This window comes from Delphinapterus leucas, chromosome 3, assembly GCF_059928025.1.
Source record: "Delphinapterus leucas isolate spDelLeu-1000000601 "Yukka" chromosome 3, BTC_Dleu_Yukka2, whole genome shotgun sequence".
NCBI lineage: Eukaryota > Metazoa > Chordata > Mammalia > Artiodactyla > Monodontidae > Delphinapterus > Delphinapterus leucas.
The window spans coordinates 69,323,837-69,900,552 of NC_143131.1; the positions used below are offsets into that span (position 1 = coordinate 69,323,837).

At 34.3% G+C, this 576,716-nt stretch overlaps 1 non-coding gene across 1 annotated transcript; it reads right to left on the reverse strand.

Moving 5' to 3' along the window:
- Positions 1–433,593: 433,593 nt before the first annotated feature.
- LOC115801668 (U6 spliceosomal RNA) lies at positions 433,594–433,698 on the reverse strand. Its single transcript, XR_004021983.1, has one exon. It is a non-coding gene; the product is annotated as a U6 spliceosomal RNA (small nuclear RNA).
- Between the last annotated feature and the right edge of the window lie 143,018 nt (positions 433,699–576,716).

Below are 576,716 nucleotides of genomic sequence, written 5' to 3' on the forward strand. Positions count from 1 at the left end.
CAAAAATTACAAAATAGGCCTACATCAAAATAAAAAAGCTTTCACACGGTGAGGGAAACTATCAATAAAACGCAATGACACCTTTTGAATGGGAGAAGATATTTGTAAATGTTATAATCAATAAGGGGTTAATATCCAAAATATGCAAAGAACTCATACAACTCAACATCAAAAAAAACCAAACCACCTGATTAAAAAATGGGTGGAAGAACTTAACAGACATTTTTTTTAAGAAGACATATAGATGGCCAACAGGCATATGAAAAGGTGCTCAACATCACGAATCATCAGAGAAATACAAATCTAAACTATAATGAAATATCACCTCACACCTGTTATAATGGCTATTATTAAAAAGACAACAAATAGCAAGTGTTGGTGAGCAAGAGGATAAAATAGAGCCCTCATGCACTGCTGGTGGGAATGTAAATTGGTGCAGCCAAGTAAATCTAAATACATTATGTAGCATAATGTAAAATATTATGTAGATTCCTCAAAAATTAAAAACAGAACTACCATATAATCCAGCAATTTCAATCCTGGGTATTTATCTGAAGAAAATGAAAACCCTAATTAGAAGAGATAATGTATCCCTATGTTTATTGCAGCATTATCTACAAGAGCCAAGATAAGGAAGAAATCTAGTAGATGAATGGATAAAGATGAAAGGTGCATGTGTATGTGTGTGTGTGTGTGTGTGTGTGTATACACACACATATATACCAGAATATTACTCAGCCATAAAAAAGAATTAAATCTTTTCATTTGCTTCAACATGGAAAGACCTAGAGGGTATTATACTAAGTGAAATAATTCAGACAGAGAAAGACAAATATCCTATGATATCGCTTACATGTGTAATCCAAAAAACTAAACAAATGAACTACATAACAAAACAGAAACAAAGTTATGGATATAGAGACCAAACAGGTGGTTTCCAGAGGGGAGGGGGTGGAGGGAGGAATGAAATAGTTCAGAGACATTAAGAGGTACAAACTTCTAGTCGCAAAAAAAAAATGAGTCACAGATACGAAAAGTACAGTGTGGGGAATATAGTCAATAACTACATAATATCTTTGTATGGTGACACATCATAACTAGACTTATCGTGGTGATCATTTTGAAATGTACAGAAATACTGAATCACTATGTTGCTGAACAGGAGCTAACAAAGTATTGTAGGTCAATTATACTTCGAAAACTAACGAACAGGACTTCCCTGGTGGTACAGTGATTAAGAATCCACCTGCCAAGGCAGGGGTCAAGGGTTCAATCCCTGGTCCAGGAGGATCCCACATGCCGCGGGGCAACTAAGCCCATGTGCCACAGCTACTGAGCCTGCGCTCTAGAGCCCACAAGCCACAACTACTGAGCCCACGTGCTGCAACTACTGAAACCCGCATGCCTAGAGCCCGTGCTCCACAACAAGAGAAGCCACCACAATGAGAGGCCCACTCACTGCAACAGAGTAGCCCCCCTCGCCTCAACTAGAGAAAGCCTACATGCAGCAACAAAGGCCCAAAGTAGCCGAAATTTTAAAATAAATAAATAAATCATTATTTTTTTAAAAAACACTCATTAAAAAAGAAATAAGATTTTTGGTTGCCAGAGGCAGGGGGTGGGGGAAGGAATTCAACAAAGGCAGTCAAAAGGTACAAACTTAAAGTTATAAGATAAATAAGTACTAGGGATGTAATGTACCACAGGATAAACATAATAAACACTGTTATATATTATACGTGGAAGTTGTTAACACAGTAAATCCTAAGAACTCTCATCACAAGGAAAGAAATTTTCTTTCTTTTTCTTTAATTTGTATCTATATGAGATGATGGATAATCACTAAACTTACTGTGATAATCAATTCATGATATATGTAGGTCAAATCATTATGCTGTATACCAATTATAGCTCAATAAAACTGGAAGAAAAAATTTTTAAGTAAAAGAGGGATAAACCATCCCTATCACGGGTACTCTTTCATTTTCAAACCTTCTTTATGAAAATTTTCAACATATGGACAAATTGAAAGAATTTTTCAATGGGTACTCAAATAAACACAGCTTAGATTCTATCATTAAAAGTTTTCCTTTATCCGCATTATCACATCTATCACTAACCTACTTCTAGATCCTTCCAATTATCCATGTTAATTCTGATGTTTTTTAAATTACTGTAGCATTCATATTATTTAGAGGTGACTATTTCTTTAGATATTTTTATCTTTTGTGGTAAAATTTATATGAATGAAATTGAGTGAAATGTGACTAGGAATAAAGAAAATGTAAATAATTAATATTAATAAATTTGGTCATATGCCATTATGGTGATACGCTATTCTTGATATAAATACTGTATTTCTTTTTTCCATCTTATATGTCCATTTTATATTCTGAAGTCTTTATCACTCATTTAAGAAACACTTTTGGAAAAAATATACTTCTGTCTATTTATTCCTACAAAAATTTTTTAAAAATCACTTAACATATGCCTGTGTTTCTATAAAAATGGCCTATTGGTGATCAGTATCTCTAAAAATTGAGATGATGATTAACTGAAATATATGAATTAAAGAATTATTCCCCTCAACAGATAATAATGGCTTTATGTCTCCAGCATTACACAAAATCACTGAGGCTTAGACTAGATGGTCAAAAGCTCTATTGACTAATCAGGTATAGACAAGCAGGTATGGATAAGAATGGAAAATATATATATAAACTTTAAAAAATGATTTGATTTGCACTAAGAGCCATGCTTTACTCATCAATTAATTAATCTGGATCACAGACTACCCTGAAAAGTCTCTAGGTCCTCCAAATAGCCATATACATATGATTTCTGGTATAGGTTCAACAGCTGTATATAGTCACCCAAGATTGCCCTTTTCTAGGTTAAATATCTATGCTAAGATTCTCCCAATTTTCTTTCCTTATTCTATGTGCTACACCCTGATGTTGCATACCCAGTGCTAACAGTTCTTTCCTTGGGCCATGCAGTAGTGATAAAATAAAAAGATATCAGGATGACCATTTAGAAGAACATTGTACTGAAACCTGAAAAAAGCAGTCAAATTCTGACCCTGCTATTTTCTAACACGTGACCTTGGTTGAGATACATAACATTTCAGTTATTTTTTCCTAAATGGAAGTGAAAGAACTTTCCTTATATAATATTTTAAAGATTACATGAAACTATGCATGTGAAAGTCCCTAAGTCAAAAATAATGAAGAACATACTAATGCTTTTCTCACTGATGTTTCTATTACTTTAGACTTTTATTCTCTAGCTCGAATTTTGAAAGCCTTTCTATCACTGTCCCAGATAACCATTTATGTGAGCATTTTGCAACTTACCGAAACAAATTCTGCCACTGACACATATCATTTTCTGGGAAGTAGAGAAACAACCTTCCAGAACACAACGGTGACATTAGTTAATTTATTTGTTCTTTGGCCTTTACAAATTCACTTTACTACAGAAGTTCATGTAACTCTAATAATTTCAAAGAGTTAATGCTTCCCCCAAAAACAGCAAGACAGAGTCACTTAAAATTGAAAAGCATGGATATTTTACTTATCTTTCCATTGTTCTTACTAAGTAAAAATGTACTGAATATATGTCACCATAAATAAAAGGAGGAACTTATTGAAATATATATAATCACTAGATTTCGCTTTAATTTATGTGTTTATATATGCCAGAAAGGTCCGTCCTCTTCTATTATTTATATGTGTGTGTGTGTGTGTATATATATATATATATATATACACACATATATATATATGCAAATGTAGAGATGTTGGTATAAAATATACTCTGCAAGAAGAAAATGACATTTTAGGAAGTATGTCATCTTATGATTTACACATAACCTATAAATATTCCTGTGCATACAAACTGAACAATAAAAATTATACTCATAAATCATCTTTTATATCCAGTGAAATTATTTAATATGTTGATATTTGGGGCAAAATGTTTATGATCCAAGTTTTATAGTTTTAGAAAATGCTAATTCTAAAAAAAGTATTTTATATTGAAGAAAAAAAGGGCAAATATTAGGCTTATATACCTTGTGGGTTTCAGTAAGATACTGTGACTGATACTTAGGCAAAATACTCATTTAGATCGAAATAATACGGTAAAATACTTCTTAAGGCAAAAATCATTTAACTTGATAGAAACAAGCACCCATAGTTCATTGTAGTGATTTATTACCCTTAAACACATTTGCTATAGTATTGGCATGACTCCAGTGTTATAATCTTGTGCATAGAATCCTTACCTCAGTTCCAAACAGATAGATATTATTTGTAATATTCCCTTAAATTGCACTGAATATCTTAATATAACATTAAAACAAACAGTAAACTTGTTTTAGTAGATATGGTAGATCTAAGGAAATGGGAGGGAAACACACTTTTGACAGAAAGTTTACACTACAAGAGTAAAACTTTTTAAAAATACATGTAATATGTGGGAATAAGCAACTATGGAAAGAACACACCATAAAGAAACTGGTGACTCAGTATTTGTAAATTCTCCAGTTTGTATGAAGGTTACTAGAGTACAGGGAGGAAAATATGACAGCATTATAAATTTACAGCTAGAGAAGAATCAGGTGTATCATGCCATTATATCATAGATAATGCTAGGTTACGTTGTGATAAACTAATCCTCAAATCTCAGAAGCTTCAAAAGTATAATTTTTTGTTTTAAAGTGTCTAAACCTATTTTTATGTCAAGTACAATAACTTTATGTGGAACCCAGTGAATAGGATAGATGAAAGTGGCACAGCTCTGGCAGAACTCAACTTTCTCTTGCTAAATCTGGTGCCTTCTATTCCATTGCTTGAAGATAAATTTTTTGAAAAATGATCTACCTTAATTCTAAGAAAGGACTCTAGTGAATTCTCTCTTAAAAAAGTAAAGAAGTATGTTTTTCTGCTAAAAAACAACTTAAAAATTCTGCTAATAGATAAAAATAGAATAGTGCATACAAATTAACTACAGGCATTTATTTAATAATTCACTTAACTTTCAAATAATCAAATTATAGTATGGCTTTAGGAGACCTTGTGGGTAAAAGAATCTATTCTTCCTTTATTTTTTCCTTAAATATTGCTACAGAAAATTTTAAATATGTTCACTTTACTATTTGTATCTTGATTATTTTAAGATAAAAATGATTACAAAATAACCTTAAATATTAAAAGAAAACTTTGAAGATGTGATATGTCAATAAAATAAATAAATATATAATCTCCTAATAGGCTTGAAAACAGTTTATGAAGCAATTTTTGGAAAAAAGTGAGTAAAATGGGTAAGTCTAGTATGAAAAAATATAAAACCTGCCTTTTACAAGATTAACTCTCCTTGGGTCTACTCTGATGTCTCTGACTTAAGACACTATTTTCTGAACATGCTGGATAATGGACATGTGTTAAAAGAAATAAACTGCGTGTCTACCCACTATACTATGATGGAATAATTCAAAAGCAGAGTAATTTTAAAATCTTTAGTTAAGATTTTAAAGTCTATCATTTTAATAATATTTTTACCCATTCATGAACACCTTTCCCTCTATCTTTTCATTGCATCCTAATCCTAACTATACCCAAAATGTATATGCTTTTGATGATTAAGCACCCTAGCAGTCAAGGGCTGCTAGGGAGATACTCAAATATTAGAGTAGGTTGGTAATACTATAAGCTCATGAACACAATTTAAAATTAGCACACAGCAGGGCCCAGTAACATTGCTACATTTTATGCTCAGTTTAATCCCCATTCTCCACAGCAGTGATTCGCAAAGTGTGGTCCATGTACCATCAACAACTGTATCAACTTTGAACTTATTAAAAATGCACATTTTTGGCCTCACCCAGAGCTACACTAAATCACAAATTCTGGGCCTGGAGCCCAGCATTCTGCTTTAATCCCTCCATGTTTGCTTTCATTTTTATGCCCTTCTAACTCACTCAGGAAATTTACACCTTTGAATACACCCCCTTGCTACTGTGTATTTGTAATTGGCTTTTGCATATTTTTTCTTCTATTAAAAAAGTGCTAAGTACTCTCCTATTACTATTATAATTTAGTTTTCAAAATTATCATGTCAATAGTTGCTTTTTCCCTCCCAAAATCATTTTGTCTTTTTATTTATTTATTTATTTTTGGTGATTTTGAGACAGTTGAAAGCAAACATCAAGAAACAATTGGAGGGCTTCCCTGGTGGCGCAGTGGTTGAGAGTCCGCCTGCCGATGCAGGGGACACGGGTTCGTGCCCCGGTCCAGGAAGATCCTACATGCCGCGGAGCGGCTGGGCCCGTGAGCCATGGCTGCTGAGCCTGCGTGTCCGGAGCCTGTACTCCACCACGGGAGAGGCCACAACAGTGAGTGGCCCGCGTACCGCAAAAAAAAACAACAAAAACAATTGGACATATTTAGGTCATTATCAACAGAGCAGTCCCAAGTTTAACTATAATTCTATGAGTCATTTGCAAGTTTGTGGTTATTGAGGCTATGTATGTGTGAGATTGTATAAAGAAATAAAGAATGAGACAGAAGACTATTAACTTGAACTATAAATTTGACTCATTTGTATGTTTGTGATAATTGCAACTATGTGTACATGAGATTGTACAGAAATTAAACAATGAGATGAAAAGAATCCTAAGGATCCCAAAGTAAAAAAAAAAAAAAAAAAAAACTCCTTAATTGAGTAGGTGGGTATTGAAAAATGAATCTATAATGAGGCTCAATTTTGCAGCTGAACTAGGCAGTTCAAAATCAAATGCCCAAAGCAAATTTATAATCTTACAATCATTCCTTCCAAATTTAGCTCTGTTTCATTTCTCTATCTTAGAGCATGGCACTATTCATTCCTTTTCACAAGCCAGACACCTAGTTGTTATCACTTTACCTGGATGTCCAACGCTCCCAAGAGACAATTCATTACTAACAGTTGAGCTGTATGATTGGAGTATCTCAAAAACCTATCTCCTTTCTCCATATCTACTGCCATCAGTCTGATGCAAGCTAATGCCATCACTTATGTGGACAACAGCAAAGGCATTCTGTCTGGTTCCCTTTTAAATAAAGACTCTCCAATTATTTCTCTGGAATGCAATGGGTCATGTCTTCCAAATGCATGTCTTACCATACTTGACTGAAACCATTTTAATGGCTTTCTGGTGCTCTTCAAATAAAAGCCAAAATCAATTAATATGATAAAGCCCTATTTCATTATGGTCTGGCTCCTACTTCCCTTTATAGTCCCCTCTTATTCTCTGCTTCTTCCATTCTTTGAATTTCAAAAATGCTTTTCCTACTTCAGCTCATGAACTCATCATTCTACCCCATTCACACAATCTTTTTTCACAGTCATCTCTGGAACATAATAATACATCCTCTTCTTTAGCTAATTCCTGTATTTCCTTTAGGTCTCTGCTCAATCCCAAAATGTTAATGAGTCAAGTGTTAAGAAATATTTACAAAATTTTTTTTCCTTACTGAGACCATTTGAATTTTTATATATTTTTAGCTAGTTTTTTATATTTTTTTGGATTTTAGATTAGACCTGCATCCAACTGTTTTTATTTAGGAATGACAGAAAATTATGAAGAGAGATTATATTTTTGCTCCATGTGCTTTATACATTATATAAAAGAAATTAATACATATGGGATTTTATTAATATGGCTTTGATACATTTATTCACACTAGGGTTAGAATAACATTGCTTGTATTTTATTTTCATATATTTCTAGGCATAACTTTTATAAAGTAACTGCTGTAAAATTTTGTTTCCAACATATTATTTGTCATAGATGAACACTTTTAACATCCTATAGCATTAGCAAATATATATTTGACAAAGGAATCACAAAATACAAGGTGCTAAATATTTGGTGTTTTGACTTTTAACCACAAAATATCTGTATTCTAAGCTTAATAAAACAATAGCTTTGAAGAGGTTTGTCCTTTAAAATAGATAGGTAGCATTATCACACAATGGAATAATTTCCAAACAAAATCAAAATGCATTATTTAAAGTAAAATCATTTACTAACTCTTAAGAATATGGGAACAAGGAATATGTAACATTCAAGCAGAAAAAATGGATGTCAGAGTTCTTGCGACAAAAAAGATGTATTCATCTACCTTGGAGACTACTGTTTTCACACAGAGTATGAATTAATATTGTTAATGTTGCTATATGGTCCTTTTATCTGCAAAGATCTTAATGTCCAGAAAAGATGTTATTTCTAGAATCCAACACATTGAGGTCACTCTTATGTGTCCACTGGCATGAGAAAAGATTTTTTTTAAAAAAGAAAAGTTGTAAAGATCTTCCCAAATACCAGGAGGACAAAAGACAAAGCTGTAAAAATCTGCTAGGCAACAGTGGATCTCATTTATCTCCATTCCATATACTTTCTCCAGATGATCTCCCATATCTTTAAACACAACTGCTTTAGTTACAGATCTTGATTTCATGTTTCCTGTGCTTCTGATGCATATTTCCATTTATCCTTGAGGGTGGCCTCTAGGATATCTCAATACACTCAAAATAGTACATCAAAAATGTTCCCTTCCTATTGAATATCTTACCTTATTCACTGTTATTGCTATTATTTAAGGTTGCCCTAGTGTAATCTGGGCATCATTCTTAAAGTTTTTCTCTCCCTCTTTCAACATTTCATTGTTCATAAATCCTATAAATATTTATCCCAGACATGTGTAGAAAACCTCCACTCACCTCCAACACCATTACCGCCTTTATAACTAAGCCCTACTTAATGTTCCTCCTGATATATTCCAATTTTTCAAATAAAATTTTTTTTCTTCTAACCAATGAGGTCTTAGATCATCCATTATCCTTTTTCTCATTAGCTTCTCAAAAGAAAAATTCATCACATTCTACAAGGAACTTCTGCTAGCTTCTCATTTGTTAAATTCAAACTTATAGCATAATGTCAAAGAAAAGAAAAGCATAGAGGTATTTAATCTTTCCTAATCCACATAAGTTTGACTGAGAACACCACCCTGGAAACTTGCACCCATATATTTTATGCTCATTTGATGCTATAAATCTGAGAGACTCTCATTGATTTAATAAACACTCTATTACCTTCATTAAACATGTGGGTAATTTTCTTTGTTCTAAATAATGAAAAAGTTGGTTACCTATCCAATTCTCTCCCAATCTTCCTTTCTTAAAAGCAAACCAAAACCAAAACCAAACCGCACAATTTCACTTAACTATTCATTCGTGACCCACCAGAGAAAGTGACTGCCATCAAAATTTTAGGTTATCTTCTCTGATTAATCTCAATCAGTCTGGTGGTCCCATTCTTTTCTCAGTAATGGATTTACTAGTGGCATGTGATCAAATTATAGCCAATGAATTGGGAGACCTGCTAAGAAATCCTTAAGATGGATTCTCTACTGCTAAGAAAGCTACTAAAGCAGAAAAGACCTCTTTATCTATGGATGTGACTGTGTTTTCATTTCAACTACTTTATATATTACGTATTTATTTATTTATTTCATATACATATTTATTTATATATATATTCCCACGGTGGGGTTAGAACGATACTCTTTAGTTTCATTTTTGTATACTACTAGGTATATGGTTTATCTTTTAAATACATTTTATTCATTGTTTCCACATGTCAGCTATCTTGGAGGAATACAACAAATATTCTGTATTTTCCTCTCTATATACTCTGTTGTTGTGTCTGGAAGTGATGCTGCAAACCTCCTGATGATGACACTGATGCTTGAAGACATGCTTTTATTTCTGAAACTGAATTTCTTTTATGTAGTACAAGAAATGTACAGTTTTTAAAGCAAGTTAGAATTGGGAATTTCTGTTATTTACAGCTGAACATTCTGTTATCTTCTCTTAATAAACAAAACCTTATTTAATCATATGTCCTGGTTTCCCTTCTCCCAAATGACACTATTATTGAATTTTGCCCAGGGTTTCTCACTGGTCTGTAAGTCTTCTTTGAAATTTTACACATTGACCTTTTGCCCAGAATATGGTTTTCTCTTTATACACTTCATGATTCTCACTCACTTTTCAAGACATATTTCAGATATTTCTTTATATACTCCTATGACACTTTACCCACTTTTCAGGCAGTTAGTTTTCACTGTGATTCAGCTGCAAATATTCTATACTTCTTTATTCACAATGTATTCTATTTTCACTTCTTTGTATTTCTAGGACATTAATTTTAATCTGTCTCTATAATGACAGCATCTAGCACTCTGAAGATATATCAGATATTAAATCAATATTTGTAAAATTATTAATTATAAGGAAAGCAGCTATTTAAAATTATGAAACATCTACTAACAGGAGTGCTATGTGTAACAATTACTCTAAAAATATTTCTGTTCTATCTCAAACTGAATACTCTAAAAGAATGGCTGTAGCTTTAAAAATATCATCTCCACAAAACTGGGGAAAACTCCTAATAAGAAAATGCTTTCACAATTGCTGACTTTTTGAAAGAGGACAAGAACTATTAGTTGAGAATAGGGCTATAAAAGGACGAGTTAATGTTCCAATGAAAATTCCTAAGAGGCTGATACAGTCCATTAAAATGAGGGGTATTTGGTCACTTTACTGAATTACTTTAGAGAAAACCTCAGGTCTTGAGGAGTTCTTTCTGAAAACTAGAAAATCTCAAGCCATACAATGCTGTTTAAGAATGACTTCAAACATTTTTTTATAAAGTTATATGTACTTTTTATTACATATAAGAGATTGTTGATATTCACATACTCATTCCTGTTACCTAAAAATCCCAAATAGAAAGAAAAGCCTCCTGTGATGGGAAACCTTCCATAAAAAGGTAGCATGATGATAGGCTATAACATATTTGGTTTTGAGTTTTCTTTTTTATACTTTACTGTGAAATCCAATAGTAATTATTATCTTTAATATTTTATACTTAAAATTCAGCTATCTTAATTCCAATAACTAAAAGCTTACACAATTTTAAATACCAAAAGACTGGTAGTGTATCCATTTCACTGCCAAAGAAATATACACAATAAGTGTAGGAAATGTACTGAATATGTCTAAAGAAAGTCACTACACAGAGTGCTACTACAGCAGGCAAATATTTATGAAATATAGTCTCCATCATTACAAATATTTGACTGGGAAGTTAAAATAAATACAAAATTAATTTAATTCTAAACACTATGATAAATGTGAAACAATATATATGGAGTCAGAGTTAGAGTCTTAAAGTTGTAAATACCTTAGGGATTGTTTTTTCCTTCAGTCAAGATGGTTTTCTACAAAAATCTGACTACAGTAAATGACACAATATTCTTATTATTTCAGACAGAAGTTGAGCTAATTAACTGTATTCTCCAGTAACTATCATGCAAGTGACAATACATCTCTGTTATCAAGTTAATTATATACCTTTTTTCAATTTAGTTTCTAAGTGTATGGATAGTATTTAAGATAATTTTTATGGATTTTTTGTTTTATCTTATTCTTCTATCACCTTTATTTCCCTCCTTTCTCCCGTAGATAACAAATTGCTCTGTAATTTGTTAATACAGGGCAAGGTTATAGCAGAGGTAAAAGTATACACACACACACTAATGTATGTAATGATATGTAATGTGTATATATATACTATATAATGATTATATTATATATACGTAATGTGTGCAGATAATGCATATGTATAATATATATGCAACAACTGTACTTTTTTGGTTAGAACTGTTCTTCCCAAATACAGTGTACAGTCCTTAAGGGAAGAATCTGTGGATTTTATTGTTTATATATATTGGATATCACACATCTTCGTGTTGAGTGCATCACAGATAATCAGTAAATATCCATTTAATTTGAACAAAGGACTATTCTACTACAGTTTATTGTTATGATACTGAGCAATTTGTTATGATACTGAGCAATAAAATCAACTAGTTTCATGTACAGCCCATGATAATCTCAAGTGTGCTTTAGTTTTACCTTTTCATAGTTTTAAAGGGATTTTAAGATGTCCATTTATCATAAGAATTTATAGTCTTACTTTCAGCAGGGAATCATGTCAAATGACAAGATCCAGTCAAAGTTCAAAGTACAAAATACAAAATATAAACATATTTAAAGAACCTGATTAGGGTGAATTTTTTTTTTTAAACAACATAATTTTGATAGCAAGAATAACCTAGGGAAAATGTAGAATACTTGAAAGATCTTGATTTAAGTTATATCTACAGGCAATGTTACCAGAATAAATATAAGTAGATAAATTTATTAGCCTACTAATAAATATTTATCTAGTAAGCTGCCATCTATTTCATTCCTACTGACGCAATGATTAGACACTGGAAAATATCCTTCCAGCTGAGGCATTCTTATTACCAGTAAGTGCCTGTGGTAGATATGACCACCTTGATGTTGGCAATTAAGTGTTGCCACTTGGCCTCTGCTATTCTGGGAACTCATGATGACAACTAAAATCAGGAAACTCATATCTAGCCAGAATCCCAAATAGCCAGCACCCCAAATGGCCATATCTGGCCTACAAAGAAGAGCAACTAGAGGGCTTTTCAAGGATGTAGGTGTTCCATTCATGAATGTTTAATGCCTTAGTGAAGAGACTGTGCTCTGTTTCTTCTTATAGAACATAGTGGGTATACAGGTCATGTATCATCACTCCCACATTCTTATATGCCTAAGCCTTTGGATTCCCTGCTTCATATTATAATACCAAATATGCTATAGTATCTCAATCTCATTAACTGTAGACCACACTGAGTCCAAGTTTCAGTCAACCAAATAATAAGCCACTTGAGTCACCTCCAGTACACAAGTTAATGCATTAAATTCAGAATCCCTAGTAACTTCACTTACATAAATAGTATTTGTTTCCTTCTTCATTCATCTAATATATTTCACAGGTTTCTGCAGATATAATAGCAAACTCTTGAAATTCTCTTGGGGTTTAAGGTATTTCCTTCTGTGTTACAGTATGCATCTTTCCCCCTGAAACACTGTGAAATTGGACACTAGTTATGGGTCTAATAGTAAAAAGAAGTGATTGTGATATGCCTTGAGTAGAACTGGCATCCATCTTCCCACATGGACATAGGATTTATAAGCAAAGGAAGTCCAGTCTCCCCAGACACAGGAGGGCAATCTACTTCCACTGAGAAGTGAGGCTTAGACTGACACAGGAGATGAAGATTGTTCATTTCACCTAGGTCTACCAGATGTTCCCATTTCAAGTTTTAGTCTTTCCCAATCTATGCCCTAACTTTAACATAGAAAATTGGTGAGACTGAATTCAATTAACATTGTTAACTCAGCATGTCTACATTTTTTGTCTTTCATTTCTCTCTTTACGTTTTTGATTTTTCAACAATATCAGACCTGTAGCCTCTCTAGGAATTGCTCTATGTTTCATACTGTGATTTGACCTGACAGTTAAGGGACCTGAGCTTTTCATTTGCTTTCTAGAAGTCCTGCAGTGGACACAGAAGAATCTCACATTATAGTTCTCATAGGTTCTTATAGTCATCACTAATGCCATAACAGTCAACAGTCACTGGACTCCCAACTCACCTGCTTTAGTTGGTACTTCACCACAATAAAAGACTGATGATAGCTTGATTACTTATGATGCCACTGAATATCCTGAATTATTAGCATTCCTTTTCCAATTAGCAAGGAACTTAGCAATGTTTTAAGGCCCAAGGATACAACATTCCAATCCCCAAATCTCATCTCTGTGGGTCTATCTCCTGAGACCACTATTATCTGTATCATCCAGGCTCTCATTGAGAGACAGAAACCACACAGTACATTTGAATAGGGAGAGTTTATAATAAAGATTTATTAACTAGTAACAGAGATTAACTAGTAAGGTGTAAATAGAACTCTAAAGAACAAAGAAATTTCAGATATAGGGATCAACCACTAACAATCAATATGGCTGAAGCAGAATACCAAAGGAAGGAAAGTTTTTTAAAGAAGTTCCTCTGAACATGGCTTAGATTCAGATCTCGTTGGAGGTGGTGTGGCTGTAGCCACTGGCTGGTAGAAAAGTTCACTGTGGTACTACATGCAGAAGCAGGCAAGCAGGAAACAATTCCTGCTGAAATGTCAATGAAATTCCTCAGGAAGTTGCCCATAGGGTTGCTGCTGAGCTAATGAGAAGAATTTACTGGGAAGCTACTTGTGGTATTACAGTGAAAGTCACTGTAGGTGAGCACCACTGGATTTCAGTATGCTGCCCAGCCATCATGTCATCTAGCAAAAGAGAAATGTTTATAGATTCTAGCTCCCATATTGCAAGCAGGGCAATTAAGAGTGGATTTGGAGCTAACAGGCAATAAATTGATAACTGGCACAGAATCAGACTCTAAGTTGGTCCATATGTTGAAACTGACTAAAAGAAACTTCATAATATCTATGAAAAACACCTTAAAGAAAACAGTGAAAAAGTTAGATACTACGTATGTAATGATGAAGAATTACAGAATATAGAAAGCATTTTTGAAGACCTGTGGAAACTCTAAAAAAACATTTTTAAATGTAATATCCCTGATAAAGAATCTATTCAATGTACTTAATAGAGGCCTGGAGAAAGCAGAATAAAGTTTCAATGAACTTGAAGACACATCAATAAAAATTATCTATATTGAAATGAAAGAGTGGAGAAAGAATACAAACAACATCTGATATCTGTGGGAGCATATCAAATCGTCAAACATATGGATTATTTGATTTTTCAAAAGAAAGGGAATTTTGCAGAAGATATATTTGAAAATTTAATGGATAAGAATTTTTTCAGCACTTTTGAAATGCCAATTTCCTATAAATCATTTGATAAACTTATTGTTACCCAATACAACCACAGCGGAGTGTTTATAGAAATTTTCACAGGATGAATTTAAAATTTATATGAAAACAAAAGAATTTATAATAGCCAAAATAATCTTTAAAAACATTGGGAAAATTGTATGCTTAATTTCAAGACTTATAAACCTACAATAACCAGAAAAATAGATAATTGAAATAGAACAGAGAATCCAGAAACACATATAGAATCAATTGTTTTATGATGAAGGAACTGCATCAATTCAACATGGATATAAAAATCTTTTTAACAATGGTGCTAAAAAAACTAGAAAACAGTATTGATTAAAATAAGCCTCAATATCTATCTCAGTATATGTACAGAAATTAATTTGAAATGAGTTGTACACATAAGTGAAAAAGCTACAACTACAAAGTTTCTAGAAGAAAATACAGGAAGAAACTTTCTCGATTTTGAGTGAGGTAATAATTAAAAAACAAAACAAAAACTGCTAACATAAGGAAACAATGTATGCAACTTGATAATAAAAAAGATTCTCTGCTCATCAAAAAAGAAATGAAATCATATGTCTGTATAATGACTTATACAATAATGTATTTAACTCTTATTCATAGTAGATGCAAATTTGAAACAATGCAAATATTCATAAGCAGAAGAAAGGACACTGTTCTATGTTCAAACATATTGTTATATGTTCAAATATCAACAGGAATGGGCTACTGGTACACAGAGAAATATAAATTCACAGATAAATATAAATTAACTCCCCAAATATTATGTTGATCAAAAGAAGCCAGACACAAAGATTCTGCATGGTTTTATTCATATGAAGTTCAAGAACAAGTAAGTTAAATAACAGAGTGTAGTTGTCTCTGGGGACAGGGAGAAGAAATTGATTAAAAAGTGACATGAGGGGGCTTCCCTGGTGGCGCAGTGGTTGAGAGTCCGCCTGACGAGGCAGGGGACACAGGTTAGTGCCCCGGTCCGGAAAGATCCCACATGCTGCAGAGCAGCTGGGCCCGTGAGCCATGGCCACTGAGCCTGCGTGTCCGGAGCCTGTGCTCCGCAACGGGAGAGACCACAACAGTGAGAGGCCCGCGTACCGCAAAAAACAAAACAAAAAACAAAACAAAACAAAAAAGTGACATGAGGGAACTTTATGGGGTAATAGAAGTGGTTTATATTATGTTTTGCATGGTGGTTACACAGATTTATATAGTTTTCAAAACTCACTGACTCATTAAATCAACTACTTAAGATCTCTGCATTTTATTTTATATAAATTTCACCACAATGAAAAAGGAAAATAAAACACCTGCATAAAACAATAGAAACATACTACTGAACCTCCAAACTTTATTCAAAGAAAATATTTCTCTCTTCATTTCCTTGACTATAACCTGTGAACAAGCAGTTCTCCAGTTTAGGGGAATAGGACAGTCAGATTCCATTCTCTCTTTCCTTTCACCTTTTGTCTTTTCCACATTTACTGATTAAGGTTCTAACATTTTCAAAATAGTGAAAGGAAGGAGTGGTAGGAGAATAAGGAATTTTTACTTCACTGCTCAACTTCTCACTCTCTCAATTTGCAAAATGCTTCAGCTGAGGTATTTTTTCTTTTCTTTTCTCGCTCTCTTTTAAAAATCGTAGATATCGGGCTTCCCTGGTAGCGCAGTGGTTGAAAGTCCGCCTGCCGATGCAGGGGACACGGGTTTGTGCCCCGGTCCGGGAAGATCCCACATGCCGCCGAGCGGCTGGGCCCGTGAGCCATGGCCGCTGAGTCTGCGCCTCTGGAGCCTGTGCTCCGCAACGGGAGAGGCCACAACAGTGAGAGGCCCACGTACCGCAAAAAAAAAAAAAAAAAAAAAAATCGTAGATATCTTGTTTACTCTCTCCAGCTACCTTGGCTTAGACAATATACTCTTAAGCCTCCATCTTGACATCTTACTTTATGTGGCCATCCTCTTTACCCACATACACAGTACTCTGGGCAGGATATAAATGGTTTCAGGCAGTCTTTGTCTCTCAAATGCTTCACATTTAGTCCATGAGAAACACTCATGCAAACTTTGTTTTCAAAGTATTTGAAAAGCTATTCTCAATCCAGCGACCTCTGTCCTGTCTCCATTTGCAGCGTTAGCTTTCCATGGCATAAGTCAAGAAAAAGACTTCTGTGTCCTTCAATCTCTCCTTCCTTCTCCAAAAGAATCTCTATAAATCCTTACACCTCCTTCTCTAACTCCATTCCATCAACTTGTTTATATTCTGGGTGAAACCAGCAATCAAATGCATTTGTTGTTAAATTTATCTATTCATCTGTGTCTATCTATATCTATCTCAAAACTATAACCATGTCTATAGGTATAATTTTTTAAAAGGTCTAATATATTGAAATAGGTTATTCCAGGTGAGACAGGTCATGCCTCATGCCACATACATAACAAAATTGAAATAATTATAAACATATGTCATGATAACCTACTATGTCACTTACCACTTTCTCATATTTATGTGTTCTTAAATATATTTAAAATTATTTTCAATGTCTACAAAACAATATTCCCATTAGATTAATGTATTACTTTTTCTTTTTTTTTTTTTTTTGCTTTTGTATGTGTGGTAGTAATACTTATTATAATTATTTTAAGCAACCATGCTGATAAATATTTAGGTTATTTACTGTGATTTTGTGGTAGATTACCATCTTCTTTCTTTAAAATTCCACTGGCCTGAGTAGAGACCCAACCATGGAACTAAAACTGTCAACGAGTGGTGACGGAGAATCCAATAGTTATGTTGGTGAGAGATTTACAATCCTTTCACCATTGCTTCCCTCCCTACTTTTCTTAGTATTTTTCTCTCTCAATTAAAAAAAAAAATCTAATACCATTTTGATATCAGTCATTTACATATATATTTTAAATCTAAATTTTGTTTGACTTTTTTCATTAGAAATCTTTCACCAGGAGATATGGTATCTAAGTAGCAACTGGATAGACATCACTCAATAACACAAGTTTACGTTTCAGGGGCACTACTTAGTGTTAGTTATTATGGACTGAATGTTTTTGTTCCCCCAAAATTCATTTGTTGAATTCCCAACCCTCAATCTGACTATATTTGGAGATAGAACCTTTACGGAAGTAATTAAAGTTAAATGAGATGATAAGGGTGGGGGGGTCCTGATCTGATAGGATTACTATCAGAGATACCAGAGAGCTCCCTGGCTCTCTCTATATATACATACAGAGAGGGAAGGCCTTGTGAGGTCTTAGTCATATGGTGTATATCCACAAGCCAGAAAAACATCCCTTAACCAGAAACTGAATCAGTGGGGACCTTGATCTGAGACTTCTAGCCTCTAGAAGCGGGAGAAAATAAATTTCTGTTTTTCACAGCAGAGGTATATTTTAGCTACATTATGCATTAAGTATTTCAAATACATGCATTAAATATTTTTAAATATAATTTGCTTCCTGACTACCAATTTTAACATTTCCCCCCTTATGGAAAATGTGTTCTGAGTTCAAACAATGGATTTGAAATATACTTTTGAAATGCATTCCAGTCATATGTTGGAGACTATCCACTACATTATCGTTTCTCTAAAGCTATAACTGACACAGCAGAGTTCTCAATTTATATGAATGAAAGAAATAATAGCAGATGGCAAATGGAAACTGTGGACATGATAAGCTGATAATAAACCTATGAAGAAAACATTAAAGTATTTAGGCCTGTATCTTTTTGTACTAAAACTTATACAATTCACTTAGATGACTGACTTCAATATAAATAAAAATATGTTACTGTAAAGATTTTATATGTATATTCATCATTTTTCAAATAAATTATAAGTTTACAGAAGTGGTAAAATATTTGAAATTAGGACTGTCTGGAAAACTCTATGTATCACTCTTTTCTCCTGTCCTTGTAAAAGAGTACTCTACTCACCATTAGACAACTTCTTATACAAGAAATATGACTTTTAGTAAATATACACCTATTAAACCATGGATCCACTGTTTCAGTTCCCTGCTGTCTCCATATTTACTTCTAGAGTGCAAGCTCCATGGGACAGGGATTTTGGGCTGTTTTGTATACTGTGATATTCTTAGCTTCTAATAAGTCCTGGGTCATTAAGTATTTGTTGAATACGTAAAAATTTACAAACAAAACAAAACTAACCAAAGGCACAAAAATGTTTCTTTCCTCAAGTATTTTAATATCTTCTGGAGCAGATAAAGTTTCAAATCCTTTTATTGCCTGTAGAAGACTCATTGTTAAGGAGTTAGGTTTTTCTCTTATAGTATACTTATTCCCTTGCCCTCTATTTCCTGTGGGCAAACATTCTTGTCAGTTAAACAAGAGAAGATTTATTACTTTTAATTAAAAGAACACATGTTACAAGATAACCAATAGGTAAAGCAAAGATAAGATACCAGTGGGCTTGATAGATTACCAGGGTCTCACTGAGCAGCCCCTCTTCTTATCTCACTTGCACATTTATCAAGGGTTTAGCATCTAGCCTTGAAGTATGGCCATGAGGGAATCTCACAGGCTGGTTAGATGACATAACAGATCTTGACCCTGAAAACACCAATAGTTTTCCTGGCTTGTGTAAATTTTGTAGTTCTTGAAGAATTTGAAATATGCCGTTCAAAATTACTCCTGACTACTTTTCATTTTTTCAGTCAAAACAAAGGATATAATGACTTTGATAAAAACAGAGTATCGAACTTGTTTTCAGCTAGAATTGTAGGCAACAGGCCAAGTGTGGGTTTGGCTAATTCCATTTTAACATTGTTTGGGTTATAAGAATAAAGAGAGATAACAGGGAATTTAATGAGCCACCCAGAGAAAAGCAAGCAATCCTGAAAACTTTACATTCTTATTCATTACTTTTTACTCAGCAGTCTCTCCTCAATTTCTTTTGGCTATAAAGAGCCATTTCCTTGACATAATGGCCTACTTGCTAGTAGGAGGTCCTGGTTGGACAGGGTGTATCAGATATATAAAATATCAAATGGCAAGCATTTTGTGAGTAGAAGGGTATGTTTCTGCAGTTTTTGAAACAGACCATTTAAAAAATAGTAAACAAATAATATATTATGAAGCAATAATCTTCAAATTAGGGTACATGCAACTTGGGGTTACATAAATATTTCCTGAGGGAACAAAACAATCATTGTCAGACCCTTGATTCTCATATGTATACTTTCATAAGCTTAACCTTCCTGAGAACAAGCCAGTGTTTCTTCTTTCCCTTCTCCCCTTGAGGAGTCTCCCTCACCCATTTTTCTAAATAAATATTAACCCCCATTGTTAATATTACAATTGCAAATTGCCCTATTGTATACAGTTTATCGAGAGCAGAAATAAAGGGATGATTCAAAATTTCAGTTTAGTGTCCATAAAGTGAATGACAGTAATGACTGGTAACAAATATTTTTATACATCATGTGATTTCCAGATGGTTTGCTTTCAACAAATTGAAAGAGTACCTCATAGACTTTTCAATTGATAGATTATTCAAAATATGTGATAATATGTCACAATGTGATTTTTTGACATACAACTCAGGTGTCCAAGAATTGAGTGACGTTGCTTTTTAACAACATTCTTCCCACCCTCAACTATATTTTTGTTAAATTGGCTTATAATTATACATATATATAAACATATATACACAATGCAAAAACAGGAATTATACTGATGCTGAATTGTCTCAATTGAGCAAAAAGTGATATTAACACAGAGATAATTCTTAAAAGGAAAATAACCCCAAGCATCTGAGACATTGTGAAACCTTTTTTATAAGTAATAATTATAGAAATGTATAACTTTATTATACACTTATAATAATAACTATGATACAATAGGAAAAAATTAAACTTCATATGAGCACAGAATATTCAAATTTTGTATATATTTTTTCATAATAAACTCTAAATGATGATTATTAAAAGGCCTGAAAATATATATTATAATAAAATTCTATGGTAAAACTAGAATAGAAATACAAATTCAAGGAGAAAAAATATTACACATTTGATTGTTAAGGGATAATTTTTTAGTGTATTTCTTTTTCCAGTTCTTAAATTTTATTAGTGCATTGTACACTGTATTTGTAGACAACCATGAAAATGATCAAATATCACAAGTGTTTTCTGTCTTTTTTGTACATTAGGTAGATTTTTAACATGAGAAAATATTTAGTTAAATTTTTGTGCATTTTTAGTAGTCATTCTACATTGAGTATTGTGAAAGTCATCTATATCTAACAAGAGCTACTGGCGAACATACTATGTTTCAATTTAAATCATTCTTGAAAAGCATATTGCCCCCCCATACCTGCCATGCTTATTCTTTGTGCTTGTTGTTCCTCTACCTGAATGCCCTTTCTCTTCCCAAGTCCTTCTTTCTCTTTAATTGTTCAAAGAATATCTGTCCTTAAAGAACTATCCAAATCTCTCTTTTTGCAGGAAGCTTTTCTAGACTATTTGAAGATTCACTATTATATTTGTTCCCTGTTCTTCTTTGCTTCATAATTTACATTGTAAATTCTACCATTTTATTCTATGCTTTCAGACAGGCATTATACATATACAGAGTAGCCAGCAAGACAATGCCCCAGTGATTTTGGGATTTCAAAACTTCTCCTTCCTTGCAAGTGGTTGCCTATGGTGTCTGAAGTTCCACCAGGAGCAATTATTCCATTTAAACAGTGTTTTCTCTGGTTGGTTCAGCTGAACCTCATATATACTGCTAGAAAGTGTAGCATATTAAACATTCCACTGTATTAATTCATCTCCTCTCTCACGATGGGAAAGACTGAGAGTTTTGACCAGAATTTTTATTTGGTAGTCTGAAGATTATTATGCATAGTGAAGAGAGAGAAAATAATTTGAGGAAATTGGGAAATAGTACCAAAAGGAAATTTAAAGATATTAATGATGAGCTTTATCAATTTCAAAATTTCCTAAAGCCAAACCTATCTAAATTTTATGTATAGTTCTACAATGTGTTTTTTTTTTTTTCTCTGTATAAACTTGAACACTCCTTATGGAAAGAAATATATCCAAAGATTATACCTAGTATGGTATCTCATATAGTTTTTTTTTTATTTTAACATCTTTATTGGAGTATAATTGCTTAACAATGCTGTGTTAGTTTCTGCTGTATAACAAAGTGAATCAGCTATACGTTTACATATATCCCCATATCCCCTCTCGTGTCTCCCTCCCACCCTCCCTATCCCACCCCTCTAGGTGGTCACAAAGCACCAAGCTGATCTCCCTGTGTTACGCGGCTGCTTCCCACTAGCTAGCTATTTTACATTTGGTAGTGTATATATGTCCATGCCACTCTCTCACTTCATCCCAGCTTACCCTTCCCCTCCCCATGTCCTCAAGTCCATTCTCTACGTCTGCATCTTTATTCCTGTCCTGCCCCTAGGTTCTTCAGAACCATTTTTTGTTTAGATTCCATATACATGTGTTAATATATGGTTTTTGTTTTTCTTTCTGACTTACTTCACTCTGTATGACAGACTCTAGGTCCATCCACCTCACTACAAATAACTCAATTTCATTTCTTTTTATTGTTGAGTAATATTCCATTGTATACATGTGCCACATCTTCGTTATCCGTTCATCTGTCAATGGACACTTAACTTGCTTCCATGTCCTGGCTATTGTAAATAGAGCTGCAATGAACATTGGGGTACATGACTCTTTTCGAATTATGGTTTTCTCAGTGTATATGCCCAGTAGTGGGATTGCTGGGTCATATGGTAGTTCTATTTGTAGTTTTTTAAGGAAACTCCACTCTGTTCTCTATAGTGGCTGTATCAATTTACATTCCCACCAACAATGCAAGAGGGTTCCCTTTTCTCCACACCCTGTCCAGCATTTACTGTTTCTAGATTTTTTGACGATGGCCATTCTGACCTGTGTGAGGTGATACCTCATTGTAGTTTTGATTTGCATTTCTCCAATGATTAATGATGTTGAGCATCCTTTCACGCGTTTGTTAGCAATCTCTATATCTTCTTTGGTGAAATGTCTATTTAGGTCTTCCATCCATTTTTGGATTGGGTTGTTTGTTTTTTGATACTGAGCTGCATGAGCTGCTTGTATATTTTGGAGATTAGTCCTTTGTCAGTTGCTTTGTTTGCAAATATTTTCTCCCATTCTGAGGGCTGTCTTTATGTCTTCTTTATGGTTTCCTTTGCTGTGCAAAAGCTTTTAAGTTTCATTAGGTCCCATTTGTTTATTTTTGTTTTTATTTCCATTTTTCTAGGAAGTGGGTCAAAACAGATCTTGCTGTGATTTATGTCACAGAGTGTTCTGTTTTCCTCTCAGAGTTTTATAGTGCTTGGTCTTACATTTAGGTCTTTAATCCATTTTGAGTTTTTGTGTGTGTATGGTGTTAGGAAGTGTTCTAATTTCATTCTTTTACATGTAGCTGTCCAGTTTTCCCAGCACCACTTATTGAAGAGGCTGTCTTTCCTCCACTGTATATTCTTTCCTCCTTTATCAAAGATAAGGTGACCATATGTGTGTAGGTTTATCTCTGGGCTTTCTATCCTGTTCCATTGACCTATATTTCTGTTTTTGTGCCAGTACCATACTGTCTTGATTACTGTAGCTTTGTAGTATAGTCTGAAGTTAGGGAGCCTGATTCCTCCAGCTCCATTTTTCTTTCTCAAAATTGCCTGGCTATTCAGGGTCTTTGGTGTTTCCATACAAATTGTGATTTTTTTGTTGTGCTTCTGTGAAAAATGCCATTGGTAGTTTGATAGCAATTGCATTGAATCTGTAGATTGCTTTGGGTAGTAGAGTCATTTTCACAATGTTGATTCTTCCAATCCAAGAACATGGTATATCTCTCCATCTTTTTGTGTCATTTTTAATTTCTTTCATCAGTGTCTTATAGTTTTCTGCATACAGGTCTTTCGTCTCCTTGGGTAGGTTTATTCCTAGGTATTTTATTCTTTTTGTTGCAATGGTAAATGGGAGTGTTTCCTTAATTTCTCTTTCAGAGTTTTCATCATTAGTGTATAGGAATGCAAGAGATTTCTGTGCATTTTTTATCTTGCTACTTTACCAAATTCATTGATTAGCTCTAGTAGTTTTCTGACAGCATCTTTAGGATTCTCTATGTATAGTATCATGTCATCTGCAAACAGTGACAGTTTTACCTCTTTTTAGTTTATTTTTAAAAAGATGATACTGGATATCAAAACATAATTAAAAATATCAATATGTGTAATGTGCTGGGATTTATAACCTTTGCAACTATGTAAATTTATGATGTAATTTTCTATGCTCACAGCAATATGATAAAGGAACTTTTTTTCAAGATTCTTTAGGGTTTGCCAGAAAAACAGATGGTAGGTCCTCATATAAAGTATTCTGTGACAGACACCACAAATTATTTGTCACTTTGCATTCTTCACTTCGTTCATGATATAATTCCTGATTTTACGAGAATCAATCACCCAGCTGGAGATTCTACTTGCCCCTTCTCATGCTTCTAGCTGTGACCATGAAACCAACAGAATATGTGACAAAGTGATGTGTGCAACTTGTGCATGGTCACCCTAAAGGAAATTGCTTTCTTGTCACTCATCTTCACCCTTTCATACTCTTTGGGCTATGGCAAAGGCTGAACAGTCATCTTGGATTCCAAAATGGAAACCACATATGAGGGAGGATGGGGGCATCAGCCAACAAGTGCCAGAAAGTTCAACTCTGATTTGAAACATGAGTGAAATAAATAGCTATTATTTACGTCACCATTTGGAGCATTTCTTATTTACAACATAAAATTCTGTATTCTAAATAACGTACATGGCTAAGTAGAAAAATAAATAGAAAAACAAATGGCTATATTATTTCAGAAGATGTAAAAAATGTCAATATAGTGCAGTGAGTGAATACTGAATTGTAAGGGAACATGAACTTTTATCCCAGTCCTAGCTTTGACATGATATGGTTGTTTTCTTTAGACAAGTAATATTACTTCCCTACTTCCTAAATAAAGGGAATGGATTATATATCTTGAAGGCCTTATTACTTAATTACCATGTTTTTCTTTTTTTTTTTTTTTGCAGAGAAGACCAGGGGAAGTTTGAAGAGAAGTTGTTATTTAAATTGCACATTGAAAGATAATTTAATGGATGTCTCTGTGAGATATGAATCATAGAATAAAAGTGAAAATCTCCTGGTGTCCTCTAATAACCTACACAGGGTAAAATAAATTGAGTTCATAGGACAATAATATTCTTAGAACAGAAATATGTTTATTGAATACAGCAGCTCAGATGTAAATGCAATGGCTGCTTAACACATTACTAACAATATCTAACCCCTTCTTATATTTATGAACTTATAATTCCAATTCTTAGCAGTCTCCAATATACGAGACAAATAGTACAAGGCACTGGAATTGATCATGGCAGTGACCAAGGTGGCTAAGCACATTGCATTCTATTAGAAACAATTAAGATCTTGGCAATTGAATATGAGGAAATCAGGAATAAGATTGCTAGAAGATGGGAGGAATGATTTGCAAGCTCATTTAAACACAGATAAAATGTTAGTAGGGTTTATAATGAAAGTACGTAAGACCTTTTAATTTTTAAATGATTTAAATTATGTAAAACTATAAATTATTAAGCAAATTGATGTCTGAAGTTACTCATAATTTGTGTCAACAACCCAATTAAAAAAAAAAAGGCAAGTTTCACAAAACTGTTATAACAACCTGAAATGTACATGATTTTTTGTTAGGCATTTTAATGTGTTTTTATTTAAACATCAAAACAACATTTGTCAGAATATTTTTCCATGTTATTAGAGATGATTAAGCTGAAAATCAGAGAGTTAAATAAGTCCTTTACAATTTCAAAGCTAGTAAGTTCTAGTGACAAGTTTTGTACCCAGGTTTGCTGGATTCTAAAGTTCATGCTTTTCAAACTACAGCAAATTCTTTTGCCCAGTATTACAACCATATACCATCAAGATACAGACTTTTCCATCTTCTTCAACAGATTCCTCATAGTCCTTTGTAGTTCATAATTCCCTCCTCACTCCAGCAGCAAGAAATATTGATCTGTTTCTATCACTATATATTAGTTTTTTTTATATAAATGGAATCTTACAATATGTACTTCTGTGTTTTTGTCTTCTTTCAGTCGGCATAATGATTCTGAGATTCATCCATGTTGTTGTATCATAGCTGTTTCCTTTTTATTGCTGAGGAGTATTCAGTTGTATGAATTTATCATTTTTTATTTGTCCACTGAATTGTTGATAGACATTCGGACTGTTTTCCATTTTGTCTTTATGAATAAAGCTTCTGTACACATTTTTTTTGTACAACTATTTGTGTAGATGTATGTTTTTATTTCTCTTGGGAAAATATCTAGAAAGGGAAATGGCTGGGTCCTATGGTAGGTACAAGTTTATCTTTTTAAGAAACTGACAAAGGGTTTTCCAAAGTAGTTGTACCATTTTACATTTTCACCAGCAGTGTATTAGAGTCCAGCTCCACTACATCTCATCAACACTTGCCATGGTCACTCTCATTAATGTAAGCCATTCTAATAGATGTGAGTAGTATGTAATTGTAGTTTTAATTTTTAACTCCATGAAAGTTAAATGAGGTTGAGCATATTTTTTGTGTAAGTACTGGCCATATTATATGTCTTTTGATCAAATATTTTACTATTTTAATTGGCTTTTGATTTATTAAGTATTTATCTTATATCATTTGTCAGGTATATATATTGTAAATATGTTCTACCAATCTGAGACTTACCTTGTTGATTTCTTAATGGTGATTACCAAAGAGAAAACATTTCTAATTTGGATAAATTTGAATTTTGTTATTCTTTTTGTTCTTTTATGTTTCATGCTTTTGTTGTGTTCTATGAAATCTCTGCCTATCCAAATATGTAAAGATTTTCCTTTATGCCTTCTTCTAAGAGTTTTCACCTTTTTTTAATTTATATTTAATTCTCTGATACATTTCAAATTAACTTTTTTGTATATGGTTGCATTAATTTTCTATTGCTGTCATAATAAAATATCACATATGTTGTGGCTTGAACAATACAAATTCATTATCTTAAAGTTCTGGATGTCAGAAATCTGACATGGATCTCACTGGGTAGAAACCAAGGTTTTGGAGGACTGCATTCCTTTTTGGATGCTCTAGGGGAGAATCTATTTCCTTACTCACCTCAGTGGTTGGCAAAATTCAGTTTCTTGCAGTTACAGGATGGAAGTCCCTGTTTCCTTGCTGGCTGTCAGCCGAGGACCACCCACGACTTCTAGAGGATGTCCACATTCCTTGGCTTGTGGCCCTTTATTCCCAACTTTCAATGCCAGCAATGGCTAGTAGAGTCCCTTTCATGTGACACCTTTTTCTGACTCAGGCAGGAAAAATTCTTCACTTTTGAAGATTCATGTGATTAGCCTGAGTCACTTGGATAATTCAGAATTATTTTCTCATTTCAAAATCCTTAACCTAGATCACACCTATAAAGTCTCTTTTGCCATAGGTAACATACTGACAGGTACAGGGGATTAGTATTTGGACATCTTTGGGAGACCATAATTCTGCCTACAACAATGAGCAATAATATATTTTTTTCTATAATGAGTGTCATTATTTTAACATTATATGTTTAAAAATATTTTCTTTCCCCATGGAATTGCCTTAGCAACCTAGTCAAGAATCACTTGACCACATGTTTACATATACTTCTGAAATATTCATTTTGTTTTGTTTATTTACATGCTTATTCTTTCATCAACACTACACTGTATTGATTACTATATATTTACAGTAGGTCTTAAAATTAGGTAAAATAAATCTTTCAATTTTTTTTTTTGAAAATTGATTTGGCTATTCTAATTTACACACACATTTTTCACATTATTTCTTAGGTTTCTGACAACTCATCTCAGTACTGTTCTGTAATTTTTAGTATAAAGGTCCTAAAAACTTTATCAAATTTATTCCTAATTATTTTATGTTTTTTGGTAATACTGCAAATATTTTAAAATTATGTTTTCTCACTAAAAATAGAATTACCATATGATCCAGCAATCCCACTCCTGGGCATATTTCCAGACAAAGCTATAATTCAAAAAGATACATGCACCCCTATGTTCATAGCAGCACTAGTCACAATAGCCAAGACATGGAAACAACTTAAATGTTCATCGACAGATGAATGGATAAAGAAGATGTGGTATATGTATACAATGGAATACTACTCAGCCATAAAAAAGAACAAAATAATGTCATCTGCAGCAACATGGATGCAACTAGAGATTATCATGCTAAGTAAAGTAAGTCAGAAAGAGAAAGACAAATATCATATGATATCACTAATATGTGGACTCTAAAATATGACACAAATGAACCTATCTATGAAACAGAAACAGAATCACAGACATAGACAACAGACTGGTGGTTGCCAAGGGGGAGGGGGGAAGGGAGAGGGATGGACTGGGAATTTGGGGTTGGTAGATGCAAACTATTACATTTAGAATGGATAAACAACAAGGTCCTACTGTATAGCACAGGGAACTATGTTTAATATGGTATGATAAACCGTAATGAAAAAGAACATTAAAAAAAGAAAGTATATATATGTATAACTGAATCACTTTGCTGTACAGCAGAAATTAACACAATATTGTTAATCACCTATACGTCAATAAAAAAATAATGTTTTCTAACGGTTTGCTGATAGTATATAAAAACACAACTGATATATTTTATATTAAACTTGTATCCTTTGACTTGCTAAATTCACATATTAGTTCTAGTTCTAGTTTTGTACATTCCTAAGGATATTCTATGCAAACAATCATGCCAATAATTATAAAGACAGTGTTGATTATTCTTTTTTGATTTTAATCCTTTTCTTTCTTTCTTTATTACAATGATTAGGATCTCTACTACAATGTTGAATAGAAGTAGTGAGAGTAGATATCCTTGTCTTATTTCTAATCAAAGGGGGAGGTGTTCAATATTTCACCATTAAATAAGATGCTGTTAAGTTTTTACAGATGCTCTTTTTCAGGTTAAAGTTGTTTCTTTAAAATCCTAATTTGCTGAGAGTTTTTCTCACAAATGTGTGTTGAATTTTTAAGTTGTTGTTGTTGTTTTTCACCTAATGTGGCAATCACATGGTTTTAGTGTTAGTCCAGGTCTTCCAAGAAGCAAATGATAAAATAGGATCAAGTATGCAAAGACTTTATTAGGAGACCCAACAGTGAGAGAAAACTTAGAGGGGGCTTTGATCTAGGGAGCCATCAGGCAACACATGTCTGACACTGTGTGCAGAAGAGATGGATAGAAGATTGAATAGAAGTATCTTAGAATGTAGTGGAGTTTACAGAAAGTTGAGTTAGGCCATCAAGGAATTCTCAGAACAAAATTTCCCATTAGAAGAGTCCCATATCTCCTATAAACAAGCCTGCTTAGTATCCCCCTACCATGACTAGTCACTGTCTGGGAGGAAATGAGCAATGGATTTCAGGGTGCATAAGCTGGCACCCATGGTCAACTCTGCTCCCTGTAGATGGAAGAATTCAAGGCACATCTTATAACTGACACAGTTCAGTCTTGGCTCTGCACAGATCTACTTTTTCTTTTAAATAAACTTAATTTTTAGAATAGTTTTATATTTACAGAAAAATTAAGAAGATAGGGTACCATAGAAAGAGTTCCCATATACCCCATACCTAGTTTCCTCTACTGTTAACATCTTACATTAGTATGGTACATTGGTTACAATTAATAGACCAATATTGATACATTAGTATTACAGAAAGTCCATATTTTATTTAGATTTCCTTAGGTTTCACCTAATGTCCTTTTCTGTTCCAGGATCCCATATAGGATAGCATATTATATTTACTCATTTTGTCTTATTCACCTCGTCTCATATCTGTTTTTCAAAATCAAATCAGAGAAGCTCCTCCATGGTTCCTATGGTAAATTACTCTCTGCTGCCTCCATTCTTGGTTTTCTGGAGCCACGCACAACTAAAAGTTTAATATTTAAGGCATTCTTCCTGATGCTGGCCTTCATAAGGTCAGAAAATAATGGGAAATAATAATATTCTAACATTCAATAATCCATAGCACCAGTATAGGTGCTGCATACATACTTCACCAAGTTTGTATAAGGATCCAGTGAAGTAATATGTATGAAGCCTTCCAAAGCCCCTGTCTCTTGTGTTTTCATTGGTGATAGAAGCAGGGATGTTCCCTCACTGCCCTGGTCCTCCAATTTTCTTTTACAACTATGAGTGGCTTTGTACTCAAGTTTAGCCAATATGATATATGAGAAAGATATTAGGTAAGGTTATCAGGAAAGTTTACATAATACACAACTAACCTAGCATCTCATTTCGCCCTTTATCCTTTGACCTACTCCATGATTCCTATGTAGATTATCAAAAAATGATTTTGATTAACAGAAGTGCAGCAGTTATCATCCTGTGATGGAAGCCAAAAGCTAAATTGGAATAAGAAGACAGAAGGAACAATGTCCCCTTTGAAACTTTTTTGCAGTTTACACAAGCCCCAAACAGCCTATCTCCAGAATTTCTGTGTTAAACAATTTTCTTATTTATGTCAGTACTAGTCAATTATTGCTTGTTGCCATTAAATACAATCCTAGTTGATACTGTAGGTCAAATATTTAACACACAGCCTGGTACAGGTACTCTGATTATTTATTTATTTATTTATTTTGCGGTACGTGGGCCTCTCACTGCTGTGGCCTCTCCCATTGCAGAGCACAAGCTCCAGAGGCGCAGACTCAGCGGCCATGGCTCACGGGCCCAGCCGCTCCACGGCATGTGGGGTCTTCGCGGACCGGGGCACGAACCCGCATCCCCTGCGTCGGCAGGCGGACTCTCAACCACTGCACCACCAGGGAAGCCCTGATTATTTTTTAATAGATATTATTATGAACATATATACCAGTTCAGAAAATTAAAACTACCAAACAAAATATAAATACCTAGAATATGTTAAAATTTAGTTTTCCTTAATGACACATACTTATGTTAAATATTTTTGTACAAAATGAATGAAGTGGGTCCTTAGCTCTTTCCCAACACACATCACCAAAAGAGAAAAGCTGCTATACAGGAGAATAGGAGCTCACAGGCCAGAATACAAAATAACTGAAGAATAGAAAAATTTCAAAAGAAAAACAGAAACTGAACAATATATATTATCTGAAGAATTATTGAAGCAGTGAACAACTAATTAAAATAAGCATGATAAGCATATTTAACCAAGAAAAGGAAAATATTACCATGTTGGATGCTAATGAGATAAATAACACAACAGAACGGATAAACTATGGAATGTAAATAGCTGAAAATGAATTTGTGAGCTGAATGATCATATGGGGTAAATTTCACAGAAGATGTTGGGATAAAGTAAGGAGATATAGAAAACAAAAGAAAAATTAAGAAATAAAGAGAAAAGAAGTATGTATATCCAAATAATATGGATATAATAAGAGAAAAATAAAAAAAGAAGTTTCCCAGATTCAGATATATTTGCAAGACCTCAGACTAAATGGTTCATTGAGTCTCTGTGATGTGAGAGAAGGAAATTGATTCTGGAACTCAAAATGCACTAAGCAAGCAGATGTCAAATGTTCTTAGGCAAAACTCTACAAGAGAGAAAGCTATCTCCTCAACATGCCTCACACTCCCTTTGGGAATTTCCTTCTCCTGCTGCATCTATACATATCTACACATATCATTCTCTTTCTAAAGCCAGCCCTAACTTGACACAGTATTTTTTAAAATAATGTTCTCAAAGTGTAATCCTAAAAAATCTTGATCTGTTAAAAATTGAAGATCCTGATCTCCATAAAAGACCTTATAATAAATCTGAATCCCATTCTGTATGAGCTGAATTCATTTTTAAAAAACATCTCAGTTGATATTATATAGACTACATTGAGATTCTGCTCTAAGCACTCAGGGCTTTTGACTGTGAAATTTCCTCAATTCCAAGAAGATCCCAAGGCACAAAGGAAAAAAATGCACCAAACTTTAAAAGTTAATTAGAAGAACTTAAAGAGTCACCATATTACTACTAAAGAACAAAAGCTAATACTGTCTACTGAAGAATAAAACTAACAATCATGAAAGTTTAAACATATTTAACGTATTGTCAGAGTACCTGAATTTACATTTGTTCAACTGAAGATAAACTTAATTGAGCAGTTAATGATAAGTTTACTCTATCCCCAACAGCAAAGGAATCTTGCCCTCAGCAAGAATAAAGCGGTCCTGTACAGAATCCATGTATAAAATGAATCTCTATTTCAAAATAAAATCTATCCTCCTAGAAGATGACTGAGTAAATAAGTACTCAGAGAAGCTGGAACTACATTCCTGGACTTTCTATGGAAGAGAGCTGAAAGTGGGATATTCTTGGGTACATTTAATCTTAACTGGTAGAGAGAAAGAAGCTGCCTCAGATTTACAAAGATCAGAAATTTCAACTTTTAATGAATTTTTTATTAACTTTGAATTTTGTTTATAATAAATCCATTATAAATTGTGACTCTGTCAATTGACACTTGTTCTGACTACCTCATTTCAATTTGACAAGCTGTCTTCTCCACCACCTTTTACTCATAAAATCTGTCCTGAATCTTACTAAACTTCTGGGTGAAAATAAGCAAATTATAAAACAAAATAATACAACAGACACTATGAGTTAGTCAAAGAAAACTCAAATATGTGGTATATGCCCACCTGTGTGTGTGGAATACTATTATAATGTATCAACTTGGCTAGGATGAACTACATTTCCCAGAATTCACTTTCTTTTATTGTTTCTGATAAGGGGAGGCCACAAGGAGGATTCTTGGGAGATTTGGAAGCCGCAGCCATTTCTTACCAAAAGTACACATTGTTGCTGTTCAGCTGATTCACCTCATTGGTGTGAAGCAGCAGCTGAGCCTGCAATTGCTCTCTCTCCTCAGGATCACCCATCAGCTGCTCGCACTGCTGGACCAGATGTTTGTGTTTATCTCTGTGACAAAGGGCCCCAGCATATGCAGGATACACATGTCACTAAGATTAGGAGCAATAAGACCAGACTCAGGCCCCCAGTGGGGCTGCACCCAACTCAAGCTTATAGGTTCCAGCCTGCCCTTGATCTTTCCCACCTTGCATCTATCTTCCTTTCCTGACTGCCTGTCCTGTGGATTCTGAGCTCTGGCGTCAGGTCTGGAAACAGTCTTATGGGGACTGCTTAATTAATTCCTACACTTATATAAGACCAATTCCCTGTAACAAATGCATTTAATATATATGTATGCTTTTATCTCCTACTGGTTCTGCTTCTCTGATTGAGGCCTAAGTGATAAAATGTATGTGTTGTATGTTCTCATAATGGTCTTATGAAATAACTTTCTGTATTATCCCCATTTTGGAGATGAGGAAATGGAATTGGTGGTTAAAAACTTGCCAAGGTCACATGGCAAGCAAGTAATATAATCAGGATCAGAACCAGTCAGATAAGCCTTATTAAAAAAAAAAAAAAAAAAAAGGGCTTCCCTGGTGGCGCAGTGGTTGGGAGTCCGCCTGCCGATGCAGGGGACGCGGGTTCGTGCCCCCGTCTGGGAAGATCCCACATGCAGCGGAGCAGCTAGGCCCGTGAGCCATGGCCATTGAGCCTGCGCGTCCGGAGCCTGTGCTCCGCAACGGGAGAGGCCACAACAGTGAGAGGCCCACATACTGCAAAAAAAAAAAAAAAAAAAAAAAAAAAGGAAGAAAGAATTGATATAACTGATGTTTGGCACAGTAAACCCATATAAGTATATAAAGCTGCTGATACATAGTAGGTACTCTCAAGATGTCATTTTTCTTGTCTGGGTGCTTTAACACGCCAAACATCCCAGCTGACAATGAAAGAATCCTTATGAACTGTACAAAGCATGCATCTGCTGAACTTGCACAGAATGAACTGGAAACACAGTCAGTGTTTTGTTTTCCTTATCACTGTACTGTTCTCTCAAGGTGCACCAGAAATGAATGATTACTCACCTACTTACATTTGGCTTTATTTATGAAATCTCACACAATCAATAATTGATTGCTCTCTGGAGGAAGCAACTCACAGGCACTGAAAATGGCATGTTCCTTCCTTCCAGAAAAGAAGAGGACATGTGCTTGAATTTTTTTGGAGATAACGGGGTGGGACTGGCAGTGGGGGAGGGGAGTTGACACTGACTATGGAGACCACCTGATTTTAATCGGCAGGACAGCAGTAACTTTCTGGGCGTTTTTGTTTTTCTCCCCAAAGACAAAATTTTCATTTCTGGCTAACATATGAAATAATTTTCAATGGAACAAAATGACATTCATTAACTAGCAGTGACAGTACTATTTTTTGTTTGTTTTGCTTTTCTTTTTCATTTTTTTGCAAATTAGAATTTAACTTCAGCCAGAGGTGCCTGGAAACACTGGATATGAAGAATATGGAATTTTTAATATGGTCATTTGACTCCAGTTGTTTTCATGTTACACCATGTTTATTTTTTTTCTTTGGCCGATTTTGAGCATTTTTCACTCATTTCTTTTCTGTTTCTTATTTCATTGTTAGAGAAGCTCCTAAAATAAGGAAGAAATGGGTATTTTCCCCTGATGAGGGCAAGTGGGTAGTGTCATACCTAGCATGAGTACAAAAGGAAAGCTGAGAGATTACACAGAATGCAAGGAATATAATCTAAATTTCTAATAACAACAGGCAATACCAAAAGGTTTCAGACACTGGGACAGTTAAGTTAAATAGGGTTCCATGATCTCTGTCCAGAGAACCTCTGCCAGGGGCAAGATACTGCTGGTCATGCTATATTTTCCCAGAAATTTCTCCCCATGTGCTAATGACAGAGAGTCCCAGGGAAGAGGGTTTAGACAAAGAAGGAAAAGGATGGCAGTGGGGGATAGTGAAAAGGGCAGATTTTTGGAGCCTTAGCCTCTATGCAGGCCCTTTATTTTTGTGTCAGACTGCTAGCCATAGTGAGACCTAAACCCAACACTGAAGTTAACTATAGAGCAAGACCAGGACAATGGACCCTTATAAGATACTGTATCCCCAGGGCCTGGCACATGGAAGGAATAATTATTTATTTAATGAATAAATTCATTAATTGATCAAAGGAACAAGAAGAGAGTTTGTCTTATTTTGTTGCTTGTTTGTTTTATAAAGGGTTGATCTACATTTAACTTTGCATGTGACTTCACTTTTTCAAGTTAAATGCCTGGTTTCACATTTTCATGATAATCCTAAAAAGAGACATCTTAAAATTTGTTTACATCTGGTGATAACCACTGTGGTTAACACTAAGCAGTGGCAAAAGTCCAAACAGCTACAACAAAATGATGTGTAAAGGTGGAACAAAATGTGGTCTATTTTAGTACTGGTGATGGTATACTCTAACCTTATAAAGGGGAAAAAAAGAGAACATCACTGCATTAACAAATATGCTGGATTTCACATTAAACTATTTAATAGTGCAACAATAACGTGGGTGGAAAGAAGACAATAGTGATTTCTTTCCAATGATTTTGGGAGGTGAAGGTGGTCTTAAATATACACTATTTTCCATTTTGTGCCTTGTGAGCTTTGGATATTTTGATTGTAATTTTTCCAAGTTAACTTTTGTTCCCAGATTTGTGTCGGCAAGTCTGTGACAATGATACAGTAATGATGATATATCTCAGAATAGCACTGCCTAAACGCCACCTGTAAAAACAGCAGGAAAGCAATATAGCGAGGAACAGAACAGCAGGTAAGATGATGTTTGTGTAAGTGCCAGCTACATATTTGTTAAAGCTAATGAAGTGTAAAAGGAAATGCAACTTATCCTCATCTTGTCCAGAATTTGGAGGCATTTTGAGAAGTAAATCCCAAAAGAGAAGGATGGAAAATTGCCTAGATTGAGTAAAATCAATGGCCAACAGGAAAGAATGACATTTATTTCTTGAGTCTACAATAACCAGATGTTAAGTTAGTAAAAGAGAATGTGTTGGTTTATAGGTCCTCAGAAATGTCAATTGCCATATGTGATAAGGGGGCAGTTTATTCTTTTAATTTTTATTTTAGTGCCCACCAATTCTGAAGAGAGATCTAGATGAATGTGTAAAGTTTCTCTTTGAAGCTGAGTGCTGAGGAATGCATCTTGATGAGTCCCATTTTCAGGCATTAAAGTGCCAAAGTAAAATGAGGTCTCTATATCATTTCTTACCATCAGCTAAATCAGGATGTCAAGTCATAAATATATTTATCCTCTGTTGGTAACATTAGAAATTATCCCTTCTCCTGCACCAATAAGATGAATCTCTGCTTATTCCTCATTACATCAAACTCTATTAATATGTATTAAAGTAATAGAGATTTAATATTGAAACAGAACAGTGTGAACCCTGTATGCAAGTCTATAATTCCCTAAACGACACCTAGTCATTATTGGGGATTTAATAAAAGTTATCTTAAAGGCAAAATGGTTTGAAAATTCAAACCTCTGTCAAAAGACATTCTTAAAAATTCTTCTTTTCTAGCTCATGATTCTTAAATTTCAACATGCACTTAAATTATGTATACAAAATCATTTATACTTTGTACTATTTGAAAATGCTTGACTTTGGCCAGTATGCAGACTTTTTAGCCTAACTCTATCTAAAACACAGTGTACACTTTGTGAACCTGGAAACAAAAATGTAAGAATTTTATAAAATCTCTAAAGCTTTATAATGATTCCTCACTTTTTCAATCCTCGAAATTACAGAATTGGATTATGGAATTGTAAGAGATGGCTAGGAAACTCCAAAATCCACATGGCGGGCCATCTAGAAGTGCAGCTTGAATTCTGTGGCATGAGCTGAAGGAGCACACAGGCAGAATTTCTCTCTTTTAGGGAAGCCTCAGTTCTGCTTTTAAGGTTTTTCAACTGATAGAATCAACTCTCCTCCCCAGATTATCTAATGTAATCTTGTTTATTAAGTCAAATAATTATAGATATTAATCACATCTACAAAATACCTTCACAAAAACATCTAGATAAGTGTTTACTGAGGACTATAGCCTAGCCAAGGTGACACATAAACATCCCAACTGTTATTTCCTTCAATGATAGAACAGATTATATTTTTTCTAAGGAGCAAACTAAATGATATGGATAACTTTTACAGATAGGGTGAAAAACACAGTTTTGTTTTTCCCCAGATTTTTTGTAATAATCATTTATTCTTTGGAGGATCATGTAAGTGTACATACATTTTTATTTTAAGTTTTAATTTGTATATGGAAAACTTCAAACATATATGATAATGCAGAGAATAATACAATGAAGGCCAATGTACCCCTCATCCAGCATCAACAATCATCAATATTTTGCCAACCTAAAATATGCATATATATATATATATATATATATATATACACACATATGTATCTTTAATCACTAGGATGCACTTCTGCCTGGATTTGAATCTCAGTCTCTGAAAGGCATGAGGGAACATAGCTAAAGGAGTAGCAAAATTATGTTTTTCATTTCCACCTAGAGGATAAACCTAGTGAGTAAAAACTTGGCCACAATACCCTGCACTACTGTTTTCTTTCTCCTTTAATTTTTTTCCCCTAGTGAATATAGTTGAATTTTATGAAACCATCATTTATTGAATGTATGTAACTTTGCTACTGATAGTAATATATTAAGGAAATGCTAGAGAAGGATAATAGTGAGCAATAAAAATCATGGATAGATAGTAAGATAAAGATATAGCCTAATATTTTTAGAAAATAATATAATTTAAAAGGATATGGGAATAATCATTTTAAGAGTATAACAAAAACGAGGCTAGCATTCGACTTGGGACTGGAAAGTAAGGTGGGAGAAAAGACAAGGAATTTACTTATTTATCCTTTAAAGTTTCCAGGCTACAGCACAGTTGATGAAATGGTGGAATGCCACATTCTAGTCAGTGCAACATTGCTTTAATGTAAAACTTATGCTCAATTTCCATTTTCCCGCTGAAGGTTTAAATGAGCCGATGGATTCTGAAAAATGCACTGGCAGCAAAAGTCTAACAGCGTTATGGTGTTAACAGCAGTCTAGATCTCTCTACTTTGTACCAGAAATAGGTATGTTAGAGTCCTTGGGAAGGGGAGGGAAGGCTCCTTAAAATTATTTAGTAACATAAGTGAATGCCACATGCTTATTACCCTTGTCTTAGGGAAATATGCATAATAATGTAATCATTATTGATTCTTTCTCTGTAGGACTCCTGCTTTGGCTCATTGCTCATTTTGAATGACTCATAAGTCACAAGAGTTGTCAGTGTTTCCTCACTTAGCTTTACATCATTTGTTTACAACATGTGCTCAACAACAGCCTGCTTTATGGATGAGCTCCTATAGACTGTGACGATTTAATGCATAATGCAGGTGTATATTAAATCTGTTACACATACATCATGAACACAATGGAATTGTTTGGAGACAACTGTGGATAAGTGTGCATTATTTTATTCTATACCCCAAAGGCTTAGCATGATGCCTGGAACCTGGTATGCACTCTATGAATGCTTGTTGAATAGATAGGTGTGTAAATAAATTAATGAAATTAAAATTTTTTAAAAATCAGCTGATTTTCATATGAAACTCTGCACAGTGGCATACAATGTTGTTTTCTGCCTGAAATTCTAACTAATGCTTTCTTTGCCTATCTAAACCCTCCTCTTCAAGGACTACCTTCATCCTCATATTCTCCATAAGCTTACTTGATCACTTCATCAAATGTTGTTTTATTCCTTGACTAATCAGTTGGCACTTTACAATTACTTAGTTGGAGAAAGAAGATAAACAAATGATGCATTAAATAATCACGTTTAAATGGAAAAATAAGATCAATATAATAACAGATATGTACTGTGTTTTCTTAAAAAAAAATTAATGTTTGAATTCAGGTTCTGTGCATTAAAAGTAAATAAATCACTACTCACCAGAAGTCCTGCCCACAGCAGATTCTCATCATGACGCAGATCTGTTTGAGATATATTTTAGTGTTAAAAGACCCCACTTAATTTTTTTTCTATTTTAGAAGGACTCTTATTTCAATTAATTGTTTTTCTATATAATAAACATACACTTGAAAGGGGATAAATACTTAGCAGAAGGAAATTGTCGCTTTATCACTCAATATCATCTAGCACAGTCTGAGGTACTAATATCTTTTTTCATTAAAAAGCTAACATTGGAATAATACCAGGTTTCGCAAGAACAAAACGAAGCTTATAAGAAAGTCGTATCAATGTAAGTATTTAAATTTCTTCTTTTAAATAAATTAGAGCAATTATTAGTTCTCTCACTATTCCTCCAACATTTTGTACATTTATGGACTAATTCTTTGATAAGCCTAAAACACGTCGTCAGATTTAATTCAAGAAATTCTTGGTGGAAGTGTAAACAATGCAACATTCATCCATTTATCCATTCAATCCACAAATATTTATTGACAGGCTAGTTTTGTTTCTTTTTTTGGTGTGGCTGGGGCGGGGCGGAGAGTAGCTTTTCTTTCTTCTCCGCCCCTGCACCGCCTTTGGGCCAGAGCCCTTTTCCCAACCTTACCTGGCCTTTCCTGGGGCAAAAACCGCTGCTCTGCAGCTCTAAGTGGGGCAGGCGGTAGTGAGGCCTCTACAAACATTGGGGTTTGCTTGACAGGTGGCACGAGCTAGACCCCCTTAGGGACGAGCCTGAGACCTGCACCGCCGGCGTCCAGGTCACCCTGTGTTCCTCATCCCAGTATTTCCGCGTCAGCCCCGTGGAACTCCCGAAATCGCGCGCGATCAGATTTCCTCGCGGCAAGCTTGGGCTTCAGCGGTAGCGGCTCGGGCAGGATTTCGCTGTTTTCGGATCTGACCCTGATCCTTAGCTCATCCTAGTCTATCGGCTTACTCCCCTCCATCAGGACCTACTCTTACTCTTCCCCCCCACCCCCGCCACCTCCAACACACACCTGAAGCCGCATAAGCCTAACTTGTGGACTCCAACTGTGCCCTGTTTGCCTTCCTTGGAAATCCCACACTCCACCTGGGCCACACCCAGGCCAAGCAGAAGGCTTCCTCATGGTGTTTAAAAAAAAGAGAGAGAGAGAGTGAGAGAAAGAAAAAGGACAGGGTTAAGCCCCAGACAGGGTCCCAGACAGGACAAGAAATCAGACGCTGTCGTGTGGTGATAGTGGGCCTTCATGCTGGGGCAAGGCTGTCAGCTCTAGGCCTGGGTCTAAGGCATCATCCTTCACCATTTGAAGGCCAAGGGTGCTCGGTGGATGTTGGCACAGATGCAGAAGTTTCTGATGTTGGTTAGTAGACTTATGTCACTGAGTAAATAATGAAGGTGCATTTGAAGCCCACGGGCTCCAGCAAGTGGCAGATCTTTTCTTCCAGGCAGCAGGTACCCTTAATGTTTCCACTGGTAAATAAGGTAAACCATTTGGAATTATAGGTTTTATAGTAAAATCTTAGATAGAGTGATTTCCATGATTGCACTAAACAAAGTTTCAAGTTTAAAAATATTCATTTAATGAGATGACTTAAAAGAGGAATCACTAGTGAGGCTTTCATGAGATCACAGCTGAGGTGCTGGAGATTTCCGAAGAGATGCTTTAAATTATCATATGAGTTTGAATTGTATTGTTCACTGAGCAATCACAAATGTATCTGCTTTATGAAAGCAATGAGATCATAAAAATACAAGCCTTCTAAACTTGTTCCATCTCTAACTCCTCCCTTTAAGATTCACCGTCATCACCACAGTTTCCATTTTTTATTTGACTCATGATTCTGACTCCCTTCCTTTTGGCCACTTGTTCTAGCTTTCAGGCAATTGTTTAATTCATATTCTCAACTACATGGATCTGGTCATAGGGATGTGGGAGTGAGATGAAAATGTAGCTTTTCCTGCAATATAGACCTTGTAGTCTTTAGGAGGAAGAAAAGCAAGATGAGAGAATGCAAGTCTCCAGGACTAACACACTCTTCTCTTGTTAATTCTGACATTGTCCATCCTTCATAACACCCATTGTTATGACTACAGAACCTCTGACATTTTGCTTTGCTTTCCCAAACTTGGTATTGACCAGGGATAAGGAGATGGAATGCTAAGATATCCTTCCTAAGGAAGGAAATGGAAGAAGACGCAGAGGGAAAAAAAAAAAAAAATCCCAACCTGCTAAAGATAGAGGAAACCTTTCAAAGTTATTTTCAGAAGAGACCTCTGGGATAGTTGGTAGCTAATTACAGTAAATTTATTATACTCTTTAAAAAAGTAGATGGACTGAGGAAGTTGCAAGTAGGCCACTATAATCTGTTTCCATCCTTCAGTTATAGAAGTATTTTTTGAAGGAAGTGCCTAAGCTCTACAGAGGAGCAATGCAGTTGAGCCATTGTAAAAATGTCTATGCTTTTATACAGGTTGGTGATCTAGTTGGGAATCATTGGCTGAATCTACAGGGTAGCTCTCTCAGGCCCACTTGCAGGGCTCAGGGAGTCAAAGATTCAGAGATTAGATCATGCTATGCAAATAGTCTCCAGCTAAATGTTTCCACTGGGCTTGGTGTCAGATTGGGCTTTATGACTTCCTAAAGGATCATGGCCCTATCACAATGAACAATTTAAATAAGGAAGCTTGGTTTTTCTTATATACAGAGAAACAATTGACAATTTATTTTTGTTATGATAACTGTGCTCAGCTTCTAGATGAGTTTTATAAGGACTTCTAAAGCACAGCAAGATAGCGTACAAGTGGATAATATTGAGAAAAAGTAAATATGCTTTTCCCCTTTTTTGCTGAATGCTTATATAAGTCAGGTGGAATAAAGTAAGGTTGGGGTGGGGTGTGGAGATTAGTGAAGTCCCTAATACCAGTAGTAAGCTTTTTAGACCATATAGAAGATTTTGCATTCTCCTTTAATGACTAAATGACCCAGACTTTGGGGGTAAAGCAGAAGTTTGAGAGAGAAAAAGTCTAGATGTTGATAATAAGAAAGCTGTCTGAAATGGATAACAGATTTCATTTGAAAGTGAGTTTCATCTTTATCTGTTAGAATTAATTGCAGAATGTCTTGCAAGAAATGTAAAGAGGTATTAGTTACAGGGAATTTCCATCCTATCTCTTAATCAAGGGAATTTAAACAAAAGGAGTAGATAAAATAGGTTGACTTTTTTCTGCTAGATAGAATTGAGTGAAAGGAAAAGAAACAGGTGAAAGCACAAGCAACAGAAATACATCGTGTGGTATCTAATTAATGTAAGTAACTAATTGAAAATTGGACAAGTGCTAGAATATATTAAATCCAGCACCTTTTTTGTATATTGTTAAAACACTATAATAAAAATAGCTCTTGGGAGAATTAATAATTAAAAATTTAATGGCATATAGTATTTAAAATACCTCCATTTGGAAAGTCATTTTTATAGTAATCAGCAAGGATCAAAAGATGTTTATTTCTAATTATTAACACTGTGTTAGTTCTGAGAATAATGATAAAGTTAATTCACATATTAACAGAGACAGAGGTGACTTTTGTAGATAAGAATTTAGGTTAACACCAAAATTCAAAAGATATAAAATTTTAGTATTCAACTTCAAGGAATAGGAAGAATCATCATTATGAGTTTCTTTCAATAATTTGATTATTGCTCTTAATGGTATGCAAGGTAAAGACACATTATTGTTGTTGTTTTATTAGAAATCATGGTGGATAATACTTAAAAAAATTAAGATTGCCTCTGGACTGCAAGTCCTGGGATCAGTCCAATTTTTCAGTTTTCACTTAAACTGAAAAACACCCAAACAACATTTCACAGTGCTGACTGTGAGACGTGTGTTCTCTTTCTTTTATCACTTTGAAACAGAAATTATAGAATAGTTGTATTTGGAATAGAAATTATAAAAATCAAACAAAAATTATATGTTTATATAAATTACAGTTTATGTCAGCATCCTTTGAGCAGTCACAAAAGTGGTCTTTTACAATGATTTTTATTTTTTATTTTTCATAGTGCAATAAAGAGTTTTATTTGCTAAATATTTTTCCAAGTTTGCTTCTAGGGACCCACATATATATAATAAATAATTCTAATTTAAATGTCACATAAAATGATTGGGTTTTACTATTAATATTTTTACAATAACGAAACTTTTGTTTAGAAGTAAGCTAGGAACAGATGTTTGTCCTTCTTTCTTTATTGTAGTTGTGTTGCAGGAGTTTTTTGTAAAGGTGAGATTTGCAGTACCTACAAGCATGAAAATGATTTTAGTCTCTTTCTGTGTGTTCTCAGAGAAAATAAGAGTCTCTTTTAATTGTGCCAATAGCAAGAAAACAAGGATAAAAAAGGAAAATAATTAGAAAGGCTGAATCAACAAGAAAATAAAAACAGAAAACAAAAACTAAAGAAAATCAACACGGTTAAAATTAAAGTTAGTTTCTTGGAAAAAATCCTTGTTTAATGAAATCTTCACAGGATGTTTAGGATGAATGAGAACTATTTGGTAAGTCTAACTCAACCCATTTGTTTTTCAATATACAAGCCCAAATTTTAATAACTTCCCTAATTTTAAGAAATTTTTTATAACATACTTTGACTTCAAGTGAAATAATATGTTTGAAATATATGATTGTTTCTTTCCTTGTACCTAGGAATTACTAAAATTATTGCCTTAGCTAATTTATTTAACCCAAGTCAATAAAACTTTCTGATTTTCAAAATAGGGATCATGTTATTTATCTCATGGTGTTATGATTAAAATTCAATAAGAAACCAGGAACGGCATCACCAAAATGAAAGAGTAGGCAATTCCATACATCCATCTCCCCATAGAAACATTGAAAAACAAGGGGGTGGAGTCAAGATGGCAGAGTAGGAGGATGTGGAGTTCACATCTCCTCACAAGTAGGGTATCAACTAGGCACTATTGGGGGACTTCCTTCCCTAACATGGGAAAGGAAATAGCCACCCAAGTCTAGGAAGCATAGAGAGTCCCAAACAGGATAAACCCAAGTAGAAACATGCCGAGACACATATTAATCAAACTAACAAAAATTAATACAAAGAAAAAATATTACAAGCAGCAAGGGAAAAGCACCAAGTAACATACAAGGGAATCCCCATGAGGTCATCAGCTGATTTTTCAGCAGGAACTCTGCAGGCCAGAAGGAAATGGCAGGATATATTTAAAGTGATGAAAGGGAAAACCCAGGAGTACTCTACAACCAAGAAAGCTCTGCATGGCAAGGCACTCATTCAGATTCAATGGAGAAATGAAAAGCTTTACAGAAAAGCAAAAGCTCAGATAATTAAGCACCACCAAACCAGCTTTACAACAAATGCTAAAGGAACTTCTCTAGGCAAAAAACACAAGAGAAGAAAAAGACCCACAAAAAACCCAAAAAATAATTAAGAAAACAGTAATAGAACATACATATCAATAATTATCTTGAATATAAATGGATTAAATGCTCCAACCAAAAGACACAGATTGGATGAATGGATACAAAAATAGGATCCATGTATATGCTGTCTACAAGAGACCCATTTCAAAGCTAGGGACACCTACAGACTGAAAGTGAGGGGATGGAAAAAGATATTCCATGCAAATGGAAATCAAAAGAAAGCTGGAGTAGCAATACTCATATCAGATAAAATAGAGTTTAAAATAAAGACTGTTACAAAGTATAAGGAGGGACACTACATAATGCTCAAAGGATCAATCCAAGAAGAAGATATAACAATTATAAATATTTATGTGCACAACATCAGGGCACCTCAATACATAAGACAAATGCTAACAGCCATAAAAGGGGAAATCAACAGTAACACAATAATACTGGGGGATTTGTACACCCCACTTACACCAATGGGCAAATCATCCAGACAGAAACTTAATAAGGAAACACAAGTTTTAAATGACACAATAGACAAGATAGAATTAATTGATGTTTATAAGACATTCCACCTGAAAGCAACAAAATACATTTTCTTCTCAAGTGCACATGGAACATTCTTCAGGATAGATCACGTCTTGGGTCACAAATCAAGCCTCGGTAAATTTAAGAAAATTGAAATCATATCAAGCATCTTTTCTGACCACAATGCTATGAGATTACTAATCAATTACAGGGAAAAAACTGTAAACAAACACATGGAGACTAAACAATACGCTACTAAATAACCAAGAGATTAGTGAAGAAATCAAAGAGTAAATAAAAAAATACATAGAAACAAATGACAATGAAAACATGATGACCCAAAACCTATGGGATGCATCAAAAGCAGTTCTAAGAGGGAAGTTTATAGCAATTCAATCTCACCTCAGGAAAAAAGAAAGGTCTCAAATAAACATTCTAACCTTGGGACTTCCCTGGTGGTCCAGAGGTTAAGAATATGTCTTGCAATGCAGGCATGCCATTTCAATCCCTGGTTGGGGAACAAAGATTCCACATGCTGTGGGGCAACTAAGATAGCATGCCTCAACTACTGAACCCACGCACCAAAACTAGAGAGCCCGTGTGCTGTAACTAATAAGGCTGAATGATCTGGAGCCCGCATGCCACAACTAGAGAGAAGCCTATGCAGTGCAACGAAGAGCCCACATGCTAAAATGAAAGATCCTGCATGCTGCAATGGAGACCCGACACAGCCAATAAATAAATAAATAAAATCTTACTTTACACCTAAAGCAACTAGAGAAAGAACAAAAAAACCCAACAAAATAAGTAGAATGAAAGAAATCATAAAGATCAGAGCAGAAATAAATGAAATAGAAATAAAGAAAACAATAGCAAAGATCAATAAAACTAAAAGCTGGTGCTTGGAGGAGATAAACAAAATTGATATACCTTTAGCTGGACTCATCAAGAAAAAAAGAGAGGATTCAAATCACTAAAATTAGAAATGAAAATGGAGAAATTACAAGAGACACCACAGATATACAAAGGATCAAAAGAGACTACTACAAGCAACTATATGTCAATAAAATGGATAACCTGGAAGAAATGGACAAATTCTTAGAAAGGTACAACCTTCCAAGACTGAACTAGGAAGAAATAGAAAATATAAAGAGACCAATCACAAGTACTGAAATTGAAACTGTGATTAAAAATCTTCCAACAAACAAAAGTTCAGGAACAGATGGCTTCACAGGTGAATTCTATCAAACATTTAGAGAAGAGCTAACACCTATCCTTCTCAAACTCTTCCCAAAAATTGCATAGGGAGGAACACTCCCAAACTCGTTCTATGAGGCCACCATCACCCTGATACCAAAACCAGAGGTATCACAAAAGAAGCAAATTTACAGAGCAATATCACTGATGAAAATAGACAAAAAATCCTCAACAAAATACTAGCACAAAAAGTCCAACAACACATTGAAAGGATCATGAACCATGATCAAGTGGGATTTTTCCCAGGGATGCAAGGATTATTCAATATACACAAATAAATCAGTGTGATACACCATATTAACAAATTAAAGAATAAAAACCATATGGTCATCTCAATAGATACAGAAAAAGCTTTTGACAAAATTCAACACCCATTTATGATAAAAACTCTCCAGAAAGTGGGCATAGAGGGAACCTACCTCAACATAATAAAGGCCATATATGACAAACCTATAGCAAACATCATTCTCAATGGTGAAAAACTGAAAGCATTTCCCCTAAGATCAGGAAGAAGACAAGAGTGTCCACTCTTGCCACTATTATTCAACATAGTCTGGGAAGTCCAACCACAGCAATCAGAGAAGAAAAAGAAATAAAAGGAATCCAACAAGTATTCCTTGGAAAAGGAATCATTTTCAGACGACATGATACTACATATAGAAAACCCTAAAAATGCCACAAGAAAACCACTAGAGCTCATCAATGAAACTGGTAAAGTTGCAGGATACAAAATTAAGGCACAGAAAATCTCTTTCATTCCTATACACTAACGAAAGTTTAATTAAGAGAAATTAAGGAAACAATCCCATTTACCACTGCAACAATTAGAATAAAACCTACCTAAGTAGGCAAAAGGCCTGTATTCAGAAAACTATAAAACACTTAAAGATTTAAGATTTCTTAAATCTAAGAAATCAAAGATGACACAAACAGATGGAGAGATATACCATGTTCTTGGATTGGAAGAATCAATAATGTGAAAATGACGATACTACCCAAAGCAATCTACAGATTCAATGTAATCCCTATCAAACTACCAATGGCATTTTTCATAGAAGTACAACAAAAAAGCTTTACAATTTATATGGAAACACAAAAGACCCTGAATAGCAAAAGCCACCTAGAGGAAAAAAAAAAAAATGGAGTTGGAGGAATCAGGCTCCTTAACATCAGACTATACTACAGGCTACAGTAATCAACACAGTATGGTACTGGAACAAAAACAGAAATATAGATCAATGGTACAGGATAGAAAGCCCAGAGATACACCCACACACCTATGGTCACCAAATCTACGACAAAGGAAGCAAGAATATACAAGAGAGAAAAGAAAGTCTCTTCAACAAGTGCTGTTGGGAAAACTGGACAGCTACATGTAAAAGAATGAAATTAGAACACTCCCTAACACCATACACAAAAATAAACTCAAAATGTATTAAGGACCTTAATGTAAGACTGGACACTATAAAAGTTTAGAGGAAAACATAGGAAAAACACTCTTTGACATAAATCACAGCAAGATCTTTTTTGACCCACTTCCTAGAGTAGTGAAAATGAAAACAAAAATTAAAAAATGGGACCTAATGAAACTTAAAAGCTTTTGCCCAGCAAAGGAAACCATAAACAAGATGAAAAGACAACCCTCAGAATGGGAGAAAATATTTGCACATAAAGCAACTGACAAGGGATTAATCTCCAAAATATACAAAGAGCTCATACAACTCAATATCAAAACAACAAAAAAAAACAATCAAATAATGGGTAGAAGACCTAAATAGATATTTCTCAAAAGAAGACATACAGATGGCCAAGAGGCACATGAAAAATGCTCAACATCACTAATTATTAGAGAAATGCAAATCAAAACTACAACGAGTTATCATCTCACACCAGTCAGAATGGCCATCATTAAAAAATCTACAAACAGGGCTTCCCTGGTGGCGCGGTGGTTGGGAGTCCACCTGCCAATGCGGGGGACGCGGGTTCGTGCCTCAGTCTGGGAGGATCCTGCATGCCGTGGAGCGGCTGGGCCCATGAGCCATGGCCACTGGGCCTGCGCATCCGGAGCCTGTGCTCCGCAGCGGGAGAGGCCACAGCGGTGAGAGGTCCACGTACCGCAAAAAAAAAAAAAAAAAAAAAATCTGCAAATAATATATGCTGGAGAGGGTGTGGAGAAAAGGGAACCCTCTTGTACTGTTGGTGGGAATGTAAATTGATACACCCACTATGGAGAACTGTATGGTGGTTCCTTAAAAAAACTAAAAATAGAACTACCACATGACCCAGCAATTCCACTACAGGGCATATACCCTGAGAAAACCATAATTCAAAAAGAGTCATGTACCCCAATATTCATTGCAGCACTATTACAATAGCCAGGTCATGTAGGCAACCTAAATGTCCATCATCAGATGAATGGATAAAGCAGATGTGGTACATATATACAATGGAATATTACTCAGCCATAAAAAGGAATGAAACTGGGTCATTTGTAGAGATATGGATGGAAGTAGAGTCCGTCATACAGAGTGAAGTAAACCAGAAGGAGAAAAACAAATATCGTATATTAATGCATATATGTTGAATCCAGAAAAATGGTACAAATGAACCTATATGCAGGGCAGGAATAGAGATGCAGATGTAGAGAACAGATGTGTGGACACGGAGGGGGAAGGGGGGTGGGACGAATTGGGATATTAGGATTGACATATTTATACTACCATGTGTAAAATAGATAACTAGTGGGAACCTCCTGTATAGCACAGGAATCTCAGCTCGGTGCTCTGTGATGACCTAGATGGGTGGGATATTGGGGGGTGGGAGGGAGGTCCAAGAGGGAGGGGATATATGTATACAAATAGCTGATTCACTTCATTGTACAGCAGAAACTAACACAACATTGTAAAGCAATTATATTCCAATTAAATAAAAAGAATAAATAGAAAACATAGCACTAGAATAAAAGGTAGGCTGGAAAGGCAAGTTTAATGAGCAACGAGGCCTTGAATGCAAAGAATGAGGAGATTGGGTTGATGAGAGGAAGAGGCTGCAGACCCAACCAGCACTCAGATGCAGCTGTGAGCAACAATGTGGGAATTTTCCCCAAGAGCAATTTGGTGAAGCCCTGGTTGGTATCTGGTAAAATCTGGGTGGTTTATCTTTACTAGAAAAAAAGAGCAGTTGAGAGTGTGGTGGTTTTAAAATATGTCGAGAATCTTTTATGACACTCCTCCCTTCTAAAAATGAAATCCCTCCTCCCCTCCACTCATGTGGGGACAGACTTAGTGCCCTGCTTCTAACAACAAAAGTGTGACAGAAGTGACAGTGTGACTTCTGTCATAAAGGACCCTGAAGTTTCCTCCTTGCTCTCCCTTGGATCACTCACTCTGGCGACAGCTATGCTGTGAGGACACTAAAGTGGTCCTATGGGGAGGGCCACAAGCAAGGAATGAGGCATGTGAGTGCACCATCTTGGAAGTGGCTCCTCCACCCACAGTCAGGCCTTCAGGTGATGCAGCCCCAGCATGAATGACAATCTTGGCTGCAGCCTCATAAGAGACCTGGAACCAAAACCATCCAGCTAAGCCACTCCTGAGTTCCTGACCCACAGAAAGTTATGAGATTATAAACCTGTATAAGCTGAAAAAAAGAAAGGAAAGAAAGAAAGAAAGACAAGCAGAAACTGTCAGAACCAACTTTTTCAGTACTCTAAAAAATAGTCAAAGATACAGCAACCAAGCAAATGCTAAACAAGAAAAAAGCAATATAAAAATGTTAAAACAAACAAACAAAAAAAAAACTTTGAGGCACTTTTACTTGTCTTTGCGCCACCACTCCCCAGACTCAAAGGTGGTCTTGAAGATAGTGGCTTGTCCCTTCAAAGGAAGCAGAGCAGATCTTATTCACAAAGCATTATGTTACTTTGTTCTAAGTTGTCTGATGGCTCTCTGAAGACTTAATGCCAGGTGCTCATTTCTGTTTTACCTAACTCAGAACTTGTTAAAGACAGAAGAGGGATGGGCATTGTTACAAACATTGTAACATTGTAAAGTGAATGAAAAACCTCTAGCTAACAGGGACAAAAGATTACAGTTGGAACATAAAATATACTGCCTAAATATGGTAGGAAAATCCAGGAAAAGAATTCATTTGGGAAATTAAGACATTCAAAATTTCCCATGTCCTGGGTGCCCATGACCTGCACCCAGGACAGGGTGCATTAGCTCAGAGAAGACTTGAGAACATTCTAAACTTACACCTCTGCCTTATCTCTAGACTCAGGGCTAGCAAGAAGTGTATAGTAACTGAAAGGAAAAATTCATATAAGGACTCAACAGCAGAACTGAGCAGGTGAAAGAATTAGTGAACTCAAAGACACCACAATTGAAATTAACTAAAGTTTTATAATGAATATCCTCACCTGTCACATTTCCTTAATAAATATGCTTAAATAAAATTTTTAATGTTTTAAAAGAATAAATTAAGGATGACATGAATATTTCAATGTAATTGAGACTAATTAATTGTCCAAACATTTTTAATTTGCCTACTTTCATTGTCTCTATGAAGTTCTGGAGATTCCTCAAACCACTCTCACTTCTCACACCAAATGCAAATCTGGGAGTCCTCAAGACCACAGTCAGATTCAATCATTTGCTACAAGTACTTGTAGAACTCAGAAAAGCCATTATACTCATGGTTATGGTTGATTACAACAAAATAAGTTAATATCAGAGAGGAAATATGTACATAGGGCACAGTCCTCGGGATACCAAGGCTTGGAGGTCCTCTCCCAGTGGAACTGTGCAGGCAGCACCTGTTTTTACCAACAGTGATGTGTAACAATATGCATAGAGTACTGCCAATCAAGGATGCTCACCTAAGCCTTGGTGTCTACAGTTTTATTGGAACTGGGTCACATAGAAATGTTTCACCCCCTATGTGGCTAAAGTTAGACTCTCCATTCCCTCCAGATGTTGAGCTGATTCTTTGTGGCCAAAGACCCCCAACCATAAATCATACGATTAGCATAGACTACCTGGCATGGCCAAAGCCTCCAGGTAAACAAGGACTCACTTTCAGGCAGAGCATTCCAAGGGCTTAGAGGTTACCTCCCAAGAGCTGAAGCCAAAGCCCAAACCTCTTTTGAGTAAGTTACGCACCCTTTGTGTATTTATGCAGAAGAAACATTGAGTGATACCATTTATTGTTTTCTGCTCTTCTGGTATGTGATTGCTTATAAAAGTATTGCAGGTTGAACTAAAGAATCCTTTGCGCAACTGACATTAAAGAAGGTTAATATACAATGAATTAATTAGAACATAAATTATATAAATACAAGTATATGTATAATTAACTGTTATATATATCAAAACAATGTAAACAGCATATAATTAAAATTTTGAATTCTCAAATTGAAAATAATCTAAATTCTCAATAAATAAATATAAATTTGAATATCAGGGGAAGTTTTTCACCACTATGGACATTTTTTCTTCAATAAGTAATAAATGAAAGCTGAAAAAAAAAATCTAGTTTCATGCTTGTCTGCCTTCCATAGAATAGGGCCTCTTATAATAGTAGCATTTTGCAGACAGTAGTTCAACTTAGATTTTACTGGAGAAAGAATGTTAAGAACCTCATTTAACTTGTGTGTATCAGTATATTGGAAAATGAAGAAATGTGGTTATAACTTCACAGTCCATTGCTCAATTTTTCTGGGACTGTGGAATTGGAAAAACAAAACTGACTTCTAGAATATTTTGCAAAAGTAAGGATGATTAAAGCAAACTTGGAATTTTTTTTTTCTTTTTTTTTAACCGGTACGCGGGCCTCTTACTGTTGTGGCCTCTCCCGTTGCGGAGCACAGGCTCTGGACATGCAGGCTCAGCAGCCATGGCTCACGGGCCCAGCCGCTCCGTGGCATGTGGGATCTTCCCGGACCGGGGCACGAACGCGTGTCCCCTGCATCGGCAGGCGGACTCTCAACCACTGCGCCACCAGGGAAGCCCGGAATTTTTTTTTTTCAAAACAGTTTGATAAATCCTAAGGCTGCGCTACTTGTTAGAGACTGCAATTGTCACACCTCGTACTACTCTCTTAATATAGATAAAAACAATATTACCCTTCAATCTTATGGGAATAAGCATAAAATTAAAAGAATGGAAACTATACTCATAAACAACAAGATGGTAAAGTAAGAGGACATTCAGCTCACCTCTCCCCATGAACACATCAAAAATACATCTGCTTGTGGTACAATTCTCACTGAAAACTAAACTGGAAACTAGCAGAAGGACTTCTGTACAACCAAAGCTATAAGAAAGATACACACATAATTGGGTAGGAAGGAAAGAAAAGCAATAGGGTCAGGACTTGTGTTACTGGGAGGGGACACAGAGGAAAAGGGAGACTATATGAGGGGACACCCTCCCTGGGGAGTGAGCAACGAGAGCCACAGATTGGGAACCACAGTTCTGGGGTCCTATGTTGGGGAGATGAGCCTCCTTGGCTGTTTGGAGAAACTCTGGGACTAACAGGAGGGTGGTAGGAAGCCTGGCTTGCCCCTGAGCAAGGTGAAGAGAGGTCTGATCTATGGGCTGCCGGATCTCCTGAGACCTTGTGACAACCCCAGCTAGAGCCAAGCAAACACTCCTGCCCCATTCACTCCACGTCACAGTGTAGCACTGGATCTGGGATGGCCACAGCCTGGGAGAAGATTAGACTGTGGGATACAGAGGCAACCCCAACCAAGGGCAGAGCCTGGATGGGGCGGCAGCAGCCATGGCCTTTACTAAAGCAGCCCACATCTCTGATGGTGGCTGCTCCACCACAGCTCACCCCTCAGTACACACCAAGAGTCTGCCTGGGCCCCACCTGCCCCACAATGTGGCTCCACAACAGGGTGGAGGTAGTGGGGGCTGGGGGCAGTGATCAGCTGTGAGGATCAAAAGGGACTTGGCATCCGGGGCTGCATCTAAAAGAACCAAGGAAAACAAATGTGGGTGCCTGCACAGGCAGCAGCACCTCTGAGACAGCTTGGATATTTGTCTACAGTAGATGTGAGCCAAGAGCTCTCATGGGTCTCCCTTGCTTCAGCATTCCCCTTCTCTGGGGCAAGGGTCCTGGTGCCGGGAGAGGGGAAAACACACACTTAAAGGGAACAGAGCCAGCTCAGGTCCAACCCTCAAGGCTTCTGCTCTAGCAACTTGGGATCAGACCCACAAGTCTACAAATAAAAAATGTTGGAGAGGGTATGGAGAAAAGGGAGCACTTGTACCCTGTTGGTGGGAATGTAAACTGGTGCAGCTACTATGGTAAACTGTATGGAGATCCCTCAAAAAACTAAAAATAGAACTACCATATGATCCAGCAATTCTACTCCTGGGAATATATCAAAAAAAAAAAAAAAGAAAGAAAAGAAAACGCTAATTTGAAAAGATACGTGCACCCCAATGTTCATAGCAGCATTATTTACAATAGCCAAGATATGGAAGCAACCCAAGAGCCCATCAACAGACAAATGGTTAAAGAAGATATGGTACATGTAGGCAATGGAATAATATTCAGCCATAAAAAAGAATGGAATTCTGCCACTTGCAGCAATGTAGATGGGCCTAGAGAATATTATGCTTGGTGAAATGTCAGATAGAGAAAGACAAATACTGTATGATATCATTTTTATGTGGAATCTAAAAAATAAATGAATGTATAAAGTAAAACAGAAACATACAGATATAGATAACTAGTGGTTACCAGTGAGGAGACAGGCATTGGGGGGAGGTGCAAGATAGGGGTATGGGATTAAGAGATACAAATTCCTAGGTATAAAATAGATAAGCAACAAGAATATATTTTATAGCACAGGGAATTATAGCCACTATATATATATATATATATATTTTTTTTTTTTTTCAGTACGCGGAGCTCTCACTGTTGTGGCCTCTCCCGTTATGGAGCACAGGCTCCGGACCGCAGGCTCAGCGGCATGGCTCACAGGCCCAGCCGCTCCGCGGCATGTGGGATCTTCCCAGACTGGGGCATGAACCCATGTCTCCTGCATCGGCAGGCGGATTCTCAACCACTGCGCCACCAGGGAAGCCCTATAGCCACTATTTTATAACAACTTTTAATGGAGTATAATCTGTAAAAATAATCGCTATGCTGTATAAGTGAATTTAATATTGTAAATCAACTATACTTCGCTGTTTTAAAATGTCTATTAGAACAGAATGGAGATGCTGTGCATTGTAGAACAGGAGAAAGAGAGAGAGAGACTGTCCCTGGGTGTTGTTCATCAGTAGTAATAATAGAAGTCATTTTCTCTAAGAGCAACTTTCTTGCTTAAAAAACCCCCAAATCATCAAGTTTTTAAACAGCCATTCCCCAGATAAATAAGAAAATATAAAACATACAACAAATAGTTTCTTCTAATTTGTCCTTCTTTGGGAAAATAATAAATAAAATAAACAAACTTATTTTCTATCAAGCTACAGAAATTTAGCCAAATTACAAAGACTAGAACTTTTTTCTCCTAAACAGTCTTTTTAAAAGAAAACCACTTTATTTTTCATTTATTAATTTATGAGTGAAGGGGACAGATTGAGCCAGCACTCATCAAATAAAATAAATTCATTAATGAGTCAAATTCACTCGAAAAAAATTGAAAAGTGATACTCAACTTACATGTAATTTCGTTGTAAAAAAAGGAAGAGAGAATATACTTTAAAAAATATTTAGACACTTAAGTGCTTGTGATGATTTATACCTTTGATTTCAGCAGGGGTTAGGATCTCAACATCAACACTGCAATTATTTTTAAAGTTCTGAACATGGCCTTTAGCACATGATTAAAATAAAGACACTTCACAAGTGGGATCTTAGGGATCTCTAGCAGCCAAAGGGAAAAAAAATAGGGGTTAATTTTGTTTTCTTTGAAATAAAAGTAATTGTATTAATAAAATCTGTGTAATAGCTATCAGCTCAGAAGTTTTACAATTAGGTGAAAAAGGGAGAAAAATATGGAACATATAAAGATTAGAAATAGCAATAATATAGATATGGAAAACTAACATTCACTTAAAACTTTTGATTTTACAAGGCACTTTAACATAAACCACCCACTTTGTTCTCCACAGCAAACTTCTTATTAAGTTCTACTAAAATTCATTAGGTAAGAAAATGTTTTCAATATCCACATTTTACTGCTGTTTATACTGAGGCTCAGAGATTAAATGACCAGTCCAAGGTCATTACCAAGTAAGTATCATACCAAGACTTAAACACACATTCCTCTCAAAACACATCTTTTTCTATTAAACAAAACTGCCTTTATCATACTTTAGTATCACCAAACTAAATACCATTCATGAAGAGAAAAAATTGAGACTGGTCTGTGTTAGATATTACTAGTCTTCAGGTCTCTAACTCCTTGGGCCAGGCAAATATTTATTTCAACATTATCCAATTTATTCCAACATATTATTTATCATGACAAAGAAACCATAGAAAAATGAATGCCAACTGAAATTTTAAATTATAAATGGTATGTTCTATACATTAAAACTTTTGACATATGGTTATAGAAAAATTTTAAATAAATTTTATAGAACCTAAAATACTGGAACAGAAGTTTCCCTTTATCTTTTAAATCTAAAAAGGTTTCTTGAATTACTTTTATTTTCTCCTTATTGTGAGAAACAGAATATATTCTTAAATAATGTTAAGGAGCATCTCTATCTTTTCATGATAGCTAAAGTAATGTAAACTTTGAATTCCTACATGACAAAACAAACTTAATCATTCCTAATTTTAAAGAAGCTGCCATGTGCCAGAGGATTTCCTTATCATAGTTACTCATAACTCTTGAAAAGACATTCAGGATGTTACTTATTAACCATTTCAATTTTCTTGGCTTCTAACATTTCATTTTAATTTAATATGAATGACAGTTTCTCAGCTTGGTCAGCAAAAGAAGTATAATCAGTTAGCAATGTAGGGATGGATGATGACACTAGGTTAGTCATTCATTTTTACTGATGGCATAAGTCTATCAGACATTAACCAATCTTGTTAATAGAAACCAATCTAAAGATTCGTTTTGGATATGGAAAAAGTATAGAGTTAACACAGTTGGAGTTTGATAGCATTTAATAATCTGTTCAATTAATCATCACTTGGAGCAGGGCTAGGAAACTTAAGACTAGTCTAAGCATTAAAGAAATATAATCATCTGATGAAAAGGTGTCTTAATTATAGAAAAATTAGAAAAAGCCTTAAAAGTATACAATCTCATTATTATTATTTTGGTTATTTCTCCCACAGCCATTACTTCTAAATATCCACTTAATTCATGTGTAAGGTGATAAAAAATAATTGACATATATGTTGTTACAGCTGGCAGTCAAATGATTTAAGTGATTCAAGGTAAAATTTCCAATTTTCCTATTTATGGTACTGGGACCAGGATATTTATGGTTTGTTATCCCAGGATAACATCATCACAAACTGTCCCATGCGGGTATGGAACTGAGAAGCTGAATAATCATATTCAATCATTATAGAGTGATGTTTATATAGGTCATCCATTGAATCCTTATTAATTTTTCAATTCAAGTTGTTAAAGTTATGCGTTGGATTTTCTTCATTGGGCTCGTTATAACAACAACTATTACCATAATGAAAGTAAAAAACCAAGACTCCAAAGAGACACAAATTTGGTCTCTCCATGAAGGGATGAAGGGATCATAGTGCAACGTTTTTAAGCTAAGATTTTATTATTGGTGAAGTGTTTGATATTTTTAGTTTCTTGAGTAAACTAGAAAAACACACCATACTCTTGCATTCTAAAAATTTGAAGACACCTGCATTTAACATTTACTGAATTACTAATTCACAAAGAAATATCTTGTGTCATAAAACAATGCAGGTATTGTACTTGTTCCCTGATATTAAATCTAGCAGAAAATATAATACAAGGTCAGTTACAAAGTGTTCTAGAAATTCAAACCCTAAGGGATTAGTTCTAATGGGCAGATGTTATAGATTGTATGTCAGATGGCTGCAATTATTTTTTTCTCTCTATCCATGTCCCTTTACAATGTGATTTTGCAGCTTTTCCCATTAACAGGTAGAGTTTATTTTTCTATCCCTCAAATATGCACTGGCTTAGTGATTTCTTTGGCCAGTAGAACGTGGCAGAAGTGATGTGCCAGTTTGAGCCTGACCACGCAACCATGAGGACAAGACTAGTTTCGGCTTCTGTAAAGTAGGATTACATAGGAGAAAATCAAAGCAGCTAATACCAACCTGACTTCCAGAGCAGAGCCATTTAGCTGATTCTCAGCGGATTATGAGGGAGCCCAAGCATGACCAAAAGAACTACACAGCTGGAATATAGATTCAAGAATAATAATAAATGGTCATTGTTTTAAGCCACTAAATTTTGGAGTGGATTGTTAGGAAACAACAGGAAACTAATACAGCAGATAAGTAGGTGGCAGAATGTAAGTTGTTAGAAGTTGTAAGTCTGATGTGCAGAGATGAAGAAGATGTGGTAGGCGGAGGATTTAATTTTTCATTAATAGTATGGAGTAGACACTCTGAAAAAATAATAGTCTTCATTTTTAATTTCCTGTTGATATTTTTAACAGATTCCTTTTTAAAAAGAGTTTTAGATTTACACTGAAAAGGATAGTACAGGGAGTTCCATATATTCTGCATCTAACTCTCCCCTTTTAAAAAATCTTTTATTATTATGGAATATTTGTTATAATTAATGAAACAATACTGGTCCATTATTATTAACTAAAGTCCATACTTTATTCAGCTTCCCTTAGTTTAGCCTAATGTCCTTTTGCTTTTTCTCTATCATATCTAGGATACCACATTACATTTGGTCATCTGATCGTAGGTTCCTCCTGGTTGTGACAGTATCACAGATTCTCTTGTTTCTGATGACTTTGACAGTGTTGAGGAGTCCTGGTCATGTATTTTGTACATCTATTGTGCCTATCTATTAGAACTTTTCTGGTGTTTTTTCACACATTACTAAAGTTATGGCTTTAAGGGAGGGATACCACAGAGATAAAGTGTTACTTCCATCCTATCATATCCAGTACACAAGTATGATACCAGGGTATCAACATGATTTTTTAGTGTTGATATTGACCTTGATCACCTGGATGAGGTAGTGTTTGTCAGGTTTTTCTACTATAAAGTATAATAATTCTCCCCCTTTCCATTCTGTACTCAATAGAAGGCAGTCACTAAGCACAGCCCACACTAAGGAGGAGGGAATTGTGTTCCCCCTTCTTTAGGGCACTGTATCTACATAAATTATTTGGAATTCTTCTGCATGGGAAGCTTGCCACTTCTCCAATTAATTTATTTATTCAGTAATTTATTTATAGCACTGTAGACTCATGGATATTTATTCTATATTTAGGGTTATAATCCAATGCTACGTTATCTTGTGGCTCACATTTTTCCTGTCTTACCCATTAGAAGATATCTCATTTGGTCCTGTTTCCCTTTGCCATATCCTCTTCAATGTAGGGTTCTTCTGCAGGGTGGTTATGGGGGGGGGCGGAGTTGGAATTTCCTTACTTTCTGGAACAAGATGATCTGGACTCATCTGTGTATTTTCTGCCTCAGTTTTAGAATCAGCCATTTTCCCATAGAGAATGGTATAAAAACAAAGATCTGGGGATAAGATAGGTTTGTTGCTACTTGAGTGTCTTTGCCTCTAGGCCCTATCAGTCCTCAGAGCAAGGAAATATATGTGTACCTTTAAATGAGTGGAATTCAAACATATCTATAAAGAGCTCTACATGTAACCATCTGTATCTACATTAAGCCAAACATGAGTTCATACCAATGTCTCCAAGCCTACTGTAGTACCACACAGATCATTCTAGATCCCTCTTCTTTTTCCTTTTTTAAATATGAGTATAATTGCTTTACAATGTTGTATTAGTTTCTGCTGTACAATGAAGTGAATCAGCCATATGTATACATAAATCCCCTCCCTCATGGACCTCCCTCCCACCCGCCCCACCATCGCACCCATCTAGGTAATCACAGAGCACTGAGCTGAGCTCCCTGTGCTATACTATTATAGCTCCCACTAGCTATCTATTTTACATGTGGTAATGTATATATGTCAATCCTAATCTCCAGATTCGTCTGACCCTACTCTTCCCCCCCATGTCCACATGTCCATTCTCTATGTCTGTGTCTCTATCCCTGTCCTACAAATAGGTTTATCTGTACCATTTTTCTGGATTCCACATATATGCATTAATATACGATATTTTTTTCTTTCTGATTTATTTCATTCTGTATGCCAGACTCTAGGTCCATTCACATCTCTAAAAATGACCCAATTTCATTTCTTTTTATGGCTGAGTAATATTCCATTGTATATATGTACTATATCTTCTTTATCCATTCATCTGATGGTGGACATTCCATGACATGGCTATTGTAAATACTGTTACAATGAACATTGGCGTACATGTGTCTTTTTGAATTATGGTTTTCTCAGGGTATATGCCCAGTAGTGGGATTGCTGGGTCATATGGTAGTTCTATTTTTAGTTTTTTAAGGAACGTCCATAATGTTCTCCATAGTGGCTGTACCACTTTACATTCCCACCAACAGTGTAAGAGGGTTCCCTTTTCTCCACACCATCTCCAGCATTTATTATTTGTAGATTTTTTAATGATGGCCATTCTGACCAACGTGAGGTGATACCTCATTGTAGTTCTGATTGGCGTTTTTCTAATAATTAGTGATGTTGAGCATTTTTTCATGTGCCTCTTGTCCATCTTTGTCTTCTTTGGAGAAATGTTTATTTAGGTCTTCCGCCCATTTTTTGATTGGGCTGTTGTTTTGATATTGACTTGCATGAGCTGTTTGTATATTTTGGAGATTATTTCTGTGTCAGTTGTTTCATTTGCAAATATTTTCTCCCATTCTGAGGGCTGTCTTTTCATCCTGTTTATGATTTCTTTTGCTGTGCAGAAGGTTTTAAGTTTAATTAGGTCCCATTTGTCTATTTTTGTTTTTATTTTCATTACTCTAGGAGGTGGGTCAAAAAAGATCTTGCTGCAATTCACGTCAAAGAGTGTTCTGCCTATGTTTTTCTCTAAGAGTTTTATAGTGTCTGGCCTTACCTTTAGGTCTTTAATCCATTTTGAATTTATGTGTGTGTATGGTGTTAGGGAGTGTCCTAATTTCATTCTTTTGCATGTAGCTGTCCAGTTTTCCCAACACCACTTATTGAAAAGACTGTCTTTTCTCCATTGTATATTCCTGCTCCCTTTGTCATAGATTAGGTTAGCATAGGTGTGTGGGTTTATCTCTGGGCTTTCTATCCTGTACCATTGATCTATATTTTTGTTCCAGTACCATACTGTTTTGATTACTGTAGCTTTGTAGTATAGTCTGAAGTCAGGGAGCCTGATTCCTCCAGCTCTGTTTTTCTTTCTCAAGATTGCTTTGGCTAGTTGGGGTCTTTTGTGTTTCCATACAAACTGTAAAATTTGTGTTCTAATTTTGTGAAAAATGCCATGGTAGTTTGATAGGGATTGCATTGAATCTGTAGATTGCTTTGGGTAGTATAGTCATTTTCACAATATTACTTCTTCCAATCCAAGAACATGGTGTATCTCTCCATCTGTTTGTGTCATCTTTGATTTATTTCATTCATTAGTGTTTTATAGTTTTCCGAGTACAGTTCTTTTGCCTCCTTAGGTAAGTTTATTCCTAGGTATTTTATTCTTTTTGTTGAAATAGTAAATGGGATTGTTTCCTTAATTTCTCTTAATTGATCTTTTGTTTTTAGTGTATAGGAATGCAAGAGATTTCTGTGCATTAATTTTGTATCCTGCAACTTTACCAAATTCATTGATTAGCTCTAGTAGTTTTCTTGTGGCATCTTTAGGATTTTCTAAGTATAGTTTCATGTCATCTGCAAAGAGTGACAGTTTTACTTCCTTTTTTCCAATTTGTGTTCCTTTTATTTCTTTCTCTTCTCTGATTGCTGTGGCTAGGACTTCCAAAACTATGTTGAATAATAGTGGTAAGAATGGATACCCTTGTCTTCTTCCTGATCTTAGAGGAAATGCTTTCAGTTTTTCACCATTGAGAATGATGTTTGCTATGGGTTTGTCATATATGGCCTTTATTATGTTGAGGTAGGTTTCCTCTATGCCCACTTTCTGGAGAGTTTTTATCATAAATGGGTGTTGAATTTTGTCAAAAGCTTTTTCTGCATGTATTGAGATGACCATATAGTTTTTATTCTTTAATTTGTTAATATGGTGTATCACACTGATTAATTGTGTATATTGAATAATCCTTGCATCCCTAGGATAAATCCCACTTGATCATGGTTCATGATCCTTTTAATGTGTTGTTGGACTTTTTGTGCTAGTATTTTGTTGAGGATTTTTCATCTATGTTCATCAGTGATATTGGTCTGTAAATTTTCTTTTTTGTGTGATATCTTTGTCTGGTTTTGGTATCAGGGTGATGGTGGCCTCATAGAACGAGTTTGGGAGTGCTCCTCCCTATGCAGTTTTTGGGAAGAGTTTGAGAAGGATGGGTGTTACCTCTTCCGTAAATGTTTGATAGAATTCACCTGTGAAGCCATCTGTTCCTGAACTTTTGTTTGTTGGAAGATTTTTAATCACAGTTTCAATTTCAGTGCTTGTGATTGGTCTCTTTATATTTTCTATTTCTTCCTAGTTCAGTCTTGGAAGGTTGTACCTTTCTAAGAATTTGTCCCTTTTTTCTAGGTTGTCCATTTTATTGACATATAGTTGCTTGTAGTAGTCTCTTATGATCCATTGTATATCTGTGGTGTCTGTTGTAAATTCTCCATTTTCATTTCTAATTTTATTGATTTGAATCCTCTCTGTTTTTTTTTTTTTCTTGATGAGTCTGGCTAAGGCTTTCTTATTTACATGTTAACTCTAACTCCAAAAGAAACTTGTTTCCAACAATCATCCATTTATTTAATTGTTCAATTCCAGTAATACATATATAGCAGTAACAGAATTGCTTAGCCACTAAATATTATGCTTTTATCAGAAGCCTAATATCTCAGTTTTTTTTCAACAAGAAATGATTTTTCTACTCTATGGTCCAGGTATATATAGCCAATTTATATATCATATTCTCTCAGACTCCTCTTAGTCCTCTGTAACAGGAATTAATATGAATTGTTAAGCAACCTTGGTCAATTTGAACCTCCTGGAAAAACTAAGCCTTGTTTTGTACAATTCAGAGGCTTTTAAACAACACTATCACAACCTGCTATCATTAAGAGCAATTCTTTTAATTATCTCCATGGTTTTAAATAACATCTAGAAACCAACAACCCAAATTTAGAAAGCTATGTGTGTGGTGTCCCACAAAATCTTAAGTAATATATCCAATACTTCAGCTTCAGTAAAGTTAACTAAGGCCTACCTCTATCCAAACACTTGACCTTCATCTCCACTGCCAACACCTCTGTGCAAGTAATCATGTCACCTTACATGAGCAAACTGCTACAATGACCTCTGAAATGATCCTTCCATTCTCCTTCTTAACTGTTGCAAACTATATTCCATACACCAGAAAGGGGAGATATTTAAAAGCATAATTGAGATCACATGTTTCTACTGTGTTAAAACCCCTTCGGTTGCTTCTCATGTTTAGAATAAAATCCAGATTTTAACCATCACTTAAAATGGTCCTACATCATCTCTCCCCAGCTTTTCCCTGTGTGGCAGTAACATTTCAAGAAACAGAACTTCACTGTTTTTTGAAAATGCTCTTGTTGTTGTTGTTTGTTTTTCCCTGCCTTAAGATCTTTTCATTTGTTTTTCTTCTGCCCACGATACCTTTTCCCAAATCTGTACTTGACTCACTCCTCGCCATTCTTTAGCTCAAGCCTTAACTCTCTGGGTGAACTTGTGTGAGTGCTGACACCATCTCTCCCATTCCCTCTCTTTCAAATTATCCCTGTTATTTCCAATATACATTCAAATTTCAGCTTAAAGCGATCTTGTTTACTAAATAGTATATTGTAACTTGTTTGCTGTCTCTTCCTATTAGGATATAACCCCCGTGTGAGGGTCTAATCATCATTGTGTATGTAATATCTATATCAGGGACTATTGAAGATATGTTACTGAGTAAGTGAATTAATGAATAAAATAAATATAATAACATTGTTCTAAAACTATGGATTTGGAGCTAATACCAAAAACGAGCATATTTTTATGCCAGTTTTCAACCTTTTTTAGATTTTCCTGTGGACTTAAGTTTTGTGACAGCTGAAATTAATCAAGGATTACTTATGTTGGGCAGAGAGGGTTGGAAATTGATCTATCTATCACATAACATTCTTCATCTTGTCAAAGTGGTAGTATAGTGCACTAGAAACTGACAGGTGAAGTCATTCTTATCTGGGAAATAATTCAGCAACTTTGCTAAAATCATAAAGGTCTTTACTTTAATGGAGGAAAATGAAAGTATTACTTAAAAAAAATTAACAACCCAGGATACAGGAGGTTATTTATTTAATGACACTAAACCTTAATAAATCTGACACACAGGAAAGCTACTTATTTTTGAATACATAAAATGAAGCTTAATTTGAAAAATTTGGCTTCACTTCATGAGAGTACACAGGCCAACTCTACAAAATAATTTAACTTTGTGTAGTTAGTTTCATGTGTTTTTGTTCTTGTTACAATTAAATCCTAGGAAAATATCCCTTAGAATTGTTATTTTTGAATTGAGGTCTTTCCTTGTTCGTTTGTTTGTGAGGTTTCCTATGTTGTTGTTGTTCTTGTTTTTTAATGTCAATAGGTAAAGATATTTAAATTCACGTATACAAATCAGTGAGTTTAAAGAAATTCTTACAGTAATATAATCACCACTGCAATCAAGATGCAGAATATTTCCAAAGCCTCAAAAATTTCCTTCATGTTCTTTGTAGGTAATATTCTCTCCCCAAACCCAGTCCCTGGAAATCAGTGATTTGATATCTTTTCCCATGGTTTTGCCTTCTATAGAAAGTTATTTAAATGGAATTATAGTTTCAGCCTTTTCCACCTGGTTTTGCTCAAATCGTCTGCTGTTTTGGGGATTCATCCATATGTTTGCATTTAGTGTGTTCTTTCTATTGCTGAGTAGTATCCCATTGGATGGATGCATTGCACTTTGTGTACTGAGTCACCAGTTGATAGATATTTGAATTGCCTCCAATTCTGGTAATTTTGAATTAATCTGCTATATACATCAATGCAGAGGTGCTTTTGTGGACATATGTTTTATTTGTTTAGAAGCCCAATTGCTACTATAGTAATGTTTAGCTTTATAAAGTACTGGGTCCTAGATGTTCTTATACTGGAATAGTTAGAACTTCTCTCACATTCCTCCTTCAATACCATCTACTAGCAACATATTTACCATTCCTCTTTGCTTTTAGGATCAGGGTAAATGTTGGTCACCAGTGACACAAGTCTAAAAATCTATTTAAGTATAAGTGATTTCTTTAGTTCATTAAATATACCTCTAAAGTTTATGTTCACTTGCATAATATAGTCAGGAACTGATTTATTCATAATAAAGATACTTGGATATAGAAAACAAAAATTTAATTCACCTTGTAATTTAATTTGTTCTTTCATATACACAGATAGTTTTACATATATCTTTAATTCTTGTTTGAGACTTCAAGTCTATAACTTTTGTTCCTAAGAAGAGATGGTACAGTCTCCTGGGATAATAGTTCAATAGGAACCGATTTTACTTCTTTCATCAGTAAATATACCAGTGAAATCACACTAAATAGGAAATTATCTACAACACAGGAGTTTTCTTGTCATTCCATCTCTTGCACAAAGAAATAACTCTGGAGAATATAATACATATGAATATTGTGTGATTAATGTTGATAGAGTAGGAAACTCTGTTTTACCATAAAATCAAAGAGAAAAAGCTAAATATTAAGGCAAAGACATGGAACTAAGAGAGGGTCTCTAGTACAATTATTCTTTAATATTTTCACTTTGACATTATAGAATTATCTTCCCAAAATACTAGATGCCACTAATAATTACATTTAAGCCATTCAATTAAAACTGTGGAATAAAATGTCAATTCTTTATAATGCTATGAGCTCTTTCACTCTACTTTTCATTCTAATGACCCATCACTACTTGCATATATCTTACAGTCCACGCAAAGTTTGACTTACTATTTCTGAACAAGCCATATTATTTCTGTTTCATCAGTATGGAATGACCTTAGCTTTATTTTCATTTTATATCCATGCAAATCCATGCAAAAGAAAAACTTAAATGTCAGGTCCTTTTCATTCTTTCTCTTACCTATCCCTTACTTTTTCCATTGCAATCCATAACCTGTGGTTTGTAATTTCAGAGTATATTTAACTGACCTCTAGTAAAATTAGCTATTTACACATTGTCCTTCATCTCCACAACTGTAGTATAATATAATTGAGGGCCATTCCTGTATGAATGCTACACAAAGGGCTCTACTAAAGAATGAATACAAAAGTAACTATCTTTTAATTTAATAAGTGCAGGCAATGAGGGAGATGTCCAGGTAAACAGGGGTAATTTAATGCTACTTTGACACAATTCTAACTTTAGGATGCACAGTGCATTGTTAAATACAATTCACACTAGAATATAATATACTTAATAATAGGGAAATGCATAGTATTGAGCAGTTTAAAACTTCTCAGAATAGGTAGCTGAGCAGGGTCATGCAAAGGAGTAAAAATATGATAGGTGAATGAGGAAGAGAATGCTAATTTTAGTCTGATTGTACAAGCCTGACTTGTTTTTCATTAGTGTAATAATAAGCTGAATAAGGAAGGGGCAGGGCAAGAGCAAGCCAGTTACTTCCTGAAATGCAGACATGATTCAATGGCATAAGTCCTTCCTCAACAAACTTGTTCTAGATCACCTCAAGGCTCCTTGTGGCTAGAAAATAAATTAATTAAGTTTTATTACAAAAGAGGGACATGCAAATTAAGGCAACTAAGGTATACTTTTTTATACTCACTATACTGGCAGAAATTAAAAAGTCTAATAATTCTAATTATAGGCAAAACATTGGAACATTGATAATTCTTATTTATCAAAAATGAGAGTGTAAATTGGTACAAATTCCTTAAAAATAATTTGGAATTACCTTGTCAAGGTGAACATTTACAAATTTTTTACACAGTTATTTTATTTTTAAGTATATGGCTTAGAAAAAAAATATTCTATATGTACAAAGAGACAGGTACAAAATATATTTGCTTGTACTTTTCATAATAGCAAAAAAAAAATTGAAAAAGAAAAACTAAAAACAAGGCAAATATCCATTGACTTGACATGGTTAAGCAAATTATAGTTTTTGCACACAATAGAATAGTTAAGGCAGTGAAAAATGAATGCATAGTCTACTACAAAAACAACATGGCTAAGTTATAGAAACAATGTTGAGTGAAGGAAATAATTACAGAATGTTACATAGAATATGACAACATGATGTCATTTCTTAAAGTGTAAAGCCAAGAAACACTAAATGATATATTTATGGATACCAGGTATATTGACATATATATTTTTTAAATGCAGTTGAGTAAGGGAAGCAAAATTCCAAGTATTGGCTTATCTCTGTAGGAAGGCAAGGAAGATATTGGAAATGAGGTCTCAGCTCAAGAACACTGAAAATGATCTTTTTAAAAAAATAATTTTCTGCTTCATATTTCATATTGGCTTCATAATTTATTTTAATGCTGCAAATGTTTTTAAAGTGAATATCTAAAGTAAAGGGTAACTTCTTTATAGATATTTGGCATTTGTGTGAATCAGGCAACAAAAATGAAAGACTAAAGGTGTTGTTCAAAAGAAAATTGAAATAAAAAGTAAATAGAAATTAATATTTATTTTTACATATGTACTTGGAATGAAACCATGTCTTGAGTTTTTTGTATTCTTACTGCAATGAAGTGACTAACTTTTAACAAAATACAAATGAACAAATATAAATGCTACAAAAATAACACATTTCACAGGAAAGGTATTGTTTATAGGTAGTAAAAATAGAGTATGAAAAAATTGACCAAAATCACACGCTAAGTAATGTCTACTTGTTCAGCTGCAGTGGTTGTTCTGATAATAGTTTCTTCAGTTTGTGTTTGGCCTATCAATCATATTAGGAATGAAAATTCAATCAATAATGTAAACATACAGCAATTTTACAGTAGATTTAGAGATATAAATGGATTGTGCTACTAAGTAGAAATGGATATTTTAAACATATTTTTGAGAAACAGAAAGCATATTGATCTAAAAACATATAGTTCCCGCGTCTTGATTAATAAGTAAATGTCTTATATTTTTACTAAATATACTTATAGTATTCAAGACCTCAGATGTTTCTCAAATATGTGATAATCCTGAAGGTTTAAAAGACTTATCAGAAAATGTTTAATACTTAAAACTCCTAATCATGAGGGCAACTATTTGAAAAGAAATATACCACAGAAGGAAAATTTTTGTTATACCACGGTAGATAAAAAGAAATTTCATCTTCAAAATTCAAAGCTTGTAAATATGCTTCAAGATAGCTAAAATTTAAAGAAATGTCAGTCTGCTGAAAGAGGAAAGATCCTGTAAAACCATCATAGGGAAAAGGGAGGGAGGGGGACAGAGAGAGAGAAAGGGAGAAAGGGAGGAGAGAGAGAGCAAGAGAAGGAAAAGTCGTGAATGTTTTGCTTTGACATCAGGTTACTCAGGATGTAATCTGCATTAAAACATAAAAAGGTCATTATGTAAGTATTTACAACTCTTAGCATTTGAATGAAATTTAAAGTTTCCACATCAAATGATCAAAGATGTAAGAACCAGCTCACAGAGAAACAAATAAAATGACTGTTTATATGCACCAAGCATTAATTTTTCCATTGAAGGAATAGAAACAGTCACTCATTAGCTAGCATACTTCTGTATATGCTCAGTGGCTCCAGAAATTTTACTCTAATTTTTTTACCCCCATATAATGAGACAATATACACACACACACACACAATCACCATTGGATGAGACAGTTGCACCATGACACAGCTTTTATTTGGGCAGTCATGTAATGGTCCTTTGAAACCAGCAAGTACTTGGGAGAGACCACACATACTGTTGTTGCATGGAAAAAGCACAATACTCTGCTGAATTTGAAAACAAAATTATTATATTATAGAAATGTAGAAATGAAGCCTAGATATGAAATAACTCAAAGTCGCACAGCTAACCAATGAACAGAGTGGAGATTTGAACAAGTCCATATAACTTAAAAAAAAAAAAAGTGTTCTCACCACTCTTACCTATTTTCTTAGAACAGTGAACCTCTATGGGATGCCCTCAAGCCAACAGTCTCAGGGTCACCTGGCAATTTGCTGAAAATGTAAATTCTCAGGCCCCACTTAATTCATCCCTGAATTAGAGACTATGAAAGAGAGGCCCAGGAACCTATGATTTTAACAAGCCCTGCAGGTAATTCTGATATACGTTAAAGTAGGAGAACCCTGGCTTAGCCTTTGGCACCTGACAAAAATAAATTCTGGGCTCCCACATTAATTCATGTAGTCCCTGTGTCAAGTAGAGTAACGGGCACCCGATACCAATCCAAGGGGAGGACTCCAAACACTTCTGCCCACTGCTTTTGGTATCTGAGTTGCCAAGGAAAACAATACAGTCAAGCACTGGATTGAACAAGGCTTTACTCACATAAAGAAGAGACCTAGCAAGGTCTACTTCAATAGTTAGGGTCGGTCCCCAAGGTCAGCAGGTCCCTTGGCAGTGGGAGGCCAGTGCAAGGCAACAAGGCCCACACTCACCCTTCTCAGGGCTACAGTGGAAGGAAAGTTCTTCTGCTCCTTACAGAAGACAGATTTAACAGTGGGGTTGGCCAGGTGCCATGTGACACACACGCTTTAAGCAAAGACAAAAGAACACTGAAATATAGAAAGATACTCCCATAGGAGATGATAAACCCAGCACAGGCTGGTTGGGGCTCTGTATCTGTTGGTAAGAAAGTATTCCAAGCCCAAGGCTCATTTCTATGTAGCTGAATGTGAGTCTCAAAACTGCACTCATGAGACTGCCTTTCCGAAACACGAATTGTCTCTAAGAGGTATTGTCTCTAAGAGAAAAGGTATTCTCTTAGGGGGAACAGAACCAATCAACATATCCTTTTAAATTATAGCCATAGTGTAGAAGACATGAGAAAAGGAGAGACTCTCATTATAGTACCTAAGCCTAATTTTGTATTCTTTACCTCCCCTTGTAAATACATTGTGCTCACCACTCAGATTTCTTTTTGCTATCTTTCTATACATTCCTGTAAGTATGCCCCTTCCATTTGAGTATCTTATATAAAAAATGTACTTTGTTAAAATGGAAAATACATTTATTTTGTTTTATTTGATGCTTGCAACACAAAAACCAAGGCTATACAACACACCAAAGAGTTTTATGAATGAAATGAAAATAGACCATACAATATCTAGTTGGTGAGAAGGTAGAGCAACAGGAATCTCATAAACTTTATATGTTAGAAAACTATTTGATAATATTTGGTAAACATCACTATACATATATCATATGTATATATATATAGTTTATATATATATCTACCTATTATATATATATAATAGGTAGATACACAATCCTAGGAATATATTCAAAAGAAATCTATACATATATTCACCAAAAGACAAATAAAATAATGTTCATAGAAGTGATTTTTAATTCCAAGCCCTGAAACTATAAAAACCCAAATGCCCATCAAAGGAATAATGGATAAATAAATTGTGGTGTATTTATACAATGTGTTACTACACAGCAAAGACAATGATTGAACTATACCTACATCAAAAACATGGGTAAATCTTACATGCCTAATGTTTAGGCAAAGAAGCCCAAAACACAAGAGTTCGTTCTGCATAATTTATTCATATAATGTTTTAAAACAGGCAAAACTACTCCTAGATGTTAGAAGTCAGAATAGTGGTTACCCTTACTGAGGCATGTAGTGGCTAGGAGAGAGTGTGCTGGTTATATTCTGCTTGTTTTGATCTGTGTGCTGGTTACATGACTGTATTTACTTTATGGATATCATTGAGCTGAACACTTATGATTCAGCCTTGTTTATTGTACTTCAATTAAATATATATAAAGCAAAAATAAAATGGGCTTGCTATGGCCCATATATTATGAACCATATGATAAAGTGTATTGATAAATAACTTTTGTTATTTATCAGTTTATTTTTGTTTATGTATTTACTAGCCAGATTGTGTCATGTGATACCTGCCTTTGGGATGCAAATTCATCATTTAACTGAGAAATAAATATTTGAACTGAAGCTAAGCAAATGTGAATATACCAATACACTTAAGTTCAAAAGATAGTATGTACTTGGAAACTGTGAACCTCTCCAGACATAATATGTACTTTTACTCAGAACAGTTCAGAAATCTTAATAGGGTGCCCATATCATTTAAACAGCCAGGTATGGAAGCAATAGAGGTAGAATAACATTACTTGAATTTAATTATTTTAAAAATTTTATTAGTAAATGTAGATATCCCTACAGTTCTTGGATTTTGCTATTTTACACTATTTTCTTTTGAATAGCGATAGTCAGGGTCTTTAAAATGAGAGCAAGTTGGACTAAGTTTGACTTAAGTTCAACAAGATTTCAAGATCAGGTGTTTGCAAGGTCACTGCTAAAAGTGAAGTCATCTTTGATTGAATTATTTTTAACGGTCTTTGCATCTGTAGATTGCTACTTTATAACCAAAGCTAAATGTTGCCAAAATGATTCTCCCTAGCTCTAATAAAATATTACATATTCTCTAAGCTAGGAATTTTAAATGAATTTCTGCTACGTGTGTGGAATGAAAGCTTTGAAGAGATTATCTGGTATCTCAGGAAGTTTTTCTGGTCTAGTAAATGGTTCAGAGATTGATTGTTTATTGCTGCCTGCTAGTAGAGAGTTTATGGACTGTTTACTTATTTCAAGATGGTATAAACTTTGCCAGCAAGAAAGTTTCCTGCAGAATGTCTCCTCAAGGAAAAATGCATCAGCATCTTAACTGTGAAGGCCAAACAAGATTCAGCTTTTTATACAAACTAGATTTTGAGACTTTTGCAGAAGCTATCTAATTTATTTATTTATTTTATTTAAAAAAATAGTTGGTACATATTACATGCCTGCTCAGGAATATACAGACAGGAGAGTTCCCTGATATTATTCATACTTATATGAGATCCAGTTTTCCATGTTAATTTTTGTTACTTTTAAGTTAAACATTCTACAGTTCCTAAAGGTTGATTGGAATAAGAATTCTTCCAAATATATTTTCCATAATTAAATAAAAATTTTCATGCAAACATTTAATAAAGTATACATTGAATGCTTTATTGTGTGCTTGTCATTGTTATGGATGCTGGAAATATATACATATATGACAGGCACAAATCTTAAACCCTAAAGAAATGTCTTGATAAGAGGGAAAGAATGAACCACTGAATTAAAAACAGCATGTAATGATTTTTACAAGTTTCAAATTATTTTTGTATTTGCCACAAATATCCCCAACTGGATTTCAATTTCTACTGTGTCTCCCCTCAACCTTACTCTCAACTCCCTCTATTCCCTGTTTCATGGGGCTCTTCAAAGCATATTTGCATATTAAAACCTAGCGCTTTGGTAAACTAACAGGTCAAAAGTTCTCAAACTCACAAGGCTAGACACTCCCTTTTTATCAAGAAACTAATGTTACGGGATATAATTGGTATTGCATTAATCTCAATGTTACCTACAAGAAAACTGATAAAATAGTGGAAGGATTCATTAATCTTCACACTGTTTTCCTTATTAATTCTCTCTCTAATCTAACCCTAACCCTAACTACATTTAACTACTGGAGACTGAAATTGTCAAGTGCTGGCTATAGGAAATTTATATGAATTCCAGTGCATCTAATCATAATTGAAGATTCTTTCTCTAAAGATTAAAAATGAAAATAATTTGTATATTGTTTTTACATTTTAATATACAGCACAAATATTGACATGATACATACTCAACATATTTAATTTTCCACATCCACAAGAAGAGTCATTTATGTATTCGGCCAAAAATGATCAACCATGTATGGTCACCAAATATGTGTTGGTATCATAAAATGTAAAGGAATAGAATACAAATTAAATTGTTTTCGTAATAATTCATGTCACAAGAAAGAAGAGAACTCTTCAACATGATGGTGTGCCAAATAGAAGGATACATGGATGTAAAGCTATGAAATTCATTTATTTCAACTCAATAAAGTGTCTTTCTTTCTAACATAAAACATTCCTGCTAGTCATTTTGTGGATTTTCAACTGGTATGTAAAATTTCGAAAATTCAAGTGTTTTAGAAAGTTAAGAGATTTTACATGCATTTAAAAATATCTGCTGTCTTTGATACCTGAAAATAGTTACAAAAGTTGGCAAGATCTGTTTCTTATCACTTAGTTAAATCATAAATAGCTTTCAGTCTGTCATCATGCAGTCTGATTATTCTCAGTATGAATTCTCAGTATTAGTATTCATACTAATCAGTATGAATATATTCACAGGCCCTGAATTTACTTTATTGGTAGGAGTGTAGCTACAGGGATTGTCAGGAGGACAGCAGAGAGTTATATTACTTGACTACTCTGATGTAGTAATCATTGTTCACGTCTAATGAAATTACTTATATAGACCCTATTACATTATTGTCACTTAAATGTATGTGGATATTTTCCACTCTGATTAAAACCATTAAAGATTAAGAAGCATTTGCTTGACACAAATGAACACTTCGGCCCCAGTGGGCCACTTATTGCTACTATTTTAAGTAGAGAATTCACTTGAAAAATACCTAAAATTCTAAAATTGTTTCCACCAAGGGCTACTTGAGGATTTTAGGCCACAAAGTTCTTCAGGTATTCATTGAGTTATGAGAAATAATGTAGGGTGAGCTACCCATATCATGAGAGGTGCTTTCAAGATTCACTTAAAAACTACGTTTTTTCCAAGTACAAAATTATCTTGCGAGAAAAATGAATAAGCTAAGGATTATTATTATAGTAAATAATCTGAAGCAACATGACCCTCCTATTAGAGCTTGGGACAGTAGAGTCAGAATGTTTCTAAATGAGAAGGAAAAACAGTTACTTTTCCTCTGTGCTTGAATTTTCAAATTCAATTTTTCTAATATGAAACACAATAATACTGTTAGGCAGACTTAGTCCCTTCACTGTTTTGGGTTTGAGAGAACTAAAGAGAATGAAAGTGTAGATATATGTTTATAATTATATTAAAAATTACATTTTTATCTGCATAGCCATCTACTGTTTACTTATAAAATAAACGGATAAGTAGGCGTATACATTTTGGTCACAGGAGAATTGAGATTTGAGAAATAGTTTCTGTTTTCTATTTTTGATTATATAATCATTATTCCAACAACTGTTTTTTCAATGAATTTAGTTACCTTTCTGAACCATGTGTAGAGGTAAAGAAAATAGGAATAGGAAAGTTTGTCTAGGATTCCTTGACAGATAATCCACTGTCTCTCCTTATAACTTATCTGACATTCATCTGGCATAAACAAAGACATGGTTCTTGTAATAGTTTATTAACTTGTTTATATTTAAAACTGCAATTATATAATTATATCAATATGGGATACTAGAAACATAGATTATAAGAGAGTAAATGGTTTTATAAAATAATAAATGTTTATAAAACACTCTATTCTATTAATATGGAATCAGTAAACTTGGCAAGGGACAGATAAAGCAAAATTAAAATCAAATGAGAGAGATTTCTTTGAGATGAAGGCATTGAGGGAGGTATTGTGGAGGGAGATTTGCATGGGGCGTAGAAAAATAAGTAGGGTTTGGACATGTGTCTTTGGGGAAACAGAGCAAAGATGCAGCAGAAAAAACTAAGAGGCATTTATGGGGGAAAAATGTGTTATATAGTGGCTGAAGCGTATGGGAAATAAGGTCGAAAAACTTATGGTGAAGTAAAATTCCATAGATTCCAGTGTTAGAAAATCAGATTTGGAAGCATTTAGTCTACAGAGGTGATCCAAATGTCGTAAATTGAAGGTAATTACTATTGAAAAAAGCCTAGAGGAAAAGAAGAGGCTCCAAGTAGGTTTGGAGTATGACAGAAAGAGGAGAAAGGGTTAAAGAAGCAGTTAGAAGGAAGAGTAAAAGATTTTGAAGAATACCTTGGAAAGAATTGTGTTACAGAAACCAAGGAAGCAGAGAAACTCTTGCTAGGCCTATCAATAATATCAAAATATACAGAGATACATACTGCAAACAAACAATAAAATCCAATCTTTGGCTTAGTGATCACTGTACCTTAGTATAGATTCAGTGAGAAAGTAGATATGAAGAAACTAAGAAAAGCAATAGAATAGGACAGGAGAATTAGGATATTAAAATGGAAACCCATTCAGCCTAATCCCATTGAATCTAAAAGACGGCAGTTGGACTATGATAATATGTAAGATATGAGATAAGCAAGATTTCAATGACAAAAATTTATAGGCAATATGAAAGGGCATGAGGCTGGGGCAAGAGAACAGATGTCCAGAATTTGAAATCCCATCAGCTGTACAATTTTTAGAGAAGAGGAAATTTACATACATTTATTTCCATGAACAGCAAAGGAGAAATTGAGCACCAGAATTGAGAACACTGAGAAAATGTGAGACTAACATTCTGAAGTAATCAACTCTAAGCACATTAAAATTCCTCAAAATGGTAACAGAAACAATGTTAATAGGGTTTTGCTCACTGGTGTTAGAATCACTGAGAGAAGATTAGAGAAATAGTTCTGGAATTGAGAGGTAACATTAATGATAGAGACTATATATATATATATATATATATTTTTTTTTACAGAAAGTTTGGGCAAAGAGGAGGATTTGGATTCACTGGAGTATGTTACAATATTCTTTAGTATACTCTCCCTCAAGCTGTTTAAAAGACATTCAACATTCTGAAACATTTTGGCTGAAAGTGACAACCTTATAAGGAAACTGTTAATAATAAAAATAATAACAGCAACAATTAAAATGATGATGATAATAATGGTGGTAATGATGGTGCTGCTGATGAATATATAAAGCCTTGACCCTTATAAACAGCTTCAACAGTGGGCATTTAAAATCTCAATCTTGGTCAAATTGCACCAAATACCTCACTGGAGCAGTCACCTGCAAACTTAAGGGCTGATATTACAAATAGAAATGAACTAAGGAATTTTTCTTTAATGCAACTAGCAACATTTACATACTTGAAAAAAATAAGTTTTAACATCTAAAAAAAACACACAAATTACCTATGTTGCATTCTAAAGTTTCTTTGAAATTTACCTTAGTAAGGACTTGCTATTCTGACCTCAGGTAAGCAAAATTTTTTTTGCCAACACTTCCCTTCCTATAGAATCTGGATTTCATTATTTGCTTCATTTTCATCCTTACCACAGGCACAAAGAACAGTTTCTCAGATAAGGGAAAATAAACAAAATTATACATATCTTATAGTGTGAAATATTTAAAACAGAAAAAGAAGGAAAATGAAATACATCCTATACCGTTTTCCAAGTAAAAAAAGAGAAAAAAGAAAAATAATATATTTAAATTTGGAATCAGTCGCTAATGAATTCTGAAATCTGTTATGGAAAACTGTGTGTGCAAGCACATGTATAGATAGATATACAAAATCTTGCATTTTACTCACTTCCCTCTTACACCCCTTGCACTGATGCATCCCCTGTGGGCAAACCCAAAATAGCCTGCTGAAGAAGAATACTTGGAGCATGCACAGCTGTACTTGATGAGCCAACATAGACCTGTCAGCATTCAGCAGGCTTGGCAGCTGACTACAGGTGCAAAATTGAGCCCAGCCAGGATCAGCTGAGCCAGGCCCGGATCAGCAGAAACACCTATCTTAGAGCAACTCAAATTGTCATCTCACAGAATGTGAGCTAAATAAATGACTATTATGTTAAGCTGCTGAGTTTGGGATGGCTTATTGCATAGTAAATCTAACAATACAAATGCACCAAAAAAATCAAAGTAATAAAAATCCCCCACAAAACTAATTTTTAAAATATTAAAAAATCTCTTCTAGTAATATTGGCATTGTTTGGGGAAAGGCTTGCTCCTGATCAGAAAAAAAAATTTATTCCAAATTTTAGCATAATTGCTCCATTCCAATTTATCAGATTAGCTGACAAAATGAATGTGAATGCAGAACCTAAGGGACTGGGAGAAAGAACTAGAAATATGAAAAATGGTGGGATTAGGACATATGGTAACCGCATATCTTGGTTTGTCTAGAGCAGTCATAGTTTGTGTCAGGATTCTCACTGACCTATCTTAGCGCTTGTCCCACCCACTTCTTTCTCAAATGTGTCCCAAACTGGACAAGAGATTATGTGGTCACTCTGGTACCTGGGAATAGGTAGTATGAGTAAAATGAAATCAAAGTAAAAACCTCTTCTATTTATAGCTTTCCTTAGGCAAGTGATATTTAAGTAACACTCCTCAACCAACAAAGTACCAAAGTAGCTTCATGTACCTTTCTTGCTTTATATTTCAAATAAAAATTCTCAAGCATAATTCCATTGTGACAATTTACTTTAAAAGATCTGAAGATATGTGATGAAGTTTTATCTACTTCCTGTTAGATGGTGCAGACTAACAATGTTAGTGGTTGAATATTTAAATGTAAGCAGAGATAAGAGTTTTTCAGAAATCATTACCTATATAGAATTAGAAATTAGAGATGCACTAGTAATCACTAGTTTTGCTAAAATTGTATGTGAAGTGTTGAAATTTTTAACTGAAAAGTATTTTTGTCTGGAGAATGATTTTCAGAAGAATTCCTCCAAATTTCAAGATGATGAGAGGAGGTGGTAAGCTAATTACCTTGATTTACAAAATTCTACTGAGAAAGCTATTTATGGAAATGACACACCTCTTGTTTTTCAACCTCTAAGTTGGTTTCTGTTAGAGGAAAGAAAAATAAAACATGAAAAGCCTATAAACCGGCAATTTATTTGTAGAAACAAACAAAAAATATTTTACCATAAAAAGTATGAGTCTATCATCTTTGTAGCTATAGTGATACATGATAATTAGATTAGGCAAGGCTATTTAAAATAATTTGATATATGGGAATGCATACATGCATTATGTCTTGCATCAGTTAATAGTTATTACTAAATAAAAGTATTTCTTAATTCAACAAGTATGATACCTTATAACTAGAAAAACGATTTGCAGTTATTCCTTTCATTGGATAAACTTTACTTAAATTTCTGAGGTAACAAAGAAATATTAAACTTTGCTATTGACCGTAATTGAACTGTGAATCTGGTTTATAGTCACTATTATTCAAACAGATTATCATCAATATCATCCATTCACATTTCCAAGTTGTAAAACTGGGAATGTTTGTATACATTTCAAACTTCCCCTTTACTATCCTTATAGCCCATTTCCCAAGTCCCCAAGGTTTTTTTTGTTCTGTCATACTACTTTCTAAATATCCATTAATCCATGCCTTCTGCAACTTTCTTATTTTATTTTCACCTAGACTACTTTAACAGCTTCCTATGTTGTTTTAATTCTTTCCTGTATTTCTCCATTCCAGTCCATCTCCTATCCTGTTAGGGGAGTGAACTTTCTAAAATGTACATTTGACTTTTTCAATCCTAAACTTTATGTTACTGCTTTTTCAAACTATATTTACTAAGCCATCTGCCTCAAAATTACTTGGAGAGGTTTTTTAAATATCAGTACTCATTATTTAGTTAGGGCTTATTCCATACCTTATGGTTCCAAAATCTCTGGGGAAGTGACCCCCAAATCTGTATTTTAATAAGCTCCCAAGGTGATATTTACATAGACATACGAGAACTACTATTTTAAGTGAGTCAAAGGTTTATTATTTCCTTCTTGGTAAAAACTGAATGTGGTAGATTAACTAATATTCCCTTCCTCACGTCTATGTCCTAATCCCAGTAACCTGTGCACATTACTTTATATGGCAAAAGGACTTTGCAGATGTGATTAAATTAAAAACTTGAGGTGCGGAGATTATCCTGAATGACACAACAGTTCATATATGAGGGAGGTACTGGGAGTTAGATTCAGAAGAGAAGGCAATGTGATGACGGAAGTGGAGGTTGGAGTGATGCAATTACTGGCTTTGAAGATGAAAGGGGCCCAGGAGTCAAAGAATTTAGAGAATTTGGAAAAGACAAGGAAAACAGAAAAGACAAGGAAATAGATTCTCTCTTTAGAAACTCCAGAAGGATCCAGCTCTGCCAATACCTTGACTTTACCCAAGTGAAACTTATTCTGGACTTAGGACCTCCAGAAATGTAAGAGAACAAATTTGTGTTGTTAAAGACACTGAGTTCATACTAATTTGTTATAACAGCAATAGGAACTGAATACACTGAATTTCTCTTCATGGCTCTTATGATGAGATTCCTGCTTTCCTAGCAAGACGTTTTCCCTGCCCTCCTCTACATACATTTTGGTTCCTTTTTCAAAACACCATGCTCTGTTTTGCTTTCTTACTTCACTCATGCTATTCCTTTCCCCTAAATATCCTACATTTTTCCCACTAGGATTAAGATCCCCTTGTTTTCCAAGACTCAACTTCGATTTGAGCTAACCTAGAAAGTTTTCCTTAGGCCCCTATTGTGAAACGATTGACTGGAACATTTTAGTTTTCACAATTTTCAGATTCTTTTTGGCGAACATTAATATCTGGTGTGCTACTGAGAAAGTAAATCTTAACTCCACCTCTGCCAAAAGTAAAAATTTTATTAGGACAAAAGTACAGAAACTGTCATAAAATTTATTCTTGTAAGTTTGGTAAAATACCTTCTATGCATAAATACTTCACTTGAAGTAGATGTAACAATATTATTGCAACAGTTTCAGGTAATCATCAACTAATTAGTCATCTCAGATAGCTGAATCCTTAATTATGTTGAGGGGCATAAAACTAAATGGAATCATAAGCCTGGAGTACCACCAATATTGTTGAGCCATAAGATTTGCCAAATTTTTATACCAAAATTTACTTTTATTATAAATCAACTGCTGAAGTAGGGATTAAATTAGTTTACACACAGACTTTTAAAATATGATTATGTTAATATAATGATTCCCTTCATAGGTGTTTTACAATTTTTGTTGATATTGTACATAGCTGGATATAAAGGAATGCTAGCTATTCTACCGAATCATATTTATTACACAGAACTTGATTATAAAAAATTAGTTAGAATGCCATTTTATAATATTGATTGCAGCATTATTTCAAGATTAGTGATAAGAACAATTTAAAATTCTTATAAAAGTAACTTAGGGTATATGCATAAATAAAACACCAGGGTTCCTGAGTTAACCTAGATAAGAAGAAAGGTGTATCAAGCAGAAAAGACAGGTTATGTTGCTTTTGTTTGTTACGTGATGGGGAGTTGTTATCTGTTTGTACGTGTGCACACTTGTACATATGCAAACTCTCTGTGCATTGATAGTAACTAAACCCTAGAATATCTTATGGTAACAGTAGCCTCATGGTCAAGGTAAACATTTTTTCTACAAGTGAAAACATTAGCCATTGAACAATTACTACGTATCAAGGATTATGCCAAGTACTTCATAAGCATTGTCTACATTAATTTCTCATAATAACTTTGTGAGGTAGATTAACCAAGGTAATATAGAGCAGTAATGTAACATCATGTGATCCAATTTTTAGGGTCTATAAAATTTACCATTATATGGCTATTTCCTGCTAGTACCCCAAGTCAACGTTTGTCACATCCTTACCATTCAGCTGGAGTGAAGGGAAGCCCTTTGGCAAGCTCTTCAGATACTGGCTCACTTCTCATATTCTTATGAAAATACAGCTAGAGTTGTTGAAACTGTGGATCTTTCAGACATTCCAAGGATGTAAAAATGGTTTTCCATTTATTTCTCTATTGAAATTGTTGGTTTCTAATGACTGATTTTCCAAATGATACAAAATAATGAACATGTGTTTGAGTTGGCCATGATATGAAGAATCAAATTTATGCAGTGACTGAATTCAAATCATTTTCACTGGTAAACACATTAAGCCAAAAGAATTTTTAATTGTTAGAACCTTATTTTGAATCCTCCATCAAGAGTACCACATTTGGACCATTAACTAAACTATATATGAACTTATATGGTATTCAAGATGAATAATTTTCATTGACTCTATAAAATAAATTTCATGTTGATAATTATATAAATTATTAATTTACAAATTTATATGATCTGAAGCACTGCTTCTGAGTATGTGGCAACAATATTTATGATATTCATAATCATCAGATATCTAGCTTTCAGAGCATTTGCACATGCCTTTTCTCTCTTGTCTCCCTAAGAGGGCATCTTTGTTCCTCCAGCTGGCAATTAAAGTTTCATAGGATCAGATAGAAATTGTTTACATTTTAACCTGTATATTCAGGAATGATAATTAGTTTTGCAAACTGGACACATTAATGGAGTCTTTACATGGTTGGGGAAATGATCATAAATATAAAATCAAAGAAGTCTGGCTTCATGGAAATAAGGATGAAGTCCTAAAATAAGCTTGGTACAATGTACTATCTTTAAATATCCACCTTTGCCTTCTAGCAGAATATTTTTGTATGGAGAATAAATATTTTCATCATTGCTACATCTTCTGAAAAATACCAGGAATCCCAAAATCTCATTGGAAGGCCACAGTGCATAAGTAATTGTGTTAGCTAATTAGATATTTGGCATTATTAGTATATATAGAGATGGAAATATGGAACCAAACTTATTTGTACCTAATTAAAAAATGTTTCTTTTGCAAAACTATTATTCATAATAATTTAGGAGTTTAAAATTTTGAGTGTTTAAAGAGGATACTCTTTTGAACTCTTCCATATTTTGTCTTTTTATAAAGAGCTAGTAAAGAAAACTGTTCCCATAAACTTGCAAAATCTTCCATATTCCAAGCAATCTGTCCAGCTAGAATGGCCTCCATCTGCATAGGCGGGTGAACTCATTTTAGTTTGGGATTTTATTCATGCAAAACATGTGTACTATAATACGTGCTTAATAATCTCTATGGATTTGCAAGATAAATCTGCTTCTCTAAAACTCTTCATGCTGTCAGTCATCATAAAATTGTCAGGGCTTCCCTGGTGGCGCAGTGGTTGAGAGTCCGCCTGCCGATGCAGGGGACACGGATTCGTGCCCCGGTCCGGGAAGATCCCACATGCCGCGGAGCGGCTGGGCCCGTGAGCCATGGCCGCTGAGCCTGCGCGTCCGGAGCCTGTTGCTCTTTTGCTATTATACTGGGATGTCCTAAAGATAGATATATTTTTTAGAACCATTGTGTTCACAGAGATGTACATTGGCCCAAGAGGGAAAAATGTGTTGGCAAAATGAAATCATATCTCATAAAAGCCATTTTTACATATTGTGAACCAATGTTTTTTAAGATTGGGCACCTGCGGGCTTCCCTGGTGGTGAAGTGGTTGAGAGTCTGCCTGCCAATGCAGGGGACACGGATTCGTGCCCCGGTCCAGGAGGATCCCACATGCCACAGGCCGGCTGGGCCCGTGATCCGTGGCCGCTGGGCCTGCGCATCCAGAGCCTGTGCTCCACAACGGGAGAGGCCACCGTAGTGAGAGGCCTGCGTACCGCAAAAAAAAAAAAAAAAAATCGGGCACCTGCGAAATATGAATGAAACTGTTAGATTTCCAGAATGCTATTGTTTGTGTAATGTGACTCTTACAGGGCATGTCCAATTGCCGATTTTTTTTTGCTTTTTTGTTTTTTTTATATTTTAAAATACTTTACCTGAGTTAAAGAGACAGTGGATTTTATTTTTACCTTAGTACATTATAATTTTTGTTATTCATTTTACTGTTTAAGGTATAGAGGGATCGCTTTTTTTTAGTTTTTGTTTTTTGTTTCTATAGAGCAGGTTCTTATTAGTTATCCATTTTATACATATTAGTGTATATCTGTCAATCCCAATCTCCCAATTCATCACACCACCATCACTCCCCTGCCATTTCCCCCCGACCCAGTTGCCAAATTTTACATGCCTTGGGCCTACACGGCTCATTAGCCACAGAGTGTATTTCAGCTCAGATTACCACATAGAATAAACTTTTGTCGTTTTTTTTTTCCTTTGGTTTAGTTGACACAGCAGTGGTTTAGGCTAAATGTTCATAATTTTATGATAAATCTGTGCATGTAAACATTTAAGGGACCATAACAAACCTAATATCTTATGCTGTTGGTAGAGATTGTCTCCTGCTTTGTATAATTTTCCCATGCTCTCAAATTTTCACTTGTTTTACAACCAAATCTTTTCACTTGCCTCACAAACCAAAACAGTTGAGTTTAAATGATTTTCTTAAGGAAGTAAAAAAACTGCAAATGGGTTTTAAATTATTGAAAATTAGAATCTACCTATTCTAACTAGAAAGAATCTAGACCAACTCCTTTATTTTTTTATTTTATTTATTTATTTTTTGCGATACACGGGCCTCTCACCGTTGTGGCCTCTCACTGTTGTGACCTCTCCCCTTGCAGAGCACAGGCTCCAGATGTGCAGGCTCAGCGGCCATGGCTCATGGGCCCAGCGGCTCCGCAGCATGTGGGATCTTCCCGGACTGGGGCATGAATCTGTGTCCCCTGCATTGGCAGGCAGACTCTCAACCACTGCGCCACCAGGGCAGCCCCAACTCCTTTATTTTTTAGATGAAGATGCTTGAAACCAAATCTTTAAACTTACCTGAAGTAACTCAGGTCTATAAAGTGAGAGCTGGGAATAGATCCAGATATTCTTATCCTGATTTCATTATTCTTTCTTCTAAATCATACTCCTACTATCTATTTGATAATAGATTGTTTTTAATGTTTTATGTTTTTTAGCTTTATTGAGATATAATTGACATACAACATTGTGTAAATGTAAGGTGTACATGTTGATTTGAAGCACTTATTTTTTTTATCTGTTCATTCATTGACAGACACTCTGGTTGTTTCCATATCTTGGCTATTGTGAATAATTTGCAATGACCATTGCAAATATCTCTTCAAGATTCCTTTTTTTTTTTCATTTCCTTTTGAAGTGGTGTTGCTAGATCATATGGTAGCTGTATTTTTAATGTTTTGAAAACATTACATACTGTTTTCCATAGTGACTGTACCAATTTCCAGTCCTACCAACAGTGCACAAGAGTTCCTTTTTCTCTACATCTTCACCAACACTTGTTACCTCCTATCTTTTTGATGATTCTAACAGGTGTGATGTGATACTGTGATTTTGATTTACATTTCTCTGATGGTTAGTAATGCTGAACACATTTTCATGTATCTGTTGGTCATTTGTAAGTCTTCTTTGGAAAATGTCTGTTCAGTTCCTCTGCCAATTTTTTATTAGGATTGTATGGGGTTTTGTTGCTGTTGTTGTTTTTATTTATTTATTTAATTATTTTGCATTCAGTTGTGTGAGTTTTTTATGTATTTTGGATATAACCCTTTATCAGATACATGTTTTGAAAATATTATCTCCCATCCTGTAGACTGCCTTTTCATTTTGTTGATGGTTTCCTATACTGTGCAGAAACTTTTTAGTTTGGTGTAGTACCATTTGTTTAATTTTGCTTTTGTTACCTTTGTTTTTTGTGTCATATACAAAAACTCATCGGCAGGACCTATGTCAAGGAGCTTACCACCTATGTTTTTTTCTAGGAGTATTATGGTTTCATCTCTTACATTCAAGTCTTTAATCCATTTTGATTTTTTTGTATGGTGTAAGATAAGGACCTAGTTTCATTCTTTTGCACGTGGTTATGCAGTTTTACCAACATCATTTATTCAAGAAACTATCCTTTCCTCATTGTATTTTCTTGGCTCCTTTGTCATAAATTAACTGACCATATATGTATGGCCTTATTTCTAGGCTCTCTGTTCTGTTCCATTGTTCTATGTATCTGTTTTTATGCCAAAAGCATATTTCTTTGATCACTATAGCTTTGTAATATAGTTTGAAATCAGGAAATACCTCCACTATTTAAAAAGGAAAAAAAAGTTAACACAGGTTGATAGGAAAAACATCATCTTATTTTGGTAGGTAAATGGAGAGTAGTGATAGTATTTCAGTTTTTAAAATGTGGAAATTAAATCAAAATTTGGATTTGTTTAGAATTGGATGTATCTTCAGGGAAAAAGTGATGAAAATTGAAAATCAGAAAATTATATTTCTAATTCTTATATATGATAATAACAATTTAATAGGATAAGAATAAAATGTTAATTGCAGTTGATGACTATCTACCATGTCACAAAATTCAGCTCCCTCTTTATATTAAAGAACTCAATTTGTGGGCGTTTCCAAGCTTACAGAGCTAGTTTAATTCATGAATCTGTTCTTGTTTCTCAATCTTAGTCATGTTTATTAGCTACTCCAATTTTGCTATACATACAAGAAAATCTTCATTTTCAAGAAGGCAAGAAACTTACTCTGTTTTGTGCCAATTTCAGCCTATCAATAACCACGTTGTAGCTGGACCAGCCCTTGTCGTTCTTATTATGATTGTCAGATGCCATCAGCAATAACCATCAGGAAACTTTGAAAGAGAGAAGGTTTATTACTTACAAGTCCTGGAAATTACATGCACACCTGGGGACACACAGCAAGGTTTCAGTTAGTGAGAGAAGAGAGTACATGAGCCTGGGGTTCTGCTTTTACTGGGGTCCATGGTGAGGGCACCTAGACTTTCATCACTCACTTTTTATTGTTGAGTTTAAAACATAAGAGTGGGAATTTAAAGCATAGGAAGAGTGAAAACAAGTGGCTCAAATGGTCAATTATTGAAATCAACCAAGACCCTTAAAACAATGGAGCCTCGGTGGGGTGGGGGGAGCTGGCCATTTATCTAGTCATGTGGCTGGAGATGTGTTTATTCAAGATGGCCGTTTTTGAAGTGGATGCCTCAGCAATCAAGGCAATCAAAGCTTAAGTCAGGCACTTGTATTACAAAAAAAGAAAAAAAAAACAGACTGGTCTTATACTACATTTAGAATAGAGGCAGAAAAGTATCTATTATCCTTGGAAGTCATAGTGAGACTGAGAACTGGACCAGAGAAAATTAACAGATGTAAAATTTGATATACATGGCAGCCCCATAACTGCCTTACTTTCCTCCTAAGTTTTTAATGTCACTTAGGGTCCATTTACCGTCTCTCTCTTGACTTAATCTGTCACCATCTGACTAAAACTAGCACTACTTACTGAGCACCAATAGTATATACTCACTTTACTATGAGAGAGAAAAACTAACACAGTTCTTTTCCAATTTTAATGGTCACCCAAATTACATGGAGGATCTTGTTAAAATGCGGATTCCAACTCAATCAATCTTGAGGGCCCTGAGGTTGCATTTCTAACAAGCTTGCAGATGATGCCAACACTGCTCCACATATATTGATCATCAGCTATTTCAAATATGCATGTTTAAATGACTTACTCAAATTTCTTAGCTATATAATTAACAGAGGAACGTGATTCAAATGCAAGTATGTTTTACTTGAAAAAAAATTACACAGTGCTTAACAATAAAAATAATAGCTAATATTTATTGAGATTTACTTTCTGCCAGGTATGATGCTAAATTATTTAGATGCCTTCTTTTGCATAATACTCATGGAAATCCTTAGAAATAGTCACTATTCTTAAGTCAACATAATAGATTAGGATCTGAGACATAGAAAGGGTAAGCAATTTGACCAATATCATAGAGATGTCAATAATCAAAACAATACTGCACCCCAGCATCTAACTATAGAGCCTATGCTATCAAACACCATGTTACACTGTTTCATAATTAGAAATTAAAATTCAAATATTTTCCACTACTCTATTTCTTACTGTGCTCAGGCTAAACACAAGGATAGACTCATTGGATGGAGTCTTTGTACCTTATATGGAATTAATTAAATTCTAAACTTTCATTTGTCTTGATTTTAAAGTTAAAACTCCATGTGTCTTTATTTTGCAAAGTTCCAAATGGCAGGAATGACTCAAAATCATCAATTCCTCTGGTGAGAATAGGAAGAATAATCAAACCTCCATCCATTAAAGGTATTTACAATCCAAGTTTCAAACCTCTTGTATTATAGGGCTTCGCCTACCAGAGTGATATTTCTCAAACCCAGTTGTTCAATCTAAGTTTCTATTGACAGCTACAGACCTCAGCAAGTACTTAGTGCTGTCTGAGGAAAAGGTAGATAGAAAAGTACAAGAGCAAAATGTGAAAGGCCTTTTTGGGAAATGATAGTAATGTTCAACTCATGCATTCTGAGACAATTAACCCTGATCTAAGTACTGTGCCAGTTCTGCTCCTGTAGTAGCCACTTTTTAGATGACCTTATTAATTTCTCATTCTCTCTGGGTACAACTGTGAGTAGGTTCACATCGTGTGATGTCCTTCTCTTGTAAAGCGATTGGTCAAAGTATGCACAGCTTAAATAAGTTGAGACAGAGAATCATTAACTTCAGGTTGCTAAAGCTGTAAACTGAAATTTGATCAAATTACACCATGAAAACATGGGACATGAGACAGATATTTTTCAGATAGAGAAGAATGAATCAAATTGGGCCACAGAGAACTATCCAATGCCAAATAACAGCCACTTTTTGATGCCCAATTGAATCTGTACTCATGGATTTTGTAAGACTGCTCTGAGCCTTAAAATGAATTTCTCTTTCCTGCTTAGGTTAGCTTAGTGTTACTTTTGCTATCTGCAACCAAAGACAACTCTTGAAAACAGCTAATTTCTTAGCTTCATAACCTTGAGTACAGTCCTTAGTTCCTTAATCTTCTCTGAACCTCAGCTCAGTCACAATTTTACCTTCTTGTACGAGTGCTACAATTAAACCAAATAATTCATGTACATTTGTAAGTTTAATACCTGACCAAAAGTAAGGCTCAGATAATGCTGTTGTTGTTTATCAAAACAAACAAACTAACAAACAAATAAAAAAATACCTTCCTTATTTTTATCATGGTCCTTTGTTTGCATTTAAGAAGTAGGGCAGGGTCTTTTGCTATTGTTTTAGGGACTTTTCACATCTAGGTACCACAAGCTGCCAAAGTGGAAAAAAGTTTTATTAAATATCATTGCTATATTTTATCATTTACTACTCAAAATATAAAACACTTATTATAAATGTCTATTACTTACAATTATTTGTGTAAATATTTCTGATCTGCAAAGGAAAGCTGATGTGTAAATTGGAACACACCATATTTCTGTTACACTTTCTAAAATTATGACAGATATGTTTTGCATCATGATACATATTTTAGCATTCTGTCTTTGTGTATAGTTGCTACTTTAAGGAAAAAAAGACTCAAATAATGTATTATTTACTAAAATTAGTAGTAAATACTAGGAGGTAAATACTAGGATTGTAATTCAACTCTCCTAGTGCTATTAAATGTATTGTAACAATTGGCCCATATTTGAAAATAATAACTTTGTTAATTCTACAGAGAATTCCTTTACAATAAGTTTCATTCATTATAAAGATATTCCTTTGGGTAAGTAGGTTTTTTTTTTTTTGCCTGGGGTTTTATATTTCTAATGCTTTCTCTCATGAACAAATCTCTAAAGATTTCAAGGTGGTATTATGTAATAATAAAATAAATGGGTTACAATTATGATAGACTCTTACATGTTTGAGACATTTTTAGTGCCTGGAGCACACAAAATTCAAAATTGTACAAGATCATCTCTAGTTGCAATAGTAGTAAACATTCTCTGTGTTTTTTTTCTAAACCCATGAGTCACTTCAATAGGGTTTGGTTAGAAAGAAGGAACAGTTGACATTTTTATAAATGTTCTACCACTCAGTCAGAGGTCAGTTATGTTCCACAGAATGAATTTGATGGGACCCGCTGCAAGATAAACATTTAAAAAATTCTCTGCTGTAGCTTCAGTTATCTTCTCACCTTTAGGACAGAATTTTGTATTATAGTCCTTTTCCCACATTCAAAAAGCATACTACTGGTGGTATATTTTGTTAAATGCATAAGATATTGCCTTTTTGTGTGTGAGGGAGTAGGGGTGAGGGTACTTCCATCACTGTCAAAATCAAAGGGTAAATTTCAACAACATTAAAAATCACAGGAGTAGAGCATTAGAAAAATGTCTTGACTCTTCCACCTTGGACTGCTCTTTGTCCTTCCCCTTTTCCTTTTGTCAGATGAAAAGTTTGAGGGGTGCTCTGAGAATAGGAGAAGGAAATTAACTCTGCTTTGAGCATAAGGCATAATTTAAGCTAATGCTCATCTCACTTCCAAGAAATTCTCAAATGGTAAGAAATAGATCAGTCTCTACTGAAGGTATAAAATATAAGTCACAGATTTAGTCTTGAATTCTAGAGAGAGAGAAGTACATTTTCTTTTTGTGTTAAAATGTTGTGTGGATTATAAATTGTTTTATAATTTAACCAAACCTGTATTTCAAATATATAAAGACTATTTTTTCAAATATGTTATTTAAAGTATACTTTATAACATAATATCTAGTATCCCAGATAAATATATATTATAAATATATTTATTTAACCTCATCTTCATATATAGGTATGAAATATATGTAACAAAGATTTTATTGCTACATTTGACGTGTCTCTGAAATTATTTTGGTAAGAAATTCAGCAAACATTTCTTAATCCTCTCTTTTGGAGCATGCTATGGGCTGAACTTCATCTTACCTAAATTCATATGTTGAAGCTCTAACCCCCAATGTGACTGCATTTGGATATAGGGCTTTTAGGAATTAATTAAGGTTAAATTAGTAACAATTCATAATAAAAATATTGAATACTAAATAATAAAGGTTAAAAAAGGGTGGGGCCCTACTCCTATGTGATTAGTGTCCTCATAAGAAGAAGCACCAGAGAGTGCTCCTGCACATGTGCTAACTTGCTCTCTCTTTCTCTCTCTCTCTCTCTCTCACCTCTCTCTATATCTCTTTCTCCCTTTCTGCATACCCAAAGAAGAGGTCATGTAAGCACACAGCAAGGTGACAGTTGCCTGCAAGCCAGGAAGAGATCCCTCACCAGGAACTGAATCAGCTAGCACCTTGATCTTGGACTTTTAGCCTCCAGAACTGTGGGAAAATAAATTTCTGTTGTTTATAACACCTAGTCTATGGTGTTTTGTTATGGCATCCCAAGTTGACTAATAGAGAACATATGTGAAAATAATAATCCAGAAGATGGTATAGATATTCTTACTATTATCCTTATGTAAAGATGTAAAAACCTAGAAAAAGAAATGAGGTATAGGAATACTTATATTTTGAGAATAATTTGTTAATACCACTTCATATACTTTGCTGCACACCTCTAATCAAGAATTGTAAAGCTGAATCTACATTTTATGCTTATTTCCTTTTCATTTTAAAATCTTGTCTTTCAATTACCTGATTCAGCAGTTTACATATCTTTTTTTTATTACCTACTCCTTCTAGTTTAAAAAAATGTCAAGAATAAATAAAGGAAAATGTATACATGTTCTACTATACTAACATAATGTATATTGGAAACATAAATATATTGATTTTAAAGAGGTGAGTTAAAACTTTAATAGACATTCTAATTATTTTTCTCATTACCCTAACAGCTATCGTGTGCATCTCCTAGAGCACAAACATTTTATTTGAGACCAATACACTAACACATGAATCATTAAAGCTTCAAGTTGTTTCACATTATATGTCTTCTTCAAATAATTAAATGATTTTAGAAATGTGTAGGGCATTCTAGAGCATCAAGAATTGATACTCAATAGTACTGATTTCTCTTTTCTTCTAAGCATTATCTCCCCATCCCAGACTGTTCTCAGAATTTCTGAAAGTTTGTCTATATTTTTACTTTTAGAATTGAATACTGTCAGCCCAAGAAAATTTTGTATATAATGACAGGTACAGTTTGAAAATTTAAACTTGTTTGGAATTATATTCATGAGTCCTTTTTCCTTTATGCAGTTAATGTAGCCTGTGCAAACTTATCACAGAGACACAAATCTTCATTGAGTCTACAATAACTAAGATGATGGAGCAATGAGAACTGTGTGTGTGTGGCATCTAAACACTTTCACAATAGGAAGCATTCATCAAATTAATAATAAATTTCATATTTTTAAGTTTTAGAAATAAGAGAATAATAAATATTTACAGTGAAAGAGGACTGGATTTATTATTTTGCTCCTGATGACAGTTTGCCCTCTGAATCATATTATGTGATTTTATAGTATTTTAGATTAAAAAAAATTTTTAAAGCAATCAATTCATTATGCATGTTTCCTTGATATTGAACATGATACCATGTGCTGTATATTTGAATTCCAGTCCTCAAATTTTTGTGCTGAATCAGATCATAAATCAGAATACCCCCCACTATTTTTGTGAGTTTTATGGCAATGGATGATGTTACGAAGAATATATGAGGGAAAAAATCTCCACTAACTACATAGTTATTGCATTTTCCAAAGGAATAAATCCTTGCTACCTGAGACCAGAAGTATAAAGTTCTCGATATTATAGAATTCATAACTGACAGGCACAGTCCAAAGGTCTTAATCATGGGGGGATGTTTTCCAGGTTTTAAAATGTAAAAATGGACCAGGGAAGGAAGATTAATAGAGCTCAAGCCAAATACACCCCTGACTCTATGTGTACCACCCCAGGATGGATTTGGGCCTTTCTTATTGATTGAACAATGGGATTTGGGCTTCTTACATAATAAGAAGTTTACATATTTAGAAGTTTACATATTTATTTACCTAACTTGAAATCAACAAGTTAGTTGTGATTAAGCCCTGTAAAACAATATTAAAATATTTGATGTTTACACACACACACACACACACAAACACATATATTGGTTTGGCCAAAAAGTTCGTTCGGATTATTCACAGGCTGTTATGCAAAACCCAAAAGAACTTTTGGCCAATCCAATATAAACATATTTACTGTTTCATTCATTTATACTCAGGAAGAGGGTAGTTATTTTCCACTTTTATCCAGGTAATTTGGGCAAATTCATAGGACCATGGAATCCATGTTCAAATTTTGTTGAAATCTTTTGAGTGTGCAATATTTAAGAGACAGGCCTTGCTATACAAATTCAGAGAGTATATAACCACCCAACCTGAAAACCACAATTTATTCAGCTGAATTAACACATGCTGAGGGTGATATAATTTTTTATGTATAGTTGTTGAATAGGTCAGTTTTAACTTTATTTAGACACATGCTGAACAATTAACAAGAGTTTTATTCATGCATCTCAACTTCCAAACTTCATAAATATTGATTTAAAGCAGAGCATTGGCTTCATTTTTTAAAATATGCAGTAATAATCTTAGATGTGTTTAAGTTGAAAATGTTTTGGAAATATGTTTTAAAATATTTTAAAACATTTTTAAATAGGAAATATATGCACATGCAATGAAATGTATCACCTTTCCACCATACCTCTCAGCTTTTCAGAATCCCTCTTTTTACTGAAAGTAGATTTTTGTTTGCTTACAGACTTCCATAGATAACCCATGAATATTCTACCATATACACAAATATAATACACTTTAACTCAAATGATAACAGTTTGTATACAAATAACAGTATACTTACTGTTCTGAAACTTGCCTTTTTATTTATAGTTTTAATGATATATTTAAATTATTCTTATAAAATGCATAGAGTTGGCACAGTTTTTAATGGCTACTGATATTATGTTGCATAAATACCCTATTTTTTACTAAAGTCACTTGTTATTTTACTTTTAGATTATTTCCAGAGTTTTGCAAGTACTGACAATATTGAAGTACACATGTTCATTTCATGAATGTATAAACATTTCCAAATGTATATCAAAGATAATGTCATATTTTTAACTTTGTCAGACATTGCCAATTTGTATCCCCATAGTCTGAATCAATTAATAACCTTACTGCTTGATTATATGTATGGGTGCCAATTTTCCCACACTCTCCCCTGTAACATTAACAAGTTGTTTGAGTTCTATTAATTCAAAGCTGAATTGCTTCAAATCATGTAACAGAGTTCTCTCACTATAGCTCTCATTTACAGACATGCCAATGAATTTAAAGTTTGTCATTCTTCAGCTCTAAGTAGAACATCTCTTTGATTTTAGTGTCTAATTTTCATATGGTATTTCATGGTTTAGGCCTCACGTACACATCTTTCAAAACAGTTTAGTTTTTTGGTCAGTGTTTATAGAAGTATAATATATCTTATATCTACATTCTCAAAACTAAATAGTACATTAAAAGTTTATATGAGTGAACAGTCTCTATTTACAATCACACATCAGCATCAAATGTATTGATATTGGAAATGTGAAAATTGTTAACTAAGATCATGAGCAGTCTTGGGTATTGATAATGCTAAATAAGGGACTTAATGATTTTAGAGTGAGTTTGAAGAATTCTCTCCCACTGTCAGATTGTTCTGACATATACTCTCTTTCATATATGGTTTCTGTATTTGTGCATTTTTACAACAACTTCTATCTCATCAAGATTTTCTAAGGTTTAGCAAATGAAGGAAAGTAAGCAAAGTTAATACAGTAAAAGATATTATGCATGCAAAGCACTTGTTTGTTCATTAATAATAATAATTTCAACTGTTTAGTGAATTGGAAACAAAGTTTAAAGTGGTTTGCAAACTAATGTGATGGTGGTTTTTTGCTTATTTGTAGGCATTTTATTATGTTTTAGTTATTTTGGGATTTGGAGCTTACATTACCCATTATAACTCATTCTAATTGGGAAGAACATGTGATTCTTCTAAAACATATATTGTCTTTAAGTTATGAACATTCACAGATATATGTACTGAGCATATGAGTGGTTATTGCCTTGACAGCTCAGAAGCAGTGGACAGCAGTTCCACTCCATTGAAACAACTGTTCTCAGATACTCAGAACAAGTCATTTTGGTCTTTGGAAATATGGTCTGAATACTGGACATTTAGTATTATCAAATTCTTCCAAAGTTTTTCTAAATCTCTCTCAAATAAACTAGCTATTTGTGTCTACGGTGTTTGCAGTAATATCATATCTAACATCAATCTCTGTGTTTCACAGCAGAACTATATGATTGGTGGAAAGTTTTCAATAGACATAGTAAAAGTATATACTTCCTTTAATTAAACAGGATTCAGACTTATGAAGAGAGTTACACGAGGCAGGAGAATAGAGAAGCTCAAATTCCCAAAAGGTTGAAGAGTTGATAATAATGGTAACTCATGGGGAGGAACAACTGCCCTTCACCATTTTCAAAGGAGTTTCAGTGCTTCCCTGTTCTTTATCACCACCCCCATTTACAACTGCTTGTGTGCATGCATGCCCACAGTTGTGTAGACTCTGTTTTACATATCTACCTGGCAAATAACTGGTGTAAAACTCAGCACATTGCTGAGTATTCACTTTGAGACTGACTAAATTCAAATCAGGAAAAAATCTAATTCAAAGCCAGCACTCACAGATCAACAGTCTTAAAATGCATTAGCACAAGTACCTTTTGGTATGCTGAATAAAGAATACCAAAAACAAATGGTTATTTTTTGAATGTGATGAGATAATGTATTTTAATTATTAATAAATATATTTGTTCCCAGTATTTTTTAAAGCCCATGACCCATCATTGTTTTCAAGAGGCATATAGTGTACTTTATGCTCATTGCCTTGTGTAAGAAATGACACACCAAAACAAGATAGGCAAGAATTTGTTCCCCTTCCTTGATTTTTGAGTTCCAAAGTTTATACCCTTTAAATTAAAAAAATTGAACTAATTTATGTTCATATACAGAAACAAATATTTAATTTGATGCTGAGACACACGGTCAGAGCTGTTTCCCCTGGAATTTGAAAGTATTTTCTAGATTAAGGAAGTAAGCACGTCAAAAGAGAAGCAAGGAATATATTTAATGGGTCCTTGAGAAAAAGATAGCAGGTAGAAAGCTATGTCCTATTGTTTCTCTCCAAGTCTTGGCTTGGTATGAGGAAATAAAACCTCAGGTTTTCCAAGATCTGAGAGCAGATAGGCAAATGTGTCGGCTCTCAGAGCTTGGAGAGAAGCAAGGTCCTGTGAATAGCATAACATTAATTATCACCCAGTGGAGAGGTCCAGAAAAGAACATTGAGTTTAGTTATACCAAATTAAATCAAAGAAACATGTCTTACATATCTGAATTTATGGATTTCAATTGGCAACTGTTACATAGAAAGGATTTTGAAAAACATGAAAAATTAGCTAGATTAACAACCAATTATATATTTTACAAAGAGAAACTAGAGATGCCAACTAAAAACATTCTTCATTTGAATGTAGCGTGAATAAAATTGCTCTTGAAGAATTAGTAATCCATTAACTATGCCCAAAGGAGGACCAGTAATAAATATCTTTGTTTGACTTATACATTGACTTATTTACGGTGCATCTATGGAGGATGTACTGTAGGAAATTAACTATGACATGTGCTGGGGATGTTATAAATTGAAAAGTTTCTCTCCTTAGGCAATGTGTCTGTGTAAGCATCAAATACCTGCTTATCAACATGATTTAATGAACACTAATAGGGTGAAATGAGATGAAAGAATCACCACGTCTACTTTACAACAGACTTCTTAGAATATTTAATACCATGTACTCTTTATAATTTTAAAGGGATGCCTCATATTCCTCAAAAGCAAATCAGTGACCAAAATGTACTGGAGGGAATTATAACAACCTAAATAATCAAAGGAAATTTTGTTATATTTCTCTGTCATGATATTGACATAAAGTAAGATGTACATATATGACTGATTAACATCTTTTAGAATATTATTGTTTTTAAAATCTTCCATTGTCCATAGAAATATGTATTTGAAAAAAAGTTTACAGAGTTCAGAAGTTAAGGATTAAAATTGTAGGGGCGTTTAGAATTATAATAAATATCTATATTAAAAATATAGCCTAAAACAGTTAGTGACATTTGTGACATTCATGCATACATTTAGTTTTATTTTGTCCTTAATTCTTTATAGAAGCCTCTCAAGAGAGAATACAAGTGTTCTTTGAAATCTAAGTGGTGACCTACGTGGGGATAATTATGAAAGTATGACTATTCTGTGGGACAATATAAATGCTATACAGTTGAAGAACAGACATATAAACCTATGATTTAAAAGATGGCAGTATTTCATGGTGTTTTGTTTCTGCTTGCATTTTTATGTAATATTTTTCAAATTATAGAGCTTAAGGAACAACTACAGTGTAGGTCAAGATTATATTACCAAAAATGGAATCACTTCTAACTGAAACATGGTATATAACGAGAATGAAATTGTCTTGGTGTCACAGTTCATGAACTGTATACTTTCCTTATGTCTATAAGTGGAAAGGACACTAAATTATTTATTTCTGAGCTTTTGCCTAAAGGAGAAACACAGACGTTTTTAACATCTCATTTTAGCAAAACATCAACGATTGACATTTTTGTCCTAAAGCAGAGATTTGTTTCCCCCCAGATACAGACCACTTAGCACATGATTTTGCATTTTAAATATAAATACTATTTGAAATAGCTGATTTTGTAAATCAGTAAATAAATTCTTAGGATGTTAAATACAGATTTACTTTAAATATGTTTTATGTCTGTTATTAATTAACTCTAACTTTGTGAAGGAAGAACACCTCATGATGCAAGGCTGGCTTAGATGGTATTGTTCTTCTTTTGTAGACTTTATATCTTTTTAGAGAAATATATTTAGAATTGTGAGACATAAAAGATTACCTTTTTATATGGTTGCAAAAGATTTTACATGGAAAACCTGACATCAATCGTTGATAAGAACAAAGGACAAACATAATACACGTACACGTCTTTGAAGGATAATGAAAGTTATCACAACAGGCAATTTTTGTTCAAGTCAACAATATGAATTTTATAGTTAATCTTATATGTAGGAAAAAACCTTAAGTAGTATAAAAAGGTCAAATCCTATAACAAGGAGTTAAGCATAAATTTTCTTAGAAAATAACAAATTCCTAAAGCATATTTCAAAAATCATCAAACCAACAAATTACAAAATGAATTTCTAATATCCATTGACCTAAACTAAGTAATACATTTTTCTCATAAAATGCAAATGCCTTGATATTTATATAATATTACATAAATTAAAATTATAGCAAACTCAGAACTTATAAACTTAAATTTGGGCCAAATGCCATAATATTAAGTGCAAAATATGTTTCTTTTTATACAAAATTTAACATACAGAAGCCAAACATTTTGCATCACATTAATTTTATGGTTTTATTATATAAATAGGGGAATATTTTGTTCATATCCACTCACTGAAAAATTGCTGCTAAGTGTTATATTGTAAGTAACCATACACATTACAATTCAGGTTTATATCAATTTTGAAAATAAGAAATTAGGGGATTTAAATGATTCACTAGGACAATGTTAGAATTAACAATTAACTATTTTGGTTCAGAGTATAGAAGATCATATCAGTAGTTGGACAATTTTGAGAGTATTCCAGGTTAGCAAAGTGAGGGACTTAAGAATACACATCTACAGTGGTCAACTTTGATAGACATGTTCAAATAAAAGCTTCCCTTAATTTGGTCTAATATTTCTAATTCTAGGAATGAAATGAGGGCCAAGCTATTTTTTATCCCCAAGTATAGGAGATAGCAAGTCATTCATGTGCTAACTTTTCAGATATTCCTTATAAAATCCCAACACAATTATATACTTTTATGTGTTTTTCCAAATAAACCTGATAATTTTTAAATCAACTTATTGTTCTGAATCTTATTATCTCAAGATAGTGTTGTGGAAAAGCAATTAGATAGTTACCTGGAAAAGTAATTAGATAGTTACCTTTCCTAGAGGAGACACAAACCCTTTACATCTGAGCTGTATTTCTTCAACAAGTAAAATTCAAAACACATCCCAATTCCGACAACAAAGGCCCCACTTTTCTGTATGTGACTCTTCTTTTCATGGCTTGTGAATGAAATAAATGAGCATGAAGAAAAAAATTTCTTCCCTCACTTTCAAATTCAGGGTTTACTTTACACTTTACTGTACATTAACTAAAGCAATTGACAGTGTGGCGCAGATATAAGCTATGGTCCCATGAGGTTCAAATTTCACTCCGAGTTGCATTTAAGAAGGCAACGTTTAACATCAAATACTAATTGAAACAGAATCCAAATTTTATTTACTTTTCTCAAAGCACATTAATGAAGGCTCATTTTACCTCTCAAAGTAACCTCTTCAGAATCTCCTTTCTCTATTTCTTAAATACGAATCTTTTCTAAGTTTGACCCACTTACATATCAAATCTTTACTCTTTCTCTATACCTTGCTTAATGTAAATTTAAATTTTTAAAATCTATTTTATGTTTGACTTAGACCCCATAGTCATGTCTAAATTGCATTTTTCTTGGTTTTCTTTTCTTCCTTTTACTGTAGTTGAACAAAGACTTTCCTTTTGTGGTTAGTAGATGACAGTTTTGTGAAAACACTCATCTATTAGGTAATTTTAAAAATTTCCCAATAAATAGGTACAGATTTAATGTTTTTGCATATTTGGAGAGTGATATCTAATTCTACTGATTATTTTAATGATCTGTGGATGCTCCCAAAATTTGAGATGTGATCCAGGTATCCTACAATTACCCTGTAATATTTGCTTTCTCCTTTCAGCACATTCATTTCCACACCAACACTAAAACTACCTCTGTAGAATTTTTAATTTGCTCTGGGCCATGTATGACAACTAGATATCAAACATATTAAGTATAGATCTCAGGAGTATTTGCATTTTGATAAAAAATTATGCCTTAATGAAAGCAAATCAATATTGAATATTAATATTCTAGACATGAGGGTAAGTTGTTATGGTAGATCTTTTTGAGCAAGAGGCTTTGATACAGGTTGATTTTGTATAAGTAAACATTGCCTAATTGTGCATAACTATATAACTGTGAAAAATGGAGGAGCTTTAATAGAAATGCTACAACCAAAATCAGAGCCATTTGTAGTTTTACTATGCATTTATAGCTCTACTATGATTTAACAGACCACTTAAATAATGATTTAATCTCTAACGTAGGCCTGATCATTTGTATACAATTCTTTCTTCCCAAATCTCTGGTATTTAGTATATTTGTCTCTAATTGTCACAATTAATTTTACTACTTGCATATCTTTCTTTACAAATGTACTGGAAAATAAAATAGTGTACTGAGGTATGAAAACCTTAATTCCTTCTGCTTTAAGAAATTTTACAACTTTTGACTGATAAGAACATTTAGGGGTTGACAAAAAAATTAAAACTGTTATAAAATCTTTAAGAGATTTCCATTTAAGACAATACAGTCTTTTAGGTTTTCTGACACATTCTTAAAATATGCTACTTTGGCATAAGGGTTATTTTGAGTTAAAGGCACTTGAAAAGCACCAGATGTAAAAGGAACATTCTAATCCCCTCTTTCTTCTTGAAAACAAGAGCTAAAACTCCCATATGATTTTCCATTATAAGTTTTCATATGTAATCTTATAAAAATTTTATTATTTTCTCAAAACTGTAAACATTCAAAATTTACCCCTTAAATATTAAGAACCTGAATACCCAATAATCATTAGGAAAGTAAATATGTAAATATGCTGCCTTAATATAATGCCAAATCCAAATAAATTTATACATAAATTTTACCAAACTCTCAAGGAACATATAATATAATATTTTTTGAAGAGAAAATTAACATTACCTAATTTATTTTGTGAAAATGTCATAATCATGATAACAAGGGCAAGTAAGAACACTATAATAAAGAACAAAGGACTGAAAACTTTAATAAGTCAAATGTTAAGACCTCAGTAAAAGTTTAGCATATATTTAATCAAGTGGTTTTATTTTTAAAAAATGGATTATGATTAAATAGGTTTATTTAATGAATGTAAAGATAGTTCAATTCCTAAAATTATACTTATGTATATTATCACACTGGCTAAGATGAAAATAGTGATTATCATAAAGAAACACAGAAAAGCATATGAAATATGACACTCATTCATGCTTAGAAACAACAACACCAACAGTGGTTAAATACTCTAAGCAATTCTTTTAAAGTGATAGGCTAACGATATTGAAAAATGAACAAAAGAGACACACAAGGTCTCTTTCGTTCATTTGGCAATATCATATGGAGAGATTTAAACAAGGCAATAAGGCTATAGAATAAATCAGAGATACAAAATTGGAAAAGAACAGGAAATATTATTTGACTCTCTAAAATTAAAACAAAAACTATTTAGAACTAATGAAAAAAAGTTTGGCCAGTATGGATGTACTATAACTAGCCATGTTCCTTTACATTAATATACAAGTATTAAAAATTATGAAATATTCAATTTATAGTTGCCATAATAACAACTATAAACAACTAAAACTGAGTATTAAACAACAGAACAAAAATATGGAAGCATTTGTGGAAAAAAATTAAAACAAAATTTTGTTCCACAAGGGGCCATAATTAAACCACTAATGGAAAGGAGATATTTGTGATGCAATAATTTAAGAAAAAATATGTAAGTATACATCTTAAGAATGCCAAAATTTTAAAGGAAAAGGCAATAGAAAATGGGTTAAAAATATTCACAGAAAATAGAATGAAAAAGAAAGCTGAAGAATCAATAAAGTAGTAAAAAGATGCTCACTCTCACATGCATATAGGAAAATACAAATTAAAAGCACAATGTAAAATAGCATACCATGCTCATCAGTTAAGGAAGAATAAAACATAAAGGTTGACATTACCATGTATTTCAAAAGATATCAGTGAGTTATCTTTTACTGCCAGTTGGAGAGGGTTATAAATTGTCACAAGCACTTTGAAGAGCAATTTGGAAATATGTAATAGCCTAAAAATCACCAAACCTCCTTCAGTGTATATGACCTAGAGGTAGAGGTCATTCCAGAGTTGTTGTTAGAAAATAATTGATTTGATATTTAAGAATAATTTCTCACAGGCATCTATAATTTCAGAAAATCTCCTGTTTTAACTGATACCAGGAAAGTCCAGCTGAAATCATTGGGGTATGTTGTGGGAAGCAAAAGCATGCATCATAGGCACAAGTACCTGCTTTCTGATAGATAGAGGATGTTGAGTGGTACAAATATTTTGGATATGTACCTTGATCAAAAAAGGAAACACTACATTTTTTAAAGAACCGAAACAATAAAATGCAAAGAAAATATATTTTCTTTATGAAAAAGAGGTTGCTCTTAGTGGATTGAGTGCAGGTGAGATAGTACCATGTAGACAGTATAAACGCAATAAGCACCATTTTATAGATATATAAATGTACATCGTCTTATAAAGCACACATTTCATACTGAATCAGTAATTAAATAGTACCTCATGTCTTGAAAAATTCCTAATACATGCAATTTATAATAAGCATTAGTTTGGTCCCCAAAACATCTCAATTAATGGCTATTCCCCTTTTAATACCATGTCAGTATGTCCATTTGTTATCTTCACTTTGTGGCCACTCTGGTATAAATCTGTTCATGTTTAGTCAGGTAATACACAATTATCACTATTTAGTCAAATTATCTGTGTACTCTTCAATAATATTTTAGGTAGTTTTCCAGTAACTTTTCATGTTGCTTTCTGTCAAACCCTCAGGGAAAGACTGCCCAAACAAGGCAACAAAGTTCATGGCTTGGCAGATGTTTTCCAATTACAGACAAACAATTCAGTCAACTCAAGTTTCCTGCAGAAAGGGATGATATTGATTCATAAAAGTTTTAGTGCCTCACATTGGTATGATTTCGAGATGTTTTAATTACATATTGCTTTGCATCTCTTGACAATGAATGCATTGCACTGAACAGAAAAGTTACAGCCAGTTGGTTTTCTGTCAGGTTGAATAAGTTACGTTCCTTGTATTTCCAGCTATTTACTTTTATAGCTGTCAGGTCTCAATACCTCCAAGATTAGGAAGGATAGTCAATATGATACCGCTCAGTAAACCCCAGGTATTGATGAAAATTACATCATTCTATTCATTTATTTTTCAATGACTAATAAATTAATTTTAAAAGAAATATCTTCCTAATACATTGATTGTTTGGCAATAATTAATATCACATAGTGGTGAAAGACTTGTTTAATTGCAAAATCATCACACTACATTTCCTAAAGATGATCAATTTATTTTTCTTTTACCAGAAGCAAGTATATATAGTAGAGATGATGATCATGTAATTAGCTTTTCTAATAGTATTTTTAGTGAAAGATGCAATTTTTAAAAAATTTTCTCTGAAAATTCTACTATAATTATATTGCAGAATATGTGCTATTCAGTATATTTTTATTGCCTTAGAGAATGGATGTAAGACAAATACTGTTAATTCTCTAGCCAACATTCAAGCACTCTTGATAATGTAGCCAACCAATGATGTTTCACCTTCTTTAGAAGTCAAGTGTTTTGCCTTGTAACATAGTCTGAGTCAATGAGATATACGCAGAAATATTCTTTTAAAAGGCACAATAGGACAATATAACACTAGACATGCCACAAGTCAGATAGCTTTTGCAAATACTTTTTCTAATTATAGTAGTCTAGAAAAAATAGAATATTTTATGATCATACCATCAAGCTATAATCACTAAGAATTATACAAAATATACACATACACAAAGCGTATATCTAACACTATAAGTTAGGGAAGTTCTGGCATAATTATGAACTCCCTGTGCTTTTCTTCTTCCCTCCAAATGTAAAACTTCAACACTTATTTGAGCTAGCGTTGCATGGAATAAGTTATTTTCTGCATGCCTCCACACTTGTACAAAATTTTTGCCTAGCTATAGTTTTCTCATGGGCAGGAACTCCAACACTAATATATTTTTCAGGGGAAATTTCAAGGCAAAAAAATCAATAAGAATCTATAGCAAATGATCATGGATAGCTACACCTATACATTTAACACATTTTTTAAAAATCTGAGATAAATATACACAAATAAAATAAAAGTAAAATACATTATACATGGCTGATAAGAAATAATATTTAAAACATATTGATATTAATGTTAAATAATGAAGCAAATATAATTATCATATAGTTCCATAATAGTATATGTATATTTATATGCATTATCTTAATACTGTAAGTGGGTTATAAACAGGGTATTGAACTCTTGGAGGGGAGTAAGTAGTTTCCATCACTTTACCTAAATAGATAATAGATACCATAGATAATAGGTTACTATGGATAACTGTTATAATAGATTACTGTAATAATAGGTTACTATAATAAAGCTAACATGTTAACCAAAAATACTATATCCTTAGCTACAGAGAGAAAGACCTAGTTAATTGGGTCTATTTCTTTATAACTTACATTAAAAAGCAGAATTTCACATTTTAAGTTTTTATTAAAATTTTTTTGTAAAAATAAATATCAGATTTGCATTTTATTGGAATATTTTTGCACATTAATTTCAAGGGAACTGATATGATGATTTATTGCCAGAAAATATCATTTTTTCTTTAATAGTCAGGGTATTGTAAATGATTTGGCCATTGTTTAAAGAGTTATTAAAATAAAATGTTCATAATTAGTTAAATAGAAAATAGGCCTATAGCACTGAAAGTAGCTAAAGAAATGTCTTACAAATATGAAAAAATATGCTGTGCACATTAGTGGAATATTTTATTTAAAGAGAATATTTTGCTTTTCTCCATCTGACATTTCTTTTCACTAGAGTTATGTTAATTTTAGACATAATGTACTTTAGAAAGTAAAGGTATGAAAAAATTTTACTTATTACATCAGTTTTACTAAATTAATATTGTTTAACTATACTGTTAAGCATACAAAATATGGAGCTCAGTTCATGGACAATTGATAACAAAGAATAAAATTCAATCCGCATGTTTAGAGTTATATTTCCTTGTAACTAACTACTGGGAAGACACCACAGATTACTTTAACATTAATAAAATAGGCTTAAAAGGAATGGACAACATTTCTGTTAACCCATCCATTCTGGGCAATTTGTCATATTGGACAGAATGTAGAACACAATGAAACATCACATTGGATGCGTGATGAGCTCTCTAAATTTTGCAATTATTACTTTCTAGTACAAAGTATATTCTAACGAGTAAATTTTCTCAATTCCAGTACATTAACAAAAAGATTCTAGGTTTCAGGACATTTGCCTAGATGACCCCTAAAAATACCATGCTTATTTAAAAATATTAATTAGTAATTTAGGTTCGAGTAGAATGGACAAAAAACAAGGCTAATATCAGTTGGATTTATTAGTTTCTCTAAACTACTACTTTTGCCTAATAGGCTGAATCAGATATGCCAACTCATTTCAATTTACTATGAAGCCTGAATAAAAATGGCCATAAAAGATTAAGAAGAGGATCATTTTACATTAGGCAGTTGTACTTGAAAATATCTTTAGAAGAGAGAGGAGGGAAGGTCAGTCACATTAAATATGTTACTATAAACCTCATATTCTCTGGTACCTTTATTTCTTTATTATTTTTTCAGGTATTTTATTATAAGTAGTTTTTTAGGTAACAGATGTTTTCCAATAACTTTGCTTTTGATTTCACCTTGTTTTATACCTACTCCTTTTCAACCTTGGAAAATATTTGTCAGATTTTAAAAGCATTGACTTGAATTCTAGAGGAAAATATTTTTGCCAACATTTCTACAGAAAATTTTTTGAGCAGAAATCAAATATATCTACCAGGCATTGTGTTTGCTCTATTCACAGCTGAATTTCAGATGATGTAGGCAATTAAATAGTAGTGGAACAAAACAAATTGACTTTTGAGTGAGAGTTAGAGAATATTTTCATTGTATTTCTATCTTGAAGTTGTGAAGGCCAAGTATCACTGCCAATTAATCTTTAGCTTTGCTGAAATATCGTTTTCTGTAAAGATTTATTTTAATAGGAATATACTCTTATGTGTTACAATTTCATACACTGGTGTTCAAGTCAAAAATTTAGTGTGTCTTTTTGCTTTTCTCTATAGATAATAAAGTGAATCTTACAGGATTATGACTGCATTGTTTCAAGTTTAGGGATTTCATTTATCTGAATCTGTGGCTTTTCTAGCTAAGCCGTACATAGAGATAATGATACTATGTATGTTATATTATGAACCATCTAAACTCCCATTGCAAGAAAAAATAGAGCCGTGGCACATACATGGATAAAGGTAACCGTGGATAAATTCTTGACTGAAAAGGAAGGAGCCAATAAGAGTATTGTAGCTATTAAAGAGTTAAATGAACAATCCAGCGAGTTTAATTCAGATGTTGAGTGGAGAACAAATGAATAGAACTCAGAGTGTTCCAGGGTCCTTACTGATATCTTACATTCATATCTTACAAGAGTTTGGAGGCTGGGAAAATATGTGGTAAGGCCTAACTAGATATATCATTTCTTTACAGATAAATTGCAACTTTTTTCATATAAATATATAATGTTGTTGTAGTCTTTGATTTACATCAGCTGCATCCATTACAGTATGATGGAATAACATCACACACATTAATTTGCTGGTTTGCAACGATATGGCTGAGAGAGAAGAGATTAAGGTAGAGGTAGATGTAGGAGTAAAGGGACAGATTGAAGAGAACAGAAAGGAGAGGCAGAGAGGTTTTTTTTTTTAAGTAAGAGATAGAATAATTTTTGGTTCAAACAAATCCTTGAACTCCATTATTTCAGGGCAAGGAGGAAGTATTTATATGCATAAATAAAATACAAGTTCTTTTCAGAATCTGAGGTCCTGGGTTTTGTAAATTAAAGGACAATTTACGGGATTCTCAAGAGTAACTCTGGCAACATTGTGATTTTTCTTCTGGCAGTATGACTTCAGAATCTAACCCATGAATAAGAGGAGAACCCATTGTACACAAATTATAAAAGAGATAGTCAAAAGCAGTTTGTATTTTTTAAAAGTCAATTGAGAAAATGTCATATGCCTAATCTCCTACCACATTTCACATGGTAGATTAATGTCCATCTAAATTAAAGTAAAAATTCAGAAATTTCTAGAGATTTTTCTTGGTTGCATTTGAATTTATGGTCCATTCCTTCATCAGTGTCCATTTTTCTTAATCAACAAACATTTTTCACAAAGATCAGACTGTTCCTTCTTAAGTTCAAAAGGCTCTAAGGTTCAGAAAATCTTTACCAAGAGTAGCATGAGATTCAAGTCTAAATGTGATTAGAAATGATCCTTAAATGTCGACTTGACTGAATATTATCAGCTTATACCACTGAAAAATGTGTTCTCTCCTGTCATCCTTCTTGGGTTTGACAAGGTCAATAATATCAAAGCTGCAGAGTAAAGATAGCTTTTTTTCTTTTTCCTTCCTAAACTACATACCAGACCAGTAGGGGGAAAAAGGTAATATTAGATTGATTTGGCAAAAGTAAATAAATCCCATTTTAGAATTAAATTTAAGAATTTTTCAAAAACTCAAAACTTTATTTTAACCAGAATACATAATATTGAAAGAAAGGAAAATAACATCACATGAGAAACAATATTACTCTGCATAGGCATATATATTTTAAGGCATCTTGACCAGGCCATATTAGCTTTGTCTTGTTTGTAATAATTTTATATAGTTCAAATACTTAATTCTTTAGTTACTGGATTTTCTAATGCCTTACTTCTCTATCATATGTGTCAGTTCTGGCTTACGTTTTGCGGTGTTCTCCCATTCTTATATAAAACACAGTATCAGAAAAGGGTCACAGCAACATGTTAGAAAATAGACTGCTTGTATAAAATACGGAAAAATTTATTTTAAAAAATGACTTAAATCACTTCTCTGCTGTTTATTTATTAAAGTTTTGATACATGGCTATGACTACAAAATACCAATGGCTTTATGAAAATCGTGATTTTTAAAAAAAATTTTATTGGAGTATAGTTGATTTACAATGTTGTGTTAGTTTCAGGTGTACAGCAAAGTGCATCAGTTATGCATATACATATATCTACTTTTAGTTAAGATTCTTTTCCCATATAGGCCATTAAAGATTATTGAGTAGACTTCCCTGTGCTATACAGCAGGCTCTTATTAGTTATCCATTTATATATAGTAGTGTGTATATGTCAATGAACGTTTCAGTCTCAAATGTATCCACCGTAACTCAAAAATAAGGTTACATACTTCCAGTCCAGAAGTAAGGCAGTCATGAACACTTATCTTTTCATTTCTTCATTACATTGGACACTGAGCAAAAATAATGATGTTGATCAGGAATCAGCAGAGAGAGCTGAAGTGTGTGTTTGGGCAGCAGGCTGGTGACTGAGTGCCAATTTCCATAAGTAAAATAAACTGCATGCTAAGTTTCAAAATTTTGGTGGGGAGGAAAAGGAAAGGGAAAACATGAAACTTAGAATCTCTTTTAGGATACAGACTGGCAAATGAAAAGGAATGTTAGCCTCATAGTGACAATAGCAGCCAGCATGATGTGTATATAGATATTTAACCAAAGTCATTAGTGAATTATTTGCAGTGGTTCAGTGATTCCCAATGTTCTTGTCTACTAAATGGTAAGTGCATTAAGAAGTATAAGAATGGCCGTCAAACTTAGTTTCAACTTCAGATAAATAATTAAAGAAGAGATATATAAAGTTCTGAGCAAATGAAAGGTTGGAATTCTAAAACCTAGGGAAGCCATCTCTGCATGAACCTCATTTTCTTTCAGTATTGTACCCATTCTCTTAACACCAGAACTTTGAACATATTTCTGCATAGAATAATCTTTCTCCCCTTTTACCTCTTTAATTCATCTTTAGATATTACTTTTATTATCACTTTGTCAAGCCATACTTCACAGTTCCTTAGACTAGGTGAGGTCCCATTTCTTTTATTTTCTTTTATTTATTTATTTATTTTTGGCAGTGTTGGGTCTTTGCTGCTGTGCACAGGCTTTCTCTAGTTGCAGCGAGTGAGGACTACTCTTCTTTGCAGCGCGCGGGCTTCTCATTTTGGTGGCTTCTCTTGTTTGAGCATGGCTCTAGGTACGTGGGCTTCAGTAGTTGTGGCACGTGGGCTCAGTAGTTGTGGCCTGCAGGCTCTAGAGTGCAGACTCAGTAGTTGCGGTGCACGGGCTTAGTTGCTCCTCAGCATGTGGGATCTTCCCAGACCAGGGACCGGACCCATGTCTCCTGCATTGGCAGGCGGATTCTTAACCACTGCACCACCAGAAAGTCCCCCATTTCTATATCATGTGTCTGCTATAACTTCTATTCCTATCTTAAAATGGCTACAATAACTTTCTTATCTCTTTTTAGTAGACATTCCAAGGTCTATTTATTAACATCTTTAAAAGCCCTAGGAGAATTTTTGAATACTGAGAACATATCTTGATATAAATTTTTATAGGCTTGAGATATGTCTTTAAACAAGAGGAGCACTTCACAAGGTTTTGTTTGTTTCCTAGCTACAATTTTGCCAAGAATTTTCCAGGATCTTCAAAAAGATTATCTTCTCCAGTCACCTTGACAACTCATATAACAAAAGGAGCCAAAATTTTCACATCTTTTGTTATTTCAAAATACCATGTAAACTACATTTTATATAATAGGGAGTCTGATTATTCTGAAACACATGCAAGATCATAAAAATTTATAGAGCCATGTATTAAAAATTATGAAAATATATTATGCAAATGTATGTACATGCTATAATCCATTCCAGGTAACAGGTGAGAGCACACTCACATTATTCTCACCCTAAGGGTACACTGCAATTATGTATTGAAATTAAGCCTCTGAGATTGCTTATACTTTTAGCAGTAATGTTAAAAAATGTCCTTAGATAGACCTGAGCAAAGAGAAGCCCTTGTCATTAGCTACATGTTTTAGATGATTCTGTCTACCACAAACATTGAAACATTTTTTTTTCTTTTTGTCCTTGTAAAACATGTTTTCTGAATTTTTAGCAATTTGTTGAGTACACAATAAATACAGGAAAGGATGTGTGAGATAAACCATGTTCTCCTGTTGAAAAAATGTGGGTCTGAGAGTGCACCAGTGTGTGCATGAGTTGTGTGTATTTGTGTAGTGTATGTTGATGGCAGGTAAGTAGAAAAGTATAACCTTGGCCTTGGGAAATTCGACTGTTTTTGTTTTAAGCTGGCCACCCAAATCAATAAAAAAATGTGTAACCAAATAGATAACTATGTTTCCCTCCTTCCCTCTGCTTAGATGGTCTTAATTTGAAAGACCTTACTAATTGCCTGGAAAGCAGAACAGGTAAGGTTATTTGTGGGGACAGGAAAGCAGTCCATTCAGCTCTCTGAGGAGTGTGACCCACTCAGTCCCTATCATAGTTCGGGAGTCATCCACACAGTTCCAGCTCTGCCCCTTCAGTCTCAGCTGAACCCATGTCACTCCTCTGGCTTCCAGCCCTAGGACTGCCCTAGGGTGAAAGGTGCCCTGAAAGTCTCTGGCTTGTACAGGTAAGGTGTATGGGGAGACCTGGTGTCAGGGTCCAAGTCTGGGGAAAGAGGTTGGACAATAGCTGTATCTTGGTTTAAAACTTTAAAATGTTTAGACCTATAGTATATGGTACTCCATCTGTATTGCATGAGCATACATATAGTAGTGGTATGTAAAAAAAAAAAATGTAAACAGGGAAATTTCCGTATGTAAGTGCAGTCAGATATTACAAGAAAAAAAACTGATGTTTCCAAAGAGTTTTCATTAATATTGGAAAACTCTTACAATGATTGGTGTAAGGGTATAATAGATAGATAGATAGATAGACAGATAGATAGATAGATAGATAGGTAGCTGGCTGGCTGAGTTATAGATAATTCACTATTTGCCTTTATATTTGTCTTTAATTTTATTTAACGTAGGCATTGGAAAATACATTTTAATTTTAAAAATTCTTCCAAATATTTTAAAATGTCTGCTTGTCAAATTACAAAACCTGGAATAAAATACTTGGTGACATGTAATTAGAAACTCGAAAACATATTTCTTCTTTCAAAATTGAGGGCAAGGGCTTCCCTGGTGGCGCAGTGATTGAGAGACCGCCTGCTGATGCAGGGGACACGGGTTCGTGCCCCGGTACGGGAAGATCCCACATGCCATGCAGCGGCTGGGCCCCTGAGCCATGGCTGCTGAGCCTGCGCGTCCGGAGCCTGTGCTCCGCAGTGGGAGAGGCCACGACAGTGAGAGGCCCGCGTACCACACACACAAAAAAAAAAACTGAGAGCAAACAAAGATTGTAATTACCAATTCTAGTGTGAACTCCAAATTAATTTGCCTCTCCTCTCTATTCACTTAGCCAAATCAGGATGGCGTTAGAGGTTAAAAAATGTCATTTGACATTAGGCATTTTTTTCAATACTCAGAAAATTCAGGATCTTGCCTACATTATTTTTTTAGCATTTTTTAACAGTCTTTATTGAATTTGTTACAATATTGCTTCTGTTTTATGTTTTGGTTCCTTGGCTGCGAGGCGTATAGGATCTTAGCTTCGTGACCAGGTATCGAACCTGCACCCCTGCATTGGAAGGTGAAGTCTTAACCACTGGACCGCCAGGGAAGTCCCTTGACTACATTATATTTCTATTTTTTGACAAGTATTAGGAATTTCTGAATCTTCAAAACAGTTCAATGAATTCAAATGGCAAGTATACTTGTAAACATTATCCACATTGTAGGCATGTAGAACTATGAATTAAAAAACACCTTGGATTTCTTATTCAATATTAAATCATTAAAGACCACAACATTTTGACTCTGTCTTTAGAAGGATGACATTTCTTAATGTTTTCTATAATGTAACTAAAATTGAAGAAAATAAAGTAAAATGTGAACCAATCCTCAATGTAAAAATGTCATTAAACCTTGCAGTAAATTATTATTCTATAGAGTTTTAAATTAATAAATTATCTTGGTGCTCTCAGATACAGAACTGGGTTTCTGTTCAGAAAGGAAAATAATAGGTGTAGAATTTTGAAAACAAATGGTCTGAGTGCTTTGCATTCAACTATTCACTTGGGCATCTTCAGTTACAGAATTGTTTTCTGACTCATCATATTCATGACTATCAGGCACTTCTGAAAGAATGATTGGTCTGGATATAAGTATTAGTTCTATTAATTCACTGTTTAACCACTTCATTTCTCCAGGTAAAGATTCAAAACAAATATGTGATCAAGATAGCTTGGCATAGGGTAGCACTGACTTTGATATTTTCCTAAAGGGTCATTTACTATCTGTCTGTCCAAATCTCTGTTTCATAGCAGTTATGTCTGAGGGACATCCAGGTTTTCACAAAAGAGAGACACAAATAAGATCTCTATTACACATGAGAAATATTTAATTTTAAGGCCTCTTGTTACTTCAATGTTGTGTTAGGCCTTAGAGAGCCTTACTTTCAACACATGCTGTTCAAGATTCTTCAGTGACCCAGATTGCTAGTACTTCTTGACCAACCATCTTTCATTACTCAGTTCTCTAAATTTCAGTCTTCTGCACCATTCTAAAATTCAATCTATTTTCCTTTACCCAGTGAGATTGTCACGCTCTGTTTTGGCTCCGTTTACCTACAATATTTTGGAAATATTCTCAAGCTAGAAGCTGCAGTGATTGTGGTGCTTGCCTCATGGGCTGCCTTGTTCTCAAGAATCACATCTCTGGGGCTTCCCTGGTGGCACAGTGGCTGAGAATCCGTCTGTTAATGCAGGGGACACAGGTTCGAGCCCTGGTCCAGGAGGATCCCACATGCGGCGGAGCAACTAAGCCCATGCGAGCACAACTACTGAGCCTGTGCGCCACAACTACTGAGCCCATGCACCACAACTACTGAGCCCCTGTGCCACAGCTACTGAAGCCCGCATGCCTAGAGCCTGTGCTCGGCAACAGGAGAAGCCACCGTAATGAGAAGCCCGCGCACCGCATCAGAAGAGTGGCCCCCACTCACCGCAACTAGAGAGAGCTCGCGCGCAGCCACAAAGACCCAATGCAGCCAAAAATAAATAAATGTATTAAAAAAAAAAAAGAATCACATCTCTGTGCTGAAACACTTCTTTTATATATTTTCCTCAATTTTCCATTTCTTTATTGCAGGGGAATAAGTCAAATTCCAAATAGTCCAGAATAACTAGGACCAAAATTGCAATATTTTCTTTTAAAGAATTTTAAATATGTAAGAAGAAATTATTTATTTTGTGGAAATGTATCAGCCATTTCAATTTAACATCATCAAACCACTCTAAAATATACATATTTTAAAAAATAACAGCAGGTCTATTCTTCAACTCTGTAAAAAAATGTAACCCACACATCTCTCTGTACTTGTTTTTCAGAATCAAAGAAATAATTTCATCATCTCTATTAATGGGTATAAAATAATGATTAATGAGTGAAAGACTCCACCCTCATTTCCTTCTTTGTCTTACCTCTAGATATTCAAATATACTTAATATGTTCTTTGCATGTGTAGATACCCTTGAAATATATGAAGTTATCCATCCCCAGACACTTAAGTATGCCTAATATATTCCCTTGCATATGTATATATCTTTGAAAGGTATAAAAAATTCCTTATAAATATTAAAGAACTGATATTAATCCTTCTAATATTCACCTTTATAATCCCAAACTGATAATTACTCATGTGCATTGACATCATTTTTTGTATAGAGTTACCATATGACAAATTACTTTAACAATTGAAAAATACATAAGTGGAATAACGTTTAAATTAGCAGTCATAATTTTGTTTACATTTGCAATATTAATGCCAAAACATGTGAAATTCTGTATGCACGCTAAGCCAAGCTATCTGCTTTTGTCACACATACACCTGATGATACAGTCAGGATAAAAACTTTATTTCAACTATGTAGAGACATATGTGGATTTAAAAGACTTTTTTTCATTGAGAGTTTTAAAAAGGAATTGATATTTTCAAAAGACATCTTGCATTTTACTTGGAAATTTGGATTGTGAGGTTAGAGACATAAATATGTTCATGTTTTATAACCAAACATTTTGTGAGTTTTTGTATTAGCTTCATTAAAAATTCATAAGCATGTCTCCCAAGAAGATTTCATAATAATAGGTATTCTTTTTCTTCCAGTGAAAAAAATGATTTTTTCCTTCCATGTATACCAATAAGTTATGAACCCTGTCATCATTTGAAAACATATCATATTTTCTTAGTTGTTTGACAGTACTTTTCTCAAGTACATTACACAATATCAGGTAATGGTGATAGAGTAACATTAAAACAGTCTCAAACTGCAAACATCAAATATTTCTGCTGGAATATGGTACCATATTTCTACTCCAATGCATGACTATCATTGATAATAATAGAATTATGTGTTTCTAATGGTATGTAATATCATTGTAACTCTATTGAGAAATACTGGTGTTATCATAAGCTGTACATCATATAAAAGCCAAAGGGCAGAGAAGGAAATCAGATCAGTACCAGGAATAATAAAATAGTTTGTGTAATATATTTTAAAAATACATACAAAAATACAGTCTTATTCCTTCCCATTTCTTCTTTCTATCCTGGTTCTAGTGATCTTACTCACTTCCTTTAGAGTATATAAGAGAGGAGTATACTAGTTACAGTGCTTTCATTTAACCCCGAAATGTTAATGCTTGTTTAACAGAGCATCACAGATGTTATCAATATATGGAAAATAGCAATGGCAGGTTTGGAAATCATAAAGTGAAGAATGGATAAGTTTTAATTCAAAAAATGGGGAAATAGGTAATAATGCAAAAGGACAAGGGGTAAGTAACTATTACCAAAGTGAATTATGGCAGAGTAACCTTGTAACTTGAAATTAAATTTAACATAAATAATCCATAATAAAAAAATGCTCACAGGGCAAACAATACATGTTGAGTTTAGAAATACTAGTATCTAAAAATCATCTTATGGATTTGAAGTCAGAATCTTAGATTTTATTTCTATCATCACAGTTTTCCATTAAAAGGCAAAGTTTCATTTTCATATTCCTTTCCGTTTCACTGGCATATTATTTCCCCTGTCTCTGTCTTCCAAATACACATACATTCCTATTTCTCTCCCAACCAGTTTAATCTCAAAACTGACCCTAAATGAACCCATAAGTTTACTTCAGACTCATTCTTACTATTCAGTATAGGCATATTCTGTTAGTAAGGTGGGAGGTATCTAAATAGAAATATAAGATTATATAAATTATGAAAATACCCTTCTGCTATTTTCAAATCTTCCAAAGAAATGCTATTTCCCCATCCATACTTCCTTCTACCTTCCATTTGCACAGCTATTGGTCATTTCTCCCAAGTTGTATTCAATGTTTCTAATGTATTTTATGTCAAAGAGCTTCCCTGAAACTCCAATTGCTTGCTGAACTTTACCTCTTTTTCTCTACCACATCCCCGAAGATTCTTGTGATACTAAAATCTGCATTTTAACACCAAGTCTCTAGTATCACGTGGTTACAAGTTGTCAGCCGATATAAGTTACATATTTTCTCAAGAGAATGCCATGAGTGGTGAAGAGGAATGGCCATAGCACACCACATATTACCAAAGAATACTTAACGCAGAATGGTGGGTGTGAGCTCTCACTGGCTGAGCGGGTCATAGCGTGGTGCTTGAGGGCTTACTGCTTGAGAACATCCAGTTAATGTGTTGTACAAATTTTCACTGCTGAGACTTTAAATCTGCTATCAGAAAATGGGAAAACTATAGACTACCAGGATACTATAATGGCATATATTTTTAGGACAATATTTTATAGAAAACAGTCCTATGACCAACTGGCACTGGGTATTATATACTGGATGATTTAGGCATACTTATACCTGACTAAGAATGAATAGATATCTTCATACTTTTCATTATAAGCAAACAAACTCTCTAAAAGTGTGCATTAATATATGTATAGAGATAATATACTAGTTGGTAAGAATATGGACTCAGGGTCAGATTATTTGTCTGTGAAAACTGACTCTTTCACCCTTTTTCTGTGAAACTTTGGACAAGTTACTTAACCTATCTACTTATCATTTTCTTTCCTGTACTCTGGAATTCTTGCTGCTACCCACTTCACAGAATTATTTAAAGATTGAATAACTGCTAAATGCTTGAAAAAGCAATTTGCACATACTAGTACTATAAGTATTTGTAATTACTGGAAAGTAAGTTTTGCTACATTATTTATTTTAAATAATGTAGTGTAAAGTGAGGAGGCATTGATATCATCTGTGACATGTCTAAATCTGGCACATAACCATGACTTGACTCCACTAAAATTCCTGTTCTTAATGGCATATTCACAAGTTCATTTGCAAACATAATGTATGGAGTTTTCACTTCAGTGCTTTTCACAGAAAATTTTTACGTGGAATAGAATAGAAGAGCTCAGAGACACAAATTCCTCAATCTGATTGCCCATCTACTTAACAAGTCTAGCTCATTTATTTTAAACTCACATGGTTGAAAACCATAGCTACAAAAATGACAAAGAAGGATACTATGCACTGCCACTTATTTGAAGCTGCTGCACTAAATGGGCTACAATTCTGATTCATGAGAGAAGTTTTAAGAGAAGAGTTTCTGTAGATAAAGAAAAAATATGTCAAAAGCTCTTTCCACATGTCATTCAGAGGATAAACAGTCCATGGTGTACTACTTTTAATGATTGTAACACAGGTGTTTATTAGCAAACTAGGCTTTAACGCCCATTAGAGGTGATAGATTAATGGCTCTGGAACATCACATCATCTGTATATTCATGAAAGAGGTAATGAAAGAGGCTTTTATATATTCGGTATAATACATCTCATGTACAGGAATCCCTGAGCTCTTTATGTACTATGTTACATCTTGTTTTCTTGATTTATTTATTTTTAGAATAGCTACTGTGTTTTACTTTTCCTGGTTATAATTCTCAACAGCTGATAACAAAAGCATTTCGAGTTATTACCACTTATCATTCTCCCTTTTGCCAAAATACATTCAACAATTACCTGTGAAATATTTATTAAATGAGGCCTATCTATTAAATGTTAAAATTTCTTCCTAATTTTGATAATGTATTTTAATCTCATATAAGTTGCCATTGGTTGTGATTCATGCCATTATTTTATTGTGTATACATTAAGAATAAAAGGAACAAATACCCTCACCAAACCAAAACAAGCTGTAGAATATAGGACACATCCAAATTTCTAAATTTCTGATATAATAAAATGTGTAAATATTTGATTTGCAAAATTGATAAACTATATTATTTGGTCCTCCTGGATCATAGTTAAAATGATTATTTTAAAATTATGTTTTTTTGGCTTTATTTGTTTGGTTTTTTCCGAGTTTCATGAGATGTAATTGACATATAATATCGTGTAAGTTTATGCTATACATGCTGCTTTGAAAAATATATTGCAAATGATTACCACCATAGTCTTAATACCTCCCTCTCATTACATAATTACCATTTTTTGTGATAAGAACATTTAAGATCTACTGTCTTAGAGACTTCCAAGTATATAATACAGTATTATTAACTATAATCACCATGCTGTTCATTAGATCCCCCAGCACTTATTCATCTTATAACTGGGAGTTTATACTCTTTGACCACATCTCCCCATTTCCCCCAAACTTCAGCCCCTGGTAACCACTACTCTATTCTCTGTTCTATGAGTTCGGCTTTTTTAGATGCCACATATAAAGGATATCATACAGTATTTGTCTTTCTCTATGTGACTTATTTCACCCAGCATAATGCTTACAAGTCTCATCCATGTTGTCACAAACAACAGGATTTTTTCTCATGGCTGAAAAATATTCCCTCGTGTATACATACTACATCCTTTTTATCCATTCATCTGTTGACAGACACATAGATTGTTTCCTTATGCTGGCTGTTGTGAATAATACTGCAATGAACATGGAGTACAGATGACTCTACAAGATGCTGTTTTTCACTTCCTCTGGATATACAGTACTCAGAAGTGGGATTGCTGGATCATATGATATGTTAATTTTTTTGATAGTGTCTAATGAAATTAAATCTGGCTTGTTCTTAGAGATACTAAAATTAGGTTGAAGTTACCTTATTCTGCATAAGATAAACAAGTGAATATTTGTGTGGTGTGGGGAGCAGGTATGGGAGATCAGGAAAAGAGGCACATTATCAAACATTTTTTAGTCCAGACAACTGAAAAACAGTAAGCATTTGGAGAATGCTTGGATTTATAAATTCTAGACTAAAAGTTATATCTCAAATGAAAAAAAACCACAACAATTCAGCAAATATGTAGTCACCATTATCTCTTTTGGCCTCAAAGTAAATTATTTTAGGAAGATATACCATGTGATGACAACAAAGCCTTCCTTCTGAGTCTTTTCAATTTTCCATTATCTCAGAAAGGGACAAAATTTAAAATAATTCATCCTAAATCCCACACTCCTTTTGATGCAGTTAATTGGGTGTGTATATATATATATATATATATATATATATATATATATATATATACATATATATAATTGCAAAAATGTTTATGCATGTATATATCTATCTTTGCAAACAAGTATATGGGAAGAGAGAGAGGAAAACTTTCAAATACAATCTTGGTCCATGCTTTTAATGTAATGTGAGTGTGAGGGGCCCAGGAGTTAGGTAACAAACATTTGTGGAGGTGAGAGTGGACCAAGATATTTTATGCCAGTTATAGTTAGTTAATGGAAAAATAAGAAAAGAAAATGTTTAGTATTTTTCTGCCATCTTTAGTACATTAAAGGAAAAATCCTATTACCCTGAAGAAAAAAACAAAGCCAGAAATCTTTCCCTTGCCACCCAATCAAGTAGAATTCATAATGATGATTACACAGGACCTATCAGCTTCTAATATCATGTTCTAGGGGAAACCACCCACCTAGAAACCCCATCTCATAGTGTAAAGAGCTATGAGATATTTGGCACAAGACTGTTAGACAGTGATTACTGGCATGATGTGATTGGCTCTGTCTAAAAGAGGTATAAACTAGTCATGCTGGTTCTTGTTGGATTTTATGCTAAGGAATACAGAGGGCGAGAATATTAGTTGCAAGAAGAATAGTGAATCAGATATATCTTGATAAAATATTTTTTAAACTATCTGAAAAAGATAAAAACATCTTGAGTCAGTAACATTACCTCTAGTCCTAAAAGCTTAGCTTTTTGGAGCCTGTATACATCCATAAATTACACCAGTTTATGAAAAGTTAATCAGAATGAGTTTCTTGAACCTCCAAGCCCAATACAGTACAGTACAACATCATTTTTTTATAGCAACACACAATATATTTTCAGAACTTTGCTAGATGGTATAGATAAATATAAATAATGAAATATAAGGTATGATTTGTATCTTCCTAGAATTTTACGTTTCCGTTGGCAAAGAAAAATAAAAAACATGAGGTATCAAATTTTTTTTTAATTTAAAAGTTCAGAATAATGTGATATACTTTTTATTGGATAGAAGGACTTGGCTCAATAGAGATTACAGCATTTTTAAAAGTATTTGTAGAAGGAAAATATTCACAGAGAGAAACTAGACGTAGGTGATCTTTGAATAGTGACTGAAACAACAGGAAGAAAAGCACAGGAAGAAAAACATTCTAGGTAATGGCTGTCATGATTATTGAATGTGGCAGTTTGTGGGACAATATGAAGACTCTTCTGACTAAACATATTAGAGGTTAGGGAAAAATGCAGACAGTGAGATCAGGGGGTAGTTTATTTGAATGCGAAGCAATGTGATTTTAAGTTAGTAAATTAGGAACTAAAAGTTTATTTGTTCATTTGTGTATGTATGGCTTTAAAAGAAATATTCCCATGATGAAAGACATGTTTAGGAAAGTTTACTGCTGATAACGGGGTTTCTATCTTATTATCAAGCCAGGGTTACAAGCATGAAGATTTTACTGCTGACAATGGCATTTTAATTTTATTATCAAGATCAGTCCTTATTATGTTTCCAATTAGATAACCAAGTTGTTGCCTCAGTAATTGATTCCATGCCCTATTGTTTTAAGACACTTGAGCACATATTCATTCTGCCAGCCCTCCTTTTTTCCCGGTTTTAAGTTTTTCCCCTAATCTTCATATGGTAAGAAGTCTTCTACATGGTCTTAGATTTTGATAATATTACAGGTTGGACTTTGAAACCCCTAAGCTTTGATTGTTGAGATTAGTCAATATCTCCAGTTGGTCCCCTTTGACCAAACTCTTGCCTATAAAATTTCTTATAGAGTTATCTCATAGACACTCTAAACTTTCTTTGGAAAATTAGAACTGAACCTTTCCAGCTTCAGCACCTCCCTAACACTGCCCTTTCCCACTGAAATAATTTGAAAGTACCAACTTTGCCATCAGATATGCTCGCTTCGCAATACAAACATGTAAATAATTTTTGGAGAAAAGTTTTAAACTCTTCTTTAAAGGACAGAAAAAAAAAGAGCTATTTGGATGAAGAAAATAATTGTAGCTACAAAGCAAAGCACTTGGCAAATTCAACTGTAATAACAGAATTAGTTAAACACAGGGCCTAGACCCAATTTGTTGTCCAGATGTGTCAATAACTGGACAAATATGCATGTAATGATAATTTTATTTTGCTAATCAATGCCTCCCTTGTGATAATATTGCAGGCACAAAGTGAATATACTGTATAAATCTATATGAAAGGATGTAAAGAAAGCTGCACTCAGAATGTTGCAACTGGGGAAAGATGCGAGCACCAATAAGACACTGCTGCTGTGTATATATAGCTCTGTATAGCTTGTCTCAGCCAGACAAGACCAAATAGGCAATATATTCCAATCTTTTGATTTGTAAAATGGCTATACCTCAGAACTGTTTTGCTTACTTAAGGAAATGAGGCTATTTTGATAGAAAGGCAAAATATATAATTATTCTAGGACATCAGGCATAGTAGTCCAGGACAGTCCTTGTAGAATTGGGGTATCTTGTCACACTAGTTATATTGCATCTGAATGGCTAATTTAAAGAAAATTCAGATGATGGTCACTACTGGAATGGCATTATATTCACTAGGGGAAATGAGGGATCACCAACTTATTGCCAGGTGGCATAGAAGTCTGGTCCCCACTTGGTCTCATTGATTCCTAAAGTAGTCATCTTGCTACTTCTGGGCAGGAGTGGGACTTATGGCTCATCACTATGCTCTTGCTGATTCCACTGTTACTGAAAGGGTAGAAGTGCCTTGTTATTGTTTTCCATGTGACCTCCACTGAAACCACAGTAGAGTTTCTACTGAAACTTACAGTGGCAAGGCCTTGGTAGTGCTGGGGATATGGTGAAAGTCTACCTCTAGACTAGGCCTTCTCTGATACCTCCAAGCAGGGAGGCACAAGATGCCTCTTTACTTCCAGGTGCCAATGGAAGTCCAGGCTCTTCATGTGGTCTCTACTGACACATAGGGGAAGGAAGGATCATTAATGCTTGGCAAGGACAAAAGTCCTGGCTCCCTTCTTGGCCTTCTCTCACATCACCCAGTGTAAGGGTTGAAGCCTATCATTAAAACATGATGGAGTGCAAGTCTGGGCTCCCTACTCAGCTTTGGTGTAAGCTGGGTAGGGACACAGTTTTTTCCAGTGTCTTTTGTTGGAGTAGAGTAATTATTATCTATTATCTAGATTTTTCTGTCTCTTTAGGTTCTCCCTTTTGCAGTTCTAGAGAAAACTGGCTTCTGTTTTGTGTGTATCTATTGGCATTTCCAGATTACTCAGTTATACAGCAATTAGTCTGGGATATACAAAGCAGGAAAAAAACAAAACAAAACAAAACAGAGGGAATTTCCCAGCGGTCCAGTGATTAGGATTCTGTGCTCTCACAGCCGAGGGCCTGGGTTCAATCCCTGGTCACGGAACTAAAATCCTGCAAGCTGCGGGGCATGGCCACAAAGACAAAAACAAAACAAAACAAAACAAAAAAACCAGAGAACTTGAACCACTGGGTTATTCCTTGGGTCCCAAGATCCCTAGCCAATTCACCTTTTTCCATCTACCTTTCAGAGTCTTCTTATGTTTGATTGCTGTTATTTATATATTTTTAAATTGAATGTCCAGAGTTTTTATTTGTACTCTGGAAAAAAAAAATGTAAAAGTACAACTATTCCATCTTCCTGGAAGCAAAAGTCTCAATTACTTTATTTTGAAAAAACAAAAAAATTGGTTTAATCTTTGAGGAAATCACACTTGTCTGACATGATCTCAAGTTCACTTGACAGTGTCTTTGAAAAAAAAATGTGCCAAATAAATGTATTAATTCATTAATTATTAATTTGATAAAGTTTGGTTAGTTTATTAATCCTTAGTTATTCTTCTGGTAAAATACTGACTGTCTTTGTAAACAGGCCCTTACAAATCACTTTAAAATCAATTTGGTAAGTAGTTGACACTGTTGATAGAGAGCATACATATAAAACTACAGTTTAACAAATCAAAACAAACAACACAGTAGAAAAACAAGTGTCTTAAATTTGTGGGAATAGCTATTTAAGTAGTAGGATACAACTTTTAGTAATAATGTCATAGATGATTCACCTTATAAATTAATATGACATTCCCTGGAAAACTCTGCTAAATTACTGTAGAAGTTCAAATCTGACAAAGAGAGTGATGTCAAAGCTCTATTGAGGAGATTGAATGAAGTTATTTCATAAAAAATACATGGAGAAAAAGAGGTTTAAATTAAATATAATTTAGTATTATATGTGATTTTTAGTATATGACTATTACTTTATCCATATATCTAAAATTTTATATTTGCAGGTTGGTCAACAAGTTTCTGGAGTGATCTTTCATTGGGAAAATAGTGCTCAATTTATATTCATTGTCAATTTATAGTTAGATATGTACAGTAATATGAAATGCTGAATTTTGTTTCAAATATTTTCCTAAGCCAACAGTATATTAATTTGGTCCATGGTCTCTGGAATTTATTAATTTTATTAAGTAAAAAAATTTTTTTTATTGGGGTATAGTTGCTTTACAATGTTGTGTTAGTTTCTGCTGTACTGAGAAGTGAATCAGCTATATGTGTACATATATCTCCTATATTTTGGATTTCCTTCCCATTTAGGTCATCACAGAGCATTAAGTAGAGTTCCCTGTGCTATACAGCAGGTTCTCATTAGCTATCTATTTTATACATATTACTGTGTATATGTCAATCCCAGTCTCCCAATTCATCCTGCTCCCCTTTCCCTCCTTGGTGTCCATATGTTTCTTCTCTATATCTGTGTCACTATTTCTGCCTTTACAAACATGTTCATCTGTACATTTTTCTAGATTCCTTATATACATTAATATACGATATTTGTTTTTCTATTTCTAACTGACTTCACTCCGTATGACAGTCTCCAAGTCCATCCACATCTCCACAAATGACCCGAGTTCATTCTTTTATATGACTGAGTAATATTCCATTGTATATATGTACCACATCTTCTTTATCCATTCAGCTGTCAAAGGACATTCAGGTTGCTTTCGTGACCTGGCTATTGTAAATAGTACTGCAGTGAACACTGGGGTGCATGTTTCTCGGAATTGATTAATCTTAAAAGTTGTTAGTTTTAAAAAGTAGCAATACAATAAGACAATGGAATCTTTTAATTATCTTGTTTAAATTTTCTTTTCTGAAAGAAAATCTACTTGTTTGAAAACTATTTCTATTTCAATGTGCAGATGGAAATTTTCACATACTCTTTCAATAATACAGTTTTCTTCAGTGACTTCCATTCAATTCCAGAGATTTGTTAATAGACTTTTTCTCTGATAACTTTTTTCCCCATGTGCCTACATATATTTATTTATAAAAGTGTGCAGGAAGTATTCTATAGATTTTTTATATGCATGTGTGGATATTTATTTCTCATGGCCTTCACAAATATTAACTTCACACTGTTCAGAATGTTAGTATTTTATTTTAGACCTACAGAATAAACAATGGGATTGATTGATAGTTGAAAGTAAGAACTATTATTTTGTTATGGGCAAGACTTTGCATGAATTATCTCATTCACTTCTCACAGTAACTCTAAGAAATGAAAACTATGTTTATGTCCCTTTTCTAGATGAGACAACTGAGGCACACACACACAAAAAAGATGAGGTAACATGTCCAATGACACACAGCTGTATGTTTCTAGGCTAAAGGCAAACAAACTTCTTTTATTCAATTCTGAAAGAAGTTTAGGACAGTATGTAATAGAAAGACACGATTAAAGTGTTGTCTTTTGAACCACTAATCATTGATGAGTATAACTAATTTTTACATCAATATCTCAATATTCAGTAATGTGTATTCAAGTTGGGGTATATAAAGACAGACAGGAAATGTATGCAAAGGATATAATGATCCTTATTGATGTTATATGAACTGACTTTAAGGCCATATTTACATTTCTTGGAGGCAGTGATTTTAATGAACAGTTCTATACATGATAGGACTGATCATAATAAATAAAGTATATTAGAAATAAATTGCTCAATCTTCAAAAGAATAATCAATAATCAATTCCTACCAATTGAGTTAGGTATTATTATTATTCCCATTTTAGGGATGAGGAAGTTAAGGTACAGGGGTGTTCAGTAAGCTGGTCAGGGTTACACAAACAGAAGGAGTTTAATTTTGAACTATGACTCTTTGGCTCCAGGTTCTGTGCTTGCAGCCACTGTACTCCTCTCTACATGTATTTGCTTTAAAATGAAAAAAAAGGTCAGGTTTTCCCTGATTCTCCCTGTTCTTTAGCTATGAGGATGATAAATAGAACACTTAAAAATGCTGTTTTTCCCATTGGGTCTTGAAAGTCTGAGTGACTTTATAACAACAATAGTGTCAGTTTTAGGAACTGAAATCATTAAAGGGGTGTTAGGAAAATATCAAAATTGAACCTCACTTCCCTAAGAATTAGGGATCAGAACCACACATTCTACCTCTCTGGGAATCTTTTGATAGGGCTTTACTCAAACTTAGGGTAAATATTTATAGCAGTTCTGAGTCCTCTGGGATTGTCTTTTTTTGCCCAATTTGATGGAAGGTTAAATGAATTTTTAGCACTCAGATAAAAAAAGCCATGGACAAAATTTGTCAGAATATATTTCTCTATGCATATCATAAATCCATTTCACATCACCTCTCAGTGCTTGTAGCAGGCAGAGTGCCATTTTGCATTTGGCTTTGATTTGAATGTGGACTCTGATCTTCTGCATAAAAATTAGTGACTAATGGGTACTTTATATTAATTAACATATTTGCCTCTAATAAATTTGTTTCCAACAATTCTCTGGTGCTAGATATTAAAAGAAGTTAGAATTATCAAACTATTAAACTGATGGTTGCTTTCTGATAACCCCTATTTTCTGATTGGAAGCTGAGATGTGATTAATGAAGATAGTGGTTTAATGCTTCTTCTTTTCTTTAATAGCTGGAACTAATGGCAATTTCATGTCCCTGCTGCTTTGACCAGTAGACTGTATCAGAAATAGAAAAACTTCCAAAAGTCAGCTTTATAAGACATATTTTTGAGGGGATCTGAAGCTACTTTTCAAAAGCATAATTTATGAACATTCTTCCCTTTATTTGGTCTGACTTTTTGGTAGAAGAGAAAAATCATTTCATGTAAACATATAGTTTTGTTTCTCTAGTGTTCTTTTGTTTCACTAATTGTCTAGACTGTTTTGAATCTACTGAAAAGAGTACTATAGGTTATATATTTTATATTGTTCTTCACACAATGAGAATTTTGTCCTATTAAATGCTGTTATAATTATTTAAAACAGTTCCCTGTTAGCACTATCTTTGTTCCCCATCATTTCTTAAGCCAATTACCAAGTTTTAACCAATTGTATTATCACAGTTTTTCTGACTGTAGCTTGTTGCCATCATAGCATATCACACTTTTGAAGAATATTTAGTGTCATGCCATTGTCTAAGGCACTTTTTACAATCTGGCATTAATTAATAATCATGTTCATTTTTGTTGGAATGACAACAAGGGCTTCAGAACCTGTCTCTAATGGAAGCCTCAGACAGACAATTTAAATGGACAAGACATGGCATGAGGGCCGTAGGTGACTTGTTTTGAAGTTTTCTATGTATGGTCGCACGTTGTAATTTACTAGAGTTTATCTGAATGGCTTGGGTGTGTTAAAGATAATTTGTATGAATACTTCCTCATTGTCTCTTGTCCCTTCCAGTGCATAGTAATTATTTTGTCCCCTGCTTTCACAATATCCAATGCATATTCTGTGCCTGAGTCCTCACAATGGCTTTAGGAGAAGCCGTTATTATTTGAATTTCGGGGACATTTTGCTGATAGTAGAAATTAGTCTAAATTGAGATAAAACACTAATGGTTAAAATGTTTATCATTAATTTTCCTTTTATAAAACAATTGTATTTTAACAGAAACCTCTAGTACATTTTCAGAAAGTACTCCTGGTATAAATTCTAGTCACTGTATTAAGGCCATATTAGTAATAATAAACAGCAACTTCTACTTAGCTATCACTCTGTGCTAAAAATTTATTTGTATTATACAATTATCCCTCACCATACCCCTATCATGGAATATTACTTCTAAAAAAAAGAAAGTCCCCAATACAAATTTACAATATATTAGAGATAGCATTCAATAAAGATCTAATCATGCTCTTACATAAAACACAGGAACAAGATTTTGCTGTTAAGGTCAAAAGATGTATTTCATCTCTATTTCAATGTTCTAATCATTAAAGTGCCTTTTATTTTTCAGAAATCATGGTATCTCTTTATCATTTCAGCTTGAGATTGCATCCTAAAAAGGTTTTGTTTAAACTTCAAGTTTGTATAACATGGTCTATAAACTTAATAACATTAGGCCTTATTATACTGACAATGCAATTACCAGCCTATTATGCATTTCCTTGTGGCATGTGTATTTTTTGTTAAATAATCAGGCTATTTGAGAGGTTTGCAACATTGACTAATTTTTAAACTATGGCATACCCGGTGGGAACAGCACGTGTGTTTTTGGAAAGACTCAGGATACCATATCAGAAGCAAGTGAGGTAGGCCCAGGGCTCACAGGAGCAAGACAGCCCTAAGGTGCAATAAGTTCAGCTGAGAAGATATGCATAATAGATGCCATGTTGTATTGGATAGGAGTTCCACCTGGCCCAGTAGCCAATCATAGTCATATCTCCCTATAGTGGGCAGAATAATGGCTCCTTAAAGATGTCCTAATCCTTAGAAATTGTGAATATGTTACATTACATGGCAAAAGGACATTAAGTTTGCAGGTGCAATCAAGTTTGCTAATTATCAACATTTGCGATGGGGAGATTATCCTGGGTTATTCAGCTGTATCTAAACTAATCACTGGTGTCCTTAGAATATGAAGGAGTCAGGGGGATCATCAAAGAGATGAGATATAAAAAATGCAAGAAGGGAGCCATGAGCCAAAGAATACAGGTGATCGCCAGAAGCTAGAAAAGACAAGGAAACAAAGTCTTTAGAAAATAATGAAGCCCAGCTGATACTTTACTCAGCCCAGTGAGACCCATATCAGACTTCTTACTTAGATAATAAACTTGGGTTCCAGCCAATAAGTTTGTGGTAATTAGTTACAGAAGCAATATAAAACTAATACACTCCTGCGGTAATTTTATAGTGTTTTCCAGTATGAGTGGCCCCAGTATTATTAGTTGTGATGTCCTTGTTTCAATAACAAAAGTTTTTATGGACCCTCACTTAATATATTAATTGTGTATTTAACATGTGCTGTTGAAACACTATATAATGATCAAAAAATATCTAAATCTGTATGTATTTTATTATTCACCCCATCATATATAAAGCTTTAAAATGGAGGGGCAGTTATTTGGTTGATACCAATGCTTGATGTGCAAATTGACTTGCAGTTTGACTCCTGTTAATAACTTAATGAGACATCAGTGATGAAAGCCCATAAAATGTGAAAAGATGGCTCAATGATGTGGAATTTAGGATTTCAGAAGACTGGAGATACCAGGAAAATATCACTTTCACTATTCTATGAATGTATCATTCAAAATAGGCTCCTAAAAGGCTGCAGCAGTGAATTCAAGGTAGAGAGATTGATCATGAGACCATTACAACTGTTAAAGAATTAGTGGTAGATTGGATAAGGAAAGTCTATTCCTGCACTTATTGATTCAAGTTGATGACAGATTGAAATCATAACGGAGCAATCATAGTTGAGACACACAAAATGGAGTTGGGTGGCCATTGAGGATCTGGTTTCAGACACATCCTTGCATCACTGAGAACTTGAACTTTCTGAACTGTACCAAACCCAAGGACAGCACCAGACGTTTTAAGAACAACATCTGCCAACTGCAAACCTGTGGTCTCAAGATTCCCCTTTGCAACTATGTAACCATTTTGGATCCCAGCTAATCGTTGCTTAATAAGCACCCTTACTTCTTGCCAGCTCCCATCATAATTCTTGACAAACAATTTATGTAACTAACTGTGGCCTTGCAGTTTTGCCTTTATAAACTTCCTCCATTTTTTAGTCCAGTGGAACACAATTCAAGTGCTTCTTGAATCTGTTTCTCCTGCACTGCAGTCCGAAAAAACCCTTCAAATATTTATCTCTTTATTTCAATCAGGTCTTTGTTTCTGAAAATTTTGGTTAACAAACTATTTATTGAGCTATATTGTTTGCCAGTCACTTGACATAGCCCTGAATGTTTTTATGTTAATTATAGCCTACAACATTTACATAGTTTTCATGCATCGCCCACATTTTTCCACATTACTCCATTTCTTTTTGATCTGCAGCTCCAACTTAATCTCCACAAAAAAGAAACTACTGTGAATAGAGTTCCATATTAGGCATTCTAGGGTATTGAATTTTGGATTCCACTGGGAGTAGGTACAGATAACGAAAGTTATTGCGAGTGTTCTTGGGATCAGCACTAGGGAAGAGCAGGGAAGGAAGAAGTATTGGTCAAAGAGAAGCTGAATTGTGATACACTCCAAAAGAAGGCTTTCACTCATTCAATGGGGAACTCTGGAGCTGGAATGACCTTCAGAGTCATTTCACATTGGGGTAAGGAGCTCTGGCTTTTAAACTCCACACTGATCAATTTTTAGACGTAGGCTGCCCATGGAAGGACACATGACCTTGGGCAAGCCCTACTTTTTTAGCCAATCTGTTTTTTAGCTAACTGTTTCCCACAGTGGACGTACCATCGTACATTCCCACCAGTAATTTACAAGGGTTTCAAATTTTGCACATCCTTTCTGATGCTTTTTTTTTTGTTTTTGTTTTAAGTCGTCGTCCTAGTTGTTGTGAAGTAGTACCTAATAGTGGTTTTGATTTGAATTTCCTTAATGAATAATGATGTTGAGCATCTTTTCATTTGCTTATTGGCCATTTGAATATCTTATTTGGATAAATGTCTATTCAAGTCATTTGTCCATTTCTAAACTAGTTTGTCTTTTTGTTGTTGAGTTATAGGAGTCCTTTACATATTCTGGAATGTTAAACTCTTATCAGATACATGATTTGCAAGTATTTTCTCCCATTCTGTGGGTTGTCTTTCACTTTCTTGATAATGTCCTTTGATACTATATTAGGGTTTTCCAGAGAATAGAATCAATATCATATATATGATATATATGATACCCTATTAACTTACACACAAAAAGGCTGTTGGAATTTTGGTAGCAATTGTGTTGAATGTGTAGATCTTAACAATATTAAGTTTTCCTATCCATGAACATAAAATGTCTTTCCATTTATTTAGGTCTTTAATTTCTTTCAGCAATGTTTTGAAGACTTCAGTGTATAAGTCTCTCATCTTCTTGGCTTAACTTATTCCTAGGTATTTTATTATTTTATATTTTCTTATAAATGCTATTGCTTTCTTAATTTCCTTTTGGGATTGTTTATTGCTGGTATATAGAAACAGCTGATTTTTGAATAATTTTTAAGTGTTAAAAATATTCAAGGTAAATGCAAAAATTCTCCTTTAGAAAACTATATATTCCTTATTTTTGAAAAAAAACTGAAGAAATTATGTATTTATCCACCAGCTATGAATCAGAGACTCTTCCTACATTGGATAGGGAGATAGGGAAAGAGATTAAAATTGAGATTTACATTCAGACTGTGAAAATGAAGGAGAGATAGAAATGGGTTTAAAGCATTTACTGGCACTTTGTGTTGTGGATTAGTTGAAATGGGATGAAGACAGTTCATTATCTAAATACTTGGGATTGTGCAAATATTGAAGTCTCTATGTCCATCTTGCTAAATATTTGAAGTAGGGACTAGGTAGAAACTGAATACCATCTTGAAATAACATAGAATCTTCATATGGTCATAAATGTGAAACATTTTAGTGGATAGATATTAAAAGTATAAAAACTAAAGTTTCTGAATAATCGAATGTCAAAAACAAGTATTATTTGTGTATGTGGGAGGGAATGATGTATGACATGGTTAGCTCTTCCCTCTCTTCTTCAATATTTACTCAGTTTTAAAGTCTCTGTAATAAGCTTCTCTTCTTTGAAAGATTAAACCCTGTCCTGCTCATTTTTTCCCACACCTAACACAATTTCCTGTGTATAATAAGCATTTAATATTTATTGGTTGAATTAATATGCCATATATCCTATGTTTCCTTTCCAGATCTACTCTCTGCTCTTCACCACCATCCTCTCTATCTCAGAAGACTTACCTGATTTATATCACTTAATAAATTTATGTCCTTTGTCCTCTGGATTCCCATAGACTTTTATCAACAGGGAGTCCTGGCAGGATGTTAGAGGGTGAAGTCAGCATATTTATTCTACTGCCTGCCTCTTTCCTGGATTATCAGTCTAGCATTGTTCCTCACTAGAAAGTGATAGTCATGTCAAGGTAAAACAAAACGAAACTAAACAAAAACAGAAGTCTCTTCTTCAGCATTCAATAACTATCCTCAGGGCTTGGTACTATCTCTTTTGGTTTTGTTAAATCCTGCCACACATTTTTACATAGGTCCTGTAACATTGTTCTAACTTGAATGTGCACACCACTTATACTGGGACTCTGATGGATAATCAAATGGCCATTTATAAGGCTGAATTATTTATAAAAGTTAATCCTACAAATAAGCAGCATATAAATATTAGCTAAATACAGTTTATCTTGTTAACATAACTTCTCCAGTTGATTTTCTTTTCCTTCCTGTTAATCTATGTGATACATAGAACAAGAAGATAGCAGAGAGCTCATGGTGTTTCTTTTCCCTTTAGACCTGTAAGGAAGGTATCAAAACATAAAATAAAATAAATACATTTTTTCACTCTTTCCTCCTCACAATCAGTAAACCCTCTGAAGCAGACAAGGTTAAAGAGTAGAAACTACTTCACAAGTCACTGCATTTAAAGTGTAACTCCCACCAGGAAACTGCCTTTTTAAAGTATTCTCTTAAATACTCTTCAAATTGTCTTGGACTGCAATCTGTAATACTGTTTTTATAGTTTAATAGTCCTTGGTCTAGTCTGTTAAAATGTGGCTGTATATCCTGTGGTACAATAAGTATAAACTGTGGAGCTGCTCCCAGTATGCAGCATACTCAAGCAATACATGGATTATATAAGAGCAACATTTTTTTTTTTGAAGATTGAAAACTTTAGTGAGATAATGATTATTCTTTTGGCTTCCTTCCCACTCTTTTACTTTCCTTTTTAGACAGTGACATTAAGAAACTATTACCATACACAGCTGCTATTATTCACTTGTTTTCTTCCCATTCTCCACAGCAATTAAACAGTATCTGCATCTAGCAGAGATAAACTCTGATCTTTCCAAAGTTATTGGTAAGGGGCAGTGGGAGCAATGTTCATCAGTAGCTTTGGTCCAAGAATGATAGTCAATGCTTGACATTTCACCTTAACAAGCTTCTTTCAACCATTCCTATCTCAGTCTTAACTCCTCTAGTGAAGAATTATACTTAGGATTACCTGATAATCCAGTTTTCCAGGCATAGATCTTGTTTACGGCTGTTGACATGATGTAATCATAGATATGAACACTTTTACTTTCAAAAGTGTTCTGATTTATACAATAAATTATATGATCAACCTAATTATACAGTCATATTTCTTGCATTTCATGTCAGACCAAAGGTAGGATTGCCAGATCTAGCAAATTTTATATCTTATGCAATGTTTGGCAGATATTTATACTTAAAAAAATTCATTGTTTATCTAAAATTCAAAGTTACCTGGGTATAATGTATTTCTGTATTTTATATGGTAATTTTACCAAAGGGAAACTGAAACACTGAAGTAAGGTAGCAGCAGTTTACAGCCTGTCTACTAGGGTTCAGTGAATAAGACCCCAAAATCAAAATTTTTTTAAAAACAAGGAAATTCAAAATTTCCCTAAAATATTTGTTTTTAAATTATGAAAATAGCGGGCTTCCCTGGTGGCTCAGTGGTTGAGAGTCCGCCTGCCGATGCAGGGGACACGGGTTCATGCCCCGGTCCGGGAAGATCCCACATGCCGCGTAGCGTCTGGGCCCGTGAGCCATGGCCGCTGAGCCTGTGTGTCCGGAGCCTGTGCTCCGCAACGGGAGAGGCCACAACAGTGAGAGGCCCGCGTACCGCAAAAAAAAAAAAAAAAAAGAAAGAAAGAAAATAGCATATGTACATGATAAAATATAAATATTTTAACAAAGAATAAATGTGATGCTAATTTTATTTTCTCCCAACGTATTCAATTTTCCCCAAAGGCAGACATAATTAGCAACCTCTTGTGTGGCTTTTGAATGTCTTTTATAAACGCTTTAATTTTGCATATACATATAAATATATATATTTTAAATATTGTAAACGGTAGAGAGAAAGGGAAGTAGAAGGATAAGGAGAAAGAGAGATAGGTATCATATCTGTGGATGTCTGTCATCTGTCATCTCTCAATTTAACTGTTTATCTATCTAAACTTTATTCTATACAAATGTTATCATCCCACAAACAGTCTCCTTATCTACATTTTGGAAACTAACACTGCGTATATAGATCTACCTTCTTCTTTTTCAAAGACCTGGCAAACTTTATTTATTCAGTTCATTCTTCAAGGCAATTTAAACTGTTCCTAGTATTTTATTATCATAAATTTCCCTTCAGTAAACATTTATATAAATCACTGTATTCATCCAAGAGTTTATCACTAGGATGATTTCCTATTAGTAGGATTACTAAATCAAAGCCTGTGTGCACTTTTAACTTAAAAAGTGTTGAATGTCTAAAGAGATCATATTAATTTACAGTTCCACCAAAAGTGTATGAGTGCCTGTTTTTCCTCACTTGCCTCCCACACTATATATTGTATAAATTTTTGATCTTTGTCAAGCTTTGAGGTCAACGTATTTTAACTGGCTTTCATATTTGTATACCAGTGGGCTTATATGTTTGAAATATTTTTAGAAAGGAAATTTACCTTTCTCTGAGAATTGGCTTTTTATGTCCTTTTTTTTTGCTTTTCTATCATGGTTTATTATTTACAATATCCTTTTTATATATTAATAAAATAGTTATTACATTACAACTGTGGTATCCTGCTATGACTATGACCATAGTAGATTTTTAAAGATAAAAAGTTTAGTTGATTTATAGTCCAATTCTTTCCTTAATTTTTATGTTACTTAATAAATCTGAACACATAATAAAATTATTTAAATTTTTTTCTTATTCATTCTGCTAAACTTATACATTCATTAATATTTTGATTCACTTATATTTCTATTTTTTATCTATGATATATTTAGTCACCAGGAAAAAGTTAAGAATGAAAACTTTTCTATATATATATCATGTTTTTTGCCAAGTGTCCAAACTGTTGAATAATCAAGCTTTTCTCTATTGACTTTAAAATCATACATTGTCACATCATGAGATTCATGGTTCAAAGTCCATTTTTGAAATTTTTTCTATTATTTTGATCTATTTTTTCATGCTCAGAACTAAGATAATTTTCTTTAATGATTGTGTTTTATAATATATTTTGGTATTTATTAATCTTGTTTTGAGGGAATTTCTTTGCTTTCCTGTGCATATTATACTGTAGTCTGCATAAAATGTTACCAAAAAAAAAAATGAAAAGAAAAGAAACAGCTTATTGGAATATTGGGATTTTACTGGAAATTCCTTAACTTTATCAGTCAATTTAGAATAAAATGATATCTACATATTTGCTCCTTACTTTGGAACCAGTTAGCTTGTGCTTATAACAAAGCACCCCAAAGTTAGTGGTTTAGAATACTAAACAAATGTGTGAGTTGGCAACATGACCTGAGTTCAGCTAGGTGGTGCTTTTGCTCTCAGCTGGGCTAACCAGGTGTCTATATAGTGAGCTGCTAAGTCATCCAAAGGCCTGCTGGCCTAGGACTGTGTGATGGTTAATTTTATGTGTCAACATGGCTAGACTATGTTGCCCAGTAGTTTGATCAAACATTAGTCTAGATGTTGCTGTAAAGGTAGTTTTAAATGTGATGAACATTTATAGTCAGTTTACTTTAAGTAAACCAGATTACCCTCCACAATATAAATGGTCCTCTTCCCATCAATTGAAGGCTTTAAAGGCAAAGACTGAAGTTTCCTAAAGAAAAAGGACTTACACTTCCAGACAGCAACATAGAAAATTTTCCTGAGTTTCCAGCCCTTGTACTTAAAACTTCAGTATCAGTCCTTACCTGAATTTCCAGCCCACTAGTTTACCTTACAGATTTCAGACTTGTTTTAACAGAACTTATTTAACTCTTTGTATTTTTAATTTCATGAAATTTTAATTTTTATATATTACAGATTTTCTTGAATTTCTTGATTTCGAGAGTTAAGATTATCCACTCTATAGAGTTTTGAAAAATCTCTTGAATTTTTCTCTTTGCTTTACTATCTTTCTGGTGTTTAATTTAATTCATATTTATCACTATCTTTATATTTACTAATACCTTCTTCAGCTTAGGTTTATTTTGTTGTCATTTTCTCAAATTATTTTTCCCAAAGTTTAAAACAGCTTATTTTTATGTTTTTATTATTTTATATTCTATTAATATATTCAAGACTAGAATTTGAGTTCTATTTTACTTGTATTGCATAAGATCATACTAATAATTATTTTATTATTATTACTATTTTGCAATTTTTTAAGTGCTTGATGTGGTTTGATATCCTCCTTGACCAAAAAGTTTTTTAAGAAGGTGTGCTCCTCAAACTGCCCCCTCCTCCAATTTCTTCCCCCACTTCCCCACCCCAGGGTAAAGAATCAGAGGAATTGTTTTCATCTACTTGTACAGAAATAAATATGGATACTTATTTCTACTTTGGCAATATTCACTGAGGTTTTCTTTGTTGACTATTGTATAATCTAGTTTTGTAAGTGCACTTAAAAACACATAAGTACTCAAGCACTTAACAGATTTTTTTTCTATTTTAAACAGTTATTTAACATATCAGATTGTCAATAATATTGTTTTTGATGTACTCTATATTTGAGTTTCTTATTTGCTTAACCTGAAATGAACTGTAAATACTAATTAATATCACCTACTCTTATTACTGATTTTGGCTTATTTTCTTTTTTATAGAAGTTGATTCTTTGTTATTTGATGTGTTGCAATTTATGGCAGAATTTTAATTTATTCAACATTTGTTTTCTTTGAATGACTTTGCATGATATTAGTAGTCAAACCTGCTTTGGGCATGTATACGCATGGTATGTCTTCTCCATACTTTTTCATTAGAATACAATGTATATTTTAAATAGTTTCTATTAAAAATTGATATGATTTTTTGTCAAGAATGAGAAATTTTACTTTTACTAGGTGAGTGTGCCCCTTTTTACACTTATGAATATGAAATATCCATTTGATTTTATAATTTATATTTTAATGTTTGATCATTCTTAACTTTAGGTGGATTTTCTTTTCATTACATGTGGTGATTAATTGGATTACAATTTGGCTAGGCCATAGTACCCAGATATTTGGTCAAACATTCTTCTAACTGTATCTGTGAAGGTATTTTTCGATGAGATTAACATTTAAATCAGTAGATTTTGTGTAAAGTGGACTACCCTCTATAATGTAGGTGCTTCTCATCAATCAGTTGAAGGTCTTTACAGAAAAAGACTGACTTCCTCAGAATTTTGCCAGCATATGGCCTTTGGACTTGAATTGTAACATTGGCATTTCCATGAGTCTGTAGCCTGCCAGTCTACCTTGCAAATTTTTGATTTGCCAGTCTCTGTGAGTCAATTCCTTAAAATATCTATCTATCTCTCTATCATCATCTACCTACCTATTTACACACACACACACACACACACACACACACACACACACACCCTTTTGGTTCTATTTTTCTGGAGAACTTTGACTAATATACATTTATTTTATATATATATATATTTTTTCCCTCTAAAAATATAGATGATTAATGATTTATTTTATTCATTTTAGTGGCTTTCTTTTAAACTTTGTGAACAGCAATTATTGCATGACTCCTACGATTCCTGCCAAAAATAATGAAGAAATCAATAAGGTGACACTATTCTGCATTCTTGCTGTGTATTCCCCTTCCAATTTTTGTTGGTTATATGATATTTCTTTTATATTTCTATATGTATTATTATTTTACCAAGTATTTGCATATATACTTCAAAGAGTCATTTACCTTTTATGTTGACATGAAGTCATACTTATCCAACATTCCTCATCTGGCGATATATTATTACAGCCCTAGGGCTATTTGTAGCTACAGTTTACCTTCCAAACATACCCATTAAGTAAACGTTTCTTCTGTACATGGCATGTTTGCATATTTCCCTGTTGGGGCCTCCCTCCTGTGCCACTCCATAGTGGCAACACTGCAGATCCAATGTTGCTGCTCCAAGTAAGGGCTCTTGTTTTTACCACTTCCACATTTGTGTACCTAGTCTTCTGTTTAAAATGCTTAAGGTCTGGAAAATATACATTTTCTTTCAGCATCATTTCTTGTACTAGTTCAGTTGTCTATGAATTTTGAAGGCATCCTTCATATACTGAAGTTGGAAATTTCTACATTCTTACTTTCATTGAAGATGGAGTTTTCTATTTGTCAGCTAATTTCATAGGAGAAAGAGGTAGGGAAATAACTAGTTTAACATGTTTAGATGAGGGGAAAGGAATCCTAAAACATCCTTTGGTTCTTAATATTTGAAATGCTTAACAGAAAGGGAAAACATAATGAAATTTAAATTCTAACAATTTTTCTATGATCATTGCTTAAGACTGGGTGAATATATCATCCATAGATGAGAATATCAACATGAATGATGATTGTTTAGATAGTGATACTGACAACTGTGCTAAAATAGTCTCCCACATCAATACCTTAAAAAAAAGAAACAAAATCAAAGTTTAAAAATTGGAGAGATTTTGAAGAAAAATATGATTTAAGATTTGGAATTGGTGTTACCAATTTTATTATGTTAAAAAGATACTTAAGCACCTTTACCTGGTATGTTTTCAAAAGATAAATTAGCATTTATGAAGTTTTGAAATTTAAGAAATTGCCAAACAATTAAAATAGAGTCCATTTCCTTTACTTTTCTATATTGGCTATGAGACAAACCTATAGTTTCTATAATTTTTCCTATTGCTAAAATATAGATATTATATACCCCTTTCTTTGTATAGATATGCATAGCATTCTTCAGTTTCAAAATCTATTACAAAAGTGTTAGTAGGTGTTTTTTTCCTGCTCTTTAAGATATTTAATTTTGTCTTACTGTAGAACATCAGCCATTTTCTTTTGAAAACTTGGCTTGGGAAGAAATAAGTAGTCTTTACTGTTAAAGTAATGATAAAAATTACATGTAGATAATAAGAAAATATGACACATGGGTAAGATATATATAATTAGGAAATTTGGCTTGAAAACAGGGGAACTAAAATCCATACATAATTTATGTAATTGGTGAGATCCTGACACTTATTTGCCCTTAAATAAGCAGCGACTTCCTCTAATTTAAAAATAACTACCACACTCAGAATTTTCTTAGGCAAAGAACTTTTTACTTTTTTTTAATACATACTCTGCATTGAAAATATTTAATGAATTAATTATCTGAGTTCTAATTTCAGGGTTTCCAGAGAGAGTTTTTTCTTTTCAATATCTAGGATTATGCCTTATTCATCTCTAATTTGATATTTTAACAAAATGAATTAATAGATATTATAGAAGTTGCTCTCTCAGTATTTAATACAGAGTAAAATTGACCATAAAGTGATACATATTTTTAAAATTTCATATGGTTACATATTTCTTTATTGATTTTCTGTTCTTATCAGAAAGTGGGGGTTGGAGTAAGTACAGATGTAATTGCAACCTTAGAATATTGATTTTTTAAAAATTAATATATTTTCAGTTCCTCACAGTTTTACTAAATGGAAAATTTATTCTATTTATACTGTCACCTATTGGTACTCCAAAAACTTTCCTCAATTTTTTATAATGTAACTCAAATCCCAAGTGGTTGACAATGAGCACTAAGGGAAGTGCATTGGTGTTGTATTAATACCAGCCAGGAAAAATGTACAGGCATTTTGCTCATATGAAAGAGCACATGTAGAAATTAGCCAATCCTATTATTACTCTGCAGGATAAACTTCAACAGGCATTTAAATATGGTTGGGATCTTAGAAAAAAATGTTATGCCCCCATTTATGGGGTAGTAACGTGTAAGGCAAAGATCATGTTCTGAAGATCACATCAAGAGTCATAAAATATAGGATATTGGTGTGGTCCTTTGGCAGTTGCCTTGGCATTATCTATGTTTATTTTTTTCCTATGAATGGTCAATTTGCATTATAGAAAACTCAAGAAAACGAATGTAACCAGAGTGTTTAATAAGCAGAAAATGAAGCAAATTATTATTTTGCCATTACTGCTTTTATAGTATTTCTGTTGGATCTCTCCCCCTTATCCTTGATTGTAATCCTAGGGATAACCCTTAGTTTCCCTTGTCACTTTCAACTCTTAATGAACAATTTCATTTTCAGGCAATAAAAGAATCTAGTCCTGTCAATGTTAAAATATTGATTTTTTTATCCAATTAAAACTCCTGTGTTCCTGAGCACAGACCTGATCTTTTGGAAATCTTTAGGGAGGAAAGAGATTAGAACATGTCTGACTTCTACCCTCTTCTTTGCTATTGCCTGACATGTTTGATCTGTTGTTTTCTGTTCTTCTAGGGTCAAGGTCCAGGGGATTTAAAATCATTCTTATATTCTTGAGAAGCGCTAAGATTTATTGGGATGGCTGGATTTCTTATCTCTCACTTAAATTCTAGCATCTACAAAGTTTTGCTTATGTTGTTTTATCAACTTGACTTCTGTTTTCCCAGCAGGACTTTATTTTCTAAACTACAAACATCATATTTCTTGCAAATTCAAAGTATCATTCATTAAACTCTTACATAAAACTGATTTTAGGGAAAAGCTTTCATGGCAATGAACAAGGACTAATGAGTTTGTTATCTGGACTTGCTTAGCCTTATTTCAAGGAAAGTAATCCAAAGTCAGTTCTCAGAATATATGGATTGTACCTCTGCATGAAAAGCAGGAAAATCCCAAATAGAATGGGCCCCAATTCCAATTTCAGTCAAATTTCTTTTCTACTAGTGCTAGGCAGGCAGAGAAGAGAAAGGAGGTCTCCTCTAAGATGATGGGAACACTAATTCCTACAGGTACAGAGACAGCACAGTGTTGTGGTTAATAGGACATACTCAAGAGCTAGAGGTCTCCACCTCTAACCAGCTGTGTGCCTCAGAAAGTTACTTCAACTCCCTCTGTTCATTTTCAACAATTGAAAGTGGCGATAATGATAATGTCTATTTCAGTGTTGCTAGGAGATTTAAATGACTTATTTGTAAAGTTATTCAAGCAATGTCTGGCTCAGAGTAAGCAGACTCCCTAAGCATACATGAATAGGCAGATTTGGATGATGTGAAGTCATATAGCTTGAATACAATGGAAAGTTACCACCTTGAGCAATAGGATATTGGGAATACATGAATATAACATTTTGGGGTCACAGAAGTCTTTCTTCACCTCAGGGCTACATTCTCTATGTAGTTTCCCATTCAGCAGTAAATGTAGGAAAAGAGAAACAAACAGGAACATGTTTCCTGGTACTTATGAATACTTCTCTGTGTGTTCTGTATTAGTAATTTTGAAAACGTCTTTTCCTATTTCTCTCATTGACAAACTGTAGAAGGATTATAGTCTAGTGTGGGAAGGCTCAATAAATGACACACTATAACAAAGTAAGAAAGTAGTTCTAGGAAAAACATATAAATGGAAACCAATTAAGATTGAATATTGGACATTTAATACAAGTTATTTTGCCAATTTGTGGCAGAAAATCTCTCCATGTTCTCTAACAGTGTCTTCATATCTTCTCAGAAACAGTGCCTCTCAAAAAACAAATGTCTTTTAATTTATCATATATCATAATTTTACATAATTAAAGAATTTAATAGGCTTACCTGTTCAAAATAATCTATTATGACCCATCATCCCAAACTTCATAAATAAAGCAACACCTTTGTATACAGTAATTTATCTTTCTGTTATACCTATTTACTAGAATTATTAACTATGTCTAATAAACAGCTATATTGTTTAAATCTCTACCAGAAATTCTAAGAACTTTGAGTGTTCTGTTATTATTATAGATCCAACATTTCTCTTACTGAACTCATCTTTTACTTTTTGCCTTAGAAGTCTCCTTCTTGTATGTGTCACTTCTTTGAGGTAGTCAGAATTCTAGCAGTGACATACGTAGGACCTAACTTCATGCTTGGGTCCTCCTTTTAATCTCACACAAATCTGTCATGGTGTCACACCAATACTTCAGTGGTTATATGTCTTCTAATAATTAGTTCTTGTTCCCAGTGGCATTGTAACAGTCTTGGCTTCATCACAAAAGCACAAGGAATGACTGAAATAGCCACACAGATTTTCTGTCTACATCTTCTTAACATCTCTTAGACATATCCTCTATCATTTTCTCATACTGATATAAAGTGTGTCACAAACCTCAACAGTTTTTAGTGGCTGCTGAAAAGTGGTCATGTTTCCTTGTGTTAGTCTCTTAGATGGCAATTTCACAACAGTCAGTCTGGTCATTACATTTCAGGCCCTCATTGGGCATATATTGAACTTTGAGCCTTAACCCACTTCCTTCTCCCTTCCAGGATTTTCCTTGTTTCTCTGCCTAGAAATTCCTCCCCTCTCCTATTGGTCATTCAATGACCATTTGAGACACAGTAAATCCTTCCTTCTCTCAACTCAATGATATTAGTTTCATTACCAAATATGACAGTCATATATTGTCCTATGAAATATAAAATTCTTTTTGCACTACTGTTGTATTCCTTCCGAGTCCACATTGGCTAGTTCAGTGTACTTTATTTTCTAGTTGAAGTGGACAGTTATTTTTCTTCAGATTTTAGAAATTAAAAATGGCAAAATTACAAGTTTGATATATTTTTGTCAGAGTTCTATTTGCATGATTTTACATTAATGGAATGTGTAATATACCTCCTACTGGCATAATGCTGCAGGAATAAAAAATAGTTCAAGGGTTTCCCTAGTGGCGCAGTGGTTGAGAGTCTGCCTGCCGATGCAGGTGAACCATGCCCCGGTCCGGGAAGATCCCACATGCTGCGGAGTGGCTGGGCCTGTGAGCCATGGCCGCTGAGCCTGTGAGTCCGGAGCCTGTGCTCCGCAACGGGAGAGGCCACAACAGTGAGAGGCCCACGTACCGCAAAAAAAAAAAAAAAAAAAAAAAATTCAAAAGTAAATCAAAAGTTAAGAAAATCAATACTATCCAAAGCTAAATTATGAAATTTCATACAATATAAAATTGATTGCCAACTATGTAACACTGGATGGTATAGAATAATACATGTTTCTTGCTTTCAGGTTTCATCAAATACCCAGAATAAAACATCAAGAAACCGCACAATTGCCTCACATATCTTTAGGAAAGGTAGATTTGACCTTATCATACTTTTTTTAGAAAGATACCTTGAAAAAGTGAAATAATCAAGGTATAGAAAGAAGATGGTAAAAGAAGATATATACATATTTCACAGTAATGAGAACCATGATTTCTTATTATATTTATGTATTTTCGCATAAACTCTTTGATTTTTTTTCACCATCAATGTAAATTTTCATTCTTTGTTTTTATGGTTCACAAAATCCAGTTTTCATTTACAAAAAGTGATTGGTTTATTTAATACATTGTATGGAGAAAAAATATTCAAATTCATTTTCTTCCTTGATTTTTGTCATTATTTTAAATGATGTGACAAATTTTTCCATCCTTTAATTTAATTATTTAACTGTGGTTCACCGATTTAAACTGTGAAAACAATGACAAGTGGTAAAATAAAGGAATTAAATTGAGTCATTTACAAATAAATCATTCTAAGTGGTTCCATGTATCTCCTATATAAACTATGTAGCAAAAAGCAATAGTTTAAAAGTCTCCACAGGAGGGGGAAGAAAAAGAAAATTAATAAATTGGGTAACAAGAGCAGGATTTTAAATGGGGAAAGAACAGATAAAATAAGGTTATTTTTCTTTTACTGTCTATAGATTTCCAGAGAAAAGTTTCACATGAAACAGAGAGAACCAAAACTGTCACTTTGTAGAAAATTATTTTCCTAAGTGACTGTTGGATTTGAAAACTGCTTCATTAGCTTAAATTGTAGGCTTACTATCATCACAACTGAAGCCTGTCAGATAAAAATATCTGAAAGGATTTTAGTTTCAGTTCACAGATTTTTAATCTATGTGAAATCTAATACAAGGGCAAATATAAAGTGTGTTAAAAAATTGATTTCAAAAATATTAGATAGTCTTTGGATTTTTTGTAGAGTTGAGGATGAGGTGTACCTTCTCTATTTTATTTAGAAAAATAATTACTCTTAATATTTTGTGAAGTTTATGGAAAGGCTCAAAGTTGATTAGACTATGTGAGAGCTCTCTTGGACAGATTACCTAAAATTAATTTGAGTTGTTGCTTTCATTTATCAGGGATAAGGGAAAGAAGTTTACAGCAGTAAGCAAAATTAACATTCTGGTGGACCATATATATAGTAATTTAGACTTTATTGCTATCTGTTTTTAACTCTATTACACAAGGAGAGTGATAGCAACTAATCAGTAAAAATGCACATGTATTGTCCTATACCATTTCCTTTTAAAAACACAATGATATTTGGGACCATAAAAGAGAACAAATCTAAGGGACCTACCCAGGGATCTCAGTTATTATATTGGTAAACAATAACATCAAAATGTATTTAAATATGTAACTTGGTCACAGTCATATTAATTATAAAAATACTGTCCTTGTTATAGTTTTAATGCTCTAAAGAGCAATATAATATTTCATCATAGATTATAGCCAGAATAAATTGAATTCAGGTTTAGAATATGTTTGAAAACTCAATTACATTTCTACTATCCTATAATCAAGCGTTAATAGTAATAGCTGCCTTAGAATTTTTGGTTTGTCTTGTGTAATTTACCTGAAAAGAACTCAAAATTATAAAATATTATTGAGAATTTAAAATATCATACTAGGTTCTGTAGGCATTAAGGTTAATACATTGAACATGACCTTAGCCTTCGCTGAGTTTACAGTCTTGTATAAAGTTGTAAAAGTATTAGGTACTATAAAAATTGTCTAACAGAGGCTTTTAATGTAGATTAAAGCATGAGAAAAAGGGAGAAAATGGAATAGGCAAAAATGAGAAAATAAGGAGTCCTTTGTGAAAAATTGACTTTAATGCTCAGACTTAAATTAGGGACATAAGTTAGCTAAATGAAGGCATAGGGTGAAGAATATTTCAGATAAAATATTGATAAATAGTGAGGGATAGTAAACAAAAACAACAAAGAAAAAAATTGATTAAATTCCTTCAATTTCTAGTAGAGAATGCCATAAGGCATTTTAAAGCTATGATATCAGAAAAGAAATGTGGGTTAGACATGGTGGTAGAGAGTTTTTGGCATATAGATTGTGATTGAAGCCATCAAAATGGTAGAGATTTTTGAGGGAGAATATGCCAAAAGATAGGAGCTCTGGAATATCTGATCTTAAAACATTCTGTAGAGAAGGTAAGACATTTGTAAGAAGCAGATAGGAATGTCTACAGAATTTAGGAGAAATCCAGGAAAATTTGAGCCCATTGAGACCAAATAAAGAGGTGTCATCCACAGTATTAACTATTTATGAGTTTGATATAATGATAAAACAATACTGTCATTATTTACCAACTCATAGAGGATCATATTTGTTTTCCAAATGTACATAAAATACTAGATGGGAATGCATAAACATAATTCAAAAATTTTTAATCCATGAATATTGAGTATATTTTCTTCTTTTTAGCTTTCCATATTTAAATTTTCTCTATCATGTGATAAATCCAAAATTACTGTTTTCAAAACTGTTTAGACATGATCCTGAGTTGCTTTTCCCTGTAAGGCAGAGATATTTTAAAGTAGTCTACTTTAGTGTGTCTACTAAAATAAACACAGTGAAAATTATTAGTGAGTTCTGGCAGTTTTCAAGGAATTGCTCATTTTAAACAAATTCTAGGCAAAGAGGTGAACACACACACACACACAAATGAAATTGGCATAATTGAACATTTTTAAGTGTTTTTAAAGTGAGAACCAAAAAACCAAACAAACAAAAAAGAAAATTGGAATACTGGAAGAATATTTTCTTCCAAAATATTGGAAGAAAAAAGAAAATATTTAAATATTAAGAAAGAGATAAAGTTAAGTAATATTCAAGACAGTGAAGAGAAGGGAAAAAAATGGGTTTTAAGACTGCATTCATGAGATATGAATGTGCCTAGCAAATCCTTCTGGGTTTTGCTATCCTCTACCTTAGGGAGAAATTAAAGTTTATTTTGTCTTGAGGAAGAATATGAAGTAGTTCCTTGGTACACCTGGATATTTTACCTTTAGATAGGCAATGCTTACTACAATAAGAGATGTTGCCCAGTTTTTCTTTTATAAATATCCATATTTCAGTGGCAACTTTAGGAACACATTGGTAAAAACATTAACAGTCCAGTACCAATAGAATCTTAGATATATAACTCCATAAATCTAACTACATTATTCAAAGTACCAGTAAATAAGCATAGAAAATAAATTACCAATCCTTAATATTATTAACTTACAGAAGGACACTAAGCATATATGGATTTTAAAAGGAAACATATTCTTGTTTTAGTAGATTAGAAGTTAGGAAGTTAGAATTAGGAATGTTTTCATAAACTTTTGTTAACATACATAGTGTTTTCAATTGTCAGCCGATGCCAGAAGATTGGATTTGTGTCAAAATATAGTACTTTTTCATCTTAATTTTGTCATTGGAACTCTGGAATACAATTTAGTATAAAACAGTACAGTTTAAATCATAATAAAAATGTTCTGTTACTAAAACACCAATGAGATCTTGAAAGTAGGTCTTGGTTGTAATGCGATCTGACACTCTGACTGCAACCCTAATGGACCGTCTTTTTTTTATGAATGATTAAACACAAGTGCAAAATCAATCAAAGAAATTTTAAAACATATCTAAAGTGAAATGAATCCATTAGGTTTATACTGAAGTTTCTTTTATATTAGAGAAGTTTCTTCTTGGGAGTATAAGAGATATTGGACAGAATTTGGGCATTGTTTTCATATAATTCTCAGCTGATAAAATGTGCTATGATGAGATGCCAGAAAATGGAAAAACATTTCCAAATCCTCTGGATATTTATAGTATTTTGTCAAAACACTGAAAAAAAGTTCACCAGACACCCAACTTGTTGGCATTCTAAAGCAAGAATCATTATGTTTGCTTCTTTACAGGTTGACCAGTAAAGAATGAGTATGTCTCCTTGTAATTTACTAATTTCCCATATGAGTTTTAAGTAACATAATGGGTATAGAATTTTCTGGATATGTCTCATTTCTACCAACCAAGATAATGAAATTTTATTTTCTGCATTGAAAAATCCATGATTTAGATATCAGAAGGCCCTTAATAAAATTGATATAGTTTGCTGATATGGAAAAATTCTGGTAGTTTAATTGTACTTAGTTTGAAATCTATACTATTTTACTGAATTAACAGACATACTCAATATGAAAAACAAACAAACAGAGAGCACCAGAATCACAACTAACTACTGAATAATCATTGACAGGAAGACACTGGAAGTCACCAAAAAAGATACTCCACATCCAAAGACAAAGGGGAAGCCACAATGAGACAGTAAGAGGGGTGCAATCACAATAAAATCAAATCCCATAACCACTGGGTGGGTGACTCACAAACTGGAGAACAATTATACCACAGAAGTACACCCACTGGAGTGAAGGTCCTGGCTTCCCAACCTGGGGGTCTGGCAATGAGAGGTGGGATTCCCAGAGAATCAGACTTTGAAGACTAGTGGGATTTGATTGCAGGGCTTTGACAGGACAGGGGGAAACAGAGACTCCACTCTTGGAGGGCACACACAAAGTAGTATGCTCATCAGGACCCGGGGGAAGGAGCAGTGACCTGATAAGAGACTGAAAAAGATCTACCTTCTAGTGTTGGAGGGACTCCAGCAGAGGTGGGGGTGGCTGTGGCTCACCATGGGGATAAGGATCCTGGCAGCAGAATATTTAGGAAGTGCTCCTTGGCATGAGCCCTCCCAGAGTCCCACTGTTAGCCTCACCAAAGAGCCCTTAGCCTCCAGTGCTGGGTCTCCTCAAGCCAAACAACCAACAGGGAGGGAACTCAGCCTCCCCACCTCCCACCCATCAACAGACAAACGGATTAAAGTTTTACTGAGCTCTGCCCACCAGAGTAATATCCGGCTCTACCCACCACCAGTCCCTCCCATCAGGAAGCTTGCACAAGCCACTTAGATAGCCTCATCCAGCAGAGGGCAGACAGCAGAAGCAAGAAGAACTGCAGTCCTGTAGCCTGTGGAATGAAAACCTCATTCACAGAAAGGTAGACAAAATGAAAAGGCAGAGGACTATGTACCAGATGAAGGAACATAATAAAACCCCAGAAAAACAACTAAATGAAGTAGAGATAGGCAACCCTCCAGAAAAAGAATTCAGAATAATGATAGTGAAGATGATCCAGGACCTTAGAAAAAGAATGGAAGCAAAGATCGAGAAGATGCAAGAAATGTTTAACAAAGACCTAGAAGAATTAAACAACAACCACTTAGAAGAATTAAAGAACAAACAAACAAAGATGAACAATACAATAACTGAAATTAAAAATACACTGGAAGGAATCAATAGCAGAAAAACTGAGGCAGAAGAACAGATAAGTGACTTGGAAGACAGAATGGTGGAATTCACTGTCACAGAACAGAATAAAGAAAAAAGAATGAAAAGAAATGAAGACAGCCTAAGACACCTCTGGGACAACATTAAATGCACCAACATTTGCATTATAGGGGTCCCAGAAGGAGGAGAGAGAGAGAAAGAACCCGAGAAAATATTTGAAGAGATTATAGTCAAAAACCTCCCTAACATGGGAAAGGAAATAGCCACCTAAGTCCAGGAAGCACAGAGAGACCCAGGCAGGATAAACCCAAGGAGAAACATGCTGAGACACACAGTAATCAAATTGACAAAAATTAAAGACAGAAAAATTATTAAAAGCAACAAGGGAAAAATGACAAATAACATACAAGGGAACTCCCATAAGGTTAACAACTGATTTCTCAGCAGAAACTCTACAGTCCAGAAGGGAGTGGGATGATATATTTAAAGTGATGAAAGGGAAGAACCTACAACCAATACTACTCTACCCAGCAAGGATGTCATTCAGATTCAATGGAGAAATCAAAAGTTTTACAAGTAAAAGCTAAGAGGATTCAGCACCACCAAACGAGCTCTAAAACAAATGTTAAAGGAACTTCTCTAAGTGAGAAACACAAGAGAAGAAGGGGCCTACAAAAACAAAACAAAAATAATTAAGAAAATAGTAACAGGAACAGACATATCGATAATTTCCTTAAATGTGAATGGATTAAACACCCCAACAAAAAGACACAGGCTTAGACTGCACTGATAGCACAGTAGTTAAGAATCCACCTGCCAATGCAAAGGACACGGGTTCAAGCCCTGGTCTGGGAAGAACCCACATGCTACGGAGCAACTAAGCCCATGTCCCACAACTATTGAGCCTGCATTCTAGAGCCCGTGAGCCACAACTACTGAAAGACACGCACCCTAGAGCCCATGCACCACAAGAGAAGCCACCGCAATGGGAAGCCCGTGCACCACAACGAAGAGTAGCCCCCACTCGCTGCAACTAGAGAAGGCCCAGGCACAGCAATGAAGACCCAATGCAGCCAAAATAAAATAAATAAGTAAGTAAGTACATAAGTAAGTAAATAAATAAATAAATAAAAGAAAACCCAACACACTATTAAAAAAAAAAAAAGACACAGTCTCACTGAATGGATAAAAAACAAGATCCATATATATGCTGTCTACAAGAGACCCACCTCAGACCTAGGGACACATACAGACTAAAAGTGAGGGGATGGAAAAAGATATACCATGCAAATAGAAATCAAAAGAAAGCTGGAGTAGCAATACTCATATCAGATAAAATAGACTTTAAAATAAAGAATGTTACAAGAAACAAGGAAGGACGCTACATAATGATCAAGGGAGCAATCCAAAAGAAGATATAACAATTATAAGTATATATACACCCAACATAGGAGCACCTCAATACATAAGGCAAAGGCTAACAGCTATAAAAGAGGAAATTGACAGTAACACAATAATAGTGGGGGACTTTAACACCTGACTAACACCAATGAACAGATCATCCAGACAGAAAATTAGTAAGGAAACACAAGCTTTAAATGCCACAATAGATTAGATAGATTTAATTGATATTTATAGGACATTCCATCAGAAAACAGTAGATTACACTTTCCTCTCAAGTGCACACAGAACATTCTCCAGGATAGATCACATCTTGGGTCACAAATCAAGCCTTGGTAAATTTAAGAAAATTGAAATCATATCAAGCATCTTTTCCAACCACAATGCTATGGGATTAGAAATCAATTAAAGAGAAAAAAGGTAAAAAACACAAACACATGGAGGGTAAACAATACATTACTAAATAATCAAGAGATCACTGAAGAAATCAAAGAGGAAATCAAAAAATACTTAGAGAAAAATGACAATGAAAACACAATGATCTAAAACCTATGGGATGCAGCAAAAGCAGTTCTAAGAGGGAAGTTTACAGCAATACAATCCTACCTCAAAAACAAGAAAAATCTCAAATGAATAATCTAACCTTACACCTAAAGGAACTAGAGAAAGAAGAACAAACAAAACTCAGTTAGTAGAAGGAAAGAAATCATAAGGATCAGAGCAGAAATAAATGAAGTAGAAATAAAGAAAACAATAGCAAAGATCAATAAAACTACAAGCTGTTTCTTTGAGAAGATAAACAAAATAGATAAGCCTTTAGCCAGACTCATCAAGAAAAAGAGGGAGAGGACTCAAATCAATAAAATCAGAAATGAAAAGGGAGAAGTTACAACAGGCACTATAGAAATACAAAGCATCATAAGAGACTGCTACAAGCAACTCTATGCCAATAAAATGGACAACCTGGAAGAAATGGACCAATTCTTAGAAAGGTATAACCTTCCAAGACTGAACCTGGAAGAAATAGAAAATATGAGCAGACAAATCACAAGTGATGAAACTGAAACTGTGATAAAAATCTTCCAACAAACAAAAGTCCAGGACCAGAGGGCTTCACAGGTGAATTCTATCAAACATTTAGAGAAGAGCTAACACCCATCCTTCTCAAACTCTTCCAAAAATAGGCAGAGGAAAGAACACTCCCAAACTCATTCTACGAGACTACCATTACCCTGATACCAAAACCAGACAAAGATACTACAAAAAGAAAACTACAGACCAATGTCACTAGTGAATATAGATGCACAATTCCTCAACAAAATACTAGCAAACAGAATCCAACAACACATTAAAAGGATCATACACCATGATCAAGTGGGATTTATCCCAGGGATACAAGGATTCTTCAATGTACACAAATCAATCAGTGTGATACACCATATTAACAAATTGAAAAATAAAAACCATATGATGATCTCAATGGATGCAGAAACAACTTCTGACAAAATTCAACACCCATTTATGATGAAAACTCTCCAGAAAGTGGGCATAGAGGGAACCTACCTCAACATAACCAAGGCCATATATGACAAACCCACAGCAAACATCATTCCCAATGGTGAAAAACTGAAAGCGTTTCCTCTAAGATGAGGTGGAAGGGAAGTTTGTCCACTCTCGTCACTATTATTCAACATAATTTTGGAAGTCCTAGCCATGGCAATCAGAGAAGAAGAAATAAATAAAAAGGAATCCAAATTGGAAAAGAAGTAGAACTGTCACTGTTTGCAGATGACATGCTATACATAGAGAATCCTAAAGATGCCACCAGAAAACTACTAGAGCTAATCAATGAATTTGGTAAAGCTGCAGGATACAAAATTAATGCACAGAAATCTTTTGCATTTCTATACACTAACAAGAAAAGATTGGAAATATAAATTAAGGAAACAATCTCATTCACCATTGCAAGAAAAAGAGTAAAATATCTAGGAATAAACTTACCTAAGGAGGTAAAAGACCTGTACTCAGAAAATTATAAGATACTGATGAAAGAAATCAAAGATGACACAAACAGATGGAAAGATATACAATGTTCTTGAATTGGAAGAATCAATATTGTGAAAATGACTATACTACCCAAAGCAATCTACAGATTCAGTGTAATCCCTATCAAAATACCAATGGCATTTTTTACAGAACTAGAACAAAAAATCTTAAAATTTGTATGGAGACACAAAAGACCCCGAATATCAAAAGCAATCTTGAGGGAAAAAAAACAGAGCTGGAGGAATAAGACTCTCTGACTTCAGACTATACTACAAAGCTACAGTAATCAAGACAATATGGTACAGGCACAAAAACAGAAATGCAGGTCAATGGAACAGCCCAGAGAATAACCCATGCACCTATGGTCACCTAATCTATGACAAAGGAGGCAAGGATATGCAATGGAGAAAAGACAGTCTCTTCAATAAGTGGTGCTGGGAAAACTGGACAGCTACATGCAAAAGAAATAAAATTACAACACTCCCTAACACCATATACAAAAATAAACTCAAAATGGATTAAAGACCTAAATGTAAGATGAGACCCTACAAAACTCTTAGAGGAAAACATAGGAAGAACAATCTTTGACATAAATCACAGCAAGATCTTTTTGACCCACCTCCTAGAGAAGTGGAAATAAAAACAAAAATAAACAAATGGGCCATAATGAAACTTCAAAGCTTTTGCACGGCAAAGGAAACTATAAACAAACGAAAAGACAACTCTCAGAATGGGAGAAAATATTTGCAAACGAATCAATGGACAAAGGATTAATCTCCAAAATATATAAACAGCTCATGCAGCTCAATATTGAAAAAACAAGCAACCCAATCCAAAAATGGGCAGAAGACCTAAATAAACATTTCTCCGATGAAGACATACAGATGGCCAAGAGGCACATGAAACACTGCTCAACATCACTGATTATTAGAGAAATGCAAGTGAAAACTGCAATGAGGTATGACCTCACACCAGTCAGAATGGCCATCATCAGAAAATCTACAAACAAATGCTGGAGAGGGTATGGAGAAAAGGGAACCCTCTTACACTGTTTGTGGGAATGTAAATTGATACACTTACTACTATGGAGAACAGTATGGAGGTTCCTTAGAAAACTAAAAATAGAATTACCGTATGACCCAGCAATCCCACTACTGGGCATATACCGAGAGAAAACCATAATTCCAAAAGACACATGCACCCCAATGTTCATTGCAGCACTATTTACAATAGTCAGGTCATGGAAGCAACCTAAATGCCCATCAACAGATGAATGGATAAACAAGATGTGGCCTGTATATACAATGGAATATTACTCAGCCATAAAAAGGAACAAAATTGGGTCATTTGTAGAGACGTGGATGGATCTAGAGACTGTCATACAGAGTGAAGTCAGAAAGAGTAAAACAAATATCGTATATTAATGCACATATATGGGAAATGGTACAGATGAACTAGTGTGCAAGGCAGAAACAGAGACACAGATGTAGAGAACAAATGTATGGACACTGAGGGGGGAAAGCAGGGAGCAAGGGTTGTGGCGGTGGGATGAATTGGGAGATTGGGATTGACATATATAAAATAGATAACTAATAAGAACCAGCTGTATTAAAAAAAATAAAATTCAAAAATAAAAACAACCCAATCAAAAAATGGGTAGAAGACCTAAGTAGACATTTCTCCAAAGAAGATATACAGATGGCCAACAAACACATGAAAAGATGCTCAACATCACTAATTATTAGAGAAATGCATATCAAAACTACAATAAGATATCACCTCTACCCATTGGAATGGCCATCATCAAAAAGTCTACAAACAATAAATGCTGGAGGGAGAGAGGAGAAAAGAGAACCCTCCTACACTGTTGGTAAGAATGTAAATTGGTACAGCCACTATGGACAACAGTATTGAGGTTCCTTAAAAAACTAAAAATAGAGCTACCATATGATCCAGCAATCCCAATCCTGGGCCTATATCTGGAGAAAACCATGGTTCAAAAGGATACGTACATCCCAATGTTCATTGCAGCATGGAAGCAACCTAAATGTCCATCAACAAGTGAATGGATAAAGAAGTTGTGATACATATATACAATGGAATATTACTCAGCCACTAAAAAGAATGAAATAATGCCATTTGCAGCAATATGGAGATTATCATACTAAGTGAAGTAATTCAGACAGAGAAAGACAAATATCTTATAATATTGCTTATATGCAGAATCTAAAAAAATGCTACAAATGAACTTATTTGCAAAGCATAAACAGACTCACAGACTTAGATAACAAACTTATGATTTCCAAAGGGGAAAGGTGGGGGGCCTGTAAATTGAGTGTTTGGGATTGGCATATACACACTACTATATTTAAAATAGATAACCAACAAGGACCTACTGTATAGCACAGGGAACTCTGCTAAATATTCTGTAATAACCTAAATGGGAAAAGAATTTGAAAAAGAATAGATATATGTATATGTATAACTGAATCATCTTGCTGTACACCTGAAACTAACACAACATTGTTAATCAACTATACACAAATATAAAATAAAAATAAAAATAAAATAAAATAAAAGACATGCATTGTGAACTAGATTGTTTCTTATGTGATAAAAGCAGCAGATGTGTTTGGAAACAAAAGAATCTATTATCAAAACTGCATTGACAGAACTGCTAGCACTGCCACAGTGGCCTAAGAGTCCAAATTGTTAGTGATTCTCATTAACTGTGGGCTGGCAGAACATCAAGAGTAACTTGTGTAGGCAACAGCAAAACACATCTGAATAAAATATTGGCAAATAGAACTTTTAATAAAAAGTCAGTTAAGGCATTGTAAAGCTGCCTCTTGGGAACCGCTAAACCAATTAGGAATATAAAACACTACTATTATCAGCATAATAATATATTATGTGTTCTTTAATGTAAGGCCCAGGCTTGATTGGAGGCCAGGAAATATATTTAATGTTACATTCTCCATTCATTTCTGTTTGAATGATCAGTTAAATAATCTATGAATTTCTACATATGAATTTGATTTTCAATTGATCAGAAATAATTGTGTAAATATTGAGAGTCCATGGAATTTTAAAGCCTAGTTACCATTGAGATGCTAACCTTATTTTACAGATGAATAGACAGATTAAACATAAACCTAGAACATGATTTTCTGATTCTCAAACTAATGTTTTTGAACGTAGGGTACTGCTTCTCAAATCAGAGATATTCAGACAAAATGAAAAAAATAAAAAAGGAGTCTGGATGAGCAAAATTTTCTCAGTATATTATTCTAATTTTCCTTTTTTCTCTTTCTTTTTTCTATTCTCATTTTGTCATTATTTAGTCACATTGATGTTTAGTTAATCATAGTTTACTTGAATTCTTTTTCTTTATTTGAATTTCATTAATATCTACCAGTGCCCTTTACAACTTGCAACTTTATATGATATAGTTTTAAATTTTTTTAAACTTGTGGCCTAGAACTTTGAATTGAATCTGATCCAGCCACTGACTTGTTCAAATGCAAATATGTGAAAATATCTTAACCATCCCATATTTTAACATTGTCATGTAAAGTGGGATATTTGGATTACATAATCTCTACAATTCTACCAGTTTTAAAATTTCTGTTTTTATGTTTTAAGTCAAAGTTGTATAGGAGCAGTAATAAAAAGAGGTTTGTACGATAAGAAGAGAGACATTTTGTATTCACATAATAGAGAAACAAGAGGTTATTTCTTCCCATATATGTATGTCATAAGTAAAAAAAATCATTACCATATATAATTGTAGAGCTCATGAGAATAAATTCTTACTGATGTCTCCAACTATAATCCATTACCACATTGATCACTCTAGTTTGAAACATCAGTATGAACTCATATTTAACTTAATTTATACACAGATAACTTCATACCGAAAGATTTTATATGTGTATATAGTTTCTAATATTCTCAGACAAAAGGAGCCAGGGCTGAGACTAAGACTGAAACAGGAAAAATACAAGATGATCTTGGAATATATTCTCATGTCAGAAAGTAAGAAAGTGCTAAAACACACAAACACACACACACACACACACACACACAGTGATGGAATATGTCAAAACGACACAGGAACCAGCAGAAGGAGTTGCCAATGGCCAAAGATGGAACAATCTGAACAATAAAATAAAGTAGTATTATTTTATAACACACAGTGTATAATAAAATATTGAGAGACAACACAAATATAAGTGACTGAATAAATAAATGGAGAAGAGACTAATCTCATATGAAGAATAATTCCAAATAATTTATGTAGATACTCCACCCTCAAGCAGCTAGAGCATAACTCCCCATTCCTCCAGTGTAGGCTGCACATAATGACTTCCTTCCAAAGAGTACAGTATGGAAAATGGGGGAACAAAGCATAACTTTGCAGTAGAGAAAACCGTCAAACTCTACCTCAACCACATAGTCAAGGTCAACACCAATAGTTATAAGTTGATAGTGTGTACCTTTTATACGATGAGATGAAAATGGCACATTACTCTGGTCTTTCTCCAAAAACCCCATATCCCCAGTCCAAAAACATCTGACATATTTCAACAGTGGGACATTCTACAATGTAGAATACTGACCAATACTTTTTAAAACTGTCAAGGTTATCAAAGAAAAGGAAAATTTGAGAAAATTTCACAGCCAAAAGTAGCCTAAAGAGACGTGATGGTTAAATGTAATGTGATATCTTATAGGAGATCCCAGACCAGAGGAGGAGATTAGGTAAAACTTAGGAAATATGAATAAAGTATGGACTTTGGTCAATAATAATGTATCAATATTGATTCATTAATTGTGACAATTGTACATAACAATGTACGATGTTAATAATAAGAGAATTAGGAGTGGTATATAAGGGGAACAATTTATCCTATCTTTATACTTTTCCTGTAAATCTAAAACTGTTCTAAAATTTAAAATGTATCTTATCTTTATCTACACACACACACACACACACACACACACACACACACTCCAAGTGTGGCGTCATGTCACAGATAAGCCCCTTATCATGGAGACCAGACACACTGCCTGCTTATCCCTAACAAATGGGTTTCAGTTTCCTGCCAGCTGATAAATTATTGAAATAAGAAAATTTCATCCCCTTGTGAAACACAAAGATCACCTCACTCTCTTATGACTACAAAGCCTGCTGCCCACAACGTTGCTTGTTCACTCTCTTCCTGAGTGAAACCTCTATGTGGCCCTGAATGGCATAAATGTCCTGCACCCCAGGATGTGGGTATACCTGACTAATAAACTTCTGTAGATCTCACCTCTCTAGTCTGGTGTTGTGTGTTTGGCCATCTCCATGACCCTGGGTTAAAGAAAGAGATAATCAAAACACCAAGAGAAAGTGCCCAAAACTTTAGAACCGGAACTCTCCCACTTATACCTATCTTGTAACTGTTTCCAATTTCTTGACTTTTCAAGCTGTGCTTCTCTATTTTTTGCCACATTTTCTGCCCCTCCCCCTACTTGGTTTCTAATCTTTATTTCTTGAATATTATCATTCTTTCCACTTATAAAATCTGGAATCCTAAAGAATTTATGGAAGCTGGGTAATGACCCAACCACTACTTGTAATCACTCTGAGACATTCCTTATTATATCTTCACTTCAAGGACGTCCTTTCAATTAGACTTTTGAAAGCTTATGGCTTAGACACATTTGGTAAAAACATTGCCAGTCTATTACTACCATTATTCTTTTTCTGAGTTAAATAGTGAAATCAAAGCTTTTAAAAGAAATTATATCAGTTGCTATTTTATGTTAATTGTCATATTTAGATTTAGTCTAAATAAGAATTAACTTTGTAAAACTTTATTTTCTAATCTATTCATGCAAATTAAAGATTTCTGACAATTTATTGTCATTCATGATTTAAATTTGTTTATATATGAACAAAAGGACTCAAATAATTCATAAAATTTCATCTCAACAATATGTATGTTCTTTAACAAAAGCAAAGTTTGGTAGACTTTGGAGTAAAACCTACAGTTGCAGGTGCCTATATTGAATACTAATGATGTATAGCTGTTGCTTTTTCTGTATAATCAATCTCCTTAGGCATATAATATGTGTTAGTTGTCCATATGTTTATTGATATTGAATAAAATAATCTGTGTGCATTTCTGCCTTAACTGTTTCTATGAAGTAAGTGAATGAAATGGTTCAGACACAAATATGACAAAACAGGAAAATAATCCATAGATTAATAGTTTTAGCAGGTAGGAAAAAAACTGCCACCACTAGTAAGGAGCATGATGTACAATGTCGTGGTTTTCTTTGGAAGCTTTTATGCTTTGCTTGTGAAACCAGCTAAGATTGGTGTTTTTTGTAAAAGTTGCTGTTTGATAACTTTTGTTTAAACTTCCTCCATGGGGTAAGTTTTGGTGAATTTTATCTTTCTAGAAAGTCCATATCATCCAAAATTTAAAATATATCTTCATAAATAATATATTAAACAGGAAGAAATGGTGAGTGTTGATGAAGATATATTTAAGGGGAAAAAAAAAAGAATTGCTGAGAATACCTACCTGACAGTCTTCAGTTACAAGACATGTTGTCTGTGAGATTGGATGGAATAGGGAGTTGAGGAAAATAAAGCTTTGAAATGGCTATTGATTAAAATAAGAGGAATGAAATAGGTTTGCTAAATAGTAGTGGCTCCTCTGAGATTGGATCAGAATATTTTTTTTGAAATGTCTTTCACTTTTATCTAAAACTATCCAAATTCTACATTTGTTTTTAACCATTTCAGTCACTCCTCCACCATAACATAACCAGGCCATATTTCTTATTTTCCTCAATTTCCAGTTTCTGTCCAATTGTTCAAATAACTCTATAATGGAGGAATTTTTAAGGACCCATATTTTCTACAATTTATCAGAGTCTGAGATTAACATATACACACTATTATATATAAAGTAGATAACCAAAAAGGACCTACTGTATAGATCAGTATTATTCTGTAATAACCTCCATGGGAAAAGAATCTGAAAAAAGAATGGATATATGTATATGTATAACTTAATCACCTTGTTGTATGACTGAAACTAACACAGCATTGTAAATCTACTATACTCCAATATAAAATAAAAATTAAATTAAAAAAAGCTGCAGCTGATTAAATATTATATTATAAACTTCTTTTACATTTTTGACCCCACCAAGGACAGCATTTCATTGATTTCTACATCCATTTCACTGTCCCTAATACCACTTCCCTCCTCACTCAGCTTTAACTCTGTGTACTTTCATTGCAATCATGACTTTGCAATCATCCTCAATAATTTTGTCTACTTTTCTCTCTATCATACTCAACTGGAAAAATTCCAACTCAAGCTAAATTCAATTCTTCATATGTAAGTATGGTCAAAACATATATACATGTGTGTATCACACATATTCACACACACACCAGTACAGCTATCTGTCATTTTAAATCAGGATCACTAATACCAAGTAAAATTTTAGTCATGATAGGAATTTTTCTGCATTGTCTAAAAGCCCAGTGCTTACAATCCTTATTAGTCAAAATAATTTAGGTTATTCTCTGTTAATAAGCACCTCCTAACCGTCAATGTAAGCATACAAACAATAGCTTACTTCTCACTTGCTCAAAATATTTAGCAAGACTGGGAAGCTTTCCTAGGCAGCTGTTGGCTAGGTGATGGCTCAGCAGCATTCATCCCTCACAACATCCTAGGATTCCACAATTGCAGGGTTAGGGGAAAAGTTCTTTGGGAGATCTATCTCACACAATCAATTGTTTGCCCGAGAAACAATTTACTGTCTGAGATAGATTTTCCAGAGAAGAGAAACACATTTAAATGGCAAAAATGAGTCAAATGATGACACGTAACCTCAAGATAAAAGTGAAATTGCTGCAGTATACAGGCACCGTATTTCTCAAATAAAAATGTTGTCACCAGAAAAAAGGTAAATATGTGAGCTGATGGATGTGTTAATTAACTTGATGGGGGGAATCCTTTCACAATGTAGACATATATCAAATCATCATTTATGTACTTTAATTATCTTACAATTTTATCTGTCAATTATACCTCAACAAAGCTGTAAAAAGAATGCAGGATTGCCAGTTAAATTTTATTTTCAGATTAAAAAAGAATAATTTTAATATATGTCCCATGAAATATTTTGGAAAATGCTTATATTAAAATATTATTATTGTTTATCTGAATTTTAATTGGGTGTCTTGAATATTATCTGGTAACCCTATACCCAAGTACCCAAAAGGAAAACTGCAAAATATTAGTAAGCAGTGCTATGTATGCCATCCCAAACTTTTCATAACAGAAACCATATTAAAAAAATCACAGGATCTGCTACTGGAGCCCCGCTTGAGCCTGTTCAAGACAACAGGTGACCAGCCCTGGGGTTTCAGGTGTCCCAAGTCCTGGCCTAGTCAACTTGAGAGATGAAGTGAATAATAACATCATTAGGAAAGTTCTACCCTAAACTATTCCTTCTACAAAATCTCCTGAATGTGTTCAATTTCGTAGTTACATAACAGTTGGTTATCCATTCATTGGTTGATGGACATTTTTCTGATACTTAAAATTTTGTTATTAAACAATGCCAGATATTGAACTTCAAAGTGGCTAACTTTAATAAAGTAAGTAGTCAGATATCTTCTAATTAACCAAATAGACAAAGTAGAGCTGTGTAAAATCTCTGACCCTAGGGTCTGGGTGTCTATAATTTCTTTTTAAAGTTTATGTCAGAGTGATAACCACTGAACTAAACAGATCTTAAAATATGTTGCTTTACATACTCTTCAGTTCACCAACCTAGATTCAAATGATGCAGAAAATCACTTTTTAGAAACAGAGGTTAAAAGAAATTCACCTCTTGAATCATCCATTTTTCTCTCTGCATACCAGCATTAATGCTTTAAGGAAGTACTACTCTCAGTTTCAAGTGTCTGGTTGTTTACCAGGGCTAGATAAACAGTTTAGGAGTCCATTGACAGTTTAGGAGTCTAGCCTAGGAGCAGTAGTGAGCTCCAGGGATTATTTTGTCCTTGGTTGTTGTTCCAAACAACATAGCTCAGAATTGTGTATGTAATGCGAACACTTTAAACTCTTGATGAAAGAATGACTGAAAGTGAAATATATCTAAATATAGTATATTCGTCAATACCTTCCTTAGAAAATTGATCCTCAAGGTCTTTTACCGTTCTAGTAATTGAAACAATAGCTTCCAAATAATTCTTTGCATTCAAATATGATACTTTAAGTGGAAAAAAATCTCTAATATATGATTCAAACTCGCTCAGATTTTATGTGTCTAATACAAAATCTGGGTGCCCTATCTTCCTTTTCAAACCTCACCAATCCATTTTTTTGATCATGTTACTGAGGGAAGACAGCAAAAAAAAATATTAAAATATTTTTAAACATTTTGCTTCTGTGATGACAGACTATACAAATATGCAGCAAAGTAAATACCTTTAAGTCAAATCAGGCCCACATTTTATTGTCACACACAAAAAAAACAACTTGCCATCTGCATGACCATTACAAAATATTTAAAATATCCCACTTCTGGCATATGCCGAATTCGTATACAATTCTGTTTCACATAAATTTGTTGCCTGGAAACAAACATGTCTAAAAGAATATGAATTGGTACCTCATGGTGCTCAGTATATTTGAGTATAAATCTGAGAAGGGATTATCACAGAGCAGTTAGTTATGGTGAAAAAAAACAGATGAAAAAGTTAACATTCACAGTACTATTATTTAACTCTCTCTACATAAACCTTTTCAATGCAAACATTTTGAGTGATCATAAATTAGTAGGAATTCTATCCTCACTAATGATTACTTTTAGATAAACACCCCCCCACACACACAAACTCCTTCTTGGACACCTTTTTTGATTTCTACATATAGCTATAAGGAGAAGTATCTATCATCAAGGATGTGTAAAAATCATTCATTTTCTCAAAGATACATCAGGATGGCCATGTGAAAAACTGACAGTATAGATAATAGAAATACCTACAAAATAGACATTTATCTCAGGATACTTTTCATTTTTATGTTATTAGGAAACAAAATCTATCACATGTCATTTTATTGCCTATAGTAATCTAAATATCCAATTTTAGTCTCTTACAGGTTGTAAAATGAAGAATTGGAACTGAATTAAAATCAATATCTGTTTGACTCCAAAGTCTTCCTCTTTCCCATCCACCAAAACTCCTAACAGGAAAATGCATTATAGTTACATTATTAGAACTTGGTTTTTAAAAATGTTGAAAAGCATGCCCATATGCAATTGTACATGTACATGTATGCACATGAATATTTGTTTTCAAGATTCATGGATTTAAATTAAGGTAGTCAGGATTCGGTTTGTCCCTTAGTGTTATTTTAAATGCAGATGCAGATCTCATTCTCTAGAATTGAATGAATTCATAGTGTTTTGGAATAAACATTTACTGTTAAAGACTTTTAAAATATTTTCTCCCAAGACCTCTAAAAGATATTAAATTTCACTTGAAACTAAGAGAGATTCAATAGTTGAATGGAACCAGCCCATGATAATATTATCATGGATACACTAAGTACTATATGTTTCTAAGACTAGTAAACACTTTAAATGCTTACTTTTACTGGATATTGGTGACTGGAGAATCATTGACATTTTAGCACTTTGAAAATTATTAGGGTATTATTTGGATATACCTTGATTAGCAGAGGCCAAGGTTTTGTTGTTTTTTTTTTTAAACCAAAACTCTTCTAAATAATCTGGATTTAGAAACCCGAGTTCACATTTCAATTATTGCTAGATACACTTATTTATTCTTTCAAGGATGGTGAGAACTGTCCTAAGTCTAGGTGGGTGGGGTATTATCTGTCCTTTGTCTGCTGGTTTGACCTTTCCCCAATACAAACAAACACACAGGCATACACACTCACACACTGTTCCTTACTTTGTGGGTACATATAGTACTACTCATCTAGAGAGCCAATAATACTAATTATTCCTTTGAGTGGAGTCTTTGGCAGAATATGGCACAATGCAATTTGACTGATATGTTTCCTTTTTTAATTATATATTTTATAAAATTTTTCATTTCAAATAAACTAGCTCTATGAAAGGATTACCAAAGAGAGTCTTTTGCAATAATAAATCTATTTGAAAAACTTAGGTGATGCCACACATATAATCAATTGTAATACAAAGATTATAAGAGCAAAATCATAGTCACTTGAATGCATTTTTGAATGCATGAATGCATTTTTGAATGAATTTCAAAACAATATGGCATGAAAAATTTCAGCATGTAGAATAAGCTTAATTCCTATTCTTGTATCTGGTTTTATCAAATTGAAAACATTATGTGTGTTTGTTAATGTATATGTCCTATAGGATGAATTCAAATGTACACTATAAAAATATTCATCATGTCTAATCAAAAATTGCTAACATTTACTGAGCATTTACTTTGTGCTAGGCAAGAAACAAGTAGGACAAAGAAAAATATTATATTTTCTCAAAACTGATGCTTACAGAAGAGCAACATGGTGGTCTCACTGCTAGTAAACGTTAAAGTGGGGATTCCAATCAAAAGCTCTTTTACTTCAAAGTCTAATGTATCAACATTATATTATATAATTTTTCAAAAAAAACTGCTGGAACTAATAATCTGAATATTAAATATTATTTACAAAAAACAAAAGACTCAGATAAAAATTATAGACACTCTATGTATATCTGCCACTATAAATAATAATAGCCGAGACATAGTATTAAAGCAAAAAAATCTCATTTCCTTTAACCCAGAAATATGCTTACTTCTTCTGACTTTTATAATTCTAAATGTGAATCACTAAATCATCTAATCTGTACTTTGGACAAATATATAAATGATTCATTAAATAAAAAATTATCTATAAGTAATAATCATTATTTATAACTTCTGCATGCTAATTAGCATTTCCAAATTTTGTATTTATGATGAATCTTAAAAATATTCAGGGAGTTTATCAAATGAGTTTACCAGATCCTCTCATATATTTTAATATTTTGAAAGGAACTCTCATTAGATCCTCTTTTTCCCCCAAATAAAAATATGTATTTTTTTTCTTTTACTTATGGGGCCTGGAACAATTATGGAAAATACTCCACATTGTGAGGTTGAATTGATTTAATTCAATCACACACCACTATAAGGGAGTATTTTTTATCCCTGGGCACCCAGTTGTCACTACCTTCCATTTATTCCCATTGCCTAAACGCCCAGACCATTCATGTTCCCAAATGCATGCTCTGTTGTCCTCTTATTGCTGCCTTGCTCCATATAGTCCCAATATTCCATTAAACTCACTTTCACTCTCAATGATTTATAGGAATCAACAATAGAAATCACTTAGCAATCTGTTACTTAAATTCACTTGCCAATGTCAAAGAAGTGAGTAGTGATAGAATCTAAGCACCTAACTTCTAACCTGTATTTACATAAACTTAGTAATCAATTTACAAGTATAAATATATGAATAAGTACATCTGCTCTTCTGTAGCTATCTCATGAATCTAACATTTCAACAATATAAGAGATTATAGGGGGAGGTAGTTTAGTCAAAAAATGCTTGCTCCTCTTTATTGAAGACTATTGATAGTGATGAAGAGAAAGAAAGGTGTTAGGTATTTCCAGTTCTCCCCATGTTCCAAGATAAAGCATAAATTATTTTTTCACTTCTAATATACTGGTATTAATTAGTTCAGGCAAAATACCATGGACTCAGTGGCTTAAACAAACATGTATTTCTCACAGTTCTGGAAGGTAGAAGTCTGAGAATAGTATCACTTCTTATGAAGGCACTAACATCATGAGGACTCCACTCTCAATACCTTATCTAAATTACCTCCCAAAGGTCCCATCTCCAGATACCATAATAATGTGGGTTAGAACTTAAACATATGGACTGGGGGAGGGGGACACAATTCAACCATAGGATCCCTCTATTAAATGCAACTTTATTCAATGTCTCTCTACTTTGCTTGCACTCACATCTAATCTAATGGAACAAACAAGTCATCACCGAGCTTCATGCTCATCCATAAGCTTAAATCCATCAGGCCTAAGGAACTTAGTACAATTCCATCAATCAGTGGAGAATAAAGCCTCATTTCAGAGGGAGAAGCTGGCCTGGGTTTCACCTGTGTAGCAATGTCTACCTCTACTCTTGCCTTTTAACACCCAACAATTAGATGTTCCTAAATCACCTGGACTCTGCCTTGGCCTCTGCACTCAATTCAACCAATTCAACTTTTACCAGTCATGGATGACTAACAAATTAACTGTTTCAATAAATTGTTTTAAAATCGTTTTAAATTCCATTCTTTAAACAAGAGATACCCAATGCTAGTTATATACCAAAACTTCCAATAGCACTTTTGAAAAGTGAGAGTGTTCACAATCTAGCCCAGAGATTTCGATTCAAGAGGATTGAGGTAGGGTTCAAGTATCTAGGTAAATTTAAAAGGATCACAGATGATTGTAATGACAACCAGGCCTGAAAACTTTCTAATCTTTGAACTGAAAACCCAAACCACATTTGGATTTTTTGGTCTCACTAGACAATATTGGTCTGGAGAAACACACACCACATATGTATATAGTTGTTATTTTGTTTTGTTAATTGTAAACTGAGAGATTGATAGTTCAGTCTTAAAAGAATAAAGTTGCAAATCCTGCTCTAATTCCATGCCTGGCTCCACGATTTTTATTGTTTAGGAGATCTTGATTGTAGAACTCTTTATTAATCATTTAGCTTTCTTATGCAGATGTGGAATTTTTTATGACTTGGTTACCTTAAATTTCCTCTTCCTTTCCATGCTTCACTAAGTCACCCATCACTATATAAGAACTTTAAGAATTATGTTAGTTTTTCAAATAACCAATTCCTGCCATTCTTCTTTAGTGACGTTTATCTTGAAGCATGATTTAATTTGATTCTTCATCCTGCCCTTCCTCAACAGAGTATCAAGAACATTAAGTCTGTCAGCTTTTCTCAATTCTCTATGATCTACACCCAAACATCTTCCAAGGAACCTTTAAGCAACTTTTCAATTTAAAATAGAAATTAGAACTAAAAAAAAAAATTATTGTAGTATATTTGCTTTATAATGTTGTGTTAGATTCTGCTGTAAAGCAAAGTGAATCAGCTATACGTATACATATATCCCCTATTTTTCGGATTTCCTTCCCATTTAGGTCATCACAGAGCATTGAGTAGAGTTCCCTGAGCTATACAGTAGGTTCTATTCATTATCGATTTTATACATACTGGTGTATATATGTCAATCCCAATCTCCTGATTCATCCCACCTTCCCTCCCCACCACGCCTTTATCCATACGTCCATTCTCTACACCTGTTTCTATTTCTGATTTGCAAATAAGTTCATCTGTATCATTTTTATAGATTCCACATATAAGCAATATTATACAATATTCATTTTTCTCTTTTTGACTTCACTCTGTATGACAGTCTCAAGGTCCATCCACATATCTGCAAATGACCCAATTTTGTTCCTTTTTATGGCTGAGTAATATTTCATTGTATATATGTGTCACATCTTTATCCATTCTTCCATCAATGGACATTTAGGTTGCTTCCATGTCCTGGTTATTGTAAATAGTACTGCAATGGACATTGGGGTACATGTGTCTTTTGGAATTATGGTTTCCTGTGAGTATATGCCCAGGAGTGGGATTGCTAGGTCATATGGTAGTTCTATTTTTAGTTTTTTAAGGAACCTCCATACTGTTCTCCATAGTGGCTCTATCAATTTACATTCCCACCAACAGTGTAAGAGGGTTCCCTTTTCTCCACACCCTCTCCAACATTTATTGTTTGTAGACTTTTTGATGATGGTCATTCTGACTGGCGTGATGTGATACCTCATTGTAGTTTTGATTTGCATTTCTCTAATAATTAGTGATGTTGAGCATCCTTTCATGTGTTTGTTGGCCATCTGTATATCTTCTTGGGAAAAATGTCTATTTAGGTCTTCTGCCCATTTTTTGATTGGGTTGTTTGTTTTTTTGATATTGAGCTGCGTGAGCTGTTTGTATATTTTGGAGATTAATCCTTGTCAATTGCTTCATTTGCAAATATTTTCTCCTATTCTGAGGGTTGTCTTTTCATCTCGTTTATGCTTAGGGTTAGGGTTAAATGTTTGATTCACCAGAGTCAAATAAACAAATATTTTAGCTATTTCTGTGAAGTTTTCAAAATAGGTAGCTAATTCGGCTGTAGTGAAAAATAGTACACATATAAATGCATGTGCTAGATTACGTTTGTTTTTAGGGTTTATTTAATTCCAGTACGGTCTAAATATACAGACCTGCTCTGTATATTTAGTTGTTAAAGACAACTAAGTTCTACCAGAGCCATCTGTATATAAGATGGCTCTGGTAGAGCTTAGTTGTCTTTAACTTCATTTGAAACAATTTTGTTAGATTGTATGTGATAGCTGTCATGTTAGTGTGCATTTAAAAAAAGACTTAACAAAACTGGTGAATTTTTGTGTTGCCATTTTAATATTGAAGATGGAAGAAAAAAACAAACATTTTTGGCATATTATGTTTTATTATTTCAAGAAAGGTAAAAACGCAACCGAAATACAAAAAGAGATTTGTGCAGTGTATGGAGAAGGTGCTGTAACTGAGCGAACGTGTCAAAAGTGCTTTGAGAAATTTTGTGCTGGAGATTTCTCGCTGGACGATGCTCCATGGTCAGGTAGACCAGTTCGGGTTGAGAGCGATCAAATCGAGACATTAATTGAGAACAATCAGTGTTATACCATGCAGGAGATAGCCGACATACTCAAAATACTCAAGCTTTGAAAATCAATTGCACCAGATTGGTTATGTTCATTACTTTGATGTTTGGGTTCCACATAAATTAAACAAAAAAACCTTGACCATATTTCCACATGCGATTCTCTACTGAAACGTAATGAAAACGTTCCGTTCTTAAATTGTGACAGGCGATGAAAAGTGGCTACTGTATAATAATGTGGAATGGAAGAGATTGTGGGCCAAGTGAAATGAACAACCACCAACCATACCAAAGGCCAGTCTTCATCCAAAGAAGGTGATGTTGTGTACATGGTGGGATTGGAAGGGATTATGAGCTCCTTCTGGAAAACCTAACGATTAATTCCAACAACTTCTGCTCCCAATTATACCAAATGAAAGCAGCACTTGATGAAAAGCGTCCAGGATTAGCCAACAGAAAACCCATAATCTTCCATCAGAATAATGCAAGACCGCATGTTTCTTTGATGACCAGGCAAAAACTGTTACCAGCTTGGCTGGGAAGTTCTGATTCACCCGACGTATTCAGCAGACATTGTGTCTTTGGATTTCCTTTTATTTAGATCTTTACAAAATGCTCTTAATAGAAAAAATTTCAATTTCCTGGAAGCCTGTAAAAGGTACCTGGAACAGTTCTTCGCTCAAAAAGATAAAAAGTTTTGGGAAGATGGAATTATGAAGTTGCCTGAAAAATGGCAGAAGGTAGTGGAACAAAAGGGTGAATACGCTGTTCAATAAAGTTCTTGGTGAAAATGAAAAATGTGTCTTTTATTTTTACTTAAAAACCTAAGGTACTTTTTGACCAACCCAGTATTTATATTTATATGGAGATTTTATTATGAGGAATTGGCTCACACGATTATGGACACTGAAAAGTCCTACAATATGTAAGCCAGAGACTCAGGAAAGCCAGTGGTGTAATTTAGTCCAAGTCTGAAGGCCTCAGAACAGGGGAGCTAATGGTTTAAAATCCAGCTGGAGAAGATGAAATGAGGTTTCAACTCAAGTAGGCAGGCAGGAAGCAGATAAGGGTAATTCTTCCTTCCTCTGTCTTTTGTTCTATTTAGGCCCTCAATTGATTGGATGATATTCACCCACACTGGGGAGGGCAATATACTCCACTGATCAACCAACACACCTGCTAATCTCGCTCAGAACCATCTTCACAGACACACTTCAAAATAATGTTTAATCTGGGCACCCTGTAGCTAGTTGACACACAGAATTAATCATCATGAATATCATCGTCTAACTGGGAAGTTATGAGAGATTAAGCTCTCTGTTATACTGCTGGTGGGTATGCTACATTAAACGATGCCTATGAGGGAAATTCAAAATATCTAGAAAAATTGCATACTGATGAATTTATCCTTTGACAATCCTACTACCAAGAATCTGAAAATATACTGGCAAAATCTGAAATAATTTAGGACCAAGATTATCCATTATAGTATTTATAGAAATAGCAAAAGATTAAAATGAACAGTGTTCATTAGTATAAGCCTGATTGAATAAACTATAATAGCACATCCACTGAACGGGACTGTAAATATCATAAAGTGATAGAAAATGATAAATTCTTTATATTCTCTCATGAAATAATTTTCAGGATTTACTTTTAAATTAATAAAAGTGTGGTACATAAGAAGATAGTTGCAGTATTATACCATTTGCATATCTCTTTACTTTTTATACAAAATATTTATATACCCACATACATATAAATGCATATATATGTACATTTGCTTATATTTGTCACAGGAAATAGTGACAGTGGGGAAAGAAAAGCCGGGAACAATAGAGAATAAATGGATATGACAGAGAGTAAAGAAAGAGTTGTCTAAATATGTCATTATGTAGTTAAATTTGAAAACATAGTTTCAGAAGATATATTCAAAAAGTAAAATTAAATAAAAAAGCAATGGCTGAAAATTACAAAACAAAATAAAACAAAAAACCTAAGTTTTGTTTAGGATATGGTGACATATCCAATTTGAGAATAATTATTTCAAGTGGTTTTGGAGTATTTACAGTATTTTGTATGCACATTTGTTGTTAGAATATATTCTACAGAAAGAAAAAAACAGATGAAAAATATCTTAAACTTCATGCAGCAGTCTAAATATTACCTAGTGTTGGGATTATTATGTTAAATGTCCATGCAGATGTGGATAACTGAACATACGGAAAATTTCAACTGCAAAATTAGTTAAAATATCCAATACTTAAATAATCTTAGTGTATACGTACATTAATGCTGGCTTTTATTTTGAGTATTTACCTCTCTATATTTTCATATCAACTAGAATATAAACTGTAAAATATGTTTCTATTGGTTTATACTCAGGTATGAAGAATAACTGTTATTTTAAGATATGAAGAGACGAATTAATCTAAAGTTATATTTAGACACATGAAATACCTAGCAAATTAAGCTGCGCAATGCATTGCTTTACAAATAAAAAGCACGGAACTTTATATTGGCATGTATATATGTAATATGCTTATGTATCTTTATTATTACGTTGTAATAACTTAGAAACAAAGCGTATTTTCAAAATGTAAACAATTTTGAATTTCATCATCTAATTAGAGTGTGTGTGTGTGTGTGTGTGTGTATAAACTGGTATATAATTACACTGCGTGAGGTGACATAATGTGTGTATGTCCTTACAGAGAGAGGGTCATTTTATTTTAATCTCTCAATGATAATTTGGATTTTTCCAAAGCTGAATTCTCTGACAGTTTTCTCTTGCTAAATGTGTTTTCTTTTTTTTTTTTTTCCTTTGCTCTAATGTCCTGGCTCTCCTCTTATGCGATTCTCTTTGCATTGACAGATATATCCCCTAGGAATCTTGGGAGGAGGGTAAATGTGTTTAGTGATATATGACATTGTAAAATTCAACAACTTGTACTATTGCTCATATGACTGACATAGTCTGAACAATGGCCTGAAGAAATTGAATCACTGAAGACATGCCTTTTCTGACAATTATTTTCTGTTTCAAAATGTGATTTTTTTTCTTTACAATTAAAAAAAATCGATTCTGCATAATGATTAGACTTTCATCATTGTAATGCTTGGCCACTTGTGTAATTGCTATTTGAGTCTAATAAATTTTTAGTTGTACAAGTACTTCAAAGATTTTTAATAAAACCCCACTATTGATAAAATACAAACATTTGAACATCTCTTCAATTTCTTTCACTTTATAAAGATAACACATGCATATTTTTTTAAAAGTCATTGAAGGCATATTTAAAAAAATTATAACTCAGAAAAAGTTTCCCTGACCTACTCTCCAATTCTGTTCCATAGAGGCAATTTCTTATACTGTTTTAAGACATTTCTTCTCGTATCTACACTAAATAGCATGCACAGACTCGTTACTGGATAGCTCAATTTTAGAATTTACCAATTTATTTTCTATTAATTGGTTGGAGATTTAGTCATCTTAAGCTCCTGCTAATAAACTCCCATTAAAACATCTTAAGTATTAAAAAATTATATATATAAATTGTGTACATATATATTAACAGGCTTATCCATCCATTTTGGAAATGCTTTAAAAATTATTTTATATAAGTTATAGTAAATATAAGATACAATTAGAAAAATACTATTTCATAAGGTTTTCAAAGACATTTGAGACATGGCTTTCTACTAATCATTTAGCTTAACTAAAAAATTCCTCTTTAAAGCAACTGGCCAGATGAAGTTCCTTTGAAAACTTTTTTTCTAGAAGAATGCTTCAGGCAAAATGATTTTACTGACATAAAGCTCTGACAGTGCACCGACTCATACATAGACTTACAGTCTTTGCACAGAGTCATTGTACTCTGCAAAGAGAGATTTCTAATCCTTTAATCTTTCCTTGTGTGTTCTTAAATTGCAATTTAAATCTATCTTTGCAAATTCTAGAAAATTTATTTTGGCTTTGCATAATTCATTACTGACAAAAATATCATTTAGCATACTTAGTATGCCTCCAACAAGGAGAAAGTTTTGAAGTTTTCATTGCACTCAATCTGAATACAATTTAGGCCAAAATTATTTTTCACTAAAGCAGTATTTAAGCATTTGATTCACACTTGATTAATATCTTTCATTACAGGCACCAACTTTGGGAGGTGAGTTAAAATGAGTGAAACTGACTACTTAAATATGACACTGAAAATGCAGGTGGATAATAAAATGAAAACATCAAAATTTGTGGGATGTTGCAAAAGCAATGTTTAGTGGGAAATTAGTAGATTTGAGTGTTTGCATTAGAAATGAAACAAAAGTTAAAATCATTTCTCTAAGCATACACATTAAGAAGTTACTCAGATTTCCCTAAGAAGTCTTCTTGGAATGCCCAAAGATATCTTTCATTCTATTTCATTAAGTAGGAAATGGTGACATAGCCACACCTAGATCCAAGGAAGTTTAGAAAATAAAACATCTAGCCTGACACAGGTCTACCATAAATAAAATTGAGATTTCTTGTGAAAGGAGAAGCGGGAAATGCCACACAGCTATATACAGAGATTATACCTAAGGCTCTCCTTTTTAGTACCCCAAGAAATGACCCTTTCCACATACATCTATATTCTCCTAGGCAGAAATAAAATTAAAAATTGAAACTGACAGCATTCTTTGAGGGATGATTTAGACCAAACTACAGCCTGAAAAATATGTGAAGGAAAGAAGAAAAGGATAATATCTATTTTGTCTTGTTTAAAACTAATTCATTTAATCCACAAGTATATGGAATGCCCACCTCATGACAAATCCTAGTTTACATATCGAGAATACAGAGATAAATAAGACAGACAAGGTCCCTACTTATAAGGAACTTATATTATGCTGAGGAGGCATACACTAAAAATAAAGAATAATAATCTACTATAAGTACCAGGAAGAAAATAAAACAAGGTGGGATAGGGTAGCAAGTAGGGATACTTTTTGGTGGATGTTAAAGACAATCTTTCTGAGGAGGTGGCATTTGAGCTGAGAATGGAATTAGTTAATGACAATGATTGTGTGTCTCCAAATTATTCTTTATTAATAGCTACTGGAGTCATTTATTTTACATATTGTGTACTAGCTCTCCAGATATAGATACAACTTATAGTTGCCTTACACTTTAATCAGCAGTATCATCAATGATACTTAAATTATTTAAATTACTTAACATCCCTGAGTGCTTCCTATCTTAAAAAGGGATAATTCACCCAACCCTGTAAAACAGACAGGTTTGGTCAACTAATATTTGAGAATGGAACCAAGAATACTCAATAGAGAAAACACAGTTTCTTTAGTAAATGGTGCTGCAAAGATTGGATATTCACATGTAAAAGAATGAAACTAAACACCTACCTTACACCATTCAAAAAAACTAACTCAAAATGGATTAAAAGTTAAATATAAGACCTGAAACCATAAAACTCCTAGAAGAAAACATAAAAAAAAATATCTTTGACATGAATCTTAGCAATGATATTTTTGTATGTGACACCTAAAGCACAAGCAACAAATTTTTTTAAAAAAAAGTGGAATCACATCACTAAAAATCTTCTTCACAGTAAAATTAAAAAAATAAAAATAAAAAGACAGTCTACAGAATGGGAGAATATATTTGCAAATCACATACCAGGTAAAGAGTTAATATCCAAAATATATGAAGACTTCATACAACTCAATGGCTAAAAAACCCCAAAGTCACAAGGTGGGCATTACATATACTTGTGGATTAAATGAATGTTTTAAATGAGACAAAATAGATATTATTATCTATTGGTTATCATCAAAAAGACAAGAGATAACAAATGCTGGAGAAGATGTGTAGAAAAGTGAACTCTTGTGCACTGTTGGTGGGAATGTAAATTTGTACAGCCACTATAAAAACAGTTTGGAAGTTCCTCTAAAAGTTAAAAATAGAACTACCATATTATTCAGCAATTCTACTTCTGGGTATATAGTTGAAGGAAACAAAATCAGTATATCGAAGATATATCTGCACCCTCTTGTTGATTGCAGCATTATTTACAATAGCCAAGACATGTAAAGCACCTATGTGTCCATCAACAAATGAATGAATAAAGAAGTGATATGTGTGTGTGTGTGCATACACACACAATGGAATATTATTTTGCCATAAAAAGAAGGAAGTCCTGCCATTTGTGACAACATGGATGGACCTTAAGGGCATTATGTTAAGTGAAATATGTCAAACAGAGAAAAACAAATACTGTATGATCTCATATGTGAAGCCTAAAAAAAAAAAAACCTCATTAAAGAAAGAGATCAGATTTGTGGTTACCAGAGACAGGGAATGGAGGGTGCATGGAAGAATTAGGTGAAGGTGTTCAAAAGGTATAAATTATAAGATAAATAAGTATTGGGAATGTAATGTACAACATGATGACCATAGTTAACACTGTTGTATGGTATATTTGAAAGTTGTTAAGAGAGTAAATCCTAAGTGTTCTTATCACAAGAAAAAAAACAGGTTTGAAGTTAATATTTTTTATTATTATTGTGGTAAAAAAAAAACATTAAATTTACCATGTTAATCATGTTTAAGTATATAGTTCAGTAGTGTGAAGTATACTCACATTGTTTTGCAAAATATCTCTAGAATTTTTCATCTTGAAAAACTGAAACTTTATACCCATTAAACACTAATTTTCGCTTTGTCCTCTTCCAAGTCTTTAGAAACCACATTTTTACTTTCCATTTATATGATTTTAACTACTTTAGATGTTTAAACAAGTGGAATCATATAGTATTTGTCCTTTTGTGATTGGCTTATTTCATTGAGCAAAATGTCCTCTAGGTTCTTTCATATTGTAGCATGTGATACCATTTCCTTTTTTATTGTCTTCATAATATTCCATTATTTGTATACATTATATTTTCTTTATCCATTTATCAGTCAATGGACATTTAAGTTGTTTCCACATCTTGTCTATTTTTAGTAATGCTGCAGTGAATGTGGAAGTGCAGATATCTCTTCAAAATCTTGATTGTAATTATTTCCCACTTATACCAAAAAGTGGGACTGCTGGACCATGGTAGTTCTATTTTTAACTTTTAGAGGAACTTCCATAACTGTTTTCTATAATTGCGGCAACATTTTACTTTCCAACTGACAGTGTAAAAATGTTTCAATTTCTCTACATATGCCCCAACACTTATTATTCTCTGTTCTTTAATAATAGCCACCCTAATGGATATAATGTGATCTCTCTTTGTGGTTTTGATATGCATTTCTTTTACAATTAATGATATTGAGCATATTTTCCTACATTTACTGGCCACTAGTATGTACTCTTTGGAGAATTGTCTATTTAAGTTTTTTTGTCCATTTTAAAAATTGGTTATTTGTTCTTTTGTTGTCAAGTTGTATGAATTCCTTACGTTTTCTGGATATTAATCTCTTATCAAATATATAATTTGCAAATTTTCTTTCCCATTCTGTAGGCTGTATCTTCACTCTGTTGATTGTTGTTTTTCCTTTTCTGATACAGAGAAGTTTTTAAGTTTGATATATTCCCATTTGTCTATTTTTTTTTCTTTTGTGGCCTGTGCTTTTGGTGTCATATCCAATAAATAATTACCAAATCTAATATCCTAAAGTTTTTCCCCTTGTTTTCCTATGGAGGTTTTATAATTTTATGCCTTACTTTCAGGTCTTTATACTGTTTTGAATTATTTTTTTTGTGGTGTAAGGTAAGGGTTCAATTTCATTTTTTGCCTGTGAATATCTAGCTTTCCCAACAACACTTACCGAAGAGACTCTATTTTCCCCATTGTGTAGTCTTGACACTTATTTTCAAGATCATTTCAGCTATTCAGTGTCCATTGAGAGTATTTAAGGTGAATTTTTCTATTTAAAAAAATGTCATTGTAATTTTGGTAGAGATTGCATTGAACCTGTAGATAACTTTGGGTGGTATGGCCATTTTTACAATATTAAGAATACCAATCCATGGTATTGGGATGTCTTTATATTTCTTTTTGTCTTCATTAATTTCTCTTAGAAATGTTTTGTAGTTTTCCGTGTATAAGTGTTTTGCTCCTTGGTTACATTTATTTCTAAGTATTTAATTCTTTTTGAATCTATTGTAAATAGGATTATTTTCTTAATTTCTTTTTCAAAATACTCATTGTTAGGATACAGAAATGCAACTGATTTTTGTGTGTTGATTTTGCATCCTGCAACTGTGTTGAAAGTGTGTATTATTTTTCACAATTTTTGTAGAATTTTTACGGTTTTCTACATATAAGTTCATGTCTTTATAATCTCATACTCTTCCTTTCCAATTTGGATGTCTTTTTTTATTCTTTTTCTTTCTTTTTTTAAAAAATTGTTTAATTGCTCTGGCTAGGACTTCTAATACTATGTTGAATACAGCTGGCAAGAGTGGACCTCCTTGCCTCATTCCTGATGTTAAAGAAAAAGCTTTCAGTCTTTGATCATTCCGTATGATGTTAGCTGTGGGCTTATCACACATGCTTTTATAATGTTGTGGTAGTTTCCTTTTATTCTTAGTTTGTTGAGAGTTTTTATCATGAAAAAATGTTAAATTTTGTCAAATGATGTGGTTTTTGTCCTTCATCTGTTAATGTGGTGTATTACGTTAGTTTATTTTCATATGTTGAACTATCCCTGCATTCCAGGTTGAAGTAAATGTTTTGATAACACGTTTTCTAGAAAGAACCTTTTGCCATTATAATGTGATTTTCTCAATTGCAGCTATATTTAAGTCTTAGTTTAAACCCTACTTCTGATGAAACAGCTGATGTCTCACCTTGGCTAGATTCTGATGACTAAGAAATCAGTGTGTGTGTGTGTGTGTGTGTTTATGGGGGTGAATACTTTGTACAATGAATGAGAATAAGTACAAGATAGCAGTTTGAGAATGTGAGCTCTCAAGTCATACTCTATGAGTTTAAATCTCAGCTCCTCAGTAATTTGAGGTTGGACAGATTATTTAGCATGTTTGTGCCTCAGTTTCTTCATCTGTAAAATGGAAGCATTAACAGTAACCTATCTCATACAGCCACAATAAGAATATAATATACATAATTTTGGAATTAGAATTTGCACCCAAGTTCATTGCTGATATTGGTGTTGATTTTTAAATAAACTTTAAAATTTCAGATTTATAGCACAATTGTGATGATAGTGCAGAGAATCCTAATATTCTTCACATTTAGTTTCTCCTATTATTAGCATCTTACATTAGTATGGTAATTTGTCACAATTGAATGAACTAATGAACTAGTATTAATACGTTTCAAATTTATTCAGATTTTTTAGTTTTACTCTATGTATTCGCTTCTTTCTAAGATCCCATACAGATTACCACATTATATTTAGTCATCATGTCTCCTTAGGCTCTTCTTGGCCATGACAGTTTCCTAGACTTTCACTGTTTCTTATGACCTTCAGAGTTTTCATAAGTACTAGTCAGGTATTTTTCTAGAATATTCCTTAGTTGGGAATTTTCTTGTAGTTTTTCTCATGATTAGACTGGGGTTATGAAGTTTTTAGGAGGAAGACCACAGAGTTACAGTGCCATTTTCATCACATCATATCAAGGGTACACTCTATCAAGATGATTTATTACTGCTGAAATTAACCTTGATTACCTGTCTGGATAGTATTTGTCAGATTTCTCCACAGTAGAGTTACTGTCTTCCTTCATTTTCTATACTATATTCTTTGGAGAAAGTCACTCTGTGCCACAGCCCACAATTAATAAGTAGAGTTGTGTCTTTCTCTTGGGGGGTAAACTATCTTATGGGGTAAAGCATCAATTATTTGGGCTTATTCTACATAGGAGATTTGTCTTTTCTCCCCATTTACTTAAACATTTATTTATATCAGTGTGAATTCAGGGATATTTATTTTATACTTTGGACTATAACCCTACTACTTCATTGCTCAAATTGTTCCAGCTTTAGCTATTGGGAGCTTTTTGATTGGGTTCTGTGTCCCTTTCAGAGACCCTCATCACTGTGATCTGTTTTGTTTTCTTTGTTTTATAACACTTCCTTACTTTCTGGCATTACAAGATACTTCAGGAACTTCTTGTATATTTGCTACCTGAGTTCTGGAATCAGCCACTTCTTCAAGGAGCTCTGGTTCCTTTTATTGGGGAATGGTATTAGTAACCAAGATCCAGACACAAGGACTGCTTGTTGGTACTGGTATGGCTTTCTAGGCCCAGGATACATTTATATTTGTCACAACTCATATTTATATACTTCAAAATCCTTCCTTATTCAAATAAGAATCAAAAAAAGAAGACCAGTTTACATAGATACTATAGAGAATTAATGACAATACAGAATTTGGAACTGTATGTACGAAAATAAATATTTTATGGATATCTATCAATTTTAGAATTGTAGATATTTTTTCACATGCTTTCTATTTCAGTGGAAAAGCACTAATTCTGAAAGGCAGTCTGGCAGTGGTTATATGTGAACTCTGAAGCCAGAATTCAAATATTATCATTTTTTAATATTGACAATAGCCATATTCATATTAGTATTTAGAAAAACGTCTATTTCATTACTCTACAAACAATTTGGTATTTAAAATTGACACGCCTTTCTTGATCTTTTGTTCTTTATCTATATTATACAAATTGAAAACATACTCAATCTTAAAAGAACATGATATCATTATATAAATAACAATTAAATCGTTCTAAACATTTAAGTTGTCCCAACAAAATGACTTCTTAAAATGTTTGTTACTCCTTTCAGATAATAATATGATAATTTACTTTATATAGAGACAAATGTTATTTAAAAGTCCCTTCTAGAGATAGTACAGTATTTTGCTTCCCTAGAAATATATTGGTTACCTTTCTTAAATATAATTTAACCACATATTAAAGTATTGACCCATTGCACAAATAAATGGTATTTACATATTTTATAGGTACCTTTTTAAAGATACTTTATCTTTCTTACTTTCTGTACTAACATCTATCTAAAAGGTAAATTACCTTCTTTTAATACTATTAATAATTAAGTGAAAGAAAATTTCAAAACAACTCCTACTATTGTTTTATTCTATATTTTGCTTCTGCATACTTAATTTCTGACTAAATATGAATCTTAGCCTCATAAAAAAATTAAAATTTGGAAAGGTCAGTAAATTGTACAGTGAATTTTTGTTTTTGTGTCTTATATTATTTTGTATCTTTTCAGTACTGTTATAAACCTACGAGTGAACTGAGTCAAATAGCTTGTCAATTCAAGCAAATACTTAAGTTTACCAATGTTTGCCTCAATTACTGAATCACTAGATTGTTTTGATGTTTTGTAGACACATCTCCAAATTATAGGAAAACACCTTTACAGATGCAATCTCTTTGACAACTGAGCAACTTATAAACTTGATATTTCCCCCGTTATTAGGGAAACAGCTGCAAAAATAGCCTAATTATGCTTATAAATGTGCTGTAGGGTTAACTTCTGAATGAATATGTCATAAAACATTTTGCTTATAGAAAGTGCCAGTGTAATTCTAAATATCAGGCTGGCTTTTATCACTACATCTGAAATGAAGCTAGAAAGATCTGGACAGGGTAAAAGCAGAAACCTCATTCCAATACCCTCATATATTCTTCTTTCAAAATGAACAAATATCCAATCCAGTGATTCCAATGCCTCAAATACAAATTGGGGATATCAACTGAGGCAATGACCACTTGAAAACAAAAGAAAACCAAAATCAGTAATTATAGAGAAGTAAAAATCTTTGTCATATATATTTTTTTAAATGCCACACACAAATTCAGGTAAACACAAATACACATAAAATAATGAATAACCTAGAGAAGAGCTGGCATACTTTTTCTGTTAAGATCCAGATTATAAATATTTTATGCTTTGTAAGCCATATAGTCTGCGGTATTTACTCAATGCTGCCATTATTATGAAGAATCAGATACAAACGACATTTAAATGATTGGGCATGGCTGTATTCCAATAAATTATTATTCATGGACACTGACATGAAAATTTGTATAATTTCTATGTCTCACAAAATATTGCATTAAAATTGTTTTTAAAATCATTTACAAATGAAAAGCTATTCATAGCTCATGGATTATACAAAAATAGGTGATGGTCTGGGTCTGGCTTTGGTCTTCATGCCATCATTTGCCAACCTCTGGTTTACAGTGACTGCTGCAGGGCAGTTTATTTCATGTAGAATGAAGAAAAACAGCATTTATACATCTCTGGTTATGCTGCCACCAACTATAATTGTATGTGTTGCTCCTTTTCTTATATTTTTTACTTCCAATAGTAATGACCAAGAATTTTACCAATGTCATTTTTCCATTTTGTTCTCTTGGGAAAGTCATTTATTCCCTCTGGAACTTAGTCTTTTTCTAAGTGGCAAAATAATGACTAATTCAGATTTATTATGAGGTTGATAGGAACATCTAAACACTGACTAGTACATAATAGAAGCTCAGTACATTTTAAAAATGATTATGAATCTTGTTTTTTTTATGTTAAAGCCTACTTTGTCTAAAAAATGATTATGAATCTTGAGGGTCACATTTTTATTGACTTTATTATCTGCCTATTGCAGAACTAGCCACTGGCCATACCAAAAACATTAGATGTTTTTCTCTGTTTTTACTGAGGAGCAATGAGGTAGAGAGATTTATAAAATATGATAATTTTTATAATGTGGAATAAGTATGCACTGATTTTAAATGAATAGATGAATAATTGATATAATTCCTTAAATGCACCATCTTTCTCAGTTGCAATAATTACTAAAGAGATTAGAGCCAGTTCATGATGTTTATCACTATACCTAGAGATACACATGTATTGATAGAATTTACTTTCAACAGGTTGGTAAAAATATAAATTATTATTTTCTACTCTTTCAAGTTACCCAATTTAATAGGGTACTAAAAATACCTAGGTAGAATTTTGCTACCGATAAAGTGATTCTCATGTACTTTTAAAATTTGTTTTATCTTAATATTTAAAAATATTTGTTGCTCAGAGAGGGTTTTATTAATTTAATTTTACTAAGAAGAAATATGAAACTCGGTAATTTATTCCATTATACACTCTAGTCAAAAGAAGCATTTAAATTAGAAAATACTCCTACTGACTATCTGTTTGGTACACCTTCAACAATACCATATTGCTTCTAACATCTTCTTTACCTTGATAAGGTAAAGAAAGATCTAATTTTTCTTTACCTTTCTTATTGCTATGAGTAAAATAAAATCATACAATATGACATCATAAGGACCAAAAAAGATTCAAAATGGTGCTGTAGTTAAAGAGGAGCCATACCTATCAAGTGTGGATCATGAAATATAGCTGCTTTCTTCTAAATATGATCCAAGGCAAGATCCAACATCTGTGGATTTTAAACGCAAACATAAAATCTTTTGGGCTTTCATATCAAATTCTAGTTGGTGGTTTAGGGAAAAATTAATCACTTTACGGAAGAAAAAATATATGGTCATGCAATATAGACCAAAAAGCAAGTTCCGCTTCCAATGAATGCAAATTAGGTAATTTGGATCAACTCTTCTGCCTGAGACAAAATATATAAAATTATTTGCCTGTAAACATTAAAGACTTAAGAAAATTGCAAAATAATTACCAAAAGAGAGAGGTTCTGGGGGAAGGAGTCCAGCATTTGGTACCCCTTTATCCCCAAAGGAAAGGCCACTGCTGAAGAGGAAAGACAGGAGGCAGAATTTTTTGTACTTTGGTAGAAGTACTAGAAGCCTCAAAGGGCTAGAGGGGTATGAACTGTTTTTTTGCTTGTTTTTGAATTAGTTTTTGTCTTTGGTGAATTCTCTCTCAATTTGGGGAGGGTCCTCAAAAAGTTGTAGCATATGAGCTTATAATTTGTATGTTCAAGATGATAAAATGCAAGGCTGTGAATTTCAAGAGAGAACTAGTAACTATGAAAAGTAACCTAATAAAAATTTCAACATTAAATAATAAAATAACTGAAATTAAGAATTGTTTGGATACTTTTAACAACATATTAGGCAGCAGTAAACAGAGAAATTAATAAATTGAATAGGTCAGAAGAAGCTAAATAGAGAATTAGTAAATTGAATAGGACAAAAGAAAACATACAGAGTAAAATCGAGACAGATAAAGGATATTTTTTTTTGAAATATATGAAACACAGAGAAAAAGTAAGGGACTTCAAAGATATGAGGAGGTTTAAAAAAGTATAATTGAAAATTAGAGATTCCAAGGAATAAGATAAAAAGAATGAGTCAGTAGCAATATTTGAAAAGATAAAGGAAGGGAATTTGCCAAAGTTGATGAAAAACAAATTCACAAATTCAATAAATCTTACCCACTCTCAGATGGTAAAAATTTTAGAAAAATCATACATTGTCACTTCATGATGAAACTTCTTAAAATAAAATATTAAAAACATTAAAAGTATTGAGAGAAAATTAGAGAAATTATCAAAAACACAGAAATAGACTGGTGGCAGAAACAATGGAAGCCATGAAAAATAGAATGATATCTTCAATGTATTGAATTAAAATAGGTTCCAGCTTAGAATTTTATCCTGTTAAATATCTTTTAAAATAAATATAAAATAAAAACAGTTTCAATAAAATAGAAACTGAGGTAATTCATACACTTACTAAACTGAATGAAGTCCTAAAAAGTACTGTTCAGCAAGAAGGTATAAATGTAAACATATATGTGACTGAAATAAAAGAGGAAGAACATATATTAAGTTTTTCAAAGTCCTTTGCATTATTCTAACAAGAGTAAATGTATTACTAATAATGAAAACAGATGATTTAGGAATAAGTGCCGTAATTTGCTATATAAGCATTAAAAAATAGTAAAGTATTTTATAATTACCAATTTAATTTAGGTATAAGGTAAAATAATGAAATACCAAAATAATATAAAATGCACAAAAAGAGATGAAAAGAAACATACTGCAGGTAGAATAAATGAAAACTTTTAGAAAAGTAATAGATATAAATCTAAATATATCAATGATAATATTAAATGTAAATTAGATAAATTCTCTGGTTAAAAGGCCTAGATCTTTAAATCTGATGAAAAGAAGAAAATGCAACTATTACTGTTTATAAGAACACTCCTAAAACTTAAGTCCATAAAAGAGATTGTATTGTTTCCTAGGACTGCCATAATAAAGCATCACAAATTTGTTGGCTTAAAACAACAGAAATGTATTCTCTCACAGCTCAAGCTACAAGTCTGAAATCAAGGTATTAACAAGGCCATACTTTCTCTGAAGGCTCTATGACAGAATCCTTCTTTGCCTTTTCCTAGCTTCTAGTGGTTGCTGGCAATCCTTGTATTCCTTGGCTTGTAGACAGTTCACTCCAATATCTGCCTCCGAATTATATATGGCATTCACCCTGTGAATCTGTCTGCATCTGAATTTCCCACTTTTTATAAGGACACCAGTTACACAGCATTCAGGACCTGCACTAATCCTACATGACCTCATCCTAACTTGATTACATCTGCAAAGACTACTTCCAAATAAAGTCACTGCTTTAGTTCATTGGGCTGCTATAAAAAATGCCACAGTCTGGGTAGCTTATAAACAACAGAAATGTATTTCTCACAGTTCTGCAGGCTGGGAAGTCCAGTATCAAGGTGCCAGCATTGCTGTGTCCTGGTGAAGGCACTCTTCCTGGTTCATAACTGATGCCTTCTCACTGTGTCCTCACATGGTGGAAGTGGCAAGGGATCTTTGTGGGTTCTCTTTTATTTTTATTTTTTTGTTGTTGTTTTTAAAACTTTTTAAATTGAAGTTTAGTTGATTTACAATGTTGTGTTAGTTTCAGGTGTACTGCAAAGTTATTCACTTATACATACATACATATCTTTTTTTCAGATTTTTCCCTTATAGGTTATTATAAAATATTGAATATAGTTCCCTGTGCTATACAGTAGGTCCTTGTCGTTTATCTATTTTATATATAGTAGTATGTATATGTTAATCCTAAACCCCTAATTTATCCCTCCCCTTGTGTTTCTCCTTTGGTAACTATAAGTTTGTTTTCTATGTCTGTGGGCTTATTTCTGTAAGTTCATTTATATCTTTTTTTTTTTTTTAGGATCCACATGTAAGTGCTATCATATGATATTTGTCTTTCTCTGTATGGCTTACTTCACTTAGTATGGTAATCTCTAGGTCTATCCATATTGTTTCAAATAGTATTATTTTGTTCTTTTTTATGGATGAGCAATATTCCATCATAAAAATATACCACATCTTTATCTATTCAATCTGTCTATGGACATTTAGTTTGCTTCCATGTCTTGGCAATAAGAACAGTAATCCCCGGGATTCCCTGGTGGCGCAGTGGTTGAGAGTCCGCCTGCCGATGCAGGGGACACGGCTTTGTGCCCCGGTCTGGGAAGTTCCCACATGCCGTGGAGCAGCTAGGCCCATGAGCCATGGCCACTGAGCCTGCGTGTCCGGAGCCTGTGCTCTGCAATGGGAGAGGCCACAACAGTGAGAGGCCCGCGTACCGCAAAAAAAAAAGAACACTAATCCCCTTTATGAGGGCTCAACCCTCATGAGACCTAAGTACCTCACAAAGGCCCCACCTCTTACTACCATCATCTTTGAGGGTTAGGATTTCAACATATGAATTTTGGGGCAACATAAACATTTAGACCATAGTAGTCACATTCAATGATTCTGGGTAGATATGAACTTGGGGGTAAACTAGTCAACCCAATATAGTCCTCGCTTCAGCTCTCAAATACTCATCTCCTTCCTGCCTGCAAATTACTTTCACCCTATATCAACATCTGCAAAAGTTATAAACTATTCTAGCATTAACTCTAAATCCAAAATTTCATCTGAATATCATCAACTCAAAATAAATAAAATTGGTAGAATATCACCAAAAAGTAAACACACAAAGAAGCATATCAGAATTCAGACAAAAGTAGAGGAAATTAACACAGCAAGTGTCCTTTTGAAACATAAATGAAATTGATCAACTTCTAGAAATACTGATCAAGATAAAAGGGAGATACAAATTTTCAATGTTAGGCATGAAAGTGAGGATATCATTAGAGAGATATCACAAATATTAAAAGGCTAATTCAATAATATTATAAGAAAATTTATGACACCATGACAACTTAGATGAAATAGACAAATTCCTTGAATTGCACTAATAAACTGATACAGTATGAAACATAAATCTAAATAGCCCTTTATCTTTGAAAATAATTGAATTATCAATAATTTTCTGCTAAGAGAACACCAATTTTAATGGTTTCACAGATAAGTCTGTCAAACACTTGAGGAAAAAATAATACCTATATTGCACAAACTCTTTCAAAGAAGTGGGGAGGATGGAACTTCCCAACACATTTTATGGGGCCAAAACAACTCTGATACCACCAATACCACAACTGGCAGACATTACAAGACATTACAAACCAATTTTCTTTCATGATCAATAATCCTTAAAATATATTAGCAAATAAATCTGGCAGTATAAAAAAAAAGTATAAAATATCCTTACAAGTGGCATTTATCTCAGGAATGCAAGGCTGGATTAACATTGGAAAAGTGATCAGTGTAATGCTTTGTATTAACAGAATGAAAAAGAAAAACCACGTGATTTTCACAATAGATCCAGAAATAAAATCAATTTAAAAAAGTCATCACCCATTTATGATTAGAATTCAGAACACTCAGCAAACTATATTAAACAAGAGTATTTCCCCTTGATAAACAGAACCTATGAAAAATCTACAGTTATCCTCTTTCTGTAGATTGGCTCTTAACTATATATATATTGTGTATATATGCTTTTGGCCCACAAGAACTAAATAATTCATTCTTTTGTCCAAATTTTGAGTACCCAGGAAAATATGATTGAACTAGCATTGATCAGGTAGCCATCCCTGTGGTGACTGGCTTCACCGTAGAGTTATGTATTCTGCTACGCACTCAAAAATTGCTGAGGAGTAGATTATCAGACAAGGAAACGAAACCCATCTCCTATACTACTGAAACCTGAAGTAAGATTAATGATTAAGTGTCAAAAAACTCTTTCTTCTCTCCCAGAGGTGGATCATGAAGGTTTGCAATGATCAGAAAAAGTTTTAGATGGGAGAAGAAATGTCTCTTGAATAATAAAAGTTTAATCAAATATCAAAGTTCCACCTCTAGTCTTTCTTCTACTTAGATTGACATAGAATTTAGACTTTTTTCAAAGCAGACTTAATTGCAAGCATTAGAGTGATAACCCATTTTCCTACCTTTGATGATGCTTATGAAAACAGCCACTTTAGGATTAATAATTTGTTTCGTGATACTGAAAAATGTCTATATGAAATTTTTGTTTGAAAATTCCTGTATTAAAAGATTCTCATGGAGTCTCTGGACATTAATTTTTTAGACATATTGGGAGGCCTTTGATATAGCAATACTGACCTCTGCTTGGAATAGGACTTGTATGTATTAAGACCACTACCTCAATTGTTTGTTTTTTGTTACAAAGGAAGTCATAAAATTTTCAGTTTATTCACAAAGCACAGTCTGATAGAGGCATGGTGTGCCTCTGTCAGCAACCCTGCAACTTTGAAAACCATCCATTATCTTCACAGTGCTTCTCTTCCACTCTTGACCATGAGAGCAAAGCTAGCTTCTCCTGAACCCCTTTTGCACGTATTCTTCATTAAATGCTTTAAGTTTTCTTTACTTTTTTTGTAAGATCCAACAGTGTTAGTGGTGGTGTAGAGGGTGGATTTAATAACAAGGCTCAATTACTGTATCTGACTTATAGAAATAAGTATGAGTATTTGACCAGATTGCATAGAGGAGTATAGATAATTGATCCATAATATATTTGGAGTCAAAACATATTAATTGCTTAAACCCTGATCAACAGTGTCACTAGTAATTTTGTTTTACAAGAAAAAGAAACCAATATATCCTAAAAAGAAAAATGTTTCAATATATAATCAAACATCCATGTCACCTTTCTCATTCAAATCCAGGTTACAATTCTAATCAGACTAAGAAATTCTGTACAAAGAATTAATCTGAATTACTTCACTAACAGAAAACACACAATTTAAATGACTATTTTGTGGTAGGTCCATGAAGACTAAACAAATAAGCATTTAAATAAATAAAAATAAATAAGCTCATATACCATCTACCAGAGAAGATAAGACATGTGAAGACTTTGCAGTAAAATAGTTAATTAGTGCTGTTAAATGAGTGAAAACATAAGCAGAGGAAACATAAGAAACAGAGGCATACAAATGCAATTCTTATTCAAGAAAACCATGAACTTTTGCTGCAGTTAGAACATAAGGAAGACATTGCAATTAAAATCTGGAAGGTCAGTTTGCAATCAGATAGTAGAAGATCTTGAATGCAGTGTAAAGGATTTTGGATTAGAAAAGGTCTTAAGGGTTGGCAAGGGAAAGTGATATGACCAAATACTAGTTTTAGAAAGAAACTGGCTGGCTTGTGGAACATGGTTTAGAGTGAGGAGAAACAAGCAAAAGGGGGAGTTTTTTGAGCTCAGGTGAGAGACAGAACTGATATAGGGCAGTAGAAATACTTATTTTACAATAAAATCATTGGATTCTTTATGCAGTACTAGGAAAAGTGAAAGGAGAAAAAAGGGACAGTTGATAAAGAAGAGTGTAATGGAGTGATGGAGTTTACATACACCAGCTATAGAATCTAAGGAAATCCAGAGGTTGGGGTAAAAATTGGAAAAGGACAGAAAAGTAGATAAAGGATGAATAGGAAGTCACAATTCATATTGATACTTTCCCATCGTCAAGTAATTATTTTGGACCATATACATTTTTTTCTGAAACAACTTACTCCCAATTGTTTGCCCTATGAGATGATTGTACAGTATCACAGCTCAGCAGCACTGCTTCCAGAAGCCTTAAAGTCTAACAACTAAATTGTTTTCCTAAATTCAGGCCATTTTTGTGACCATACCCATCAGGCACTATTGTAAAATTGGTTTCGTTATTAGCCTTGGGCTTCTAGTAAGCACTCTTGCTTTTTTAAAAGGTGACTATCACAGACCCTGTACCCTAAGTAACTGAGATATCAGTATAGCCTTAATTTTATTCATAGAGATTTACATTCAATTTCCACTAACCTTAAAAGGAAGCCATTACCTAACTGGCATGGATGATTGGTAATTCAGAATAATTCAAGATAGAGTTGCTTCATTTGAAGTAACTCAAACAAATGTCAACAACTTCCATTTAAAACTAAGTGTGCATCATATTATCCACTCCTAGGTAATTTTCTACATAGGCAAAACAATTCATTTTATAGGATATTTTAATATTAAAAATTTTTGAACCATTTAAGGATGTTAAGATATCTTTAAAAAATAAAGCTATTTTAATACTCAGTTCTTAAGTAGAAATATCTACTTAATAACCTTGGAAATAATCTAAGGGAAATTTTCTTCTTCATATCTGAATATGAATTCAAACAACAAAAACAAACATTATCGCACATATCAAATAAAAAATTAAACACAAAGTCTTGCTGTTAATATTAATTTTTAAAATATGCTTATGAAGTTATATATTTGGGTTGACTAAATTATATGAACTCAAATATATGAGATGGGAAGCAGAAAGAAATGGATTTGAACTTAATTTGTAGGAGAAATATTAAATTATCATTTATATGTATGAATGCATAACAGTGTCAGTTCATGTTCATCTAAGGTTAGGGTAGTTGTAGAAAAATAAGAAAAGAACCACTAATATCACCATTAAATTCTACCTTGATATTTAAATGTTGTGTGTTTAGCCAACATTTATAGTTATATGTTTTCCATGTATTTCTGGCAGAATGAATTATTATAGAATACTTAACAGAAGTATATCCCACCTTCCACTTGCCACATAGTACATGCAGCAAAATTAGAATAATAAAAGCAAAAAGCCTCTACTCCTAGAAAATGTTTCTCTTTCTCTCTCTCTGTCTGTCTCTCTCCCTCTCTCTCTATATATAATACCAAATATATATATAACACCAAAATATAACTAGTCGACTATAAGTACTGGGCAAATTTCCAAAATTTAAAGTCATTTTAATGTTATAATAGTAATACACTAAATTCCTAAGGCTATTGTTTTAACTATTTTCTAAGGACAACTTTATGAAAAATCAATGAATGGGCCTAATATTTAGCAGTGTTTGTATTACAAGTAATCTTGGTTCTGATAATCTTTTCACTGTTCATATCAGACTTGTGATATGGGCAAGAGGTAGAAAAACAGATAGAAGTGATATATAAGGGATCACAGTCTTCTGGGCCAATGTTTTTCAAAAATCATTGGGCATTCTGCTCTTTAGGGCTTTTGTTTTAATGCATATCTAATTCATTAGATCTGGGGTGAAGGGTCTAAGACTACCTTTTATCAGCCTCCCATATAATGCCAATTTTGCTGGTGTAAGGTCCATATGTTGAGTAACAAGCCCATTTCTCCTAATTTTCCAAATGAGTAAGTATATAAGCTGAGGGAATCCCTTGATTCCCAAAGATTATTAAATCTGTAATGGGCAGAACCCTAAATATATTGTCATTGTTATCCTATTAGTGACTTGCCAAAAGTTCTTTATTTTTCTCAATATTAGTTATATCATTCTCTTTGTCACAGAATTTATATTTGAGTTTAATTGATTTAATTCAGAACAAACTAAATCACTGTTTGTGGTTTTCTCCAGCAAGTATATTGTTAGTAGAGGGAGAAAAGTAAGTTAGGCAGAGCATTGACAACGCTTAGGAGAAGTGAGAAATTAGACCTAAACTAGTGTTTGGAGGAATAATGGCCTATAATAACATTATGATGCCTTATGTGCATCTGTGCCATGGCTGGTTTAATACAGAAGCACTGCATTGTGTCTCAATTTTGGCATGATGATTCAATTCAATTGGCACAAAAATTTCATTTGAATCTAATCTTTAAACCTTTGTACATATTTCCCCTTGTGAGTTTAGTCAACCATGCCAAATCATTGCAACAGAGTTCCCTACCCATATAGAGATTTTCTTTAGCATGTATAATGAAGTTCACTGTGAATTGGAGTAAGGTTACTGCTAGGTCTGCTAGCTTGCTTTAAGTTAGAATGAAAAGGCATAGACAGTTGATTTGTATTGATGTAATCTCTAATTTGATTATGTTCCAATCTTTCCAAAAGCTTTTAAAATGTGTTGTGGAATGAAGCTGGATGATTACACATTGCTTTCCACTAATACTAGGTATAAATTCAGTACATTTTAAAACCCTGCATGAGAGCATCTGTTTACAAAGTGATATTGATATTATCCAGAGTAATGCAGTCCAAGGAGAAAAAGAAATAAGATAAATGGAAATACAACTATCTTTTGAATAGAATCTTTCTTGGGGAAAATTTCCACTCATATTTTTATAGTTCTTAATGGAAAATAGTAACCTAGCAGGCAGTCAAAAACAATTGATGGTTTGTAGTAGTTTGAACTCTTCATCGAGAAATGGGCTCATTCATATACTGACAAGTCTCCAAGTAATGTTAACTGGGTCATGGCATCTCCTAAATCATTCATTTTCACCCTTGGCATGAGAGACAGAAGCACATAGCTGAGAATAATAATAAAAAAGTGCTCTTAATGTCCCTTCCTTTCCCCAACTTTGACTGTTTTGGGCCCTGTACTTGGTCCAGTTCTCCCAATAACACTCAAGCTCTGGGCTTTTCTACTCTCTTTCCCCTTCCAAGAAAGGACATTTGTCTTCCATCTTTCCAACTTGATCTCCTGTTGACAGTGTAATCTGTTTCAATGCATTAGTGGTTCACATTTATACTCATTTTTATCAATAACTCAAATGAAATTATGGAATACACAGTTTTGATTATAACACAAAGTACTGAATTTAGAGACTATGATGTATTACTCTTTCATTAAATAAATTTATATTTAATGCATTAGTGTTTCAATGCATTAGTGGTTCACATTTATACTCATTTTTATCAATGCATTAGTGGTTCACATTTATACTCATTTTTATCAATAACTCAAATGAAATTATGGAATACACAGTTTTGATTATAACACAAAGTACTGAATTTACAGACTATGATGTATTACTCTTGCATTAAATAAATTTATATTGTGTACTTAAGATTTTTAACACATTATGCTTAGCAGGACTAAAATTACAGTAGTATGTATAATATTTAATACCCATTACAATCTAGAAAGTAACAATAAGCACAGAAATTTCAGGCATCTTAAAAATCTAGTGGGCAATCCTATATATGTTATTTTGGGGTGTTTGAGCACCTATAAATTGTAACACATAATTAACTGTAAGTTGTGTCTGTATGTAAGACTGTTCTATGGAAAAGTAAGACAGTTATATGAGTCACATTTTTTTTTATTCTGGGCCTTTTAATTATACAATTAAAATGGAAATACATTGCTATGTGACTAGTACAGAACCAAATGAAATATTAGCAATTTATGCAATTAAAAATGTATGTACAATTGTATCTCAAAAATTCATTTTATATTACTAGGATCAAGGACAACTCCAAATGTAACCTTGTAACTCAAAATCAATCTAAAATCCAAAGTTAGTAAAATTTACTCAGAGCTGATAATACAAATATATACTTGAGGGCATACACACACAAAGTCACACACGTATGCACACATATGCTGGTAGCTGCTTGTTTGTTTTTTTAACCCCAACATAACAATGGGAAAAATGATAAAAATATGCGGGAGCTATTGTAGAAGAACATTTAGATAACTTCATAGCAGATAAGAAACTAACAGCCTGGCCCTTAAAGCCATTGGCAACATTTCTACACATCTAGTAATTACACACTTGAACCTCTTTCTAGAGTCAACATGAAGTTAAAGCTCACCTCAGGACTTACTAAAATTTAAGCATAGTCAAATCTTAACTTTTTTCTGCATGGCTAGATGGAATATTGATTTAATGAACTCTATAATCTGACATCTAAGCTGTAACGTTCTTTACATTGGTTTGTCTCACAAGAGACAGAGTTTATTTGTGCCTATTTTGGTTCCACTTTTGCAACAAACAGAACCATAAAACAGTATTATTTCGTTAATATTTGTTTGCTTTCTAGTTATCCTCAAAAAGATTACATATACATTTTTATCATATAGTTGTATTTTCCAAACCCTTTCAATCAAAAAGTCTCTCTAAAGATAGATTGCTGCTGTTTTGATTAATATGTCTTGGCATAACAGCTTTCCATTTAGTTGCAAAATTGTATTCTAAGTAAATTCTTTCTAAGAAGCTATGCAAATTATTGGCAGACTTAATGCTCCCAGAATGTATCTTTTCTCCTATTGCAAGATTTCAGGAGTTTTATGCACAATTAATTTACTAGCTACAATATATTTGTGTGTGATTCATAATACTATATTGTTTGGAGATATCTCTTTCTTTGAAAAAAAAATCCAGGGGATACAGACATTTTTCAATTTTCATTTTTTTTTGCTGACTGCAGGTTAACTTCATTTGGAGGCTGAATTGAACTTTTGGAAAAACCGTACTTCTACAGAATGTTTTCACTGATGACTTTCTATCAAAGCCCAAGTTTCAAATAGGCACAGACATTCTTTTCATTCTCTTCATTGTTGCATTCTTGTGAGTGTTAGCAACCAGCACAAATTCCTGTTTTCTTTATTCCACTTTATACCGTATATTACTCCTTTCTCTTTAAATCCAATTATGCTATTCCTCTTTTTTGGTCCCCACCAATTGCCCATTATCTTATTCTAGTTCAATTTTGGCTGGCCAGAAATTAAGTAATTTATGGCAGGCTAGCCAGAAATGAACTAAATGCAATTTAATTAATTTTTTGAACTCTTAAAACCTAAAAATAATTGGGATAAAAGCTCTTAACAAACATTTGTTGAATGAACTTCTCTGTCTTTGCCATGACAAGACAGCATTTCCCATCATTTTTCCTAATAGATGGACTCACAGAAATTTATTGGCAATTATGATAATAAGGCTGGATTATCGTAGTCAAATTCCTTAATCTCTCTGTGGCTCAACCTCTTTGCAGTAATATTGGGATAAAAGTAATATTTATTTCATAGAATTAGTTTGAGGATTAAATTATATATATATATATACACAATGCTTGGGTCAGTGCCTGGAAGATACCGTACATCATCATCATCATCATTGTCATCATCATCATCGGCTTGTCCTAACATGTGTCACCCTCAGTTCTTTGAAAGAGAAATAATGCTAAGATAGATAGTAGCAGACATGTGGCATGGATAAAGCCAAATTCAGAAGCTGAGAATAGAGAAGGTAAAGATCAGAAATAATATTAACATTCGACAGGTTGAATAGAAACTGAAATAAGAACATGGGGTTATAGGCAAAACCTGAATTTGAGTGATGTGGAGTTGATAACAAAATGGCAAAGGAGAATGGGAAAGTACAGGGCTGATGAGTATTGCTCTTTTGAATAACAACATAGAATGCAGCAGGATGGGAACAAGAGAACCATTATAAACAACCCCCCACAAAAAAAAAAAAACAAAAACCCAAATATTAACTTAAGCAATACCAAAACCCCTTTTACCCAGAACACCCATCTCTTTTAGACAGACTGATCAAATTCTTAGCATAATTCAATTGAAGGGAAGCAGTATAGCACACCATAATTTCCCTTTTGTAGTAACACATTTTGCTGTTTCTTACATATTTATATCTGATTCCATTTTTTAGACATTTACATTTTTAAATGAATTTTTCTTATTGTTGAAGTTAGGCTTTGCATATCTTATTTACCATATACTCTGAAATTCCCATCTCAGAGTTTTTCAACCAATTGCATTATTAAAAGAGAATAACAACAACTATGCATTTTAAGTACTTATATGTACTAGTAACTGTTTTAAACCTGTTCTAATCCATTTAATTCTCATTGCAGACCAATGGAATACTAATGAGAGGTGAGGACAAAGGTAACTTGGTCTTAGAGCCCATATTCTTGATCAGTATGCTACTGTAGTAAACAAATGAAATGGAAGCACTGTGATGAACATAGAGGCACCATTAGAATATTATTGTGGAATAACTTCTTAACTGACTCAAGCAATTTATAAATAGTTTATTTTATTCCTGGCTATCCCTCTTATATGTTTTCACACCATTAAGTACATGTTATATAGGCCATCAAATTGCCTATGACCAAAAGAGGCCAACCTGGGTATTTTGCAGTGAGAATTGACCCCCAGACATCCCATTCAACTACTCCTATCCCAGGTAGCACACTTATACATTCAAACACATTTCCCTTGAGAAGGACATGGTTGAAAATGGATTTAATGGCTCGAGGTGGACCAGAGCTTAGATGTATAATGTGAGCCGAGCTTAGTTTTACTCGGAGAACAAGAAGAGTCATGATGTATTTCAGTGTATTATTCCAAGGAGGATAACATACCTTGTACAGTAGTACCAGTCTGCAGCCAGGAGGACACACGGCTGTGATAATGTCCCCTTTCTTCCAGTTCTTCACTGTCACTTTCTTGTTCAATGCTGATGCATCACAAGGGAGAACTTTTCCCCAAGTGGTCACTTTCCTCCTGAGACTGAGAGAAATAATGAAATAATAAATATTAAATCAATTCCTTTATCTTACTTAGGGAGAAAGCTCAATAAATCAGAATAAGCCTTTGCTTTTCTGAGGTATGTTGTATCAATGCATATTAATATTTAAGCATAAACATATAGAGTATGATTTTTTCTGATCAAAGAGGAGATAATCATATATTCTATAACAAAATGGCCAAGTTCAATCTGACATACTTAAGCCTTTCCATATGAATACCAAGGTTGAATAATGGGCAAACAGGATTTTAAGATATTTTCCATCAAAAATGTTTTAATACTTAAGCATATCACTTACAGTATTGCCTTTATAGTTGCAGCAGTTGCCATTCAATATTTTGATAGTTTAAGATTGTTTATTCCTCTCTTAAGTCTCTTGTTCATCTTTATTTTCTAAAATACACTGAAATCAAAGGAGTATTTTTCCACAGAGGATATATGTAAGGAGATTAACCACTGCATAGCAGGAAAACCAGTGGCATAAAAATTATGCCCCCCTAATGTTTAATATTGGTATCCAGTAAATAGAGGTTTCTGGATAAAGTCCAATAACACAAAAAATTAGAAAAACATAAGAAAATCACAAAAATATAGATGATATATAAATAACAAAAAGAGATTGTAAATGAGAAATAGATTTCTATATCCCCAGGTGCTGAAAAAGCCAAATTCTGTGTGACTGTTTTAAATATATATTTTTACTCATCTGTGATATTTTTAGTTTATAAATCTGTCATTTTCCCCCCAAGAATTGCAAAGAGAGTTCCATAGCTTATGGGGAATAACTTAGAGCTAAATGACATAATTACAGGCACCCCACAAATGTACCTCTGTTGAGTTCCAGGAAGCAGTTTACATAGTGAAATTAATCTTTGATGAACTGGCAGCCAGAATAGAATTATTAAAGTGACAGTTTTTGTTTGCTTGTTTTTGTTTTTATCATTTGCTGAGCAGCTGTGTTCCTATTCAACTCAAACTGGTATAAAACAATTTCAGAAAGCTGGGCAAATGAAAGTATTCCAGGTGATGAAATCATGAGTCAAATATTTTCACATTCATTTTTCACAAAACAAAAGAACCTTGCTCTTAGATTCTACCAATCATATTCTACCTACATAGAAAGCACAGAACGGGAATCTTCATGTTTTGAATATTGCCTTCCAGTTAGGAAGGCCACTGATATTTCAAATTCCTATTACAAGTTTAATTGACTAATCAAGGAACATATAATTTGATACTAAAATCATAAGGAAAAAAGCATCATCTGTTATGACCTTTTATAGCAGTTTTAACTAAAGTTAACTTGGATGCATACAAAACTTTTATCTATCAAAAGACAAAATGTATCAATGTTACTCTCAGGTAATAGAGAAAATTAGGCATCCTAAGGATAAAAAAAGAGGACATAAAATGCAAAGATCTCATATCAAGCAAGTTCTACTAATCAGATTAGAGTTGATATGGAACAATCAGTGATGAAGAGAGCCGTCAAAATTTCAGGGCAATTCAGGAAGATAGAGTTAACAACAGAATCATTTAGAGGCTAGCATAATTTCATGGAAGTAGAAATTGTGTGACCATTTCATTTGATGGCACCAATATATTACAGTATAGTTTCCACAAAAAATTCACCCAAAGGTGTTTTGTTATAATGCATTCACTGGTCCTGTTTAATATAAATATTTAACTAAGTGTATTTCATTATGATTATCCAAATTGTAGATTATCTAGGCACTGTGCTTTTGGGCTAATTATCCTATAGCCATTTAACTGATCATTGGGACTTCCACAAAAATTCAAGACTAGTTATACTGGTGTTCTTAACGAGTAAAAAGCTCTACCCTCAAAACATAATTTTCTTCATAAATTAAGGAAAAAAATTTTTGACAAGTTAAATTATATTTTTAAAATTTTAATACATTTTTGTATTGATAAAGTAAAATTTAGCTGTGTAAGGAAATATGTCATAAAAGATGTACACATGTTAGGCTAAGAATTTCAAATTAAACAAAGATATTGAGGTAATTTCTTTCATTTAAACATCTTAAAATCAGTGAAATACAAAGACAGTGATTTGGTTCAAACTAGTAAATTTCTTTTGTTGGCACAGTTATAATTCAGAATTGCTTAGGATAACAAAATAAGAAGAGAGCAGAAAGTGAGAAAGTGGTTATTTTAAAAAAAATAGATTTCCAGTTTCCAGTCTAACATATAAAGAACTTAGAAGGCATCACTCCTGTTCTCACAAGAAAAAGCTGAACACACTGAAGATCAACTCTTCTTAGATCCCTCAGAGAATTGAAGTAACAGGGCAAACCACCCCCCTGAAAACTGGAGAGAAAGGAGGATACCAAGAACCATAGCTTACCAGAAGCGAACAATTCAGAAGCAGAAACCCATCACTGGAGCCAATATTAATAGGAATGTTTAACTATAATCAGTGAATTTCTGGAGAGTCAGTGTGGACAAGCTTAAGTGTTAAAAACTCTAGATAACCAGTGTTCAGGGGAGGGGGGGCACACTTTTGCATGTTTTACATTTAGGAGACCACTCATGTTTTCCAGATGAAGATCTAAGAAAAATTCCCTAACCAACCCAAGAAAAATATACAACTCCAGCCCCCTCTAGCCTTCCTGTCTCATGAAAGTGTGCAGGGTGGGTTGGGCAGAGAGCTGAGAAGCAATTATGAAGGTCATAGACTAGGGGCACAAGATCACTAAAAGACTGAGATACAAGCATAAGATTATAGAATATTTTTCTCCCTGCATCTTACCACCACATCAATCAGGCTTCTGCATAATAACAGTGGATTACATCTAAAAGAGCTGCAAGTCTCAGACCCCATTTTAAAAAGTCTCTAGGGAAGCACAAGATACCAGGTAAGACTAAAACAAGGATGCTAGTGGAAATTTTAGCTCTTAACACCTACCATTGCAGAAAACAGTGAAAACAGCCTATCTCCTAGCCAGAAAAACATAAAATCTCACACTAAAGTCCTGTTTACCACAGTTCCTTTCACAAGCTAATCATATGAAGCTTTCAACAAAAAAGTTACACGTCAATCTAAAAGGAAAATAAAAACAGTTTGAAGAGACAAAGCAAGTATCAGAACCATACTCAAATATGGCAGAAATTTTGGAATTATCAGACTGGGGGATTGAAAATTACTATGATTAATACAGTAAGGGCTCTAACAGGAAAAGTGGACAACTTGCTAAATCAGAAGGCTAATGTAATCAGAGATGAAAACTCAAAGAATGAATAAAAAAGATAGAAAAATCAAAATGGGGAAGGGTGGTCAAGATGGCAGAGTAGAAAGACCCTGAGCTCACCTCCTCTCACAGACATACCAAAATTACAACTATTTGTAGAGCAACTATTGATGAGAAAGAACAGAAGACTAGAAGAAAAGGTCTACGACTAAAGATAAAAAGAAGGAATTACAAGATGTGTAGGAGGGGCAGAGATGTGCTATAGTCAAGACCTATACCTCTGGAAGTGTGATCCACAAATGGAAGTTTAATTACAATTGCTCCCCAAGGAGAAAGGGGTCCAAGGCCCACACTGGGCTCTCCAGACTGGAGGTCCTACACTGGAAAGACAGGCCACCAGAAAGTTTGGCTTTAAAGTCCAGATAGGCTTATTTTGGGAAAAGCCATAGGGCTCTAGGGAATAGAGACTCCATCTTAAAATCTCACATTCTCTAGGACGCAGGGCAGAAGCAGTAATTTGAAAGGAGCCTGTGTCAGACTCACCTGCTGATCTTGGATAGCCTCACAGAGAGGGGAGAGGAAACTGGAGCTAAACAGAGGGATATAGATACTGGGGCAGCCATTTCTGGGAGCTCATTCTACCTCATGGACACTGGTCAGCAAGCACCATTTTGGAATCCTCCCTCTAGCTTATTAGCTCAGGGATCCAGCCCCATTCACCAGCCTCTTGGCACTAGTACTGGGATGCCTCAGGCCAAGCAATTAGCCTAGGAGGGGCACAGACCAACCTACCAGCAGGCTAGCTGCCTTAAGATGTCCTGAGACCACAGCTGCCCTGAAACTCAGTACTGTGCATGAGATGGCCCAAAATATTGCCCTGGATACCAGGGTATCAGCAGCTGCCCCAGAACCACCTAGGCCCCTCAGCCAGATGTCAGGACCTGGCCATGCCTACTAGCAAGCTAACACTAACTTCAGGATGCACCAGGGCCCTGCAACCAGAGAATCTGGGACTCAGGTCTGCTCACCAGTGGACAGGCACTAGCCCCAGGACTGGCCTCACTCACCAGTGGGCAGGCATCAGCCTCAGGATCCCTTAGTCCCTTGCTCTATCCACCAGTGGATGGACATCAGCCCCAGGACCACTGCAGCCCTGCAACCTGCCTTGTCAGGACCCAACACACCCACCAGAAAGCTGGTACCAGCTCCAGGACACCGTGGCTCCCAGCATGGGAAGACCAGCATGCCAGCACAAGCTCTGGAATGCCTGGGGTCCCTCAGTTAGCTGCCCCAGGATCCAGCCTCACCCATCAGTGGGACAACACCAGGTTTGGGTAATTTCAACCCACACAGCCAATTGTATCAGGAACTGGTCTTGCCCACCATTCCTGGTCACTTCCACACAAGGCAGGGCCTGGCAAACAATTGGACCAGGGGCCAGGCACACAGACCGCCCACAGTAATCTGCCTACCATAACCTAAGTGCCCATGCAGCTCAAATAGGGGACCATGCTTAGGGCATGTAGCTCTGGTGACCAGAGGGAAGTGCACTGCTGGTTTGCATAGGGCTTCCACAAAAGGACAATTCTCCAAGGCTGAGAAATGTAACCCATGAAATAAATAGAAATAAAAACAACGATTTTGGCAAAATGAGGCAACAAAGGAATATATTCCAAAGGAACAAGATAAACCCCAAAAGAATTAAGTGAAGTAAAAATAAGCAGTTTAACCAATAAGGAGTTCAAGGTAATGATTATAAAGATGTTCAAGGAACTCAGGAGAAGGTTGGATGAACAGAGAAATTTTAAAAAAGTAGAAGTTATAATGGACACCAAAGATAAACATAAAGGATCATAAGAGATTACTAGAAACAATTATACACCAATAAAATGGACAACCTAGAAGAAATGAACAAATTTCTAGAAAAATTCCTAGAATCTCCTAAGACTGAACCAGAAAGAAATAGAAAATATGAACAGAACAGTTACCAGTATGAAACAGAATCAGTAATTAAGAAAACAAAACAACCAACAACTCCACAAAAACAAAAGTCTAGGACAAGATGGCTTCACAGATGAATTCTACCAAACATTTAGAGAAGAGTTAATACCTACCTTTCTCAAACTATTCCAAAAAGTTGGAGATGAAGGAATGCCTTAAACTCACTCAGTGAGGCCAGCATCACACCAAAACCAGACAAAATATCACACACACACACACACACACACACACACACAAACACACACACACACAGAGAAAATTACAGGCCAATATCACTAATGAACATAGGTGCAAAAATTCTCTGAAAATATTAACAAACGGAATTCAACAATATGTTAAAAGGATCATACACCATGATCAAGTGGGTTTAACCCCAGAGATGCAAGGATGGTTCAACATCAGCAAATCAATCATCATGACACTGTACGTTAACAAACTGAAGAATTAAAATCATATGATCATTTTGATAGATGCAGAGAAAGCATTTGACAAAATTCAACATATTTATAATAAAAATTCTCAACAAATTGGGTAGAGAAGAAACATACCTGAACATAATAAAGGCCATACATGACAAAACTACAGCCAACATCATACTCAACAGGGAAAAGATTAATGTATTTCCTTTAAGATCAGGAACAAGAGAAGGATGTCAACTTTTACTACTTTTATTTAACATAGCATTGGAAGTCCTGGCCACAGAGATCAGATAAGAAAATAAATAAAAGGAATCCAAATTGGAAGAGAAGTAGAACTGTCAGTGTTTTCAGATGACATGATACTATATATAGAAAATCCTAAAGACATCACCAAAAAACTAGTTGAATTCATCAATTAATTCAGTAAAGTTGCAGGATACAAAATTAATATACAAAAATCTGTTGCATTTCTATACACTAACAGCAAAGTATCAAAAACAGAAATTAGGAAACAATCCCATTTACCATTGCATTGAAAAGAATTAAATACCTAGGAATAAGCCTACAAAGGAAGCAAAACACCTATACTTCAAAAACTATAAGTTGCTCATTAAAGAAATTTGAAGACACAAACAAATGAAAAGAAATACTGTGTTCTGGAATTAGAAGAATCAATATCGTTAAAATGACCATAATCCCCAAGGCAATCTACAAATTCAATGCAATCCCTGTCAAATTACCAATGGCATTTTTCTCAGAACTAGAATAAATAATTCTAAAATGTATATTAAAAAAACAAAAAAGACCCTGAATAGCCAAAACAATCTTGAGAAAGAACAAAGCTGGAGGAATCACACTCCAAGATTTCAAACTATACAAAACTATAGTATTCAAAATAGGACACTATGGGCTAAAAAACAGACACATAGATCAATAAAACAAAATAGAATGCTCAGAAATGAACCCACACATATGGGCAATTAATATACAACAAAGAAGGCAAAAATATATCATGGGGAAAAGGTTTGTCTTTAACAAATGGTGTTTGGAAAACTGGACAGCTACATGGAAAAGAATCAAATTGGACTACTTTCTCACACCATATACAAAAATAAACTCAAAATGAATTAAAGATGTAGATGTAAGACTGTAAAGCATAAAGGTGCTTTCCTAGAAGAAAACATAAGAAGTACACTTTTTGACATTGGTCCTAGCAATATTTTGGGGGGATCTCTCTCCTTAGACAAGGGATAAAAGGAAAAATAATTAAATGGGACTAAATCTATTTAGTGACAGAAACTATTGACAAAACAAAAACTATTGACAAAACAAAAAGTGACAGAAACTATTGACAAAACAAAAAGGCAGCCTACTGAACGGGAGAAGATATCTGCAAACAATCTAGCCCCTACATCTTCAGGCCCACCTCTTACCAAGGTGATAGCTGACAGCACACCATGGGGAAAGATGTGACTTGTGTTCACATCAAATCCAGCTCTCCCAGCAAAGCCTCTGAGCACATGCACACTGTATGGGGATGTTCCCACCCAGACAGCTCCTCAAGAGGTAACTTTTTCACCTAATTTTCTAGAGAAAGAGAAAGTTAAGCAAAATGAGAAAACAGTGGAATTTGTTTCCATTTAAAGAGCAAGAAGCCCCCACCAAAAAATACAATTAATGAAACAGAAATATACATTTTACCAGATAAAGAGTTCAAAGTATTAGTAATAAGACTACTAACTGAATTCAGGACAAGAAGAGGAACACAGTGAGGATTTTAACAAGGAACTAGAAAATATAAAAAAGAAACAGTCAGAACAGAAGAATATAATAACTGAAATTTAAGCCACAATAGAAGAATTTAACAGCTGAATAGCTGATACAGAAGAATGCATAAATGACAGAATAATAGTAATCACCTAATCAGAACAGGTAAAACAAAAAGGATAAAAAAATGAGAACTATTTAAAAAATTTCTGGGATAACAACAAGCATACCAACATTTGCATTATAGGGGTCCCAGAAGGAGAAGAGCAAGAGAAGGGGGTCAACAATATATTTGATGAAATTATGGCTGATAAATTCCCAAACCTGAAGAAGGGAATAGATATCAAAGTTCAGGAAGCACAGAGGGTCCCAAACAAGATGAATCCAAACAGACCCATAGCAAGACATATCATAATTAAAATGTCAAAAGTTAAAGACAAAGAGAAGGCTAAAGGCAGCAAAAGAAAAAATGTCATATACAAAGGAACTTCAATAAAGTTATCAAATGATTTTCCTGCAAAAACTTTGCAGGCCAGAAGGGAATGGCATGATAAGGGAAAAATCTGCAACATATGAGCAAGATTATCATTTAGAATTGAAGGAAAGATAAAGAACTTCTCAGACAAGAAAAAACTAAAAGAATTGATCAATACAAAACCTACCTTAAAATATGTTAAGGGTCTTCTCTAAGTGGAAAAGAAAAGGCTATAATAAGTAGTAATTATATATAGGAAAGGAAAAATCCCATTAGTAAAGGCAAACATATAGTAAAAGCTGAGGATCAACCACTTAAATAAGCTAGTACAAAAATTATAAGAAAAAATGTAAAATCTATTATAACTACAATAATCAGTAAAGGATAAAAGTGAAGAAGTAAAATATGATATCACAACACAAAATGTGGGGGAAAAGAGTAAAAAATGTAGACCTTTTAGAGTGTGTTTGAACTTAAATGACTACCAATTTAAAACAAGTAGATATAGCTATAGGTCAACATATATGAACACCATGATAACCACAAATCACGTACCTACAATGGATACCAAAAACAAGAGAGAAAGGAATACAGGCATAACACTAAAGAAAATCATCATACCATAAGGGAGGGAACTAAAAGAAGAAAAGAACAAAGAAGAACTACAAGAATAGCAAGAAAACAAATAAGAAAACAGCAATAAGTACATTCCTATCAAGAACCACTTTAAAAATCAATGGACTAAATGCTCAAATCAAAGGACATTAATAAGACCCATCTATATGATGCTTACAAGAGACTCACTTCAGAGCTTAAAGACACACACAGACTAAAAGTTAGAAGATAGAAAAAGATATTTCATGTAAACAGAAATGACAAGAACGTGGGGGAGCAAGACTCCTATCAGACAAAAATAGACTTTAAAACAATATCTATAACAAGACAAAGAAGGGCATTATATAATGATTAAAGGATCAATACAAGAAGAGGCTATAACACTCATTAATATATATACAAATAATACAGAAGCAGCTAAATATATAAAGCAAACAATAACAGACATGAAGGGATTCATTGACAATAATACAATAGTAGGGGACTTTAACACCCCACATAAATCAATGGACAGATAATCCAGACAGGAAATCAATAAAGAAATGCATCTTAAATGACACAACAGACCACTTGGACTTAATAGACATCTACAGGGCATTCCATCCAAGAACAGTAGAATACACATTCTATTCAAGTGCATATAGAATGTTTTCCAGGATAAATCACATGTTATACCATAAAATAAGTCTTAACAAATTTAAGAGGATAGAAAGTATATCAAGCATTTCTTCCAACCACAATAGTATGAAACTAGAAATCACTTATAGGAAGAAAAATGAGAAAAGCACAAACACATGGAGACCAAACAACACACTACTAAAAAAATAACAAAGAAAAAATCAAAGTGGAAATCAGAAAATATCTCAAGAAAAATGAAAATGGAAACACAGCTTTCCAAAATCTGCATCTAAGGGATGCAGGAAAAGAAGTTCTAAGATGAAAGTTCATAGTGATACAGGCCTACCCCAAGGAACAAGAAAAATCTTGAATAAAAAACCTAATCTATTGTCTAAAATGAATTAGAAACAGAAGAACAAATGAAGCCCAAAGCTCTCAGAAAGAAGGAAATACTAAAAATCCGAGAATAAGTAAGAGACCATAAAGAAAGAAAAAAAAAAAAAGATAGAAAGAGAAAAAGAAAAGATCAGTGAAACCAAAGATCAATGAAACATAAAATTTTGATAAACCTTTAGCCAGGCTTATGAAGAAGGAAATAGAGGACCCAAATTAACTAATAAAAATTAAAGAGGAAAATAACAACTAATATCACAGAGATACAAAAATCATAAGAGAATCCTATGAAGAGTTGTGTGCCAACAAATTGGACAACCTAGAAGAAATGAACAAATTTCTAGAAACATACAATCCTGCAAGACTAAATCAGGAAGAAATATACAATCTGAACAGACGGATCACTAGTACTGAAACTCAATTTGTAATAGTAATAATAATAATAAAACCTCCCAGCAAACAAAAGTGTAGGAAAAGGCTTCACAGAAGAATTCTACTGAACTCATAGAGAAGAGCCAATACCTATCCTCTTCAAACTATTCCAGAAAATTGAAGAGGATGGAACACTCCCAAATTCATTCTATGAGGTAAAATTTACTCTGATACAAAACCAAAAATAGACACTACAAAAAAAAAAAAAAGGAAAGAAAGAAAGAAAAGAAAAAAGAAAACTACAGGCCATTATCTCTGATAAACACAAATACAAAAATCCTCAACAAAATATTAAGACACTGAATTCAACGTTATATAAAAAGTATCATAAATCATGATCAAGTATGATTTATTCCATGGTTGCAATAATGGCTCAATATCCACTTATCAATCAATGTGATACACCACATTAATAAAAGGAAGGATTAAAAATCACATGATAATCTTAAAGCATTTGACAAAATTCAATATTCATCCATGATAAAACTTCTCATCAAAGTTGGTATAGAGGGAACATATTCCAATATAATAAAGGCCATTTATGACAAACCCACAGCTAACACCAAATTCAATGGTGAAAAGATTTAAGCTTTTTCTCTAAATTCAGGAACAAGACAAGGAGGCCCACTCTAGCCATGTCTATTTAACACAGTATTGGAGGTCGTAGCCACAACAAGCAGATAAGAAACAGAAATAAAAGGCATACAATTTGGAAGGAAAGAAGTAAAACTGCCACTTTTTGCAGACAACATGATATAGAAAACATTAATATTTCCACACACACAAAAAAAACTATTAGAACTAATAAATGAATTCAGTAACATTGCAGGACACAAGATTAATACACAGAAATCTGTTGCTTTTCTAAATACTAATAATTAACTATCAGAGTATAAAAGCAAAAAGAAATCCAATTTCAAATTACATCAAAATAATAAATACCAAGGAATAAACTAAACTAAGAAGGTGAAAGACCTATACTCTGAAAACTATAAAACATTAGGAAGGAATGTGAAAATGGTACAAAGAAATAGAAAGATATTTGTATTCTTGGATTGGAAGAATTAATATTGTTAAAATGTCCATATTACACAAAATGATCTGCAGATTTAATGCAATCACTATCAAAATATCCAAGACATTTTTCACATAACTAGAACAAATAATCCTAAAATTTGTTTGGAACCACAAAAGACTGCAAATTGCCAAAGCAATCTTGAGCAAAAAATAACAAAGCTAGAGGTATCATGCTCCCTGACTTCAGACACTACTATTAAGTTACAGTAATCAAAACAGCATGGGACTGGCACAAAAACAGGCACATAGATCAATGGAACAAAAGAGAGAGCCCAGAAATAAACACATATACTTATTGTCGATTAATCTTTGACAAAGGAGGCATAATATTAAATGGCAAAAAGTCAGTCTCTTCAATACGTGGTGCTGGGTGAACCTGAGTAGCTACATGTAAAAGAATGCAATTAGAACATTTTCTCACATCATATTAAAACAAACAAACAAACAAAAAACCCTAAAATGGAATAAAAACTTAAATGTAAGACCTGAAACCATAAAACTCCTAGAAGAGAACATGTGCAGAAAACTCTTTGATATAAATTGTAGCAATTCTTTTTTGATCTGTCTCCTAAGGCAAAAGAAACAAAAGCAAAAGCAAAACATAACAAACGAAAACAAACACCAGCCCCCCCAAAAAAACCTGGGACCTCCTTAAAAGCTTTTGCACAGCAAAGTAAACCATCAACAAAATGGAAAGAAAACCTGCAGAATTGGAAAAAATATTTGCAAATGATATGACTGATAAGAGGTTAATATCTAAAATATATAAATAGCTCATATAACTCAATATCAAAAAACAACCTGATGAAAAAATGGGCAGAAGTCCTGAACAGACATTTTTTCCAAAGAAGATATACAGATGGTAAACAAGCACATGAAAAAATGCTCAACATCACTAATCATCAGAGAATGTAAATAAAAACCACAATGTGATACGAACTCACATCTGTCAAAATGGTTATCATCAAAAAGTGTACAAATAACAAATGTTGGCAAGGATGTGGAGAAAAGGGAATCCTAGTACAGTTTTGGTGGAAATGTAAATTGGTGCAGCCACTATGGAAAATAGTATTGAGGTTCCTCAAAATACTAAAAATAGAACTACTATATGATCCAGCAATTCAACTGCTAGGTATATATAAGAAAGAAAGAAAGGAAAGAAAGGAAAGAAAGGAAAGAAAGGGAAGAAAGAAAGAAAGAAAGAAAAAGAAAGAAAGAAAGAAAGAAAGAAAAGAAAGAAAGAAAGAAAGAAAGAAAAAAAAAAGAAAGAAAGAAAGAAAGAAAAAGAAAAAACACTAATTCAAAAAATACACGCACCCCAAAGTTCATAGCAGCATTATTTACAATAGTCAAGGTATGGAGGCAATCTGAGTGTCCGTCAACAGAGGAATGGGTAAAGAAGGCGTGATATATGCTTAATGACATGTCAGACAGAGAACGAAAAACACTGCATGTTATCACTTGTATGTGAAATCTTAAAACACACAAATGAATACAACAAAAGAGAAACAGACTCACAGAGAGAGAGAACAAACTGGTGGTTAGCAGTGGGGAAAGTGAAAGAGAGGGGCAAGATAGGGTTATGGGATTAAGAGATACAAGCTATCATGTATAAAATAAGTAAGCAACAATGATATATTGTACAACTCGGAGAAATATAGATATTATTTTATAATAACTAAAATATAGTCTATAAAAATATTTAATCACTATGTTAGACACCTGACACTAGTATAATATTTTAAATCAACTATAATTCAATTTTTAAAAAACATGGCTACAAAGTAAATTTTTAAAGACTTGTATTTTTGACAGATCATAGGGCAGCAGAGGTATAATGATCTGATATTCTCCTCTGTTGTTTTGATGATGTCCAGTAGGGGGCAGGGAGAAGCTGGAAACTGCTGCATTTTTTTTGTTTTTTTAACATCTTTATTGGAGTATAATTGCTTTACAACGGTGTGTTAGTTTCTGCTGTTTCACAAAGTGAATCAGCTATACGTATACATATATCCTCTCCCTCTTGTGTCTCCCTCCCACCCTCCCTATCCCACCCCTCTAAGTCATCACAAAGCACCGAGCTGATCTCCTGGTGCTATGCGGCTGCTTCCCACTAGCTATTTTACATTTGGTAGTGTATATATGTCCATGCCACTCTCTCACTTCGTCCCAGCTTACCCTTCCCCCTCCCTGTGTCCTCAAGTCCATTCCCTACATATGCATCTTTATTCTTGTCCTGTCCCTAGGTTCTTCAGATTCTTTTTTTTTTTTTTTTTTTAGATTCCATATATATGTGTTAGCATACAGTATTTGTTTTTCTCTTTCTGACTCACCTCACTCTGTATGACAGACTCTAGGTCCATCCACCTCACTACAAATAATTCAATTTCATTTCTTTTTATGACTGAGTAATATTCCATTGTATATATGTGCCACATTTTCTTTATCCATTCATCTGTTGATGGACACCTAGGTTGCTTCCATGTCCTGGCTATTGTAAATAGTGCTGCAATGAACGTTGTGGTACATGACTCTTTCTGAATTATGGTTTTCTTAGGGTATATGCCCCGTAGTGGGATTGCTGGGTCATACGGTAGTTCTGCTTTTAGTTTTTTAAGGAACTTCCATACTGTTCTCCATAGTGGCTGTATCAATTTACATTCCCACCAACAGTGCAAGAGGGTTCCCTTTTCTCCACACCCTCTCCAGAATTTATTGTTTGTAGATTTTTTGATGATGGCCATTCTGACTGGTGTTAGGTGATCCCTCACTGTAGTTTTGATTTGCATTTGTCTAATGATTAATGATGTTGAGCATCCTTTCATGTGTTTGTTGGCAATCTGTATATATTCTTTGGAGAAATGTGGAGACTGATATATTTCTGAGAAAATAATGAGCTCTACAAAATCCCCAGAGACGTCATAAAGCCATGGTTTGTTTGTCTGTTTGTTTATTTACATCTTTATTGGAATATAATTGCTTTACAATGCTGTGTTTGTTAGTTTCTGCTTCATAACACAGTGAGTCAGCTATATATTTACATATATCCCCATATCTCCTCCCTCTTGAGTCTCCCTCCCATCCTCCCTATCCCAGCCCTCTAGGGGTCACAAAGCACTGAGCTGATCTCCCTGTGCTATGCAGGGGCTTCCCACTAGCTATCTATTTTACATTTGGCATTGTATATATGTCCATGCCACTCTCTCAGTTCGTCCCAGTTTACCCTTCCCCCTCCCCGTGTCCTCAAGTCCATTCTCTACGTCTGTGTCTTTATTCCTGTCCTGCCCCTACATGGTATATTTAAGCTGCTCAGGCTACATAAATAGAAATGCTGTTTTGTAAGGAAAAACATCAATCAGTACTTTCATATATCCTCAGTTTGGCATATGCATCTTCTGAAAAAGGGATAAAGGGAAATAACCTGGGACAGATTACCTCAAATATATATAAGTTTTTAACATATTAATGTATGAGTAAATGCAGAAAGACCATATGTATGTTCTGTGTGATTGAGTTATTATTAAAATTTTTAATAAAATAACAGAATTGTAGATAGCTCATATGTAAAAAGAAGTAGCTTCTCTTAGCCCACATAGTTATGTTTCTCTAAGAAGCCCTCTTAAAGCTTAATAGTGTATTTTCTTTATATTCAATAGTTGAAATGCTCAACTAAATTTATTTTCTGCAGATTTTCCCAGAGTTTATATTATAAACTCAAGCATAAATTGTCTAGTATATAAATTGGTTTTGGTAAACTACAATTCAGGGCAAAACTTGTAATATTTGGACTTCGATTACTTTGAAATTGATCCATTTAGCCATATCACTTTCATTTTTCTCAGTATTAGAAGATAATTTGGGAGATATGAGTGAGGATTGAGTTTTCTAATTTTAGATATCTCTAAGAGATTTTACAAATGCAAAAAATAACTTTTTCCATCTCTCTTCTGAACACTATTTGACTCAATGCATTCTGGTTTTCCCAGTTTCTTTCAAATTTTAAGGGGAAAAGAGATTATAAATAACAATTATTTCTTGTAGTCTGTTCATAAAAGTGCAGTTTTCCTAAATCCTTAAGTGCAGAGGGGAATCTTATTTAAAGAAAATTTACTACAAAATCTGATGAAACAAATCAAAGAAGAACTAAATAAATGGAGAGATATCCCATGTTCTTGGATAGGAATATTCAATATTGTCAAGATGTTAGTTCTTCCCAACTTGATCTGTAGATTCAATACAATCCCAACCAAAATCTCAGCAAGTTAATTTATATATATATATATATATATATATATATATATACCAAAGACTAACAGATACTTAATCAAATAAGACATACAGATGGCAAATAAGCATAAGAAAAGATACACCACTTCATTTGTCATCAAGAAAATGCAAATTAAAACAACAATGAGATACCACTACATATCTGTCAAGATGGCCAAAACCCAGAACACTGACAATACCAAATCCAGCAAGGATTTTGAGCAACAGAAACTCTCATTTAATTGCTGGTGCAAAATAGTATAGCTACTTTGGAAGATAGCATGGTAGTTTCTAACAAAACTAAACATACTCTTACCATATGATCCAGAAATTGTGCTCGACAGTAATTACCCACAGGAGTTGAAAATTTATGTACACACAAAACCTTGCATACAAAATTTTTTTATAGTAGCTTTATTCACAATTTCCAAAACTTTGAAGCAACCAAAATGCCTTTCTGTTGGTGAATGGATAAATAAATTGTTGTACATCCAGATACTGGAATATTGTATAGTGCTAAAAAGAATCAAGCCATGAAAAGACATGGAGGAAACTTAAATGCATAGCACTAAATGAAAGCAGCTGTATCTAAAAAGGCTCTGTACTGTATGATACCAACCATATGAAATTCTGGAAAAAGCAAAACTATGGAGATATAAAAAGATTAGTGTTTGCCAGAGGTTGGGAGTGGGGTGTGATGAATAGGCAGAGCACAAAGGAATTTTAGGGAAGTGAAACTACCATGTGTAATACTATAATAGTGGATACATACATTATACATTTGTCCAAAGCTATAGAATATACAACACTAAGAGTGAACCCTAAAGAAAACTGTGGACTTTGGGTGACAATGATGTCAGTATAGGTTCATCAATTGTAACAAATGTACCACTGTAGTGGGGGATGCTGATATTGGGGGGGAGGCTATATATATTTGGGGCCAGGGAGTATATGGAAAATCTGTGAACCTTATTCTTAGTACTGATCTGAACCCAAAACTATTCTAAAACATGAAGTCTATTTAAGAAAAAAAAAAAAAAGAATATTTATGTCAAGTCATGCTGTGTAGCAATTGAAATTAAACTTCAACTTTTTAAGTTATAAAGTAACTGCATTCTCAAATGATTTGTCCTTTTCACTCCAATGCATTCCTGATTATAGGATAAAATGTTTGCATACCATTTTTATTCAGAATTGATTCATTTTTCTTTATCTTACTAACTTCTGACAAATATATATAGTAAACATTTCACTTTAGAATTTCACAGTAGCCTAGTGACATAAAAACATTTCAGTATAACTACTAAATTTATCATGTTAATAATCAAGTACAAAGGAGATAATAGGATTGCATTCTACTTCATATATAAATAGAAATATCATTGACTTACAAAAATAAAACATCAAGAAATAAAATTAAGCAAATAAAGATAGTAGGTAAAATATATAAAGAAGAATAAAAGGGAAAAACTGTAGTTCGGCAATTTACTTCTAGCTGGATATTCAAGTAGTGTTGTGTTCTTTCTGAATTGATACTGACATGTCCATAGGATAGGATAGTTGCAGGTAAAGATTTCTTCAGATGAATGACACAAATCCCAGTCACTTCCAGATCTTTAATCTGCTAGGACATAGTTCTGATATCTGAAAGTTATATCAATCTTGGGCTTTAAAGATCTTGGGCTTTAAATTCTGTTGAGTAACTCAATTGCTGTGTGACTTTCCTAAAATATGCTTCTTACAGAAAGTGCATATAAAGATGTAAAAGTCACCAGAAGCAGGGTTCTATGAAACTAAAGAAAAACACCAAGTCATGAGTATGAAATGTGAAAAATAATTATTTGAAATATGGCCTAAAAGATTGTGTTAATAAGGAGAAAATATATGAAACAAATTCTTGTTTAGCTGGCATTTCTTTGTGGAGTAATTTCTTCTAAATCATATCCAACTTTCTACTTATATATCAACAGGGGTGTATGGATCAATGCATTTCTCAATAGAATAAGACAGCCATACAATTCATTATTAAGATGGGAGGGACTAGAAATCAATCATTATTTTTCTCCTCCTATAAGCCATTGTTTATAAAGTGAATAATAGTACATTCTGAAGAGGAAGTAAACAATCAAGAATAATTTAGCAACTGTAAGATTTGTGTCTACTCTTCATTGTCATAGCTTGAAGTATTCCAGCAGGAAGCTTCTTGCATTAAAGTAAAGAAAAAAACATTTTCCATATTTATGACACATAAAAACACATAAAAATGTTTTAAATATAGTAAAATGAATTATTATAAGAATAAAATAGATTTTCAGTCAACACTCTTCCCTCCCCACACCACCAGCGTTGGCATCACCTGGTATGATTTCTGTCCCCGTACTTGTGTTTTTTCCAGAATATCCTATAAATGAAATCCTATACCATGAGGCTGACAGGGTCTTGGTGCTCCAGCTGGGTGTCAGGCCTGAACCTCTGAGGTGGGAGAGCCAAGTTCAGGGCATAGGACCACCAGAGACCTCCTGGCCCCATGTAATATCAGTCAGTGAGAATTCTCCCAGAGATCTCTATCTCAATGTTAAGATCCAGCTCCACTCAATGACCAGCAAGCTCCACTGCTGGACACCCCATGCCAAATAACTAGCAAGACAGGAACACAACCCCACCAACTAGCAAAGAGGCTGCCTAAAATCATAATAAGCTCACGGACAACCCAAAACACACTACTGGACTGGTCCTGCCCACTAAAAGACAAGATCCAGTCTCATCCACCAGAACACAGGCACCAGTCCCCTCCACCAGGAAACCTACACTGAACCAACCTTAGCCACTGGGGGCAGACAACAAAAACAATGGGAACTATGAACCTGCAGGCTGCAAAAAGAGACACCAAACACAGTAAGTTAAGCAAAATGAGAAGACACAGAAATATGCAGTAGATGAAGAAGCAAAGTAAAACACAACAGACCAAACAAATGCAGAGGAATTAGACAGTCTACCTGGAAAAGAATTGAGAGTAATGATAGTAAAGGTGATCCAAAATCTTGGAAATAGAAAGGAGAAAATACAAGAAATGTTTAACAAGGACCTAGAAGAACTAAAGAGCAAACAAACAGTGATGAACAACACAATAAATGAAATTAAAAGTTCTCTAGAAGGGATCAATAGCAGAATAGCTGAGGCAGAAGAACGGATAAGTGACCTGGAAGATAAAATAGTGGAAATAACTACTGCACAGCCGAATAAAGAAAAAAGAATGAAAAAAATTGAGAACAACCTCAGAAACCTCTGGGACAACATTAAAAGCACCAACATTCGAATTATAGGGGTCCCACAAGAAGAAGAGAAAAAGAAAGGGACTGAGAAAATATTTGAAGAGATTATAGTTGAAAAGTTCCCGAAAATGGGAAAGAAAATAGTCAATCAAGTCCAGGAAGTGCAGAGAGTCCCATACAGGATAAATCCAAGGAGAAACATGCCAACACACATACTAATCAAACGATCAAAAATTAAATACAAAGAAAAAATATTAAAAGCAGCAAGGGAAAAGCAACAAATACCATATGGAATCCCCATAAGGTTAACAGCTGATCTTTCAGCAAAAAAACTTCAAGCCAGGAGGGAGTGGCAGGACATATTTAAAGTGATGAAAGGGAAAAACTTACAACCAAGATTACTCTACCCAGCAAGGATCTCATTCAGATTCGACGGAGAAATTTAAACCTTTACAGACAAGCAAAAGCTAAGAGAATTCAGCACCAACAAACCAACTTTACAACAAATGCTAAAGGAACTTCTCTAGGAAGGAAGCACAAGAGAAGGAAAAGAGCTACAATAAAAAACCCAAAATAATTAAGAAAATGGTAATAGGAACATACATATCAATAACTACCTTAAATGTAAATGAATTAAATGCTCCAACCAAAAGACATAGACTGGCTGAATGGATACAAAAACAAGACCTGTATATATGCTGTCTATAAGAGACCCACTTCAGACCTAGGGATACATACAGACTGAAGGTGAGGGAATGGGAAAAGATATTCCATTCAAATGGAAATCAAAAGAAAGCTGGAGTAGCAATCTCATATAAGACAAAATAGACTTTAAAATAAAGAATGTTACAGGAGACAAAGAAGGACAGTACGTAATGATCAAGGGATCAATCCAAGAAGAAGACATAGCAATTGTAAATATGTATGCACCCAACATAGGAGCACCTCGATACATAAAACAAAGCTAATGGCCATAAAAGGGAAGTCAACAGTAACACAGTAATAGTAGGAGACTTTACCTCACTTTCACCAATGAACAGATCATCCAAAATGAAAATAAATAAAATAAACACAAGCTTTAAATTATACATTAAACAAGATAGACTTAATTGATATTTATAGGACATTCTATCCAAAAACAACAGAATACACATTCTTCTCAAGTGTTCATGGAACATTCTCCAGAATACATCATATCTTGGGTCACAAATCAAGCCTTGATAAATTTAGGAAAACTGAAGTCATATCAAGTATCTTTTCCAACCACAACGCTATGAGACTAGATATCAATTACAGGAAAAAAACAGTAAAAAACACAAACACATGAAGGCTAAACAATACACTACAAAATAAACATGATATCAATGAAGAAATCAAAGAGGAAATCAAAAAGTACCTAGAAATAAATGACAATGAAAACATGACAACCTAAAATCTATGGGATGCAGCAAAAGCAGTTCTAAGAGGGAAGTTTATAGCAATACAATCCTACCTCAAGAAAGAAGAAACATCTCAAATAAACAACCTAACCTTACACCTAAAGCAATTAGAGAAATAAGAAGAAAAAAACCCCAAAGTTAGCAGAAGGAAAGAAATCATAAAGATCAGATAAGAAATAAATGAAAAAGAAATGAAGAAAACAACAGCAAAATCAGTAAAAGCTGGTTCTTTGAGAAGATAAAAAAAAATTGATAAACCATTAGCCAGACTCATCAGTAAAAAAAGGGAGAAGACTCAAATCCACAGAATTAGAAAGGAAAAGGAGATGTAAAAACTGACACCACAGAAATACAAAGGATCATGAGAGATTACTACAAGAACATACATGTCAATAAAATGGACACCCTAGAAGAAATGGACAAATTCTTAGAAAAGGACAACCTTCAGAGACTGAAACAGGAAAAAATAGAAAATATAAACAGACCAATCACTAGCACAGAAATTGAAACTGTGATTTAAAACCTTCCAACAGGGCTTCCCTGGTGGCGCAGTGGTTGAGTGTCCGCCTGCCAATGCAGGGGACACGGGTTCACGCCCCAGTCCAGGAAGATCCCACATGCTGCGGAGCGGCTGGGCCCGTGAGCCATGGTCGCTGAGCCTGCGCATCCGGAGCCTGTGCTCCACAACGGGAGAGGCCACAACAGTGAGAGGCCTGCGTACAGCCAAAAAAAAAAAAAAAAAACCTTCCAACAAACAAAAGCCAAGGACCAGATGGCTTCACAGGCAAATTCTATCAAACATTTAGAAAAGAGCTAACACCTAGCCTTCTCAAACTCTTCCAAAATATAGCAGAGGGAGGAACACTCACAAACTCATTCTACGAGGCGACCATCACCTTGATACAAAAACCAGACAAGGATGTCACAAAGAAAGAAAACCACAGGACAATATCACTGGTGAACATAGATGCAAAAATCCTCAACAAAATACTAGCAAACAGAAGCCAACAGCACATTAACAGGATCATACACCATGATCAAGTGAGTTTTATCCGAGAAATGCAAGGATTCTTCAATATATGAAAATCAATCAATGTGATAAACCATATTAACAAATTGAAGGATAAAAACCATATGATCATCTCAATCGATGCAGAAAAAGCTTTTGACAAAATTCAACACCCATTTATGGTAAAAACCGTCCAGAAAGTAGACATAGATGGAACTTACCTCAACAAAATAAAGGCCATATATGACAAACCCACAGCCAACATTGTTCTCAATGGTGAAAAACTGAGACCATTTCCACTAAGATCAGGAACAAGACAAGGTTACCTACTCTCATCACTATTATTCAACATAGTTTTGGAAGTTTTAGCCACAGCAATCTGAGAAGAAAAAGAAATAAAAGTAATCCAAATTGGAAAAGAAGAAACAAAACTGTCACTGTTTGCAGATGACATAATACTATACATAGAGAATCCTAAAGATCCTACCAGAAAACTACTAGAGCAAATCAATAAATTTGGTAAAGTAGCAGGATATAAATTAATGAACAGAAATCTGTTACATGCCTACACACGAATGATGAAAAGTCTGGAAGATAAATTACGGAAACAATCTCATTTACCATTGTTACAAAAAGCATAAAATACCTAGGAATAAACTTACCTAAGGAGACAAAAGACTTGTATGCAGAAAACTATAAGACAGTGATAAAAGAAATTAAAGATGATAGAAACAGATGTAGAGATATACCATGTTCTTGGATTGGAAGAATCAACATTGTGAAAATGACTATACTACCCAGAGCAATCTACAGATTCAATGCAATCCCTATCAAACTACAAATGTCATTTTTCACAGAACTAAAACAAAAAATTTCACAACTTGTATGGAAATACAAAAGACCCCAAATAGCCAAAGCAATCTTGAGAAAGAAAAACGGAGCTAGAGGAATCATGCTTCCTGACTTCAGACTATATTACATAGCTACAGTAATCAAGACCACCATAAAGCAATTATACTCCAATAAAGATGTGGAAAAAAAAAAGACAGTATGGTACTGGCACAAAAACAGAAATATAGCTCAATGGAACAGTATAGCCCAGAGATAAACCCATGCACATATGGTCACCTTATCTTTGATAAAGGGTGCAAGAATATACAATGGGGAAAAGACAGCCTCTTCAAAAAGTGGTGCTGGAAAAACAGGACAGCCTACATACATGTAAAAGAATGAAATTAGAACACTCTCTAATGCCATACACAGAAATAAGCTCAAAATGGATTAAAGATATAAATGTAAGGCCAGACACTATAAAACTCTTAGAGGAAAACACAGGCAGAACAATCTATGACATAAATCAGAGCAAGATCCTTTTTGACCCACCTCCTAGAGAAATGATAATAAAAACAAAAATAAACAAATGGTACCTAATGAAATTTTAAAACTTTTGCAAAGCAAAGGAAACCATAAACAGGAAGAAAAGACAACCCTCAGAATGGGAGAACATATTTGCAAATGAAGCAATTGACAAAGGAGTAATCTCCAAAATATACAAGCAGCACATGCAGCTCAATATCAAAATACCAAACAACCCAATCCAAACATGGGCAGAAGACCTAAATAGACATTTCTCCAAAGCAGATATATAGATTGCCAACAAACACAGGAAAGGATGCTCAACATCACTAATCATTACAGAAATGCAAATCAAAACTCCAATGAGGTATCACCTCACGCCGGTCAGAATGGCCATCATCAAAAAATTCTACAAACAATAAATTCTGGAGAGGGTGTGGAGAAAAGGGATCCCTCTTGCACTGTTGGTGGGAATGTAAATTGATACAGCCACTATGGAGAACAGTATGGAGGTTCCTTAAAAAATTAAAAATAGAACTACCATATGACCCAGCAATCCCACTCCTGTGCAGTTACTCTGAGAAAACCATAATTCAAAAAGAGTCATGTACCACAATGTTCACTGCAGCACTATTTACAGTAGCCAGGACGTGGAAGCAACCTAGGTGTCCATCGACAGATGAATGGATAAAGAAGATGTGGCACATATATACAATGGAATATTACTCAGCCATAAAAAGAAATGAAATTGAGTTATTTGTAGTGAGGTGGATGGACCTAGAGTCTGTCATACAGAGTAAAGTGAGTCAGAAAGAGAAAAACAAATACTGTATGCTAACATATATATATGGAATATAAGAAAAAAACATGGTTGTGAAGAACCTAGGGGCAGGACAGGAATAAAGACACAGATGTAGAGAATGGACTTGAGGATACAGGGAGGGGGAAGTGTAAGCTGGGACGGAGTGAGAAAGTGTCATGGACATATATACACTACCAAATGTAAAACAGATAGCTAGTGGGAAGCAACCGCATAGCACAGGGAGATCAGCTCAGTGCTTTGTGACCATCTAGAGGGGTGGGATAGGGAGGGTGGGAGGGAGACGCAAGAGAGAGGGGATATGGGGATATATGTATACATATAGCTGATTCACCTTTTTATACAGCAGAAACTAACACAACATTGTAATGCAATTATATTCCAGTAAAGTTGCTAAAAAAAAAAAAATTAGGGCCAAAAATAAAAAAATAGAAAAGGATATACAAGCCCAAATTTATCAATAAATTCAATAGTCTCCCTCAAAATGTTTCCTAGTAATATAATCAGAACATAATACAGAAAAATTGGAAAAGAATCAGGAAAAACTTACATGTTGTTTATTGAAAGTGTGCTTGTGGACAGTTAATAAAAAAGAATTTTCATATCATATCACACATTTGTAATCCCACAATTATAAGTAAATACAATGTATGAATTAATAATTCTCTATAAAAATCACCTATATGCACTCTTTGAAAAATGTGTATATCAGTATTAAAAAATTGCTTCTTCTTGCTTGTTAATTTATCTAGCATAGATCAGATTGACAACATGATTATTACCAATATCAAAACTGTTAACAACTTTCATAGTAGAGAACCCATCTTCCTGAGTTATGCTTATGGAGATAGAAAAAAATTAAAGAAAATTTTGCAAATTCAGGGTATTTATTTTAACTTTTATTAAAAATTTAGCAAGACTTGGGGCTTCCCTGGTAGCACAGTGGTTAAGAATCTGCCTGCCAATGCAGGGGACATGGGTTCAAGCCCTGGTCTGGGAAGATCCCACATGCCGCAGAGCAACTAGGCCCGTGAGCAACAACTACTGAGCCTGCGTGTCTGGAGCCTGTGCTCCGCAACAAGAGAGGCCGCGATAGTGAGTGGCCCCCGCTCACTGCAACTAGAGAAAGCCCTTGCACAGAAACGAAGGCCCAACACAGCCATAAATAAATAAAATTAAAAAAAAAATTTAGCAAGAGTGATGTTCTCTTTACCATTGTCTTGGTTATTTATTAGCCTGCTTAGAAAAGCAGCCCAGAGCTGCCCTAGAAAATATAAGTAGAAAGTCATACTTCCTATTTATTAAACATATCCATTAGGCCCAAAGAGCTTATGCAATATTTTAGAGTGAAAGGTATCTTAGAAACCAATTATTCCAAACTTCTCTTTTCCAGATGAGAAATATCAAATAAGCAGCCAGTCAATTATCACACATCAAGTGACTGTGGAATATTATTTTCAGAGATAGATGCCATGATCTCTCACTTTTGCAATGGAATTTGCCACTCCTCCTATCAACAGCTGGAATCTATTTCTCCTACAATGAATATGGATGGCCCTGTGATTTTTACAAGTAGAATGACATAGAAGTGACTTTGGAGACTAGGTTTTAAGAAATCTTGCAACTTCCTTTCTCACCCTCTTAGGAAACTTCAAGCACCACATAAAAAAGCCTAGACTGTCATACTGAGGAGGCTAGATGGCAATAAGTGTCCTGAAGAAAAGAGGTATGCAAAACCGTAAGGGGAGAGAAGTTCTGATAGATAATGGACTATGAGTGCAGAGGTCTCAAGCATTCCAGCCATCTTAGATGTAGGGTCAGACATATCAAGCCAAATTAATTCCACAGCCTCAATGAAGAGCAAAGAAAACCCACCATTATTAAGTTCTCCCTGAATTCCTGATCATAGGAAAAAATAAAATGGCTGTTGTTTTAAGTCATCAAGTTTTGGAATGGTTTAAGTCACTAAATTTTAGAGTAGTTTGCTATTCAGCAATAAATAACTAAGACTAATAGCACTCATAAGGTAGGGAATTAAAAGACAAATAAGAGATAGCATATAATTAAAAGTCTACAGGGGCTTCGCTGGTGGCGCAGTGGTTGAGACTCTGCCTGCTAATGCAGGGGACATGGGTTTGAGCCCTGGTCTGGGAGGATCCCACATGCCACGGAGCAACTAGGCCTGTGAGCCACAACTACTGAGCCTGCGCGTCTGGACCCTGTGCTCCGCAACAAGAGAGGCCGCGATAGTGAGAGGTACGCGCACCGCTATGAAGAGTGGCCCCCGCTTGCCACAACTAGAGAAAGCCCTCGCACAGAAACGAAGACCCAACACAGCAACAATAAATAAATAAATTACTACCCCCAATATCTTCTAAAAAAAAAGTCTACAGTTTAGAGGTGGTTAGTGATAAATTCATACTCAATTATCTTTAAGAATGTCATAAGCACCATATTGGTGTAAATTCAAAATGTCATTGGAACAGAAGAAAGTTACATAAATGAGTCATAGATCAGCAAACATTTTACCAAAGGAGTGATAGTGGAACCAGATTTCACTCAGTCTTTAATTCACTTATCAAATATTTAAATGGGCACATCACCTATGCATTGTGACAATAAAAGAAGTGAGAAATATCATTTTTTGTCAAAAAAGAAGTGATGTTCTAAAAACTGGATTGAAGAACCCTGTGAAGAATTGGTAAATTATGAACTTGGAGAACTAGGTAGGGATTATATCATAGAAGATTATCAAACTATTCCAAAGACTTTAGACTTCTGTCTTTGTAAAATGGAAAAATACTTCAGAACATTAATCCTGGAGGAAATCATTTGAATGTGAAGAATGAAAAAATTAATAGCCTGGGCTCTTATGAGAAAGAATCAACCAGTTTTTGTTGGTTGACTGGATCTATTAAAGGATGAAGATTGATGAAAAGCACACAACACTCCCATAAATTACAGACTCTATCATTTTAAAATTACTCATACAAAATCCAAATGCATTTAAATGCATAAAAATCATGTTAGCTTTAAGTTTCCTAATGCAAGGACTCCTAAGCTTGATTACCTTAAAAGTATGTCATTCAAAATACTAACTTGTAAAGCAACATTTGTACAAAATTTCTATTAACATACAAAATTATAGCATGTCCCTTTGATGTGAAATAGTTTTTAATATGTTTTAGGGCAAGAAAAACTAGAAATTAATTTTAAAGCTTTTTTTACATGCTAAGGTTTATTTTATTCAACAATCATTGTTTTATTTAGGATATATGAAATATAAAAAAGAATCATTTATCTTTTCCTTACACAAAAATAAGTTTCAAGTTAGATATAGAAGAATAATGACTCTAATTTTCCCTTTAACAAGTTAATATACTAAACAATGAATCATTCACGAAGGTTCTACACTCTTAATATCACACATTTACTTTGGTTTTTGACATATAATAAATGAAGTTTGCTTTAGGAAGAGTGGCATATTGAAATCATTAAAATTGAATTTTTACTCAATATAACTTTAATTATGAAGAGAACTCTGGTTTCTGGTTGGGAAAAAAGAAACTATCCATCATTTTGAAAATTTTATCAGCTCATAGTTTCTCCCTACATAATATAAAAGTTTAAAGATAGCATAAAGTTCTAACAAAACTCCAAGGTAGATATCATAAATCCATAGTTGAAAAGTCTAAGGGCAATTAGACCCCCAATTTTCTCCCACATCCCATGCTGTGAGTCAATTATCCTCCTTCCTGTCACCACCTCTCCCCCATATTTCTAACAAGAGGTGGAGGAATTTACTAAACTATAAATCATCCAGACCCAGGAATATCATGAATAACAGAGGACAGGGAAATATGTTTTAGAGAAAATAGAGATGTTGATTAAAAGCCAACTTACTAAATGACTGGTGGCTAGGCAGTCCCCTTCTGCTGCAAATCTCCAAGAGCCCTGGCATAGTGATCGAAGTCCCTCCTCAACCTCTCCTCCCCTCCTGGACTCTCTTCAAGCATGTGTGCCCGCGCTTGCGTGCGCGTGCACACACACACGCACACGCACACACACACACACACAGACTTATCACGGAAGATGCTTTCCTCTTTGGAGAATCTAAGCAAAGATAATATCTTTACATTCTGAAATTTGTCTACATTCCAGTGAAATAACTGGATTCCCATCAGCACACTCCGTGAAAAAACCCACCACTTCGTAAGTCCCACCAATGCACACAGAGCTTTCAATCAATTACTTAGTGTTTCAGTTTTAAATATGATTGGACTGCAAATAATCACCAGCCATTCTAGGAAATAATGTAATACAAAATATAAGGGGGGGGGAGGGAGAGAAGAAGAAAAACATATAGAAAGGAAAAACAATAAGGAAATATAGGAAATATTTAAAATTTATAAATTGCATAATCAGACAAGTTGATATGAAACTTGAAAAGGATTGTATAATGAAGAAAATGAGAAAATAATAATCTCTCACATATTAAATACATAACAGAGATAAAATTTTAAGAGATTTAAAGAATACTAAAGAGAAAGACAAGGATTAATTTTTTAAAAAATACAGATCCTACAGTGATCCTATATTCAACGAATAAGAATTCTAGGAACTGAGATTAGAGAGACTAGAAAGGAATAAATCAAACACGAAAATTTCCTAGAATTATGAACATAAGCATCTATGTTGAAATAGGTCATTGAGTATGTGGCCAATGAATTTAAAAATATACATATATAAAAATAGCATTATTATGAACTTTCACAACAAAGGGAAATTTCCAGAAAAAGAAGGAATGAAAAAGAAAAATGTCAGTGAATAGGAATTGTAATAGCATTCTCAGCAGCATAGGTAGATGAGAGAAGACAGTAAATACATGGCCTTCAAAAGTTTGGAGGGAAACCAGTTCCAAATATTCCAAACTGATATCTCACCTAGGTACAAGGTTTTCTGTTTGTTTGTTTGTTTGCTTATTTTTCTTTTTAAAGGAATTTTCAGGTAATTTATATCTAAAAAACTTTGTGATATGTACAGTTTTTCTCTTAACAATCTAGAGACTGTGCTTTGTTCAAAATAAGGAATAAAATCAAGAAGAATAAGCCATGTGATCCAGGATACAGAGGATCAAATAAGAAGAGTGATGAAGAAAATTCCCAGGATACCAGGCCAGATCAGAGGACACAAAGTATTTCAGGAGAAAGAGCTCAAGGAGGGGGTGGGAAGGAGTTTGGTAACAATTATTAACTCTAGAAAACAAAAAAAGTAACAAATCAAAGAATATATAACTGCACTTGATTCCCCTGAAGAATATTTTCATAATCACCATTATAAAAATGCTGCAATTGTGCAACAGAAGGTAAGAAATTGGGAAGTAATACAGAGATTGAGGGCAAGAGGAAAGAAGAATTAGAACAGAATGCTGTTGTTTTTTTCAATTGTAAGCTTTAGTTTTATTTGGGTATTACAGTTAAATAAAAATAATAATAATAAATTTCCAATCATGGAAAATAAGGTATTTGGACCACTCTCTTAACTTGAGTAAAACTAAAAATCTGAAAAAATATTTTTAATAATTTTTATTTTTTTAAGTTTTAAGTTCACAGCAAAATTGATTAGAAAGTACAGAGAGTTCCCATATACCCCCTGCCTTAAAAACCCTCTGTACTCTACCTGAAAAGCATGTTTATAAAAAGTTTGTTTGAAGATATCAGAGAGCTAACAAGATAGTGAAAAATTACTGGGCCATGATATAGAAAAAGGGAAACCCAGAGAAGTGACTACAGCTTTGTGGCTTCCTTACCTATAGGAATATCTTTCCAGAAGAGGAAGCTGAGAGGCTGTAAAGCTGAGTATCATTTTTTAAAGCCCCCGAGGCACTGAACCATAGACATTTAGTCCAGGGTCTACCAAGTGGAAAATAGGTCTGGGTGTAGACACCAGGAATATCAGTGAATCAGAAGTATATTGGCCCTCACAAGAACTGTACCCAATCATTAAATCAACCCTATCCAATTTCCAATCTATCATTTTTTTTGTGTCAGAAAAATTCTTTTAAATTTTTTAAGACAATTCTGGTAACAGATTTTCTCAACTCTCTTAATATTGAAAAATGTCCTTATTTTACTTTTGAAAGATATTTTCACCAAGTATAGAATTGATTTCTTTTGCACTTAAAATTTTTATTATCATTGTTTCTGGTATGCATGGTTTCTGATGAAAAATCTAAGGCATGATCCTCCTGAGAACTGTACCCAGTGCTGGATATATTGTGAATCTACTTCCCTCTGATAAGAAAGCAAACTATTTTCAGCCTGTGTAAACTCTGGGAATTATTCTGTCTATTCCCAGCTTTTTATCTGTTTTCATGGATTATGAAGAACTATATTATAATATTTGATCCAACTATACAAATTATGGCATTTGACTCCCTTTCTCCTTTCTTTGAAACTTATTTCAATCTTTTTCTTTTTATATTTTCTTCTCTGTGTGTATTTCTCCCACTCCCCTCCTCTCTTCCCACACAGATCTTTCCCTAACTAGCCTCTTTATCCCTACTTGGCAGGTAACCCATCACTCTTGTTTAAGCAAAGGAAGAATGACAGGGCTATCTCTGTACTGAGCACTTTTGCTGTATCTGTTTAGTCACAATTAAGAGTGTTTTTCTGGAGGTAAGTTGTATGTATAGAAGAAAAGCTCCAAGGCATTGCTTCATAACCATGGTGGCTCAAGGTGTTGGTACATTCAGGATCAGTAAAAGGAGAAATGGTACTGTTTAGCCAACTGCTAAGAATTGTACATACGCTTAGCCCATTTTATGCTGCAGATGTGCTATTTAAGCTTGGTATGAAGGATGCTGAATAAGAGAGTGAATGGGAAAATCATAGAATTCAAAAATATTAAAGCCAAAGTATAGTAAATACATTTTTATACATATGTTATCTAGTCACATATGTGATTTTGCCATCAAGAAGAAAGGGAAAAACTTGTTGTTCTAGGGAAAAGCTGAAAATGTACTACTAAAAAATGGTAAGAACAATATATTATCTGACTCCACCTCATTAAGTGTGTCAAAACAGGAAATCAGCTGTTTAGGGGGAGATGGGTCGCTATTCATGAAGCAAAATTGACCCTGGGGAGACCAGGGATAGAGATTCCCTACTCTTCAGAGCAAAAATTGTTGAGTATTGCAAGCAAGAGAAATATTAACTCGCAATATTATGGAAATTTATATAGATATTTGAATTTGTTTATATTTCCTCAGCACATATGGTAAACTTTTTTACTAGAATTTTTTGATGGTTATTAGGACATTTACCCATAGGAATACTGTTTAATGTCTGCCTTTCTTTTTTATAGATATAAAAATATAATGTATAAAATGTTTTAGTCCTGAACAAAAGCAAAGTCTATCATTGCATTTGTTTAAGAATGTTTTCCATGAAGTACAAACTGAATTTCATAGAAATATATCCCTAAATATAGAGTAGCCTGTCCAAAATTTCAGATTTTACTTTTTCTATTTGAATACTCACATCAAATTCTATCTACCTGAAGATTAAGGGGTTTTTTTGGTTTTTTTCTTGTGGTACGCGGGCCTCTCACTGTTGTGGCCTCTCCTGTTCCGGAGCACAGGCTCTGGATGCGCAGGCTCAGCGGCCATGGCTCACAGGCCCAGCCGCTCTGTGGCATGTGGGATCTTCCCGGACCGGGGCACAAACCTGTGTCCCCTGCATCGGCAGGCGGACTCTCAACCACTGCGCCACCAGGGAAGCCCCTGAAGATTAAGTTTTTTTAAGCACAGACAGCTAGGTTCCAATTTTCAATGTTCTGTATTCAGATTAATCATGAAAGTTGTGTGATATTATGAGAAATAAATGCCATAAATGGAAATAAAATAGTATTACTATCCTTTCGATTTTCTCTGGGTTTGTCTTCACCATACGTGACTCATTGGTTGATACTTATTTCCAGAGAAATTAACTTCAGGAGAAGCAGGGATCACATGCATCAACACTTCACTATAAATTAGACCTGGATCCTGCTAAATGCTCATGATTTCTGTCTAATATTGTGTAAACTACCCAGCTTGCACAGAGGGTCAGAGAGCATTAAACCACATCCAGGTTTTGCACAGAGTGAAATGTGGAATGACATAACACCTAACAGAGTCAGCTGTGATTCAAGATAACTGATATACAAGGGCGAAGTTATCAACTTGCTGAAATTGAACTAGGCTAAATCACTTTACTCTCTGTGAGGCAAGGAAACCAGCAAGGAGACTATAATTCAGCTTCCCAAACATGGACACAAATGGACTCTACATGGAATTCTAACTTCAGACCAAATATCTATAGGCAATAGCCAAGCATACAAATCTCACTCTAGTGAACAAATAAATGTTTGAATCATGTTGGGAAAAAAAGAGTGTATTTCCTATAATATTTAATTTTATACCTTTATTCTTTTTAAAAGTCATATACTTTCACTTTATGAATTTCCATGAGTGTAACTGGCTAATTTAAGCTGAGTGAATTTTTGAAATATTTTTATTTTTATACAGTGAATTTTTATAGAGTGTATTTTTGAAATATTTCAGTTGTATAATGGTGAGTGGAGTTGAAAGAGAAATTTAGCCTGTACGTAGAACAAAATGCATTTGCCTCAATATTTATTAATGACTCTGACTTGGACAAGTATTATTAGCTTACTTATTTGTATTATAGGATTATGCAGTAGAAATGGTTAATTATAAGTAGGCTAATAGAAAATTGTCAACTATGGCCACCACCAGAGGATTATGTTATTAAACAGATCTCTTCAGCATTGTGGTATTTACTCTACTGGGAATTTATTAATGATTATTAAGTAACTATGACATTAATTTGAATGTTAAAATAAGCAAGCTAAACAAAAACATTTCCTATATAAGTTCATTAAAATAGTATTGTATAGATTCATATTAAAACAACACAATGAAAGTCCAGTAATTTGGCTTCACCAAAAATAGAATAATTATTGTAAAATTATTGACAGTTTATAAAATATGCTTATCTAAATTCAATTGGAGTAGCAAATTTTTGTTACTACTAATACAGAAGTTATTTCAGAAGGAAGTATATACAATTTGCTTAAGTATTATACCTTATTATTTATATAAAATATATACTTACTCCTTGTAGGAAAACAATGCAGATATCTCTCCCTCATAAGGCAAAAGGTGTTCGCCTCAGGATCTGTCTTACCTCTTCTCTTAGATGCTATGTTAATAACTAGGGTTTGGTCAAAGCAAAACCCAGCATGTCCCTTGTTAGGTCTTATATGAGAAGAAAATGACTAGATGACAAAGGAAGCTGTAAGGATTAACCAGCAGGTACCAGCAGGTGCCAAGAGAGTATCATTGATACAGGATTTTGAAGGTGTGTGATAAAGAGGGCCAGAGCACAAATCTAAGGAAGAGTTTATTAAATTTGGGGCACTCTCTCAGGAATCAGAATTTTACACCCTGGCAAGAACCCTATAGGATGATAAAAACCTGGTGCTAGATTGGCTTCTAGAGATCTAAAGAAAACAATGGTTTATACTGAGCAAAACTAAAATGTCTCAAATTACAGGAGCAAGAGGAATTAAAATAATCAGGGAAGCAAGGGTGTTGGAGTGGATATGTTATATGAGGACAAGTGTCCCACCAGAAGATTTGTTTCACAGGAAGGCCCAGAGTACTCACCAGTTGCTGAGGCAGTGGCTTTCTGCTACAGACCAGAGCTGCTGGTAGAACAGGATGACGTAGAGCTTCACCAGCTGATACCAATGGAGATGAATGGCTCTGAACCAATTGGCATCAGGTGGAAGTGTTTAAATTACAACAGCCAAGGGATCACAATTATCATAATGACCAGCAAGTCTGGAGTGTGAGATAGAGAGGTTTGACCTACAGAGTTGTAAATACAATTAAAAAAACCTGGCATCCTTAAAGGCAAAATAAATGGACAGCAAACTAGGACTAAAAAAGCAAGGATAGATGAGCATGAAACTGAATGCATTGTCTCAATAAAAAGTCATAGTTCCTTGGAAATTTCCCAGATCTGAACCACAGTGCTGTCCCATTGACTGAAGAGATAACTGAATCCCCAGGATAAAGAATGCTACACTATTACATCAAATATATGCAGCAATGATTCCCCTTTTCTTTCTGATAACTGCCTACAGGTGAAAAGGGATTACTTTTTGTGGACCATTAGATACAGGGTCTGAGTTGATATTGATACTTGGAGAACTGGACTGTCATTATGGTTTTCCTGTTAGAATGGAGGCCAGTTAAAAACTGAAATCCTTGCCAAAGTCCAGCTAACAGTTATTACATTGGTTCCACAGACCCACCTGGTGTCATTTCCTCAGGCCATTAATGTAAAATTTGGATTGAGATACTTAACAATTGAAGTAAACTTCACATTGGATCATGGCCTGTGTGAGGAGAGCTATCATAGTGGAGAAGGCCAAGTGGAAGTCTCAATGACTGCTCCCCCAGAAAGACAAGATAATAAATAAAAGTCAATATTGCACCTTGGGAAGATGAGAGAGATTGGTGCCACCTTTAAAGATTTAAAGGATGCAGCAGTAATAGTCCCTATCATATCTTTGTTTAATTAGCCAGTATAATCCTTGCCAAAAGCAGGTGGAGATTAGAACATGGTTGTAGAACATCAGAATCTCAATGAAACAGTAGTGCTGAGAGCATCTTACATGCCAGGTATGCTACTGTTCCTGGAGATTAATGCAGCTTCTGGAACATGATATACAAACACTGTTTTAGTGCATGTGTACTTTTCTTTCACAACCAGGAAAATGGGTGAGAAAAAGTTACATTTATATGAAAGAACAAAAATATACACTTGCAGTTTTGCCTCAGGGCTATTTTAAGGCTCCCAAACTGTATCTTGAAATAGTTAAAAGACATCAGGACCATCTGGATATCCAAAAGAATATCACATTGATTTATACATCAGTGACACCATATTGATAAAGCAGGGTAATCAAGAGGTATCTTACATGCTGGAACCCTTGGTATGATACACATACTGCAGAGAGTTGGAAATAAACCGTATAAAAATTTAAGAACTATCCACTTCAGTTAAGGTTGTAATGGCCCATTAGTCAGGGCAACTCAGGACTTCCCCTCCAAACTAAAAGAGAATTTGCCTCACCTTGTATCCTCTTCTACCAATAAGGAAGTACAATGGAGTTTGGGGCTCTTCAGATTCTGGAGGCAACACATAAGAATACTAGAATTACTGCTCTGGTATGCACAGTGGGTAACATAAAAGGCTGCCCCTATTCATTGGGGCCTGGAGAAGAAAAGAATTCTGTATCAGCTCAGTATTCCGAGCCTCGCTACTTGGGTCATAAGAACCAAAAAGCCTACTGTGATGGAGGTGTCAGTGGTGGAAAGTGATGCCAAGTAGAGTTTACAGCAAATTCCAGTAGGAGAATTCACAGCATAGGGCCCTGGGTTTCAGGAGCAAGTCCTTGCCATCTAAACAGATAACTGCACACTCCTTGAGACAAGTTCTTAGTGTATTGTTGGGTCCTGTTAAAAATGAACACTTGACCATAAGGCATCAAGTGATAATGAGTTTTCAGCTGCCCATGATGAAAGGCATCCTATTGGACACATAAGGCATAAATTTCATTGGGCCCAGCAGCATTCCACTGTAAGTTAGAAATGATATATCTAGGATTGACCTCAAGCTAGACCAGAGGGAATATATAAGCTATATTAGCAGGTAGCCCAGATTTCCCAGAAACCACCACAGTAGGGCCAGTGCCCCTCCCTCGGCACAAAACTACAGACACATGGGACATCCCATACAATCTACTGGAGGAAAAGGATACAGCCCACACTTGATTTACAGATGGGTTGGCTCACTATGTACATGCAAGTTAAAAGTGGATGGTGGCTGAATTAGAAAATACTCAGTCATGGCTTTGAAAGAAGTGGTGAGGAAAAAAACCTTCCCAATAGGTGTAGCTTTGGAAAGTGTACCTTTTCATTTATTTTGTGTGGAAGGAGAAGCAATCCAGGCTCATAGACTGTAGGGCAACAGTTCTGGGCAACTGAAAGGCAAACATTTGGAAGACTGTAGATGAGGAAATCTTGGGTAGAAAGGATAAGGATGGACATATGGTGGTGGATACAAAGTGTGAAGGTCTTTGAAACAAATGTTAACACTCACTAGAAAGCATGCACCATAGGACAGTCACTAAATAATTGAGTAGACCGAAAAGAAAAGAAAAGATTAGTTGACATCAGCCAACATTGTTTTGTTCAGTGGGAAATCCAATTATGGCATTACGGACAAACACATTAAGTGTATAATTATAGGCTAAGCGGCATGGAAGACCACTTATCAAGAGTGATCTAGCTGGTGCCACTCCAGTGTCCAACATGTCTTTAACAAACACCAATGCTAAGATACCTGTATTACATTATGACTTATGGAGAGCAATTGGGCACTTGGTGGCAAGTTGACTGACTACATCTGGCTCCTGAAAGTATCAATTATTTTTTCTCACAAGAATGAACATTTATTCCAGGTGTGGAATAATACCCACAGAGCTTCCACCAGCAACACAATCTGGGGATTTACCAAGTGCCCGATTCACACACCTGGTATCCCATAAAACATAGCATCCAAACAGGGATCTATTTGACCTTGAAGGAGGTGAGGAGGTAGGCCTACAACATAGGATCCACTGGTCATATCATATACTACACCAAACAGAAACAGGCCTGACAGAGCACTGGGATGGCCTTCTCCAGATACAACTGAAGCATCAAGCACTGAATCAATATTCTGCAAACATGGGGTGATATTCTCCAGCTTTCAGTACATAAACTAAATCAGAGATATCCATATGATACTGTGTCCTCAATAGAAAGTATCTAGGATTCAAAATTGCAAAGCAGGAGTGTCCTGACTTATCATCATTTCCAAAGACCGACGTGGGGACTTCATCCTCTCCATTCCTGCAACTCTAGGCCCTGTGGTATTAGATGACCCAGATCCCCCAACAAGTATACTCTTGACAATGTAAGCTGCAATGATTCCATTTAATTCCAAGCTATGTTTGCAGCCTGAGCACTTTGGACTCTGAAGAAACGCAGGTAAGGAACAATTAATTCTAAACTGGTAGTCAGAGAAGTCTTAAAAATATCACCTTAGGGCTTCCCTGGTGGCGCAGTGGTTGAGAGTCTGCCTGCCGATGCAGGGGACGTGGGTTCGTGCCCTGGTCTGGGAGGATCCCACATGCCGCGGAGCAGCTGGGCCCGTGAGCCATGGCCGCTGAGCCTGCGCGTCCGGAGCCTGTGCTCCACAACGGGAGAGGCCACAACAGTGAGAGGCCCGCGTACCACAAAAAAAAAAAAAAAAGAAAAAAAATCACCTTAATTTAAGCCAGGATTTGGATACTATTTATTACTGATAAGGTAAAATATGAATGACTATGGGCTTAAATCTAGTAAAAGCAGAGAGAAGAGGGATAACTTTTCTCTTCCCTGAGAAGCTAAGGCTGCCAGCCTCTGCTGGATGAGTGTTAGGGAGGTCAGGGGAGAAAGCTCATGGTTTTGAACCACACTATCTGCTATGAGGCAACCCTGATGTCTAGTTTATTGAGAATTTAAAGACTTTAATTTTTATGTATACATCATTTAATTTAGTTCTTTCATATTAGCATAGGCATAAGAAAACTATTTTAGCAAAATGCTAAGAAATATGCATGAGTCAATATTTTATACCACATCTTTTTTTTCTTGTTAGAATATATTAAAACATATTTAAAAGTAAAAAAAACAATTGTTCCAACCATATGGTGTTAATAATAAAGCATACCAAAAATGGATTCTCATTCAACAAAAGATATGAGTTGTTTTTCCACTAATTTCTCACTTCTGATAGGTTCAGCTTTTATTTTTGTATTTACATGGAATTAGAAAGCTCTTTTAGCCCTCATTGTCTGCAGTGATAGTCATCCTTGGAACAACAGCTACATAATGTGTCCAACCTCAGATGACTTTACCTATTGTTACTATATTTGGAGGAGTCAGCTTTAGTGACAAGATAATTGTATTAACTATTCAGCAAGATTTGCACTGTTTGATTCCATGAAAGAAGATAACAGAAATGTGACAATGCTTGGATTTCTCTAAAATATCCTGCTCAGCCCATCATGGTAAATACCCATTACCAGCTAGGAAAGCAGTAAAAGTGTATTTATTTTAACATTAATTACCTGAAAACAAGGCAAACATGAGTTGGGAGACAAGAAATAATGCAGATGGTGCAGAATTATTTCACTAATTGTTTTGGCTTCCAATAATGTAGTACAGTTGTTTCAATTCCCACCTAAACAGAAGGACTTATGGGCTTTGTTATCTTGAGAGAAACATAATTATCTGCTGCATTTGCAGCTTCATAGATTAATTAGATGAATTGAAACTTGTGTGGACTTAGGAAACAGTACCTCATGATTTAACACTTTCAAAAAATTTAGAAAGAATTCAAAGGCAACTCTATAGCCTTAGAACTCTGAGAAAATAAAAAATTTTAGACCAAGGTTAATCAAAGAAGAACCAATTAAATTTAACCAGAGTGCTCAAAGCCACTTGTAAGTTATTCTCTCTTCAGACTAATAGTGAACAATAGGAAAGGAAATGACAGCATTTATACTTCCATAATCCTGTGTTGATATTATGTATGTTATTGGCATATTATTATAAGCAAATGATTTGTTCATTCTTGTGGTTCACATGTAATCATATGTAAGTTTCTTATTCTGTTTTTTTAAAGTAAATCCATAAGGATTAAAAATGATCACTTATTACATAGCTTTTATTTTTAAATTTTTTTCATGTTTATTTTATTATTATTATTGTAATTTTGGCCATGCCACACAGCACGTGGGACCTTAGTTCCCTGAGCAGGGATTGAATCCATGCCCCTGCAGTGGAAGTGTGGAGCCCTAACCACTGGACCACCAGGGAATTCTTTTACATAGATTTTAAGCATCACTTTTGTTGTCAATTTTACTTTGTTACAAATTATTCTTAATTTAATATTTTTGTGAAAAAAACTTTTTCTATATTGTAGATAGTTTCTGTATTTAGGAGAGATTACCCAAATTAGAATAATTATTAAATGATATAAAAGAAGTTAGGTTAGTAGGATACAGTAGATGGCTAGTATCATAGAGTGATTTTGCAGTTCCTAGATTAATATAGAATTTAAATGGTTTAGCTCAATACATGTGAACTGAGGTCACACTACAGTCCAACTTTAAGGTAGCCATAGAGTGTAGTATTGAAGGGAAATTGTCCCAGGTAGAAAATGAGATTTTGAGATTTGATTGTTCAGATATTTGATGAGCTCTTGGTTAACCTCCTTTTGGGTAGGAAATAGGATGCTATTAATCCATATTACTCAATGAAATGAAAATGACTCAAATTATTAGAGGTTATAGCATGGGACACAATACAAGTAAGAAGAAAAGCTTTGAGAGATTAAGTGGTTATGGGACTTAGTCACTATGGTGACGAATGGTGACAATGACTACAGAGACTTTGGGGATGGATTTGCAGCCTGCTTTTGACTGTCCTTAAGAGCATAACTAAAGAAGGAAAGAAGAAAGAACTTAAAGACTTGAATTTCCAAACCAAGTCTCAAGTAAAGCATCAGAAAATTTTTGTGGAGCATAAAAAACGTCACCGAAGGGACTTCCCTGGTGGTGCATGGTTAAGAATCTGCCTGCCAATGCAGGGGACACGGGTTCGAGACCTGGTCCAGGAAGATCCCACATGCTGCAGAGCAACTAAGCCCGTGTGCCACAACTACTGAGCCTGCGCTCTAGAGCCTGCAAGCCACAACTACTGAGCCCACATGTCACAACTATTGAAGCCCACGCTCCTAGAGCCCGTGCTCTGCAACAAGAGAAGCCACTGCAATGAGAAGCCCATGCACTGCAACAAAGAGTAGCCTCCACTTGCCCCAACAAGAGAAAGCCTGTGTGCAGCAACAAAGACCCAACGCAGCCAAAAATAAATAAATTTTTTAAAAAAAGTCGCTGAAGTGGCAAAGCAGACAAGTCTGAGGATCAAGCTTAGAGCCTGCAGAATTGCTAAACCATTTAAGTGTGCAGTTGTTATGGATTACATGCTAAGAAGGTAAGTAAGCTGTTTATATAAAAATAAGGCTTTGGGACTTGGGTTGGAGACATTTGGACAGACTCAGATGATGTTGAGAGTTTTGACGTCCCAATTTGCCTTGAAATTTACTGAACATTTGGAAGAAAAATCCACCCTCTCCCCTTCTAAGAGACCATAATTTTCCTGCATTAAAATAAATAAACATACAACCTTCAATGACCCTCCCTGGGGTACTTGCCTCAAAAGGGAAATCTACTCTTTCACTACCCCTCATTCATACTGAGATTTAGATGCCAGCATCTCTCAAAAGGAGAAGTGTTGGGCCTTCATGGGAAACAGATATGTTAAAGAAGTTGTAGGGTGTTGCCTATTTACATTAGAAAAATTCTTGGAGACAAAAATGGTCATAAAGTGTAAGAGAATTCAATCACTAAATATAAAGTATTAGACTGAATCAGGCCAAATCTAGTGATATGTGTTTACTCCCCTAGGGATTCGGATGAAATGTGTTGAGAGCAGTGTTAACAGTCAGCGAGACTGTTTAATTAAGCCTGGACTTAACAGTAGCCCACAGCGTTTTGATTCAAAGCATAGTCAGAGAACCATCTGGGAACATGATTTAGCCATGCAAAATCTCAGATTCTACACTATATCTACCGAATTTGACTCTGCATTTTAACAAGGTTCCCAAGAGATTTGTATGCATATTAAAATCTGAGACTGCCTTTAAGTCAGAGAGTTTCCTAGTCATTTTGTAGAGGAAGGACTTCTAAGAATCAGGAATCATAAGTGTTAGAGTAGATCTACTATACTTGTTCAGGTACCCTCTAAACATACCCTGTAGGAGTGTTCTTGGACACTATCTCCATTAAGACATTATGAAGTGTACTAATGAGAAGTCCAGCATACCTGAAATTTATTGAAAAACCTTTGTCATACTTTAGACATTGTCATTCATTAGGCTGAAGATTGCGGTGGGAAATGTTGCCATAGAGTGGTCTAAAAGTATAATTATTAATTAGGTCTCATGATTGATTATTACTTTTAATAGTTATTTTTTTCTCCTCTATCCCTTTACTCCTTCTGCTACTTTACATAATGAACAATAATGATAGGTAGTATTGCAATTCAGATTTTAAGAGTGAGTGGGACTAAATGGCTGCTTTCATTCTACAGCAGTAGAATTGATTAGTTGTGGCAGAGACTTGTATGACTAGCAAAAATATTGGCTATCTTTAGAGAAAATCTTTGCTAACAACTAATCCAAGCAAACCATAAGATTGGAAGTTGAGTGACAGAAGATTTGCCTGTGCTAATTATTCTCCATTTATCTCATTAGATCTTTCCTCAGCCTTTCTCTGCCCTCTGTCAGGGAAAGCTGACCTCTATAGACTGCATTGCCTACGGAACCTTGCCTTCAGGCTTCTGGTTGGATTTGAATAATGGGTACCACAGACAGGACATCAAAAACTGAGAAGAGAGAGAAGAAGAGGTATTGATTTCTCTCCCTCCTCTTCCTCTCTGTCATTTTGTTTTTTTGTTTTTTTTTTTTCTTCTCAGTGACCACAGCTCCTGAAGGATAGGCCATCTCCTGTGGCTAGGAGAGGCTCAGAAAATGCTCTCCTGTCTCTTGCCTTTCAGGCCGGTTACTGGTCCCTAAAAACTTTATAATTACTTTTTGGTTCCCTTAGCCCTGATCACAATTCTGGAACTAGTCCTTTCTTTATACATGTTTCCATTAAAATTTTAACTGTTGCATTCATCTCCTTCTGGCAACACAAACAGATTCATAATGTTACAAGTTTTGCGCTGTGCTGTAATGCTACTGTAACAGGGAAGAGCTAAATCGGACTCCACATTGGATCTGTTTCTTTGACTTTAACTCTTGCTTTTCATTGCTTTTGTTATTATAATCATACATAATGGCCTGCCTCAGGGAACCCTGCCCACCTGTGAATGGCTTCAAGAAAAAAAGAAACTAACATATCCGCTCACCAAGGTTGGTCATTCCAGAAGATGTTTTGCAAGACTGATGGCCCTCTTACTTTACTTCCTCACCACCTCTACTTCTCTATTATTCCTTTTTACTTTACTTCCTCAAGGCATTTCCCTCTCTGATTCTATAAAAGAAACTGGACCCATATAAGATGGTTTCTCAGAGACACTTGTCTGCCATCTTCTCAGTCGGCTGGCTTTCCGAATAAAGTCATATTTGGAGCCTCGTCTCCAATTCATTGGCCCGAGCAGAGCAAGCTTGGACTCGGTAACACTACCACTTTGTATATCAATATATGCATAGGTTTGTTTCGGGGAATCCTATCCATTTCACTGGTCAATTTATTTTTTATCTTCACCAATAAAGTACTGACTTAAGTGTTCCAACTTTAAGTAGTAAGACACTAAGGGGGTAGTGCTTGGGAGGTATTGGCCTCTGCATGGAGGAGAATTTTAACACTGATATAGTTTACACTGATATAGTTTAGAATTACCAATAATGTTGCTGATATAAAAACAAAAAATATTTTAGCTTGTTTTATTATTTCTTTTGAATTCTTTACATATAATGCACCTTTCATTGTCTGCAACCAGTGCAAACCATCACCCCCTCAACCTTTGCACACTGCAGTGGTTAAGTATAAATGAGTAGGAATAACTTGTTCACCCTTTTCTTCTTCAGAAGGATTTCCTACTCTAGCCAATTTAATTCCTTTTGAAAGTAAATTTTAGTGCCAGTTTATCAAATTCTAAAGAAAACACTTTGATTTTTTATTTAAATTGCATTGGATTTATTGTGTTGAATTGTTTGGTCAAATTTTATATTTTTATAATATTGCATCTTTATACAAATGAAGATGGGATGTCTTGTGGTTAATTTTTCAATAAAATTTATAATTTCCTACACTACAGCTCTGGAATATATTTTATATTTCTTTCTAGTACCTAATGGTCATTATGGCCATAAAAATATTGTCTTTTTAAAAAACTTACATTCTCTCTTTTTGATGCTATATCAGTATGAAATGGATTTTTGCCTATTGAGCTTGTATCCAGACAATTTGCTAAACTTCCATTATTTCTATCAATATACATATGAACTTTCTAAGAGATCTTCTACATGGAAAATTGTCACTTTTTAATAAAGGCATTTCTGTTTTTCCTTTCAATCCTTATGCCTTTATTTGTCCTTTTCCTCCTTGCTGTTTTCCTTATTCAGAGGGCCAGACAATGATGAATGAAAGTGGTGATAATAGACATTTTTGGGTTTTTTTGTTTGTTTTTTTATTTTATTTTATTTTTTTATTTTAAAGGGAATGCTACTAATGTTCCCCATTAACAACATGCTCTGCTATATTTTTCTTGTAAAACCCATTGTCAGGTTTAGGAATTTCTCTTTAATCTATTCCTAGACTAGCTTCCCCCCCAAACTCACCCCACCCAAATCAGGAGTGGGTTTTGAATTTTATCAAAAATGTTCTTACTCTCATATAAAATTTTGCATATGTATAATCTTATTGTGGTAAATACCAATTATACATTTTCTAATGACAAACCCTCCTGTATTTTAGGATAAATGTACTTTGGCCTTGGTGTAGTATATTTTATAGGTGTTTTATATTTTATATGTGTTTTTTTATATGTGGTGTAGTATATTTTATATGTGTTTTTATATGTGTTTTTTATTTATATTTATATTTTATATGTGTTTTATATTTTATATGTGTTTTTTTAAAAAAATCCTATCTGGTTTGTTTGGTGTGGAAATTTTCATCTACATTTATGAGTGAGTGAGATTGGCTTGCCCAAACTATTATTGCATAGTTCTGGTATCAAGGTTAGGCTGTCCTCATAGAAAAAGTGGGAGCAGGCATTTTTTTCATTTACCTATTCTTTGAAAGACTTCTTTATATGGCTAAAATGATCTGTTCTTAAAATTGGCTTGAGACACTCACAAAACTATTGTTCCTATTTCTTTAATAACTAAACCATTCAGCTTTCTCTATTTGAGATAGTTTTTGTTAAGTACTATTTCCTAGTCATTTTCCATATCTATATTTTAACCTGTTCCAATATAAAATCAATCATTTTAGTCTCTCTCTAATCTGTGCTGCAATACCTTTTTTTCCCCATAAGGTTCATTTGTGTTCTCTCTCTGTTTCTCTCTCCATCTCTGTCTCTGTCTCTCTCCTTTCTCTCTTTCCCTTGCTCTCTCTTTCATTTCACAAAAATTTTGCTTCTTTTATTATGCTTTTCAAGTTTGGGTTCATTGATTCTCTTTATTATGTATCTCATTTCTTTGTAAATATATTAATTTTTAATTTTGCTTCTATTGTTTTCTTATTTTTCATTTCTGAGTTGGATACAGCTCACTCATTTTAATTGTTTTAATTTTTTTAGGTGATTATTATTTTCTAATTCAAGCATTTAAAGTTATAAATTCCTTTTATATACAAACTTCACTGCATTCCACAAGATTCAGTAGCATTAAAATTCTTTATTTGTGTTTTTAATTTGCGTTATAATTTATTTTTTTTACTCTTGAGATATTTAGAAATTATTTTTAATTCATTTCCTGAGGGTGCACAGGCATACCTTGTTTTATGTACTTCACTTCATTGTACTTCACAGATACTGCACTTTTTTATAAATTGAAGGTTTGTGGCAACCTTCATCAAGCAAGTCTATCAGCGCCATTTTTCCAACAGCATTGGCTCACTTTGTGTCTCTGTGCCACATTTTGGTGATTCTTGAACTATTTCAAGCTTTTTCATTATTATTATATTGGTTATGGTGATTTGTGATCAGTGAGATTTGATGTTACTATTGTAATTTGGGGGTGAACCCACAAACCACATCTATATAAGATGATGAACTTAATAGATCAATGTTGTGTGTGTTGTGACTACTCCACCAACTTGCTGTTCCCCCCTCCCTCTCCTTCTTCTTAGGCCTCCCTATTCCCTGAGACACAACAATATTGAAATAGGCCAATACACAATTAATTACCCTACAATGGCCTCTAAGTGTTCATGTAAAAGGAAGAGTCTCTGTCTCTCACTTTAAATCAAAAGCTAGAAATGGGGCTTCCCTGGTGGCGCAGTGGTTGAGAGTCCGTCTGCCGATGCAGGGGACGGGGGTTCATGCCCTGGTCCGGGAAGATCCCACATGCCGCGGAGCGGCTGGGCCCGTGAGCCATGGCCGCTGAGCCTACGCATCTGGAGCCTGTGCTCCGCAATGGGAGAGGCCACAACAGTGAGAGGCCCGCGTACTGCAAAAAAAAAAAAAAAAAAAAAAAAGCTAGAAGTGATTAAGCGTAGTGAGGAAGTCATGTCAAAAGCTGAGGTAAGCTAAAAGCTATGCCTCTTACACCAAATAGTTAGCCAAATTGTAAATGCAAAGGAAATGGTCTTGAAGAAAATTAAAAGTGCTACTCCAGTGAACAAATGAATAAAGAAAACAAAACAGTCATTGCTGATATGGAGAAAGTTTTAGCCATCTGGATAGAAGATCAAACCAGCCACAACACTAGGCCATTCCTTTAACCAAAGCCTAATTTGAGCAAGGCCCTAACTATCTTTAATTCTATGAAGGCTGAGAGAGGTGAGGAAGCTGCAGATGAACAGTTTGAAGCTAGCAGAGGTTTGTTCAAGAGCTAATTTTATTACTTTTGTCTTTTAACTTTCATACTAGTTTTATATGTTATTAATCCACTACCTTTTCTATATACTTACCTTTATACTTTCATATTTTTTTATACTTTCATAGTTTTTGTACTTCCACATGTTTTTTCCTTATTAATTAGTACCCATACTTTTCAGCTTAAAGAAGTCCCTTTAGCGTTTTCTGCAAGGCCAGTTTAGTGGTGATTAACTCCTTTAGATTTTGCTTGTCTGGAAAACTCTAGATCATCTTCAATTCTTAATCATAACTGCCAGGCAGAGTATTCTTGTTCGGAATTTTCTTTTTTTTTCTTTCAGCACTGTGAATATATCATGCCAATCCCTTTTGGCCTGCAAAGTTTTTGCTGAAAAATCTGCTGCTAGTTTTGTGGGAGTTTCCCTGTACACAAGTTGTTCTTCTTTTGTTGCTTTTAGTATTCTCTCCTTGTCTTTAATTTTTTTTTTTTTTTTTTTTTTTGCGGTACGCGGGCCTCTCACTGCTGTGGCCTCTCCCATTGTGGAGCACAGACCCCAGATGCACAGGCTCAGTGGCCATGGCTCACGGGCCTAGCCGCTCCGCGGCATGTGGGATCTTCCCGGATTGGGGCACGAACCCGCGTCCCCTGCATCGGCAGGCGGACTCTTAACCACTGCGCCACCAGGGAAGCCCTGTCTTTAATTTTTGACATTTTAATTACAATGTGTCTTGGTGTAGGACTCTTTGGAAGTCTCTGGGTTTCCTGGATCTGGTTGTCCATTTACCTCCCCAGGTTAGGGAGGTTTCCAGCCACTATATCTTCAAATAAGATTTCTGTCCCTTTCTCTTTTCTTCTAGGAACCCTATGAGACAAATGTTAGTCTGTTCTATGCTGTCCCATAAGTCCCTTAAACTAAGCTAGTTTACTCATTTTTCTTCTTTTTTCTTTTTGCTGCTCTGATTGGTTGAGTTCCATTGCCTTGCTTCAAGTTGACTGATCCTTTCTTCTGATTCATCTAGTCTGCTCTTAAACCACTCTAGTGTATTTTCCAGTTTAGTTATTGCATTCTTCAGCTCTGTGACTTCCATTTGGTACTTTCTTTTATTTTCCACTTCTTTGTTGAAGTTCTCACTGTGTTCATCTGTTCTTCTCCCCAGTTGAGTAAGCATGTTTATGACCATTACTTTGAACTCTTTATCAGGTATATTACTTATCTTCATTTTAGTAAGGTTTCCCACCCACCGAGGTTTTTTATCTTGTTCTTTCATTTGGAACATATACCTCTGTTTCCTCATTTTGCTTGACTCTGCATATTTCTTTCTATGCATTAGGTGAAACATCTGCCTCTCCCAGGCTTGGAGGAGTAGCCTTGTGTAGAAGCAGAAACTTATCCTTAAACCTTGCCCTAGCTCTTGGTTATCACCTGAACCTTTGTGACTTTAAAAGGAACCTGATTTATTTTTAACAAGTCCCATTTGTTGAAGGCATGTCAAAACCTATCAGTGTTCCAAAGGGAGGGATTTCTGTCTGCACCTAGTTTCAGGCTACTTGGAAGTCAGACCCTCGGGCAGCAGCTTTTCATGTATGCAGATATAAATTGTCCTGTGAGACTGCAATTGTAAAGCCTGCTGGCATCCAGACCAGGCTATCTGAAAGTGTCCTCTGGATAGCAGCTGCAAAAATTGGGCCTCCAGACAAGTGTATAAGTTCCTTTATGGGAGGTATCAGAAAGCTGTAGCAAGGCAGAGAGAGAGCATAAAGAGGACATCTCCTGGCCTATGTTCCCTGAGAGAACCACTGTACACTCCAGATGTGTGGCAAACCTGAAGCCTGCCCCTCAGCCTAAAGCTTCAGGACAAGTAAGTAGACCTGTTTCACAGAAAGACTGGGGGTATGTTTAAGACTGCTGTCTGTGCAGTACCCTGGGAGTGATAGCCTCCCAAAATCTGTCTCTCTGATTGTCATTCCATTGGTCCCTCTACCACAAGCCCCCCCAGGCCACCAACACCAGGCAGTCAAGGAGTGTCCACTATGTGGACATCACACGGGCATCACATGTAAAGACTGGGACACCAGTGACATGTAAGAAGAGCTCCCCTCAAAGAGATACTTTCAGATGTGTTTCCCAGTTCACTACAGTCTTTTGGGTCTCATGGATATAAAACCCGATGATTTTCAAAGCCAGATGTTTTAGGGGCCCATCTCTCCATTGCAGGTCTTAAGAGTTTAGGGGCCTGGGAGAAGCTCCAGGTGGTGAGATCCCTCATGATTCATTGAGAATCATTCTGTTGGTGGTGGGGCTTTGATAAGACCCTGTCTCAGCCTCTCCTACCTATCTCAACATGGCCCTTTTCTCTTTTGCTGATGTAAAGTAGCTGATTGCCTAGTTTTCAGGTCTTTTTCAAAGTTGTCTCATATGTAGCTGTAGATTCTGTGTGTCTGTGGGAGGAAGTGAGTTCGGGATCTTTCTTTGTAGTCATCTCAGATCATCTTGCCTGTGGGTGTGCTTTGGATAATTTTTCTTTACTCTCTTTGAGTCCAGCAATGCATTAAAATTTGATTTTATCTAAAATCTAGTTGTTTTGAAGTGAGAAAACCATTTAGAGAACATAGTCTCACTCACTAGCACACAAAAATAAAACTATTAATTCATATAAAGGTATTTTCATGATTAAAATATATACAATCAGGGAAATTGGTAATGGATAAAGTAATAAGTATTGGCATATATAGAAAAGAGAACAATTTATTTGAGTACTTAATCACAAATACAGTACACATGTTCATATTCCACAACTTAATTTGATTCTAAAGAAGGGGCCAGATAACTTTGACAAAACTTTTACAAAAACTTCTCTGGAAAATACTTTGGTTATTTAAATTAGTTTAAAAAAATATAATATGTTAATTACTAAAATTAATGATTGCTTTACTTTCTCATTGAATTCTCTTCCCCACTTCCTTAGCCCTCTGTCTGGGTAACCATCAATGTCTTATTTCTTCATCCCGACTTGCAGACTTGTATGATCCTTGGTGTAAGGTATATAGCCCTATTGTCTGTCTCTAACAAAATTTCAAAAATTCTCCAATAAATTGTACTTGACCCATGTTCAGTTATTATTTTATTCACATGAATTTCATTACACAGTTTCATTAAAATTAACAAGCTCTAGTCCACAACCTTAACCCCATAGATTACCTCAACCACAGTCAATATCTTCATTTAATTCATTGAGAAATTAGAGAAAAATTATGTTAACTTCCTTGACCATCATCTCTTCTTTGCCAAAATTTCTGTTCTCCCTTGCCCCTGTTATTTTATATCTGTCCCCTAATATTAAGCATCTTTTTTAAATAAGACTGAGCTTTCTAGCTATGTTCACACTTGAGTCTTCTTACAACTTGACACAAGTCTTTCTTCATCAATTGCCCTTCTTTAACTTCAGTTTAAAATTCTTTTTCTCTGTTGATTCCTTTACCTGGGTCTGCAAATGTACTCATCAATCCTAGGAATAGTGTGCTAGAAATTCCTTCCCTTGTGATAAACTCATTTTTAATATATTGAGATAGGGAATAAAGGAATGAAGAGTAGGAGGTATAACTTTCAAAGCATTCTTATTAAAAGAAGAAAGAGAAGGAAATCATATCCAAAGGTAGAAACACTATCTGTTAATAAACTAAACAGAAATCATCTTACTGACTTATTTATCAAGAGACATAAATCAAAAGAAAATCCAGTTTTTAAAAATTCTTAAATATAGCACTATAAAAATGTTACTACAGCCAAAGAGATGTTTAATCTATTTCTCACTCACCATTTCAGAACACATTTTGTACCATTCACCTTTCTGTAAAATCTTTTTTTTAGAGCCGTATCAAAGTATACTATTAAGTACATTATAAAAGATTACAATATAATTTCTTTTGGCACTCTATTTATGTTTACTACTGACTTCAAAGGACATTTAAGATGTAGAGGAGTTATTTTTGCCAGGGGTACAAATGAAAAATAATCCTATCAGCAATTCTCATAGACAAGTGATGCAGCGACAGTTTTAGCAGACATAGTCTCCTTTCAACCAGAAATGATTTGTGTGTTTTCTTGGGGCAATGTCAATTTTCAGCAATGTTAACATTGACATCTGTAGCTAGAAAATGACAGCAGAAGACAAATAGTTCCCAGGTGTGAAACTCAGCAAGGGAGAGCTTTGGCCTTTGGAAAAATGTCAGGATGACCATGAGTTATCATACCACAAAAGGGCCAAAACCCAAAACTTTTGCTTAGATAAAGGTCATACCCACTACAATGATTCCTGTAGCATTCAAAGAGCGGCAACACTGTCACAACTAATATATAGATGAGTTAAGGAGAGTACTTAGGTGATATTCCCTAGGGCATAGAGAATAGTCCTTAGACTGTGTGTGTGTGTGTGTGTGTGTGTGTGTGTGTGTGTGTGAAGGACTTATCCTGTGCGCCTATCCCCAATGAAACCTCTTGAGGCAATGATACTTCATTAAGAAAAGAAAGGTGTTTCCATATTTTCTTAGTAGTAAAACTGGAAAAGAATTGGAGGGGGTGTGTAGAACATTCGTTGCTAGAGTGGCATGGTCACTGGAGGGAGGTGGTCAAGGAGAATGAAAAAGACCTATTCAAACAGCCACCCCTCAGGTTAGTGGGCTAAAATTGTTGGTGAACACTGCAAGTAGTTGCGGTCATATGCAAAGTTGGGTAGGCTTTCACTATTAAACTGTTTATTTCTGTTGTTTAAGGCATAGCTTTGTTCACTAAAGTAAATAAATAAGTAAATGAATGAATGAAAGAAAAGAAAAAAACTATTGTTAGCATTTATATGATAACATTCAACAAAATAAGTAAAATATGGAAGGATGTGGGAAATATACATTTAAATATCAAAGAATTAAAGCTAAGTCATTCTCTACTTCCAGAAATATACATTGTGTAATCCTAGAACATCATTTAAAATTATCAGTTCATTGCTTCCTTCATTTGCCTATCATATCTGGTGAATTATCCTTTGCACACATGAGCTCTGAGAATCATAGCTCATGTTCTAAATAGCCAAGAAGGTCTCAAAAGTTCACAATTTCTTCTAAATCATTTATTAGTAACATTTCATGTAATATAATTAAATATAAAATGGCTAATTATGATAAAGGACAAAAAATTCAATAATAGAGAAACAGTACTGACAAAATTTGCATTCTAAAGGGAATACCTCAGTGAACCAATGCTAATTTACGAGAGAATTCTTCATTCCATACCCTTAGGTAAGGTCACAGTAGGGCCAATAAATAACTTACTTTTATTGCTGACAAATTGAGTTTAGACTTCTTTCTAGAAACAATAAAAATTCTAGTTTTAATATCATTTAATTTGATCTAGGCTGTATATCTTGAGCTTTTCAAAGTCTTTTAGCAGTACAGAAAATAAATATTAGGAAAGAATAGACAAAAGTACAAGGAAGATTTTAGAGATATATATTTCTTTGATACAGTAAGATTTTTCTGCATTATAAAAAGAGTGAAAAAGGCTGGTTTAAATTTAAGACACTAATCATTCAACAAACAGTTACTGAATTTATAGTGTGAACAAAGCTCTAATAATTCAAAAATGGACAATTTAACCTAGTAGGGGAGCAAAACATGTAAACAAATAATGAATGTAAAATGTGGAAAAAATCATACAAAATGAGGATAAACATTCAATGCACCTTCATAAAGATTAAAAAATTGCTGAAATAAATTGAGAAATATTTTTCAGAAAGGGTGGAATTTGAACTGTGTCTGGATAGAGATGAGAGAACATTTCTGATAAAGGGAGTAGCACTGTACAAAGTTTCAAATGTATGAAGTTCAGTGCAAGCACAGGGAAAGAGGAATTGTTCCATAAGAGGACAACTTTATGGTCAAAGTGAGTGAAAAAAATGAGGCCAGAAAATTATATGTCTTTACAAGTACAAACTGCAAAATACTTTGTCCATGATGTCAAGGTTTGGACCCATTGACTTTTAGGTGGTTCAGGATATCTAGAGAAAATGAGTCTCTCACATTTGACATTTCTTAAGATTTTCAGTATGGAGAGCATTTGCTGTCAATCAAAAATATTTTTAAGGGTCAATAGGTAGGAGTCAGAGAACTAGATGATGTAGGAGAGATATAGGTAAAGTAGAAGTCTTCTGTGTTTTAGAGTAACTCATACAATGTATATTGGGAGAAATTCCATTTTCAGTCTGACATGTAAAGACCTTGGAAGTTCTTATTTCCATCCTGACAACAGGAAAAAAAGCTGAAGAAACTGAAAATCAATTACTTTTCTTGGCCCCATAAGAAAACAGAGTTCATGTGGCAAACAACCACCTTGAAATCTAGAGAGACAGATGAAACCAGAGGGTTAAAACTTAGACTTGGAGCAGAAGCTGCTAGAGCCATAAACTAGTAGGAACACTTAAATGGTAATTTTGAAGGCTGAATGTGGACTAGCATGAAAGTGAGAAATTCTGAAGTCTCAGGGGTACCCCCACACTTTATGGGTTTTACCTTCAGGAATACTGCCAGGTTCTCATAATGATGAGTCAATATTGATTCTCTAATGGCTCTTACAAGGAGTGTGTGGGGTGGGGGAAGTAACCATGTGAAAAATGTTCAGAGCTTTCTCCATGACAAAGACTTACTATATAGGGGAAAAGAGTTTATTAGAGTCTTATGCTGCCTGCGGAAAAAGCATTTCCCTTAATCCATTTCCTCCTTTAGCATACCTGTCTCAACTAAGACAGGGAGGAGGGACACTTGTGAAGGTCATGGCCAAGGGACACAGGCTAGGGTTATAGAATACTTACCTTACCCCATGCCTTACTACTATATCAATGGAATGCCAGGATAATAACCATGGATTACATGTGAAAGATCTGAAAGACACAGACGATTTAATAAGACTTCTTAGTGTCACTCAAGGTCATAAACAAGTAGACTGGGAGAATTTTAAGCTTCTATCACCTAAAGCTACAATAAATATTAAATGCATTCTGACTCCTAGCATGATTGTTTTGAATATTCTGCATAGGCAGAATGGATCTGTACCCCAGATTTGGTTCTGATGATAACACACAATTGTCAAGAAGACATGAAAAGATTTATTACTTGCATAATTAAGACTTTCTGGGGAGAATAGGGCAAACCTCTCAAGAGGATCTGTAATGGTTTAAGAGAATGACGAAAAGGAGAATGGCTCACAGTTTTTATTGTGGTTAGGGGGTAGAACCAAAGTTAAATTTCTCAGGCACATTCAGGGGCTTGAGTGGTTTGACCCTCCTATCAGTATAAAAGGAGAGAGAGCAGGGTTTTTTATCAGCTTGCTCAGATAATAGGGCAGAGGGGAAAAAGGAGGGTGGGGCCATAAAAATTTCAGCAGTCAAACATCAAAAAAAACACACAAAAATATGTCAGACTTCCTATTACACAGATGAACATAAACCTCACATTAAAGCCCTAATACCTTAGACAACCTAGAAGAAATGAACAAATTCTTATAAGGGTATAATCTCCCAAGACTGAAACCAGGAAGAAATAGAAAATATGAACAAAGCAATTACTAGTAATGAAATTGAATCAGTAATTTTAAAACAGCCAACAAACAAGTCCAGGACCAGATGGTTTCACAGGTGAATTCTATCAAACATTTAGGGAAGAGTTAACACCTATCTTTCACAAACTGTTTCAAAAAATTGCATAGGAAGGGACACTTCTGAACTCCTTCTATGAAGCCAGCATCACTGTGATACCAAAACCAGACAAAGATATCACAAAAAAAGAAAATCATAGGCTAATATCACTGATGAACATAGATGCAAAAATCCTCAACAAAATACTAGCAAACTGAAGCCAAAAATATATTTAAAAGCTCATACAACAAGATTGAGTGGGATTTAGCCCAGGGATGCAAGGATTTTTCAATATCCACAAGTCAATCAATGTGATACACCACATTAACAAATTGAAGAGTGAAAACCATATGATTATCTCAATAGAAACAAAAAAAGCTTTTGTTAAGATTCAACAGCTATTTATGATTAAAATCTCTCCAGAAAGTGGGCATAGAAGGAGCATACCTCAACATAATAAAGACGATATGTAACAAACCCACAGCTAACATACTCAACAGTGAAAAGATTAAAGCATTTCCCCTGAGAACAGGAACAAGACAAGCATGCCCACTCTTGTCACTTTTATTCAACATAGTTTTGGAAGTCTTAGCCATAGCCATCAGAGAAGAAAAAGGAATCCAAATTGAAAAGGAAGAAGTAGAACTGTCATTGTTCGCAGATGACATGATACTATACATAGACAATCCTAAAGGCACCACCAGGAAACTATTAGAGCTCATCAATGAATTTGGTAAAGTTGCAGGCTACAAAATTAATATACAAAAATCTGTTGCATTTCTATACACTAACAACAAAGTATCAGAAAGAGAAATTAAGAAAACAATCCCATTTACCATTGCATCAGAAAGAATAAAATAACTAGGGATAAACCTACCTAAGGAGACAAAAGACCTGTACTCTGAAAACTATAAGACACTGATGAAAGAAATTGAAGATGACACAAATAGATGGAAAGATATACTGTGTTCTTGAAGTGGGAGAATAAATGTTAAAATGAACATACTACCTAAGGCAATCTACAGGTTCAATGAAATCCCTATTGAAATGCCAAGAACATTTTTCACAGAACTGAAAGAAATATTTTTAAAATTTGCATGGACACAAAAGACCCCAAATAGCCAAAACAATCTTGAGAAAGAAAAACTGAGCTGGAGGAATCAGGCTCCCTGGCTTCAGACTATACTACAAAGCTACAGTCATCAAAGCAGTATGGTACTGGGGGGAGAAAACAGACACATAGATCAATGGAACAGAATAAAAAGCCCAGAAATAAATCCACACTCTTATGATCAATTAATCTATGACAAAGGAGGCAAGAATATAAAATGGAGAAAAGACAGTCCCTTTAATAAGTGCTGCTTGGAAAAGTGGAAAGCTACATGTAAGATAATGAAATCAGAATATTCTCTAACACCATATACAAAAATAAACTCAAAATGGATTAAAGACCTAAATTTAAGATCAGAAACCATAAAACTCATAGAGAAAAACATAGGCAGAACACTCTGACATAAATCACAGCAATATTTTTTTTTGGATCTGTCTCCTAAAGGAAACAAAATAAAAGCAAAAATAAGCAAAAGTAAGCTAATTAAACTTAAAAGCTTTTGCATAGCAAAGGAAACCATTGACATAACAAAAAGAAACCTACTTCATGGGAGAAAATATTTGCAAATGCTATGATGGATACGGGATTAATATCCAGTATATATAAACAGCTTGTACAACTCAACATCAAAAATGAACAAACAGAATAGATCACTAGTGGGAAGCAGCCGCATAGCACAGGGAGATCAGCTTGGTGCTTTGTGTCCACGTAGAGGGGTGGGGTAGGGAGGGTGGGAGGGAGATGCAAGAGGGAGGAGACATGGGGAGGTATGTATGTGTATAGCTGAGCTGATTCACTTTGTTATACAGCAGAAATTAACAAACCATTGTAAAGCAATTATACTCCAATAAAGATGTTAAAAATAAAATTAACAAACAAACAGAGAAACACACCTGATTAAAGAATGGACAAAACACCTGAATAGACATTTTTCCAAATAAGAAATGTAGATGGCCAACAGACACATGAGGAGGTGTTCAACATTGCTAATCATCAGGAAAATGTAAATCAAAACCACAATGATATACCACCTCACACTGGTCTGAATGGCTATCCTCAAAAAGAACACAAATAACAAATGTTGGTGAGGGTGTGGAGAAAAGGGAATCCTCACACACTATGGGTGGGAATGTAAATTGGTGCAGCCACTGTTGAAAACAGTATGAAGATTTCTTAAAAAATGAAAAATAGACCTACCTTATGACCCAGCAGTTCCACTCCTGGGTATATATTCAAAAAAAGCAAAAACACTAATTTGAAAAGACACATGCTCCCCAATGTTCATAGCAGCATTATTTACAATTGACTAGATATGGAAGCAACCTGAGTGTCCACCAACAGATGAATGGATGAAGAAGATGTGGTATGTACATACAGTGGAATACTACTCAGCCATAAAAAATAATGAAAATTTGCTATTGGCAGCAATGTGGATGGACTTGGAAGGCATTATGCTAAGTGAAATAAGTCAGACACAGACAAATACTATGTGATATCATTTATATGTGGAATCTAAAAAATACAACAAACTAGTGAATATAACAAAATAGAAGCAGACTCACAGATATGGAGAAGAAATTAGTGGTTACTAGTGGGGGGGAGGGGCAATATAGAAATGGGGAAGTGGGAAGTACAAACTAATGTGTATAAGATAGGCTCAAGGATGCATTTACAACACAGGGAATGAAGCCAATATTTTGTAATAACTGTAAATAGAGTTAAAAAAATATATATATATTTTAAATTGTATAAAATTTTTTAAAAAATTACTTTATAAAGGCCTATTACCTTAGTTTCCATTACCTAATACATCACTTTGACTTTCAACAAAAAATTACAAGGCACAAGAAAAGTCAAGAAAAAACTATTCTGAAGAGACAAGTGACAAAAGCAAGCATCAGAGCCATATATAACATTTGCTTCATTGGAATACCAGTAGGAAAATAAAAAGGCAATAGAGCAGAAGAAATATTTAAGCACTAATGGTTGAAAATTTTCCAAAAGTAATAAGAGATCCTACACCAGAAGTCCAGGAAGCTCAGATAACAACAAACAGGATAAATGCCAAAAAATTTACAGGTAAGCATATTATATTCAAACAGCAGAAGATCAAAGACACAGAGAAAGAAAACATGTTAACTATAAGGAAATAAAGATAAGCATTGCCGTGGAGTTTTTAATAAAAATTCATCGGTGTTAGAAGAAAGTAGATTGAAATAGTTGAAGTATTGAAGAAATTCTATATCCAGTGAAATTATCCTTCAAAAGTGAGGAAGAAATAGCATCTTACAACAAAAAATGAAGGAATTAATAGCAGATTTGCCAGAAAAAATTATATTAAAAGAAGTTTGTCAGGAAAAAGAAAAATGATATACATGAGAAACTAAGTAAGTAAGGAAAGGAAGATAATTGGAGAAAAAAATTAAGCTAAAATGTTTTATTTTTGTTACACTTAATTGATCTAAAAGATAATTGTTTAAGTATTAATAGTGATAATATATTGGGTAATTATATATGTGGATAAATGAAATAAATGACAGCAATGAAAAAAAGGATAGAAAAGAGGAACTGAGAATACTCTGCCATAAGTAAATTTCACTACACATTAATATTTGAATGTGTACATGGATTAGGTTAAAAATGTATATTGCAATCTTTAGGGCATCTACTAGAATTAAAAATAGAAGTATTGTTCATATTCCAAAAGAGAAAATAATGTGAACTCACAGGACATGCCCAATTCCAAGATCATAGAAAAAGGGCAAAACAAGTAACATGTGCAAAAAAAAAGAAAACAGTTACAAACATGATTGATGTTAACACAACTACATTGCTAATCACTGTAAATGAATATGATGTAAATATGCCAATTAAAGAACAGAGGTTGTCAGAAAGGAGTAAAAATAGTCCAATGCTATGTTGTCTATAAAAACCAGCTGTGAATAAAAAGACTCAGATATGCTAAAATTAAAGGAATAGTGAATTATATCTCAATAATCCTGTTAAAACAATAAATGAATGAAGAATAATTTTTCATGTTACATTAATCAAAAGACATCTAGAGTAGCTATAACATATTCACTCAAACTAAACTTCAGAAAACAGAAAATTAACAGGGGTAAAGGAAAGCATTACACAAAGAAAAGAGGTCATTTCTCAGATACTATCCTTTAATGGTCATATAGCTAAAAATGAATCATCAAAATACATTGTAAAAAAGATAAAAACAAAGAGACCAATAAAGAAACAAAAAAATTTATAGAACATCAAGGTGAAACAGAAAATTAACTATTAGAGACTCCAATGCCATTCCTCCAGTAAGTGATAGATTAAGTAGTCAGAAAATCAATAAGGACAAATTTGACCTGATATGCACTATCAATCAATTTGGTTTAATTGATATTTATATAATATTTTATCAAACAAGTGTATAATACATATTCTTTTTAAGCTCACATGGAACATTTACTAAATAGATGACTTTCTAGACTATAAAATATACATTAACAAATCGAAAATAATAGAAGTCATATAAAGTGTATTGTCATAACACAGTAGAATTAAGCTTGAAATCAATAACAGAATACTAAATTCCCAAACATTTGAAGGTTAAAAAACACACTTCTAAATAATATATGTGTCAAAGAATACTTCTCAAGGGATATAGAAAAAATATTTTGAACTAAGTAAACATCAAAATAAACATTAAAATTTGAGGAAAATATGAAAACAGTGCTGAGAGGGAAATTTATAGCATTAAACGTAATCATGGGTAAAGAAGAAAGATCTAAAACAACAATCTAAAATTCCACCTTAAGAAACTAGAGGAAAAGGTACAATGTAAGCTTAAAGCAAACAGAAAAATAGTATTACAATTAGAGCAGAGGTCAATGAATTTGAAAACAAGAAAGCAATAGAAAAATATCTGCAGAACCAAAAGTTGGTTCTTTAAAAGATCAATAAAATTGATAAATCTCTAACTAGGGTAACCAAGAAAAACAAAGTAGAAGACAGGAATATATGAAATTATATAGGGATCATAACTACTGATATCAATAAAAAGGCTCATAAAATATGCTAGGAAAATTATATAACCACACATGTGAAAACTTAGAAATAATGGACCAATTCCTTAAGACAACACTACCGAAACTCACACAAGGAGAAATAAATAACTTAAATTAGGCTTATAAATAAAGATATTGATTCAACTGTTAATAAGTTCCAAAAAAGGAAAGCACTAGTCCTGGATAGATTCTCTGATGAATTTTACCAAACTTTTGAGGAAGAAATGATATCAATTTTTTATTATAGTTTCCCGAAAATATAAGCAGAGTGAAGGATTTCTAACTTCTTCGAAACCATCATTACTCTAATACCAAAACCCATAATAACATAACATGAAGGGAAAATTATAGATAGATATTGCTCATCAATACAAATGCAAAGATCCACAACAAAATGTTAGCAAAAGCAATTTGACAATGTCTAAAATGGAATATATAGTTGATTCTTAAACAACATGGGTCCACGTATACATGGATTTTTTCAATAAATATATAGTTGGCCTTTCAAATCTGAAGTTTCAGCATCCTAGGATTCAACCAACTGCAGATGACATACTGTGTTTATGACCCCCAGCTGGTTGAATCCATGGATACAGAATCCACAGATATAAAGGACCAAGTATGAGACTTGAGCATCTGTGAATTTTGCTGTCTTGGCTGATCCTAAAACCAATCCCCTGTGGTACCTAGGGATGACTGTACACCATGAACAATTAGGATTAGTTTCAAGTAAATAAGCCTGGTTCAACATTTTAGTTTTTTAATTTATTTTTTTTTGTAATCCACCAAATCACAGGTAAAGAAAAAATATAATTATATCAAATGATGCCAAAAAATCATTTGAAAAATCTGACACTCATTCATGACAAAAACTCTCAGCAAACTAAGAATATAAATGTAAAGTAGAAAAAGAACATCCACAATAAAATCTTTAGCTAAACAAATGTCTCACGTAATAGTGAGAAGCTGGGTCCTTTTTCCCTCTAGAGATCAAAGTAAGTGTGTTACCTCTCACTACTACTATTTATCATCATACTAGAAATCATAGCTAGTGCAATAAGACAAGAAAAAATAAAAAGGTATATATTGGAGAAGAAAAAAAATGTCTTCACAGATGAGATGATTGGCTATGTATAATAGAAAATCCCACAGAATTGACAACAATTCTGGAAACTAATAAGTAAATGTAGCAACATCGCAGGATAAAAGATTAATACACATGTGCCAAATGCTTTCCTAAATATTAGCAATAAACGATTGGAATTTTAAACTTAAAAGAAAACAATACAGTTTACAATAGCACCAAAAAAAGAAATACTTAAGTATAAATATAACAAAATATACTCAGAATCTATATGCAGAAATCTACAAAACTCCAATGAAAGAAATCAAAGAAGATCAAAATAAATGAAGAGATACTCATAATTCATGAAGTGGAATACTCAATATTTTTAACATGTTGATTCTTCTTGATTTCATCTACAGATTCAATACAATCCCAGTCACTATCACAGCAAGCTATTACATAGATATTGACAAACTGACTTTTATATAAAAAAAAGTTTATATAAAAAACAAATGATCTAGAATCACCAGCACTATATTGAAGAAGAATCAGATTGAAAGACTTGACTGATTCAAGACGCACTATAAAGCAACAGTAATTAAGGCATCATGGTATGGGCCAAATAATAGACACATAGATCAATGCAACAGAATGGAGAGCCCAGAAATAGACCCAATAAATAGAATTAACTGATATTTGACAAATGAGCAAAGGCAATTCAAGCAAGAAAGAACAATCTTTCACAAAAATTAATCCAAAATGGATTATTGATGACTTAAGTATAAAACCCAAAATTATAGAACTTCTAGATGAACATATAGGAGAAAGTCTAGGTGATCTTGAACCTGGTGGTTATTTTTTAGATATATCACTGAAAACACAACACATAGAAGAAAAAAGAGATAAGTTGGACTTTATTAAAATGAAAGCTTTCTGTCCTGTGAAAGACACAGTTAAGAAATTCAAAAGACAATTGTTTAGGAGGTTATGAGATACTGGGACAAAATCCGGAACAGAAGAAAATTAACTATATTACAAATGTATGTAATGACTTCACTGAGAGTGGTTGGAGAAAAAGTGATGACCTACGTAACTTTGGATATGAGTGGAATTTGTAAGACTAAATACAAAATAAATTTTACATAAGCTTTAAAGGTTAGTTCATAAAGTTATTTCCCAATGAGGTATGAATTAAGAATTCTGATACTGCCATGTGTTTACACTGAAATTCTCCTATTAAGTAAATGTGTGGTAGTGAGCTTTCTCATTGTAGGAAAGGGCAGTAACTGATAAGGAAGGAGAATAAGCTAGAATGAGCCATGTAGTAATGGATTATATTTGGAGATATCAGACTGAACTCATGTTTTGCTTAGTATAGATATAGATGACCTTATCTATTTAAAGATTTATAGATATATGTATATGCATAGTTAGTATACACACATATATTTCGTTGCTCTGTCACCTCGAAGGCCTTACAGCCCAGGCACTCCAGTAGCAATGAATATACCTAGCACCCAGATTTCTCATTTCACTGTCCATTAAAAGGAACTAGGTTCCCTTTGAGAAATGACTGATTCATTCTAGGACTGGGACAGGAAATACAGAAGATAAGCCTGGAGCATCTTAAAGTATCAGAAAGTAAGGACATATTAGAAAAACAAACAAAAAATCCCACAGTCATGAGGTATGTCAAAGAGACACAGGTACCAAAGGAAATAGTTCTCAGTGGCCAAGAAAATAATGATGCAATATTCTGTTATAAAGCAAAGTATAAAATAAATAACCATGAGTCCATACTGAAGGGGGCAAAGGGATAGACAAATCTCCCCTGAAGAATTCCAAATATTTTATGTAGATACTCTACACTCAAGGTAGTGGAGTGTAACTTTCAGCTCCTTAAGTGTGGGCTGCACATACTGATTTCCTTCCAAAGAATACAGTATGGAAAGCAGGGAAGGGGCAAGAGAGTTGAGGTTTGGGGCAAAATAAATTTTCAGTGGAGAAACCTGACAAATACTCTCTTATCTAGGTGATCAAGGTCAACATGATAAGTCATGTTGATAGCATGACCCTTTGACCCTTGAGATGGGGTGATAAAAATGGCAATTTACCTCTGTGGAGTTCCTCTTATTCAAAACACTCACCCAAGTCTAATCATGAGAAAAACATCAGACAAATGCCAATTGAGGGACATTATATGAAATATCTAACAGTGCTCCTCAGAACCTTCAAGGAAGGTTGAGAAAATCTTGCAGCCACTAGAAGCCTAAGGAAATGTGAAGACTAAATATAATGTGGTGCCCTGGCTGAGATCCTAGAATGGAAAAAGATATTATGTAAAAATCTAGGAAATCTGAATAAACTATTGACTTAACAACAATGGAGCAATATATGTTTAATAGTTTTAATAAATATACCATACTAGTGTAAGAGATTAATAATTAGGGAAACTGAATGCAGAGTACAGGGAAACTCTGTATTATTTTCACATGCTTTCTCTAAATCTAAACCTGTTCTAAAAAATGAAGTTAATTTTTAAAGTGTATGAGAATTTATATAAAAGCATAAAAATCTAATTAAATTGTAGAATATAGGACCATGTAATCTAATATTGGATGCTGTTTCTTGATATATAAAACTAATATACATTATAACTTTTCATTTTCAAAATTTATAGTCTTTCATAAGACATAATTTATTCATAAGAAAATAAAACAAGGCAATATGTAAATAAGTTCTAGTTGGTATAGTACAGAAAATAAATGTAATTTGAAAATAATAGATTAGTGTTTCAGCTTAAATGAATTTACCTGATGACTTTGAGCATTCACACTCAGTTAATATCATTATAGCATTCTGGTCTCCCAGTTTTCACTTGGAGATAGAAAGAGGTGTGAACCGTGTCACTCCCAAACTTAAACATCAACAACAAAAAAAGGAAGTCATAGAGCAAGTTCACAACTTTTCTTAAACTATTGGACTGATTAGTTTACAGGAAACCTAAAATCTAAGGAGAGAGAGTTGCCTGCTGGGAGAGATGAGATGCAAGCACAGACTCACCAGGGCAAGAGGCAGCTGGACACCAGTAAGAAGAGCTTGCTAGGATGACTAGTGAATTGTTGGTGTACACCAAGCATGCACTGGTGAACGAGGTTGAAGTCCCTTGACTCTGCAAATATAGGGGGATTCTGTACCTCCATACAGGCTTTTTCTCCATGAACCCCACTAGCTCTCACAGCAAAGATTGCTCACTAATGATGCAGAACTGGGGAAGGGAAGCAGCAACTATTGTAGGAAAGGTAGAATAATCCATGAGAACTCTATCTTCTTTATGGGGAAAAAGCATTAAATCATGGGGAAAAAAGCAACAAAAACTGTCACAATTCATGCATCAATGAAGAGAATCCACTGCAGCTGGGGAAAGAGACCAGAAAAACAAACAAAACAGTCTGACTCTAGGGCAGAGGTAACAAAGCATGCTGATTCAGGCTACCACCCTAGAGAATCTGGAACACAGGAAAGGCAATGCTTCGTAGATCCAAAGGTACAGTGCCTACCACAGACTAAGGCTTAATCAGAATAGCAGAGAGTATCCCCTATCCTCATTCCTATCAACAGACAACTGCCAGTCAGTAACAAAGAAAGCTAATAGTATTTATAGCAAGTTAACCGCAAGAGACAGACCATCTGAAGCACAGTGCAAAAGGAGGACTAAAGGTGAGAGGGCAACAAGCATTGGAAAACAACTCTGGAGAGGAGCTTCAAGGTGGTGGAAGACTAAGACGTGCAGATCACCTTCCTCCCCACAAATACGTCAGAAATATCTACATGTGGAACAACTCCTACAGAACACCTACTGAACACTGGCAGAAGACCTCAGACCTCCCAAAAGGCAAGAAACTCCCCACGTACCTGGGTAGGGCAAAAGAAAAAACAGCGACAAAAGAATAGGGACGGGATCTGCACCAGTGGGAGGGAGCTGTAAGGACGAAAGGTTTCCACACACTAGGAATCCCCTTTGCGGGTGGAGACTGTGGGTGGCGGAGGGGGGGAGCTTCGGAGCCATGGAGGAGAGTGCAGCAACAGGGGTGCGGAGGGCAAAGCAGAGAGATTCCCGCACAGAGGATCGGTGCCGACCAGCACTCACCAGCCCGAGAGGCTTGTCTGCTCACCCGCCGGGGCGGGCGGGGGCTGGGAGCTGAGGCTTGGGCTTCGGAGGTCAGATCCCAGGGAGAGGACTGGGGTTGGTTGCATGAACACAGCCTGAAGGGGGCTACTGCTCCACGGCTAGCCGGAAGGGAGTCCGGAAAAAAGTCTGGAGCTGCTAAAGAGACAAGAGACTTTATCTTGCCTCTTTGTTTCCTGATGCGTGAGGAGAGGGGATTAAGAGCGCTGCTTAAAGGAGCTCCAGAGACTGGCGCGAGCCATGGCTATCATCAGCGTGGACCACAGAGACGGGCATGAGATGCTAAGGCTGCTGCTGCCGTCACCAAGAAGCCTGTGTGCAAGCACAGGTCACTCTCCACACCTCCCCTCCCGGGAGCCTGTGCAGCCCACCACTGCCAGGATCCCATGATCCAGGGACAACTTCCTGGGGAGAACACATGGTGTGCTACAGGCTGGTGCAACGTCACGCTGGGTTCTGCCACCGCAGGCTCGCCCCGCATCCGTACCCCTCCCTCCCACCCGGCCTGAGTGAGCCAGAATCCCCGAATCAGCTGCTCCATTAACCGCGTCCTCTCTGAGGGAAGAACAGATGCCCTCAAGCGACCTACACGCAGAGGCGGGGCCAAATCCAAAGCTGAGCCCCTGGGAGCTGTAAGAACAAAGAAGAGAAAGGGAAATCTCTCCCAGCAGCCTCAGGAGCAGTGGATTACATCTCCACAATCAACTTGATGTACCCTGCATCTGTGGAATACCTGAATACACAACAAATCATCCCAAATTGAGGAGGTGGACTTTGGGAGAAACGATATATATATTTTTTCCCTTTTTCTCTTTTTGTGAATGTGTATGTGTATGCATCTGTGTGTGATTTTGTCTTTATAGCTTTGCTTTTGCAATGTCCTGGGGTTCTGTCTGTCTGTTTTTGTTTTTGTTTTTAGTATAGATTTTAGTGCTTGTTATCATTGGTGGATTTGTTTTTTAGTTTGGTTGCTCTCTTCTTTCATTCTTTCATTTTTATTATTACTTAAAACATTTTTTTAATACTCATTTTTATTTTAATCTTTTATTTTATTTCATTTTATCTTCTTCTTTCTTTCTTTCTTTCTTTTTTGTCTCCCTTTATTCTGATCTGTGTGTATGACAGTCTCTTGGTGCTCCAGCCAGGCATCAGGACTGTACCTCTGAGGTGGGAGAGCCAAGTTCAGGACATTGGTCCACAAGAGACCTCAGAGCTCCACATAATATCAAACAGCAAAAATCTCCCAGAGATCTCCATCTCAACGCCAAGATGCCGCTCCACTCAATGACCAGCAAGCTACAGTGCTGGGTACCCTATGCCAAACAACTAGCAAGACAGGAACACAACCCCACCCATTAGCAGAGAGGCTGCCTAAAATCATAATAAGGCAACAGACACCCCCAAACACACCACCAGACGTGGACGTTCCCACCAGAAAGACAAGATCCAGCCTCATCCACCAGAACACACACACTAGTCCCCTCCACCAGGAAGCCTACACAACCCACTGAATCAACCTTAGCCACTGGGGGCAGACACCAAAAACAACGGGAAATATGAACCTGCAGGCTGTGAAAACGAGGTCCCAAACACAGTAAATTAAGCAAAATGAGAAAACAGAGAAACACACAGCAGATGAAGGAGCAAGGTGAAAACCCACCAGACCAAACAAATGAAGAGGAAATAGTCAGTCTACCTGAAAAAGAATTCAGAATAATGATAGTAAAGATGACCCAGAATCTTGGAAATAGAATGGAGAAAATACAAGAAATGTTTAACAAGGACCTAGAAGAACTAAAGAGCAAACAAACAGTGATGAACAACACAAGAAATGAAATTAAAAATTCTCTAGAAGGGATAAATAGCAGAATAACTGAGGCAGAAGAACGAATAAGTGACCTGGAAGATAAAATAGTGGAAATAACTACTGCACAGTCAAATAAAGAAAAAAGAATGAAAAGAATTGAGGACAATCTCAGAGACCTCTGGGAGAACATTAAACGAACCAACATTCTAATTATAGGGGTCCCAGAAGAAGAGAAAAAGAAAGGGACTGAGAAAATATTTGAAGAGATTATAGTTGAAAACTTCCCTAATATGGGAAAGGAAATAGTTAATCAAGTCCAGGAAGCACAGAGAGTCCCATACAGGATAAATCCAAGGAGGCACATGTCAAGACATATATTAAGCAAACTATCAAAAGTTAAATACAGGGCTTCCCTGGTGGTGCAGTGGTTGAGAATCTGCCTGCTAATGCAGGGGACATGGGTTCAAGCCCTGGTCTGGGAGGATCCCACATGCCACGGAACAACCAAGCCCGTCAGCCACAATTACTGAGCCTGCACGTCTGGAGCCTGTGCTCCGCAACAAGAGAGGCCGCGATAGTGAGAGGCCCATGCACCACAATGAAGAGTGGCCCCTGCTTGCCACAACTAGAGAAAGCCCTTGCACAGAAATGAAGACCCAACACAGCAAAAATAAATAAATTACTTAATAAAAAATAAGGAATGATATTAAAAAATATTAAATACAAAGAAAACACATTGAAAGCAGCGAGGGAACACAACAAATAACATACAAGGGAATCCCCATAAGGTTAGCAGCTGATCATTCAACAGAAACTTTGCAAGCCAGAAGGGAGTGGCAGGACATATTTAAAGTGATGAAGGGGAAAAACCCACAACCAAGATTACTCTACCCACCAAGGAACTCATTCAACTGATGGAGAAATTAAAAACCTTACAGACAAGCAAAAGGTAAGAGAATTCAGCATCACCAAACCAGCTTTACAACAAATGCTAAAGGAACTTCTCTAGGCAGGAAACACAAGAGAAGGAAAAGACGTACAGTAACAAACCTAAAACAATTAAGAAAATGGTAATAGGAACATACATATCAATAATTACATTAAATGTAAATGGATTAAATGCTCCCACCAAAAGACATAGGCTTGCAGAATGGATACAAAAACAAGACCTGTATATATACTGTCTACAAGAGACCCACTTCAGACCTAGGGACACATACAGACTGAAAGTGAGGGGGTGGAAAAAGATATTCCATTCAAATGGAAATCATAAGAAACCTGGAGTAGCAATTCTCATATCAGACAAAATAGACTTTAAAAGAAAGACTATTATAAGAGACAAACAAGGATACTACATAATGATCAAGGGATCAATCCAAGAAGATATAACAATTGTAAATATTTATGCACCCAACATAGGAGCACCTCAATACATAAGGCAAATACAAACAGCCATAAAAGGGGAAATTGACAGTATCACAGTCATAGTAAGGGACTTTAACACCCCACTTTCACCAATGCACAGATCATCCAAAACGAAAATAAATAAGGAAACACAAGCTTTAAATGATACATTAAAAAAGATGGACTTATTTGATAGTTATAGGACATTCCATCCAAAAACAACAGAATACACATTCTTCCCAAGTGCTCATAGAACATTCTCCAGGATAGATCATATCTTGGGTCACAAATCAAGCCTTGGTAAATTTAAGAAAATTGAAATCGTATCAAGTATTTTTCCTAATAGAATGCTATGAGACTAGACATCGATTACAGAAAAAATATCTGTCAAAAATACAAACACATGGAGGCTAAACAACACACTACTTAATAACCAAGAGATCACTGAAGAAATCAAAGAGGAAACAAAAAATACTTGGAAACAAATGACAATAAAAACAGGATGACCCAAAACCTATGGGATTCAGCAAAAGCAGTTCTAAGAGGGAAGTTTATAGCCATAGAAACCTACCTCAAGAAACAAGAAACATCTCAAATAAACAACCTAACCTTACACCTAAAGCAATTAGAGAATAAAGAACAAAAAAACCCCAAAGTTAGCAGAAGGAAAGATATCATAAAGATCAGATCAGAAATAAATGAAAAAGAAATGAAGGAAATGATAGCAAAGAGCAATAAAACTAAAAGCTGGTTCTTTGAGAAGATAAACAAAATTGATAAACCATTAGCCAGACCCATCAAGAAAAAAATGGAGAAGACTCAAATCAATAGAATTAGGAATGAAAAAGAAGTAACAACTGACACTGCAGAAATACAAAAGATCACAAGAGATTACTACAAGCAAATATATGCCAATAAAATGGACAACCTGGAAGAAATGGACAAATTCTTAGGAAAGCACAACATTCAGTAAATACTGAAACGTAGAATGGCTGATTATATGTGAGAGTATACATTATATGTTGGGAACCAGTTATTTGATATTCCCATGGTGTTGTCAATATTTTTATTTTAGAAAATTTAGGTAGGTGTATATTGGTACCTTACTATGGTTTAAATGGCATATATTTAATGAATGATGATATTGAAAATGTCTTCATTTTCTTATTGCCCACTCAGATAGCTTACTCTATGAAATGTCATTTCAAGTTTTTTTCCCATTTTTTAGTTGAATGGATTACTTCTTCCCTATTTAAATATAGAAGTCACTTATATATTCTGGTTACAAGTCATTTCTCAAACCTGTGTAATGCGTTCTGCACCCAATTCCAGTGTGTGTGTTAAGGGAGAGGGTTTCCCAATACTAGCTGGGTGTTTTAAAATTCAACTCAATTCTGACACTACCTACCCAGAGATAGCATTCAGTTCCACCATATCACAAGACTGTCCCTCCCCTTTGGACCCCAGTGGCAAGCTCAAGTTATCACCTATGCTTCTGACTGACCAGGTATAGATTTGAAGTTCCAATGGTCCCCTTGTTTGGTTTGATTAATTTGCTTAGAGTGGCTCACAGAACTTAGAGATATTTTACTTACTAGATTACTGGTTTATTATATAAGAATATAAGTCAGGAAAAACCAGATGGAAAAGATGCATAGCACAAGATAGGTGGGAAGGAGCATGGAAATTCCATGCTCTTTGAGCATGCCACTCTCCCCAAATCAGCATGTGTTGACCAATCCAGAAGCTCTCTGAACCTCATCATTTAGGGTTTTTATGGAGACTTCATTATATATTCATGATTGATTAAATCTTTGACCATTGTTGATTGACTCAACCTTCAGGCTCTCTCCCCTCCCCAGAGGTCAGCAGGTGGAGCTGAAAACTTCCAATCCTCTAATCACATGGTTGGATGACCAGGCAACTGGCCCCCAAACTTAGGTCATCTAGGTGTTTCACCAAAGTCACCTCATTGACATAACCAATGACACCTTTATCAATCTCATCACTTAGTAAATTCCAAGAGTTTTATAGGCTCTGTGCCAGAAATGGGGACAAAGACCAAATAAATTCTAATTATAAATCACAATATCATACTATGTACTACAACATTTTCTCCCTTTCTTTAGTTTCCCCTTTAATTAAAAAAAAATTCCTCCCAAATTTTATTATGAAAAAATTCAAATAGCCAAATTTAAATAATTTTACAATGAACACTTGTATAACCACACCTAGATCCTACCTTTAAAGTGCAACTATACTTGGTTTCTCTATTAATCCATTAATCCATCCTGTTTTGAATACATTTCAAAGTAAATTATAGTCATAAGAATAATTTTCCCTAAATACTTCAGCATGAATATTAGTTAATAGAGTTCTGTATTTTTGGTAGCTTTTAAAGTAGTTTTTATCATGAGAAGAAGGTTTTAAAAGTTGATGCAGTAACATTTATCAATTTTTACTTTCTTTACTCAGAATATCTGGTGTCTTCTCTAAATTCACTAAGATCTAATCTTGTTTTATTCTGGAAGTTTTATAGTTCCAGAAGATTTTATGTCTATGACTTTATGTAAAGCCTGGAACTTTTATAGGATCATGATCCATGCTAATTTTTGTAAGCAGTGCAAGGTAATAATGCAGACTCATTTATTTTTCATATTTGACTATTTGGTTGTCTAGTTACAAGACAGTTTGTTATTTTTTTTTTCTTGTCCAAAATAAATTGCTTGGCATCTTAATTGAACATCAATTGACAGTAGACCCAATTGTGGGTCTATTTCTGGGCACACTCTCCAACATTATACTTGTGTATTTATATGTATGTAATCTTGAAACCTGCTACTCTGTGTCTTCCAATTTTATTCTTGTTCAAGACTTTATCTTGGGTATTCTAGATCCTTTCTATTTTATACATACGTTTTAGAATCAGCTTGTCAACTTCTTACTAAACTCCTACTGGCGTTTGAATGAGATGGTGCTGGGTGTTGAATCTACAGACAATATACCAAGACTTATCATCTTAAAAATATGGAACTTTCCAATCAGTGAATATGGTATATATCATTCCATTGATTTAGGTCTTTTAAAATATCTCTTGGTAATATTTTCTATACATCAGTGTAATAATTTTTTCCATGTATTTTTTTATACTTACCCTTAATGTTTAATGCTATTATAATGCGTTGTTTTAATTTCAGTTTCCTGTTGTTTGTTGATAATACATAGATATAAGAGATTTTACTTTTTTTACATTGTGTATCATGCCAATTTCTCTTATGTCTTATTTTTTGGTAAATTTCTTAGAATTTTTTGTGTACATAATCATATCTTTTATCATCAAATCCAAAAATCATTGCTAAAACCATTGTCAAGAAGCTTTATGGTTTTGAGTCATTCATAGGTTCAAATCTTTAATCAACTTTGAATTAATTTTGTGTATATGGCATAATATAGTGGTCCAGTTTCATTATTTGCATGTGTCTGTCTAATTTTCTCAACACCATTTATTAAAGAGACTGTCTTTTCCCTATTGTACAATCTTGTCTCCTTTGTTGTAAATGAGTTGACCATATATGTGTGTTTTTTTCTGGGCTCTCTATTCTGTTCCATTAATCTGTGTGTCTGTTTTTATGTCAGTACCACAGTGTTGTAATTACAATAGTTTTGTAATGGAATTTGAAATCAGGGAGCATGATACTTCCAGATTTGTTCATGATCTGCAGTTGGTGGAATGCCCAGATATGCAGGAGCTGCGTGTATGGAGGAACTGCACCTATGGAGGGCCAGCTATAAGTTATATGCATATCTTCCATTGTGTAGAGGGTCAGTGTGCCAACCCCCACATTGCTCAACTGAAGGGGAGGGGAGTACATTTTTAAAATCCAAATATTTATATATCTCAAATGGAATAGAGTGAATGAGATATCATTTCTTACAAAGGAAATAGAAAAATACAAATTCATCACTTTCTCATTGAAATGACTGATGGCAGAGTTGTTAGTAAACTTTGCCAGAATCTTAGAAAAATTCCACTGTATGTATTGAGTAAAGCTTCAATAAGTAATAAGGAAGGATCTCCTAAGTACTTCTAACATTTGTCCATGAAGTACAATGTTTTCCCCTTAGGACAGAAAGACACAGTATATGACTATAATAATTTATTTTTCAATGTATTAGTGATCAGTAATCCTTCAGAAGCTTTCAACAGCATCTTCATTTGGTATCTGTATTTGTAAACAGTGTCATTATTTGTAACCCCTTCATAATATACTTCAAAGGAATCAATCTGTAGGAATCTGAAAATATTATTGGATCACACTGGCCATCTTTTCCTCCAGTATTGCTTTAAAAAATTCAAATGCAAACTGCAGACTTTTATTCCTTCTGTATTTGTGGTGAGAGAATTTGACATATGGGCTCAGGCTCTGAGGGAAAAGAAATCTAAATTTGAAGAAAACGTCTTGAAATTTTTACTACATTTAGAATTTTGAAGTGTTGAGCTGAAATGTCAAGGGAACAATATTTTGTTGACAGTGTCATAATACAATGAAATTGATTTTAAATAGCATCCTCTTCTTCTAAAAATACATTGTTATTTTTTGTTTGAATTCTCTGTTTTCCTGCTAGAATGTAACTATCATTTCTCTGTTAACAAGAAAAGATAACCAACCAAAACAAATAAAGAAAGCAATTTAGAATCATTGTTATTAACAATGCTGGTAATATAAAATCTATTTATAGGTGTATATAGCATAGAAACAAATACAGTTTAATTTTTCCTCTTTACCTACCATGTTTTTGAAAGGAAGTCACTACGGCCCGTACTTAAGGAGTGGGGAGTTATGCTTCAATTCCTTAAAAGTATCTACATAAATTATTGGAAATTCTTCTAAACAAAAGATTTTCCTATTTGTCCCATTTGTATATTTATTCAATCATCTATTTATATATTAGAATGAACTTATAGGTAATAACTTTATAATTTAGGTTACAACCCAATGCTAGTTTATTTGGTTGCTCAAATCTGTAAATGGGACTCTTTCAGTTGGCTCATGTGTTCCTTTGACATACCTCCATCGTTTAAAAAAAATTATTTCCTTACTTTCTGACATTACAGGATGCTCCAGCGTATCTTGTATGTTCCCTGACCAGCCCAAGAATCAGTGCTTTCTCCAGAGACTCTTTGTTCCTTTTCTTGGAGAAACGATATTAGAAAACAAATCTGGGTTCTAGCTGTGCTCATTGCTACTGTGGTTTCAATTCTTTCTAGGCTTTCAACTGAAAGGACACAGAAATATATGTGTGTATATCGACCTTCATATATATATATATATATATATGTATATGTATATATATATATATATCCATCTATCTATATTAATTTAAACTTGAGTTTATATTGATACCTTCAACTTTAATCCATTACCACACAGAACAATCTAGCATTCTTCTCAATTGTAATGCCCCCTCCAAGAGTGACCAATCCTTCTTTACTCTCTGCCAACCATTTGCTTAATCGTTTCATTCACATATACATGTATAGTGATTTCTGAATTTGTAATCAATGCTCCCATGATAGAGAACTTCATCAGCTAGAGTAGGGTGCTTATATATAGAGTTCCTTTTGTCTTTTGTCTTATAGACTCCATTTCCTTGCAAAGGTACTTGGGCCAGCGTCTCCACATATCTTATCCCACCCTCTCACCACCCACACACACACACACACACACACACACACAACATGCACTTCACTGATGTCATTTCATAAACAATTAGATTCTTTTGTCACAATCTGCATTCCATCATGGGATTCCACTATCTCCTTAATATATGTATTTTTAAGTTTGCATGCATTAACGTTCACTCTGTGCTATAAAGTTCTATGAGTTTTGACAGATTCATAGTATTATGCATCTATCATTAGAGTATCATATGCAATAATGTCAACATCTCCAAGAATCTCAACACACCCCTCCAAATTTCTACAATCACTTATCTTTTACTGTCTCTATACTTTTGCATTTTCTAGAATGTCCTCTAAATAGACTCATACAGTATGTAGCTTTTCCACTCTGGCTTCTTTCATTTAGCAGTATTCATATAAGATTTTTCCAAGTTTTTACATGACTTTATAGTTTATCCTTTTTTATTGTTGAGTGGTAGTCAAATGTATGAATGTACCATAATTTATTTTTTAAATTTATCTAAGGACATTTTGTTTGCTTCTAGTTTTAGTGAGTATGAATAAAACTTTTGCACAGATCTGTGTACGGTTTTTTGTGGACATGTTTTCATAACAATTTGGTAAGACTCTAAGATAATAATGGTTGGATTATTTTTTAAGACTATGTTTAGCTTTATGAGAAACTGCCAAATGCTCTTCCAAAGTGGCTCTACCGTTCTGCACCCTGACCAGCAATAAATAAATAAGGTCTTGTTGCTCCACATCCTCAACAATGACTGGCCTTCCAGTTCATCTCTGGAAGGAACCATACATACATATATGTGTGTACATATGTGTATATATCTGTCTATCTACCCATATGATAAATTACTATTCAAAATAAGAAACAATTGATTTGAACAATTATATTTATAACTCAATGTAGCATTACATAATTTCTATTCTGACTTTGAAATTTGACACCAAAATCAAATGCACAAAATTATAGAGTAAAACAATAGCAATTACACCAGAGCTGACTTAACAGCTGTCAGCTTCTACGAAGAGTGGCAGTGCACCAATTCTCTTAGCATTCAACATGCTGTTACTGTGGCAGTTGTTGCCTCTGTCTTTGCTGAGGTTAACAGCAATCATAAGACACTTTTTTGGTTCATTTACTCAGGCTGTTGATTAACACAGATTCAATGTCAGAACAGTGTTACATCAGATGAACTGCCATTTAGACACTGACAGTATCGAGGCTCCTCTTCCAGTAGTGTTTGTTCCCAAGTATATTTTAGAACATCATACACTGCTTCAAGGTCATTAATAATAAGACCTTTATGTGTGAATTTGTGTGTTTTTGTGTGTATGTGTACATGGTTTTCATAGCAGTAAGTGGTGATACATTTAGTGTTCAGAGACTCAGAGATTATACTCTCTGTCACAAAAGCCATATGCTGATTGGTCTCATTATTCTATGAATGTGTTTGGAAGTACTGAATAATCACTGCATACATTTACATAATCTTGCCAGTTTTAAAAGCCCATTCGTATCCATTATCTTGCTTGATAATTGCTCCTATACAACCCAATTTCAAAAGCAAAGTAGATACCACTGTAACAATTTTAAAGGTAAGAAATTGAGGTTCTAGAAGTTAAGTGATAGCTCAGTATGATATTTGGATCAGATGCCAAATCTGCTAAACATGTCCATAGTACATTTTTTTTTCCATAAAAGCAGATAATGCTTTCCACATTTGAGTAAGTCACATTCTAATAGCATACCAAGAGGGAATATGCAAGCATTTCTACTATTTCCACACTAATTATCTCTTTTTGGATAAAGTAGCACTATGACTAAAGTTTAGGAAATCACAATAATCTTTAGGTCATATTCTGGTTTCCCAAGTATATAAACAGCAAGTCATATTTGAATGCATTTAATATGTTGCCTATAATAAATATCATACTCCTTCAGAGGGTTACACTGAGAGAAGATAAATATATATTTCAATAGCACCTTTTGATCTCCATAAATAGCTTCTTGGATTTGTTGTTCTTTTTCTCTCATACACCATTTCAATAATTAAGCTCGTTAAATTAATTAAACAAGGAGGCCATCAGACTGAGGTGGTTCTAATGTGGTGGAGTCTTACTTAAGCAAACCAAAAGCTAAGCCCGTAAATGCCTCAAGGTTACAAAATTGAAACATAAGGGTGACCAGTCACAACCAGCCAACTAAGCTTTAAGCTAGAGTCAATCAAATAATTTTCTTGCTTTGCTTCTACCTTTTGTCTATAAAAGTCTCTCCCTTGAACTCCTATTAGTGGAGCACTCCTAATCACTTCTGGTTTGGCACAGCCTTAGTCAAATTGATTTTTTGCTCAAATAATCTATTAAAATTTTTAATATGCTTCAGTTTATCTTTTTATAAGCTTATTCCCAAATATTGTTGCCATATTGTTGTTTCATCAGAGTCTGGGAGGAGAGAAAAGATGATGTCCGTGAAGTTGAGGAGAGGGTTTTCAATAGTCAAAGAATTGTGATACTTGAATGATAAAAATATAAACAACCCATGAACCAGAAATTCCACTCCTACATTAAAAAAATTCTTGAACATGAGCACATGAAGACACACACATAGATATTAATCACAGGTTTGTTATAATAGCATAAAACCAGAATCCTGAAATGTCAGCCCTGGGGAAAGAAATAAGTGCATGTCTATGCTTATCAACCCTTACAATCCTGAAATCATATTGTTGAATAAATGTAACATGCTTGATAATCTCACATATAGAAAAAGTTCATTTACAGACCTTAAAATATCAAAAAAATACTGCTTAGGTACAAACCTGTTGTACCTTTAAATTAATGCTTGTTAAGTAGAGCCTGGGGGTGTCAGATGGTGAGCATTGCTCAACAAAGACTGCAAAGAAAAGTGAAATAGAGAAGTTTATTATTCCTTGGTCCTCGAGGAGGTACACAGGGAGGTTAAGGCAGGGTGTGGGCAAAGAGAGCACAACCGACAGAACATGGGGCACATGTCTTTATTAGGGTTCCTGGGTGCAGTGCTTTGAGATTCCTTGGCTAAAACCAGATTGGTCAATTCAAACCAAAAACAGTGGGGTTTTGGTAAACATTGGGTTTTATCTAAGGTGCACACATGTTGAGGGAGTTGTATCAGAAACATACTTGTTCTGCAGGCTGTTATCTAGGGTGGATGCTGGCAGGAGGGACTGGTGTCAGTTCAAGGTTTCTGCAGGCTTCTTGGCCACATAAAATGGATGTTGTGGCAACAATATTATGAAGTAGTTTAGCTAAATGTTCAACAAAACCATAAGTTAGTATTAAGGTTTAAAACCAAGGACACCAAATTCATGAGAGTGGTTGCTTCTGGGGAAGAAAAGAGAGGGGTAGAAAACACTGGGAACTTCAACTTTCATCAGCCTTTATGTTGTGATTAAAAACTAAAAAGAGTTTAATCATATGCAAATTATTATGTTTTTCAATTTGGGATTCTTGACACATGAGCATTTATTTTATTTAGTCATTATCTTTTTAAAACAACAATAATATTTAGAGCACTTGGATGGGAAATTTTTCTTCTTACTTCATCCACTATAATAAATTAGAATTTTCTCTATTTTTTAAATGAAGGACTTTGTTCTTTCAAAATGAAGAAAATTATTTATAAAATGAATATAAAATTTATAAAAATTTATGAACCACTGTGATCTCCATAAAAATCATGTTCTATAGTGTTATCTTATTTAACCCTGTAGCAGTTTAGCATTTTCAGAGAATTGTAGATTTTTGTAGATGACGTTCTAGGGAACTAAGCTCAGTACAAAACTTCTATAACCATGTAAGTAAATCAATCCATTCTATTGGTGAGTATATTGGTAAAAGGCTTCCAGAATTAACTCTGCTTTACATAAATTTATTTAGGTAAAGAACTAGAATTACCACGCAAATTACTTTATGAAGGACGTTGCTAATCATAGAATTTTGAAAATATTTCGAGGTACACATATGATTTGCCTATAAAAGACAAGTAAGTAACACATAAAATTATTTTACCATCAGATTTGCCATCTCTGAGCTATTATTTAGTTTATTTGCCAAATAATTTGTTTTAGAGAAATAACTTTCAGCATTAGAGAATTAAATATGACAGAATAAATTATTCTTATTCAAATACCTAGTACTATGATGACTGAGCTCACCAGACTGTATGTATGTAAAGGCTGAATGAATCAGGTGAACATTGTGAAGGAGTGTCAAGTCAGTGGTGAAGTATGGAGCTAGATGTGGCAAGACTATCAACAAGAAATGTATTTGATCTGTGGGATCACAGAGGTGTGGGCAAAGCCAGGCAGAGAACAGAAAAGAAATACACATTCCTACTGAGGAAGAAGAAACTTCCTCTGTCAGAGAGAATAAGTGGTGGTGCTGAGCTGGCTGCAGAGGTCAAGGAGGACTGTCACTCTTCTCATTGTTCACCAGGTGCAAGTTGGGGAAACACAAAAGGCAGCGATAAGTGGATCACATGAACAAAAGCAAAAGGACGTTCTTTTGGATTTATTCTGTTTGGAATAGTGTAGGGGTAGGATTTTTCAAGTTTAAAAAATATATGACCATTATAGTACTATATCATCTCCATGAAGGATGTTACATGGATAAAATCAGATAATCAACACATGTCAATACACAAATATTGGGTGTTTGAATTACCAATGTAAAGCAAATCTTTGAGTGTATGGAATGTACTACTAAAAATGGTGAATCAAAGATTAAAGTCTGTATTTATATACATTTTTGCTTTATTGGCACAGATGAATCTAGCAATAAGAACATCTGCACTTAGAACAACTTGTATTGCAGATTAAGATATTAGTAACTGAAATAATAAAAATGTGAATTTTAAGCACCTTACTTAAATATTCCTCCGTCTGGAAAAAATCCAGTGCCATAAAAATCAGGTTATTTCATGTGTGCTGACATGATTCATCATTGGTTTGGCATATGCACACTCAAAATAAAATGAAGAATCAAAGCAATTACCTGATAATTTATGCCACCATTTTTTTTTGTTTAAATTGAATGGATAACTATATAGCTGGACAAATTTTCCATTTAACTTTTGATAAATTGGTAAATCATTAAGAAATATATTACTATGGATTATAGATTGGTATTCTCATATTCACTTTAAGCACATATTTTGAATAATTATTTTTTAATTCAAGTTTTAAAATTATGTTGATATAGCTGTAAAATTTATGGGTGTTTTATTGAGTCATTATATTTTTAGACATTCTATTTTGCTTCACAAAACTGAAAAATCATCATAGAACTTGGAAGTCAGTGTTGTCTTTCTTTCTGATATAATAAAAAATGTCAAACTTAATACCCTCAGTTGTAAAACCAGTTGCAGAACTGTCTAGAAGAACCCAGTGTGCATTGGCATCACCATCTCATTATCAAACTCCCGGATAAACTATTTGTTGACTGACTAATCAGTTCAAGAAACTGGTGTGATGCATTTAAAATCTAGACAGTGGTTATATCATTCTGCGTGTAAGGACCAAGCCATATTTAAAAACAAAATAGGATTCAAAAAGGTAATAAGGGAGAGAGCTTCAAGATGGCAGAAGAGTAAGACATGGAGATCACCTTCCTCCCCACTGATACATGAGAAATACATCTACACGTGGAACAACTCCTACAGAACACCTACTGAACGCTGGCAGAAGACCTCAGCCCTCCCAAAAGGCAAGAAACCCCCCAGGTACCTGGGTAGGGCAAAAGAAAAAAGAAAAAACAGAGACAAAAGAATAGGGACGGGACCTGCACCAGTGGGAGGGAGCTGTGAAGTAAGAAAGGTTTCCACACACTAGGAAGCCCCTTGGCGGGCGGAGACTGCGGGTGGCGGAGGGGGAAAGCTTTGGAGCCACAGAGGAGAGCACAGCAACAGGGGTGCAGAGGGCAAAGCGGAGAGATACCCACACAGAGGATCGGTGCCGACCGGCACTCACCAGCCCGAGAGGCTTGTCTGCTCACCTGCCAGGGCTGGCGGGGCTGGGAGTTGAGGCTTGGGCTTCAGTCGGAGCGCTGGGAGAGGAATGGGGTTGGCGTCGTGAACACAGCCTGCAGGGGGTTAGTGCGCCACGGCTAGCCGGGAGGGAGTCCGGGGAAAAGTCTGGACCTGCCAAAGAGGCAAGAGACTTTTTCTTCCCTCTTTGTTTCCTGGTGTGCGAGGAGAGGGGATTAAGAGCGCTGCTTAAAGGAGCTCCAGAAACGGGCGCGAGCCGCGGCTAACAGTGCGGACCCCAGATACAGGCATGAGACGCTAAGGCTGCTGCTGCCGCCACCAAGAAGCCTGTGTGCGAGCACAGGTCACTATCCACACCCCCTTCTGGGGAGCCTGTGCAGCCCGCCACTGCCAGGGTCCCAGGATCCAGGGACAACTTCCCCGGGAGAATGCACGGTGCGCCACAGGCTGGTGCAACGTCATGCCGGCCTCTGCCGCCGCAGGCTCACCCCGTACTCCATGCCCCTCCCTTCCCCCGGCCTGAGTGGGCCAGAACCCCCGAATCAGCGCTCCTTGACCCCGTCCTGTCGGAGCGAAAAACAGATGTCCTCCTGTGACCTACACGCAGAGGCGGGGCCAAATCCAAAGCTGAGCCCCTGGGAGCTGTGAGAACAAAGAAGAGAAAGGGAAATCTCTCCCAGTACCTCCAGAAGCAGCGGATTAAAGCTCCACAATCAACTTGATGTACCCTGCACCTGTGAAATATATGAATCGACAACGAATCATCCCAAATTAAGGAGGTGGACTTTGAGAGCAAGATTTATGATGTTTTCTCCTTTTCCTCTTTTTGTGAGTGTGTATGTGTATGATTCTGTGTGAGATTTTGTCTGTATAGCTTTGCTTCCACCATTTGTCCTAGGGTTCTATCCATCCATTTGTTTTTTTTTTTAATTTTTTTCTCTTAATTTTGTTTTATTTTAATAACTTTATTATATTTTATCATACTTTATTTTACTTTATCTTCTTGCTTTCCTTTTTTCCTTCCTTCCCTTTTTCCTTCCTTCCTTCCTCTCTCCCTCCCTCCATCCCTCTCTCCCTTCGGAGTCAGTTCTGTGCCTCTGAGGTGGGAGAACCAACTACAGGACACGGGTACACAAGAGACCTCCCAGCTCCACATAATATCAAATGGCAAAAATCTCCCAGAGACCTCCATCTGAACACCAGCACCCAACTTCACTCAACGACCAGCAAGCTACAGTGCTGGACATCCTATGCCAAACAACTAGCAAGACAGGAACACAATCCCACCCATTAGCAGAGAGGCTGACTAAAATCATAATAAGTCCACAGACACCCCAAAACACACCACCAGACGTGGACCTGCCCACCAGAACAAGATCCAGCCTCATCCACTAGAACACAGGCACTACTCCCCTCCACCAGGAAGCCTACACAACCCACTGAACCAACCTTAGCCACTGTGGACAGACACCAAAAACAACGGGAACTATGAACGTGCAGCCTGCAAAAAGGAGAGCCCAAACACAGTAAGATAAGCAAAATGAGAAGACAGAAAAACACACAGCAGAAGAAGGAGCAAGATAAAAACCCACCAGACCTAACAAATGAAGAGGAAATAGGCAGTCTACCTGAAAAGAAATTCAGAATAATGATAGTAAAAATGATGCAAAATCTTGGAAATAGAATAGACAAAATGCAAGAAACATTTAACAAGGACCTAGAAGAACTAAAGATGAAACAAACAATGATAACACAATAAATGAAATTAAAAATACTCTAGATGGGATCAATAGCAGAATAACTGAGGCAGAAGAACGGATAAGTGAACTGGAAGATTAAATAGTGGAAATAACTACTGCAGAGCAGAATAAAGAAAAAAGAATGAAAGGAACTGAGGACAGTCTCAGAGACCTCTGGGACAACATTAAATGCACCAACATTCGAATTATTGGCCTTCCAGAAGAAGAAGAGAAAAAGAAAGGGACTGAGAAAATATTTGAAGAGATTATAGTTGAAAGTTTCCCTAATATGGGAAAGGAAATAGTTAATCAAGTCCAGGAAGCACAGAGAGTCCCATACAGGATAAATCCAAGGAGAAATACGCCAAGACACATATTAATCAAACTGTCAAAAATTAAATACAAAGAAAACATATTAAAAGCAGTGAGGGCAAAACAACAAATAACACACAAGGGAATCTCCATAAGGTTACAGCTGACCTTTCAGCAGAAACTCTGCAAGCCAGAAGGGAGTGGCAGGACATATTTAAAGTGATCAAGGAGAAAAACCTGCAACCAAGATTACTCTACCCAGCAAGGATCTCATTCAGATTTGATGGAGAAATTAAAACCTTACAGACAAGCAAAAGCTGAGAGAGTTCAGCACCACCAAACCAGCTCTACAACAACTGCTAAAGGAACTTCTCTAGGCAAGAAACACAATACAAGGAAAATACCTACAATAACGAACCCAAAACAATTAAGAAAATGGGAATAGGAACATACATATCGATAATTACCTTAAATGTAAATGGACTAAATGCTCCCACCAAAAGACACAGATTGGCTGAATGGATACAAAAACAAGACCCATGTATTTGCTGTCTACAAGAGACCCACTTCAGACCTAGAGACACATACAGACTGAAAGTAAGGGGATGGAAAAAGATATTTCATGCAAATGGAAACCAAAAGAAAGCTGGAGCAGCAATTCTCATATCAGACAAAATAGTCTTTAAAATAAAGACTATTAGAAGAGACAAAGAAGGACACTACATAATGATCAAGGGATCGATACAAGTAGAAGATATAACAACTGTAAATATTTATGCACCCAAAATAGGAGCACCTCAATACATAAGGCAAATACTATCAGCCATAAAAGGGGAAATTGACAGTAACACATTCATAGTAGGGAACTTTAACACCCCACTTTCACCAATGGACAGATCATGCAAAATGAAAATAAATAAGGAAAAACAAGCTTTAAATGATATGTTAAACAAGATGGACTTAATTGATATTTATAGGACATTTAATCCAAAAACAACAGAATACACATTTTTCTCAAGTGCTCATGGAACATTATCCATGACAGATCATATCTTGGGTCACAAATCAAGCGTTGGTAAATTTAAGAAAATTGAAATTGTATCAAGTATCTTTTCCGACCACAATGCTATGAGACTAGATATCAATTACAGGAAAAGATCTGTACAAAATAGAAACACATGGAGGCTAAACAATACACTACTTAATAACGAAGTGATCACTGAAGAAATCAAAGAGGAAATAAAAAAATACCTAGAAACAAATGACAATGGAGACATGACTATCCAAAATCTATGGGATGCAGAAAAAGCAGTTCTAAGAGGGAAGTTTATAGCAATACAGTCCTACCTTAAGAAATAGGAAACATCTTGAATAAACAACCTAACCTTGCACCTAAAGCAATTAGAGAAAGAAGAACAAAAAAAACTCAAAGTTAGCAGAAGGAAAGAAATCATAAAGATCAGATCAGAAATAAATGAAAAAGAAATGAAGGAAACAATAGCAAAGATTAATAAAACTAAAAGCTGCTTCTTTGAGAAGATAAACAAAATTAATAAACCATTAGCCAGACTCATCAAGAAAAAAAGGGAGAAGACTCAAATCAATAGAATTAGAAATGAAAACGGAGAAGTAACAAGTGACACTGCAGAAATACAAAAGATCATGAGAGATTACTACAAGCAACTCTCTGCCAATAAAATGGACAACCTGGAAGAAATGGACAAATTCTTAGAAATGCACAACATGCCAAGACTGAATCAGGAAGAAATAGAAAATATGAACAGGCCAATCACAAGCACTGAAATTGAAACTGTGATTAAAAATCTTCCAACAAACAAAAGCCCAGGACCAGAAGGCTTCACAGGCGAATTCTATCAAACATTTACAGAAGAGCTAACACTTATCCTTCTCAAACTCTTCCAAAATATAGCAGAGGGAGGAACACTCCCAAACTCATTCTACGAGGCCACCATCACCCTGATACCAAAACCAGACAAGGATGTCGCAAAGAAAGAAAACTACAGGCCAATATCACTGATGAACATAGATGCAAAAATCCTCAACAAAATACTAGCAAACAGAATCCAGCAGCACATTAAAAGGATCATACACCATGATCAAGTGGGGTTTATCCCAGGAATGCAAGGATTCTTCAGTATACACAAATCAATCAACGTGATACACCATATTAACAAATTGAAGGAGAAAAACCATATGATCATCTCAATAGATGCAGAGAAAGCTTTTGACAAAATTCAACACCCATTTATGATACAAACCCTCCAGAAAGTAGGCATAGAGGGAACTTTCCTCAACATAATAAAGGCCATATATGACAAACCCACAGCCAACATCATCCTCAATGGTGAAAAACTGAAAGCATTTCCACTAAGATCAGGAGCAAGACAAGATTGCCCACTCTCACCACTCTTATTCAACATAGTTTTGGAAGTTTTAGCCACAGCAATCAGAGAAGAAAAGGAAATAAAAGGAATTCAAATTGGAAAAGAAGAAGTAAAGCTGTCACTGTTTGCAGATGACATGATACTATATATAGAGAATCCTAAAGATACTACCAGAAAACTACTAGAACTAATCAATGAATGTGGTAAAGTTGCAGGATACAAAATTAATGCACAGAAATCTCTGGCATTCCTATACACTAATGACAAAAAATCTGAAAGTGAAATCAAGAAAACACTCCCATTTACCATTGCAACACAAAGAATAAAATATCCAGGAATAAACCTACCTAAGGAGACAAAAGATCTGTATGCAGAAAATTATAAGACATGATGAAAGAAATTAAAGATGATACAAATAGATGGAGAGATACACCATGTTCTTGGATTGGAAGAATCAACACTGTGAAAATAACTCTGCTACCCAAATCAATCTACAGATTCAATGCGATCCCTATCAAACTACCACTGGCATTTTTCACAGAACTAGAACAAAAAAATTCACAATTTGTATGGAAACACAAAAGACCCTGAATAGCCAAAGCAATCTTGAGAAAGAAAAATGGAACTGGAGGAACCAGGCTCCCTGACCTCGGACTATACTACAAAGCTACAGTAATCAAGACAGTATGGAACTGGCACAAAAACAGAAAGATAGATCAATGGAACATGATAGAAAGCCCAGAGATAAACCCATGCACATATGGTCACCTTATCTTTGATAAAGGAGGCAGGAATGTACAGTGGAGAATGGACAGCCTCTTCAATAAGTGGTGCTGGGAAAACTGGACAGGTACATGTAAAAGTATGAGATTAGATCACTCTCTAACCCCATACACAAAAATAAGCTCAAAATGGATTAAAGACCTAAATGTAAGGCCAGAAACTATCAAACTCTTAGAGGAAAACATAGGCAGAACACTCTATGACATAAATCACAGCAAGATCCTTTTTGACCCACCTCCTAGAGAAATGGAAATAAAAACTAAAATAAACAAGTGGGACCTAATGAAACTTCAAAGCTTTTGCACAGCAAAGGAAACCATAAACAAGACCAAAAGACGACCCTTAGAATGGAAGAAAATATTTGCAAATGAAGCCACTGACAAAGGATTAATCTCCAAAATTTATAAGCAGCTCATGCAGGGTGGGAGGGAGGGAGAGGCAAGAGGGAAGAGATATGGGAACATATGTATATGTATAACTGATTCACTTTGTTATAAAGCAAAAACTAACACACCATTGTAAATCAATTATACTCCAATAAAGATTAAAAAAAAAGGAATATAAAGACTACATATTTGCTAAAAAAACAACAACAACAACAAAAAAAACCATTGTGCTAAGTGAAAGAAGCCAGTCATAAAAGACCACATAGTGAATTATTTCATTTATATGAAATATCCAGAATAGGCAAATCTATACTGACAGAAAGCAGAACAACAGTTGGCTAGGGTTGAGGTGGGGTGGGGAGTGAGAAAAAAAAAATCAAGTTTATAGAACATATTTGCATATTGGTATAGGTGAAAGAAAATGACGTTTTGAAAAATTGCAGATAGAATGCTTACTTTATATTACATGTTATTAAGGTCTTATTGTTAATGTTAATTATGATAATGCTGTTATAGGAGAGAGAGAGAAGGAGTGAGGAAGAGAGATTTTTTTTTGTTTTTTTTTTGCTGTACGCGGGCCTCTCACTGCTGTGGCCTCTCCCGTTGCGGAGTACAGGCTCGACACACAGGCTCAGCGGCCATGGCTCACGGACCTAGCCGCTCCGCGGCATGTGAGATCTTCCCAGACCGGGGCACGAACCCGTGTCCCCTGCATCGTCAGGTGGACTCTCAATCACTGCGCCACCAGGGAAGCCCGAGGAAGAGAGATTTGATCCACTGTAGAGATGTGTACTTCCATGCTAATTTATTTATGGATTAAAAAATGCTATGACATTTGGGTTTTTCTTTGGAACACTCTAGTGAAGGGATTAAGATTTGTGGGTGTAAAGTTAAAATAAGATTGTCAAATTTTGATAATTATTGCACTAAGTCCTGAGTACACAGAGGATTTGGTTGTAGGCAAGTGTCATGATGACCTGTCCTTTATGGGCCAGGAAAGGTTCTAAAAGCTTTTCACATGATCACCTCTATAAACCTCATGACAACACTAAAAAGTGGTTATCTTATTATCCTGTTTTATAGATTCATAACTGAGTCCCAGAGAAATTAAATATTTGCTTAACTATATCTCTGCAAATCTTAACAAATGTATCATCTCATATCGTCAGACAGGAAACTGGTTCTTCTAAAGTTAGTGTCACATTTCTGGAAGAGGATGCTCAGTGATCCTACTATTAAGTGAGGTGATCTAGGGAGACATGGGTGCTACCAATTTCTTCTTCCCTTTCATTCTACTTTTGTTATTATTTTGATGTCTTTTTATTGCCATAAAACTAGGTTTGACAGATTTTATTTTATCAGGAGCGGCCTGAAATGTTAAAAATAAAGCAAGGATATTTTTGAGGGACATCAGAAATATTAGCCAGAAAGATGACAGTGAAGGCAGGGATAAAGACCCATAATTTGATAAACTTTTGTTAAATGACAGGAAGAAGGGAACTGTTCACATACTTCTGTGATGTACAAAATAAACCTGGTATAACCCACAGCCAATCTTATCCAAGAGTTAGGATCTCTCTCTCTCTTTTGTTTCTCTCTCTGGCTAGCTGTTTATCCACCTATGCTGCTATTATTTTGGTGACTCCATCCTCCACCACAAGATATATTTTGCATAGAGAAAAGTGCATAAAATAGTAAAGTTTGAGGGATTCTTAAAAGCAAATGTCCATTTAACTATTACCTTCGTAAGGAAATTAGATATTTCCAGAACTCAGAAGCTCCCTATTGGTCATTTCACAACAAAGTCCTCCCTGCACTTTACTATGTGACCTCAATCCTGACATACATGATAAGTGTATTATTTGTAATTGTTATATAAAAATATGCATTCTTAAAATATAAGATTGTTTTCTAGATTTTAAACTTGAGAGTAGAAGTATACCATATTTACTGTTTTGTGACTGTATTTTTCATAGAAACTTATGTTTGTGAAGTGTATCTGTGTTGTTGCTTATAGCTGCAATTAACTCATTTTCCTTGCTTTAAGAATTCCAATGTGTGATTATATACCATGATTTATTTATAAATATTTCTGCTAGTGGATTTGTAGGCTGTTACCAATTTATTATGATTTAATTGTAATTGACCATTTTAGCATATGCATCCTGGTACACATATAGTTTCTGAAGGGTGTTCACCTAGGAATACAGTTAGAAAGTCATAAGGTATGCCTACGTCCTGTTTAAATAGATAATGCCAAGCTGTTTACAAAGTAACTGTAGCAATTTACACTCCCTGCTACTTTTAGTCATAAGACATAATATTCCTATTAAAATTTACATTCCATTTTAAATATGAGGTTCAACACTTTAACACAATCATTGTATAGGTGATTACATTAATTGTCAACTGTTTACTGACATATTTTGCATAATTCTGATAACATTTTCTTTAGCAAGTTTCATATTTTAATCTAGGTATATACATGAGATGAACCAGATCTACTGCAATGCATAAATACATATTTTGGCTATGTTGTTACTGCTTTCATTCAACTTTTCATGAACATGTGGTATATTTTTGGCTTCATGCCAGGGCTTGTCTTCAAGGAGGATTTCTCTAGGAGATGGTTTTTCAAGGAGAATTTAATGGAGCCATGTGAAACATTCACTTGAAAGGGAACACAATAAATATGATTTTGCTATCTTTTTATCTTCACTTTTTAGACATACATATTCATATTTGAAATTATTTGTTGCTATATCATTTCATATTTCCCTCTATAAAGCCTACCCTCATAAATTTTACCTATTAAATTATATATATTTATTATTCATTGGCCTGATACAATTATTTTAGAGGTTATATTTTTACATTAAGACAACTAGAAAAAATATTTATAAAATGATGAATTTTAATTTTAGCAGAATATCTGCCTGTATATTTCATGTATACACTTTTTAAGCTGGAACAACACTATAAACATAAAAAAATTAAAGCAAGTACATGACAATCTATAATTTCAAGATGAAGACTGTACATTAAAATGATTAAAAATATATATTCCACTTAATTTTCAGCTGTAAGCAATATTCTTATCTATAAGGAAGAAACTTAATCAAATTTTAATTTGTTAGTTAGAAGACATGGTATCATCATCCACTATCCTGATTCAGAAAAAGTCCACCTACCAATGCAGAGAGAGAGTATGAGTCCTAGATAGGGCTTTACCTTTGGGGAGACTATCTGCCATATGGTGGCTGACTAACTATATCAGATCTCTTCCACCTTGGAGGTAGTAAGATACATAATTATGTTATTCATTTTACATCTGAGAGCACAGTAATTAAAAGGTTTGCAGATTGCTTGATTCATCAATGTGGTATCATACACACACACATACATACATACATACAGTGGTATCATACAATGTGGCATAATTAATACACAACAATTTCTTGGATCAAAGGCTTCCGTTTGCGAAAATCTACTGAAGATTTAGCTAAGGTGCTGGCTTATGGGCAACTTAGCAGAGTTGGACAGCACTCCTCAGCCATAGAGTGTGCACACGAGACAAATAGTCAATATATGAGTCTAATCCCAATAGCTAGAATGCATGGGTTTTTGAGCCAAAGAGTGAAATTAGGACTCTATCATTAACACTCTTATTAATGCACTTGAGGAATTTATGCTGCTTCTATCTGTAACCCTAAGCTCTGATTGGTTTGAGATGCTTGAATTTCTCACTCTTGTAACTGTAGGTTTTATCTCAGTAAAGTCTTTATACCGAAGTTTTGTTCAGTCTACTTTCATGGGAAACTGGGTTAAGAGAATAAATATTCAACATGTGTATTTTAAAATTTTACTTAATGATCAGATGAACATAGAGGTTGAATTACTCAATTGGAATTTACATCCTTAATAATTGAATATGAGACTTCTATTTTGTAATAGGAGAGGGATTTTTTGTTAGTAATTTGTTTTCATTTATAAATGAATGAACGGTATTTTTCACTGAATATTTTTTGATGACTCTTTATAGTAGACATAAGACATGGTATCTCAGCCTCCTTATTATGTAATTGCAGCTATGTTAAATTCTGTAATAAAAAATTCAAAGAATCATAACATTCTTGTCTGTTTCTCAGAGTTTTAGTGATAATAAAATTGATAATGAAACATTCTGAAAGTTCTTAATTTTTCAGTATCTGTAAGTAACTATTTGTCACTCATCACTAATTGTATCAATAATTCATTGTACTGTGTTGGCCAAAAAGTTCATTCGGGTTTGCCGTGTTACAGAAAACCCGAACGAACTTTTTGGCCAACGCAATATATTATATCATTGCTGTCAATATAGCACATTCCCAAACTCCTCCTTGTAATTTTCTTGCAAGACTCTTTGTGGAAATCCCTTTTCACTTTAGATGGATGCTGCTTATCATATTGCCCTGCATCCTATCTACCCCCCCGGCAACATGTACATGACATAATCAGAGTATCTTAGGTATGACAAGAAATATTTCCTTGATATTTATATATGGATGTTGACAAATATTTTTCCATGTGTAAAAGCTAGTGAGAGAATGAAGTCAAAGAAGAATGCACAGAGTCAAAATATGGTCAGTGTTCTATCACCACAATTTAAGACAAAGAGTATAATTTGTACCTAAAGCCAATTCCTCTCCACTCCTCTTTCTGAGAGGCAGATATATTCTCTAGTTGGAATTGGGTTTCTCACTTTTGAAGAAAACAAGCATTCTAATATATTCCTCTATCTATAATCATGCCAACACTAAGCCCATTTAAAATTGACCAGATAATTTATCTGCGTTGCCGATTGCTAGAAGGAAAAGTTAAAAATTAGCATTATCAAAATAAGTCTGTGTTACTTAAATTTTTCAGCTATCACACTGCTTGTACAGCTTTTCATGTAATTTGATATTAACATTCTTTGAAAATATGGGTATTATATGGTAGGTAGCTAGTTTATTTATAAATATAGGGTGCACTGTGACTAACATAAAGATAATGAAGAATATTGCTTGTAAGAGATGAAAAAAATGTTCATATATATAGTGTCCTCTTCTGGAAATGAGTACATAAACTAAATAAGACTTGGTAGAAAGTATGAAAAATAAAAGACATACAATCAACCTGCTGACTTGTTGATGTATAAAGCTCTTTTGGTAATGCTTCCTATTTTTCTCTCTGAGGCCAAATCTACACAAACAATGTAAAGACAAGTACACCGAGACAAGAGTCTGAATGATCAACTTTAACACACACACACACACACACACACACACATCTTACATGGTTGAAGAAAATTTGATGTGAGGTTCTGAAATCAGTTCCTATCTCTTCAAATGTTCTTGTACTATGTAAAACAAATTGCTTATACCTTAAGAAAATTATACTTAATTTTGAACACCACTATTCAAGAGTTTATACAAATTACAGGATATATTATTTCTTCTACTGAAACTTACAGGTATTAAACATGTCCTTGGTAAATTTGTGAATTGACCAACAACTATTTGTCTGTCTGGATATACAAAGTCAAAAGCCCTGATCCTCACTCTCAAGATGTTTATATCAAACAGAATAAATTGGTGACTATCTGGGTATATAAAGACTAACGGAATGGTTGAATGGATAGTTGAATAATATATAAGTCTGATTGGAAAGATAACATGATTATAGATGGAATAATAGTAATGTAAAGTTATAAATGCCATATTAAATGTTATGTGAAGTAATAATGATTCTAAAGTGTGATATTTCTGGACATAGTCAAAGAAGTATACAAAAGTTGATATCAAAAGAGAAGGGATATTTATTAAGCATAGAAAAATTTAGAGCACATTTGGGGTTCAAACATGAGTAAATGCATCTAACCTATGGGGGAGCAAGTAAGTAAACTACATAGAAAGTAAACCATGTAGAAAAGTTCACTTGTATAAGTGCTAGAGGGAGATATATAATGAAGTATTAGTTGAATTCTAAAGAATGTTTAGATTATGGGATTTGTGCTTTAACCTCTAAGTGATTCAATGCCATAATATGTGGATAATCTTTTTTTTAAAAAAAAACCAGCCCTTCAAAAAATATTAAAAAGGCTTCTTTGTAGCATTTACTGATTTCCTGATATAAATACTATTGATACAACCATGGATAATATCAAGCTACAAAAAGTGATGTTACTGAATGGAATTAGGATGGAATGTACACAATTTCCTTCCAGGAGCAGGTACTAACTGACTTCAGCACACCATTAGTTGATGACACTGATCTAGTATGGACATCTTCAAGTCTGATACCTGCTATGCCCAGTGAACCAGACTGAAAGAAGCTCTGCTAGGAAACAATTCTAATGATGTGGGTAAGGGCTTATGATAAAATGTGACATTGAGAATGAGAAAGAAGAAAGAAATCTTTGAGGGTTAGCAAGAAGGGAGAAATGTTCAATGATAGATTTGAAAGACTAGACAAGGAGGAAGGAGGAGCTGAGTGTAAAGTGCTCCAGTAAAAAATATAATGAAACTTTTTAATAAAATAGGGTTGGGAAGTTTATTTGCTAGTATGAAATATGTACCTATGTTTCTGTAACATTTACATCCTTCAAAAACTGTTACTATTTAATTGGGTTTAATTCTTGTATTTCCATAGTCCTTTAAGCTAATATTGTAATGTGTGTTTCCCTTATCCTTAAAAAATAAACAAACAAAATAACCCATGAAAATTCTTTAAAACCTGTTCTCCTTATCTATTCATTTTTTGCTTATTTTCTTCATTCCTTTATTTTCTTATAAATTCTTTGTCTCATATAAGTTTTAAATATTTCCTCTAGTCTGTTACTAGTTTTTTAAAAAAAATTTGTTTAATATTATGTAATCAAATGCATTAGTCTGTTCCTTTATGATTCCTTCATCTTGTAGCTTTTTTTTAATTTTAATTTTTTTAACAGCTTTATTGGAGTATAATTGCTTTACATCATTGTTGTGTTAGTTTCTACTGTATAACAAAATGAATCAGCTATACATATACATATATCCCCATATCCCCTCCCTCTTGTGTCTCCCTCCCACCTTCCCTATCCCACCCCTCTAGGTGGTCACAAAGCAGCAAGCTGGTCTCCCTGTGCTATGTGGCCACTTCCCACTAGCTATCTGTTTTACATTTGGTAGTGTATATATGTCAATGCCACTCTCTCACTTTGTCTCGGCTTACCCTTCACCCCTCCCCATGTCTTCAAGTCCATTCTCTACGTCTGTGTCTTTATTCCTGTCCTGCCCCTAGGTTCTTCAGAACCATTTTTTTTTTAATTCCATATATATGTGTTAGCATACAGTATTTGTTTTTCTCTTTCTGACATACTTCACTCTGTGTGACAGACTCTAGGTTCATCCACCTCACTACAAGTAACTCAATTTCATTTCATTTTATGGCTGAGTAATATAACATTGTATATATGCACCACATCTTCTTTATACATTCATCTGTCGGTGGACGCTTAGGTTGCTTCCGTGTCCTGGCTATTGTAAATAGTGCTGCAATGAACATTGTGGTACATGACTCTTTTCAAATTATGGTTTTCTCAGGGTATATGCCCAGTAGTGGGAGTGTTGGGTCATATGGTAGTTCTATTTTTAGTTTTTTAAGGAACCTCCATACTATCCTCCATAGTGGCTGTATCAAATTACATTCCCACCAACAGTGCAAGAAGGTTCCATTTTCCCTTTTCTCCACACCCTCTCCAGCATTTATTGTTTGTAAATTTTTTTTTCTTTTTTTTTTTTGCGGTACACAGGCCCCTCACTGCTGTGGCTTCTCCCGTTCCGGAGCACAGGTTCTGGATGCACAGGCTCAGTGGCCATGGCTCATGGGCCCAGCCACTCTACAGCATGTGGGATCTTCCCAGACCGGGGCACGAACCCGTGTCCCCTGCATCGGCAGGCGGACTCTCAACCACTGTGTCACTAGGGAAGCCCTGTTTGTAGATTTTCTGAGGATGGCCATTCTGACCAGTGTGATGTGATACCTCATTGGAGTTTTGATTTGCATTTCTCTAATGATTAATGATGTTGAGCATCTTTTCATGTGTTTGTTGGCAATCTGTATATCTTCTTTGGAGAAATGTCTATTTAGGTTTTCTGCCCATTTTTCGATTGGGTTCTTTGTTGTTTTGATATTTAGCTGCATGAGCTGCTTATATATTTTGGAGATTAATCCTTTGTCAGTTGCTTCGTTTGCAAATATTTTTCCCATTCTGAGGGTTGTCTTTTCGTCTTGTTTATGGTTTCCTTTTCTGTGCAAAAGCTTTGAAGTTTCATTAGGTCCCATTTGTTTATTTTTGTTTTTATTTCCATTTCTCTAGGAGGTGGGTCAAAAAGGATCTTGCTGTGATTTATGTCATAGAGTGTTCTGCCTAGATTTTCCTCTAAGAGTTTGATAGTGTCTGGCCTTACATTTAGGTCTTTAATCCATTTTGAGTTTATTTTTTTTTGTATGGTGTTAAGGAGTGTTCTAAATTCATTCTTTTACATGTAGGTGTCCAGTTTTCCCAGCACCACTTATTGAAGAGGCTGTCTTTTCTCCATTGCATATTCCTGCCTCCTTTATCAAAGATAAGGTGACCATATGTGTGTGGATTTACCTCTGGGCTTTCTATCCTGTTCCATTGATCTATATTTCTTTTCTCTGTGCCAGTACCATACTGTCTTGATTAGTGTAGCTTTGTAGTATAGTCTAAAGTCAGGGCGCCTGATTCCTCCAGCTTCATTTTTCTTTCTCAAGATTGCTTTGGCTATCGGGGTCTTTTGTGTTTCCATACAAATTGTAAATTTTTTTGTTCTAATTCTGTGAAAAATGGCATTGGGAGTTTTATAGGGATTGCATTGAATCTGTAGATTGCTTTGGGTAGTATAGTCATTTTCACAATGTTGATTCTTCCAATCCAAGAACATGGTATATATCTCCATCTGTTTTTATTATCTTTAATTTCTTTTATCAGTGTCTTATAATTTTCTGCATACAGGTCTTTTGTCTCCTTAGGTAGGTTTATTCCTAGGTATGTTATTGTTTTTGTTGCAGTGGTAAATGGAAGTGTTTCCTTAATTTATCTTTCAGATTTTTCATCATTATTGTATAGGAATGCAGGAGATTTCTGTTCATTAATCTTGTATCCTGCTATTCTTATACTCTAAGTTTGCTATACCTGGAGAGAAAAGTAGTTTCTCACTTGACCATTCAGATCCCCCCCTCCCATTTAAAAACTTTTATGTTATGCCAAATTTGTGTTTCTCTTCACCAGTTTTCCTTAGATCTTTGTTTGTTTACAGTACTGCTTTTCCAAAGAAGTTTGACAGAAACCAGACTGACTGTATAAATTTGACAATCTTGTGAGGGGATAATTTTTCATTGGACATGAATATATCAGACTGATGGTTGTTTTAATGAGTATGTTTAAAGCTCTGATCTCATACATATTCTGAGAAATTTTACACCAAAAAATATTCTACAAGTTTGCAATTACTCACAGTAGTAATATTTAGTAGTATCTAATATTCTGTACCTTTTTCATAGGCTGTTTCACTCCATTACTCCTTGCAGAACAAATTCTGTCCTTTCTGCATTGGTAAACAAGTATATCTTTGATTACTAGGGTTTTATTTTGTTTCAGTAATGAGTGTAATGTAATATATAGAGGTAGTATGTGAGAAACTTAGAGGCATTTTTAATGACTGGTGTAATATTAAAAAATAAACAAATTTTACTCATTACCATCATGTAAGCCTTGTCTCCTACAAGAAAATATTTCAAGCTCTTTAACACAAATTCTTATTCAAACTAGTAACATTTACAGAAAAATATTTTATTCATGTATATCATATGCAGAAAAGTTCACCAGTCAAAAGTAAACAATTTGATGAATTTTTCACAAAATGAATGAACTGGTATAACTGGTACCTGGATCAAGACACAGAACTTTACTAGACATTCTGGAACCCCTTCTCTGGGGCTCCAGACACTACTTTTCCCTAAGATTACTATTATTCTAGTTTGTAGCCTCATAAATTAATGTGTCATATTAGTTTTTGAATATTATGTAAGTGATGTACAATATATGTGCATTTTTTGGACTGGCTTCTTTCATTCAACGTTATGTTGATCCATATGGTTGTGTGTGATTATGATTCATTCTCATTGCCTATAGTATTATTTTGTTGTACAAATACCATATAATATACTTATCAATTCGACTATTGATGGCATTTGTATTGTTTTCCTTTTAGGCAAGTATAATTAATGTCACTTTAAACATCCCAGTACATATCTTTTTGTGAATAAATGTACATATTTACTCAAGGCTATACCTATGAATAAAATTTCTGAGTCATAGTATATTTATAGATCAGTTTTATTAGATTCTATCTACCAGTTTTACATTCCTATTAGGCAAGTATAAGAGTTTAAGCTGCTGTCAATATTTGATATTTTCCTCATTTTCATTTTAGGAATTTTGATGGGTGTGTAAGTAAGATATTGCAGTGTTAATTTGCATTTTCTCGATGACCAATAAAATGATTACTTTTAATATGTTCATTGGCTGTTTGCATATTCTATTTCTTAAAGACCTTATTCTATTCATTTTTCTACATATATATTGGATTACCCGTTGATTACAAAATTATATATAATTAATTACCAGCCACCTATAAAATTAATATGAATTCTATTAGGTTTATGATGATTAAACACAGCACAAAGGAGTCTCTAGCCTTGAAATAGAAGATTTCAACTGAAATGATGATGTCAGTGGATTGCCAGTGGTTGTTTGAAGTTCCGAACACACTTTCATGCAATTGTTAATGGGTTTTTCCACAGCAAAGCTATGTTGCTCCTACCAGAACAAGGGTTAGCGGAGTGGTAGGCAATGTTTTCTTGTCAAGAAAATAATGGCAGATATCCACTACATTCCTTTTAGTGGTGGATGGAAGAACAGAAATGGACCTCCCATTGGAGGTTACAATTTGATACTAACTCCCTCATACTGATCATTTTAAGCAGGGAGATAAATTAAAATACTTTAGTAAGGATGAATGACTAGAGTTGAGCAAAAAGGGTATTATACTTATTAGAGTATAACACTTACTGTGATATCATAATGAGAAAAATCTTGAGGAATGCTTAAATGGATAAATATTTTTGATAAAATTAATCCTGGTGCAAGTTCAAACGTAGGATTCAGGTTTAAATATGGAATCAATATTGAAATATTTTCACTTAAATGCTTTTGTAAATATATAGCAACTCTCTTAGTACAACATATACATAGTGAATAATAAGAGATTAGAAATCATTTAAAGCATGTGTGTTTTCCAAGTTATTACTAATCATTTGTGATTGAAAATTAAAAATAGCCTTTGATAGTTGCTGCCTTTTTACTGAGTCATGATGTTTGTTGGAAGTACTAAAGAAGAAGTGTTTTGTTTTTTTTTTTTTTCCCAGAGAGTGATTCTTCCAATGTTTCTATCAGGAAACATGGCCACCTCTCATTAAATGACAAGGCTTCATGTGATAAATAAATTAGTTTACCCAAAAGGACTAAAGTAAAAGCGTGATTACAAATAGAAATAAATAAGGAGAGAGAGGGTTATGATTCTGTGCAGTGGGGTGGAATGAGAAGAATAAAAGAAAGTCAAAGTAAGAAAGGGAGGGAAAGAAAGAGAGGATAGGAAAATTAAAGAAATAGGGAGAAAAGACTCAATTTAGAAGGCAGGACACAAGCTGAAGAAAAAAGAGAAAATGATCAAACAGTGTTAGTACATAATAAGGAAACCTTAGAGCCAGCCAAACAGTGATGCTAAGTCTGATGCTGAGATATTTGCAAAGGGAGTTAGTAAGCCACTGCAAAGCATAAAAGAGCAAGATAAGAAAGCCACCAGTTCAGCAAAAGAGATCAATGGTGATGTTCTGGGATATATTGGAAAAGGACAATAAAGAGAGTTAAAATGAGGCACAGGTGTAGCTAACTCTGCTGATTGAACTGTTGCCCAAAACTGTGGGAGGCTGGATTAGTCATCTCAAAAAAAAAAAAAAATCAGTTTTTATATAGCTGACTTAGAGACATCAGGGTATAGTCTCTTTTAAAAAATTGTCCTTGCTTTGTTTAATTTAAATGCATACTCAAGTTCAATTATCCTAATTCTCAATGATTGGCAGCCCCCCAAATTTATAAAGAACACATGTACAAATTTCATATCAGCTCACTATTCACTGGCAACTAAAATACAGCTTTTGTATTTTAATCTGAATTTCATATAACAACTTACAAATTTATATCTAAGTTCAGGTCCAAAAGATGTATTTCAGGGTTACTTTAAGAAGATTTATTTGAATATTTGATTGCATTTGCCATTGCTATTTCATAAAGCTTGTGGAAAACAACAAAAAAGTACTATTACAAGTGATAGGAAGGATAGGTCCTATAGAATTAATAGAACTGAAGAAAAATGTAATAAGAACTCATTAAGTATACTGTATCAGTTTTCACTAGACTTGGTAGGATGTATTCCTTGATGCTGTGTCCATTGAAAATAAATTGTTGAAAAACTTGTTTATAATTCAAGGAGTACTTTTTTTTTGTCTTTGGAAAGAGAGCTACTATGTATAATATTAATTTTTTGCTCAAATTACTGCCATTTGATTTTGGTACAAGATTTAAAACAATGTTTTTATGAAATTAATAATATGAACATAAGAACATAATCTATTCTCAAATCATAATTTATTCTCAAATATTTCCATTTCCATTCCCATACTAAAATTCTAGTTAATAATCCTAAATAGATATGAATTACTTTAATTTCTGGAAGATCTTGTCAATTGTCTGAATGTCAAACTGATGGCCAGATTGGTTTCTAGATCAAGAAGACTAGGCATTTTGCCTTAGGTCTGGTTAAAGCACAATTATATGCAGGCATACAGCTTTAGATTTAGATTCAGAACTAAAAATAATACACATGGTCTGTATGATTTTTAAATTTATAGTCCCCTGAACTATTTGTCTACGGCCCATGAACTAAGAATGTTTTATTTATTTTCATTCTTAAAGATTATTTTAGGGCTTCCCTGGTGGCACAGTGGTTGAGAGTCCGCCTGCCGATGCAGGGGACGCGGGTTCGTGCCCCGGTCCGGGAGGATCCCACATGCTGCAGAGCGGCTGGGTCTGTGAGCCGTGGCCGCTGAGCCTGCGCGTCTGGGGCCTGTGCTCCGCAAAGAGAGAGGCCGCGACAATGAGAGGCCGCAACAATGAGAGGCCGGCGTACCGCAAAAAAAAAAAAAGATTATTTTAAAAATTAAAGAATATGTGAAAGAGACCATATGTGACTTACAAAGTCTAAAATGTTTTTCATCTGACCTTTAACAGAAAAATTGTATTGACTTCTGATCTATGTGCATGATTCCCCATCCCCCATCCCCAATTTGTTGTCCAGTACACAGCCTGTGCAGCTGTACATGGCTGTTTTGAGCAAATTAATTACTTTTGACTCACTGAAACTTACAGAACACTAGTTCATGAGTCATGCTCCTTGAATGATTCTTCTCCCATTTTATTTGGTTTAGACATAATGTCTAAACCAAAACAATAGCAAACAAACAAAAATGTAGAAGAAACAACAACAAAAACATCCTCCACAAAAACCAAAAGTATTGGTTTAGTCTAGGCCAATTCTCAATCCTTGACCTCCTTAGTCTGGTCAGTTTTGAGGGATAGTGTGTATGTCTGGTGTTCCTCAAAGCTAAATAGAAGAAATCTTTTTTTTGCTATTCAATAAAAGTACAACATGACGCTGTTATCTTACTGTTGTCTGGCTACTGGCCATGATTATTCCAGAACGTAACAAAAATAAGATCCATATTTTTTTGCAAACTGCTATTTGTGTAGTTGTGAGTTTTTTTCAGGTCAGCAAAGGTTAGAAATAACAGGTGTGTAGAATTCTTAAATGCAAATATCAACTTTAAAAAGCCTTATAGTGAGCTGCTCCCATGATATGTAAGCCAACTATAACCTGAATATACCAAAATCATATTCTGTTTCTACACAGAAAGATGGTGTGAACTCCCTAGAAGACACAGCACAAATTTAATTATTAAGAAGAAACTAGGATAATAAGAAAATCACTAGGAAAGAAACAAGAAACAGAAAAATTCAGCTAATCTCTTATTTCCTCAATATAAAAGGAGATACACCACGAGCTTTCCCTTTTAAGTGAGAATCCAAAAAAGAACAAAATAGATAGAATAAAAACGTCAATCCCAATTATTGTCATATGTTTGGGTAGATACAGAAGTTCTATGCATACTTTGAGGTTGCCGTGACTCGGTTTCATAAAAATGACTTACAGATAAGTTTGTTTCCATGAGGAAGCTACACGTATGCTATTTAAATAAGAAATAGAAATAGACCACAGTAAGCAGACCTATTATAGTTTTCAAAAATCTTTGAAAAGAACATGTACATGAACATTTAACATCTGGATTAGAAATTATATAATCATAAAACTTGGTCTTACTGCATATTGAAGGCAAAAGGATAAGATTACACAGTAGGCAAGTATTTTTGAGGGATATAAAATGATAAGACATTTATGGTATAAAACACACAATGTCTAATGAAACACAGATTTTAGTTATAATATCACTACATATAAGTGTGTATAGATCAAATAACAACTGTTAGAACCAAGTATAGTAGTATAATTTTTCCTGTAATCAATCAATTTTATTTTGAAAGACATATAGAAAGGAATAATACGTTTATGATGTAAAAGTTTTCTTAAATGCTTGTGGGAATTGAACACATTAGATGTCTAAATAAAAGGAAACAACAACTAGACAACTGGACATGAGGAGGCCCAATTTCCTTGTTTACTACCAACCAGCTATATGACTTAAGAGAGTCACCTAAAGAAATTACCGTTCATGGAGCATAGATGATGTACAGAATGCTTTACAACTGCCTTGAATTTTTACAGTAGCTTTATGAAGTAAGAATTATCCCAATGTTACAGATAAGACACTGAGATTCATTAACTATTCAAGGTCACACCATAAGTAAATGGTAGAGCCATGTCTTGAACTGGAGTCTAACTTGTAAGCTGATACACTCTTTTCATGACTTGATGCCTACGTTTCTCAGGATCTTATTTTCTGCTAAATGAGGGTCCTGAGTTATCTTATCTCCTTTATTCATTCTAACTCTATCAATTTCTATATTCTTTCTTTACTATTGGGTACATCTCTTCCTTAAATTTACTTTCTTCTCTCAGTTCACTTCTTTATGTTTTTTCTGATCACTACTCTTCTTCCACTTATTCTTATATATAAGGAATTAAAATTTCTCAACATTCTTTTCTTGGCTTTCTTTTATTCTGATTCTATATATCCTAGTTTTTACTTTTATTTACTTTCATTTTTAAAGTAATCCATGACCATGGCAATAATCATATTATATAAAATGATATTGCTATTTAATTCACAGTATTACACAAAGAGAAGAGAGATAAAAAAATTTTGCTACTGGAAAATATAAGTATTATTTTATAGTTTTATCAGTGTTTCTTCATATCTTAAAACCAAAAGTCAGAGTTTCAAAATATACCATTGTTGCCAAGGAATACTATGACCTGAAATTACATGTAGGTGTGTGTACATATATGTTTGTTCTTAAGAGCAATGATATTTATTTATTCTACTCCTAAAACAGTGATTTTTGTTTGTTTTCTGGAGAGTTTTCTTTATACTGGTGTAACAAGTTCCTAAATAATTGTCACATTATCAGATTCTGTTCTGGACCATAAATACAAATGTGTCAGAAGGTTAAAATGCTATATCCATTTTATAGGACAAAGTTTTATGACATTTCTACTTAAAAGTTGTGCAAGAAAATAAACACCATACAAATGTTGCTGAAGCTTCTATCTGGATAAAAGAATGCCTAAGAAGACTAAGTCTTAAAAAACAAACAATTCAGTAACCTAGCATCTGCCAATATACCTTCTAGAAAATATTAGTATAATAGGTCATGACAACAATTTAGTTTTCAATTTCTTGCACATGCCCCAATTTTCTAAAAAACATCAATTTGTTGGAATTATGGCACTTTATTAGAAAAAAAAACCAAAAAAGCTGGAAACCCCTGACCATGGATATCAATTGGCACACTTTAACCATCAAAGTGAAGTTTACATCTCTTTAATGGAAGGAGTAGTCAATAGATTGACAGAGGAGTATCTCAGGTTGGGGAGCACAGGGTGGCAGTGCAAAATTTTAAATTTTAATGAGATCTAATTTAGCATTTTTTATATTTTATCGAAAATTAATATGATCAATGTCTAATGCATAAGTATATGGCTAGATCTACATTTGCCAATTCATATAATTTTCTGTTTCTATGCAAGAATCAAGGATGTCTTATTGTGTCCAAAGTTTATCATAGTCACTGTGTGTAGTAAATAAGGATGTTTGGAACTTTTCTGCCTTATCTAAATAATGAGTGTAAATAAAAGTCAAGGTAACTCTCCCCTCAGAAGTTAACATTCATGTAATCTGTTTATGATGGCCTCAATTCACAGAGAGTAGTCGAGTATGTATGTCATATGTCGCAAAATAACCATCCTCTCCGTAGATTAGTTGATGATCTTGAAACTCCCTCTGAAATTTAAGTATGCTCCATTCAGTAAATATATGCTCCTAAAACCTGTAAAATCATGCTATTTAATATTCCCCCAAACAATACATTCATGTTGACCATGATATGGCTGTTTCCAAATTTATCCCCATTTGAAAAAAAGTGAGAGAGAATGGTGACAGAGACAGGGATGGGGAAGTTGCAGAGAGAGAGAGTGAGAGCGAGAGAGAGACCTTCCCAACCAGGTAGTTTCTATATTTTAGAACAATTAATTGGATTGCATGTCCTGAATGTTGTCCTGAATATAAATATGGCTTTTATAAAGATGCATAACATTCATTGTGAATTGTTTTTAAAATGTGTAGTCCAACTGGATTGTTCTAAGTATCTCATTTTGAATAATAGCTCAATATGTGAGTCAAATCTTTTTTAAATGGTTTGAACATTTAATGGTGTGATTATTAATCCACTGTAATAATCAGACATCTTTATCATTCATTGTTGTATGTTCTATCTATTCAATCATCTCATTCATCTTAACGTTAACAAGTATTGCTACAAGTAAGAGGTTAAATATTAGATGTGAGCTGAATTTGTAGTCTAATATACTAGAATTTTCCTAACCCAGATGGAGGATTTTCAATTCCTGTTTGATATGTATTACTTATCATGTCAACTAAGCACCCAAAGAGGAAAATATCTTTAGATGAGACCACTGATGATAAATATCATAAGTTCACTCTTAATTCCTCTCTCTATATCATTCACTACTGCTGTGTAATGTTATAATATTAGGCATTAGCAAAACTGGGAGAGAACAGGAAATACTGTTGCCGCGTATATAGTGAAAATTATAGGTAGAACATTTTGTGGAAAACTAGTCCTCACAATTAGGTTTGAGGTACAGCAATTTTTACTCCCATAAAATTGGTATGCGTGCCCAAACCAATAAAACCTACACTACTTTCTAAGTAGAATGATCTCTCTCTAGTACCATATTAGCCAGGTGATATTATGGATGTCACAGCTACTTGTCAGAGCTCCTGTACCAGTAAGAATAAATGGAAAATCCTTAATAATACTTTTATTTCATATAGTTAAATAGAAAATTGCAATCCCACTAATAGTTTTTAGACCACAATAAAGTGTCTATCATATCTTATTCCTTTGTTTTGCTTGATTATTTTCTCCTCCATCCCAGTTCATTTCTTTTACCTTTACATTTAAAGAAAAAAGAGTATTTTGTTATTGTGAATTAACATATAGCACAGCAAGATACTTTTAATATGGTTAAACAATATTAATTAGTCCAGTTACCCTTTTTATTGAAGTCAGAGTAAAATATACACTGACCAGTGGAAGTTAAATGGGCTATGAATTCTAAGGATCATTTGACTCAAATATCTTTCCATAACATGCCCTGGGAAAGATGTGAGATGTGAGTAGTATAATGTCTAGTTGTGAGTGTCCAGAGATGTAACTCATGCAGCCATTATGTGAAATTGTGCTGCAGGGTCTGATATAGACATAGTGCAAAATAGACTCACATCTTCTATTTGTTGCTGTGTGCCTCTTTGATCTAAAGAAAGACCTTATGACTGCATCAAAGTATACATTCCTGAAGGGGTGACTTTTATCAACTATTTTTTCAAGGTTATATTTTATTATGCCATACTGGCTTTTCCATTTTTCTTTAGTGTCATAAAATTTCTGTGTTAATATAAATAATCTGAGTTAACCATATTTAGGTCAAAGATATGTCTAATTAATATAATCCAAAGAACTAATCATATACTTTATATAAACAGAGCTTTGATATATCATCTGAAGATGTTATAATGGCATTTTTTTCTATATACAACCAATGTGGCTATATCCATGTAGATCATTCTCTAAGAGCTGAAAACAACAAAAAAAGCATTATGCTTTTCATAGTACAAGAAGGAAGGGAAATGCTATTTCAAACTTATTTTGGAATCTTCCTCTGAACAAGCTTAAGCATTTAAGTAAATCAGTTTCCAAGGAGGCTCTGAAATGGGCCTCAACTGATATTCAGTATGAAAATATGACCCTGTCAGTGTAGCACCCATATCTATCACATTTTTCTTGGTGCTCACCCACATCTCTATGCCTGAGATTTTCTCCCTTTACTAGGGAAAGCGATGCTGTCCCCTTAAGAGTACATGTAACAAGTGAAACATACCAAAGAATGAACATTCCTGTGAGAATATTTCTCAACCAGTAAACCTCTGCTGTTGGTGTATAATTACCCCAGCTCTCTCATACCTCAGATGGGATATTTCTGAAGTGTGTGTTATGCACCTCTTCCCAAAGTTTTCTAGCAGAATTATTCTCTAGTCATCCACTGTGGTAGCTGTTTAAAGTGCAAACATTATTATCTTCCTTTTCTTCTGTGTATCACTTCTACCACTTTCCCACTAATGTTAACCCAACTTCTTGGTATCCACCTTGCATCAGTACTGTTCTCAAGATCTAATTAAGGAAGGACACAACTTAGACTGTTGGTATGAGATGAAATAACTAAGATGTACATGGACTGTGAGAAACTATAGTGCATACCTTGTGTTAGAGAGCTTATCACTACTTAGGCCCACATTATTGTCACCATGAGAGAAGACAGGACCAGTATTCCTACAGGGCAATAAATATCAGTATGCCTGATTTGGGAAGATAAGCTAGTATTCTCGATTTTTATGTAAAATCTCTTGTTTCTTTTAAGCATTGACAAGTAATTAAATTTTATTTAAATGTGTGTGACTATTAAATAAATGCATCAAAGTAAAATGGCCAACATGGAACAAAAGTAATCTGTTTTGAATGGTGTTCTAGCTCCATTGGATCTATTACACATAGCCTCAGAGACCTTATTTGCCAGGGCCACCATTAAAATTTGTACCTTTAACTAAGCTGTTAAATGGGTATATTAGTACTTTTAATTGCTGTATATTCTCCTTCCAAAATACAAAAAGACCTGCAAAAAATCTGCATTTTTCTTAATGGAAGAGGTTCCAAAGTGCAATAATTTGTTCTTTACTTTAGAATGAATATCTTGGCATTTTCCAGATCATTGGACTCTTAACAATTTAACCAATGTCATTGGTTTCTGAATATCTATACACTTATCTCTCATCCTCTGATAAGCATATATCTCTGTTCATTAGGTTTGATTAATATGATGTCATCAATAGAGTGCACCAATGTGGTATGCTGGAGAATGTTGTAATCTGGGGCCTTTATACTATATCAGTCAGTTTTATTGACATAGTGTTGCATGACAAAACTCAATGACATGGACCAATAACTTTTTTTTTTTTTTTGCTCATTCCTCAGTTAGGTAATATTTGGATATTCTAGGTTGTACTCAGTTTAGCTTTATTCCTAGTTGTAAGAAAAGTTTCAGGCTGCTCCATATATTTCTCATTCTTCTAAAGCCAATGGGCTGCTAGGATATATTCTTTTTTGGCAATAGCTGAAGTCCATACCCAACTTAGCAAACACATTTCAAGCTCAGTTCACAGTGACATCCTATTGGTCAGAGCAAACACTGACATCCTGTTGGCCAGAGCAAGTCACATGCCAAGTCTAATATCACTGGAAAAAAGTATTGTCCTTACATAATTGTAGGGTGTAAGAAGAGAGAAATTATTAAACAATAATAAAATCTATTGCACCCCATCCTCTTATAAATATATATTCATGTCCTTTATGCATAGAAAATACACTTAGTAACAACAAGACTCCCCAAATTCTCATTCCGTCATGATGGTAAGCTCAAGGTTCAGTTTCTTATGACTTAAAATCAGGGCCAAATGAGACTCCTTTTGTTCCAGACACATATCAAGTGAAAGACAAGTTACCTGTCCTCCACATATCCAACATACGAGGATGAACAGGAAACTATTAAACACAGCTAATGTTCTCATTTTGAAAACAGAAGGGGATGCCAAGAACAGTTACTCATCAATAGCAGACAGCATTTGCTTACATTAGTAAATAAAGATATCTCACTATCTCAGAGGAGAAGAGGGGCAGATGTACCAGTCATGCTATAGAAACTCTGATTATAACCATTGTGGAGTTCCTCTCCTGTGGTGCAGATCCTGCGGCACATGCAGGTACATTTAGCCTTCACCATGTCACCCCTTGGGGAACTGGGGTGTGAGGAATCAGCATTGCTAAGATACTACATGAGCAAATAAAGACTTGTTCTCTGATCCAGAGATCTTATCCTTCTTGTCAATATATATGTATGTATATGTATGTGTGTGAAATTACATACATTATTCATTTGAAGCTTTTCATCTCCAAGGAATACCTTTGCTTCCCCTTTCCTCCAGGGCAGCCATACATTAAAATGTATTCTATAAATATTTTTATAGCACTCTTAAATGGGCTATACTGGAGAGGTTTCTCTGAATATTTTATTCCTATATTTTACCAGAAATTATAGCCTCATTTTCCAAATATGTATCAGAGACTTCTTCTTTGCTCTTAAGCTGAACTGTTCCACATCTATTGTTTTCAGCCCTTTTCACTCTCAGACAGGATCTATATTAAAAAATATTTATGATTTTTTTTCCCGGGAACTAAAACTGATGGGAAAATATCTTCTGTTTTCAATATTATCACACTTAAACCATATAAAAGTCAGATTTCTTAAAGATTCTGACATTTAGATAGAACTTTTATTTTCAGTGTGGCATGTATTCATGATTGTTTTTCTTATTTACAAATCCCTTGTTCTATTATTGTCTTGATTGGAGGAGCTCAGTTTCTCGGTTCTAACCATGTACTGTCTAAATGTCCCTTCTAATCTTCATTTTTTTTCACTTATAGATATACTTATCATATTTCTAACTTCATTAGCAAGTTATAAGAACTCTATTTAGTTCCTGCATGGAACACCAGCCTGATTCTATAACTGCAGCCAAAAATGACCTCTAAAGTTCCATAATTCTGAACATGCAATTTTTTGATATTCATTCTGTGATCATACCCTGTCTTGTAAACATTTTTGTTAAGATTTTATTAAATGTTGTACTGTTGCTTAGTTTCCCCCCTTTCATAGGTTGTCACCTCCACTAAATGTTAAATCCTTAGAATAAGATCCAAGTATCCCATGGAGAATTAAAGTAGGCACTCAAATACATATTAAATAAAATAACTGATGAGGAAATAAAATAATCCCTTTTCTTCCACTATAGTTATATACAGGATCATAAGTGATAGTAATATTTTCTTTGCATCACCATATTTAAAAACACAGTAGGTGAAAAGTCAAATAAGCTACAAAAACATATGGTCGAATTATTATAAACACCTTGTATCTTCTTCCTGTTTTGCTTTTTATATCCATATTGCATAGGTTTTTACCCACAATCATAGTGCCTATTTACTAAGTCAGCTTGCCAAGTAATGAGAAGATTTTGTGCTGCCTATTTCAACAAAAGTCACAATTAACTTTAGATGATTTATTTCCTGTCATTGACTATAACACTACCTAAAGAAGAAACTTTGTAAATAGTGAAGAGCTTTGATGCCTGAAGTTTTATGAGAATGCTGGTCAAAGAGTTCTCTATTTTGAGTTATTGTTCCTAAAACTTGTTTATGACATCTTTTAAATGCCTAGTGTCCAATGTTTCTTACCATATTCCCAAATCAAATACAAAAAAGGACTGTAGTGCCAACATGTGACAGATTATGTCACTGTGTGCAAGGATGCCTAAGTGCAAATATGTAGGTCTGTGTGTGCAAAAAATTGTTTTAATGGAGACCAATGTACATATACATCTAGAAATATAAAAAGCAAATTAGTGTCCCATGTAAAGTTCTGTTTGGAGTAATAATAATTTCTCATCTTAAAGAAGAGTATATGTCTTAATTATTATCCTCTATTTAGTTATTGCTATTGTGATTACTATGTGGAAGTGCTGAATGTTCTGAGGTGCTAATAGAGATCACTAAGCTTTTAAAAGCCACATGTTCTTGAGAAATGCATGGTCATTAGTGTCTTCAGTAACTCTAGAGGTCCTTAAGTCAAATAAATTACAACCACCTATTTAATATAGTGATTTTCCAATTTCCCTTATTAACACTCACTTAGAAATAATACTTGAGGTGAAGGCCTAGACTCAGGCCAGCCATCTACCCCTGCCTTGGGTTCACAAACATGACCAAGTTTAGCCTTCCCAGAGCTCTGAAAAATGAAGCTGATGTCACGGAATGCCCTGTCTCCACGTTAACAGGGTTGGTATCCAGAAAAACCAAGCTTTGTGTATGCTAGAAATTGTATCCTCCCAGTCATAATAAATGCCCACAGAAGAAGGTATATTCATACAAGTAAATAAATTTCCTTTTAGGACAGGGAATATTTTTGTTTTTGCAAAGTCTTATGTTAGGTTATGGGAGTTGTCATCTTCCCTAGAGACAGACTCCATTACAAATACATCATTCCCTATAGTCATTTGTATCAACCCAGTTGAATAAAAACACAAAATTTGAGAGTCTTGGATATATACTCACAGTAACCCTTATCGTTACTTATGCAGTACATTCTGCATAAGAATATAGTGGGAGCAGTTTAGCTGACGCTGCATTTCATTTCACAGACTCTATAGACTTCTCACTATTCATCCTTAAGTGAGCAAAAGTTTAATTTATGAAAGTTTCATATCAGTTTTAAGCTATAATACACATGTACATCAAATCTATTAAACAGACATTTCTAGCAGGCATGTTTTAAGTGTACACAATTTTTTTTAAAAGGCTTGCCCTTTTGGTTGGCCTTGTTAACATTTACTCATCTCAAATCTCTTTCATTATAAGGCCCCAAATTAAAGTCACTTTACCTTAAGGGAAATAGATTTGATGTTAGGACATCTAGGATTAAAATCTAGCTCTGACCTTTATTGTCTGTGTGCCAGGTCATCCCACTAAGCCATAATATTCTCATCTGTAATTTGGAGATAATAGAATTTACAGGGTTTGTTTTGAAGATTAAATTATATAATTCATATCATTTGATAGATATACTGGCAGCTTTCCTTTTTCCATTGTGCATACAATGTACAAATTCTGACTTTATTCTTTTGATTGACATAAGTTATCAGTGATTTGGCCAACAGTATCCTTTAGGGTTTGGTTTATCCTAGAGTCACTTGTTTCTCTCATGTAAAAGAAGTTTGGAGACAAATTGTTGGGAACTGGTATAGTAACTTTATGCTAATCTTGAATTTAGGTCTCCCTTTCTTCTTGGATCACAATCCTTAGTGTTTTATTTCCATACTCAAGGCTTCCTAGTGGTCCTATATGACTGCTGTTACTTCAGCCAGCATGTCTACCTTCTAGACAGGAAGGGGAGGAAGGATACAAACAGAGCAAGTATGACAGTATTTTCTTCTCAATTGAATCAGCACTCTTCAAAGAGATTTGCTCAACCTCCACCTAACAATTTCCACTTATGGCTCATGGACCAATAGTAGCTGCTAAGGAAGCTGAAAAAATTTTATTTTTAAATTTGGGTACATTGCCACTATGAGTAAAATCAAGGTTCTATTATCAAGGATAAAGGATTCTAGATAATGAAATCTCTGGTGTAGACAAATTATTTTTCGTACACAAAATTTTAACATATTTGAAAATAGTTAATTTTCTTTTATTGTAACTGAGGTTGTTGGAGTTAATTTTTGGTCAAAATGAACTAGATTTATTTTATGTATAGCATCAGTTCTAAGTCTGCAGTTTGGTTCTATGCACTTTCTATGTTTCCATACATTTACTTTCATAAAGCCTAAGAAAATGGTAATGCCATTAGTCTCATTTTATAGATGAGGAAACTGAGGCACAGAGTTCTTATGGAGCTTGCATAAGTTCACATAGCTAGACAGTGACTGAGCTGTGATTTGAACACAGAGTGGCTCTGAGCTAAAAAGACTGCACCCTCCTGCCCCAGGAAAGGAGCACACAGTGGGCTCATAAATATTAGGGAAAGCCTGATGTCTGTCTTCCCAAGGCAACTTGCATCAATAAAAAATAGTTTTCTAGTAGCTGTTTTTGTTACTGCTGAGATGGAGGTAGTGATCTTCCCAGATAAGAAAATGAAGGACTTGTTTCCAAGGAGACACAGAAGCTTCTAGAAAACTCTAGTCCTTTTCATTGATGTCAGCTTATTATCCAACCTGACAAGAATAGTAAAAAATTTACTATTTTTTCCCTCTTACTTTTTTCCTTATCATCATTTATGGGTCTTCCAAGGACAGGGTTTTACACATACCTCAGTTAGATTGTGTTCTCTATATAAAGTCCCACGTATTTAGAGAAAAACTATATGTTCTTGGTTCTACTTTTGGAACTAAGATATAAGCCCTTAATCAATCAATCTTAATCAATTTTCTTTACCTCAGCACTACTGACATTTTGGGCTGGATAATTCTGTGTTGTGAGGACTGTTCTGTGCACTGCAGGATATTTAGTAACATTCCATACTCTACCCACTAGGTGCCAACAGTTATCCCCCAGTTCTGACAACCATAAATGCCCTATAGTTTGCAAAATCACCCCAGTTAAGAACCTCTAGACTCTAGCACTTTAGTTCAAACATAAAATAAGCTTGATGATGAGATCAATTCAACTATAGTGAGAAAAGTGACCATTTACTTTGGTCATTTGAGGAATTGTTCCTCCAAAACCAAAGGTAGCCAATTAGACAGAATTCTTTTCTTTTTTTTTTCTAAGTGGTGTCAAAATGTTTCTGTATACCTCACCTATGCATAGGCCAAATATCCAACTTGTTCTATTTTCTATTGATAACTCCAAAAAGATTGTCAAACAGGAAATTTACATGACCCTTGTCTTGTATAGGCCTAATAGTCACATAAACCAAACATAATAGATTTACTTCTGCTCCATGACATGGCATATAACAAGATAATGAAATAAACCAAGGCAGGAAATGAATGAAATAGTACAGCAATTTGAGGAGGCATTCCGAATCCAGAGAGTCCCCAGAAGTTAGGAGTCCATAGAGTATTCATTTAAAGTCATAGTGAGCTAAAGGCCACACATCAAGACAGAGTAATAGGTTAAAGCTAGCCAAGCTGCCACAGATTTAAACGCAACAGTGTGTCTAAAGATAAGCATACCTCAAGTCAGAGAAAAACCCTACCTCACAAATGCAGTCTTTTAGAGCCAGTCCCAGTCATTGATTTCCAGTGCAGACTATGGTATAGTGTGGTCCACTTAGTGGACGTTGAAAACTACCAATAACAGTTTAAGAAAAGATGAAGAAATAGTTGAACAAATATATTTCCTTAGAAACAAATGATGAAAGTGGTGAATATGTGTCTCATAACTAGAGAAGGTTAGAATAGAAATACAACAGTATTCATAAAAGATGCACAAATTGAGGTCCAAAAGAAATTAAATAACCTGTTTCTTATTTAAGCAGGTTATAAGGAAAATAACTTATAGCTATTAATAAAAATATAAGTCCATTTTTTTTTATTGCTCTGGTGTTATTTCCATTGCTTAGTGCTTGTTTTAGACCAACAAAACATTTCTGATTTTAGCAGTTTGGAAAACACAGGTTTTTTGCAGCATATTTTTTTTAAAAAGTCCAGTCACATCCCTACAGCTATTGGTAAGGCAATGCATTTTATCAATGAATAAAACTGACAGCAAGATTAAGTACAATTTTTCAAAAACACACTGTTCCTCAACATCAGGTATTCTGTTTGGCTTATTTGGGAAATTACTCCAACTGTGAATAGCTCTTCCTTGGTATATATAACTATAGTATAATTTGTACATTTATGTCTTTACCATCTCTCCAAACATACTGGAAGATAAATGTCTCTTCTGTATCAATACTTCCTCTGTTTTCATAAACCTTCTAAATATAGTATATAGAAATTTTACTGAAAGCTGAACTTTTCAACTTAAAAACATATCTTCTTTGAAAAAAGCACTATTTATAATACATCTGTATATTTTCTCTCTAAATATGCTTAAGGACATACAGAAGGAATCTTATGTAAATAAATACATAGCATGTGTAAAATAAATGCATCTCTTAATCAAGAAATACATTTAGGGTAGTGATTTTTCTCTTTGTGTCTCTATCTTAATGAAATTTATCAGGTAAACCTATTAATCTTTACTTTCTTGATTAAACTTGCTAATAAAGATACTTCTTTAATTTTTAAATGATTATAATTGATGCAAGTATATCTGTTCACCCTAAAAGAGTCCCTATATTCCATTCCTTTTGAGTATTTTGTCCACAGAATACTATTTATGAGACATCACACTAGAAACTTAAATGTATATTTAACAAATCTGCATTCAGCATCTATGAACTGGGTTTTCTATATAAGCATAAATTTTAAAAGTACACATTTTGTCACGGAATAATGGTTTGGGGCCATATAACAGATACTCTCAAGACAGAAATGGCTGTGTATAACTCCCTGGCATTTAGGAAGCAACAGGACATGTCTGTTACCAACTGTCTAAAGTAGGCTGTGGAAACTGAGAACTGGTGTGTGTTAAATTAAAATTGAACCCCTGCATTGTTAACGATTATCGAAAGATAAAGAGACTCATGACCCAAAACATGAAGTCAGTAAATCCATTAGCAGTCAAAGGTATTCACAGTCAAGGCGAGCTTATGTTCAGTATCCTCATGGAGGTTTTTCCCAAGTGTTAAGGTTTTTAAACTGATCCTCACCCCATCACCCACACCCAGTTTTGTCAGGGTGCCTTCAAAATGCTGTATTCTCAAAGTATCACACTGGATTTTGATATAACACAGAGCCATTATAGAATTATCAGTTTTAGATTCTATCATGAATTAATTTCTGTTCTGTCATGAACAAATTATGTACTCCATTTCTCCTGTGGATTATAACATTCTAGAGTGTCTTTTCTAGACAAATGGAAAAGTCAACATTAGAAAAATACAGAACAATTTGACTGCATATAAAAAATATTACACTAAAATAATTGGAGAAATTATGAGATTATTGATCTAAAAACAAAAATGTAAATAGCAAGTGTTGGCAAGGATGTAGAGAAATTAGAACCCTTTGTTCACTGTTAGTAGGATTGTAAAATAGTCTTACTGTTGTAGAAAAACATATGGAGGTTCCTCAAAAAGTTAAAAATAGATGACCATATGATCTATCAATCCCACTTCTAGATATATATCCAAAAGAATCGAAAGCAGGGACTCAAACAAATGTTTGTATGTTTATTGTTATATGTTCATAACATTATTCACAATAGCTGAGAGATGGAAGCAACCCAGATGTCCATCAACACATGAATGGATAAAAAAAATATGGTATAAAAATACAAAAGAGGGCTTCCCTGGTGGCACAGTGGTTGAGAGTCCGCCTGCCGATGCAGGGGACACGGGTTCGTGCCCCGGTCCGGGAAGATCCCACATGCTGCGGAGCGGCTGGGCCCGTGAGCCATGGCCGCTGAGCCTGCGCATCCGGAGCCTGTGCTCCGCAACGGGACAGGCCACAGCAGTGAGAGGCCCACGTACCGCAAAAAAAAAAAAAAAAAAATACAAAAGAATATTATTCAGCCTCAGAAAAGAAATTTGGACATGTGCCACAACTTGGGTGAATCTTGAGGACATTAGGCTAAGTGAAATAAGCCAGTCATGAAAAGATAAATACTGTATGATTCCACTTATATGTGGTATCTTAAACAAATTCTTAGAAACAGAAAGTAGAATGGGGGCAGTGGGGACGAGAAAGGAATGGTAAGTTTATGTTCAATGGATACAGACTTTGACTCAAGATGTAAAAGTTCTGGAGCTCTATTCCATAACAATGTAAATTTACCTAACACTACTGAACTTAAAAAAGGTTAAGATGGTAAAATTTACATGTTTTTTGCCACAATAAAATAATCTAAGAAAGTACAACTGAAACTAATACAACATTGTAAATCAACTATACTTCAATAAAAAGTTGTTTGTTTTGAAAATAAAAATAATTTTTTATTAAATTACCATCATGTGGAATCCATTTTAAAATGTGGAAATATTTGCAAATTTTGAAGTAATGTGCTTGTTGTTCACATTATAACTTTGTTTCAAAGTCTATTAATGTAATTACAGCATGACATTTTTAACCAATTTCCTTAAGTTCTTCACTTTTTAAAATTTTGCAAATAAAGATATGATTTTCCACCAGCAAGTCCCCTTGAAATATTTTTATATGTTATGACTTGGACACATAAAGAAAATTATTGGTTCACTTCTTTTACTCATTCATGACTAAAAATAGAACAAAATATTCGAATAGTTTAAATAAATACATAACTTAAATAAAGTAAAATATTCAGGAGTTACAATGTTGTAGTTAATACTATCCCACTAACAATGGTGAATTCACAACTTTGGCATTTTTTCAGGTCAAGTATGATGCTTATTGAAGCAAGTATTTGTCTGGATCTGTCTATATGCATAGTCACTTTCATATTTTGGTCTAAAAGGTATAATCAGTTAAATAAAATTGCTGCATAATTAAATAATTTTTTAAAAGGAGACTCAATCATTAATAAGTGTAGTATTGAATTAATCCATTGCTTTATTTCTTCACTTTTCAACTTAGTTTTATGTTCTGAACTAACAGTATTATCAATAATGAGCCAGTAAAACATTATCACTCATTTTAATGTCGTAATTACCCCCGATATCTTTTTTTCCAAGTGTGCTATGTATTTTAATGCCTTACTTATTAACTGGAATACTTAGAATCACCTAGGAGAATAATTAACATTTTAAATAAAATGTAATAAGATCCATAAAATATTGATGTTGGAATTACAATAGTTTTTAAGGATAATTGTTAACAGAGAAGTGTACTACTTTTGAAATTTGTAGCAACACTTCTTGTCATAACAGTAAGCCCTCACTAGCAATTCAATTAAAAGCAACCCTGTCACATTCTACTTAGCATACTGGTTTTCTTGAATGGCACTTACACTATCTGATAGTTCTTTTTTATTTACTGTCTTCCACTAATAGAATCTAAGCTACAAAAAAACCAAATAGCTTAGTGTTTTATTTAACACTGTGTCTCAAAAAACCAGAACAGTATTTGCAATGTAGCTGCTACTTAATAAATATTTGCCAAATGAATTAATGCAAGAGTATATAAGTGAATAAATAAATGAAAGATTCCTGGCTGCTGCTCACGCTAGAGCATGCTTCATAGAGTTTTTCATGTGAGAAGCAGCTTAATCCCAAATTAACTCTTGAAATTTAGAATGTCTTCTCTCATTGCAGTGATAGAGCCCTTTACATTTGGAAATAAAGGGATGATGTAAGAAAATCAGTGCTATCAGGGGAAAAATCCTATTTGTTTTGCTGTACCTCCTTGAAATGTGTAGATGCTGTTTTATTAAAGATGTTCAAATTCCAGATGTTGATCTATTGATAAAGATATAAGTGGTTAGAATTGGCATACTAGACTCATTCTGGCTCACGTTTCCATGGTAGGGCTAAGAAATAAAATCACTAGAGATCTGAGCTAAGAACAATATCCTTAGTATAGACAATTTGGGATTGATTTTTGAAATCTCTCCCCTCCTCTCCATTTCCCTCTTCTCCATACTTCTCCACCTTCCACCCCTCCCCTTTCCTCCCCTCTTCTGTTCTCTCTTTCATCTTGGAAAGAGGCATCCCACACACAGAACTCTGCTTTCTGAGGGCAAAGAAATAAGTGGCTCTGTCACCATGTGTAATCACTAGACCGTCTTGTAGTAGCCCCTTTTCCACTTCTCTGGAGGGTGGTTGCCCACCCATCTAGACACAGGGAAGCATTAGATTTGGTTTTCAGGAGAGAGGATGCCTTTTCTCTCTGGACAACAAACATTTTTCTTTGCTTTTTTCTGTCAGTTTCATATGCCTTTGAATTATCCTCTCATTCCCATTTGATCACTATCCTTTTAGACTTCCTCAGATTTTTCCCTAAACAAAAACTCTTTCTGAAAATTATTAAATCCGAATTTTAAAAATATAAATAAAAGTCAAACTTCAGAAATATTTGATGTCACTACATTTAAAGAATAACAGTATTTTTCCCAGTTTTATTGAGGTATAGTTGACATACATCACTGTGTAAGTTTAAAGTGTTCAGCATAATCGTTTGACATATATATTTTGAAATGATTACTGCAAAAAGTTTAGGCGGCATACATCATCTCGTATAGATAATATAAAAAGAGAAAGCAAAAAAGGGAAAAAAAAGAGACTTTTTCCCCTCGTGATGAGAACTCTTAGGATTTACTCTGAACAGCTTTCTTATATATCCCGCAGCATCATTATATATAGTCATCATGCTGAACATTGCATCCCTGGTACTTATTTATCTTGTAATTGGAAATTTGTACCTTTTGATTGCCTTTCTCTAATTCTTCCTCCCCACAACCCCTGCTTCTGGTAACCACAAATCTGATCTCTTTTTCCATGAGAATTTTTTTGTTTGTTTTAAGATTCCACATATAAGTGAGATCATAAAGTAATTGCTTTTCTCTGTCTGACTTATTTCACTAGCATAATGCCCTCAAGGTCTATCCATGTTGTTGCTAAAAGCAGGATTCTCTCTTTTTATGGCTGAGTAATATTCCATTGTATATATACATTACAACTTCGTAAGCCATTCATCCATGGAAAGACACTTAAGTTATTTCCATGTCTTGGCTATTGTAAATAATGCTGTTATGAACACAGGGGTACAGATTCAAAGAGTAACGGTATTTTAGGTGCACTTTAAAGCACAAAACTAATAAATAAGAGAGGCCAGGTGATTCAAACTCAAGCCTATTTTACGTTAAAATCTTGTTCTTTCTACTGTACTCAGTGTTTATGGCCAATATTATAGTTACTGTCCTAATCTTTTCCATTTGTCAAATAAAATTAATCTGGAGACTAGTTTGTTCAAGTCATCAGAGGAGAAAATTAAATTATGTCAGTAACAAGTCTATATTATAAATAATTTTAAACCTTCTATGACATGAAGATTACATTGCAACTAATGACAATTTTATTAAGAAACTATATTACTATTTTTGACAATTTCATGTTTTATAAACTACTCAATGTGAGAATCACTCCTTTACTCAATATAAGAAGTTTTGAACTTAATTTTCTGATTTGACCTAAAACAGGCAACTTAACTCTTATTAGCACCCCTTCCTCTTCCCACCATGAAAGTGCATTAAATTTTACTTTTATGGACTCTCTTGACTGAAAAACAATGGACTATGGTCCTTGCATTTTTCAATGTCCCTTTTAAATTTATATTTTAAAGTTAACAGTTTTCACAAAAGCATCAGTGTATTTTAGGAAGTCAGTTAATGTTCAAATTTTTTCTGTTGAAAACCAGGGTGTTTTATAATAAATTCCTACAAATTCTGAAAGTAAATTGGACAAACTTCTTCTGTAGAAAGTCTCCTAGAAAACTAATTCTCAATTTTGTCTCAGCTTCATCATCACACTGTTATTAGGAAAGTGGTTTCATCTGTTAGGGTTTCACTGAATCATGCTGATAAATGACTAATATTCTATGTTTTCTAACGTGTAGCAAACGTATTTTTTTACCATTGTTTCCTCTGTATGAGAATAGCCTCCATATAAGAAAGATGGATAAGGCACGGAGCCAGGTACTTGTTGCCTAGATAAAATAAGGCACCACCATTCTCAATAAGTCTTACAAAAGCTCTTTTTGCTTAGGACAAAAATTTCCATGGAACTCCTTTTCAGGAGTGATATAGTCTTTGAATATAGTTCTGTAATGAAATTATAGAGTTCATGAAAGAAAATTGCTTTCTCTTTCATGTTCATCCACTCCATACTATATCTGAACTCAAAACATTCCTATGTCCTGTTCAATGCAACACTTCATCTCTAATACACATTAGACAGGAAAACACTGTGGGTTTATGGTGTCATGGTTAAAACAGACTTCCCTAAACTCCTGTCTCAAATAGTGTCTTTTTGGTGCACTGAAGGTATTTACACTGAGATCAAGGCAGCATAGTACCATCTGGAGTGGAAAAAATGTGAGCTTTTTTCAGCACTGAAAAACAGCTGGGGAAATGGGAAGTTTTATTCACTCTGAGAGAGTATCATTTTTCAGCATATTGAAGAGGACAATTTGGCAGTATCTATCAAAATTAAAAATACACATTCTGTATTCTGTGGTAATCTAATTTCAAAAATACTCTCACTCCATACCAAGACATTTGTATAGGGATTCTTATAGTAGCAGCATTTGTAATTATATAAAAAAATATATAAATAATCTGAATATCCACCACAAGTGCCATGGATTAATAAAGTATGTGAAATAAATGCTTTAAACTACTATGCATCCATTTAAAAATCAATTACATCTCTGTGGACTGATATTAGCATGTTCAATGTTAAATACAAGTTGTGCTATATTTATTTTATTTAAAAAATATATCGGGCTTCCTAAGTGTCAAATACTGTTCTAAATGCTTTATAAATATTAATATTTATTTTTTGTAAGAAACTTGTGAAGTGGGACTGTTATTATTCCTCCATTTTCCAAAGGAGGAAACTGAGGTATAGAGAGGTTAAGTGATTTCCTCAACATCACACTACTAGTAAGCAGGAAAACTGAGATTTGAACTCAAAGGTAAAGGGCATATAGACCTTGGATGGTGCCACATTATTGCCCCCTGGATTAGGAAACAATGTGATTATTTTCTATGATTATGAAATTCTTTCAAAGAAAATTGTTGAAATGAGAACATTTTGAATCTTAGGATATTTCAAAACTCAGTATACAGATATAAATGCCAAGATTTCTTTGAGATTAAAATAACAATACCACCAAATGTGTCTGAAATAATTTGCTACTATTAGTCTTATCTTCTTCATTCCTGCAGACAGATATGATGTCTACTCTCAAATAACTGAAAATAAATCTCTCCAGAACTTTACAATAAAGTGACTTCCTGAGAAAGGCTGCTAACCTTAATCAGAAATCCAACTCATTGTACTCAGAGATAAAATGCTGCTTAAAGCCTACACTTGTACTAATTTAGATTCCACTTAATAATTCCATTTATCAATTGAAAGGTAATCATACTTTTACTTCCTTAATTCTATTTATTTAATTTTTCAGCTTTATTGAGGTGTAGCTGGCAAATAAAATTGTAATATGTTTAAAGTACACAGACTGATGATTTGATTTACATATATATTGTGAAAGGAGTTCTACAATCAGGTTAATTAACATATCCATCATCTCACATAGTGACTTTTTGTTGTTGTTGTTAAGGATGGTTAAGATCTACTCTCTTAGCAAATTTCAGCTATACGATACAGATACAATATTAACTGTAGTCACATCACACTATGTATTAGATCCTCAGAATTTATTCATCTTATAACTGAAAATTTGTATGCTTTGACCAATCCCTCCCCATTTTCCTCACCCACCAGCCCCTGGCAAAAACCATTCTACTCTCTGCTTCTATGAGTTTGATATTTTTTTCTTTATGATTTCACGTATAAGTGATACCATACAGTATTTGTCTTTCTCTATCTGATTTATCCTACTTAGCATAATGTTCTGCAGCTTCATCCATGTTGTTGCAAATGGCAAGATTTCCCTTTAAGACTGAATAACATTACTGTGTGTGTGTTTCTTTATCCATTTATCTGTCAATGGATATTTAGATTGTTCCCATAATCTAGATATTGTGAATAATGCTGCAATAAACATGGGTGTACAAATAGCTCTTCAAGATAGTTATTTTGTTTCCCTTGGATGTATAACCAGAAGTGGGATTGCTGGGTCATATGGTAGTTTTGTTATTAATTTTTTGAGGAACCTCTGTACTATTTTCCACAATGTCTATATCAATTTACATTCCCATAAAGGGTGTACAAGGGTTCCTTTTTCTCTACATCCTTACCAACATTTGTTATCTTTGCCTTTTTAATCATAGCTATCCCAAGAGGTATGAAGTGATACCCCATTGTGGTTTTGATTTGCATTTCCCTAATGATTAGTGATGGTGAGCATCATTTTATATACCTATTGACCATTTGTATGTGTTCTTTGGGAAGATATTTATTCAGGTTCTTTGACCATTTTTTAATTGAGTATTTGTTTTTTCTTTTTCCTATTGAGTTGTATGAGTTCCTTGTATATTTTGAATATCAAACCCTCATCAGATATATAATATAGTTTACAAATATCTTCTCTCATTTCATAGGTTGCTTTTTTTTTATTTTGTTGATGGTTTCCTTTGCTGTGAACAGTTTGTTAGGTTGATGTAGTCCTACTTGTTTATTTTTCTTTTATTGAATTTGTTTTTGGTGTCAAATCCTAAAATAAAAACATTGCCAAGGCCAATGTCAAAGAATATTTCTGCTATATTTTCCTCTAGTTTTACAGTTTCAAATCTTATGTTCCAAGTCTTTAATCCATTTTAAGTTGATGTTTGTATGGTGTAAAATAGCAGTCAAATTTCATTCTTTACATGTGGCAATCTGGTTTTCCCAACACCATTTATTAAAGACTATCCTTTCCCCATTGTTTATTCTTGGTGTCTTTGTAGAAAATTAGTTGACCATGTAACATGGGTGTATTTCTGGGCTCTCCATTCTGTCCATTAATCTATGTGTCTGTTTTTATGCCAATGCCATCTTATTTTGATTACTAGAGCTTTGTAATATACTTTAAAATCAGGGAGTGTGATGCCTCCATCTTTGCTCTTCTTGCTCAAGATTGCTTTAGCTACTCAGGGTCTTTTGTAGTTCCATATGAATTTATGGATTTTTTTCTATTTCTGTTAAAAATTCCATTGGGGGCCTCCCTGGTGGTGCAGTGGTTGAGGGTCTGCCTGCCGATGCAGGGGACGCGGGTTCGTGCCCCAGTCTGGGAGGATCCCACATGCCGCGGAGTGGCTGTGCCCGTGAGCCATGGCTGCTGAGACTGTGCGTCCAGAGCCTGTGCTCCGCAGCGGGAGAGGCCACAGCAGTGAGAGGCCAGTGTACTACAAAAAAAAAAAAAAAAAAAGAAAAATTCCATTGGAATTTTGATAGGGATTGCTTTGAATCTTTAGATCACTTTGGGTAATATGGATGTTTAAAATATATTAATTCTTCCAATCCATGAACACAGAATATATTTCCATTTATTTGTGTCTTCTATTTTTTTTTTATCAATGTTTTATACTTTTCAGTGTGCAGGTCTTCATTTCTGCAGCTTAGCTTTTCTGGCTAAAGTATTCTTTGAATTATTTTTTTCTTTCAGTATTTTGAATATATCATCCCATTCTTTCCTGTTCTGCAAGGTATTTTTCTAGCTGAGAAATCTGCTAATAGCTTATGGGTGCTTCCTTGTATATGAGGAATTTTTTTCTCTTGATGCTTTAAAAATTCTCTTTGTCTTTGATTTTAGGCAGTTTTATTATCATGTACGTTGCAGAAGACCTCTGTGGCTGAATCTGTTTGAGAACATTGAGCTTCATAAACTTGGATGCCCAAATCTCTTTCCAGATTTGGGAATTTTTGAGCCATTATCTCTTTAAATAAGCTTTCTGCTCCTTTACCCCTCTCTTCTCCTAGGATTCCAATAATGCATAAATTGTTTCATTTGATAGCATCTATAATTCACTAAAGCTTTCTTCATTATTTTCACTCTTTTTTCTTTACTATTCTTTGACTGGGTAATTTCAAATGATGTGTCTTTAAGTTCAAAACTTCCTTCTTCTGCTTAATCAAGTTTGATGTTGTTTCCTTTCCTTATTGTAATCTTCATGTTTCCTTTCATTATTGTAATCTTCAGCTCCAGAATTTCTGTTTTGTCCTTTTAAAAAATTTCTGTCTCTCTGTTAAACTCAGTTTATTCATATACTGTTTTCCTGATTTTGTTGAATTGTCTTTTTTTTTTTTAAATCTCCTGTAGCTTGCTGAATTTTCTTAAAACAATTATTTTGAATCCTTTGTCAACAATTTGTAGATATTCATTTCTCTGGGGTCAGTAACTGGAAAACTGTGGTGTCATGTTTCCTTTATTTTCCATGATCCAGGCAACCAGGTATGGAATTGAAGGTGTTTGGGCGAGGCAAATGGATTGTGGGGTACTGAATGGCCAGTTGTGGGATCCACAGATGAGCTGTCCTTAATGGCTTACAGATAGGCTTCCTCATGGAGTCTGAGTGATTAGTAGGATCTAATTACTTTGATATGCTCTGAGCCCTGGCTGTCATTCTCCTAGCCCCTACCTGCCCCTCAGTCATGCAGCTCATCTCTATATTCTAGATGGGATGAGAAAGACATGAACCCTTGAACAGCATCACACATAGCTGGGAAAGCTGTGTGCTCAATCACATGTTCTCACTTTCCCCTGTGGGAGAAGCTGCAGGCCAATGTGGTCTATCTTGGCACTGAGCTGTGTTGCCTTGTGAGAGGGGAATAAAGTGAAACTGTTATCTTACTCTCTTTAATGCAACCAACCTTGGATTTTTTTTTTTGCTTCAACACTGTGCTGGGATTTCTCTGCTGAAATCCCAGACTTTAAGACTTTCACAAAGGTACCTTTGTCCATGGGTAATTATCAAAATTGGTGTTTTTCATGGTAAGATGGCAGAATACTTCTATTCCACCACTTTGCTGATGTTAACTTAGCCTTAATTCTTCATTAATGGTTCGTAGTTGAACATGAAAATAATTATTTTTTACAAACTATTGACTCACTTAACTGTATATGTTACTATTCTTGGAATGAAGGCTGCAGTTTTATCAAATAAAAATTCCAATGCTCAGTTAAATTTGAAGTTCAGATGAATAACCAATATTTTTGTTAGTAGAACAAATGCAATATTTGGGACATATTCATGTTTTTAAAAACTTTGTTTATCTGAAATTCAAATTTAGTAGTGTGCCCTAAAATTTGTGTAGTATTTTATTTGTGTAGTTGTGTGCCCTAAAATTTGCGTAGTATTTTATAAAATGTCTTTATATAAATATAAATATATCGAATATTTCTATATTCTCTTCATTTCTGTTTTTAAAATTTATCCCTCTATACAGACTAAAATTTAGAAATATAGACATCTATCTATCTATCTATCTATCTGTCTATGTTAGGTAACTGTTTCATATATATACATACATAAGACAGTATATATATGTACATACATATATGTATGTATATATGTATGTGTGTATGTGTGTGATTGCATCCTATATTGCAGTTGACAACATGAAAATTTGACTTATCTTTACATGCAGGGATCAAGTATATCAAAATACTCAGGTTACTTTCAACCTCCCCTGATACATTTCAGTAATTAAAAATAATGCTAAATATAATACATCAGAATGATTCCCAGGTTAGAAAAATGTTTGAGGATATATTGATCTTCTGGCAAATATTGTAAAGTTCATGAACTCTACAAGTAGAGTTCTATCCAAATGATCCTAGATAGCTTTCTATCAAAAATTTTGGAGCCTTCTAAGTAATAAGTGTTTTATCTTATCTTAATAAAATTTATGCTACTTTTAATCTTAACAAAAATCTCAAGACTTAAATTCTGAAAACAATATTATAAATGGCATTGAAATAGAATTTACAATGTGATCATTGATAATTTTATATACTTTGTAGTCTTGCATATTCATTTCAGTAAGGAAAATAATGATAAAATAATAAAATATTGAGTCCTATGCAGGCTTTTATAGGCAGAGTGCCACTGAGTTAATGTTAAAGGACTGATTTAACATATTCTATATTTTAGAAGTAGACAGTTGATTGATTAGTGTTCTTCAGTGAGAAATACAGGTGCTTGTTCTTGAGGCCCTTCTTCTTTACTCATGTTCCTTTGCATGAGCAGTATGTTGCCCTTCTACCTATTAGGCCTATAGAAAACACTAAAATGAGTTTATCCATATATTATGATTTTACTGTTTAAAGTAGTAGGTTACTGGCTGTATTATATGAAAGTATAACTTTAAATTGCCTATTCTAAAACTTTCCTTACACTTTTTGGTAGATATTGGCTTAACTTGGGGTTGGCTTATAATTAACTTATAAGTTAAAATAGGAAATAACATTACTTGAAGTTAAACATTAGATGAATGCTTTCCTGAGTCATTATTAGGACTGAAATGAACATTTGGTTATACACAATAGAAAGCATAACATCTTGTAGGCTAGAATTGTTTAGCTATGTTCTAGAGAGCAGAGCTTTGGGACCTTCAATGACAGTTCAATATTTCTAAAATTTCAATTCTAGAAGTTCAGTTTCCTTCCTTCCTTCCTTCCTTCCATCTTTCCTTCCTTCCTGCCTTTCTTCCCTCCTTCCCTCTCTTCTTCTCTCCCTCCCTCTTTACTTCCTTCCTCTCTTTTTTCCTTCATTTTTACTTGAGGAGAAATTTCTCCCTGATAATCATTGCTGTCATTATAGCCACCTCAGTTGGTAAGTGGGTATGATATTTTATTCAAGTGATTTTCTTTTATAGGCTTTGTCATTAGTATTCCAGGATGTCAACTGTAATTGGGTCTCATTTAAATTGGCATGAGAGATTATCTGTATTCTAAATACTCTCCAGAAAATAAAACCTTGAACAGACTTCTATTCTTATCAGGACAGAAAAGATCAACAATATTCCTGGTGACCTAAATATCATGTGGCCCATTCAGTTTTCTAGATTCTCTGTAAGTGCCCTTAGATTAATCTAGATCGTCAAATGACCTGTGCTTGCATATATTGTTTGGGTCTCTCAATATTGCTTTCACTGAACAGCTCTTTAGTATTTTGTCAGCATTTTATAATGAAGGATGTTTTATGGATCAATTTTCTGAAGTGTGCTAGATTTGTTGTGAGGATATTATTGAGGATAATATTCATATACTAAAAGTAAATTTTTTTTTGAGGTTATAGGTTTAGGTCCAGGGATAGAATCCCTGAGCAGTCATTTTGATTTCTTATCTTTTGAATACCATAAGTCAAAGGAATTTATTTTTTCACCTTTTACAATGACTCCTTTAAATTTAATAGTTTTCATATTTAGATTCTATGTTTTTACCTACTGTTTTTATACAATCAAAATCATTGAAAGACAAAGTGAAGACAGCAGGTTTCCATGCTTTTTCCTTATGTAAACTTTGCAGAAATCAGCTTGTTGGTAAAATGCAGAATAAGTCACTCTCTATCAGAGGGCATCTTATCTGCCAGTTCTTGGCCAGTATTCTTCATCCAACAGAAGTCTAATGTTAAGGACAAGACAAGTAGAGTCAATTGCTTTCTAATAGCTGTAGTCCCTATTTGACCCTATTTTCAAAATGGTAGGAGGTACTAATAGTTTTGTAATTCTATCTCAGGGTCAGCAGCTGTAAGGCTGCAATAATCAGTGCAAGTTTACAGTCTGGAAATTCCCTCCGTTTGCCATTTCTTAGCTTATTATTATTATTTTGACTCTTCATGCTTTAGCAATTAGTAGATACTTAGCACAATAATGTAGATTCTAATTCATTCACAGGGATTCTTTAGCTTCTCCATGGTGAATCACAACAGAGTAAAAATACATGAAATTATATTTAACAACTTCTAAAATAGTTATCCATAAAGCAGAGAATATATTTTGGAGTAAAAAACTAGCTTACAAAAAACTATTCTTAAAAATGGAATACAAATAAATTTTTTATAATAAGGCAAGATACACTTATGTCTAACACCTCTGACCTCAACATAGGTCACAAGCTTGTCCATTCAGATAAAGGAGTGTCATGAAATTCTCAGAAAATAATCTCAGAATAATTGAAATTGTGAAAAAACATGATCTACTTAAATACATTTTAACTGGAAGTATAATTGTAAGATAATTAACATTTTTTTGCACTTTCCAAACTTTTGGATATTCCTGCTTGATAAAATAACATGATAAATACTTGCATGAGGATAATAGAATTGTTGTCAATTAATGAAAAAATAGAAAGACATAACCAGTGCTCTGGTTAGCCTCACTGTAAAATAAAAATTAAGATGTCTCTGTAACATATGTTTGCATTATTCTTTGAAATTGCTTATAAACAACATGATAATATATTAAAATGAAGTGATATGACATGGAAAATGGTTATCACAGAAAAAAATAAAGTCTGTTTCCAATTAAACATAGGTACCCCCAGAATCTTCTTCAAGGATATATTTTTGTCTTGATGAGCTCAGATGTTACTTTTCTGTAGACTACAAGATTGAAAATTAAAACACTATTTCTAATGCTGTTTTCTCCTTTCCTGATTATATTTTAAGACCCTTGCTGTCTCTACAAAACTGGCACAAATTCAAATTGCCATTCTTTTTTTTTTTGCGGTACTCGGGCCTCTCATTGTTGTGGTCTCTCCCGTTGCGGAGCACAGGCTCCGGACGCGCAGGCTCAGCGGCCATGGCTCACGGGCCCAGCCGCTCCGCAGCATGTGGGATCCTCCCAGACCGGGTCATGAACCCGCGTCCCCTGAATCAGCAGGCGGACTACCAACCACTGCGCCACCAGGGAAGACCCAAATTGCCATTCTTAATTTTACATTCTACTTTTGAATAATTGAGTGAATCAAGATTCATGGCCAGTATGCAGAGAAAACTATTACCTATTGAAAACAGAGTGATAACTATGGAGACCTATTGAGGAAATTAGCTAAAGCATGTGTATAGATTAGAAATATCTTGTTGCTTCACGTGTAATGCTAATTTTTAGTGTATTTCATTTGGCTAAAATGGCTGTTTCATCACAAACATAAAATCCCAATGACTGTAACAGTAAGTGATATTGCTGATTTTGTATTTTAGTTCTTTAAATTACACTTCAGGATAATTTTAAAATTTCTGACACTGGTACCAATGTATGAATTAGAGATAGTAACTAGTAGCCCTTAATTAAACACATTTTACATCTTCTCTACTTCTTTTATATTTTTCTTCTTCTTTTGGGATTTTGTTCTCCCCATTTTATTTCTTTCTTTTCCATACTTCCCTAAAACCTATTTTCTAGATCTCAATTTATAACATCCTTTGGTATGTTTTAACATGAGAAAAGTTGTGTTAATTTTTCTGTTAAACTGTTTTTATGAATTAAAACTATATTTTTTCAGAATTAACATGTTTATCTTAAACTACTTATAGATTCATATTACTTTTGTGAATTGTTTCCATAATGCATACATTTTTAATAAAATTTTGCTCCACAAATAATTTTCGTTAAATAGGAAAGTATTTTTTAAATACCTGAGCTCCATTTCATTCCTAATCATTGCACATCTTTATGTTGTTCCACCTGCCTGCTGAACGTTTCAATATGAATGTTATTCAAACAACTACATTTATATGTATTCACAAACAAACTCACTTCTGCAGTAAACTTGCTTCTCATCTGTAACTTTCTCATTCTAATTTTAATATGAGCCTTCTAGGGAGAGACTTTTAACCTTAACATGGCTTTTACAGAAATTTAACATAAAAATTAAAATATCTGCAAACACTTGAAAATCCAGCGTTGGTAAAGTAGGTATTTGGTCTTATTCACAGAAGGTTCTAAATGAATGATAATATTACTAATATGAAAGGGTGGAAACCTTTAAGTGATTCTTGGATTTAATGGTTAGTCCCACTTCTTCCTGGAAATCCAAACAATTTGAGCAAAACTTTAGGCAAATCATGGAAAACAGGAACCATTATGGCCATTGTCCATTACTGAGCTACAGAGTTGGAACATGATGTAATAGGGATTAGAGATGTATAACCATTCACTTGAAATTTTAACAATCATTAATCAAATGCCCTTTCTGAAAAAGAAAAAGAGCTGGAAATTGCAAAGCGGTAGTACACTTAGCTTACATGATCATTTTTTGGAACCATAAATGACATTCCATGAAAATATGTTCATTAAAGCACTTGTATGAAATTTCTCTAATTTCTAATCAAATTAACTCACATACAGAGTTTTAAAAAACTGTAATAAACACAGAAGGAAATCGGATTAAAAAGAAAGAAAAATGAAAGGCAAACAGTACTAGTTGCTGCTCCTATTTCTTGAGTACATTCAGCATAAAACCCATTTAGGTTCACATATGCATGTGGGTCAGAGGGGTTATAGGGATTATAAGAAATAACTTCTATACAGTAATATGATGACTTGGGAAATTTAATGAATGTCATGACCTTACTGAGGACATATTCTAGCGGGAAACATTTTTATTATTACTTGCCATTTCACAAAACTTTCATTTGGATTTATATTAACTGGCCAAGACCAGAAAACAGTTGTTCTTGAAACCACTCTTAAGATGTCTGCCCATACTAATGGTATATGTCTCTATGTCTATCTATCTATCTATCTATATTTTAACTTATTCAGACATGTAGCAGGGGACAGAGAGATCAAACGTAATTTTAATAGAGGTTAAAGCTGTACTTTGATTCATAATCTACTTTGCTTCCTAACAATCTGAAAGAAACACACACAGTTACAGCATAAAAAAAGACAGTTGCATCTCAGTAAGAAAGAATAAATCTTTTTGGTGTAGAAGACTTCACATTATCCTGGGAAATTATCTTTGAAATTAGTGGCAATCTGTAATTAGGGGAAATGACTCCAGTTTAAAATTCAAAAGATTGAAATAGACAAATTTAGTATTTATAGCAGTAAAATAAAATTATCAAAGATATGGTTACCTATATTTTGTAATTCACATTGAAATATACTATTTCAATTAAAATGAAGAGAGCTGCTCTATACTGATCTTCAAAATTTTGTTGTGTAGGGTAATAATACAAAATTATAGCTTGCCCTTACATCAAATTATGAATTATTATAATATTATTTTATCATTTCTTGAGAAACAGCTTATGCAATTTGAGATCTAAAAAAGCAAAATGTGTGACATTTGTCTGTTTCTATTCCAAGAAATAGATGGGAAATAAATAGGAAAGAAAAGTCAAGAGTTTTTAATGCTATATTACAGTATAATTTGTCCCTAAATATTAGGTGACCTACAATATTATCTAGAAGTTTTAAATGCTTTCAAATTCATGATGAGATAGAGAAAGGAAGACAAGGATGAAAAAGTAAAGAAGAAAATTAGGCAAATTAGAGATTTTCTTATATTTAGATAGAAGATGAAGATAGATTTCTGTCATATTTTTTAATAATTTCTTGAGTAAAACTTTTCTCAGGTTTAGAAACAAAATTGATATGATGTATTTCTATTAAAAGTGTGGTTATACTTTTTTAAGTCTTAAAATATATCAGAGTAAGAATTAACAATAGAATGATTATTGTAGAAAAATAGAAAATTAAAAATTCCTGTTTGAGATATTCCACCTCACACACACACACACACACACACACACGCATGCACACATACATATGCACAAAACAAGTAAAGCTGCCAGAAACAAAATTTTGAGAAAAAATATCATCTCGAAAGATTATAAACTTCTGGAAGATTGAAATATCATAGCTATAAAATTTTTAGTTCTGTTAGAAAGCACTGTTTGAAGAACAAATTATGAAGTTAAACATTTAGAATTTTTAAGGTTTCTGCAATGGTTTACACATTGCGTGGAAAAACCCTGAAGAATTTTTCTTTCTTTTTTTTTTAACATATTTATTGGAGTATAATTGCTTTACAATAGTGTGTTAGTTTCTGCTTTATAACAAAGTGAATCAGTTATACATATACATATGTCCCCATATCTCTTCCCTCTTGCATCTCCCTCCCTCCCACCCTCCCTATCCCACCCATCTTGGTGGTCACAAAGCACCGAGCTGATCTCCCTGTGCTATGCAGCTGCTTTCCACTAGCTGTCTATTTTACATTTGGTAGTGTATATATGTTAATGTCACCCTCTCACTTCGTCCCAGCTTACCCTTCCCCCTCCCAGTGTCCTCAAGTCCTTTCTCTATGTCTGCGTCTTTACTCCTGTCCTGCCCTTAGGTTCTTCAGAACCACCTTCTATTTTTTAGATTCCATAAAAATGTGTTAGCATAAGGTATTTGTTTTTCTCTTCCTGACTTACTTCACTCTGTATGACAAACTCTAGGTCCATCCATCTCACTACAAAAAACTCAATTTCATTTCTTTTTATGGCTGAGTTATATTCCATTGTATATATGTGCCATATCTTCTTTATCCACTCACCTGTCGATGGACACCTAGGTTGCTTCCATGTCCTGGCAAGTGTAAATAGAGCAGCAATGAACATTGTGGTACATGACCCTTTTTGAATTATGGTTTTCTCAGGGTATAGGCCCAGTAGTGGCATTGCTGGGTCATATGGTAGCTCTGTTTTTAGTTTTTTAAGGAACCCCCATACTGTTCTCCATAGTCGCTGTATCAATTTACATTTCACCAACAGTGCAAGAGGGTTCCCTTTTCTCCATGCCCTCTCCAGCATTTATTGTTTCTAGATTTTTTGATGATGGCCATTCTGGCTGGTGTGAGGTGATACCTCATATTAGTCTTGATTTGAAAGGATGTTGAGCATCCTTTCATGAGTTTGTTGGCAATCTGTATATCTTCTTTGGAGAAATGTCTATTTAGGTCTTCTGCCCATTTTTGGATTGGGTTGTTTGTTTTTTAGATATTGAGCTGCTTTTAAATTTTGGAGATTAATCCTTTGTCAGTTGCTTCATTTGCAAATATTTTCTCCTATGCTGAGGGTTGTCTTTTTGTCTTGTTTATGTTTTCCTTCAATGTGCAAGGCTTTTAAGTTTCATTAGGTCCTATTTGTTTATTTTTGTTTCTATTTCCATTTCACTAGGATGTGAGTCCAAACGGATCTTGCTGTGATTTATGTCATAGAGTGTGCTGTCTATGTTTTCCTCTAAGAGTTTTATAGTGTTTGGCCTTACATTTACGCCTTTAATCTATTTTGACTTTATTTTTATTTATGGTGTTAGGGAGTGTTCTAATTTCAGTTTTTTACATGTAACTGTTCAGTTTTCCCAACACCAGTTATTGAAGAGGCTATCTTTTCCCCATTGTATATTCTTGCCTCCCTTATCAAAGATAAGTTCACCATATGTGCGTGGATTTATCTCTGGGCTTTCTATTCTGTTCCATTGATCTATATTACTTTTTTTGTGTGCCAGTACCATACTGTCTTGATTACTGTAGCTTTCTAATATAGTCTGAAGTCAGGGAGCCTGATTCCTCCAGTTCTGTTTTTCTTTCTCAAGATTGCTTTGGCTATTCGGGGTCTTTTGTGTTTCCATACAAGTTGTGAAATTTTTTGTGCTAGTTCTGTGGAAAATGCCATTGGTAGTTTGATAAGGATTGCTTTGAATCTGTAGATTGCTCTGGGTAGTATAGTCATTTTCACAATGTTGATTCTTCCAATCCAAGAACATGGTATAGCTCTCTATCTGTTTGTATCATCTTTAATTTCTTTCATCAGTGTCTTATAGTTTTCTGCATACAGGTCTTTTGTCTACTTAGGTAGGTTTATTCCTAGGTATTTTATTCTTTTTGTTGCAGTGGTAAATGGGAGTGTTTCCTTAATTTCTCTTTCAGATTTTTCATAATTCGTGTATAGGAATGCAAGAGATTTCTGTGCATTAATTTTGTATCCTGCTACTTTACCAAATTCATCAATTAGATCTAGTAGTTTTCTGGTAGCATCTTTAGGATTCTCTACGTATAGTATCATATCATCTGCAAACAGTGAGAATTTTGCTTCTTCTTTTTCTATTTGTATTCCTTTTATTTCTTTTTCTTCTCTGATAGCTGTGGCTAAAATTTCCAAAACTATGTTGAATAATAGTGGTGAGAGTGGACATCCTTGTCTTCTTCCTGATCTCAGTGGAAATGATTTGTTTTTCACCACTGAGAATGATGCTGGCTGTGGGTTTGTCATATATGGCCTTTATTATGTTGAGGTAACTTCCCTCTATGTCTACTTTCTGGAGGGATTTTATCATAAATTGGTGTTGAATTTTGTCAAAAGCTTTTTCTGCATCTATTGAGATGATCATATGGAGTTTATCCTTCAGTTTGTTAATATGGTTTACCACATTGATTGATTTGTGTATACTGAAGAATCCTTACATTCCTGGGATAAACCCCACTTGATCATGGTGTATGATCTTTTTAATGTGCTGTTGGATTCTGCTTGCTAATATTTTGTTGATAATTTTTGCATCTATGTTCATCAGTGATATTGGCCTGTAGTTTTCTTTCTTTGTGACATCTTTGTCTGCTTTTGGTATCAGAGTGATGTTGGCCTCATAGAGTGAGTTTGGGAGTGTTCCTCCCTTTGCTATATTTTGGAAGAGTTTGAGAAGGATAGGTTTTAGCTCTTCTCTAACTGTTTGATAGAATTCACCTGTAAAGCCATCTGGTCTGGGCTTCTGTTTCTTGGAAGATTTTTAATCACCGTTTCAATTGCAGTGCTTTTGATTCATCTGTTTATATTTTCTGTTTCTTCCTGGTTCAGTCTTGGAAGGTTGTGCTTTACTCAAAATTTGTCCATTTCTTCCAGGTTGTCCATTTTATTGGCATATAGTGGCTTGTAGTACTCTCTCATTATCCTTTGTATTTCTGCAGTCAGTTGTTACTCCTCCTTTTTTCATTTCTAATTCTATTGACCTGAGTCTTCTCCCTTTTTTGCTTGATGAGTCTAGCTAATGGTTTATCAATTTTGTTTATCTTCTCAAAGAACAAGCTTTTAGTTTTATTGATCTTTGCTATCATTTCCTTCATTTCTTTTTCATTTATTTCTGATCTGATTTTTATAATTTATTTCCTTCTGCTAACTTTGGGGGTTTTTGTTGTTGTTGTTCTTTCTCTAATTGCTTTAGGTGTAAGTTTACGTTGTTTATTTGAGATTTTTCTTGTTTCTTGAGTTAGGATTGTATTGCTATAAACTTCCCTCTTAGAACTGATTTTGCTGTATCCCATAGGTTTTGGGTCATTGTGTTTTCATTGTCATTTGTTTCTAGGTATTTTTTCATGTCCTCTTTGATTTCTTCAGTGATCTCTTTGTTATTTAGTAGTGGTTTGTCTAGCCTCCATGTGTTTGTATTTTTTACAGATTTTTCTTGTTATTGATATCTAGTCTCATTGCATTGTGGTTGGAAAAGATACTTGATATGATTCAAATTGTCTTAAATTTACCAAGGCTTGATTTGTAACCCAAGATATAATCTATCCTGGATAATGTTTCATAAGCATTTAAAAAGTATGTGTATTCTGTTGTTTTTGGATGGAATGTCCTATAAATATCAATTGAGTCCATCTTGTTTAATGTATCACTTAAAGCTTATGTTTCCTTATTTATTTTCATTTTGTATGATCTGTCCATTGGTGAAAGTGGAGTGTTATTAAAGTCCCCTACCATGATTGTGTTATTGTTGATTTCCCCTTTTATGGTTGTTAGCATTTGCCTTATGTATTGAGGTGCTCCTGTGTTGGGTGCATAAATATTTACAATTGTTACATCTTCTTCTTGGATTGATCCATTGATCATTATGTAGTGTTCTTCTTTGCCTCTTGTAACAATCTGTATTTTAAAGTCTACTTTGTCTGATATGAGAATTGCTACACCAGCTTTCTTTTGCTTTCCATTTGCATGGAATATCTTTTTCCATCCCCTTATTTTCAGTCTGTATGTTTCCCTAAGTCTGAAGTGGGTCTCTTGTAGTAGATAGCATATATACTGGTCTTGTTTTTTTATTCATTCAACCAGTCTATGTCTTTTGGTTGGATCATTTAATCCATTTACATTTAAGGTAGTTATTGATATGTATGTTCGCATTAGCACGTTCTTTATTGTTTTGGGCTTTTTATTGTAGGTCTTTTCCTTCTCTTGTGTTTTCTGCCTAGAAAAGTCCTTTAGCATTAGTTGTAAAGCTGGTTTGGTGGTGCTGAATTCTCTTAGTTTTTGCTTGTCTGTAAAGGTTTTAATTTCTCCATCAAATCTGAATGAGATCCTTGCTGGGTAGAGTAATCTTGGTTGTAGGTTTTTCTCTTTCATCACTTTAAATATGTCCTGCCACTCCCTTCTGGCTTGCAGAGTTTCTGCTGACAGATCACCTGTTAACCTTATGGGGATTCCATTGTATGTTATTTGTTGTTTTATCCTTGCTTCTTTTAATATTTTTTCTTTGTATTTAATTTTTGTCAGTTTGATTAATATGTGTCTTGGTGTGTTTCTACTTGGATTTATCCTGTATGGGACTCTCTTTGCTTCCTGGAGTTGATTGACTATTTCCTTTCCCATGTTAGGGAAGTTTTGAATTATAATCTCTTCAAATATTTTCTCAGTCCCTTTCTTTTTCTCGTCTTCTTCTGGGACTCCTATAATTCGAATTTTGGTGCATTTAATGTCCCAGAGGTCTCTGAGACTGTCCTCAATTTTTTTCATTATTTTTTCTTTATTCTGCTCTGTGGTAGTTATTTCCACTATTTTATCTTCCAGGTCACTTATCTGTTCCTCCGCCTCCATTATTCTGCTATAGATTCCTTCTAGAGAATTTTTAATTTCATTTATTGTGTTTTTCATCATTGTTTGTTTGTTCTTTTGTTCTTCTAGGTCCTTGTTAATACTTTCTTGTATTTTCTCCATTCTATTTCCAAGATATTGGATCATCTTTACTGTCATTACTCTGAATTCTTTTTGGGGTAGACTGCCTATTTCCTCTTCATTTGTTTGGTCTGGTGAGCTTTTACCTTGCTCCTTCATGTGCTGTGTATTTCTCTGTCTTCTCACTTTGCTTAACTTACTGTGTTTCAGGTCTCCTTTTTGCAGGTTGCAGGTTCGTAGTTCCCATTTTCTTTGGTGTCTGCCCCCAGTCAGTAAGGCAGGTTCAGTGTGTTGTGTAGGCTTCCTGGCTGAGGGGACTGGTGCCTGTGTTCTGTTGGATGAGACTGGATCTCGTCTTTCTCTTGGGCAGGAACGCATCCGGGGCTGTGTTTTTGGGTGTCTGTGAAATTATTATGATTTTAGGCAGCCTCTGTGCTAATGGGTAGGGTTGTGCTCCTGTCTTGTTAGTTGTTTGGCATAAGGTGTCCAGCACTGTAGCTTGCTGTTTGTTGAGTGAATCTGGGTCTTAGCATTGAGATGGAAATCTCTGTGTGAGCTTTTGCCATTTGGTATTATGCAGGGCTGGGAATTCTCTGGTGGACCAATGTCCTGAACTCAGCTCTCCCACCTCAGTGGCTCAGGCCTGACACCTGACCTGAGCACCAAGACCCTGTCCGCCACTTGGCTGCTAGTTTTCGAGGGCCTTCTGCCGAGGCAGGGGGTGGCTCTCACTCACCACGGGGACAAGGACACCGGCAGCAGAAATTCTGGGAAATATCCCTTGGCGTGAGCCCTCCCAGAGTCCACCATTAGCCCCACCAAAGCCTGAAGTATTTTTCTGATATGAATAACAATAACCTGAAGAGAACAATTTATCACCGGGTTCCTTTGTCTAGGATTTCTTGATGTCAGTTTATAGGCAATTACTCATATACATATCTGATACATATCTGATTCCTAAATAATGTTGTATAGATTACCAGACCTTTGAATCATTTGTCCTACCTTTCTTGATAACCTCTCTAAAAGTTGTGGATGGGCATAAACCATATGAGAAATGTCAAATCAACTCCTGTTTATCTTTAAGTCATTTCTTAACAACAATGTTAAAAAACACTCTTTCTAGAAAACTGAATGAAGAGACAATAATCATGGATTCTGTGAAAAAATGAAGTTTAAAAAGAAAGAACTCCAAAGCATAAAACCCTACTCATATACAGGGAAAACACTTTAGGGTAATTTCACATAGTTTCACAGTAGGATGCTGCTATGAAAATATACAACCAGAATAAAAACAAGAGAAAATACAAAAAATAAAACAAAGATTGAGGTTAAATATAGTTTCTAAATTAGAAATTATGATAGAGATATAAATATGCATAATGATTGAAAACTGATACAGTTTAAAATAATAATGATAGTAAAACAGAGACCAAATTGTACTAACTAAAACAGAGAACTTAAATGTAACTCTAAATTATGTTAAATAATTCATTCTAATGAATAAGGGTGAGAGGATATTTTTCACTTATTTTTCAGTTAGGTTCAAATATTTGTCTGAAAAACAAAAGAGAAACTAAGAGTAGACTTTAATGTAGATTTTTAGAAAAGAACAATTTTTTTTTATTAAATGAAAATAATTTGAGAGCTTACTCTATGCTAAGCCTTTTACAGTCATAATCAAGTAAGTTGAAAATATGGTTACTATCACTTAAAAATGATCTGGTCCTTGCTCTAATGAGACTTACATTCTAGATGGAGAGAGAGATAACTATATAAGTTATTGTAGAGCAGAGTACTGTGCACCACTTATTAATCCCAGTACTCTGCACTGATTACCAAAACTCAGGGAGGACTCTAAACAACCTTCTGGCCATTTCATCTCAGTATCTGGATCACCAAACACACAAACACACACATATACACACAGACACACACACACCACAGTCAAACATTGGATAGAACAACACTTAGAAGAGCCAGAGCCAGATCAGCTTCAGTAAGTGCGACTTGGTCCTTCATGGCCAGAGTCTCTCCTGCTAGAAACTGTCTTGTGCTGCAGTGGAAGGAAACCTGTCCCCTCCCCACGAAGGACAGATATCACAGTGGGGTTGGCCAGGTACCATATGATACACAAGTTTTAAGCAGAGACAAAAGAGCACTCATTGTACCTGGAACAGGGATAGGTATTTGATAAGCCTGGCACAGCCTGTGTGGGCCCTTTATCTCTTGCAAAGGGAGTATTCCAAGCCCAGGGCTCATTCTTACACAGCAATTCAAGTCAAAAGACCAGGTGCATGAGACTACATTTCCCAACAGGCTACCACTTGCCCCTCACTTAGCTGCTGAAATAGCAGATAAAGCATACAAAATCCAGCAGGATCATTGCCCATCTTGCATTTGGAGGTGAAGTCAAGTCCAGTGGAGCCCCTGAATAACTGTCTGCAGCTGGTTTGCTCACAGAACCTCTCTATCATTTTGAGAGAACACTTTGCCAGGGTCACTAGAAGAGACAGACCCAGGAGAATGATGAGTCCTCCCTAGAAGATGGTCAGGAACCTCAATCAGGAACCCCAAGTGCCATGGTTGAGCTCACTAAACAGGTCAAAGAATGAGTGTAGGAGGGACTGTGTGTGTACTGCTGACAACCATCCATCCACCTGAGCATGGATTTTCTCCGAGTTATTGATACATAGTTGACCCTTGAACAACACGTTTGAAATACAGAGGAATCACAGAGGAACCACAGATACACAGGAACTGAGTACTGTATAGGAGGGCCAAACAGGAAGATTTTCAACTGTTTGGAGGGACAGCACACTAACCTCCACCTTGTTTCAAAGTCAACTGTATATACAACAAGAGGTGTTGGCAATAACACAAATAGCACTCTGTTCTGCCAGCAGATTACCAAGGGTTATTTGTTTGTCTATCACCAACTTGGCTAATGAGCTCAGTGAGTCTTACTGGTCCTGAATAACTTCGGTGGTAACATTAGCCATCTCTGCCATAGTTAATGACAAGTTGTGTACCATTTTTTCCAAGGCATGTATGCCTACACCAGAAATGAAGACAGGGACAGCAGAGGGGAAGCGGCTGTCTGATTGTTTTCCTGGTGGTGTGCTTGGAGAAACTCTGCTGTGTGTCAGAAGTGTGGGGCTCACATTCAGAGTGTCATTTGCACAAACAACTGAGGACATAATATCCCCAGATAGCTCCCTATCTGAGGGTGATAAGAGCTCCAGTAGCCCAACATACTCCACAGAGGGAAATACAACCTGGAGGAACACGTGAATACAAAAACCAGACAAATACACTATAAAAAAGAAAGGAAAGAAGGAAGGAAGGAAGGAAGGAAGGACGGAAGGAAGGAAGGAAGAAAACTACAGACCAATATCTCTTGTTATCTTACATGAAAAATACTTTTTTAAAAATTGGTAAACCAAATCCTGAAATATATAAAAATAATTATATACCATTACCAAGTTAGATTTATTCCAAGAATGTATGACTCATTTAACATTTGAAAATTAATGTGTTTCACCATATCAACAAGCTAGAGATAAAAAATCATATGAGCATATCAGTTGATGCAGAAAAAGAATCTGAGAAATAAATGTTTGTTGTTTATAAGCCACATAGTCTCTGGTATTTTGTTATAGCATCCTGATTGGACTAAAAGGGTATGCTTATTACACAACTGTTGATTAGGAAATGTGAGGATGTAGTGTTTATAACTGAAGATAAAAGGGATAAAAAAAATCAGAGAAGAAACACATAGACAACTGGTGTATGTGTGTTACAAATTAGGGTGAATATCAATCCTAAAACTTTACCATGTATCTTAAAAATCTGATCAACATTAGAAAGCAAATAACTGTCAGAAGTCATCACCTAAAATGTCAGGATTTCTCAGGTTAATCTGTTTCAATTTCTTTCTGAAAAGCTGATTTAAAAGCATAATGAGAGGACACAGAGAGTACACCAGTGCCAGATAGAATGGGAAGAGGTTGTTAGGAACCTAGATTATGATCTTCTATACTGTGGCAACTAAACTTATTTAGCATTTCTTTGTGTCTTACATAGTACTTGGGACACAGGTGCTTATCAAACATTTGCTGTGTTAATTAATAAAAAAAGGGAAAAAGAAAGGCCAGAACAGGAAGAATGAGGATAATATAATTTTGGAACAATACATATTTAACAGTAATTAGAGGTGACCATAAATATTTCTTATTACTTTATTCTATGATCAGCATTCAGCAGAACATGTAATCTCAGGCTGCCTATGTATGAAAGACTGAAGACAATTTTCACACATTATTGGGCTGATAATTTTTGATTAAACTTAGTGATGGTACATGGTGCATAGCAATGACTTGATCAAACATTATTTTTTAAAATGGTCCCATTGAAGAGAAGTAGCATAGCAATAATGCCTAAAAGCACAGTCTGGCAGTGAGATTGCCTGGTTTTAAATTCAAATCCCCCTATTCAGTAGCGTTGTGGTGTTAAGCAAGTTACCTCATCTTTATGGTGGAAAAAATAATAAAATCTACCTCATAGGCATTTTGTGAGAATTAAGCATGTTGATGTTTGCAAAATCATAGAAAAGTGTGGCATATAATAAAGGTTATGTAAATGTTGGTAGTTAGGTCTGTTATGCTTTTGAGCAGAATAACTGATAAAAGGATTCTATCAACCTTCCACTGTGCATTTTGTTGTTGTACCTCCTTCCATTAAATGACCTGTCCACCACTTCTGTTTTCATCAGACCACCTTACTCACTGTTTTCACACAGGTAAGACCACCCTGCAAGCTCTAAAACACTTGTTGCTTCCTTACTCCTAATGTGGAATGTGCCTCTCCATTTTTCTCCATCAATACACTAACCAGGTTAGAAACACGCATTGACTCACAAAGCATACAAATATCTTTCTTTAATTCTATCTCTACTTCTGTATATAATTTCATGTGACACTCTCATTCTTGTCTACTTATTCTTTTAGAACTGCTTTCTAAATACTTTACAAAATATTTTCTGTCACCAAAGAGTGTAACCTTATTGAAAAAAGTGCCTATATTCTCTACTTTTGGTTTGTTTTCTTCACAGTTCTTCCATGGTGCTTGGAACAGAGTAGATGCATAATTAGACTGGTTGACTAAATATAAAGGGTTTCAGACTCTCATGCCACTTCTGGTTTTTACCATTTATTTTAAATGGTTAAGTGAGCAGAATGTTTTATAATAGTGTTCGCTCAATTATTTGATATCCAAAGTATTTCATACAAAATTGGGAAACTGAATTGTCATAAAATTGGTATTTATAAAATTGGATGTATTCTTTAGATCTAATATATATTCTTACATTAGGATAATTCTTTTGAAATACAGACAACCACTCCCAAGAAAGAAGAATATGATTGCATAAATCAAAATCATGTCACCTAAAATTACATAAAGTGTTGTTGAAATAGAAATGTATTTCCTTGTGTTTCCTATGTGTATATGACACAAATGCTTCTGTAAACCTGTTTGTATCATTGGCTGAAATAAACTCATGCTGAGTAATACTTTAAATAACCATTAACATGATTCAAAGAACAATAATGTTTGGATTTGTTGTAAGACTCATTGTTACTTATGATGCTGGAAGAGCTCAGTACACCTTAAAGAGATGTTTGAATATTTGCTTTAAAATACTGCTTACAACAAAAGAATTTTACAGTGGCATTTCTTTGGCAGTGCTGTGGGTAGCATCACATGCTACATCTTATAAAGTGCTTAGTAATCAGGTCTTCCAAGGCATTTAGCTCCAGTCAACACAGGAAAAGGTGATTTCAATGACAGTATTCATAATAAACGTTCTCCTGGGGAGCATTTACATAATCATGGAAATGGAAATGATCATTACTTGTCCTTTACTATTTTACTATGTCCCCTTGAAGAGTACTATAGATGAATCCATCCATCCATCCTCCTTCACAGATTGCTCTAATAGAGCTCATCTATCCATCCTACTTTGTAATCTCCATAATAAAATCAGTTTAGACTCTGAAAGAAACCTTTCATTTATGCAATTATTAAGCACATTCTAATGATGATAGCAAAAAAGCAAATGGGCTCAAGAAAAATCCTGTAACAGAGTAGGTGTCCTTATGTGTATTCTGTCTCTTAAGTCTAAATAACCTTAGAGAAGATCCACTCCAAATTACAAAATGGCATTTGCTTTTGGTTTATGAATATCTGACATTGCTGTGTAGTTCCCTGAAATATGTTGTTTGAAATATGACTAAATACTTTTTTCTAAATATATAATATAAATAGGTTAACGTGAGATATAAAAGCATAACTAAAGAGTCAAAGGTTTTAATTAAAAATATTTAGTTAGTTAATCATTGAAAAATTTAATATGTTTGGAATATTCCCTGAATAGCTTTCTGTTTAATTTCCTCTACTGTGTTATGAAAAGTATGCTGTTCAAGTGACCAGCTATAGAACAGATGTTCTATAGTTTCTGCTTCTTTCCTGAGGTGCTTGTGTTTGTCTCTATACCACCCTTGTGTGATCTAACATTTGGAATAATTGCAACCAACAAAACTTTCTCACAAGGTCATATACTATAACTCTAAGTTTGTTCAAGCAAGCCATAATCAAAGGAATTATTTAAAAGGATATATTTCATTTAGATATTTCACAATAGAAACTCAGAATTCACATCTGAAATTGTAAAAACCAAAATCCTCAGTCATCTAAAGTAAAGCCTTAGATGCATTTAGCTAATTGTATATGGTGGCATTCTGCCTTTTGGTACAGAGGAGAGAGGAGATTAACATATCTTTCTTTTCCTAGTTCAGATCTTATACCATATATACCTGTGTTTCTTCCATTAAAAAAATCTCTCTATCTCTCTATCTATCTATAGCAAGATAGCCTACATCATAAATATATGGGGAAAAAAAACAAAAAAGACAAGGCAAAGTAAAACATGGAGTAGGGACTGTAAGGCACATCTTCAGTTTCATAACATTAACTTAATCTATTTGCAAACTATAAAATAAAAAATGTATCTTCAAGATTCTGATCACCTGCCAAAAAGTGTTTCTAATCAACAGCTTAAATATATGTCTATAAGAAATTCAACTTTTAAGATAAAAGCCTGCTATATTCTGATTCTAAGGACAAGGAAAACATTTGTATCCTTTAAAAGATAACATTATGAAGAGGATTATGATTAACTCTATTAATAAACAATGCATTGGTTTATTTATTTTTATGATGTTAGTCAATATAGGCTGATAGCATCTCACTAAAATTAAGTTTATAAAAGCTGAATTAAACATGTATAACCAAATCATTTTCCAGCCATGGCCCTTTGATAATATGCTCTAATTATGGCATAAATTTTGCTTGTCTTGCCGGGTGGATAAACTAAATATCTTTTATGCATGGATTTTAACTGTTTCTTGTGAACAACTCAGCCTGTAGTGAATTTAAGTTCATACTCTTTGACAATTATCAGGAACGTGACTATTGCTTAAAGAATCCAGATTTGTGGTAATTATCACTCCAGTTTTAAACCTACCTGTATTTCAATGAAGAATTACTACATTTGTTACCAACCCCCTGCCTTGTTCCACTTAGATATTTCACAGCAAACACTCTGAATTCACATCTGAAAACACAAAATCCTCAGTCACCTGAAGGCTTTAGGGAAACAGTATAGTGCACATTTAAATGAGTATTCGGTTCCTTTAAAATCTGTATTCAAATTAATATAAATATTTATGTTTCAGGGAAGATGGATAATCAGTTATGTGTTGCATTTAACTACTTGTCTATGGTAACATTCTGCCTCTTGGGGCAACGGGTAGAGGACGGAGAGGAGTAGCATATCCTTCTTTTCATAGTTCAGAACTTACATCATCCACACCTTTGTTTGTCCCATTAAAACAAAAACAGCAACACTTTGTTGTGACTACTCATAATTTCAACCGTACAGGTATACATATCTTCTGACTTTGTGAGTATCTGGCATAAACAGCAGATAAGAGCACACAGGCTCTTGAAATGTGCAAACACTATTCATCGAACACTCTCTACCACTTACTGCTGTTGTCTTAAAGGCAAGCTACTTGATCTTTCTAATCCTCAATTTTATTCCCTCAGTTATAGAATGAGAATAATTAGAAAACATTTCCCATGTAATTGTGAGACATAATGAGATACTGAATATAAGATATGCCTGGAACAGGCAACAAAATGTGTAGACAAAATAGTAAATTGACAGTTTCACCTGAAGCATCATAATAAAATAGAGTAAAATTTTCTCAAGTTATTTACGAGATGGAAATACGTTGACAAGAAGTTGTTTCACAACTCATCAGTCTCTCATCAATATCCAGGATGTCAAAGAGTCATAAACTGGAGAAAAGAGAGAAATTTTGCTAGTTTACTTCTTATGACAAAGCTGTGGTATGAGTCCTAGCTCCTTAATCCCAGGAGGGCCAAGATGGCAAGTATTTAACCCCTTTCCTCAAGCCTAAGTGACACCACTGAGATAATTTGGTATGTGTTTCCTGTATCTCAGGGATACAGTGACCTGGTATCTGACTTCCATCTCAGGGAATTTGGAGGGCAGCAGAGACAAAACTGAGTTACTATATCTATAAAGTAGCTATACTCCCTTCTGAGTGATAAGTAAGAAAAAAGACAGTGTTTCTCAAGGATGAAATATGGACCATACCTGAGAGAAAGTTATCTGGGTGTTGTTTCAAGTCTTGCCTAAAAGGACCTACTGGAAGGGTTAAGGGCTCAAATGAAGAGTATGTGGAATGGAGGTGTCAGACTCTAGAGCTGAGAGAGAAGTGGCAACACAAAGATCACATGAGTTTCAAGTAGAGGGTCCCAGTAGAAGTTATCCACATGAGAAAGTCAGTGCATCCACCAACTTAGGTGACAAGTACACCCTATGTGTAAGCCTCTGCATTCTTTCTCTGATCATTATTTGCCCAGGGTCCATCTCAGAAGATCCAGCAACTTCAATTAGTAACTAAGGGGAGGAGAATTTCCAAGTGGGGAAAAGAAATATAAAGGACTAGCCTCATCCAGAGCAAGCAGCCAGATTGCATATGCCCCAGCTGGGAATGAAGAGATCATACACACACACACACACACACACACACACACACACACACACATACAGGTGAGCTTGTGTACTTAGAGATTGAACTTATAGCTGCAGTTTTGAAGTTAATGTGTTCGTTATTTTGCCTAATATTTAAGTTTAAGCAGAGAAGTCATGGATAGTTTTCAAGTTTTTATTGAGGTATAGGAACTACCACTTTTGAACACATTTTAAAGTTAAACAAGGAAATAAAAATAAAGTGTTTTGATTACATCATTTTCTTTGGGCTTGTTAATATACCAGTCACTTTGGTTCAGGAAGCTATTGCTTGTTTTTACATATTTACTGTGAATGCAAATTTTAGTTTGAAAACTCAGAAACTCAGATTTATATCTAAAATATTTATTAAGGGCCTGTAAATATGCAAATTAATAATATTACATGTTCTTTGGCTCAAAAAATCAGAATCGATTCCCATTCATACGTATTGCAAATTTTGATAATATTATCATTCTATCCTGTAGTTCTAAACACAGAGTTAAACATGATTTTCTTTACTTATGAAGCCATAGTACTTTTCCTCCACTTGAATATACTGTACATATACTGGTCTCTGTGTTTCCAAACATCAGCAGCCCTGGAGAGTTTACTCTACAATGTTCTACACTAATTCAAAAAAGACAACTAGGTGAGTGTTTTGTTTGTTTGTTTGTTTTGTTTTTTGTTTTGCCTTGTGGGATATCAGTGTAAGTTTCTCTGGCTTCTGAGAAAGTTCATCCATGAAATTCATCACCATTTTAACATAAATTCAGGACACTTTAGAGTTCAGGTAGTCCCTTGGTAAAATCTAGCTCAGTACATTATACTTTTGTCTTCTTGCTATGAACAATTTTCCATAATGGAACAACGCTTTAAAAAGTAAAAGTTATAGCACAATGATATTAATGATAGTAGAAGACATTAGTAGGAAGTTAGAAATTCATGTTACAAATATGCATAAGATCCAATACAATTTTTTCATGATTATGTCAACTCATACAATTATCTCATTTATATACTAAGTAATAAATCACATTACAAAATAGATACTAAGAAGGATCACCCTATAATTCAATGTGAACCTGAAATTTTGTCCTTCTTAATTTCAATACTTGCAGTCATAGTAATTAAATACTATTTTTTCAGTTGATCCAAGAATCTTTTAATGACATATGCCAAATTCTCCTTTATTCTTAACAATCTGAAGAGTCAGATTCTGGACCTTCTTTTGAAGCTGGCTCATTTTTCCGGCCATCTGAAATATTTACACAAATGGCATATGCTCTCAAGCGTAAGGCCATAGTTTTTCCTTTGTTTAATACAGAAATTCTCCAACACTTCGCTTTTTTTAAGACTAAAAATATACTTTATTTTTAGAGCAGTTTTACATTTATAGAAATATTGAGTGGAAATATTGAGTGGAAGCACAGTTTCCATGCCCCCCACACTTTCCTTATTAATGTTATTAATATAGTGATATATTTGTTATGACTACTGTAACAATTATAAAAATTGTTGGTCATACAATTGATGTAACAATTGTAATAACTGATACAGTTGTTACACCCGATGAGCCAATATTTATACAGTTTATTAACTAAAGCTCATAGTTTACATTAGGGTTCACTCTTTATTGTACAGTTTATGAATTTTTACAAATATATAGTAACATCTATCCACCATTACAGTATCATGTAAAATATCTTTATTACCCTAAAAATCCCTTGGGCTCCACCTATTCATCTCTCTATCCCCATGAACTCCTGGCAACCACTTTTGACTACCTCTATGGTGTTGATCATTCCCAAATGTCATACAGTTGGAATCCTACAGTATGTAGCCTTTTCAGATTGGCTTCTTTGACTTAGCACTATGCATTTAAGGCTCTTCTACATCTTTTCATAACTTAAAAGCTCTTTTCTTTCTATCATTGAATAATATTAACTTGTATGAATATGCCATAGTTTGTTTATCAATTCATCTAGGCTTAAATGGCTTTTCTTTCTCTAGAGTTCTTTGGTGGAAGCTTATATTATTGACATTCTATCTTTCTTCTTTCCTAATATATGCATTTAATGTTATAAATTTCCCTATAAGCACAACTTTTACTGCATCCCCAATATATTGCTAAGTTGTATTTTCACTTTCATTTGGTTCAAAATATTTTTAAAAATTTATCTTGAGGCTTCTTTTTTTATCCATGTGTTTTTAAAAATGTGTTATTTAATCTCCAAACATTTGGGGCCTTGGGCATTTTTTGTCCATCTTTCTATTGTTAATCTTTAGTTTAATTTCATTGTGTTTTGAGAATATACTTCGTATGATTTCTATTTTTTAAACTTTTTAAGGTGTTTTATAGCTCAAAATTTGGTCTTTTTTGATGAATATTCCATGTGAGCTTTAGGAAGATCTGTATTGTGCTGTTTTAGGATGAAATATTCTGTAATATCAAATTAAATCAAGTTCACTGATATGCTCTTCAGGTCAAATTTATCCCTGTAGATATTTTTTCCTTAATCAATTAATCACTGAAAGAGGGTGAAAGTCTTCAACTGTAATAGTGGTTTGTATATTTCTATTTGCAGTTCTTGCAGTGTCTCCCATCCAAGTACTAACCAGACCTGACTCCAAGTACTAACCAGGCCCGACCCTGATTAGCTTCCAAGATCAGGCAAGATCAGGCGCATTCAGGGTGGTATGGCCGTAGACCTTGCAGTGTCTTAATGTATTTTGATGCTCAGTTCTTAACGTATAGCTGTTTGTGAATCTTTATATTTAAAGTGGGTTTCTTGTAGACAAATTATAGTTGGGTCTTATTTTTTTTTATTAATTCTGAATATCTCCACCTTTTAATTGATGTATTTGACCATTCATATATAAGGTGATTATAGTCTTAGTTGGGTTAATATCTACTATGTTTGTAATTACTTTCTACTCATTGCACTTATTATTTGTTTCTTTTCCCTCTTTTTCTGTGTTCTCTGGTTTTAATTGAACATTGTACATGATTCCATTTTATTCCCTCTTTTTGCATATAAATTAGACTTCTATTTTTAGTTGGTTTAGATGTTATCTTAGAGACTGAAATATATACCCATATCTACCTTCAAATAACACTATACTGCTTCATTCGTAGTGTAGGTAACTTATAGTAGAGTGTAATTCCTCCCTCCCACCCCTTTTTAGCCTTGCTCTGATTTATATCATTAACCTATATCTATAGTATGCTAATAGATTTTTACAAATATTACTTAAATAAAACTGTCTTTTAGATTAAGAAAAGAAAAATCCAAAATTTATTTTACTTTCATTTATTCCTTCTTTAATGATATTCCTTTCTTTATGTAGATACTAGTATTTGATCTGTGTCATTTTAGTTTTCCCCTGAAAATCTTATTTTAAAATATCTTGCAATGTAATTCTGCTGTTAATGAATTATCTCAGTTCTTGTCTGTCTGAGAAAGTATTTATTTCTCCCTTACTTTTACAGGGCAATTTTCATAGATATACAATTCTAGGTGTGTGTTTCTTTCTTTCTATACACTAAATATTTTGCTATGTTTTCTTCCTGCTTATACGGTTTCTGATGAACAGTTCACTGTAAACCTTATACTTTTCCTTTGTAAATAAAGTGTTTTACTTCCTCTAGCTTCTTTTATAGATCTTTACTTTATCTTCTTCAGCAGTTTGAACACAAAATGTCTAGGAGTAGTTTTTTTTTTCTTTGTAATTTGTTTTGTTTTGTATTTTCCTGCTTGGTTTCTCTGAGATCTTGAATCTGTAAGTTGGTGTCATTAATTTTGGAAACTTCTTGGCTATTATTACTTACTATTTCTTATGCTCCATTTCCTCTTTTTTCTTCTTGTAGTATTCTAAGTAAGTTTATATTATAGCTTTTTATTCATTTTTATCTTTATATTTCAATTTGTGATGTTTCTATTGAAATATCTTCAACTCATTGATTCTTTCCTCAGCTAGCTCCAGTCTACCAATGAACCTATCAAAGGTATTATTCATTCTTGTTATAAAGCTTTTTAAATATTTAACATTTTCTTTTGATTTTTTCCTAAGTGATTTCCTCTCTCTGCTTTCATTACCCATGCATTCTTTGCATGTTGCCTACATTTTTCTATTGGACTCCTTAACATATTAATCATATTTATTTAAAGTTCCTGTTTGATAATCTCAAAATCTGTGCCATATCTGAGTCTGCTTCTAATGCTTGCTTCATCTCTTAATTTTCTTGTTTTTTTTGCATGCCTTGTAGTTTTTTTATTGTTGTTGAAAGTCAGACATAATGTGTCAGGTAATAGGAACTGAAGTAAGTGGGCCTTTAATGTGAGGATTTATGTTAATATAACTGAAAGCTGGGCTGAGTTTATGTATGCTATAGCTTTGGATGCCAGAGGGGCTTTAAATTGTCTACTTCTAATGTCCTTGTTTTTTTGTTTTGTTTTGTTTTTTCCTCTCCTCTTGTCTTTCAGCTTCCCTCTGTACTCTTGTTCAAACACAGTCTGCATCCTCAAAGTCTTTCAACTCTAATCCACTGTTATTTTGATGAAGCCCTTTTGTGTGATGGGAAGGTATGTTGGGCGGGAAGCATTCTATAGTCTTCGGTTAAATGTCCATCTTTTAGTGTGCCCATGACCCTGAGCTATAAGACTCAGAAGTGTTTTTAGCCTCTCCCACTCATAGGTGAAGCAGGGAGGCAAGATGGGACTTTAGCCAGAGAAATGCCCTTTCCTCTGTGAGATAATGCTCTGGTAATGTCTTTTGCCCTGGAGAATCAACCTTTGTTATGGAAAATGCTCTGGATGAATTGCACAAATGTTATTCTTCCCTCCCTCTGGCTGGAACAGTATAAGCGTCCCTTTTGTCTCCTCCCCATGATAATCTGGTGGTGTTCCTGGAGGTAAACCTCATAAAATGTGGGGGCCTCTCTAACACTGGAGCTCCCAGAATTTTCTCATTCTCACATTAGTTCACACTTAGCTTCAATGAAAATTACCATTTAAGTGTTGCCACCTCTACAGCTGCAGTGTATTCTGCTCCAGGTAAGCGTTCTTTGGCTGTAACTCTGAATAAGCCTGTATCCCCAGGTTTCAGGGTCATGGTTTTTCCTACAAGCTCAGCTCTCTGATGGGTCCATAGAAAGTCCTCAATTTTCAGTTTCTTCAGCTTCTGCTTGTAAGGCTAGTGATGACTTCTAAGATCATTACATGACTGAAATGATACTGGAAGTCCAACATTCCTTTTAAAATTTTGACTGTGTCACTGGATTTTTGGTTTGTTTTCATCTATAATTCTCTGGAATTATCAGGTTTCTGTGGTGTAAACTACCTTGGTCTTCACTGGTGTCCTCTCCTACTGGCATTTAGACTTCAATATGACATTCTGCTAATGCCATCCATCATGCTTTTCACTTCTTAATATTTTGACATTTCTTTTTTGGAGGGGTCAATTTTCTCTCTTCTTAGCAGTTGGGAATTTTAAAATGCCAATTTTAAAATTAAATCATTTACTGTCTTATTAGTTGACTTTTCAAGAGGGGGCAGAGAAAAGTACTTGTATTCAATGTGTAACTTTCGTAAGAAAGAATACATATATATTTCCTATATATATGCATATGTATATGTGTATATATTTAGTGAGTAACAAGAGGCATTCAGAAATAACATTCCATTATGTGGACAATTTCTCTTTTGTGGAGTATCTCATTTCCTAAAGGCATTTCTCAAATGGCATATACAATATGAAGAAAATAATTCTCTAGTTTTGTTTAGTAAGATAATATCTTACTAAATATGTTATTTGGTAAGATGTTATTTAAATATTAGTAAAATGTTTTTTAGTAAGATGTTAATAAAATTAGGTCTCATACTAATAATGATCCAAATTGTTCTGCTAAAGATTTTCATAAAATATTTAGTCATGTATTTAAAATTGTCATAGACACAAGAATTAAATGTTTAGACATAAAAATTCTCTTGAAAAAATATTAATTATATATCTTTCTCCAGAATTAATTCATTAAATTAAATATGACATTAACTCAATTTGCACAACTCAGTGCAAATATACAAAACATCTTCTGGAAGTTAGGTGGTTTTGTCATATTTCTCTTTACACCACAAAAGACTAAAAGGGCTTTTTAAAAGATTTTAAATTTTCTTTCATGCCTTGCTGGTTTATCTTTCTGGTGTTGGTTTTTCCTTGTTTTCTACCCCTGTGCTTTTTTTTTTTTTTTTTTTAATCTAATAGGCTTTGCTCTTGGAACTTTGCTAAGGAAACAAAGGAACCTTCAGGCAATGTGTTCTTAGCATTGTTTAAAAAAGTAATCCAGTAGCTGCAATTTTTCCTCACTGTCAATTTTCATGAAATTGCTGTAAAGAGGGTACCTAGAAGCCTATCTAGGTTAAATATGTGATTTCAGAAGTTTTGGAGTGGTGTTAAATATAAGAGTTTTATGATTCTTTGGAGTCAATAAACTTTTACCTGTGGGAATAATTTGACATCTATGATTGTGTAATGGAAGTCAACATGAAAGTATATTGGATTTAGACACTTCTTATGAATTCTGCTTCTACACACATTGCTGCAAATCGTTATGAACTTAATGAATGCTCTACACCACTGCCTTCATGTCATTGATTCGTCTACCAGTTTGTAACGCATTCTAAAGTAAGGTCTAAAATTACAATAAGTGGTATGAATCAGGGTGAGCATACGTATACTGTCCAAAATTTTTAAGCTCTGCTAATGATTTTATTTATTTTTCAATCTATCAATTTAACTTATCTGACTGTTACATTCATATGTAATTGATACATAATTTTTACATTCACATATAATACAATATAAGGATACTCTGAGTTTTAAAAATCTACATTAGACTTATAATAATAATGAAAGTTAATATTTACTAAATGTTAGCAGTGTTCTTAGAACTATCCTTCCTCCTTAACAAATATCTTATTTAATCCTCACAACAACCCTATATTTTGGTTATTATTGTAATCTCCATTTATACTTGAGGAAAGTGAACATTAGGTAAACTTCCCAAGAATTTCCAGAGTTCATATGAAGGAGATAAGTTTAAACCCAGGCTGAGCTTTTTAACAATAAAACAACTTTTTATTTTCCCATAGGAAGGAACTAACAATTAACCCTCATAAAATTAAAAATAAAATACACACACACATGCATATACACATATATATTTAAAGGCTTTGTTTTCAAGTCATGTTTGTATTCCACCAGTTAAACTGAGTCCTATATAAAATATGAAATTCTTTTTTTTAATGAGAATGCTAACTCCTAGTAATTTATTGACCTGATTTGCTGATTTTCTGTCATTAGCCATATTTATGACTATCTCAGAACACAGAGATAATAGTGTTTTGAAATAGATAGTAACTAATTCAATATAAAATATGATATTTCAAATTCTTCTTGATTCTCTGAAAAGTGTATGTATACTATAATTATTGTTAATTCTCTAATAGAAATGTACAGATTTTCAAATGTCATACTTGTAAAATTATGTCTCTGCTATAAATATAAATATATATTTTTTCAATAAAATTATAGAATAGAGTTTAATAATGGCAATTTAATAATGGTAATTTTTCTTAGTCATTGCAAAATATTTGATTGAAAAATTTGTCAATAATAAATTTTAACAGTATTATTTTAAAAATGAGATCAATGAACATTAATTAAATGACAAATGATCTGCTTTTCTTTAATTTTCAAGCTATTTTTTCTAAAATATTTGCATTATTATAGCTGAACTATTAAATGGAAAATATATAGGGTCAAATAATTTAAAATAAATACAAAGTTAAATATCACCACCCCCCCAGCATATATTTGGAAAAGGAAGTCTGATTCACAAAAACTTAGAATTAGAGAACAGAGCTTTCACATATTTTTCCCTTTCTTCTTTCACATAGATTTTAAGAAATATATGTGTTTTTATTTTTCTAGAGGATTTAGCAACAAACACAGTGGGCACAGTATAGAGGGTGGGTAGAAAAAAAATATACAAACAAGTATAGCTCTTCCTATTCCGGTGACATTTCATTTATTTTTGCTAATGAAGAACCTTTCAGTGAAACAAATTCTGGCCTTGTAGATATAATTCCTAGCCAACTTTTCATTCAAGTTAAAATTTTATTGTGTCAGTAGGCATATTTCAAATCTGCATAGGAAACCCAGCCTGGTTACCTAGCTTAATGAAAGCTCTCCTTCATTAAAAATGTACATGGAGCATTGTGGTGACCCTGAGGATGTAGCTCTCAGATCTCCAATGTAAGGGAGATTACTGAAGGTCTCACCTGTTGCACTCTAAAATCCACCACTGTGTTTCATTTCCCACAGGCTGCTACCATTCAGTGACTGAGTATAGGTGGGATACTAAGACAGGCTCCTTCCTGCAAGATGTGGAACTCCTTTGTTGGAAGACACTGCTTTGAGGACTATCTGATTATCTTGATGAACTTTACTTACAAATGCACTGTAGCTTAAAATGTTTCCACCTAACTTTGCAACCTCCTCTCCTCCTTTCTGTCTTCCCTCTCTCCCTTGACTAGGATCAGACTTCCATCATGGTCTGAAGGCTCTCCCAGCACTTCTGCTCCCTCCTTATTTTCTTTCAGTGGTACTTTTCAAGGAACCCAGACTAAGACAAGTTTGAATAATTTTATGTGCTGGTTGGAACATGAAACCCATGAGGTTGAGAACTAAGTGAAGTGCAATTGATCTGGATGATAGAAGAAGAGGCTGGATCAAGGAACATTACCATTGGATGAGGGTTATACCTAGCAAGAGCAGAGGAATTCACAGTTGGGTCTTTGGGGCCATCTGAGACTCAGAGATGTCAGAGCAACATTTTAGGTCTTACAATTTGAGTCTGGCATCTTTCACTTCAACATAATGTTTTTGAGGTTAATTTGTGTTATAATATATGTACCACATAGCACATATGGCATGATAATAGTAGTCCATTCTTTTTTATTGCTGATTAGTATTCCATTTTATATATTTAACACAATTTGTTTATCTATTTACCTGTGGAAGGAGCTTTTGATTCTTCCCAGCTTTTGTGGATAAAGAATAAAGCCACTAAAACATTTTTCAGGGTTTTTTTTTCCTTGTGCATATGAATTTTCAATTCCCTGGGGAAATACCTATTAGTGAAATTGTTGGGTTATTTGCAAAGTTTGGGTTTTACTTTTTAAGAAACTACCAAACTGTTTCAAAGTGCCTACAGCTGGCGGTTGGTGCCCACAGGGGGTATTGGTTCCAGGAATCCCATGGATACCAAAATCTTTGGATGCTCAAATCCCTTATATAAAATAGCATAGTACTCCAGATCCACGGATGTGGACCCCATGTGGCCAAACGGCCAATTGTGTATGATTTTACGTTTCCATCAGCAGTGATTGTGGATTCTAATTTCTCCACTTCCTCACTAAAATCTTGGTATTGTCAGGTTTTTTTTTCATTATAGACTTCATAGTAAGTCTATAGTTATATTACATTGTGGTTTTAATTTGCATTTCTCTGATGCAATAAAAATAATAAAAGTGGAATAAATGAATGGAATAAAATGGTGCTAATAATGAAGGTATAGAATCTCCTTAAAACAGAAAAGAAAAATAAAGCTTTTCAAAGCCCTGGGTTGACATGGGGGCAAGAAATTCTATTGGGAACTTATGTTTCATTTGTGAAGCAATCATTTCTAGCATGGCTTGACAAATTGATGAACTGTTAGGGAATAATAGCTTAGAGGTAGTAGATTCTCTGTATCTGAAAAGAAGAAATCCCTTGACACATTGTTTTGATGTGTTGTGAAAATTGTTCACAAACTTATAATAATGCAAATGTGTTGTTAATTTGTTTTTAGCTTTAGAATCATCCTTATTGAAAAACATTTAGGACTTAATTTTGTCTATAAATCCGAAAGTAAATGCTATCAATTGTGTCAATGGATGGATTGAAGAACTGTTTCTTTTTCCATAAACTGTCATAGTATTTACTAGTATCTTTTCTATAAATAAAGTAAAATAAAACAAAGGGGAATGACATATATGGGAAAATAGGTATATTCATCTTTTGCCAAGAAGCAATATTAAAATTTTCATTCAAAATAGCACTAAAATGTTCATGATACTCCTTTACTATATGAGAAGAAATGACTTTTCCTCATCTTGTGGTCTGCAGGCTATCTCTCCCTGATGTGAAGTGGAAAGAGGAAGAGATCTACCTATAGCACAGGGAACTACACTCAATATCTTGTAATAACCTATAATGGAATATATATATATTAATTTTTAGATAGGTATATGTATATATATATATATATACACATCTTTATATCTATCTGTCTATCTGAATAATTTGCTGTACCCCTGAAACTAACACAACATTGTAGATCAACTATATTTCAATATAAATTTAAAAAAAAATCCTGAGGGATTGCCATCTGTAGACAGATATTGTATTAGATTCTCTAAATATCTTATCTTTTTAATCCTCACAATAAACCTGCAAGGAAGAGATTTATCTCTTTACAGTAGATGAGAGCAGTTTTATAGTTTAGCAGGTATGAGACTAAGCTAGATTCTCCCTAAAGAAATTTACTGTAAGAGATATTTTCCATTTAAACATCAGGGGAAAATGATTCAATACAATATAACTTTAATACAGGATTTTTTACACAGATGACAAATCTTTTCTTCAATTACCTTGCCATTCAAAGAAATAATGTATACTCTCTAAGAAGCAATAGTTTACATAACATAAGGGTGCCTTTTATTAACTGTGTAAAATATGGATCATTCAACAAAAGATTCAGTTTCTTCAGTTTCCTCATCTCTCTAAACGACAATATTGAAATCGACACAAATATACACAAACACATTCATATAAAATTATATATCTTTATATTTCCCTTCATGAATTTAAATTTACAACAGGCAAATTTTGCTATATGTTATTTTGTTGTTTTCCAATTTAGTCTTTTTGTGTTATATAGTTGACTCTTGAACAACTTGGGGGTTAGGGACACTGACCCCTGAGCTGTTGAAAATCTACGTGTAACTTTACAGATCATGTACTACTGTAATATGTATTTACTGAAAAAAATTCACATATAAGCGGACCTGCACAGTTCAAACCTTTGTCCTTCAAGGGTCAACTGTATTATTATATTTTAAAAGTACTATGCTCTAAACCAAACATTCAGTGTGGAATTCTGCACATACAGAATAATGTCTCTTTGGTTCAAGTAATTTAATAGACTTCTTTCTTATATATGCATCTCTCTGTTTGTTTACTTTAACTTCAGTTGAATTGTAAGAATATAAATTGTTGTTAAATAAATGTATTGAACAAATAAGATAGTAAATTTTCATAAACAATTACAGTTTTACCATAATCTGACTATATAATAAAACCCAATGAGACTTTTAAAGAAAAACATCCAGGGAAATTTAAAAATAAACAGTAGCCTGAAACAAACCTGAATATTAAGTCTGAGTAGAAAAATGTGTAATTACATTCACTAATATATATTTGACATACTGTATATTAATCAAGTATACATTTAATTGCTTTTAATACATATTGATTCAGAATATATTTAATGACCCAAGAACAGTCTACTCAAATTACTACTTAATATGTAGTTAACCCTTGGTATCTAATTAACTATAGTTCTTTCTTTAATTGTATATGTCAAGAGTTATTTAGGAAGAATGCTGAGGGAGTACAGTAAGATTTATTAATAAGGTTAGGAATAAATATTTTCAGAAAAATGTGAATGCTCTATACAGAAAACCCATGCACTGTTTCAAAATATATGAAAATGATTTTTCAAATGCATTATTTATGTAGAATGCATACAAAAATGAAAAAAGTAGTAAAAACTGTAAGACATAAAGCTCTTTTCTCCAGATACTATCATTTTATTTATTTGTCAGATGTTTTTTGTTATTGTATAGAAATGTCACCAATTTCTATATGTTGATTATATACCCTGCAACTTTACTGAATTCATTGATTAGTTCCAATAGTGTTTTGTTTGAGTCTTTAGGATTTTCTATATATAAGATCATTTCATCTGCAAATAATAATAATTTTACTTCCTTTCAATTTGTATGCCTTTATTTTTTGTCTTGACTAATTAATTGCTCTAGCTGGGATTTCCAGTAATATGTTGAATAAGAGTGGTAAGAGTGGGCATTCTTGTCTTGTTCCTGATATAAGAGGTAAAGTTTTAATCTTCCACTGTTGAGCATGATGCTAGCTATGTGTTATCATATATGGCAGGGGTCACCAACCCCTGGGCCATGGACTGGTACTGGTCCGTGGCCTGTTAGGAACCGGGCCGCACTGCAAGAGGTGAGCAGTGGGCAAGCAAGTGAAGCTTCATCTGTATTTACAGCCACTCCCCATTGCTCCCCATCACCTGAGCTCTGCCTCCTGTCAGATCAGTGGTGGCATTAGATTCTCATAGGAGCTTGAACCCTACTGTGAACTGCACATGTGAGGGATCTAGGTTGCATGCTCCTTATGAGAATCTAATGCCTGATGATCTGAGGTGGATCTGAGGTGGTCCCATCACCCCCAGGTTGGACCATTTAGTTGCAGAAAAACAAACTCAAAGCTCCCATAGATTCTTCATTATGGTGAGTTGTATAATTATTTCATTACATGTTACAATGTAATAATAATAGAAATAAAGTGCACAATAAAAGTAATGCACTTGGATCATCCCGAAACCATTCCTGCCCACCCCTGGTCCATGAAAAAATTGTCTTCCATGAAACCAGTCCATGGTACCAAAAAGGTTGGGGACCGCTGATATATGGCATTTATTATGTTGAGGTATGTTCCTTTTATACCCAATTTGTTGAGGGTTTTTATCATGAAAGAATATTGAATTTTTTCAAATGCTTTTTCTGTGTCTATTGAGATGATTATATATATGTGTGTGCATATATATATATATATATATATACACACACACACACATTTTATTTGTCATTCTATTAATGTGGTGTATCATATTTATTGATTTGTATCCCAGGGTTAAATCCCACTTGGTCATGGTTATAATCCTTTTAAGATATTGCCCAATTTAGTTTGCTAATATTTTGTTGAGAATTTTTGCATCTATATTTATCAGATAAAATGGTCTATAGTTTTCTTTTTTAGTAGTGTCCTTATCTGATTTTGGTATCAGGGTGATGCTGGCTTCTTAAAATGAGTTTGGAAGTGACCCCTCCTCTTCACATTTTGGAAGAGTTTGAGAACACTTGGCATTGATTCTTCTTTAAATGTTTCACAGAATTCACTAGCAAAGGCATTTAACCCTGTTTTTTTTCTGTGTTGAGAGGTTTTTGATTACTAATCCTATCTCCTTACTTATTATTGGTCTGTTCAGATTTTCTATTTCTTCCTGATTCAGTCTTGGTAGTTGTATGTTTCTAGGAATTTATTGACTTATAGGTTATCCATTTGTTGGCATAAAAATGTACATAGTAGTCTCTTATGATCCTATATATTTCTGTGGTATCAGTTGTAACGTCTCCTCTTTCACTTCTGAATTTATTTATTTATCTTCCTTTTTTTCTAAGAAGTTAGTGTAGCTAAAGGTTTGTAAATTTTGTTTATCTTTTTGAAAAACCAGCTCTCAGATTTGTCGATCTTTTATATTGCTTTTCTGGTCTCTATTTCTTTATTTCCACTCTGATTTTTAAAATTTCCTTCCTTCTCCTAACTTTGGTCTCAGTTTGTTCTTTTTTGAGTTCCTTGAGGTATAAATTAGGTTGTTTATTTGAGATCTTCCTCTTCTCTTAATATGCACATTTATTTCTTTAAACATCCCTCTCAGAACTGCTTTGGCAGCATCCCATAGTATACTGTGTTTCCATTTTCATTGTTTTGAGATTTTTAAAATTTCCCTTTAAATTTTTAAAATTTCTTCTTTAATCCATCAGTTGTTCAGTAGTGTATTGTTTAAGTTCCACATATTTTCAGAAATAAAGAAAACTATCTCATTCACAATGGCATCAAAAACAATAAAATCTTAGAAATAAATTTAACCAAGAAAGTGAAAGATTTATGCAATGAAAACTACAAAACTTCATATGAAAAAAAATTGAAAAAGACAAAAACAAATGGAAGAATATCTTGAGTTTATAGATAGGAAGAATTAATATTGTTGAAATGGACATCCTATCCAAAGCCATCTAAAATTCAACACAATCCCTATAAAAATTCCAATGGCATTTTCCATAGAAATAGAATAAACAACCTTAAAATTTGTGTGGGATTACAAAGACGCTGGATAGCCAAAGCAATTCTGAGAAAGAAGGACAGTGCTAGAGGCATCACACTTCCTGATTTTGAAATATACTACAAAGCTATAGTAATTAAGACAATTTGGTAATGGCATAAATATATGCTCATAGATCAGTGGAACAGAATAGAAAGCTCAGAATTAAATCCCCACATATATATAGTCTACTAATATTTGATAAGGGAAACAAGAATACTCAAGGGGAAAGAACTATCTCTTCAACAACTGGTGTTGGGAAAATTGGATAACCACAGAAAAATGAAATCAGACCCTATATTATACCCCTGACAAAAATTAACTTGCAATGTTTAAGACTTAAACATAAAACCTTATACCTTGAAACTCTTACAAAGAAACATATGGAGGAAGCTCCTTGATATTGGTCTTGGCAATGATATTTTGGATATTATACCACAAAGCACAAGCAACAAATGCAAAAATCAACAAGTGAGACTACATCAAACAAAAAGCTTTTGCACAGCAAAATAATCATTTAACAAAATGAAAAGGAAAACTGTAGAATGCGAGAAGTTATTTGGAAATCATATATCAGATAAGGGTTAACATCCAAAATATATAAAGCACTCATATAAATCAGGAACAGCAACAACAACAAAACATTTGATTAAAAAATGGGCAGAGGAATTAAATAAACATTTTCACAAAGATGACAACCAAATGACCAGCAGGTACATGAACTGATGTTCAACATCACTAATCATCAGGAAAATGCAAATCAAAACCACATGGAGATATCACACAACACCTGTTAGGATGACTATAATCAAGAAGACAAGAGATAACAAGTGTTGGCAAGGATATGGAAAAAAAGGGAACGCTTGTGCCCTGTTTGTTCAGCCACTATGTAAACTAGTATGTAGGTTCCTCAAAACATTAAAAAGAGAACTACCATATGATACTCCAATTCCACTTCTAGGTATATATCCAGAGGAAATGAAAACAGGCTATCAAATAGATATCTGCACTCCCTTGTTCACTGCAGTATTATTTACAATAGCCAAGATATGAAAACAACCTAAGTGCTGTCAATAGATGAATGGATAATGCCTGTGTTTCATTACACTATCAAGAGGATAGTGAAGGGCGCCCTGTGTCAAATATTGTGTAGCAACTGCAAAAGGCAACTTCCACCCCAAGGGCTGTGAGAAACAAAGGGAAGAAGTTGGAATCATTAAAATTTAGAAGCTGGGATAAAGTCCCTACAGAGCTGAAACTCATATATCTGAGGGAAAGGAACTGAGCGAGTGCTGCAGTTTCTGGGTATGTATTTGTTGGGGATCAGTGATTCAACTACAAACATGAAGGATCTGCTCTTGCCAAACTGAAAAGGTGGTTCTCCAGCGACACTCAAGGGAACTTCAAGCAGAAAGCATGCAGGAAGGGAGATCGCAGGGAACACCTAGAGTACTTATTATTTTAATAATTAGATGTAATTGGCAGAAAAATACATCTAACATCCTCATATTTCAGTATAACTAAACATATTCATGTGTGTTATTTCTCTTTTTATCCAGTTCATTTTACATGACTTGCTGTTACTTTTCATCCTCAAACCTTCCCTGTTTTCCTTAGAATGGTCTTACTGTGCCACTTTGCTTTGGGTAGAAGAGATTATTGTAGTTATGGTTACCTTTATTATGTTAATTTTTAAACTCTTAAACTAGATTTGTAAATGAATTATGCACCACTATTACCATATTGCAAAATCCGACTATGACTATATATTCACCATTATCAATGAGATTTACAATATATTTTTTATGTTTTATGTTGTTAGTTTGTGTTCTTTTTACTTCCATTCAAAGAACTACCTTTAGCATTTCTTGTAAGGCAGGTGGTAATGAACTCCCTCAGCTTTGTTGAGTATAGAATTCTTGGTTGACTGTTATTTTCCTTCAATATTTTAAAATATGTCAACCTATTCTCTCCTGTCCTGAAAAGTTTAAATTGAGAAATCCACCCACAGTCTTATAGGAGTTCCCTCGTATGTAACTTCTCTCTTTTCTCTTACTGTTTTTAAAATTCTTTGTCTTTGACCTTTGACAGTTTAAGTATAATGTATCTTGTTGTAACCCTATTCAGGTTCAACTTATTCAAGATCCTTTGGGCCTCATGGATCTGGATGTCCATTTCTCTCCCCAGATTCAAGAAGTTTCCAGTCCTTATTGCTTTAAATATACTTTATGTCCCTTTCTCTTCTCTTTCTGGAATTCCCATAGTGCAAATATTGTTCATTTTTATTGTGTTCCGTAATTTCTTTGGACTTTCTTCACCCTTTTTCATTCTTTCATTCTTTTTGCTCCTCTGACTGGGTAATTTCCAATGTTCTATCCTCCAGGTCATTGATTCCTTCTTCTGCATGTTTGAGTCTACTTTTGAAACTCTCTGTTAAGTTCTTGAGTACAGTTATTATATTTCCTAACTCTAGGATTTCTCTTTTTATTTATTTTTATGGTTGCTATTTCCTTATTGAATTTCTCACTTTGTTCATGCATTGTTTTCCTATTTTTATTTAGTTGTCTGTCTGTGCTTTCTTGTAGTTCAATAAACTTTCTTAAAATTATTATTCTGAATTCTTTGTCTGACAGTTCATAGATATCCATTTCTGTAGAGTGAGTTATTGGAGCTTTATTAGTTTCCTTTGGTGGTGTCATATATACCTGATATTTTTGTGATCCTTAATTCCTTGCATTGGTATCTGTGCATTTAAGTAATCAGGCTGCTCTTCAAAACTGTACACATTTCCTTTGGCAAAGGCAGTTCTTCACCCTCAGCTCAGTTTGGGGTTTCTGGGTGTGTTTGCTTGTAATGTCCTTGGGCAGGTGGGGCCTGCTATTATTGTCTATTTTGGGGCAAAGCAACTGTTTAGCTTGAAAGATGGGGATGAGGGGGCATGCCACTGGCTGAAAAGACTTGGATAGGACTGCTGGCTTGGTAACCTATCCAAGTGAGGCTGTAGGATGGGATCCACAGTTGCCTGGATTATCTTTTCAGTCTTACTAGATGGTTGGGACTAGGTATTATATTCAGTAATAGACGGGGCTCTGAATTAACTTCCCTTTCCTGGCAAGGCAGCAGGATGGGACCCTGGGCCTATATAAAATCAGGCCAGAATGTGCACTGAATTCCCTGGTCAGGTGGGACCACCAGTTTTGCTCTGCAAATGCAGAAGCCATGCACTGTGGTCTCTGTTCAAGTGCCACTGTACATAGGGATGTTCAATGAACTATGCAGCTTCCTGTGTGCTCTAGTTTCCCTGGTCAGACAGGCTGAAGGCTGTATTCAGTGATGAGCAGGACTATAAAATAGTCCTGAATGAGCCTAGTGAGAGAAGCAGCCTTAAAGCTGGTAAAGCCCTTTGTTGTCTAACTCACATTGACCCTCACTCCAAGTTCCCATTGGCTTTGCTTTGCCAACTGTCAAGTCTGCCCACTCACCTCTTATGATGCTGAGTGGCACAGGTTCCAGGAGTTAACTGCAGCCCTTCTGGTCAGTTAAGGGCTGGAATATCCTCTCCACAGTGGGTGAGGTTGTGATTGAGTTCATTGCCTGGGTGTGAGTAAACAGGCTCTAAGGCTGGCAGAACTCCTTGACTGAGGTTCCAAATCAGGCACATCTGCACCCTGTAAAGTTCTCTGGTCAGAAAGAGTGTGCCCCTAATTTGGTTCTGCAGATGAGCAAAGCCATTGGCTAGGATTACCATTTGGGCATTGCAGGTATGAACTCAGTCAGCAAAGATCCATGTGCTGGTTATTGCAAGCTTGTTCCTTTTCTCCATCACAGTCAGATTCCCAGTGTTTGAGTCCTGCAGATTCCCCCCAAATCCCTGTGGTACAAGATCAGAGTAGGAGCTCTTGCAAAGCAACTCACAATGTTGGGGTGGTCTAGTAGTCCCACCTTGGTTCTCTTTTCTCAGTGGAGGAACCAGAGGTTCAGGGGAAACCTCTTTATATGAGGCTGCACTGGCCTGGGGGAGAGGCAATGTGTCAAAGTGTAGCTCCTTCTCTTTCCTTCTAATGAAGTCTGTCTTAGTCTGTGTGGTATGGGGAGTGCTTTAGCCTCGCCACCGTGTTCTAGGATATTCTCAGTGGTGTCTTCTTCTTGGATAGCTGTTAGTTGTTCTTGTGAACAGAAGCAAAGTCAGAAACAACCTATGTTGTCATCTTGGTGAGGATATTTATTATGAAACTTTAGTAATGAAGACAGTATATTATTGGCACAAGGGTAGACAAATATGCACAAGCTCAGATGAAAGAGCCCAGAAACATACTTATGGTTCTATGGACACTTGCTTTATAACAAAGTTCGTATGGCTAAAAACAAGGGAAAGGACAAACTTTTCAACTGTGTTCTGAAATTGGTTATCCCTATGTGGGGTGGATAGTTTAAGTGAATGCCTTTCTCTCTCCTACATAAAACTCAATTACAACTGTATTATAACTGAAAGGCAAAACACTAAAAATGTTTGAATAAAATACAAGAGAATATCTTCATATGTTCAGTGGAGAGAAATACTTTTAAAATAAAAAATTAATCACAAAGGGAAGGAAAGAGACATATTTGACCTTATTAATATAAAAATGTTCATGAAAGGTCCCCATTAAAACATTAAATATATTTACCAGGTAATACTGGGGAGATGATATTTGTAGCACATCCATTCAAAAAAAGAAAGCTGCAAATGACTGAGTCAGATAACAAAATCAAAAGAAAAAAACAAAAAAAAAAAACGGTAACATCCTAAAACAGATGTTTCACAAAGAGGAAATATAAATGGCTAATGCACATACTACTTTTCACAAGCCAAAGAGTTAAGATGAAATGCTTGATAATATTGTTTTAATTGTGGGTGGAGAGCAACCGGATTTCTCAAACATTACAGAGATTGGGGGGGTTAAATAACCATTTAAGTTGAAGACAAACATTTTCTGTGATCAGGGATTCCATTTCTAGTTATGTACTCTATAGAAAAATGTGATTTTTCAGTTTGTCTTTCTAGTACTATGTCCATTTAATCTAGGTTATCTAATTTGTTCACATACAATTCTTCATAGTATTCCCTTATAATTCTTTAAGCATTATTTTAGCCACATTGCCAAGTATTTTCTAAATGCACCTGTGATTTCTTCTTTGCCTTATTGACTACACTTTAGTATAATGTTATATAATTTGTGGATATCCCAATTTTCCTAATGTTACTGATTTCTAATTTAATTCCATTGTGGTCAGAGAACATACTTTGTGTTGTTTGAATGTTTTTAAATTATTGAACCCATTATTTCTCAAAATATCCTTTCTTCTTTCTCTGTTTCTTCTCCTTTTGGACTCTCATTATGTGTACGTAGTGTGTTTGATGCTGTCCGACTTGTTTCTGTGGTTTTGCTTTATTCTTCATTCTTTTTTTCTTTCTGTTTTTCAGACTAAACTCATAACCTATCTTCAAGTTTGCTTATCCTTTACCTATCTGTTCAAATATGCTTGAGGACCTTTAGTGATTTTTTTAAAATTTCAGTCATTGTATTATTAATTCTAGACTTTCAAATCTATTAAATATTTTAAATTTTCCATCTTTTAATTTGTTTTTTTAAAATTTTGAGATTTTTTTAACACTTTCCTTGAATTCTTTAGACATGGTTTTCTTTAGTTCAGAACAAAATTAATAGCTGTTTTAAAGTCTTTGTCTAATAGGTCTAGCATCAGGGCCTGCTCAGGGATAGTCTCTATTGTTTTATTTTGTTTTGTTTTGTTTCTCTTTTTTTTTCCATGTATGGGCCATATGTTCAAATTTTTCCTTGTCTTTTTGTTGTTGTTCAAATTTTAAATAATACAATGTTTCAGCACTGGATATCTGATTCCTCCTTCTCCTAAGGGTTTGTTATGCTTTCTTTTTGTTACGGTTTCTGTGTGTTTGTTTAGTTATGTTTCTGAACTAATTATTCGAAGCATATTCTTTGTTACATGCAGCCACTGAAATCTTTGGTTAGTTTTGTGGTCAGCCTAGGAAAGGACAGAGGATTTTCTCAAATGTCTTGAACCAGTAAGTCTCCCAGCCTTTGTGTATGGGCTCTGTTTTTGTGTTGTGGTATGCTTTTAATGCTCTGGTAGCTTCTTATGTTCATCTCATTCCCCAGATTTTCCTCTTAAGCTTTTGGTCAGCTTTCCTGTTTGACCCTACTTGTGTCACTGCCTTGGGCAGCTGCAATATTAAATATTTACTAAATATTTCAATATATGCCTTGGAGTTAGGGTTTTTCACATTGAGTGCACTCTGAGTCAGGAAACATAAAGAGAAGCCCGAGAACAAACATATCAGCGACCTGCCAAACGGACAAAACAAATTTTAAAAATCTGGAATGAGGATTTGGGGGAGTGCCAAAACTGTTTTGGCCCCTCCAGTGACTGTTAAGCATTTTGTTTTCACAGCTATTGTGGTTTTAATGTTGTTGTTTCCCAAGGATACTGTGAAGCTTGTGAGAGCAGGATAGGAACAAGGTAAGTTAGACAGGTAAAAACCTTTCTGTTCTTACCAAGATAAAGCTGTTTTTCCTGAATAAATGTTCTTGGAATTGTTGAAAGCATTTGATTAATTCCAAGAGTTCTGAGGAAGTTGAAGCTGATAATTTTTTTTTCTGTTTTTTAGTTTTCTTTTTGATTATTTGGAGAAATGGATCTTCATAATTCTTAACCACACTACTGGAGAAATGTTTCATTATGAAATGCTTATGTGTGTGCATATATTTGTGTGCATATATATATACATACATACATGTATATATGTAAACACATATATATGCTAATAAACATAAAATTGATTAAACAGTGTATTCTTTGTAACTTCATATTGTTAAGTATGTGTGTAATTGCATGTTAGAGGTAACAAAGACTGTTTGGAAAGCTTTTCAGAGTACTTATCACTAACTGGTGGGGTTACTAGTGATCTTTTGCTTTTTTTCTTCTGTCGATTTTCTGCATTATCTTATTTTTTCTAAATAATAATGAATTATTTCTATACAATAATAAAATCAATAAGCTTCTTTTTAATTTGAAAGTAAGGTGAATGTATTTTCCCTTTTTATCTTTAAAACTCCTTCAGTTGCATCTAACAGGTGGCTATAACTCCTGAATATATAGAGACTAAAAAAAAAAAATTGATGCTATAACTTTGCCCTAATTTGAAATTTAGAAAATGATTATATCATTAGACTATTTTTTTTAATTGAGTAGCCTTTTAACATGAAATTGAAGAAAAATAACGGAAAATCGTAAAAGTATGCTGCAATTTTGAATTGTTAATTTTAGGGAATTAATAACATTTTGTGGCCAAGATGAGGTTTTTTGTTTGTTTGTTTGTTTTGTTTTGCTTTGTTTTGTTTTGTTTTTACAGTAGGTCCTTGTTGGTTATCTGTTTTAAATATAGAAGTGTGTACATGTCAATCCCCAACTCCCAATCTATCCCCCTGCTACTTCCCCCCTGGGTAACCATAAGTTCATTCTCTAGGTCTGTGAATCTGTTTCTGTTTTGTAAATATTGTATAATTATTATTTTAGATTCCATATATAAGCGATACCTTATGATATTTGTCTTTCTCTGTCTGACTTACTTCACTTAGTATGATAATCTCCAGGTCCATCCATGTTGCTATAAATGGCATTATTTCATTCTTTTTAATGGCTTAGTAATATTCCATTGTATATATGTACCACTTCTTTATCCATTCATCTGTCAATGGACATTTAGGTTGCTTCCATCTCTTGGCTATTGGAAACAGTGCTGCAGTGAACATTGGGGTGCAGGTATCCTTTCAAACCATGTTTTTCTCCAGATATATGCTCAGGAGTGGGATTGCTGGATCATATGGTAGTTCTATTTTTAGTTTTTTTAAGGAACCTCCATACTGTTCTCCATAGTGGCTTTACCAATTTGCATTCCCACCAACAGTGTAGGAGGGTTTCCTTTTCTCCACACCCTCTCCAGCATTTATTTTTTGTAGATTTTTTGATGATGGCCATTCTGACTGGTGTGAGGTGATACCTCATTGTAGTTTTGCTTTGCATTTTTCTAATAATTAACGATGTTGAGCATCTTTTCATGTGCTTCTTGGCCATCTGTATGTCTTCTTTGGAGAAGTGTCTATTTAGGGCTTCTGCTTGTTTTTTGATTGGTTTGTTTGTTTTTTGGATATTAAGATTAATCCCTTGTGGGTCACATCTTTGCAAATATTTTCTCCCATTCTGTGAGTTGTCTTTTCATTTGTTTAAGGTTTCCTTTGCTGTGCAAAAAGCTTTTGAGCTTAATTAGGTCCCATTTGTTTATTTTTGTTTTTACTTCCATTACTCTGGGAGCTGGATCAAAAAAGATATTGCTGTGATTTATGTCAAAGAGTGTTCTGCCTATGTTTTCCTCCCAAAGTTTTATAGTATCCAGTCTTACATTTAGGTCTTTAATCCATTTTTGAGTTTATTTTTGTGTATGGTGTTAAAGAATGTTCTAGACTCTACAGTCATACATATATTTCTATAGCCAAAGCAGTACCTCAACCCAACAGTATTGGTAGCCTGGATATTCTACCCTTGTTTGCTTGCTAGAAGTTACTTTGCTGATTTCTTCAGACTTATTCAAGAGAGTATCTCAAAATCCCATGAAGGGGATACCTTTCTTCAATCAGTAAATTTCCAATTGTCCCTAGAATATTGTGTTATAGCATTGTCAATATCACACATACAAATTGCAGAGCCTCTGATTCAAATGTTTAAAATGTAACTGTTTTAAAGGTCAGCATTTGTTCCATAAATTCCCACAGCAGAAAGAGTGCCATGGAAAGAAGTGGAGTGAAACTGTAAGCCAGTTTTCAGCCCTCCTTTTACCTTTAATAATCGTATATAATAGTCTGTATTATTCACTTCCTAAAACAGAGTTTTAAATGTTTCCAGACAATGACAATCCATAGCAATATATTACACTTTTTCAGAACAGAAAATTGAATATTTTCTCATTTAAACTTTTGAGAATAAGCCTTTATTTCACTGGGAATAAACTTCAGAAACTTTTACTTAGGCATGTAATAAATTAGGTATGATTAAAGGGGTAGTTACAGATTATTAATGCATACCAGGAACAAATTATAAAGTGGCTAACAAAGTAAATAATGCAAATGTAAAATTTTTTGTAAAATAATTATATACTCATGCATCCATTTTATTTTAAATGGATGCATGAGTATATAATTATTTATTTACACAAAATCCCACATAGGAAAATAATCATGAAGTCCAATGATTATATGAAATAAAAAGGTCATGTGAATTCTTGTTTACTATATTTTACATCTATTTTAATGTCCTAGCACTTTCTCTTTTATGGCTATATCCTGATTCTACTTGCCTCAGTGATGATTTAGTTTTCAGTTCTTTCCCCTAGGAAATAACTTTTATTTTGCAGATCAAGTCCTTCCTCCATTCCCTTTTAATGCTACCTGCTATAAGAAATGTTTCCTGATATATTGGAAACCCCTCCACACATCAGAAATAATCTCTTCTTCCTCTTATACCCACTGCAATGCATATGCCTCTATTGAGTATAATATTTTAATGTCTTTTTAAATTTATTTATTGCTTCTACCAAATTATTAAAATCTTTAGGGCAAGAACTATGCCCTAACCCACCTAGCATAATGCAGAGAGCATCACATATAATAAATGTTTGGTTAATGTATAAATGGATTAACTAAAATACATTTTGTCAAAGGAATTATATAATAAACATATATAAGATTTTTTTCTAATTATTGACTGCCCTTTTAATGTTCATATAGTGGAATTTTGCATGGTTTTTGGCTGCCCAACTTCATTTGAATACTCCCCCTATGTTTAGTTAAAGTTTCCCAAAGGAAACTCCTCTGAAGAAAGCGGAGTCAGAATCTCCTTTTCCTAATATACTTCATCTAGGTTATAAACATGTGATACTGCCAGTTATACTCACTGTACGGAAAGTATCAACAGTAGGCAGGCTGGCATCCACTGTCCAGCATCACCGTCATGAGCTTCATATCTGGGCATAGTAGGCAGGTACAATATAGTCTTAGGTGGAGTAACTCCCTCCTTGTCCCTGAATATATAGCCTCCAAGCCTAACTCTGATGATCTAGTACATTTCTGATCATCAGAACAAAAAACTTTTAGTGGATTCCTCAACTCCTTAAATTGTAAATTGGGTTCTGTTGCTTGCAACTGAAAATCTAATTAGACATATAGTTACTGACAGTAAGATTGACTCCAAAATACACAGTCCAAGGTGAAGATTTCAAACACAAAAAATAGAAACCAACACTAGAAAGTTTAAAAATGAGAAAATAAAACATTATAATGTTGTGTAGTTCCACATATCAGATCCCTCCCAACAAAAAGATGGCAAAACCTGTCTTAATTAAAAAATAATAAAATCTTTTAAGCAGTTTTCTTTATGGGATCCTTACCTGGCCCATTAATAAATGGCATTTAAACTAATGAAAGGAACAGTAAATTTGGTTATTTAAATAAATAATGATTTAGGAGGACTACTAGCTGTGAAGTTGTTCAGAATAAAGATAAAAAATTCATTGATATTTTTGTCCCATTACTTTGTTAATAAGGCATACCCAAGGTAGCGGTTTTACACATTATAGAAGCCCTTGTGAAAATTCCGGTGAAATTTTGCATTTGAGACCAAGGTAATTAGATACCTTTTCTCTGAACCTGTCTCAATATCAATTAATAAATGTGTAGCTATGTAATCCTATATATATTTCCAAGACTGAGATCTATTTAGCTTAATCATTATTTTAAAATTACAATTGCCACAGAATATAAAATCAAATATTTTCTTCTGTGATTGATTATATTTTATTTAGTTTCTTCTTTCTTTATCTGAATGGTTATAAGTGCAAGAGAATATAATAACCCATCCTTTAAACTTTTAAAAATTCCTTGGATTGTGTGGTCTTACTTTTTCTTCTATTTTCTCTCCTAAGTTTTGTATTCTTTTACCAATTAGCCTTGCCTTTTTTGTAGTAGAAAATATTTATTTATCTCTGATCATCAAAATTAGAATCCTATTCCTCAGTCATGTTTTATTTTCACACAATTTATACCACGTATTGCCCATCTTTCTTTTCTCTTTCACTCACCTGAATAGCTTATCTTATATGCTCTCCTCCAGGCAACAGTGGCATTGGTTCTTAGAGTTGAAAACTATCTCAATTCTTTATTGTTAGAAAAATGAGTTCCTTTGCAAATGTTGTATTACTTAGTAAAAATGATCCTTTTTTCCAGAAATTAGATTTAAGAAGTAACTTAATGATGAGTTTACTCTAATATTTTGCCATCTGTATCCAGTGTTTATTCCTATTAAACTTGACTTCAAGTTTACCATTTTTACTCAAATCAACTGTGAAGTGATGGGAAACAAGTAATTAGATGAGAACAAAAGTGAAAATAAGAGAGAAATGTGCAGTTAAAATGTAATTTTTTTAAATTTTTTTTAGGCTATCACAAAATCATTCAGAGGTTCTTAACTTGTATTGGTGAAATTGTATAGTGGGTCATAGTTCTCTGTAATTAAAGTACTCTACAGGATTGTATAGTTCACAGGAATTTTAAAACTAAAAAGTTGGAATTCTCTAATATTGTTTAATGGAAGAGGAGACTATACTAGTGTGAAATTATTGAGTTTAGAGTCTGAACAAGTGTATTGAAAATCCGACAGAACCACTTAAAATCTATAAGCCTTAGTTTGTAAAACACAGATTGTAAAATACAGATTGTACTTCTTTTTAGTTGCAGCACACTGGAGGTGAATATGACATAATACATAGGAATGCTATGAATCTCAAATGAGATACAGATGATGAAATTGTATTATAAATTATAAAGGCCTATAAAAGCATAAAGCAGGGTGGGAATTTTCTTTTTCTATAAAGGGTCAGATAGTAAGTATTTTTGACTTTGCCAGCTTTAGAGCCTCTGTTGCAACTATTCAACTCTTTGTTATAGCCCCCAAGCAGCTATAGGCAGCACGTAAAGGTCTAATTGTGTTGTGTTCAGTAAGCTTTATTTATGAACACTGAAATTTGAATTTCATATAATTTCTACACGTTATGAAATTTTTATTCTTATTTTTTATTCTCCTTTTTAAACTCTCCCCGCCCCCGCACCCATAATTCAGAACTGTAAAAGTAGTCTTAACTTGTAAACTAATGAAAATACTCAATGGTTCTTTGTCTTTGGGCTGCAGGCTGTAGTTTTGCTGACCCCTGACATAAAGTATTATAAATGTTGATCTACTAACTTTCCATTACCTCTTCATACCTTTAGAATACACAAAAATCAAGTTTTCTGATTCAATCCAATAATTATTTGACCTTAGTATGTGTCACACACTGCTTTATGACAATGGAGGCCACAAAACCAAATAAAGTGACCCCTATTTTTAAGAAGATTATAACAATGCAGTTGGGAAAACAGCAGTGAAAGCAAGGACATAAAGCAGAATATGATATGTCATAAAATATGTTATATTTAAAATATAATAAGAATATGAAAGGACTGACACTGGAAACTTTAATTTCCATTAAATAAATTAAGAGCTAATGGCATAAAAACTGGCCATTTTGGTCTCATCCTTTCAAATGTTTCTTTTATTTAGTGATTAAAGTAGTATTTATAGAATTTGATAGTCCTTTTCCTCAGTAATTTGCCCTTTTCAGTCTGATATTTGAAAACATCTATCACTTCTTAATTCTACAAAATTTCAAATCTTAAATAATTTTGAATTTTTTCTGCTGTGATAGGGTGGTGACTAGTTGTATCATTTCTGCCTCCTGCATAGTGTTAAAATTCTGTTAATATGAGGTGATGAATTATTTTAGATACAATAGAAGTAAATACTGACTTTCCACTAGAATAGGAACTACATAATTTTATACATCTGACATAATATCTATTTCAAAGTAATAATGGAAAATTATATTGATGGTAAATAAATATATTAAGAAAAAATATATTAATAATTATAATTATTATATTAATATATATTTATAAATATATTAAGCAAAATATAACAAAATTAATCACCACTTACTAGTCTGATTTTTTTATAAAACATTCAAAATTCATAGGCATACCATAGAAAGTATAAGTTATAATATTATTCATAATAGGGATATTTTTCTGCCAACCTTGAAATGACATTGTCTTCAATTCTAGCTCTTAAAATAATAGTGGTAGATAAGATGCTGATAGTACATAGAAAATAAGTGAATAGTAAATAAGTTTTAAAAAGTAAATAAAATTGCAACTATGTACTATACAGAAAAAAATGGGTATTTATTTTTCAAAGCAAGAATCTGAGAATAAGCTGGCTAAGTATGCAGTCACACAGAGTTTTGCTTTTCAGTAACGCCAAGTAGTTGAATAAAACAGCAAAGAAATGAAGGAGATGGCTAATTAATGCAAGTTCATTACAAAAATGTACTTGTGAAGACTGAACATTAACTGGAATAGTTATCATGCTGATAATAATGATTAGTGTAATAAAGCATCAAAATTTCATGTAATTTCATATTTATTTTTATGTAAGCTTCTTAGATAAAATACTCTAAGATATAAATTTCTTATCCCCAATTCAGAGATGTTAAGTTACTTCTCTGAGTTCACACAAACAGTAATTTGTAAACTTTGGATTTATGTATAGGTTAAACAGAGGCCAAAGGCGATGTTTGTAAGAACTTCTTTTCAGTCCCAACATCACTATATTCTATGGCTAAACATTGGGATCTTAGAATAAATTTTCCATTCAATAACTACACTAGTTATGTGAATTAATCTAGATAAAAAATAAGCTAAAACATGTATCATTATTCATCTAGCCCAGTGTTTCTCAAAGTTTGTTCCAAGAGTAACCCACAGTTTAACTGATATAGTCTACCTAAACTCTCACATTAGACTGAAACAGATTACTCTGGGGCCAGAAATACTGTTTTAAAAGACACTGCAACTGACTCTTACAAACGTCATTTCTTAAGAATGTAAGCAGCATTTGTTCAAATGTGGATGGGACAGATTCTCTGGCGATAATTCAGCATAGACTTTAGGATTTTCTAGGTAAGAGTAGTGCTGATATTCAATTGACCTTTCAGTAGTAGAATCACTGACATTTTTTCCCCACAAAAATGACTTTATGATCCCATAATGTGAATGCAAGCAGTGAACTACTGAAAACTGGGATTTCTGTTTTTTATTCTCCAGACCAATTGCTATAGATAAATACAGTAAATTTTTCTGGTAAATGAAAATATACCTGTGAAATTAGACAAGTAAAAACTGGAATGTAAGATGCTTATGGAATTTTAAGTGTGAAAGAATATCTTGCACACAATTTTGAGAGGAGACAACTGAAATAATGTTTTAATTGATTACATAGTTCATAAAAGACAGCTCACTTCTTAAACTCCTAAGTCTCCATGGGCTTCAATCTCTTCAACTTTAAAATCAGGCCAGGGTTGTTCTAGGGAGTATCTATAATTCCCATCAGTTTTTATTACCAGTGATTCTATGACTGAACCAACCCCGAGTTTTTTTCTCCTTTCTTCTCCTAAATCTCCATAAGTTAACTGGATATTCCCCTGCTTTAAGTAGCTAGATTATTAACCTTTCATATGAAGAACTAGTATTTGTTTAGTATCACAAGAATTTTTCTTCCCTATGTTCATAGCAACGCTAGCTGGAAATGCTTGATGATCTTGACCCTTTTGATGAATACAGAGCACTGAAATATCTGCATTTTTATTATATGTATGATAACATAAATGAAACGGTGTCAATTATTGGGTATGAATAAATACACTAATTTAAGCTAGATAGTTAATGATCGATTCTTCACACTAGAGTACTATGTGTATCTATTGCCTGCTTTAGGGCATTAGATTTCTGAAAGAATGCTTTGCAACTGAAGAAGAGCCCTAGAACTTAAAAAATTTTTAAAGGGGAGAAAAAAGCTTATCTAAAACATCTACGTTTTGCTGCTTGAGGCTAACTTTACACTTCCTTCAGAGGCCCAATTGATACTTTGGGCGTTTTGAAGGCATCTTCCAAAATTGTTACACAGGTGGAATCTCCACTGACAAGAATGGGCATTTGGCAAAACAAGCATCAAAGACCACATCCCAGAGAAAAAAGCCAAGGAGCTTGACAAGCCTTACAGAAGTTTGGGAAAGAAAATAAACTACCTGTCAATCCAACTGGATGCAACTGTAACAATTATTCTACAAAATGTGGTTTTGTCAAACCGTCTATTCTACCTGTGCTAAACGTTTCCATTTTGTTCCTATTGTATCAGATGTACAAAGAGTCTTATGTGTTCCCATAACAACTAAATGTAATGCCACATTTTATAAATGTTCTATAAGTCCTAGTAATATTATTAAGTATTTTTTAAGAGTAGTCCTGGGTATTAGCTGTCATTTTGAAAAGTGAATGGCAGAAATCTGATTTATAATGCTGTGTGAAATTTAATCTGATGTGTGAAATTATAGAAACCATATAAAGTCTAAATATAAATAGATTTTAAATGTTACTCTTCCTAGTAACCTTCATATAAGATTATCAGCCTTTGTAATTATACCAAAAGCTATTTTAAAAGTCTGTTTATCTATGCTACATAAGATGCAAATGTACATATGTCACTGTCATTTGCATTAAAATTGATAATATAGTTTATCAATATGTAGCTAAAAGTCCCTTTAGACTGAAAAGTTGAGAAGTTCATTTTAAAGTAAATGGGTTTGAATCATATTGGTACTCTGCCTTCCTGACTTTCTATATATTAGAGACATCCTATCTGAGATGGTGCATAGCAGTGTGATCTTCTAGGTAGTTTACAATCCAGCAGGTGGCCATTATGAATTGATAAAAATAGTGCCAAGATTTCTGAATTCATTGACAGCTTCTGATCTCTTATTATCTCTGGAGATTTGCTAACCTGTAGAATAGATTTAAGGAATGTCCCACAAGCTGGATCAAATAATAGTACAAAAAATTCATTAATAGGTCACCTTTAGTTTTTATTTGATATTATTGTATGCTAGCCTAACATTCCTTTTTTCTTGCTAAGTTATTTAGCTAGTATCACCAATTTACAAAATCAGTTTGATTAATAAAAATAGAGAAGACCTAGTCTTTTCTTTAAATATCAGTGAGTATGTGTCTACAATGCCAGATAATTTTTACCTTAAAGAATAAGAAGTGTTTTAAAAGCAGAGGGTAAATGTCAAGAAAACAGATTCTGAGAAGATCTGCAGAATGGATAGTCAGTAGTGAGCACAGAACATCAGATCATTCAGAAAAGCAATGATTTAAAAGTTACGCTTAAAGGTTTCCTGCACCTATCATTATTGTAATAATTAAAATTCAAAAGATTAAATTTTTAGGAGTTTTCCCAAGGGCATTTGAGCAATTTTTAAATGAATTATTAAATACACAAAATATACCATTCATTGTCCTTGCCAAAAGAGACATACTGTACACAACTACAAGTTCCCTTTGTCTCCTGTTCCAAGTCTCTTTCCCTCCTATCCAGAAGTAGACTCTCCTAAATGTTTAGTAGAGACTGACTAGGGTCCTTACTCTGCATTAATATAATGTATGCATTTATGTGATATATCTACTGATATTTTATATCGATATATTTTAAAAACATAAATGAGGTCCTTTTCATTGTATCATTGCATAACTTGCTGTTTTCACTTGTTAGTATATGTAAGTAACGTGTTAAACAAACATTATGTGGGATTGTAATCAAAATATAGCTTTATTGTTTTTCCTCTCCCTTTTTCTTTAAAATTCGTTCTCTGAGGGTGAATATACCCTGCAGCTTGATGAAGATTTAGACAGACCCAAGACTGAGCTGATCATTCTCTGATGATAAAATATGCTTTGTTCACTTTCTAATAAAAAATTCTCAATTTTGAAAATAATATATCCAGGCCTATGTGATAGTCAACATTTTGCAGTTGTTTAGCTTTCAATTTTATCTTAACCATTTGGGACTGGCCCAGGCTGAAGCTTCAGGGGAAAGAAAGCAGGATGCTTCTGTTTTCTTAATATAAACTTAATACCTCCAAGCTCATCTCTTCCCCCACTGGCCAGCTGCAAATCCAGCCAGCCATTTGTCAAGTAGGGGGAGGGAGGAGATGAAAGGAGATTGACAGTTCTTATTTGGTTTTGCAGTTTGAACTTTCTGAGACTGACAGATAATTAAATGTGACTCCTTCCCTCCTGGCACACTTTCCTGGGCATTTTACAGGCTCTCAGCTGAATGCCTCTCTTGCAGTATTCTTGACTAATGTGAGGCATCTTGGTGCTCTCTGAGTCATGTATTTTAGCCTTCCTTCACTCCTGGACATTTAGTTGTTTACCTCCGTCTCTATCCACTGAGGTCTCCCCTCAGGCAGCACTCTTAGACAAGATACAAGGTGATCCCACAACCATGCTCTCTTACATGCCCCAAAGCTGATCAAAAGGAAGAACTTGGGGTCCCCTTTTACCTACAAATACTGAAATTGCAAGGGTAGCAGGAAAAACCCTCTAGCTGTCATAGCGTAACGCACCATCTTCCAAATTGCAGAAAAACACTTCTAAAGTTCTCCCAGTGGTTCTTTTTATAGCGACCTTCAAAAGGCTTGGGGGTAAAAAGCAGCATCATACTCCTTAAATGCATTTACTTCTGGACCAGCTAAAAATAGGTGGAATTGTTGGATCCTGGGATGTGTACATTTTACATTGTCATAGAATGTAGTAAATTATTTCACTAAATGATTTTGTTAATTTATATTAGCAACATATGAGAGTGTCTATTTCCTCATATTCTTGATTTATTTATAAAATTTTTTTTTTTGCATTTTCATTAGGGTAACAATTCCTAAGTCCTCCATTAGAGTTAAAAAATTGAATATTGGTGAAAAATAAGAAAACAATATTAATAGTTACTCTGGTATTTTTTGTGAAGTGAGAATTTGCTCTCTGTATTTTGTATAATGCTATATTATTCACTCTAAAATGCTATCAGTTTTATAGCCATTTAAAAATAACGTTTAGGAGGACCTTCAATATGGTGGAAGAGTAAGACATGGAGATCACCTTCCTCCTCACAAATATGTCAAAAATACATCTGCATGTGGAACAACTCGTACAGAATACCTACTGAATGCTGGCAGAAGACCTGAGGCTTCCCAAAAGGCAAGAAACTCCCCATGTACCTGGATAGGGCAAAAGAAAAAGGAAAAACAGAGACAAAAGAATAAGGATGAGACCTGCACCTCTGGGAGGGAGCTGTGAAGCAGGAAAGGTTTCTACACACTAGGAAGCCCCTTCACTGGTGGAAACGGGGATGGGGTGGGAGGGGGGAAGCTACGGAGACACAGAGGAGAGCACAGCAAAAGGGGTGCAGAGGGCAAAGCGGAGAGATTCCCACATAGAGGATCAGTACCGACCAGCACTCACCAGCCTGGGAGACTTGTCTGCTCACCTGCAGGTGGGGCGAGTGGGGGCTGGGAGCTGAGGTTCAGGCTTCAGAGGTAAGATCCCAGGGAGAGGACTGGGGTTGGCTGTGTGAACACAGCCTGAATGGGGCTAGTGCACCACAACTAGGCGGGAGGGAGTCCGGGAAAAAGTCTGGAACTGCTGGAGAGGCAAGAGACCATTGTTTCAGGGTGCATGAGGAGAGGGGATTCAGAGCACTGGCTAAACAAGCTGCAGAGATGGGTGCAAGCCACTGCTATCAGCACGGACAACAGAGACGGGTGTGAGATGCTAGGGCTGCTGCTGAAGCCACCAAGAAGGCTGTGTGCAAGCACAGTTCACTATTCACACCTCTCCTCCCGGGAGCCTGTGTAGGCCACCACTGCCAAGGTCCCGAGATCCAGGGACAAGTTCCCTGGGAGAACACACGGCACACCTCAGGCTGTTGCAACGTCATGCTGGCCTCTACTGCCACAGGCTTGCCCCGCATTCCGTACCCCTCCCTCCTCCCGGACTGAGTGAGCCAGAGCTCCGAAATCAGCCGCTCCTTTGACCCAGTCCTGTCTGGGCAAAGAACAGATGTCAGAGAGTGACCTACATGCAGAGGCAAGGCCAAATCCAAAGCTGAACCCCAGGAGCTGTGCGAACAAAGAAGACAAAGGGAAATTTCTCTGAGCAGCCTTAGGAGCAGTGGATTAAATCTCTACAATCAACTTGATGTACCCTGCATCTGTGGAATACCTGAATAGACAAAGAATCATCCCACAACTGAGGCAGTGGACTTTGCGAGCAGCTGTAGGCTTGGGGTTTGCTTTCTGCATCTAATTTGTTTCTAATTTTATGTTTATTGTAGTTTTGTATTTAGAGCTTATTATCATTGGTAGATTTGTTTATTGATTTGGTTGCTCTCTTCCATTTATATATATATATATATATATATATATATATTTTTTTTTTTTTTTTCCTTTTTCACTTTTTGTGAGTGTGTATGGGTATGCTTCTTTGTGTGATTTTGTCTGTATAGGTTTTCTCTCTTTTCTTTTTGCAGTACACGGGCCTCTCACTGTTGTGGCCTTTCCTGTTGCGGAGCACAGGCACCAGACGCACAGGCTCAGCGGCCCTGGCCCACGGGCCCAGCTGCTCCGCGGCATGTGGGATCTTCCCAGACCAGGGCACGAACCCGTGTCCCCTGCATCAGCAGGCGGACTCTCAACCACTGTGGCACCAGGGAAGCCCTCTATAGGTTTTCTTTTATCATTTGTCCTAGGGTTCGGTCTGTCCGTTTTTTTTTTAGTATACTTTTTAACACTTGTTATCACTGGTGGATTTGTTTATTGGTTTGGTGGCTATCTTCTTCTGTTTTTGAAATTACTTTTTAAATTTTTATACTTTAACAATACTTTTCTATTTTAATAAGTTTATTTATTTTATTATTTTCTCTTTCTTTCTTTTTTTTTCTTTTTTCTCCCTTTTCTTCTGAGCTGTGTGGCTGACAGGGTCTTGCTGCACTTGCCAGGTGTCAGGCCTGAGCCTCTGAGGTGGGAGAGCCGAGTTCAGGACATTGGTCCACCAGGGACTTCCTGGCCCAGCGTAATATCAATTGGCGAGAGCTCTCCCAAAGATCTCCCTCTAAACGCTAAAACCCAGCTCCACTCAACAACCAGCAAGCTCCAGTGCTGGACACACCATGCCAAACAACTAGCAAGACAGAAACACAACCCTACCCATTAGCAGAGAGGCTACCTAAAATCATAATAAGTTCACAGACACCTCAAAACATACCACTGTATGCAGTCCTGCCCACCAGAAAGACAAGATCCAACCTCATCCACCAGAACACAAGCACCAGTCCCCTCCACTAGGAAGCCTACACAACCCACTGAACCAAACTTACCCACTGGGGGCAGACACCAAAAACAATGGGAACAAAGAACCTGTGAGCCTGTGAAAAGGAGACCCCAAACACAGTAAGTTAAGCAAAATAAGAAGACAGAGAAATATACAGCATATGAAGGGGCAAGGTAAAACCCCACCAGACCAAACAAATGAAGAGGAGGAAATAGGCAGTCTACCTGAAAAAGAATTCAGAGTAATGATAGTAAAGATATCCAAAATCTTGGAGATAGAATGGAGAAAATACAAGAAAAGTTTAACAAGGAACTATAAGAACTAAAGAGAAAACAAACAATGATGAACAACACAATAAATGAAATAAAAAATACTCTAGAAGGGATCAATAGCAGAATAACTGAGGCAGAAGAACTGATAAGTGACCTGGAAGATAAAATAGTAGAAATAACTACCACAGAGCAGAATAAAGAAAAAAGAATGAGAATTGATGACAGTCTCAGAGGCCTCTGGGACAACACGAAACACACCAGCATCCAAATTATAGGGGTCCCAGAAGAAGAGAAAAAAAGGGACTGAGAAAATATTTGAAGAGATTATAGTCAAAAACTTCCCTAACATGGGAAAGGAAATAGTCAATCAAGTCCAGGGAGCACAGAGAGTCCCATACAGGATAAATCCAAGGAGAAACACACCAAATATATACTAATCAAGCTATCAAAAATTAAATACAAAGAAAAAATATTAAAGGCAACAAGGGAAAAGCAACAAATACCATACAAGGAAATCACCAAAAGTTTAACAGCTGATCTGTCAGCAAAAGCACTGAAAACCAGAAGGGAGTGGCAGGATATATTTAAAGTGATGAAAGGGAAAAACCTACAACAAAGATTACTCTACCCAGCAAGGATCTCATTCAGATTCGACAGAGAAATTAAAACCTTTACAGACAAGCAAAAGCTAAGAGAATTCAGCACCACCACCAAAGCAGCTTTACAATAAATACTAAAGGAAGTTCTCTAGGCAGGAAAAACAAGGGAAGGAAAAGACCTGCAATAGCAAACCCCAAACAATTAAGAAAATGGTAATAGGAACATACATATCGATAACTACCTTAAATGTAAATGGATTAAATGCTCCAACCAAAGACATAGACTGGCTGAATGAATACAAAAACAATGCTGGCTACAAGAGACCCAGTTCAGACCTAGGGACACATACAGAATGAGAGTGAGGGGATGGAAAAAGATATTCCATGCAAATGGAAATCAAAAGAAAGCTGGAGTAGCAATTCTCATATCAGGCAAAGTAGACTCTAAAATAAAGACTATTACAAGAGACAAAGAAGGACACTACATAATGATCAAGGGATCTAACTGGCATTAATGGCTTTAGAGATTTTCTTTAAAATCTCTATGAACATTCTATGACAGAAGGTCATCTGAGAGTCTTAAACCTCAGATACCCTTACATTAAACATAACATATCTTAAACTTATACAGAGAAAGAGAATGTATAATTTGGTTAATGTAATAGAGATCAATTTCTTCCTATTGGGGCTTGAATTGTTTCCCAGTAGCTCCCTTTCACGTCTCCTTTTTTCCCTCTTATCCTATTGTTTTTTCACCACTCAAAAATAAATTTTGTAATATTTAAACAAGGAAACATGAGCATGTATTATGCTCCCTATTCTGCATTGCTGTTACTTCTTTGTTTAACCATTTATTTGTTTCAGGTGCTGTGGTTTAAAGGGGCGTTTCCACTGAAGTATACCCTGGTGAGCACCCCAATGTGAACGTAGGAGAGCACAGGCACAATGCCATAACTACACAAAAAGGAAGCAAGTTGGCAAAGTGCACACTGCAAATATGCAGAATGACAAGAAAAAGATCATCATTTCTTCCTCTGTGGCAAGCTTTTTTTAAATCTAGAAATCAGATTTTATTGGGAAAAACAGTTCATGACTGTAACAATGATTTTCTATATTTCTTTCCCATATATGGATAGAAATGCTTACAGAGAACGTAGGAGGAATTTTCTCATTGAGTTTATATTTAAACATATTTTCCCCAAATTAGCATTTTGACTTAATGACAGTACAAAAATAAGACATATTCTTCCTCTATGTTAATCAGAATATGAAGTAATATGAAGAAACATATTTTTACAACTAAAGTATAAAGAGTGTTGTAGGTGTATATATCTGTTTCCCTTAAATATAATCTAAACACAGGACTAACATTTCTCATTAGTCTCCTAAAATGCATTTCAGTTACCTGTGAATGCTGAATGTCTCTACTTTGTATATATACAAACACATATGCATTACAGACACATGGGTGGATAAAATAAATAAATCTAAGAAATCCTCAAACATATTCTAGGAATATAATATTATTTTGGTATCATTAAAGACTTCCAAATTTTTTTAAATTATACTACAATACTTCCATTTAACTCCATACTACCTAAGTGGATTAAGCTCTTTGTAATACTTTGTAAATAAGAAAGCCAATAATTAACTCTTTTTTTAAACTATTTATACTCACTTTATATTGCAAGGCTATAGCCATAAGTAGAAAAAGTGTTTTTTTATTTACTTTGCACAGTATTTGAGATCTGTTTTATCAGTGAAAAAAAATCCATTAGATTACCCTTCATAGTACAACTTTGATAGAAGGAAAAATATGTTCAGCTTTTAAAAGTTTCCCAGGTATTTATATGCTCAGATAAGCACAAAAGTACTTTTGTTTAAGGTCTCCTACATGACATGTAAATGGTCTTTATAAAGCAATGCTTGATTTGCTCTATTTGAAATTAAATTCTTGTGACTTTTTGTCAGTCTACTAGATAGGAACATGGCGTCTGACATATTGAATCAGTCCATTGCTCCCTCAAAATTAGACTATTTTGCTTCCAATAATAGTCTATAAAATGAGACTTGAGAGAAAAATAAAGTATATTGCACACTGTGAATTTTGAAAGAGCTTACCTAATGTTCTTGATTCAGCCTCATGTAGGCATTTCACTGTGAACTTTAAGGTGAGAGCAATGCAAAATTTTCACATTTCCTTTACCATGGAAGTACTTCAAGTGAACTTCTTATTTCTAACTAACAGCAATTAATGTGGTAAACTTTTGTTATTTTTATTAGATTGTACATTTATAATGTTATAAAAGTGATAATTTAATGTGTAACTATATATCCAGTAAAAGTCTGAAGTACAATAGTTGTTTTGATGGTGATTATTTTTTTGGAAATGTTTTTGCAGCTCTAAATAGGTTGGGTTATTCTAAACTGAACAGTGTTCTTTTCATCTAATCTATTTTATGACTAAAAAGTTGGCTGCTACTCAACATTATCAAAGAGCATCTACCTACCTTACTTATAAGAAAGCCTTAAAATATAGGTAGGAAATTGAGGAATATATGTTTAGGGCAATCTTAATACGTTTATCTCCTAGATATGGCTGATGCGTGTTTATTTCAATAGTAAGAAACTACATTAACCAAAAGTTGAAAATATTTCCATAGTTTATACTGACACCAAGATCAATCATACCCCAACTCAGCTCAAGTAGCACTGAATTGTAGATCCTGGAATCTGAAGCAAAGTGACTTCATTTATCATATTATAGTCACAAAAATGAATATTTCACAATATCTCATTTACAGTGCCACTTCAAAGAATAACAGATACTTATATGAAATACATGAGAAATAATAGAGGTTATGTATCCATTCAATATAGATTTTTGAAAACTATATATGATGTTTTCTCAATAATTTATATTGGGTCAGACATAATACTTTTTACTTTGTCTCCTCATTAATTGAGGTACAGAAATTAATTACTATGAATATAGAATTAATTTTTCCCACGGAATTCTTGGAATAAAAAAATCAACACTTTTTTTTTCCCTAGGAATAACATTGTACTATCATGCTCTGCACTACCATTCTTAAGGTCAGGGAATCTGAGAACACATGATTGTTTCAATCATATTACTTTGGGTGAAGTATGGTAATAACCAGATACCGATCAAGAGAAAGAGAGCTGGCACATTTAAAGGTTCAATATACTCACAGTTCCCTGGGGAGAGCACAGTAGGCAGGGACACTCAAGGAAAGCACTGGAGTCGGCCACAGGCAGAGAGAGGGGGGGAACTATGGGCAAGCACCTTTTAGTGGTTTCTGTGGAAAGAAAAGGAAGAAGCAAGGCAAACAGGTTCAGATTTGATTCACTATGTTTTAAAGTAGCACCCCTATGATACTCATATTCATGGTGACTGTTAGAGCATATAGTTTAAAACTATCTGAGGACTCTGTATATATATGAGTGAGTCATAATATGGTTAAGGGTAACTAATAGTCCCTTAGGTGGATGTTAAAGCATCCATTTGCAGAAATTAAAAATATGATTAATACAATGATATACCCATACTTAAATATCATTATTGTTCTAATGAATATGAATATAATTCACATATAAATTAGAAATACAATTTATTCATGCATTTTAAATAAGTCTTTATCTGCTCCATACATTGTTGTAAATAAAGGTTCCTTTCCACTTTTACTATTCATTTTTTCAACTTGTTTTACAAAAATGCCCATGGAATTTCTGCCTCCCACTAAAGAAAATGTAAAGGCTAGATTAGATAATTGTGTGAAAAATGTTCTGATATTTTAAGAAAATCTATTTCTTATTAGCAGAATCTTCCTGGGCCCTGGATGAACTGTGACTTCTTTCAACTGATATATAGATGATCTCTTATATTATTCTGAAAAACTTTTAGTCTATTTGGATCTCGATATAAGAGTTACTTTTAAAAAGCCAATATAAAAGTGACTTCACTTGCATTAATATATGAAATATTGTATAAAAACCTCAGATTAAATTAAAAAATACTAGTGTTCATTAACATTTCCAAAATAGAAAACTGAAGTTAAGTAGGGACCAATAGGGCACCCAGAGTTTTTGTTTACTTTCTCTTTCTTATCTCCCATTCTATCAATTTCTATATATCATTTAGCAATTGGTTTAGATAGAGATATTCAGCAGGATGTAGTACCTTAAGTACTAAATAAGAAAACTCATTCCATTGTTATTCATTCATTCCAAATTATTCTCTCCTATGACTTCCAGACTACATCATCTGGACAAGTCACCATTTTCTTGAATAGAAGACTATCTTAAAAGCCTATAGCATTTAAATTTTATCAGTGCATATGTTTTGGGTCCTCATGCAAATTTTAAGGAGATTGAGTCTGATATATCTATTAGACTTGCTATAATCTGGAGTCAATCAGCTTTCTTTACATACATGCATGCTTCCCTTGTTCTCAGACTGTCTCATTCTCCACTCACTTCCCACTCCCCACGCTCTTCCTATCTTGGATGGCTAACGTTCATCATTCAGGCCTCAACTAAAATGTCAACTCTTCAGAATCAACCTCCCAAACTACTTGCTCTATAGAAGTCCCCTTCTCTTTTCTATCATGGCACCCTATTCATTTTCATTATGATATCATAATTTTAGATATCGTTCATATATATGTCTTTTGTTTCTTTGTTTCTTGATATAGTCTTCCTCACAAATGAAAAATTCCATATATCAGGAAGTGTTTGCAACACTGAATACAAGGTTTAGCAATGTGCTTGACTTTAACTACATTAATTTTGAAATGATGAATGCAAGTTACTGAAATAGCTGGTGTGGGGAAAAGGAAAGAAGTAATCTGATTATTTCAGGGATGCAGTTATTAGTCTATATTTATTGATTAGATGGAACAAATCTATTAAAAGATCTTCTAAAGATATTTCTCCATGACTACAGAAAGTACAGGGCAGCAATTCTTTTTTTTTTTTTTTTGTAAACATCTTTATTGGAGCATAATTACTTTACATTGTTGTGTTACTTGCTGCTGTATAACAAAATGAATACGTTATACGTATACATATATCCCCATATACCCTCCCTCTTATGTCACCCCACCACCCTCCCTATCCCACCCCTCTATGTGGCCACAAAGCAACGAGCTGATCTCCCTGTGCTATGCAGCTGCTTCCCACTAGCTATCTATTTTATGTTTGGTAGTGTATATATGTCCATGCCACTCTCTCACTTTGTCTTAACTTCCCCTTCCCCTTTCCAGTGTCCTCAAGTGCATTCTCTACGTCTCCATCTTTATTCCTGTCCTGTCCCAATGTACTTCAGAACAATTTTTTTTTTTTTTTTTAGAATCCATATATATGTGTTAGCATACGGTATTTGTTTTCCTCTTTCTTACATACTTCACTCTGTATGACAGACTCTAGGTCCATCCACCTCATTACAAATAATTCAATTTTGTTTCTTTTTATGGGTGAGTAATATTCCATTATATACATTATATATATGCGACACATCTTCTTTATCCATTCATCTGTTGATGGACACGTCCGTTGCTTCCATGTTCTGGCTATTGTAAATAGTGTTGCAATGAACATTGTGGTACATGACTCTTTTTGAATTATGGATTTCCCAGGGTATATGCCCGTAGTGGGATTGCTGAGTCATATGGTAGTTCTACTTTAGTTTTTTAAGTAACCTCCATACTAATTTCCATAGTGACTGTATCAATTTACATTCCCACCAAAAGTGCAAGAGGGTTCCCTTTTCTACACACCCTCTCCAGGATTTATTGTTGTAGATTTTTTAATGATGGCCATTCTGACTGGTGTGAGGTGATATCTCATTGTAATTTTGATTTGCATTTCTCTAATGATTAATGATATTGAGCATTCTTTCATGAGTTTGTTGGCAATCTGTATATCTTCTTTGGAGAAATGTCTATTTAGGTCTTCTGCCCATTTTTGGATTGGGTTGTTTGTTTTCTTGATATTGAGCTGCAGGAGCTACTTGAATATTTTGGAGATGAATCCTTTGTCAGTTGCTTCATTTGCAAATATTTTCTCCCATTCTGAGAGTTGTCTTTTCATCTTGTTTATGGTTTCCTTTGCTGTGCAAAACTTTTAAGTTTCATTAGGTCTCATTTGTTTATTTTTGTTTTTATTTCCATTACTCTAGGAGGTGAGTCAAAAAGGGTCTTGCTGTGATTTATGTCATAGAGTGTTCTGCCTATGTTTTACTCTAAGAGTTTTAAACTGTCTGGTCTTACATTTAGGTCTTTAATCCATTTTGACTTTATTTTTTTTATGGTGTTAGGGAGTGTTCTAATTGCATTGTTTTACAGGTAGCTGTCCAGTTTTCCCAGCACAACTTATTGAAAAGGCTGTCTTTTCTCCATTGTATATACTTGCCTCCTTTATCAAAAATAAGGTGACCATATGTGTGTGCGTTTGTCTCTGGGCTTTCTATCTTTTTCCATTAATCTATATTTTTGTTTTTGTGCCAGTTCCATACTCTCTTGATTACTGTAGCTTTGTAATATAGTCTGAAGTCAGGGAGCCTGATTCCTCCAGCTCCATTTTTCTTTCTCAAGATTGCTTTGACTATTCGGGGTCTTTTGTGTATCCATACAAATTGTAAAATTTTATTTCTAATTCTGTGAAAAATGCAATTGGTAGTTTGATGGGGATTGCATTGAATCTGTAGATTGCTTTGGGTCATATAGTCATTTTCACAATGTTGACTCTTCCAATCCAAGAACATGTTATATCTCTCCATCTGTTTGTATCATCTTTAATTTCTATCATCAATGTCTTATAGTTTTCTGCATACAGGTCTTTTGTCTCTATAGGTAGGTTTATTCCTAGGTAATTTATTCTTTTTTTTTTTGCAATGGTAAATGAGAGTGCTTCCTTAATGTCACTTTCAGATTTTTCATTGTTAGTGTATAGGAATGCCAGAGATTTCTGTGCATTAATTTTGTATCCTGCTACTTTATCAAACTCATTGATTAGCTCTAGTAGTTTTCTGGTAGCATCATTAGGATTCTCTATGTATAGTATCATGTCATCTGCAAACAGTGACAGCTTTACTTCTTCTTTTCCAATTTGGATTCCTTTTATTTCTTTTTCTTCTCTGAATGCTGTGGCTAAAACTTCAAAAACAATGTTGAATAACAGTGGTGAGAGTGGGCAACCTTGTCTTTTTCCTGATCTTAGTGGAAATGGTTTCAGTGTTTCACCATCGAGGATGATGTTGGCTGTGGGTTTGTCATATATGGCCTTTATTATGTTGAGGTAAGTTCCCTCAATGCCTACTTTCTGGAGGGTTTTTATCATAAATGGGTGTTGAATTTTGTTGAAAGATTTTTCCTGAGATGATCATATTCAATTTGTTAATATGGTGTATCACATTGATTGATTTGTGTATACTGAAGAATCCTTGCATTCCTGGGATAAACACCCCTTGGTCATGATGTATGATCCCTTTTAATGTGCTGTTGGATTCTGTTTGCTAGTAGATTGTTTAGGATTTTGCATCTATGTTCATCAGTGATATAGGCCTGTAGTTTTCTTCCTTTGTGACATCTTTGTCTGGTTTTGGTATCAGGGTGATGGTGGGCTTGTAGAAGGAATTAGGGAGTGTTCCTGCCTCTGCTATATCTTAGAGGCGTTTGAGATAGATAGGTGTCAGCTCTTCTCTAGAAGTTTGATAGAATTTGCCTGTGAAGCCATCTGGTCCTGGGCTTCTGTTTGTTGGAAGTTTTTTAATCAGTTTCAATTTCAGTGCTTGTGATTGTTCTGTTTATATTTTCTATTTCTTTCTGGTTCAGTCACGGAAGGTTGTGCATTTCTAAGAATTTGTCCATTTCTTCCAGGTTGTCCATTTTATTGGCATAGAGCTGCTTGTAGTAATCTCTCATGATCCTTGGTATTTCTGCATTGTCAGTGTTTACTTCTCCTTTTTCATTTCTAATCTATTGATTTGAGTCTTCTCCCCTTTTTTCTTGATGAGTCTGGCTAATGATTAATCAAGTTTGTTTATCTTCTCAAAGAACAAGCTTTTATTCTTATTGCTCTTTGCCATTGTTTCCTTCATTTCTTTTTCATTTATTTCTGATCTGATCTTTATGATTTCTTTCCTTCTGCTAACCTTAGCGTTTTTTTGTTCTACTTTCTCTAATTGCTTTAGGTGTAAGGTTAGGTTGTTTATTTCACATTTTTCTTGTTTCTTAAGGTAGGACTGTATTGCTACAAAACTTCCCTCTTAGAACTGCTTTTGCTGCATCCCATAGGTTTGGGTCATTGTGTTTTCATTGTCATTTGTTTCTAAGTATTTTTTGATTTCCTCTTTGATTGCTTCAGTGATCTCTTGGTTATTAAGTAGTGTATTGTTTAACTTCCATGTGTTTGTATTTTTTACAGATTTTTTCCTGTAATTGATATCTAGTCTAGTAGCATTGTAGTCGGAAAAGGTACTTGATACAATTTCAATTTTCTTAAATTATCCAAGGCTTGATTTGTGACCCAAGATATCATCTATGCTGTAAATTATTCCATGAGCACTTGAGAAGAAAGTGTATTCTGTTGTTTTTAGATGGAACAACCTATAAATATCAGTTAAGTTCATCTTTTTTAATGTATCATTTAAAGCCTGTGTTTCCTTATTTATTTTCATTTTGGATGATCTGTCCATTGGTGAAAGTGGGGTGTTAAAGTCCCCTACTATGACTGTGTTACTGTCGATTTCCCCTTTTATGGCTGTTAGCATCTGTCTCAGGTATTGAGGTGCTCCTGTTCTGGGTGCATAAATGTTTACAATTGTTATATCTTCTTCTTGGATTGATCCCTTGATCATTATGTACTGTCCTTCTTTGTCTCTTGTAATAGTCTTTATTTTAGAGTTTATTTTGTCTGATATGAGAATTGCTAGTCCAGCTTTCTTTTGATTTCCATTTGCATGGAATATCTTTTTCCATCCCCTCACTTTCAGTCTCTATGTGTCCCTAGGTCTGAACTTGGTCTCTTATAGACAGCATATACACATGAGTTGTTTTTGTATCCATTCAGCCAGTCTATGTCTTTTGGTTGGAGCATTTAATCCATTTTTATTTAAGGTAGTTATCAATATGTATGTTCGTATTACCATTTTCTTAATTGTTTTAAGTCTGTTATTGTATGTCTTTTCCTTCCCTTGTGTTTCCTGCTTAGAGAAGTTCCTTTAGCATTTGTTATAAAGCTGGCTTGGTGGTGCTGAATTCTCTTAGCTTTTGCTTGTTTGTAAAGATTTTAATTTCTCCATTGAATCTGAATGAGATCCTTGTTGGGTAGAGTAATATTGCTTTTAGTTTTTTTCCCTTTCATCACTTTAAACATGCCCTGCCACTCACGTCTGATGTGCCGAGTTTCTGCTGAGAGATCAGCTGTTAACCTTATGGGAATTCCTTTGTATGTTATTTGTTGTTTTTCCCTTGCTGCTTTTAATATGTTTTCTTTGTATTTAATTTTTGACAGTTTGATTAATATGTGTCTTAGCGTATTTCTCCTTGGATTTATCCTGTATGGGACTCTCTGCTTCCTGGACTCGATTAACTATTTCCTTTCCCATATCAGGGAAGTTTTCAACTATAATCTCTTCAAATATTTTCTCAGTCCCTTTCTTTTTCTCTTCTTTTTCTGGGACCCCTATAATTCGAATGTTGGTGTGTTTATTGTTGTCTCAGAGGTCTCTGAGACTGTTCTCAATTCTTTTCATTCTTTTTTCTTCATTCTGCTCTGCAGTAGTTATATCCACTATTTTACCTTCCAGGTCACTTATCAGTTCTTTTGCTTCAGTCATTCTGCCATTGATTCCTTCTAGAGAATTTTTAATTTCATTTATTGTGTTGTTCATCACTGTTGTTTGTTTCTTCTAGGTCTTTGTTAATAGCTTGTTGTATTTTCTCCATTCTATTTCCAATATTTTGGATCATCTTTACTCTCATTAATCTGAATTCTTTTTCAGGTAGGCTGCCTATTTCCTCTTCATTTGTTTGGTCTGGTGGGCTTTTACCTTGCTCCTTCATCTGCTGTGTGTTTCTCTGTCTTCTCATTTTGCTTAACTTACTGTGTTTGGGGTCTCCTTTTCGCAGGCTGCAGGTTCATAATTTCTGTTGTTTTTCGTGTCTGCTCCCAGTGGCTAAGGTTGGCTCAGTGGTTTGTGTAGGCTTCCTGGTGGAGTGGACTAGTGCCTGTTTTCTGGTGGATGAGGCTGGATCTTGTCTTTCTGGTGGGCAGCTCTACATCTGGTGGTGTGTTTGGGGGTGCCTGTGACCTTATTATGATTTTAGGCAGCCTCTACTAATGGGTGGGCTTGTGTTCCTGTCTTGGTAGTTGTTTGGCATAGGTTGTACTGCACTGTAGCTTGCTGGTCGTTGAGTGGAGCTGGGTCTTGGTGTTGAGATAGAGATCTCTGGGAGATTTTTGCTGTTTGATATTACATGGAGCTGGGAGATCTCTGGTGGACCAATGTCTTGAACTTGGCTCTCACACCCCAGAAGCACAGGCCTGACACCTGGCTAGATCACCAAGACCCTGTCATCCACACAGCCCAGATTAAATGGAGAAAAAAAGAAACAAAAATAAATAAATAAAATAAAATAAAGATATTATAATAACAAATAATTGTTAAAAATAAAAAAATTAAAAAGTAATTAAGAAAAAGAAAGAAAGAAAGAGAGCAACCAAACCCAAAAACAAATCCACCAATGATAACAAGAGCTAAAAACTATACTAAAGAAAAACAAAGCAAAGCTATACAGACAGAATGACACACAGAAGCATAGACATACACACTCACAAGAAGAGAAAAAGGAAAAAAAAAAATATCTCTTTGTTCCCAAAGTCCACTGCCTCAATTTTGGGATGATTCATTGTCTATTCAGGTATTCCACAGATGCAGGGTACATGTTGATTGTGAAGATTTAATCCACTGCTCCTGAGGCTGCTGGGAGAGATTTCCCTCTCTGTTCTTTGTTCGCACAACTCCTAGGGTTCAGCTTTGGATTTGGCCCTGCCTCTACGTGTAGGTCGCCTGTTGGCTTTTGTTCCCGCCCGGACAGGATGGGGTTAAAGGAGCAGCTGATTCAGGGGCTCTGGCTCACTCAGGCGAGGGGAAGGGAGGGGTACGGAATGCTGGGCGAGCTTGTGGCGACAGAGGCCGGCGGAACGTTGCACCAGCCTGAGGCGCACCGTGCGTTATCCCGGGAAGTTGTCCCTGGATCACGGGACCGTGGCAGTGGCGGGCTGCACAGGCTCCCGGGACGGGAGGTGCAGATAGTGACCTGTGCTTGCACACAGGCTTCTTGGTGGCTGCAGCAGCAGGCTTAGTGTCTCATGCCCATCTCAGGTGTCCGTGCTGATAGCCGCGGCTCGTGCCCGTCTCTGGAGCTCGTTTATGCGGCGCTCTTAATCCCCCCTCCTCCCGCACTAGGAAACAGAGAGGAAAGAAAAAATCTCTTGCCTCTTTTGCAGGTCCATACTTTTTCCCGGACTCCCTCCCGGCTAGCTGTGAAGCACTAGCCCCCTTCAGGCTGTGTTCACACAGCCAACCCCAGTCCTCTCCCTGGGATCCGACTGAAACCAGAGCCTCAGCTCCCAGCCCCAACTCACCCCAGCGGGTGAGCAGACAAGACTCTCAGGCTGGTGAGTGCTGGCCAGCACTGATCCTCTGTGCGGGAATCTCTCTGCTTTGACCTCTGCACCCCTGTTGCTGTGTTCCCCTCCATGGCTCTGAAACTTCCCCCCCTTCCACCACTACCAGTCTCTACCCACAAAGGGGCTTCCTAGTGTATGGAAACCTTTCCTCCTTCATAGCTCCCTCCCACTGGTGCAGGTTCCGTCCCTATCCTTTTGTCTCTGTTTATTCTTTTTTCTTTTGCCCTACTTAGTTAAGTGGGGAGTTTCTTGCCTTTTGGGAGGTCTGAGTTCTTCTGTCAGCATTCAGTAGGTGTTCTGTAGTAGTTGTTCCACATGTAGATGTATTTCTGATGTATCTGTTGGGAGGAAGGTGATCTCCACTTCTTATTCTTCCTCCATCTTGAAGCTCCTCCCTGGGCAGCAATTCTATGTGAATTCTCTCCCGCTGACCTAAATTTCCCTTGAGTTGGTCTTTGCAAGGTCCAGACTGGCGTTCTGATTGTGACATTTGTGGAGTGAAGAGAGCTGAAGCAAGAGTAAATCTGCTTGGTCTCATATTATAGTCATGTTCTCCAACAGTTTTTATGCATAACCCACATGTTTTTCTCTCCATTCATCTGATTCCTCTACCCAATTATTAACTAGTTCTGTACCCAAATAAAAAATTTTTTAAAAGGGTGATTTTTTTTTCAGAGTTCCTGTTTTTCAGAGTTATTTTGAGACATTGTCTAATAGACATTAAACAATGTCAATTGTCTAATAGACATTAGACAATGTCAATAAGCTGAATTGGAAGGTGATATTTCTGAATGCTATTATAGTTAAAGCTGAAGATGTGTAAAATAGCTATTTGGAAATTCTGATTTTCAAATGAGAAATTATTATTGAAAGAGAGAATAACGAAAAGGAAATTTTGAAATTTGTGTGTAAAATAATGATGTGACAGTTGCTCTGAGAAGTGACATTAAAGAAGCAGTTCACAGTAATATTGAAAAAAATGATATGCCCTATATAGTGTAACATATAAAAAAGAGAGAATTGAAATAAATGGTATTGACCATATGGTCCTATGATGCAGGATTGAGTAAAATCATTTAGATTCAGAAGATTCCAAAAATCTCCTAGAAAGCTTATTTAATGTGTCTTAAATGCTCTGTATCTATCTGTGAATCTCTTTTTATGATGAGTAAAAATTATTTTTTTAAGACTTTCAAAAATTTTATGATTCACTGTTAGTTAAGGGTTACAAGATCCTGTATGCTGCATAGCAGCCTACTAACCATACTACATGTAATTACTTCCCAGATGGTAATAGACAAAGCTCTTTTTTTACCGACTACTAGTATAGAAAGAAAATAAAAGTGTCTTCTAAGAATGTTCCAAACATTAAGATGTTTGCTTTGGTAAGTGTTTATCAGAAAAGAAATAAATCTAGACCAAAAAAAACCCAAACCAAAACAAAACAAATAAAACCATGAACTTCCTTAGATTCTTAGAGCAATGAACCACCATAATTAAACAGCATAAATGACTTTGTTGTTATTATTACAAACGAGGGAGAGAGTATGGTTTTATGATCATCTCTAAAGATTCAGAAAAAAAATTTTGGCAAAATTCAAAACTCACACTGCTGCTGATGCCAGTATTAATGTTACTACTGCTACTACTACTGTTATAAATAATAATACAACTCCTCAGAAAGTTAGAAATAGGAAGAAAAAAATACTTTGTCAATCTTACAAGGTACACTTGTCCATCCTCCCCCAGAAAACCTAACTAAAATGCATATAATGTAGGAACATTGAAACCTTTTCTTCAAAGATTGGAGACAAGGCAAGGGGACAAGACCACTTGCATTCATTCAATGAGACAGAACAATAAGACATTTATAAAAATTACAAGCGTAAAGAATGAAGAAGCAAGTAAAATGTCCATTATTCCTAGGCATCAAAATGTGTACACTGAAAAGTGTGTGCATTACTAAAACAAACAAAAAACCAAAAACACTAGGCCTCATAAGGAAATGTTACAAATCATAGTATATAAGTTCAATATAAAAAGGTATATTTCTATATACTAGCAACAAACATTTGAAAACAGAATTTAAAAATACATTTACAGTAGCATTATAAAACACTAAATACCTAGGAAAAAAATTTAACAAAATATGTATATAACACTCATACTACCCACTAGCATTGCTAAAATCAGAAAGACTGACAAGACCAATTGTTGAGGAGGATATGGAATAACTGGAGTTTACATTTCTGGAATTATTATGGAAAACTCTTCAACAATGTCTTCTAAACTTAGATATTTATGTATTCTTAAAACAAAACATTTCATGACTCGGTAGTTACCTAAGATGCATAAAATCATATGTCTTCAGAAGACATTTGTAAAACTATTCATAGCACATTGAGCAGCCAAAACTGGAAACAAATGTCCCTCGATAAGAAGGTAAATTATGGTTTGTCCATAAAATAGAATACTATTAAACTTACCAATGAAAAATAACTTTTGATTAAAAAATTCCAGACCCAGAAGAACACACACCATATGATACCATTTATATGAAGTTAAAGAATTGGTAAAACTTATATATTGAAATAGGAATTACAAAGTAGTTATCAAGGTAGGGAGGAAATTGACTGGAATGATCAAAATGTTTTGTATGTTCTTTTGTGTGATGTTACACGACAGTTTACAATGATCAAAACTCATCAAATTCAACATAGTATCTGTATAATTTATTGAAGGTAAACTATACCTAAAAATATTTTTAAAAGACTGAGAAACTTTTCCATATATTAATATGGAAATATTTCTAAGAATGCAATGTTCAGACATATGGATAGAAGATGCTACTTTATTCGCTATATTTTGTACAATGAAGTGGGTAAATACATTATTCATGTGAGCTTACATTTAGTAAAGAAACTCTGGAAGGTTATAAAAAAAAGTTAAAAGTGATTACCTCTTAAGGAGTAGCTAATGAGGTAAAAATAAAGTGAATTAGGCAGGGGTATTAACAGTATATTTATTTCCAAATTTTTACTATATAAATTTTTCATTCATATTTTTGGGGGCCTTTTGAGTGCACCAACTAATTTACAAATAAGGGAGGGATAATCAAATGGTAAATAGCATTTTGTGAGATATTTCTTAGCAATACCAACTTTTTTAAAAGTACCATTTTGTAGTTAGATGGCTCCATCTGTCTGATGTTGCTCATGAAAATATCTTTGACTGAAGAAGACAAGATCGTAAAAAGGACAATGCATTCTTAAGAAAATGCAAACCTCCTTACCTGTCTTGGATAAGATATGTAATAGAAAGGGCCAAGAATTAGTTCAGCATTAAGGTTACAAAGTATGGATAAGTAATAATAAAACACAATTATTTTAGCCTTCATTTTCTTTGATATTTATTTTTATCAATACTTTATGGAGGGAGACCTTCAAGATGGCGGAGGAGTAAGACACGGACATCACCTTCCTCCCCACAAATACATCAAAAATACATCTACGTGTGAAACACCTCCTACAGAACACCTACTGAACACTGGCAGAAGATCTCAGACTTCACAAAAGGCATGAAAATCTCCATGTACCAGGGTAGGGCAAAAGAAAAATGAAAAAACAGAGACAAAAGAATAGGGACGGGACCTGCACCAATGGGAGGGAGCTGTGAAGGAGGAAACGTTTCCACACCCGAGGAAGACCCTTCACTGGCAGAGACGGTGGGGTGGCGGGGGGGAAGCTTCAGAGCAACAGAGGAGAGCGTAGCAACAGGGGTGCGGAGGGCAAAGCAGAGAGATTCCCGCACAGAGGATCGGTGCCGACCAGCACTCACCAGCCCGAGAGGCTTGTCTGCTCACCCGCCAGGGTGGGAGGGGGCTGGGAGCTGAAGCTCCGGCTTCTGTCGGATTGCAGGGAGAGGACTGGGGTCGGCGGCGTGAACACAGCCTGAAGGGGGTTATTGCGCCACAGCTAGCCGGGAGGGAGTCCGGGAAAAAGTCTGGACCTACTGAAGATGCAAGACACCATTGTTTTGGGGTGCGTGAGGGGAGGGGATTCAGAGTACTACCTAGAGAAGCTCCAGAGAGGGGCGTGAGCTGCGACTATCAGCTCAGACACCAGGGATGGCCATGAAATGCTAACGCTGCTGCTGCAGCCACCAAGAAGTCTGTGTGCAAGCACAGGTCACTATCCACATGCCCCCACCCCCGCTACCCCGGGAGCCTGTGCAGCCTACAATTGCCAGGGTCCTGTGATCCAAGGACAACTCCCCTGGGATAACACACAGCACGCCTCAGGCTGTTGCAATGTCACGCTGGCCTCTGCTGCTTCAGGCTCGCCCCGCATTCCAATTATAACTATTGTACCCCTCTTCCACCCCTGCATGAGTGAGCCAGAGCTCCCTAACCAGCTGCTGCTTTAACCCCCTCCTGTCTGGGTGGAGAACAGATGCCTGAGGGTGACTTACATGCAGAGGTGGGGCCAAAACCACAGCTGAAACCCAGGAGCTGTGCAAAAAATGAAGAGAAAGGGAAATTTCTCCATGCAGCCTCAGAAGCAGCAGATTAAATCCCCAAAATGAACTTGATGTAACCTGCATCTGTGGAATACCTGAATAGAGATAGAATTGTCCTAAAACTGAGGCAGTGGACTTTGGGAGCAACTGTAGACTTGCTGTCTGTGACTGACTGGTTTCTGACTATGTTTATATTAGTATAGCTTTTAGCACTTGCTATCTTGGTGGATTTGTTTACTGGCTTGGCTGCTCTCTTCTTTAATTTTATGATTATTACCTTTTCTATTTTTTATTTTAATAATTTTTTAACTGTAATAATTATATTTCTAATTTTTAAATTTATTATTATTTGTTTCTTTCCTTTTTTTCCCCTTTTCTTCTGAGCCATGTGGCTGACAGGGTCTTAGTGCTCTGGCCTGCTCTCAGGCCTGAGCCTCAGAGGTGGGAGAGCCGAGTTCAGGACACTGGACCACCAGAGACTTCCCAGCCCCATGTAATATCAATTGGTGAGAGTTCTCACAGAGATCTCTGTCTCAATGCTGAGACACAGCTAAACCAAATGGCCAGCAAGCTCCAGGACATGAGGCCTCATGCCAAACAACTAGCAAAACAGGAACACAACACAACCCATTAGCGGAGAGGCTGCCAAAAATTATACTAAGTTCACATACAGGCCAAAACACACCACTGGACATGGTCCTGGTCACCAGAAAGACAAGATCCATCCCCACCCACCAGAACACAGGCACTAGTTCCCTCCACCAGGAAGCCTACACAAGACATGGAACCAACCATACCCACTGAAGGCAGTCACCAAAAACAGTGGGAATTATGAAACTGCAGGCTGTGAAAAGGAAAACCCAAACACAGCAAGTGAAACAAAATAAGAAGACAGAGAAATACACAGCAGGTGAAGGAGCAAGGTAATGAAGAGGAAATAGGCAGTCTACCTGAAAACAGAATTCAGAGTAATGATAGTAAAGATGATCCAAAATCTTGGAAATAGAATGGAGAAAATATAAGAAACGTTTAAAAAGACCTAGAAGGACTAAAGAGCAAACAAACAATGATGAACAACACAATAAATGAAATGAGTAATGCTCTAGAAGGAATCAATGGCAGAATATCTGAAGCAGAAGAACAGTTAAGTGACCTGAAAGGTAAAAGAGTGGATATAACTACTGCAGAGCAGAATAAAGAAAAAAGAATGAAAAGAATTGAGGACAGTCTCAGAGGCTTCTGGGACAACATTAAACCCACCAACATTTGAATTATAGGGGTCGCAGAAGAGGAAGAGAAAAAGTAAGGGACTGAGAAAATATTTGAAGAGATTATAGTTGAAAACTTCCCTAATACAGGAAAACAAATAGTTAATCAAGTCCAGGAAGCACAGAGAGCCCATAAGGAGAGAAACGCCAAGACACATATTAATCAAACCATCAAAAATTAAATACAATGAAAGATATTAAAAGCAACAAGGGAAAAGCAACAAATAACATACAAGGGAATCCCCATAAGGTTAACAGCTGATCTTTCAGCAGAAACTCTGCAAGCCAGAAGGGAGTGGCAGGAGATATTTAAAGTGATGAAAGGGAAAAAAACTACAACCAAGATTACTCTACCCAGCAAGGAGCTCAGTCAGATTCAATGGAGAAATTAAAAATTTACAGACAAGCAAAAGTTAAGAGAATTAAGCACTACCAAACCAGCTTTACAACAAATGCTAAAGGAACTTCTCTAGGCAAGGAACACAAGAGAAGGAAAAAACCTACAATAGCAAACCCAAAACAATTAAGAAAATGGTAATAGGAACATACATATCGATAACTACCTTAAATGTAAATAGATTAAATGTTCGAAACAAAAGACATAGACTGGCAGAATGGATACAAAAACAAGACCCATATATATGCTGTCTATAAGAGACTCACCTCAGACCTAGGGACACATACAGGCTGAAAGTGAGGGGATGGAAAAAGATATTCCATGCAAATGGAAATCAAAAGAAAGCTGCAGTAGCAATTCTCATATCAGACAAAATAGACTCTAAAATAAAGATTATTATAAGAGACAAAGAAGGATGCTACATAATGATCAAGGGATCAATCCAAGAAGAAGATATAACAATTGTAAATAGTTATGCCCCAACACAGGAGCACCTCAATACCTAAGGCAAATGCTAACAGCCATAAAATGGGAAATCGACAGTAACACAATAATAGTAGGGGACTTTAACACCCCACTTTCACCAATGGATAGATCATCCAAAATGAAAATAAATAAGGAAACACTGACTTTAAATGATACATTAAACAAGATGGATTAACTGATATTTATAGGACATTCCATCCAAAAACAACAGAATACACTTTCTTCCCAAGTGGTCATGGAACATTCTCCAGGATAGAGCATATCTTGTGTCACAATTCAAGCCTTGGTAAACTTAAGATAATTGAAATCTTATCTTTTCTGACCACAATGCTATGAGACTAGACATCAATTACAGGAAAAAAACTAAAAATTCCGAACACAATAAACAATACACTAATAAATAACCAAGAGACCACTGAAGAAATCAAAGAGGAAATCAAAAAATGCCTAGAAACAAATGACAATGGACACATGATGACCCAAAACTTATCAGATGCAGCAAAAGCAGTTCTAAGACGAAAGTTCATAGCAATACAATCCTACTTCAAGTAACAAGAAAAATCACAAATAAACAAGATAAACTTACATCTAAAGCAATCAGAGAAAGAAGAGCAAAAAACAAACCCAAAGTTAACAGAAGGAAAGAAATCATAAAGATCAGATCAGAAATAAATGAAAAAGGAATAAAGAAAACAACAGCAAATATCAATAAAAGTAAAACGTGGTTCTTTGAGAAGATAAACAAAATTAATAAACCATTTGCCAGACTCATCAAGAAAAAAAGGGAGAAGACTCAAATCAATAAAATTAGAAATGAAAACGGAGAAGTAACAACAGACACTGCAGTTAAACAAGGGATCGTGAGAGATTGATACAAGCAACTCTACAACAATAAAATGGACAACCTGGAAGAAATGGACAAATTCTTAGAAAAGCACAACCTACTGAGACTGAACCAAGAAGAAATAGAAAATATAAACAGACCAATCACAGACACTGAAATTGAAACTGTGATTAAAAATCTTCCAACAAACAAAAGCCCAGGACCAGATGGCTTCACAGGCAAATTCTATCAAACATTTAGAGAACAGTTAACACCAATCCTTCTCAAACTCTTCCAAAATATAGTAGAGGGAGGAACACTCACACTCTCATTCACTAGGCCACCATCACCCTGATACCAAAACCAGACAAAGATGTCACAAAGAAAGAAAATGACAGGCCAATATCACTGATGAACATAGAAAAATAAATCCTTAACAAAATGCTAGCAAACAGAATCCAACAGCACATTGAAAAGATCATACACCATGATCAAGTGGGGTTTATCCCAGGAATGAAAGGATTCTTCAATACATGCAAATCAATCAGTGAGATAAACTATATTAACAAAGTGAAGGATAAAAAACCATATGATAATCTCAATAGATGCAGAGAAAGCTTTTGACAAAATTCAACACCAATTTATGAAGAAAACTCTCCAGAAAGTAGGCATAGAGGGAACTTACCTCAACATAATTAAGGCCATATATGACCAACCCACAGCCAACATCGTTCTCATGGTGAAAATTGAAAGCATTTCTTCTAAGATCAGGAACAAGACAAGGTTGCCCACTCTCACTGCTATTATTCAACATAGTTTTGGAAGTTTTAGCCACAGCTATCAGAGAAGAAAAAGAAATAAAAGGAATCCAAATCAGAAAAGAAGAAGTAAACCTGACACTCTTTGCAGATGACATGATACTATAGATAAAAAATCCTAAAGATTCCACCAGAAAAATACTAGAGCTAATCAATGAATTTGGTAAGGTAGCAGGATACAATTTTAATGCACAGAAATCTCTTGCATTACTATGCACTAATGATGAATAATCTGAAAGAGAAATTAAGGAAACACCCCCATTTACCATTGCAACAAAAAGAATCCAAACCTAGAAATAAACCTACCTAAGGAGAAAAAAGACCTGTATGCAGAAAACCATAAGACACTGATGAAAGAAGTGAAAGATGAAACAAACAGATGGAGAGATATACCATGTTCTTGGTTTGGAAGAATCAACATTGTGAAAATGACTATACTACCCAAAGAAATCTGCAGATTCAATGTAATCCCTATCAAACTACCAATGGCATTTTGCACAGAAGTAGAAAAAAAAATTTTTGCAGTTTGTTTGGATACACAAAAGACCCTGAAAAGCCAAAGTAATCTTGAGGAAGAAAAATGGGGCTGGAGGAATCAGGCTCCCTGACTTCAGACTATACTACAAAGCAACAGTGATCAAGACAGTATGATACTTGCACAAAAACAGAAGCACAGATCAATGGAACAGGATAGAAAGCCCAGAGATAAACCCATGCACATATGGTCACCTTATCTTTGATAAAGGAGGCAAGAATATACAATGGAGTAAAGACAGCCTCTTCAATAAGTAGTGTTGGAAAAATTGAACAGCTACATGTAAAAGAATGAATTTAGAACACTCCCTATCACCGTATACAAAAATAAACTCAAAATGGATTAAAGACCTAAATGTAAGTCCAGACACTATAAAATTCTTATAGGAAAACACAGGCAGAATACTCTGTTACATAAATAACAGCAAGATCCTTTTTTACTCACCTCCTAGAGAAATGGAAATAAAAACAAATATAAACAAATGGGACCTAATGAAACTTGAAAGCTTTTTCACAGCAAAGGAAACCATAAATAAGATGAAAAGACAACCCTCAGAATGGGGGAAAATATCTGCAAATGAAGCAACTGACAAAGGATTAATCTCCAAAATTTATAAGCAGCTCATGCAGCTCAATATGGAAAAAATAAAGAACCCAATCCAAAAATGGGCAGAAGACCTAAATAGACATTTCTCCAAAGAAAATATACAGATTGCCAACAAACACATGAAAGGATGCTCAACATCACTAATCATTAGAGAAATGCATATCAAAACTGTAATGACGTATCACCTCACAGCATTCTGAATGCCCATCATCAAAAAATCTACAAACAATAAATGCTGGAGAGGGTGTGGAGAAAACGGAACCCTCTTCCACTGTTGGTGGGAATGTAAATTGATACAGCCACTATGGAGAACAGTATGGAGGTTCCTTAAAAAACTAAAAATAGAACTACCATATGATCCAGCAATCCCACTACTGGGTATATACCCTGAGAAAACCATGATTCAAAAAGAATCATGTACCACAATATTCATTGCAGCACTTTTTACAATTGCCAGGACATGGAAGCAACCTAAGTGTCCACTGACAGATGAAATGATAACAAAGATGTGGCACATATATACAATGGAATATTACTCAGCCATAAAGAGAAACAAAACTGAGTTACTTGTAGTGAGGTGGATGGACCTAGAGTCTGTTACAGAGTGAAGTATGTCAGAAAGAGAAAAACAAATACCGCATACTAACACATATATACGGAATCTAAAAGAAAAAAAAAAAAAGGTTCTGAAGAACCTAGGGGCAGGACAGGAATAAAGATGCAGGTGTAGAGAATGGACTTGAGGACATGGGGAGGGGAAGGGTAAGCTGGGACGAAGTGAGAGAGTAGCACTGACTTATATATACTACCAAATGTAAAATAGATAGCTAGTGGGAAGAAGCTGCATTGCACATGGAGATTAGCTTGGTGCTTTGTGACCACCTAGAGGGGTGGGATAGGGAGTGTGGGAGGGAGATGTAAGAGGGAGGGTATATGGGGACATATGTATACATATAGCTGATTCACTTTGTTATACAGCAGAAATTCACACAACATTGTAAAGCTATTAAACTCCAGTAAAGGTGTTCAAAAAATTATAATAAATTCTAGGCAGCTTGAAAGTCCTAAAAAATAAAATGTTTATGAACTGTGGTTATTTATATTTAAGCATTGTAGTTAAAATTCTGTTGAGTGTTGTAAGAAAAATACTAATTGCAAATAATGTAGGAACTAATTTGTACTGATCATAGCTGCATTAAGGCATCATAGAGGAAAAAAAATTTTTTTAGCATTTAACATCGCTCCTACTATTCATCTTTTACCATCATCGAGCAATGAAGTACACACAGTGAGAAAATTGACAAGTCTATTTTGGTAGCAGCAATTCCAATAACTCATAGCTATTTGTCACCTAAGTGTGACAAGACATATAATTTTCACCACTCCTATATATCTGTATATTAATGCTATAATTTTTTACCTTAAATATTCCTAATATTTAATCAGTGTTATTTACTTAGGAAGTATATGAATAGAATTAAATTAAAAATCCATTTCTTATATATACCTAAAATATATTATAAATCATATGCTTCTAATATACAGTCACAAAAGAACATTAACACACATTGTTTAATATCCTGTGTTAAATAATCTGTGCCTTAGTTCCTCACACTGGCAAAATATTTAAGTGAACAAAATATTTTTTCTGTCCTTGGTCAGTAACTCATCACTTAGTAAACTAACTATATCATTCTCTAGTTCAGGTTAACCAAGTAGAATTTTGAGAGAAATTTTGTTTTTTACTCATTTAATATTTTCCACACATATATAATAGTAATATTCAGTCAAACAAAAGTTCTTACCTACCTAAATACTTACCAATTTTTGGATTTTTTTAAGCAATTTAATTTTTTTTCTTGTCTTATAGACATTGTCTCCTTTCTTTTTTAAAAATTTGTATTGAAATATAGTTGATTTACAATATTGTGTTAGTTTCAGACATATAGTAAAGAGATTCAATTATACATATAAATATAGATGTATATATTCTTTTTTTTTTTGCATTCTCTTCCATTATAAGTTACTACAAGATATTGAGTATATTTCCCTGTGGTATAAAGTAGGTCCTCATTTAGCCATTTAAACTTAATAGATATTATATTTTCCATTTTAATCTTCTCACTCTGTCTTTTGCATTCTCTCAGCTGTTAGTCTCCTTTCAACTGCCTGTTGTATTATCCAATATTTTTTATCTCATCAAATTTTATAAAATGAATTAAAATTAAGTTAAATTTTCCAAAGCCCAAATTTAGAGACTCTGATATGAATAGTGAGCATATGTAATTTAATTAGATCTCTTCATGGACAATTTTGATAGTACTGGTTTGGTTTCCTTAAGATAAAATAAAACTCTGTAAATATCTCCTTCCCCCTCATTATTCTTCATGATCTTGAGTTTTGTTTGGGAAAACATGTTTTTCTCATAATCAGTACTTTTTTCCCCAGTATGTATGTTTCACCTCTCTATCTCCTCACTACCTTCTCCATAATAAGAAACTACCCACAACATGACAAAGAATGCAGATTTGTCTGAGCTCTTCCTGAAACTACTGGGAGGAACTGAATCCTTCCAATGACGTTGTTTCCTTGCTAATGTAAGCCCAGAGCTGCTAGTGCTCCTGACAGAGACAGTGCCTACATGAGAATGAAATTTTGAAATTCAGTTCATTTCCACACAAAAATATCCATGTATATATATCCATATCCACATATATACACACATATATACAAATATATGTACATATATATATGCATACATATACACATTTCTTTTTACTCAGATGTAATGAAGGACAATGTACACTGAGTCCTGATGCCCTTCTCTAGTTTCTCCTGGCAAAAGAACTTGCAAAAATGTTAATCAATAAGGTGACAGGAAATATATTTTGTATTAATCTGGCCTTGTCTTTCTGTAGTGAATTATTTTTCTAATTTTACCTGATCTTGACAGAATTAGGAAAATTTTGATATCCATCCCACGATTATTTGAGTTACTGTAACAGAGGTTTAAGTTTTACGTATACATTTGTTTAGATGACTATCTTGAGCCTTGATGCTTGTTAACTGCAACAATGGTTGTGTAAAGTTGCAGCACTATTTTTAGAAACTAAGCTTATTTGGAGGTTTCCTCACTTTTGGAGTTCAAGTTTTTCTGCTTTGACTCCTGAATTATTTATAAGTTTCTGTGTTGTCTGCATTCCAGAGAAATGAGGGAGATATTAAAGCCATTTGGCATAGAAGTGTCTTCCTGCTGGAGTAACACCTCCTCATCTTACCCTCCTGTGAGAGAAGTACTGGGAAACTTTCGAAATAATTTAATTAACAATCCCCTTGAAACTTTTAGCTGTTTTTGCATTGGGCCACATTTGCTAATCTGTTTACGCCAAACACCATATGTGTCACGTGTTCTTATGTAGAATATTGAATGATCTAGTTTTGTTTGGATTACTCTCCCCTGTAGGTCCACTATCTTATGGTGAAAGCATAGGTTATTAATTTGTGGTCTCTTTTATTTTTTAATATACAGGTATTTTAGTTTTTGTTTGTTTAGTGACTTTTCTGCCTAATTATGTAAATTCTGTATCTGTGTCATATGTGGTCCTTGGGTTTCTATTTGATTAACTTTGTAGTCAACTAATGATTGGACAGAAATTTCTTTAAGTGTCTGAAAGCAGTAAGGCTCCTTGTTTTGGTGAGGGGCTTTGTATAATTGGGCATGACTTCAACAATCAGCTTGCAATTCTGCTTTACTTTTACTTCTTGATTTCACAGAACTTCAAGTTCAGTCAGGGTTGAGAGATCAGGCCCTTCTTAGGTCTTTCCTGAACATGTGCATAGCTATATTTACACATGAGGTCTCTAGATTCCCAGGCATATGCCGTTGTTTTTCAAGGCCCCTATGGTCATCTTACTCCTCAGATTACTTTCTCACCTTATTCCTTTAGCCATAGTGTTAAAACATTTGACAAATGTACTGCAGCCCTCCCCTTGGGTCCTCAGAAGTTTTTATCACTAGGTCAAATAAAGACAGGCGTTTTGATTGGGGTCTTCAGGGGACAACAGACAATCAAATAATGAATTTTCTCTGAGAATGAAGATTTGAAAGAGTTCCTGCCCCATTTGGCTCCCTCTAGTACCAGGAATTAGCCTGTTATTTTTCAAAGCTGCTTCAGATTTGAGGGCCAGAGGTGGAACTACGGTAAATACTATGCCACACATTTGCTATTCTTTAAGAGATTCAGCCACTTTTCTTGAGTAGCTGCCCCTTGGTTGACACAAGCTTTTGGTTAACGTCCAGAATTCTAAACATTTTGATTCTGATAATTTTTGCGCTTTTTTGGGGGGTGGTTTTATGGTGGGATGAATTTTCAGAGGTCCTCACTCTATTTTCACTGACATTGCCCAATTACCTTCCATTTTGAATTAAGCACTCAGGGGCAACAGACCTAAATAACTTGTCCAAAAGGTAGTAAAAATGGTGCTATTTACACAAGACCTATCCGCAAAATGTGTATGATACACATAATTCTAAAATTATGTGTAACTACTACCCTTCTGTAGGAAGTGTCCATGATTATTAAGAAATTTTCTATACATATAAATATATTATGTGTCAGATAGAAATTCTATAGCTTTGATATAACATTGAATAAAACCTGCACTTTTAAACCATATCAACTTTATTACAGTTTTCCAGAAACTCAGTAAGTTTGATGAATTGTGGCTATACAGATTCAAATAGTAGGTGCTTGTTCTGCATTCATTTTAGAAGAAATAGTCTTATAGAATAAAGGGTAAAATCTTTCTTTCAGTTTTCTTACTTCCCTCAAGTGATGTATAGACTTTTTTTCTGAATTGCTAGGCCTTTCTATTAAGTGTGATATCTCACAAAGGTGCCTGGTCTCCATTGCCTGAAAGAGAGAATTGGAGTATGAATAGAGGCTGACCTCAGTTCATTCCTCTTTGATTGTACTGGAGTGGCAAGCATTCTTTATTGTACAATAGGGAGAGCATATGTGATGACTGAGATTGTACTGACAAGAAGGGAAAACTCAAGTTGTGATTTCTCTATTAAGTAAAGGCCTTTTCAAAAGGCAGAAGAGATTAATAGGTAGTAACATTAATTCTCTGGTTTCCAAAGCTTTAGACAATTCTTGATAGGTAAACTCTTTTCTATCATTTCTTAATATGAACAAAAGATCATGAAATGTTCCTATAATTGCTAGTTAATTTATCCATAGAGAGAATGATTGCCTAGTAATATACCTAAAAAGTAAAATAATTAAGATAATAAATTTTCATATTCATAGCATTTTGATGGGTATAAATTATTCTTCCTGCTTTCACTTAATTAAAAATTATTAGAATTTGCATTTAAGTACACACATCTGATGTTGTGCTAGTACTAAGTCACACAACCTCTCTTGTCCTCTCTTCTTAATTTTCCACTCATTTTTGAACACTTTAGTTGTTTCAAACACTGTGGATAAAAGATGAATAAGCTATGTACTCTGGATTCAAGAAGTTTACACTGTAGTCTGATAGGTATCAATAATAAAATTATCAATTTTGAATCCCCCATTTATCTTTCAGACTTCTCTTTATCAGGCTTCCTACTAATAGTTCTTTTACATTTATTAAATACCATAAATACATAAATGCATTCAGTAAATAACCTTCACTTTCCAGAAGCCATTTAAGTTATTATTTTATTTTAAATAATATTTACTGACATTTCATGGCATGCCAATATTGAACTAAGACACTTAAATGTCTTATTTTATTTACTGTTCAGAAACAAGTATATAGCCATAGAGGGGTTTGGAAAGGGAAGATTTAGGGAAACAGATGACTGATCAACCAACTAAGTCAGTCTCACCCACTTTGTTGTCACCTATAAAACCTACCTGCTTAGTCAGAAATCTATACTTATCCCTACTTACTCCAATGTTACCACAATCTTAGTACTGGTGTTTATTATTCTTGTGGATATTTTAACACCTTTATTATTAAAGTAAGTATTCTAAAATAGTGTATAATACTATTTTTTTTTACATTTATAACACAATATCACACTATAGGTGAGCTTCTATAACTTGATTTTGGTTTTCCTTGATATATATTTTTTAAAGTCTTCCATAAGGATATCTGCAACTCCAGTTCATTCACTTTTATAGCTTAATAGTTTTCTATAGTGTACATATAGCAGAATATATCAGGATGACCCATAAAAGACTGCTCTTTCTGTAGATCAAAAAAGGTTGTATATCATCAATTTCAAATGGCTTAATTTGTTAAGTATTCATTCTCCTTTTGAAGTATATTTAGATTGTTTTCAAACAGGTTAGCTATGAATATACTTGTATAAGTTTTCTTACAAAACAAAAATTAATTTTAACTTCAGATAATTCTGAATTACCAAAATTCAGAAATACCAAGAAATTACCAAAGATAATTTCTTGTCATTGTACACACAGAAAATTATATTATTCAACATTGCATAGAGCTAAACTGAGAGACTGCTAACAAGTGTTGGTGACTGACCTTGGAGCTCCAGCTGTCACAGGCATATCTGGCCCCTTTTCTGACATAATGGTATACCATTTGTAACACACCTATTGGGAAGTTCTGCCTGTACATCTATTACAATATTATTTTACTCTATACCTACTTGTCTTTTAACAAAACTAAATTTAAGGTTTTTTGGGTTTGTTTTATTTCTGCTCTTAAAATAATAATATAAAGTATTATATATTGTTAATTATGAACTAGGCACTTGCTAAGCACTATCCATGTCCTTAGGCATGTAATCCTTACAGAACCACCAAGAGGTTATCCCCATTTGGGATAAGGGATTAATAAAGCGTACTGAGGTTAAGAAAATTATCCAAGGTCAATCACCTAGTAGAGCATGGAGCCTGAATTTGAACCAAGGCAATCTGGCTCCCCACTCTTTGTTCTCAACTATTAAACATTACAATGCTTTATCATTTTCTTCCTTCAACTCTGCTTGTATACTGCTTAAGTTATGTAATATCTGCATTTTATATCATAAAGAGATGCATTGCTTCCATTTTAATTTCATAACATGGATATGTTTCTCAATGAGTTCAGCCTTTTTTCTTTCCTTTGTAAGGTATCAAGAAAGAGAAAAACAGTCTCTGATGGCTAGAAGTTGGCCTGATACTCAAGTTAGACCATGACGATCTCCTGTTAAACAAAAACAATTTCACAAAACACCGTCAGACAAGACCACTGCATGGACGTGAGGGTTCAGGTCACAACAGGATCACTTTCTAACCTTGTCTGAACACAGACAGACAAAACATCAATATTGACCAAGGCACAAAATTTAAAGAAAAAAGGCATCTCTCTATCCTTGCTAATATGAGTGATGATTGCTTCATTAACAGTCACAGCTTCAGTCTCTCTTCATTCCTCCAGTCTGTAATACAACCAGAGAATTTTCTTTACTTCCTGAGAGCATCCAATCTATAGCAATGCCCCTGCATCCTTGAACGCTCCCCACAAGCATCTAACACAAGGCCAGATCCTATAACAAGTCCTTCTCACATCCTCTTATTGACACTTTCTAAGATTCCTCATTACATGAAGTTTCCCTCTTTGCAACAAGTAAATAAAGCCAACTATAGGTGAGTTCTTTAGTCTTCTAAATACATAATAATTTGGGGTCTCCTTGTTTTGTGGTTTACTAATAGAGTGGTATCAAAATTCCCCAATGTTTTTGTATTTATAAGTATATAAATATATTTCTTATATTTATATGCATATATCTTTTACTCTCTCCCTAGTTTTTTTTTCCTTTTCCAGAATGTCATATAGTTGGAATTGTACAATATGTAGCCTTTTAAAAAATTATATTTATTTATTTATTTAGGCTACACTGGGTCTTAGTTGTGGCACATGGGATCTTCGTTGCAGCGTGCAGGATCTTTAGTTGCGGCATGCGGGCTCTTAGTTGTGGTGTGCATGCAGGTCTAGCTCCCCGACTAGGGATTGAATCCAGGCCCCCTGCATTTGGAGTGTGGAGTCCTACCCACTGGACCACCAGGGAAGTCACAATATGTGGCATTTTCAGATTGGATTATTTCACTTACTAACACGGATTTTAGGTTTTCTCCATGTCTTTTTAAGGCTTGATATCACATTTCTTTTCAGCTCTGAATGATATTCTATTATTGGATGTACCAGAGTTTATTCATCCATTTACCTACTGAAGACATCTTCTCAGAAAATTCCCATGCACAGTCAATAGTGACTCCCACTCCCACCCAGATAACCACTAATACAATCATTCTAATTCTCTCTCTCTCTCTCTCCATACATATGTACATATACAGGCAAAACTAACCTGTAATAACAGAATGATATATTTTGGTGTCATTATAAATTAGTTTTGCCTGTTCTAGAGTTTTATATAAATCAAATAACATGTTTATTTTTATAGCACTGTGAGTTTTTTAAGTATATAAAATACATATATAAGTCAATTAAAATGTGTGTGGTTCTGTCAGTCTGAAAGTCATGTCTGATCTTAAAACATACATCAATGTACCAAGTGCAGACAACATATTAGGAAAGAATACATAAATGAAAGATAAAAAGTTAAAATTAAAAATAATCTGGCTGAATGTCACACAGATCAAATCAATGAGGTAAAATGTACTAGGATTTAATATAATATCCTAAATTTAGATTGGAAAAAACTAGCGATTTGAATCTAGTGAATCTCAGCAGTGAGGTAAATCAGGTTTTTAATTTATTTCAAGTTTAAATGACAATTATATACATAGATGCAAGTAAATGAATAAACTAATCAATATATAACTGGAGTTAATGCATAACTAAAGTAAACCCAGTATGTATTTATAAAAGCATAAAGTTCTAGGAAGTAATCCTGCTTATCAGATTATATCTCAAAGATTATGATGAATTCCAAGCATAACTTCCAAGAAGAATTCTAACCAATTAATGTTCTATGGAAAAATGACCTGCAGTTTAAATGCCTGGAAATCATGTACCATTGAAATGTTTGCAGAAAGTAGTAACAGAGAGCATAGAAATAAAGGAGAACAAAGATTTAGTAAAGATAGGATTGAAGTCTTTAAACATTTGGAATACTTTCATGTGAAAGCAAACTTGATTCACTGTTTTGTCTTCAAAGACAGAATTAGGCTAAGAGAAAATTAGACACATTTTTCAGATGAACATGAGAATTGGTAGTGTAGCTTAACTGATGAAATGTGGTTTGTGAAAGAAGAACAATGAACACATTTTTCACTGGTGGCATATTTCAAATAGTAATTTTAGGGTAATACTTTGAAATGATGAGAAGATATTCAAATATCTAAGATGAAAGCACAACTCTAAAATGAATGGTTCTTTTATTAGGTATTAACTTCTTAATACCAAACAGACCCCACCCACCAATCAAACTCCCTCCCACTCACCACTTACAGCTAATTTTACTCTTGCAAAGAATGTTTATATTTTAAATGTTAGAAAATACTAAAATTGAAAGAAAGTGGTACATGATCCAGTGGAAACTAGATTAAAGTTCATAAAGACTCTGACAGGAAATGTAATACCCCTCAGTTTATTTTATTTAGTTAGTTATTTTTATTAGAATTGCCTTACAATGTAAAAAGTTTCATCCTAAACTCAAGATTTCAATGGCACTGCTAAAGTAAGACTTTAAATCTTAAAAACAAAAATCTAGATATTCAGTGAAAAAGCCAATGATCTTTATGTTTTGAATTGTTAGAAAAGATGGGTATAAAATACATGTTAATTTTCCAGATAAAACAAGTACTTTTGATATTCTTCTTATTTTTAGGTTTCCATTGTCTTGGAAGAGATTCTTCCATAATTTATTAAATGCTGTCCAAGTTCTTTAACATAGGTTATTGAATATAAATTAAGCTTTTCTTCATGATAGAGAATCATCATTGAATATTTATTTATTTATTTACTTACTTACTAGTTTTGGACCATTGTAATGGATTTTCCTTCAGTCATGGCCCATAAGCTTTTACTATCTTGTACACAGTGAGACTTTCTATAACAATTTCTTTCATTTTCTGTTTGGCTTGAGTAAACCAGGATACCAGAATTATAAAATAAGGGTCAGTGAATTCCTGAGTAAAATAGCTGGTTCTAAAGGAGAGATTGAGGTATCCATTTTGTTGATTCAGTTATTTTGCCCGCTGTGTTTTGTATTATTAGTGTTTATACTCAGGGAATTATTTAAATAGTTGGAAATATTATTCATGGATAAATGGATTCTAAACATTTTGTTTAACTCCTGCCTAGTTAATCTATTTAAATGTTTGGCTAATTAATTTAAGTATCATAAATGATTCACATGATTGCCTAATCTATTTATATATTATAGAAAAAAACTTCCTTTTCAATTTGAATAATAACATATGAATTAAAATTTAACAATATATTACTTTAATCCACTGTTACTAAGAATATAGCATTACCTAAACCGGAATTACCTGTGGTGTTGTTAAAAATGCAGATTTCTGAAGTGCCTTTCTTCATTAGCATCTCTAGGATTAGTATATTGTCAGTGTTGTTTAAAAAAATCTCCTTAAGATGATTCTGATGAGAATTGAAATTTGAAAATCATTGCTAACTTCTATATGATATTGCTAGGAATCAGTACTTTGTGAGTACTATATTGTTACTTTCTTTGAATATTTATATATGTAGTAGATAATAAAAAAAAATCTTATATTTTATCAAGATAACACTGGCCAGAGTAGGCTAATTAGATCACATTGCAAAATCTGATAAATAATATAGTTTACATATATTTAAAAAATAATCCACCTTAGTGGGAAGGACTGTAATGTGTGACACAAGCACATATATAGCAAGGGATAAATATTTGGACCAAAAGATAAATTTAGTACATATTCCAAATCTGCTGAACAGAAAATTGAATGCTGAATTAGTACTAAATAACTGGAAAGAAAGTAATATCTATATGGACTTATACACGAAAAGAGTGAGCCAAGGATTTTATATCCATCTCTCTTTCAACTACTATAAAGATGATAAATAGTTTTGAACACATAAAAGTATGTGACTTATTGTTTATATGTATTGTGCTTGAGGAAACTATTGTAGGCTAAGCCTCAACCAACAAAAATATTATTAAGTAAACAGCAAAGAACTGGCCATGAGGATTGAATATTGTTAATTGCAGATTTGAGACAAAAACATAGATGAGACTAACAGAACAGTGTAAATGTATAGGTGCTTCTAAAGTAGAAATAAAACAACCAAAATAAAATGGGAGAAGAGAGGGAGTTAAGTTAAGAAGTAGAATCAGCTTAGTTATTTGCAATGGAAAAGTTAGGTGGTGTTTAAAGCTGACAAATGAAGCAGTAAAATATAAGTACATAAAAGAGAAAACAAGTAAACACTAAGAAATCTAATATTATTGACTAAAATTGGGAGATGAGAAGAGAAGTTGAAGAGTTTAGGAAAAGAAAATGATAGGTGTGATGTTAAGAAGGAAGACAAGAGGATGATATAAAGATATAATTACAAAGATAAGCACTAAAACAAAATTACAAACATTTAAAAATATTAGAGGAACTACAGTTTTAAAATAACAAAGAAATTATACTTTAAGGAATTTTTTAAATTTACATATCAAAACATAAATCATACCATAATAAATGCTAGAACTATATAAGTCTGTGGTAGGCTGAATAAAGTTCAATTTTTCAATGATTTCTCTTTTTAATTTGTGATTTTTGGTGACTTGTTTAATACATTTTCTTCTCCTCAAAGAACATGTAATTATTCTCCTATATGTTTTCTATATGCTTAATTTTTTAATGTTATAAACTCTTTAATACTTCTATCTGATAAAATTTTCCTCTACTATTAAGAATTTGAGCCAAATCTACAACCCATTTCTAACAAGTTGTATAAGATCTAATGACATATTCTTTGCATACTGACTTTATCCCCAACTTTATAGTGTACCAGCGGTCCTCACCCTTTTTGGCACCAGGGACCAGTTTCCTGGAAGACAAATTTTTCATGGACCAGGGGTGGGGGCTGGGAATTGTTTTGGGATTATTCAAGTGCATTACGTTTATTGTGAACTTTATTTCTATTATTACATTGTAATATATAATGAAATAATTATACAACTCACCATAATGCAGAATCAGTGGGAGCCCTGAGCTTGCTTTCCTGCAACTAGGTGGTCCTGTCTGGGGGTGATGGGAGACAGTGACCCGAAGTGTGTTGCTTATGTCCAGTCTACTCCGTCATCTCGTTTTGGTTGCTGTCACTGCAAAAAACCCTGCTTCACAGGAAGACAGGATGTTGGAAATGGAAGCAGGCTTTTCAGTGCCTTTGTGGCAATCTCAGGATATTTCTCCTTGACTTTAATCCAGAACATATGGAGATTTGAAGTTGTCTCAAACATACTTTTAAGGCCACCATCATTTGCGATCTCAAGCAGTTGATCGTCTTCTAGCTTGGACAACGTCAATTCACCTGGCTTATTCAAAAATGGGTAGTGGATCCATTCGTTCCCAGTTCAGTGTTTTTTTTTGTGGTTGGGAAGTAATGCTCAAACTCTTTTGAAAGCTGAGATAGGTGATCATGCACCAGCTGGGAGAAAGAAGGCCCTGGCTCTGTCTCTTTCAAAATCTCTGCTAATGTTTGAAACATGTCAAAAACCCCAATGTTTACTCGTCGCCCCCACAATTCCAGTTTGGCTTTGAATGCAGCCACTTTATCTGCTGACTTGAACACAGTTGTCATTCTCCCCTGAAGTGACAGATTGAGCTCATTGAGCAGATTGAATAGGTCACACAAGTAAGCAAGATTTGTGACCCATTCTGTGTGAGTAAAATGTGCTGCCAGTGGTGACTGTTTTTCTAAAAGTAATCTCTGGAGCATAACTCAAAAACTCTGGCCAGTGATCTACCTCTAGAAAGCCATCTCACTTCTGTGTATAAGAGAAGACGTGTGTGCTCTGCGTCCATCTCCTCACAGAGCTGCATGAACAGACGTGAGTCAAGGGCATGTACTTTAATGTGGTTGATAATTTTAATCACATGCTGCAAAATGTTGTAAAGTTCAGGTGACATTTTTTGGCTAGCCAGCATTTCTCTATGGATAACACAGTGCCTACACTCACATCCAGAAGCGACCTCTTTGACCTGAGTAGTGAAACCAGAAAGCTGTCCAGTCATGGCAGCCACTCCTTCCATGCATATACCAACACAAAATGACCAATTCAGTTTTCCTGATATGTAATCATTCAAAGACTTGAATAGCTCTGCAGGTGTGGTGTTGGTTGGCAACAAAAGGGCACATAACATATCCTCATGCACATCCTCCTGAAAAATATATAGCACAAAAACAAACATTGTTGCCTTATTTTCAACATCGGTAGACTGGTCAACCTGGATTGCATACCACGGTGACTCATTAATCCTCTCTGACAATTGTGCCTCAATATCCTCTGCTATTTCATCAATTCATCTAGTTATGGTGCTAGCCGAAAGAGGAACACATGCCACGTTTTGAACTGCAGCCTCTCCTGAAGGTTCACAACAAATGTCCTTAGCAGCAGGCAGGATCAACTTTTCACCAATAGTAAAGGGCTTCTTAGCTTTAGCAATGCTGTTAGACGCTAAGAATGATGCTCTCAGTGCAGACACATTTGATGAAGTGATGGCCTTCAATAATTGCTTTTGTTCTTCGTGTTCACAGTTTTTTCTTTTGAAAAACTCCAAAGGCTTGTCCTTTAATGCAGGGTGCTTGGTCTCCATGTGGCGAAACAGTTTTGAATATTTCATGGCTTTGTTGGATAGCCAGTCACCACATATTATACAAAGCAGGCTTGGAGAATGTGAATCACCTGCTGTAATGAACCCGTAATTTAAGAAGGATTCTTGTTATTTTCTTTTAAATGCAGCTTTCTTTTTGTTGGCAGTCCTAGAGTCTTCTGCTGTCTCATCATTGGGTCTTTCCCCCTTTTCAAAGAAGCTCTCCAGCGACATTTGTTTTTTTACTCATTTTGGCTAGGGTTAGCTTGTGGGCTTACCAAAACTGTGACTGAGACAAGTGCGCAGTGCGGGAAAGAGGAGCGGACGGAAGTGGTAAACAAAATAATGGGCAGGCCGTGCACGGAGTAACGTAAGTGTTGGATTCAGACTTAAAACATGCCACCTCACTTGCCACTATAAAGCCTGCTACTAGATGCAGTTTAACTGTCACTTGCCACTTACTGTTAGGGTTTTGATATTAGTTTTCAAGCAATTGATTTATTATTGTCTCTGTGTAGTCAAACCTCTCTGCTAATGATAATCTGTATTTGCAGCCGCTCCCCAGCACTAGCATCACTGTCTCAGCTCCACCTCAGATCATCAGGCATTAGATTCTCATAAGGAGCGGGCAACATAGATCCCTTGCATGCGCAGTTCACAGTAGGGTTTGCACTCCTATGAGAATCTAATGTTACTGCTGATCTGACAGGAGGTGGAGCTCAGGCGGTAATGAGAGTGATAGGGAGCGGCTGTAAATACAGATGAAACGTTGCTCCCTCACCTGCCTTTCACCTCCTGCTGTGCAACCCAGTTCCTAACAGGCCAGGGACTGCTACCGGTCTGTGGCCCAGGGGTTGGGGACACCTGTAGGATAGTGTTTTCCTGGACCTTATTTTCTTTGATCTTTCCTAAATCTTTCTCAATTAAAGTACTATTTTAATCTTATTGGATATTTTTAAATATTTTAATCTACCAAAACCTCGTTAGATGGGATATACAACCATAAATAATCATAATAAGTGGTCAATAAGATAGTTAATTTAGTACATTTTTAGAAATTTTTTTCTAAATTTACAGCGAGACCTTCTAGTTGGAAAATGCTACATAATAATACATGGATTTAGAGATATAAAGTGTATTCATGCTGTATGATGTTCTTGTATTAGCATAAACCATCAAAGACGGTAAATGATATGACTACAGTTATTTATTCTGTATGGATACTAGGGGCTCAGAGAAAGATATAATTATTATTGCATATCCCTTATATAATAATTATATAGCATACATATATTACCTACTTAAAATATAATTTGTGTTTAAAAGTGTAAATGTGAAACATATCAGAAAAATTCTTTTAAATTCTAACCTGGAAGAAAATGGACTCTTTTGACTTTGTTGCCTTGGGAGTTTAATCAGGTCTTTCTAAATGAAACTATCATTTTTTCACCTCACTATAATTCAGAACTAATTAACACTTGAAAGGAAAGCTAATATGAAAATATTTTTTAAAATTATCAGTGAAATTACTTTAATGCCTCTGGGAAGAATAGTTAAATATTCATCAGTGATTTTTATTCATAAACAGATAACTTTATATAGAATCAAATGTTACTTTTATTTTCTCAATATGATTAAATATTAGAAAAATAAATATTAAATATTAGAAAAATAAGTGTAATTATGGTGGTGTTTTTTAAATGCACGTTAAAACTAAAGAAAAGAGTATTACTGTTATTTATATTGTTGTGGATTCAAAGAATTATTAATATGGAAAAACAGAAATACAGCATATTCTGTTTCTGCTTTTTCATTCCTCTTTTATTGTAACCACTAATATATCAATTCAGCTACTTGAAAATATTGTTATCATCCCTAGGGTACAAAGGAGTATAAGGTTTTCATTAATATATCATAAATTGAGCACCTACTATGTACTATGTACCTAGTATTGTTTAGCAAACACTGTAGAGGATGTAATTTCAATAAACAATTTGTATGCCCCCAAGGACTTAACTCTTAATTAGGAGAGATGAATCAAAGGAGTAACAAAAAGTGCTAAGGCAATACAGTCAATGGAGAAATACATTATGGCTTGGTTCAGGGTAAATTTCACAGAGAAGGTAACATTATTATCTGCACCCCAGAAAACAGTTAACATTTTTTGACATGCAGAGATGGAGGAAAGGAATATCTGGCACAAATATAGTCAAGAAAAAATACACGACAGAGGAAAGGAAAAGTTATATTGAGTGAGTGATAATATTTCTGGTTTGCAGTTGTGGTAGATGATAAATTAACAAACTAAGAATGAAGAACCTGTAATAGTAAACTAAAACACAATACAACAAAAGAAACAGAAACATCAGTATTTGAAAAATTTAAAGCAATTGAACGCACATATTCAGGCTTGGGTATTTAAAAAATTATACTGTCAGAATAATAGTAGCAATCACCCGCTGAGTTCTTAGAATGGCTACTGTAGTTTTATGAGGAATTTTCACATGCATCAACATTTTAAGTTGAGGAAATCAATGGAATAGATCTCAAGTAATTGACTCAATTCAAGCAGCTAGTAAATGACTCCGCCAGGATTCAAATCAGGAATATGTCCAGAGTTTGAGTTCTGACCACTATGTTATACAGCCTCCAGGTGTGGGAGAGGGTAGATTTTAATATGGTGTGAGAACAAACTGGAGGCTGCAGGGTCAGTTGAAAAGCCAATTTCAGAGTTCAGCCAAGAGAAATTGTTATCTGAAGCAGGTTAGAGGTCTTGGGATTCTAAAAGAAGAAATTTATCCAATATGGAAATAGGAACAGCAGAATGTAATGACTGAAAGGAATGTGAGATGTGAGGAGACTTAAGAATATGTATCAGACAACACAAAATGCTACAAAGAATTTGAGTATAATGAGAATAAGGCCATTGAATTTTTTATAAAGTTGTCATTTGCTACCCTGAGAGTATTTTTCAGTAGACAAAGTCAAAACCAGATTGCAAGAGACTGAAAAGGGGTAAAGAAACAGCAGCAACAAAAATGGTTTATCTTTCAAATTACTGGGCAGTAATTAAAAGAAAGATAAAATAGTAATTTAAGATTAAAAATTATCTCTCTAAGAAGGACATACAGATGGACAAGGGGCACATGAAAGGATGCTCAACATCATTAATTATTAGAGAAATGCAAATCAAAACTACAATGAGGTATCACCTCACACCAGTCAGAATGGCCATCATCAAAAAATTTACAAACAATAAATGCTGGAGAGGATGTGGAGGAAAGGGAACACTCTTGCACTGGTGGTGGGAATGTAAATTGATACAGCCACTATGGAGAATAGTATGGAGGCTCCTTAAAAAGCTAAAAATAGAACTACCATATGACCCAGCAATACCACTACTGGGCATATACCCTGAGAAAACCATAATTCAAAATGACACATGCACCCCAATGTTCATTGCAGCACTGTTTACAATAGCCAGGACATGGAAACAACCTAAATGTCCAACAGCAGATGAATGGATAAAGAAGATGTGGTATGTATATACAATGGAATATTACTCAGCCATAAAGAGGAACGAAATTGGGTCATTTGTAGAAATATGATGGACCTAGAGTCTGTCATACAGAGTGAAGTAAGCCAGAAAGAGAAAAGCAAATATTGTATATTAATGCATATATGTGGAATCTAGAAAAATGGTAGAGATCAACCTATTTGCAGGGCAGGAATAGAGATGCAGATGTAGAGAAGGGACATGTGGACACAGTGGGGGAAGGAGAGGGTGGAACCAACTGGGAGATTAGGATTGACATATATACACTATCATGGGTAAAATAGATAGCAATATGCTATGAAGCACAGGAAGCTCAGTTCAGTGCTCTGTGACGACCTAGATGGGTGGGATGGGGGGGTGGGAGGAAGGTCCAAGAGGGAGGGGATATAGGTATACATATAGCTGATTCACTTCATTGTACAGCAGAAACTAACACAACACTGTAAAACAATTATACTCCAATAAAAAAAAAATTTAAAAAGATTAAACAATTGATAGAATTTTAGGTTAGAAGAGTTGTATCTGTGTGTGTGTGTGTTTTCAGGTTAGTGATTAGCAAGTCTTCATCCAATGCAACAGGTATATCCTACAAGAGGGAACATATTCCAAAACTTAAAACTGATAATAGGGGCTTCCCTGGTGGCACAGTGGTTGAGAGTCCGCCTGCCGATGTAGGGGACACGGGTTCATGCCCTGGTCCGGGAAGATCCCACATGCCGCGAAGCAGCTGGGCCCATGAGCCGTGGCTGCTGAGCGTGCGTGTCCAGAGCCTGTGCTCCGCAACAGGAGAGGCCACAACAGTGAGAGGCCCACGTACCAAAAAAACAAAACAACAACAACAAAAAAACTGATAATAGGGTTAGTATAAAAATTGTAACACTAATCAAGTTACTTTTCTAATCATTAATGACACTAATTGTAATTTTTTTCTTAGATGTCTTTGAAGTATTTGACACAAGCTATCACTTATCTGCAAAGAAGGGAAGGCAATTTAAAACAAGAAAATTCCCAGAAATTCTAAAAGTAAATGGTCGTGTTTAACTAATATAGTTTAAAGACTTCTTTTCAGTTTTAACTGCCTACATATAGAATCAAATTTCCTGTAGGTAAAATGGTTTCAAGTTTGAAAGATGAGATTAAAATAATGATAAATAAATGCATTGTAGTGATCTGTAAAATGCATAATTTTTTTCAGGAGTCTGTCACCTGAACAGGTATAAGCACCATGAATTTGGAGAACAAATACTGAAGTCAAAAGATTCAGGAATGCCTATGGCAAGGTGAGATCCAGGGGATGTCTGGAAGGAATGGGAGTAAAAACACAGGCGAGAGACTAAGTCCTAGAAAAACTGAGGCTGAATTCCTTTCTGTTGGTACAGGAGAGAAAAAGGAAAAAAAAAAAAAACTCTACTGATATTTGTGATTTTCCCTAATGTCTAAATTACTCTGATGCTATTATTAAGCCATCTTCTTTTTTCAGTACTCCAAGCAAGAGCTGTTTCTCTCTGCCCATGGCAAGCACCATTCTTTGTATAGCAGTATAGTGCAAGTAGCTATTGACTTAATATGGGGAATTAAATGATAATTGCCAAGTAATATGAGTATGATCTCATTGTATCTGAGATTTGTGATTCTCATATTTCCATTCCATTGCTTGTGAAATAGAATATGTAGCATTTAACCTTTCTTTGTGTATCTGTTTCTTTATGTGTCAAAAGGTATAATGATACTTATCCTCACAAGGGTGTTTTAAAGATTAATTAGCTAAGTGCTTGGAAGATAGAAAGGCTTTATAAATGCTAAATATTCATATTCATTGAAGTCTGTCTTAAAATAATAAAATCAAAGTAATTCCAGAGTAATTCATTAATAAAATGGAAAATATAGCAACATCTTTGCTCTTTATCATTCAAGAAGCTGATATCTTTACATTTTCTCCTTCCTCTGTCTACTCTCTCAGTATCTCCAACAGCTCCCTCCTCCCTATGTAAAGACGTGAGTAAATAGCTGAACTGCGATTCTTAATCTAAACTTCATCTAAGTATCTTTGTTCTGCAGGTTTAAATCAAATAATTAATGTTACCTGAGGGTTTTAACTTAGCTGAATGATGCCATATTAAACACTTTAAGAACTCCATAACAGAATTTTATCACATTAAAAGTAATTGAAAGTGATTAAGATACCTGTAATGAATGGCATATTATAGCAGCAATATGTGAAACTTTCAAGGATAGTGGGAACAAATAAGTGAAAAATATTTTGCAATGTACTAGGGCATTAAAAATGACAACAACTCAAAAATCTAATAAGCGTTATAAAAAACAAAATATTTGTTTGATATCGACTGGATTTTATGGAATGTTGATAAAACATAATCTGGCAATACTAAATAACTAGTAGAATTCTTTGCATCATGGTGCTTTAGTAGCCTGCCAAAAAGTAATGGGATTTAAATTGCATTATTGAAATTGAGAAGGCTCTGATACCCTGCCTAGATTGATTTAGTTTTTTTTTTTTGATGCTGTGTAAGTGCAAAGCAAAATTTTGAAGGAGAAGAAAGTACATAGTAGTTAGCAGAGACTGATGTCTCAAATTACAAGTGAAAATTAACTTACACATTAACAATATTATCATTCTCTCAAATTACCTTTTCTGAGAAGCTTCAGGTTTATTGTGTGGTTTTGATGTTTGTTGTGTTTTAAATGGCATAAAAGAATAAAATGGTGTTCAGGGCTTCCCTGGTGGTGCAGTGGTTGAGAGTCCGCCTGCCGATGCAGGGGACACGGGTTCGTGCCCCGGACCAGGAAGATCCCACATGCCGTGGAGCGGCTGGGCCCGTGGGCCGCGGCCGGAGAGCCGGTGCGTCCGGAGCCTGTGCCCCGCAGCGGGAGAGGCCCGCGTACCGCAAAAAAAAAAAAAAAAAAAAAAAAAAAAGGGAGACAATATAAAGATTATGTATGTCTCTAAGGTTTGGAGAAGCAGTTTCTGTGTATGTTCAGAGTCAAGTTTTTCTATCACCTGGTTTTTAGTTAGGCTATATGAATGCCTATTTAGTCAAGATATCTATGATTCCAGAAGATTGTTCAGTTTTAATGAAACATAAGGTTAATTCTGCTGTTAACATATAGAATATCATGCACTTATATGTTAAGTTGCTTGATTTTAATAACTTGTCGAGCACATATATTTTGGGCATGTTTCCAAAATTTTATTTTATACTTTTTTTTTCTCTATCAGAAATCTCACTCAATCCCTTTATATGATTCCAAAATCTGTATCTTCACACAAAACATTTTCTCTGGGTCCTGACCTACATTTCTATCTGTGTATTTTAATATTTTCACCAAGAAATACAATTAACACCTTGCAACAGTTGTGATTCTTTGTCTTTAAGCAACAGAAACTGAATCTGATAAAAGTAGCAAAAATAAAAGAAAAAAAAAGAATATTACTTCAAAGAATTGGAGCAAAATCCGAAGAAGCAGACTTTTGAAAGCACAGGAATCAAAGTAGTTTTAGAAAGTTGGTAGCAGGAATTAATGGGTAATATCTTTAGTGTTTGAGTATTAGAGTGGATTAGCCTTCCTATTTTTTCTTCTGGACTTTCCAACATGAGAGACGAATTCCCCAAAGAGAGAATTCCATTATAATCCTGGATCACAGACACACCCTTTGACTTAACAGGGCAGGGTAGGGCAAGGAGATACATAATTTCACCAAAATCAATGAAATGTGCTATCCAAAAATAATTGGCTAGCCAAAAATTTTGGCTAGTTAAAAAAACACAAAAAACAAATTTTCCATCACGTAGTCTATATCAACATTTCAAAATCAAATCAGATTCTCTTATATCTTTGATATTGCACCTATGTCTGTATCCCTTAGCTTCCTTCATTCACCCGTACATGAAATTTTAACTTCAGAGTCAAGCTCACTAGTATATTTTCTTTCTAATTACTTCAATATTCTCAGTGAAGTATGACTGGGTGGGCTCAGTTCCTATCATTCATCTCTTTGTCTATCTTTAATGCCAATAAAACGTTGTATGTTATTATAATCTTGAAATACAACAGTGTAGGTCCTCCAAATTTCATCTTGTATTTAAAATATATTTTGATGATATCAGGTAATTTCTCTTCTATATGAATTTTAGGATAAATTTTTAAACTTCTACTAAAAATACTTTCTGAATTTTGATTTAAGTTGCTTTGAATCTATACATTATTTTGTAAAGAATTGACATCTTCAATATTGGATCATTTATCTATAATCATGTTAAATCTCTTTATTTAGAGCTTTAATTTTTCTCAACTATGTAGTTTTTAGTATTATGTGATGCACATCTTTTATGAGATTTACTGACAAATATCTCATTTAATTCTTTGTTAATGGTTTTTCAGTTTTAATTTTAATATCTGATTGTTAGTATATAAAAACACAGTTGATCTCTTTTCCTGAAAATTAGTTAAACTCACTTATAAATCCTGGAATTTTCTTTATGTACATTGTAGGATTTTCACACATATGATCATATCATCTTCAAATAAAAGAATTTTTACTTTTTTTTAAAATCTGGAAGCTACTATTCTTTATCTTGCCTTATATTCATTAGACTCTCTAGTATGATGCTATATAGAAGTAATGAGTGCAGAAATAGGCATGTTGATCCTGATATTAAAGAAAAAACAGACTTTGATTCTTACACTTTAGAATGATATTCTTTGTACTTTTTTGGTAGATGCTGTTAATCAGGTTAAGAAAAAACTCTTACATTTAATCTGATGTGGATGTTCAATGTAGTAAAATTTGTTTTTTCTGTGTCTGTTGATTATTCAAAATTTATTTGTTATAGTAAAACAACTTTGCATTCTTGGGGGAAAAAAGCCACTTGGTCATGATATTTTATATTTTTATGTATCATTGGTTAGCATACTTTTTAAAATGCATCTATGGACCTGAAGCATTTAAATTTATAGTTTTCTTTTTTAGTAATGTCCTTTTACTTTACTATTGGTATCAAGCCAATGCCAGCCTCATAGAATTTATCAGGAAGTATATCTAGTCCTCAATTTTCTGGAATAAAATTTGGCCTGGAGTTTTCTTTGTGGAATAGTTTGTAAATAAAAAATTGTTTGTTTTATAGATATAGGAACACTCAGGTTATTTCTTCTTAAGTGAGTTTTTGTAGTCTATGTTTTTCAAAGAAATTGTCAACTTCATCTAGTGTCTAGTTTATTGACTTGATTATTCATAATATCCCCTTATTTTCCTTTTGATATCTAGAAAATCTGTGATGTTGTAACCTCCCTCATTTCTACTATTGCTAATTTGACTATTCTCTTTTTTTCTTGATCAGTCTGGCTAAAATTTTTATTAATCTTTCTGATTTGCTTAAAGAATCTGCTTTTGGTTTTATTCTCTTTCTCTATTCTTTGTCTGCTTTCTATTTCATTGATTTCTACTCCGATCTTTATCATTTCCTTTCTTTTGCTTACTTCTGGTTTAATTTGCCCATCATTTCCTAGATACTTAATGTGAAATCTGGGATGTTTGATTTGAGAACTTTCTTTTTTTCAAATATAGGAAGATAGTGTTATATCTCCCTAGATACATGCTTCCCAATGTTCATTGCAGCACTATTTACAATAACCAGGACATGGAAGCAACCTAAATGTCCAACGACAGAGGAATGGATAAAGAAGATGTGGTACATATATACAATGGAGTATTACTCAGCCATAAAAAGGAATGGAATAATGTCATTTGCAGCAACATGGATGGACCTAGAGATTGTCATACTGAGTGAAGTAAGTCAGACAGAGAAAGACAAATATCATATGATATCGCTTATATGTGGAATTTTAAAATAGGGTATAAATGAACTTACCCACAAAACAGAAATAGAGTTAAGAATGTAGAAAACAAACTTATGGTTACCAGGGGATCAGGGGGAGGGATAAGTTGGGAGATTTGGGATTGACATATACACACTACTATATATAAAATAGATAACTAATAAGGACCTACTGTATAGCACAGGGAACTCTACTCAATACTCTGTAAGGACCTGTATGGGAAAAGAATCTAAAAGAGTGGATATATGTATATGTATAATTGATTCACTTTGTTGTATACCCGAAACTAACACAACATCATAAATCAACTATACTAATAAAATTTTTTTAAAAAGTAGTGCTTTAGCTGGATCTCCCGAATTTTAATATGTTGAGATTTCATTTTTGTTCAGTTCAAAATACTTTCTAATTTAATTTTTGATTTCTTTTTAGATACGATGGTTATTTAAGTGTTTGATATATTGTTTCCAAACATTTTGAAATTCCCAGATATATTTCTATTACTGATTTAAAGTTTAATTTTATTATGATCACAGAACATGTTTTATATGAAATTATTTTAGATTCATTGAAACTTGTTTTAAAGCCCAGAATATAAACTGTCTTGGTGTGTGTGCTATGGTCACCTGTAAAAAATGTGTACTCTGCTATTACTGGGTAGACTCTTATTTAAATGTCAATTGGGTTAATTTTGTTAGTAGTTTTGTTCAACATTATGCATATTCACTGATTTTGTTTACTTGTTTGATTAACTGTGGAATAAGGGACATTGAAATCTCTAACTGTAATTGTGGATTTGTCTATTTCTCCTTCAAGTTTTATCTTTATTTCCTTCACATATTTAGAACATGTGTTACTAGATGCATAAATATTTGGGATGCTAAAAAACGATGACTGCTATGATATATTAATACATTTATTTCTTTATTAAAAATATCCTTTTAAAATTTTCTAATAATATTCTTTTCTTTGAAATCTACTGATATTAATGTAGCCACTCTATCTTTGGAACAGTGTTATAATGGTATATCATTTTATATCCCTTTATTTGAACCTAGTTGTGTTTTTATATTTAAGTGGATTTCTATTAGAGAGCATATAAAAATTTATTGCTTTGTTTCTAACCCAACTATCCCTACTTTTACTGTGGCCTTATATCATTTATATTTAATTATTGATATGGTTGAAATTAAACAATTTTTATTTTTTAAATTAAAAAAAATTTTTTTAATTGCCATTGGAGTCTTTTTTTTAAGGGGATAAAATGCTTATTTTATTTTAACATCTTTATTGGAGTATAATTGCTTTACAATGGTGTGTTAGTTTCTGCTGTATAACAAAGTGAATCAGCTATACATATACATATATCCCCATATCTCCTCCCTCTTGCGTTTTCCTCCCACCCTCCATATTCCACCCTTCTAGGTGGTCACAAAGCACTGAGCTGATCTCCCTGTGCTATATGGCTGTTTCCCATTAGCTATCTATTTTACAGTTGGTAGTGAATAAGTATGTTTGTTTTCCTTTTGTTTAATCTTTGGATTTCTGAATGTTTATTAATTTAATATTTTTATAATTCAATTTTTCTCCTTTGTTGACTTACTAACTATAAATCTTAGTTTTGTGTATATGTCTAACTGGTTCACTTAAGAATTTTCACTATGCATCTTTAGCTTGCCACACTGTACCTTTAATGATGTTTTTTGCTCAGTATTTCTTTAGGTAAGATATCTTCTTTTTCAGTTTCTTTTTATCTTAAAATATTTTAAGATTTTTTTGTCCTTAAGTAATTGTGTCATATAAAAATTGGAGAAACTTTTATTTTTTTGAAAGTTGTATTCTCTGCCATATAGACTCTTCACCTGTCTTTGTAACATTATGATTGCTATGCCCTCTTGTATCTATGCTGAAGTAGTCATACGTTTTTATGTTGTTTACTTACATATTGTCCATTTCTGCCTACTGAAGCCCACTGTGATAGATTGAACTATCACCCACTCTTCCCTTTCCAAAGATATCCATATCTGATCCTCTGAAACCTGCAAATATTATTCACATGGCAAAAAATTTGTTCAAAATGTGATTCAGTTAAGAATCTTGACATGGGAAGATTATCCTAGATTATCTGGCTGAATCCAATGTCATCACAAAGATCCTTATAAAAATGATGCAGAAGGGTCAGAGAAGGCAGAGAAGGTAATGTGACAATGGATGCAGAGGGTGGCAGGAGATGTGATAATAGGAACAGAAGTTAGAGTGATGTTGCCAGGAGACAAGTAATGCAGGAAGTACCTAGAATATGGAAAAGGCAAGGAATGGACTCTCCTCTAGAGAGAGACTCCAGAAAGAACACAACATTTGATTTTAGTTTCCTAAGAGAAATTTAGGACTTCTAACCTCCAAAACTATAAGATAGCAAATTTGTGTTGTATTAAGCCACTAAGTTTGTGGTAATTTGTTACAGTAGCAATAGGAAACTGGTACTTCCCCCAAGGAATAAGTCCTCACCAATTTTAATTAAGAGTATAATGTGTAATGTGTATTTGAATATACATACTTATATATTTGACTTGTGAAAAAACGGGAAGTAGAAACTGAGCCAAAACCATGCACAGTAGAGCTTAGTGTAACTGGACTTCTCTCTTCCTTCTGTAGTTGGTTTACATGACTGGTATACTTTTCATTCCACATAGGCATGATCAAATCTTACTCTTCTGAGAAAAGTGCTTTTGTACTTCGTACAACTATCTAGTAAATCATGGAGAATTTACTTACAGCAGTTACTTGTCCTCACCCTACTCCCTCATCATCTTACTTCCACAGAAAATCATATTTCATCTTCCTTTTTCCCTTCAATGATCAGCAATTCTTATTTCTGGTTGGAATAAATTGGATTTGGGTTATGTGGACCATCTTAGTTTTTCTCCACAGGCTTTCTCTCAACAACAAGAAAATGGTGTGTGTAGCATTGTGTGTGTGTGTCTATATGATTTTGTGGGGGGAAGTGGAGACATGAGATGAAAGGTAACAGCAATCTTTGTCCCATGGCATTTGCCTTATCATTTGTTTACATGTTATTGGCGATGAAAATATATACATATATAATTTACAATGTAAATTCCTACTTGTTTTGTTTACCTTAGGTTTTATTAAATTTGTTGATTTGTTTTACTAGATAAAATATATTCACATTTTTTTCATTCCCATCATTAATTTATAGCCATTTTTAGTTCTTTAATGTGTATAAATGGATAGGGGGCATTAATAATGCAAATTTTAATATAATTTTTCAAATAAAAACATTATAAAGCAAAGAATGTGCATAAGAAAGGATAAGTGACCTGGAAGATAAAATAGTGGAAATAATTACTGCAGAGCAGAGTAAAGAAAAAAGAATGAAAAGAATTGAGGACAGTCACAGAGACCTCTTGGGACAAAATTAAATCCACCAACATTCAAATTATAGGGGTTCCAGAAGAAGAAGAGAAAAAGAAAGGGACTGAGAAAATAGTTGAAGAGATTATAGTTGAAAACCTCCTTAATATGGGAAAGGAAATAGTTAATCAAGTAAAGGAAGCACAGAGAGACCCATACAGGATAAATCCAAGGAGAAACATGCCAAGACACATATTAATCAAACTATCAAAAATTAAATACAAAAAAAATATTAAAAGCAACAAAGGAAAAAGAACAAATAACACACAATGGTATCCCCATAAGATTAACAGCTGACCTTTCAGCAGAAACTCTGCAAGCCAGACAAGAGTGGCAGGAAATATTTAAAGTGATGAAGGAGAAAAACCAACAAAGAAGATTATTCTACCCAGCAAGGATCTCATTCAGAGTCAATGGAGAAATCAAAAGTTTTACAGACAAGCAAAAGCTAAGAGAATTCAGCACCACCAAACCAGCTCTAAAACAAATGCTAAAGGAACTTCCTTAAGTGGGAAACACAAGAGAAGAAAAGGGCCTACAATAACAAACCCAAAACAACTAAGAAAATGGTCACAGTAACATACATATCGATAATTACCTTAAACGTGAATGCTCCAACCAAAAGACACAGGCTTGCTGAATAGATACAAAAACAAGACCCATCTATATGCTGTCTACAAGAGACCCACTGCAGACCTAGGGACACATACAGACTGAAAGTGAGGGGATGGAAAAAGATATTCCATGCAAATGGAAATCAAAAGAAAGCTTCAGTAGCAATTCTCATATCAGACAAAATAGACTTTAAAATAAAGACTATTACAAGAGACAAAGAAGGACACAACATTATGATCAAGGGATCGATCCAAGAGGAAGATATAACAATTGTAAATATTTATGCACCCAACATAGGAGCACCTCAATACAGAAGGCAAATACTATCAGCCATAAAAGGGGAAATCAACAGTAACACAATCACTGTAGGGGACTTTAACACCCCACTTTCACCAATGGACAGATCATCCAAAATGAAAATAAATAAGGAACCAAAAGCTTTAAATGATACATTAAACAAGATGGACTTAATTGATATTTATAGGACACTCCATCAAAAACAACAGAATGCATATTCTTCTCAAGTGCTCATGGAACATTCTGCAGGATAGATCATATCTTCAGTCACAAATCAAGCCTTGCTAAATTTAAGAAAATTGAAATCATATAAAGTACCTTTTGCGACCACATGCTATGAGACTAGATATCAATTACAGAAAAAAATCTGTAAAAAATACAAACACATGGAAGCTAAACAACAAACTACTTAATAACCAAGAGATCATTGAAGAAATCAGAGGAAATCAAAAAATACCTAGAAGCAAATGACAATGAAAACATGACAACCTAAAATCTATGGGATGCAGAAAAGCAGTTCTAAGAGGGAAGTGTATAGCAATACAATCCTAACTCAAGAAACAAGAAACATCTCAAATAAACAACCTAATCTTACACCTAAAGCAATTAGAGAAAGAAGAACAAAAAACCCCCAAAGTTAGCAAAAGGAAAGAAATCATAAAGATCATATCAGAAATAAATGAAAAAGAAATGAAGGAAACAATAGCAAAATCAATAAAACTAAAGCTGGCTCTTAGAGAAGATAAACAAAATTGATAAACCATTAGCCAGACTCATCAAGAAAAAAAGGGAGAAGACTCAAATCAATAGAATTAGAAATGAAAACAGAGAAGTAACAACTGACACTGCAGAAATACAGAGGATCATGAGAGAGTACTAAAAGCAACTATATGCCAATAAAATGGACAACCTGGAAGAAATGGACAAATTCTTAGAAATGCACAACCTTCCAAGACTGAACCAGGAAGAAATGGAAAATATGAACAGACCAATACAAGCACTGATATTGAAACTGGGATTAAAAATCTTCCAAAAAACAAAAGCCCAGGACCAGATGGCTTCACAGGCAAATTGTATCGAACATTTAGAGAAGAGCTAAAACCTAACCTATCAAACTCTTCCAAAATATAGCAGAGGGAGGAACACTCCCAAACTCATTCTACGAGGCCACCATCACCCTGATACCAAAATCAGACAAAGATGAGGCCAATATCACTGATGAAAATAGATGCAATAATCCTCAACACAATACTAGCAAGCACAATCCAACAGCACATTAAAAGGATCATGCACCATGATCAAGTGGGGTTTGTCCCAGGAATGGAAGGATTCTTCAATATACAAAAATCAATCAAGGTGATACACCATTTTAACAACTGAAGGAGAAAAACCGTATGACCATCTCAATAGATGTAGAGAAAGCTTTTGACAAAATTCAACACGCATTTATGATAAAAACCCTGCAGAAAGTAGGCATAGAGGGAAATTTCCTCAACATAATAAAGGCCATATATGAGAAACCCACAGCCAACATCATCCTCAATGGTGAAAAACTGAAAGCATTTCCACTACGATCAGGAGCAAGACAAGGTTGCCCACTCTCACCACTCTTATTCAACATAGTTTTGGAAGTTTTAGCCACAGCAATCAGAGAAGAAAAATAAATAAAAGGAATCCAAATTGTAAAAGAAGAAGTAAAGCTGTCACTGTTTGCAGATGACATGATACTATACATAGAGAATCCTAAAGATGTGACCAGAAAACTACTACAGTTAATCAATGAATTTGGTAAAGTAGCAGGATGTGAAATTAATGCACAGAAATCTCTTGCATTTCTATACACTAATGATGAAAACTCTGAAAGTGAAATTAAGGAAAAACTCCCAGTTACCATTGCAACAAAAAAAATAAAATACCTAGGAATAAACCTACCTAAGGAGATAAAATATCTGTATGCAGAAACTGATAAGACACTGATAGGGATAACCTGGTGGCTCAGTGGTTGAGAGTCCGCCTGCCGCTGCAGGGAACACGGGTTCGTGCCCTGGTCTGGGAAGATCCCACATGCCGTGGAGTGGCTAGGGCCATGAGCCATGGCCGCTGAGCCTGCACTCCGCAATGGGAGAGGCCACAACAGTAAGAGGCCCATGCTCCAAAAAAATAAAAATAAAAAAAATAAAACACTGATGAAAGAAATTAAAGATGATACAAATATATGGAGAGATATACCATGTTCTTGGATTGGAAGAATCAACATTATGAAAATGACTCTACTACCCAAAGCAATCTACAGATTCAATGCAATCCCTATCAAACTACCACTGGCATTTTTCACAGAGCTAGAACAAAAAATTTCACAATTTGTATGGAAACACAAAAGATAGCGAATAGCCAAAGCAGCCTTGAGAAAGAAAAACGGAGCTGGAGGAATCACACTCCCTGACTTCAGAATATACTACAAAGCTACAGTAATCAAGACAGTATGGTACTGGCACAAAAACAGAAATATAGATCAATGGAACAGGATAGAAAGCCCAGAGATAAACCCACCCACATATGGTCACCTTATCTTTGATAAAGGAGGCAAGAATATGCAGTGGAGAAAAGATAGCCTCTTCAATAAGTGGTGCTGGGAAAACTGGACAGGTACATATAAAAGTATGAAATTAGAACACTCCCTAACACCATACACAAAAATAAACTCAAAACGTATTAAAGACCTAAATGTAAGGCCAGACACTATCAAAGTCTTAGAGGAAAACATAGGCAGAACACTCTATGACATAAATCACAGCAAGATCCTTTAGGCCCCACCTCCTAGAGAAATGGAAATAAAAACAAAAATAAACAAAAATGAATCTAATGAAACTTAAAAGCTTTTGCACAACAAAGGAAACCATAAACAAGGCAAAAAGACAACCCTCAAAATGGGAGAAAATACTTGCAAATGAAGCAACTGAGAAAGGATTCATCTCCAAAATTTATAAGCAGCTCATGCAGCTCAATATCAAGAAAACAAACAACCCAATCCAAAAATGGGTAGAAGACCTAAACAGACATTTCTCCAAAGAAGATATACAGATTGCCAACAAACACATGAAAGAATGCTCAACATCATTAATCATTAGAGAAATGCAAATCAAACCTACAATGAGATATCATCTCACACCGGTCAGAATGGCCATCACCAAAAAATCTACAAACGATAAATGCTGCAGATGGTGTGGAGAAAAGGGAACCCTCTTGCACTGTTGGTGGGAATGTAAATTGATACAGCCACTATGGAGAACAGTATGGAGGTTCCTTAAAAAACTACAAATAGAACTACCATGTGACCCAGAAATCCCACTACGGGCATATACCCTGAGAAAACCATAATTCAAAAAGAGTCATGTACCAAAATGTTCATTGCAGCTCTATTTACAGTAGCCAGGACATGGAAGCAACCTAAGTGTCCATCATTGGATGAATGGATAAAGAAGATGTGGCACATATATACAATGGAATATTACTCAGTCATAAAATGAAACGAAGTTGAGTTATTTGTAGTGAGGTGGATGGACCTAGAGTCTGTCATACAGAGTGAAGTAAGTCAGAAAGAGAAAATCAAATGTATGCTAACACATATATATGGAATCTAAAAAAAAAAGAAAAAAAATGGTCCTGAAGAACATAGGGGCAAGACGGGAATAGAGACACAGACCTACTAGAGAATGGACTTGAGAATATGGAGGGGGGGAAGGGTAAGCTGTGACAAAGCAAGAGAGTTGCATGGACATATATACACTACCAAACGTAAAACAGATAGCTAGTGGGAAGCAGCTGCATAGCACAGGGAGATCAGCTCGTGCTTTGTGACCACCTAGATGGGTGGCGTAGGGAGGGTGGGAGGGAGGGCGAGGCAAGAGGAAAGAGATATGGGAACATATGTATATGTATAACTGATTCACTTTGTTATAAAGCAGAAACTAACACACCATTGTAAAGCAATTATACTCCAATAAAGATGTTAAAAAAATAAAATTTAAAAAAGAAAGAAAAGAATATGACTCACATAACTAAACTGCTGGAATCTAAAGAAAGTGTGCATAGATTCTTCCTTTGTTATTTTACCTGCAAAATTCCAACCCTGGCATGCAGCAGATGAAAGAGGCATTCAATATATAGTATATGAAATTGCCAGTTATTGAAGTCACGTTAAAATATTGAGGTCCATTTTCAGATTTACAACCTACTTGAGTTTCTCTGTAGTTTTTCCTTTTTTTCCTTTTTTTTGATGTATCCAATGTTGTTATTTTCTCTTTAGCTATACAAACAGAAATCTAAATATACTCAGATTTGTCATTGCTCCAGAGACTAAATGATTAGATGGAACTTATTTCTCCTTCTCATGAATTATTCTTATAAGATCAAGTTGAAATACACAAGTCCTAATTTTATTCCCTGTAGCAAGCAAAGATATCTCCTTTGTCCTTACTCATGGAATTCTGCAACCCTTAACTTACACCAAGAAAAGAAAGAAAAGGTAATTTTATGAAATGTTCTCCAGGTTATTTTCTGTCCTCATGAGGGTATATTATCCATGTGGTATAAACCTCTAAAATTTTATTATGGTACCTCTGAATAGCCCCCCTCCTCCTTCCCCTCAGCCACTCCCCCACTACTCTCACTTTCTTCTCATTGGTTATTGCAACTTGAAGTCTTAGTTTGGTTGCAAACAGATGGAAGTGTAGAAAAGATATGGGGAAAGCATACTCTTCTTGTGTCACAGTTCTGTCTCTTAGGGAGAATGAGAGTTGTTCCATTATCTTGTTGGTCCTGACTTAAGGACTCTAATTCAGACAACAGTAGGGGTTGGTAAGATAGAGCAGCATGTTTACCTCTTCAGTCAGAGTTTCTTCCTTTTTGAAAAGTTGAGGTATTCATAGAATGAAAATCAGATTAATTTTTACTTCAGGTCACTCCATTTTCAGTTAATGAAGTGACATGCCTCCCTTAACAGGTTTTAACACCATTTATGTACCATCTCCAAATAAACAGGTCCTATTTGTGGAATCATTAGCATTAGAAGGATCTCTGATCAATCTATGTAACTCTACCATGAACACAAAGATCAACTGCTATTTAACCTAGGTAGGGAGACTCTGCATTCATTTTGACTTTATTTGCTTTAAAACTATATATTTCAAAGTACTATATGATGCTATTATGAGTTAAAAATTTTTTTTTCCTACCGCAAATCAATAAAATATGTAGAGTCTACACTTTCTCCAGCCTGCAGTTTGCTTATTTATAAAATGAAAGACTTAAAAAATGCCCTCTAGGGATATTTCCAGGTCTAAAATACTGTAATGTTAATTACAAATCATAGCATTTTCACCATATATGATCTTAAGAAGAAAAAAGTTTCTGATCCATTCTTTAAATGCATTAAGATCAAAATATATATTTTACTAATATACAATATTATATTTGCATTTTTCTGTATTAATTCCACCACATTTAAAGCATGTTTTAAAATTCAATATATGACTTAAAACTAGATCTCTGTATAAATTGGATTATTCTCATGGGCCTCACTAGAAAAAATGAATTAAAAATTAACATTTTATAACATTACTAATGCACATGTATCATTTAAGGCAGAGTGCCAAAGTAGGTTGTTTTCACTACGAAATACCCCATTAATATATAAACATCAAAATGTAGTTTATAACTATACTACAAAGCTACAGTAATCAAGACAGTATGGTACTGGCACAAAAACAGAAATATAGATCAATGGAACAGGATAGAAAGCCCAGCGATAAACCCACGCACATATGGACACCTTATCTTTGATAAAGGTGGCAGGAATGTACAGTGGAGAAAGGACAGCCTCTTCAATAAATGGTGCTGGGAAAACTGGACAGGTACATGTAAAAGTATGAGATTAGATCACTCCCTAACACCATACACAAAAATAAGCTCAAAATGGATTAAAGAGCTAAATGTAAGGCCAGAAACTATCAAACTCTTAGAGGAAAACATAGGCAGAACACTCTATGACATAAATCACAGCAAGATCCTTTCTGACCCACCTCCTAGAGGAATGGAAATAAAAACAAAAATAAACAAATGGGACCTAATGAAACTTCAAAGCTTTTGCACAGCAAAGGAAACCATAATCAAGACCAAAAGACAACCCTCAGAATGGGAGAAAATATTTGCAAATGAAGCAACTGAGAAAGGATTAATCTCCAAAATTTACAAGCAGCTCATGCAGCTCAATAACAAAAAAACAAACAACCCAATCCAAAAATGGGCAGAAGACCTAAATAGACATTTCTCCAAAGAAGATATACAGAATGCCAACAAACACATGAAAGAATGCTCAACATCATTAATCATTAGAGAAATGCAAATCAAAACTACAATGAGATATCATCTCACACCAGTCAGAATGGCCATCATCAAAAAATCTAGAAACAATAAATGCTGGAGAGGGTGTGGAGAAAAGGGAACACTCTTGCACTGCTGGTGGGAATGTGAATTGGTTCAGCCACTATGGAGAACAGTATGGAGGTTCCTTAAAAAACTACAAATAGAATTACCATATGACCCAGCAATCCCACTACTGGGCATATACCCTGAGAAAACCAAAATTCAAAAAGAGTCATGTACCAAAATGTTCATTGCAGCTCTATTTACAATTGCCCGGAGATGGAAACAACCTAAGCGCCCATCATCGGATGAATGGATAAAGAAGATGTGGCACATATATACAATGGAATATTACTCAGCCTTAAAAAGAAATGAAATTGAGCTATTTGTAATGAGATGGATAGACCTAGAGTCTGTCATACAGAGTGAAGTAAGTCAGAAAGAAAAAGACAAATACCGTATGCTAACGCATATATATGGAATTTAAGGGGAAAAAAAATGTCATGAAGAACCTAGGGGTAAGACAGGAATAAAGACGCAGACCTACTGGAGAACGGACTTGAGGATATGGGGAGGGGGAAGGGTGAGCTTTGACAGGGCGAGAGAGAGTCATGGACATATACACACTAACAAACGTAGTAAGGTAGATAGCTAGGGGGAAGCAGCCGCAAGGCACAGGGATATTAGCTCGGTGCTTTGTGACAGCCTGGAGGGGTGGGATAGGGAGAGTGGGAGGGGGGGAGATGCAAGAGGGAAGACATATGGGAACATATGTATATGTATAACTGATTCACTTTGTTATAAAGCAGAAACTAACACACAATTGTAAAGCAATTATACCCCAATAAAGATGTTTAAAAAAAAAAAAAAAATGTAGTTTATAAAATTATTTGTGTACTGAACCCTTAATCCAAGGGGAAAAAAGTCATTTTGTTATCCTATCAGTTCTTTTAATTTAAAACATTTATTTCAACTTCGATGTTTCAGTACATATCTACTGTATTAGTTCCCTATGACTGCTGTAATAAATTAACTAAAACTTGATGGCTTAAAGCAAAAGACATTGGTTCTCTTTATGATTTTGGAGACCAGAGTCAAAAACGAATCTTATGGGGCTAAAATCAAGGTGCTAGGAGGGTTGTTCTCCCTACGTAAGATATAGGAGAGAATTCATTCCTTGACTCTTCCAGCTCCTGGCAACTGTAGGCATTCTTATTCAGTCCAAAATCCGCCTCTGTGGTCACTTGGCTTTTCTTCTATCTCAAATCTCCCTCTGGCCCCTCTTATAAGGACACTTGTGATTGCATTTAGGTCCACCTGGATAACTGAGGATAATCTCCACATCTCAAGATCCTTAACATTATACATCTGCAAAGTCTTTTTTTTTTTTTTTCCATATCAGCTAACATTTTAGGGATTAGGACTTGGGAAGGTTTTTTTCAGCATACCACATTTACTTTCCTAGAAATTAGAGTTTATTTTCATCAAACTCGACACCGATTTACAATCCACATAAGAATGACTCTGGACCTCCCAGACAATCATCCTCTAGTTACACATGAGCCTGAGCTGTTATAAACTGAGTGTTGACAATTTGGCATATTTTTGGTCACTGTATTATATGGAGTACATACCCTTCAGATAAAGAATTGAGCTCAATTTCCCCTGTGGCTTAAAATATTGCTTTAGATTATAAACTCAATGGGAAGAAATGCAGAATAATAGGGCTTTTCTAGGAGTGATTGCTTCAGTGTGAGGTACAGGATGACATGCCATACATGTATTTTTATTCTGATTTCATGGAAAACGAACCACCCATGCCTCTTTGAAAATAAACAGGTGTCATATACAACAAAGCTGTCCGATTATGAAACACTTACCCACACTTGTAAATTGCTTGGAGGGTAGGGTAAACTTTTGTCAGATCTTGAAACAGGAAGAAAATGTCAGAGCAGACGATAGTAGAATATGGGGGGGAAAAAAAGGAAAGAATTAGAATTACCAGGCTGAAAAATATAAAGAACAAAAATTTAACTTCGAAATTTCCATCCAGTGGTTTATTAAGAAGCCATGTGAATCCTTGCTATACTAAGGCTACTGTGAACTTTTAGCAATTCTTAGTTGACAGAAAGGTGGGTCCATACACAGAGTTACATTTTAATAGAACTAGTGCGGGTTGTTCTGAAATATGATAGAGTGAGGGAGAGGAAGAAAAAGAGGGAGAGGGAGAGAGAAGAGAGGAAAAACAGGGAAAAGAGAAATTAGAGCAGAGTTTACTTGTCTTAGATTTATTTACATCTAACAAGACCACTTAGAGTAAATGATATTTATAAACACAAGATCCCTAAATATACACAAAAAGGTAAATGTGGGTATTTTCCATAAGGCTTCTTCTCAGAGAGGCCTTTCTTTTCCTGACCACCTTATCAACATTTCTAACCACATTTCTCAACATTTTAAATTCTCATTTTCTTATTTATTTTTAAATTTTTGCAATAATCACTATATAACATTCAAACTATATGACTTAGTTATCTTATTTATTACTGTCTCTCACAATTGAATGCTAGCTCCAAAAAGGCAGTGTCACTACTGAAAATTGTCCACTACATATAGTATTCCACTTGCCAAGAATAGTATGCCCTAAGAAGTAGAGATATATAGATTTTTAAATGAATAAATAGCTTGGCTATTTAATTAACACTTCTGCAATGAAGAATTTATTTTCTAATTAATTGTCGAAATGTGTGTTTTTGTATAAACCAGCAGTCCCCAAGCTTTTTGGCAACAGGGGCCAGCTTTATGGAGGTCAATTTTTCCATGGACCGGGGTGGGGGTGGTGTGGGAGTGTGGTGTTGGTTTGAGGATGATTCAAGCACATTACATTTATTGTGCACTTTATATCTATTATTATTACATTGTAATATATAATGAAATAATTACACAACTCACCATAATGCAGAATCAGTGGGAGCCCTGAGCTTGTTTTCACTTGCCACTCACTGATAGAGTTTTGATATTAGTCTGCAAGCAATTGATTTATTATGATCTCTGTTCAGTCAAACCTCCCTGCTAATGATAATCTGTATTTGTAGCTTCTCCCCAGTGCTAGCATCACTGACTCAGCTCCACTTCAGATCATCAGGTATTAAATTCTCATAAGGAACATGCAACCCAGATCCCTTGCATGCACAGTTCACAGTAGGGTTCATGCTCCTATGAGAATCTAATGCCACTGCTGATCTGACAGGAGGTGGAGCTCAGGCAATAATGTGAGTGATGGGGAATGGCTGTAAATACAGATGAAGCTTCGCTAGCTCGCCCTCTGCTCACCTCCTGCGGTGCAGCTCTGTTCCTAACAGGTCATGGACCGCTACCAGTCTGTAGCATGGGGGTTGGGGACCCCTGGTATAAACTATCTCTCAAACTGGTCTTTAAAATACAATGAACTTCATTAAAAAGCATGTAAGTATGATTGGATTATATAATATTATTTGACTTTTAACATAGTCAGGAAATTGAAGACTAAATGCATATTAACCACTCAATAAAAAAGCACCTAAGCCTAAGTTTGAACAAAAGGCATCTTCCTATTATATATGTTATATCATAATATTTCTAAGATAAGAGGAATATTTTCTTATTTTTTTTAATTGAAGTTGGTTGATTTACAATGTTGTGCTAGTTTCAGGTAACAAAGTGATTCCATTATACATATATATATATATATATATTCTTTTTCAGATTCTTTTCCCTTATAGGTTATTACAAAATAGTGAGTATAGTCTCTTGTGTTATACAGTAGGTCCTTGTCAGTTACATATTTTATAAATAGTAGTGTGTATATGTTAATCCCAAATTCCTTATTTATCCCTCTTCCACCTTTCCCCTTGGTAACCATAAGTTTGTTTTCTATGTCTATGGGTCTATTTCTGTTTTGTATATAAGTTCATTCATACCTTTTTTTTTCTTTTCTAGATTCCACATATAAGCAGCATCATATGATATTAGTCTTTCTCTGACTTACTTCACTTAGTATGGTAATCTCTAGGTCTATCCATGTTGCTGCAAATGGCATTATTTCATTCTTTTTTTATGGCTGGGTAATATCCCATTGTATATATATATATATATATATATATATATATATATATACCACATCTTCTTTATCCATTCATCTGTCAATGAACATTTAGGTTGCTTCCATGTCTTGGCTATGGTAAATAGTGCTGCAGTGAAATTTGGGTGGCATGTATCTTTTCAAATTATGTATTTTTCTAGATATATGCCCAGGAGTGGGACTGAAAGATCACATGGTAGCTCTATTTTTAGTTCTTTGAGGAACCTCCATACTATTGTCCATAGTGGCTGTACCAATTTATATTCCCACCAATAGTGTAGGAGGGTTCCTTTTTCTCCACACCCTCTCCAGTACTTATTATTTATAGACTTTTTGATGATGGCCATTCAGGCTGGTATAGTTTTGATTTGCATTTCTATAATAATTAGTGATGTTGAGCCTCTTTTCATGTGCTTTCTTATTTTAAATCCTAGTATCTTGTTCAGTGCATATCATGTAGTAGGTGTTTAATATATATTTGTAAAAAAAAATTGAAACATCTTGATAAGATATAATTCACATACCATTCGATTCACCCATCTCATGTATACAATCTAAAGATTTTTAGTATTTGATAGAGTTGTAAATTATCACCACAATCAATTTGTACATTTCATCATTCCTCAAATAAACCCTGTACCCTTTAACATAACCCCACAACCCCTCTAGCCCTAGTAAAACTGAATCTACTTTTTGGTCTATAGATTTGTCTATTCTGGACAAGTCGTAAATTGAATCATATAATATGTGACTTTTTGTTTCTGGCTTCCTTAATGTAGCATGATGTTCTCAAGGTTTACCTTGCTGTAGCATGTATTATTATTTAATTCCTCTTTATTGCCAAATAATATTCCATTGCGTTCTTCCATTCCTCCGTTGACAGGCATTTGGGATATTTCTACATTTTGGCTATTATTAATAATGTTGCTATAAACACTGGTGTGCAAGTTTATGTGTGAACATGGTTTCAATAATTTTGGGTATAAGCCTAGCAGTAGAATTATTGGATCATGGTAAGTATATGTTTATCCTTTCCATAAACTGCCACAATATTTTCCAAAGTAACTGTGCCATTTTTCAATCCGACTAGTAATGTATGAAAGTCCCAATTTCTCCATATTCTTGCCACTTAACTGTTCTCTCTCTTTTTCGTATAGCTATCCTAATGTGAAATGATATCTCATTGTGGATTTTATTTGCATTTCCCTTTATGGCTGAAGATATTTGAATGTCTTTTCATAGTCTTTCTTTTCCTAAAGTTTACTAATCAACTGATTTTAATTTAATTTTTCCAGTTTCACTGAGGTATAGTTGACATATAACTTTGTATTAGTTTAAGACGTACAACATAATGATCTGATATTTGAATATATGGCAAAATGATAACCACAATAAGTTTGGTTAACATCAATCACCTCACATAGTTACAATTATGTCTTGTGATGAGAACTTAACTATAGTCACAGTGCTATATACCACATCCCAGAACTTATTTATATTATAACTGGAAGTCTGTACCTCTTGACCACCTTTACCCACTTCCCCCATCCCTCCACTCCCCACTTTTGGCAACTACCAATCTGTTCTCTGTTTCCATGAGTTCAGGTTTTTTTAGACTCCACATATAAATGAGATCATATGGTATCTGTCTTTCTTTCTCTGACATTTCACTTAGCATAATGCCCATTTTATGTTCTTATTGGTAATTTACTGATTATTCTGGAGGAATGTCTATTGATCTTTTGCCCATTTATTAATTTGTTAATTGTCCTTTTATTATTGAGTTGTAAGAGTTCTTTTTATATTCTAGATACAACTCCCCTGTCAGATATGTGATTGACAAATAATTATCCTATTCTGTGGGGTGTACTTTAATATCTTGATTGTGTCCTTCAAAGTTATGTGGTGTTTTAATTTTGATGAAATCCAATGTATTTTTTTTTGTTGTTACATGTGCTTTTTGTTTTATATCTAAGAAGCCATTGGTTAATCCAAGGTCAGAAAAATATACGCTTGTTTTCCCCTAAGCATTTTCTAGTTAATTCTTACATTTAGGTCTTTGATCTATTTTGAGTTAAATATTTGTATATGGTGTAAGGCAGGCAGCGGTACAACTCTATTATCTGAATGCAAAAATCCGGTCATTCTGGACAAATTTGTTAAAAAGACCCCTCTTTCTGTATTGAATTGCCTTGGCGCTCTCATTGAAAATCAAATAATGTATGACAGTACCACGATATCTTGATTATGGTGACTTTGTAGTAAATTCTGAAATCAGGAAGTATGAATACCTGAAATTTGTTTTTATCTTTCAAATTGTTTTGGCTATTATGAGTCTCTTGAATTTCCATATGAATTTTAGGATCACGTTTTCAATTTCTGCAAAAATTGCCAACTGTGATTTTGATAAATATTGCATTGAATCTTAAGATCAAATTGGGGGTTATTGCCATCTGAACAAATTTAAGTTTTCTGATTAATAACAACTGAATGTCTCCTTATTTTCTTGTAGTTTTCAGAATATGATTTTTACATTTCTTCTGTTAATTTATTCCCAAGTATTTATTTTCCTATTTTTATTCTTGTTGATGCTATTATAAATGGAATTGTCTTTTTCAATTTCATATTTTCCATCACAAGTATATAGAAATACAATTAATTTTGTATATTGATCATGTATCTTGCAAACTTACTAAACTCACTTATTAATTCTAAGAGGATTTAGTGGATTCCTAAGATTTTCTAGCTATAAGATTATATTATCTGTAAATAGACAGTTTTACTTCTTTCTTACTAACATGGATGCTTTTTATTTCTTTTAATTTCTTACATAATTGTCCTAACTGGAAGAATCTTCAATACAGGGTTGAATACAAGAGATGAGAATGGACATTTTTCCTTGTTCTTGCTATTAGAGCAAAAGCATTCAATTGGTAACCATTAAGTATGATGTTGGCTCTGGGCTTTCCACAGACACATTTTCACTCTTGATTATGTCATTTGGTGGTATAGTCCAATTTGTCTATTTTTACTTTTGTTGTCTGGGCTTTTGGTGTCATATCTAGGAAATCCTTTCCAAATTCAATATCATGAAGTTTTCCCCCTATTTTCTTCTATAAGTTTTATAATTTTAAATTATAAAATTTAGGTTTTTGACTTAAATTTTGTACAAAATAAAGGTTCAATTTTATTCATTGTCCTGTAAGCAAGCTGGAGTGAGGAGAGCTGGATGGACAACAGTTTTGGTGTGCCATGCCTGAGGTAAAGCTACTACTCTATCAGTGCGGAATTAGTGGAAGAACGAAACCCCTAATCTTTTGATCATACTCTCTAGGAATTTAGGCTTTGAAACTGGATCTGAGGAGCAGAGCACATGTGTATGAAATGCTGGCAACCTGCAATTCTCAGGGTGATAATATAGCTCTCAACTTTAAGCTAGAGAAAGAGGACGTCTTACATGTTTGGTTACACCTTCTTGGATTGGATTTTCTAGCATTCTGAGCTGAGAATGAGAGAGGAGGTGTGAACTGTGTTTCAAATGATACAGACTCTTGCTATTCCTTTATGTTTTAGATTTCCTTCAATAAATGTTTATATATTTGTTGTATACACTTATGGAAATATCTGGAGACCTTAATTTTTTAAAATAATTTTAACAAATTATACTTCTTTCACTGAAGAACAGAGCTCTTCATGCTACCATTCAAATGTATACATACTTGTTAAATTGTTTACGTAAAAATCCTTATCATTTAAACAGTGTTTCTATAAAGCTAATTATTAATACACTTTCTTTAATAAAATATTAGATTCTTTATTGCTATTTTGTCCTAAAGAAAACATATATTACTGGATTTGCTGTACCTTCTCATTTTGGGGATGTAAACACATTAAATTTAACTTCTGTGGGTTTCAATGCTGAACCACATAGCTAAAGATATGTTGAAAAATTGCATTTATGTTATAAAGATATATAGTACTGCTAATTATCAAAGTTATATTGAAGAGCATTTGTAGGGCTGTTTCATACCAGCACCCCTTTAAAAGTAAATTGATAACAATCATTTTACATGAAAATCAATATAAATTATATAAAACAGTAATAAAAATGAATAATCAATATATTAATTTTATAAGTATGTATGGCAACATTTCCACATGTGTCTCATCTACCTCACTTATGGACCTGAAATTAACCATCCATACTTGCAGAACCAACATTAGGCAGTTAAGAAAAGTATGGGCTCTGGAATCAGACCTTTGTTTTAAGTCTGGCCTTTTTTTTTAAATTGACTTACAATATTGCATTAATTTCAGGTATATAGTATAGTAATTTTTTTTTTGCAGATTATATTCCATCATAGGTTATTACAAGATATTAGATAACATTCCCTGTGCTATACAGTAAAAATATGGAATGCTTCACAAATTTATGGTATCCTTGCTTAGGAGCCATGCTAATCTTATCTGTATTGTTCCAATTTTAGTATATGTGCTGCTGAAGTGAGCACAGTCTGGCTTATTTGATCCAATTAATTTAATTATGTTTAAATCTAGGTTAATTTTGGTTTGAATAACTTAACTTCTCAATGACTCAGTTTTAATATCTACAAAATGCAAGTAATAGCACTAACTCTGTGCTTTTCTGATGATTAAATTACTTAAGTATATATAACACCTAGAATGTGCTTATTTTTAAGTGCTTAATAAATGGAAGTCATTTTTGTTGTTATAATTATTAGCTATTTAAAAATAACCCTCTACCATTGGTTGGGTTTAAACCTACCATTACTGCTTTCCCATTAGAGTATTGAGCAAAGGCTAATAGGTCTAGCAATGAATTAATACAGTACTAGTTTTGATGTGCAGCTTATCACTTGCCAGCTATATGATTGTAGGAAATTTACCTAATCACTGTAAATCTTGATTTTATCAGTTTTTAAAAATGTTATCGTCTTTGAAAGAAAGATTCGAGATTGGTTAAGTAAGGTAGTACACAATAAGGCCTTTTAACTAAAAATAAACAACAAATTTTGCCCTCTGTAGATTGGTTTTCATTTCCCCCTTAGTTATCAATTATGCAAACCATTCTTATTTTGATTCTTATTAACGCTTTTCATTTTCAGGTGTCCTTCCTATGTTCTTTGTATCTGAATTCTCATTTTTCCTATGTCTTTCTATATTTATATTATACTTCTTAAGAAGTAAACAAAGGGAAAAATCTTTCAAGATATGAAAAAACTAATATTAAAGTTAATTGATTTTTGTTTTTTACATTTATCCTTTTCCAGGTCAGCTCGAGTGCCTTAAGGTTTTAATGATAACAAAGCAAATTTTCCTGTACTGCAAAAGGATTATTATAGAGATCAGAACCCATGTTATTATGAAAGATGAAAATCCTCACTAAATGCATCTGATATTAATTTTTTAGAAAATATTTGAATCATTAAAAAAAAGAAATTTGTTTTTTTCACATAATTGTACTTTTAATATTTTAGCACTTCCTGTAGCTTCTAACAGAAAAGGATTTCTTGTTTTACTAATGTGCAGTTTAGAAACAGTTTTATGAAAAAATAAGAATTTTACTACAATATGTGTTTACTATTAATGTATATAACTGTGTTGTTGAAGCAATGTTAAAACATGAATATTGCAATATTAAATGTAATATTTGAGAAATTAAAAATATCAATTGACTTCAAATCTCAAATCACAGAGATCACCTGTTTATCATAATGCACTTTTTAAAAATTTCTGAATATATATTATGAGCTAGTTATAAAAAGGGGATTATAGTAAATACAGTTTTTTTCAAATTGCTTTTTTAACACTGCTAACATGAACTTTTAAAAAACTTCTTGCATATTTTGTTTACAAAATAGTGATACAATATACAATTCATAGTGAAACTATTGTATGACTGATTTATCTTTCTAAAATATTATATGTTTAAGATCCACAATGTAATGAACAAAATTCTGCATACATTTATCTTCATTCAGTTACATGAGTCCTAGAAACAGAAATGCAATATCAAATACTGTAAAGATTTTTTGACATATATATTTACCATACTGATCACCAAAGATTATGGTAGTTAATAGTATGTAAACGTATGAAACATTTCAAAGTACACTTATATTTAAAATTCATAATGTCAAGGGGAACTTTAATACACCTACCAATCCTTCCACACCTCTATAACCTGGTATTATATAAAAATAAGTAGAGAGGGGCTTCCCTGGTGACACAGTGGTTAAGAATCCGTCTGCCAATGCAGGGGACACGGGTTGGAGCCCTAGTCCAGGAATATCCCACATGCCGTAGAGCAACTAAGCCCATGAGCCACAACAACTGAGCCCACACGACACAACTACTGAAGCCTGAGTGCCTAGAGCCCGTGCTCTGCAATAGAAGAAGCCACCACAATGGGAAGCCCACGCACCACAACGAAGAGTAGCCCCCGCTCGCCACAACTAGAGAAAGCCCGAGCAGCAACGAAGACCCAACACAGGCAAAAATAAATAAATAATAAATTTATTAAAAAAATAAGTAGAGAAATCAACAGGCAGCCTTTATAAAACGTTATAGCAATTTGACGGAGTAATAATGTCTGTTGAATCTAATAATAAAAAGTGGATTTGTATGCTGCACGCTTTTTATTTCATTTTCCAAATAATTCATTTTTATTGCATCTTAGGTGTCCATGATAAATTGGAAATTAAAAACAAACAAAAACTTGCACTTCACCATAGATACTCTAAGAAGCACTGCTCTAACCCATTAAATCTTTCAGCACTGTTAGTAACCGTTTTATAACTTCCTTCTCTCCCCCATACTTTAAAACATCTTTCACATTTTTCACCATCAGCTAATAAGTTTGTTTCATATTTCATTGGGAAAATAGAAGGGAAAATCGATATACCTCCTAACTTTCCTCCCTCTCCCTACCCCCACCTTCACTCACTTTCAGCACCTGTATCCCTCCACTTCACTTTAGTTTCCTTTATAATGGATATGTTGTCCATGCTCCTACCTAAAGACAGTCCCTTCATGCTCCTCCTTCTAAAATATGTCTATAATCAAACTACTTTCCCCCAATTTTACCACTACCACTTTGGTACAAGTCAATATAATTTCTTCCGGAATTATTACACTAGCTTCCTGAATGTTCTTTCTTCCCCACTACAGAGCAGCCAGAGTGTTCCTTTTAAGCCTTAAGCATGACTGTGTCAGTGCTATGCTCAAACATCCAAAAGTTCCGGATTCCTTTTTCTCCTAAATGCATCTTCCTCCCTGTGCTCCTGTTATATTCATATGTGTGTCATTCTGTCATTCTTAGAACTATGCAACCTCAGGTCAACTTTCTATAACCTCTGCCTAGGGCCACTTACTCTCAGATCCTTCATGGCTCACTCCTTCCCCTTCTTCATGTCTCTGTTCAAATGTCACTTCTGAGAGGAATACTTCACTGACTACCCTATTTAAAATTGAAAATCGCAGCACTCCCAGCTCCCCTTCATAGACTTATTTTCTCCACATCACCATCAGGAAGAATATATATTTTACTTTTTTATTTGTAAAGACTTCCTCTGGAAGCAGGAGACTCTCTGTCCACGTACACAACAGAGCAGAGAGCATCTCTCAAACAACAACCTCTGAAAGGTGATGTATAAATAGCCATTTCCCATGCCTCTCACTTGAGATGTTTCTGGGATCTGTGCTCTAGAGTTTTATATAGACTCCTAGAAATAAATCCTCATTTAACTACAGTCGTAACTTCCTTGATAATGCATCATTTATTTGTGGACTTCCCTTTCCTGTCTTAATTCTACACTCCACTACTCAGGTTTCTAAGGATCACACCTCAAATATAGCACATGTGCTTGAACCCTTATCTTCAGTTGACATCTGAGGGGACCTAAAATAACACAATGTGTGAGACTATTGTTAATATATAGGAAGGACTGAACTTGTAGGATATGTGAATGTTCAGAAATATGAGATAATTTCTTACTGCTTTCCAAAGTAATCATGCCAGATATATTCCCACTGTCAATATACAAGAGATCCTATGAATTTGAATCCTCTCAAAGTCTTGATATTTGCAATATTATTACTTTTTTTGCCATAGGAATTACGTATGATGGTTTCACATGGTCATCTAGATTTACATACAATTTGTCACCAATAATGTTGACCATTATTTTTAGCTCTGTTGACCATATGTGTTTCTTCCTCTGTGAAATAACTGTTCATATATTAAACTTTTTCTATTGGCTATATTTTTGGCACAAGTTCTTTGTATATTATTACGAATTGTGACCTCAAATTTTATAAATAAAATGATTTTTAAAATATCATCAAATATATCAGTAAACTAAGGGCAAATGGCCAAACTATACAGCACACTTGCTGAAACATGAAAAGGGAAGCAGAAGTAGTTTATATATTTTTTCTATCAACCATCCAATTCTGAAGCAGAGCCCAAGCATCCAACTAAGCTGGTGCTCTTAGGACGTATTCTTTTTTTTTTTTAGCATCTTTATTGGAGTATAATTGCTTTACAATAGTGTGTTGATTTCTGCTTTATAACAAAGTGAATCAGTTATACATATGTCCCCATACCTCTTCCCTCTTGCATCTCCCTCCCTCCCACCCTCCCTATCCCACCTCTCTACGTGGTCACAAAGCACTGAGCTGATCTCCCTGTTCTATGAGGCTGCTTCCCACTAGCTATCTATTTTACGTTTGGTAGTGTATATATGTCCATGCCACTCTCTCATTTTGTCCCAGCATACCCTTCCCCCTCTCCATATCCTCAAGTCCATTCTCTAGTAGGTCTGCATCTTTATTCCCGTCTTGCCCCTAGAGGGCAAGGTCTTGGTTGTAGGTTTATCTCTTTTATCACTTTACATATGTCCTGCCATTCCCTTCTGGCTTGCAGAGTTTCTGCTGAAAGATCAGCTGTTAACCTTATGGGGATTCCCTTGTGTGTTATTTGTTGTTTTTTCCTTGCTGCTTTTTTTTTTTTTTTTTTTTTGCGGTACACGGGCCTCTCACTGTTGTGGCCTCTCCTGTTGCAGAGCACAGGCTCTGGATGCACAGGCTCAGTGGCCATGGCTCACTGGCCTAACTGCTCCGCGGCATGTGTGATCTTCCTGGACCGGGGCACAAACCTGTGTCCCCTGCATTGGCAGGCGGACTCTCAACCACTGCGCCACCAGGGAAGCCCTCTTGCTGCTTTTAATATGTTTTCCTTGTATTTACTTTTTGATAGTTTGATTAATATGTGTCTTGGCATGTTTCTCCTTGGATTTATCCTGTATGGGACTCTCTGTGTTTCCTGGACTTGATTAACTATTTCCTTTCCCATATTAGGAGGTTTTCAACTATAATCTCTTCAAATATTTTCTCAGTCCCTTTCCTTTTCTCTTCTTCTTCTGGGACCCCTATAATTCGAATGTTGGTGTATTTAATGTTGTCCCAAAGGTCTCTGAGACTGTCCTCAATTCTTTTCATTCTTTTTTCTTTATTCTGCTCTGCAGTAGTTATTTCCACTATTTTATCTTCCAGGTCACTTATCCGTTCTTCTGCCATAGTTATTCTGCTATTGATCCCTTCTAGAGAAGTTTTAATTTCATTTATTGTGCTGTTCATCACTGTTTGCTCTTTAGTTCTACTAGGTCCTTGTTAAAACGTTTCTTGTATTTTCTCCATTCTATTTCCAAGATTTTGGATCATCTTTAATATCATTATTCTGAATTCTTTTCCAGGTAGACTGCCTATTTCCTCTTCATTTGTTATGTCTGGTGGGTTTTTTGCCTCGCTCCTTCATCTGCTGTGTGTTTCTCTGTCTTCTCAGCTTGTTTAACTTACTGTGTTTGGGGTCTGCTTTCCGCAGGCTGCAGGTTCGTAGTTCCCATTGTGTTTGGTGTCTGTCCTCAGTGGCTAAGTTTGGTTCAGTGGGTTTTGTAGGCTTCCTGGTGGAGGGGACTAATGTCCATGTTCTGGTGGATGAGGTTGCATCTTGTCTTCTTGGTGGGCAGGTCCACATCTGGTTGTGTGTTTTGGGTGTCTGTGGCCTTACTATGATTTTAGGCAGCCTCTGTGCTAATGGATGGGGTTGTTTTCCTGTCCTGCTAGTTGTTTGGCATAGGGTGCCCAGCACTGTAGCTTGCTGGTCATTGAGTGGAGCTGGGTCTTGGCGTTGAGATGGAGATCACCGGGAGATTTTCACCGTTTGATATTACGTGGAGCTGGGAGGTCTCTTGTGGACCAGTGTCCTGAACTTGTCTCTCCCACCTCAGAGGAACAGCCCTGACACTGGGCTGGAGCACCAAGAGCCTGCCCTCCACACTGCTCAGAATTAAAGGGAGGAATAAAAGAAAGAAAGAAAGAAGGAGATAAATAAAGTTATTAAAATAAGAAATAATTATTAAGAAAAAAAATTTTAAGTAATTAAAAAAAAACATAAAGAACCGGACAGACAGAACCCTAGGATAAATGGTAAAAGCAAAGCTATACAGACAAAATCAGACACAGAAGCATACACATACACACTCACAAAAAGAGAAAAAGGGGAAAAAATATATATATATATCGTTGCTCCCAAAGTCCATCTCCTCAATTTGGGATGATTCGTTGTCTATTCAGGTATTCCACAGATGCAGGTACATCAAGTTGATTGTGGAGATTTAATCCGCTGCTCCTGAGGCTGCTGGGAGAAATTTCCCTTTCTCTTCTTTGATTGCACAGCTCCCGGGTTTCGGCTTTGGATTTGGCCCTGCCTCTGCGTGTAGGTCGCCTGAGGGCATCTGTTCTTCGCTCAGACAGGACGGGGATAAAGGGAAAGCTGCTTCGGCGGCTCTGGCTCACTCAGGCCGGCAGGAGGGAGGGGTACGGAGTGCTGGGCAAGCCTGTGGCGGCAGAGGCCGGCGTGACGTTGCACCAGCCTGAGGCGCGCCGTGCGTTCTCCCAGGGAAGTTGTGCCTGGATCACGGGACCCTGGCAGTGGTGGGCTGCACAGGCTCCCGGGAGGGGAGGTGTGGAGAGTGACCTGTGCTTGCACACAGGCTTCTTGGTGGCGGCAGCATCAGCCTTAGCTTCTCACGCCCGTCTCTGGGGTCTGCGCTGATAGCCGCGGCTCGCGCCCGTTTTTGGAGGTCCTTTAAGCGGCGCTCTTAATCCCCTCTCGTGCACCAGGAAACAAAGAGGCAAGAAAAAGTCTCTTGCCTCCTCGTCAGCTCCAGACCTTTTCCCGGACTCCCTCCCGGCTAGCTGTGGCGCACTAGCCCCCTTCAGGCTGTGTTCACGCAGCCAACCCCAGTCCTCTCCCTGGGATCCGACCTCCGAAGCCCAAGCCTCAGCTCCCAGCCCCCGCCCGCCCCGGCGGTTGAGCAGACAAGCCTCTCGGACTGGTGAGTGCTGGTCGGCACCGATCTCTGTGTGGGAATCTCACCGCTTTGCCCTCTGCACCCGCGTTGCTGTGCTCTCCTCCGTGGCTCCGGAGCTTCCCCCCTCCACCACCCGCAGTCTCCACCCGCGAAGGGGCTTCCTAGTGTGTGGAAATCTTTCCTCCTTCAAAGCTCCCTACCACTGGTGCGGGTCCCGTCCCTATTCTTTTGTCTCTGTTTTTTCCTTTTTCTTTTGCCCTACCCAGGTACGTGGGGAGTTTCTTGCCTTTTGGGAGGTCTGAGGTCTTCTGCCAGCATTCAGTAGGTGTTCTGTAGGAGTTGTTCCACATGTAGATGTATTTCTGATGTATTTGTGGGGAGGAAGGTGATCTCCGCGTCCTACTCTTCCGCCATCTTGAAGCTCCTCCTAGGATGTATTCTTAAGGAAACATTATCTCCTCAACTGGCAATATTAGAAGCTGAACTATAATGACAAAAACTTGTATCTGGCAGTATTCTTTCAGCCAAGCATATATGACTGAGAAATCACCAGCCCATATTGTGGTACAATTTGAGGGCTGCTGTCCAATCTGCATTGCAGATCTCTGACACAGCAATCCGGTGGCATCATCTATGACCTAAGAATCATAGTTTGGGAACCAACAGCTGCTCTTTGGTTATGTTTAGGAACTGAGGTCAGTTTATATAACAAAATACACTGTTGAGCTGATACACCACTTGAACACTACCCAGATTGTTGCTTTTCATGTAACTACTTCTAGTTTTTTCATTTATCCTTGTACCATAGCAATTATGTAGTTACTATAGTTTTGTAATGTCTTAACAGAAGTCCACCCACTTCTTATTTTTCATCAAAATTATATTGACTTTTCTTGGTCTTTTCATTTTCACTTACAAAAAATACCATATAGAATTATTCTCTGCATAAAATATATAACGAGTGAAAAAATTAGGAGATTGTTTTCTCTCTTTAAAATCTGATACATTACATTTAACATTTCAAATGGATTAATAAGTTTCCAGTAAGGGTTTAGACCATATAATTCCTTCTTAATATAATCAAATTCACCCAAATATTAATTACACGTAAATTTGTTTGTTTTTGAAGTATAATAGACCTACAACATTATGTTAGTTCCTGATGAACAGCATAGTAATTTGATATTTCTATACATTATAAAATGATCACCATGATCAATCAAGTTACCATCTGTCACCGTACAAAAGACATTACATTATTATTGACTATATTCTCCACACTGTACATTTTATAATTATGACTCGTTTGTTTTGTAACTTGAAATTTGTACCTCTTTACTCCACCTATTTCTCCCCTCCTCCCAACTCCCTACCCTCTGGCAACCTGCTCTTTATTCTCTGTATCTATGACTCTCTTTCTGTTTTATGTTTGTTGATTGTTTTGTTTTTTTAGATTTCACATATAAGTGAAATCATACAGTATTTGTGTTTTTCTGTCTGACCTATTTCACTTAGCCTAATACCCTCTAGGTGCATCCATATTGTTGCAAATGGTAACAGTTCATTGTTTTTTTATGGTTTATTTATATTCCTCTGTGTGTGTGGGGTGGGGTGGGGGCGGTGAGTGTGTATCACATCTCCTTTATCCATTTATCTATCGATGGACCCTTAGGTTGCTTCCATATCTTGGCTATTGTAAGTAATGCTGCAATGAGCACTGGGATGCATATATCTTTTTAAATTAGTGTTCTTGTTTTCTTTGGATAAATACCCAGAAGTGGAATTGTTGGATCATATGGTAGTTCTACTTTTAATTTTTTTAGTAACCTCCATACTGTTTTCCACAGTGGCTGCACCAATTCACATTCCCATCAGCAGTGCATGAGGGTTCCTTTTTCTCTGCATCCTGGTCAACATTTGTTATTTGTGGTCTTTTTCATAACAACCGTTCTGACAGTGTGGGGTAATAGCTCACTGTGGTTTTGATTTGCACTTCCCTGATGATTAGTGATGTTGAGCATCTTTTCATGTACCTGTTGGCCATTGTTTGTCTTCTTTAGAAAAATGTCAATTCAGACCCCCTGCCCATTTTTTATTTTTGGTTGTTTTGTTTTCTGATGTTGAGTTGTATGAGTTCTTTGTATAATTTGTATATTAACCCTTCCCATTTAGTAGGCTGCTGTCTTTTTGTTTTGTTGATAGTTTCCTTTGGTATGCAAAAGCTTTTAGCTTGATGTAGTCCCACTTGATTATTTTTGCTTTTGTTTCCATTGCCTGAGGAGACATATCCTCCAAAAATGTTGCTAAGACTGATGTCAAAGAGCATTCTGCCTATGTTTTCTTCTGGGAGTGTTATGGTTTCAGGTCTTATATTTAAGTCCTTAATCCATTTTAAGTTTATTTTTGTACACTGTGTGAGAGGGTAGTCCAGTTTGATTCTTTTGCATGTAGCTGTCCAGTTTTCCCATTATCATTTATTTAAGAGGTTGTCTTTTCCCCATTGTATATTCTTGCCTCGTTTGTCATAGATTAATTGACTATATAAATGTTGGTTCATTTCTGAGCTTTCTATTCTTACACAAATTTTTTTATAAACACATTGATTGCATAAAATAACTTATACCTGTAAGAATGAGTCAGATAGTATGTTTAGAGAAACAACAGAGAGGCAGACTCTCATTAAAATATATTTTAACAGGAGAGGTTTTGAAGATAATATGGGACCCTAGTTTTCTTTACACGTGGATGATTCATGGATTTACTGTTAGGAACCATAAGTCACTGCTCATTCTAAAGCAATATTCCCAAGGAATGATCAAAGGGAGTTGGTGGAAAATCCAAAGGCATCAAAAAATCTAAATACTTGTTCTGTTTTTGAGTCTCTAGCTGTAGATCAGGACTTTGAGGTTACTGAAAAAAAATTCACCATCTCAGTCCAAGTTTTTGTCAGAATAGGAGATAAAACATAGGATAGAATGAGAGTCAGATAATTTCTAATCAGTAAGACCATCTACCATATAAATTACTGGAATTTTTAAACCTCTTACTATTAGAACACCAACTCTATGTTTTCATTACAAGGTAGATTAATTCAACAAAGATAGTTGTCCAAACTTTCTGTTCTTGAGAATGAGAATCACATTTCTCTCTCCATAAAAGCACAGAACAAGCCTTATAGATTCTGCTATTCTATTACTTCCTCCATCCAATCACCAGCCACAGTGTGGTAATAATTTTACTATCTCAACATTATTATTTTAAACATTTCTACAGACTATTGTGCTGTAATGGTGACCTATTAACAAGCTATTTATTCTATGCACTAACAAAAAATAAGAAGAACGTGGTTAATTTTTTTTTTGCATTTACTCAAGCTTTACTTGAAAATATATGAATTTTAAAATAAATAGCTTATTTTAACCAATCATTGTATCATCATATTGAAGTGACATACAATTAATCAAAACTTTATCTGTCAGGTAATGCCATTTTTGACCAACTTTATTTGTGCAAAAATATGAAACTTATCTCCACGGGGTAACTAAAGTTATCATAATAGACGTGCCATACACTAACTGATTACACTACTGGAGCTAAAGTTATCATAATAGAAAATAACATTCTGACTCTGGTATCTGTAGAAGGATCGCCCAGGTCATCACAATAAGAAATAAGATTAGAGATTTTCTTCTATAAATGAGTTTTTAAATTTTTTTTGAATTTTTGAATTTTATTTTATTTATTTATTTATACAGCAGGTTCTTATTAGTTATCCATTTTATATATATTGGTGTATATATGCCAATCCCAACATCCCATCACACATCCCCCTCCCCCCACTTTCCCCCCTTGGTGTCCATACCTTTGTTCTCTACATCTGTGTCTTTACTGTTATTTTAGTTTAGTTTTGTTTTTATAGTATCCTTTTGTGACTTCCAAGAACCATAAGTACAGTAAAACAGCAGCCTACTTGGTGAGCAGAAATGCCAAATCATAGGTTTTTGAGATGCTGTGTCTCTCTACTAATTTATTTTATGATAATATACAAAAGGCCACATGCTAACGATAAAACCAACCTTAGGATAAATTTAATGTATCACTTGTTCCTGATCAAAGACCATTAAACTTTTCTTCTTCCATTGACCAGTATAAATATGGAAAGCTTATATTTTTATAATTATATGTATATGTTTAAACCATAAGCAAAATCATATAGTTGTTCATCTTTAACCCTATTCTCATATAATTATAATATATTAACATAAGTGTTCTATTTATTTAAAATATTATGAATACATAAAATATCTGACATGAATTACCTCTGGACCAGATACAGATGCTCTCACATATTGTTAATATCTACCTTTAACTAAAGTATATCAGAGTTATACTGATTTTGTTAGCAAATTACTATTTATGAAGATAATATGATCCCAATTACAATCTTCACAACAGAGTGCAATGTTTTTCCCTGCATACTTGAATACATTGAATATGATCTGCCCATTGCTGCACATTTATTAGTGAGCTGTCAGGAAGAAGGAAAGAAATAAAAATCAGATTGGATTGAAAAGTCAGTCACTAAGTTGGAATAACAGACACAGATAAATCAAGGTGTACATTTACACAGAACATTATTTTCCTCAAGGACTTGCTGCAGTTGTAAGATATTATTACAATCTCCTTCTATGAGGGACAAATACATTCTTAGTCATGGAAGTAATCTGTTCTCTAATATCATAGGCTATCTGAAAACTTGATATTTAAAATTATATTCATAAGAATAAAACAATACACTCTTGCTTTGAGGAACTAAGTCACTCTGGCACAGAGAAGCAGTCATGAATTAAAACCCTAGTTCAGAATTTCAGATAAAAGGTCCTGGACACTTTTCACATATATATTAATTTTGTATTTTAAATGAAATGGCTTCCTGGGTCTATTTTGTATTTCATAATTGATATTGACTCATTTGCCTGATATACTTCTTTTGTTTGAGATTTTCAAACCCTTCTTTGTTTAAAAACCCCCTAAATTTCACCTGTCTTCCAAATCTTATAATGCCTCTGTCTTTTCCTTGTTTGATGATATGCTCTCCTAGTCCTCTGGTGTGCACTTTGCATTAATGCCATGGGCTAATAAGCTTGATTTGTCAGGCTACAGATTTATCTCTGGTGGTTTTAGGCTTACTGGGCTAATGCATTGTATATGTATGGTTGCTTGTATTATGAAAGGCAACTTTGTAGCACAGTTGGAAAAGAATATATTTCCAATTAATATTTCTAGATCAATTGGACATCCAGGTAGGAAAAAAAATGAATCTAGAGCATTAACTCACACCTTACAAAAATGTATCCCAAGTGGGTCAGAAGCAAATGCTAAATATAAAACAATAATCGTCTAAAAGAAAACTAGAAGAATATTTTGTTGACTATCACAAGTAAAAATTTCTTAAGCAGGCAGACTAACTATAAGATAAAATATTAACAATTTGTGGTTCATTAAAATAAAAAAAATTCAGTTCATTAAAATACAATATTTAAAGAGTTAGAAGTCAAGCTACAGAATTGGACACAATATTTGTAATGCACATGACAAGAAGAAGTGGCATCTGGAATATAACAACAAATCCTACAAATAAGTATAAAAAGACAACCCACTAGAAAAATGGTATTATAATTTAATAGGCAATTCACAGAAAAATTTTTCAACTGGACAATAAACATGTCAAAATGTCCTTAAAATTAGCACTTATTATGAAATTTCAAGTTAAAATTTTAAAGAGATCCACCATTGGGAGAGTAATGCCACAACAGCTGCAGAGCTTTTTAATACTGATGTGCGGGTGAAGCCAGGTGCAGTTGGGTGTGCTGCATGCCTTGCTGTGGGTCATAAAGGTCTACTTATTCTTGATCTTCCTGTGGCTTGTCATCCCTAAGGGTTTATCTGCTAAGAACTGAGGTGGAACTGCGGTCCCTGTGAAGCCCTTCCGACTCCAGAGAATATAAAGGCCACTGGCAGACCATTTGAGTCTTAATAGTGGCATCTTTACCAGCTACCTACCTATATTGGCAAAATCATTTAAATAAGCACAGAAGATTTCCATATTATAATCTGACATTGTTATTTTGCAACATTTTAAACTAATCCCTCAATTCAGTCTTTAACAATGTCATTTCAAAAAAAATTGCACAATAGCAGCTTGTAAACTGCTGTTTATGAGAGTGTCCCGAGAAAAAGGTTTGTCAAGAATAACCAAAACTGAAAGGAGGGGAGGGAAGAGACACTAGGAAAGACACAGTGGGCTACACAGAGAGAGCTGCTAACATGAAAATGGTTGTATAACCAGGAGGGCTATGCAAAGGTACAGTGTGTCCACAGTCTTGGGACTTAGGTAAATAAAACAGGGGTATAGACAATGACAGTGGAAGGTGGAAATGATGTTATTAAAAGGAATGGAAAGAGTGGCTGAAATATTCCAAGCTGGTTAAAAAATTATCAGCCCAACTTTTAAAATCAAAATATATAACAATAAAACTGATCTTTTGATGTCCCTTTCCATGTATGCCATGGAAATGGTATCCAATGTCACACCTTGATTGTAATCAAATAGAAAAAAATATACCCTTGGGAAGTATTAGAAGTCTTTATTGTAGGTTGTTGAAATATGCCATGATTGTCCCATTTTGCAGTCAATATATGATGTATAGAGATGCTTCCATAAAATATTTTACCTCTGTTATTAAGAGTATGTTTGTTTTGTATTATTTGGATATGTATATAATACTATATCTATCAATACAAGTGGAGAAATACAATTAGATACACTTCTAATAGAACAGATAAAATTAAAGATAAAGAAAACTAAAAATACCTACTGTTGGCTAGGATATAGAGCAACTAGAACTTTTATAAACTAGTGGTGGGTACAGTCTGGCACTACCTATTGGCACTCCCATTTTGGAAAATCATTTGGCTGCAATACCTCTCCTGGTACATACCTAACAGAAATGTAGGTATGTATTCAACAACAGAAATGTAGGTATGTATTCAGCCAAAGACATGGTCAGGAGTGTTAATAAAAACATCAGTAATAATCAAATATTTAAAATAACCCAAATATTGTTCACATATTTTAGAGTGATAAATAAAATGAGATTTATTTACAATGGATTTCTCTATAGTAGAGATCAATAAACTTTTTCTTTGATAGGCCAAATTGTAAATATCTTTAGCTTTACGGACCATACTGTCCTGCTTGTAACTACAAAACTCTGCTGTTGTAGCATAAAAACAGTCAGAGATAACATAAATAAATGAGTTCATTTAAACTTCATTTATAAAAACTAGCAGTGGGCTAGACCTGGGCCAGAGGCTGTAGTTTGTTAATCCTTGTTCTATAGCAATGAGAAATAATAAATAACTTCTATGTGCAACAAAGTGAAATAATATTGAGGGAAAGAAGTGAGACAGGAAAGAGTATAACTGAATGACTCCATTTATATAAACTTCAAAAAAATTGGCAAAACTTCTTTGGCAAAAGAAGTCAGAATGCTGGTTGGCTTAGAGTGGAAGACACCAAGAGGGGGCAAAAGGTGAGCTTTCATGGAGATGTTAATGTTCTCTTGCTTGATTTGGCTGTTTATTAAATAAGAATATTCATTTAAAAGTGTATACAGTTATAATTTGTTCAATTTTATTTATATATGTTATATTTCAATGAAAAGTTCCCTTAAATACTGAAGCTTATTACTCAAGAATAAATATTTGTACCCAATTATTAAATTTTTCTTCTATGTTCCATTGAGATTTGTAATTGTATACATTTATTGACAAATTCATTCTTCTGTATTTTACCTTTGATTCTGTTATTATGAATGGGGACATTTTTCTTACATGGTGTTTGTGTGTGTGTGTATGTGTGTGTATGTGTGTGTGTGTGTGTGTGCATGTATTTTTAAAAGCTGTAGCTTTTAAAATATGTTTTGCAGTGTAATAGCCTATCTACCGAACTCTTCTGGATTTTTTGGTGTGAGAGTTGTGTTTTGTTTGTTTGGTTTGATTTATTGTCTTTAATTCCACCTGTCTTGTGAAAATGTGGCATAAAGGTTTTCATTAGTCTTAGTTTTTACCAAGATTTCAAAAATGTTCATTTATGGTTACTGCAATGAAAATTGGTTATTTCCTGTCTAATTATCTATTGCTATATATCAAACCATCCCACAGCCTAAGGACTTAAAACAACATTTGGTAATAGCTAACAACTTTGTGGATCAGTAATTAGGGTAGGGCTCAGCTGAGTAATTCTTCTGTGTCACATAACTATAACTATTGTCACTTAGTGATACTAAGCTGGTGGCTGAGATGCTCTGGAGGTTACAAGATGGTTACCCTGAGATGTCTGATGTATTGACATAGATGATCAGAAATCTGGGCTTAACTGACCCTCTTTCTCTCCAAGTTATCTCAGAACATTTTGACATAATTACAAAAACCTAGTTGTACTTCTTTCATGGTAGCTCAGGGCTCTCAGAAAACTATGTGAAATCTGCCAGACTTTTAAAGGCATACTTTCACCATACTCTAGTGGCCAAAGAACTCATAGGCTAGCCCAAATTTAATGTGAAGAGAAACGCTACATCATAATGGGAGAAATACCAAAGAATCTGCATATATTTTAATCTATGAGAAGTATTCTTTCATCACAAATTATTTATATTTTCTCCCATGATAAATATACCCTCTGCTTCTCAATACCTCATAATCTCATTCCATCATGGCAGGGCCATGGGCCCAGGGTCCCATTATCCAAACAAGGTCCATGTGGGAATGAAGCTCCTGGAGTACATATTCTTTAGTATATTTTCTCTCAATATGAAGATATAGGAACTAAAGTTAGAAGATATCTGTCCCCACACACTGAAAATACTATGGAAAAAGGCACACCATACTGATACAAGACTCTGATTCAAAAAAGAAGTTACATAGCCATTACTGCCCCCATAACAATTCTGCAATCTAGAGGAAAATATGCTATCAGTTCTATTAATAGGGCTCAATTCAGTTTTGGGAAGCGCTCCTCTATGTCTCTTTGCTCTGCCCTATGGCTTCTTGATTCCAATTTCTGATTGGAAGTCCTTTCTTTTCCATTGGTAATGGTTCATGTTTGCCACAGAGAGGCCTATAATCTTTTTGATGTCTTAAAAAAGGATGTTTCTCACAGAGATTATTTTGCTGGAAAAAACTGGAGTTGCATAAGAGCTTTATTTTTGAAACTATAAAGTCCTGACATTTGTATTTTCTCTAAATTCTTGGCCTGCATCTTGCTTGTAAAAGTTTTAGAGTCCAAAGAATTACTTTTGTTTTTTACTGTCCCTCTTTTAGTCCAAACTAATGGTGCTTGTATCAGTAAAATTATTTTAAAAGTGTTTTGGTTTTCCTGTGAATTGTATTGGTGTTTACTACATTAGATAAAAGCCACATCTACAAATCTCTTCCAGATTAGCCTTCTCTATAATATTGGTTCTTTGTTCTTTGAGACTCCTATTCAATTGCATCCTTCACATTCTCAGAAACTCTATTGCTTAATGGAAAGGATATGACATATACTTTTGAAATCCATAAAGATTTATTTTCTAACTTAAAAGTATGCAAACTTTTTTGTAAAGTGCTGGAGAGTAAATATTTTAAGCCTGTGGGCCATAGAGTCTCTGTCACTGCTATTCAACTCTACTGTTGTAGCACAACAGCAGCCATAGATCATATGTAAACAAATGGGCATGGCTATGTTACATAAAAACTATTTACAAAAATTCATGGTCAACCTGTTGGCCACAGGTTGCCAACTCCTGATCCAGCCACCAGGTTCTATAATTATTTTGATACCTAAAAATGATATTTCTCTCAGAGATTATTTTTCTGGGAGAGACTGGGGATTTGTTAGAGTTTTATTTTTAAAAGTTGTAAGTCCTGGCTCATATTTTCCCAAATTCTTTTCAAAAACTGTTATTTTGCATTACTTCATTTTTTTTTCTTTTCATATTTTATCATGGGCAGCTAGAAGTACAAGTTACTGCATTATGCATTTTACTTGGAAATCTTCCCAGCCAGACTCATGAGCCCAATAAGTACCCTTTCTATGTTCCACATCATACAGGTAACACTAATGACAAACTTTGTGCTACAGCAAATGTAGGGTCCCCTTTTTTACAGTTCCCAATAACTGTTTCCTCAATGTCATTCAAGCTATCACCAATAATCTCCTTTTAGGCCCTTCCAGTTTCCCCTAATACTCTACTCAAGATTCTTGAGAATCTTCCACCTTTTGCCTGTTATCTTGTTTTAAGATATGTCCCATAATTTAGCTTTTTGTTATGACATTACACCACTTTTATAGCATATTCTGACTCTGTTAGGTGTTGCTGAAAAACAAACTGCCCCAAAATCTGGTGCCTCAAAACCACCAAACATTTTAATATGGTTCATTAATTTTGTTGGGTGGGAATTGGGCCAGGGTGATTCTTCAGTTCCATCTGGTGTCGCTTGGTGTCACTGGGTGTTATTCAGCTGGCAGCTAGATTGCTCTGGATAATATATGATGACTTAACTTACATGCCTGGCATCTTAGCATATGTGGAATCTGGCATCTTGGCAGAGGTTCCTGGAAGACTAGACTTAGGCTACTTTATCTCTCTCCACTTAGTCTCAGGGACCCTCTACACGGCTTCCTGACAGGGTATTCAGACTTCTTACCCAAAAGCCAGGGCTCCAAGAGACCAAGGCAGAAACTGACAGTCCTTACAAATCCTAGATATGGATTTAGCTTAGTATCACTCACACTATTCTATATTTGTCAAAGCAATCATGAGCCAGCCCAAATTCAAAGGTGGGGAATATGGACACCGTCTCTCAATGAAAAAGCTATTAAAGGACTTAATGGTCATTTTACAGTCAACACAGTTCTAATATGCAGCTAGAAGAACTGTCATATTCATACAATAAAACTTCAAAATATTCAAGTTACATTTATTACATGTATTCAAATTACAAGTCACTTAAAAAATATGTATCACCCTTCTTTGACATGTGGATCTCCTATAATCTACTATAATTGGTTTTACTTATATAATATAGAGAAGATATGCATAAACTATTTACCATAGCTGTGTGTTTATTGATGGTGGTAGTGGTGACATAATTCAGATTTTATGAAATTAAATCTATATTTATTTCTATTTGTATCATAAAATCTGGAAGGAGAAGAAGGCAGATAATTAATATGATATTAAAATCTATTATTTTTTATAAACCTCCATATATGGGACCTAGAGAATGTGGTCTATTTCCCAGTCTCCTGTGTTAGTGAATCAATGCACATGCAAATACATGCCTGGAGCAAAGAAAGAATGTTGAGAGCTAAATCACTTTATAGCGTAGACTGGTTATTATTGAATTTCTGAAGGAAGAATGAGTTGTTGTAGACTATGAAACATGGAACGATAGGGTCGAGCAAAATGAATCTTAACTATTTATGAAATGCCTAGGGACTTGCAATAAAAGTTATCTCTAATATTCAGCTTTTGATTTACTCTTATCCTGAAATATAAACCCCCTTTAATTTCACAAAACCTCCAGTAAACTATGCTATAGCATTTGGATATGCTAGCCAGAACTATTGAAGCATCATTTTATGGTTCAAGCTGTATCCTTCCTTTGTATATCTTAGGCAGACATATTTAACTATCCTTAACTTACCTGCATAAAGACCTCACTAGCCCATTATTAAAAGTTAAAAGTTTCTTGAAACTGATTTGTTAAAAAAAATATTTGTGCAACTTTCAGCCAATGAGTATTTGTGTTGAGAAATTACTTAGGGATATTGTTATCCATAAGGAAGCAAAGATAAATATAATAAAGGTGCCACTTTAAAAAAAGAGATTTTCAGATGAGAATACAAGTTCTGAAATGAAACAATTTATTACATAAGTTCCAATATTAAATTAAAATAATCTCTATATATCTGTATAAATTAATGTGCTATGATTTGTAAGAAGGCTTACATTGGTGCCTAAGATTCAAATTTCATCAGTATTTCCTTCATTTAACATAATGCAGGAAATAGAAATCTTTAAAAAGTGCTTAGCTGTTTGTCACCTTGTGGAGGTTCAGCAAAAGCTTACTGATTAATATATCCATAGAGAAGCCAATAGGTGACCTCTGATAAGTTTGATTATTACCATTTCAAATAAATGGCTCATTTGTCAACCTTTGTATACTCTCGCTGTGTCTGTGCACATGTTAGAGAAATATAATCACACAGTGCTTGGAACAAACAAATTGGTTCATTTTTGCTAGTTTTGTAATTAGGAAAAAAATAAAAATAAAACAACTGGGTAAGAAAAATCAAAGGTTCTCAGCTAAAGGGAATTTCATTTTCAAATCTAGTAAAGAAAAAGCCCAGGAAGCAGAATTTGTAAAGCTTAATATTACAACCAGTAGACAATATGTATATATTTTAAAGTAATCACATTAACATACTTTGGATTAATTTCTGGATTTTCATTCAGTTCATATGCTGAATATATTAATGTCTCAATATTGTTTAAATTCATCAAAAATAGACAACCTAAATTAAAAGGTTTTATATTAAATGCACTATGTTTCAAAACCAATGATTACTATCTCTTCCACCAACTGACAAACTTTAAATTTGAGAAAATAAAAAAAGTATATATCTACATCTGTCCATCTATCTATAATTTAGAAGAGCTATATTAAAAGAAACAATTGGTATTTTTTTACCTCTCTACTCATACATGTAGTAAAGCAATATATTGTATAAAATGGTTTTGAAATAACTGTTGAGTATATTTAGTATTCATGCATCATGAGTAATTAAGCATACAGAGAATAATTTAAAGTTGTTACAATGCTTTGAATCTGTCAAGAGTTAATGCTCCCAAATTTAAAAGTTAACCTCTATGTTAATTTCTCTCAATGAGCTCTTGCCCAGGGTTTTTCAGATGAGAGAAAGTAAAATACTGAAGAGGTGATACTGGGATAACCTTAGATAGTAAGATAACTCAGAGAATAAAAACGGAAAGAGGTAATAAATTCCAAATGGCATAGTGAAAAGTACAGCATAACTGTAACCAAGGGAATTGAATCTAATAACACCTGTCCACACCTGCCCTTATTCAGCCAGCTCTTGCATTCAAACTGGTGAATATATACTGCACATGCTCAGGTTATTAATTTATGAGCATAATTCAAAGTAATCACTTTATGAAAATGTCTTCTATTAAATAATGAAAATTTGCCTTAACTTTAGAGAGAGTGTGCAAATTTTCCATCCATAAATCTGCATTTAACTTTGAAATTATCCTTTATTTAAATCTCTACTGTATGTTTATTATTTTGACATGAGCAATGTACTGCATAGGTCAATGTCTCCTTCAGATTTGTATATGCCCTTAGTATTATAATATATATTAAGATATGTATATATTACATATATAACTGTCTAGATACAGACACATATGTTGAGATTACAATTTCTCAATACGTATAATCTGAGGACCAATCTGCTGACAGTGGCTCCTCTCTTTGACCCAAGGATATTAGGGTAGATGAAGAGAAACTTTCAAGCTTTGTTCTATATATGTTGTTATCATTCAAATCTTGTATTATTCATGTCTACGTATGCCATTGAGTAAATTCTGAAAAATATTTTTGAATGCCTAGTTTTCTCATGTAGACTGCAATATGGGAATAAAAATGTGTTGCCATCTTTGTAATGTTTAAATTGAATCTATGACATTATTTTATCTCCTGTGATTGTATTATTTCACTGTTTCATATTTTTTTATCCCTTGACATTAGTACTATTTTTGTGTATCTAAACTGTGGCATTTGTAAACAATAAATTCCTCGTGGCCTTTTGCCTGTTGTTCTCTAACAGATTATTTTTAAAGGGCTTGTAAGAATTAATGTTACATTTCTTTCAGGAACGGACTTGTTACTTTTCTCATCTTTGAATCAGTAATCTCATTATAAATAATTACCATGTAGCTAGCTTCCTAAGGCTTTGTACAAAATCCTCTTATCACTACACTTCTTTTTCTAGCTCAAATAAATATTTATATAATCTATTTTGTAAATCCATCTCAATTACATGGAAGTATATGCTAAATCACTCTCTTTAAAGTAACATGTCAAATAATTTCAAATAATACTTCTCAGGAGGCAAAGATATTTCTGAAACATTAATGGTTATAAAACTCATGGAAGATATTTAGAACTTTTCAATAGTCATAATTACATGAGTAATTGTCTCCAGCATACCATTTCCTTTATTTCATTATGGATTTCCAAGGACCTTGAGATAAGGTTTCCATATGAACTGTCTCACACTGTATTGTTTCTCCGGTTTTATGATCCATAATTCTTAAGAACTCATTTAATTATATAAACTTAAACTAAATTAACACACTACAAGTCAGAGCCATGGTTTCACTTCCTGATTTAGAGGAGTAGATGCAATTTTTTTTTTTTAATGGAAAAAGAGAACAGGAGCAGGGGAAATAAAGAACTCCAAGAACATGCTTTTAAAAAACACAAGCTTATGAATGTGTGTGTGTGCATGTGTGTTTGTGTTTTGGTTTGGGTATGTGAGTGTGTATGTATTTATGCTATTTCATTCATATCATATTCAGTACCAAGAGTCACCTGGGGAAAAATATATAAATTGAGTGGTATAAGGTGAAGAAAAATGTTAATGGAATTTGGCTTATTAAACTCATAGATGTGACCGTGAATATTAGAATTATGAGAGGAAATTTAGACTGGTTAATACAGCCACACACACACATTCCTAAGGTATTAAAACTAAGCAATTCTATCAATAAAAGAACTTTTCAAAATGTAAGATTAAGACATTGGAGTGAAAAAGAAGTAAAACTTATGAGTCCAAAGAATGAAAATAGTTAATACATCAAGCAATATTCTTCTAATTTGGTGACTACAGATTATATAGCTTAAAATTGATCTCAGAGATCAAAAGAATGAAATTTCTCTGAAGTACAACATGGTCCCTGCCATCAAGACATAATGGTCTAATGCAGGGACTGCCAACATTTTTGTTCATGAAAGTCCTAAAATAATTTTGAAAAAGACATGCCCCTTGTCATATATTAAAGAGATTTAATTTAGATGCAACAAGCTTTAAAATGTACACTTGGGTGAGTTTTGTCAAATACATACATGTGTGAAGCCACCAAAATAAAATAGAACATTTCTATTTCTCCCATAGCTTCCTCATGCCCCTTTGTAGTAAATCCGACTTCTAATTTCAGGCAACTTGGTCACAATTTCCTCAAATTTCATAAAAATGTAATCATACTGTATGCATTCTTTTGTTTGCCTTCCTTCATTTGTCATAATGATTTTGATATTTATACATGCTGCATGTATCAACCGTCTGTTCCATTTTATTGCTGAGAGTGTTGCATTGTATAGATACACTAAGTTTCATTCATTCATTCATCTGTTCACTAACAGTTGTGTTGTTCCCAGTTTTCAGCTACTAAAAGTAAAACTGATTTGAACATTTGGGTATATTTTTTCATTTGGATATGTGTTTCATTTTCCTTTCTTGAGGAAAAAATACACAGGAATGGAAAAGCTCCATCTCTAGGTAGGTGGGTGTTTAACTCTATAAGAGTTACACTGTTTTCCAAAGTAGCTATTCTATTTTATATTCCCACCAGAAGTGTTCTAATTTTCATATCCTTACCAACATTTAGTATCCTCAGTCTTTTCATTCTAAACTCTCTTAAAAGTATTTAAGGGGCTTCCCTGGTGGAGCAGTGGTTGAGAGTTCGCCTGCTGATGCAGGGGACATGGGTTCGTGCCCGGTCCGGGAAGATCCCATACGCCGCAGAGCGGCTGGGCCCAAGAGCCATGGCCGCTAAGCCTGCGCGTCTGGAGCCTGTGCTCCGCAACGGGAGAGACCACAACAGTGAGAGGCCCGCGTACCGCAAAAAAAAAAAAAAAATTTATACCCATTTCTGAGGAGTTAAAGGCTCAAGTCTTTTTCACAGAAAAATTCCAAATAATTAATTTAGATATTCTTCCTTCCGGAAGTTGGAGCCCATTTCCCCTTCTTTTGAGCATTGGCTGGGCTTAGTAACTCACTTTGAATAAACAGAAAGGTGGGGGGGGATACCTAATAACAATTTCAGAGGAAAAATCTGGAAAATGCAACCTTAACCAAGTGATTGAGGTTAACATAATTTGTGATAAATAGTGTTGATAAGATGTATCTCATAATATGACGCAGTAAGAAAAGCACTTCTCCCCTGTAGTACTCTTCCCAAAAGCCCATAACCCCTGTCTACTCACGGGAAAACATCAGCCAAAACCTGTATTGAGAGACATTCTACAAAATACCCTACACAGTCTATTCAAAAGTGGTAAGGTCATGAAGAACAAGGAAAGAGTAAATAAATGTCACAGATTGAAGGAGACTAAGGAGCTAAGGAGTCATGACACCTAAATTCAGTATGGTATCCTGAATTGCATCCTGGAGCAGAAATAAGGACTTTAGTTGAAAAACTGGTAAAGTTAAATAGCACGTGTAGTTTAGTTAATAGTACCAACATTACTTTCTTAGTTTTGATAAATATGTGATTGTTTTATGAGACGTTAACATTAAGGGAAACTGAGGGAAAATATGCAGAAACTGTGCTATCACTGCTCTAAATCTAAAATTATTTCAAATAAAAATGTTTTAAAATATATATTAAATATAAAATATATGCGATTTTTAATTGTTTATCCATTTATTATTAGATTGTAATATTTTTTTATATAAGCTTAATGCAAGTCTTTTTTCAGACATATATCAGTGACTGGATTTTTTCTTGTAAAGTTGAAATTTGTTAGCTTTCATCATTAAAATATGTGAGGAGGAAAAATCATTTTTAAAGGTACACATTCCAGTGAATCTTAAGTATTTTCATTATAAAATAAAATTACTTTATTACCCTTTTACATGTGTAATGGACTTTCCATACCATAACAATTCAAGAAAGCTGACTATACACTTTAAAAGGACAAGAACAAGTTCGCTTTTTTTTTCTTTTTTTTTTTTTTGCGGTATGTGAGCCTTTCACTGTTGTGGCCTCTCCCGTAGTGGAGCACAGGCTCCGGACGCGCAGGCTCAATGGCCACGGCTCACGCGCCTAGCCGCTCCGCGGCATGTGGGATCTTCCCGGACCGGGGCACGAACCCGTGTCCCCTGTACCAGCAGGCGGACTCTCAACCACTGCGCCACCAAGGAAGCCCAAGTTTGCTTTCAATATTAATACTTTTACTATTTTTTTTTTTACTCTTTAAGCTTTTATTATTAACTGCTTTCTCCACAGTATTTTATGCCATGGTAATATATATTATGCAAGGTTTTATTAAATCCTGTATTACTTTCCTGCAACTAGTATCTGAATTAAAATTTAAAAGATAAATTTTCCTCACTTTCAAAGACCTTGATATTAAAAATTGTTTTGAACTAAACTATTAAAAATTATCATTAGTATGATTTTTAATACATATTTGGAATTAAACAATTATAAAATATAAAAAAGTAAAATTTTATTGGAAAAACTTTTTTTAATTAGCTAAACAGTTTATAGGGTTCCGGATTCAGCCTTAACTCTATTTATTTGCCTTTTTAAGGTGTAAATGCTGAGACTAGAAGGACTTTGAAATTTTTTCTGATTATTTCCTATATGTAATAAACTACTCAAAAATTTACAGATTTAAACAACAGCAATGCATTATTCCTATAATTCTTTGGATTGACCAGAAAGTTCTGCTTTATGTGGTATCAGCTAAGATTCTAGGATGGTTAGAAGGTCCAACTTCCTCACTCAAGTGTTTTGCAGTCTGTGATGACTGGTAGCTGAGCCGAGACTGTCAGTTGGGTTCTCAAGTCTCCTCTATGCGGTTGCTTATGCTTGCTTCCACTATGGTAGCATCCCAAACTGTAAAAACATCTCTTAAGGCCCAGCCTTAGAAGTTATACAGAATCACATCCATTGTAATCTACTGGTCAAAAGAGGTCATAAAGCCAACCCAGTGATTTCATCAAGTCAATGAAAAATTGACTCCATTTCAATTTATAATTGGTCATTAATAATAAAAAGGTTATGTGATATGGGAAATACTGTTGCAGTAGTCTTTGGAATCACAAACTACCACACAATGTCACTCATCCTTTGAACAACTTTTAAGTCATCTGGAGAAGACGACAATGATTTATCACAAAAATAAATTTTAAAGAATTTACCAGCTGACCATTTTATTTCTTCTTTTTTTTTTTAAACAAAGAATTTGAAACTATTAAACTTGTAAAAGTGTATATTTCACTAGTGGCATTCCCTTTCTCAACACTGACAATATCTGAAATTAAATCAACCCTGTGTTTGATTTACCAGTGACTTTTATACTCTAGTGGTAAAAGCCATGGTAAGATGGAGAATTGGGGTATGCACAAGTTTAAAAGAAGTGAAAGGGAGGTGTGAAAGAAGAAGCATAAAGCCTAAGGGCAGAGGCCTAGACCACAAGTTATTTCTCAGTAGACATGTATCAAGAAAAAGAGTACACACAGAATATGGTCATTTATTAATTAATTCATTTTCTAAAGTTATTTACATACAAGTTTCCATTGAAAGTTTCCAGATCATTATTCTAAAGAAAGCCAGGTTTTTTTGTTGGTGATGTATCCTTCATTATCTCTTTCTTGCCATTTAGTCTTCTTTTAAAGCCTCAATTATTTGATTACCCACCACCCCCATTCCAGGTTTTTCCCCTCCTAAATTTTTCCTTTGGCCTCTTGATATAATTGAAATTACCCTTACATTCTACCACTCACACATTGTGTATGCCAGAGATATGTAGAATTAGCAGCTGTGTATATTTTAGACAATAGTATTTCAAGAAAAATGATTAGAACTTTTATTAATAGAATGTAATCTCTAAGCGAAAGAAACAAGAAAATATAAACAAAATCTAACAGAATACACTCCCCAACTATAATTTTATCCAGTATTCTGCAAAACAGCAGGAATATATTATCTCACTGAGTCCTCATAATAGACACATGACATGAGTATTGTTACATTCAGAGAGTGGAAAAACAATGGTCCATTAAGTAACTTGCTTAAGTTTATAAGGTAGAGGTATTTTTCAATGCCAGATCTATACATCAAAAATGGCAGTTTTTTCATCATTGGATTACATTTTGCCTCTTTTAACAATTTATTTGAGGTTAGATATTGAATTTTGAAATGAATTATTAGCATTTTAACAAATAAGTCAATAGACTGAGATTTACTGTGCCTCAATATTAATAGTTTATTTTATTTTATACATATATTTTAATAAAACAAAACTACAGCATTCAAGAAACTAAATGAAATGGATTCTTTTTAAATTGAATTTCCCAATATTAACTCTCAAATGATTTCTTTAGAATATTCATGAGTAGACTTATATGTTATGGACAAAGTGAAAACCGTCTTAACCCATACAAGAACTGCAGGGATTTAATATAGTGGATCAGAAAAATTACTACCTAGTTGTATGATATTCCAAATTAATAGTTCCTAAATCCAAAGATTAATCTTTGCTTGTAGTTCCCTATATAGATATAGGTACTGGTAGTATCTATAATGGAGAAAAAAAAATGATTCTCAAAAATCATAATTCAAAAAGAGTCATGTACCAAAATGTTCATTGCAGCTCTATTTACAAAAGCCAGGACATGGAAACAACCTAAGTGTCCATCAACAGATGAATGGATAAAGAAGATGTGGCACACATATACAATGGAATATCACTCAGCCATAAAAAGGAATGAAACTGAGTTATTTGTAGTGAGGTGGATGGACCTAGAGTCTGTCATACAGAGTGAAGCAAGTCAGAAAGAGAAAAACAAATACCATATGCTAACACATGTATATATGGAATCTAAAAAAAAAAGAAAAGAAAAGAAAAAAGAAAATGGTCAGAAGAACCTAGGGGCAAGACGGGAATAAAGATGCAGACCTACTAGAGGATGGACTTGAGGATATGGGGAGGGAGAAGGGTAAGCTGGGACAAAGTGAGAGAGTGACATGGACATATATACACTACCAAATGTAAAATAGATAGCTAGTGGGAAGCAGCTGCATAGCACAGGGAGATCAGCTCGGTGCTTTGTGACCACCTATAGGGGTGAGATAGGGAGGGTGGGAGGGAGGGAGACGCAAGAGGGAAGCGATATAGGGACATATGTACCTGATTCACTTTGTTATGAAGCAGAAAATGACACACCATTGTAAAGCAATTATACTCTAATAAAGATGTTAAAAAACTAAAAAAAAAAAAAATTCTCATGATGGATTAGGAAAAGCTGGAAAAAACTGAGCTTTCACTTAAAGAAATAACAAATCTAAAAAGGATTTTAGCATATAATTATATCTAAAAATGCATATATGCACATATATTTGATGTAGATACCAAATTTCATTAGTATATACCAATATTTTCTCTCTTTCTCTTTTTAAACTACTCACTGACATTTTTTTTTTTAATTTAGTTTGGCTGTGCCAGGTCTTAGTTGCAGCACAAGGGATCTTTGTTGCGGCATGCATGCATGTGGGATCTAGTTCTCCGACCAGGGGTCAAAGCGGACCCCCTGCACTGGGAGCACAGTCTTACCCACTGGACCACCAGGGAAGTCACTCACTGATATCTTTCTAAAAAATGGTTTAAAGCAACCTTCTTGCTTGAATAACTGTGAAATATCTTTTAGATCTGTATTAGTGAAATATCTTATAATGGACTGAATTGTGTCCTGAAAAATTCATATGTTGATGTCTAACTTCCAGTGTAACTGTACCTGGAGATAGAGCCTATAAGGAGGTAACAAAGTTTAAATTAGGTAATAACGGTGGGGCCTTAATCCAAGAAGACTGGTATCCTCATTAGAAAAGGAGGAGACACCAGAGATCACGCTTTCCATATGTGCAAGAGAAGAGACCACCTGAGGACACAGGGACAAGGCATCTTGGCATCTACAAGCCAGAAAGAGAGTCCTCACAGAAACTGAAGTTCCTGGCACCTTGATCTTGGACTTCTAGCCTCCAGAACTTTGAAAAAATAAAGTTCTGTTGCTTAAACCACCCAGTCTGGCATTTTGTTACAGCAGTCCTAGCTGACCAATAAGTAAGTATACAAAGAACAACGCTTACAGAATTTATTCCATAATGCAAAGAGTCAATATATCCTACAGAGTCAATATTGCTTGGATGAAATAATCACCTATAAACCCTTTCCATAAAAAACAAACAGAACAAACAAACAACCCCACAAAGCATCTGCTTTCAAGTCCACATAAGAACATATGTGCTGGTGGACTCATTAAATCATAGTCTTGTAAAAACAAGTGTACAGGCTTAGTCAGCATGCAGTCCAGTAAGCTGCTTTCTCAACTATGGATAAAAACTCTTCCAAATTTTAAACTGATATATTCATATAGTATGCCACTGGTCATGAAGAAGAACATAATGTGTTCATTAATTTAAGTAATCATTTCCTAAATACCAATTATTTACAAGGCGCTAAGGGGATAAAAATAATATATGTTGTAAAGTATCACACAATCTGATATAGGGTAAAAGGCAAGTCAAAGACAATAGTAATGCAAGGAAAAACTGTGAAAAGTATTTGTCTAAAAAGAGTAATTTTAAAAACTTATACTACTGATAAAGGGATATTGGTGTTATCTTTGTGATTTCTAAAAATTATTTTTAGTCATTGGTTAACACCTATACTGCTATGTTTATAAAACACTATGAGTATTTGTCTTACTTACTGAAACAGTGTGTGATGTTATCTCTGTGAATTTGTTAGATTTATTACCTCTGGAAATGTGTGTCTATCCCTGGACAAAGTGAAAGAGGTAGTTGAAAAAAAAACTTTTTATGTTCCTGTGATGAAAAATAGTTTTCATTTGTTTGTGCTTCCAAGAATAATCTTGATTTATTTAATAAATGTTATGTTAAATTATTGAAAGAAATAGGCTTCTTAGGGGAAAAGTATGTAGTCTTATTTCACTTTAAAATTGAATTCATCTATCATATTTTTAAAAGCGTATAATATTTTTTCTATTTTTATTAATTTATGAGTGATATATATATATTTATTGTCATACATATAAAATTTATAAATATGTTTTGTATGTATATAACATAAGTAACAGTAATTACTAGTTGGAATAACTATGTGATCATTGAAATTACATGAACCTAATACCTCTTGGCAGCAATAATATGATAACTTAAAACTCAAAGTGTAAAAATGTCTTGCTATGACCTAGTCTTACTCTCTTAACCTCCATAATATAATCACATTATTGTATTTAGTGAAAGAAGAAATAAATCTAATCTCCTTTAAATATTTTCTAAATTATGTTCATTTGCAATAATTTCAAGAGGGTGCATAATTTCTCTTTTTCTAATTGATCAAAGTGTTCTTACGTAAAAAAATACATAATAATTATAATTCAGAAGTTCAAGAGGCAAAAGTATTCAAACTGACTTTCTATGTTAATAAAATGCAGTTGGTCTTTAGGATAGTAGATTTTTACATATTTTATTTCAAAGCAAATATCTCCCAGTTCCACTAGAAAAGAGTGTAAATGAGGAGTGTAAAGATTTGAAGCTAGTGTTGATTAAAATTTCACCTTTTTTTTTTCAAGATAGTTTATCCTGATCTTAGTTTCAGAGGGAAAAAATCAGGGCACTGAAAATGTAAAGACATTACCTCCTACCATAGAATCCAACAGTCTAGTGTACAAATCTCATTGCAATAAGTTTGAAGATATCAACAGAATTAAGAGAAAAGAAAATCTATAAACAATGGAGACGTGAATTCAACATGTGTTAGTTGTTGACTATTCCACAAACATTATTTCAGGTACTAGGGCTCCAGCTGTGAGTAAAGCAGACATGGTAACAAAGAATCAAATATTTCAGAAGTGCTTAGATGTAGAATATCATCAACTTCCACAACTAAGGATAACTAAAATCTGAAGGCAAAGTAGAAGTTAGCACGGGGGAAACAAAGGAGTAAGAGGGTGTTAATAGAAGAAGAACAGCAAATGAAAAATCCCAGAGGCAAAAACAAATATAATATGCTGGAAGCATTAAATGTAATAATAGCCCAGAAGGCTAGAAGATACAGTGCAAAACTAGTGTTAAAGATGAAACTGGAGAAGCAAGCAGAAGGAAAGCTTTGCAATTTCTGTGTTAAATTTTGGATTTTATCCTAAGAGTAAGAGACAGTCATGGGATTTTTTAAAATTTATTTATTTATTTATTAGGTATGGAAGTACGTTTCAATTTTAAATTATCATTGTGGCTATGATAGTTAAAGATTATTGGATTAGAGAAAGTTCAGGGAGAAGATGATGGAGGCTAATAAAGAAATTTAAGAGAGTTATGCATTTTTTTTTCTGATATAGGATAAAATGTGAAGAGGGACCAGATTTAAGAGACTTATAGGTTATTACCTCCAAAGGTAAGTTGTTGTAAGTGGAAAGAGAGAGAGAGAAGAGTGAAGAGTGAAGTACGTTCCCAGGTTGTGGCTTGGGAACTTGGATAGATTTCAAATCAAGTAGTATATCATAATCACTTTTCTACTGAAATATGAGCACCTTTCTAAATCTTCCACACTCCAGTGCCTATGCCCTATACAGAATTTCCCCATACTACCGTTTTACATTTTATTTATTAACTTCCACTTGAAGTCAAATGAGAATGGAGAAATAGTCGCTTAATTGACAAATGTTTAACTCCATTTGTGTGCATGTTAGATACTGTTAGATATTCTCTGCTGGTAAGTCTATTGGGGAGAGGGACAAATACATACATATGACTTCCTGCCATCGGTAAGCTCAATAAGTTTATGAGACATGAGACATAAGCAAGAATAACAAACACAAGGTAGATTGGGAAGAAATGTATGGAAGTTTATAGACAGTAAAAAATGCTCTAGCTGCAAGGACCACAAAAGGTTCCTTTTCCATCAAGGACTAAAGTGGGTCAATCACAAGCAGGGTAAGGAGAGAAAATGTTTAAAGAAAGCACTGAAGCACAGCTGTAGCCAAATGAGAAATAGCAGCAGATAGACCAGTCTGACATCAGCTACAAGGGCAAAAGCTTTAGGCCAACTCGAAATCTAAGAAAATAGCAAAGAAAATAGTGACTACAATTTTACATCTAAAAAAAATCTAATTCCTTTACAGTAGGCAAAGGCTGTTGTACTCTTCATGTCATACCTACATAACTATTAATATTTCTCAATACTTTGATGTTTAAATATGAATAATATCTATACATGACTATACATATAAATCTATTCTGAAAAAGAAATATATAATATGTATATTTAGAGCTGACATGTGTAATTAAAAGGAACCTAAAATGTTTAGGTTCCTTTTAATATTTCAGTATGATCTCTTAATTTAGTATTTTGGTGAAATTTGAGAGTTCTAACCTAATTTGATCAGCAAATTGATGTCATTTTTTTGGATAGTATCATGATTCATCTCTTAAACCTTATCAGTGAGACAACATAAAAAATGTCTGTTGACCTTAATTCTTAACTGATTTCCAAAACTATTGCTTATTTTGTATAAATCATTCACTGTGGATCTAGATTGAAAAAAAAAAAAGGTAAGGTATGAATAAGCCTAAACTATATAGGATAGAAGATGTCTTATATACTTCTATGAATTCCCTTTGTTTTTGTAGTACAGTTCATGTAACAGGATATATAGATAGTATATTCTTGTCAGGGCTGGGAAAAGTTTAATCCTGATAGATCTAAGGGAGTAAAAAAATAATAGTCACAATAACAGTCATATCATCATCATATTATTATTATAAAGTTAGGAACCTAATACTATGCCAATCACTTTAGATGCAACCACTTATCAAAGCCTAATAATGACCTTATAAAGAAGGGGCTGTTACTCTACTATTTAGTAGATGCTGAAACTAAAGCTTAGTGAGAATCAACAATCTCCCTAAAATCACACAGATTGTAATGGTGGTGATGTGACTTGTCTTTGGAGTTATACATTCTCCATGGCCAAAGGACTGGAGAAAGGGAAGCCTAACATAGACCCAGTGGGGAATCTCAAACTCTTAGTACAAACTCAGGGGATGGATGGTCTGATCCATCAGCAGCAGTGGTGGCAGGAAGGCCCTAACTCTCTCAGCCCCTACTCCATAACTGGGTCCTGTTAGGTAGTCTCATCTGCCTGCAGTGGCAGCAGCAAAGTGCCAGCACCTGCTTCTCCACAAGTGGGTTACCTCAGGTAGTCAGATTCACAAGCTGCAGCACAGCAATGAAGCCCCTGGCTATTCCAGCATTTGTTCCACAACCAGGAAAGAGGACAGGAAAGTTAGGGGTAGAGGGGTAGAATGTAGTGTCCCATATACTCACATCTACAAGAGCAGCAAAGCTCCATGTCTCCTTAATGTATGCTCAGTGACTTAAGGAGACCCAGGCCCAGTGGCTTCTGTGCCACCTACCCCAAGGAGTTCACCTAGCAACAGATGGTATCCCAGGGAAGCAACTTCTCCCCTCACAGACTGCACCAGAAGAATCTAAGGATGATCTAAGGATCAACAGCTCCAGACGAATGAAGCAGACAAGTTTATTGCAAGGACTCAGAAAACAAAACTGTCAATGGAACTAACACCCACAAAATTAGGCTAAAGCCTCTAAGCTAAACCTAAATAGAATAACAGCCTGCTGAAGAGATTTAGCTAGATTTAAGATATAGATACAATTGAGAGTCTCCTTCCATAATAGCCAAAATGTTTAGGATATAATCAAAAATTACCTGTTTATACCAAGAACAAGAAACAGCATAATTTGAATGAGAAAAGACAATCAACAGATGTCAACACCAAAATAAAGCAGATGTTGGAATTAGCTGATAAGAATTTTAAGCAGCTCTCATTAAAATATTTCATGTAATAGTATTCAGACATTAGAAAGAAGGAAATCCTGCAATTTGTGACAACATGAATGGACCATGAGAACATTAAAAACTTTATAGACAAGCAAAAGTTAAGAGAATTCAGTGCCACCAAATCAGCTTTATAACAAATGCCAAAGGAACTTTTCTAGGCAGGAAACACAAGAGAAAGTGTTTTTTGTAGCATACGGCATTTGTTTTTCTATTTCTGACTTAATTCACTCTGTATGATAGCCTCTAGGTCCATCCACCTCACTACAAATAACTCAATTTCGTTCCTTTTTATGGCTGAGTAATAGTCCATTGTATATATGTGCCACATCTTCTTTATTCATTCATCTGTCAATGGACATTAGATTGCTTCCATGTCCTGGCTATTGTAAATGGTGCTACATTGAACATTGTGGTACATGACTCTTTTTGAATTATGGTTTTCTCAGGGTATATGCCCAGTAGTGGGATTGCTGGGTCATACAATAGTTCTATTTTTAGTTTTTTAAGGAACCTCCATACTGTTCTCCATAGTGGTTATATCAGTTTACATTCCCAGCAACAATGCAGGAGGGCTCCTTTCCTCCACACCCTCTCCAGCATTTTTTGTTCCTAGATTGTTTGATGATGGCCATTTTGACCGGTGTGAGGTAATACCTCATTGTGGTTTTGATTTGCATTTCTCTAATGATTACTGATGTTGAGCATCTTTTCATGTTTTTGTTGGCAATCCATATGTCTTCTTTGGAAAAATGTCTAATTAGGTTTTCTGCCCATTTTTGGTTTGGGTTGTTTGTTTTTTGATATTGAGCTGCATGAGCTACTTGTATATTTTGCAGATTAATCCTGTGTCAGTTGCTTCATTTACAAATATTTTCTCCCATTATGAGGGTTGTCTTTTCATCTTGTTTAAAGTTTCCTTTGTTTTGCAAAAGCTTTTAAGTTTCATTAGGTCCCATTTGTTTATTTTTGTTTTTATTTCCATTACTCTAGGAGGTGGATCAAAAAGGATCTTGCTGTGATTGAGTGTTCTGCCTATGTTTTCCTCTAAGAGTTTTATAGTCTCTGGCCTTACATTTAGTTCTTTAATCCATTTTGAGTTTATTTTTGTGTATGGTGTTAGGGAGTGTTCTAATTTCATTCTTTTACATGTAGTTGTCCAGTGTTCCCAGAACCACTTATTGAAGAGGCTGTCATTTCTCCATTGTATATTCTTGCCTCCTTTGTCAAAGATAAGGTAACCATATGTACGTGGGTTTATCTCTGGGCTTTTTATCCTATTCCATTTGTCTATCTTTCTGTTTTTGTGCCAGTACCATACTGTCTTGATTACTGTAGCTTTGTAGTATAGTCTGAAGTCAGTGAGCCTGATTCCTCCAGCTCCATTTTTCTTTCTCAAGATTGGTTTGGCTATTCAGGGTCTTTTGTGTTTCCATACAAATTGTAAAATATTTTGTTCTAGTTCTGTGAAAAATGTCATTGGTAGTTTGGTAGGGATTGCATTGAATCTGTAGATTGCTCTGGGTTGTGCATTCATTTTCACAATGTTGATTCTTCCAATCCAAGAACATGGTGTATCTCTCCATCTGTTTGTATCATCTTTAATTTCTTTCATCAGTGTCTTATAGTTTTCGTCATATAGGTATTTTGTCTCCTTAGATAGGTTTATTCCTAGATATTTTATTCTTTTTTTGCAATGGTAAATGGGAGTGTTTCCTTAATTTCTCTTTCAGATTTTTCATCACTAGTGTATAGGAATGCAAGAGATTTCTGTGCATTAATTTTGTATCCTGCTACTTTACCAAATTCATTGATTAGCTCTGTAGCTTTAGAATTCTCTATGTATGGTATCATGTCATCTGCAAGCAGTGACAGTTTTACTTCTTTTCGAATTTGGATTCCTTTTATTTCTTTTTCTTCTCTTATTACCATAACTAAAACTTCCACAACTATTCAACTAATTAAATATATACATCTTCTCTCTTGTTAGGGTCTTTAAAGACATACAAGAGTGTAAAGTAATATAATTATATCATTGTATCATTGGTTTTGTAACATATATAGATGTAATTAGTATAACAATAACTTTAAAAAGTGGAAAAGGGAATAGAGCCATATAGAAGTAAAACTTCTGTATCTCACTGGACTTAAGTTAGTACAAGTGAGAAGTAAATTCAGATAACTTAAGATATATATGGTAAGTCTCAAAGCCACTACTTGGATAATAACTAAACATATATGACAAAATTATCTTAGGAATTTAAATGTTCCACTAGTTAAATGTAAAATGATTGACAATCCAATAAAAAGGGAAAGATTATCAGAATGGGTTTTTAAAACTCCAACTATATGTTATATATGAGACACATTTTAGATTCAAAGATATAAATAGGTAGAAAATGAAGGATGGAAAATATATATCATGCAAAGAGTATCCATAAGAAGACTAGAGTGGATAAACTAATATCAGACAAAATAGACTTAACAGTAGAACATTACCAGCAAAATGAGGGATATTTTATAATGATATTTTATAATGCCAGTCTCATCCTGTTGTCAATGTACCTGCAGTTAACAACAGAATCCCAAACTACATGAAGCAAAAACTGACAGAATTTAAGTGAAAAGGCCACTTCTATTTAACTTTGTATTAACATTTCTAACCAGGGAATTTAGGCAAGAAAATGAAATAACAGGCCTACTTGTGGAAAATGAAGTAAAACAATCTCTATTTGTCTGGTATATAGAAAATCCTATGAAATTCTCTAACAAAACTACTAGAACTGATAAAAGAGTTAAGTGACATTATTGTATACAAGGTCAATATGCAGGCAGCAATTGTATTTCTATATACTAGAAATGAGCATGCAAAAATGAAATGAAAACAATTTCATTTAAATTAATATCAAAATAATAAAATAATTCAGAATGAATTTAACAAAAGAAGTGTAATCTTGCACACTGAAAACTTACTTCCACACAATAGATATTTTATAATTTACTTCATTATTCCCTTATTATTAGACATGTAAGTCATTTAAGTAACTTTATTTTAAAACAGTGCCACAACGACTAATGTCATTACTGTGTCTTTATCTATGTGTTCAATTATCTCAAACCCATGAGTATAATTGCTGCTTTGGGAACTATATACATATAAATAATCTAGATAAAGCCAAATTGCCCTCCAAAGAATAGTATAGAATTTTATACCTCTACCAAGAGTGTGTGAAAATAACACTTTCCTATAACTTGGCTAACAGTGACGGTTACAATATGTTTTAACTTTTCAGTAAACTAATGGACAATACATTTTTTACAATTTGCAATTCCTGTTTAAAGACAATTTGAACATGTTTCACATTAACTTATTTGTATCCCTTCCAAATTCCCTATGCTTAAGTGTACAATTTTCACAGTATTTACTTGTATTTTTAAATTTAAGTTTCTTTATATTTCCTCATTCAGCAAGTACTATAATGAGTGTCTATTATAGGCCTAGCACCATTCTATTTACTGGGTTACTGTAGCTTTCTGGTGATAGCTTTCATCAAACTTAGCAATTTTCCCTCAAAACCAAGTTGGATAAAGGATCCAGAATTTCAGTGATTTAAAAAAATCTGTAAAGTTGTTTTCATGGTTTTCTTTTTTGAATATGTTGTTACTAATTAGTGTGTTGCTTATATTCTTGCATAAAATAATTTTATTAATGCATTTTTATGGATTAAAATTTCCAAAACCTTACTTTAAACATTTTTATAACTAAGTACATAAGAGAGAATGAATTATACTTTAATTTTTTATGTCTTTCCTTTCTTGCTATGGTATAATGAACTGGATAATACTGCATCATTCCCATCTTTTACAGATATCTATATAACATGGAAATTATTTCCTATTTGTATTAGTAGAACACATCCAAAGGAATATCTAGTTATTTCTTCATGATGGGAGATATTTGATTACATTTTAATATTTTATCCTTAATTTCTTCTAATAATTGGAAAATACAGGTTTTCTTCATCTTCTTAAGTTTTGCTAATTTTTTTGCCAGAAAGTCATCTAATTTGTAAAAGTTTTTATATTTTTATAAAATGTGCACAGTTTATTTATAATTTTAAAAACATCTATATCTGAAATTGTTTCCCCTTTTCATATATAACCTGATTGGTTTCTCCCCCTTCAAATTCCTAATATCTCTCTCCTATTCTTTAACTTTTACATATGTATGTTAGAAATCTTTTATGTTCTGATGTATAAAAATATTCAATTATTTATTATTTTATTCGTAGATTGATTCTAAACACTAAAACCCCAAAAGTGGTGTTTAAACTACTATGATTATATAAATTTTGTTCATTGTAGAGCCATTTATTATGCTGAGATATTGGGATATCATTCCTTTCTTCCTTTCTTTCTCTCTTTCTCTCTCTCACTCTCATTCTCCCTCTCTTTCTTTTATCCAATATAGTGACCTCTATAAAATTTGTAGCAAAATATCCCTTGCATTCAAGTTGAGCTACTTTTTTCCTGAAATAATTTCTTTGTATCATACCAACTTTTAAAATGACTTTTATTTGGATCATAATGTTTCTCATACAAATTTTCTGCTTTTTTAAATCTTTATATTCCCTTGTTGAGTGGATTTATTTTTCTTACCATGTTACCAATATTATCTATCTCTTTTGTCACTTAATCTTTAGCTTCAAAGCCATTCCATTCATCTTAAAGCCTTATTCTTGGAAACTTCACCTTCCTTTAGTTGTTTCAAATGATTGCTTTCTATATATACTTTTTAGTATTTCACAGGATTTCTTCCTGTGGCTGCATGGTTAGTGTTATAATATTGTGTTTCCTGTATAACTTTCTATTCTTTCCTTTAAGATTTATTTATGAGAGTTCATACTCAAAGTAACTTTTTCAGAAAGTACATGACAGGTAAAAATTTCTTTGTTCTTTCCTATCTGATGAAATTTTTGTTTTGTTCTCTCAACTGATTTTTATTTCATCTGAGTTTAGAATTAAAATTTTGATATCATTTTTGCTAAGATATTAAAAGCCAAAACTCAACTACTGCCAAGAATTCCATAGTAATAAGGAGAAGGCAGCTTTCAGTCTTTCTCTTCATACATTTGAACATAAAGTAAAACATGTCTCTTTTTTATTTGTGTGTGTGTGTGTGCGTGTGTGTGTGTGTGTGTTGGCCACTTAAGATCTCTATTATTACATTTCTGAGACTTCTTCATTGTGTGTAGTGCTGCATATGATTTAGGCTCAGTCAACTTGACGTGCCTGCCTAAGACTGAAACTTGAGAAAACAAAGCAAAAGTTCAGGAATGAATATAAATGCTTACTGGTGTTATCAATGTATAGAGTTTCTTGATGGTGGCGGAAAGTTTCCAAAGATGACAGCTACCACTACTGGAGGGATATATACCAGGCCATTGCTCTTATATGGCCCTTGCTGTGGTTCCTGTGGTCTAGAGTCCCTGTATTCCTGTCCATTATCCGAATCATGTTTATCATCATCTTTTTATCAGAGCAGTTGGCTGTTTGATATTCTTTCAAATCTACTATCAAATCTACTTATAAAAGTTAAGTTTCATACTAGGTAACCAAGACAGTGATTACAGTAGGATACCAATTTTTGTTATTATATATAACTTTTTAAACTTTTCAGGATCGTTAATTTTTCTTAGTTTTAAGACATTTTGTCAGCATATGTCCACGTTTGGCTCTTTATTCACATTCATTCTACTCTAAGGAGTTGGCTTACTAAAAAAAATAAGGTTCATGCTCAATATCGTAACTTACTCTGTTTCCAAGTAATACAAATTTTTAAGTTATTTTTCTTAGATTTGTTTCAACTTATTTTTTAAATCATAATCACTATATAAGAGTGACTGTTGACTGTGTCTTTATATTACAAACAACTGAAACAAAGTGTCCTATTTCTTGAGATAATATTTACATGGATAACAAACTTGAGTGTTAAAGTGTTTTTTCTTGTATAGGTTTTATAAATAAAAAATAAATTTCATGAAATGTATTCTTTGGGGTTTTCTAAATTTTACTGTAAAAATATGTTTAAAACATTTAAAAAATCCTTTAAAAATATTTCCACAAAACTTTGCCACTATCAAAGTTCACCTTGAAACTACTTAGCTCTAGTCAGAAAGTCAATAAGTTTTTCTCTAAGAGCAAAATTGGTATGAGGGTTTAACAGGAAAGGGCAAATATCACACTGTGCACAGGCCACAGGAAAATGATGTTGATATATTTCAGCACAAACATTTTAAAAATCCTTGTGTTATAAATTCATTGAGATTTAGAATTATTTAAGAACTATTATAATAAATATATTAGGGTATTCATAAAATAAAAGTTGCAGACATAATCACACATACAGACACACACACTATATATTTTTTCCATGACAATACTACAAAATGTAAATTTTAAAAAAGTTTAAAGAAAAAAATCATAGGTTAATTTGATGTATAAATAAAAATCACCAACTGCAGATGTATAGGGATGTATAAATATTCTTTTGTTTAGAAACTAATTTATTAGCTCTGTCAACACAGACTAAGAGATTTGGAAACTTACTTATCTATTTCAGGTTAGAAGCCAATAGATAAAAAAGTCATTGTATGCCATTAGAAGTACAGACTTATAAATATTTGACTGCTAGAATTAGCCCAGTTACTTCACCTCTCTCATTTTGAATTTACATATTTAGACATTAAAGAAATAAGGATTTTCTTTCACTTCCAAACTTTCAATGGATGAGTTTCTTGATTATAAATTAGTTACAGATGCAGAAAGAGTTCTGCACAATTAAGATAATTGGCACATTGATTTTAAAAATAAGGATCAAACATAAATATTATAAAATTAATGTAAAAAAAGAGAAAAGAAAAATTTGAAGATGTCCAATGGAAGATCCCCAGTGGAAAACATATACAATCTTCTAAGTAGTTTCTTGAATATACTCTACACAAAAATATGTACAGTTTATTAGTAAAGCCTGAACTATGAAGAATATGTTTCTCCAAAATTCTAGTTTTAAAATGTAAGCATTTGATATAAACAATCTGTCATTTTGTAATAAGTACTTTTGTAAAACACTTGTTCTAGTATTTACTTATGGAAATCAGAATGTTTATACATATTTACTACTGATGTAAACAACACATTTTAAAAAATTATATGTGCCCAATACCCAAAAGCCTTAAACTAGTAAAGCCTTAAACTACATATATGTCTATATATGTACATATATATATAAGTGTATATATATACGTACATATATATATATATATATAGCTCCTTATGGGGTAAATTCCTGTTAAAGCAGAAAGTTAAGGGGGTTCTTGTGGCTTTTAGGCTCTTACACTTCTGCAGACTTATGCAGAAGATATTATGTGGGGGATTCTGACAGTGTCATTCCAATTGGTATGATATTGTAGAACACAGGGAAAGCACTAAAATAAATAGAAACAGACAGAAATTTTATCCAGCCAGCAACTGTTAAGAAGCTCAATTTCTTACAAATTCTTAGTGGGATTATAAAGAACACCACTGAAATAAAAATGAAAGCAGTTTCATTGAACTGAGGTATTTTCTCTGTTACTGTTTATCCAGAGTTCAAATCAATGTCATCATCAGATTGTGTAGCAAAGATTTCCAATTAAATGCAGAATAAATCAAAATAAGTAGCTCTTACTGAAAAAAAAATTCAGAATCTAATTCTCTGGATCATACATAAGGTAAAGCTCCATCACCCTGAATATTTGAGTGGATTTAATGATTCAGTAAGAAGTATAATGTGGAAACACCTAAGTTTGGAAAAGTTAAAAAATACCTTTTCTTTTAATGAAGCATACCCTTGAGTGTTTATTTGTACCTAAGTCTGCCCTGATTTGTCTGGTAGATTCCTCATTTTATTCTGAGCTGGTGATATCACTGACTTTCTGAGGCTCTTCCTTGAGCAATAAATGAAACAATGGGGAGTCCCATACTCTTCCTTTTATCCATGATTTTGTATTGTCCTGTTTACTGACTTTGTAATAAACTAAGTTAAATCGATTTTAATGAAAATAGGATCTTCCTGTGTGTCAGTCTCTGAACCTAAAACATATATTGTTGTCTAGTTTAACCTACTGCACCAGTTGGGTTAATCTGAGAAATAAAGTGAGGATTGGGGAGGTCCTGGGTAATAGTGATACTCACTGGCTACAGGATTCATGTTTAATTCAAGTTGTTGAAAACTGGTGGACATTGAACTGTGTGTAATAATTATAATTATTATATATTATATTATTATATATAATTATAATGTATAGAGATGATCATATGATCTTTATCCTTTATCTTGTTAATGTGGTGTATCATGTTGATTGATCATCCCTGGAATAAATCCTACTTGATTGTAGTGTATTATCCTTTTATTGTATTGTCTTTGGTTTGCTAATATTTTGTTGAGGATTTTGGCTTCTATGTTCATCAGGGCTAGGATGGCCTGTAACTTGAGTGTTTTGTAGTGTCTTTGTCTGCTTTTGGTATTATGGTAATGTTGGCTAGTAAAACGAGTTTTGAAAGTCTTCCTTTCTTTTCAATATTTTGGAAAAGTTTGAAAACAATAGGTATTAAATCTTATTTGAATGCTTGATAGAATTTGATACAGCATAAATTGATTTGAATTTTGGGGAGCTCAGTTTTTCAATATGAAACAAAATTTTAATAAGGACAGTATGTGTACTCATAATTAATCTTTTAGAGATTTATGCCATGTTGAAAATGTCAAGTGATTAGAGATGTATGTACAAAAATATTTATCAAAGCCTTATAACAGTGTAAAGTGGGAAATATCATAAATATCCACCAACAGGGAGGATTTTTTTTTCATGTGGACCATTTTTAAAGTCTTTATTTAATTTGTTGCAGTATTGCTTCTGTTTTATGTTTTGGCTTTTTGGCTGCGAGGCATGTGGGATCTTAGCTCTCTGACCAGGGATCGAACCCACACCCCCTGCATTGGAAGGTGAAGTCTTAACCACTGGCAGCCAGGGAAGTCCCAAAAGGGAGTTTTTAATACACATTTATGGTAGAGCACCACAGTTGGACATCTTTTGTGCAAAAATAAATATTGACAGGAGTAAAGGATCATAATATGTAGCAAATAAGAATGTGGTAAGAATGAAATACAGACAGGGGTTTATGAGGGGACAAAGGTCATACTCAGGCTACAATTCTCTATGAGGCTCAAAGTCCACCAAATAATAAAAGATTTATTTGTGTTTCTGTTTTCCCATGTATATATATTTCTCTCAATAACCTCTCAGGTATAGTTAGCTGTGATCTGGATATTAGTCAGGACTATATAAAAAGATGGCAACTGTTTGCTCTCAAATGTTATAATTCTTTCTATCTATCTATCTATCTATCTACCTATTATCGATGCATGCAAACAATAACCAAATAAAAAAGCCATGACAATATTAAAGTGCCTGTCTATGGATGATGGGACTGTTTGTGATTTTTTTCCCCCTTAATTGTTAATGTTGAGCTTATAAACTTTATGCTCAAAATTTTTTTTATTATTATTTTTTTTTGCGGTACGTGGGCCTCTCACTGCTGTGGCCTCTCCCGCTGCGGAGCACAGGCTCCAGACGCGCAGGCTCAGCGGCCATGGCTCACGAGCCCAGCCGCTCCGCGGCATGTGGGATCTTCCCAGACCGGGGCACGAACCCGTGTCCCCTGCATCGGCAGGTGGACTCTCAACAACTGCGCCACCAGAGAAGCCCAAAAAAAATAATTTTTAAAAAGTAATTTATTCTGTCTCAAGGCAGAATAAAGTAATTTACACTGGCTCGAGATTTTCAGTTTATTAATTCTCTTAACATTGTCTTCATTATCAGAGAAAACATGTAAAAATGTAATCATTATATGTGACAGATGTGTTTATATGAATTGATGATTACAAAATGTTTTTATAGGACACAGAACTGTGGGCACAGCACTATTACAGATGTTATGATTATCCCAAAGGAATGAAGCTTACTCTTTTTGTATTGGAAGATTCTATAAGTTAAGTGGGAATTCAAAGCAATTATGTATACTCATGTAACTCATACTCAACAGAGAGTTATTTGCAAAAACATGGTACAAAAATTGCACAGTGCAAAGTAACTGCAAATTACTTCTTGGTCTTGTGATTCCTGGAGTCATTTTGAATTATGACTTATATCCTCTTTTCTGATTTTCCTTTGACCCACTGATTTCACACTTAGCTTTCAAGTGTCTACTTTGAGCCCTCTCGCTCCCCCATCCCCATCCCATGCCAAGCTACTCTGATCTCCAGCTTTGATTAAGTATCTATCTCACACATATTCGTTATTAAATGTAGTTCTTTGGTACAGGCTGCCTGACTTTTTGGCCGTGAAAATATCTTACTGAATTTTCTTGTCTCCCAGGACTAATTATTTCCATACCTTCTAGGTTTGACCAAACCCTTAAATTGAAATGTAAAAAAGTAAAATTAAAATGTTCGAATAATTAATGAGCTGAGCTTTGAAAAATAGGAAGGATTCCAGGGGTGTTGCATCATTCAAATAGATTTTTTTTCTCTATAACATACCATTTGTATCATTGAAATAGATATTTTTTCTCTATAACATACCATTTGTATCATTGAAATCAGCAATTATGAAATAATTATTTCTTTACTTCAGAGGCCTTATGATATTATTTCTTCCATCTTTATTGTTAGTAATGTGATTCAAATTTATCCCTTTTTGCTACCATTTCAAGTTTCAATTCAGTGTTCTTAACAATGTCAGTTTATAATCATTGTGCTTGTGAATCATTTGGCCTAACCTAAAGGTTGGGGTTGGCACCAGATTGAATTTTCCTTTCAAGTAAAAGTGACACAGCATGTCTTTTTTCTCTTATGTTGAAAAATATTGCCTTAGAGGAAAATTTATATTTACACAGATGACATTAAATGACAAGCAAACAACTCTTTCAGATTCTAACAAGACACATTCATTATCTTTAGTCAAATAATCATTCTCTATTTCTTCATTTTTTTATTAAGTGCTTTTATAATATTTAAAAAGCCATGTTTTTTAAGCAAAGGTGTATATTCAAATTTTTGATTGATTGGAGAAATGTTAGACAAATCATTCCAGGGATTATAAAGAGAGACCAAAGGGAAGTGAAATTAGTAGTACAAAAATAGCAGAACTCTTTGCAAAGCAACTATGAGCAAAGATAAAAGAAGCTAAAATAAAAATACTTGGACACTGGAATCACACTATGATATGTATGAGGACAAATAGAGAGCTAATGCTATCAGTGCAGAGCATTCAGTTGTGCTCTCATTCAAAGCTATTGGGAGTGAAGCTGTCGTGAAGCTAATGTTACTTAACTTTGTGATTATGGATGAGAATAGTATTGCTGCACTAAATTCAAAAGGGATTAAACAGATCCTTCCCAAAGATGCTGATTTGAGAGACAAATTTTGGGAAGAATATCTCATCCCTGAGTAGGCAACTTTTTCTGGTTGCCCAAGAACCAAAACAAGAATTTATAAAAAAGAAATGCTATCTCAATCAAAATTATTTTTGTTTCTCATTTTACCTTTAAAAAAAGAGATGATTCATTTTCTTGCACATTATCTTAATTTTATAAAAATTCCTTTTTATTTACAACTCCTTGTTTGGCATTTCATCATTGATATAATGATTCTTTGTGTGCTAAATAACACTTAAAATAAATGGAAACAATCCTAAATCATTTGAGAAAAACAAATTATTTTTCTTATTGATATTTTTACTCAGATTAATAATCAAAATTTTGGGGGCTTCCCTGGTGGCGCAGTGGTTGAGAGTCCTCCTGCCGATGCAGGGGACATGGGTTCGTGCACCGGTCCGGGAAGATCCCACATGCCGCGTAGCGGCTAGGCCTGTGCTCCACAATGGGAGAGGCCACAGCAGTGAGAGGCCCGCGTACCACAAAAAAAAAAAAAAAATTTAGACTGAGAAGATAGAAAAACTTTTCAGAGAATTGTGGAAAAAATTTTACAAGTCAGACAGGTAAATATGAAAAAGCTAAACACCATCTCTCCAAAACAAAAAAAGCAGAGGAGGAAGAAAGTTAGAATATAGTTCTTATAGTTCTTACTAAGACTTGTATAATAGACATTTAAAGGTTTTTTGTTTGTTTGGTGGATTTGTGTTGTTTTCATCTTATTTAGCTTATTTTTTTTAATTGCAAAATCTGTTTCATCTCCTTATGGCAACCATACCCATATTCCATGCGTTTTCTAGAAACGTGGCTCCATCCAAGACTCCAGGGATGTAGCAAATGTTCTAGGCCAATTAACCTACTCTATCACTGTCACAGAGATGGTACAGGGATGAACAGATTACTCAAGACAGGTCAATGGGGAAAAAGAAAACTAAATCCTGAGATTATTATTTGTCTCATTGGTTATCTGGAAGTTTCTGGGACCACCATGCAGAGCTTAAGAGTGGAAGGAACCTAATGGAAAGGAAGCCAAGAAATGCATCTGATGACGTTGACTGGGCCCTGCACCACATCATGTCTGAAATCATGATTACTGATTGATTTTTTTATGTGAGCCAATATACTGTATTTTTGCTTAAGCCATTGGATTTAATTTTCTGTACTTATAACAAAAAGAGTTCTATCTGAGACTCTTTGTAAGGCAGAATACATGATGAATACTACCAGTAATACTTCTGATTAACTAAAAACCATCATTTCCAAGTTATTTTGGTGCTAAAAAAGATCCAAATAAAATTAAATATTTTCAATTAATTAAAATGATAGGCACTAACAATTTAGATCATTAGATTGGTTACACTGGTCATAATGCTATTAAAATTTTCACATATTTAGTTTTCACTTTTTGTACATTCTATATATTTTAAAGACATTGTTTATATTATGAAACCCTTAAATACATCATGATTTTAACAGTCTTAAACAGTGAAAGGCATTTATTCTCCAATTAATCTCACAGTCTATAACATTAACTTCAAATTCTGTAGCAAGTATGATGTACTTAAAGACCCTCAAATTTAGTAGTCATACATGATTTGCAATAGTACCATAAACATTTCATCATGAGCCTTAGAGAAAAAATTGCAGATAATAGTATAGGTAAGGAACGCTGTCTACTAAGTTTCCTAAACCATTATATTAATATCCTAGTTAGGGAGATACAATGAGAACAGAGTTTGGAGAGAAGGTTCATAAGAAGGGAAAGTTGAATGAGAGAATAACAAGACAAATCTAAGTAGAGAAAATCTGAAAATCAACACAGTGGTTTATATCCACTGATTTGAGCAAGTCTTAAGTGACATATTTCACTTTCCTGAAGAGGTACTTGAAGAAATATATGCTGCAACATAGCACAGTTAAACAAAGCTGTATTCAAATTCCTGGTCTACTACTTACTGACTCTATTGATTGACAAATAAGTAAGCCTTATTCACACAAAAAATGGGTATGAGTGCCTACCTCACAAAGTACCCAGCCTTTGCTTGCATATCAATTATCAATTTAAAAGTAAGTGTTGCTATTATGATGATTAATATTTTATAGAAAGTTGCCTCAACAGAAGATGCTGTGGATCTTTTTGGGAATCCAGGAAATAACAATCTGCTGGGTTTAGAGGATGTTCATCTTTGTAGGGCAGTAGAGAGAGTAGAAACTTTAGTTAAATAAAATAAGATGTTCCAGAAAAATGACGCATTATTTAACAGCTATGCAGTGGTGGCCTTATAAGTTGATGAAAATAGTTTGGGCATTAATATGTAGTTGTTGAAAACAGTTTATTATCAACTTTTGATAAGATAATCAAAAATTTTGAGAGTTTCTATATGTGTTATTTAGAACTAATAAATAAACTAAAGATTACAGGGATTAGATACCTCAAAAACTGGAGAATCTAGAATATGCATTTGATGAATAGAATAGCAGTGGCTGGAACAAAAATGAGGAATCCATTTAGTAGATGAAATGAATCATTGTATGACTATCTATCTCCACTAAAGTGATATTTTGGCTGTGGATTGGTGACAGTTCTATAGCAAAAGCTATAGTGATGGTGACTCTTGAGTTTACGGCATATGAAAATACTTGTAATAGCACTTAGTGTTATTTGAGCTTGTGTTTTACCCCATCATACAAAAGTCACAGTTATTCAAGTGCATTTAAGACCATCATTATGATAGCAGGCCATTAAAACCTATTTGCTCCCAAACAATACAAGTTATGAAAATAGATCACCCATGCAAACTAAAAAAGCTTAGATATCTGCAGTGGATGGTTTTTCTTTATAATAACGTATTATTTAAATAACAGCTCTAAAATTTTCCTGTTTTGGAACAGGTGGTACAATGTGGCATATATATATGCTTTTGTTTTATTTTGCTTTGTTTTAATGCATAGGTTTATAAGTCATTCCCTCTCTCCCTTGGACAAAGTAATTAAAGAGTAGGCATATATATAATCCCAAAATCTTTATATTTCATGAATAACAAGATATAAAAAACTAAGACTTTCCTGGTCATATAAAGAAAACGAATCTTTGATAATTGTTTGTACATATTTTTTCTTTTCTGTTTCTTTTCTTGCTTAGCCAAACAATATATCACTACAATAGTAACATCACTTCAATCATATAATTATTCCATTAATCTAGCTATTTTCTCTCATATCAATATTGTTTTCAATTATTCTAATAAAATAATTTTGTACAGTAGTTATATATGTCAATTTTTTTCAATTTTTATCTAAGCATTAGAATCACTGAGTGTTAGAAAATTTTATTTCAATACTTTATATGAAAATTCTATTTCATATTTCTTGGGACAAAATTTCCAAAACAACAATAAATAATAGAAAAAAAGTGCATGTGTTGTGTGTGTGTGCATCTGTGTGCATCTGTGTGTGTGTGTGTGTGTATGTGGAGGTTAATCTAATTTTTAGGGACTATCTCTATCATTTCACATTCAAATAATGTTGTGACCATGAGATTGAAGTAAATATTTAGTGGCTTTTTAAGGAATAAAAGAGATGACAGTTGTTTGATGGGGTTAATTACAAATTTCTTTAAATATAAAACTGTCTCAAATTATAATCACTGAACTTGGAAGGAAGTTTAGAATTAGTTTGCATTATGTCATCATCTAATAAGTGAATATACCCATCTGGAATGGGTTCATAATTTATTGAGTTGACATTTTTTACAGTCAAAAGTTTGAGGTAATATAGCTCTATATTAGTAATCAATTTGAAAATGAAATTCAAAATATCCAATACACTTGGTTTATTAGTTTTCTGGTGAGCCTGAGGGCAAATAAATATGTTGCCTAACATTTTGGCAGTATAAATAATTACACTTTGCAGAGTGAGATGGATTCATCACCATCATGTATCTTTTAGTCAGTAATGTTACTTAGTTGGAAAGTTCTCAGAATTCTGCAGTGGCTAACTTTGTCATAAAATACCTTTAAAGTTAAAACCACAGAGGTCTGGTTTTTGCTGTTCTGTCTCAATTTTCTGGAAAAACCAAGTGTCTATGTAAGAAACTACATATACTTACTAATTTTCCATATAACCTTAATTTTTATATGCTGGATTATATTTATAAAAGTATAAAAAATTATCAACATATAAAGGCCTTTTTTTAACAGCTCTTTATCTCACCTTTTCCCCTTATATACCTTGTGGTGTGGTTGGTGTCATTGCTATTTCACATAAGTGGGAACTGTGGCTCAGAATTTAGTGACAGAAAAATTCTTAGGAGGCCCAAGTATAGAACACTTATTTTAAACTAATATGCATACATGAACCTGTATAAACACACATCCACGTTTCCCAAGGTACAATTAAGAGTTCTAGTGTCAGCCCCATGGCCGTCAAAGAATCAAATATCCCCTAAAGATTTAAGGATTAATACTGTTCTCCTTTTATCCAAAGAGACAGGGACAGTTTTGTTTTTTCTCTCTCTTTTTCTCTCTCTCTCTGTCTTCACTTCCCACCTGTTCAGGCTAAATCTCAGAATCACTTATTGGTTTATATTTTTGGATACACATATATTACTACTATTACACTGTTATTTTTCCATGTTTACCTTATAATATCTGAGAAGAGTTTATAATAGCATATAGATATACCCATACATATGTGTTATCACACATGTATATATGTGTATGAATATATAATAAATTGGATATAGCAAATAGAATATTCACTTTATTTTAGACTGGAAGATCTTTATATAGCTAGACTGGAAGATCATTTAGACCCTTTCCAATTATACCCAAATGTGATTTTTTTTACTTTCCTGATTATTTAAAAATATTGTTTATTTTTATTTATTTACTTATTTATTTTTGACTGTGTTGGGTCTTCGTTGCTGCCGTGGGCTTTCTCTAGTTGCGGTGAGCAGGGGCTACTCTTCATTTCAGTGTGCGGCTTATTGTGGTGGCTTCTCTCGTTGTGGAGCATGGGCTCTAGGCACGTGGGCTTCAGTAGTTGTGGCACACGGGCTCAGTAGCTGTGGCTTGCGGGCTCTAGAATGAAGGCTCAGTAATTGTGGCACAAGGGCTTAGTTGCTCCGCGGCATGTAGGATCTTCTGGGACCAGGGACTGAACCCATGTCCCCTGTATTGGCAGGAGGATTCTTAACCACTGTGCCACCAAGGAAGTCCATTAAGAACACTGTTTAGAATAAGACATCAGATTGTTAAAAATTCATTGGGATATAATAGCTAAGGTAATAATTATCATAAAATGACATAGTGAGTACTAAATAGAGACTAGTGACAGAAATAGCACTGGAAACTCCATGGATGAGAATGAGATGATAAAGCAGTATTATTCCTGATGAAGTTAATCACTATGTCTTCAAATAGCAATTTAAAAATACATTCCAGAGCATCTTACTAACAATCTTGGTAAGTGATATTAAAACATATTCAACTTTCATAGAACAGCTAATGAGAAGATTGGTTTATGAAACTTATAACAGATTTTCTACAGTGATCAATAATGCCAAATTTTAATTAGTTTAGCATTACAACTCTTGTTCTGAGAGTGATGCTTAATTTCTCTACAAGTGTTTTCTTCTTTTTTTTATGTCTTATAATCTTCTTGTTCTTTCTATGTGTGAGTTCTTTTTTTCTTTCTCATTTATACATTGGCTTTTACTTTGGGGATAAGTTAGTTTAAATTATATTCAAGGAGTTCTCATCAATCTTCAAGATTATATAAAATACACTGCTTAAAGTTGCTAAACAGTCGCATTTTCAGATTACTTTGTAGAATTATGTAGAGAACATATTGTCCAAATACGTCCAAGAATGTTTGATTAGAAATTTACTCAGGTGGAATTTTAAATTTTTGTTTAATTTCATTTGTAATCATAGAATATTTAAGAGAGTGCAGTCCTGTACTCCATTCTCAAGGATCTTAATGCCAAAGAATTGAACCTGATTGCCAGATACAATAGATAAGTAAATAGGAGATCTGAAATTAGTATCAGCTTTCATAGATCTACATCCTGAGTCCCTTTTCTGTACATTATAAAACATATATTCAACCTGAGCACCTACTAATTATCATTTAATGGAAAATATGGAGACAAAATTAATGGAACAGAATATGGAGTTAGATTCATTTCAATAATTTTAACTAGCTTGTATTTAAAATTATTTTAAAAGTGGCCTAGAAATGACCTTATAAATGGTAAAAAAAATTATTTCCTAATCTACATTCATTGTACACACAGGCCTATATAAATAATCCACCTATAATCTTCTTGGAAAAAATTTTACTATGGAAAATAAATATACAGGTTTCAGTTTAAAATTTTAATAGTATTTTCTAAAATATTAATATTTCCCTAGGATAAATTTTGCTCTGGCTGTGGGAGGTAAAGGGGAGTAATTTATTCAGTAGGAATAGGAATATAGGTTTTTATTTTAAAGTACCAACATTAAATTAAAGGGTTCCTATTAACATTCATAAAATCAATCTTACATAAATGTATATTTGAATATTTATTTTTTCATGTACACTTCGGATTTAATTAATGTCTTTGTTTCAGAAATGTAATAATTTCTACTAAAGTCAAAGTTAGAGAAGCAAATATTCTAAGATTTCTGCTAAAATAAATGTTTTATACATACATATATTTACATAATTTTTTTCCTGAAAGCAGACTGTTATATTAAAAAAGTCTATAAAAATGGCCTTTAATTATGTTCTGGATAAACTCTACTAGTTTCCAAAAATAATAACATTTGTATTTGTGTATAAAGTAAGAAAATTGAAAGAGTAGAGAAAAATAAAATGAATTATAAAATCTTAATGCCTCTTCAATTGCTCCCTTCAAATGTAAACCTAGTTAAGCATTCTTGTCTTTCCCAAATGATAAGTATAGGTCCTCATATTTCTATGTCAGCATGTATACACGTCTATATGTCTTTATATATGTAAATTCTAGCTCTGCTTATAAAAGATAGAATCATAAACAATATCATGGTCCTTGCTTCTCTAATTTAACAAAAAATACTGAATACAATTTTAAGTCAGAATGTACAGCTTTACCTTTTAAAAAAATTGCTGGTCAAATATATCACTCTACCTACAAAATCTGCCAATGAATAGATATACAATGATTAATTTAGTCACTAGAGATGTCCAGATAAGTAGTTTTCATTTTGGAGCCATTACCCACAATGCAGTGAGGTAAAAGAAACCTGAGTTACCAGCTACTTTTCGAAACTTTCAGCTAAAGTTTGGTATGTGGCAAGATGTCCAGTATTACAGAGCTGTCTATGTCCACTGCAATTTCAAGAAAACGACATATTGGTAACAATACATAAATGCAATTCAAATAATATCTCCTGGGAGGTGGTTGGCTGATGTGGAGGGAGGGGGTATTGGAATCTACTAGCAAAATCTAAAAGCCAAGGTACAACCAAATGTCTTATGCCTGTTTCAGTGACATTCAAATGGTATACTCTAGGTATAATCTGCAGAGAAATTCTTATTCTTAATTTTAAATTCTTGTTCTTACATTTTATTCTTAAATAGGTTTCTTAATTAAAGCTCAACATTAAAATTCTCTTTATGCCAAGAAAATGCAAATCTTTTTTGAATACTTTCCAAGAAAATGTAGGAATAGCTTAGGGTGAAATGAACCTTGATCCTAAAATACCATAGAAAAAGGATCAATCTGTGATATTATCAGAGTAAAAATGACCACTTATTTTTAACTTAGAATGCCAGAAACAAACGTATCTTGAAAGGCAGAATGGAATAAATGACAACACAGCTGGAAAGGAATGAAAATGTTTTGGTGGGAAAATATACTTTTGTTTGTCCTTTATCCTTCTCTTCAACTTCATGGAATAAAGGGTATAATGTATGCAATGAAAGATACATCAACACTGACACAATAATAGCATAATTCTATATCATGGGAAATTTGAAGCTGGAAATATGTCAGATACTTCCAGATAACAGAACAATTTTCTATAGCTGCAGTGGCCTTAAAAAATGTATTTAAACAATTACAAATGTATGCTTTTCCTGAAAAAGTCTCAGTTTCCAATAAATAATCTTAGATATATACACATAATAAAAGCATTAATGATTTTTACCAGTTTTTCTTATTCTCCTTGCATCTATATACACTTCTGACTTCACTCATTTAATTTTTTTCCTCTCTCCCTAGTCACTCATGAAGGATTCTTCCATTTCTGTCAGTTATTTGTACTTTTATGATATCCAAGTACTAGGAAAACATTAATTTGAGAGCTAAAAGTAACATTAAAGCTAGAACTCTAATAGAATGGATTCTGAGACTGTTTCAGAAAGAGCTATAGAAGTAGTTGTAAGTATGAGAAAAAATAGATGGCAGATAAATTATTGTGGTGGATTATGTGTATTACCTTTTTATCACCTAAACAAAGTACTAATTTTTTTTTTTTTTTTTTTTTGCTAAATTGCCTTTTGGAGGTAGGTAGGATTTGTTTTTAAAAAAACACTGTTTGACAGAAGACAAAAGCATGTGGCTTCTATTTTCAATAAGAAATGTATATGTGCATATATTTGTGCATATGTATTTTTGCTATATCAAAGTTCATCTTTATATTTGCACATATTCACATGCTTATATCTGTTTATATTTTATACCTATTTTGAAAGTGGTTAATGTTTATAGACGTTGTAGTTTATTGAATTGTGGCTATAAACTAATTATTTCCAGGTTTGCAAAATGACAATTAAAAATGTAATGTACACTTCTAAAGTGTCCACTATAAATTAGTTCCTTTACTTAGATTACTTTTAATTTCTATAATGACAAATAAGAATATTACACCCATTTAACTTGCTCAGTATGAGACAACTAGTAAGTAGCTGAATGGGGATTTGAAGTAATATATTTTCTATTCTGAGTTTATTTATGCAATATTTGGTTTCCTCAAGTAAAACAAAATACCACTAAAGACACCATTTTTTTCTTCAATGATTGTGGTTTCTGTATGGAGTAAAATATACTTAACTTCCCAAATAAAATATAATTTCCTTGAGAGAAGATCATAAACTGAATGGAGTTTCATTATAGGTAACAGGTAAGCAAACAAAAATAGGATGAGTAATTGATTAGGTCACTAACTGTTAGAATTCCTAAAAAACATATATACTGTGTAGTTATGTTACTTTATTACTCGGAGCTTCTTTTTTTATTGAAGTATAGTTGATTTACAATATTGTGTTAGTTTCGGGTGTACTCAGAGCTTCTTGATTCATAACTAGCACAACTTTAAACTCTAGTTATAAGGAGATAGATGAGGAAAATGTAATATATTGTATGTATACTTTTAAAATGAATTCTCAGTACTTCAATTTTTCCAAAAAAATCCATGATTTGTAAAATTTAATAATCACCATTTCTTTGCTACTATGAAAAATAACAAAAAAGATAATATTTTTGACCTTTTAAAATATCAAATCATAACAATGCATTTTCCTAACCTTTCAAAAATCAAATTTGTCACACTAGATTCAAGAGATAACAGAACTATAATTTCAGTTGCATTTATTGTGCTCTCTGCATCTCATTTCAAGAGAAAATTAACTAACGTGGGAGTAAACACTGCCTACTACCACCCTAACTTTAACCTCTTTTGATATATTCATCAATCTGTTAATTATTATTCATCAAAAGTTCTGCATGATTAGAGATGAGAAAAATAGGGTCAGAGGACCCATGATAGTAGCAACAGAAGCAATAGCACTAAGATCACCAGCTGTTGCTACCCCTGTTATAACTGGTATTTATGATTCTGAAAATATCAGAGCAGTTTATAAAAAAAGCACAAAGATATAACTATGGTAAAAATATTTTTAAAGGAAAGTTTTTTTTGGTCTTAAAAAATGGTTGGTTTTACTTAGATTAAAAGGAGAAAAACAGAAATGGAAAATGGACAAAATATGGATGTAGTAGAGAAAGAGAAAGAACAAGTTCTTAGGGGACCACCTTAATTTAAAGACAATTATTAGGCTGTTTACCTGGGTTATTACAGAACCAAGTCCTAAGGACATCAACCAAATGTTAATATATTCTAATAATTATAACAAAAGCTCTTATTTTATCTATATAACATACATTAATTGGTGTTATTTTTAGATCAGCTTGATATTTTTGAGGTTTATTTTTAAACTTTTTTAAAAAATAGTGGATCTAGAGTGTCCTTACTCTAGGAGTTGTTTAGCCCCTCTAACAAGATGACGAACTTTGAGTATCTACGAAAATGCCCTTATATGCAACCATCTTTCTCTACTCTGAGTAGTATATTTGAATGATTCACAGACCTGGGGGAGTTCAGGAAATTTTCCAGCTTACAATTTCCCATTAATTGTCCTTTATATGGTAGCTGTTCTTTGCCTAGCCTCCTGGAGTTCAACCTAGTGCATATTGAGTTTGGTATTCAGCCAAACATTATAAGGGACTCTTAAGCAGATTTATGGAGCTCTTTCCTTGCATAGATCCCACTTCTCCAAACTCTGTTCAGCAAATTCTAGTTGCCATACTCCCCTTTAAAATAACTTTACATCTTTTCACCTCACCAAAATTAGTGGATTCTGTTGGGGTTCTCCCCCCTTTGCTATGGCCAATGAATTATCTCCAAGCAGAAAGACAGGATGATAGTAGGGCTCATCTAACTGATTTTTCTCTTCTCAGAGATTACAGTCCTGCACTGCATGTTGTCAAATATCTAAATGCAATGGTTGTATATATTCTGCCCAGTTTGCTTGTTGTTTATTATAGAAGGCCAAGTCTCATACAATTACTCTTTCATAGATGGAAATGCATAGGTTTTTACTCCCCTACATCATCAACCAAAAATCTAGCAGTTGTTATTCAGGGGAAACCTGGCCATGGCCTTGGACCCCATGTATCCATATGAAACTCCTTGGTTTCTCTATTCATAGCAACTATTCTTCATAGGTTTTATAGTCTCAAGGTCTTAGCCTTCTGCCAGCATTTTGAATTGGCATACTCAGAGAAAGTAAAAGGAGCTGAGGAAGTCAGATAAACTCTTGGGTGTTTTCCTTTCTTCAGTGTCTTGATCCTTCAAGTTCTCATTACCTCCATAACTCTCTAGCTTCAAATGCCTAAATTTATGCAAATGTTCTAGTTGTTTTGCTCTAAGCCCTGGTCCTCCTTTAGCTCTCCATCCCACTGGGAAACAGAAGTTCTCACATGCATTTTCAAACTAGTTTCTCCTCCTCAAGAATTGTTAAAATTGAATCTGTCTTCCTCAAACTACTGTACTGATATTCTAAACCCTTATTACCATTATGATATCTATCTTTTCAAAAGCTTCTAACAAAGTATCACTTTAAAGAGCACAAACAGATTCACACACACAAGTACATGCAACATAATATGTTTTTATTTAAACCTATGGAAAACATTGTGTGCATATTTGAATGGACAATTTTTTAAAAAGGTATGAAGAATAACCTATGTTGATTATTATAGTTCTGTGGATTTGGAAAATGAAAGATATTACTTAATATTGTATATATGTGCCATATACCTTTTTATTATTTAACTTTTTACTAAAAGCACATTATCTTGTTAAATGTATGCTTTTAAAAATACAGTAAAATAACTTGCAAATAATTAGTAGCACCTTATTATTTGTAGATGAATTTTAACCATCATAAAGTATTGCCCAATGACTACCTTGTGCCTGGGTAGTCTCCTCCAGTTTCACCTATGACTACTCTCTGACCTCCACTGTGCACTATGGCCACAAGGAAATGATTCTAAAGTCTTGCACATAATATGTGGATTACCTAACACTGCTTGTGCTCTCCCCTAAGCTTTTATGCATGTCCAAAAGCCATCCCTGCTTAGACTAAAGTCTCTCTCCCATGACTCTAAGTCTGGATCACCTTTAGAAAACTTATCACTGTCAAAACAATCAGATTGTTTTCCCATACGTGTTTAATCTACCCAATGTGAGTAACAGTGGAGAATTTTTCTTTCTCACAGTTGAAAATCGCTGTGCCTAGTCTCATCCATTGCATATATTAGAGGGGTATTGGTATGGAATTTAGTTAATTTATAACTCTCAAAACCCTAGCAATTCCCATGTAAATAATATCCTACTCTGATGGTAAAAGAAATAGTTACTTATAGAAAAAATTAAAAAGCACTGGCATGAAAGTTGAGTCTTGACTCCATTTCACCTGACAGAAGAACAACCTCTGATATACAAAACACATTGCTATGTGGGAATTTGTTTTCCTAAATTCCTAATTTCCTCCACAATATGATTTAGATAATGTGAAGAATATAGTCTCAAGATTAGATTAAGCATACATTATAATGGAATCATACATTTCTTAAAAATAGCATTCAAATATAATTATGGTAAAAATTGAAAAATTAGACTAACATAATTACTTTGAACATGATCACATCACATTTGAGGAAATACGGACTCTTTATGAAACAATAATTTGTATGCTGTGTGTATTTTCTAAATAGATTATCAGTTTGTACAGAAATAGGTATTATTTACATATTTTGAAGGCAGTGCTTGCTATCAACACAGACTATGTAGTCCCCTGAACAGCAATCACATTATAAAATTTTAAATAAATTGTGGTTTAATATTTTTTTGCCTAGCTAAAGATTTAGTTTAGAAAATACCTTTCTCTAGCCACTTCTGAGGATCTTGATAATATCAATTGCCTATTATACCAGGACATCTGAAGTTTTTAGGATCTATGGCTTATATTCATAAGAGTCCAAATTCATTGCAATGATAGACACTTTAAAAAAATTATTTTAACGTATCCCACCCTAGGAAGCCAGCAGGGTCAGGAAGAACACTGAAATAGAAACGTGTGTTGTTATTGCTTTTTTAAACCTCTATTTATTTTAAGCAGTCTAGACATACTGAATAATTAGAAAACAATTTAATTTCATCATTTCATTAAGCCAAGTGCAGGCAAATTAATAAAAACAAGCATTTTATTGTAACTGAAGGAAGATGCAACTTATTACAATTATAAAATTGTATTGCAAATTGGAAATTGGAAAATTAGACTACACTTTCTGAACACACATTAGCATTTACAGTATAATATATTTGTATGTGTGCATCTATTTTATGTATTGATCTATATGGATGTAGGCATGGAGGCAGAAGTAAAATGGATTCTGTTAGAATTTTAAAAGGATTTGTGCTAATGCCTGAAAATGTAAGAGTAATAGATAAAACTAATCTGCACATACTGAGTAACTTTTTCCAAATACTTTTCTATATAAATTATTTTATCCTCAGGCAACTCTATAAGGTTGATACTATTGTTTACCTGCATTTTACATAAAGAAAATAAGACACTGAGAAGTTAAGAAATATACCCAACTCACACAGCTAAGAAAGGCACAGATAGAATATAGAACCATGTATGCTGGTTCCAGTATTCATAACTTTTAAGTTATGCTGACTAATTTCATATTGTTTCACTGTCTTATCTTTTGTCAATTGCATCTTCAACCTCAACTTTCTAGGAATAATAGTACTGCTATGTCAAACTTGTTGAAAATTCATGCTATGAATCCATTTATGTATGGCAAGCAAAAAGATTGCGTATTTTTGTAAGAATTTTTTGTTAAACTCAATGGTTTCTCTTTAATATTTTTGTCAGAAGAGGTTGGGAAAAAATAAGATTTCAGTAAAAAATTTAAGATTTTATAAAGAATCACTAACTTTTATGAAAACACAATAGGCAAAGAAAAATTGTATAGCTCCATCATCTATATCACTATAATGATTTTGTATGTGCATTTTGCTCAACTGGTTGCTAGTCAGCTCCACATCAATTTATCTTTATTCCCCTATCTTCCCAACATTGGAGTGTCTCAGAATTCACTACATGAAACTCATCTATTTTTTAAACATCTTTATCAGAGTATAATTGTTTTACAATGGCATCTTAGTTCCTGCTGTACAACAAAGTAAATCACCTATACATAAACAAATATCCCCATATCTCCTCCCTCTTGCATCTCTCTCCCTCCCACCCTCCCGATCCACCCCTCTAGGTGGTCACAAAGCACCGAGCTGATTTCCCTGTGCTATGTGGCTTCTTCCCACTAGCTATCTATTTTACATTTGGTGTGTACATATGTCCATGCTACTCTCTCACTTCATCCCAGCTTGCCCTTCCCCCACCCTGTGTCCTCAAGTCCATTCTCTATATCTGCGTCTTTATTCCTGTCCTGCCCCTAGGTTCTTCAGAACTTTTTTTTTTTTTACAGTCCATATATATGTGTTAGAATACAGTATTTATTTTTCTATTTCTGACTTACTTCACTCTGTGTGACATTCTCTAGGTCCATACACCTCACTACAAATAACTCAATTTCATTTCGTTTTATGGCTCAGTAATATTCCATTGTATATATGTGCCACATCATCTTTATCCATTCATCTGTCAATGGATACTTAGGCGGCTTCCATGTCCTGGATATTGTAAATACAGCTGCAATGAACACTGTGGTACATGACTCTTTTTTTTTTTTTTTTTTTTTGCGGTACGTGGGCCTCTCACTGCTGCAGCTTCTCCCACTGCGGAGCACAGGCTCCGGACACGCAGGCCCAGCGGCCATGGTTCATGGGCCCAGCCGCTCCGTGGTATGTGGGATCTTCCCGGACGGAGCACGAACCCGTGTCCCCTGCATTGGCAGGCGGACTCTCAACCACTGCGCCACCAGGGAAGCCCACATGACTCTTTTTGAAATATGGTTTTCACAGGGTATATGCCCAGTAGTGAGATTGTTGGGTCATATGGTATTTCTATTCTTAGTTTTTTAAGGAACCTCCATACTGTTCTCCATAGTGGCTGTATCAATTTACATTCCCACCAACAGTGCAAGAGCGTTCCCTTTTCCTCACACTCTCTCCAGCATTTATTGTTTGTAGATTTTTTGAGATGGCCATTCTGAGTGGTGTGAGGTGATACCTCATTGTAGTTTTGATTTGCATTTCTCTAATGATTACTGATGTTGAGCATCCTTTCATGTGTTTGTTGGCAATCTGTATAACTTCTTGGAGAAATGTCTATTTAGATTTTCTGCCCAGTTTTGGATTGGGTTGTTTATTTTTTTTTATATTGAGCTGCATGAGCTGCCTGTATATTTTGGAGATTAATCCTTTGTCAGTTGCTTCATTTGCAAATATATTCTCCCATTCTGAGGATTGTCCTTTCGTCTTGTTTATGGTTTCCTTCGTTGTGCAAAACTTTTAAGCTTCATTAGATTCCATTTGTTCATTTTTGTTTTTATTTCCCTTTCTCTAGGAGATGGGTCAAAAAGGATCTTGCTGTGACGTATGTCATAGAGTGTTCTGCCTATGTTTTCCTCTAACAGTTTTACAGTGTCTGGCCTTACATTTAAGTCTTTAATCCATTTTAAGTTTATTTTTGTGTATGGTGTTAGGAAGTGTTCCAATTTCATTCTTTTACATGTAGTTGTCCAGTTTTCCCAGCACCACATATTGAAGAGGCTGTCATTTCTCCATTGTATATTCTTGCCTCCTTTATCAAAGATAAGGTGACTATATGTGTGTGTGTTTATCTCTGGGCTTTCTGTCCTGTTCCATGGATCTATATTTCTGTTTTTGTGCCAGTACCATACTGTCTTGATTACTGTAGCTTTGTAGTATAGTCTGAAGTCAGGGAGCCTGATTCCCGCAGCTCCATTTTTATTTCTCAAGATTTCTTTGGCTCTTCCGGGTCTTTTGTGTTTCCATACATATTGTGAAATTTTTTGTTCTAGTTCTGTGAAAAATGCCATTGGTAATTTGATAGGGATTGCATTGAATCTGTAGATTGCTTAGGGTAGTATAATCATTTTCACAATGTTGTTTCTTCAAATCCAAGAACATGGTATATATCTCTCCACCTGTTTGTATCATCTTTAATTTCTTTCATCACTGTCTTATAGTTGCCTGTATACAAGTCTTTTGTCTCCCTAGGCAGGTTTATTCCTAGGTATTTTATTCTTTTTGTTGCAATGGTAAAAGGGAGTGTTGCCTTAATTTCTCTTTCAGATTTTTCATCATTAGTGTATAGGAATGCAAGAGATTTCTTTGCATTAATTTTATATCCTGCTACTTTACCAAATTCATTGATTAGCTCTAGTAGTTTTACGATTCTCTACGTATGGCATCATGTCATCTGCAAACAGTGACAGTTTTACTTCTTTTTTTCTGATTTGGATTTGTTTTATTTATTTTTCTTCTTTGATTGCCATGGCTAAAACTTCCAAAACTATATTGAATAATAGTGGTGAGAGTGGGCAACCTTGTCTTGTTCCTGATCTTAGTGGAAATGGTTTCAGTTTTTCACCATTGAGAATGATGTTGGCTGTGGGTTTGTCATATATGGGCTTTATTGTGTTGAGGTAAGTTACCTCTATGCCTACTTTCTGGAGAGTTTTTATCATAAATGGGTGTTGAATTTTGTCAAAAGCTTTTTCTGAATCTATTGAGATGATCGTAAAGATTTTCTCCTTCAATCTGTTAATATGGTTTAAAATATTGATTGATTTGTGTATATTGAACAATCCTTGCATTCCAGGGATAAACCACACTTGATCATGGAGCATCTCAATACTTAAGTTAAATGCTAAGAGCCATAAAAGGGGAAATCAACACAATCAGAGTAGGGGACTTTAAAACCCCACTTCCACCAATGGACAGATATCCAAAGTGAAAATAAATAAGGAAACACAAGCTTTAAATGATACATTAAACAAGATGGACTTAATTGATGTATATAGGACATTCCATCCAAAAACATCAGAATACACTGTGTTCTCAAGTGCTCATGGAACATTCTCCAGCATAGGTCATATCTTGGGTCACAAATGAACCCTTGGTAAATTTAAGAAAATTGAAATTGTATCAATTATCTTTTCCAAGCACAACGCTATGAGACTAGATATCAATTACGGGAAAAGATCTGTAAATAATACAAACACATGGAGGCTAAACAATACACTACTTAATAACGAAGTGATCACTGAAGAAATCAAAGAGGAAATAAAAAAATACCTACAAAAAAATGACAATGAAAACATGATGACCCAAAACCTATGGGATGCAGCACAAGCAGTTCTAAGAGGGAAGTTTATAGTAATACAATCCTACCTGAAGAAACTAGAAACATCTCAAATAAACAACCCTACCATACACCTAAAGCAATTAAAGAAAGAAGAACAAAATACCCCAAAGTTAGCAGGAGGAAAGAAATCATAAATATCAGATCAGAAATAAAAGAAAAAGAAATGAAGGAAACAATAGTTAAGATCAATAAAACTAAAATCTGGCTCTTTGAGAAGGTAAGCAAAATTGATAAACCACTAGCCAGACTCACCAGGCAAAAAAGGGAGAAGACTCAAATCAATAGAATTAGAAGTGAAAAAGGAGAAGTAACAACTGACATTGCAGAAATACAAAGGATCATGAGAGATTACTACAAGAATCTATATGCCAATAAAATGTACAACCTGGAAGAAGTGGACAAATTCTTAGAAAAGGACAACCTCCTGAGACTGAACGAGGAAGAAATAGAAAATATAAACAGACCAATCACAAGCACTGAAATTGAAACTGTTATTAAAAATCTTCCAACAAACAAAAGCCTAGGACCAGATGGCTTCACACGTGAATTCTATCAAACATTTAAAGAAAAGCTAACACCTATTTTCTCAAATGCTTCCAAAATATAGCAGAGGGAGGAACACTCCCAATCTCATTCTACGAGGCCACCATCACCTTGATACCAGTACCAGACAAAGATGTCACAAAAAAAGCAAACTGCAGACCAATATCACTGATGAACATAGATGCAAAAATCCTCAACAAAATACTAGCAAACAGAATCCAACAGCACACTAAAAGAAGTTCATCTATCTTTACCTTCACTTAATTCTTAGGTGGTCTCATTAAATTTAAATCTAAAGCTTTAAATATCACCTGTATTAGTTAAGCAGGTGTATTAACCCCCAATTCAAAGGACATAATACAACAAACTCCTATTTTTCTTTCTTATCTAGCATATGCAATGTGAGTTGATAGATCGACTCTGCTCTTGGTACATACTCAGATACTTAGGTGGACCAAGGTTCACCATCATGAGGTGCCACCATCTCAGAATGAGATTCTAAGATATGCTTAAACATGGGAAGGTAACTTGGAGAATCATTTCCTTACCCTTGAATGCTTCTAACCAAAGGTTACACACATTTTTTTCTATTCATAATTATTTTTTGGATAATGAAAGTCATGTGGACATACCCAAAGTTGAGCTCAGCAGGGTTGTTTTTATCCCATGTTTTGGGAGAGGAGGAGAACTGAAAATATTAGTGAACATTAGTAGTGCTTACCTTCCTGAGCTAAATAATAATAATTTATTAATTTGTCTTCGATCTTGACTTCTGTAACTCTTATATCCAAATACCAAAACAATATCTCCACTTGTGTGTCTAATTGGCAGCTAAGCCTTAAAAATCCTCAAACCAAATGCCTGATCTAGCCTATTACACCTGCTCATCCTATAATCTGCTAAGTCTCCATTCTTCCTATTGCTCAGACCAAAATGATCTTTTACTCAAATAATCTTTTTTTGTTTCCCTATATATTACATAGTAGTTGCCTAGATTGTGGGATATTTGGAAGATTGTAACTTGATTTTGACAGTTGAAGGTCAAAAAATATTGAAAATATTTATGATATTTTTGCTTAGTGAATACTGGAGTCATAAAAAAATTTTATTTTATGGAGTGTGGAGAATGACTGAGAACAAGAGGAATACCTGCCCTGAACAAAGTGCTATCTATTATGTAGTGAACTACATTTAACAAAGTGTCAACATTATATTGCCAATATTCAAGGATGATTAACTTCCAGGGATTACATATTTTATGGGTGGTAGAGTATTTTTGTCCTCTATTCAAAGATAAGTTTCTCAAAATGGTGACCCTCCAGGTAAGAGATAAATGAACTTGAATAGCTGAGCTATATTCTATATTTTTTGTTAAAAATCAGTTATATTCTAAGACATTATATATTAGAAAATTGAAATCTAAAATAATTGGTCTAATTATGCCATTGTAATTAATTGCATTAAGATTATTTCTCTCATATGGAGAATCAGAAAAACTCCTTTGTTACTGATACTGAATAATTTGTTTGGGATTACAAAGTAGGGAAAAAAGAGGAGAATAAATCACCTCCTGCTGTAGGCTATTTTCTTTACATTCATCTGAGAAGCCTTGAGAGAGATGACTCACTCATCCCACAGTACAAGGGCCCAGGGTTAAAAAGGTGAAAAAACATGACTTTTACCTTTAATTAGCTTATGCTACTCTGGGGCCACAGAAAATGTAAACAAACAATTATAATAGAGTATGACCACTTTAATATTAAAGCTTTGGGAGTTGAGTAAGAGAGGATCAAGGCTCTATTGTACAGCACAGGGACTATAGCCAGTATTTTGTAATAACTCTAAATGGAAAGTAATCTTTAAAAATTGTACAAAAATTTAAAAAATTAAAGTTTTGAGAGTGGAATACAGCCATCAAAGAAATTATTAATATTATAAAAAGAATAAAAAATATATGTACAAAAACTCAAGAGAAGGAATAAAAATAAGAAAAAAGAAGTTTCAAAGGTGGGCCAAATGCTGAACTGATCAAGAATTAAACAGAGGGTTTATCAGTGTAGAGTTCATTGTTAGACCTAGCCAAGGGCTGAATAATAAATTTATTTACTGTAGTGGGTTCAAGACACAACTGATGGAGAGGAACTGATGAAAGAGAATGCAGGAACTTTAGTGTAAAAGGACAAGATTCATTAGGATTTGGCTAGAGGAGAATGAAGAGTTGAGAGATAGCTTTATTTCTTTGAAATGGGAGTTATTAAACTATCTTTGTTTGCTGGTGAGAATGAATCAGCAGAGAAAGAAAAACTGATAATGCTAGCCAGTGTAAGAATAATTCCTGAAACAACACACTTGAACAGATAATGGTGCATGAGATCTAGAAGTGCGTTATCAGGGACATTTCCTTTACCTAGCAGGAAGGTGAGGTTTTAACCTTAGAACTGTAACTGTGGATAGGTGGGAGGACATAGTGGTAGGGATATATGGAAACTGTCTTATGATTATTTCTCAGTGAAACAAAATGCATAGGAGCAATAAATTAAGTTACAAAATAGTCATCTATAAGAGGTGGGGGAGGTGGCTGTGAATGAACCAGAAAAGTGTAGTGGGATTACTAGACATCCCAAGGACCAATGTGAAATTAGCAGTAAATAATACCAGTTGACAAGAGATTATTTTTTCCTCCTTCTAGCAATATTAATTTAGGCGGGTCAAGGGTAAACTGCTAAATTGAATTTATCCAGAGTTGGGATTTTGCCGGGAATATATAAACAGGAGTGAGTACAATACTGATGAAACCTAAGGAAGGAAATGAAGACAGAGGAGAATAAAGGTCACTGCAGTGATGGTAGGAACAATGCCTTGTAGATGGGGTTGGGGGAGGTGGGGATGTGGATCATAGGACTTTGGAGTCAAGGAAATGAGACAAGGCACATTAAGGATAGTTGTTCTCTGACAGAAGGAGAAACAAGTATTGCACTGTAATAGAAAGCATGTACTAGATGTTTAATATATATTTTTTGAATAAATGGCATTTTAAAAGATGTTAAATACACATAATATAAATATTTAGGTACAAACACTAAGTTATGTGTTAAAGGCACTCTAAGCAGATCTCACTGGGGAGATTTTATTCAGAAAGAGAAGAAGTCCAAAGGGATTCACTAGGTTGAGTTAGAAGGACATTTGAATCATCTCACTCTTCCTTTCTTGAGGCAGAAAAGAACAAAGAAACAGGACTGTGTGAACTTAGCTCCCACCACCAACTCTGAACTCATTTTCTAAAATTCTATAATTCTCCTTCTACAGTAGCCTACCAAGATAATATTAAATAATATATCTAACTAATATTTTTTTGGAATCCAAGCTTTACTTTTCTCACATATCATTTTCTTCTATATATATAACAAATTTATTGTCTCAAGACCTAAAGTCTTCCTGTCCTCATTTTTAGTCTATCTCTTCCTTAGAAAATGTACTGTGACATACAATAGCAAAGACAGGATAATTTTTCACCACTAACTTTTATTGAAGGCAGCTATCAATGTCAATCTAACTTTCTATGTCTTTGCTTCAGTGATTCTGAATAAAGAGATTAATGAAGAAAATAGGAGGAAAGTGGGTCTTATATGACATGCTTCATATCAAACACTTCCTTTTAAAACTATGCAATAAATATTCTTAAAGCGGTAAATGTAAACAAGGAGAGAGGCTTTTCATGCACGTGTTAGTTTTTGCTAGCTTGTGCTATTTAGAGTATAAATGAAAAAAATCAACTTAATATAAACTGCTATCTTAGTCTTCTCCATCTGCCATAACAAAGCACCATAAGCAACAAAAATTGTGGTTTAAACAACAGAGATGTATTTCCCAGAGTTCAGGAACTGAGAAGTCCAAGATAAAGGTGCCGGCAAGGTAGGTTTTATTCTGAGGCCTTTTCTCTTGGCTTGTAGGCAGATGCCATCTTATTGTGTGCTCACATGACCTGTTCTTTGTGCATGAGTGGAGTGGGGAAATAAGCAAGCTCTCTGATGTCTCTTCTTATAAAGGACAAATAACATCAGACCAGGGTCTTGCCCTCCTGACCTCATCTAACCCTAATTTCTTCCAAAAAGGCATTAACTCCAAATGTTATCACATGGGGAGTTAGGGCTTCAACATATGAATTTTGAGAGGACACAAACATTTAGTCCATAGCACCTGCTTATAAGAGACCTTCAAGATTTTCAAGAAACAGCTAATTTTTACTAAAACATCTATGACTATTGAATGTTATGTTACCCTTTCCTTTAAAGAACAAAGTTGTTCCTGACCACTCCAGAATGCCTAAGTTCAGTCTAAAGTGGTCTATCCTATACAACACTGTGAGATTCAGGTTTTAAGACTGGGGCCCAGAGAACAGCAGGCTAACAATTGTTAACCTATTGTTAAACTGATTTTTTTCTTTTTTCTTGTACGCGGGCCTTTCACTGTTGTGGCCTCTCCCGTGCAAAGCACAGGCTCCGGACGCACAGGCTTAGCTGCCATGGCTCACGGGCCCAGCCGCTCTGTGGCATGTGGGATCTTCCCGGACTGGGGCACGAACCCACGTCCCCTGCATCGGCAGGCAGACTCTCAACCACTGTGCCACCAGGGAAGCCCTGTTAAACTGATTTTTAACGTACATATAATTTTACTTTCTTTGAGAATGAAAAGAGTAATTTTAAGATAGGCAGAGTAAGTGACTATATTTCTACATATGTACATAGGTCATGTCTTCAATAATTGTTTGCAACAATAGTTTAAATTGAACAGAATGACGAACTAATGATATTTTCACCTGGATTTGTTATCCTACTCTGTACTTTGAATGAGAGTGGTTTCAGTTCAGTGAAGATTGTTTTTTTAATTATTCTGTAAGTAGTTTGTAACAATTATGAAAATGTACTAAGATAGCCATTCTCACGGTACGTTCCTCAAAATGTTAACGTGAGTGGCCTGTAAAAGGGAATCCATGGTCAGATAAATTTAGGAAAATTGGCTTAAATAAGGTAAATGAGAGATGTTTCAGACTCTTTGATATTTTATAGTATTTTGTCCATCTACAAAAGGGAGAAATATTTGTGTGCATTTCTCCAACACATTTGAAAACAGAACTGCTTTGTTTCATGGAACATAGCCAGGACGACTATAACACAGAAGAATTTGGGGAGTGCAAGGGTGTGATATTTGTGTTTCATTTTTCACTTCATTACAACATGCATAGAGAGGAGAGGATAGGGAGTTAATGTGAATGGCCTAAAAAAGAGTTCCATGGTCAGATAAATTTAGGAAACAATGGTTTTAAACAAAGTTCAAAGAAGGAATTGGGAGTCAGAGAATTTGTTTTGGAATGCTGACCACTTTTTTTCTTTTCTTTATTTGATTTTTTTATTGAGGTAACATTGATATATAGCATTATATGTTTCATGTGAACAACATTATATTTCTACTTCTGTATGCCCTAAAGCATGCTCACCTCAAAAATTTAGTTTCCATCTCTTACCATAGAGTTGATCTCCTTTACATATTTTGCTTTCCTACTACCCATCTCCCTCTGGTAACCACTATTCTGTGCTCTGTATCTATGTGTCTGTTTTTGTTTGGTTTGGTTTTGAACTACTGTATATTAACACCTGGAGATATGGAGGGTCACTTAACTTCCTCTGCTCTTAGAACATTTATCAATGAAATCAAATGTTTGAACTAATAACCTCCAAGGGCAATTTTAACCTGATAAAAGTGTTTGAACTTGGGCCCACTGATCCTGAACCTGTTTCTTCTCAAGCATATTTATTTGGGGAAATGTAGAAGCCTATAGGTCAACTGAGAGAGCGTTAAGAAGAAAGTCCTTGAAACACTGGGGAGTATTATTGATTAAACTGTGTCCCCCTCCAAATCATTTATTTATTTTATTATTTTTTTAATCTTCTTTTTTTATTGGAGTATAATTGCTTTACAATGGTGTGTTAGTTTCTGCTTTATAACAAAGTGAATCAGTTATACATAAATATATGTTCCCATATGTCTTCCCTCTTGCGTCTCCCTCCCTCCCACCCACCCTATCCCACCCCTTCAGGCGGTCACGAAGCACTGAGCTGATCTCCCTGTGCTATGCGGCTGCTTCCCACTAGCTATCTACATTACGTTTGGTAGTGTATATATGTCCATGCCTCTCTTTCACTTTGTCACACCATACCCTTCCCCCTCCCCATATCCTCAAGTCCATTCTCTAGTAGGTCTGTGTCTTTATTCCTGTCTTATCCCTAGGTTCTTCATGACATTTTTTCCCATAAATTCCATATATATGTGTTAGCATACGGTATTTGTCTTTCTCTTTCTGACTTACGTCACTCTGTATGACAGACTCTAGGTCTATCCACCTCATTACAAATAGCTCAATTTCGTTTCTTTTTATGGCTGAGTAATATTCCATTGTATATATGTGCCACATCTTCTTTACCCATTCATCCGATGATGGACTCTTAGGTTGTTTCCATCTCTGGTCTATTGTAAATAGAGCTGCAATGAACATTTTGGTACATGACTCTTTTTGAATTATGGTTTTCTCAGGGTATATGCCCAGTAGTGGGATTGCTGGGTCATATGGTAGTTCTATTTGTAGTTTTTTAAGGAACCTCCATACTGTTTTCCACAGTGGCTGTATCAATTTACATTCCCACCAACAGTGCAAGAGCGTTCCCTTTCCTCCACACCCTCTCCAGCATTTATTGTTTCTAGATTTTTTGGTGATGGCCATTCTGACCATTCTGGTGTGAGATGATATCTCATTGTAGTTTTGATTTGCATTTCTCTAATGATTAATGATGTTGAGCATTCTTTCATGTGTTTGTTGGCAGTCTCATATCTTCTTTGGAGAAATGTCTATTTAGGTCTTCTGCCCATTTTTGGATTGGGTTGTTTCTTTTTGTTATTGAGCTGCATGAGCTGCTTATAAATTTTGGAGATTAATCCTTTGTCAGTTGCTTCATTTGCAAATATTTTCTCCCGTTCGGAGGGTTGTCTTTTGGTCTTGTTTATGGTTTCCTTTGTTGTGTAAAAGCTTTTAAGTTTCATTAGGTCCCATTTGTTTATTTTTGTGTTTAGTCCCATTTCTCTAGGGGGTGGGTCAAAAAGGATCTTGCTGTGATTTATGTCATAGAGTGTTCTGCCTATGTTTTCCTCTAAGAGTTTTATAGTCTCTGGCCTTACATTTAGTTCTTTAATCCATTTTGAGTTTATTTTTGTGTATGGTGTTAGGGAGTGTTCTAATTTCATTCTTTTACATGTAGTTGTCCAGTGTTCCCAGAACCACTTATTGAAGAGGCTGTCATTTCTTCATTGTATATTCTTGCCTCCTTTGTCAAAGATAAGGTAACCATATGTACGTGGGTTTATCTCTGGGATTTTTATCCTATTCCATTTGTCTATATTTCTGTTTTTGTGCCAGTACCATACTGTCTTGATTACTGTAGCTTTGTAGTATAGTCTGAATTCAGGGAGCCTGTTTCCTCCAGCTCCGTTTTTCGTTCTCAAGATTGCTTTGGCTATTTGGGGTCTTTTGTGTTTCCATAGAAATTGTGAAATTTTTTGTTCTAGTTCTGTGAAAAATGTCAGTGGTAGTTTGATAGGGATTGCATTGAATCTGTAGATTGCTTTGGGTAGTAGAGTCATTTTTTTTTCCCTTGCTGCTTTTAATATATTTTCTTTGTATTTAATTTTTGGCAGTTTGATTAATATGTGTCTTGGCGTATTTCTCCTTGGATTTATCCTGTATGGGGCTCTCTGTGCTTCCTGGACTTGATTAACTATTTCCTTTCCCACATTAGGGAAGGTTTCAACTATAATCTCTTCAAATATTTTCTCAATCCCTTTCTTTTTCTCTGCTTCTTCTCAAAACCCTATAATTTGAATGTTGGTGCATTTAATGTTGTCCCAGAAGTCTCTGAGACTGTCCTCAGTTCTTTTCATTCTTTTTTCTTTATTCTGCTCTGCAGTAGTTATTTCCACTATTTTATCTTCCAGGTCACTTATCCGTTCTTCTGCCTCAGTTATTCTGCTATTGACCCCATATAGAGTATTTTTAATTTCATTAATTTTGTTGTTCATCGTTGTTTGTTTCATCTTTAATTCTTCTAGGTCCTTGTTAAATGTTTCTTGCATTTTGTCTATTCTATTTCCAAGATTTTGGATCATCTTTACTATCATTATTCTGAATTCTTTTTCAGGTAGACTGCCTATTTCCTCTTCATTTGTTAGGTCTGCTGGGTTTTTATTTTGCTCCTTCATCTGCTGTGGGTATTTCTGTCTTCTCATTTTGCTTATCTTACTGTGTTTGGGGTGTCCTTTTTGCAGGGTGCAGGTTCGTAGTTCCCATTGTTTTTGGTGTCTGTCTCCAGTGGCTAAGGTTGGTGCAGTGGGCTGTGTAGGCTTCCTGGTGGAGGGGACTAGTGCCTGTGTTCTGGTAGATGAGGCTGGATCTTGTCTTCCTGGTGGGCAGGTCCACGTCTGTTGGTGTGTTTTGGGGTGTCTGTGGACTTATTATGATTTTAGGCAGCCTCTCTGCTAATGGGTGGGGTTGTGTTCCTGTCTTGCTAGTTGTTTGGCATAGGATGTCCAGCACTGTAGCTTGCTGGTCGTTGAGTGAAGCTGGGTGCTGGTGTTGAGATGGAGATCTCTGGGAGATTTTCACCATTTGATATTATGTGGAGCTTGGAGGTCTCTTGTGGACCAGTGTCCTGAAGTTGGCTCTCCCACCTCAGAGGCACAGCACTGACTCCTGGCTGCAGCACGAAGAGCCTTTCATCCACACGGCTCAGAATAAAAGGGAGAAAAAGTAGAAAGAACGAATTAGTAGAAGTAGAAAGAAAGAAAGAAAGGAGGGAGGGAGGAAGGGAAGGAGGGAGGGAGGAAGGAAGGAAGGAAGGAAGGAGGGAAGGAAGAAAAAACGAAAGAAGATAAAGTAAAATAAAATAAAGATAAGATATAATGGTTATTAAAATAAAAAAATAATTATTAAGAAAAAAAAGAAAAAAAGAAAACGGACGGATAGAACCCTAGGACAAATGGTGGAAGCAAAGCTATACAGACAAAATCTCCCACAGAAGCACACATATACACACTCACAAAAAGATGAAAAGGAGAAAAAATCATAAATCTTGCTCTCAAAATCCACCTCCTTAATTTGGGATGATTCATTGTCTATTCATGTATTCCACAGATGCAGGGTACATCAAGTTGATTGTGGAGCTTTAATCCGCTGCTTCTGAGGCTGCTGGGAGAGATTTCCCTTTCTCTTATTTGTTCTCACAGCTCCCAGGGGCTCATATTTGGATTTGGCCCCGCCTCTGCGTGTAGGTCGCCGGAGGGCGTCTGTTCTTCGCTCAGACAGGACGGGGTTAAAGCAGCCGCTGATTCTGGGGCTCCGGCTCACTCAGGCCAGGGGGAGAGAGGGGCACGGAGTGCGGGGCAAGCCTGTGGCAGCAGAGGCCAGCGTGACGTTGCACCAGCATGAGGCACGCTGTGCGTTCTCCCGGGGGAGTTGTCCCTGGATCCCGGAACCCTGGCAGTGGCAGGCTGCACAGGCTACCCGGAAGTGGGGTGTGGATAGTAATCTGTGCTCACACACAGGCTTCTTGGTGGTGGCGGCAGCAGCCTTAGCGTCTCATGCCCGTCTCTTTGGTCTGCGCTTTTAGCTTTTAGCTGCGCCCGTCTCTGGAGCTCCTTTAAGCAGCGCTCTTAATCCCCTCTCCTCGCGCACCAGGAAACAAAGAGGGAAGAAAAAGTCTCTTGCCTCTTCGGCAGGTCCAGACTTTTCCCCGGACTCCCTCCCGACTAGCCATGGCGCACTAACCCCCTGCAGGCTGTGTTCACGCCCTACGCTCCAACCGAAGCCCGAGCCTCAACTCCCAGCCTCGCCCGCCCCGGTGGGTGAGCAGACAAGCCTCTCGGACTCGTGAGTGCCAGTCGTCCCCGATCCTCTGTGTGGGAATCTCTCCACTTTGGCCTCCGCACCCTTGTTGCTGTGCTCTCCTCCGCGGCTCCAAAGCTTCCCCGCTCCGCCACCCGCAGTCTCTGCCTGCGAAGGGGCTTCCTAGTGTGTGGAAATCTTTCCTCCTTCACAGCTCCCTCCCACTGGTTCAGGTCCTGTCCCTATCCTTTTGTCTCTGTTTATTCTTTTTTCTTTCACCCTAGCCAGGCACGTGGGGGACTTTCTTGCCTTTTGGGAGGTCTGAGGCCTTCTGCCAGCATTCAGTAAGTGATCTGTAGGAGTTGTTCCACGTGTAGATGTATTTCCGGTGTATCTGTGGGGAGAAGGTGATCTCCGCGTCTCACTCTTCCGCCATCTTCCCAGAAGCCCAAATCATTTATTGAAGTCATAATTCCCCAGTACCTCAGAACATGAACTTACTTGAAAATACAGGATTTAAAGGTGTAACTAATGAAGATGAGGTCATAGTGGAGTAGGGTGGGTGCCTAATTCAGTATGACTGGTATGCTTATAACAAAAGAGAAATTTGGACACATACACACATGTGTACTGGGATAATGCCATGTGATGATGAAGGCACAGATCAGGGTGATGATTCTACAAGCCAATAAATGCCAAAGATTGCCAGAAAACCAGCTAGGCAATAAGCATGGAGCATGTTATTCCTTAGAGTTTCAGAAGAAATCAACTCTGCCAATGCCTTGTTTTAGGAATTCTTGTCTCTAGAACTAAGTGACAATACATTTCTCTTGTTTAAACCCGCCAGTTTGTGGCGCTTCGTTATGGAAGACTGAGCAGACTAATACAGAACAAGAAAACAGACAGTGAACACCATACCAGGACTTATGTGTTGACAGGCATCTGTGCACAGAAGACATTGCAATTTCCACCCACACAGGAAATCCACAAACATCAGTTATTACACAATTATTTTACAAGTTCAACTAACTTTTAAAATGACTGCATTTAAAAATATCCCATTATATAAAAGGTGTTAAAATAGACCTGAAACACAAGTGCAGGAGCAATGAGTCACTCAAGCTTCCCCCTCCACACCTACCTCCCTATCAGTTCGGAGGGAGGATTTGAAGCACACTTCAGGACCTGGGGCAGCAGTGTGAAAATAACTAGATATCTCACAAGGGGACCATGCGTGTCCTCCTTCACCTTCAGTATTCCTTCCAAGACTCACCACAACCAGCACCTTTCTTTGTGTTCTTTTGCTCCTTCTCATTAATCCAATATCTCAGTAACATTCATGTGACTCTATATCCCTTTAACAACAGCAATGATAATAAAAATTATATTCCTCATGATAAGAGTTAACATTAATTGAACACTTTCTATATATCAGGTAATCTTTTTTTAAGATTTTTTTTTTGATGTGGACCATTTTTAAAGTCTTTATTGAATTTGTTACAATATTGCTACTGTTTTATGTTTTGGTTTCTTGGCAGAGAGACATGTGGGATCCTTGCTCTCTGACCAGGGATTGAACCCGTACCCCCTGCATTGGAAGGTGAAGTCCTAACCACTGGCCCACAAGGGAAGTCCCACAGGTACTCTTCTAAATGCTATTAATATTTATTAATTCTATTTATATTAAACCAACACTATGAGGTAGGTTTCAGTAACTACTGGGCCAGGAATCTAGATTAGAACTCAAATGACTTGACTCAGGCAGTGTAAACCGATACTAGGTTAATGGTTTATGATAGTGTAAACTAATATAATTATTCAATATTGCAAATATGCATATATTTTTTAAATTACAGATGATTTGGGGGCTGTATACTGTAGTCTGTGTTGGTCTCTGTCTAAAGTTGACAATTCCCTTTGAATTTTTGTATATCTTACTACAACAGTGAATACTAGGCAATACATTGTACCAAAGAATAATTCAATAGGGCTTCCCTGGTGGCGCAGTCGTTGGGAGTCCGCCTGCCGATGCGGGGGACTCGGGTTTGTGCCCCGGTCCGGGAGGATCCCACATGCCGTGGAGCAGCTGGGCCCGTGAGCCATGGCCGCTGCGCCTGCACATCTGGAGCCTGTGCTTCGCAGCAGGAGGGGCCATGGCAGTGAGAGGCCCGCGTATCACAAAAAAAAAAAAAAAAAGAATAATTCAATAAATACTGTCAACATAATTTTATATTTCAAATAATGAACAGAAATTTATGATAGTTTTGCCTGCTTTAATTATAAATATTTTTATGTTTATAGAAAGCATATATGTTGAAGAACAACTTTCTTTTGAATGCCATTAATAGTAAGCATAAATGGATTATAAATTATTCCTCTGGGTAAACCAGCAATGGTATGTAAAAGTACAATACTTGGAACTCAAAGTACAGAACCAAATTGAGTGGGTAACTGCACATAACTACACATAATATAACTGATAATGATAGTTTAATTGTCTGGTGTCTCTTGTTAATTAGTCAATGAAAGCAGCAATAGAAATTTAAGTATATGTTATCACTCTGATCACTCATATTTCAGCTATGTGACCTTGGCAACTTACAACTTCTTGGCGGGTTATTTTACCGTTAGTAAAATCAGAGGTTTTATTAGGTGATTGGTAAAAATTATTTTTAACTCTAAAATCTAAGATTATCCACTATAGTCTACGTAGACCTCTAATATTACCTGTTATTTATAACCAAAACCTTAGTTTCCTATTAGTTTGTTAGTCATCTGAACAGCAAAACAATGTGAACTCTTATTTTAAAAATCATTGTAATTCTCATATCTCTGTAAATGTAAATAGATAAATGTATATAGATAAGAGAAATGAAATCAACTTTACGTGAGGTTTATTTAACTGTTAAGTTACAAATACAAAACTCAAAACACTAATATGTATTATTGTTTTAGCAGATATCCAAAATTAAGAACACTACTTTGTCTATCTGACAACTGAGTTTTTTCTAATGGCATTGAAGGGGAATTTTCAGATCCCAAAAGGACTTAGACTGATACGATTATATAGACTAAAAATGATATAACAAATGTGAGCATATACATTAATAATAATTATTTCAATATCAAGTTTAACTCTTTTCAATGTTTTATGCATTTAACTTTTTATTTCTCCAATTTAAGCATTTAATTAGACTAATTTCTTATGCACTAAAATACGTGTTCAAGTCATTTGTTCAAGAATAAAATTTAGATGATTTAATTTTAAAGTCTCAATTCTCTAATAAATACCCCTTTACTTCCTTCATGCATTGGCACAATTTTTGTTTATTAAGGAGTGTGGGGTTTATGCATATTGTTTTCTGAAAATGATAGTTACCCCTGCATGATTTCTGGCATTTCATTTCTCAGAGATTTTTTTAGTTGTGAAAACGTTCTTCAAGGAAATATGTTATTGTGAAGATATAACGTTAAAGGGATAAAGTGTATTAAAGAAATAAGACATTAAAATTTGTACACAATGTATAATATAAGAAATAGAAAATTATTGCTACAAAAAAAATCAGAGTATCCTTTCGAGTATGGCATTTTTATTTCTTTATCCTGACCTCTAATATATCAGTAGTCTAAATTTTCTTTTAAACATTCACTTGTTTTGTTTTTTTTTTTTTTTGCAGTACGCGGGCCTCTCACTGTTGTGGCCTCTCCCATTGCAGAGCACAGGCTCCGGACGCGCAGGTTCAGCGGCCATGGCTCACGGGCCTAGCTGCTCCGCGGCATGTGGGATCTTCCCGGACCGGGGCACAAACCCGTGTCCCCTGCATTGGCAGGCGGACTCTCAACCACTGCGCCACCAGGGAAGCCCCACTTGCTTTTAACTATAGTTCTAACAAATATTCATTTGTATTCAAATACTCAGTGTGTAAGTATTTTATGCTTACTTTAGTATTTATAGTATTTATCTTCTTATATGTATTTTATTATTTCTCTCTCTTCTAGCTTCCTTTATTTCTCGTGAGTTTTTCTATAAATGACACCTCAACCTTCAAACTATTTTAAAATATTATTTTATAATATCAGTATCTGAAGTTTTACTGCTCTATAATATATACAGGTGTTGGTTTCTTTTTATTTATTATGCTTGTAATTACTGAGGTATTTAATAACTTAGTTCCAGAACTAAATTTAGTAGTCTTTCAATAGTTCTGGAAAAATCTTAGGCATTATCTTTCCAAATATCACTTTCTCATCATAATACCTATTATCTTATTCTGAAATCTTGGTTAGATACGTAGGAGACATTCTCAAACTCTTTTTTTCATGTTTCTTAATGTCTCTTTTAAATTTTAATCTGCCTATCTTTGACCTCAGTATGTATAAATTCCTTGGAGTTTTCATAAATTTCACTAATTGTTTCTTTAGTTAGTATAAATTATCATTTATTACACAAAATCTATATTTTCCTTTCAATTTTTTATATCCAGAAGTTTTATTTTCTTAACCTATTTTTGTTAATAGTTTTAAAACTATCTTATTCCTTGAAACTTATCAAACATTTATTTTAAGCTATTTTCTAATAGTTCCTTTTAAATTTTTTCTGATGTTTCCAATATCTAAATCTTTGTCAGTCAAATACTGTTTTCTATTATTTCTGCTAAGTCTCTCCTCTGATGACTTATTTCCTTGTAAGTTTGTGATTTCTGAAAGAAAACTTTCGAATTTTATTAGTGAGCATCACTGAAGACATGAGATGAATTTAAGAAGACCCAAGATCACTATTTCTTTCATTTTCCACATAAGATTTTTCTTTAATTGGAATCAGATAGAGACTGTGAGTTTGAGTTGCAGACTTATGAGGGGGATAGTTTGGGGTTATCTATTCTCATTGCAGATTTTTATTCTCTACACATCCTCATATTCAAGAAAAAAATTCTGTTTTGATTGTTTATGTTTATTTGCTTGTTTGTTCATTTATTATAGATATCCTTTAGTCTAACCTGTTCTTTTTGTTGTGGTAAAATATATATAACATGTAAATTTGACATTTTAACCATACAATTCAATTCATTGTCCTTAATTGGTTCACAGTGCTGTGTAACTATGACCACTATTTCTAAAATTTCTTCATGACTCCAAAGAGAGACTATATGCCAACTAAACAATAACTTCCCATTCCCACCTTCCCCAGCACCTGGTAAAATAGAATCTACTTTCTATCTCTATAAATTTGTCTATTATAGATATTTCATAAAAGTGAAATCACACAATATTTGTCCCTTTTTTTCTCATTTATTTCACTTAGCATCAAGTTTCATTCATGTTGGAGCATGTGCCAGAATTTTATTTTTTCTTTGGCTGAATAATATAACATTGTATGAGTACATTTCATTTTGTTTACCCATTCATCACTCGATGGACATTTGGGTTGTTTCCAACTTTTGGCTATTGTGAATAATGCTGTTATGAAAATTAATGTGCCAGGGTCTGTTTCAGCTCCTGTTTTCAAGAAATTGAGTATATATATTCAGGAGTGGAATTGCCGGGTCTTATGATAAGTTTATTTTCAACTTTTTGAGAAACCACCGAACTGTTTTCTACAGAGGCTAATTTACATTCCCCAGCAATGTAAGAGGGTTCCAATTTCTCCGTGTTCTCACTAACACTTCCTGTTTTCCTTTAAAAAATAATTATAGCCATTCTAGTTGATATGAAGCCATATTTTACTGTGGTTTTCTTTTAATTTTCCCTAATAACTAACGGCTTTGAGCATTTTTTCATATGTTTATTGGCTCTTTGTATGTCTTTTTTGGAGAAATGTCTATTCAAGTCTTTTACCCATTTTTATTTGAGTTGTTTACCTTTTTGTTGTTGAATTGTAGGATTTTATTATATATTCTGGCTAGTAAAATATTATCAGATTCATCAGTCAATCATTTTCCCCATTCTATGTTTTTCTTTCTTGATAATGTCCTTTGATGTACAAGATTTTAATTTTGATAAAGTCCTATTTTTGTCAAATGCCTTTTCTGCACAAATTGATATGATTTGTGCTTTTTTCCCCTTCATTCTCCTAATGTGGCATATTACATTTATTGGTTTCTCATGGTGAAATACTCTTGAATTCTGGTTTATATCCCAATTGGTCATGGTATATAATTATTTTTATATGCTGTTGAATTAGGCTTGCTAGTATTACATATTGCTAATATGTTAAGAATTTTGCATATATATTCATAAGAGACACTGGTCTGTAATTTTTTTTCTTGTGATGTCTTTATCTGGCTTTGGTATCAGGATAATGCTGGCATCATAGAATGAGTTAGGAAATGTTCCCTCCTTTTCTGTTTTTTAGAAGACTTTGACAAATATTGGTGTAAACTCTTCTTTTAATATTTGGTAGAATTCACTAGTGAAGCTGTCTGGCCCTAGATTTTTTTGTGTTGAAGATTTTTTGATTACTGATTTAATTTCTATTAAAGGTCTGTTGAATATTTCTAATTTTTCTTCAGTAAGTTTAGGTAATTTGTATGTTTCTAGGAATTTATTTCAACTAGGTTATCTATTTTATTGGCATAACTTTATTAACAGCAGTCTCTAACAATCCTTTTTATCAACTTATTTGTTTCTTTGAACAGGCTATACTTTCCAGGTTTTTGTATGTCTTGTAATTGTTTCTTGAAAAATGTACAATTGAATAATATAATGTGGTATCTCTGGAAATGCAATTCTATTCCTTCTGCAGGGTTAGTTGTATTTTGATCATGGTAGGTGTAGTCATCCATTTCTTTAGTGATTTTTCCAAACTGCATAAAATGTGCTCCCTGTCATATATGGTCACTGAAATCTTCGTTTCTTTACTTGTGTTTAGTTGGTGTTTTGACTGTGATTTTCTTCAGTATCAGAAGGTTAAAAAAATAGAAATAAAAAAAATCCCCCAAACCCTCTACCAGTCTTTGCAGATTGACTCTGTGCCAGCTTTTCCTCCTAGTGTGTGTCTCAACCATAGTCTTTTGCACTAGGCAGCTATGATTTTTTCATTTGCCTTAAAATGTTTTCAAGCAATGCCCAACAACTTTCCATTCGGAGTGAGTTATGATATGTGAGAAACTAAGACAAATGTCTTGCTTCAGTACTTTAGGTGGCTCTCATACAAGTTAATACAGAAATACACAATATTTTGTAAATAAGGTCTGCTCTTCTCCCTGCAGAACAAGGGATCAAGGTCCCATACTGGCAACATGACCTACTGACTTCCAGACTGACATAAGTTTGGAAAGTGGTGGGGTAAGGGAAAGAAAAAAACACCACAAAGCTTTCCTACCATTTAAATTTTTTCTCTTCCTTGATTCAGCATTTTCTTGGTCGCTATAATCCTGTCTGTTCCAGAGTTCTAACAAAGTTAGTTCTAATTATCTCTGTACATTTTTCAATATATCTGGGAAAAGACTGGAGCTTGGAGTTGCCTACTCCATTATTTTGTTTTATTCTAACCAATTTGTACACTGGTCCCAGCTTCTGCATTATTCTCTTATTAGATTAAGGTAGATAATTACATAGGTAGGTAAACCCATCCTTAAACACAAATTTACAATTTGATATTGATAACTGTTTTCACGAAAAATCCATTGTTGACCACATTAAATCATTGTGGCCAGCCAGCGTAAAGTAAGAACCCCCAGTATCACCATCATTTTTTCCTGATATATCATATAAATAGTATACAGGAAAAATATAGTCCTCAGCATTCAATGCCCCTAAGATCCTTTATTAGCCTCTCTGTCTCTCCCTTTACCTCTCTCTATCTCACCCTATTTTGTGACTGAAAAACATCCTTTTTCTTAATGTATCACATCTAGCTATCTTTTTTGCTCAGTATATTGATACAATTAACTGACTGAAAAATTGACCACGTATTGGATGGGACTGTAATGTACTCTCTTGAAAAATGCTTGAACCTGTAATAGCCTCCTTATATGATGTTATATATAGATTTTGATTCAAGAAATGCATCATAACTTTCTCCATTGTTTAAGTGAATGAATTTCTTTGTGTCTCTGAAGTTTAGTGTGGTTAAGTTGCAGTTGCATTTCTTGATTTATAGTTAATAGATTACACTGCTAGATTCTTGCAATAGATTATGCACCACTCATCTCTTTTAGTGTTCTCTTAACTCCTTTTGTCTTTCTTGTGTATTCATAAATAATCTTTAGATATGAAGTTTTCTTTGAAATGATATTTTTTAAAGTTCCTAAAGACATTTTTTAAAAATCAACCTTATTATAAAATACTTAATCATTGTAGGAACATAAATATTTAAAAGTGTGAGAAAACAAAAGAGAAATCTGGAAACACTTCTACATATTATGAGAAACAATTAGTATAACATATTAAGAGTATGTGATTTCTAAAAATAGATTGAACATTTATTTTTAAATTAAGAAAGTTTTAATAATTAAAACTTTTCTTTTTAGAAAAGCATCAATTTTAGAAAATTATTTTGAGCAAAAAGTGAAGAAAATGACACTAATATTTCTCTATTTTTCTGTGTAGCAGCTGTTTGGGATCAAAAAAATAATTCATTGAAAAAAAATTAAACCATTGGTTCATACACATGGAGAGTATTTTATGTAATTCATGTCTACCTTTCCACAAAAGTATCATTCCCATATTTTCTTTTGGCTCCTGTATTTTCAAAATGAATGTCTTTTGCTCAGAAATATTTGAAATACACTTCTTTCAATATTAATATCATAAATTAGTGTTATTAAATCACTTTCATTTACATGCATATGGTGATGATTTTTAAAACTATTTGCTTGCACTTATTCCACCAGATGAGGCTAATCACAATATGATATGAGACTTTTATCATTGTCTCATAATAATAAGATTAAAGAATATAGCAGAGTAAAATGATTATCACTTTTATAATTTTTATGCATATTAAGCCTTTGAATAACTGTACATGTTCATGTGTATTACTGCACATGTATGCATGAACATATGTAAGTAAATAGAGTTTAATTTCCTTTAGGGAGAAATAATATCACACTTGAGGCCAAGATTTCAGGTGCAATTCTTATTCTCTATATGTTTTCCTTCAAACTTACTTCAACATTATATTGGATAGCTATTACTGTGTAGTAAACAAACACAAAACCTCAGTGGCAAGCAATATAAGCATTTTCTTATCACATCTTTAGCTGCTGAGCAACTGATCTAGTCTGGGCTAAACTAAATGTTTCTGCTTTAAGATGTAGATCTGCCTGAGCTTGGCTCATTGTCACAGGTTTGCTTTTGGTCTGCTCCATGTATACTAATTTGGGAACCAGGCTAAAGATGCAGCAGCTACATGGGGGAACATTTCCTAGGGTAAGGGCAGAGATTAGAGAAAGAAAGAGAAAACATGCAATACTCCTAGAGACCTAAGCTTGAGACTGACCAGCTTTATTGAAATATAATTGACAAAAAATGTTGTGTCGATTTACATAATTTGTTTTTTTTCATTTTCATGGCTGAAATATGTATATATATATATGTGTGTGTGTGTGTGTGTGTGTATACCAACAGTTTAGGAGGGTTCCATTTTCTCCATATCCTGGCCAACACTTGGTATTTCTTTTTGACAACAGCCATTTTGACAGGTGTGAGGTGATATCTCATTGTAGTTTTGATTTACATTTCCCTGATATTGAGCATCTTTTCATGTGTCTGTTGGCTATCTGTATGGCTTTGAAACAATGTCTATTCAAATCCTCTACACATTTTTTAATCAGGTTATTTGTTTTTTGTGATGTTGAATTGTATGAGTTCCTTTTACCTTTTGGATACTAACCCTTTAGCAGATAGTATATCATTTGCAAATATTATCTCCCATTCAGTAGGTGGCCTTTTCATTTTGTTGATAGTTTCCTTTACTGTGCAAAAGCTTTTTTAGTTTGACGTAGTCCATTTGTTTATTTTTGCTTTCATATCCCTTGCCCTAGGAGACATATCCAAAAGAAAATATTTCTAAGACCAATGTCAAAGAGTGTATTGCCTATGTATTCTTCTAGAAGTTTTATGGTTTCAGGTCTTATGTTTAAATCTTTAATATTTTTTTGCATTTTAATTTTTTTGCTATTGAGTTGTGTAAGTTCTTTATATATTTTGGATATTATCCTTTAATCAGATATATAATTTGTAAATATTTTCTCTGACTCCATAGGTTCCCTCTTAATTTTGTTGATAGTTTCCTATGCTGTGCAGAAGTTTTTTGTTTTGTTTTGTTTTGCTTTTAATTTGATGCAGTCCTATTTATTTGTTTGTTTGTTTGTTTATTGCTTTTGGTGTCAAATAAAAAAACATCATTGCCAAGATCAATATCAAAGAGTTTACCTCACGTTTTCTTCTAGGAGTTGTATGGTTTCAGGTCTTACATTCAGCTCTTTAATTTATTTTGAGTTGTTTTTTGTGTATGTATTTTGAGATTTTTGCGTATGGTGAAGGACAGTGATCTAGATTCATTCTTTTGCATGTGGCTGTGCAGTTTTCCCAACACCACTTATTGAAGAGACTGTTCTTTCCCCATTGTATATTCTTGAGACCTTTGTCATAAATAAGTTGACCATTTTTGTGTGGGTTTATTTCTGGGCTCTCTATTCTGTTCCATTGATATATGTGGTTGTTTTTATCTCAATACCATACACTTTGGATTACTACAACTTTGTAATATTGTATGATACCAGGAGGTGTGATGCTTCCAGCTTTGTTCTTCTCTTTTAGGATTGCTTTTGCTATTTGGGGTAATTTGTGGTTCCATACAAATTTTAGGCTTGTTTTTTGTATATCCATGAAAATGCCATTGGAATTTTGAAAGGGATTGGATTGAATCTGTACATCACTTTGGGTAGTATTAATATTTTAACAATATTAGTTCTTCCAATCCATGAACTCTGCATATCTTTCCATTTATTTGTGTCTTCTTCAATTTCTTTCATCAGTATCTTATAGTTTTCAGTGTATAGATCTTTGACCTACTTAGTTAAACTTATTTCTAAGTATTTTATTCTTTTTGATCCATTTGTAAATGGGATTGCTTTCTTAATGTCTGTTTCTGATAGTATTTGTTAATGTATAGAAATTCAACTGATTTGTGTATATTGAATTTGTATCCTGTAACTTTACTTAAATTTAGTAGTTGTAAGTGTTTCTTTGGTGGAGTCTTTATAATCTATATATTTAGACTTTATAGTATTTTCTACATATAATAATAGTATGTCATCCCCAAATAGAGAGAATTTTACTTCTTCCTTTCCAATCTGAATGTATTTTATTTCTTTTTCTTGCCTAATTGATCTGGCTAGGACTTCCAGTACTATGTTGAATAAAAGTGGCAACAGTGTTCATCCATCTTTGTCTTCTTCCTGACCTTAGAGGAAAATTTTTCAGCTTTTTACCGTTGAATATGATGTTAGCTGTAGGCCTGTCATATGTGGCTTTATTATGTTGATGTATGCTCCCTTTATACCCAGTCTGTTGAGTTTTGGGTTGTTGAATTTTGTCAGATGGTTTTCCTGCATCTATTGAGATAATCACGACGATTTTTATTCTTTAGCTTGTTAACATGTTGTACAACATTCATTGACTTGCAGATGTTGAACCATCCCTGAAACAAATCCCATTATGATTCTTTTACTGTACTGTTGACTTCTGTTTGCTGATATTTTGTTGAGGATTTTGGGACTGCACATTTTGAATTTAGACTACTTTCCATATGGATAAAATAAGAGGTATATATTTCAGCCAGATAATTCAATCTACCACAGTTAATATACTATATGTCCTTTGTCTTTGTCTTGCTATAATTTTAGTATATTTAAGGGATTCATTCTTCAATTAATATGATGAGATATTTAATAGAAGGCTAAACTAAAAATATTTAAATGTTTTAGATATTGATTAAAAATATTAATTTTCTTATCCAAGTTAATTTTAATATGCAAAGCATTATGATACTCTTAAAATGCTGTTTATATAAGATAATTTATTTTTATTAACCATTCAAAAATTTATAAGGCAAAATAGGTATGTTTGTATACACAGGGGCTCTAGTGAAATCTGCAGATTCACCAGAAGCACTTTTAAGGAAATATTTATCAGGTTAAATTATGACTGTTGTCTGAAAAGCAGCCCTGGTTATTTCCCATATTCTTTCTTTTTTCATTTTTTCCCTTGATAAATAGTGATGTCTTCTAGTAATATTTGCATTAATGAATTGTTATTTGATTTCTCAAAAGCTGTGTTTTTTCAATTTTATTGATAATAGTGATGTATTTATTTTTTTCAAAACTGACAAAGAAAATATCTTACTGATAGAAAATACATGCATAATTCTACACTGTGATGAAAAACTGATTAACCTACAAAGTACAATCCTGGTATGTTATCTGTGAAGTTTTCATTTGTTACTTTTCATTTTGTATTTCTTTGGAGATAAGCATCAAAATATAATTCCCTTTCTTCTCATGCCTCTACACACTTTATTCTTGTTTTGCCTCTTATATTACCATAGATTTCTGAGTACTACTCAAAAGCCATGGAAGCAATAAAAAGCTTGACATATGGAGGTATTATATAAAGGGATTAAAATCTTATTTAAAGCCTTTTACCATAGAAACGAGACGGCTTATACCTCACAACTGGGTGAAATTATTGCCACCTATTTTGTCTTTAACAGTGTTTCAGAGTAAAAGACATTGGAGTTTTGGACAAAGAGGCTTATATTAACAAATTATTACTTCTCCAAATCTCTAGGGTTTCTTTCCACTTTCTTAATGTTGTTACTTAGTCAGTGTTTACAAGGTTAGTGTTACACTTAACATGTATAGTGTTACACTTAACACGTATCTTAAAATACTTTTAAAAATGAAAAACATATTTGCTTATAATTGTATCCAAATTACACACTATTTATGAATACTTTAAGATACTAAGAGAAGCAAAATACACTTATATCAGAGGTTGTGATTCAGAAACAATTTCCAGCATGAAATCAAGAAACCAAGCAATAGTAGAAACAATAAAAACTGCATAAATAGATAAATGCTGACTACTGAGTGCCAAGCTTGGGAAAATTATTTAATTTTTTGTACCTCTGATTCTATATTGATAAAGTGGAGGTGATGAGAATGCCAACCTTGTAATGTTGATCTGATTAACCAATTAGTAGAAGCCAGGAAGGCACTTGAAATAGTGTCTAGTACATAATGAATTCCAAATAAGCATTATTAATTAATTTTGCTCAGGTGTTATAAATATGCCATCATTGCTTCTAGCAATAATATAAATATTTCTATAGTGACATACTATATTGGTCACTTGAGCTATGATTCTTCAGAGAAGCGTTCTTAATATACGGGTTAAGTGGGCCATTCGAACAAAAAATTAGTTCAATTCATTAATATATGGCATTTTTATGTTATGGTCTTCAAATTATTTGTTATGTAGATATACCACGTAGTAGATCTAGTAATCTCAGGCTGGATTAGGAAAACTAAGGTTCATCTTGCAAGAAAATGCAAAATAATTGATAGTGGCTGCCTATAATTCTATGTCAAGAATGGTTTAGAGACTAATGCTGATTCAGTCAGGATGATTACCACAATTCTTTAGAAATACCTGCAGTGGATGAGGGTCTGGATGTTTGGCACCTGGGAGTTGCCAACCTTACTTTAGCAATTCAGCATTGCATGTTGCCTTAATTTCAACAAGAAAATCTACAATTATTTTATTCATATAATCATACCTTCAGAAACAGTCATATTACATGCACTGAGGAAATTTAGAATTGAAATGCAGCCCTGGGGTCAAAACATGACAAATTGATTTGTTTATATTGCGTTTTCTTCCTGAGTTTTTCAAAAACATATTGGCAATGAGTAAGTATTTATACTTTTAATTTTCCAGTTATATAATAGTGGAAGATAATTTGAGAGACGTCATTTTCTTCATTATTATCTGTAACAATTTAAAATTATTATGTTGTGCAGTAAAAAGGGAAAAGCAGTAAAAATGCTTTCATTTGGGATGTATGTTATGTATGAGATAAGGGAAAAAAGGAGAGAAAATGTAAATATCTTTGCCCTATGCAAAACAGTTACTTTTTATGCATAGGAATCTGCATTGAGTTGTACAAACCTTTGGGTTAAACTTGAGCATGCTCGTAACAAGCATTTGAACACCTAAATAAATAGATAAATATAGAGTTAGATGGCATCTATATCAATATGTGTACATAAAAATGTGTATATAGGTGTACACATGTAAATGTGTTCACATATATATGATAGTAATTAGAATATGTATTTATTGGTTTTATTGTTTTTCCATCTGTAGGATAGGAATAGTAATATACCTGCAAGGGTAGTAGTGAAAATTAGAACTAATCCATGTTTTATTTATGTTAATTGGAGCCTTTTTTACTGTCTTACTCCAAAATGATTTTCAGTGGCTTCTAAACATACGTACCCTAATTAAAATAGAATTATTTGCAAAAATGGATCTACAAATGAGTACAAAAGATGTAGAAAACGGGTGAATTCAAGAGCCAGCTTAATAGTCAAAAATATATGTATCTACACATACATTATTATAACACATACACACATGTACATATACATGTGCATACATATTTTATATATGTGTATATATGTATATCCTATTGCAAACTCTGTCTCTGAATCCTTTTCTTAAAGTTTTTTTTTAATTATCCAAAATATATTTCATTTTCCCACTCTACATAGTATCTGTTGTACAAAAGTACTCCACCATGATCTAAAGAACATTTCTAAAAATGATCCATGTTGTACATGAAATTATCATATGTCTGATTATCTATGTTCATGGTATTTAGTATGCAGTAACTGAAAATTTAAAGCAATCCTATCAGTCAGTGTCTTGTGCGATAGTGTATAAAAGCAATTATAAATACATTTGTGGAAGGGAGTCAACTTGACTAATCATTGAAGCAGGAAAATATTCAAGCTTTAGGCAAATGAATGTGTCAGAATTTGCAGACATTTAATTGATGATACTTTTGATTGATCAATGAATAAGAATGGGTTGAATGACAATAATGCTGTAATCTCTACTGGGTAGCCCAAGTTTAAAGGTGGTTGTTTCTTTTTTTTTTTCTCTGTTTTAGTTATGTAGGTAGGAAATTGTCCATATGACATAAAGCATGAAATCTGTATTTTCATGACTGTCTTCTGTCTCTATTTCTTCATCTTTCCTGCATATACTACACACCATACTATAAGCATAAAAAACTGGAGCGTATTTCTTGACCATAGTCTTCTATATCATTATATCATTGTTAGTTTGGGGTGAGGAGGAAAAAAAATATGTTAGCAGTTGGAAACAACATTCTATTCAGCTCCCTATTTCAATCCAGGAAGTAATACAGAAATCAATTTTTTAAATGTTATCTTTTATAGAAGGTAAAACATTCAACTTTCCTCTTTGCCTTTTTGTATGTAGCTCATTGGAAGATTCTTTGCTGATTATGTCAATATCTACATATGTCCTCAAAATTTCTGTACAGAAGTATGAAAGTTCCAGGATGACATGACAACCATAGACTTTTCCTAAATTATTTCTGGCTCAAAACACATGGGTGGATATGTACTGGTGTTACTTTCAGAAATTTATGGAAAATGGAATGTGCCAAATGGTAGTCTTTCTCAGAGATGAACCAACACATGGTCTCCTAAATGGAAAACAATATTTAGTAAGATAAAGCAAATGCATTATTTATTTTTTCCAATAAGTTCAAAGAAATTTATAAATATCAGGTTTATAATTATAATCTGGTACAAGATACCCCCACAATAATTAAAGTGTTATACTTTTATTTTTCAACCACATAATCATTCCCATGAGTCACAGAATGGCTTCTTGTGCTAGAGGATGATGTGTATTCTACTCTTGTGTGGAGTCTTCTTTAGTCTGTTAAATCTAGTTTATAGTGTTTTTCAACTATTCCATTCCCTTCCCCTTCTCTCTTCCCCATGCACAGCTGATTGGGAAGATTTGTACTCAGTCAATATGAAACATTTGTTGTTATTTTTATTTCCCTAAGGTATGTTAATTCTATACATGCTCTTTATCACTTTACAATTTATATCTAATTTTCTTTGAAATTCTGAAAGGTCACTTGAATATCTCTCTCTAGAATATATTTCTACACTATAACCTAATTACACACAGATAAGACATGTTAAATTAGAAATATATACATACTTTATAAAATTATTTATCATTATTTCTAATTAATATATATACACACATATTTTTTCCCAAAATATTTAGATAGGTAAGGGCATAATCCATCAATAAGTTTCACTGGGTAAAAATTCAAAATTCCTAGTGTGTAATAATTATATTATTTAACCTAATGAATACGAAGCTGATTAGTTTGCATGTATATTTTTACACTGTAGAAAATATATAAGATATAGAAGAAAATAGATAAAACATTAATGTAGCCATTAAGGTAATATTTCTTTACAAATAATAGAATTGCATTACATTTCTAATTAAAAATTTCTATTGTATACTTTGAAGTCTTTTCTGTATTAATTTTGTAAGATACACTTATAAAAATATTTATGAAGAGAAGCATCACAAAATATTGCACTTCTGATGAATTGTAATTTTACGTGCATGTATTGAATATAATTTCTAAATTCTAAATATATGGTATGCTTTTATATACTTGAATATTTTGAAAGGCTAATTATGTATTTCATATAAACTCTCATTAATTAATTCCCAAAGCGTTTCAACATACAGTAGTGTGGGGACAAAAATAAGTAAAATTTAAATGGTTACAAACTGGTTAGATTTTAAAAGTCACACACAGATAGTCACTTTCCTTTTGATTTTCAGACATATATGACAGATGATAACTTTAAATGTTACTGGATATTGTGGAAAATCCCCAAGGCATTTTAAAACAGCTTGTATGAATACCTAGAGTTATCATAATACCTAGCGTTATCTGAGCTATATCTGAATTTAAAATATATACATTATATATGTATATATATTTACAGATTACATGTGATTTGCTTCCATATATTGAATAAAATCATAAGATGGTATTAAATAGCAGTGTTTCTGCAGTTTTTCTATTCTATTTTAAGGTTATTCTAATTTTAAAACATCTTATCCATGTTAATTTCATATCCTTTACAAAAGTAATAAAATAATTATAGGTATGACATGTAATGGTATAGTTCCTGGAGTATCATAGGCATTTTTTTCAGTGCATAAAGTGAAAATATATTTCATTAAATAGGGCTGTGATATGTGCTATATAATTGGGAAAATTGTTTCATCTTAAAAAATAATAGTACATTAAAAGTTTCTCGTACTCTTTAATGTGTCATTTAATATACTTAGGAAATATTTTATCAAAATTCTAAAATACACTCAGCAAGTTTTAAGTAAGTTTTAAGAGTAATTAGATATATATAAGAAACTAAAACCTACTCTATTTTTACCAGATAAATTAAAACATTAGGTCAACAACTTTGAGAAACTCGATATGGAAGTAGAAAAGTGTAAATGTATATATTTATGATTTTACATTTAAGTCTGTATATATTTTACTGTTTCAGTGTTTATTTAAAAGTGTAAATATAATATTTTAAATGTTACAATGTCAAATACTTTTTTTTAAAATTTATATTTATTTTGGGCTGTGTTTGGTCTTCGTTGCTGCACGCGGGCTTTTTCTAGTTGTGGCAAGCATGGGCTACTCTTCCTTGTGGTGCACAGCCTTCTCATTGTGGTGGCTTTTCTTGTTGCAGAGCATGGGGTCTAGGCACGAGGGCTTCAGTACTTGTGGCACGTGGGCTCAGTAGTTCTGGCTCACTGGCTCTAGGGCGCAGGCTCAGTAGTAGTGGTGCACGGGCTTAGTTGCTCCGCACCATGTGGGATCTTCCTGGACCAGGGCTCGAAGCCGTGTCCCCTGCGTTAGCAGGCAGATTCTTAACTGCTGAGCCACCGGGGAAGTCCTCAAATACTCTTATATTAATCGTATATATGTACATATGCATATATATGTACATATACATATATATCATTAACGGTTTATTAGATTTGTTTGAGAAACTACTTAGGATAATGTATTATAAACACAAACATATATATTCATATACATATATTTATTAATATAATGCCCAGTAATCTGTCTAAAGTCAAAGACAAACTAAATATTTCTTTATAAAAAGTTTTAATTTTCACAAATATAATATCCTAGCCACTGTGGTATAATACTTTCACTTATACCTTGAGATCAAAGAAAAAAGGGTTATGTTGAGAGAAATAGAGACAAAAAATATTTCAAAACATGTTCTTCAATTGATCAATCTCCAAAGTTTATGTTTAATTTGAATACTGAATAGTGTTCTGATTTGCATGTAGGGGGTTGTAACTGATTAACATTTCCAGCTTACTAGCTAGAAGAAAATGAATGAACTAAAACAAATAAATTTTAAATCAGAAGACTGTAGATTCAAAGAGGTCTACAGAAACTAAATTCTAGAAAAGAAAGAAATCTTGCTAGGTAAGCAAATATTGACAGGACCTTTCTGTTCTAGAGGGATGTACCAACAATGTGCCTAGGTGAGAAGATACTGGGACTGACATAGGCATAGGTATTCTGCTGGGATTAAAAGAGAAAAGTAGAGTTTTTAGGGGCAAAATGGAGTGATGTACAGATTGAATTCTGTTATAAACATAAATACAGAGCTAGTTTTCTATGGCTACCAATCTTCCCCATAAAACTTTGACTTAGTGTGCAGTGATCTAAGAAGCAAGAGGTAGACCTACAATGTTTTGCAGTACTTAGAGCCTTAAATGCTCCTAGGGGTAGAAGACAGAAATATGCACAAAATTGTTCACACCCTCAACTTTTCATCCATCAACAGACACTTAGAGCTTTTTAAAATTGTGATAAAAAGCACATAAAATTAAATTTACCACCTTAACCCTTAAGTATACAGTTTAGTAGTGTTAAGTGTGTTCACATTTTTGTGCAGCTGATCTATAGAATGTTTACATATTGCAAAACTGGAACTCTGTCCTCAAGGTTTTTGAAACCAGTGGTGAACTGAAAAAAACTAAATCTGTGATGCAGCATAGCCCAAGTTAGCCCAAGACCTCACTGAGTCAAAGTGATCTACCCCCTGGCACAGCTGCCTGTCAGAGTAAAGAGCGTGCATTCTCTGGGTAAATAAAAAGGTAATAGGGAGCACCAATGTATTTATGGCAGAAAGCAGCAATCTGAGACTGGGGGAATAAATAAAATGTTTAGAATTATTAAACTTTAGAAGCTTAGAAGAGGAAACTCACAGAGAAAAAAATCTCACTGACTACAGGGGTAGGGGGCACTGTTCAGCAGATAATGGCATCCCTGAACTCCAAGGAAGGGCCCAAAGGGCCCAGGTGCAGGAAAGTAAACCTTTTCTAGTTTCTCAGTGCTCCTTTAGAAAACCTTAGACTCTTGACATACAGAAAGGTATACACTGTATAGATGAATAATGTTCTTTCACATACCCTAGAAGCAATTTTCTCTTCATATAACATAAGAATTAGATCTGTTGCCATTTTTGTAGCCAAATGCCCTGATCTGAGAGGATCAAACGGTTACAGCATAGACTATGTCCCTAGGTTGAGCCTCAAGATATCAGTAAGACTGGAGGGCTATATTCCTGGATATTCATATTGTAAGAAATATGAGGTCCAGACCTTGAAGTCTTTTCTAAGCCACAAAAGCCAGAGACCCACAGGGCTTACCAGACCCTTAGACAAATATATTTACATATTTACATTCTAAAATGACAGTCAGGACCCAGGATCCTTTTCAACTCATAGCTAAAGAGCAAAAGTTGTCTCTGTCTCTTTCTCTGTTTCTCTCTGTTTGTAGACATATATATGTGTGTGTGTATAAACATATAATTTATTTATATTTATATAAATATTGTATGTGTGTATGCATTTGTTTTCCAGAAAGGAATGAACTTTCTCTTTCCCGCATATAAATGGAGGAAATCTATTATCCTCCTTCCCTTTGCTATGAAGTGACTGGCTACTCTTGAAACTTTTTTTTCCAATCTGGCTTTCACTGTATTTCCCCAAGGTAAGGTCTGTGGCAAGGGAGAGCCAACATACTGATTATTTACTGTAATTTAAGGTAATTAATAAGACGTTTGTGTCTAATCCAGAACTCTTCATCTGTGAACTTAGGATAAAATGAATAACCATGATATTTAAAAACCCAATACTGGGCTCGCAGCTGGCTGATGCTAGTGCCTCTGAAAGGACGCAATAAAACTGGTGCTTCTACTGTTGGAAAATGTGCAAACTGGGTCCAGCTGTTACTACAGAAAGGAACTAACAGGGTAAGGAAGTGCCCTTAGAGTAAAGCTCACAAGAAGAGAGACAAGATCACAGAATGTCCCAGAAATGATCAAGTCCCTTCCTCCTGCAAGCTTACAGTCTCTTTCTAGTGCCACCTACTTTCAAGGCCTAACAGGGAGTAAGCTGAAAAAGCAGAAATATGCTTTTCATAGTTCCAGTTCTAACAGCAAAAAAGTGGAATAGAAAAATGCAGATTTGTGGCTGAGAAATAACAACTTACTAACAAGCACAGGATATTTCTGAGGAAAGGGAGGGAATATTCTATCAATTTATACCACCTGATTCTCCTGTGATTGCTTTTTTTTTTTTCTTTTTGAAATACCATCATTTAAAGCTGAGGGAAACAAAACATTTCCAGTTATTTTAAAAATTATTTGTTTCAAATATTTGTTTTAAAAATGTTACATTTTAAATTTTTAGAAAGTAAAACATATGTGTTCTCTTTAAAATTTATGCTAGAATATGTGTAAAGATTATTGAATACAAAAGCATGATTTTGTTAAAATATGTCCTAGGTAGGAGCAAAAAAGTAAAAGAAATAACAGTCACAGCACAGATATAAATTATGTGTTGATATGACAAGAAGAGCAAAACTTACATAAAAATATCTTATATCTCTGAAGAATTTTGTTTAGCCAGAAGTAAAAGGTGAACAGAGGTGCTGACAGAGATACCCAAATAAGGAAGTGCTTTCTAATAATTGTCAGGATTTGTGCAACAGTACGAATATGGTCATACACATTCATAGAAATGAGACAATGTCACCATAAGTCTCTCCAGCAGAGAAATGGATTTTGTTTAATAAATACATCTATAACTGTCTTGTGGGGAAAGGTGACAACCTTGGGGGAGTCATTAGGTAGTAAGTCTATAAAAGAACTAGCTAAAATTTCTACATGAGAAATGAGAGCAAGCACTCATTTCTGTGTACTTTGTGAAGAGAAGGATAACAAGGAAAAAGGAAAAGAACAACAGCTTTATTGCATGAAGCTCATGTTGGAAGCAAGGGAAAACAGCCAGTATAATATACCTCAAGAGACAGGATGTGAAAAGAAACATTAAAAACACTCATGACTAAATTTCAATCTGAATGTTTGAGTGTTTTGTGGGTATTCAGCAGAAGGGGTATGGACTTCCTCTGAAATTTGGTTCAGATGTCAGAGTTGATGACACTCCATAGGAAAAGGAAAGAGTATAGCTAACACAAGCAGGTCTGCACTGGCTTGGGCAAAGTAGAGGAAGTGGGTTGACCTATTTTTAAATTTTTTTAACATCTTTATTGGAGTATAATTGCTTTACAATGGTGTGTTAGTTTCTGCTTTATAACAAAGTGAATCAGTTATACATATACATATGTTCCCATATCTCTTCCCTCTTGTGTCTCCCTCCCTCCCACCCTCCCTATCCCACTCCTCTAGGTGGTCACAAAGCATCGAGCTGATGTCCCTGTACTATGGGGCTGCTTCCCACTAGCTATCTATTTTACATTTGGTAGTGTGTATATGTCCATGCCACTCTCTCACTTTGTCACAGCTTACCTTTCCCCCTCCCCATATCCTCAAGTCCATTCTCTAGTAAGTCTGTGTCTTTATTCCCGTCTTACCCCTAGTTTCTTCATGACGGTTTTTTTTTTTCTTAGATTCCATATATATGTGTTAGCATACGGTATTTGTTTTTCTCTTTCTGACTTACTTCACTCTGTATGGCAGACTCTAGGTCCATCCACCTCACTACAAATAACTCAATTTTGTTTCTTTTTATGGCTGAGTAATATTCCATTGTATATATGTGCCACATATTCTTTATCCATTCATCCAATTGTGGACACTTAGGTTGCTTCTATGTCCTGGCTACTGTAAATAGAGCTGCAATGAACATTTTGGTACATGACTCTTTTTGAATTATGGTTTTCTCAGGGTATATGCCCAGTAGTGGGATTAAACAAATGGGACCTAATGAAACTTAAAAGCTTTTGCACAGCAAAGGAAACCATAAACAAGACCAAAAGACAACCCTCAGAATGGGAGAAAATATTTGCAAATGAAGCAACTAACAAAGGATTAATCTCCAGAATTTACAAGCAGCTCATGCAGCTCAATAACAACAACAAAAAAACCCAATCCAAAAATGGGCAGAAGACCTAAATAAGCATTTCTCCAAAGAAGATATACAGATTGCCAACAAACACATGAAAGGATGCTCAACATCATTATCATTAGAGAAATGCAAATCAAAACTACAGTGAGATATCATCTCACACTGGTCAGAATGGCCATCATCAAAAAATCTGGAAACAATAAATGCTGGAGAGGGTATGGAGAAAAGGGAACACTCGTGCACTGTTGGTGGGAATGTAAATTGATACAGCCACTATGGAGAACAGTATGGAGGTTCCTTAAAAAACTGAAAATAGAACTACCATATGACCCAGCAATCCCACTACTGGATTGAGCTCTAACAGTGGCTAGAGGGCCGGATGGGGGAAAAGTTCCAATGCTGGTTGGAGATCTGCAAGGGTTAAATTTCTCACTGGTGCCAAAGTTCCATGTACACTTTGTTAGTGGCCTGTCTAAACATGGAGCCCAAGGGTGGAAAAAGAAGATGAAGTGTAAAAAAATGTCTGCAGCTAAATATCAGAAAAGGAATGGCCCTTTTATTAGAGAGTTGCTATGGTAAAATTTTCTCTGTAAGCTCCAAATCCTTAATGGCTACCAAATTAATACATTATATATATTAGGTTTATTTTTATTGTGTTTTTGTTTGTTTTGGTGGAATTCAAGAAAAATGTTAACACTGCATGGAGCAATACTTGATGTCAGAGATGATGTGATAATATAAACTCCATGATCCCAGTAATTGGCAACAGTATCCTTAAAGAATTTAGATACAACAAATGTGCAAGAATGGGGTTCATGAATCATACTATATTTGGAGTGGGAAAGAAATCTCAGTTAAAATAAAGACAATTAGCAGAAAGAAATTTTAACTCATCTCTACAGAGCACTTCCAAAACTATCTGGAAGTAATTAAATAAACTCTATTCATTTAAATCTTAAATGAAAGCATATTTATTTAAGTTTACAGGTTTCTTAAACTGTTGTTTATGTTTTATTTACATTTTAGTATAATATTAAACTGACCAAAGTTCATATTTCTTTATTTTATTATCTTTCTGGGCTTTAATACTCTTCTACAAGCTGTTGTCAACTTTGGGTTTGATACTATAAGAACAAAAGGAGGTGTATAAAACCCTCAAGTGTCTGTAATTACTCACTTTTTCCCAATTCATTAAACATATAAGAAATCTAAATGGAGAAAATATACTGCAGTATAGCCAAAAATACATCTACAAAATAAATACTACTTCTGTCTTGAAACTAATTTCTGAATAACTACATTACATTCTAAAGTTTCAGAATTTTAAAATGAATGTAATTGATTATTAACTCTGGAGCTTCTCTTTTAGTTTTCATTTCAGCTAAAGTATTAATATTCAATAGTAAAATTATAATTAATTTGATATTATTTAAATAAGATATTATCAAAACAGAGATATAAATAATTGTCAATGACCTAAGTAAAAGAAATCAGTGGAAATATAGGTATTTTCAATCTATCACAAAATGTTGTTAATAATATTAAAGCACCAGGTTATCTGGGATTATATACTTTTGAGTACGTAAAACTCCAAAGAAATTGGAATACAGAAGACAAAGATGGACCTAAGCACATTCAGACTTCAGAATTGACACCAGTGACCTAGCTTGATTGTGAGTCATGACAGTGGAGAAGAATTCAGGTGAAAACATTTGGGAATCATCTAAAGTCACACTCTGTCATATTTGGATATGAATGGTACAGAGGAGAAGGATAAATGGTACAGAGGAGAAGGATAACTGTAGGTCTGCAGAATTGATAGGTGAGGAAAAAAACTGATCTTGAATGAGGGGAAGTAATGACGAATAGAAATCCATTAGAACAAGTTGGAACCAGGAAGACAAATAACTCATGTCTGTTTCTCATTGCTGACAACCCTGATGATGCAAGTGACCTATCAAAGAAGATGGCACCCTTTGCCATAAAACTGAACATATACCTAGCTAAGGGCTCAGTGAAACTGAAAAGAAATATATCTGACAGAAGCTGGAGAAGCTGTAGGCTTGGCTGCTGTCCTATGACAGCAATGTGAACCAGTAGATTAGTGACAATGTACACAAGCTGCAGTGGGGCCTGGTACAGTGTGCCAACATTCAGAGTATAATGGCTGCTGCTTAACTTCTTTACTTTAAAGCTCACAAAAATTTCTCTTGGGGCCAAATCTAACTAAAAGTCATACAAGGAAAGTGACTTTGGAAAACATAGTTTCAACTTAGCTACATTGATGCAATATATATTCACTATAAGCTTTATCATCTTCAGACCAGAAAGTATTGAAAGTGCCTGTTGCAGATAGGAATGATCTATGGGACAGTAGCAAACTTCAGTTGGATAAATCACAGTGGAAATCCCTAATGTTTTGTAGTAAGACCATTACTTCCTATGCTAACAACTCTTCTCCATTTGAAAAGCAGCCTTTGGCTCGCTACTAGATGCTGGTAGTTGTCGAATGCCTGACTGTGGGATACCATAAGACTAGAACTACTCATCTGATCCAATGAATCAAAGTCAGACTTGTGCAGTAATATGCCATTGTAAATGGAAATTGTATATCTGAGATGATGTCTGAGCAGGTATAGAGGCAAAAGTATGTATAAAATACAATTGGCTCAGACATATATAGTGTCTGCTCTTATTGCTTTGTTGCCTCCTCTTCAATCAACACTGATGACTTCATGGAGAATTCCCTTTGTCCAATTAATACAGGAAGGAAAATCACAGGTGTGGTTTATAGTTGGGTCTTCATGGTATGCTGACACTAGTCCAAAGTGGATGGCTACTGCATTACAGCATAGTTCAGGAATGGCTATGAAAGATATTAGCCAGAAAGGACAGACTTTGGGTCCTTACATCTAATTTTTTGCTTAATATGGAAGAAGAGATGGTCTGAGTAATGAATCTACACTAATTAATGAACAGGGGCTAAGGGCGTTGTTGGCTGGTCAGCCAACAAAAGGTCACCCTTTTGTTTTGAAGGAACAAAAGGTCACCCTTTTGTTTTGAAGGAACAAAACTGGAAAATTGCTGAAAGGTAAACTATGAAAGAAATGCTTATATGGACTTCCAATAATCAGGTGAAAAAGATCACCTTTCCTGTGGATCTTAATCAGTCTCATTCTCCAGCTGTCCTGCTGTTTGTTCAATGAGCTTATTTACAAGCTCTCCAGAGTAGCAGGAATGGACACTGTACATTGGCTCAATAATGTACATTTCCCTTAATTAAGGCTAATCTGGCCACATACTGCTAGAAGTTAAATGGCAACAGTAGAGTCCAACGTCCAGCCAACTTCTGGTGACTGGTTGATTACATTAGACCCCTTTCATCATGGAGAAAGCTGTAACCTGTTCTGTGGTAATAGATGAATATTTCATAAAAAGGTTCCCTTATCTGGTCAAAAAGCTTCTGCTAGACTCTAATTCAGAGACTTTAAAAATTCTTTTTTGCATTTTGTAGCTTCCCACAAAACATCAATTCTGACCACAGGTTGCATTGATGGTGAAGGAAATAATAGGAATACATTCATACCTCAGAATTAACTGTGGTGGCTTAATAAAACAGTAAAATGTTTTGTTGATTAGTTGAAGTGTCACTTGGGAATCAATAAAAACTCTGAAATGCTTGGGTGTTCTATCCTATTGAATGCAGTATATACTATAAATCAGTTGCCAATTTATGTTCCTTTTTGTCTTATACACAATGTATATTGGCCCAGCAGCCAAAGGCTTCAGTTGTGAGTAGATCATTTCACAACTCCATACCTTATTATGGAGTACCTATAATATGGTAGATTAATTACCAGGAATTCCTCCCATTCATGTAAGTATACATATTTGCCATATGGTTTTGCTTTTATCCCATCCAGAAGGGATGCCTTTTCTGTAAACTTAAATCTTGCCTAACCTTGTGTATAAATTATGTACTTAGCACTTATCTATAATCTACTAGAACTTCATCAATGAAACATTATATTCAACATACGTAGTACTAAACAGGAAAGGATAAACATTGATACAATTCTCTGTGTCATTTGATAGAAACTTACATTTTATAGAACCTCAAATGACTTGGACTAGAACCTTTAGGAAAAGATGAGATTTATAAATGGGATGTGAGTCTGGAGGCTATTTCAAGATTAGTTTAGTGGCAAAATTGAGCCATACAAATCATAATACACAGGAAAGACAAACTGTAGGCACATTTTGAAATTTCAGAATAAGAGAAAAAAAATTTTCTTTGAAGGTTAGAAAAAAAAAATTGGTGTCCAGTAGAGCTTTAAGCTGTCAGCACATATAACTGTACTCCTGAATATATAATGTTATCTGTGGTAAGGCAAAAATATACAGTGATGAAAATATTATGGTAGGGATGATATTGGGCAGGAAATGAGAAAAGTCATGTGTATGCTTGTGAACATGCTGATCCTGAGGTGCCTGTAAAAAATGACAAGGTGGCAGGTGAAAGTGCAGGAAAGAGAAAGGACTAGAAATACATATTGGGGTTATAAGCCTACTAGATATAGTGAAAGAACTGAAGGAACTGTGGTCTCCAAACAGTATGAATTTAGAGAAAAAACTGGTTATAACACCACTATTTTAAGCATAGATGGAGGAAAAAGAATCAATGAAAATGTCAGAGAACAAGTAGCCTTAATATGAAAGAAGAATAAAGAGAATCCAAGGCAGGAGATGAGTGTCTATCTGTCGTTGCTGCTAAGATTTTAGAAGGATAGTAGAAGGAGACATAATAAAAGACTCTCAAGTCTTTTTGTTTCTGGTTATGCTTTTCCAAATGGGTGATAAACAATATAACAATGCATAAAAATAAGAATTTTAGCAGCACTTCACCCACTGCTACTTACATTAGAATTTATGTTTTAATAAAGTAAATTAATATTTTAGACATATGAAGACAAATCTTGGTTTAAACTGCTTCAAATTAAATTTAGCTATTCCTATACATTGGCTCTACTCTAAACCTCCCCAATAATTAACATTAAGATAAATTTAATGATTAGCTAATCATACAATAAGATGTTAGAACAGATAAAACATTTAAGTATTCTTGAAATGTGATTTCCTCCTCTTCAAAAATTAAAATTAATTCTAAAAATTCTGTGTTCAAATATACTTATTTTCCTTTATTTCTATTCTATCTTGCATGTGCATCTCTCATTGCTACAAAAAGAAGTGCACTGCTTTATTTGAAGGTAGAATAGTGAGCTGTGAACCAGGACCATTCTGAGCCTTTGGAGGCCTGGGATATCACCTAGTCTTTCAAGATCATCAGCCTCCCGTGCCTTGGGGAACAATACTGTCTCCTCTTAGAAGATATTCCAACATATTAGATTTATATGCAAACCAAAGTTCCACTCTGTGTAATTTTATGCCATTAAAGTCTACTATTCAGTTAGCAATTATTTTTGCATTCACAGCATGCCATCAATTGCTGTTAATTAACTGAAAAGCAGAAAGTTAAGCATTTAGTCAGCACGTTAATTCTAATCCTCTTGAATTCAGAAGAATTACTTCCTTGATAACCTTTCCAATATTTTTATAATAAAATTTATAGGTAAATAAAAATGAAATGAACTGCTAACTTTTTGAAAAGTCTTCTTCAAAATACGGTTTTGCGTAGATATATGTTCAAGGCAAACTATCATCACTGAGACATTTAAATTCTGTTCTTTGCTCTCTAGAGGAAAATAAGTCCTGGGTTTTAATGTAGTTAATGTTCCTGTAGTTAAACTTCAGAATTAAATTAGATATGTGTGTAGAGGTTATTGATTCTATAAAAGAGATACATGGTTGCATTACTTCAAGAGGTAGTGATATGATACTGCAATTCAAAGTAAAAAACTTCATTGCTGCTTGTGACGTGTACTGATAAATTGATATTTTTAAAAAAATCTCCCCAAAATTTCATTCCAGTATCAACTACCATTCTCTCACAGGTAGCTTAACAGATTCCACTTAGAGTATTGCAGATAGAAAAGGCATTTTTGAGAAGGAACTCTCACAGCTGAATGCATATATAATCTGCAAAGTAAATCCTTGTCACTTGGTTCCTCAAGTGAAAGTCTTGCAAGTAGAAATGAGTTTGAAAGAGAAAGTGGCAGAAGAGAGGACATATTCATTTTCCATGTATCATGATCAACTCAAATCCCTTACAGTCCAATAACACCTGCATGAACTTGTGTTCTTTGATTTGCTGGAAACCAAGTCTCAAAATCCTGAACAGAATGTTAAGGAGAATATATTGATCTTACAGTCCTCCGGTGACCTTTGTACAGAAATCATTTTGATCTGAAGGACACATGTTAGTGTTTTTCCCCCCAGTTTCATTTTGGGAATAAATATCAACAGTTGGTGTTTTGCTGTTAATCAGTTGTAAGATATTAGAGAGTCTGCCACCATGAACTAATATATCATTCACTAACATCTTACATGAAAACAAACATTTTTGCATTGTTTCTACTTTATATTGTACACAAAATAAATAAAGGACATGATGTATGAATTAATCTGTCCTTTCTCTGTATGATATCAGTAGTTCCTACTTTTATTACAGCACTCCTATTCTGCTACATAGTGCAATTATCTGGGCATGTGCCTCTCTTCCCGAATATATTTAAGCTTTTATAGATCAGGTACCAACTTTGATCCATCTTTTTAAAATCCAAATTCCTAACAGTCTACCTGACATAGTAATCATTTAATGGCTTGTTGAATTGACATACCCCATGTACCATGTATATATTTACATGATATAACAAATTAGTATATATTTATATATACCTTAGTAATATAAAATATAAATTACCTTCAAACTCTAAAGAAGTGATTCTTTTGAAGAGTGGGCCAAAAATGCAATACCAAAGTCTATACTTTTAAAATAATGTTAACTATTTGCATAAACATATTTTTCAATTAATAATTTCTAACATTATGTACTCTAAAAGTAATAAACAGCTATTTCATTCATTATAAAAGCACTCTCAGTGCAGCTACAGTAAATTTTTGGTATTTAAAACACAATGCACTGCACTCAGCGTACAAATTTATATGGAACCATACATCCAAATTCTACAAGGAGTGGCTCAAGTAAATTAGATTTTAGTATAGAATTAATTAACTGAACTTTAACTCTTCCATTTTCTCCTCTTTTTATTATTATTTCATAATCCTTATCCTTTATTTCATCCATAAGCCCAATAATTAATAGTAAAGTAAAGAGAACCTAGTGAAAGAGACTTTACAGTAATAAAGCTACGGCACTAGCCAGAAGAAAATTTGACTTCTGTGAGAGACACTACATTTTTAATTGAGCAACAAATATCAAAAAAGATAGGTATTGTCACAAGAACTGATAGGTAGTGATATTTAAGAAATAAACTTCACTAATAGAGATTTTCATACAAATATTACAATTTTATATTCTATCATATGCCACTACTCTATGCTCTAGTATATTATACCATATATTTGAAGTTCACAGTCATCCGTAGAGTTAAAGTATAAAATTGTAGAGGCTAATCATCCAAGTCCCTAAGTAAAGAATAGCCATGCTCTCTTTTTTACATTTCTGCTGGTATGATATTCAACTCAAGGTTTCTATATGCCTTTGAGTAAGGGAGAGGGGAACTTGGAGAAAACACACAGTGATAATGGCTTTTGTAGCATTAGCACAAACGTAAATATAAAGTTACTTTTCAGCTTCTGAAATTTCAAAATATCAATAGAATACTGGTAGATATCCAAGCCAGGCATAGTAGGAGAAAATACTTTTTATTTTTTTTATAAAAGATTCCTTTACAATCTCATTTAGCTTATTAAGAAGAAGATATCATGGATTAGATTATAGAGTGCTACTAAAAGTAGAACCAGATAAAAAGAGAAAGGATTGAATATTTACTTTTCCTAAACTTGAGTTGATGAGAGGTTGAGAAATGTGACAGAGGGAACAATGATGAGATTTTCATTTTCTTCCTTCATTCCCCTGCCTTGAGGTTAGCCTAGAAAGGAGTATGGCTTTAGAGAATCAAGATAATTTGGGAGACCTCACAATTGTCGACATTTCCATCACATTCTAATATTTGGGCTCTAATCACAATAAAGTAAACAGTGGTATCTATGATTAATCAGAAAGAAGTCAATGCTTATATTAATATTTCAAGTAGTCCTTGATGCTCTTCTAGTGTGAGTGGGTCTCAGAAGCATTGAGATACTAGTTAAGGGAGTTTCCAGGAGAGAGTTGCCACAGGATACTCAGAAACTAGGAGGTATACAATTTGTCTAGTTGAAGTACAAATGGGGACCAGAATCAGACACTGGCAACGTGTGTGAAAAATTCTCTGTATGCCAAGAGAAATGGGAGAAAAGACAAAGCAGCCAAGCAAGTCTGCTGGATACTGGCAAGCACAAAGTAAGGTAGCAGTTAACACAAACCACTATCTTTGGAACAAATGCCAGCTGATTGGCCAAGCAGACAGTGCATGTTGCTATGAAAACATAAGAGCCATCAAGAGGATAAGTTGAGATCTGGGAACTCATTATTTCCAATGCCACAACAGCCTATTATTTCTTCTTGTTTCCTTCCTACCATTTACTCTGTATCCTGGGAAGGACATGAAATTTAAGAGCTGGTGCCGTATTACTTGAAAACCTGAACACTATGAGAAGGAATTGTTTGTATCATCACAGGTGGCTTAGGTTACTCCTATCCAGCAGATAAGTGGTTTCTGAGGAAGACAAGATCAATTTAAACAAAATATAGAAATTACATTTTTTGAGTACATTTGTTAGTAAATTTTCTCCTCTATCATAGGGGAAATTTTTATTTCTTTTGGTTACCACAGCAGTAACCAGTATTGAAAGAACAATATACTTGGAGTTCAGATATGGTTTGGATTGGCATCTCTCCTGTTTACTAGCTCAGTGATTTGGGATATGCCAGCTAATTTATACTGCCATCTCTGCTACATTAGCCATTGTTGAAGACTCAACATAAATAACGTGAAACGATTTATTGTGATGCAAAATAGAAAAGTAAAGCAAGGTTGTAAATGTCCTTATACCTGTTATCTCAATTTTCCCCTCTTTTTTACCCTACCTTTTTTATTCTAGGTATGTAAAATTAGTCCCAACTTAACTTCTCTTACTAACATAAGACTATACTCATACTGTAGGCCAAAAAAATATCATGTAAGATCTTTTATTTTGGAACTTTGGAGGCATCACTTAACGTTCGAAATTCCTCCACTTAGCTTTTCACTCTGCTATCATGGGCCTGCTTTTACAATATTTCTTCTTTTGGGGACGAACAACATTATTAAACAATATGCCACCTTACATCAACTTCCTTCTATGTTTTCCCCTTACTGTATCTTCTACCTTATTAAATATTCAGACATCTGGGGGAGGGAATGAAATGGGTTAATGTAAAACAACATAGTAATAATCACAGGGAGATTATGCAGTTTATTATAACAATTTTAAGCAGATTTTTTTTTTTTTTTTTTGCGGTTCACGGGCCTCTCACTGTTGTGGCCTCTCCCGTTGCAGAGCACAGGCTCCGGACGCGCAGGCTCAGCGGCCATGGCTCACGGGCCCAGCCGCTCCGCGGCATGTGGGATCTTCACAGACCGGGGCACGAACCCGTGTCCCCTGCATTGGCAGGCGGACTCTCAACCACTGCGCCACCAGGGAAGCCCTAAGCAGATATTTTAAAAGGTTTCATAATTAACTTCCATTCTATTGTTTTCACTTAAAATTATATTTTTCTTTGGTTATGTACCACATAATTAATAACTCATAATTCTATAGTTATAAATAATGTAACCCATAGTTTAATTCCTCTTCCTTCCTCCCACAAACATGTAAAATATTATAGGTATATATGTTTTGATATATATAATATCAAACAGATTAAGCATTTCTAGACAAAGTTATTGACAAATGAAATCTATTGAACCAAAACTCAAAGCAGTTTTATTCCACTTCCTCAAAGGACATGTTCACTTCTTTTTCTGGGCACACTTATATTTTCTCTTCTCCCTCTCAGGTTAGCTTAAGACCAAATCCCCTTCATTCACAGTATTAGGGGTTAGATCATAATTTTCATTGAGCTCAGTTTCAATATAACTTTTATCCATGACTTGATGCAATGTCTGGGTGGAAGCACCCAGAGCTGTTACTTGTCACTAGACTTGCACTACATTCTGCTTCCAACAGCAGTGAATAGTCTGCTGATGCTTCTGGCTTTTATATGTGAAAGTCAGATGAAAGATTACTTACTGCACTTGATGCTGTTGTGAATTAAATACTATGCAGAAGCAGGTGCTGAAGCAGTGCTTCTTATGGGCCATGGAGGTTCACTGTAAAAAAGGACTACATGGTCAGTGGCAGCACAAGTGAAACAATGAAACATAGAGTACAACTTACATTGGTGAAAGAAGTTCAGGAGGATGTACAAAAATAAGAAATAAAGCACCATAGACACACACAAAATAAATGAAAATATTTTAATCACATAAGTGAAGTATTTTAATCATATTTATACCAAAACAAGATCTCAATATAATAATTTCTGATAAAATATACAATGTTTTAGGAAAAAATGTTTTAAAATAGTAATGATAAAAGTCCCAACATGACAAAAATACTTTTTGTTTTATGTATTATTGGATTTTACCAAAAGAATAAAATCATCCATAGCATAAATATTTTGTCACTATCAATTCATCATTTTTAGTGTTAACTTTTATAAATAATTATGCCTGAGATATTTGCTTTCACAAACATAAGATTATCTTTGTAAGTACATTCACATATTAGAATTCTTAGAATGTTATTTTTCAAGGAAGATTTCAGGGTGGTATTAGGTTCTTAGCAAGATATATAATTTTATTTACTATTTAATATATTTGTAAGCTTATAAACTTAATTTAACACTCAACTGGATTATTCTCCTAAAATTGGAAGTGTGTGTGTTTTTGGTGACATTTTGTGACTTCTTATTCTTGGATAGTTTTGTATTTTATCATTATTCATGATTTATTAACCTTCAAACAATTTTCTATTAATGCAACTCCTAGTTGGAATATATTCTAGCACATATACTTTCTGCAGAAAGCTTAAAAAACATTTCACATATGTTGAATCTAGCAAAACCAATAAAAAGTTATTAAACACTTAGAACAATCACTAATTCACAGTCCCTAATAGCACTGTCCACAATTTCACTTCTCCCATGGAGATAATGATAAATTGATGACAATATTTTGACACTTGTAACATTTAATGACAAATATTAATTCTGTCAGTAAACAAATAATTGAGTGTTGCCTTATGTGAAGTTCTGGAGATGCAACAGTATGTAAAACTGACTGTATATAGAAATATGCAGACAAATATAAAATAATCTGTTCAGCCTTATATGAGAAATGTATTATATGTATATTATGAAAGTTCATGGAAAGAATAACCAACCCAAATTTGTTATTCATACACAGATATAGGCTTGAGTTTTAAACATAGGTAGGCAAGTTTAGTTTGAATTTTGTTGCAATTCTTACGTTTCTTGCAATTTCTTCCCTGTAACACAAATAATTGATGTAGTGTTAAAAAAAATACAGTAAAATTTAAAAAAGATACACATCAGACAAGATCATTCAGGTTATATTAAGGATTTCTGTTTGTTTTATCTTAAGTACAATTAAAGCCACATAAAGGTTTTTTTTTTTTTTTTGGATCTTGCAATATTTTTCTTTTTTTTTCTTTTTTTTAACCTCCCACTCCTCCACCCCTGTATTGTCCCCCACCCCCACTGGTAAAACCACTAGTTGGTTCTCTATATCTGTGAGTCTGCTTCTTTTCTGGTTATATTCACTAGTTTGTTGTAGTTTTTAGTGTCTACATATAAGTGATATCATATAGTATTTGTCTTTCTCTGTCTGACTTATTTCACTTAGCATAATGCCCTCCAGGTCCATCCATGTTGCTTCAAGTGGCAAAATTTCATTCTTTTTTATGGCTGAGTAGTATTCCATTCCATTCATCTGTTGCTGGACACTTAGGTTGCTTCCAGATCTTGGCAATTGTAAATAATGCTGCTGTGAACATTGGGGTGCATGTATCTTTTTGAATTAGTGTTTTTAGCCACAGAAGAGTTGTAAGCAAGAAAATGACATGGTCAGATTTTCATTTCAAATGAGTCACTTAGGTAGAAGCCACCATCCTTCCAACCATATCCTTCCAAATGGATATATTGTCCTCTGCACAAAGAAAATTTCTGAAGCATCTGCCTTCTTGTTTTATCATCTTGATAATTTTTCTGAGGTAAGTTTCACATTTCTATTTGTTCATCCTTTCCACCAGTTCCATGATTGTTTTCTTTTCCTTTGTTTGCTTTTCTCTTAAGATTATTCCTATAGCTTTATTTTTTTATTTTTTTCTCCCTTTGTGTGTGTGTGATAGGCTATTTTTCAATTCTACTAATATGGATAAATTCCACATTATTATCGAAAGTTGGTTTTCTAAGCATTACAAAGTCAATCTCTTGATAAGACAAAACTGACTTTATTTCTCACTGTGGTAAGGGGAAAAAACACCTCACAGTGTCTGGGATAGATGGAAAGGTGAAATCAGAATTTTTTGAAGATTAGAAGTTTGGTTTAAAGCAGGTTTTTTTAAAGGGGGAGAAAGAGATATATTAAGATTGGGTAAGGATCATGATACAATAGCCCAGGATTCATAGAAATTCCAAGATGAAGATTTTGAAGTAAGAGATTCAGAGAATCTTAGGGCAGAATGAATTGCCTGTTGATGTTTTTTCCATTGAAGGGTTAATTCCTATGACTTTCTGGAAGCTCCTATAATGAACAATCAAAATATTTGGCAGGGTAGATTCCTGGAAAAATAAGTAATGCTAATGAAAAAATGGAAATAGCAAAATCATGCTAATGAAGAAAGAGAAATAAACATTATATTAATATAGAGACATAATATGTGATTTCAGTTCTCAGTGTCCAGGCTGAACGTTTTTCTCCCTGTTTTTTCCTTTTCTCTTCTCTCTCCCTCTCCCCTCTGCTCACCTCTCCATAAGTATAGAATTCCACTGAAAATACCTCAACCTTTCAGAAGTCAGCTCCCCAAAGTGATTAATTCATGTGTGGTTTCCAGTCTCTTCATAGTCTAAATTAGTTCTGTGATTCAATTCATATTAGGAGATTGTACAACATCCTAATCACTTTTTCATTCTTTAAAGTTTCTAAAATACTTAAGATTAAATATTGGCATTATAATTTATATTATTAAAAATAGAGCTATTTTCAAAATATATGTTTATTTATTATTCAAAGAACACAGAAGAGAGGAACTTGAGAGAACCTGGTTTAACAGTAGGATTTCAAGTATTGTGACACATAAAGTAATAATATATATTTATAGACTCTAGGGTCTCTTCAGTGTCCAAATTATTTATATCTATCACTACTTACCCTTATTATGGTCAGAATAAATTTGATCACTCTAATACAAATATTGATTTTTTATTACATTAATCATTATAATTAATTTTGTAATTACACTAACTTTTTTGTCAGACTATTCAGTTAGTAAAACATATGGCACTATTTTTGTTTAGATGAAGTAAAAGATAATGTGCAATTATATGATTATTATGTAAACTAAGTTATTTGAGTCCCAGTGAGACATTATCTAGGTCAGTATAGTACTTAATCAGTAGTGTTAATATAAGAATATCTTTGAGCAGCAAAATAACAGTAGTTATCTTGAAAGTTAACAATATCTTTATTTTGGTGAAACGTAAAATTTGAATATTATACCAATCAAGAAAGAATTATGTTCAAGTTTACATCTTAATTCTTACAATGATAAAAGTTGTTTACATTACAAGAATATGTATGTTTTCTGAAAATAATGCTTTTGCTAGACATACCCAAAGGCCTATTTAGATATGATTTGAGAAAACAGTAATCTTCACTACTTTTCTAAGCACCTACATCTTTATAACATATCTGGTGCTTTGATGTGTATAATTTAGGCTAACAATACAATTCTTACACAACATAATGAGTCTTTTGGTTCTCTCACTGCAGTAGCAATACACCTAATGGCCTGGAAAAATTAGTCTTTTCTATCACATTCCTTAGTTAAGTACTTATACACACTGGAGATTGCAAGCTCAGTATTTTCTATTTTATAGCTTGAAATTCTGCAATTGTTGCAATTGTTAGGTTATTTGTGAAAACAACAGATGATATTACTCTGAATGTGAGTTATGGATGATAATTGCATTTTTCAAACAAATTGCCTTTTGTCAAAGAGGCCTAGGAGAAAAAGAATTAGAAGAAGAGACGTCCTTGAAGAGAGTGTCTGAAAAATTCCTCAGATTATAACCTTAAGCTGTACTAACACGTGTTTGAAACATTTAAGATGCAAGAAAATATGGATTACAGGGAATTGTGAATATATCTAATTTGGTAATTGAAAAGAAGGGGACCTACTATTTAGTATTGTTATGAAAGAGAGAGCAAAAGAATCCAAAATGTAGTATATTTTAACAGAGTTAGTGATGAAAGCAGAAAGCAGACAAGGAAGAGGCAATGGACTAACATCGCTATATAAAAAGTATCAACAGTCAAAACACCACTTTTCTGACTTACAAGGAAGATGCAATTTATGCACAGGAAGCAGCAGCTAGATGTCTGTTACAGACCGCACCAAGGTCTGATACTCAGTGATATTAATTGAAAATAAACCTATGGGCTAAGAAACTTGTCTAGTTTACTGCAACCTTCCTTTAGTCAATTATTCAACAAATTTTAAATTAGTGAACATCATGTGCTTGGTCTTGCTCAAAATGTTGGAGATTAGTTTTGCACCAATTTATGTATTACAAATTCAATTCTGGCACTAACCACTCAGAGTTAGATCACATCCCCCCAAATAAGGGCTTGATCCCATACAAAACTGCCTGTATTTCAGATGCTAGCCACAAAAAGGGTTCCAAGGCCACCTGCACTTCTCGCCAAATGGCTAGAAATTTGGGAGTTTCCAACAACTCCCTAAGTAGTGGGTCCTCTTCCCTTCAACTACCAAATTAGATACACTTACATTTTCCTGTAATCTATGTTTCCTTGCAACCCAAATGCTTCAAACATATGCTAACACAGCTTAAAATTGTAATTTGAGGAATTACAAATCTGAGGTTTCCCACAACTCCCCCCAGGTTTAATAATTTGCTTGAATGACTCACAGATCTCAGGGAAGCCAAATACTATTATAGTTTTATTATAAAGGATATGGATTAGACCAGCCAAATGAAGACACACATAGGGCAATGACTAGGAGGGTCTAGAACACAGAGCTTTCAAGCCTTCTCCCAGTGGAGTCAAGGTGTGTCACCCTTCTGGAGTCAACTTCTTAGCATAAAATCAGATGTGATCCGATGGTCTCATGAATAACAAAATACCCACATCACTCTGGAAATTCCAAGGGTTTTAGAAGCTCCATGTCAGAAATGGAGACAAAGACCAGACACATTCTTTGTTATACAATAAGAATAAAATAAAGAACTAGGAAGACAAGGTTTTCATTCTCATGGAATTTACATCCTAATAAGATAGTTAAGTATATAAATAAATGGATAAGTAAATAGATATAAACAAACAGATGATTGCCTTCTATTGTATAGTTATTTTATTTAAATCCTAAGGTCCAGGAAGGTATCTCTGAGAAGAAACATGTAAGCTGAGATCTGAACAATAATGAGGAGATTGGTCAAGAGAGGATCTAAGAACCTTCTAGGCAAAAAAACCAAACAAAACCAAACAAAAAATTTATAGAAAAAAAGTCAGAAAGAAGTTGACTTTTCTTACCTTCCTCTCAACTTACAGGGCCTCTAGCTACTTCTCTAGTCAACAAAGTTGAAATAGAACACAATAGTTACAAGTGTCGGCTATGGAATCTGTGGAGAATTAGGTTCTGTCATATTCTGTGACTTAGGTAAGATAGTGCCTTTTTTTAGGCCTTATTTCTTCATGTGTAAATTGGAAATGATAATAGCACTGACTTCAGAATGTTCAAGCAAACCTTAAAGTTAGGAGACAAACATTTACAGAGAAAATAGATAACCCCATAGCTGTAACCCAAGACAGCATATGCCAATAAAGGTAAAGAAAAGCTTTTGCAAACACGCAAGGATTTAGAAACTCTAGGAATAGCATAATGTATCCACAAAAACAATGATAGAAAAGAACTCTGATCAAATAACAAACCAATAAAACAAAGGCCTTACAATTAAGTAACATGAATAGAAGTGGAAATAGTTATGAGTAATGACTGACTATGTAAGGACAAAAATGGACAGTCTGTATTATACAAAAAAAAAAAAAAAAAGTCAGATGACAACCCTTGAAACAGAAGAGGAATACTGCAAGGAAAATTTTAATAAGAAAGGTAAATGTGAAATTTGGAGGTGGATATTGACAACAGGAAAGAAAGTGCTCCAAAGCTTTTACTCAGGATGAGAGTAAGGAGAGGGTGAGAGGAGGGTTTGAAATCTCCTCAAAATGGCTCACTGTGAGTATTAAAGACAGTGAGAAGTAGAGAGTCTTGGTAGGAGATATAGTTTCTTGGTTTTAAATAATAATAATAATGTTTTAGTCTGTCTGGGCTGCTGTAATAAAATATCACAAACTATGTGGCTTATAAACAGCATAAGTTTATTGCTCATTGTTCTAGAGGCAGGAAGTTCAAGATCAAGGTGCCAGCATTGTCAGGTTCTAGCGAAGACCCTTTTCTGGGTTTCAGACAGCTGACTTCTCACTGTGTCCTCACATGGTGAATGAGGGTAAGGTAGCTCTCTCAAGCCTCTTTTATAAGGACATAAATCTCATTAAAAGAAATTAAAAGAAATTAAACTCATTTTTTAATGAATGGAAGAATGCAAAATAGTTATTCCACTTTAGTTGTAATAAAGGCCCCACCTCCTAATACTATCACATTACACATTAGGATTTCAACATGAATTTTGGTGGAACAAAAACATTCAGACCACAACAGATCATAAAATATATCTGATTATAGTAAGGTCCATGAGGGGAGACATTTTTCCCCTCTATTTTATTTATTCCATCTTTCTATAACAGTGCCTGGCACATAGAAAATACTAAACTCTTTTTGAATAAGTGATTAAAAGTCCAAGTGTATAGAATACTCCACTAACAAGTTGAATAAACAGCAACCTTAGTAACCCAGCAAAAAGTAATATAAGAAAAAAGAATAAAAAATAATATGAAGAAGCATAGTAAGATTCAAGAAATAAAATAACATGTCATTTGTTATAACTAAAGTGGAAAAACTATTTTGTCTTCTTCCATCCTTTAAAAAATGAGGTTGTCAAAGTAAAAAACCCTAGCCGAGCTGTGTGGTTTTTTTGTTTGTTTTTTTTTTGCGGTACGCGGGGCTCTCACTGTTGCGGCCTCTCCCGTTGCGGAGCACAGGCTCCGGACGCGCAGGCTCAGCGGCCATGGCTCACGGGCCCAGCCGCTCCGCGTCATGTGGGATCTTCCCGGACCGGGGCACGAACCCGTGTCCCCTGCATTGGCAGGCAGACTCTCAACCACTGCGCCACCAGGGAAGCCCCGAGCTGTGTTTTATTGGAAAAAAAAGAAAAAGAAAAAGAACCCTCTTAAAACAAAAGTAAAATAAAATATACAAGATTTTTAAAATAAAAGAGTGGGCAAAGGGACAACAGGCAAATGCAAATGAAAGAAAGCAGAAGTGACCTTATTCACATCAAGCTGTTGAAATTTAAGAATAAAATCAAGTGGGATAAAGAGGAAGCTTGTGTACTGATAGAATTTACAAAAGACTAAGAAATATAAAGTTTGCCCATACACACAAAAAATATATCCACTAAATATATAAATCAAAATATGTTGGAAATTCAGGGAGAATTTAACAGTAAATTAAATTTAACAGTAAATTAAAACAGTAAGTTAAGTAATTTAATTTACTTAACTTACTCTTAAGTAAGAGCACAGAGGAACTGAGTAGCAAAATGAGTATGTGTGATTTAACAAATACAAGTCAAACTATTGCTCTGTACAACATACTGAATATGACAAAAATATTGTACATTCTTGGATACAAAGAACAATTATGTCATTGTAGTAATCTATTACCATCATCAACACTACCCAGCAGCACAGCAATAACAACAACATTTTTCAGGTCATAGTTTTTGAACACAGTGTTATTTCCAAAACAGTGACTAAAAGATGATGTGAATGCCTTGGAAATTGAGAGATGATAATTATTAATCCTGCAGATGACAGAAATGAATTCAAAAGAGAAATAAAAACTATCTAGAAAAGTTTAGAAATGACCATACTTCATATTAAAACTAATGAACAGTGAATGTCACATTTAGAGCAAATTAAGGGCCTTGAATGTTCATTATTAAGAAATAAAGAATAAGTTAAGGGAACTTATTATTCATCTGTGATGTACCTTCTTATTGACTTCCTCAATACTCATTTCCAATCCCTTTCTTGCTTACCCACGTTCACTTCAGAGGCTAGAAATACAATATGGCAGCTCTTCTCACCTTCCTTGCTGCTAAGGGTGTCCATGTGCTCAAGTTGTGACCAATTATACATGAGCAGATATCTCTGAGATGGGTGCTGAAAACTATTTTGCTGTCCTGATAAAATGAATAGGTGTTGCAACTGCACCCTTCTCAAGTTACTCCAGCCTTGAATGCAGACTGATGGCAAGATCACAGATACAGCTGCCATGTAAACAAGAATGTTAGACATAAACATGTGGCAGAGAAAACAGTAAGTAAAACATAGGTGGCTAAACCTTGAGATGCACACAGGATGTGTGTCAACTGAGGCTGTGGTGTTAGCACAAATGGTAGGAACATTCAGAACATTTGTGTATAATGGTTACCTCTATCGGCTTTCAGCCAAGTCTCCAAAAAGAGGTATGAACTCAAAGTTTTGAGAGCAGTCTAAAGCAGAGAAGAAAGAAAATAATGCTTTGCTAAGAGATATGCTCTCCACATGTGGCCTGCAATCTAAGTGATTTAGAGTCCCATAATTTGTGGGCCTGCTGCGTTTGAAAAGACAATGTGGGTACCCCAAATTGCAACTAGTCCAAGAAGCAGGAAAATAGCTGCCACAGCAGGAGATAAGATTGAAAAAAATTAGACAGCAGGTGGCAAAGGGAGACATTCAGGAGGGTGCTTCTTCACTTAAGGCTATCATTTCAAACTGCCTCAGGGCAACAGCCATTAATGGGAAGGCTAAGGGGCATAGATAGAACAAAGAGGTCAGTAAGTTAAAACATAAAAACTTTAGCTATGGTTACTTTTACAGTAACTGACTGGAATAAAGTATCCTTAAAACAATGTTTTCAAAGGAAATATTTTGCAAAAATAACAGCATTTCTATACTATAATAAATTATAATGTTTTATCACCTACTACAAAAGCTGAGCATTTGCCAGGAAAGGCATTCTTTTCAAAGTTCGTCTCATATGGCCAAGGGAGAAAAAGGACAAGAAAGATTATCTCAATGTCACAAGTAGTAGCCAAGGACAATGAATAATATATTCTTAGATGGCAAAAATAGGGTGGCAATTTGAGGGAGTGGGAAGACTGTGGGGTGTGTGTGTGTATCAGTGGGGGGTGGGGTGTACCTATCACATGAGCTTACCTGAACAGAGAATTCATTTTTTTTTCTCTCTACCATGAGTGTGTAGGAGCTAGGTATCATTGGCTGCCATATATTTCTCATTCTTCCCTCTCCTAAATGAATTTTTTTTTAGTTATCCTATTCCTCTTCAAATGTTACATTGTCAGTGTATTAAACAAAAATAATATGTATTTGGTTATGGATCACTAAAACCTGAGAAACTATATGTAGACCACAATGACAGGAGTGCAACTTACCAAGATGAACTTCAAACTTGTGCAGAAACTAAATGAGGGTTGGTTGTGATAAAAATAGCTTTAACATTACCCTTAGCTTAACTAAACTTTCCACAGACTTCTTCCTGACTGGAGGCCTCTGATATTGCTTTTTGTATAGCATTTACTTTAGAAAAGTTATAATTGTAAGCTCTCCCTCTGCCCCTTTGATATATAAATCTTTTAAAGCCAGTTTTTAAACTGGTTGTGCCAGTTTAACAACCAATGTCTTTCTCAAGGACCTGGAAGTCATTCCTTTGAAATGTAATCATCAAGGAAAACAGCACCCCTACCTCTCCTCTCTGTGGAGAGTAGGAGCCTAACTTTCATGGGGCACTTTGGTCCAACTTGTAAAACTACCTCCTGTTATGAAGATAGAAGAAAGTTTACTCCGCTCTTGGGAAAGCCAACTAGCAAAGATGGGCTAAAGGCTAACCTCCTCTTATCCCAGCTCCCTACCTGGTACCATATATCCTTCTCTTTTTCTGTCTTGACTATATTGATAGCTGGAAGTGTCACAAATATGAGATAACAGTAACAGAAGAAAACAAATCAGAAATTATATAAAGCCTTATGAAATTAAAAATAAGAAATTCTCAGTATAAGTACTAGTTGTTAGAATGAGTACATATGAAGATTAAAGTACGGCATTGATGAAAAATTAAGGAATCTTCATAGAATGGCTGATATTAAATTATAGTGAACTCTGGCATCAGATAGTCAGGATACAAAATTGCCTCCAACACTTGCTTGTGTGAATTTGGACAAGTTATTAAAATTTATAATTCTTGTTTCCTTACATTTATACTGGGGATACCAGTGATAACACATTCAGAGAGGTATTTTGAGGATTTTAAAAGCTATTGAATAAAGAACAATCCTTGGGAAATAATTTAAAAGACGTGACAGAGGTTGTAATATGTGGCAGCTCGACTCTTGGTACAATTTAGCAATATGCAATTTAGCATTTTATATTTACTATCCACTTGCAAAGAACTTGCAGAGAATGTCTCTATTTTGGGATAAGACCCATAAAAATATCTACTGCCAGGACTTCAACAGTCACTTTCATGTTAATAAGTATAGCACATTCCTAAATCTAAAGGAACAATGAGTCATCACTAGACTTTTGAGGAAAATCAGCACCAGATAACAGAGGATCAAGATGAGTTAATAGACCAACTGGCTCAGAAGGAGAGAAGTATAATATAGGAAAAGAAAGCTGAATTTTTCCAATAAGAATTTCTGAGAATTGAAACTATGTTGCATCGATTACAATAGAAAATGTTGTAGTGAAAAACAGCAAGCTAAAAGCAAAAGAAATTTCTTGGATGTTAACATAGCGTAGCCTAGACAAAATATTTAGCAGACTATAAGAAAAAAATGTTGAGAAATTTTGAAGCATGTATAAAATGAAAGACAAAAATTTTAAGTTATACATGATTTCTAAAAGTCAATCATTTAAAAGAAGTTTGAGAAAAGGAGAACAGATAAAACAGAGACAGAAAAATAATTATGAAAATACCATTTTTAAAATTCCAGAGACAGCTCAATTGACTTCTAATTGTCTTCATAAAAGTGATGTATATTTTTGTTGAAGACAGTAGTGTATAGGATTCTAAGTTTTAAATATAAAATCTATATTAAGACAAATAATACAGTAATGTTATATAAACATTTTCATGTTTTATGATTTAGAGACTAAGACATGTATGATGGCATCTTCCTTATGTAAATGTAGAGCAAAAACCAGTCTATACTGTAAAGTTGAAGTTTCAGGAAAATAAGTTTAAGAGTATTATGTAAAACTATAAAAGTAACAAATGGAAGTATTTAAAATATTCTCCAAAATGGAGGGGGGGCAGAATCAGTGGTTTGAAAACAATATGAGTAAACGAAATTTCTCATTTTTGCACTGGATAATCAACATATTCAGTTTAAAGTTGATAGATCAAGGAAGAGGTGACAAGCAGAGTGTTTACAATTGTCAAACCAGGAATATTTCCAAGGCTTAATCAATGAGGTTTTCCTTAGTTTAATAATCCTCTTTCTTCTAGGAATCTTTGTATTTCTCCTCTAAATTTTTTGTCATTTCTTCTACACAGGGGCCTACTTCCTTCTCAAAGTATTCATTCAAAAGCTTTCTTTTTTCTTTTTTTCGGTACGCGGGCCTTTCACTGCTGTGGCCTTTCCCGTTGCGGAGCACAGGCTCCAGACGCGCAGGCTCAACGGCCATGGCTCACGGGCCCAGCCGCTCCACGACATGTGGGATTCTCCCGGACCGGGGCACGAACCCATGTCCCCTGCGTCGGCAGGCAGACTCTCAACCACTGTGCCACCAGGGAAGCCCCCTAAAAGCTTTCTTTTTTTTTTAGTTATGTACTCTTTAGTGAGACAGCCTCTTTTTACCAAGTTATAATAACATACATATCCATTAGCAAATAAACATAAAATGGACATTTATGGACCCTTAAAATTATTTCCTCAACTGCAGAGGACTTCTTTCATGAGTCCTAATTAGCTTCCATTAATTAAAAATCTATTGAGTCCCTGCTATATGCCTGGTACTCTTCTAAGCAGTGGAAATGAAAAAAAGACAGCCATAATTTCTTTTCTTGTTATACGTTCAAATGGGAGAAATAGAGAAGTACATAAATTATCTGAAGAGTTTAACATGGAGTTATAAGAGTTATTAGGAAGTGTAACTGGGGAATCAGGGTCTCCATTAAGTAGGTTATTAGTAAAGTTCTCTCTGATGTAGTGGCAATATAATCAAAATCTAAGTGATAAAAAAGAGTCATTCAAAGAGCTGCAGGAAAGGATTCAATATAGAGAACAGTAGATGCAAAACCCATGAGACAGTACAGGGCCTTGGTAGTCAACAAAAGAGGTGAGATGACTTAACTAGAGTTTAGTGAATGAAAGTACAATAGTATGAGAGACCATATGAAGAAGGCAGCCTAGATAGTAGCTGGAACTGGAAGGCAATGAATTGTAACTGGTGAAACAAGTTGCTTTGGATTTTCAAAAGACCACATTGGCTACACTATGAAAACTTCATTGCAGGGTATGAGGATGGAAGCCAGGCAACTAGAGGATAATATTTGAGGTGAAAGCTGATAGCACTTTGGAATAAAGTGATATTACAGGCATTAGTGAGAAGTGGTCAGTGATAAAATTGGAAGTAAGGCCGACAAGGTGTGTCTTTTATTATTCCTAATGAGATATTATGATCATGTAATTATAACAGTAAAATCATAATATTGTTATTTTGAATATATGGCCAGGACAGAAAAATATAAAACACTTTAAATGAAGGGCCTTATTCTGAGTCAATTTATGTTGTATGTCTCTGTGTGCTGTGTATAGTGGCTTATATGTGGTAAATGTAAAACTAAATTTTAGAAGGTAAAACTTTTTGTCTATGAAGACTTTCCACAATGAATGTGTATTTGCTTTATTCCTTCTTTAATATATTAATCTTTTTGAAAATGTAAATCCTTTGAATTAAAACAATATCCATCATAACAAAGAGATAATTGTAACAGATTACAATAAATTTTCCTGAATTATCAAGGGTATAAGCACCTTAACAGATTTCCCATTGATTTATTGGTATATGCAGTATTTACTAATAAATCAAATAGAAAAAATAATATTGTATTTACTATAGGCAGGCATCATCATCTTATAAAAAAAATGTTTTCTAATTTTTGTGTGAGATGATCATTAAAAATGTAGAACACATTTTTTTCCTATGATACAACCCAGGTCAGCGTGTCAAAGACTTTTTAAAAATTCATGAATATATTTTAAATGCAATAGTAAGAGAACTCATATAGCTAATCTAGAATACCTTGTAACTTCCTGCGAACTTGATAAGGGCAGAACCTGTACTTTATTCTGTGTTATATCAGCAGAGTCTGAGAGCACCTGCCATAGGGTTAACACTGACCTGTGCTTGTTAAAAGGAAATGAACTGAACTATTCATAGCCATTGTTCAGGACATTGTCACTATTAGTAAATATACTCCAAGTTCTAACTAATTTTCTAATGACAGTCACCTGCCTATCTCTGCTTTCTTGGTCTTACTCAGCTTACTCAGGCACTAAACCTTGTCAATAATACACACCACTTGAATTAAATTAGACTAAACCTGGCAATGTACTAAGAACTTCAGATTCACCATAGAATTTAAGCACATTCTTCATGTAAAGCCCCTATTTAGTTACCTAAGGATCTCCTGAAAGTCTGTGCTACCTTTAAAGGACATATTTCGGCCACTACCGCTTGGGGCGTTGAAATCTGAATTCAGATCACTCTAGTGCCTTCTTTCTAGTCAATTCTTTCAAGTTCTAAGTGTATTTCTTATCCAGTAATATCTTTCCACTGAACCAGACTAAAGCTAAACAAGTGTGTCCACAATTTAAGAAAAACATATTACGGAAAACCTGATTTTCTTTCTGGTCCATGAATATTCTAATATTTCTAGAATGTTAGGTATCTTGTGTGTTTATGATAAATTATGATAGCTTATAAGAAACTGAACAAACTTGGAATTTGAGCCAACAGATGCTATTATCTGAACAACTGATAAATTAATCTGTGTACTCAGTATTTCCATCTCCAACGTGATTCATAGTCTTTAAAGAGGAAATAATCAGAGCGCTATCCTTCCAAGCTAACATATACTATTAGTATAATGAATTATCACTTTTATACAGGGTATCACTAGAAACATGAATCATTATTTAATCATATGAACAAGTAACCACGTGTATAAGTAATGGAGGATTGAAAAACACCCAGCAGCAGCACCAATACCACCAACAAAAACCTATTATTTTGACATAAATTGCTTGATTAAGGTATATTTATGGAAACATCTTTATCAAATATTGATGCTGAAGTCAATGGAATCTGTGAATTCAAAGTTTAGATAGAAAGTAGTATTCTTAATTTTCAAAAAAGTTTAGATAAACTTGCTCCCAAGTTGTTAGTGATATTCGTGTTGTCTTTTATTGAGTTGGCCAAAAAGTGTCTTCGGTTTTTAAGTAAAAACTGACACATTTTTCATTTTCACCAAGAACTTTATTGAGCAATGTATTCACCCTTTTGTTCCACTACCTTCTGTCATTTTTCAGGCAACTTCATAATTCCATGTTCCCCAAACTTTTTATCTTTTTGAGCAAAGAACTATTCCAGGTGATTTTTACAGCCTTCCAGGGTATGGAAATTTTTTCCATTAAGAGAATTTTGTGAAGACTGAAATAAATGGAAATGTGAAGGTGCAATGTCTGGTGAATACAGCAGATGAATCAGAGCTTCCCAGCCAAGCTGATAACAGGTTTTGCCTGGTCATCGAAGAAACATGCGATCTTGAGTTAGCCTGATGGAAGATTATGCATTTTCTGTTGACTAATTCTGGACACTTTTCGTTGAGTGCTGCTTTCAGTTCATCTAAATGGGAGCAGTACTTGTTGGAATTAATCATTTGGTTTTCCGGAAGGAGCTCATAAGAGAGGACTCCCTTCCAATCCCACCATATACACAACATCACCTTCTTTGGATGAAGACCAGCCTTTGGTGTGGTTGGTGATGGTTCATTTCGCTTGCCCATGATCTCTTCTGTTCCACATTATTGTACAGTATCCACTTTTCATCACCTGTCACAAGTTGTTTTAAAAATGGAACGTTTTCGTTACATTTAAGTAGAGAATCACATATGGAGATATAGTCAAGGAGGGTTTTTTTTGCTTAACTTACATGGAACCCAAACGTCAAAACGATTAACATAACCAAGCTAGTGCAAACGATTTTCAGTGCTTGATTTGGATATTTTGAGTATGTCGGCTATCTCCGCGTGGTATAACATTGATGGTTCTCAATTAACATCTTGATTTCATCACTATCAACTTCAATTGGTCTACCTGACCCTGGAGCATCGTCCAGCAAGAAATCTCCAGCATGAAACTTCACAGACCACTTTTGACACATTCGATCAGTCACAGCACCTTCTCCACAAATCTTTTTTTTTTTGCATTTCAGTTGCGTTTTTACCTTTCTTGAAATAATAAAGCATAATATGCTGAAAATGTTGCTTTTTTTCTTTCATCTTCAATATTAAAATGGCTACACATAAATTCACCAATTTTGATGTCTTTTTTTAAATGCACACTAATATGACTGCTATCACATACAATCTAATAAAATTGTTTTGAATGACGTTAAAGACAACTAAGTGCTACTTGAGCCATCTTACTGAAAAAACCTAACGAAGCTTTTGGCCAACACAATACATTTAAACAGTTCTTTGCATACTTATTTTATGTCAATACGCTTCTGCCGAGATGCTCAGAAAACACCAACTGTGGGCATAATTTAATATACATAATCTGAAAATTTCTACCTACAAGATCTTCCTGCTCCTATTATTGGAATATAAGAACCTGAATATATTGTAATAGGTAGGATTAGGATATCAGAAGAAGACTATCAGGAACATAAACACCTACTATGTTTTGCAAGCATCATTATGTTGATAGTCAATTCATATATTACAATTAAGAACAATAGTTTTCTTATAATTAATAATCAAAACATATGTCCTATAAGTTTCTGAATTTTTTCCCTAGTTCCTTAACATTGAACCAATCCTAAAATCCATTAGTGCTTGCAAGGGAAGAAAGCATCTGGAAATAATATTTTTACAGTTCAAAGTTTCTTTTACATATTTCAATTTCCTTTAAGTCTGTTGCTTTTCCACTTGACCTTTGATACTGTTATAAAAACAGTTAATTTTAAAAAGCACATAATTAGAAACTAATGACACAGAAAATAGCTTTGACATTTGAGTGCTCCTCCTTTGGAATTCCAGATCAGTTCTTCTTTAGTACCTGATTTAGTGTATTTATGCTTTACCAAGAGACACACTAACCAATACTAAAAGTTCTGAACCAGATGTCAGCTTGCTGGCAATGAAATATATAATGTGTCTCATGTGACATACTTTGCAATATGGTGCTGCATAGATGCCAATTCAATGTTGTCAACAGGGGATCAATTTTTACAGACATTTTACTATAAAATATCACACATTTTTAAATGAAATTAAATTCCATTGTAGTCCATTGAAAACACTAGTGACGAGTAAGAACGTTATGCTTTCTTCAGTATATTAAGAATACTGGGGGGCTTCCCTGGTGGTGCAGTGGTTGAGAGTCCGCCTGCCGATGCAGCAGACACGGGTTCGTTCCCCGGTCCGGGAAGATCCCACAGGCCGCGCAGCGGCTGGGCCCGTGAGCCATGGCCGCTGAGCCTGCGGGTCCGGAGCCTGTGCTCCGCAACGGGAGAGGCCACCACAGTGAGAGGACCACGTACCGCAAAAAAAAAAAAAAAAAAATACTGGGAATGTTATATATGAAAGTTGTTAAGAGAGTAAATCCCAAGAGTTCTCATCACAAGGAAAAAATATGTTTTTCTTTTCCTTTTAGTTTGTATCTATATAAGCTGATAGATGTTCAATAAACTTATCGTGGTAATCATTTCATGATGTAAGTCAAATTGTTATGCTGTGCACCTTAAACTTATACAGTGCTGTGTGTCAAGTATATCTCAATAAAACTGGAAGGGGGAAAAAAAAAAGAATACTAAGGATGATGCAAAATTCATCCAAAATCAAGTAGCAGAATATTCTTTTGAAAAGTATATACTTTTATTTTCATACCCCAACTGTGTAAAATCTTCTAAAGAAAGCCCAAACCAATATTTAAAACAAAACAATAATGTGCATGTAAATTGTTTCTGAGTTTCATAACAAATGACAAGGGTCAGATACGAATTTTAAAATATTAAGACCTTTTCCTTCCCAAAGTTCAGGGATATCAACTATCTCAATTGTCGGGTACTATTTTTATTACCTGGTAAATATGAGTGTACGTAAAGGAAAGAAATAAACTATGACTAAATAACCATGAACATATCTGTCAGAGGTCTTGGTTGTAAGCAATAGAAATCTACCCTGGCTACCCTAAGTTTGAGTGGAGTTTATGTTCACACACACACACATACACACCACACACACACACCACACACAAACATTTCCCTACACACACAGACTTACACTACGATTTTACTGAAGAATTTAGGAGACTCATTGATTTGAATGGAGGAAGAAAGATCAAATTTGTAAGAAATTCATAAATAAAGGCAATTTTAAAAGAAGTGAGTAGAAAAAACACCATAATTTACCAGAAATATTCATACCTGCATGTTGTCCTCACTACTATAGAAAACCAACATTAATTGATACTGCCACCAATGACCATAATTGAATACTAATTGTCCTTTTAATATATACTTCACTAGCTCCATATTCAGACTTCAAGGCAGAGCCACCTAATTGGGTGAACATTAGTCATGTACACAAGCCTCATACTACTGGAGATTTGTTGAAGAATGTTTCCCCCACTTCAACACCCATGGTAGCAGGCAGAGTACTATTTCTCACAATCGCAAAGACAATGGAGAAGCTGCCTAAGTATAATTGGTGGTGTATTCAGACAGCCAAGGAAAACACCAAAATTCTTATATTTATTATAATGGGGACTAGTTATGAAGAGAAAGGGGGATGCAAAATAGATGATTTATAAAAATGTAACTGAAATTCATATAACATAAAATTAATCATTTTTATTGTAGTAAGCACACAACATAAGATCTACCCTTCTTAACAAAATTTTAACTGCACAATACAATATTGTAAACTATAGGCACAATATTGTACATTATAGCTCTAGAACTTATTGCCATTTTAAACTATTTCAAAGTGTGTTATCGCATGGCATTTAATACATTTACAATGTTGTATAATCACCAACTCTGTCTAGTCTCAAAATATTTTCATTATTCCAAAAGAAAACACTATACACATGAACCAGTCACAGCCAATTCTCTATTCCCAGGCCTTGAGAGCAACCAATCTGCTTTCCATCTCTATGGACTTACTTATTCTGGAAAATTCATAAAATTGGAATCATATAATACGTAGCCCTTTGTGTCTGACTTCATTCACTTAATATTTTTTCAAGTATTATCCATGCTATAACATGTACTAATATGCCATCCTTTTTATGATTGAATAATATTCCACTGTATGTATATACCATAATTTATTTATCCATTCATCCCTTGATGGACATTTGGGTTGTTTCCACATTTGGCCATTGTGACTATTGCTGCTATGAACAATCATGTAGAAACATTTGACTACTCTCTTTCCATTCCTTTAGGTATATCTCTAAGAGTAAAATTGCTGAGTTATATGGTAATTATATGTTTAACTTTTTGTGGAACTGCCAAAACGTGTTTCCACCACAGTGGTTGAAACAGTTGGCATCGTCACCAGTAAAGTAGGAGGGCTCTGTTTTCTCCACATCTTCTTTAATACTTCATTTCATAATTTCTGTGTTTTTTTTAAATTATCTTGATCCTAGTGGGTGAGAAGTGGTATATAATCATGGTTTTAATTTTCATTCTCTAATGACTACTAATGATAAGCATCCTTTTTATGTGCTTGCTGGCAATTGTATGTCTTCTTTGGAGAAAGGTCTATTCATGAAATTTGCCCATTTTTAAAAACGTGTAAATTGTTTTAAAAAAATTTTTTTTAAGAATTGTTTGTCTGTTTGATATTGACTTATAAGAATTTTTCATATATTGTGGATACTGGACCCTTATCAGATATATGGTTTGCATACTATCCCCCATCCTTGTAGGTTGTCTTTTCACTTTCTTGATAACGTCCTTTGATACAAAAACTCGTAAAATTTGAATTCCAATATATTTCCTATTGGTGCTTGTACTTTTGGTATCATATCCAAAATATCATTGTGAAATCCAATGTCATGAAGATTTCCCCTATGCTTTCTTCTAAGAGTTTTATAATTTTGGAACATATGTTTAGATCTTTGATTCATTTTTTTAAATAGATCTTTATTGGAGTAAAACTGCTTCACAATACTGTGTTAGTTTCTGTTGTACAACAAAGTGAATCAGCCATAGGCATACATATGTCCCCATATCCCCTCCCTCTTGAGCCTCCCTCCCATCCTCCCTATCCCACCCCTCTAGCACCGAGCTGATCTCCCTGTTCTATGCTGCAACTCCCACTAGCTGACTATTTTACATTTGGTACTGTATATATGTCCATGCCACTCTCACTTTGCCCCAGCTTCCCCCTCCCACCCCATGTCCTCAAGTGCATTCTCTATGTCTACATCTTTATTCCTGCTCTGCCACTACATTCATATATATATTTAGATTCCATATATGTGCATTAGAATACGGTATTTTTCTCTCTCTAACTTACTTCACTCTGTATGACAAACTCTAGGTCCATCTACCTCACTACAAATAACTCAATTTTGTTTCTTTTTATGGCTGAATAATATTCCATTGTATATATGTGCCACATCTTCTTTATCTATTCCTCTGTCGATGGACATTTAGGTTGCTTCCATGTCCTGGCTATTGTAAAGATTGCTGCAGTGAACATTTTGGTACATGTCTCTTTTTGAATTATAGTTTTCTCAGGGTATATGCCCAGTAGTGGGATTGCAGGGCCATGTGTTAGTTCTAGTTTTAGTATTTTAAGGAAACTCCATACTGTTTCCCATAGTGTTTGTATCAATTTACTTTCCCACCAACAGTGCAGGAGGGTTCCCTTTTCACCACACCCTTTCCAGCATTTACTGTTTCTAGATTGTTTGATAATGGCCATCCTGACTAGTGTGAGGTGATACCTCCACTTTTTTTCTGTTGGAAGGTGTTTTATTTCTGATTCAATCTCTATGTGTTATAGGTCTTCTCAGATATCTTTGTTTTTCTTGAATTAATTTTGTTATTCACTGTATTTCTAGGAATTTGTCCATTTCCTCTAGTTTATTTAATATGTTGACATACAATTGGTCAAAGTATTTTCTTATAATCATTTTTTATTTCTATAGCATTGGTGGTAATATCCTCACTTTTCTTCTGGTATTAATCATTTGTATTGTCTCTATTTTTTTGCTCAGTCACAATGGCTAAAATTTCTTGCTTTTTTCAAAAAACTAACATTTGATTTGTTAATTATCTCTGTTTTACTTTTCTATTTTCTATTTAATTTATTTCTGCTCTTATTATTTATTTCCTTTTACTAGCTTTTGATTTAATTTGCTCTTCTTCTAGTTCTTCAAGGTGTAACATTAGGTTACTTGTTTGAAATGTTTTTTTCATTATAAATTTAGGCATTTAAGAGTAGACAAACAAGATAGCAGAGGAATAAGATGTGGAGATCACCTTCCTCCCCACAAATTCATAAAAAATACATCTACAAGTGGAACAACTCCTACAGAACACATACCGAACACTGGCAGAAGACCTCAGACTTTCCAAAAGCTTTGCATTTGCCATTTGTCCTAGGGTTTGTCTGCCCAGTTTTTTTTTTGTTTTGTTCTGTTTTGTTTTTGTATAGTTTTTAGTGCTTGTTTTAGGCCTGAGGCTCTGAGGTGGGAGAGCCAAGTTCAGGACATTGGTCAACTAGAGACCTCCCAGCCCCATGTAATATCAGACAGCAAATGCTCTCCCAGAGATCTCAATCTCAACACTAAGACCAAGCTCCACTCAACAACCAGCAAGCTACAGTACTGGACACCCTATGCCACGCAGCTAGCAAGACAGGAACACAACCCCACCCATTAGCAGAGAGGATGCCTAAAATCATAATAAGGCCACAGACAATGCAAAACACACCACCAGAGGTGGACCTGCTCACCAAAATGACAAGATACAGCCTCATCAACCAGAACACAGGCACCAGTCCCCTCCACCAGGAAGCCTACACAACACACTGAACCAACTTTAGCCACTGGGGACAGACACCAAAAACAACGGGAACTACGAACCTGCAGCCTGCAAAAAGGAGACCCCAAACACAGTAAGATAAGCAAAATGAGAAGACAGAAAAACACACAGAAGATGAAGGAGCAAGATAAAAACCCACCAGACCTAACAAATGAAGAGAAAATAGGCAATCTACCTGAAAAAGAATTCAGAATAATGATAGTAAAGATGATCCAAAATCTTGGAAATAGAATAGGCAAAATGCAAGAAACATTTAACAAGGAACTAGAAGAACTAAAGAGCAAACAAACAATGATGAACAACAGAAGAAATGAAATTAAAATTCTCTACAAGGAATCAATAGCAGAATAACTGAGGCAGAAGAATGGATAAGTGACCTGGACGATAAAATAGTGGAAATAACTACCACAGAGCAGAATAAAGAAAAAAGAATGAAAAGAAGAGAGAACAGTCTCAGAGATCACTGGAACAATATTAAAAACACAACATTCGAATTACAGGGCTCCCAGAAGAAGGAGAGAAAACAAAAAGGAACTGAGAAAATAATTTAAGAGATTAGAGTTGAAAATTTCCCTAATATGGGAAAAGAAATAATCAATCAAGTCCAGGAATTGCAGAGAGTCCCATACAGCATAAATCCAAGTAGAAACATACCAAGACACATATTAATCAAACTGTTAAAAATTAAATACAAAGAAAAAATATTAAAAGCAGCAAGGGAAAAGCAACAAATAATATACAAGGGAATCCCCTTAAGGTTGACAGCTGATCTTTCAGCAGAAACTCTGCAAGCCAGAACTGAGTAGCAGGACATATTTAAAGAGATGAAAGGGAAAAACCTACACCCAAGGTTACTCTACTCAGCAAGGATCTCATTCAGATTCGATGGAGAAATTAGAACCTTTACATGGAAGCAAAAGTTAAGAGGATTCAGCACCACCAAACCAGCTTTACAACAAATGGTAAAGGAACTTCTCTAGGCAGGAAACACAAGAGAAGGAAAAGACTTACAATAACAAAACCAAAACAATAAAGAAAATAGTAATAGGAACATACATATCAATAACTACCTTAAATGTAAATGGATTAAATGCTCCAACCAAAACACATAGACTGCCTGAATGGATGCAAAAACAGGACCTGTATATATGATGTCTACCAGGAACCCACTTCAGACCTAGACATACAGACATACAGACTGAAAGGGAGGGAATAGAAAAAGATATTCCTTGCAAATGGAAATCAAAAGAAAGCTGGGATAGCAATTCTCATATCAGACAAAATAGACTTTAAAATAGAGAATATTACAGGAGAGAAAGGAGGACACTACATAATGATCAAGGAATTAATCCAAGTTGAAGATATAACAATTGTAAATATTTATAGACCCAACATAGGAGCACCTCAATACATAAGGCAAATGCTAACAGCCATAAAAGCATTAATTGACAGTAACACAATTATAGTAGGGGACTTTAACATCCCACTTTCAACAATGGACTGATCATCCAAAATGAAAATAAATAAGGAAACACTAGCTTTAAATAACACATTAAACAAGATTGACTTAATTGATATTTATAGGACATTCCATCCAAAAACAAAAGAATACACTTTCTTCTCAAGTACTCATAGAATATTCTCCAAGATAGATCATATCTTGGGTCACAAATCAAGTCTTGTTAAATTTAAGAAAATTGAAATGGTATCAAGTATCTTTTCCAAGCACAATACTGTAAGACTAGATATCAATTACAGGGAAAAAGATGTAAACTATACAAACATATGAAGGCTAAACAATACACTACTAAATAACCAAGAGATCACTGAAGAAATCAAAGAGGAAATCTAAAAATACCGAGAAAGAAATGACAATGAAACTACAATGACCCAAAACCTATGGGATGCAGCAAAAGCAGTTCTAAGAGGGAAGTTTATAGCAATACAATCCTACCTCAAAAAAAAGAAACTTCACAAATTAACAACCTAACCTTACACCTAAAGCAATTAGAGGAAGAAGAACAAAGAAATCTCAAAATTAGCAGAAGAAATCATAAAGATTAGATCAGAAATAAATGAAAAAGAAGTGGAGGAAACGATAGCAAAGATCAATAAAATTAAAAGCTGGTTTTTGAGAAGATAAAGCTGATAAACCATTAGCTAGACTCATCAAGAAAAAAAGGGAGAAGACTCAAATCAATAGAATTAGAAATGAAAGAGAAGTAACAACTGACACTGCAGAAATACAAAGGATCATGAGAGATTACGACAAGCAACTACATGACAATAAAGTGGACAACCTGGAATAAAATGACAAATTCTTAGAAAGGCACAACCTTCTGAGACTGAACCAGGAAGAAATAGAAAATATAAATAGACCAATCACAAGCACTGAAATCGAAACTGTTATTAAGAATCTTCCAACAAACAAAAGAACAATACCAGAAGGCTTCACAGGAGATTTCTATCAAAAATTTAGAGGAGCTAACACCTGCCTTCTCAAACTCTTCCAAAATAGAGCAGAGGGAGGAACACTCACAAACTCATTCTACGAGGCCACCATCACCCTGATACCAAAACCAGACAAAGATGTCACAAAAAAAGAAAATTACAGGCCAATATCACTGATGAACATAGATGCAAAAATCCTCAATGAAATAATAGCAAACAGAATCACACAGCTCATTAAAAGGATCATACACCATGATCAAGTGAGTTTTATCCCAGGAATACAAGGATTCTTCAATATATGCAAATCAATCTATGTGATAAACCATATTAAAAAATTGAAGGAGAAAAACCACATGATCATCTTAATAGACGCAGAAAAACTTACAAGAAAATTCAACACCCATTTATGATAAAAACCTTCCAGAAAGTAGGCATAGAGGGAACTTACCTCAACATAATAAAGCCCATATATGACAAACTCACAGGCAACATCATTCTCAATGGTGAAAAACTGAAACTATTTCCACTACAATCAGGAACAAGAAAAGATTGCCCACTCTCACCACTATTATTTAACATAGATTTGGAAGTATTAGCCACAACAATCAGAGAAGAAAAAGAAATAAAAGAATCCAAATTGGAAAAGAAGTAAAACTGTCACTGTTTGCAGATGACATACTATACATAGAGAATCCAAAAGCTGCTACCAGAAAAGTACTAGATCTAATCAATGACTTTGGTAACGTAGCAGGATACAAACTTAATGCACCGAAGTCTCTTGCATTCCTATACACTAATGATGAAAAATCTGAAAGAGAAAGTAAGGAAACCCTCCCATTTACCATTGCAACAAAAAGAATAAAATACCTAGGAATAAACCCACCTAAGGAGACAAAAGACTTGTATGCAGAAAACTATAAGACACTGATGAAAGAAATCAAAGATGATACAAACAGATGGAGAGATATACCTTGTTCTTGGATTAGAAGAATCAACATTTTGAAAATCACTATACTACGAAAACCAATCTACAGATTCAATTCTATCCTTATCAAACTACCAATGTCATTTTTCACAGAACTAGAACAAAAATTTCACAATTTGTATGGAAACACAAAAGACCCCGAATAGCCAAAGCAATCTTGTGAAAGGTAAATGGAGCTACAGAAATCAGGCTCCCTGACTTCAGACTGTACTACAAAGCTACAGTAATCAAGACAGTATAATACTGGCACAAAAATGGAAATATCGATCAATGGAACAGGACAGAAAACCCAGAGATGAACATATGGTCACCTTATCTTTGATAAAGGAGGCAAGAACGTACAATGGAGAAAAGACAGCCTCTTCAATAAGTGGTGCTGGGGGCTTCCCTGGTAGCGCAGTGGTTGAGAGTCTGCCTGCCGATGCAGGGGACGCGGGTTTGTGCCCGGTCTGGGAGGATCCCACATGCCGCGGAGCGGCTGGGCCCGTGAGCCATGGCCGCTGAGCCTGCGCCTCCAGAGCCTGTGCTCCGCAACAGGAGAGGCCACAGCAGTGAGAGGCCGCATAATGCAAAATAAATAAATAAATAAATAAGTCATGCTGAGAAAACTGGACAGCAAAATGTAAAAGAATGAAGTTAGAGCACTCCCTATCACGGTATACAAAATAAACTCATAATTGATTAAATACCTAAATGTAAGGCCAGACACTATAAAACTCTTAGAGGAAAACAGAGGCAAAACACTCTATGACATAAATCACAGCAAGGTCCTTTTTGACCCACCTCCTAGAGAAATGGAAATAAAAACAAAAATATACAAATGTCACCTAATGAAACTTAAAATCTTTTGCACAGCAAAGGAAACCATAAACAAGAGAAAAAGACAATCCTCAGAATGGGAGAAAATATTTGCAAATGAAGCAACTGACAAAGGATTAATCTCCAAAATATACAAGTAGCTCATGCAGCATCTCAATATCAAAAGAAAACAAACAACCAAATCCAAAAATGGGCAGAAGACCTAAATAGGCATATCTCCAAAGATATACAGATTGCCAACAAACTCCTGAAAGGATGCTCAACGTCACTAATCATCAGAGAAATGCAAGTCAAACTACAATGAGGTATCACCTCACACTGGTCAGAATGGCCATCATCAAAAAATCTACAATCAATAAATGCTGGAGAGGGTGGGGAGAAAAGGGAACCCTCTTGCAGGGAATGTAAACTGATACAGCCACTATGGAGAACAGTATGGAGGTTCCTTGAAAAACTGAAAATAGAACTACCATATGACCCAGGAATCCCACTACTGGACATATACCCTGAGACAACCATAATTCAAAAAGAGTCATGTACCACAATGTTCATTGTAGCACTATTTACAATAGCAAGGACATGGAAGCAACGTAAGTGTCTATCGACAGATGAATGGATAAAGAAGATGTGGCACATATATACAATGGAATATTACTCACCCATAAAGTGAAACAAAATTGAGTTATTTGTAGTGAGGTGGATGGACCTAGAGACTGTCATACACAGTGAAGTTATGTCAGAAAGAGAAATACAAATACCGTATACTAACATATACATATGGAATTAAAAAGAAAATGGTTCTGAAGAACCTAGGGACAAGAGAGGAATAATGACACAGACGTAGAGAATGGTGTTGAGGAAAAGGGGAGGGCAAAGTGTAACCTGGGAGGAAGTGAGAGAGTGGAATGGACATATATACACTACCAAATGTAAAGTAGATAGCTAGGGGGAAGCAGCCTCATAGCACAGGGAGATGAGCTCAGCACTTTGTGTCCAACTCTAGGAGTGGGATAGGGAGGGTGGGAGGGAGATGCAAGAGAGAGGGGATATGGGGATATATGTATATGTATAGCTGATTCTCTTTGTTATACAGCAGAAACTAACATGCCATTGTAAAGCAATTATACTCCAATAAAGATGTTAAAAAGAAAAAAAATTGGCATTAAACTATAATTTTATTTCTGATCACTACATTTGCTGCTCCCAACAAGTTTTGGTATGCCATTTTTGTTTTTATTCATCAGAATGCACTTTCAAATTTCCCTTGAGCAATCAGAAATTTCCTCTTTGACCTACTGGTTTTTTAGAGTGTGATGTTTAATTTCTAAATATTTTTGAATTTTCTATATTTCTTCTTTTTTTTCATTTCTAGCTTCATCTCATGTTCAGAGAAGATAATTTTATGATTTGAACCTTAAAATTTATTGAGACTTGTTTAGTCTAATATATGTCTATTTGGAAAGTGTTTCATATGCATTTGTGGATTTTTTGTATTCTGCTATTTTGTGTGGAGTGTTATACAGATGTCTGGTAGATCTCCTTGGTTTATAGTGTTTTCAAAGTTCTTTAATCCTTTATTGATATTCTGTCTAGATATTCTATCTACTGTTGAAAGTAAATTATTGAAGTTGCCTATTTTTGTTTGACATTTTATTTCTTCTCCCTTCAGTTTCATCAATTTTTGCTTCACATATTGTGGAGACACAGTTATTTGGTGCATATATATTTATAATAGATGAACTGAATTTTTTACCAACTTATGTCATCTTTTTCTCATAACAATTACTATTTGCATGGAATATCTTTTTTTATCCTTCACTTTAAATACCTCTTATTCATGTAATAAAATCCTTTTAGCTTGTACTATATACTGGCTAGTGAGCTAAATACTACGAAGATCTCATCTCTGCCATCAATAAAGTCACAGTTTAGAGTAAATGTAAAACAGTAGTTTTTGAATCTCTTAGGGAACAATCTGGAGAATGAACTGATATAGGGAGAAACTGGTAAAAAAAAATCAGTACAGAAGTCAAATGTATATAATATCTGATCTACACTGATTTTGACAAAAAAGTTTAAAAACCATACTATATTCTACTCATTTAACCTATTTTTTTAATATAGATTTTAAGCCAAGACCCTGGAATTCTCCTACTGTTATAACCCACTATTAAATTATGCTATTCTTGACATAGTGACCAAATGTGACAGATAATTTTTTCTCCTCTTTAAGGATTAAATAAGACACAGAATTGATAACAACCTATTTTTGTAACAGTTATTGATAACAGAAGCATTTTAACTAAATGTTTCTAAGGATTTGTTCCATATCAAGTTTAATTAAGTCAAATTTCCATAAATAGAATATTGTATTTTATAGCCTCTGAAAAGGTCACCTTTGACCACTCTAACAAATACTCTGCATAGAAATGCTGATACTTTTAAATCAACTATACTTTTGTATCAGAAATGTTGATACTTTACAAATTTCAAATATCTACGTAAGTAGAAAGGTATTTTAATTAAAATTACATTTTTATTATTTAAAAGCTACGCCACATCCACAGATTTTGCTTATAGGACACATGTATTTAACTTTTATCATATGCTGTAATTTGATGAATAAATGATTAAAAGAAGACCAAACCTAAAAAATAAAATATTTTCATAGAGGGCTGTGAAAACATTTATCTGGTTCTTACCAGTAAAACACTATTTTTGAGTAAAAAAATTTATAACATGACATGTTGAAATAGCTAGCACAAATATAGCTCCCATTGTATTCAGATGTCATATGTTTGGGAATTTTCAATTTATCTTGACAGTTACTATAGATGATATGAACAAACAGTATTGAGGGGAAAATCAGTATGAGTCCTTCTGTGTAAAATATAATAGAGCCTATACTTTGGGAATAGTGGTAGTGAACTATGGAATCTCACTTTTAGGTCAAGGACATAGCTGTTTTTTCTTTCTTCTTTCTTCTTTCTTTTTCCACTCAGGCAAGCTGGATATTTGACTCATGTTCAGTGATCCATCCAAAATGAATTGTTTTGGGTTATTTCATGATAGTAGATATTTATCTCTTAATAGATATTTCTCTGATAGGAAGTAATTAAATTCTTGTTCACCATTTTGGTGGAGAAGGTAAAACCTGTGTGTACACACAAAACTCTAGTTTTATTCTTAGATACTGTTCCTTTATAAATAAGGAAAAAATTTTGAGTACTACCCCGACAAGCATTGCTTAATCATAGCGCATATCTTCTCAACTTCGCATGTTACAAATAAAAAATTTGACTTAAAAATTATTGGCTTTTTTCCCTGTACTTATGTTGATTGTGCATTATAAATTTATAAATGTATATTATGGACATAAAAATATACATTCAGCAGTATTCTGTTATAGTTTATCAATTCAATGTATTTTATTCTTTCAAGATGATAGAGTGTTACAAAGCCATAAGAAAACTATGGGGCTTCCCTGGTGGCACAGTGGTTGAGAGTCCACCTGCCGATGCAGGGGACACAGGTTCGTGCCCCGGTCCGGGAAGATCCCACATACCATGGAGCGGCTGGGCCCGTGAGCCATGGCTGTTAAGCCTGAGCATCCGGAGCCTGTGCTCTGCAATGGGAGAGGCCAGAACAGTGAGAGGCCCGTGTACGGCAAAAAAAAAAAAAAAAAAAAAAAGAAAACTATGAATCAAATACTTCATGTTTAATTTTTGTATCAAAAGGAAATGCCCTAATACTGGGAAAGTAACTGAACTTCCTTGACTCTAGAGAAATTAATTTTGATCAAATTTAATTATAAAACTCAATAATTAGATAATTATTAAACAATAATTATCTATTAGATAATAAACAAACAAACAAAACTTACTTTATACTCAGAATAAAAACCAGTTTAGAAACACATGTAATTTATGATGCTATCTGCAACCATAATATACAGTCCTGCAGGTTTTACCCAGATTTAATAGAAACAGACACATAATAATGTATACAGCATTTTAAACCATTTACTTTTCTGTGTTTCTTACCCTATTCTTAGATCGATAGCAGGTAAACTTAGGTGACGCTCAAACATTAGTAAGTCTGATACAGTTATCAAATTACCATTGCCTTGAAAAGTAGTCAATAAGAATTTTAATGCTTTACTATAAGAAGAAAATTTTATTTATTTAATTTATTTATTTTTTGGCTGCGCACGGGCTTTCTCTACTTGCCGCAAGCGGGAACTGCTCTTCGTTGTGGCTCGCAGGCTTCTCACTGTGGTGGCTTCTCTTGTGGACCACGGGCTCTAGGTGCATGGGCTTCAGTAGTTGCAGCACGCGGGCTCAGTAATTGCAACACGCAGGCTCTAAGGCGCATGGGTTTCAGTAACTGTGGTGCACGGGCTTAGGTGCCCTGCGGCATGCGGGATCTTCCCCGACCAGGGGTCAAACCTGTGTCCCCTGAATTAGCAGGCTGATTCTTAACCACTGCACCACCAGGGAAGTCCCATAGGAAGAACATTTTATATATATAATGCTAGTTATTTGAAATAATTCACCTGTGGATGATTATTGACTATTTTACGTATTAGTTTAAAACAGATCAGGGAAGAAGTTACATCATATTAAATATTCAGAGTATTTTAAAAACAAAGACAAAAATATTTGAGTAGTCATTAGAAATCAAATAAGTTAGATTTAAAATCAAATGTGGGAGAAATATATTATTCCTTTGTAATGAATGATAAAAACACTTGTTTATTACATAATCTAGACTAAAGTATTGTAATTTTATTGTGAAGGCCTTCTTTGTTTTAAGTTGCTTGTCAGTTAATAGTAAGACTAAAGGAAAATAAGTTGAATAGAAAACAAATATTTGATGAGATATAGGAAATTATGGTCACATAATAATAAGGAAGAATAGGAAAAATAAGTAGGAATTTACGATGACCATTAAAAGTTCAAGGTGATATGGATGAAAATCTGTCAAGGCAAAAATAAAAATAATCAAAAAATTACATCTTTTTAAAATTGATATATATTTTAAAATATATATCTTCAAAATAATATTAGTAATATATACAAAGAAAGAGAGTGATATATTTGGATAGCACTCAAATATATTCTTCTATTAGATTTTAGTTTTATAAACTCTTCTTTCACAAGGTATACCATATTTGAGATTATACTATCTTTTTTGTACCATCCTTTGAGATAAGCATTCTTATTATTCCCCACTCTGTAGATAACAAAACCCCAGTGCTCAGAGCCTAAGTAACCTCATAAGTTTATACATCAGCTAGGGATAGAAATATACACATCAAGTAACCACTAAATTTGAGCCAACATAAAGTTAGGACTCTAACTGTGAGCCTTTAAAATTTATGAAATATGTGAGTTTTTAATATTTCTTGTTTTTCAAAGCAAATTATATTGGAAGAGATTTGTTCTTTTTGTGTGCATTGTTTTTGTTTTATATCAAGTGATGATAAAAGACTCATTACAAATAATAGCAATTCATTCTCCACCACCACTGATTTCCCCTCACCAGAAGCAGCCATTCCAAATAATTTTAGTCATTTTTTAACTTCCCTCACTATTACATATTTTTGATGTGTTAATTTGGGAAATTATTCACTTATTTTTTGCTACCCTAGAGGTTGATTTAATCTCAATTTTGTACTCCCAAGCTCCTTTTTTATCCATACTTCTGATAAGGTTATGGCACAAATTTTATTCAAACTAATATAAAATGACTTCACATTATTTTGATTATTTAAATTTGATCCTCTGCATAACCAATTATACTATAATTACAGGGTTTTTTTTCCTCCTGTCTGTTTTTATCTTATTGCCATATCTTTTTAAAATTATGTGTCAAAAACTAAATAACACCAGAACACCTAGTGAATCTGCATTTTTTTTTTTTAACTTGGTGGCCTGCATCCTGGAGGTTTTCATCTTCATTTGGTGCTGGGGTTTCTTACTCCCTAGGCCTGAAGCACATTTCTCCTCCTGATACTTTCCTATACTGCTCTCCTGAATCAGAGCTGCTGTTTTATAAACTTCAGTTGCTTCTAGTTTTGGTGTATTCAGTTATATTGCTGGAAAAACCTCCTCAAACTACTTCTAAGAAAAATATATGAGGAAGATAAATTACCAGAATTCTAGCAGATCTGAAAATATCTTTACTACTTGGTAGATTATTTAGCTAGGTATTGATTTCTACATTAAAAGTAATTTATTTCAAAATAGGGACAGTCAATTGTCAAATAGTATCAGCACTATTATTGAAAAGCCCAGGACATTCTGAATTATTGTTTGCCTATAGAATTTATTTTTCTTTCTCTCCTACTTCCTTCCCTTCCTTCTATCCTTCCTCCCTTAATTCCTTCCTTCTCTCCTTCCTTTCTTCTCTGTTTATTGACTTCTCAATGTTTTTAGTATCATCTCTATATTTTGAATTTCCTGAAATTTCACAACAATATCCCTTGCTGTGGTTTGTATTAAATATGCTTTGCTGGGTACTTATTACATACCATTACATACTTTCAAACTGGTGATTAATGACCTTCGTTCTAAGGGCACTGTAAAATTCATATTTCCAATTTAAAAGAGTGTCTGGCTAATGGCCTTTAATGTGTTCTTTCCAGCTGTCTTCCTAAATACCAATCAAGACAGAAAAAAAGATGAAAGCTTCAACCATAAATAAAACCAAAGCTGACAGGGAGCTTGGTGCCAGAGTTGTGAAATAATGGGCAACATCCTATGATCATATTAGGTTATATGGTGTCGTTGACCTTAAGACAGGAACGTTATCCAATAGGCCTAATATTTTCACACTAGCCCTTAAAATGAGAAAGATTTCTCTGGCTGTTAACAGAAGAGACAGTCAAAGAGACTTGAAAAGTGAGAAGGACTTACTTGTTTTGCCATCTGGTTTGAAGATGGAGAGAACTGTATGAGAAAGAATATATAGATCACTTTAAGAGCAGCTGCACCCCTCAGTTGATAGTTATCAAAGAAACAGGACTCTCCATCCTCTAACTACAAGAACTGAAATCTGTTAACAACTTGAATGAGCTTAGAAGTGGATTATTTCCCATAGCCATCAGATAAGAGTCCAGCTGATTTTATCCTGATATCCTGGTTTCAGCTGTGTGAGACCCTGAGCATAGAATCCCATCAAATGGATCTAGACTTCTGAGCTATAGAACCATATATGGGTTCTGAGCTAACATATGGGTTTTATTTTATGCTGCTTAAGTTTGTGGTAATATTTATGTATCAGAGAAAACTACTGTAGTGTGTAATCTCCACCTTGGTTCAAATACTGACTTTACTACAAGCTGACTATTAAATAGTGAGTGTGTTATTTAATCTATCTGAAACTCAGATCCATCTCTAGTAAATAAGGATAATTGTATCACATCTATATAACATATATGACATGTAATGTATGTAAAACCCTTAATACAGTTGAATCACATAGTAAATATGCACTAAAACATTAAATATCACTTTAATGCATTACAATTAGGGAAACTGGTAGAGGTAAAATTTATGCAGAAGTTATACCGTCTAATAAAAAGCACTTTAGTTGCCCCTCCAGATGAAAAGGCCCTCAGTAGCAACGGTTGCTGGGAATTATGGTTTTCTTGGACTACATCATTTCTGTGTAGACAAAAACAAGCTGCAAATTCAAGGATGAAGACAAAACTACAGTAGAGTAGAAGTGCACAAGATAAATGTTAGGTGTATGTGATGGCTAATTTTATGTGGCAACTTGACTGGGATACGGGATAGCCAGATAGCTGGTAAACTATTATTTCTGGGTATGTCTGTGAGATAGTATCTGGAAGAAGGGGGCATTTGAATCAGTTGGCTAAGTAAAGATCAACATTTACCAGTGTGAGTGGGCATCATCCAATCTGTTGAGAGCCTGAATAGAATAAAAAGGAGTAGGGGTGAATTCACTCTCTCTGCCTGGGCTGAGACATATCTTTCTTCTTCTGCCCTTGGACATTAGCACTCCTGGTTCTTGAGCATTCAGACGCAGACTGGGACTTATCTCATCAGCCCTAAGATTCTCAGGCCTTTGAACTCTGAGTCACACCACTGGCTTTCCTGGTTCTTCAGCTTGCTTAAGGCAAGTCGTGGGACTTCTGAGCCTCCGTAACTAGGTGAGCCAATTCCTATAATAAATCTTCTTTGATATACATCTCTATATACCCTATTGGTTTTGTTTTACCAGAGAACCCTAATACAATGTGGGTCAAAAGACCCATTCTTTGGTTCAGATTTGGTATTTAAGTGTGGATACATAATTGCTATGTATTCCTAATGAATTGACCCTGTTATATTTAGAATATTTCCTTCTTTGTCCACCATAATATTTATTATCTTAAAGTCTATTTCATCAAATACTAGTAAGCTTCTCTACCTCTCATAAGGTTACTATTTCACAGTATACTTTTTTCCATCTCTTAACTTTCAACCTATTTGTCTTTGAAAGTGTGTCTTTTGTTTCTCATCCAGTCTGAAAATCTCTGCCTTTTGATTTGAGAGTTTATTACAGTTGACCCTTGAAAAACATGGGTTTGAACTGGGTGGATCCACATATACATGGATTTTTTTCAATAAATACAAACTACCATATTACATGGTCTGTGGTTGGTTGAACCGTGGATGAGGAACCAGGGATATGGAGTGCCAACTGTAAAGTTGTACATGGATTTTAGACTGTGCAGGAGTCAGTGTCCCTAACCCCCCGACCCTAACCATTGTTCTAGGGTCAACTGTATTTAAGTATATACTTATTTTATTATGTGTTTTGAGGGAAAATAATTTAGAAAACAAATGAAAGATTTCTTCTGTGGGGTGGTGGTGGTGATGTGTGTGAAAATGTATAAGTAAGTAATATGATTCTAAAGCCTGAGACCTTAGTATTAGAAAGTTAATCTGATAATGCAGATGTTCTAGCCTGGATCATTTGCTTTGTGCCTCTTGTTGACATGTAACAGGATTTTGTATTCATGAAGTGTCAGGTTTTAATTTTCCAAAACCATATGATTTCCAATATGCTATGAAGAGGTAAGTCATACATCCTTTCCTAGTTTCACCATTGAATAATGGCCTTATTTCATCAGCAACACCAAATAGTGAGGTATCCTAGGTCAACATCAGGAATCCTATTTAAAAGAAAGGCTCTTGTTTATTTCATTCCCTACAGGTTATATCTGCTTCTGTTACACAGAGAATTAAAGGGGTGTATTCTTTTTATGAAATATAAGAAGGAATGCTAATTTCTTCATAGCATTTCTTTTCACTCTATACCTCTATAAAGATAGCTAATAGAAAAGGACCCATATAACTATTCAGAGTTAAATAGATAACTTACTTATTTGAGAATTTTCATGTGCTTCAATCAAGATAGAGATTAGAATATCTGAAGCAAAATTGTAGTTAGAAATTTCAGGGACTTCCCTGGTGGTGCAGTGGTTAAGAATCCACCTGCCAATGCAGGGGACACGGGTTCAAGCCGTGGTCCGGGAAGATCTCACATGCCGCAGAGCACATAAATAAAGCTAAATTTTCCTGACTCCCCAGTGACTAAGTATAGGTACATGATGAAGTTCTGGTTAATGAGGTATAATTTTAAAATGTCTATATGAAAGCTCCTGGGAAATTTCCTTATAGGATAGCTTGTATGACTCCTTTGCCCATCCTGACCTCTCCTCCATTCTCTCAAGAATTTAGATTTTATAGATGAATATATATCTTGGTTGTCATTTGAGAATGAGAGCCACACCCTTGATATGTAAGACCAGAATCCTGGAATCTGAAACCCTGAGAATTATGTGTAACAGCTTTGTCACCCTAAACGTGGGAATATCATCTCCAGATTTTTACTAGAAAAAGAAGCAATCTTTGATCTTGGTTAACCCACTAACATCTGGAGTCTTTGTTACATACAGCTAAACCTAACTCTAACCTTCAAATCTTCTCTAGTTATAGCACAAAATCATCTGCCCTCCTTGTTTTATTTCCTATCATTTTTATCTCTAATCAGCATGGTACAAATTAGTATTTGCAAAGATCTAAATTGGCATTTTATTGGCAGGATAATATGTATCTATAGTCATAAAAATATAGCTATAATTAATATATAATTGGGGGGATGAGTTATTCATCATAGATAAATTTAACCACCATAATGAGAAGTCAGTACCCTATGCTTACTGCTTCAGTGAATTGCGTATACGAAGATGGACGAGAATAGTAACCAAATATGGTATGTCAAAAAATTCACAGGACAAAGAAACTGTGCTTTAAATAATGAGAAGCTTTGTCAACATAATGGCCTCAGCTGCCATTTGTACTGAGATTAGATTTGTATTCGGTATAGGCAAGAGTTTCTCATCATCTGCATCTGCAAACTCATTTGCACAGCAAACTGTCTTTAGGAACAAAGGTTATATTGAAGGCATATCCATAAACTTAGTTCCTATAAGACATTTGAAGGGGTAAAATAAAAAATAAAAAATAATCCATGACCAAATAAGAACCATTTCTCTGAGATAGAATGTTTCCACTAAAGAAAACAAATTTTAAAATAAACTGGAAAAATTTTTCACTTAATATAAACTCATCATTTTTAAATGGAATAAAATTTTAAGATCAGGATTACTATTTTTACTGTTAAGCTGATTCTATCGGTGATATGATAGTTAGAACTGAGCAAGAAGTGGTAATTGTTCTGGACTCTCTGCTAAGATATATGCATTTCAGAGGTGGGAGATTAAACCCCTAATGATTCAGATGCCTGTCACTTTAGTGAAGGTTTTAGACATCCAAGGTTTGTATCCTGGGGGCATACAGGAATATCCCATTCAAGAAAAAGGACAAGTCATGACATTCTACACTTTCTCCACTCAAAAGGTAGCATAGTGCTTGGAAGGCCTCTACATATTTTAGATCTAGCATACAACCTAGTTGTACTGCTCAGTTTAACTATCAGGTGCCTCACAAGGCTTAAAAGAGCAAGAAGGTCTCTGGGCCAAATTTAGATTGTAGTATAAGATGTCCTGTTACTTAGACTGTATACAGCAAAAGATTCCATAGTTCTAGAATTATCTGTAAAGATAAGGATAATCTAGGTAATTTATAGCACAATAAAAATGGTTAAAAATAGATAAGCGTATTCAATATATAATTTATTTTGTGAATATATTTGGAATTCTGAATGATTGAAAACAATGTGATTAATTAGCTAGAAGCTAACTAGAATAATATAAAATTAGATTTAACAGCTTAATTTGATTTAAAGTCATATAATTTTAGAACTGGAAACAATTAGAGATCCTCTTAACCAAACTTCATTTTAGAAGTGTGAAAACTGAAAACAAAAATATTATAATTTATACAAAATAACACATTTGCAGAGTAACAATTCTAGTTTACTTCTTCCCCAAAATGTAAATGTTCTTTCCTCTACTATCCAGCTCCATGGAAATAGGTGATATGGTAAAATTCAGGCAATGAGTAATGGAAAATCCATTCCACTTTTGCACTAAAAATAATATCTTTTGAATGAATCAAAGAGTATAACATTGTGAGCTTAGAGGATAAAATATAAAATGCACAAATTGACTGCACTGAACACCCTTTACATACTAATAACACAGAATAAAAATACTAATGATTTAGGCCACAAATTGTAAACATAAAGTTGATAGAAGTTGGAAAATAGAAAGCAGGAAAAAGAAGAATCAAGTGATACTGGCTATGGGAACAATGTTAACAAATATAGATTTACCCATGTTACACAAATTTTAAAAAGTAACATTTATGCGGTGGCAGGGTAGATGAGAAAATGGTAAATATGAGTGAAATCTTCATCTAGCATAGTAAAATTCAAGTCTAGTATGTTGAGCCTCTGGAAATCCCTGTTAGGAGAATCTCAGTGCAAGGCACAAGGAAGCACAATAAGTACTGAAAAGCCTAACTATGTTCCATCAAGTGT